At 36.2% G+C, this 544018-nt stretch overlaps 3 protein-coding genes across 4 annotated transcripts; all 3 read right to left on the reverse strand.

Moving 5' to 3' along the window:
• Positions 1–210832: 210832 nt before the first annotated feature.
• On the reverse strand, positions 210833–463916 carry grm8a (glutamate receptor, metabotropic 8a). Its single transcript, XM_088923627.1, has 11 exons — positions 463825–463916; positions 458608–459460; positions 373712–373928; positions 302703–302838; positions 300805–300959; positions 300122–300259; positions 269816–270016; positions 251614–251753; positions 245687–246622; positions 222528–222774; positions 210833–211385 (listed from the first exon to the last, which is right to left on the reverse strand). The coding sequence occupies exons 2-11, from the start codon at positions 459115–459117 to the stop codon at positions 211336–211338; spliced, it is 2730 nt and encodes a 909-aa protein (XP_088779753.1). The 5' UTR covers positions 459118–459460; positions 463825–463916; the 3' UTR covers positions 210833–211335.
• Positions 463917–477314: 13398 nt separating this feature from the next.
• Positions 477315–526625, reverse strand: LOC148829666 (zinc finger protein 800-like). The gene is made up of 7 exons (XM_088922640.1): positions 526520–526625; positions 497774–497870; positions 496157–496271; positions 483218–483313; positions 482987–483130; positions 479986–481666; positions 477315–477437 (listed from the first exon to the last, which is right to left on the reverse strand). The coding sequence occupies exons 2-7, from the start codon at positions 497825–497827 to the stop codon at positions 477434–477436; spliced, it is 2094 nt and encodes a 697-aa protein (XP_088778766.1). The 5' UTR covers positions 497828–497870; positions 526520–526625; the 3' UTR covers positions 477315–477433.
• A 2598-nt stretch (positions 526626–529223) lies between these two features.
• On the reverse strand, positions 529224–533253 carry efcab10 (EF-hand calcium binding domain 10). 2 transcript variants are annotated; one of them, XM_088924038.1, is made up of 4 exons: positions 533143–533253; positions 532333–532497; positions 532153–532243; positions 529224–530682 (listed from the first exon to the last, which is right to left on the reverse strand). In XM_088924038.1, the coding sequence occupies exons 1-4, from the start codon at positions 533243–533245 to the stop codon at positions 530673–530675; spliced, it is 369 nt and encodes a 122-aa protein (XP_088780164.1). In that variant the 5' UTR covers positions 533246–533253; the 3' UTR covers positions 529224–530672. The 2 variants fall into 2 exon arrangements, with proteins under 2 accessions (XP_088780164.1, XP_088780163.1); XM_088924037.1 differs by having other exon boundaries at positions 529224–530686.
• Positions 533254–544018: the final 10765 nt, after the last annotated feature.

Here is a 544018-nt window from a genome sequence, read left to right on the forward strand (position 1 = left end):
GAAATGGTTTTATATCTGAGTAGCTTAGCTCTTACAATACTGTAGGTTTCCGCAGGGCTGTGTGGTATCCTCTATCCTGTACATTATTTACGCAGACAGGTGTAGAAGTCCTTTTAAGGAAAATTACATAATTAAATTTGTTTATAACTCTTTCATTGCACGTCTTCTCTAAGATGTAGACACTAATCATGGGCCTGTGGTGGATTATTTTGTTGAATGGTGTAACAACTCCTTCCTTAAACTTAATGTGTTGAAAATCAAAGATATCATCATTGACTGTAGACAGCGACCACCAATAGCAAAACCAACAGTCACTCAGGAACAAGAAATTGAAAGTGTTAACAGTTACAAATATCTCGGCACTATTGTTGATTAAAAGCTAACCTTTGAAGATGTCAAAACAGCCAGATACATTATTTTAATGCGCGTAGTACAATGATGTCTTAATTCTATATTTTTTCTATATATCTTTATTGAATCTGTTCAAATATTTGCTATAGTGACCCAGTTTGGTTACCTTAATGCATGCATTTAAAACACACTGAGCATGATAGTGAAGGTAGTCAACAAAGTTGTCAGTGTACAACAGCTACAGCTGAAAGACATCTACATCAAACAAATCATGTGGAAGGCCAATATAATCACTTACTGCCATGACCACCCCTTGAATAGCAGATATGAGCTCTTTCCATCAGGGCGTCAATTTAGACCAGTGGTTCTCAAAGTTTTTCGATGACGGAACCCTTTTCTGTCGAAGTTAATGTCATGGATCCCCAGCAACCTTTTTTCTTACTTTTCAGGATTAGCTATGGTGCTGTTCTGCAAAAAGCATTCTAGGACTGCTATTCGGAGACAATTTAGCCAATTATCAAGGAAAAAACTATCGATTACTTTTGTTTTAATTGTAAGCATCACATGAACCCATTGAGTTTATTTCAGTCATTTATTAATCACATGATAACTTGTCTACAATTAGCATCCCTAGGGTTCAATAAAGCTTAATCACTGAAATACTCTTTGAGAATAAAAGAATCGATAGAAGAAGAAAGAAGTTAGGGTTTTCTTCTGGTTTGAAAACTTTCATTTTTTACATTGTTAGCAAAGGGTTCATTAAAAGCTGTTTGTAAAGAAGAGTCTGAAATCAGGTCAGTGACCTTCTCATATTCTTGTGATGTAAAGTCTTGAGGTTTCCCTGAAACTATGAATGGATTTTTAACCCAGGAGTAATTCTGCACTTTTTCATCCTGCTCGTTTGGGAAGTACCGCATTACAGACTTATGTAGGTTGTTTAAATATTGGATGATTTCTTCAGTGAGGTCATCAAGCACTTGGGCGTCCTCATCAAGCTCTTCACAAAAACTTTTCAGTGTTGAAAAACAATTGAGCTCGTGCTGCTGTACCCTGCTGACCCAAAATTCTAGTTTATTCTTGAAGGCACGAATTTTGTCACTGGCTTTGAATACAGTCGTGTGATTCCCTTGCAATGCCAGATTAACTTAATTAATTTTTGTAAATATGTCCACTAGGTAAACCAATCTTAGCAACCAATCCTTGTCATTCATTCGCTCCTTCAAATTAAAGTTGTAGTCCATTAAGAAAGCACACACTTCAGCTTGCAGTTCAAACAGTCGTACTTGTACCCTTCTACGAGAAAGCCACCAAACCTCTGTATGCAGTAGTAAGGATGTGTGTATGCTTCCCATGTCATCGCAGAGGATTTTGAACAGCCTCATATTCAGTGGTCGGGATTTTATTAAGTTTATCATTTTTATGGCGTCTTCGAGGACATTTTTAAGAGCAAGTGGCATTTTCTTCATAGCAAGTGCATGCCTATGAAGAATGCAATGGCTACTGCTTCAATTTTTTGCAATGGTTTTGATTCTAACTACAGATGCAGCCATTCAAAATGCATGGTACTAACCCGTACCACACCCAACTACCCACAAGCAACTACGTTCTACCGCAGTACGTGATTGGCTGGCCAAAACTACTGACAGGGGCACTTGTGGTGCATTGGTCGTTAGTGAAAAGATTTAATCATTTAATCTCTTTATTGTGCATGTTTCAATCTGCTTAGTATTAAATATTTATATGGAGTTTTACAACTAAAGGGAAATTTTAGTAACTGAGCATAAAAAGAAGAGGAGCATAACGTGTCTGATGATCATAAACGATATAAATTTAGGAACATAAACATATTATGTATACTATATGGCTGGTATTGGTAGTTTAAAGAAAAAATACACACCAGTATTCCACTTTCTTCCTAAACATTTTAAGCATCAAAGTCTTACATGTGGTTATTTATGTGGTTTATTATGGTTATTTCTAAAATATGCTTTTGTTTACTCCTTTAACGAGCATATTCGCAGAAAAGGTTAAAACATTAGAACTTTTCACAAAGTATATAAACTTAATATGGTCAGAAGGAGCACATAAAAAACGTTTCCAAAATAACCACATGTAAGACTTCGATGCTTAAAATGAAACAGAAAATAGAAAGTGGAATACTGGTACTGTATGCATTTTTTCTTTGAACTACCAATACCAGCCATATACAGTTTATATAATATGTTTATGTTTCTAAATTAATATCGTTTATGAGCAAGTTTAAGGCATGGTGAATCGGAGATTCTCAAAGCTTACTTCGTATGATTGGAAACAAATACACGAAACGAAATGCTGTGGTGTTACTTTTTTTCAATGAAAAAATATTAAGTATTTTTGTTTACAAAGACGGTTACAAAGAAAATGGACCACGGTAATACTTTGAGCTTACAGCCTGTCCAAGGTCATTCATTATTAATACTATTAGTAATATCTTCCATAAAGACTTTGATGCATAAAATATTTCTGCATAATTAAAATATTTATGATAAAGGTGGTAGGTTGTGTACTTTTGTCCAACTGAGCAATCTTGCTTTTATAAAATATACCGACTTTTAAATGTTTAATGATTAACATGCTGTAATACACAGTTTAAAATTATCAAAAGTCTACAGAGTATACAACTTAAATTCTTAATTGGAATAAGATTGTCCTTCAGCAGTGACCGGGATTTGAAACTAGGCATTTTCTGGCGACAGCTCAAATGCTGCACATGAGAGATTAAGCTTTATTAGCTCCACCTGGCGGTGATTCCGGATACTATTATCATAACTATATGGTATGACACATTATGACGCGATATGATGCGTTGTGGTGCGACACACCCACCAAGTTTTACCGCAGTATACCCCACTCGTTTTGAATCTGTACGGCTGTTGTTCCCACCATTGCCTTCGCAGTTTTCCCACTGTATTTCGTTTTTCTCTAAAAAATTATTCAACATATTGAATATTTCAACCCCAGTTGTATTAGTCGGTAATGGTTCACACAAAAGAAGGTCATTTTTCAGAGACTGCTGGTACTGATACCTCACGAACACAAGCAACACTGCTAGTCCTGCAACATCTGTGGACTCATCCATTTGTAGCTCAAAGTTAGAACGTTTTAGGATATTAGTTCAGACCTCACATCTAATGCCAAGTCCTTTATACGGCAAGCAACTGTATCATTTGAAAGGGGCACTGCAGAAATCTGCTTAGCAGACTTTTCGTCCAACATACATTTGACCAGATCGATACACATGGCCTAACAAGCTTTTCTGCTATTGTGTGAACTTTTCCAGCATGTGCGATAGGATAACTAACAATGTAAGATGCTTCAGTGGCTTTTTCTGTCACTGTGATGCCCGAACCATATACGTTTTTATTTTTAAAAGTTCATTTAGCTTCTAAATGAAAAAATCTGTGTTTTTGCTTTGACAATCTGGATGCATACTTTCAAAATGCATTTTAGCAGGTGCCATTGAGCTGTTTGGGAAGACTTTCATGCATACAGTAGGGCGCATTGAGGCGAACTATTACCTGCTCAATGAATCCAAGGGATAAATAACTGTCATCATATTTTCGCCTTTTCACAGTTCCAGGTTTATTTGAAACATGCTGGAATTCTCCCTTTTTAGTTTGTCTGAGTGTCTGTTTCTCCATTTCCACATCCATTTCCACGAGAGCTCTGCGGATGTCCCGCGGAACCCCTGGGGTTTGAGACAGTTTGAAAACCACTGTTCTATGGAATACAGTAAAATAGTGTCTACTGGCATTAAAGGTTGTAAAGTAGTCAGGGTGTGAGTAGCCTGAAGCAGAGATAGTGATACCTGAAGTTTTATTTTTGGTAACAATTTAGTTATTGAAGTGTGATGGCAGCCTTCCTTAACCTTATTTTAAACTATCAATCAGGATTATTTAAAATTCCATCTCCTATAAGGAGACTTTTCATTTTGAAGGTTGTGAAAAAATAGGGAACCTTCCAGATCTTCAAAAACAACAGTTGTTTTCTTTGTGTTGTGTGTGTGAAAGTCACCTGAGGCATCCTACAGCCTACAGCAAGAATCTTCCACATACAGTTAAGCTGTCATTTTGTTGTGCTTATTACCATACCCTTTTCCTTTGTTGTGTAATATATATATATATGCTGTTATACAGTGCTTTGAGTTGGTTGTAAAAGCACTCCAATAAAATAATTAAATATTCTTCGAGAAAGAGTTAATATTCCATATCATGGATAGCATTCTTCACAATCAAAACCATCTTACAGAATCTGCAGAGTTGCTTCCAGAAAATTTGATTTTCCAGAATGTCTTCCATCCAACTATTGATCAGACCAGATACCAGATTTTCATTAATTCTTTACACGTACTAAATTCAGACTTTAAGGCAGTGAAGTGTCTGAATATTCAAATACTGCACCACAGTTACTGCTTGTGATGACCCTTAAAACATGGATATAATTCACTAGATAGAATTAAGAGTGGTATAGTGCTAGATAGATTAATTGTGTAAAAGGTTTGAAAGTAATTTTAGTTTGGAAGGAAAGTTTATGCATTTTCAGGTGGGAACATACAGTATGATTTGTTTTAATGCTATTCAAGAATGAAGTGATTTACATCAATTTAGCAGTCAATTTGCAATGTAATGTAGGGACAACAGTGCAGAAAGAATTAAATATATTGTATTAATTTTTCAAAGTACAATTCCAGGTCACAATTTACCCCCACTCTACCATCATACTGTTCTTTCTAGTTTCAGGGACACTCTCAGAGCATACTTACTAATTTGATATGTGATGTACCAAAACGGAACAGAAAGCAATTCAGATTTTCATAATGAACTTTCAAACCAGAAAATGAGAAATCTAGCTTGAAACAAATGTAGAACATGCCAAACTGTAGTTCAAAATGTATTAGGACATTCAAAAATCATCTGACTGATCACACACACAAAAAAATTCACTGTAGTCTCCAAAGGACTGAACAAATATCACTAGTATTTTCTGATACAAGTGCAATGCAGATCTTTTTGACAAACTAAAAGGTCCAAATAGAAACACCAGCTGTACATTCTGCACAAATTAGGGATTAAGTCACTAGGTGGCAAAACATTCACCAAAAAACTCTTTGTCCCTAAATTGTATTGTTGATACTGTATATCCTCCACCAATCTGCCTTTCCCGAATGTGTTTGTATTAAGATGGATTGAGAAATTCTATCACAAATGCACTGATACACACAGTAATCACCGTTACTGTGCTTCCAATCCAAACACACAAAAAACTCTTTCATCAGAGTTTCTCAGACTTTTTGACGTAATGTTGAGTCTCACTTCCAAACCAAAAATATCACAATAGAGTCTTTCCTCAGTGACAGGTGACCTTTTGCAGACCATTGTCAGAGCTCTTACCTGAGAAAAACACCACTGAGAGCAGAGAGGATCAAAGCCCTCTCCAGGTCTACAGTCCACCGTTTTATCTCTTCCAATCGTAATTACACTGCCCTGACCTCTCTGTTCTTTTTCATGCTTATTCAAAGATTCCTATGCTAGGAACAGGTTACAAGCCAAAATCAACCTTAGGCTGAGATCACACATTTTCAAGAATTTAACAATTATTTCATTCTCCTTTTACGCCTTTTCATCTTACAGATTGCTGACTTTCACACTTCCCTGTGGAGTCTGTTTCCCTTTACAGTAACCTTCAGCCATCTTCACCTTTGTTTTTTTTCTTGCTCCCCCTCTTTCCCTGTTATTGCTACCCTTCTCTTTTCTTTACATGACAAAGCAGGGTTCCAAATCTGAAACTGTGAGCATTTTATAATTTAAAGCATGGAATTAAACTCTGCTTGTTGTTTTCTGCATGCCATTCACTGACAAAGCTCCTCACTCTATTCCCTTTATAAATTTACAATTGCAATATGTATTACATTCTGAATCACAGTTTTCAACTGGTATAGTTGTTTGATTTTATTTACACTTCATTTACTATTTAAATACAGCATTAGGTTTTTAAAACTACTATTTTCTACAGGAAACAACCAAAGAATAATTGATTCACCAATTAGATTAATTCCTTGATGTCAAAAAGTACCTCCATGAAAAGATAAAATAATTGTGCTACCCAGCAGCTTCTGCTAAGACAGATCTTAATATAGACTCAATATTAAAATATTTGCATGTGGATAAAATGCTTCTGTTCCAAATTTGTTGTATGGAGATGATGAAATGTCACTGGTAATAGGCTTTTTCAATTTTTAAAGAACTTCCTTAAACATTGACATTTAGAAGCATGGAAAGTTCAAGCAAGATTGCCTGCAGGCCAGAACAAAGGAGACAAAAGCACAAGCCATCGTTACTCATATTTAATTGCAAATACTTTCTGGAAATTCAAATGAGGTAGCTGATGATCGGAGGATGAAATAAATTATAGTTTAATTGAAAAATTTAGAAAATGAATATGCAGTGTTCCAATTTATCTGTAAAGTCACAACTGAGTTTTAAGTTAGCAATGGAGGTATTGAAAATCAGGATTCCTTACCTAACTTATTTTTTTACTTGTTGTTTTCAACAAACACTTAAACTATATCTTGTTTTCAAGGGACTGATTATTTGTGCATGAAGCACTTCATACATACAACATATCTTAATGCAATAGCTACATAACCTTCTGAGGGTTAAAGGAATTATTTATTTTTATTAATTTTAATCACTATTAAATAATAATTAATTTTAATAATTTTAATTATTAATTTTTATTATTTTGGGATTATTTAGGAATTATTAAGCCACCTATTCTGACAGGCTAATAGGATGATCAGGGGGCTCTTTATCGACTCAAGTAGTGAAATGATCACTCGAGCATAGGCTGAGCTCTATTATCATGGGTTTGAGCCTGGGTAATCACAACTGTGACAGAGATTCCTGAAGTGAAACGCACACAATTGACCCTACATGAGGGTAGAGTGACATTATTCAGCTAGTTTTCAGTGATGTAGCGACCCCAGCTGCTGCCCAGGCACCTGCAGACATGCAGTGGTGTCTTTAATGAAATGCTGGAATTGTTAGAGGAGACATAGAACAGTATGTTAAGATGTTCAGACTTTGTAAAACAATCCATTAATGAACACATGGTTGATGAATTGATAAAACTTGAATAAATAAAGCACGTTTTCATAATTAATAATTCACTTTTCATTTCAAGGTAAAAAGTATGTAACTTTTTTAAGAGTTAAAACTTTGTTGGTGAGAGACGTACCTGTCCTCCAATTGACAATTAATCGACAGATGAATGGCTTAAAGGAAAACACTCTAAAAGCTGCAAAGGGTCTAAAAAATAGTAAAAATTCAAGACTGGGCAAATACCTTGCATGTTAAATTTAAATGCAGAGAGTTACATGGTAGCTGAAACAGTCTAAATATAAGATATATATATGTATATATATATATGTATATTAAGATCTATATATGAATCTTCTAGAGAAGATAAGAAAGAAATAGAGGGAAAATGAGTTTTTAGAGAAATTACAATTAAGAGAAACTAAGTAGGTCAGGTCCTAATCTCACCCATCTCATCTCTCTCCTACGTATATTTCCTCCTCAATCGGCCCTTGTGCATCTTTCTTGTGTTCAGCTTTCTGCACTCCGTATTGCAGGAACTTACATTTGTTGCTCTTGCACATTTTCCATGCTCATTGCTTTCCTCTCACCTCATCATATCCTTCTGCTCACTGGCCTTTATAAACCAGAATCTGACCACCCTCAATGGGACAGACACACTATTACCAAGCTACACTGGGAGTTACTTTCTTGACCCATTTTTAAAAAGTACTGTAGCTCTTCAACTCCAAGCTTCTTTCACCTGCCATGATGTTTTTTCATTTATTTCAGTTCACCCGATTTCACCAATCTCTGGATCTCCAGAACAGCTTCCTCTCTCTTGCAATCTGAGGGTGCAAAAACATGGAATCAATCTGGACTGGGTCCAGGCCTCTTTATAGCCCTTGCCGTCCTTTGTGCTTGTGTCCTGCTCTAAGCCTATCTTGATGTTGTTCCCTCCTCCCCACAGTAAATGGTGTGGTGTTGGCCCTCTAATTCTCTAATCTGCCCACTCACTAAAGTACCTCATGCAGCCCCATTTGTCAAGGATCTGTGCTTTATCAGAAGCTACAGTCAAGTGTCTCTTTCTTGTATGCAGTGTCACCTTCTCAGATTATTTTCAGAGTATCACACTATGAACTATTCATTCAAATCCATCTCCATAAAAGTCTCCATAACCTCTCTGTTTCCACTACAAATAACTCATTTGAAACGGACATCCCTTCTGAAGCACTTAGAGTCTTTGACTATCAATAATAAAAACCTTTTAACTGGTTTCTGCACCACTTATTGAGGTACTAACTATACTACAGATGCAGCGATTCAAAGTGCGCGGTACAGACACGTACCGGAGGTAATTGGCTACGGCGGCGCGCATTGTGACGCACGATGACGCGCGGTACCGCGGTACATGATTGGTTGACCGACAGGGGCACTCGTGGTCCGTTGGTCTGTCGTAGAAAGATTTACAGTAAACGTCTTTACTGTGCCCGTTTTGGTATTGAATATTTATATGGAATTTTACCACTGAAGGGAAATCTTAGTAGCTGAGCATAAAAAGAATAGGAGCATACTGTAACGCGTGTGAAGGCCATAAACGATATTAATTTTGGAACATAAACATACAGTATATTGCTGGTCTTGGTACTTTAAAGAAAAAATACACACCAGTATTCCATTTCTCCCTAAACATTTTAAGCATTGAAGTCTTTAACTAACGAGATACCGGAGTCAACAAGCATACTTTTAGAATTTGATTAAAAGGGAATATAATATGGAATCGCGTATCTAAAGAAATTAATAACGATATAATTATATTCATGTACTGCAACACAAGAATAGTACACACTGTACATTGTCTGTTGATAATGTTTCTGTAGTGCTTTTTCAGCACTCTGCATGTGACCTTGCCAGTGGGGCTGTAGGTTAGGTTCCTGACTCCTATGTCACATGGTCTGTGATCAAATCCCACTGGAGCCATGACTTTTTTTTTTTTAACAAACATTTCTTTGAAAAAATGAAACGTTTCCCTTGGTCAGAGATTAAATAAAACTCGCACCAAACAAATTTATATTTCTAAATATCACAACATGGTCGAATTTAAGTCATTTTAATAACAATGAATAGTCACCTATGCGTTACAATATAAACATTTATATTGATTTAAATCGCGTTTTGATTTAAATCGTAAACGCGTGTTTAAATATATGTGTTTTTTTGCATCAGACAAATGCAACATAAATTGATATCTTTGTCTTCTAAGTATCTTAATAAACTTTCAGCATAACTTTCTCCCCGTTTAGATTTATTTTTCTTGGGATCTTGGGATCAAACGTGGAAAGATTAGATTGTAATCGTTTTTATTTTTTAAATACATTTTATAAAAGTGTAATCTATGCTAAAAAGTTGTACACCACCTGCTATAAAGATACATATTGTAATACTTTCGGGTTCGGATAGGACAGACACGAGAACTCAGACTTGCAGAGTTAAAGCAAGTTAAAGCCTTGATTTTATATATCACCTTTAAAAGTGGAATCTCTAAGCAAAGTAAATACCCAACACTGATTGTACCCATCTGTCATGCTAATAAAGCACCTTGAATTGAATTGAATTGAGGGAGAGGGGGGGGGAGGGCGAGCGAGAGAGCCAGGACAGACAGGCAAATAAGATACACTCCACAGACATTCACAACAGCGACATATCATAAAACGTTTGCACATATAGTTAAGTTATTACTTGGTTTTCAAAGTGCAATGAAATACAATATTGTTGTTGTTGCTGTTATTGTTGTTTTTATCCTGTAAAGCGTTTTGAGAAGCCACCTTTAAAGGCGATATATAAAAGCGCTGATTCTTATGGAATGTGTTCTGCCGGGGATTCAAAAAAAATTTTATTTTGTTTTAATCGCGTATCCAATTAAATAGCAGTATAACCTTTATGTGATATCACCTTAAGGACAGGACATACAAGGGTTAATTGCACAATGAACCGCGCCAAGAAATTTAAAATAGTCTTCTTTAGGTGCGAGGGTAGGAGTAGATCGCAGCAGGCATAATCAGCAAATTAGGAAAACAGAACAGGACAGGTGAGACGTGTATCCAGAGAGCGAGTAATCAGAAAAAGGGACAGCTGTTACGCCCAGGTTTTCAACGCAATTGTTTTAACTTGCTAATGCATCAGACACATTTCCTGGTGTCCTGGTATAAGCTCATTGGTATGGTGTAAGTTTTATCTGTACCATACTATAAAGTATATAGGTACAGAATTCAAGCTGCACCACTGTATCGCTTTGGTAAGGAGACGGACAATGGCCAAAATCACGAAGACTCTCTCACACCAAATAATGAAGATGAAAAGAAACGGGAAGTCAACACGGGACATTGTACAGCATTTGGCTTCGATGGACATCTTCGTTTCTGAAAGCACAGTGAGACGACATTATAAAGGGGAGAGGAGGCAAAGAGAATCTAAACCGAGGACGATTCAAAGGTAAATAACTTTCTAAAAATACTTTTCTTGCATGTAAATACAACTACGCACATTATTTTTAAAACTAACTGTTGATCTCTTTTTTTTCAAGTCCTATTGTGCGAGCTATCGACAAACTGACTGATGAAAATGATGAGCTACCAGCGATGCAAGTCCAAAGACGGCTATGGGCTGACCTCGGTGCGACCGTTAGTCCGACATCGATAAGAAGAGTGCGCAGGAGGCTTGGATGGAGATACAGAAAAACCAACACATGCCCCATGATAAGGCTAAAAAACAAAGAGGAAAGACTCAAACAAGCGCTCCAATGGATTGAACAGGGGGAGGCATTTCAGGATGTACTTTTCACTGACGAAACAACAGTGGCTCTGGAACAGTTTTCAACAATGTCATTTTGCAAAAAGGGGAGATATGTGGACAAGCCAAAGCCCAAACATCCACTGAAGGTTCACGTCTGGGGGGGTATATCTAGAAGAGGCCCGGGACCACTTCTTATTTTCGAAGGAATTATGGACCGTGAATTCTTCGAGGAAGTCATGGTCACACAGCATGCCGCCCCATATATCAGGGAGCACTTTGGATCAAGGCACCGTCTCTTTCAAGACAACGATCCGAAACACACAGCAGCAAGGGCGAGGCTTGTAGCAGAAGGAGTGAACTGGGTGAAAACTCCAGCCGAATCCCCAGATCTAAATCCGATAGAGATGGTTTGGCATTCGCTGAAAGACTACGTTCGGAAAACTGCTAAGCCCGTCACAAAGCAGGAACTGATCGATGCAATCTATAAATTCTGGGAGGAAGAACTGACTGAACAAAATTGTAACAATTTTATTAACAGGCTGTTTCGTGTTCTTCCTAGGATTGTTGACCGGGGCGGGGGACATTCGAGAATGTGAGTCTGAGAAAGACAGTCTCACGTTTGTGGACAGTCTGTCCACAAACAAAACATTCCTGTTAGACAAGAGGAATGTAAAAAATACAATTACTTTTTGTCAATGAAAACCTGTGTGTGTGTCTCTCTCTGCTGGATGTCTCTCTCTCTCTCTGCTGAATGAATAAAAGCATTTTATTAAAAACACGTTTGTGTTTGTCTGGGTATTTACTTTGTAATCTGTGGTTTACATCTACTGTATTGCTTTGAGATACCGCTTTTAAAGGTGATATGTAAAATAAAGTTTTTTATTATTGTTATAGAGAAACATGATCAGATTTTCCCTGGTTCAGAAAAAAAGATCTAAAGTGCTACACCTAACTTTCTTAATTCGATGTATTTAAAGCAGTGAACTACTGTAGGTGTAACATAACATTCAGTAATACAATCGAGAATAGTTTTGTGGTGTTTGTATAGATGAAACGTTCCTAAAACGTGTAACGTAACAAAATTAAAGACGATTAAAATCTGTAATCTTTCCACTTGTACTGTATGTCATCGGAAAATACAAGAAGTTTCTGCTTTGTGTAAGGATGGTATCAAAAAGTAATCTAAGTGGTGAGAAAGCTGTGCTCAATGTATTTAAGGGACTTAAAAGTAAAAGGAGATGCTTCATATTGCTTGACTAATTTTAAAAACTAAGTTATAAATGCAGACGCTCCCTCGGTGCCGCGCCGGGTGTAAATATCTAAATATACATTCATCCCGGGCAGAGGCTGAAGAGCGCCCGGCTGGGGTGCGCGGGGAAGAGCAGGACAGGAGTGAAAGTGGTCAGGGCGGGGTTTAGGAAGGCCGCCGACCAGTGCGGCTGTCCCACAGTGAAGCGGGCGTACAGTCTGGGCAGGTATAGATTACACTTTTCTAAAACGTATTTGAAAAATAAAAATGATTACAGTCTTATCCTTCCATGTTTGATCCCAAAATCCCAAGAAAAATAAATCTAAAAAGGGAGAAAGCTATGCTGAAAGTTTATTAAGATACTTAGAAGACAAAGATACTGTATCAATTTATGTTGCATTTGTCTGATTATGATTAAAAAAACCCCACATATAATTAAACACGCGTTTGCGATTTAAATCAAAACGCGATTTAAATCAATATAAATATTTATATTGTAACGCATACTGTCCAGCCTCCATTTCTCTATAAAAATTTACTCTTTTACAAATTTACAATTTGTTGATAATAGAAATGTTAGGTTCTCTAAAGCTTTGTGATAGTTGACCCACCCAGGCAGCAAAAGATCATCTGCACTGGTAAGATGCGACACCGAAAATATGATTAATAACCTTTTAAATCTGAAGGGAGATCTGAAGGGATCCCCCCCCCACACACACACACAATAGAAGCAGGAAGCAGAAGCAGGGACCGTTTTCAGAAGGGAAGAAGGTGACTATTCATTGTTATAAAAAATGACTTAGATTCGATCATGTTGTGATGTTTTGAAATATAAAAGTCAAGTGATTGTCCATACTATTGCTATTCTATTTTTTCGAAGAAATGTTTGTTAAAAGAAAAGTCACAGCACCAGCTGGATTTGAACACACAACCCATGAGTTGGTAATCAGGTACATAGACCAGTGGGCTACAAGGGAAGTCGCATGACGAGAGAGGCGAAACAGCACTACAAAGCCCTGTCGCAGTACACGAATATAATTATATCTTATTAATTTCTTTAGATACGCGATTCTTTTAATACAGTCTTTGCTGTGCTCTTGGGGATCCTTGTGATATTTCGAGCTCTGGTTGAATGATAAGTGTCGCAGTTTAAATAATTTTCGTAGTTAGAAATTATGGAATGCTCTGTTAAAAGCAAGGGAGTTTTTATGTCCGTTGCAGTTTTTTTGCAACATGAATATAATTATATCGTTATTAATTTCTATAGATACGCAATTCCATATTATATTCCCTTTTAATCAAATTCTAAAAGTATGCTTGTTGACTCCGGTATCATGTTAGTTAAAGACTTCGATGCTTAAAATGTTTAGGGAGAAATGGAATACTGGTGTGTATGTTTTCTTTAAAGTACCGAGACCAGCCATATACTGTATGTTTAAGTTCCAAAATTAATATCGTTTATGGCCTTCACATGCGTTACAGTATGCTCCTATTCTTTTTATGCTCAGGTACTAAGATTTCCCTTCAGTGGTAAAATTCCATATAAATATTCAATACTTAAACAGGCACAGTTAAGACATTAAATATACATATACATACTGTACACAGTACAGTTTGCATACGGTAATATGTTTATGTTCCTAAATCAATCTCTTTTATGAGCATGTGAAAGGCATGGTGAATCGATTCTCAAAAATTACTGTACTTTGCATGATTGGAAACAAATGCGTGATTGTGAAATGCTGTGGTGTTACTTTTACAAAGACGGTCAATGAAAAAAATAATGTGGACCAGGGCAATACTTTGAGTTTACAGCTTGTCCAAGGTCATTCATTATTAATACTGTAGTGGCTCTCTGAAGGCACCAGTTCTGTAGGGTTTGGGCATTTACTGAGACAATTATTAATTGTAGCAGTAAATCACAAAGTTGATTCTTTTGATGGCTTTAGAATCCAACCATGCGACATAACTCAAACAACGCGCACACACAGGTACTGATACACGAGGATACACTTATTAATACATAGAATATAGAGCCTTCTGCTCCTGGGCCGTCCTGCCCTGGAATTCTCCTTTGAATTCCCTTTAGAACAGTCCACAGAATCCTCTCCAGAATCTTACTGAATCTCCCGAATCTGAATCTCTCAGGCTCTCTGTGTTGCCTGTTTTTACCTGGAGGAACTTCAGCTCATTGATTGGCTGAAAGTTCCATGGGCATCAGAGTCCCACGTGGGTTACTCAGCCCTACCAGTCCCTGATTGGTTGATCAAGGTGAGATATGAGTCACTTAGTCCTGACACTTAGTAATGCAGTCCAGATGTCCATCTGGCACTCCCTAGACAGATAGGCGCCAATGGATGACCATTGATCATGATAGCCAGACTTAGCTAAGTGCATCCCCCTTTGGGAGCTGTCCTAGGAAACCTTAAATCACCCTGCACTAATGGTCTCTCTGTGGCTGCACCACAGAGATGAACAGAGAAATGGGGCCTCATTTGGGAAGCTCAGAAACACTTAATTCTGCCTTATTATTAAGCCTCGCCGCTACATATCCCCCCTTTTTGAAGGTCACGAGGTCCTGAGGCGTTGTTGCCTTCAAAACAAAACAGAGTTAAGTGATGTCCCTTGCCATTAGAACATTAATCTTAAATGTCCACATTACTCCTCGAGAATTCATACCAGAACCAGCATTGGATACAAACATTATGAACAACATCTGGAGTATGTATAAACACGGTAGGAGACATTATCTAAGTCTAGGAATTACACATCAGGAAGTTCACTGTCAATATCTGATACCTCTGTAGGCAGATATTTGGGAAGAAGTAACTTCCTTTCTTTTGACATGCTACCTTTGACTCATTCGTACTACCCGGAGTACATCTTGATGTAAGAGTACAGCATTCAGAGTACATCCAGTCATGATCCAGCTACCCGGCAGTAGTGTTACAATAACAACAGTTCCTGTTCCCAGCCCCCCGATAAACCACAACACCTGTGTTGGGCACCTGCCAGGGTGGTTTGGAGGTTTGTTCCATTAAAGCAAACTAACTACCTGTACCTCTTCAGGGCTAACTGTTTCTTGGATTTCTATCCAATTCAATAGTGTGGCACCTGAAGGCATCCATGACCTCAAGTTTGGTCTTATATTGCCTGGTTCCAGACCGTACAGTGTTAAGTTACCATGCTGTACTATGGCCTCCTCAGGAACTTAAAGGAACTGTTTTATTAGGTAGCTGCATCATGCCTGTCACAAGTCATAGTGTCAGTTAAATGTGGTGTGCTGACCAGCCATTTACTTCCCACCTACTCTTCATGGGGTTCATTAACCTCCCTCTACTCGTTAGTAGCTTTACACCCTTCATTGGTGAATCGTTTAGACACAGCCAATGGATAGCTTTAGTAGCCATACCCATCTCAAGATTTGGAACCGAATTCAATCTTGGATTGCCTTCTGGGTGAGCTATGAGCGATGGGGTTAATGTCACACACTCCTCTACTGAGAAGAGTGGAATCAAGTGGGTTGGGATTTGTGCCATGGTTAGACTGGCTACAGTGGCACTAAACTCCCTTAACAGGTCTTGTGTCAACATTCTGGCCTGTTGCACACAAGCATATACCCACTGTATAACACCAACAATCATGTCCACTGTTTGGGGAATAAGGTTTAACCCTGTTGCATAGGAAGTTGCCTGTAGGGTTTTCCCTAAGCTTTCCAACTTTTGCTGCTGTTGATACAGTCTGTCACTACCCTCTGGCATCTCTGACACCTGCCTTCTTGGGGCAGTCAGGGTGAGAGTGCCAGTAGCACACAAACCTACCAGAAAAAGCAAACGTGCAACAGTGGCGGCAGCAATCAGTCCTCCCAAAAGTCTTTTCGGGTGGCTGATCCCAATCATCTCCTTCTGAGTGACTGTTGCCTTTCTAAGCTGGTGCAGCATGTACATGGTGTCTTTCTCAGTATGCCATGTGGCATCTTGGGCACCAACATCCTGGAAATCTGGGGAGATCTGACGCAGCTGCTGATGCTGCTCCTCCTTTTCCAGGGCATCTGCTTTTTCGATTTGTTCATGCCTGTGCTCTAGGAACCCTGCAGGGGGCGGTGCAGCGGTGGAGCATACCTGACCCTCGGCTGAGTGGTCATCTGGAGCACCTGAGTGATCTGGGATTGTTATCCTATTCTCACTGTTCAGGTCCACCCTGCACACTTCCTGATTGAGGAATCCCTCTATCGGCATGTTTACAATCGTTCGCTGGGCGTGGGTGTAGGACACCTGCTCGCTCCCCCCTTCCCTCGCTAGGGGTTCAGGGAGCTGCCCCAGCACTGAGATAGCTAGTTCACTGTCTTCGAACTCGCTATCACCCACCAGGCCCATGTCAGTGCAGGCGGGGATTCTGACACCCCTCTTTGCGATGTCCTGCACTGGCAGGCGGGTGACTTGAGTCTGGCTGAACCACTGTTGGTCAGACTCAGACTGACAGACTGAGCTGGTGGCTGTAAGAAAACTGGCTCGGCTTTCATTCCCTGTCCCTTCTGGGGGACTGGGTGTGTTGGCAACCCTGCCGTTGAGGCAGGAACAATCAGGTCAGTCTCACTCACTACCTGGTAGTGGTGAGAAATAATGTTACCTGACTGCAGGTTCCCTGGGTCACAGCAGAGGGAATCGGCATCTGGGATCAGGTGTGTCCACAGCGCAGTAGTCTCAGCGTCCAGCTGGACCTCCTGTCTAACCTGTGAATGTTGCACCAGGGGCACCTGGCGGTGGCCCCGTGACAGCTGCTCAAGCAGATCCTCACTGATAGAGGACCTCTCAGGGCTAAGGGTGAGGGCTACATCACCAACCTGCTCTCTTGCCATCTGGATCCCTTCCACCACTGCGGGGTGGTGGTCCTGACCCCTCTTGGGTGCCAGGGTGCACAGGGAAAGCTCCTTTTCATCGCCAGGTGGGGAGATCTGCTCCTCTTTAGGGATGTAAAAGGGGTGTGCTTTACCTGGTGGATCAGGCGGCTGCTTGGAGCACCGCTCCTGTGGCATGGAGGCTGTTGTGACCTCAGCCGGGACACGACTTCCCTGTATATCCGGGGAACAAGAAAATATTTTTATTTCTTGTCCAGAGGGAACAGAAGGAATCTCCACATAGGCTTCTGTGTTCGGTGGGCACTGTGTGAGCACAGTCTGCCTCTTGGCCCCCCTTTCCTTCTGTACAGAAGGCTTAGGAGCCTTGACCTGTTTCCACACTTTGCCTTTCTGGTGATCCACCAAAGGTTCCACTCTGAGTCGCATACCCTTTTCTTTTTCTACCCGTTTGAGCTTGCCGTGTGACATCAAACACCTTTCAACCTCAGTGTCAATCAGTGTCTCACTGTGTAAGACATCTCCCATGGCAGCCTTGAGGTAAAAGCTTCCTGCTTTTCCTCTGTGTTTTACTGCCTGCTCTGTGACTTCAGGGGTGGAGTCAGCACTCGCTTGGGAGTGGCTGACCTCATCCAGGCAGGAACCGTTCCGCTCAATCAGATAGACTGAGGGAGTGGGAGGGGGCGGGTCTCCGCCTCCTCCAGTGGAGAGTATCAGCTCATTCACGCTTCCGGCAGCCTTGGGGAGCGGTTGTCCCTGTCCTAATAAAGCTTGTTCAAGCCTGGCCAGGCGGGCGGCTACTGAATCCTTTTGTTCAGCCTTTTCTAGCCCTTTCCCTCCCCCGGTGTTCTCATGGCACTTAGGACGCTGGGTGCGGTCCTGTGTGCATGCTTTGGAACGGGGCTTAGCCAGCTCAGGAGCCTGTGCTCCTTCGAGCAGGAGGGAATTAACCCTGCTGGCTCTGACGGCGAACACAGTCGCTTTAGCAGCTTTTTGCTCAGAGCGACTTTGGACATCATACTCCCAGGCTTTCTGCACGAATCTCTTAATATCAGTCACTTTCATGGTCTGTGCATCTGTATGCATTAAGATCATCTTTCTGACTGATGGGTGGAGATTCGCAATGAATAAACCCTTGAAATGTGTGTTCTCTTCGCAACCCTCATCATTTCGCCCTGCAAAATAAGTTCGTCTCAGTCTCTCGTAATATTCGCGAGGGGACTCTGCTCTCTCGTGCTTAATGTTAAGAGCGGCGGCTATCGCGGCAGTCGGGTCAATAAACGCACTGTATTCTTCGATAAGTGCATGACAAAGCTGTTCAAAGTCATTACAGACTTCTTTCATTTGCCTAGCCATCCACTCATGTACAGCTCTGCTGGTAGTTTTCCTGACCAGAAACACTTTCTCCTGTTCTGTGGCGTTTGGCAGGTACTGCAGGTTATACCTGAGGTCTTGAATATAACTCTCGATATTATTCTCTGACACTGCGGGGTCAAATCTCTCTATGTCCTTCGCTAGCTCTCTCAGAGAATGGAGATTTATTCTTCTAGCTTCTCCGCTGACGGAGATATGGAAGAGATCGTGGTCAGACTTGTCGCTGCTAGAGAGAGTGCTTAATAGCGACTCGAATTCAGACCTTTTAGCAACCATCGTTAAACTTAAAGAGTATTACTTTTAAGTACGAAATCACAGTTTTACCACAGAAAACCACAAGATCAAGTATGCAATCAACCTGGTAGATTGTAAAAGATCACAAAACACTCAAGCACTGCTTAAAGAGCAAGGGGAACTTTTTCTTTCGGCTTTCAGCACACTGTATTATCGTGTATGAAACCCGCGGCGTTTTATATTGAATTATTCCGCTTGGTTGATTCATTTCAGTCTTGCCACGCCGGTCCAGGGACGCCAAATATGTAGTGTTTCATAGCCGTTCAGGGACGCCAAATATGTAATGTAGTGGCTCTCTGAAGGCACCAGTTCTGTAGGGTTTGGGCATTTACTGAGACAATTATTAATTGTAGCAGTAAATCACAAAGTTGATTCTTTTGATGGCTTTAGAATCCAACCATGCGACATAACTCAAACAACGCGCACACACAGGTACTGATACACGAGGATACACTTATTAATACATAGAATATGCATATAAACCTAACAGATCTTATCGAGAGGGTTATCAGAATACAAAAGGTATATATTCAATCAGTTACGAAGAGTTACACATATCAAGAGGACATACGTTCAGTATATCATTCATTTAGACCGTTTCGTAAATGAACTTGGTTATAACTTCTACATTAGATACTCAAAACAAGTACATAACTCTTAGGAATTAAATTGATATCAACTGGTTGGGATAACAATTGAATTCTCGAGCTGTAATGCAGTGAAGTTGAATACTCATCCAATCTTTGGGGATTCAGATCTCCTGCGGGCACAAAGAAACAGTTGCAGGCTGTTGCTGTCCAATCCGCGCTCTCTGGCTCCGTGCCAGGCTGTGCTGTGCGGCTTGCGACGGTGCGCTGCTGATGCTCACTGACCGGCTAGTTAGTGTTGGCTTTAACTAGCAAAGTTTGCGCACAGGAGAAAAGATGACTGTGGGTCCCAGCAAGTCAGGAAGAGGACTGGTTCGTTCCTGATGAAGAGCTAGTTCTGAATAGTGATTCAGCTGTCCACAGTTCTGACCTGTTCACGAGGCCTGCTGCTGGTTACTCTCTGGCAACCTCCACTCTAGACTCTTAGAACAAAGGAAAGTTCTGGCACTCGGACACACTGGCCGTTCCGTGGTTGTCCGGGCTGAGTCTCGGGATGGTCAGGAGGCGCGCTGCGAGAATGTCCTGCCCTTGGGAGCCTTCTGCTCCTGGGCCGTCCTGCCCTGGAATTCTCCTTTGAATTCCCTTTAGAACAGTCCACAGAATCCTCTCCAGAATCTTACTGAATCTCCCGAATCTGAATCTCTCAGGCTCTCTGTGTTGCCTGTTTTTACCTGGAGGAACTTCAGCTCGTTGATTGGCTGAAAGTTCCATGGGCATCAGAGACCCACGTGGGTTACCACGCCCTACCAGTCCCTGATTGGTTGATCAAGGTGAGATATGAGTCACTTAGTCCTGACACTTAGTAATGCAGTCCAGATGTCCATCTGGCACTCCCTAGACAGATAGGTGCCAATGGATGACCATTGATCATGATAGCCAGACTTAGCTAAGTGCATCCCCCTTTGGGAGCTGTCCTAGGAAACCTTAAATCACCCTGCACTAATGGTCTCTCTGTGGCTGCACCACAGAGATGAACAGAGAAATGGGGCCTCATTTGGGAAGCTCAGAAAAACTTAATTCTGCCTAATTATTAAGCCTCGCCGCTACAATACTATTAGTAATATCTTCGTTAAAGACTTTAATGGCGACAGCTCAAACATGAGAGGTTGAGCTTTATTAGCTCCACCTTGCGGAAATTCCGGATACTACTATTTTGCTTGCGGTATTATAGGAGAATTTACGGTAACTAGCGGTATTTACTGGTAACTCGCGGTAGACTGCGTAAAGCGCACCGCAAAATAATGCGGTATCGCCCGCGCATTTTGAATGGCTGCATCTGTAGCTTCAAAAACAAATGCTTTCTGACTGTTCCTTTGAGTAGAATAGTATTCTTTGCAGCTCATGGAATTCTAAGTACCATGTTTAAACATTGTACATTACTACATAGAAAATATAGGTGTTATATCAAATCCAAATCTAATCTACTTCAATAATGTTCTCCATGTTCCACAATTAATGGTTCTGCGTCTATGTTTTGGGGTTCTTATTCCCTCCCCTTCTTTGGCCTCACACACTTCTCTAGATCAGTGTGTCCCAAAACTCATGTCTCCTTGTTCAATTTGGAAATTTGACTAAAGCTTCCTTTGAATAACCCTGGAAACATTATTTCTTCTCACATTCTGCAAAATTCTGTGATGATCTGATTTCACTGCTGCCTACTGTATCTTTCTCCCATGCATTCATCTATGTTTTGTCAACTTATTTACTCACAATGCAATCACAAAACCATCACATCACCATACAGTAAGTAAAGCAAGATTGATAAGTCAGTTCAAGATGTTTGCATTCACTCCTTTAAACTTGATTCCAATATTAGCCATTACAAGTCTGTTCTATCTACTATTGCCTTGGTTCATCCCATTCACGTCTCTCATCCAACCCCAGTATATGGAAGAGAAGCAGCCAGTGGTTATTTGGCATTGGTTCCCACATCACATTCCAGACCTTTTTACCTGGAGCTGGATTCTGAGATGATTACTTTTCCAGTCACTCTTTAAGGATCCACATAGCACCTTCTGCAGCCAGTCATGACATACTAATCACCACCATTAAAATCTACATATATCTGTACCAACACAGCCATAGTAAAGCTTGTGTGCCTCAAGCTCCCCCATTAAGAATTGTAGATCTGTGTTTCTGAGTCTCCTTTTAGGGGTTCTGTCAGTCTCATCCTAACGTCTAGGCTGGTGTTCTCTCAGCTTGGCAAATTATGCCAAACAAACAGCTTAGATATTTTGTCTCTATATTGCATTTATTAGGCTCTGTCCAAACTACTGAAACAAAGTTAGTTGTGCAATTAAGTGGTACAAATAAGTGATACAATATGTTGAAGTGAAACATGCTACTGATATCTCTGCACATTCAGAGGTAGGTATGTGATACAGGCTATACGTCAACTAGAAAACAGAATGTGATGAGCATCACAGGGAAAATGGCAAAAGATGCTAAAGTTGCTTCAGGTTCGATTACATTGAAAACACTGGTATGTGGAATGGTAGGCCTGATCCTCAGGAAGACGGAATAAAACCCCCGTCTGCATTAGTTGTATGAACTCTCTGATGGTGCGCTGCCAAATGCATCACTGTGAACAGACCAGAAAAACCTCACTAGGAGATTACCTTGCTTTGCAAGAGTAAATCTTGGGAATTTCAGCAATGGTTGTGAATACTAATGCTGTGAATTGCAGTTGGAAGGAAAAAGTTGGTCTCCTGAAGAGCAAGTAACAAGACAAGAAAAACTTTAAAACAGCATGAAAAATAACACTCACAGGAAGACAAGCTTAAAATCAGATCACAATTAAGTTATACTGTGGGGGGTGAAATGTTCTGAACTTTGAGATATCAGGGATTATCCACTGCAAGGACATACAACCCAGCTACAGAGTTTTGTGTGATGTGTGTTTTGCCAATTGAATAGAAATTATATTCCCCATAACTGCATAGTTCATGACACCTGCTTCATAAATCATACTTACAGCAGTTCTATTCCTCAGGCACCTAACAGAATTATTTTCAATACCAAAGTCAGTTTACATAAAGCTGAATTACTAAAACTAAGTAATCAAACACAATATTGCTATCAACCATTTCTTTATAATTTATAAAATTTAATACAGACATACATTTAGTATAATTAATAAGTAGTCAACAGGAATTAATATTCTTAACTAACATAGAGGGGGGAATTGAAATCTAGGTGATTGTGCTTATTAATATTTTGTGTTTTTTTCTAATGTACTGCCATTGCACATATTGATAGTGGTATGATAGCTGTGTTTTCTACTGTAAAAGATACGTTATGTTTAGTTCAATGTAGAAAGTGTAGTGGAAAGGGGAACTGAAAACACAGTTTTGATTAGCCTAATTGTTCTGAAGAGGTCTAAAGCAAAATACTGTATCACATGCTTCAAATCAAACCTCCAGATGCCTGCTTTAACTCTCCTAAGAAAAGCTTAGACAAATCTGCAGAATAATTACAGCTAAAATTAACGACAAACTACAATTAACACATTTTATGCTATTTAAATATTATTTTAGAGCAATACTCAAACAGTACTAAAAGATTCAGTTTCCTTTATTCTGCTCTGTTTCAAGACATTGTTAACAAAATTGTATTCACTGTATGATTTTCCATTCCAGGGAAGTCAAGGTGAAATCTTTCATCTGTTTCTTATATGAATAACCCCCTGCTTGTCATTTTTCTGTCCTAAAGAGAATTAGAAATAAAAACAGCATGGGTTTGGTGTTTGTTAGCTTCTGTTTTTGGAGATTTGATAAGGCAGAGCCACCCTTTAGAGCTTTGATAAAGATGATCTAATCATAGCTTGGAAGAAAGTACAGGAATAATGACAAAGATAGTCAGCTGTCTTCAGTGGCAGAGTAATCTACTGTCAGGAATCTCATGTTTGAGATTCATAAGCCTGCCATATATTGCTTCCTACACAAGCCCCGCTGTTCTTTAGTTCTCTGGCACATTTCCATCTTTGTTTTTTTCACCTACACACGTATAAACACTGTACAACAAATGATATGAGCATGTTTTTGTCCATATTCTCTTACACATGGGGAGCTACTGCATGTTGCCATTTCTGACAGAACATAGTGCATAGTACAACTTGTATTGCTGGGGATATAGTTTAATGTTTGAGACATGCTTTAACTATCAATGAGTAAGTCTTCATCTTGCAGCACAAACCTCATTATATTTGTTTTAAATTTAATCCTTCATTTCACCAGAGAGGTCAAACAAATTCTCATTTACAGGTATGACCTGCTTAAGAAGCCGACACCATTGCTGCACAGAAAACATAGCAGAGAAAAAAAATATGATCAACTCTATATAAATAGCATAGGAAAATGTAGAAGTGTCAATAAGTGAAAGTATCAAGTAGAAACAATTTCACCATACAAAAGAAAAATACCCTTAAATATTGGATACAAAGGTGAATAGTTTCATGTGGATAGATTACTCCGTAGGTTATTCCAATCATTAGCATCAAATTGAAATTACATGCACGTGAAAATGGTAATTCCTCATGGAAGTTTAAATCTGATAAAAGTACTGCATCTTAAATTGAACTATGAGACAGAACTGCAATGCATTAAGATAAGAAGGTGTTATATTTTATAAAAGTATATCATATCATTTAAGTAAGAATTTTGATCAAAGACCTTTATGAAGCCCACGTAATCTAAGCAGTGCTCAGTTAATTATGTGTTGCCATGTGAGGATTCCTAGTCCAAGTCTAAATCAGGGATTTCTCAAATAAGGAACATCAGCCCTTGAGAATTAAGCTGTATTCTGATTTTTTTTCCAAATCATTTGAAAATATGTTACTTTAACCTGTTTAATTGATCACATATAAATTGTTGCAAGTCTTAAGAAACTACTTTAATGGTTACCTGGAAAACTTGCTGGGTAGAGGCTGCCCAGGACCAGGCTCTCCAGTGTAGTGACTGGGATATTTTTCTTCAATGGACATTTTCTCATATACAGTACAAGTCACTGCACCTTGTCACTCTTTCAGATTAACTGTTGCCCTCATACTGAAATCCCGTACAAGTTTCCTCCTCACCTAGCCACTCATTGGGAGGGACATCCTCATCTAGAGACTCATCTACAGTATGTATCTGTGCCTCTCATGTCTTAATAGTGATAGGTTCAATTCTGGACCTGGAGAGCTATCTGCTTGAAGTTTGTATCTTCTTCCCGTGTTCGCGTGGGTTTCCCCTGGGTGCTGTGATTCCTCCCCACAGTCCAAAAATATTGGCTAATTGGTAAATTAGCTTCTAGGAAAATTGTCCATAATTGTGAGTAGGTGTGTTTATGTCCACGTGTCTGCCTTGTGATGGATTGGCAGCCTATCCAATGTGTACTCTGCAATCCTTTGCTTACTATGATAGGTTCCAGCTCCCGCGCAACCCTGAATTAGTAGAAGCAGTTAAAAAATTGATGCATGGGTGTCCTTGAATGCCGTAGTCAAAAGTCTACTTATTGAGATTCTCTGAAACACTTGAAAACTTCTGTCCTTAAGAGATCCCCAAGCAACCTGAGAGAGCTTGAGAAAATTTGATGAGTAGAATATTCTTACTCTTAGAAATCTTTAGTTCGAGCAGTTTGAGCATTCAGGCTTTAGATAAAATATGAATTATTATAAAAAGTGTATTGAACATTTTGTAACTTCACAAAATAGAAGGGTCTGATCATGTTTGCAAGGCAATAAATATACACAAAGTCTACTTTTTCAAACTATGTATAAACCTAGCAGATTAGTTCAGCAAAATGAGACATAGATAGCTTGCAAAGGAACAATAGGTTTGTTCCATGCTGAAAAGAGAAGAAAGAAAACACAATGTTTTGGCCGTGGAGCCTTCTTCAGGTGTGAGGGTGGAAAGCTGGTTTAGTAAGAGAGGGTGATGTAAGTGACCCAAGGAGAAAGAGATAGAATGATGAAGAGATCTAGAAAAAGATTTAGAGGAACGCATAGTGGGTAGCAGCAGATGTAGGTTGAAGTAGTTCAGGTGGGTGACTGCGTCAGCATGCGTAGGCTGCAAAGGAACAAGTAATAGGTTAATTCCATGCTGAAAAGAGAAGAAAGAAAACACAACGTTTCGGCCATGGAGCCTTCTTCTGGTATGAGCCTCTTTTTCCAATCAGTATTTTTATTGCAAACTGACAAGCTCAAACAGAAAAAAATATAGACAAAATCAGTTATTTGTCAGAAAATATTTTAAGAAAGTCAAAAACTGAAATGTGCAGCTTGCATATGTATTTAGACCCCTATGCTCTGATAACTCTAAGTTTTCACAGATGAAAGAAATTACCCTAACAAGGCTATAATTGGCTTACTATAGGCCTCTGCTTGTGCACCATTAAAGTGACTGTCACGTTTACTGGTTAAAAATCTGTTTAGGGATCCTTAATCAAGCAATGAATCTGAAAGAGAGATACACAAATGAAGATTAAAGAGCATTCTAAGGAAGTAAGAGATACAGTGATAAAAATGTATAAGTTAAGAAGAGTGTACAAAAAATATCAAAGTGCTTGGATATCCCAGTGAGCACTCTTTAATAAGAAATAACTGGAAGCTGCATCATACCACCAAGACTGCCAAAAAAAGGCTGTTCCTTAAAACTCAAAGTATCTAATTAATATTACACACAAAATGTAGTTTATGTGATAATTGTACTGTACTGTTATCTGTATATCCGAACAAGAAAGAGACTTGTGAGGGAAACCAACAATCTCTTTGAAAGTCCTACAGGATTTAGTGGCTGAGAGTGGACTTTAAGAGTTCTGCATAACACTGGTCTGTATGGGAGAGTGGCAAGAAAGAAACTGTTACTCAAAAAGAATCATGTCAATGCCTATCTAGCGTTTGCCAAATGGCACAAGAGTGATCCAGCTAAAATTTGGAAATAGGTTTTGTGGTCAAATGAGACAAAGAGAGCTTTCTGGCAACAGTTCAAAGCGTGAAGTATGGTGGTGATGCTTCTCATCAGCAGGTACTGGGAATTTTGTCAGAACTGAAAGAAAAATGGATGAAGCAAAGTTCAGGGAAATATTGCCTGGGAACTTGCTTTACCCTGCTCAAAAACTAACCTTTTATTAACATTTCAGCAGGAAAATTATCCCAAGTACTGGACCAAAACAATGTTTGAATGGCTCAAGAATAAAAAAACTGAAGGTTTTTGAGTGGCCCAGTCAAAGTCCTGAACTCAACCCCATAGAGAATATGTGGCTTGATTTGAAAATTGTGGTCCGCAAGCACTGTCCAAGAAATTTGAATAAGCCGGAGCAAGATTGCATTTGAAATACTTAAAATTACCCAAGATGCGTGTATCTGTGTCTACAGTATGTCTGCCCTGCGATAGACTGATGGGTACAGTATATCCTGCCTTGCTCCCACTGTGTGCTGAGATAGGCTCTGTCACCCCCCAACCCTGAACTGGATGAACCTGTTAGAAAATGGACGGATGGAACTTGGAGTAAGCTATTTGTGCCCATACCTGCATTAGATATTCTATACCTTTCCCTTTAAGACTTTAGAGTTCATTTTTTTCAGGTTTAACTAGCATTCAGTAAATGCTAAACTTCCTATTTCTTCTTGCTTCCATTATCTACCTAGCAGGTTTTGATATACTGTCTCAACCCACTACTTCTTCTATGATGTCTGTCTTTAAAAACATTATTAGTGTACCCCATTAAATTTATATTCATACTCATGATCACCCACCAGCTATGTCTCAGTAATTCCTGTTAATATAGAAGCCTAGACTTCTTGCATTTTATTTGTTATGCTTCAGAAACTGAAATGTTAGCTTTTAAGAATGAAAGTATTTGGACCTATTGTATGTTTTCTGCCCCTCAGTTCCTAACTTTAAATACTGCTCACCTCTGTCCTCTGCTCCAATCTGTTAGCCATGTGTTAAACCTCCATATTGTGTTGCTTTACCAGTCTTGCATGAGTTATGGTAGAATTTCTGGAAGTATCAACATAAATGTTAATACATCCTGTGCTTTAGTTTGGAGTTTTCCTAATCGTTTTTCTCATTTTAATTTCAATTCCCCAGCACCAAGAGGTTGATAGGGCCTATTTTAAAACCACTTATTAAACAATCATCCTCGTGTGATGCCTTAATCAATCTCCATTAGTCATTAATTACTTATGCACATAAGCATGAAGAAATGCATATGACTATTGACAATTACTCATCTGTGTTATTCAATAGCATTTGGTAATGAATTAAAACAATGATCAGGAAAATGTATACAACTGTGGGTAACTGGTGAAATACGCACTATGCTCAAAGCTAGAACAATCGCTTTCAACTCTGGAGACATGAACATGTCCAAAAAATCCAGACTCAAAAAAGCTATCAAAAGAGCTAAATATAACTATAGAGCGAAACTGGAATCATACTATCAGGTTGATTGAGACACCCGGAATATGTGGTTAGAATTCGCACCATCACAGACTACAAAGCGCAACCCAGCAATACAACACAAACCGACTTTCTCCCTCATGAACTAAACTCATTCTATTCTCGGTTCAAGGTCCATAACACAGTACCAGCTAAGCAAATCCCAGTAAAACAGGGGGAATACCCACTGTCTGTCTCCAGAGCTGACATGTATAAAATTTTTAGGATAACAAATCCACGCAAAGCCCCTGGCCCCAACACTATCCCTGGCCTTTTTCTAAAGTGAAAAGTACTTTCACTGTGAAAAACAGAAAGGAAGAATTTCAGTGCTTTGACTGAGGAGTCTTCCTCAATTATGAGGGATATTTGGTTTCCACTGCTCTGATGTGTACCCTGAAACAGTTAGCCAGTCTCTTTTTATTTAGCAAATTAAAGTTTTAGGGCACTTTCTGCAAATGATGCTATAAATGAATTTGCTGGATAAACACGACACTCTTAATGATGTTGAAATGGCCAGAAGGGCTACTTCAAACTGTATTTTGTAGTGTAGCATTCCACTCCCTCCCACCCAGAGTTATGGACTGCGCCATTACTCCATGACCTTGTATTGCAATTTTTAACTTCCCCGCAGTACCCTACTGTATATAAGGGGGGCCCCCTTATCACTCACAAGGCAAGCTGTGGGAAATTGCATTCCCCCTTTGACTAAAATCAGTTTTAGTCCAGAATCCAGGGTACACCACTATCCATGGTATACACAGGCAGAATATCTGACCTGGCAAGGTGCTACAGCCACAAAAGTTCCACCAATGGTAGCCTGTATTCATGGATCTTAACACTTCACCAGAACCGATACATCATCATGCTCCATTCATGTGATTGTTTTCACATTGCCAGCTTCACTGCATTAAAAACTGTTGTGTCAATATACTGTACAGTATTTTGAAACCGGAGAAGTAATCTAAGGAGTCTCTCATTGTATCCTTTTTATATAAATATTCAAATAATTTTTTTTTTAAAGTTTATCCCATCTTTCAAGTTATGTAATTATAAAGCTTTTGCTTTTAGATTAGTAGCTAGTGACAAACATTTTTTTCCCTGAATTTCTGAAATTATTGCATAGTGTTTCACACAGATGTGCTAATCTGCCATTCAATCATGGTGTACAGTCCTCCCCTCAGTCTTTATTATACATTTTGACTTCTTGCTCTGGCATGAGAAGACAAAGGAAAAATACAAATATTTACAATAAATTGGGATTTTGTGAGTGGTATTTATTAGTTTTACATTTCTAAAATAATTTTATTTTTCCTACTTATACAGGGTTTATTTAAAATGAAAGATAAAATGTCTCCTTCACAGCATGAAGTTCAGCAATTTGAGCCAACTACATGGGCAAAATAACTACATTTCCTGACATGTCACACACATTAAAGAATGCCAAGAAGCAATTTCCACAGATATCCATACTGTACATCAACTACAGTATAATATTAGCTTATTTCTTTCAGACTGTTTTTATCTAGACGTCATTACTTCTAGCACTGTTTCACAAACAATCATCAAAATTATATAACAATGCATAGTGTATACTATAATATAAAATATTTTTATATCAAAATCTGAATTACTAACTACTATTTATGCACAATTAATTAAAATTCTGTATACTGTATAAAATTATAAAGATAATAATTGTATTATATTAGTGTTATAGTCATGGTATACAATTGCAGCTAGGCTATATATATTTTTATATTTACATATCATATAAAATATTATATATTGTCAAGAATGATTGTTAGACTAAGAAAAAACATATTAATGGAAGCTACAATTTCAGTAACATCTAACGCAACACAAGTGCCACCTGTCAATCTTCTTTGAGCAGTGAAGGGCAGAATTTGGCATGCCAGAACAGACTAGTTCAACACAGTTTGCTTTCTGCTAATGCAGGTTTTGAAGTGGCTTTATCTGTACAAGTTTTGTTAATGGTTTACATCTTTTTCTGATATTTAGAACCCGATGAAACATTGTGTGTATTTTTTTAAATCTGTAATTCAAGGATGCAAAAATGTTTGTATGTACTTTGAAATATATTATGCATCTGTCACGCCCTCTGCAGTCAGAGGGCACTCCCACTCTGTCCTGTCCCTAGTTTCCTGTGCTTTGCTCTTCTTCCGGTGTCTCTCTCTCCCTGGGGCTATAATTTTCCGGGTCACTTACTCTGCTTCGCTCAGCTTTGACGTTCGGATGTCCTGAAACCCGCCTAGCATCCAGGTCGCCCCACATCCGCTGCCTGAGGGCATTAGTTTCTATTCGACTCCTGAACTGCTGAGCCCGGGCCTTTTCCCCGTTCCACCGCTACGCATATGGGTCTTTTTCAGCTCTCCTCCCTCTCCGTGGTTTGTCCTCTCCGACATCCGTGACACCATCTGTGTTTCTCTTTTGGGACGATTCAATTTGGTTGTCACAGAAAAGATTCCACCTACAGAACTTAATTCAAAATGAAAAATTACTGTAACTAGTAGCACTCTCTGCTAAACCTTCAAGAAGTCTGAAACTTTAAAATTACATTTGTATGGTGTGCAGAGGGGTTTTCAATTTGTATGAAGCAAGTTATGTGTAGCACTAGTGTAAATATTGATCAGTCCTATGGTGTTTGATGTTACCCAGCATATCAGTACACAGACTCTTTACTATACTGTAGATATTTGGTAGTTTTGTTTTAGATAAAGTAAAGCCTTATACCAGAGCAAAAGACTTATTTTTTGCAAGAAAACAGATTTTCAATTAATACACGAATAAATTAATCTTAAAAATTAATTGGCGATGACACTCTGGTGTCATCTTTCTGGTATCAAAGCTGAAGGATTTTGAGTTGGTATTGCCTCTGTTCAACTAAAGCACATCCTGTTTCCATGGGAACATAAGCTGTCTCAATACTTGAATAATTTTCAACAATATTTCCATCTTTAAAGGGGAACAGGGCAATTACACATTCAGCAGAAAAGTTATCAAAAAGAAAACAAATAAAGTGGCTGCCAAGAAACCCTGTCTGGAATCCAAGAATGTTTGCAATGCTACTCATCTTTAGCAAAGCTAGTTTTAAAAATTTGTTTGTTCAGCCATTATTAATGTAATTCAGGGTTGTTGTGTCTGGAAAGTGATAGAAGTTCGAGTTCTTAGAAATTATTATGCTTTTTTTCTCATAAAGAAAGTATGCAGCAGGAACATTAAAAACCCAGGTAATGAATAATGCTAAAGTAATACCAGAAGGACAACTCTAACTGCTTCAGTTTAATTGGAATAATTCAACGGGAATAATTCACATCTATAGTGTTACAACTGGGCTAGGAGTTGCTCGCAGCACAGGATTGTCAAGGGAACCTGGGACTTTCCTATGTGTGCTTGTCCATCCACCGTCCCCATGAGTATGTGCTCAGACCATCTCTCCTACTCCTCCATAAATCTATCAATCAGAGAGCCAATATAGCAATTAAGTGTCTGATTGATCTACCTATTTAAGGGTCAATTTCCCACTTCAACAATGCTCCAAAATTGAGCTCTCTTCAGTGTTCAGGCAACTAGCATTTGTCTTCTGACCACTAAGCCTCAGTTTTCAAGAAGCATCAATCTAGCAGAGACATTTTTTGTCTCAGTTTTCTCTCCAGCAGCCTCCATACAGTTCCTCTGCTGCCTGCTATTCAGGAAAGCCCTCTTTCAACTGCATCACTGCATGTTTCCCCTCACATCCCCTTCTTATCCTGCTGACCTTGCTGCTTGCCATCCAGATAGCCCCTTTTCTGTGGCTCAACTGCCAGCAACTCTGGGCAGCTGCCATTCCGCTGCCTTGGTCCTGTCATCCTAGACAGCACTTGAACAGCTGACCACACTGCCCCTCGTGCCAGGCATTCACTCCTCTGCCACATGCCTTTTCCCTTGATTGTCCAACCTGCTATCAGCACCTAACCAACCTGCCAATAACACCCATTCAGCCTTTCAGCCAAAGCTCACTGCCACTTGGCTTTCTGAAATCCCCCAGAAACACCTGAAGCACTACACTGTAACAGGAGCCGGTCCAGGCTCCCATGAAGCGTAGTTCAGGACCCTATGCAGATGGTATAATCTGGAACTAAGTGGAGAAGGACAACAGGGAAGAGATGTTGAGGATCAGGACGGGTTGACAGACAGGGGGACATGGCAAATCTGGTGCTCCGGGAGCGTGGCAAAGACAAATAAGTCCAAACAGTCCAAGGGGGAATCCGGGGAGCAGTCCAGGGTCCAGGAACCCGGGAAATCCATCCAAGATGAGACAAACAAGGTTAAAATCCGAAACGGGATCTGAAACAGGGACAGGGAATAAAATCAGGGTAACAAGGCCAGGTGCGCTGAGCTCCAGACTCAGATGGTCTGAACATTGTGATGAAGCCTATGCTGTTGGGTCTCTCCTGGACCCACTGGTAGCTTCCGGGTGTCCAACTTCCAATGCTGAGCCAGCTTAAATAATGAGACAAAACAGGAGACAGGTGCACATAATCAACTAAAATACGAAAGGGTCGGAGCGCCCTTAAGAGGAGGGATGACAATCATGACATACACTTGCCTTCCAACCCCAACAATTCACAATGGCACTTCTGTGCGGTGCCTGGGTTGTAACACATAGACTATTATCTATTCTTCAGTACCCTTTAAGAATCCATATGCATTTTTACCTTTGGACGTATAAACATACTATGCAACATTTAGATGACAATTAATGCTAACTTTGAGATACTGCCAACCTATTAGACTAAAAAAAATATTAATTGAAGCTACCATTTCAGTAACATCTAACGCAACACAAGTGCCACCTGTGAGCAGTGAAGGGCAGAATTTGGTGTGCCGGAACAGTAGTTCCCTTAGTGTTGTAAGTAGTTCACTGCAGTTTGATTTCTGCTAATGCAAGTTTTGACATGCATTCTAAATGTCAACAATAAATAATGACTTGCCTTTGTTGTTAAATGAAATATAATGACACCTTATATGCTTTACTGTAAATCAGTGGTTTCAAACCTGGTCCCGGAAGAGCACTTTGGCTGGTTTTCTTTTCAGCTAAGCTCTAAATCTCCATTGATAATTGATATCTTAATTGACCTGCTTTGTTGTTGAGACATTTATTGTATTTGTCTTGTTTCTTCTTAGCATACAGAACTTCATGTAGGCTCAACTTGCTTACCATTATTTCTGACTAAACACCTCCTATTTGCTGATAAATTGATGATGAACAGACTCAGGTGGGAATGACACTGTATCACACATTCCCACAATGAACATTTGTCCCTTTTGCAGAGGTCTAATTGGTAACATTTCAGCCAACACACCTGAATGAGGGCAGCTCTGAAATTCTGAAATCATTACATGGATAACCGTTTTAAACCTTTGCACTAACACAGGAGAGACAAAGACAGTGTATGCCCTTTGTGCATTCTATAGCCATCCAACTCTTTCACTTTGCAAAATCACAGTGCCTATAGCAGAGAACAGACATCAGAGGAAGAACACATGCTTCTTTCATAACTGTTCAGGCTCTAAGACAGTCATGTGTTTACGGTGTTCGGCAATCCCGGGATCTCCTGGAGGGCTGCAAACCACACCACACCACCAGTGTGCACACATTTCACTTCATAATTTTGGAAATCTTAATATCTTAATATCAATTAAATAATGGAATAACCAATATTTAATTCAGCACTATCTGATCTACAGAGGCTGGGCTGCTTGGTACTTGACCAATGACAGTATATTGTTGAAATAATGCAGCTGAGCTCTGTTTCACTTTAAACAGGCATCTCTGATGCTTGAAATATTTAAATCTGTGCTGCTGATATCTTGTTAATTTTTTATGGATTAACTAAAATATTATCAAAACATGACATATTGAGCATCAAAGAAACATATCACTTATAATTGCAAGTAATTAACTAAATGTTTATCAGGAAATTATCAAGTTTATTTTTGTAGGAGGTGGCATTCACTGACTTTTATTGAACAAATGATATAATTTTGTTGACATCCTATAAATATTTGTTGATCAAAAGGGGTCTATTGTTCATATCACAGGCTAGTGATGTTCAGCCATCTTTACAATTTAAAAAGGTGTATATTTTTTTATTATAATACATATTTTCACTGGATTTGACATTCAACAAGTTAAATCACCTCATCACCTGTGCCCAATCGACATTCTGACGAATGAGGTGATTTCATTCTCATACAACCAACATTATGATGTAAGGTGGGTCAGCGTCCAGCCCGGGGATCTCTGTCCTGGTGAAACAGTCCGTCAATGGATTTGGGTAGCCTCGGGTATGGAGCGGGATCCTGTTCCGAGCTACCAGAGCAGAACAGAACATTCAACTTCGGAGCGGTATCCTGGCATCGAGAACCACAAACCGGTGTACAGACGGGCTTCGGTATCCAGGGTGAGATGACCACCTGGAGAGGCTGCTGAAGCATTTGCCCAGAGAACCAGAGAGCAAACCAGAACAGGCAGGACAGGGATAAAATAATATTGGAATAGAGAACAGGTGCAGCCAGGAAACATAACAGAAGTGAAAGGACAATAACCGAGCCCCGTTAAAGAAGGTTTCTGGCTTTTAATAGAGACACCAAGTAGTTTTAACTAGGGAATGGAATAATTACTGATTAAATGCAGATCACCTGAAGGGGATTTGAATTACGCAGCAAGCCCTGGAAAACCATGAGCCCTCATGAAAATGAGACAGTTTCCCTGGGCAACCACTAGGCAAGAGATGCCGTTCAGGACGCGATCAAGACATTTGTCAGTTACTGAATTTGTGTCTCATTCACATGCTGTTGTAATTTCTCATTGAGAAACCTGAGTGCCTAGGTTTTGGTTCTGTAAAATGCTTGACCTACAATATGACATTGTAAATAATAATGAGCGTTTTATGTGTATGTTTTTGGCTGATGATATAATGACAGCACCAGGCATTGAGGGACAGGAGAGCAGCCCCACAAAACAAAAAAAACAAATTACACATTGTAAAAAAAAGTCCCTTGGAGATTTCCATAGGCTTGTTCATTGAGTAAGTCTTTCAATCTCACGCAGAGTTCTCTCGTAATTTGGGGCTTTTGGTCTCATACCCCAGGTGTGTGGATTTAAGTTCTTCTTCCAGTTACTGTACCTCATACATCCACTGCAAATGGAGCATACATTAAAATAAGGGAGGAGTGCAGTTGTCAGCTTTGGGATCGTAAGTGTCAGGGAATTTAGTTAGGACCCTGTGCTTGGCAAACATTGAGATTGAGTTCGTTCAAAAATATTAAATCCAAAATCTGTTAGATGAGGTCGTAGTCCAATAAGGAAAGTAAAAGGTCGAGAGCCAGGTAGATGAACTTGAAAGAGACAAAGCATAGAAAGTTGTAGCTCGGTGAGGAGACCTCAATAGTGAGCATAGGTGAAGGACAGAAGGAGAACTTAAATAGGGAAGGGTGTGTGACGTGATAATAGTTTAATGAATGTGAGGGCGTTCGCTGTGAGCAGTGCTCGTGAGAATGCAGGGACGTCTAGATGAGTGAGTGCGGTTTGTGAGTAAGTAATGAGATCTGTCTCCACTCAGATGGTAATTAGCTGGCTGCCTCTCATTGTAGTTTGTTTGTTGTATAAAAAGTTGGTTTATTTTGTTCTTCTAAGATGTCTATGTGCTACAAACTCATGCTGTGCCAAAGTTTGAAAGTGTGTGAGTTTCCATCTTGGATACACATGTGCACTCAATGGGGAGACATTTAAGAGACACCAACTAACCTATTTCTGGTGAAAAACAACAAGTCCACATGGAGAACATACAGTACTGTACAGTACAAAGTCTACACAGAAACCAAGAGCTGCAAGGCAGCAATGCTAACTGCCACACCAAAGTGCTGCCTGGAATCACTATTACTTTTTCATAAATTTTCTTGCTAAGCTCATCTCAGAACCTGAATTCTAATTTCTAGCCTAATTAATTTATTTACACCTCATATTTATTGTATATAGTGTGTAGGCTCACCTATGATGAGCCTCACTCTATTACAGCATTAATTGATTTTTTAGACATAAGTACTATATTAGCACTATCTGTCTGAATTCAGAAAATGTGCATAGAACAATTCTTAAGACTAGTGGATAACATGGTTTCAGATAAAGGTGTCTTTTTTTAAGACTGTACAAGTAGCTTAAATTGTTCAGTTGCTACACACTAATGATCAATCAAGTAATAATACTACTTTATAATAATGACCAAAATAATAATACTTAATCAAAATGTATTATTAATTTATCGAAATTTATTATTAATTTATAAAAATAAATACTTTATGAGAAAACATTTTTTGATAAAAAGATATAGATGCTGACTATTCTTTTCTTATGACAGGAATTTCTGAGTAAAATAATAAAGTTGTAAACATAATGTAACGTTTTAAGTAAATTAAAACATGGCAGATGAAGAGTACATTGTCTTTTTAATGCAATTCCATGTAATGTCTTGATAGTACATTTTTGTCCCTAAAAACATTTTTCAACATATTGTATTTACCATTTGTTTCAATGAAAACATTACTTTTAGTGATTTCAGAGTTAGTGCAATATTGTTGGTACAAGTGTTTTCAGATTACATTTGTATTATGGTTAAACAACTCTTCTTACAATTGGTGTAACTCTTATGCAATTAAGTGGAAAATATATTTTCCCATTCTATGAATTTGTGAGAGATTTTTTCATTTATACTAATATGAGACCTATTAGTTCTTAAAATGTTATTAAAATTGTATTGCATTTTTGCATTTTCTAGTTGCAGTCATTAGACAGTGTACAGTTTTTTTTAATAAACAAGAATATTAAAAATAACAGTGGTATATTTGTACAATTGTGTGTGCATCAATCATTTGTGTTCTGCCTGTAGCTTGTGAGGCAATATCTTCAGAATTTCATGACAATAACATTTCAGAAAACAGTGTAGCAGCAAGGCTTATTAAAGTACAGGAATTAAGTTTGCTGCTCCCTTGCCAGTCCCTCTCTCCTTTGTCTCAGTGGTACTTGATACAGAGAGGCCATTCCATTTGGTTCACAATTAAGGTGTTTTTCTAGCTGATAGAGTGTCCTGATAAGAAACAACTCCCAATGCTGAGATTCTCCAGCAACCCTAATAAATGGTCATCTCTGGCACCTTACTGTCTGGGAGAGTCTCATCCCAAGTTGTTTCCAACTCTAAGGTCAAAGTGCATTGTTACTCATCATCAGCCAATCAGGAACTGGTAGGGCAGGTTAACCCAACGTGGGTCTTGAATGCCCATGAAACTTACAACCAATGAACAACCGTAGTTCCTCCAGGTAAAACAGGCAGCATAGAGCTCCTCCAGTCCTCCTCCTGGACTTTCTCTGACTCAGCTTGGACAATCATATAACGGCTAGTGTGTCCGTGTGCCAGGACTTTACTTTGTTCTAAGAGTCGAGAACGGAGGTCGCCAGTGCGTAACCAAAGGATCCACCCAGGGTTAGCCCAGAAGCAAGCCTCGTGAACCCACCGCGAATGCTCACCTGATCAACAAGTGAACTACGGTCGGAACTGTGGAAAGCTGAATCTAAGGATTCAGAACTAGCGCTACATCAGGAACGAGCCAGTCTTCTTTCTGTCTAAAGAGTGTGACCTGCTTGGACCCGCAGTCACTTTTCTCCTGTGCAGACACTCTGCTAGTAAGCCAGAACTAACTAGCCGGTCTTCAGGGAGCCCACTGCTAGAGCATCGCAGCAGGAGTCTCTCCCACTTCTCTCCAGCCACAACAGCACTGCCTGGCATTGAGCCAGAGAGCGCCGATTGGACGCACAAACAAGCCTGCCGCTGTTTCTTTGTGCCCGCAGGAGATCTGAATCCCCACAGATCGGATGAGTATTCAACATTCTGCATTACAGCTCTTGAATTCAATTGTTACCTCAACCTGAGTTGATATCAATTTAATTCCTATGAGTGATGTACTTGCTTTTGAGTATCTAGTGTAGAAGTTGTAACCAAGTTCATTTACAAAACGGTCTAAATGAATGGTATACTGAACGTATGTCCTTCTTGGTTTGTAACTCTTCGTGACTGAATATATACCTTTTGTATTCTGCTAACCCTCACGATAAGATCTGTTATGTTTATATGCACATTTTATGTATTAATAAATGTATTCTCATATATTAGTATCTGTGTGTGTGCGTTGCTTGAGTTATCCCGCAAGGTTGATTCTAATAGCCATCAAAGAATCATTTTGTGACTTACTGCTACAATTAATAATTGTCCCAGTCAAGCACAAAACCCCTACATTTACTGGTGCCTCATGAGAGGATGCCTACAACAGAAACAAATGAAAAACAAAACATTGTCCTCTGTTTTTCAAATCTAACCATAGGTATAATTTTTCAGATATTGGTATTGTTATTGAAAGTAAACTAATTTTCTCTAAATAGTTGGAGTATTTTTACTTTGCAGCATATCTGTACTATAGTAAGAAGTATCTTAAGAATGTAGGAGTGCAGCAAGGAATGTACTATGGTAAGAAAAGAGGAGTCCAATATTGAATGTTCTTACAAATTAAACATATTGTATTTTATTTTTTGCAACTACAACTCAATAGCCATTCTGTTTTGTTTTCAGAAATTCTCCAATTAATGTACAGTATATAAGCATAAAAAATACAATAAAATTGTGTATTGTCTGCTTTCATTATTCAGTATTCAGCTTGGAGAAGTACATGGTATTTTGGATGGAAGGGACAAATGTGCAACTGGAGCTGCAATGATGTGGTGATGGTTTTACAGTCTGTGATGAGAACAAGATAGATCAGAGCAACCACGAATCCATCCAATCCTACTTTACTCACTCTGGCCTGTAACTGCCATATAAATGTGTAATACTTTGTGGGTTTTTTTAGTTGTGACGTCCATCTTCCCCCTTGTTTAAAATATTACTTGGCCTTTGGAGGATTTCAGAAATGTTGTTTTATCAAAAAACTGTACTTTGTGGAACAGTACAAATGCAAGTAAAAGAAAAAGAAACTCCTTCTTTTTGTGGGAAATAAGATTATGGACCTGAAAGTGCAATAATACCATAATTTGTGTCTAGACCACTTCTGTGCATTAAACCTGTGATAAAAATAGGGAGGGGGACCAAATTATAAAATAAGGACTAATCACATTTCCTTACTATGCAAATTGTAACAGTTAATGGTAATTTCAGCCACTAAAGTCAGTGTTTACTCAGGGAATAATTAATATATTCTCACAGCTGGGAAATAGAGTAGTAATGATTGGAACTAGGGTGCAACAGTGACGCAATGGTTAGCATTGTGGCCTCACAGCACTGGGCCCCTGTATTCAATTTCAGATCTGGGGTGTTATCTTTATGGACTGGTAGCTTTTTGTCTCTTTGATGGTGTGGGTTTTTGCAGGTGCTCCAGTGTACTCCCACAGTCCAAAGACATATGCGTGGGTTAATGGGCTTCTAAGAAAATCAGTCTTGATGTGGTTGTGTGTATGTCTGTGTCTGTGTGTGCTCTGTAATGGACTGGAGTCCTGTCCAGGGTGTATCCTGCCTTGCACCAGTTACTTCTGCGATAGGTTGCAGCTCCCCAGCAACCCTGAATTGTATGAAATGGTTCAAAAATGGATGAATGGATGACTGGGAGTACTGACTGCAAGGCCCTAGGGGATCTAGGTCAGCTGTACAGTATAAACCCTTGAGACAATGCCTATTGTATCAAACGTACTGCTTAGAGTAATTTGCCGGGGATGTAACCCTCAAACATGCAGTTTAATTTAACACACTTTGATCTGGTAACAATTAAGCATATGTGCATGCACAGAAAAGAAAAGTGAAAAAAAACATTTCAAATAGTGGCTGACTCACTATCTAGCAGTTGCAGGACTATTCTCGTAGTTGCAATTCACTGAGATTCAGACTGGTAGCCGTTCTTGAAATCTGATTTTTTTCAGGAAGCAAATGGACTGTTCCATCTCTATGTCTGACCCATGTAATTACTGGAAATCATCAAGGGCCAGATGTGCACCTCACCCTCCCATTGTGCATTGCAAGCAAGCATACCACACACATCCATTAATCTATTCCGTACTGTGCCTGTAACATTTTATTAAAGACAATACTCTCTATTTTTTTAAAATAATGAGATGAAATTAGCAACTCATAGTTAAAAGGGCAAGATGGGGGCAAATGGCCTCTTCTCATCTGTCTCATGAATCACAGGGGCGATTCAAGAATGATTTGTTACTCAGCCTAACGTATGCTGTTTGGTAATATCTTGTGTGTACAGTATAATACATTGATTTTTGTGCTTGTCCTTATACAAAACTAAATGTTAAATTCAGAAAAAAGAAACTTATTTTCTGATACTCTGTCCTACTTATATTTTTAAATATAAATTTACATTTCACAAATTTAAATGAAATGTGTAGGGTATTAAACTTTACTTCATACTGATGTACTGGATGAAGTGGCAGATTTCAACTTCATTTGATATTCATACTGAAGGCTAAGTTCCTTAATTACACATGCAAATTAAATGAGTAAGAATCAGTAATGCTTATAATATTGCTTTATGACTTAGATTGATAAACGTGAGTTCAGAAAGACTGCAAGTTCAAAGATCCACATTGTCGCCTTATCTGTTGGCTTTCATTCTGACTTTCCTTTGCTACTCTTATGCATTTTGGAATTATCTTCCTCACTTTCTTCACATAACTATCAATTTGCTTTTATTCAGTCATACTTTAACTCTATCTCACAATCACATAATTGCTTTTGACCTTTTATCAAAGCTGTCACTACTTGCACCATAACATTACAAAGAAAACATTATTATCCTGCCTGTTGAAGTAGAAAGTTATTAACCGTTTAGTCCAATAACAAAGCTTATGCTAATTTATATGAACACACACATCTACCCACATCCCCTCCCATCAGCCATTAACCAACACACTTCATAAATGTTCAGAACTCCTGCTAATTTCAACAGTCCAAAATTTTGGTGATTTTATTTTCAATGTGTAATATCATTGCAGCTTTTGATCTCTTGACCTTAACATGAGAGTAGTCACAACCTCTGCATGCCCATAGTGGCATCTGCAATTAACTGACTTGTTTTTCTTCCTTTAATTGCTGCCTCACTTATAATGATGACACTTTGACCGGACCTTGTTTGTTAATGATTTTGACACTTCCTTTAAGTCTAATTGCTTAAATTGAAAAATTCAGTTAAGAACTCCCTCCAGCTTTTCACCTCAATCCTTGGTCTCTCTGTAAAATATTTTAAGTCAGAGGAAAGATTCTTATCATGTATAGTATAAAGCACTTTAATCACCTGCATCTCAACTGCTTTTAATAAGGTCTTAGTTATTACAATGGCATGTGGGCTCACTATCTTTATTAGAGCTGATATTACCTCAAGGTTTCAATCATCAGAAACAGTTTTTATTCAGGAAACCAATGACCCTTACAGTACTTAATGGTTGCACTAAGATGTTATTGACCCTAGAATTCAATATTTCACGTTGGTTGCTTTTACCTTGTGCTGCATTGATCAGAGCATTCTATGTTATATTAAATCGGTCTCGACTGTCTTAAGTGATTTGAAGTTATTTCAGAGACCATGCAAAAACTGACAGATATTTTTTGCCACTTCACTGTAATCACTAAACTTAAAGCAGTCTCTTCTTTTGAGAATACAATCAGATCATCAAAGCTTTGAACCAAGCTGTTGTCATTCCAAATCCTGATCTCTAGTCTCCTCACCTTGATTTCAGTGCCTATGTTGAGATGCTTTTTCTCTGTGCATTAACAGCTCTAGTATTTTATAATCTGTTTCCCTCAGCTACTGAAAATCTTTTCCATGATAAGGAAAGTTTTCCCAGTAAGTTCCAATATCTAAAGCCCAGTGACTTCAGCTGTTTTATTTATCTGCATCTTGATTATACAGTCAGCCTCTGATTTTCCTGAATCTCACCTACTGTATTAACTGAACTAAGTTTATCCTCCTAGGGTTCAATCCAACCACCTAAATCATATTTCAAAATACATTTGGATTTTTACCTACTTCTTTTTCCAACTTTCAGGACACCAGGGCTTTTCTTACATCTGTAATCTCTGTATTCATAATTAATAGTGTAGATCCAACATCTCTCACACCTTATTATTATCAAACTCTGTCTTCTAAGTGTATTACAATATTCTGTTTTAACTCCCAGAAGCTTTCCCAAAATATTCTATTTGTGTGCTACAGTTTTGTTCAACAGGGGATCTACTGTAGCTGACTGTTGACAAAGAGAACTAGAAAAATGTTCAGTCTCATTCATCTAATTGTTTTATGTTACATTTAGTGTCCTTAGATAGATGTGATAAATTGTTTATTACGTTATAGCTATTTACATACATAAAGCACATGCAGTACTTCAAAATTCTCTCTTGGGGTTTTAGGAATAAATGTATTAATGTCTTTATACTGTACCATAGGGTGTCATGGGAAGCCTGAGCCTATCCAGCAAGCAACAAGCACAAGGCAGGGTACACCCCGAATGGGACGCCAGTCCATCGCAGGGCAAGTGCACGCCAGTCATACATGGGGACAATTTGGAGGCCATTGTAAAGGCTGAGGAGGGAAATTTGGCCCAGATAACTCCCTACTCTTATTCAGAAATGTCCGGGGATCTTAAATGACCACTGAGAGTCCGAAACTCAGTTTAACGTCTCATCCAAGAGAAGGCGCCCACTACAACATAGTGTCCCCACCACTATACTGGGGTATTATACTCACACAAACTGCAGGGTGGGTGCACACCCTGGTGGTCCCACTAACACCACTTCCAGCAGCAACCATAGCTTCCCAGGAGTCCCCCCTCCAGATACTGATGTGGCTCAACCCTGCTTAACTTCAGTAGGTAGCCAGTTGAGAGCTGCAGGGTGATATAGATGCTGGCAAATGTATACATACCACTGTATAAATTAATGCTATAACAGGTGATATGCCTTTAAATCTATTATTCAAAAGGTTTTATTGATGGTTTTGAAGTTTAAATTGTTCCTTATGGATAGAATCAAGACTCCTGCTTGAACCCTCCCTTTAGCTAATTTCTGTTTTAGTGTTCGCTTGATATTCTCCAGACTGATCTGAAGCCCCTGACACAGAGAGGTATATTATTATTGCAAGCCTTTGGCACACAATGCTTCAGAGTAGTTTGTCCTGGTAATTCATTCTCCCACCATACAGTACGTCCTCAAGTTTGTAAAAAATAATTTTCAGTATTATAACAAGCATAAGAATTGTTTGTGATATTGGTTCTTTCAAAACAAAGAATAGAATGTTTGGTACCTTTGCTACTAAAAATAAACTAATGACAGAAGGAAAAAACATACAGCAAGCTATGGTCGTTATAGAATTGTATACAGTACTTTCTATTGGTATTTTGTACCATCATACCCACAGATGTCCAACCATTCTTTAATTTTGTAGCTACTAAATGAGATACAATAGCTGGCAGGATGCAAATCAACATGGCACAACATAGATATTAATCTCATTCTCAATCAGCTTTGAAAATTAGGTCAGCATGTATTTCCTTTTAGTGTTGTGTTTTGTTTTCTTCATACTAAATGAGCCTCTACTTCTACTATTCTTTTACACATTGAAGGCTTTTTTAATGAAAGGTAGTCAAACGTTTTTCAAAAGAAGGCTAATTTTGTAATTGTCTTCATTTTAACAAAAGCGAAAAGAAAAGCCTAGATCCTTTATCCACTATACTGTTTATCTCCTAACTCTTATTTGGTCTGTCCTCAATTCCAAGTGACTGCTTCCAGCATTTCATTTCCTCTTTTAATGCAAACTATGCATGGACCACTGCATCCTTATTTAAACCGGCTTTCTGTTAGAATGTCAAATGCATGAAAGCATTACGCACACTACTCTGAGGAATTGGTTCCACATATTCCCTTGATATTTTCCCTTCATGCATCAGTTTTTTTGCATTCTTAGAATCTATTCTAGAATCTTTATTTTCCTTTAGAAGCCAAATATCCAGTTTCATGTTACCCTCCCAGTTTGTGTCTTGATTAGTTTATGCTTTAATGTTATTTACTGTAATATTATTTTCTTTCCTGGCAGATCAACAACTTTTGAAGCCTTCCCCCACAGGTGGAAGATGTTCCACTTCAGTGTCCTGTGATGCTGCTTGGGGGATGCCTGCAGCTGTTCATGTCATGTTCTGGAAACCTAACGACAGCCTTTAATATTCAATCACTGCCTCTGTCTTATATTCATGGGGCCCATTAGTGCTTTTATCTCAGAAAGCGCTGCTGCTACCAGAATCACAAATATCCCATTAATTTCGTGTGTCAAGTGAGTTACCTCTTTGAGAGCAAGCTTCTTAAAAACAGCTAGGTAAGCTTACAAAAAGAAACACTATGTTTTTAATTTAATATCAAACTGTGTTGTATTTAAATTCAGATATAAATTTAAAATTCTTAATATCTATCCAAACTTAATTCTGCTACTTCTTTACTGTTTTATAATGTTTTACAATTACTTAATCTTTTTTGGCTTCTTTGTTGTTCACTCCTCATTGAATTCTTCTTGTTATTAAATTTCAGTTTGAGTCTCTTATCTTCTATTTCTGATCTCAAATGTTTGTGTGATTAATCTATCACTCTTAAATAAGGCTTGTTTGAATTTTGCCTTCCTCAGTAAGATGGCTAGTCTGGATTGAAGCCAAAACCGCAGATGTTTGAGAACCAGAAAATACTTTAGCAGTCACCTGTGATATTGAAATAATGTAGAGTGATTGTATGTAAAGTTAAAACTAAAATCAGAAGGCACTTCTTTACACAAAGGTTTGTGGAAGTATAAGACAAATGTCTTTCAAGAAATCACTGAATGAAATATTGGCATCAACCAACTACACTGGGCTAGATGAGTTCAGTGACCCCCTTTCATTTTAACCTATCCTTAAGTTCTTATGTTCAAGTAGAAATGCAGACATGTGCAGAATTATGTGGCTGGATTCTTGATGCAGTTTCCTCCTTCATTCTACAGAGAAATCTAGGTAGTGTAAGGAATCCCTGACGGAGAGATATGTGGATCCTGTGCAGACGCAGGAGTGGGTAGTTGACAAGGCAGGTGAACAATCCAATACGCTAGGCGAGTTCGTGGTCCAAAGGAAAAGGGTGTATCAGAATCCAGGAATTACGATAGAAGCGAACAGTCAGAAGCAAGAGGCAAGGTCGTGCTCAAAAGGAGTAAGGGTGGTCGGAATCCGGGGAGAACACGGGAGGCAAACAATTCGAGACGAGAGGCAAGGTCCAAAGTCGAAAAGGCAGAAGGGGAGTCCAGAATCCAGTATATACGAGGTACGGAAAAACGCCAGGTAGAGCTCTAACGAGTAGACTCAATACCGAGCAGCGGGAAGCGGGTTAGGATGGTATAAATAGCGCAGTGTGCCGCATGGTAGAACGTGTGCAGGTGGGTTAACACGTGCGGCGGCACTTGTTATTATTAACCCGCTGCTGGTGCTGATTAGTTCGCTTATGGGTTGATCTCTGCTGGCTGGCGGTCGTGACAGGTAGTGCATGTCTGTTAGAACAGATAGAGTATGGTATGTGTAGCTATGGTACAGTAGATACAGTATTTTGTCTGTGTAGTTTTTCTGAAATATTTACTGTGTAGTCATAAAAATAATGTGTGTGGACCATTGGTATTCATCACATTTGAACATGTAGAAATTAATAGTAATAAAGGGCAATACAGTCTAAAACATTAAAGAATAATTGCCTGCTGATTAATTATTTTAAGACCACACTATCAATATTCTTAGTCATAGTATTCTTATTGATTCTTGCTGCCACTTCACCTTCAGTCTAACTATTTAGATTACTGAATCATGTAGAATGTGTGTTAAGCTTGTTTAGTGCTCAGACTAAGTTTTCTATGATTGTTGTGCCAGGACCTGATGTTTTATGTTCATGTTAAAGTATATACATGTATATATTACTTCAAGCCAATGTACAAATATAACACAAAATGTCAAATAGTCTGCAAATAACAATGTTTTAAAAAGAAAGTTTCAATATGAACAATTAAAACACCAATACATTTAAATATCTGTTTTGTACACATACAGATACTAACATCTATTTTGTATTTTAATTGTATTCATTGTTCTGTGTGTTTGTGGGTTATCTCCTTGTTTGCATGTTTTTTGCCCGGTTCTCTGGTTTTCTCATGCCATCAAAAGGCATGAGGTTTAGTCATTTTGATATTGTCTGTGTGCTTGTGTGTGTGCCTTATGATGGACTGACAGTACCATATAAGATATAGTAAAGCCTTTTGCCCTGTGCCTCTGAAACTGTGGGTTACCATGAGCCTTACCTGGAATAAACAGCTTTCTGATAAAGGATGGATACATCTCAAAATGCAAGGTGCGTAATTATTTAAAAAGTGTGCTGTACTGAGAAAACCTGTGAAAGTAGGTCATCTGAATGCCCTATTACCATAAAGTAAACACATGTTTAAGTGACGCTACACCCGTATTAGATGTGTATGTCAAATACATAATGAGTTAAAAATGATCAAACAATGAAACTGTACAAAATGCTTAAATGTTATTTTGTTTCATGTTAATGGAAAATATTTTCAGCTGTGACAGAGCTATTTAAGATTCTACTATCTGAATTCACCAATCAAAGTACTATTAAGCATACTCCCTGCTGTGATAATACTAGCTCTTGCATATAATTGTTAGTTGGAAAAATGTACTATAATTTAACTGAATTCTCAAAGACCAGCTTTAAACACTTTTACTGAAGTTTAAATGAAAACTTTTAAATGTGACAATATCCTAAAATCATAATTAGGTATGCAGCATACAAAAGGACTTTAAATATGGTTCACCTTTCAAAATCCAGAATATTGGATATATTCAGAATATAATGTGAATGTTTGTGGTAAACTTGTAATTTATCACTAACAAAATACTACAGTAGCAAAGCATACAATATTCTTCTACAGCACTCTAAAAGTTTAGCTGAATGTTTTAGTATTCATTCATTTTGTCAGAGATTTGAAAGTAACAACAGAAAATGCAGATTTTTCTTTCAAATTATTTTTCAATATATAGTTGGGTTTCTCATATTCTCCACTAAGAAAACTAATGTTTGCTCATGGGACAGGTTAAGCTGTACTCTTCCTCTAACATAATTTGATCATGGTCATTTACAGGCTCAAAGCAAACAGGATGCCACATACTAACTACAGTAGTTAACTCAACTTAGATAGTCAAACAATATTCTTATTATACTCTGTTTATTGTGTGTTATTAAATGATAAAACATAGATCAGAAATCTTTTGTGAGAGAATTCTACACTATCATGTTTCCAAGGGGGCATTATGTCGCCTAACAAACTCAAAGAAGCCTTGTTATATTTACAATTATTAAAGTTACAGTATCAGTTTTAGAAAATAAACTTCTATTTACATAAACATTCTCTTGGATAGCTTGTGGGTTTGTAAAAAATGCTGCTATGGATTAAAGTCCTTTATAGAGATTTATGTGTCACTTAATTTCATTCTTTCTCAAAGTAAATGTATAGCATCAGTACTTTTTACATAGTTATTTAATACTAAATTCTCATATTAGATAGGCACTGATATCTAAGCTGATCTGCAAAGGAGAATAGTAAGAGCAAATTATCACACTAATACACAGTTTTTGTATTAGTGTATGTGGTGAAAATACCAACCTACATAGTGGCATTACATATTGGCTATCGATGAACAACTTCCTGTAGACACTAGTTTTAAAGTAGTGACATTTCAGTGTAATCTCATTATAATGGTCCTATTTACAGTATATGCATTATTTTCCAAATGAAGCAAATTTACCTCCAATACCTGTTAGATTTTTTACTTGCTTATTACCTACCATCTCCCAGTGTTTTTCTAATATTAGAGTGTTTAAGACCTCTTGCTTGTATTATCCTGTTAAAATTTCCATGCAGAAATATTGTGCACATTGGCAGTTAAGAAAACAGGAGTGTCTTTAGCAGAAGAAAGAGCACAAGTGACAAGTGAAATATGACAAGGAATAATATAGTCTTGAGGCATAACCACTAGCAAAGAACAATGATAAATAAAAAACCATTACTGAGTATGGATATCCCTGACTTTTACACAATTCAGTGAGGCAATGGCAAGCTAATTTAGTATAGTTATACAAAACATATCTATCTCAAGAAGTTCTTGCAGACATCAGCAATGTCCACACTAGCAGTTGCTCACAAAATTAAGGACAATCAGAGATAATACTAAAGTTTCTGGATGCAGAAGTATAAAATAAACAATTCAACACTGTGTCCCAAAAAGTATTTGGGTAAAAATGATGTGAAACAAGAAATACATAACAAAAAAAATCCATCCTTAAACTGGCAACTGCAAATTATTTTGTCAGCTGGCATAGTCACAACTGTGTGCCATACAGTAACCAATAAAAATATTCAACAGTATCTCAAAAATAAAAAATAATTCACACTGAATGAAACATCAGTTGCACTGGATTAATATAGTGCTCAATAAAGACATTGTTATGTGTGGATAAACACCTAAATTGTCATTGATTTATCACACAGTAAAATAAATCCTAATTCATGCACTCACTGAAACATGAAATTAACTTAAAACCAAATAAATAATAAGTTTCTCTATCTAATGAAATGCATTTCAGATGGGGGTAATGAACTAGAACTGTATTTTACAAGTGTAATTTTAAAAAAAAGTTAAACTATATAATGATTACCTATGGATTTTAACATGATTACATTTATGCCATAAGAAATCCATTCTGTGACATTTATTTTGTTGGAGTATGTAATTATTAACTGTATATAACCAGCTACAGTATATACTGCATCTTGCCTGATAGATGTCCTGTAGTTGTTAACATTTTCTCTTTATGTTTTTTAATATTTGCTTCACACAATATTGTTCATTAACGAATATGGGGGAAAATAGAGTCTTGTAATACTTCAATAAGGATGGAGGCAAAGATAACCAGTAACGAGTTATCAACAGAAAGTGCTATGTTGTGTATTAAAATAAGTAACCTCATTTAAAGTTGACAGAAAGCATCATTAAAGTATATATAACAGTGAAGGAACAATAAACTTCAAAGCCATGACCCATGACACACTCTTAAGTCAAATGCTCCTAACACCACTGGATTTATCAATACTAACTGGATTAATCACCACTAACATCTCCCCCAAAGGAAGAAAGAGAAGATTAATAGTGAGTGTAAAATTATAAATGAAGCTGCTATGCTTTCACAGAACAAATGCTTAGCTTAACTGAAAATAAACCAAAAATATAGCCATCCTTGAGGAAGATGATCTTAGAGCAGATCATAAAGAGGACCGAGGAGTGAATGAGGGAGTGTTTGTGAGAACCAGTGCAAGAGACAATATGACATGGAGAGAGATGTCAGAATTATGAAGCTCTGTGCACAAAAGTCTGCGAGCTGAGGGCTCAGAGAGTTGGAAGTAGATAAACAGACTGAGATATAGAGTAAAAGTCGTTTACACCTTGTGTTCTAGTTGGTCCAATGAGGAGGCTGAGTGATAGCACCACTCTTGGAGGAGAATGTGTGTAAGTTAGGAAAAACCATGAAAAGTTTAAATGTTCCACCCCCAAAATGGTGTCCATGACCCCCGGGGCATGTACAGTAAGTTTAAACATCTTGAGGCACATACTTTCAGTTGCCTTGCTCCACAACTCTGGGACTCACTCCCTGCCCATCTGATAAATGTAAACTCTCTTACAGTTTTTAAATCTAGACTGAAGACTTATCTGTTTAGTCAGGCTTTTAATTAGTGTTTGTTTTTTTCTTTTCATTCCATGTTTTTATCTCTTTATTTTATCTCAATTTCTTTATTTCTGTTCAATGTTATTTTGTGTTTTTGCCCTGTAAAGTGCTCCAGACTTCCTTATAAACGTCCTTATAAATCCTTGTGACTCACTGCACTAGAGAATTACAAATTAGTGGGAACAAGGGGATCAAGTAAGAGCTCTTTAACACTGAAGCAGAATCCTTATGTAACACTTGGGCGAGGATTAGGTGTAAGTCCTCCGTTGCCACAGGAGACTGGGACATTTGCACAAGCATTCACCCTCCAGCTGGACCCTTACAAACGAGATCTGGCCACTTATCTGTCTGTCTGGCTGCCTTCCAAAAGCCTGTCTAGTCTTACTGCTTCCTCGGCACTCTGAAAATCCCTGGAGAATTCCAAAATACTGCACTTGGATTTCGTCCTGTCAGCTCACTGCAACACTGCTCTGCAATGTTCACATTGTAACACCTCAATTACAGAACATCATGAGTGTACTGAAAGTGGACTGTGTTCTTGTTTCATGACAACTCTCAGAGGAGTAACATTCAAGAGATTCAACAAGGAGACCATTGAGGGATTCCTCAAAGATCTCTGAAGAATGCTGCCTCAATCAAAGGAATGATTCGAAAGGTGCTAATGCCTTCTTTGTTAGTGTTGATAGTGTAGTGTGTTGGTAGGGATAGCTTTCTTAGAAATACAAATAGAGGCAGTTGAAAGGACAGACTGTAGAGACAGTTTGTGAAGCAGGAATCCGATATGCCAAGAAAGCGGTCTTAGCCCTGGGTACCCGAACCACCAAGGTTTTGGAAAGAACAGTTTTCTAGTTAGATGTCAGTGATGGAGAAGGGAAGGGAAGCTATCACCACTGCTTCATAGGTTGCAGCCAAAGTGTGGGCACTGAACAAGAGGCCTGTACCTGATGCAGACACGTGCTCTTTAAGTGTTGCCAGTTGAGAGGGCTCCTATGGGGACAGCGGAAACAGAGTACTGGGGAACAGAAACAGACCAAAATAATAACACTATTTTTCTGGGTCCAAAGGTGCAGTGGATTGGAGGCCTGATGATAACATGGAGAAAGAAAGAGAAAAAAAAAGGAAAAGGGAAAGAGCAAACTAGACCAGAGAAAGAGAGAAAGAGAGGATGGTACACTAGTTCTAAAATTGCAAATTATCTCTAAACATAGTCTAAAGTGTGCTAGTTATTTTTTGTACTTTACCCACAATGACATCACGTGTGGTTAGGATCTTCCATAAGAACATAACAATGGTTTGATGAGTCTTTTGGCTGGCCTCTCTGCAGGTTTTTAGCAAAGTTGATTTACATCTACAATACCACAGTTGGAGGGTTTATTATATAACATTTCTTCCTTAATTCATGAGTTGAGATTGTTATTCATGACAGACAACATGCTTCCCAAGGTAAAGAACATTTAAACAAAATTGTAAACCAAACTAACAATATTGCACTTGTTGCCTGGATATGCCTTTTAATATTCTTTTTATATTTTTAGTAATACAGAGCATTGTGTGGTGGAATGTGTATGCTTTATATCTAGTTTTAAGAAAAAAAATAAGTATGGGCACCATGAGTTTAGTGTGTTTAGTGTGATACTGATGTCAAGAGTTGTGCCTTACATGTTTAGTGCAATTTTGTAAATTTTTTAATTACACAGAAATGCAAGGATTTTATTCTGATAAATAGCTCGTAAACAAGGATTTATACCCTTCTGCAAATACTTATAGTTTATTTTAATCAGATGCTAAAACATTAAGATCATTGAGAGGCATATTTAAAGCACTTTGTAAAATATTTACTTCCTAAAATGTACAACAGATGGGACCATTTGTTTAAAACCATACATCACTTACTTTATTAGCCATTTTACACTGGTTTTCTTATTTCCTTTTTCACCAGATTTACCTTTTCATCTTGGAAATATCCATGCAGGTATTTAAGTATTTCTGTGATGGGAATCTATCACTGGAATATTAACAGAACACTCTTTAGGTACTTTTAATTTGTGCTCAATATAGATTTTAAGTAATGTATTGTGTAAATTACAGTTCTTTATTAAAAAGATTTAATGGAAAATGAGTATAAAACTTTGTAGATAAATCTTGTGTTATTTGTGATTCACAACTAATAGCGACTTTGGAGTTTGTGTCTCATTCATTAACAAAGTCCTTGATCAAGGCAAAGGAAAAAGTTAAACTAATGAAGTCATACTCCCAATTCACTACTGTTGTCTTTTGAAATTTAAATTCTTGATTAATACTCTTTAATACTTATTGTGTACTGTGGTCCGTTTTGTATTGCGTAAGTCTTATGTCAAATTCACTATTGTGCAATATAAGATTTTAAATATAAATATTTTGAAATAAGGTTTATTGGGCAAAGTCTTATTGAAATTTTAGAACATAAAAAGGTTTCAGAAAAATTAGGCCATTTGTCACATTTTGTTGGTTGGTTCAGTAGTTTATTGAGCCAAGGGTCAAGTTAAGTTAGGTGGTATCTATCTATTTCTTTAAAGCCGTCAAGAATTTGGGTCCTACAACTGTTGATGTGTAGCCTGATCCAAACCACTACAATTCTTTGAGGAAAACATTTCCTCCTGTTCTCAGTATTAAATGCATTTTCTGTAGTTTACAGTAGTGTTCTCTGGTTTGTGTTTCAGTTGTGAAGAATTTCATATGATTGACTTGGTCAATGGTTTTGAAGGACTGTTAATACTACTTGAATCATATACCCTCATTGTCTTCTGTGTTCCAGGTCCAGTTCTTTTAACCTTTCAATTTAAGACATTCCTTTAAATTATGTAATGTTTCTCTAAGGTGAATTCCAACCAACAGCATATTTTTTGTATCACGGTACTTAATAATCTGAATCTGGTCAATATGCTTTTAAAATAACATTCCATGACTTAAATTCTATACTTTCACCTTTATATCATAACATTCTATTTGCATTTTCATTACTATCCCACATTGTACATGTGATTTAAACACATTTTATGCTGCCATATCAATACAAAAATTATTTTCATAAGTACCCATTTAAATTCCAGTGTATCTCATTTTAAATATTTTTATTTTTGCTACCCTGTACATGTATGGAGGTACTTGTTAGCATTAAATGTTATCTGTTAAGTGTTTGCCCAGTATTAAATTTTACAAAAGTTTTAGACTTTCCTTAAGAGCATCTACAGTTTTTGCTAATACTTTTTAATTTGGGCACCATCTGCAAATGTGATAATTATTAACTATACCAGAATATAAGTAAGTGACAGGACTAAGGAAAACCATTGATCGTTAAAAGGTTCTTGTCAGATTCCACTAATTATATCAGGAAAATCTGAGCAGTCACCCATTATCTATACTCTGTTTTGTATTCATTACCCAGTTTTGAATCCAAATACACACATTACCTTTAATTTGTGCCGTGTGCAATTTGAGAATTAATCTTTCATGTGGAAACTTACCAAAAGCATTGTGGAAATCTCAATACACCACATTGTATGCTTTGTGTGTATCAACTACTGTTTTTGAAATAACTCTACCACAGTCCTACTTTTTCCTAATCCAATCCCCTAGAATCATATTTCCACACAGATGATTCTCTAGTTTAATTCTGATAATTATTTCCATAACCTTACATATAACTGAAGTGTGATTCATTGTTCTGTAGTTACTTCATTTAGTTTTTTAAGTGCTATATTATGAATTTTTAAGTCATGGGATATGACCCTTAACATGAATGACTTTAAAAGTTAATAACATTTCTTGTTTCCTTAATACTAGTTGGTACAATACCATCAGGTCTTGGAGATATGTTTATCTGAAGTGCTTGTAGTACCTGTAATACTTTTGCCTTTTTTACTGTATGTGATTATTAATGCAAATCCCTCAGCCTGAAGCATGTTCTGTAGTCCCTCCTTGGTAAACAAACAAATGAAATATTAATTTAATACATCTTTTATCATCTAACAGTTTCCAGCTTTTATAAAAGATGCATTTTATTTAATCCTTTACTGTTCTATAGCTGTTGTAATATGGAAGTAAAATATTTTAGCTTCCATTGCAATAGTCCCCCCACTCTCTTTCTCTTGTCAGTTTTCACCTCTACCTACATTACATTCATTGCTTTTAAAATTGTATAGTTTTACTTATCTTTATATTTTTCTTAATTGATTCTTTAAAATATTGGGGCACTGCTTTCTAGCTCTTTTCTTCCTTTTTTGGGATGTGTCTTTTCTGTTTCAAGCATAATATCTTTAAAATCGATTAATTCTCTTCTGATTCCATAAACAACTTATTCTATTCTGATTCTTTTTCCTTCATAGTCTGCTTCATGGACTTGCAAAACTTTTTTTTTAGACTGTACATTTTCAAACCCAGTGCTGTGGTTTGACCCCCCCTTAGAATGTTACAAACTTGGATCAAATATCCTCCCAATCTCCTTTATCCTAGATTATAGAGACGTATTCCCCCTGTCCTGTCTGTATATAGCAATAACCAGATACTAGAAATCATTCTTGTTGATCTTTTTTGAACTTGAACTAAGGCTATGATATACATTTTGTGATGTGGTGACCAAAACTGACAATAATCTAAGTCAGGTCTTACTAGTGTATTGCAAAATCGAACATTTCTTCCTTAGATTTAAATTATCTACTTTTTAATATATACTTTTTATATTTTATTATTTTTAAAAATCTTTTGTTTTTTAATTATTTTCCCTGATTGTCTTGATGAGGACATAGACAAATCCTCATATAGACACAAATCACTTTCATGCATAGAGTGTTGTATATATAGTGTACTGTATGTTGCTAATACCTATATTTATTCATATTAGTATGTTCCATTCACCTAATTTTGAATATGCAGATTGTCTATCTTGCTGATAATATCAGAATGTCATTGTTATACTGTAGATCAGGAAGAGCAACAGCCTATACTGGATCTCTGGATTTTACAACTGTTGATGTCTGCCCAGTTAGAGGTTAGAGATGACATTCCTGCCTGACATGAATCTTTATCAATTGGTTTTTGATTCATATGCGTGCATTACACTGAGAGATTATAATTATAAGAAGTGTTAATTACAGAATTGCCCTTTTATAAATGACACTACCAAAAGCTTTCTGAAAAACTAAATACATCATGCCATATGCTTTAGATTTATGAACAGTCTTGTTTGTGCAAAAGAATTTTAGGTAAGTTAAAACAAGACCTTCTCTAAGTCTATGTCACTGTAGCTTAAAATGCACTGTTTTGTATTTTTCTTATTCAGAGTTAACTAATGTTTCACTAACTTTACCAGTAGAGTTGTGAGAAGAATCCCAGCATAGAATTGGATACTGTGGGTTGCAAGGAACTGTTTAAGTAAAAACTGTAGCCACTGCTGACCACCACTTCTTGACATTTACCTGAAAAAATACTCTCTGCAATACATGGTTTCAGGCTGAAACTGCTCTGATACACACAGCATGATTTAACGGAGAGAATGGATGGGTAGGTGAGGGAAAAAAAGCTAGAAAATATAAAAATCTATATAAAATCCCTATTGCTTCTCAGTAACTACAACACATTAAAATAGCAGATGAATGTGAAGCACATACTGTAGACTCTCAAATACCATAAGAATAGTCAACACAAGGAATTAATGTCTCATTAAAATAATTGTCATGCATATAGCATCAAGCTAAAAATATTGAGATTATATTATGTTTTTAATGCAAAGTGTGAATTTGGGTTGGCAGTTTACAGTTGGCTGAGCATTTAGCTTTGTCCCCTAATATAAGGAGCATACTGTACTGTATACAGTATGCATACAAGATTTCCCTTTTTCATGCAAGAGACACCGTGCTTTATGCACATGAGTACCCTTAATGCTAACACTATGATTTCACAGAGTTGTACAGTGTTACAAATCTGGAAAAAAACAATCATCCAAACTCCTTTTATGAAGACTCGACCATGAATTTGGATCTCAGGCCTACCTGAAGGGTTGTGTAGCTAAACCACTCACCCTAGAACCTGATTCTCAAGTTATTTACCAGTCATTCTTCCAGTTCCTCAATGGTAAAAAAGCTCTATAAAAACAGAACTGTGTTTACAATGACCTTTTATACTCTTGTGATACAACCTGAACTGACAAGATCTGTTTCTCCCAAAACAGAGTATTTGCTAATCATCATCCTTCTTTAGCATATTTTCTCTGTCCTGCATGCTTGGGAGGACTACAAACTCCAGCAAGCAAAGGGGGTACAGGCTTCTAAATCCTCTTGGTCCATAATACACTCCTTCTATAAGCAGCCCCTATGTTCTGTCACATAGACAACTATTCATTTGATTAAATAAACATGTATTTAATGATAAGGTTTTTTTAAATTAAGCCATATTTTCTTAAAGACTATAGGATACAAGATACATGCAATATAAATAATTGGAAAAAGCTTATTTCAACTGTTATTTTCTGTGTAAGATACATTTAGAAGAGTAAATCATTTATCTTAACCCTGCTGATCTGCCAGAATCCAAGAGTTAGTGAAAGCATCCTCTAAAACTCAGCCAATTTTTTTTTGCATTGTGAATTGGAACCAGGACACCAGCAGGGGAGGTTCTCCGGGCTCTTACTGTACCTCAGGGAATAACAGATTTGTATTTGGCCTATGTGGAGTCAGTCTGGCAAATATTGCTTGTTGCTTGAATCTTGCAAAGTTTAAGCATACAGAAAGTAGCTGTGAGTAACATGTTGAGTACCACTAATAATAACTGTAAGTAGCTGTAAATACCATAGGTCAGAGTATGAAATATTTAATTTTGTTATTGTAAACATAATTATATCAGGTGGGTAGCTGCATCAGCATGCGTAGGCTGCAAAGGAACTGGTTTATTCCATGCTGAAAAGAGAAGAAAGGAAACACAATGTTTTGGCCATGGAGCCTTCTTCAGGTAAGACCTTGATTTGAAAAAGGCGCCACAGCCGAAACTTTGTGCGTCTTTTCTTCTATTTTCAGTATGGAATAAACCTTTACTTGTTCCATGGGAAGAACATGTATAGTCCATTCAAATCAGGACCAGGAGCTATAGCATAATTTAGCAATAATAACTATCATGCCATTTGGCTGGAATCAAGTGGTATTTCACTAGAAATAACAACATCCAAGAATAAAGTGTCCTGACAGGATTATGGAGTATATATTGAAAATTTGCCTTAACCCAATTGGCTGAGGGCTAACCTCCTGGCCATAGGATGAGGAGGGGCAGCTACAGAGGTGAAAATGGGGTGGAGGTGGAATGCAAAAGATGTATGCGAGGGAGAGAAGGGGATCACATACAGTAGGTGTTTATAGTATTTTAGGAGTGGAAATGACATCAGGAGTGATTGTTAATTACCGACAGCCGAGCCTGATTGTACTTGGTAGTACATTAAACTCCATTTAATTGATTTGTGGGGAATGTATTAAAATACAATGGAAAAAAGGATCGCTGAATATGTTACAGCTCTTCTAAAAAGTAATAACTACTTTTTAAAATAACTGCTATTTGTTATTGTATTCAACTTTCCATTTCACTTTCCTGAGAGCACTTCAGGAATATACTTGTTTTCACTGATTGAAATGGTAACAACCATAGTTGCTGACAATTGGAGGAAGACTGACAATGACACCAAGTGTCAATACAACAAATATCCCTACATACTGTATATAACGCCTTTTCAGAGATTTATCTGGTATCAAATTAACAAACAAATTCCAACATTTGATACATTCAAAGCAGTTGGCATGTTCCTTAGTCAAATCATATCTATGTGCACTAAATAATAGATGTCTGACATTTTGTTATATATCGGTAATAACTCAATTAAAGTTTTCAATAAAATGATCATTCCTGAACAATTTTTGACATTAACTCTCTGAATATAATTTTATATGATTTAAGGTGAATATGTCAGCAGAGACAACATAGGAATTGAAAATAGCTCTAGAAAGCACACAGAAATGTATTTAATAGGTAAATAGTGGATCAAAAATTCCTGTCATAGAGTAAAATGTTTTTTTAATCATCATGCCCCTTAAAAACATGTAATTGAAAAGCAATAGGGGAGAAACTGAACAGCAAGCAAAAATATAGTAACTATGGCTTCAGACATTAAATATTTGTTCTGTTTGCACTGTTTTAAATGAAATTATAATATCACATTCCTCAGGCAGAGTCTAGACTTGATATAAACAACTTAATTTTATTAGGCATTCCATTCTTTGTTAGTGGCAAGGTTCAACATTCATAATCTTGAGACTGAGACTGCTTCTGCAGAATAGCAATCATCTTTCTAATATAATTTACAAATACAGCAATTTATTATGTAAGATAATATGTCAGATCTCCCTAAAATGGTAGCATGGCGGTAGAGGACCTGCACACATTAACCCCTAATATATGGTGCCTGCCCTCTATTTGTGGTAACCTGAATTACAGTATAAATCTGTGGGGAATTGTGACACAGGGGCTGAGGCTGGACAAACCCTGGTGTAAAACCTTTCCCAATCCTAACCTGGTCCTTTTCTAGTCTCACTGGAGTCTCCTGCTGTAGTCACCTTATTGATGGGAGGTCTGTTTGATGTTTCTCTTTTACGAGCCTTAACCATAAGAAAAGTTACCCTGCTTTTCCCATTTTAACCTATGGGAGAGAAACTTGTTTCTCCCTTTAAACTTTAAAGACATACAGTACAACTTTATTTCCCTGGTCAAGCCATGTCTAACCATTCTAACCTTAAATCTGTTCTCACTGTGACTAGTTTGACTCTGTAATAAACTGATTAGACCACTCTTGTGTTCTTGATCTTTTTATATAGATGTCTGATTGAAATCAGACATGGAAGCAATTATAACTCCACAACATAATTTTACTCTACCCAAAAAGACAGTGTTGAAGTAATGGCAAAGTGTTGCTACTCTGTGTTGATATGGGACAGTATAAGATGTACAAGAAGTAAATCAATGATATCTGGCCTATAAAGTGTATTTAGTGTAACTGCCTAAGTCTTAAGTGTTGGTCTCCATAACAGTGACACTGGGTGTGAGTTCTCTAAGATATTTTAGTCATGGTTGTTTGGCATCCATTGACATTAATGACTTCAAAGCATTTTTATTTCACAGAGGATGTCACAGTTTCTGCAGCTGCCATCTGTAAGTGATTACAGAGGATTTGGGGCATATCTCTCATGTGCCAAAGTCATTATACATGGATGTCCTGAACATGCCTTGTCATTGACATGAGTATAAGTGCACTAAAGGTTTTTCTGTGACACCTGGACGGGCTTGCAATATCTTGATGGAACATCTCAGTTGTGTCAAGGAAGTTGTACTGGAGTTGGAATGGAGAAGGGGTTGAAAAACATTATCAGTACAGTCATTGACCAAATGTGTTCAATGATTTAAAGTTGAACCACAGTCCTTCAGTGCTCATCTAACCTTTCAGCAAGTGAATACACCGATTTGCCCCAACCTGAACTCAACTAAGTGTTTCAAACAATTGTATTCAAGAAATCCATCTGGATAAGGATAATATCTCATATTCTTAGGTTTATCTGAATCTGTCAAATTTAAACACCGATTAAACACCGAACTAGTCAATGGACAGAACTATCACCATAAAACAGAAAAAATCTATTTTCACACCCTCTACACATTAGACTTCCAACTGATATCAACTAGGGTATAAATGGTTTGGGATTTGCAGTGTGAAAACTGGTGCGTGGTTTTGACCAAGTAATGTATAGTATTAGGGTCACAGTTATAAAACAAAGTATTAGCAACTCGCAACTTATGCGCTCTCAGCTTATGTGGTCGGTTCCAGAAAATAAAGAATATTGAAAAAATGCTTTATTCTCTAAAAAATTAATCAAGCACACCTACGAGAGCTAGTAAGCCGAGAGCTAGTACAGTCATCTTATTTATTTGAACTGACTTTAATTTAATGTTCTTATACTTTTATTTAATATCATGAATTACCATGAGAGCTTAGTAGTTGGGATTTAGAAGGTTTATAGAGTAAAATGTGACTATATGTGAATTTTTCTTTACATGCTACTGAAATCTCTAACCCCCACATAAGTTACAAGTTGACTATAATGTGGAATTGTGGGTTGTGCTCTACAAAATATTTGACAATGACAGTTAAAAAAAACATAAATGATTAAACAGGTACAGAATAAAACACTGTTCAACTATTGGTTTTCTTTAGTTCGAATGTTACATCTCCCACAATGGATCACCATACTGCCTTTAAATTGACACTACCTTGAAGACAAAATTTATTGTATAATAATAATAATAATAATTGCTTACACTTATATAGCGCTTTTCTGGACACTCCACTCAAAGCGCTTTACAGGTAATGAGGACTCCCCTCCACCACCACAAAATGTGCAGCATCCACCTGGATGATGTGATGGCAGCCATAGTGCCCCAGAATGCTCACCACACATCAGCTATCAGTGGGAAGGAGAGCAGAGTAATGAAGCCAATTCATAGAGGGGGATTATTAGGAAGCCATGATTGATAAGAGCCAATGGGAAATTTATATTCCCAATTGGTTATATATTACTATATATATAATATACATTGTTGGAATACACTTAAAATCACAGTATTTCCCCCAATAAATAAATCACTGGATGGTCCAATTCCCTCAGAAAATGCTATGGTAGAAAATATGGTTCCTTGTCCTAGAAGCTGATGAAGATAAGATGGCTTTGCCCTTATCTGCAAATAGTATATATTGGTTTTGTTTCAAAGGTTTGTTCTAAGGAATTTCTCTTTTCTGGATGTCATTTTTACTGCTAACATTTTTTGCTTCTCAACTTTAACAAGTTCATATTAGCACAATATTCTTGTTCCAGCAGGAGTTCTACTGTACATTGCCTTAAGTCATTAGGAAAATAAAGCAATAGAAAATATCCAGCTGGAAGTTAATCAGCTTGAAAAATGCTTTTGTATAAGAATGAACTTGAAGACAATTATGTTTTGTTAATACAATTTATGTAGAGTGCAGAAAAAAAATTGTTGAATTTTCCTGCCAATAACTCAAACATGATAGTTGAAGCAAAGCATTATTTACAGACAATTATCAGCTTTCTTAGGGAAAATAAAGAATTGCTTTGAAATTTAATATCCAGATGCATCCTCCAAGACATAGAAAGAAGTTTGTTTCTTCAGGGAAAGAACCTTATGAAACAGTGGACAAAATGTAATTTAGATGCCTTTCCTACGTCACAGTCACATCCTGAAATGGGTGATTTTATTGCCAAAATGATATTCTGGTGTAACATGCTGTGACTTGCTGTGCAAAACTAAGTGAAGGAAAGTAGGCTTTATCATCATGGCTTGATTTGGGGGCATTTATTTAATGTTGCATTGTACATTATTTTTATTTTATAACAACTTGTACTGAAAGGGGATAATGAGGGCCTTATTCACACATAAATTCAGCACACCAACCTGTCAAGAGCCTTTTATCATTTGACATGCTGCGAGTTTCAAAGGGTTTCATAGGATAGTTAACAATGGCTGGAGTAGTGGTGCATCTCTCACTGACATTTCCCTGGAATCAGTATTGCATTGTACGCTAAGGGCACTTTGTCTTTTTCAAGCCCACCCTGCCGTGGTTGTGCCTGGCCAAGTGTGAAGCACCACTTCAGGACTCCTCATCACATTTTGATAATGACATGGCCCTGAACCAGTATCTTCTGAGACATAGAGTTCAACTCTGCTATAGTTGATTGGGTTGCAGTCAAGTGTTAATTTTTTAAACTAACATTTTCTGTTCATCTCTTCCACATATCTACATTTGACTATCCTCAGCTGTAATCAGCTGTTAACCTGAATGGACTCCTGAACACAAAACAGAATCTCAGAATCTCTGTTTTGTTTCTCATCAAATGTTATTTTTTTGAAAGAAATGTTTTGCAAATTCATGTAAAGATATAAAGATGGTATTGATTTCAGTGATGGTGATAATGACTTATGATGTTGACTCTTTAACAGGCAAGCAGTGGCCTGTTACGGATTCGGCCAGTGAAACCGAAACCAAGTAGTGAACCCATTTGCGGGAGCCGATAGAGACAAGTCGTGATCCAAATACCGTAGCCGAAGGAGAGAGCCGAGAGTCCAGGGGAAGCCAGTGATCCAAACAGGGAGAGAGTAGCCAAAGCCAGACCGTAATCCAAAACCGTAGACGAACGAGAGAGCCGAGAGTCCAGGGGAAGCCAGAGAACCAAACTAGGAGAAAGCAACCGAAGCCGAGCCGTAATCCAAAAGACGTAGTAAAAGGGGATAAACCAAAGTCGGAACCAGAACAGTACGAGGAGGTAGAAGGCGTAGCGCAACTAAGTAGCTCGAAAGGGAAACCAATACTGAGAGAGGGGGTAGGGAAAGACTAATGCTTAAATACCAGATGAGACGGAGGTGTGGTGGTGAAAGCATACACTGATAGGTGGACTAATGAACTAAGGCTACGCCTTCTTCTGCCTCTTTCGTTGCCGAGAGGCAGGGATCGTAACATGGCCCAAATGGGTAAATAAATCAATTGCAAAAAATATAAAGAGAAAGAAAGTCTATAAAGCATTAAAAAAAGAACACAGTCTAATTAAATAAAAGGAATTAAAAGTTAGCATAATTAAATGTTAGCGGAGATAAAAAAAGATATAATGCCAAGAAAAAACAAACTATCACATTTGAGGTTATAATTGCCCAAATTAATTGCCCAAAATGTATGTTGTTGTTTTTACTCAGTCTGTATGCAACCCAAATAAATATTGTTATTCAAATCATATCTCTTTTTCAACTTAATTGCAGCTTGACTGAAATATTGAATAAATAATATTAGTATATAAAAAGTAGAGGTGTTATAGGTACCAGAACACTTTAAATCAATCGACAGGGGCTGACAGTATTATAACTATGGTATGTAGGGAAACAAGAGATGTAATTCATAGGTGATTACAATATTCATCCAGCACTCTCTTGAAATGTGGGTAATACCCACTGACGGGAAAACAGCTAATACTGAGTTTACCCATGAAAAGGGTCACTGAACAGAACCAGGAAATTATAAGAGATAACAGTGAGGAGCTGTGTCACTGTGCAAGGATCAGAGGAGCAAGCAGAGGTTAATTCCATGCTGAATAGTATAAAATAAAAAACTAACTGTTGAGTCTTCTTCAGGTGCAAAGAAAATATAAATTTGCAGGGATACAAGAAAGAGTGTCTAAGCAAATGGACATCTGGGGGAAAAATAAAAATTGAGATCTACAAAAAATGGAGAGGTTTTAAAATGAAAGTAGTCTTTAAATGAGAGCCAGTAGGTGTGCTTGAAGTATGAGGATAACATTGGCTTCTGTTGTCTTTCTGGAATAAGAGGCCTGTAAACCCTGTAAAGGGATAGAGAAGGAAAAAGTCTTTGTGAACATGTAATCAAAATTCTAAATGGTGCTTAAAACCTTTTTTTTTCAAACTTAGTTGAATTAGCTTTATTCCTATGGATTTGTGCTGTGTCGTCCCATGCAGTTACTATGATACAGTATATGCTATATAATAGATTGTACTCAATTATATCCTCAGAATAAAAATGAGCTTTAGAAAGTGAACATTTCATATGGAAAATGGTAAGAAGATGACAGATTTATAGTATGGGAAGATGGCTGCAATTTAATTTGTTTGTGTATATTATTTGTGTGAACTTATGCTGTTCTTTTTTGTTAACACCTTATGATTATATTCCATGTGTCCACATTTTTTTTCCTGGATTCTGCTTTGAGAAATACTTTGAATGACACAATAACCAGATGTGATTTTACATTGCCTGTGGAAGAAATTATCAAATTCACCTTGTATTGTAAATAAACAGACTTCATTGATCTGTGCTTATATCAGCCCTAAAGCCAGAATTAAAGTTCACTGCAATTTTCATCTTCTTTAATGTTTGACATGAATGTCAGGGACAAAAAATAATCTCCACTGACTAATTCTGAATACATTTACATATTTCACTCAAAAAGCTTCAGTTTTAGAACATGCAGTAGCATAGTATCATGGTGTAGCGGCAATGCTTGTTAATAAGACAGAATTAAGTTTTGCTGTGCTTTCCCAAATGAGGCCCCATATCTCTCTTCATCTCTGTGGTGCAGCCACAGAGAAGCTATTCATGCAGGCTGATTTAAGGTTTTCTTTTGATAAGGGACAGCTCCCAAAGGGGGATGCACTTAGCTAAGCCTGGCTATCATGATCAATGGTCATACATTGGCGCCTATCTGTCTAGGGAGTGCCAGATGGACATCTGGACTGCATTCCTAAGTGTCAGGAGTAAGTGACTCATACCTTACCTTAATCAACCAATCAGGGACTGGTAGGGCGTGGTAACCCACGTGGGTCTCTGATGCCCATGAAACTTTCAGCCAATGAACAACCTGCAGTTCCTCCAGGTAAAAACAGCCAACACAGAGAGCCTGTAGAACAATTCCAGGGCAGGACAGTCCGCAGGGCAGAACAGTTGGGAAGCACAGTTCCCAAGGGAACACAGTTCCCAAGCGCAGGACATTCTCGCAGCGCGCCTCCTAACCATCCTGAGACTCAGCCCGGATCACCACGTAATGACCAGTGTGTCCGAGTGCCAGAACTTTGCTTTGTTCTAAGAGTTGAGAGCGGAGGTTGCCAGCGTAACCAAAGGATCCACCCGAGGTTAGCATCAGCAGCAAGCCTCGTGAACAGGTCGGAACTGTGGACAGCTGAATCAGTATTCAGAACTAGCGCTTCATCAGGAACGAACCGGTCTTCTTCCTGACCCGCTGGGACCCACAGTCACTTTTCTCCTGTGCACAAACTCTGCTAGTTCCGCCAGCACTAACTAGCGAGTCTTCAGAGAGCATCAGCAGCGAATCGCAGCAGGAATCTCCACCACGTCGCAACCACACAGCTTGGCACCGAGCCAGAGAGCGCGGATTGGACAGCAACAAGCCTGCAACTGTTTCTTTGCTTGTGTCTGCAGGAGATCTGAATCCCCAGAGATCGGATGAGTATTCAACTTCACTGCATTACAGCTCGAGAATTCAATTGTTATCCCAACCAGTTGATATCAATTTAATTCCTATGAGTGATGTACTTGTTTTGAGTATTTAGTGTAGAAGTTGTAACCAAGTTAATTTACTGTACGTTCAAATGGTTCAAACAGTCTAAATGAATGATATACTGAACATATGTCCTCTTGGTATGTGTAACTCTTCGTGACTGAATGATTATATACCTTTTGTATTCTGCTAACCCTCTCGATAAGATCCGTTATGTTTATATGCACATTTTATGTATTAATAAATGTATTTTAGTGTATTAGTACCTGTGTGTGTGCGTTGTTTTGAGTTATACCACAAGGCTGGGTTCTAAGACCATTAAAAGAATCATTTTGTGAAACACAACGTTGTGTTTTCTCTCTTCTCTTTTCAGCATGGAATAAACCTATTACTTTTTCCTTTGCAGACTATGCATGCTGACGCAGCTACCCACCTGAACCATAATAATACTTAGCTAAGTAAATCCCAGCGTGCCTACAATATTTTTTAATCTAGACATACATACACATTGTAAATATATTTTAGGTTATGAATGATATCACTTAGGTTTAACTTATTAACTAATATTAATATTGAATAATAACTGAGAATTGGTCTATGTCTAATTAGGAGACACAAATACAGTACACACAAAAACACACATAATTCAGCATGTGAAGGATTTGTATTATGATTACTTGTCTTCGCAATTAATATCTATGATCTAGATTCTATAGATCAAATACTGTGGAAACGAAAATATGTGTGGAGGTCTCCACACATTCAATAAGAAAATTAATTATAAATAAAAGATGAGAATCACCAAGATTGAAGAAGCAATGTACAGTAAACGTTTTGGTGTATATGTGACATAGAATTTACATTTTCTAAACAATTTTAGGGAAGTTTATATACCAAGTCAAGTAGAATATAAGAATATGTACTGTAAGTAAGAGTAAAATTGAAATCAAACTATAATGTTAAGATTATACAATACACAAGTAAAATTTCTCAATAAATACTATAATTTTCCTTTCCAAAAATGTGTTTATTGTACTGAAATCATTCCAGAGAAGAACAAACAATTTCAATCCCAGATTTGAAGGAATGTACTACTCTGATGGGCAAAAAGGAGTGAATCTATTTAGTCTTCAAAAGCGAATACTATCAGGGGACCTGATTCAGAATCATCAAAGGCACTGCAATAGTCTGTCCACTGGACTTTTTCAGAATCAAGAATGAAATTTAGATAAAGCTAGTGAAAAATAAATGGAAGTGTATTTATAACTGAGACCAGGTGACACTTTTTTACAGACCAGGGTTGTGGGAGTCTGAAATAAGCTAGATGGTGTTGAAGCAGATACTCTGGGAATCTAATATACTAGATGCCCCTGTTGTTGATACCTTTCTTATGTTCTTACTTTGGCTTATTTTGTACTTGTGCATTTTGGTATTTTGTGCCAAAAGGTTCTAAACATGTTTGCAAATCACTGTTAACACTTCAGTCTTTTTTTTTCTTCAAAACTCATGGTTTTCCCTATTATATTTATAATTGAGGATTAAGTATGACTGATAGAACAAATCAGGCCCTGAAGTTCTTTCTTAGTGCTTCTAGCACCAATAATAGTGTTTTCAATTTCTATGTTAACAATATTTAATAAAGAAACTAGACAGAAAAGTGTACGTTCCTTTCTTGGTAAACACCTGAGTGAAATATTTACTAATTAAAACATTAGTAATTTCCCTTTCACTGTATAAATGTTTCACTTTTTATACCTGAGACACTTAATCCTTTACTATTGTAGTAATAACATGTACTATTGTAAAACCCTTATGGTGATTTGAAAGTCAGATAAAAGCTTTTAATCTAGTCAGAGCAATCTGATTATTTTTTTACACACATCTGTTACGTCACTTGTTAACTGAAAGGAAGTGATGAGGGATTAATGGTGTGGTTGTTAGAGAGAAAACAAATTTTAAAACAAATGATAGTGTTCAGATTATACAAAAAGGAAAGAAAGTGATAATTTTAACCATCATTACATATTACATATACTGTACTTCATTTGTTTCAGGGAAAAATGCTGATGAATGCAATTAATAGCAATAACAATGCCATCTGGAAATATATTAAATCTTGATCAAAGTGGTCTGTAAATTCTTTGTGGAATTTTTATCCATCTACACAACTGCTCCTTTCATTTTAGGGTACTGGAGCCTATCCCGGCAAGCAACGGGCTCACTTTGGGCTACCACTAAGCAATGTTGCTTTCTGGAGCATCAAAATGTAAAAAGAAAAATGAAGAAGTCCGTGCAATTCACTGATTGAATTCAATGATGTGTTCATTATCAAAAGGCACAATTGCATCTGTTCATGCCTAATAACTTAACTTCAATGAAGGCTATGAACAATTAGAGTAAAATGCATTTAATTCACATTTTAATTCTTCGAATATTTGCAAAATGTGTTTAGCTGCAGTATTTTTAAAGGGGTATGCAATATTCTGGAATGCAGAGACATCAAAATTGACTGTGTACAAAGAAGGCTTAAAGACACGTGCAGACACTTGTCTTTCAGTATATACAAAAGCATTAAAACAATTTTTTCTCCTATGGTAACATTTGGTTTTACCTTGAGTGCTGGTCCAACATGATTATTACAACTCAGTGTGTGTGAATAGTCTTCTTATAAGACAGGTGGGTAGCTGCGTCAGCATGCATAGGCTGCAAAGGAACAAGTAATAGGTTTATTCCATGCTGAAAAAAGAAGAACGAAAACACAACGTTTCAGCCCTGGAGCCTTCTTCAGGTGTGAAACCTGGTGTGAACCTGAAGAAACCTGAAGAAGGCTCCATGGCTGAAACGATGTGTTTTCTTTCTTCTCTTTTCAGCATGGAATAAACCTATTACTTCTTATAAGAAAGTTGTGCTACATTATTATTCAATCACCAGTTACAAAACCTTAAAACTAGGAATTCATTAAAAAAGGTGGTATTATTACTGTATGTTCACAGAGATTTGCCATGCTAATGTCACATGCTTGAGGGTATTTAAAAATGTATTTGTGTTAAGGTGGGGACAACACTCTTGTTTTCCAAAATCCCAATAATACAATAAATAAATGCAATTGGCTTAATTCTTGCCAGTATAGGACTATGACTTAAAGATACTAGAGGAGTACAATCATAAAAGGATCAGATATTGCAAATTAAGTAAAGAAGAAATGTTTAAGTCGCAGTGTAAACAAATGTAAGACTTTGGCAGTTGGAGAAGTAGAGTCAGAAATTGAGAGTGATAATCAGAGACAAGAGAAGTTTAACATGATCACATATGCCATCAACTAAAATGGTTTGATTTCCAGGGTAGTATTTAAACATTACAAAACAAACCATCAAAAATATAACTAATCACTGCTGATACAACCAGTATGCAGCTACACCATACTCCATGCCATGTGCCCAGACCTCATACAATAGATGTTTTTAGATAGTTCTTAACTGAATATCAACAGACTCACATTTAATCTACAAAAAATGAAACAATAAATTTAAGATTACACAAGATTTACCCTAGGTGGCTTTACCTGTGAATATTAGGAACAAATGAATAACGATGCAGTTAAAAAATATCACTCAACAAAGTTCATGTTCAGAATTCATCTATAAGAGAAGACAACAGCAGTTGGAGTTCATATTGCAAGTGGATTGTTTTAAAGATTTAAAGATTTTTTAAAGATTGTCTGTTGAGTACAACTATCACACAGCAACCAAAATAAAAACACAAGAGAGAAGTGAAGAAGACCAAGAAAAACAGCAGTGGAGAAACCCCAATGAATATAATGGGAAGAACATACACAGGATGACATAAGACCTACATTTATTCTTATTCAGCTTTTCTGCACAGCATATTGAAATATATAATTCTCCCTAATTGCTTCTGCTAAACAAATAAATTAAATTTCACATTATCTATGGATTACTGCTCTAATACAACAGGGATAATCATCTGATATAGTGGTTGTGAGGGTAAATGCTTTGAATGAATTGTTTTTCTTGCCAAGTAAATTCTCACTTCTAAAACATACAGTACAGTAAATAAAATATTTAATAAGCCATAAGGTATATGAACATCAAATGAATGACTCATATGCTTCTACAAAAAAAATCCATTTAATTGTTATCACACAGCAAAATGAAAAAAAAAACAGAATTTACAATTTAAAAAATAAATAGTTCAATAGAAATTTCATTACTTGTTAACCCTGAAATAACACAAAAGTCGTATTTAGGTAGATCTTTCTTAAAAGGTAAACAGCTATAAAAATGTGACTGAAGGAAAAGAAGAAAAAAACACAAAATTGTGTTTTTGTGGCTTACTGCTCTGAGATTGTGACAGATATTAAAATTCTCTTTCACATTAGACCTAGGAATGTTTGAGTGCTGCTTCTTGAATATTTAGTTTAGCTGTGACAATATTTATACAATATATATATAAATATTTTAATATTTATTTTTTATTTCTATTGTGAGAGAAACTAATCATTTTTGTTTCTGTAAAAATAACATATGTCAAGGGCAGCTTAGCTACCACTGACGTTCCCAAGAGAATTAGTGCTCCTAAAGTGAGCTAGGTGTTATTTTATTTTTTCCTTTTGCTTTATTTAATAAAACACACAATTACTTTAAAATCCTGTGTCAGTACATTTGTTCCAGCTTATTTTGATGCCCATTGACTGCTTCCCCCGCAGTAACACAATATATATTTTCATTGTGAAGTAGTGGTATTTGTACACAGTTCTTTGTTATACAGTATCATTGTATTTTTCGAGTGTTAAAATGTTCCAGTAAGTTATGTAACTCAGGTAAATTAATTGCTTTTTTATGAATATAGGGGGGGAATTGGTGAGTGCTACAGTACCTGAGGGGAGGCAAAGCCAGAGCCTAGCAATTCCTGGTGACAAGGAGAAGAATTGTATCTGATTAGAGATTAGATCAGTTGTTCTCTATTGTGACCTTGGGTTTTTGCATCTGCCAAGTTCTAGATAGCAGGTTTATATGGGGATAGCATACATAATATTTCATTGTTTGACATTAACTCATTTAGCTGAGGGAATAACAGCCCTAACCATTGGTCAACTAAAACCTCCCATTAGCGAAGAATGAACCAGAGTTGCAGCTACAAGAGTAAAGTTGGCAGGGGTACCAACTTTAGAAACTTCAGAAAAGACACATGCAAAATTATGAACAGCAGATGACTATATTTAAGAGAGCTGAAGTGTAGAGTTGACCTCCTCCAAAACTCCTGTTTAACAACAGGATGAGGAGTTTAACAAATATAAACATAACATACAGATGCAGCCATTCAAAATGGGTGGGGTATTTCGCGGCATACCCCGGTGGGCGTGTCGCGGTATCACGCGGTATCACGCGGTTAATCGACGTCATTTGACGTCATGCCGGAAACTATCCGGCGTCACCTTGTAAAACCGCCAGGGGGAGCTTAACCTCTCATGTACAGCATTTGAGCTTTTAATTTTAAACTGTGTATTACAGCATGTTAATCATCAGTCATTAAAATGTTGGTATATTTTATGAAAGCAAGATTGCTCAGTTGGACAAAAGTACACAACCTACCTTTATCAGAAATATTTATGCATCAAAGCCTTTACCGAAGATATTACTAATAGTATTAATAATGAATGACTTTGGACAAGCTGTATACTCAAAGTATAATTTCTTTAGCACATTTGTACAAGCACTTGGAATCTGTCCAAGCCATACTTTGTCAGGCATTTTGTTTTACTTCAACGGGCATAAAAACTCCCTTGCTTTTAACAGGGCGTTTCATAATTTCTAACTACGAAAATGATTTAAAATGCGACACTTATCATTCAACTAGAGCTCAAAATATCACAAGGATCCTCAAGAGCACAGCAAAGACTGTATAAAAAGATACTTGTATGAGATACATGAGAATCCAGGCTTTTTTTATCAATGCTTTCTTTTCCGTATACCAGATTTTATGGAACCACTTCAAAAGGGTGTCAGCCAGTCAGATTCCAGGAATTGGTACTTTAAAGGAAAAATACACACCAGTATTCCATTTCTCCCTAAACATTTCAAGCATCGAAGTATTTAACTAGCATGTGAAATAGCGTGTGAAAAAGTGGTAGTTTTAAGCTTTTCTGCTAATATAATATGGAATCGCGTATCTAAAGAATTTAATAACGATATGATTATATTCGTGTACTGCGACAGGGCTGTGTAGGGCTGTTTCGCCTCTCTCTTCATGCGACTTCCCTTGTAGCCTACTGGTCTACGTGCCCGATTACCAACTCATGGGTTGTGTGTTCAAATCCAGCTGGTGCTGGACTTTTCTTTTAACAAACATTTCTTCGAAAAAATAGAATAGTGATATTATGGACAATCAATTGACTTTTATATTTCAAAATATCACAACATGATCGATTCTAAGTCATTTTTGATAACAATGAATAGTCACCTTCTTCCCTTCTGACAACGGTCCCTGCTTCTGCTTCCTGCTTCTATTGTGTGTGTGTGTGATAGAGTAAATTTTTATAGAGAAATGGAGGCTGGACAGTATGCAATACAATATAAACATTTATATTGATTTAAATCGTGTTTTGATTTAAATCGCAAACGCGTGTTTAATTATATGTGTTTTTTTAATCATAATCAGGCTAATGCAACATAAATTGTTACAGTATCTCTGTCTTCTAGGTATCTTAATAAACTTTCAGCATAGCTTTCTACCCATTTAGATTTATATTTCTTGGAATTTTGGGATCAAACGTGGAAGGATTAGATTGTAATCGTTTTTATTTTTCAAATACGTTTTAGAAAAGTGTAATCTATACCTGCCCAGACTGTACGCCTTCCTAAACCCCGCCTTTCACTAGTGTCCTGCTCTTCCCCGCGCACCCCAGCCGGGCGCTCTTCGGCCTGTGCCCGGGACGAATGTATATTTTGATATTTACACCCGGCGCGGCACCGAGGGAGCGTCTGCATTTATAACTTAGTTTTTAAAATTAGTCAAGCAATATGAAGCATCTCCTTTTACTTTTAAGTCCCTTAAATACATTGAGCACAGCTTTCTCACCACTTAAGATTACTTTTTGATACTATCCTTACACAAAGCAGAAACTTTCCGATGACATACGGTACAAGTGGAAAGATTACAGATTTTAATCGTCTTTAATTTTGTTACGTTATACGTTTTAGGAACGTTTTATCTAAACAAACACCACAAAACTATTCTCGATTGTATTTCTGAATGTTATGTTACACCTACAGTAGTTCACTGCTTTAAATACATCGAATTAAGAATTTTAGGTGTAGCACTTTAGATCTTTTTTTCTGAACCAGGGAAAATCTGATCATGTTTCTCTATAACAATAATAAAAAACTTTATTTTACATATCACCTTTAAAAGTGGCATCTCACAGCAATACAGTAGATCGAAAAACAGTTAAAAGGGACCAAAGTAAATACCAGACAAACGCAAACGCGTTTTTAATAAAATGCTTTTATTCATTCAGCAGAGAGTGAGAGGGACATCCAGCAGAGAGAGACACACACACCGGTTTCCATTGACAAAAAGTAATTGTTTTTTTTACATGTTTTGTTTGTGGACAGACTGTCCACAAATGTGAGACTGTCTTTCTCAGACTTACATTCCCGAATGTCCCCCGCCCCGGTCAACAATCCTAGGAAGGCTAGGTGCCTTTTGCCGAAGTCGGGAGACGTTAGAGGCTTGCCACACCCGGACTGTTAAACCAACGCATTAGCACGTCAAAGCCCATTGAGGACCCGGGCGCAATAATTGTTTTGTCCCTTGATTTACTGATCTGCATTAATTATGGAAATCGAGTTCCTGCTCTGTGCAGATGACCTGGTCCTGCTGTCGCCCACAGAACAGAGGCTGCGCCAGAACCTGGCACTGCTGGAGCAGCACTGTCAGACCTGGGCGCCGACAGTCAATCTGGACAAGACCAGAGTTATGGTTTTCCAGAAAAAAAGCCAGACCTCAGGGAAACAGGTACAAATTCACACTTAACAACACATTAACACCTAACAACGGGAGCAGGGACGAATTAGGCCAGTACCCACTATTGTTAAACATACAGAAAAGGATATTAAAGTATTGAATATTAGTATTTTCTTTAGTATTAGCCATACAGAACATTAAAGTGCCCCTTTTCCATTCAGCGGGTGCCTGAGCCGCTGTGTCCTATCTTCTAACCTATCCTGGTTATCTCGCGCGCCCTCCCCCCCTCTCTCCCTCAATTCAATTCAATTCAAAGTGTTTTATTAGCATGACAGATGGGTTCATCTATTAACATTCCTAATTCGATGTATTTAAACCAGTGAACTACTGTAGGTGTAACATAACATTCAGAAATACAATCGAGAATAGTTTTGTGGTGTTTGTTTAGATGAAACGTTCCTAAAACGTATAACGTAACAAAATTAAAGACGATTAAAATCTGTAATCTTTCCACTTGTACCGTATGTCATCGGAAAGTTTCTGCTTTGTGTAAGGATAGTATCAAAAAGTAATCTTAAGTGGTGAGAAAGCTGTGCTCAATGTATTTAAGGGACTTAAAAGTAAAAGGAGATGCTTCATATTGCTTGACTAATTTTAAAAACTAAGTTATAAATGCAGACGCTCCCTCGGTGCCGCGCCGGGTGTAAATATCAAAATATACATTCGTCCCGGGCACAGGCCGAAGAGCGCCCGGCTGGGGTGCGCGGGGAAGAGCAGGACACTAGTGAAAGGTGGGGTTTAGGAAGGCGTACAGTCTGGGCAGGTATAGATTACACTTTTCTAAAACGTATTTGAAAAATAAAAACGATTACAATCTAATCCTTCCACGTTTGATCCCAAAATCCCAAGAAATATAAATCTAAATGGGTAGAAAGCTATGCTGAAAGTTTATTAAGATACCTAGAAGACAGAGATACTGTATCAATTTATGTTGCATTAGCCTGATTATGATTAAAAAAACACATATAATTAAACACGCGTTTGCGATTTAAATCAAAACACGATTTAAATCAATATAAATGTTTATATTGTATCGCATACTGTCCAGCCTCCATTTCTCTATAAAAATTTACTCTATCACACACACACACACACACACAATAGAAGCAGGAAGCAGAAGCAGGGACCGTTGTCAGAAGGGAAGAAGGTGACTATTCATTGTTATCGAAAATGACTTAGAATCGATCATGTTGTGATATTTTGAAATATAAAAGTCAATTGATTGTCCATAATATCGCTATTCTATTTTTTCGAAGAAATGTTTGTTAAAAGAAAAGTCCAGCACCAGCTGGATTTGAACACACAACCCGTGAGTTGGTAATCGGGCACGTAGACCAGTAGGCTACAAGGGAAGTCGCATGAAGAAAGAGGCGAAACAGCCCTACACAGCCCTGTCGCAGTACACGAATATAATCATATCGTTATTAAATTCTTTAGATACGCGATTCCATATTATATTAGCAGAAAAGCTTAAAACTACCACTTTTTCACACGCTATTTCACATGCTAGTTAAATACTTCGATGCTTGAAATGTTTAGGGAGAAATGGAATACTGGTGTGTATTTTTTCTTTAAAGTACCAAGACCAGCCATATACTGTATGTTTATGTTCCAAAATTAATATCGTTTATGGCCTTCACACGCGTTACAGTATGGTCCTATTCTTTTTATGCTCAGCTACTAAGATTTCCCTTCAGTGGTAAAATTCAATATCTACAACGGGCACAGCAAAGACGTTTACTGTAAGTCTTTCTACGACAGACCAACGGACCACGAGTGCCTCTGTCGGTCAACCAATCACGTACTGCGGTGCCGCGCGTCATCTTGCGTCACAATGTACGACGCCACCTGCAGTACGTGTCTGTAACGCGCACTTTGAATGGCTGCATCTGTACTTAGAATTTTAGTGCTTGACATTAACTTTCCACACTAAGAAAAGGTAAGAAAGTAATAATTGCTTCCACTTATATAGCGCTTTTCTGGACACTCCACTCAAAGCGCTTTACAGGTAATGGGGACTCCCCTCCACCACCACCAATGTGCAGCATCCACCTGGATGATTCTACGACAGACATTGTGTGCCAGACTGCTCAACACACATCAGCTATCAGTGGGGAGGAGAGCAGAGTACTGAAGCCAATTCATAGATGGTGATTATTAAGAAGCCATGACTGGTAAAGGCAAATGGGAAGTTTGGCCAGGACACCAGGGTAACACTACTGTTTTCGAGAAACGCCCTAGAATTTTTAATGACCACAGAGAGTCAGGACCTCGGTTTTACTTCTCATCTGAAGGATGGAGCCTTTTTACAGTATAGTGTCCCCGTCACTATACTGGGGTATTAAGACCCACATAGACCGCACACTCGCACCCATGATGGAATGGGCACTAATGACCGGGGGCAGGGGGAAGGGGCTCATACAGACACAGTAAAAAATAGCATTGGGGAATGGGTAGAGATCAAACAATAGAGATAGGCAAATGGGGATTGCAGAAAAAAGAGAGGAAGGGGAAGCAGTTGTCATCATTCTGGAGTGTCAGGGAGGGTTTACAATGTCAGCACAATTGGAAGAAAAGAGCAAACAGCATTGCAGGTACAAGGAGGTGTTGTTTTCTCTGAGGTTAAGGTAGAAGAGGTGCTTGTTTGCGAAAACATGAGAAAGTGACCTCTGTTCTGTTTTGGAAGAGACAAATGTTGGTCAGATCAATGAGCTAGAATAGCCCCTCAGGTAATTGTGGGGAGATGATGAGGCCCAGGAGCAACAAAAGAAAGGTGTTGTAATGCCAAGTCCAACACATGTCAGTCTCTGATGTGAAAGAAATGCCAAAAGTTAGAAAAGAAGCACATCACACAGTTATTTGCATTTTAGAAAGTGGAAGTGAGAGATTACAAATTGACCTCCTATATATATATATTTTATATATTATATAAGCCAGAAAACAATATATATATATACACAGTAGTAGTTCAGGTGGGTAGCTGCGTCAGCATGCATATATACAGTATAGTACTGTATATATGCTTTTGTAATACATTTAAGTATGTAAAAGTTAATAAATGTCATTGATAAAATGATATAAAATTATAATTTAAATTTAATGTACTTTTTATGTTGTCTAATATGTTACAGTATGTGAATATGTCTTGATGAAACACAGCACTTATTTTTAAGGTCAAGCTACTGTGAAATATGACTAATTACATTGCCAAATGGGCAATTAAGTAGTGCTTGATATTTCTCCTAGTGTGACATATCTATTTACTGTAGGTTTGGGTAAACAACATATTAAAATCATTAGGTTTCAAATTGGCCTATAAGAGGAATATTTTATCATTTTTGTTACTTTGTCTGTTTTCCCTCTGATAAATTGTATTAAATATGTTAATAAGGGCAAATTTCTGTTCTTTTCACAATTTAGGTGCTATGTTTATTCATCTAATAGATATATGAAACCTGTTACAGTGAATGAGTTAGTGACCCAAGAATGAGACATGCCGTAGCAAATGGAAAGGACAGAGGTCAGTTCTAGTAAGGGCTAATTACCTTGCACAGAAAGCATCTGCTGATCCCCCACCTTACTTTCTGCTTATTGATAGACCTCTTAATAGCTGTAGGGAATAGAAATGATTGGAAAATAAGTATTTACAAATCTCATTATACTGGTGGAAAGAAATCTGTCCTTTCATTATTTCAGGTTAATAGTAGACTTGTGACATGAAATATTTAGTAAAATCTCTAGTATCTATATTTTTTTCATTCTGAAAACTTCATGAAAAAGATTTTGTATAAAAAAATTACACTACTTGCTGCTAGCAAGTTGCTGCTTGCTGAGAGAGTCCCTGTGCTCTGAAAGACATCATACCTGGTCCTGGTACCAAAGAAAGGGCGCCCCTCTGTCCTCAATGACTGCAGACCAGTTGCGCTGACTTCTCATGTCATGAAGAAACTGGAGAGGCTGGTCTTATCCCACTTGAGACCCCTGGTTAGTTCATCAGTGGACACCCTACAGTTTGCCTACCAGCCCAGTGTTGGTGTGGAGGATGCAATCATCTACATGCTGTAAAGGGCCTACTCACACCTGGACAAAGCTGGCAACACTGTAAGAATTATGTTTTTTGACTTCTCCAGTGCCTTCAATACTATCCAGCCCTTACTTCTAAGGAGGAAGCTGGAGGAGATGCAAGTCGGTGCCTCCTTGATCTCATGGTTCACTGACTATATGACAGGCAGACCAGAGTCTGTGAGACTTCAGAACTGTGTGTCTGAACAGGTAGTAAGTAACACAGGGGCTCCTCAGGGGACAGTTCTTTTTCCGTTACTCTTCACCCTCTATACTTCGGACTTTAAATACAACTCAAAGTCGTGCCGCCTGCAGAAGTTCTCAGATGACTCTGCAATTGTGGGATGTGTCAAGGGTGGGCTGGAGGAGGAGTACAGGGGACTGGTCAGCAGCTTTGTGGAGTGGTGTGGGGAGAACCACCTGCAATTAAATGTAACAAAGACGAAGGAACTGGTGGTAGATTTCAGGAGGAAAAGGGTCAAACCTTCTCCTATTTACATACATGGGAGTGGCGTGGAGAGGGTGGACTCATACAAGTACCTGGGAGTGCACATCGACGATAGACTGGAATGGTCTAAGAACATCGAGGCCATTTACAAGAAGGGTCAGAGCTGACTTTACTTCTTGAGGATTCTCAGGTCCTTCAATGTATGTACTGTAGTAAGATGCTACATATGTAGTTCAGGTGGGTAGCTGCGTCAGCATGCGTAGGCTGCAAAGGAACAAGTAATAGGTTTATTCCATGCTGAAATAAGAAGAAAGAGAACACAACGTTTCGGCCGTGGAGCCTTCTTTAGGTGTGAGATGCTACATATGTTCTATCAGTTGGTTGTGGCGAGTGCCATTTTCTACGCGGTGGTATGCTGGGGGTCTGGGATTAGAGCAGTGGATTCTAACAGGCTGAACAAGCTCATCTGAAGAGCAAGCTCTATCATTGGGTCTGGCCTGCCCCCTGGCTGAGGAGAATGGTGTCCAAACTAGAGGCCATCATGGACAACGTCTCCCATCCCCTCTATGACATGCTTGTAGAAATGAAGAGTACGTTCAGCAACAGACTGATCCATCCACAGTGTGACAGGGAGCGCTACAGGAGGTAATTCTTGCCATAAGACTGTACAACGCATCCACCTTGCGTCTGGGCAGAGGCAACATTGACAGTGACCTGTTTCTGGACTGAACAGTAAACTGATACATCTGTTCTCTTTCTTTTTCCCGTTTACAACCATTTTCGTGCAATATATGCCAGGGACTTGTGCAATACATTTATATTTATATTGTGCAATACAACTTTTTGTGTACTGTTCTGTTCTGGTTTGTTCTTTGTGTGTTCTGGACTGTGAGTAACTCTTCTTAGTGCACTTGTGTTGTCTGTGTTAAGCTACTGTTGCACTGCAATTTCCCTCATGGGATCAATAAAGTATCTATCAATCAATCGTGAAATGTTTGAGATTTGAGGCTACATTTTAAATAAGTTTTTATTATGGCTTTTGAGAAAAAATCTGTGATTTTGCATTATTGGCATATTTTTATGTAAACAGTTTTCATATCAGTTCATGTTTCTCGTACTTGGTTTATTAGTATATTGGTTTACTTTGTACCTCTTAGGCACCAAGACCATTCACTTTCCCACCTTAGATTTTATAATGCTCTTTGCATTAAGGAAGGGAAAAAAGTCTGCTGTTTGAAAAGCCACTTAACAGCACATAGTGCTAAACACTAACATAGGTGCACTAAAATCTCACAGGAGCTGTTTGGGTGCCTGTCATGAACATCCAAGATTTTGGTTGCTACAGCAACAAGTTTTCTTACAATCCTTTACCCTCTTCCTCATTTGGTGTCCAACTGGTTTGGTGTCAGCCCTCAACTCTTCCCCCTCTCAAAACGTCCATTCCTTAATATAGTTGATATGTCTTTTTGGGGGTGTTCCACTTAAAATACATCCTCATCATTTCTGTTCTAGCACATTTCAGTAAGCAGTAGCACTCTTCTTACTTCCATGTCAGGGTAGTCTTCATGGTCACCTCAGTCTGTCAAGGTCTTTCACTGACTTGTGTTCTAAAACCCTCATCATGCATACTCCTCAATCATTTCATTCACCATTCAAAACACTGCAGTCTGCATTATATTGTACATGCTTCACATTCATTCCATACTACGTGCATGTTTTGTTCTGCTCCAGCAAAACTTTGGAGCTCCTAACTTTGGGATCCTTTTGGGATTGTTTCATAGTGTTGATCTTCAACTAGTACTGTCATTTCCTCAGCCAGGTATGTTAATGTCAAAGTATTAAGTATGCTATCACTTTCTATTTGTCGGCTCATTCTGTCATTAATAGAATTTGACCAAACGTCTGATATGGTGTTTATTTAATAGTTTAGGAAGAAGTCAAATTTTAATATGGGACTTACAGACCCCTACATATAAATGCTCCCTTGCTGCATACAAAGCTATATATGCACATCTTTTCTATCAGCCCAACTTCATCATTGCAGATTTTACTCACCAGTTCAGTACTCCTAAGTGAAGGGAATTGTCACAGCACTGATATTCTGGCAGTCCTGTCATTTTCTCAGTCAGACAAGCTAATGCCATTTATGTTCTCTACCTCTTTATATTTGTCATTATTAGAATTTGACCAAATGTTCTTAAATAATAATGTTACTTAATTACTTCGTACTTTAAATTTGCAATTAGTGGACTCAGAAAAATAGTATATATGTATGTTTTAGACAAAAATAAGTATATAGATTTTAGATATTGATTCAATGTTTTTGGTATAATTTTGATTAATTGATTATTCATGACTGACTAAGATATACCTCAAGTTATTTTAACTACTGCATAAGTACTGAATTACCTTGTTAGTTAGAGTTGATTGGGCACAGGTGATGATGTTATTCAACCTGTTCAATGTCAAACCCACTGAAAATCAAGAAAAAAACAGGTAAAGGAACTGAAATTCAAGAGAACAATGCATTTAGGTCATTGATGTGTTGAGCAGTTAACAGTCAGCAATTTATTACCTAGACAAATGTTACAGCCACACACCGTCCATCAATGACAGGGGTCAAATGATATGGGAGACCACGAATCACGGCACCTTGCCAAGATCAATCAGGAAGTTCAAGTATGTTACCACAGAACTTCACATTTTCTGATTCTGACAATCTGCCGGTATGACACTACATTGATCAGGTCCTAGCATCTCCCTTGCTTTTTTCCTGTGAGTTCACCCTGACATGATAACATTCTAGAAGGACAATGCATGTCCCCATGCTGCTCATGTAAAAATAGCTTTCGTGCAAGATTAGAGCGTAATGCCAGATTTGATGCTCTATGTGCCAGATTTTCCAGACCCATGAGCATTTGTGGTATGAGCTGGGATGGAATATGGCATCTAGGGCTCTGAGACCAGTGAACAGGCACATGCTTGTCCAAGCTCTGTGTGATGAACGGGAAGAGCCCCTGAAGACAGCACCTACGCTCTGGTAAAAAGCATGTGTCGCAGATACGGCCACAGACGCAACTAGCCTGTGACTTTCACAGTAGACTGTCATTGATGACAAATATTAATCAGCACAATGTGTTAACATATGTCATGTGTGTTCAATGAAACGTCCTCTGCATAAAAGTTTCCTGAATTTCTTGGAGTTAATACTGATTTTGATTATTTTAATTATAGGTACAAAACACATTTTATATAAACTTATGTATTCACAGCCCAAAACTAGTGTATTTAATCAATGATCAGACTAGTTTTCTACCCCACTTTTAAATCAGTAAATAGTTGATTCTTAATTAACATTTATATCAGCTTCTCTTGATCACCTTTATTGATGTGGCTTTGAACAAAAAATCGGAATGTCATATCCTTCTAATTCACCATGGATTTGTTAGGGCTTTAACTGTAAGAAAATGTATTGCAGGTAATTTGTTAGATTTCCTCTTTATCCAGATCTAAGCCCTTCAATGGTGTGACAGAAAATTTACACATTGGCTAGGTGAAAAGTGGAAATTGCTCTCTATAAGAAATGCAAGAACATGTAGTGAAAACATTTATAATAAATATAGTTACACACACTGCAATTTGTAGGAGTTTGAGAAAGAATATTTATCATAAAATTCATTGCCATAGGCATTTTATTGCAATTATACTTAAGTATTCCAATTCTATAGAGTTTATTTCCTTTGATGCAGTATTAAAACATGTTCGTTTTTATTTTAGTAGTATTTGTTAATGAGATTTATGGAATATGCATCATACAGTTTTAAGGTTTAGAATGAAAAATGCCCACATTGGCTCAGAAAAACTAGTATATTTTATGCTACAGAAAGGAAGGAGTTACAAAAAAAAGATTGAATACAAATATAATCATCTTAATTGAGCACTAAGATTGAACACTATCTAGCTTGTGTGAACCAGGAAGCTAGATAAGTCACCCATATGGCAGAAACTGAATGCTTTCTGTTGATCAAAATATGACACTATGAATCTACCCCAGGGCATTGGAAAGATGAAAAATGTCGAAACCAAAGAAAACATTGAAAATGAAAGACATAAGTACAAATATGAAATCCTACTTCCATAACAGTTTGTGGGGGATGTAATTAAAAGAAAAACATGAAAAATGTGATGATGGTTCAGCCCGTGACTGACTTCCAAAATGTGTAGGATGTTGAAATACTGTATGAATCTCATTTGGAATGTGTAAAACAAGTATAAATAATAAAGAAATTAAGAATAAAAAATATTCCAAGGTAGAAATAAGCATTGTTTAACCTTTGCTGCAAATGTATCTAAGTTGTTATGACTTCTTCTTTCCGCCTCTAAGTACAGTATATGGGACAAATCGGAGTCTTTTTTGTGGTTACTGAGAGGAGATACGAATCATAAAACAAAACTAATCACATTCTTTCACTTCCACATGCAGAAAAATCAGTTTTAAAACTAAGAACTTGATCACATTTTTTAAATATATTTTCTTAAGAGATCTACATGAATCACCGAATCAATGTCTTATTGTAGCTCAACCTTAGCTTTTTCTTAGCCTTATTCCAATTTGTAATCACAGAGTGTGAGCGGAGAGGGGTCATCATGAAATCCTGCTCATCACTTTTAGAACTGTCCACTTCTCAACACCTTTTGTCCTTTTTTTATTTTTATCAGCCTGGGTCTTTGAGGCCATCAGACTGGCGGCTAGCAGCAAGCTGACTTTACCTACTGTACTTCTTGTTGATAACACATATGAAAACCAAAATGCTGTCTCAGCTCAATTTGGAAAAGGGAGAAAGGGCGTAGGCAACCCTTTGTTTTTTTCCATGATCTTGTCAATGCTCCATTCTGCACTCTACTATGATCATTTTCTGTTCACAACTTCATACTGTTAACCTAGTATGGAAGCTTGTCCCCTGAAAGGACTGTAACAAACATGGATCTGCCACTAGAGGCCGACAAAAACACAGTCTCTAATATAAGTGAATACTTTCATATAGGCATTTTCATATGGGGTTAATTGGTTTATGTATGTAAGGGTGTGCCATGGAGTTCAGAAGGAGAATAGTCTGGAGTAGTAGGTAAGGGGAGTAAGGGGAGGAGTTTTGTGTAGTTTGGAGCAATAGCAAATATCTACATTTTTAAGAAGAGTAATAATTGTAACATAAATTAGAAATGTAGTTTTTCTAGAAGAGTAGTTGAGTAGTTTTGTTTTTTACTTTACATATTTTGGTTTATTTTGTCAAACATCTTTAAAATAAAGCCTGTTAACTTCCTTGCCATTCAAAAACATCCATCTTCAGGCTATCTTATGTCTGAAAGACATCCCTTGAACTGGGACTGTTCACCCAGGGCTACACTTGAGTCTCATCCTAACTACAGCCTTAATCATAATGTTGGAAAAGTCATCCTGAAGCTTAAACCTTAATACTAAAATGAAGCCAAATATTCTTAAGAATATGGGCCTTGTATAACATTAGTTAAATTTTGTACATCAGCGCTGCCTCATATACGAGTAACTGGTAATCGAGTCTCTTTATATTCTATACAACACAAGGCAACACCCAGGCCATCTAATACAGGCAATTCAAGAAATTAATCAATAGTTCTTCAGCTTTAATGTTTGAGACAGGCTTTTTTAATATAAATAATGTTTTCATAATAGTGACTCTCATACATTAGAAAAGCAACTACTTGCTTATACAAAATATGCTTCAATTCATTTATTCATTGTTTCAGATAAAATATTTGATGTTTTGACACAAGTATGCTCTCTTCAAAAACCATAACATAATCATGATTCTTTAAAGCTGTGAATTTGAATCAAAGCTGTAAAATTCTAATCAAATTATAAATAATACAAACATGAATCAAGGCTACCAGGATTTCCCTACTGTTTACTGTATAAGTCCTTAAAGGATTTTTTTTTCCTTCATATCTTAAATATATTCAGGATTTGAAGGATTACAAAATAACTCGTTACCTAACAATAATAAGCAATGGAAATGTATCATTTTTCAAAACTCAAATTCCCCTACAATTGTCTTTATTCTGCCTTGATTCCTTAATATTAATATTCATCCCAAACCTAACGTTGGCCACATAAACTCTCCAGAATTAAAGCCTATTCTGTGTGTAATACCGACTCTAGTTCTATTCTAATACTAAAACTATCTCTTTATCATAAAAAATTGCCCATGCTTAGCTTGTACCAATAATATAACTTTACCATAAATGTAATCTTAAAATAATCTAAATTAATCTGGACCTAAAATTAGAATACTTATATAGTAATGTATAGTATTTTTAAAGATTAATATAGTGAATATACTCTATATGGAGCTAAAACTGTATTTACAAAATCAGTGATATACTATGGTTTTATGAAAATACAGACAATTTAGAAACATTTATATTTCTAATAATTTCATAAATATAGGAAATAGAGGAAAAATAATGTAAATGGTTGTAGGAATTCAAAAGAATAATTTGGTGGATGTGTTATGTCATAAAAAAGGCTGAGACTGTAGTGAACACATTTGGCACATATTTGCTCTTACTCGTGTATTTCATAAAACCAACACAAATAGCTGTAAGCTCTCAAGACTCCCAAGTGCCATAACACAGTATCCCAAACATTAGCAAGACAGTGTTGTAACCATGAACTTATACTGTTTGCCAACATAACACCCCATCTATGGACTGCTAACCCACAGGAAAGGACTGCTCTACTGGAAAATCTGCATCGCCTAGAAGTCCAGCAGGAGCATCGTCAGCTTCAGTGCCAGAGTGTGTAGGCACTAATACTTTGTGAACAATGGCATCATTACTTCAGCGAAGCGGATGGTACAGTACCTGGGCCCATTTGCTTTGTGACCTGCACAGGAGAAGACCAGAATGACTGGAGCTTATGTTCACGATGAAGTCTCATGATCTAGACCCAATCCAAGAAGGCAATTCCAGGTGGCTTCACCCTATGTGATCACACATAATGCCTTTTCAATTGGTGCTGGTGATCATGCCATTATGCCAAGGTTATGCCTGGAGTCTGTCCAGGGGATTTTGCGTCCTGGCATGAGGAGGCACATAGGGAGGTTGGTGACCTATAGTTGTGCCATGCTGTGCGGCCATGAAGTGAAGAAGGAGCAGTGAAGAAGGAGCAGGCCATGGCCCAGTGGACTCTGATGCAATTTTTTTATATTCCACACCTCTTTCGCCTTTGGGTTGCCTGCATTTCAAATGCATTTCCAGTGTGATGAATGCCCTGGTCACTCTAGAAGGACTCAAACTTATGAGATATGAACAGCGGCCCACTGTCAGTAGTGATGGTTGTTGGCAGACAAAGAATCCATGAAATTTGTAACTGCCTGAGTGGTGACCAATCCCGTGGAGGCTACTTCAGGCCATTTCCAGTGTAAATAATAGGACACTATGAGGATGCACAGATGGAGGACACTGTGCAGCTCCTTACTGATGTCAATCGGCAGATGATCCGATGTTAGGTTGGCAAGTCTAGGGGCTGGAGAATGGGAGGTGAAGGGTTCCTAGTTTTCCCACTAAGGAGGCAAGCTATGCATGTCTTGACAAGTGCTTTGAAGTGTCTGTTAATTCCCAGGCCACCATACAATATCCCAGCACCATTGTTTGACTCCCGTTGTTTGTCACTGTTTCAGAAAGATTCCTACTAGTGAGTCCAGGGCACTGGATGCTCTCTAGGTAAAGCAAGGAACAGAGAAGGCAGTGGGAGTGAAAGCTCCAATCTTGTCGCCAATGTTTTATCACAAAAAGACAGGGGCTGTAATGAACATGTTTGGCACATGTCTTCCCTTAATTGTGTACTTCAAAGAATTGACACAAAATAGCTATGAGACGTCAAGACTTACAAGTGCTGTAACACAGTATACCAAACATTAGAACGAACTAACAAATGTGTGCCGATATAACAGGATGCTGATTTATGAGTGCTGTAGATACTGTTTCTTACCATTTTAGGTAAATAACACCTGCTACCCTTATAATTATTGCAGACAATATAAAAAAGCTGACTACCTTCTCTTTCATTAATTATACAGTCCACAGTTTTCAGCTACTTTCCAAGATGTAATTATTTATTTGAAGAATCTGAACTGAGTATTGTTAAGAGGAAAAACAGAGTTACATTGAAGAGTTTTTACTAAATATGGACAATTCAATATTAAGGTCATATGGATGCAACCTTACTATAAATAGTTATTTTATTTTCAACCCTGTTTTTGCTTTGTGAAGAACCTGCTGTCATGGCAATCAGTACTATTTTCTTAAGGCACAACCAATATTATGAGCAGACAAGAAGATGCAGTAATATGTCTAATTTGAAATGTTAATGTAACTGGAATTACTTACTTTACAGGCTAAGGAAAGTACAGCTTTACTGCTGAAATTACTTCTGACTGGCACGAATGCTGCTCTCCATAGCATTATCATGTTCTGTAATGTTCCTGTCACCATCAGGGACTATCTTATGTGCTGAATGAAGCACACCTCTCCAGGAACAGAGCCAAGCATAGGTATTATGAGGCTAATGGTTTGACCTCAGTTTTTCATTCTACCATTACCTTGGAAATATATAAAAGGTTTATTTTTAGACTGTTGCCGCACATTTTTGTGGTGCTAGTTGAAATCTTGTCATTGGGATTATACTCCTCTTTACCTTCTAGAGGTACAAATGGATGTGGGTAGCCATACATTTTAAATAATATGCTGCACCTCTTTCTGGTACTTGAAGGTATCCAGGTTTTGTTAATGAAATGTGTGGTTTTTCAGTCTAGAATATTTATTGCTTTGAGAAATGTTCCAGGTTAAAGAGGAGATTAACACATGTAGCTCTTTTTATTGACCAGAGATTAACACAGGTGACTCTTTTTATTTTTATTGACCTCAGTAAAAAAGACATATCATGATTATAAGAGTGTGCCTCAGACAGCAGATAGGAACAGACTGGGAATGAGACACAAGATAATAGTCTGATGGATCAATACAGATATAGAGATGTATAAGCACATAACTGGAATTAGTTTTTGGTAAATGGAGAATTTAGACAATTAGACACATTCAGGAATGTGGCAAGGAGAATTTAATCATTATTCATGATTATAAGAAACTGGCTTCATTTAGGGTAATATAAAAAAGGCCTTTTTACCTACAGTAAGTAATGAACATGGTGCTGTTATGGTACCTAACCCATGTATTATTGACCTATTTAGTGTATAAGATTGTTGTGCTTAGATCTCATAGCTTTGTTTGTCAGTAACTTATGACTTAAATTAGTATTTTAGATAATATATATTCAGTTATTATTTTTGTTTATTCTTAAAGACACAAACTTAAAATGTGATGAAAGGTACTGTACAGTATATGCAAACGTATGTAAGTTTTATTCAAAATTTGTATTGATTTTCTCTTTTTTGAGTAGCATTTGTAACAGAAGCCTTGCTATTTTTATTTTCTTCTATAACACAAACCACCAGAGGGATCTTTCTCCTTGCAATACTTTGGAAATCAAAATCCAATCAATTAGGTTATTGGAATTATGATTAATTGAGAATGTTGTTCCAGTTACCACAGAGAGTATTTTAATGTATTATTCTTATAACAAAACGCATTTGAAATCCCAGTGGAAGGCATGGCTACTGTCGTTATGAACGTCTAAGCTGAGTTTGGAGAAGTTGTAAAACTGAATATTGTCATTTGGAGGACAGTATAGTCAACACATAAGAACTAAAGAATGTCTGGTTATTTTTAATGCAAGTCACCATTCTAGCAGAAATAATAAAACCTGATAAATCCCATTACATTGCCAGAGGGCTTCATTTACATGCATTTTCTGCTAAATGATTTCTGATCTCAGAGAAACAAGATTTACACACTAGTACTCTGTATTTTGTTTTATATTGCTACAACAGATTATTTTTGTGTTCGCAGAGCTTACTGATGTTTATGCCTACTTACTAATATTTATGAAGTAAAGCACGACAGAAACCCTAGAGCATGGGATTCATGCTTGTTGTTTGTTGACCTAAAGATATATTTGAAGTACTATATGAATCATTTGACAAAATAAACATTTCATGTACTGGATTTTTTTCAGTTGTTATAGAATAAAGATAAGGAATTAATCCAAAACAAATCTCAGATACATTTAAATCAAATCCATAATTATATTTTATTTTTTGGTGGCTAACACACACGTTCTGTATAATGTTGATTTAAAGTTACATTCTTTGACATATCATCTCTTCTTTCAACTTACAAACTTTAAAAGTATTAAAGAAGAAACAAGATGAAACTGATTCAACCTACAAATAACAAGTTATTAAATTGCAAGCTAAACTAACACAAGACTGATCTTCAACATAGTAAAAAAAAAAGTTTTGTTTCTTAAATAGCCTGGCAGGTGGAGTCCTATGGCTAGCTGAAGATTCTGTCCTCAGCACTGTGAATTTCTATGTCAGATAGATATAAGTCATTAGCTAAGGAATAGGCTGTCTATACTTCCTGATAGACAATATAAAAGCTGAAGTATGCAATAAAATTTGAATATCTGAGTACTACTTTTCTCTGTTCTTGGCTAATGAGATTTACTTGTTTAAGCTTGTTAGTGCAGGATGTTCCCTAGAGGATCGCTGTTTACTGGATTGATTCCAGAGCAACAGTATCTTTTTTGTAACATGGTGAGAGAAATTAGAAACAATTTCTAACTGAGGTCTTACTAGTACATTATACAATTTTAACTAAACATTCCTTGAATTTTATTATATATTCTTAATGACATATCAAACATTCAGTTGACCTTTTTATTACTTTCGCACATTGTCTAGCAAATGTAAAGGATGTGCCAGTACACATATCTGTTGTTTTTTTCATTGAATGCTTAAGTTCTGTTCCCCATTTTCTTATGTTATATTTCTAAATTACCTTACTGTTACCTTTATATTATGCAGCATCCTTCCACATGAAACAACATCTACCATATGTTTGAAACATTTCAAATCTTATTTTTTTAAGCTTCATATGTTGCTGTAACAGTGTTTGTGAATCCCCCTATTTTGGGATTGTCAGCAAACTTGAGTAGTTTAATATTTATGTCAAGATCTATATCTCTGATATAAATTAGGAAGAGCAGTTGTCTATACAGATTCCTGTGGCACTCCGCTAATCACCCCCATTTAGAGCATTCACCCCTTAGCTGTAATCTCAATTTTTCTACCATTTCTCTACCCAAGAACATACATTACACTGAGTGCCTAGGAATTAATATTCATCAAAAGCCTTCAAGACATCCTTAATTTGCAGTATCACATCATATTCTCTGTGTGTTCCTATTCTTGTCATTGCTGTTCACAGGACTGTAACACGTTAGCTAAGCAAGACTTAGCTTTTCTAAAACCATGTTGACTATCCCCCAGGCTCTTATTTTTATATATAAGATACTCTAGTTTAGTTCTAATTAATTGTTTTCATAACCTTACATGTAGTAGACGTGAGATGTATTGGTCTATAATTACTTTGTTCACTTTTGTAGCCCTTTTTATGGATGGGCACTACCTTAGCAATTTTCCAGTCCCTGGGTAGTAACCCATCTTGATTAACTGTGGTAAGAGTTGTGTTAATTGGTCTATGAATAGCATCTCTTGTTTCCTTAAGTATAATTGGTAGAATACTAACAGACCCTGGAGATCTGTTAAACGTAAGCCTTGTTAGAACCTGTTGCACCTCTGTTTTTGCCACCCTGATGCTATTTAATATAGAGCTTTACTCTTCTGCAGTTTGAAAACTGTTTTCATCTTTGGGAACATCAAGTGAAATATAAATGTGAAATCAGCCAATTACATTTTATTGTCTATTACCTTTATTATTTCAGGTACTGTATATTTTGCTTCACCTTTTATTATTCTTTTGCTGTTACAATAATGAAAATTCATTTAGTTATCAGTTAATCTGTTATATGAATTATATACTGTACTTGTATATATATTTATGTCTTACTCTTGTTTTTGCCTTTATAATATCAATCTTTAGTTGTGCTTTCAAGCCATTGCATTACATTTCATTTTCAAGGTCCTGCTCCATTTTTAATAATTTCCTTATATTTTTCTTAATTGATTCATTAAACCATTTGGTACTCTGCTTTTTATCCTTTTACTTACATATTCGTAGCGTAAATTTATTGTGCTTCCCTTACCATTTCTTGTTTAGTACCATGTGGAATCATACTATGCTACACCTTCTTTTGGAGTTGCTATGACAAACTCAGTAAACTTTGTACTGTAAGTAACTTACTGAGCTACAACTTCAGTTTCATTTTTTAGGCATTCCTATAGGTTATTACCTGTCTATCTGAGGAAAATCTGAAGTCTTCCATCAAATCATCTCTTCCTTTCAAACATGTATTTTTAATTTGATTGTACAATTAGTTGTACAGTGTTGAATTAGAATTAACATGTGAGTGTGATAGATTGTAGTAACAGTATGCCTTTTGATGTTTTTTTACTAATGTGACCTACTACTGTATATATACTGTAGATTCTACAGGATTCTTTATTCCTGCAGTCTAAATTCCTTTCCATTTTTCTTGAATCTTTAGAATATTAATGTAACACTAGTGTTAATGAATGCTGTAAGACTAGAGATTATTTTATAAAAAATATTTTTTTAGGAAAAAATGCAACCAAAATGTTTCTTTTTTTCCAACAGAAGGAAAATGTGCAGCATTATATCTTAAGCTACAATACTTTAATCTTGGCAGCATTAGTCACTCTTTTCAAAGCACATGACTCAGTCTCCTCAGTTTCTTTATGAAATGTATAGACCTATAATAGTAAAATGTATAAATGAATTAATGAAAAGAAAAAATTGCATTTTTTTCTGACTCATTAACCGGTTCTTTATAAAGTTCTATGAATAACAGAAAGCTTTCTAGTTCCCTTCATAGCAGATGGCCTTTAGAATCTTATGTTTTCCAAAGCCAAGGAATGTTGTAACTACAAAGGGAAGTCATTACATGTGACTTTGAAATTATAGACGAAAAGGGTTAAAAGGCACACTTACAGTACATTATAGCTGTTTAAAGGTATAAACACCATTCTGACTTGAAAAATGTTTCATAGTGAATGGAAGATGAAAGTATTGGTTGATAGCTACAATTTCCCTTGATGTAATGGCCTCAGACGTTTTCATTATGTATTTCAGAGACTGAATTTATTGTCATTTGCTTCTTGTGTCTTTATAGTGGGTATTATCATGAACATTATCTGCACCATAACTGTTCCAACAATGTATCAGAGGCTTGTAGATAATACAGTCTTATTTTAGCAATTGAATGTATACTACTGCACCAAGCGAGCTTGAAAAGCAATGTTACTATTTGTGCATCCATCCATACAACAGACTGTTGCACTGTTTCATGGACGTTCAAAGAATTTCTGTAGCCATCCTATTTATAGTTATAATTACCATTACAGTTAAAGAGTGGTACTAAAGGAAAGAAATTAACGAAACCAAATGGATCTAGCTACTGTAATACAGTGAGGTCTAACCTAACTAAACCAAACAAACAAAAATCAAAAGGTCTTCGGCATCTTCATGCACACGCCCCTAACCTAGTGTGTCTAAACAGAAAACAACCCTAAGTGTGAAATACTGTATATATCCGATGATCTTACCTATTACCTTTTCCCCAAGTGTACAACAAGTTCACAGTTAAACACAAACACGAGTGAGCAAATTGCACAATGGTGGAAAACAGGTAATACCCGAATACACAATAGACAAGCAAGGAATGGGGTATAATGAGAACAAATAAAGAGTAACCAGCAAGGTAATACAAGCACAAACAAGAAACAAAAACTAAATAAGCCAGAGCCAATGGAGTCGAAAATTCTTCAAGTGATTGGCCAGGAGTAGAGATGATAATGACATCACACAACTGCAGCAATGGTGTAATGATGGACCAATGGGGGGTGAGTAGCTGAATACAGGAAGCGGAAAAACAAAACAAAAACACGGACACGCACGTGGACGTAACAGTTGTTTATAAAGTGTTTTTGTTTACTGTTTGTAAATTGATGATTGTGCAAGCCAGCCTTACCCCAAAATTTGTTCCAATTTTTTATTGTATTGATCACAATTAAATCCTTAAAAACTGCCTTTTATTAGATTTTCTCACAATAATTTTGCGTATATAGTTGTATATCAATGCCAGTAATCTTAACTATTCATTAAATGTGTAATTTTTTATTTGTTCAATTAAGCATATTTTTACCTTTCATTACAGTATCTTTAAATTGTTTCACTTTCTCTCATAAATTCTATAATAAACATATGATGGTTTATTTCTCAGATCCTGCCATAGCATTAAGCTGCTATACAATCTCACAAGATGACATTCAAACGTATACAACTCAGACTATAAAGCCAGCATTTGTGAAACACATTTACCCAACTGAAACGCATTGAAGTAATCACCCAAAATACTCCAAACATGATTTACAGAGAAGCAATTCATAGAAACATACTTGTGTCTTAAATAATCGAGGAACTCCCTTTAAACCTGGATACTATATATACACTTCAGAACATAGAATTATTAATGAAATAACTTCAAGGAAAAAAAATGGTTTGAACCAGCAGGTAATTTTTGGGCCAAAATGTAACAACTTTGTAGGACAGCCAATATATACAGAATCACAATTGTGAATCCCATTGGAATTGGTGGCCTGAAATGGTGCATGACTGAGCATCTTATAATGTGATACTCATAAAATTAAATGGCTAATGGCTCCCTGTAGTGTCTTTCAGACAGAATACAATCAGAAAGCTATATTTGGAGACGTTAAGCCTTCCTTTTTGTTTTATTTTTTATAGTTCACTGATAAATATATTAATTTTCACAAGAAATAGTTTTCTTAGAAAACATGTTTATTAGTGTCATATTTTGCCAGCTTAACGAGAAATATGGTATCACAATGAAGGGAATAAAATAAGCAAGGAATATGAATGCTCAAAACAGGAGATACGGGAGACAGGCCAGTTATTTAAACACCTTTCTGGAATATGTGTGATTGGTAATCCTGATATGTCTAATAATGTGAACGGGAAAAGGAGCTCAATAGAGGGTTTTATCATAAAAAAAAATAGTCTAAATGGAAGAACAGTGGGGATTGGTAAATCCGAGTGTAACAGAAAAAGAGCTGCTGTAAGAAGTTTTGATTAGGAAGGAGCCAGTGTAGTAAATAAGGAAATGGATAAAATTAACATTTGCACCAGATAGGATTTGATGCTGAAATAGGAGGGGAACACAAGGTGGAGTGAACATCAAGGTTTTGGGAGGTATAGGGAGAGGAAGACTCATGGAAAGGAAGAAGTCTTTGATGAGAAGAGCTGTTAAAAAAGAGTCAGAGAGATTTGGAATATTGTATCAAGGAGTTTTGAGCAATGGGTTGCGTGGAAGGATGTCAGGGGGAAAGAGAGGAGATGACGTACAGTAGGATGCTTGCTGACTGAGCCAGTGATAGGATGCTGGATAGACCTGGAGCTGAGAAGGTGGCATCAGGAGTAGCAGGAGGCAAAAGGGAGAAATCCAAAGCCAGAGACAGAAAACATGTTGGGACTGAATTGGATAGGATGCTGTGGACAGAGGTAAAAGGGAAGGCAGAGGAAAGAATAGGAATTAGGTTACTGGTATAAATATCATGACTGCATGAGTTGAGATCACAAACTAGTTATTGATATTACGAATTTTGTGATTGGTTTACATGAATGTGTCACATTATTTAGTAGAGAAAGTAAAATTAGACTTAATACTTGGTTGAAATATATTATATGTGGTGTAGAAAAGACTGTAGGATTAGTTCAGTTTTCAGTAAGAGCAGAAAAGAAGGAGGAAAGGAGGATCTGACTGTCTTTAAGGGCATCCTTATTGGCCTAGTGATGTGATTGATTGAGTATGTAGTAGATATGATGCAAGTACAGTATGTACTGTACAGTATGAAGGTGGTCTGGTATGTAAAGAAATATAACATGGTACTAAATCAGCTGTTCCAACATAAAGAGTGCACAAATAAAAACATACAGAACAGTTTATACAGCTGTATTTTTTCCGCTATGGTTCCAACAGTTGTTATTCTGCACATTTTCTTATGATATTTCAATTGAGATATTCTTACAATTTTAGTTCTAAAATATTTAAAAAGAGTACTTTAGTTAAGATTTATTGAATGACCCCTTTGTTACTGCAACGGATAATGTTTCTGTTTATAGTGTCTAGCTTGAATAAGCCAGGAATCTCTGCCCAGGTGTTAACTTCAGGTAACAGATGCTTGGCTAATTCACTTAATGATACACAGAATGTAAATGTTTAATGCATGAATTATTTCTGACAAGAAGACAAAATTATTCCCAAAGCATCAGAGGGATTCCTCTGACATTGCTTTTGCTACTGCCTAGTGGTTTAAATAAATCAGCTACAGGAAATATTTGTGTACAATCTGTGTATCCAGTTTTAAATTTCAAACATACAGTAGGACTGCTCTTCCCCCAAGCTTAACATGATTTTTGTTGTTTGCTTATTTTTAAAGGTAGTCATGTGGTGAATCATTAAGAAGTCTTAATGTAAGTCAGATTCCTTTTTATAATTGCCTATGTTTCTTCTGCTTCTTGAAAAGCATTATATTATTTAGCCTTTTTGCAGCAGATGTGACAAAAGAACTAATGTCAGTGCCCTGTCTTCTTACAACTCATGATGTCACCCTAAACCAAAGGCGGAATTTAAAGTGTATACATTTGTTAAGCAACCCTCCTCCCATCCCTTAGCATTCTGTTCTTAACAGTTCATGTGGTCCTCCGCAGTATGTACTGAACTACCAGAGAATTTCACAGATAAAAAATGCATGAAATCTTTGTGGCTTGCTGTTTTATATAACCAGGCAATTAAGACAGAGCTCTCCAAGCTTTATGTAAAAACCAGTAGAGCTCAGGCTCTAGGAATGAAAGGATATAGACTTGCTGGAGTTTCATCTCCTGCATCTAAAATGTAGATTTGTTTGACATAACATCTATAAATCACAGCAGGTAGATAATAGAAAGTAAATGGCTTTTTTTTTATCTGTTCAGAAAATGTTTAAAAATCAATTATTGCACATACAATGATTATTTATAAATTCAAAGCATTTACTCAACAAAACTGGGTATAGGCTTTGTGTTTGCAGGGACTCTTTTTGAGGCTCATCCAAAGCATTTTGGTAGTCTTTATTAAAAACACAAATTAACACATATTATACAGTATGTAGTTCAGGTAGGTAGTTGCATCAGCATGCGTAGGCTGCAAGGAAGGTTTATTCCATGCTGACAAGAAAAGAGACACAAAATTTCAGCTGTGGAGCCTTCTTCACGTGTGGCTCCCCAGCTGAAATTTTGTGTCTCTTTTCTTTTCAGCATGGAATAAACCTTTGTCTGAACCTTTGCCTATTATATTCAGTACTGTATATACAGTAATAAAATCAGTTGTATATTTGTATTTAATCGGAGATCATTCATTCTTGTCATGTACTATTACAAGTATTTTTATCTTGACCTATTAATCGAGTAAGCCCTTGTGAGTCCATTATTTTTCAATGTCTGTTGAATCATTACATTTTTTCACCTCCAAAACCTGTTGTTATATGAGATATATATATGCTATATATAGAATATAAATGCTTTCTGGATCTTTTGCTTCACTATTTTAACAACTGTAATCAACACAGTCAATGACAATTGTTCCTGTATCTTTATTCTATGTATTGTAAATACAGTATGCTGTATAACATTCACGAAAGCGTACAAAACACAAACAAAACCCATCATAACCAATTCATATTCCCTTGTGTTTCAAACAACAATAATGACCACATCACTTTCTAAAGTTAACTTTTTTCACTTGAACTGTGTCTGTGGTACAACTGTGTCCTGTGATAAAAACAACACACTCAATATACAGTATGTTCAGCCTATATTGCTGCAACCTATACCGATTGCCCTACCCTATAGGGCACCATTGATATGCATGCCTTTTAGACCTATTAAAGGTATGCTTTACAAAAAATATTATTTATTGTTATTTTCGCATTTTACTATATCCATTATTGCAGTTATACAAAGTTTAGTATTTCTGATTTACAGATAAAATTCACTAGTAGCAGATTTTGCTCATTAAATCCAAATCCATTAAACCCAGGGTTGACTGTACTGGACTAATTACATACTGTTGTTATAATAAATAACATTAATACTTTATTTCTCTTTCTATCTTTACTTTCAGGGCCATGTCATATTGGTATCATATTGATGCATTCATTACAATATATACCATACATAACACAACATAGTGATCAAAAATGTTGAGAGAGCTGACATCCTCATGACAATAATAAAGCATTATAAAACTTTTTAAATGATAAAATAGTAGGACAGTATATTGTATATGGATAATTAATTATTTAAAGCCACAAATCATGGTCTGTGAATTAATAGCAAAACAGTGTGCATTTCTCTTTGTTGCACAAATATTTGAAAATGTGTGCTCAGCTTTATCTAGCAACTGCAAGAATGATGTGTAGATCATTAAATTGTTTAAAAATATGCAGTGACTCACCAATACTTTATAGAACTGCAGAGGCACCTGCTTCTCCTTGGTAAATGCATTCAAGACTTGTTTCTTCTTTGTCTAGTTTATGTGAAAGATCACTGGATTCTTTTAGAACTTAAGTAATTTAATGAGATATTTATCTCTGACAATCACAAAAATATAAACTCTGTGAGTCATCTTAATGTTTTATGTCACAGCTATTGCAATAATACTATGATTGAAGAGGTGAAGAAAGTGAATGAGTATTGGATTAGGATAATGATCAAAATATAAATATTGAATTGATCATAATTTGGGTGAGGCATTTTCACAAGACAATATATTAAAAACATAAGATTCTAGATGCCTCTGTAATCAGTCCACCTAACTGCTATATCTAACCCTGAAGGGATACAAGAACTAAACATTTCAATTCTGAGCAAAGAAGATGGCAATAAGACCTAACATAATATTCAAAATCCCCAAAAGCATGAAAAAAGTCAAGCCAATGGATTTTTTCAGAATAAGAAGTGAAACAACAGCCAGACGATACAACAGGAAACTACACTGAAGTGTATTTAAAACTCAAAACAGGATTCACTGTTTTGCACATACTATAGGGCTGTGGGGGTATGGATCAACCTATTGTACATAGCCATGCTGCTGAATTTGATAAACCAACTATTTCAATAAATAGTTGAATGAGATCTTTGGATGATTTAGGTACTGTCAACCAAATGGGCTATAAAGGATGAATGGTCTTGTTTGTCACATTTCATATGTAAACATAATTAATTAACTCTTCAGATTCTAGCTAATTAAAAACAGCACACCCCACATTTTCATATGAAGAAAGTAATGGGCCATGCATTTGAAGAAAGGCCTTGTGTAAAATCCAACTCTTACCACAATTAGAAATGTTTTGTGTGGTGAAAATCAAATATTGCTTCCCCACTGATGTATCTCATCTAGATCATGAGGCATGCTGGTGGGTGCATCATGGTTAGGGGCTGCATTGTTGCCTCAGGACATAGATGTCCTTTTATAATTAACTCATAATTGTAACAATTATTACATACACCCTTCAATATTACCATATACCAGTTTAAAAACTTAATAGTTAATTGTGAATTCTTTGTTTAAAATGAGTTGAAAATGAAGGCAGAAGCCATTCCTGTGTAAATAAGATTCAATCAAATTCAGACATGTCTGTAAATGTGAAAATATTTGATTTAACTAAAATAATCACATTCTCATTAAAAGACTTACCTTTTGTAGTTTACAGTTCTTCATTATAGGTAATCTAAAATACTAACCTTGTCTCATTTATTGTGATGCACTGTTTTGAGATAGGGCGGTCAAGTGGTTTATAAAAGGTGAAAGTGGTCAGGTGGTTTATGAAAGGTGAAAGTTAAAATATAATGACCCTATACAGTACCTTATAGCAAGCTGGTGTCAGAGGGCCTGCAAAACACTTATTGGCTAATCTCCAAGCCAGGTTTGCCTTAGTAACAATTGTAGTGATGGATGGTGGAAAAGGCACTCTCAGCCTCTTCCACATGCAACATTTTTTAATGTATGAAAAAACTAGACTTTTCAGATATGAAAAGAAGTATGTAAGTTATTATTGTTGTTATATTTATTATGAATTAGCTAGTTATTTCTATTTTTCCATTATACTTCCTAATCCATTGGAACAATTTCTGTGTAGTAGTATTAGGGGATTCTCAGTGTTATACAGTATATTAATTATGCCTAAATGCTTATAGGAAAAAGCGGAAAGGCAGAGACATGCTGCAATAAATATAAAATATTGTGCAATGAAATTTTGTAGTCATGCAGCATCAGAAATTCAGTAGCAGGCAGAGAAACTTCACTGAAATATGAAGAACAGGTATAGTAAATCTCTCCCCTGAGATCTACAGCCCTCTTCACGTCTTCTGGTTATTGGATGCATAAAATGTAAGCATACTGCAGTGACATTATTAAAGGATTTCAGTTATATTGATCTGATTTTGTCACAACAAAGGATAATTTCAGCAAGGCTTGCCTGCAAAATATAAATGGTATGTCTCACTATACTGTACATTTGAACAGTAGAATGGGAAAGTATTTATTAATCCTGACAGCCTAATTTAGAGTTTTCATATTTGTCACATGCTGTATCTGTCTACAGCCTTATCCTCAGTCTTTTAATTACCACATGAAATAAGGTGATAGTGATCATTATGATATAGGAACATCAAACTATACTTTACATCTCTGCATGGTAAGGACAATTTTCACTTGAGATGTACACCTACTGTAGTTATGCCAACAGAAAATTAATGGAAGCAAAAGAAAAATATGATTAGAGGCAATATTATTATTTCTCTTTCTACAGCCTGTCTGTAAAGTCATACACTAAGAAAGAATCCACAGTAAAGATTGAATGTTGTTCTCATCTCAGCTCCATAGAGTATGGTGGGGATCATGAATGCTCTATAGACCATCAGCTTTGTTATAGATTTAATGTTGCAATCAGCAAGCACCTGTTTCCAAATGTGGTTGAAGGCTACAATTGCACATTTTTGTTGTTGGGTGTCAGCCATCTGTGTGAGATTATTTCTCACACAGATGCAGTAAAATACACACAGTAGTATGGGAAATATTCATCATTCTCTAGATTCTCCCTAACAATCTGAATGCTGGAGTTGAGGCCTACTCATTGACAAGTTATTGATGTAGGAATTTAGTATTCTGAATGTTAAGCATCAATCCCATTTTCTTTTAAACTTCAGTAAGGATGTTAATAATTGACTTCCAAGTCAATATGCACTACAATAGCACTAGTGTATTAGAACTTGATGACTGAAGTCTGGATGGTCTTTGTTCTGGATCAGACCAGAAAGAGCTTAAATATTTTAGCTTTTCTTTGGTAAATTATCTCTACTCCAGCTGTGAGTTTATTGGTTATCAGATGCATGCAGCATCACAGGAATGTCAAAAGCATTGTTGGGGATATGCTTGTTTTGATTCCTGTCTTAACTTCAAAGAGATTCTTTATCACGTATCACTGCTTGCATATCATCATGGAAAACATGAAGAATTACAAATTTTAGGTGACAGCTGTATTTCAGAAGGATGTTGCACAGTGCTTCTGCTTTAAAGGCTTCTTGTGAGTAAAAAATAGTCATATAGAGAGCTACTGTAGTTGTTGTTGTCAATGTTTTTCCTGTAGCTGATGAACAGTGAAGACCATGTCAGTAGTGCTTCCTAAATTCCTAAATCCACATTGAGACTCTTAGTGTTAGTGAAACACACCTTTTCTGGGATGAACAGCAAGACTCCAAGTGTAATTCCTATTGTCTGGTTTATATCCTTTCTGAATATTATTATGATTATGGTAACTGTTATTAGCAGGGATTTCTTTATCATTACAATTAATCAAGAAGATGGTGTGAAGCTGTCATATAAGTTTCACTCCATTCTGCTAGAAAATTTAAAAAGAAAATTCATAGTCCCAGATGCCTTGTTGTTTCCATGGGTTTAATAGCTTTCCTCACTTTGTCAAGGGACAGGTGGATTTTAAGATCATTTCGAACAGGATGTTGTTTAGTACAACAAGAAGAAAATTCCATTTAAGGATATTTTTAAAATGTTCCTTCGGGATTAAGTTTGGAGCTTTTGTGAGATGAAAGACCTACATACTGTACAAAGAGATGAGTATTTGAGTATATCTTGATTACCTAATCCCACATTGTGATTCTAGGAGGAGCTCTTCGGCAAGTCCAACAGGTAAAATCAGAAGGGTTCTTAAAATTATGATTTCCTTTGTTAGACAGAGTCACAGGAATGACTGTGCAATTTCCTTCTTCAGCAGATTCTTTTAAAGTTTAAATCACAGAATGCTTTTACACTTAAACAAAACACTGAGGTACATTTTATAAGTGCAATTTTTTTAACCTTTTTCAAAATCCAACCGTTTTGTTGAGCTATTAAAGTACCTAGACCAATTTAGAGATTATGCACTTCAGTAGTGCAACACATACAGTAGTTTGTATGCATTATTTAGAAGAAATTACTGTATATACAGTATATAGGATATCATGTGTACATTTTATCACTTTTATGCCACTGTACAAACGTTCCAGCACACTTATTACATTTTTGAAAGTATGAAATGATGAATCCATTGTTGATGCAGTAATTTCAAGAAATATTTAAAAGCTTATGATTAATTATTTTCCAATTTTACAAGAATTGCTATAGTCTAAAGTCTAGTCTAAAGTTACTTTTCTTATAAAAGTGACATGAATGATTTTTCTCCTTCTTAAAAGGATTCACCTATCATTCTGGTACTATAGCTTTGGGTGATTAGGAAGTGTCTCTTATAGTTTGGATAAAGTTTGTGACACCCGGAAGAGTTAACACTTCTAGCTTCAAAGCAAAGGGGATGTTTGCTGAGATGTGAGGGATCCTCTGATCAAAAACAATTGTAAAGTTTACCTTGGTATACCTGGGTATGTTGTGGGTTAATGATTGTCAATGAGCAGTATGGAAACGCACCATATAAGAGCACAGAGGAGAGACTAGAAGAGAACTAGGGCAGAGGAGGGACAAAAGATGAGTCCGGAGGAGTTGGAACTTGAAGCTTGCGCCAGGCGAGAGCCCCTACTTCATGATCATCCAAACAATACCTGACTGGAGCTAAGTACTTGAACCTTGCTAGAGAAAGTTAGCTATTTTGTGTTTTTAGGGAACTTGGGTTTCCTGAGTAAAAAGATACCTCAATTAGAGATGTCACTCTGCTTAGGGTGCATTTTTAGAATAGGGAAATAGACTCCCATTTATTCTGTGGCAGCTGGTATGCCGAGAAAGAGATTTAACTGTAGGTTGTATGGCATTTATTTAGAAGACAACTTACATTAACTGTTATTTGGCCTCTGTAGGCTTTAATTAAGAGTTTCATACTTAGTAGAAGTCTGGGGGTTTTTCTGGGTGATTAGAATGTTAGGTCTCTGAAATGCCTTATCTTTAAATACTGTATACATATAACCTGTGTGTTATATGTCTTGTTTTGTGTAGTGTAGTGTTTGTATTATATTCATTAATAAATATTTGTTTAACGGAGTGTGCCTGAATTATTATTTTTCACCAATGCTGTCCCAAAGAATAAAGAATTCACGTGCTTCTAATTATACCAGCCACTTATTCTAGAGAAATAACTTGTGGTTTGGGGGTTATGAATAATTATTTTACTTTTTGACTAAACCGCATAATCAATTGATGGTTTTTACCATTTTTGTAACACCCCATTTGTAACAGTAGATTAAATCTTTAAAAGGTTATTATTGTTGTTGTTGTAATTGTACATTAAATTTAATTACATTTGAAGCCTAAAGTTTGTCCTTGACTTGCCAGAAAAAATAAATAGTAAGTCAAGGGATTTGGATGAGTTCTGATCAATAGAGCTAGGAGCTTATTGTTAGTTACAAGGGTGAATTTTATGGCTCATTGTTAAATTGAATTCACATTGTTAAATGCTTAATGTCTGGAATCAACAAAGAAATGCTTTACACATTACACATTTTTAAAGTTATACCTTTACATTTAGGCTGTGCTTATGGCAGTGACTGCAGCATTTCTTCACACACTTACTAACAAAAGTAGTACAGTAACATTTTCATAGCTGCTGATGGTAGATGTGGCCATTAGTATGAACGTATCACAGACAGAAATAGAATGATAACATCATTAATGCAGGCATGTTTTATGTTGGGCGATAATTGAGCAAAGGTCTCAAGACACTGAAAAGGTTAAAGAAATTTAGTTTGGTTCTTAACATAGTCAGTATATTGTAAACGTTTTCAGAGATCTAGAATAAATGAATAACAAAGATAATGCTAATATCAGCTAAACTACTGTGAAATACAATTAATTAGTAGATAATATTAGAAGTAGTGTTATAAACCCCGGCATCCTGCCTCATTTCCACTCTAGGCTTAAACAATCTGGCCTAGCTAAAGTTCTCCTTCAAATGGTAAAATTAGTGCTTGCTTCTTCAGCTAATCTACAGTGTAGTGGGAATACTGGTGTATAATGACATACCTAGGTGGATGCTGCATTTTGGTGGTGGATAAAGGCAACTTAATATTAGGGAACAGCTACATTTCCAACCAAAATATGGCATATTGTCAATTTAAAACACTGGGCATTGTCTAAGTGTTTATATAGCTGCCCTATGTCTTTTTTAGGGACAAGGCGTATTATTTCACATAGAATTAAGTGATATTAAGTATTTCTAAAAATGTTTGTGCGTCTGGACCAAACAGCCTTTTGCCTGTCACAGAAATGTAGCGAAAGAGACCCCTGTCTGTGGATGATAGTGGTCTTTGTGTGTGAGCAAATGTGGGAGATGATCTTAGGATTACAGTATCTTGCATTCATATCAAGGACTTTAATAAAATATGCATATACTTACTGTACTAATACTGTCTACTGGAGCTACTATGGAGTGAGAGTCAGGTACAGTGATGACCACATCTGAGTGACTCTGGCAAGGTTATGAGAATTGAGAATTATAGGTACATTGTCCCAGTGATTTTGAGATACCATAAACAGGTAAATTTGCATTATTATAGTTTCTAATCCTGTCCTACCTTTTTGCCCTTGTGCTGTCTGTGTTTCCAATCTGTTTGTGCTGACCCCTGGGTCAAGAACTACAAGAATTTTCCACCTTTTCTGTGAGTGGGACTGAGGCTGTCTCATGGGTGTGACTGGCTTACTGTATCCTTTACCCATGCCAAGCTTGTGTTTCAGAGTTTAACATGCATATGTAACAATAAAAAATAAAATCCACATGGCAGCCATCATATTATTAGAACCTACAGGTACAGTATGTAATGATTATTCAAAATTAAACTACTACTACTACCAATAATAATATAATAGCTGATTTTAAGTCCCTGAACAAACATCAACCTGTTAATATAAACATATTAACATAAGATTAAATACATTGGCTTTCTTGTTAGGAGACTTGGATAACTTAATATGATTACACATCACACAAAACACAATTTCCCCAAGACAGTGGTAAGATGTGGTACTTGCTAAAGATTGAATATTTCATTGCGGGTGGAATCAGTGCTGTCTGGGTTACAAGGGTAATCACTTAATGTAACAGGACTAGTAAAAATAACCTTGTTACACCCCCAGAATGTCAGTTTTAGGAAAATGATTTGAATCATGTGTCTGTGTGTGCCTGGCAAAAGACTGGTGTCCTTTCCAAGGTATATCCCCCCTCTTTTCTAGTGGTGTCTGAGATAGACTCTGGGCCACTGTAACCCTGTAACCCTGAACTGATTCTTGAAAGTGATTTGATGATTATTATATAGGTTTTTTTGGTCTTTTAGAGCCTTGATAACAGCTTTACAGATATCGTTATATTATAAAATGGTAATACAGTACATGCAAAGAAACAAGTAAAGGTTTATTCCATGCTGAAAAGAGAAGAAAAGAAGCACATTTTCTTCAGGTGTGAGAGAGAGAGGAAGATCGACAACTAATAAAGCATGGGAGGACAAAAGCCGGGAGGGGAGAGGAGGCGGGAGCAGGAGGGAAGCAGAATGGGCACTCAGGTGGTATGAAGTCGAGAGGTGAAGAGAGGTGTGAAGTCGAAACCTACAAATGAATAGAGAGGATTAAAAAGAAACGAGTCGATCATTGAGAGCACTATGCGTTTGTCCAGCGTGTGTTTAAGTCACTGTGGAGAATGACGATGTATAAGGATGTGATGTCCATGGTAAAAATGTAACATTCTGGGCCCTGAAACTGGAAATCATTAAAAAGTTGGAGAGCATTGTTAGTGTCCTTGATATATGAAGGAAGCCCTTCAATAAGGCTGTCAAGAAAGGCTGAGATATGAGTTGTGTACATGTATTGTACATGGAAAAGTATGAATTTGACATAGAGAGGAACACAATCCATTTACTGTATGTACCTTGTAATTAATCTGGAAATAACTATAACATTGTAATGACTTAAAAGACTTTATGTTACTTGGTATTCTCTCTGATAGCAATGTAAGAACCACAAATGTTAAATAAAGTTATTAGGGTACCTGTATGTTCATTTGACCTCATAGCACAATTTACAATATTTTATCACAAGTTTATTCCACTTCATGCCATTTTAGATGCATTTTAGGCAAAGAATGCAGTAAAATGGACAGGTGTATTGTATTGAATTTTATGTGGCTATTTAATGTAGAAAACCAATTAGTTATTATAAGAGCTTGATTGAACAAGCTTTACAGAACACTTTCATACAGTATGTAAATAATGACACTGGATACATTCACACTATTACAACTCTTCTAGAATTCAAATGAAAAAGTGTGTATCAGTGATTAATCTGTTAGTATAACTATAGAGAAATGCAACAATTTAACAATGTAATGTAAAAAATGTCTTTTTTTTAACTATCAAGTCATACTAATGTGATTCTGCCAGCATACAGTATAATGATTCTATCACTATCACAAAATCTTATTATCATATGTAACCTTAGGCCCCCAAGGCATCATGTACAAAAAATAGTCTTTACTAAAGTTCAGTTGTCAATGTGGTGCTGGCAGCAATACAAAAATAGTTGTATTATTGCTCTCAAGAGATGATTTCTCTGCTCTTCAGGAAATTCATCTTGTTAACGTTACAACAAGATATAAAAGAATGTGTGTCATAGTACCTCATATCTTCTTATCTTAAGAGCTAAGGGCCCGTGTCAGGTTCAGATGGGCCCAAGGTTTCACAAAGAAATGACCATTATACTGTACTTGAAGGAAGAGTATAAAGACTAATGCTTTACATATTAATGTAAAAATAAATGCTGAATATATGCCAGACCTCAAAGGAAATAATGTTATTATAGTGGACAAATGTTATCAGTTGTGTAATAAAAAGCACAAAATATAGTGTCATGTTAGGTGCAGTACATTTGTAAGGAAAATGGAAACATACTGTATCTTTAGGGGATTTGTAGTTAATCCATTTGCAAGAAATTAATTTCACTTTTAAAAGTAATGATACAAAATCACAATGAAATCTTTTAACATCACAATTTAGATTATATGAAATCCTTTTGGGTGGTATGGTGGTTTGCAGTTATGTTGTGAATAACAATCATATTTACATATTAATTGACAATTATACTATTAAACTATGATTAAAATATAATATTTAAAATTGTTAAAAAGCAGATATTACCATATAGCATGATCCTTTCACTCCCTGAACTTAAGTTTAATCATTGCAATTGAATAAGATGCATTTCAAAATCGTCAGCATGCATCTTCCCTGAAACACTGTTAAATCCATGTTGCTGGTATCTGGGTGGATCAGATAAACTGATCAGATCAGTCCAACATTTTGGAAATCACTAAATCTGACAACAAACTCTGTTATGAATTCTTGCAAAGACGATCTCAGAAACACTGATGGTGTTATGTTTAGGTAGTTCTTCAAGATATTGGAAATAGTGGAAGGTCAACATGTTAACATCCAATGAAGAAAATAGCTATTACAGTTTGATCTACACCCTGTATTTTTATTTATATGCAATTTGATGTCAGCTAGAAACATTAGTTGTGTGACCTCTTTTTCCTCAAAATATTTAACTAACATTTTAATCTTTATTTTTCCATGTTTTTGTGCCATACATAGGTTTTAGGCAGCACAGCTCTTCTTGAATTCCTTCTGAGTCACAGTAGACAGTATGGGATCCTCACACCCATCAAACACAACACTAAATACCAAATGCCACTGTCTGTTGTTTATAGTTCTGTGCCATTTTGTTTATGTGTCTCTCTGTGTGAGCAGACACAGGTAAGTCCCTTATTCTAGAAATGACTGTGCCTTTATTGAGGAAAACAAAACAGCCAAACAACTGTGAAAAGCCTATTTTATACAGTATATACCTCTACATGTATGTATATGGCTTTTCATGTTTTGTAACACATCATGTGTCTTTCTTTTACAGCATCCCACTGTAGCTTGGTTTTCAGCAACAAAGACATTCGTAAAGTCACTGCGTTGCTTATGCAGCTTGCTATGACAAGTGTGATTAGCTCAGTCTTGTCCACCTCATTCTTGAAGTATTTCTTTTTCTTCATCTGAAAATGTCATTGGACACTTGATGTGCAGTAAACAATATTTTCACAACTTAGAGCTCAAACAGCATGGTATTTGCATTGAACAGATCTGTTTTTGTCTCTCCAAGAGATGAAATGTGTGAACATCTAAATTTGCCTTCTTAGGTACCACCATTTCATCCAAATTGTTTGACTCTTCACCTAAATGTACAAAACTTGATCAAGTAGCATGCAATCTTTCTTGTGAATCAAAATAGGCTGGCTATATGAGGCTGGATAATGCAGTAAATAAAACAATTGATCATGCTCCTTTTAATTTCAAATAGCAAACTTTACAGATTGACGCAACAGTCATGCATAATTTTTATTGTTATTGTTTGATTGTTGTTTTTTGACTTACTTATTTAGACTTTTATTGTGTGCGCAGTTCAAAAACATATTGTGAACAATTCATGGCATGTGTGCCATACATTTCCAACCCCTGCTTTAGGTTTTCTATTTAGTATCATTTAGAAAATGAAGAACTACAATGCTTGATTCACAAAGAATCCCAAAATTAAGAGTTTTCAATCTACTCGTTTAATAGAACCTTGGTTGACAGTTACTGTAACTCCACAGTGTTCTGTTTACTGTATATACTGTGTACCAAAGTGTGTTTTTTCCTTCATGCGACCATTGTAAACATCTGAAATCCTGTGATATATGAAGGGCGGAGCACAGCTTTATTTATTTCTTGAATTTAAAAATACATTAAGATTTCACGGCTTCAAAGGTTATCACTGGATCTAAGGCATGATGGGTATATCCATGATGGCTTCATACAATGTGAATGACCATTTTAATTGTGAAAAATTATAGTGGTGATTTCTGTTAAAACTAAAAAATTAAGCTTTTGTAGAGACTCTGAAGGTCATGGTTCACCAACTGAAGACATTACTTTGCCACTAGCTCATCCATTTGGCAAAACTAGAAGTGTGTATAATCTGCAGAAAGTCATGTCTGAACTGTTCATTCAAGCACATTTCTGAAGTGGAAGAAGCTCAGGTGTGATTCAGTAGTCTCCACAGAGTTAATGACATTTTTTTACACCTTTTATCTTCAGCTCCACTATAATACTATTTAAAATTCTTCTAGCTTTTCTTTAAACAGTTTAATAATTTATTCAATTTCAGTGTGAAAATGGAAAAACATTTTTTTTGCCAACAAATATAAAGAACTATCTGAAGACTGGAACTCTGTTTTGTTCCCATCTTTAGTAATTCTGTAGTTGTTACTACACAGCAAAGAGCTGCACACAGCACACAGCAGCGGAGTACAGGCTGAATGCAGAGATCTCTTTTCAACATGGAATATACCTTAACTTGTTCCTTTGCAGCTTATGCATGCTGACGCAGCCACCTACTTGAGAAACTCTGAGTGTGTAGTAGCAATCCGAGGAAACTCTTCTTAGTCTTCAGCATAACCTGGAGGGAATGCAGGCTCTCCAGAGGCAGAAGGTCGGGATCATGGTCTGTGGTCAAATGGACGCACAATGAGCAGTTCCTTAAACAGGGCTCAGTGTTGGAACACTACCAGATTGGTGCTTAGGACATTTATAGGGACATGGAATGAGATGATTGAGTACCTACTGTACATGAAAGGGGTGGGTTGGACCGAGAGGTGCCCGGCCTGCATCCTCAGCTGCATGGGAGACCTGCCATCAGTGCCAATGTTATGGTTTCCTTGGACAACTAAGGGCTGTGAGCTTCCACCCATTTGGGTGCAACAGTAATTAAGGCCAATGTTATCATCAGCTGCTAGCTTGGATACATTTCTCATAGGGTGTGGTGCTAACATGGTTTCAGAAAAATGGAGACACACATTGTTGACATTATGTATACAGTACATTCATTACACAACATTTGATCAGAAATCGTTCCAACAGTCTACATAACATTCATACTAGACAACTGGCTTGGCCATCTATGTGACTTGGCCTGAACCCCTACAATTCTAAACTGTGGCCATATTTTAATGATAAAGTATTCCAGGCCAGCACCTAAACTATCAGGGCAAAATGTTTTTTTCAAATTCCCCTGGTACATTTTAGAGTATATATGTGAGAGCATACAAAATGACATTTAAAAATGTTTTCAAAAGTGATGTGAATTTCCAGTGTTTACATTGTAAATTGCATAAACTGCTTCAAATTGCATATGGAGTATCTTACAGTAAAGCATATAAAATACTCAAATATTACAAGCATGAAATGGACAACTAAATAGAAACATTTAAGTGAAAAGTCTAGGACTAAAATAGTGAGTTATTTATATATGTGTGATGATCAGTTTTGTATGAACAGTGATGGCTTTACAAAAATTATTTGTATTTTTGGACCAGCTGCAAGAGTCTTATAAGATGTAATTTCATCTTTCTAATGTAAAAATAAGAAATGAGGGCTTATCATGCAGTGAGCATTTAAATTGTCACCATCTGGACCAAGTCATCCCTAGGGACAGATTTGAAACTCCAAGCATTTTGTGATCATTCAGGGTGACTGAACATCTCTGACAACAGGATTTGTTGTTGAAGCCCTGGGGCTTTTCAAGCAGGCTACAGGGACTTGTCAAATAACCATTTCCTGAAGATCTATGTGGTTGACTACCAGGTGTCTATATTGCTATGGACATCTCAGTATCCAGAGAAGAACCCCAATGAGTATCTCTTGGATGAGATGGACCCTATCTGATCTATATACCTCAGATATATAAATAAACCTCTTAACCTGTGGAGACCTTAGTGATGCGGTGAATGAAGAATTGACAGAAATTGTGCTTGTGACATTCTCCAGTCAGGTTAATTCCCAGGGTTTTTCAATTACATCATCTCTACAATTCATACTACAAACTATTAACTAGAAATCTGTACAGTAAGTCAAAGTGCAATTCATTTTCAGGCTACAAAATTCCAATAAACTGATGTATTTCTGTATGAATGGAAATTAAAAGTGGTCATTTACAAAGAAATGTTTAGTGAAATTCTATCTTTTGTTTTTATAGATGTTATTTTTATTAACATGATGCCACCCAGTGTGTGTATTTAGAGTATTTAGAGGCCTTCCAGAAACATCTATTGTCAGGTTGACTGCGACTGCAGTTACTTCATAGGCCACACAGAATCCGCTTTCAATGAGATGCCATAGAGATGTGCTTGGAATTGATGATGAGTTATAAGCTATCACACAAATGGAGAGCAAGAAAGCGCAGGAGAAGTAGCAGAAGATGAAGGAATTCCCACTCATTTTTAATCACAAAGGACAGGAAATAAAATCACACCTCCACACCTTCATCATACGTAACTGAAAAGAAAAGATAATCCCTAATGATTGCAAGAATAACATCTTCATGAAAGGGGGCAAATCTAGCTGTTGGAATAACAGAGGGATCTATGTGCTTTCCATGATGGGAAATATAATCCATACACTTTTCCTAAATCTAATGCTTAACAACTTCCAGAATCTTGCTTTGATTTTGAGTCCTCAAGAGACACAGTCAACATGATTTTTACAGATCAGATCATCAATTACAAGACAAATGTCAAATACAGCACAAACCCCTCTAGCTACCATGTTTGTTTTGAAAAAGATATTAATCTCTGTGAATCATAAAGAAGATGACTCATAAGTATGGAAGTCCTCCAAAAATCAACACCCTTCCCCTACTTCATCATGATACAGTATATATACTGTATATCATGGAAGGAGGAAACAGGAAGGAGGCTTGGAGACCGCTTCAGAGAACATGTTAGGACTGTGAAGATTAAAGATTTCTCCAAGCCTATAGTTTCTCATTTCACCTCTGATGGCCATGATCACACTGATCTCTCCATCTGCGTTCTCAAAGTAGGGTTTCTTAACTCCAGGAAGACATCAGTAACTAAAATTATCCTGAAACGTGGTACACACCTTCCCCCTTTTCTCAACGACAGACTTGTTTTCTTCTAATTCTCTCTATTCATTTGTAAGTTTAATTTCACACCTCTCCTTACCTCTCTTGACCTCGTATCACTTGATTGGCCACTCTGCCTCTCCCCTGCTCCTGCCTCCTCCTCTCTTCTGCCCTATCTTTCTTACACCCGAAGAAGGCTCCACAGCCGAAATGTTGTGTTTTCTGTCTTCTCTTTTCAGCATGGTATAAACCTATTACTTGTTCTTTTGCAGCCTATGCATGCTGACGCAGCTACCCACCTGAACTATATACAGTATATATCATGATATATGTGCAGTATACCTCAGTAATGGATAAAGTACATAATATATCCCTTTTAAGTCTGTACAAGGGTCATACAAGGTTTTTTAGTCACCCCAACTCTTTTTTTAATATGTCTGAGTACAATACCCCTTTTGATTACTAGAAAGCCTCCTGTTGGAGTGTAGCTGGCATCCAACAAATGGATGTTAAATTATTCAATATTCTACGTCTTTGGGCCAAAGCTAAAACCATCCAGACTTCAGTCATCAACCTTCAATACATTGATCTTCTTTTTTGAGAGTTTAGTTATTGTGTTTTGTCTCAGTCCCTGTGTTTACAATCATCTTTTCAGTATAATTATAATTGGATACTTAATCATCTTTAAAATGTTAAGTACAGTAATTAAACTCTTCACTTGTTGTTTGCACAGTTTGCACTTGATAAATATATAGTACTAAACTGACCACCTCATTTTTATAGCAAATCCAAAACACAATGGTTAAAATACTGCAATTTGACTTCATTTTTGTCAGTTTGGCATTATGGAGAGGTAATTATACAGTTATTATACAATGACCCAATTAGTTCTGAGCTGCAGTTTTGTAGATTCTTTTTGATTTCATATTAGATTTTCTCTTTAATTTAACAGAAAGACTTTAAGTTTCTGGTCTTTCATTTTTTTTAAATTACATTTTTTTTACATCTAAAAATAAGCTTTCCTAATTATATGATGTATACATTGGAATTATTTCTTCCATAGCCTTCCACTGCAGGTATCTCTCTAATGCATATTCTGTTTACTGTGAATAATCATGGGTATTGCTGCTTGAGGCTAATTGCTCTGATAACCAGCCTAAATTTTACATTGTATATTATGGAAGCAAAGAATGTTCCCTTGGAAACTGAAACACTATGCACTTCGTTTGTTTTTAGTTTATTTTGAGTTTATTTTTGATTGTGCCTTGCACTTTTTCATTACCTCATTACAGTGAATATGGGAGTGTGATTTAGACAAGTGCAGTGAGCAAGTCAAGGATTGTGGCACATTCTACTTAAGAGAGGAGAAGAGTGCAATATGAGAAAGTGACAGTTGTTTATGCGTAAGCAGAAATAATAAGTTCCGAGAGTTTTACAGATCTACAGTTTGCATTATTTTGAAAGCTCCTTAGGCCTTTGACCTTAGCCAGTTGGAAAGAGAATGAACAAGCATTGCTGCTTCAGACTCGAAAATCTTCCATACACTCCTGTTGTCCATAAGGATTGGAAATGTTTTTAATTACTATGCATATACTGTATGTTGAAAATAACAAATACAAATTGATTTTTTAATATAAATTAATACAAAGGAAAATAGTTTTCAAATACATGAAGTGTTTTGTATTTCCTACACTACAAAGATGTGTGGTACACTCTACAACGACTGAGATCCTCTGCAGTTTTGCTTTGATAACTAATTTACATATTATGTAAATATGCAAATTAGCAGCAGTCTCTTATTATTAGCTTTATAGAATGGCTCCCTTCCATATACACCTAACTCTCCTCTGAGATACTCTCTATTACTCTTGATAATACCAATACAAAGAGTGAATGTATAATTGAGTTCACCTCTCATATATGAAATTATACTGAAAAAAACTAAATTATATATTTATTGTCCTTATGATGGTTTAATTTTCTTACTTTTTTATAGAAAATAAGGATTCTACACTACTGATTACAAATACTGTACTTGTTTTCTTGGAAAACTGGAAAACAATTAAATTAAAATCTGGGAAGATTTGTTTTCAGGTACTACAAGAAAGTACAGTAAGTTGCATAAGTCAACAAGATTCTAAAATGAAAAGTAAATGAATCTGTGAAAGTCTACACTCATAATTTCAAAGTATTTTGCTACAATACAGATGCTTTGGGCAGATTTAGTTTGATAAAAACAATAAAGGAATGCATAAAAGACGTTATTAAATTTAATGTGTGAAAAGAAATATTCGGTTTCACTTCACAAAACAATTATTTCCTTCTTGTCTATGTAAGTAAAAGTACGGTTGCATTCATGTCTGTATTTCTAGGAATATGCATTGCTCTGGAATGTTGAGAAGCAGAGAATGAGAAGATATCTAATGGGTTTCAATGTTACATAAAAGATTTATCTCACAAGTCAGAGAAGGCTGCATAACTCCCTAGAGCTGAATACACAAGTGAGTTAAAAAGGTCCTTATTCACTTCAGTGTGCAGAGAATATACATCTTTTATTATTTATTTGTGAGATAAATTTTTAATTTTCAATATAACAGTGGTACTACCCAATGATATTGTTTAGCAAATACTCCCAACATTATACAGCTGTACTGTTAGTCTGTATAATACAGCTAAAAAACAACTATCTAAATATTACACTGTTTATATGTTTAAAGTGGATATCAAAAGTCTACATACAGTACGGTACCCTTATTGAAATTTCAGCTTTTGTTGATGTAAAGGCTGAAATCAAGACAAATCATGTCAGAGCTTTTTTACCTTTATTAAGATGTTGTAACCAACATTTAAGTGAGAAATGGATCATTGTTAGGAAAAATAATGAAAAATAAAAAAACTTTCAATGCCTTGGTTGCATAACTGTGCACACCCTTTAACTAATACCCTTTGCTTTGATTACAGTAGTAAGTGTGTTTGAATAAGTCTCTATCATTTTATACCACTCATCTTTGCAGAAGAATTCAAGCTCAGTCAAATTGTGAGGGATCTCCTGTGCACAGCCTTCTTTAGCAAAGTCTACAGATTTTCTATAGGATTGATGTATAGGCACTGACTGGGCCATTCCAGGACATTGATCTTCCTTTTTCAACTGAAATCTGCAGTTTCACACTTGGAACTTGTATTAGTAAAGTAGAGGAGTTCATTGCCATTTGTACATGTGCATTGGAATTCTTATTCTCGCTGATCTCTTGGGACATACACAGTACAGCAGACAACACAGTACAATGTAGACAGTACATTACAAACATAATAAATAATAACAACAAATATGTAGTAGTGAAAAAAGTGCAAAGTGCAGGTGTGTATTGAGTCTGAGGCATTGCAGTTAGCTGTTGAGGATGCATACTGCAGTAGGGTAGAAGTTGTTCTTAAGTCTAGTGGTCCATGCTTTAATAGTGCTTTAACAATTTGTGGCCAGGATGGTTGGGATCCTGAATGATGAATTGGGCTTTATTGCGACAGTGGATGGTGTGAATCTCACTGATTGATGGTAAATCACATCCTGTAATCTTCAGTGCCATTGCCACAACCCTTTGTAGTGCATGGTAGTATTGTTTGTTGAACCACACAATGATACCTCTAGTGAGGACACTTTCTATGGTGCTGTGGTAAAAGTTCATGAAAACTGCAGCTGCTACCCCATACTGCATTTCTTTAATCAGCGCAGAATGTGCAGGCACTGTTGTGCCTTTTTCAGACTGGCTACAGTGTTGTGAGAAAAGCCTCAAAGCAGAAGTGTAAGATGCTCAGCTAATCTGGTAGAGATGCATCAGTGGAGGAAATACTACTGGAGTTGCCTTTATAGTTTGTGATAGGCTGCAATCCTTACCACATGCACCTTGAGTTGCCCCAAGCTGTTTTTCTCATTTGTGCTTGTTTTCCTGTTTTGCCAGTTTAATAGCTTTCTCTAGGTCATACCTTGATATTTTCTACTGTTCTCTGTCATTTGATTGGAAGGCAGCAGACAGCACTTTAAGTTTGCAGAGAATGTCTTCATTCATCTAGGATTCTGATTGGGATATATCCAGATCTTTCTGGTACACATACTTGTACACATAATGTTTAACAAAAATAGTGTTACATTGTGAGATAGATGTACTTACTTTTTTTAAGGCTTCAGTGGTCCCATGCCACGACAGAGACAGAGTTCGGATGGGGTGTTTTCATATTTGCTGATGACGCTGTACATTTCGCGGAGTGCTGCTTCAGCATTAGCATGCGGATAAATGAGAAGAGTGGTTATAGTAACACCAGTAAATTCCCTCAATGGGTAAAAAGGGCAATATGTAATAGTGAGGCATTCCAGATTGGATGAGCAATATCTATACAGAATTTCTACGTCATTGCACCAAATTATTAATCATGAAATACACTCCACCTCCTTTCTCCTTGCCGGTCGAATGAGCTGTGCGGTCCATTCAGTATAGCATGAACCCACCATGTTCTACAGCGGCATCAGAAATGATGGGTTTCAGTCAAGTTTAATTGAAATAGAAGAAGCAGCAGTCTCTCAATCACGCTGATTATTGATGCGACAGTGACGTTCATCGATCTTACTGTCAAGGGGTTGCAGATAAGCAAGCAGGAACTAAGCAGTGGGGGCCTGCAGGCACACTGCTGTAGCCACCCTCACACAGCGCTTCTGTGACCCCACTTCCTCTTGCGTTTGTGTCCCTGTTTACTCTGTGCTTGAAAAGCAAACCCATGTATTTTCAATTCCACTGCAGTCAGATCCGAGACTCTAAATCTCAGGTCAAGGAATGTTTGTCATAGGTGATGATCACATGCATATTTTTTGCACAAAAAAATGAGACATATTACAAAAATAAACAATATAAACAAGAGAGCTACAGATGAGACATCATGGAATGGAGCCATCTTGAAAAAAAGAGGAAGTTAACTCGTATAACACATAATGTTTAACAAAAATAGTGTTACAGATAGATGACAATGGAGGTCTCTCTTAGAATCTAGACACAACAGGTAAAACTGTACCAAAATAGTATCAATATTTCTGTTTCTTAGGCCTAGACTTCAAACCAAGGGATGTTTACTTAGTAGTGCACTGATCAAAAGAATCTTCTGGTATACCTTATTTGGTTAAAATCCAGATACATGATTGAGTGTCAATCAACAGTCTAAAAAAGACACCATATAAGATCAGATCAAGACAGACAAAAGAGAAGAAAGGAAGAGAAAAAGGAGGTTAGACCACAAAAGAGAGAGGAGACAGGTGGGGAACTTGAAGTTGTGCCAGGCGAGAGTTCCTAGTTTGAGATCGCCTGAAAAGATCCAATTGGAGCTAAGTATTTGAACCTTGCTTAAGAGAGTTTTGATTTCCTGAGTGAAGAATACCACGTGTAAAAATGCCCTTTCCTGCTTGATGGGTCCATTTTTAGCATAGGGAGTGCATCTCTTACTCTTTTCACTAAAGCTGTGCCAGAGAAAGAATTTACATGCCTCTAATTATATCAACCGCTTTGGTATATTTGAGAAATCCTTACAAACTGGGGGTTATGATTATGTATTTTACTCATTGATTTATCTGCTTGGTCATTTCTTGTTATTCACCATTTTTATAACCCCCCTGTTTGTAACAACAGATGTGTATACAGTATGTATCACTCATTTTAGTTAGCGCTTGAAAGTAAGGTGCACATTTAATGAGGGATATGTGTACATTTCAGAAAGTAGAATAATGGAAATAATCACAAGGTGTACTGAATCAAGTCCTAAACTATTGGTATATACAGTTCCCTCAAAAAGAGTTGGGACAGCAAAGTCAAAATGTATCATTTTTTACAATATGTACAGTATATAAGTACAATATAATACAGACAGATGCAGCCATGCAAAAATCCCATACAAAAATCCCATCCCGTACAAACCCATACCGCATGCAATTACCCACAAGTCACTGCGTTGTACCGCGGTACGTGATTGGCTGGCCAAAATGACCGACAGGGGCACTCGTGGTGCATTGATTGTTAGTGAAAAAATTTAATCATTTAATCACTCTGTGCATGTTTTAATCCGCTTAGTATTCAATTTTTATATGGAATTTTACAACTAAAGGGAAATTTTAGTAGCTGAGCATAAAAAGAAGAGGTGCATAACGCTTCTGATGGTCATAAACGATATTAATTTAGGAACATAAACATATTATTTACAGTGGTGTGAAAAAGTGTTTGCCCCCTTCCTGATTTCTTATTTTTTTGCATGTTTGTCACACTGAAATGTTTCAGATCATCAAACAAATTGAAATATTAGACAAAGATAACACAAGTAAACACAAAATGCAGTTTTTAAATGAAGGTTTTTATTATTAAGGGAAAAAAAATCCAAACCTACATGGCCCTGTGTGAAAAAGTGATTGCCCCCTAAACCTAATAACTGGTTGGGCCACCCTTAGCAGCAACAACTGCAATCAAGTGTTTGCGATAACTGGCAATGAGTCTTTTACAGTGCTGTGGAGGAATTTTGGCCCACTCATCTTTGCAGAATTGTTGTAATTCAGCCACATTGGAGGGTTTTCGAGCCTTAACCGCTTTTTTAAGGTCATGCCACAACATCTCAATCGGATTCAGGTCAGGACTTTGACTAGGCCACTCCAAAGTCTCCATTTTGTTTTTCTTAAGCCATTCAGAGGTGAACTTGCTGGTGTGTTTTGGATCATTGTCCTGCTGCAGAACCCAAGTGCGCTTCAGCTTGAGGTCACGAACAGATGGCCGGACATTCTCCTTCAGGATTTTTTGGTAGACAGCAGAATTCATGGTTCCATTTACCACAGCAAGTCTTCCAGGTCCTGAAGCAGCAAAACAGCCCCAGACCATCACACTACCACCACCATATTTTACTGTTGGTATGATGTTCCTTTTCTGAAATGCTGTGTTACTTTTACGCCAGATGTAATGGGACGCACACCTTCCAAAAAGTTCAACTTTTGTCTCGTCAGTCCACAGAGTATTTTCCCAAAAGTCTTGGGGATCATCAAGATGTTTTCTGGCGAAGCTGAGACGAGCCTTTATGTTCTTTTTGCTCAGCAGAGGTTTTCGTCTTGGAACTCTGCCATGCAGGCCATTTTTGTCCAGTCTCTTTCTTATGGTGGAGTCATGAACACTGACCTTAACTGAGGCAAGTGAAGCCTACAGTTCTTTGGATGTTGTTGTGGGTTTTTTTGTGACCTCTTGGATGAGTCGTCGCTGCGCTCTTGGGGTAATTTTGGTCGGCCGGCCACTCCTGGGAAGGTTCACCCCTGTTCCATGTTTTCGCCATTTGTGGATAATGGCTCTCACTGTGGTTCGCTGGAGTCCCAAAGCTTTAGAAATGGCTTTATAACCTTTTCCAGACTGATAAATCTCAATTACTCTGTTTCTCGTTTGTTCCTGAATTTGTTTGGATCGCAGCATGATGTCTAGCTTTTGAGGATCTTTTGGTCTACTTCACTTTGTCCTATTTAAGTGATTTCTTGATTGAGAACAGGTGTGGCAGTAATCAGGCCTGGGTGTGGCTAGAGAAATTGAACTCAGCTTTCCAAAGATACAATAAACCACAGTTGAGTTATGTTTTAACAGGGGGGGCAATCACTTTTTCACACAGGGCCATGTAGGTTTGGATTTTTTTTTCCCTTAATAATAAAAACCTTCATTTAAAAACTGCATTTTGTGTTTACTTGTGTTATCTTTGTCTAATATTTCAATTTGTTTGATGATCTGAAACATTTCAGTGTGACAAACATGCAAAAAAATAAGAAATCAGGAAGGGGGCAAACACTTTTTCACACCACTGTAAACTGTATATGGCTGGTTTTGGTAGTTTAAAAAAAAATGCACACCAGTATTTCACTTCATCAAAGTCTTACATGTGGTTATTTTGGAAACATTATTATGTGCTCCTTCTGACTATATTAAATTTATATACTTTGTAAAAAGTTACAATGTTTTAACCTTTTCTGCGAATACACTCGTTATTGGAGTAAACAAAAGCATACTTTTAGAATTTGATTAATAGGGAATATAATATGGAATCGCATATCTAAAGAAATTAATAACGATATAATTATATTCATGTTCTGTAGCTCAAATGATCACAGTAGTACACTGTCTTTGGAAATGTCTGCTTCAGTTTCACTCTTTTCCACGTGATTACGTCTTTTGCACGATGGCTTAAACATAATTAAAATATTTATGATAAAGGTGGTAGGTTGTGTACTTTTGTCCAACTGAGCAATATTACTTTTATAAAATATACAGACTTTTTAATGTTTAATGATTAACATGCTGTAATACACAGAGCTTTATTAGCTCCACCTGGTGGTGATTCAGGATACTATTATCATATCGGTGGTATTTTACAGTATGACGCGATATGATGCGTTGTGATGCAGCACGCCCACTGCATTTTACCGCATCGTACCTGAATGGCTGCATCTGTACTTTATATTAAGGAACAAATAATAGGTTTATTCCATGCTGAAAAGAGAAGAAAGAAAAGGCAATGATTCGGCCGTGGAGCCTTCTTCAGGCTCTCACACCTGAGGAAGACTCCACGGCCGAAACGTTGTGTTTTCTTTCTTCCCTTTTCAGCCTGGAATAAACCTATTACTTGTTCTTTTGCTGCCTATGCATATTGATGCAGCTACCCACCTGAAATACTTCATATTATGTCTTTTTATATTATATTTGGGTGATGCAGATATGGCCAATGTAAAAAAGGAAACTTTGAAAAAGAAAAAGTGGAAAATCTCCAAAATTAAATCTATATAGACCATGCATTTTATATTCTGAAGAACAAAATAAGAAGTCAAAGTGGCTACAGCAAAGAATTTTAATGCGGTTCAGTGGGTCACAGTCTCAATATAGTTGTTGTCCCAAGGAGATATGCAAACAAATATTAACTTTTCAACTCTGAAATTTACTTGAAATGATTTGAAATCAGTGGGTTGAACACAAAGTATGATTTTGTTCCAATTTGATCAAAAATATGCCCGGAGTTACACAAAATTAAAATAGATTTCTTTGTACATTTCCTTCATATTAATCTCAGGATCACAAACGCCAACTGCTAGACTGTAAAGCAAAAATATGTTTTACTGTGCTGTCCCAATAATTTCAAAGGGCATAATACAATCTACTCAAACTCTTCTTATGTTTTATGAAGTATTTAAAATTGTCTGCAGGCTTTACTGGAAAAAAACAAAATATAAAATGTTGCAATAAGTACAGTAAGTATTTCAACCATTATCACAACAAACTTTTGGATTTATGGTATATAGATTTATAGTAGCACACAGCTGCATACTAAGTTGATGACTAGTTAATACGGTGCTATTTAGAGATCATCTCTAGCTCTAAGCTCAATTTCAACAAAAAACAAGCGAAACAAAGTAAGAGACCAGCTGAACTTGTGCTTAGTACAGAGCTGAGGACTCAGCATTGTTGTTGTTCTAACTAGCATGAACTGCATAGGACTCTGAATCAGAACATTTAAATTAATCTGATCTGTTAATATGCAGGCCATGTTAATATAGAAATATTACTTTATATTACTTTGTCTGGTTTGTGTTTATACAGTATATAACTGAATGTCTCTGACAATTTGATGTTAGTGGTTAGATTTCAGAACTGCATTTATGCTAAAATATACCAGATGAGAGTACGTAACTAATGTGATACTCAATTGAAATTAGTCATGAAACAAACAATTACAGCAGCTGCAGGTTTGAATTTAAAGATGTATCATATTATAGTGGCTTTTATTTCCATTGATAAATAATAAGCACTCATACAGAGTTTATTCGTATATAAATGAATTATTTCAGTTTAACTGTATGTACAGCATAGGCTACATCTGTGGCTGCATATATCTAATTCACTTTTAGGGGCTACTTGTGTTGCACTTCATGTAAGAGCTTTTTAATTTGCGGAATTTCTCTGTTTGAGGTTGTGAGCTAGTTACAGGTATGTCGAACAATGACTGACAGAGGCATGTACTACATATTCCTTACAACGGAGTAAGTAAATAGTTACAAAAAGCACCAGCTAATGTCTATTATCATTGGGAATTATAATTTTTCAAAACGAAATAGCAATATAAGTTGATGGTACATCGGAGAGGATTGAAAGTGAAAAATACAGTATATATATGTGCAGCTCTAGGTCAAATTGGGCAACTTCTGTAACAGATCTTTTCAGGTCATTTCAGTTTGTCACTGTTCCTCTGACCTTGTGAGCCTTTGGAATTTTAAAACAGTATTTTGCTTGCCTCTTATTTGGTTTGTGTACCAGTCCAATAAGAGCCAGCATCATCACTGTGGCATATACAGTCCCATTCAACTTTGCTACAAACTGGGGTGAACCTCCTGTTCCACTGCTTTCCTGTTCAACACTGTTATTATTGGACTACAGTCCCAGGATTAAGAATGGAAAGTATTCTGAAGAACTGTCATAAATAATAACTTAAAGCTGTCAATATTTTTTTTTCTTTAACCATTGCATTTGCCTACACAACATCTTCACTGAACCCCCAAATCCCCAATACCCTTGCTTACCCCTGAGAACTGCAAGTGTAGTGTCCCAACACAATAAAAATACAATAGATATATTCAATTGCACCCAGATGTGACAAAACACATTTAAGACTTACACCCAATTTTAGTATATATTTCCTAATACAATAATTTCCTAGGTGCATAAATACATTGAGAAGGGACAGTATTTTTTTCACTGTATTCGGTAATCTAATAATACATTTTATCATTCAAAGTCACTGTGATCCAGTGTTCTGCTTAGTACAGTGTTCGCTACTTAGTTGCTTAAACCATGTAAAGAGGTTAGTCCCCTACTTTAGTAACCTCTAGAGAGCAGCAGCTGTTACTTTAGGCTCATTGCAATTGAGAAAAGATTTATTCAGTGCCAAATTCGTAGCAATTGGTCTTAAGTTAGCGCACTAGTTTAACATGGATCTGCATTCTAACCACAAGTTCAGCTCCAGTTACTACGCTGCCTTCAGTTTGTTGCAATTGATCCTATATGTTTTAGAAAACAGAGAGTATGTCAGAGATAATCTCAACTTCTTGTTCCAGAGAAAGCAGTAACTTATTTCAGAGAGATTTCAGAGAGATCTATCATTTAGCTGTTTGCTCAGTAGTAAATACTGAGTATTACTCAGTATTAGTAGTAAAAAATCTGATCATTTACTTCTGTATTGCAGTACAGTTTTCCCACCTTAAATACTTTACTTGAGTTTCTAAGAATAAGACATGAAGCCTTTTATCATGCCACAGTAAAACATGTTTTTTTCTTAAAAATACATAAAGAGAGGATTATACTCGCATACAAAAGTGTCACTTATAAACTTTGTCCATCGTGCCCGTTGTCTAACAGATACACTAAAAATGTCATGAGTAAGACATTTTCTTTAAGGTATTAATATTGTTTTTACCCGTTGGACATTATATGTTGCTATTAAAAGTTAAAATAAGGAAACAAATCTGGAGGTTTATAAAAAAGCATATTTCTAGTTTAACACCTAAACTATTACATGACTGATCCCAACACATGTGATGCATTTGAAATTATTTTGAAAAGCGCTACTGTGTGTCCTTTAAGAAAGGAAACTTCTTGAGTTGGTAGAAACAGCTCAGCCTTCCTAGGTTGCAAATTATCATGACACAGTTGTCCTGTTAAGTCCTTTGTCTTAGTTACCTTCCTTTTTATCTCAGCAGAATGAGACAGAGCAAAGAAACTGACCAAGACTGGTCATTTTCACTTTAAAGGCCATTTTGAAAGAAAGAACAAAAAGGACAGATAAAATATGTCCTGCAGGAAATAAAACTTTCAAACAATCAGTCTCACAAAAAGATCAAAGCCTCTTTGATGAAGGTATGCACTACAGAGAAATAAATCCCTTGTGTACTATATATTACTAAAAAAAATATTTACATTATTGTTATAGGTTCATCGAACTGCTCTTACCTAGCATACATATTTTAAAAATAATATCTTTGGAAGACTAATTTGGTAATATAAAAGTACTAAAGTAACACCAGTCAAGCTAATAATAAATTTTATCAATGAAAGTCACTGTGTTTTTCACTCTTCTGTTTCACATGTTCACAGTTTTGTATTATTTGCGCTGCTCTGATATCTCATAAGACTTTTTTTTACAGTCATGAAAAAGATGTCAAGTTACAATTCAGTTGTAATAATGAAATTATCCAGTTATTGATACTGTGAAAAAATGGTTTGAGTTACTTTGTTACTTGTCAACATAGGGAAAATAGTTGTTTTTTAATAATACCCACCTGAACTAGGGCAAATACTTGTTTTTTAAATAAAATATGAACTTTTTTCCAAATTTGTTCCCCTATATATCTACAGAAAATTAACTTTGGAATGATACTGTATTTGACAACAACACAATGGATCTGAGTGACTGGCTGAACTGAAACATGTACATACTGTACACACAAAAATTGTTTTCCATGAAGAGATTGTTTAAAAATGAAACAATGCAATATTAAATATTAAAATATTAAAAATGTTTAATGTTAAATATCATTTATACAGATTCTAACAATTTCAAAACAGTAGATTTGTTTCAAAATATATTAATAATAATCATCCTTGAAAACATCCTACTTAAAAACATTAACGTGAAGAATGCTTTTGCACAATCACATTTTTTAAACAAACGTTTAGTAAATCATATGTGTTTTCTGCTTTATAATGTGTTTAAAATAAGTAATAAATCAATTTTCATGACAATTATTGTAATAAAATGAAATGTGAAAAAGAATGATTCACATTAAAATTCTGTTTGAACTACTGTATACTTTTTGGGGGAGAATTGAATTTCTGAATACATAATTAATACTGCAGTATTGTAAATATAACTGAGTGATAATGAATGAACATATTTTCATTAGACATGAAATAGCTGTGTCATGATGTATTTTGGGGCTGATTCGCATGTGCTTTTTTCAAATAAGGTTTTTACTTACGGACATTTGTTTAGATAGAAGATTAAGATTGACTATTATATGGTTAGTTCCATTCTTCTGCTATAATGAAGAGATACAGAGTGGACTGGATGCAAAATCTAATAACAGCAGAATATTGACCATTGGGCATTTAACAGCCAGGTAATAATAACGGTTTCAAATTACACAATAGCTTATTGATAATACATAATCACAGAGTGTGGCTGGTACCCCTCATGTGGTAGAGTCACATTAGAAGACCTATATACATTAGAATCACAATCACAATCTAGTTTATTGTCCACATACAATGAAAATTTGCCTTTGGCCTCACTGAAACAACAATAAAAACAATATAATACAAACTACATAAAACATGCATTGGAAGTTTGCAATCAATGCAATATTAATAACAAACAATTTTCCTGCAAACTTTGTATAAAAGTACTTCAACTGGTTCTGTTTGTGACCAATAATTTTGCTGCCCATGTTTCTGATCCTTGGGGAGTGGATGTGGATGTGTGCTTTTGAATTCTGTTTTGAATTTCACTTCTTGATTCTCTTTTCTTGAGTTTTTTGTGGTATCCTCTTCAGTTCAACTCCAGGTCCAATAAGTCAGCATACAGTAAAAGCTAAAGGAGAGCAGGTACTCATGGGTATAGGTGATATGAGGATCATGGCCTTTGTTGTTTAGGGCATAATGCCTAAGGCAACCTGGCAACAGTATTAAAAACAGGCAAAGTATCATCCATAATGTAAAACAAATTAGACCAATCAGGTATCTTCCTACGATGACATTACAAAAAACAATTTAAAAACACCATATTAAAGCAAACCATTAAAAATGTAAAAAAAAAGTGAAGCGCTCCTCACCCATTAACCCCCTTTTCTACAGGGGTGACCAAACTGGGACTGTACCTAATTTCCCAACTTGTATAAGGTCAGTAATCTAGTCTTTCCATGTATTCCTTTTACCTTAATTTCCCTTTTGTCAATACCTTAATTCTTAATGAGGTAGTAACTCGCTAAAGAGTGTAGCAGCAATGCTTATTAATAATACAGGAATTAAGTTTGCTTTCCCCCCCGCCAGTCTCTCTATGCCTCAGCACCACAGAAACGCCATTCCATGGTTCAGATTTAAGGTGTTTTTTCTGTCTGATAGAATTTTCTCTATTCAGGACATTCTCAGACTCATCTCGGACAGTCATGTGACGGGCAGTTTGTCTGAGTGAAAGAGATGGCTTTCCAAGATGAGTAAACTTGATAGAGGGAATAGGAATTTTAGAATCAACTGTTTTGAAGTAATAAATGAATGGAAAGTTTGAGATATGGAGTTCACCCTTACACCCTTTTTAATCCAAGGACCATTAACAACAACTTCAACTTCCATCTTACAGGATGATCCATCCACTGGTACCCTCTTTTCTGACTGCCCCAACATCTCATATTTCTGACCACCTAATCCGCATAACCTTCTTGTTTACGGCTTCCTTGACCGCCCATAGCAATCATCTACACTGGGCACTTTCCCTTGCAACAGAACTCATCGCATCACCTGTAAATATACATCCAAACACATTCAAAGCCCCTCTGGACAATTATGGATCGCCTAAATAACACTGTGTATTTCCAGCAACCTTATTTACTGCATTTCTTGCAGAAAATGCCCAGCTATTTACGTGAGTGAGACAGGAAATTGACTGTTTCAGGGAACATGTCAAGGCTGAGAGGATCAAAGATATCTCCAAACCCATAGTTTCCGATTTCACCTCTAAAGGCCATGATAATACTGATCTCTCCATTCCATCTTCACAGAGGAGTTTCAGCACCCCTATTACAGAAAGACATCTGAAACCCAAACTATCCTGAAACTAGGATCACCCCCCCTTCCCTTAATGAGAGACTTGTCTCCTTTGAATCATCTCTATTTATTTGCAGGTTTTGACTTCACAAAACTTCCAGTTCTCCTAGAGTGCTCCCCGCTTCCTCTCAACTACCCTGTCTTTTATTCTCCTGTGCTTCATTAACTGCTGGTTTCCCTCTCTCTCTCACACCTGAAGAAGGCAGTCGAAACGTTGTGTCTCTTTTCTATTCAGTGTGGGATAAACCTTTGTCTGGTTACAGTACAAAAACCTCAATATTTGTAGAGACTCAGCAGACATCACAGCCCAAAACATACTTGTTATAATTTGTAATCTATTAGTGGCAAGACCCAGTTGTGCAAAAAGTAAGATAATTAGTATAGCCAAACTTCTCAGACTTAAGTGCTATAACACCTTTTTCATTGTCTTCACTTATGTGACAGACTCAGGCTGTTGCCAAAATGCACACGTCTTTCATAAAGTGCTAAATTCACTACTGTAGACAGAAGTTGAAGTTTCCTCTTCCTCATTTAATTTGATGTGATTTGGCAATTACCCTGGTAGTTCATTACATGCCCTAAACCACCCAAGAAGATGGTTATTTTTTTTAATGATAAATGCAGTACTACAGCTCAAATATTATTTTCTTCAATTTATTAAATATCAATACTTTGTAAATTGTGAAATATTCAGCAATTAACAATCCAGCCAGAAACTGATAAGAAAATGACCCTTGTGCACACATTAGGGTAAAAAAAACACACATCACACATATTAGCCACATACAGTGTTTATCAAAATTATTCACTCCCCTTTGTAACAAATCAAATCAAAGTTTATTTATTAAATGCACAACAATACAGCGTGCAGCAGTAGTTGCTGGCAATGAAATGTCTTTTCTGCTAGCTCACAAAAATCACAAGAATCACAAAAGCACAAAAACACAAAAATCACACAATTATGGTTACAATCACAAAAATTAAGGTTACATAAAATAAGTTACATAATAATGGATGTAATAGAAATTGAATAAAACTCAATATGAATAGAGCTGATATGTGTCCATGGTGTATGTAATATATACAAGTAGTGCAGTATGCTGAAGACTGTAGGAGTTTTGTGATTTTACTGAGCCAATTATTAATTGTAGCAGTAATCACGAGGTGATTCGTTATGGCTTTTAGACAGTCAATCGTCAGAACAACTAACAATGCATACACACTGATTCAATACATGGGATACATTTATTAAACATAAATTGTGCATCAAACATATATCAGTTTGCCTGGATACAGGCAGCAGACCTTACTGTGAGGTTTATCAAAATACAAGGTATATAATCTCGAAGAGATGCAAACACAAAGAGATACACAACAGAGAGTATACTTCGATATACTGTTCGGCTATACCAAATCGCTAATCAGTGTTATTACCCACTGTTATACTAGACTCGGAAGTAAATACATTACTCATGAATTAAATTGATAACAACTTGTGTTGAGGTAACAATTAAATTCTCGAGATGCAATGTAGGACATGGGGTTTACTTATCTACTATGTATGGATTTAGAATTCCCGGCACGAACACCAAACCAGCTGACAGCTACCGGCCAACCAGTCGAGGTGCAGCTCAGAGTAGGACGGGCGGAGGAATCTAACTGCGGCTCGCAGTGCAGTCGTTGCTCCCAGGGGTCTACTAGTAGTCCGGCTGACTAGTAGAAAGTCTCTATGCACAGAGTGTGACTGTGAGTCCTCGCAAGTCACTCTTTTGCACGGGATGGAAACTGGTTATTCCCGGTCCAGCGCTGCTTCTGAATAAGCTATTCAGGTTGTTGACGAGGGTCCAACTGTAGGCTTCCATTGATCAAGCGGAGCATTCACGTTGCTCGTTGCCGAATTCTGAATACGTACGGGATCCTCGGCTTCACGCTTAGAACAAAGTCCAAGTCCCAGTGCAGACAACACCGCTTGTCACGTGATTGTCTCTGAGGGTGCGCGAAAATGGCCAAGGAGAGCCCCGACCTGAGCTTGTGTTACCTTTTTGACCAAGGCACAGATGTGTGATGATTGGTTGAGAGTTTGGCGGGCATTGGAGATCCACGTGGTGTTACCACACCCTGCCAGTCCCTGATTGGTTGACCAAGGTGAGTGATGAGTCATTTACTCCTGACACCTAGGAATGCAGTCCAGATGTCCTCTGGTACTCCATAGACAGATAGACACCAGGGATAACCATTGATCATGATAGCCAGGCTTAGCTAAGTGCATCCCCATTTGGGAGTTGTTCCTTATCAAAAGAAAACACTTTAAATCAGCCTACATAAATAGCATGGTGCAGCCACAGAGATGAAGAGAGAGATGGGGCCTCATTAAGGAAAGCACAACAACACTTAATTCTGTCTTATTAACAAGCATTGCCGCTACACTACCTATAGCAAAGGTGGATGGAGACCACTGGTGAACTGCAATTTGATCTGAGTGTTTGATGTCTGGTGATAGAAATATCTGTTCAGGGACTGAATTGGTCTGTTATGTAAAAGTGGCTTAAGACAACAAATTTTGTTTCCACTTGGTAAATTTCATCATAGAATCCAGAATTACAGAAATCATTTTTTAAATTGCCTAACATTGATAAAGATCAAGCACAGGAAGAGTAAGGGTACAAAGTATTTTTTTCACTTAGTCACATATTCCTAACTATGTAAAAGCAAGTGTTTTAGCTAAGCTGCACAGCATTTTTTACTATTTTAATTAATTTCAGTCATCCAAAACTTCTTGTGTAAATGAATATGATGGGATTATAAACTCAATGATACAGCTGATTATAAAGTAATTTGTAGACCTTTAGCTATGCACCACTCACACAATTTTGTAAAAAATATTGAATAAACATCAGACATTTAAACCAAACAAGGGTTTCTGGAAAATTAAGCAAAGCACATCAAATCCCAGCAGGTTTAAAATGGACTTACTTCTCGGAAAACACTATTTTATATTGTGTCTCAGAGGGGAATTTTGATTATGAAGACACAGACTACAGTCAGGTAGCCTTTTTGCAATCCATATGTGTTTACACAGAACACATGGTATTTTGCTTTGTGGTATAACCTAAAAAATGCAAAGTCTATTTCTTTCTATGTACTTAACATGGTAGGTCACAGAAGAAATTATAATAAACAGTATATATTAGATTATGTACAGTATTTTACAAAATAATATCACTCTATGATAAATATATTGACCAAAATATACTGTATAGTGCTGCATCTGTTTAATTTTTAAAGAAATAATTTCATGCCATCTGCCTGGGTGGCTGTGGGCACATGGCAAACTGCCAGGGTAAATGCCGAAATTAGATTAAAGGTACCTTCGGCATCTGCCTGCTGCATCTGGGCACTTCACCAGCTGTCTGGGTACTTTGGCATTTGTCTCTAACATATATATATATATGCATACTGCATATATGCATTGAGTGTGCTTCTATTATTTTCTCAAATCGTCTTTCTACCTGTAGGAATGCCCACCCAAAGCCAAACTCAATCAATAAAGATGTAATTAGGTTTGTAAAACAAATGCATTCTTCTGGTAACTTGTGTTCAAGGTCACATTAGTCGATGAACACGTAACTATGCTTGGAAACTAAGATTGTAAGATATGAGTGCTTCACCAAGGTCATCTAAATCAATGGAGATTTGAATGGGAAAGGAAACATAATTTTGTTATGCCAGTTTAAAGGGAATTCTTTGTTTAGAATACTGACCAAGTGATGAAACTCTGTGGAGTCACACCTCCATTCTCTGACCTCCAAATGCACTTAACTAAAAAAAGTACTAATAAATCCATTTCAAATACATTGAAAGCCACAGAACAAATACCTAGACTTGACAAATATCTAGCACTTTTTGTCTGACTATGGTTTCAGAACATAAACAGATATGTTATTCCTTTTTTTAATATACAGTACAATTGTAAATACTGTAAATATAATACTATATTAAGACAAATAACTGATACAAAATATTACTGTATACCTCCACACTAAATCTAACAAATGACAATGTTGCTAGTGATAGTTTCCATACCTTGAAGAGAATACAGCTACATTGACTTTTAATTCCTTAACACTTTCGTTTCTGAAGAAAGTAATCTGCCATTTTTTTTAATCAAACATCATTTAAAAAATGTTTTCATAGTTGATTGGTATAAGGAAATGGTTATCTCAGATGCCAGGCTACATATTTTATTTAATGATTGTTGTTAATGTCACATTTATGATTCATTTATGAGTTCTTTTCCCTAATCAATAAAATGCCCAAAGGTCCTAGCTGAGGTCCTGATTTTACTCATTTGTGGGATTAATAAGCAGAGCCACATGCTTGTGCTACAAAGGAGAGATCAATATCAATAACAATTCACCTTAAAGGGACATTATTTCTGTTAGGTTTCAGACAGGCCATAACAATGAAGGGTTTCACTGGACAATTTTCTCATAATTGAGTTTAGACATCATCAACCATGAGGTAGTGTAATAGAAAAAACCTTGTAGAGGATATTTTCTCAAAAAAATGATTGAGACACTTTTATTACTTTTATATTATACTCAGTGTTTTTATGTCACATTCTTTCTACTTAATTTAACAAGACGCCACTAAAATCAAATACCCACACACCTACACAGATGACAAATGCTAAGAGTAGCTTCTTCTGGTACATGACCTTCAAAAGTACTAGTCTTTACTTAATATTAGCAAATACAGCTCCTCTCACTCTAAGAATTAAAAAATATTTACAGGTATATTGGCAAGACAGAAAGAAGACTGGCCAACTGACCAATTTGGACAATTGACTGTATATTTTACTTTATATATTTATTTTCTTTCTCATCATACATGTATGTTTCTTATTTGTTAATGGGTGCATGTTGTGTTAAATGTGTGGTGTATTGTGTTATATCTTTTACCTGCCTACAAAGCAAATTTCACATCTGGGACAATTAAAGGAAAGTAACAGTTTCAGGGAACATGTGACAGAAGTGAGGATCAAAGATCTCTCCAAGCTAATAGTTCCCTGTTTCATCTCTCCTGGCCATGGTTTTTAATGACCTTGCTCTCTGTCTCCCTTGACAAGGATTTCAAGACTTCTACTCCAGAAAGAGATCAGAAACCAAGGTCATCCTTAAAACACCCCTTCTTTCGGTTGAAGGGACTGAATAATTAAATTTAATTGTATAATTTTATAATCTAACCATTTATACTAGAATCACCATTAATGATCATGGGTATCAGTTTAACTTTTGATTTTCAAATGATTAATATTGATTATTTTATTGTTACCTAGCTATCACTAATATAATATATGTGTAATATATATATATAACTTATACTGTATGTAACTATACTTTATTATTAGAATCATTTAGAATCTACCCAGCTTGTACCTCTGGTTACAACTAGATGAAAAGCCATATATTCATGTATACTGACACTGCTAGCTACTAGTATCCCACAGAATATGTTGGAAATATGTTTATTAAACTGTCAAGGGAGACATAACACAACCCTGATGGAGAGGAGCAGTGGATAGTGAAAGTACAACATCCTGATAAGAGTTGGTACTGTATGAACTGGTTTGCAGGGAACATTTCTGTGTCCAGGGGTTGCTATGGAGACCTTTCTTATTTGGCCTTCTGGTGATGAAGGTGAAGAAGACTAGGGAGGAGTATTATAGGATGTAAGCTGGGATGGTACATGAGATGATCAAATGGTGCATTGCACAGCTTATTAACCAATTAACCAGATAGAAACATTCCAGATTAACCAAGATAGAAAGTGATAGTATACAGATGCAACCATTCAAAATGCACGGTACAAACCCGTACCGCACACAATTACCCACAGGTCACTGTGTTGTACTGCGGTACGTGATTGGCTTGCCAAAATGACCAACAGGGGCACTCGTGGTGTATTGAAAAGATTTAATCATTTAATCACTTTACTGTGCATGTTTTAATCCGCTTACTATTGAATATTTATATGGAATTTTACAACTAAAGGGAAATTTTAGTAGCTGACCATAAAAAGAAAAGGAGCATAACGCGTCTGATGGTCATAAACGATACTAATAAAGGAACATAAACATATTATGTAATACTGGTGTATATTTTTTCTTTAAACTACCAATACCAGCCATATACAGTTTACATAATATATTTATGTCCCTAAATTAATATTGTTTATGAGCATGTGAAAGGCAAGGTGAAACAAAGATTCTCAAAACTTAATTTGTATGATTGAAAACGAATAGATGATCGGATCAACAAAATGCTGTGGTGTTACTTTTTGTCAATAAAAAAATAAAGTATTTTTGTTTACAAAGACGGTTACAAAGAAAGTGGACCACAGTAATACTTTATGCTTACAGCCTATCCAAGGTCATTCATTATTAATACTATTAGTAATATCTTCCGTAAAGACTTTGATGCATAAAATATTTCTTTATAATTAAAATATTTATGATAAAGATGGTAAGTTGTGTACTTTTGTCCAACTGAGCAATCTTGCTTTCATAAAATATACCAACTTTTTAATGTTTAATGATTAACATGCTATAATACACAGTTTAAAATTATTAAAAATCTAAAGAGTATACAACTTAAATTCTTAATTGGAAAAAGATTGTCCTTCAGCAGTGACCAGGATTTGAAACCAGGCATTTTCTGGCAACACCTCAAATGCTGTACATGAGAGGTTAAGCTTTATTAGCTCCACCTGACGGTGATTCCGGATACTATTATCATAACTGCGGTATTATACAGTATGACGCGATATGACGTGATATGACGCATTGTGATGCGATATGCTGCCAAAAAATTAAGCTGTTCACCCTTGTGAAAATGGTTATAATCCGTATTCAGAGCATGGGGAGGATCCCTTGTACAGTATATTTTTATCGGTTTAGTTTTGCTGGTCATTCTTATTCTTTGTGTAACATGTCTTAAAGCAATATGTGTTAAGGTAACTAACTCTGTTATGGTTGTTCAATATAGTCATAAAGGCGAAAACCTCATATTATAGAACATGATTGGTGATGTCGCAATATGTTCTAAGGGGGGACTGAGGGAATTAAGAAATGTTAAACTACTCTTCTTTAATCTTTCTTGCTTCTCAGCAAAGAATTAAACTGTTCACTCTTGTGTCCCTGCAAGCACCACAGGATTTGTACTTTTTCAGCATGACTAAGAATAACATGAGCACAACGCCTTATGAAACGTTGGCCACATATCCTCTTTTCTAAAGCTGTGCTCTAAAACTTACCATATATAGATTGGTTTGTCTGTTAACCCAGCTCAAGAACATTATGTGTTAACATTTGTTAAGGATATTGCGTTATGTGTTGTCTACGCCCAACTTTGTTTGTTACACTGTATACTGTAAAAGGACTAACTTTATAACCATTCCGAGAGACTGGCCGGTGCAGGCTGCTCTCCCATATGCATACGAAATGAATGACTCTTCTTTCACAGACAGCAGGACTCTGTCAGTTATATGACACAACACTATGCAGTGATAGATTAGTTTCTTTTCATTCAAAGGTTTAAGATTTTCACATCCCTTCCCAGATCTCCCTTTGTTTGTTTTGTTTGGCTCTCTTTCTTACCTGTTCTGTCCTTTATTCTCCTGTGATTTACTGTATATTCTTCCTACCTTCCACTCTCTCCCTCACATCTGAAAAAAAGGCTTAATACCTGAAATGTTAATTTTTATCTCTACTTTTTGGCATGAAAATGACCTTTACTTATTCCTCTGCTGCCAATTCATGCTCAAAATGCCTGGTATTTGAACCTCTTTAGAGCAAGAGGGACGAATACTATCTGGATTATTTACAAAAGGAAAATTGAATAGCATCACAAATATTAAAGTATAGCTCATTCCTCTAAGTGTAATAATACAGTACATATCCCTTCAGTGTTCAAATACCTGTCAGGTTTTGGTTTTTCAAGGAGGAATCCAGTTATAAATATGGCTGTTCAACTGTAGGTTGCTCCCTTGTCTTTTGCTCTTTTTTTTCACTCCACAGTTTCACGTCTTATTTTCTTACATTTTGTCTAAGCACATCAGACAGTAATATTGACAACTAGTCATTTTAGGAACTTTCTACATACTTTCATTCTGATTAGTGGTTCAACTGACTGTACTGTGCTGAAATTTACAATATAAACATTGTAACTACAGAATATTGTACAGATATCTCCAGTGCTGCATAAGAACTAAATCACATCAAATTAATTAGTGAGAGATTTGATTGAGTGCCGGTAATTTAACTTGTAATTTGACAAAAACAAAAATTTTACTGGTGGGCAGCAAATATCAGCTGGAAAAGCAAAAGAGCTTCACAGTAATGGTGGAATTCACGAACCGGCAATAGTCAGGAATCTGCGAGATACACTTGATCTTCTCCTGTCTTTTGATCCCCATTTGAAACTTTTTTCTTCACCTTACGAATATTGCCTGCCTTAGGCAATGTCTATCAATGTCCAATGCTGAGTGCTTGATTCACACATTCATAACATCAAGGCCTGATTTCTGCAACTCTTTTGTCTATGTGCTCCTTAACAAAATTCTCAATAAGTTACAATATGGCCAAACCTCTGCAGCTCGACACAGACAGCAAATCACTCCAATACTTAAATCCATATATTGGTTGCCTACAAAGTCACAAGTTCAATATGTGATCTGTTTACTGAAGGGTTTAAGTAATCTGGCCTCATCATACTCTGAATTACTTCATGTATATACTCTCTCTATAGGCTCTGTTCAGTTGAAGTTGATCTTCAGCTCACTTTACCTAGAACTAAAACACAGGCTTTTGGTGATTGTGCCTTTTCTGTCATTGTTCCATCATTATAGAATTCCCTTCTTCAACTTAAAAGTAAGTTACTTTTTTACTAGGGAGTGTGTCTGATTGCCCTTCACTTGAGCCTATATTTTTTTCTTTTACTTTCTACTGTATTTCTTCTTTTTCTTTCTTCATCACCATTTATTTCCTTGAGTTCGGAAATGCACTCTATAAATAAAAGGTGTTATTATTTTTATTTCTTCTTTGACTTCAAATCAAGTAAGAAAAACAGAAAAACAACCAATATGCACCACTTTTCAAGAGAACAATGTTTTCATATCATTGGTATGTTGGAGATGGACTAAGTTACTTCAGGCGGTCTTGCCACTAATGCAGAGCACTCTGTAGCAAGGCTTTGTATACAGTAGACCACCCTGATGCACATCTGATAGTGTGGCATAGACATACAGAATGACACACTAACTTTGTGCTCAACAGACCAATTAATTGGGAGATCCAAATGTGGTGTTCTCGGCAGGAGTGTCTAATCACTAAATAACTTTTAGTGATAAGCAGCAATCAGACTGCACAGGATTACATGTATACTTCACTCTCTGCACTTCATGTGGGCTGGTCCTGACATGACAACATTTTAATACAGCAACACATATCCTCATTGTGCTTGCATGACAACGATTGCCTTGTAAGATGAGATGTGCTATAAGGACATACAGTGAGAAAGGTTACAGATGAAAGGAGGCCATTAGCCAGTTTGATAGTTTGTAGGATACTGATCCAAAGATCTCATTCAGCTATTTCATGAAGGATGTCAAGGTATCAATCACATGTCTGAGCATTGTTCAATACTCACACAATCTTTTGGGTAAAGAAGTGGCTAATGTTCTCTGTTCTCTGTTTCAAATGAACTTCCATCCAATTATGTTGAAAGTTTCCACTACTACAGTAGGCTACAGAAACTAATACTAAATGACATTCAGGATAACCTCCTGTTAATCAACCCTGTTTATGATAATGTTAATGAACAAAAATATTTTATCTATCTAATATATGTTCAATACAATGTCAGTAAACCTACTACAAAAAATCCTAATATATTTTTGTGAATTTGTTGCAGTAATGCAGTGAAGCTACTTTAAATAACATTATTTTTCCTTATAAGTTTATCTTTCCATTGTTGAATGGGGCTTTTTATACACTTAAAAGACTTCAGTTCATAAGATATGGTTTATTAGTTCTACTAGACTTGTTCAGGACTCAACAACAATAGCTGTTCTGCATTTTATGTACTGTACTTTATGATTAGAGGAAAAAGGCAGTGAAACTCCATAAGTATAATACATGCTCAAGGCATCTCCTGAATGAGAATACTAAACCAGGAGTTGTCTAGACAACTGAGAAATCATCACTTCTAAACTCAAGCAGACATATTTTGTTACATTTCTTGGAATTAAAACACAAATTTACATAGTGTCAGTCATTCAAGGGGATTGAATTCTGAAGATGAAAATGGTCTAAAGATGGTTATGGCCTTCCTTGGCAGAATAACACATGGCTGCAAAGGAGATGGTAGAGTCCACCAATTCTTGCTAATCTAAAAAAGAGTTTGGTGAACCACCTCTGGCCATCCAACCAAAAACTCAGTCACATTTCTTCCTTATATCTAAAATCCAAGACAAATAATTACCAACCTGAAGGTAGGAAACACCTGTGTGCACAATGATGCTCCTGATAGCTTAATACCCTATTTTATGTCTGTTTTGACCACCACCTTATCCCTGTGAAAGCAGAAGTAGTAATTTGTTCTATTTCCATAGTGATTCACCAAGATTCCCCTTGTTATTTGGCTTTACTGTCAAGGCAACAAAAAAGGAACATGGAGTAACTTTCCTTGTCATAGATGAGGAGCTGAGAATTGTCTTCCCCTTTCAAAAGTGCAGTATTTGAAAAACCAAAAGGCTTACAAAAATAAAACAAGAGAGCAGAAGAGGGTCCCTCAACATAAAATAGAACAGGTGCTTGTCTCAGTACCTAGGAGACAATATTATTAGTTGTGGGCAATTGGAGATTATGCAATGATTTTTGTCAGCTGGATTTAGAAAGAAAAGCTCCTTGCCATCTTAAATCTCTCTAGTACTTGAGATCTCCTAGTCAAGGAGTCCAAGGGTGTTACCGCATAGAGGTTGTATGTTCTCACCATTTTTCCAGGTTTTCCGGTTTCCTCCCACATTCCAAGGACATGGAAGAGTGGTGGCTCTGTGGCTAAGGATCTGCACCTGTGGCTGGAGGGTTGCTGGTTCGTATCCCGTGACAGGCAGAGGAATACTATTTGCAATATAAATGTCTGACCCTGCACTCTGACCCCAAGCTTCTCTCCCTGTCTGTGTGTCTCATGGAGAGCAAGTTGTAGTATGTGAAAAGACAAAATTCCTAATACAAGAAATTTTATATGGGCAATAAAGTGATCTTATACAGTATCTTATAGAATGAACTGGCATCCCATCCAGGATGTCCTGTATCTCACTTTGCACCCAATGCTTCCTGAGATACCTGTTGACTCCAGGCCATAGTGACCCTGAATTAGATAAGTGGTTATTGTTGTGATGTGATTTTTTTTGTCTTTAATTGTTTATACCAGGTACAAAATAACAATTTGAGCTACATACGGTAGATCATCTGTCACCTTCTAACTACTGACAGATTTGACCTGATATACACCCTCCATATGCATTGGCTTAGCTGGATAAAGTAATAATATTTAATGAGGACTGGAAGATCCACCTACTGCACTGCCTAGAAAATATCAAGAAGGCAGGGTTAATGGGAAACCCAAGTAAAAGCAGATTAAGATTTATGGCTTGAATAAAAATGTAACTTCACACTTTCATGAGGCTTGTTGGATTCCACCAGCAGTTTATACTCAGTTTTGCAGAGCTTGCACTCTATCTCACAGACCAACAAAAAAAAGGCTGCTTCTTTGGACCTCTAAGTCTAACCTGGCTTTAGAGGCTTGAAGGAGGCTTTGTGCAGTGATCCTGAGTTGCATGTGCTTGCCTTTGCAAAGCATTTATTTCTGATATTCTGAAATACTTCTGAAATAGGAAAAGGAGCTGCAGACTATCTAGGGCTTGGATCACCCAGTGCTCTGTTGGAATTGTAAACTTTTGTAAAATGAAAAGAATTATGTTATATAAGGGCTGGTAAATGTATTATGGAAGCCATTTATTATTACAGTACATGTAGGGATACAATAATGACCGGCCATGAATGCAGGTGAAAAAGGAGATGATTGCTATAGTTATGTCTTGGTTTTGTGGCTCTGCAAGCAGTGGGAATGAGCATTTAGGATATGCTGATGCTGTTGGGCGTGCTGCCTCATGGCAGCTGAAGCATTCCTGTTTGGTTTATTGGAGGGATCTATTTCCAAGGGATGAAACCCCAGGATGCATTTATACCAAATGGCCACTAGATGGGGGAGAGAGGAGGGTTTTCAGCTACAATTCCTGGTCAGGAAACTGAGCACCTGAATAAGCGAATGCGAAAGGCATTAGGGCTGTCACTTTTTAACATTTTTCTTACCTGCCTACAAAACTGCAGTTAGTATGGTTAAATTCATTATGTGTAAATATACATTAATTTAAAAAGGGATATGTGATGATGACAGGAGGCTGTGCCAAACACAAACTGCTTGTTTCATAAACATTTTCTTAAACATCTTAGGTTGTTTAACACAGTGCAGGTGAAACCTGCATTTCCAATACTATCCAGAATTTAATGTTATTGATCCATTAATACCATATCTTAGTGTAATCCAAGACATTTTGCAATCATTCTGCTTTTTTTCTTGCAGCTATTCATTAATCTGAACTGTTCACAAATGGGAAACTAATGCCTTTCCCAGATGGTCAGATTTTGGAACACCAATCTTCTTCAGGAAAAAAAAATGCTTTTATGGAGATTTTATCAAATAAATTATTTTTGAAATTACATGGTAGGACTGCAGTGCCAAATTACTTAAAATCTTCAGGTCAATGGAATACTGATCCCTGGTATCATTTATTCCCTATTTTATAGTCTGTAAAATTGATTTTATATTTGTGTTAGGTAGATATGTAATATTTAAAAAATTATAGTATGTATTAGTGCATTGCTGGCAAAGAACAATTGAAGCAAAATAAATCAAATTAATTTAACATCAACTGCTTACATTTTGAATATCGTATTCATGAAATTTACATATCCATAGAGATAGAGAGTTTTCACATGATCATTCAAAGAATAACCTTTTCATATTGAATTTTACTGCAGTATACCTACTGATTAAATGCTAGAAAGTCATTTTAAAGCTGTCCACTCAATAGGCGTAGTCTGAAAGATGTACTGTACTGTAGTACCTATCCGATAAGCAGGATGAATCCTTCTTGTGGAAGAAGTATCATTAAACCATACTGTAACAAAGACAAACCCTCATACTGTATGCACACTTAATTATAAGTCTAAACAAGTATATTACATTGTTCCAAAAGCATTTAGTAATTTTTTATAATTCACTCATGATCATATCTAACAAACTGGGAACAATTATAACTGAAATGGTAAATGTTACACTTATTTTTTGTTAAAACGTTATCTTCCTAATGTCATTCCCGTCATTTATTTAAGACATATACAGTATACTGTAGATCTACCCCCTTTTCTACTGTTGTTTTTTGATTGTGCAGTAACCACATGACATAAAATAAAGTCCTTTTAATCTGATCTTTCTTTAAAAGTGTTTCCACTTGTCCAATACATTTGAGTACTTAATTACAAATTGGTTCACTCAGTATCTTAAAACTAACATCACAGCTGGAACGAGTTAAGGTTCATGAAAATTAAACACATTATGATAAATAAGAATTATATTGAGGTGAATTGGCTACAAACGGAGAACTGTGACAGAGATTAGACAGGAGGCAGGTTTGACAATTCACAAAGCAGAGGTGTGTTATTCACCAGGGAGAGTTGCAGAAGAAATAGAGTACAGGTAGAAAGAGGGGGGTGGTGGAGAAGAGAAGCTGCTGCAATACAGTTCAGGGGGCAATGGCATATGGTACTATAATGTAGCATATGATAAATACTATAAAGATATGTAACTCTCAAGATTACACTAATAAAATTAAGAGGCTATGCAGGTTTTATTCCAAACACATTTATTATACAAAAATACCTTATTAATTTAGATAAACTTTAAACAGTAAAGGAACAAGTAATAGGTTTATTCCATGCTGAAAAAAAGAAGAAAGAAAACACAACGTTTTGGCTGTGGAGCCTTCTTCAGGTATTGAGGGCTTCAGGCTCACACCTGAAGAAGGCTCCACGGCCGAAAAGTTGTGTTTTCTTTCTTCTTTTTTTCAGTATGGAATAAACCTATTACTTGTTCCTTTGCAGCCAACGCATGCTGATGCAGCTACCCACCTGAACTATTAAACAGTAAATATCATTACTGATTAAACTAATCACTAATAAATAAATACTAATCGGTAAGTTTCCTGTCCTCCATACAAACTGTAAATCCTGAGAAATAGATACAGTATATAATCATATAATAGTATATAATTATATTATAGAATACTGTAATTTCTCTCTATCTAAAAAATGAACACTGAAAAGAAGCAAGCTTATAAATAAAGTACATAGATCCCAGTCATATTAAGATGAACAGCCTTGACACTGCAATAAAACAGTATACAATATTTGACAAAATGAAAAATCATAGCATTATCCAATAGCTTGGCAAGTGGGGCCTTGTTCTCAAGCATAAGAATGCTATTTATACCACAGGTGCAAAACACAATCATAATTTCACACAATCCTTTCCTGTGATTTCACATTGTCACAGACAACTTTACACTTCACTTAGTGAGGCATAAACTATAGTACTACCAAGACCCTTACCTTAACTGTGCCAACTTTAACCATTATGTGGGAGTTTCACAAGATAATGAGGCAAACTGACTATAAAGGTTCGGTGTCAGAGAAACTCATCTACAAATCTCCCTTTCAAGCACATGACAAACATTCTATTGTTACAGCTATTCTTCATTAATCTAAGCATCTTAAGGCCAACAAAAAAAAGTTAAAATTCTACTTTTTGTAGAGTACAGCACCTAAAGATCATAACAAATGACTTTTAGGAGAATTCCTGCACACATCTGTGGTGTTACCTAAACCTTCCTTAGAGATATGAATTGTGCTATTTATAACTAGAGACTAATGAAGCTCAATTGTGTAAAATCATATTCTGGAATCTAATAGACTTTGTCCTGGTAAAACAAAAAACTTACAGTATATACTGTAGACATGGTGATTACTAATATTCATGGTTAAAATCTACTAAAAGTAAACAGGTTATTTTTGTTTTTTAGTATTAAAACTAGCTTATGTTCATGTTCAAACTATCATAATGTAGAATTATTTGCTTAATTCATTATCAGTATATCTTCAATTGCATTTTAGTTCAAATATTTCCTGTTTGTATTTACAATGTCTCAATTTGTTACCAATTGTTACCAAATATCAGCATCAGTTTGCAGTATAATCCAATATAAATTTTGGGTCATAAACACACAGAATTACATTATTTATTTTCACTCCCTAGTAGTATGTTAATGCAACATTAAACTCCACCATGTAACATCAAACTATGTAATAAAAAACCTTAATATCATATACATTTACAATGCAAAATACTGTTTGATTGAAAGTTCATCTTAATTATATCAAAGCCATGCTATGTAATATAATAATCCTGCATAACATATAGTATTTAATAAGCTACTTTCAGTCTAAATTGAAAAACCCTGGGGTGATATTCAATTCTGGCTTAACATTCGACCCACATATTGTTAAAACATCTTTTTTTCACCTCAGAAATATCGCTAGACTATGCTCTATGTTATCACTAACTGTGGCTGAAAAGCTGATCAACACATTTGTTTCCGAGTTGACTACTGTACTGCTCTACTTGCTGGGGTATCTAAATCTACAGGTACATTGAACAAACTGCAGGACGTCCAAAAATCAGCAGCCAGAATCCTGACCAGGTCTAGTGCAAGTGATCACATTACTCCTATCCTGGATTCCTTGCACTGGTTTCCTGTCAAATTCTGTGTGGACTTTAAAATCCGCATGCTCACCTATAAGGCTCTGCATGGCTTGGCACCTCAGTACCTGTCTGAACTATTATCGCTCTACTCCCCACCTCGCAACCTTTGCTCTTCTAATTCTGGTCTCCTAACTGTCCCACAAGCCCGTCTACACTCTACGGGTGACAGGGGCTTCCCCTGTTATGCCCCCAATCTCTGGAACTCTCTCCCCAAGGATTTCAGAGTCACCTTTAAAGGTGCTATATAAAATACAGTTTATTATTATTATATTATTTTTGGCTTGTGGTCTGTTTCCCAACTTTGACTTTTGGACTGAGTTCCTGCACCTTGATACTAGATTTGTCCTTCTGGCTTTGGACTTTTGCTTGCCCTAGACCCTGACCATGGATTTCCTTTATTCACTGTTTTGGATTTTTGTGACCCTGGAGCCTGCATAGGGTGCATTCCTTTTATTCTGAGATATAGACCAGCTTTCGAACTTTCGAAAAAATATATTAAACAAATATTTGTAACATTAATATATTAAATTAGTAAACTATAAAGCTACTCTCAATAAAAACCTCTCAAAAATAAAAATCTCAAAAATAAACCTCTTCACTGAATTTTGGAGCATTAATGTTCCATATTAAAAAATATGTTTTTAAATAATATATCAGTTGCCAAATAAATAATACTATTTATACCATCCTTAGAAAATTGCAATTTTCTAATGGCAATGTATATTTATTTAATAAATGTGGCACTTAGTGTCACGCTTGTCCTAAATACTTGGAGGTGTGTTCTATTTCCTTCAAATGTTAAAGATTTGTTTTTTACATGAATGACAGAGAAACAGGCAAGCTGGTCTCTCCTCAGCCTAACAGCAGTCAGTGGTGTAGAGGAATTTCAATTAGTCAGGTGACAATCAACTGCAGACCCAGAGGAATCCACTTCCATATCTGCCTTGTGGAGCTGTTGTAAACGTCTGATAAGCTTCAAATGCCAAACTGTGGAGATACTGATGATATGATGTGATATTACACAAGGCCCTTTTAGACATTTTATAACTCTTTTATTGCTCAATGCTCAAGGAATCTTGTTTTTTTTTTTAATGAGAATACAGTACTTTTCTCATTTCTACACTGCAGTGAATAAGATGCTCTCTCTGAAGCAGGAGAATGTACTAGAACTTTTCCTTTTTTTCCCCTAAAATAGTTAAATTCCTATTTCCTTAATAAAATTAACTTTCTTTGTGTCTTTGTTTGGGCTTTGTTAATGTACTTTGTATTATGGCATGTTAAAATAATATGCAGTTAATAAATAACGGCACATTTAATAAAACAAAAATAAAATTAGTGAGTGAATAAAGCTAAAAGAAAAATAAATCATAATACCCATCTATTTGCTAACCAATTATCCACTATAGGGATGCAGGGGATTCTGAAGCAATGAGCAAAAGGTAGGAGGACTCATACAAGGACCAATTGTTTTTCCAGAAGCCAATCATATTACCACTATGTCTTTGTACCATGGGAGGGGAAAGATATAAACTCTGCACACATACTGTACAGTAGCACCCTCAGAATTCAATCCAGGACCCCAGCGCTGTGAGGCTGCAATGCTAACCACCGTGCAGTCAAAAAATTATAACATAATGTAGTAAAATAAAAATATAACTTTTAAACTACATTAACATATTATGCCATTTTACACTTTGGCTTTCTGTCTTACAGCTGAAAATGGTTTATTGCTTGTGAATTTATTTTAAATCTTGATGTACAGTATAACTTACAGTAAGATGATAAGTGATTACCTACAGAGTCTCTTCAGGAAAAATATAAGTAATGGCTAATACATATACTGTACATCTCACTAACCATTATTGGTTAGTAATGATTATTACTAGTACTATTATTTTGTTTGCTAACTAGAATTAGGTAGATCTCATTGACCTGGCTTAGTTTAAATCTGGTAAAGCTGTCAAACTTCATGACTAATGTTGTTTTTTTTTCCATTTTCTGACATCTATGAAAACAAAGAATTTCCATTCTAACACAACAAGTACAGTAGAGATGCTTTATATATGTGCAGATTGACCTACTGTATAAACCAGAAATCACAAGTTGTCATTCTCCAACTGTAACTCAGATTATCAATCAGCAACATACAATTTGACTGAGTTCCTTCAGATATGGATGGACTAGAACCAGAGTTTTCTAGGTTTGCTACACAGCAATGAACCAGGGTGTCTGCTGAGTAGTGAGCTTGCAATGACAACTCCTCACAACTCCTCATGACAATGCCTCACAGGTCCTTGAGTTGCAGTTAAGGCACTGTGGAGCTCATAGCATGTCAAATAAAGGATGGCTCTGGCAGACGAGCATATCAGAATAGTCCATGCATACAGTAGGTCCTCATTCTCTGTGAATGGTACAAGGGCTGTAGTGGAAAGCTTTGCTGATAGACAATTGTTGATTATAAAATAGAACATAATCAAAATTTGGTCTCCATTCTTCATTCATCCCATCTCTGAGGAGTTCCTTTGAGGATCTCAGTGCTACAGTACTTCTAACTATCTCATGTCACTGCACACATGGTTTTGTAACTGCCAGAAAGATCCACAGAAAAAGGAGGGAACAAAAATTGAGAACTGTTAAACTCTTTGAATCCTCCAGCACCTTGGTTGGTTGCTGATGTTTTTCAGCATGCTAGGATTCCTGCACAAAGAAAAACAACTGCCCCATAAGTAAGATCAGAGATTGACACCTTTTACTACTGGACGGGCTCAAATAAGGTTGGCTGATCACCACAATCTTTGTCACCAACTACGGGAATCTCATGATTCACTAAATCTGGTATCAAGTGGATCAAAGCTAATCAATCGCAAGCTCTGTTGTGCAAAAAAAATCTAACCATGAAGGACATCCAAGACCTTAATCACCACTGCTTTGTAATGAGTTACTCTGCATGGGAAGTGTAAGTGTTACTAAATATTGATACTAATAGTGATACTAAAAATTGGACTCCCTCCTCTGGCCGTTTTCCACAAGTCAATTATTTCATTAACCAATGCACCAATCAAGCTCCCAAGACACTCTCTATACCCAGTAAACAGGTCCAACCTCACCCAAGGAGAAATTCAGGCACTCCAGTCCCTCCGCAACAGAGATGATATTGTCATCAAACCAGCGGACAAAGAAGGCGCTGTTGTGGTGTGGAGTAAGGACCTATATATCTTTGAAGCCTCTAGACAACTAACTGACACTTCTGCCTACCTACCTCTCTAACAGGACCCTACCACTGACTACCAGAAGGAAGTGGTATTCAACATCTTCCTCAGGAGGCGAACCGGCTCATCATTGAACATCCGCAGGTATCTCAATTTTACCTCTTCCCCAAAATCTACAAACTGGACACCCCTGGACGTCCCATCGTATCAGCATGCAACTGTCCAACTACTTACATCTTGGCCTTTCTTGACAGCCTCATGAGACCGCTGGTTGAAGGTCTTCCCTCATACATCAAGGACACCAACCACGTGCTCCAACTTTTTAATGATGTCCAATTTCAGGGCCCTGAATGTTACATTTTTACCATGGACATCACATCTCTTTACACCGTCATTTCCCATAATGACGGCCTTACAGCCCTCAAGCACACATTGGACAAACGTACAGTGCTTGATCCACCCATCCACACCCTGGTACGCCTTGCAGAATTGGTCCTCAAACTTAATGCATTCTCATTCAATAACCTTTTTTACCAACAGGTGAGTGGAGTTGCCATGGGCACCAGAATGGGACCCAGCTATACCAATATTTTTGTCGGCTGGGTAGAAGAACGCTTCTTCGCTCCCTACACTGGCTATGTCCCTGACCTCTACAAGCAATACATTGATGACTGCGTCGGTGCCGCCACATGCTCCAACGACCAGCTTGAGTGCTTTCTGCATCATTTCACCAACTTCCACCCGTCCCTCAAATACACAGTTAACATATCTTCCACTACTCTTCTGTTTCTAGACATCAACTTCTCCATCAACTACCCCCGACTCTCCACTTTGAATTATTACAAACCCATGGATTCACACAGCTATCTCCTGTATACAGTAGCTCATTTCACCCCAAACACACTAAAAACTCTCTCCCTTTTTCACAGTTTCTTCGGCTATGACGATTATGCAGCAACGGCATTGACTTCCAGAACCAAGCCCTCAAAATGTACTCCTTTTTCATCAACAGAGGATACCCCAGCAGTGTTATTGACAGGGCCCTTGCCCGAGCCAAAAACACCCCTCGGACCATCAACTCAATCAGGAAACCCCACCGTAACAACCACATTCCTTTGGTGCTTCCCTACCACCCCAACACACTTCCTATCCCCAGGACTATTAACGAAAACTTTTCCATCCTACAGGATGATCCTTCCATTGGGGCCCTCTTTTCTGACCGCCCCATCATCTCATATCGCCGACCACCTAATCTGTGCAACCTTCTTGTTCACAGCTCCCCTGACCGCCCTCAGCAACCATCCATACCAGGCACTTTCCCTTGCAACAGAGCTCGCTGTATCACCTGCAAGTACACATCTAACACCACACTCATTCAAGGCCCCTCAGGACAATTCTGGATCACCCAGATGGCATCTTGTACCTCCAGCAACCTTATTTACTGTATCTCTTGCAGTAAATGCCCAGCCATCTACATTGGAGAAACAGGAAGGAGACTTGGAGACCGCTTCAGAGAACATGTTAGGGCTGTGAAGATTAAAGATCTCTCCAAGCCCATTGTTTCTCATTTCACCTCTGACGGCCATGACCATTCTAATCTCTCCATCTGTGTTCTCAAAGACGGTTTTCTGAACTCATACATCAGAAAGACAACAGAAACCATTTTCTCCATTCATTGGAGGTTTCATTTCATACATCTCTAAACCTATTTGGACTTCACACCTCTTGATTAGCCTCTCTTTCTGTCCCCTGTTTACCTTTTTATCTAAAAAAATACCTGGACCAGCAGTTATAGTTTCTCTGTTCCCCAGAGAGCTCTCACCTCCTTTGAGCAAGCTGGTGGCAGCTTAACCTCCTGGTATTTATACAGTATATCCCTAACGTGTAAAATATCATTATTGCTATTACTGTATGTCTATCTCTGATTATACAGGCAGGCACTGAAATTGACATCTGAAAAGTACTTTTTCAGTGCCAACACTGAAACTAACATAACCAAAAGGTCTGGTCTCATCAAGATACTAGAAGCCTTCTCCTGTGTTTTTTTTTACCTCTTTGTATAGAACACCAAGTGAAATCAGCTGCCTCAGATTTCTCTTTTGCAAACTTAAATGCCTGCACTTACAGTACGTTCTCTCTAGGGTATCCCTAAGATACCCACTAGTAGTGTAAGCAAAAGGGCATTCAGAGAGATAGGTGCTCTTTTACAACAAAAAAATCATCACTGGAAAAGATTAAGTTTTTGGACACTAGGCTGCACATCCATAATCGTTCTTAGACTGCAGTTACCAAAGCATATGAAATTCCAGGAAGTATCCCATACATCAAAAGAATGACTGTAGCTTGTCTTCTGCAAGAAAATGATTTATATGCTTGAAGGCTGTTTGGGGTTAACATAGACAACTGAGAAAAGGAAATTGAAATCCTCTATGGTCCAGAAAAAAGATGAGATAGCAGTAGACAGAGTGGTGAGGATTCTCCACATTCCAAAATGGTTAAGAGATTTCTGCACCAGGGTGAAACATTTCCTGCACTATACCATGAGAACAGAATAATCTATGAAAAACAATAATGCATTTCCACACTGCCATTATACCATGGTGCCTCTGATTTTGCATTCTTCAAGCCACTTGAACAATGAACTGTCACTCAGAATAGCAAAGTTTAAAGAAAATGGAACAAAGCCTATCCCACTGTTATATAGGGCACTAACAAAGATTGAGGTTTTGATTGTAATTTTTGGCAGACCAACAACACACACATTAAATCAATGGCTTCCCATCTCCATTTGGGCCAGATGGGATATCTCCTTCTCTGAATCTCTGGTGTTATCTCTGTTCTGGACCATGTTGCCTTCAAAATGTCCATCTCCTTCCTTTTTATTTCTGCAGATGAGAGAGCAACTGCAATCATCTCCCCTAGCTGCAGAAGACCCGGCTTGACGGTCCCCAGAGTAGTACAGACGCCATTAAATTAGCAAAGAGATTGGTTTTCAGAGAGTCCCTGAGGCAACCCACGATAAAAATTCCTCAGTGAGCAGAACTGTGCATCAGAGAGCCATGTTAGTTGCTCCAGTGAATCATTACCAGAAACTGCAGTGTCTGCATTGTTGCAAGACTATGAAGTAAGAAGCTGCTTCCCATTATATTTTATCTTTGGCTTTGGGGGAGGGGGGTCCCTGGTATCATTGCAGATGAGTAGTGCGTCTTAGGGACTCGCATTATGGGATTTAGCCTTAAAACACCCATTAAGTCAAATTTAAAGTAGTTTTAACTAAAAAAAAATAGACACTGAGCGCTAATCATGATGGTATCTTTGCTGGGAGCCACTAACAATTCTTGAAAATAGTTAAGTTTTTGGAAGAAACTAGAACTTTGTTTCTTAGGTTTAAAAATGAATCATCCAGAAAAAGATTTATCAATTTGATTATAGCCTTGCTGTACTACATTTTATCTAGACAACCATTAAACTACACAGGACAAAAAGCCTTTCCTGTCACTTATGTATCACATTTCACCTAAGAGCTAATACAACTAAATAGACAACAGGAAATTAAATGGTTCAGAGATGCTGGCTTAACTGACACAAATAAATCATTTGATAGCATCCAAAGAATGTAAGCCTCTTTGTGATTGCCTGTTTACTGCCTTCTATTGATTAAGGTTACACAGCATCTGTTACGCCATGACATACAACCTGCAGATCAGAAAAAGTAGAGGGCCTGCACTCTTTTTCTTGTGAAAAAACAAATGAGATATTTCAAATTTATCACTTCAAAATCAATACACTAAGAAAAAGGTATCTTTTTATTATAAACAACCTGAAAACCACTTTGGTACTTTAGATACCCAAATATTATGCTTTATTGTATTTTAGACATCCTGCAAATTCAACATTTCTGTCATCATATTTTACATCAAGTCATACTTGCAGTAGATACAGGTTCAGCAGATCATTATTTGATCTAAAGCTCTTTTTTCCTCAATATTGTGATGTTCATATTATAAGGACTGGATTTTCCTAAAAAAATGAAATAATAGGTTGTGGTCAGCAAATCAGCTGGTCAGGGAAGGTAAAAAAAGACCATGTAGGGTTGATAAAAACCCATATTTACAGTTAATGAAGAATGTTTCCTTAGACCTTTATTGGGAATGGTTTGTTTGACTATGTGTGTAGTTTTTTTTTTAAAAGACAGACACGTGTTTATAATAGTTTCCTGCAGACCACAGGAATATATTAATTTGCTCTATACAGCTACTAAAGAATTTGATAATGACATCACAGTTGGCTTTATAGGAATACCATAAGGTTATGTTGGTCAGGTCAAAATAATTGAATGTTTACAAATGCCCAGATTCTTTTTGAATTATTCCTTAGAAATTTGAGAGCATGAGTGCAGTGGACCTTTATCACAGGGACCTACAGGTAAGCAGGTTTTCCTCAAGGGCACAAGCACTGTGTGATTTTAGTAGATTTCCTTTGCTCTTACAGCTTTTATGGTAGAGTGCTTTTCTCTTAATGGTCTGGGCATATCTTGAATTTCAAACTGTGAATCATACTTTAAAAAACACTTCCACTGAAGCATTGTAGATTACAAAATGATTGAAAGAAACTTAACTGTTATACATTTAAAGTGGAAAAAAATGTTTATGACTTATTCAGGTTGTTTTTGTTTAGTCCTGTAGGACTACAGGGTCACTAAAGCATGTGGGTGGAATCAATAGAGTACACTCTAGCAAATTAATGAAAAGAGGTAAGTTGAGTGAAAAAATAAATACTGTGATGAAAGAATCATGTAGGATTCACATCTTACAGGTTCTACACATGTAACAAAAAATTCAAGCCTTACTGTTACAGACAAAATATTCCTTTCACACTTCAGGGAAACAAGAGTATATTTTCAACACAGAGTAAAGTGCTCCAATGTTCAGAGAACATACAGTATTTTTCATTCACAATTGACAAAATAATTTTCTGTTTGCCAGGGCATTTAATTCACAGTGTGCAGTGTGACAGCTGATCAGTCAGCTGTTGCAATGTGCATGTCTAACGGATCAAATATTTAAAATCCAAAAATGAAAAGCACAGAAGAATTGAACAAAACCAACAAAGAATCTTGATAGGTATTTACTATAAAACACAGCACACTGTTAAAATTAAAATACTAAGAAAGGACTATAACGTGATTTCCCTGAGCATTAACACCAGTCTAGGAGTGCTGAGGCATAGACCTGATCAGCATCTAAACAAACTGCTGTGGGATATTCTCCCACTCTTTGCAAACAGCTGGCAAAGATTTGTTTGTCCTGGTTGTAATGGTTGATGGCATTGATGAGGTTGTCCCACAGATGCTCTGTTGAACTCAAATCAGAAAAGAAACTTGGCCATGGCAAGATAATTAATTCTAACATGTTGTGGTCCTGCAATGCCCTGCTGAAAATCTTACACATACAGATCGATTTGGCGTAGTGAAAAAAACTGTTGGCTCAAAGACTCTATTGACGGTGTTGGTATCAGGTGCACTATCTTCAACAAAAGGCATTCTCTTGTTATGGGAGATACCTCCCAATATCATTACACTTTGGCTGTGGTTTTCTTGAACATTACAACAAGCTGCTTAACAATCACCTAAACATCCCCACATGTTTCTGTTAAGTCTACTGAGGGTAAAACACCATTATTGGTGAAAAAACACTTTGCAACCATCTCAGTACCTTTCTGAAACATTGAGGCTGGTGACATAATGGCCTTCAACTGTGTATCGTCAAGTCAAGCTTCTGCTGTTGATTATTGTTTTTCTTTCTTACTAAAATTTCTTGTGCTATAACAACTTAAAGAGCCACTGCTCTTTAAAACACAGATGGATCAGTAGATGATCCTGGGTCAAAGTGGTAGTCTTTAACAGTACAAATATGATTGTTTCTGGAATTATTTTTTTTTTATTTTGATTTAATCGTTTGTTGAATCAGATGAGTCAAATGAAAACAAATTCACATTTTCAAAGACAACCTGGATTGTACATTTACACATAGCAGAGCATTTAGTGAAGCAATTTGTAGTAATCTCACCTAGGATTTGAACCCAGAACCCTCAGGTCTGGAGTTCATTGTCCTCAAAATTACTCGAATTTGCACATTTGCATCACTATTCAAGGTGTAAAACTGTAAAAGTATATGATCAGTGTTATTGATATACACTCTTTCATTTTTGTTGTGCATCAGTATACAGTACATCTTCATTGATCATGTACATTTACAGAATATCACAGGAGTTATGGTCTGACATAAATCTATTGAAAAAAGAAAGAAATTGTTTAGTCACGTAGTTCTATTGACCTGTCAATTATTGTAAACAAACTAAAACAGCATGAAACAAGAAATATAAAATCACACTTCAGCCCAAACACTGATAGCTTCAGCATCACTTCATTTTCAATTTTAAACTTGTAGATGTAGATGTAATCACACATTTTCTCTTTAATACATTGTGCTTGACAAAACATATGTTGGTAAATGCTGCTCTGAAGTATAACTACAACATCCAGCTCATACTGATTTCTTAGTTTTTTCACTCTGACATGTATTAGTTTCATGTTCTTATGAAAATATTCACTTCCTGTCTTTAAGAATTATTAGGCCATGCTGTACATGTTACTTGAAGACAACAAAGAAATTGAATACATTACATATAACATTACATACAATTGCTGTATGTACAGTATGCTGAAACACAATAAATAAGTATTAAAGCATTTTCATTGTTTATTATTTTTTGTTTGTTCAAGTAGCCACATATTTTTGTACAAACCTTACTGTAGTTCATGTGGAAGGTACAATAATCTATAATGTACAGTATGTACACAAACTTTTTTTCTAAATAAAAAAACTTTGCAGAGCAAATAATTATTTCACAAAATAACTGCTGCTGCTTTGCATAACTACATTGAAGTAGGTTTGGTAAAACTAAATTGGTGGAAAAATCTCAAAACACTCACTTTCTCTTTAATATTTAAAATCTCTTACTTGCACCAACTAGATTTGCTTTCACCAGGGTGAACAAAAAGTCAAAGGGTAAGCTTGTCTTTGTTGAGTTTAAATTATTTTTTTTCTGTTTTAAAAAAGGATGAAAGCAGAGCTTAATGCAAAATTGTTCTGAAAGGTGGTTCAAAAATGTGTCATGGTTTACAGAGCATTTTAATGAAGTTTTTAACGACGGTTCAGGAGCAAAGATAACAACCAAAGACATCTACTCTAATGTTGAATTCTGCAAGATGTATTTTTTCCAAAAACTATAAATACTATAATAATGCCCTTTCTTCTGCTGCTAACATTAATCTTTCTGCATTCTTCTACCATTCCATCTCCTTCTGTGCATCTATCTCTTGGTTAGCTTCTCTCTCTCTGTATGATGAGGGGTTGTAAGTTCTTTGTCCTAGACCCAGATCGTTGACCTTCAGTCAAGCAGGTTAAGCCAAAACTTCTTAAGCATAACTCCTCAAAAAACATTCCTAAAAGCGTTTTGCTATTGTGTAATGTTTGTGAATGGACAAGTAAAAATTATGTAATTTAATGAATTTGCAGTAAATCTGCCTTTCAACTATTTTTCTATTACCCCATTGCTACTGTATAGCACCTATGCTTAGCGGGGCTAACCAAAAGCAAAGTTTGAGGTCACCACTCATGATGCAACCCCTACCTCCATTTTCTGACTGCAAAAGCTGCTATCAGCAATGCAGAGGTTCCTCTTTAGTGTAACTGCAATGCTGTCAGTTCTGTGTGAATTAAGACTGTGCCACTGTCCAAATCTGAATCCAAGGTCGTATGGTCTACAAAAATCCCACTTAACAGGGAGCAAATACAGGCACTTCCTGCTATAATACAGCATTAGGATTCCAGCTAGAACTGGCAGAAGATACTTAACAGCAGGGTGTCGATGTATGCGTAATGAGCCAGAGGTGGTGTTCACAATTTCACCTTTTTAAGCCATTGAAAAAGTAGTCTATATTTAAGCTGATATGACATTTTCGAGGATGTCTTCTTTCCAAAGAAAGGGCAGTCCTTAGGCTTTTCAATTAAAAGGATGAGCAAACATGCTATGTTAGGTCAAATGCTGCAGAATGATCATGATATAAAACATACTTTACATTAATTAAAAATATCCAAATCTTTGTAGCATTACCATTTCAATGAATAATAATTAAACATATTATATATAATTTCCTTTTGTTTGGATTCCATATAATTTAGCCTTTGTTTAAAAATGTATAACCATTCATTAATGTCACAATTAAAGACGAACGAGAACGCAAATGGACTAGTCACTTCTGCAGAAGACATTTTTTAAAGATTTGAAAAATTCTAAGAACTATATGATAGAAAGGTGGTAAAAGAAGTGCATTCATACTGTGTTTAGGAGCTGTTTGGGTTTTTTAAAAATATATATTTAGAGAATATAAGGATTTATGGGGAAACAATAATATCTGCTGTTGAAAGAGAGCTCTCCCAATCAACAGCTTTTTTATACAGAGAAAACAATTATAAACAGTATATAAACTCTGCAACCTCCTGAAAAAAATCCTTTATAGCATTTCCAAATGTACAGTATACAACACTCTATTTCACACATTCTGATTAACAGACACAAAATCTGTTAAAGTCAAATTTAGTTGCTATTTTAAATATACAGTATTGCACTCCAGTATTAATTTTATAACTTTATAATTCTGACCTTTTGTGTTTCTTAGGCCTGGAGATTTTATATCTATTGTACATGGCTGTACTGTACATGTGGTAGATCTGTCCCACTCATTAACTCAAAATTACAAAACAATATTCCTGCTACCAGGAAGAACTTCTGGTTCCTTCATAACCCATGATGTCCAGACCACCATTTCGTTTTCTAAGTTGTTAATATATGAAAGAATAATATAACCTACAGCTGCCTGAAATCTGTTTGCCTCATTAACTTCAGAAATGGCAGGTATCCTGCTGAGGAGCATACCATTAACATCTAATACTGAATGCTGCTGTTCTTGTGTATACCAGAATAACAACGTGGCCACCATTTTGTTGTCACGCTTCAAGCTGACTCTGTTTTGACAACTGCTACCTCGACTGAAGCAAAACTTTCACAGCAGATTTCCATGAACAATTAAAATGCAATAACAATGTATGCCACCCACAGTGTAAAAGTTAAGTTATGGTGAAAGGGTAATGCCACACAAACCACAATCATCACATGACCACCATTATTTAAAAAAAAACAATCAAGCTTCCTTTCATTTGGAATCAGTGTGTAAAATATCTTAAACCTTTCCTCATATCAGGGCTGCCTCATATAGGATACAGCAATGTTTATGTTTTAATGTTTTAAAACTAAATTGGTGGAAAAATCTCAAAACACTCACTTTCTCTTTAATATTTAAAATCTCTTACTTGCACCAACTAGATTTGCTTTCACCAGGGTGAACAAAAAGTCAAAGGGTAAGCTTGTCTTTGTTGAGTTTAAATTATTTTTTTTCTGTTTTAAAAAAGGATGAAAGCAGAGCTTAATGCAAAATTGTTCTGAAAGGTGGTTCAAAAATGTGTCATGGTTTACAGAGCATTTTAATGAAGTTTTTAACGACGGTTCAGGAGCAAAGATAACAACCAAAGACATCTACTCTAATGTTGAATTCTGCAAGATGTATTTTTTCCAAAAACTATAAATACTATAATAATGCCCTTTCTTCTGCTGCTAACATTAATCTTTCTGCATTCTTCTACCATTCCATCTCCTTCTGTGCATCTATCTCTTGGTTAGCTTCTCTCTCTCTGTATGATGAGGGGTTGTAAGTTCTTTGTCCTAGACCCAGGATACAGACCCATATAGGATACAGCAATGTTTATTATTTTACCAAACAGATTGCAATACCTGATGCTGGCTGTCTGGAGCTTCTGCTCTCCTACACAGAAATATCTCACCTCTAAGCCCCTTTTAGCTGCTTTTTTACATCCCTCTCTCCGACCCATCATCACCCTTGCTCAGGACGACAGCAGCCTTGTTCTCACAGGCGGGTTTCTTCAGCCAAGCGAGTTACACCAAATAAACTTTAATTAGTATTTGTCTCTACAATGTATTAATTAGAATTTGTCTGAACTACTGAAACCATACAATGCAAATCCATCTGACTGACCGAGGACATTTGTATTTTTCTGGAAGTTTTTCTGGAGTTCTGGAAAAATGTTTTTTTTTATCATCTTTATCATCTGGAAGCCAGCAAGCAGCTTGGCTGACTGGATACTTATAGAAGGGGAAATCTGAAAAAGTCTAGTTAGAACCTCAAAGAAGAGCTCAGGCTTTGTGTTTTGTCGTTCGGGTTTTTTTGTAAATAAAGAAGACAGGTTCTTACCTTAGTGCTGCGTTGGTGTGTCTGTTTCTTTTGGACCCGCCTTTTAAAAAATTGCTGCTAAGGCACACCGCCCACGGATGTGTCACACAAAATAAAAGTATTGTTGCACATATGAATCATATCTGAAATAGTAAATGCATTTATCATCTTGTAAAAGGTCTTCAATGTACAATATTTAAAACTCTAGTTAGAAAATGACAAATCTATTCATCTTCACTTCTAAACCAGAGAAAGAAAAGAATAGATACTGCTGTGTAAAACCTCCTTGACATTGAGGACAAAATCAGGAATAACAAAACATTTACACAATTAAAAACAATTTAATCAAGGCTTCCATTGGTGGTTATACTGTAAGTTTTATAATAATGTCAGCTGTTATTAATACAGTATATTTTTGGTAGTAAGAAACAAAACCTGTCATTTAAGATAATGTGTCACGTTTATCAAAATTTAGGAATTTTGTTCCTCTTTGCTCAGTAACTTCCATGCCTTTTTCAGAATAACTCAAGGTAAACTATACATATGTAGCCGATATGAAGTTTTGTTCAAATCCATCGCATTTACTAATCAAAAGTGATTCATTGTCTTAAAATAAAAATTGTTTACAATTTCCATGATGATCAATGGACTAAGTTTGTGCATAGAGAAATAAAAACACTAAGTGAAAGCAGTAAAACAATGCAAAATGTCTAAACCTTTTCATAGATGTTTGGTTCAAAATGACAATCACACACATAATTTAATAAAAAATCCACCAATATATTAAAACTGACAGTAATAAAACTGAAGTAATGGATATAGGAACATTAAACTACATGTTCTGTGAGCCCACAGTATTAACCAGTTATTAAATATTTAAATGTGCAAACACTGAATATGGAAGCATGCCCCAGACTAAAATTTGATCTCAAGAACTTTTGATGTGATGGTATTTCATCTTCATTCTAAGCATCAAGGTTTAGTATTTGAAGTGTGCAGGTGCAAAACTATATTTTTTTCAAGACCTTGTCTTCTTATGGCAGAGGAGTCAGTCCTCGGGTTTGTAGTCTAATCCGTTCAGCCAATAAGCAACTTGGATTTTGAAGCCAGACTTATCTGCAAAAGCACTTTTTATAAACATATTTACTGTGCATTAGCATATTTTATACAACTTATGCAGCTTGCTACGAATTCTGCAGTTATAAATGTTAGATTTAAAAACATGGCATCAAAGAAAAGTCTGAGAAGCTTTTTGACAGGTTTATGTAAACTATTTATCAAATTTCCTTCATGACTTTTTAAAAAGTAATGTGCATCTTTTTTTATAACTAGTCCTCACTTTAATAATCTGTAAGTCATGAAACAATCACATTATTTGCATATTTTCTATTTTTTCTTATGTGACCAAGCAAATCTAAAAAAAAAACCCAACTCTCTAAGAATGAAGTGCTGATAGATGTTTATTGCTTTGTAAAGTGGAAATAGAATAAAATCAGTCTTGGCTGACAGTATATGGATATTTATTAAATTTTCAAAGCAAGTTATCGAATGCATATACTTTACCTGTATGTACTTTGGATAAATAAAGTGTATCCAACACACAGTTTTCAAACAGCTGTATACACTTCTCCATCTTTGTCTATTACTTTTGCAAAAATCCACTTATGAAGTTACACAAAAAAGGGAATTTTTACCCTTTTGTTTACACAAACAGTAAAGTAATCGTGATTTGGCAGAAAACTGTTGCCAGAATTAATCTTGCAGGATGTGTAACACAAGTTCATATGAATACAGCAGTATGTAAAACAAATGTCATTTTTAGGTATTGACTAAAGCATAAAAACAAAACAAAGCACACAGTATGCAGTACTGGAACACCAAAAAGTACATAGTGGTTTAGATAAAATTATATGGCCTGAAAGTTTGAATGTGCTGAGGTTTAAAGCAGTAATCAACATTCATATGGAGGTTTAAAGAGGTGATTCATAATTAAATGGTCATTTTACCAACTGGCCAGTATTGTTTTGGTTCCATTATGTTTAAAACGTACACTGGGGGAGGCCCGTTTTACCTTTTCAGGAACTAGTAACCCTTACGGAATTGAATTAACCATAAAAATGAAATGTACAGTACTAAGACATGCTTACAGTATGTCCAGTTGTTGTAGACTCATCGGATATAGCTTCACATTTCAGTACGATAAAGATCCAAAGCACACAAGTCATCATCAAAACTGCAAGAGAAAAGATCTGAAACCCCCAACTGTGAAGGCACTCAGAGTTGTTTCTTTCATTGAATTATCTAATATTTCACAAAACCGATTCTGACACTTCATTGTAAAGCAGCAAGAAAATGTTTGAAAGCTGAAGTCAAAGGAGGCCACACAAAATATTTTAGGAACTGCAAGGCTCTGGAGTTAGAGCTGTAAGGTTGTAGGTTAATATCCTCACGAAGCATTGGTTATATACACTTAAGTATTATATTTTACTTATGTTGCTACAAAATGCCTATCTGTATACAGTAAGTACACTCATTAATCACTTTAGATAAAAGCAACAACCAAATAAATTGATAAATTATAAATAATATATGATATATGATATTATTTTGTTGTTATATATATTATATATATTATAATGTTGTTATAGTCTCATTAAGCTTAATGGAATTACAGTCTTGCCCCTTACAGTACATACTTTAATGCTGTGACGCATTCCGCACGCACCCCAGACTGGTCTCACATTCCCACGCGCACTGTGTTTAACAAACACTCACGCCGCAACTAATTTACTAATCACCGTTCACTCCCATCACTATTGTGGATTCTGCTTCAGCTCCCTAATGCTCGTAATATGCTCTTGCTGTCTGGTCGCTATCAGACCTTCTTGCTTGTCCCCTCGAGTCCTGCACAGGATCCATACTCCCTTTTCTGCCTACTTGTTACAACTGCATACTACTTATTTTGCATAGTTAAGCAGAAGTAAGATTGCTCTTGTCTTTCCAAAGGATTATTACACCAATGGATAGACAGACACATTGGCAGATACTGTATGTTTTAGGTTATAAAACATCCTTTTTTACAATAAAGTAATTGTGTCACGCCCGACACCCCTCCCTAGAGGGCGCTCCACTGCTCTCATTATTGTCCGTGTGATTAAGCTCTCCAGGTGTACCCTTTTAGAGTTATTATTTAAAGACCAGCTCCTCCAGTCCTCGGGGCTCATCATTAGGGTAAGATGTCGCGAGGCCCGCCTAGCACCAGGAAACCCTACGTCCGTCTCCTGAGGGCATAGGCCTCATCCCCGACACCTCCCGCTTCCTGAGCCCGGGGTCTGGAGGATCTCGCCCCGTCACCCTTGGACCTCCATGTTTTGTTTGTCCGTGTGCTCCCCCCTCCCGGGGATTTTAACTTTGTCGCGTCCCAGGATGGATTCCTTGTTGATGGACTCTCGGACTGTGCTTTGACCTGCCCTTGGACCCGTTTGGATTTGGATGGCGTTTTGTCTTCCCCGTACACTGTCTCACGGACTGTCACTATTATTTTGTGCACTCTTAAACCCCTGTGTTTTCCCTTTTACCACGCCTCCCGTTTTCTCCAGCTCTTACCGCATCGCATAGGGTCTTCTATAAGGTCTGACACGGATTTCAGTCCGTGTTCGTGACAAATTGCTTTAGACATTTAATGTCAAAGCCCATACAGTAACTCGCATATCAACACCTCCCTCCAATCCCTCTTGCCTTGTAGTAGAGTGAGACTCAGAAACATGTAACAGCAATCCCCTCTCAAACTCCCAATTATAGAACCAATCAGAAAACTACTGTAACTGTCACCACCCCACCCACTACCACAACTCTGCATAGTACAATACTGTATATCTAGTGGCTCATTTTCTGCACAGTTAATATCCCCAGCCAACAGCACAGTGTCTTCAGCCTGTTACTGGATACTATGTACATTTTTTAAACAAAATATTTTCTTTCTTTCATAATTTGAATAACAGCTGGAAACAAATACCAAGGTAACACACTTGAACATTCAACAGTTACTCTTAAAGCACTTCAATCTTCTGCAAATCTTTATGATAAATACAATCAATTATGTGGTTGGTGAAAGAGAACTGCTCTCTTTTCTGTGTCTCTACACCCATTTACATTGATAATCACCAGACTAAGATTGTAAATGTGACAGAAATGGCTCAAAATAAAGATAGGGTTGTGATAGTTGAAATCACATTTTCAATGTTTTAAGGAAGCTGTTCACTTTACTCATACTATTCTTTAATCTATCTTCCTCCTTTTTTCCATGCCCAAGGCTGTATCATGGCACAAACCTGCCGAGCAGAACTCAAAACCAGCTGGAGATCAGGAAATCAGTCAACCAGACTGATCCTCCACCTGCCTTTCACCATGTCTGAATTCAAGTGTCCTTCTCTCATGTGAGAGCTATACAATAGGATCACTGCCATCTCCTTCATGCATTGATATGTTTTCAGGTAGACTGACGTTGATCTTCCTTCTTCCTATTTACTGTACTACATTCACTGGCCTTAGGACATTCTATAAAGTTTCTTTTGCTTCACAACAACTCTGTTAATACATTACATTTACAATCTTTGGCAGATTTAACACCACTGTTGCTGTTTCTCTTATTTCCCCCTTCTCCTGAACCCATCACCTGTTTCTTTCTGATGAGAAACTTAATCTTCCATTTCTGTAACCTGCTGCCTGTATCGTGCTGCATCAGCCTGCACTTACATCTAATTAAGCTCCCCTGTCCACTGCCTTCCCCAGCGCTAAAGTCACTCTGTAATTGTAACTCTTTACCCAATGTCCCTTCAGACTTTATTGAAAGGGTTGGCAACGTTTTAGAAGGGGTGTGCAGAGAGTTAGCTCATGCACTTGTTTATACTGATCTGCGTGTCATTGGTACTTTTTTAAAATGTCAATAATAGCCGTACTTCCATTTTGATTACTAAAAATGTAATATTAAAATATAATAAGACTATCTAAAATTAACAAATCAATATGCACATCTTACCATTTAGTATGATTCTTGGTCTAGCTTTTCCTTTCTTTCGATCAAGGTAGATCAAGAAAATTTATTATTTTCACCACTGTAGTCATCAAAGCAATCAAGCTTATAATTTGAAATCTTGTCATACTGTATAGATTTTTTTTCTGAGGAGTAAACTTACTGTGGGGTGGCCAATGTGATCTGTAATGATCTTCACGAATCTTTTGTATTTTTTTACCATAGGAAGGGCACTGTCAGTACAGTAGTTACAGAAATTGTTTCTTCAAAATGATTAATAAACATCTTAACTATATCTTCCCCTGTAATTGTGCCATGCATTTGTTTTAGGTAGCACAGCTCTTCTCAAATTCCATCTGAGTCACAGTATCTAGCTAATCATTTAGAATGTTTATATCCACTCACTCAGACACAAACAGTGCGGTCTTTATGTTGAACAAATCCATATTCATCTTTCGAAAAGGGCAGAAATAGATGAAAATTTACTTTGCTTTCTTAGCAACCATTATATTGTCCAAAATGTTTAACTTTACACTTTTTTCAGTGGTACAGATTTGCAGCTTTTCTGTGAAAACAATAGGCTAGCCCAGCTAAAAAGAATTTGATATATAATCCAAGTACATTGATTGTTTTCTATGCCAGAGAGCTTTCACTGGGTAGGAGGGTCATTGGGTGAAGCATAGTCTTTATCACTTTTTAACTTAATTTTATTGTGGTTTATTATAATTATATTGCATGTGCTGCTTTCATTGCATGTTCCGTTAAAACTCCTTTGTGTGTAAATAATGGCAAACATACCATAGGTTGCTGACCCCTGCTGTATTGTCTCACTCCTTAACCCTGCGCTCCCCCCACTTCACCCCCTGAGACTTCAGACTTAGACTCCCCTTCCTCATTCAGAGGCCCTCGAAGGCAGTTCTGCAGTGTGCTCACGTCTCTTCTCTCAAGTGTTCTTTTGTCACTGTGTTGTGCTCCTCCTCAAATTGCTTTTTATACTTTTTAACAGTTTTTCAACCTTATGCCTCATCATTCCTGTACTTAAAACAGGAGGCTTCAAGACTGATCAGACAGATGTCTGGTTCCTTCTCCTGCTCTTTCCTCCACCTTTTTCTCGTTTTTTTTTGCCATGTTTCTGTGTATTATTCTTTATTATGATTAACCAGATTAAATCTTCAGAAAACCCTCTTGATCCCCTGTGTTTACATGTCTGTAAGCTTAGTTTCAGCTAAGGCAAACCCCTCAATGTTACGTACTGACTTCAGCCTCTCTGATTAGGCTTTGAGTACTGTAGCTCAATAAGATGTGAACTGCACATTTAACTTTGATAGCAGCCTTTGCTATCACTAGATCATAATAATATTTACAGTATATATTTCTTTTTTGCATCAGTTAAAGTTCTGTTATCAAGAACAGCTATAAATAGTTATGCAACAAACAGTTAAAAGCTATGCCATGTTAATAAGTCTATACTGTAAGTGTGATACAGCTGTAGAGTTGTAGGTTGCTTATTTCATTAAACATACTTTTTGTTTTTTTAGCTTTTTTGATTTTAGATTTGGGTCCTTGAGCATTAAGGCTCTATGGAGCTTCTTCCATCCTTGCATTCTGGTGTTAGCCATTCACACAATGGCTGTGGCTTGAGTATACAGTATGTGTCATCACTATTGTATGTAACTCTCTTTAAAGCTTTTAGAACTGTGAAGTGTGAATGTATAAAGAATTGGGAATGACAGAAAATATTTTAATTGTTTTTCAAGATATTGTAAAATAGAAGAGCTTCTAGCTAAGGTATTGGATGTGGATGGAATTTGTAATTGTTTTTGTAGGTGCAATTATCATCAGACCCTGAAGGGCATGATGGTTTGTGACTCATTTCTTCATTGATTGTGTTACGGGAGAAAAGGAGTTTGGTTTTTATTTACTAAAAGTGTGTAGCCCTGGGATATTTGTCAGAGGCATGTGATAAACTTGTTAGTAGAAAATGTACTGTAAAGAGATAGGCCATCTAAGTGTGGACTGTATGAATATGAGAAAAATTAATTTGAAGGGGGAGGTGTCTTCTGTATTTTAGAGACTACAAGCCATCTGAAACCAGAATACGGAACAAGTGATAGCTGAAATGCAGGACAAGGAGGCTTTGGGAGATGACAGAGACGATGATTGTGATGATGAAGTCATATTAAATGGACATATACAGTACTAAAACACAAGGTATTGGCCAAGAACAATTACATACAGTACATCAAGAAAATACACACAGTGCTACAAGTTTTATTTTACAAGTGTGTTCTGTGTGCAATTGTTTTATATCTGTGCATATCTGTCGATACAATGTGTGCTAATAGCATCCTTTTTTATTCCTTCATGCATGTGGTTTGCTGGTAGTGTTTTTTTAAGATACTAATGCAGAATTCCAGAATCAGGGTAGTAATGTTTTGGAATGTGTTGGCTTATACGTGTTGTGTGTATCTACAGTATTTGATTTGATTTCGACATAACATGGCATATAGAGAAACAAATTTTTAAAAAGGCAAGATGGCATGTTTCTTTGGAACAAACAGTGGGCTATAAGTGTAATATTTACAGGGGGTAGAGAAAAGAATGGTCCTTTGTCAGATACTGGTATACAAGTTTTGAACTGTTAATAGTGGGAAATTGGACCATTCTCCAAGAAGGAAAACCTCCAGTTCAGTGAGAGATGAAGGAGCTGACGGAGCTCCACACTCAACATTCCAGAGCTTCCCAACAAGTTTTAATGATGTTTAGATCTGGTAATTGAGGAGGCCATGGAAGGTGACTGACTTCATCCTGTTGTCCATGAAACCACTCTTGAACCTCTTTAGCAGTATGTATGGAGGTGTCATCGTCTTGAAATATGGAAACATCTTTAGGAAACAATGTTTGCACCATAGGTTACACCTGATGATTTAAAATCGCTTTGTGTCCCTTGGCTGTAGTTCTATTATGCAGAGTAATAATTGGATCCAATGATTTCCAAGAGATGGCTGCCTATACCACCACCATGTTTAACAGTTCGGAACAGGCAGTGGGGTTAAAGGCTTCCTTTGGTTTTCTTTAAACATAAACCAATCCAGATATAGGAAAAAGACAAAAGGACGGCTCGCCAGACTATATTACTTTCTTCCACTGCTCAGGAATCCAAGATTTGTGCTCATTACACCAGGTTATGTGCTGCTGCACATGGGTCTTTGTTACAAGAGGTAATTGAAAAGCAACCCTAGTATAAATAGCAGCTTTGTGAAGCTTACAATGTATAGCTTTTGTTGAAACTGGGTCAAGGAGGTGTAGATTCAGTTCCTTGGTCATTTTTGAGGTAATTGATTTGTGTTTTTTAGCAACTACCCTGTCTTTTTAAAATTGTAGCTTCAACTTGTGACTAATGCTCCTCTTTCCTGATGCTTGTTTTCCCTTGTTTGGCTCTCTCATGTTATTTTAGAAACTCACATATTAAAGTATTGATTTTAAGACATCTTTTATAGTGGAAACATTATTATATTGGTAATTAGTATTGAAATAAATATGAATTGCAATTTAGTTACTTCAAAATATAAGCTTTTTTTCATTAGAGGTTTCCATTATTTTGTCCACCCCCTGTATAGACCTGTAATAAAAAAGCTGTCTGTAACTATAACTTTATATATACACAAGATGTAATTACAAGTCATAAGGTTACTTCTACCTCCCAGGCATTGCACCAAGAGCTAATGAATAATAACACCCATAATTCAAAGCAACTGCATGCTATTGCAAAGACACCCTGAAAAGTCTGAAAAGTGTTCATTGTAAGATCGATAGATAGACAGATTGCTTTCTGCTTGTCTTTAACAGTTTTCTGTAGAATTGCTCTTAATCTTTTTGTATCAGTGTTCCAAAACCTACCATTTATATACTGTAAATCACCTTCATAATTATGCAAATGTATACAGATGCTCTATATTAGTACATTGTTGTGATGGAATTTATTTGACCACCCAGAATATTAATTCATAGTACACACAAGAATGATGTATTTGACTGTCATCTTTTTCTCACATTGCATTTGTGATGAGTTTAATGTTGTTCCATTCTTTTTGAATGTACTCCTTCTGTGAATTGTCAGTCTTTATGTAATAGCATTTGTTTTATATACAGTATAGAATTTATGAAGTGATGATATATAGAATTTTTCAATAGCCAGGGAATATGTATGAGGTCTTAAGGTGATAAGTCTAAATTGTTTACTTTTTCAGTATTTATCTATTGCATTTTATTTCTTCAGTAGTTCCCTAAATGTATTGAGCTTTTGGCCTACAGATTTGTCGTATTGCCTTTGCAAAAACTCTCCATAGCAAAGTAATCAAAAAGAAAGTATTCCTATTGATTTTTTTTCTGCTTGTATTCTTTTCTTAATCCTATTTTAGACCATCTTCCAATCATGTTGTTTCATACATCTGCCTCGGTTGTCATAAATATACAAAGACAGGTGTTCTTTAAGAAACTTTACTAACTCTTCTTCTATAATTACTTGTATGCAGCTTCTAACATCTTTCAAGTTCTAGTTCATGTATATTTTTTCTCTCTGATGCAGTATGACCTTGTGTGGCTTGATATATAAAATGAAGTCTTCAGGCACATTTTAAAGACAGCAAGTCTTGGTACATTTGTTTTAAATTAGCCATCTGCTAGATTTTGTCATTAGTTATTAGTGGTGAAATTTTTAATTTGTTCACTCCTCCATTTTTTAAACACTTTATCCACTACGGGGTCACGGAGGAGCTGGAGACTATCCCAGCAAGAAACAGGTTAAGGCAGGAAACAGGTTTCCAGGACATTGCAGGGCACACACAGACAGAAACATGCACATTGTCAACCCAAGGCCAATTTTCTCAGAAGTCAATCAGCCCACTGGTTTGTCCTTGGACTGTGGGAGGAAACTGGAGCACCCTAAGGAAACCTATGCGAACACAAGGCGAACATACAAAATCCATGCAAACAGCACCCCAGGAATTGAGCCCAGGGCCCCAGGCTTGTATGGCATCAATGCTGACGACTTCAGAATCACCTTTACTTTGTGAAAGATGCAATAAAACTTGTGTCAAGACATCACCCTCATCAAGACAAGTGTATTGAAAGTGGATGGGTGAATGTTAATTATAACCTTGAGATGTTAAGATTAACGATGGAATTTGTTATTTTAATCTATCTAAAAAATAAAATAATAAATATGAAGGCAAGACAGTATACCATACCTGAAAAAGTGCAGATCTCTCATCTATTATTTATCAAGTGTAGTTAATGTTGTTTTTTAAAGTACATGTACAGTATATAGTCTATATCTGCATGGTCCCATAAAAAATATAAAAGTAGCAAACTATAACATTGATAAATGTTTGGTAACTGTGATTGTAATGCAGGAGTCAGCATCTTTTTTCTAAAGAACATTTTTAAAAGTCACACCACTTAAATTTAGCATATCACATGATACACAAGGTGAGCCAGGTGTCCAGAGTGATCTTGACTTTAATATGAAAACTCTCAAGGGATCAGGAGAGGAAAATCACCTTTTGCTATTTCACCCTGCTGCAGAATAGTGACCTCTCAAGCACACACCTGGTGAGGGCATGTTTTGGTCTCTTGGATTTGACTCAGCTCTACAGGGATCAAAACCATATCCCACTGATCATGTTTACCAAGTGATCAGAGTGACTGTAAGAAACAAATTGTTTTTTACTCAGTTTCTCAAATGTCAGACATTGCTATAAGGTGATGATAGGATTGAGCTTTTCAAAATGGGAAGAAAAGGTTAAGAGAATGATACAAAATTTATGGAGCATGAAGTATTAAAAAGTAAGCATATTTCTTGCATCAAAGGCATTGTCAAAAGGTCCAAGCAAAAGGTAGAAACTCTTTGATTGCCAAAAATGTACAGTGATGAAGAGGTGCAGAATAACTGTATTGCCATACAGGAGGTGTAGTTGGTACTTAAAAGCTGCTGTATGTACAGTATGTTCAAATATCTGTTTTAGTTGTAATGCTTTCTTTTAATAATAATAATAATAATTGCTTACACACTGGACACTCCACTGAAAGCGCTTTACAGTTAATGGGGACTCCCCTCCACCACCATCAATGTGCAGCATCCACCTGGATGATGCAACGGCAGCCATAGTGCGCCAGAACACTCACCACACGTCAGCTATTAGTGGGGAGGAGAGCAGAGTAATGAAGCCAATTCATAGATGGGGATTATAAGGAGGCCATGATTGGTAAGAGCCAATGGGAAATTTGGCCAGGATACCGGGGTTACACCCCTACTCTTTTCGAGAAACGCCCTGGGATTTTTAATGACCACAGAGTCAGGACCTCGGTTTTACGTCTCATCCAAAAGACAGCATCTGTTTTTTACAGTATAGTGTCCCTGTCACTATACTGGGGCATTAGGACCCACATGGACCACAGGGTGAGCACCCCCTGCTGACCTCACTAACACCTCTTCCAGCAGCAACCTTAGTTTTTCCCAGGAGGTCTCCCATCCAGGTACTGACCAGTGGGTTGCCAGTTGTGTTACATGGTGATATGGCTGCTGGCTGCTTTTCTTTTCATAAAGATAAATGATCACATGGATAAGGGGTGGAGTGGTGGCTCTGTGGCTAAGGATCTGTGCCTGTGGCTGGAAGGTTGCCAGTTCAAATCCCTCAGTTGGCAGAGGAATCCTACACCGTTAGGCCCCTGAGCAAGGCCCTTAACCCCAGCTGCTTCAGGGGCACTGTATAAATGGCTGACCCTGTGTTCTGACCCCAAGCTTCTCTCTCCCTGTCTGTGTGTCTCGTGGAGAGCAAGTTGGGGTATGTGAAAAGATGAATTCCTAATGCAAGAAATTGTATAGGGTTAATAAAGTGGTTATTAGATAAAAGACTTTGTTGCTTTTATCATTTTATTGTTAATTTATGAATGCTCTACAAGAGATTGTAACTGTACAAAAAGGCATGGTATTATTTCATGGAGGATACATGTAATTCATTGTATCATAGGCATTATTATAACAATGGCTGTCACACATTCTCTGCTAAGCTAAAATCCATTGCTGTTAGAGACTGACAGAAATCTGTTGCAGACTATATGACCATAAAATCTGTAAACCTATCCCACACGGTACAGTCACAGAACAGAATGAATATTTAAAAAAACTTGTTGTTGAGGTTCTGTACCTATTGGAAATATTAGGGGTGAGTAAATGCATAATTAGAGTTAGAATTATTTCAAGAATACATGCTGTAAGTACAATATCAGAACTACCTTAAATGTTCTCACTAACTTTTATTATACTGAAGCTAAGGCCGTTTGTGGAAGATCACATAATGAATTCTGAAGAAAGCAGTCTGGCCTGTCATGTTTTAATTATTTGTATTTGTACCTATAGTAAAATGACATAAAAATGTGCATAAAAGGCCATGTACAGTATGGATAGTTTCAGAAAAAATATCTAGTGCTTGCTACAATGTGTAGTGGTTATCAAGGAATTATGAAGTCATTATGTAACAAATAAACCATTACCAGTTTTCTGAATGTATCTTCTATAATAAATATCCTAAATTAGTAATGCTTATTGAATAAACCTGAATGAAAATCTCTGCATATGTTTTGAGTGATTTTTCTTTTTACTTTACATACTGTATCTACAGTATAGTAGTGCCCAGGGTATGGCTATTCTTATCAGGTATTCTGCATTCTGTAGCAGGGGTTCTCAATCCTGGTTTTGGATGACCACACACCTGTTGCGTTTTGTTGCAGCTCAGGTCTCAATTATACAATTGAACCCTTAACTGACTGAATAGGATTTATTTTAACTGTTTGTATTTTAAATGTATTCAACTGCTTGACTGTTTCAGCACTTAAACATATTGGAGTCTGCCTATTAACTCTTGCATTTAATAAGTAAAATAACATTTAGATTAACAAGAAGTCATGTCATTTACCTAAACCGCTTTATACCATACAGTGTCGCGGTAAGCCGCAGCCTACCCGACAAGCAATGAGTGCAAGGCAGGGTACTCCCTGGACGGGGCGCCAGTCCATCGCAGGGCAAGTGCAAGCCAATCATACATGGGGACAATTTGGAGGCCACGGTAGAGGCCGAGGGGGGATGTTTGGCCCAGACATCAGGATAACGTCCTACTCTTATAACATCAATTTAAGATAAGATACAATCACTTTATTAGTCATTTCTTGCATTAGGAAATTTGTCTTTTCGCATACCCCAGCTTACTCTCCACACACAGGCACATTGACGGGGAGAGAGAAGCTTGAGGTCAGAGCACAGGGTCAGCCATTTATACGGCACCATTGAAGCAGCTGGGGTTAAGAGCCTTGCTCAGGAGCCCAACAGAGTAGGATTCCTCTGCAGGCCATGGGATTTGAACCACCAACCACAGGTGCAGATCCTTATAGTGTCCCCACCACTATACCAGGGCATTAGGACCAATACAGACCACCACCCCCACCCCACTGGTCCCACTAACACCAGTGCCAGCAGCAACCATAGCTTCCCCAGGAGTCTCTCATCCAGGTACTGACCAGGCTCAACCCTGCTTAGCTTCAGTGGGTAGCCAGTTGAGAGCTGCAGGGTGATATGGCTGCTGGCTGATTAACAAGAAAGTAACATTTGCAAATATTCCAAATTAAGCAGCTTGTTAGTTTAATTAAGTAATTAAGCTCAGCTGGAATGAAAACCAGCAGGTGTGTAGGCTTCAAGACCATGTTTTTGCAACCCTGGTCTATAGCACATTTATATCAATTCCAAATATATTTGAACTCTATACAAATACTATTTAAATATCCATTTTAATATAAACATTTGAATTTGTATTTCTGACTAATTATTTCACTTCATGAAATACATTAGCTATATTTAAATTTATATTAAATTTGATATAGTTAGACTCTTCAACATATTTATTGGCCATAAGCCAGTAAAAGCTGGATGGCTGTAAAAATATTATGTTGTTTTTTTTTGTTTTCGCATGATATTATGCTCTCATGTTTTAATTCATATATATAATAATTATATATATATATTCGTATATATGATAATTATATGGGTTTACTCCCAAATCACATTAATATACTGTAGGTTAAAGCAGCTTCAGTTGAAATGATTAATTTTTACTCCATTTGCATTCACTTAAAATAATTCATAAATAGCTCTAGAACACTGAATCATTTTCATCATGTTAAAGTATAACATTTTCAATTGCTGACAGCAATAATATTGGATATTTAAAGGAAAATACACTTAATACACTTTGTGTGTGCTTGATTTGTTTGGTTTCTGCCATGGTCAATTAATCTTTTAACAGGGCATTTCGGATTTTTTATCACAACATAATGAAAATCTGACAGCACATGTTGTCAGCAGTGCACATCTGAAGTGAATACAAGTCTAGTGTGGTCAATGAGCACCTTGTTATATTCATTGAAGTACCCATATACAGCTGAGAATGAGGACTCTTCAAGTTAACCCAGGAGGACTCATATCATTTAAGGCAACATGTTGTGACAGAGTATTCTACTCCACATGAGATGTATTGTAACTGGAGAAAATATATTCATAATAACATAGTTCAAATTATTGTTTAGCCCATGCAATAATTTAATGAAATATTTTTTACAAACTATTGGCCACTCAACAGCCAGTTTCAAAGGTTTGAGTTAATTTCTCTATAACCACATTTTGCATTCCCATTTTGCATCGCTTTGATCACAGACTCTGGACCCCCTACATCTCAGTAAACATCCCCTTTGTTTTGAAGCTGGGAATGTTGACACCACCAGGTGTTACATAGTTTAGAGACACTTCCTTGTTACCTATTGCTGTAACAATATGTTTTGGTAGTGTCAGACTGTCAAGTGATTCAGTTATTATTGGCATTAATGCTCCTCCAACTATGAGGATCTATAAGAAGGAACATTTTTCTAGATGTATTAACAACAATGAAAGAAACAATTCTAAAGAGCTGAGTAAATACTGACATGTTGCCTACATCTACATCTGTTACATTTTTTAGAATATTGTACATGAGCACCAGCTAAAATGAATCTTGTGCCATCATCATATTTGTGGTTACTAAAGTTGCTGTTTAATGTTCTTACTTCTTATAAATGTTCTTATTTATATAATATGTATATTATATTGTAATGTATAATTGTGTATAATACATCTCCTTTAACTGTATGTTTTTCAAAGTTTAATGAAAACTAAAATATTGTATGTCAGAGATTATATTATACTGGTGCATTGAATTATTTTTTTGTGTTAGAGCACCATTTAATATTCCTTATTTACCATAACAATCTCTTCATTAATGCAAAACAAATTACATACAGTAGTATCACATAACTCACAATAAAACCACACACTCTGACACATCACTTGTCAGAATCCTTTAAAAATTGTCTTACAAAAAGTATTTACAAAGATCAGCTTGAATGCATGTCATTATTTTCACCTGAAAGAATATTTTATACACAGATTGCTGATCTGAGACATCAGCACAAAAGCAAGACTTTTGTCATTTACTTCTAATACATTTTTGATGGCAGGACTGAACAGACACCATTGTGTGGTGGTTATCCTGAGGTCATATTTAGTGAAGAAAAGAAAAAAAAACTGGAAACTGGAAGAATACACTGTAGTACATGAAAGAGAATCAAATATTTATGTGGTAGTTAATAATAATATGCAAGAGCAAAGGAAAGTTTTTTTAAGATACCTAATCTTGAGTTTTTACTGAGCATAAAACATAACTATGATAATGCAGTACTTTAAACAAAATGAACACAATCAAACAAACAAGTAAATATCCAAATACAAAAATAATGGACTGTATGATTATATACAATCAAAATAAATCAACTGATAAATCAGCACCAGTTGACTTCTTTGTTACAGTGCAACTTCAGGGTAAAAGCTAGAACCTCAATATCTCCATTTATATAAAAGGTAACCTTATCACTATAATTCACTGCTTCACTGGACTGAAATGTAATTTTAGGCACTGCAGAACAGTAATGTCTGTGATAAAGAAGCTTATGTTTGCTGTGAATTCAAAAATGTAGGTTATTGTGTCCTCTGAATTCCCTTCTATTCATGTGTCCTGATACCTGGGAGGAAGATGCCAACCTATTAATTAGAATTCACTTCCTTGTTCAATGTGAATAAAGTACTTTTCACAGTACAATGAATATCGCACTTCCTAGATTTATATAAAATTGTTCCACATAATAATCCAAACTTGAACATTGTGAAAGCATAGCTGATTACACAGTACGTTGAACATTTCTTTCTCAGTCATTCTTTCTGGTCATTCTATTATCTGATTTTTTTTTTGTAGACTCCTGCACCTACCAACCAATACTAGGTTTTATTTTAAATAAAATGTTTCACTTTTTTCACTTCAGCAGCAATCATAATAAAGACAGTGTTTGTTCTGACAGAACAGAAATAACGTGTAGGGCAAATGGAGCACTGCAATTGAGTCAAACATACTTTCAAGTATGAGATGCTGTTGGATTACATCACAATACAGTATGTGGGTGTGTTGGGCGGTAGGCATGCATGAAATACATGAAATAAGGATTCTTGTTATATCGCCTACCAAAGTGTTTGGTAGGCAATAACAAGTATTGCTGAAATGCCTACATGCATTATTCAATTATTTGTTCTGATGCAATGGTTTATTTACTTTTTAAATATATAATGAATATCTCTTAGTCCATTCAATCATCAGAATCAAGTTTTCAAATTCATTAAATGTGAATGCAGGAATCCATAATTTGGAATTATGGAATGTTTACAATGGAACAGGTTTTAGAGAAAAAAAAACATTTCCATTTTATTCTTAGCAGATCTTTTATTAAAAGGGACCAAAGGGACTGGTAGTTAGAAGTGAATTCTTTGATCCTGATGTACAGTATCTCACAATTATAGACAACATTCAGTTTATTTACTATTTGCTAAGAAAGAGAATGGATGTACATTGTCTAAAAACTTAATTAAAAGCACTTTTACATTAAAATATATGCTAGCAATTGTAAAATACTAAGTAGGTCCTATTATAATACATTTCAGATAGTATAGTGAGCACAAGTTCTGCACGCGGAAGAATGAGCAAAAGTTGATTTGATATTTGTGAAAGAATATATAACATAAACCATACAACAGAAGTCCACCAAAAGGTTTTTTTAAACTCCCCTGATCTCCTCCATGTTATCTCTTTTAACTTTCTTCTATGTCCTCTGTCCACATGTCTAAACCAATTGTAGAACTCAAGATTGTGGGTCTTAGTGGTCATTATAGTCAAGAATTGTTAACATAAACTTTTCTACAACACAGTAATAATCAGTATTTTTTTTTAATTCAGATGGCTTTTACATATCATATGAGAATATGCCAAGCCATAGTTTTCAAATAATTTCCAGATCAGGCCAGGGAAGATTTTGATGTGACCTTAAGCAACCTTCATAAATATGAATAATTCCTAAGAGATAAAACCATCAGGTAAAAGCTTTATTCATGTTTAAAATATTTTTTCCTTAATTCATTGTTTGTTTCCTAACTAAACACAACCTGCATAACATATGTTGTGCTTTGTAAATATGCATAAAAGCATTTATAATTTTGGAAAACTAGAAAGTAGGAATTAGCTCCTCAACTGGATTAAATTATAAATTCAACAAGGCCATTTCTTGAAGAATCATTAAATAGATATTTAACTAATTAATTCAACTTCAAATAAGCTGCAAGTAAGGAGTATCCATACAGTATATGTAAACTAATGCTAGTAAATGGACATGTGCATAGATGATCACGGTCTACATCATCAACAGTAAGTCTAAACCTTGAGCTGTTCTGGGAAAAGCATTGTTTCTTATAATTCTTCTGTTAAGGTGGCAGAAAGCCTAAATCTGTTATCAGCTTTAATTCTTTCTGCTTTGGTGGATAATTTTTTCATTTTTCATGCAGTATGGCTGCAATATACATTTATTACAAAAAGCATTGATTCATTGAAGTGCAACAACTGCAGCGCTCTGTGAAATAAAGAATATCACAATGCACAATGTAAGTCAGGTGGCATCATCATTTCAAATATATACCACTGTGCATTGTCCATTTCACCTGGAAACCCTCAGGGAGCACCAGATTGTCATTTATAGTAGTGGACTCTTCAGAGGGAGAACAGATTTGCCTCACTGTGAAAGAGCAACTTCAACTGTGAGGGCCAGATGGATATCACTCTGGCTGAGCTAAGTCCTCCAGAGCTCAGTATCTCAGTAACTTCATTTGATTTGAGTCTTGAGGTGAAAAGATAGGTGGGAGGTTAGGTTGAAGGACTTCATTAGCCTTCAGGAATGTTTACTCATATCTAATACTGCATAAAAAAAAGACTGACAAATGTGGATATACAGTGCCAAAAAATGGTGTAAAATAATTATTTTGAAATAAACCATGTTTATATATAACATGAAATATGCATTATACAGCAGAAAAAAGGACAACAAAAATTGTTCTATATTTCATTTACTTTCTATATCTTATCTTAAGTGATTTGACATTTACAGAATACACACAGCCATGTCAGCCTGTAGCAGCTTAATTAGTAATAATAAAGGGTAGCAGTCATTCAGAAAAGGAGTCTAAGCCATATGCAATATATTGTTTGTCTTGCCAACTTATGGAAATGGCAGACTGCATTCATGTGGATGGCAACACCTAAAATCCATGGGTTAGTGAGCCATACAGTCAAACATAGGGCACAATATGTTGCATAGATATTAGACCCTAGGCACAATACCTCAAGTGAATTAGGTGTTTGTGCCACATTTGTTGTATTTTTGATATTGTGAAATGTGAAATTGTATAGGAGACAATAAAGGTTACAAAAAAGCCATTCAGATCATCTAGAGAATTTATTTTTTTAGCAGCTACAGTAGCTGTTTCATTTTTTTTAAATAAGCCATGGTATTAGCTTCAATACATGGCTGGACAGTTAGTTGTATTCTTGTATAGCTAATTTGTGTACACAGGTGCATTCCTTTGTTATTATGAATATGCTTCCAGGTAGTTTCTGCTTTTGTCCTCTGGTAGTTTGTATTTAATTGCGGATTCTAAAGCTGTCTCCTGGATAGACTTTGTTAATGTCTTTGAGAATCTCGAGATGATAAAGGTTCAGTTCTTTTGACCTGTCAGTGCAGGACAGTCCTTAGAGCCTAATAATGTATCTGGTTGCTCTTCTCTGAACTGATTTCTGAGCAGCAATATCTTTATTAAATCTAAGTGACCAAGATTACATTGTATTCAAAATGCTGTCTTAATAATGAATTGCACATAACATAACATCCCTGTATTTGAATTCTACAGTTTTAACTTTATATACTGTACAGTATACATTCTGTTTGCCTTTATCATCACTTTTCTACATATACAGATGCAGCCATCTAGAATGTATGCCAAAATGTGTGCCAATGGAAAGCACTCTGTGATATATTACAGTTCTCTCTGCATTGCCTCTTTCAGTCCTTCACTGCTCAAAACAGATTGATAGACAACACTTTTGTTGTATTAGATGTTACTGCAAAGGAAGCTTCATTTAATCTGTTTTTTTTCCTTAGACTAATAATCATTTTCTTGAAAATATAATATTTTATGTTATATAAACATATAAAATACTTAACCTAGCTATAATTTTAAAACATAACATGGCTATACAGTTTTTATTTATGAAAAGGGAATTATATGCAGTAAATGGAGCATGGATCCTTTATATCTTGCATTAGACCATTATTAATGGTACTTTGAAGTACAGTATTGTAGCATTCATGTACTGGAATTCTATGTCTTTAAACCCATTTAATATGGAATCATGTAAGTAAAGGGAAATTTTGGTGGCTTATTTTAATAAAAATAACTCAAATATAATAAAAGTTCTTAATGTCATAACAATATTAATTTATTAATATTCATATAATATAATTTACATATATACTGTAGCTACTAGTGGTAGCTGAAAAAAAAAACTGATATAGAATAACCAGGGCCTTATCAATTCATTCGTGATCATTCACCATTGATTTTGATAAGATATGCAGTTGGCAAAATGCTGTATTTTCTGTATGACTATATCTGCGTTGAACACACATGCTGTGTTGAGGACTGTATTTACTATTTTCCCATGCTTTGGAGTTATTTTATATTAGCCATATAGCCATATAGCCATATAGCAATACAAATGTAAAAATATATGAAACATAATAATAAAAAAATCATGATTAAACAAAACAAACTATGCTTTCTTAAATAATATTAGAATAATCTTGATTTACATTTTACAGTTGTATTGCACAGAAGTATTGTACAGTAGTTTAAACCTAATGTTACAGTTACATACTGTAGAGTTTTTTTCGTGTCAGCAATTTATTTTTCTTAATTACTGATTTCACAATAACTGTATGACTCCGATATGGCAGTCTTGGCAAAGGATTATGATTTAGATTTTAAGAATTGGGCAGATTTGTCATAGGTCAATGATGAGGACAAAATTTTCTGTCTTGTCAATGAAGATGCACTTAAACCTACTTTATGTGTCTTCAGCTAGCTCAGTACATTGTCTTTTGTATATTCTGGAAGACTAATAGAGTGTATGAAGACTTAAAGATTTCCTTCAAACAGTGGACATACTGTAATACAATATGCAAAATTGTTCTTCAGTTTACTTACACAATAACACAATAAACATCATTGAAAGACAAGCGAAAGAGCCATGTATGTGTAATTTAAGGAAAATCGAATTTATTTCATCATTTAAAATTCAGTCCAAAAACAATTAGCTTTTTTTAAAAAAAAATCTTTAGCCTTTAGAATATCCAACTAATTCAACAGAAGCAGCTTATCCAATTGAACCATAAATCCTACAGAGATGCTGCTACATTCCAAGCCCTATGGCCTCGCTTTATCGCCTGGCTTACAGCCAGCTTACAGTATTTGGCAATGACAGAGTCAAAGGGATTCTGCAGAGGTGCTGTATTTCAAATTGTGAGCACAATTTTATCTAGATAGGCTCAGCTATGAGGTGGTGCTGCACAGGTTAAGATAAATAAAAAGTAAATAAGTCAAGACAGAAGCAACTTGAAAGCATAAATAAATATCTTGACTCAATAAATCAATAGCGTTTAATCTTTCACCTCTTTAAATGAAGACATGTCAGTGCAGTTTCTCAAGCTTTGCTTTTCAGCGCTAATTCAATATTTTGCAATTGGAAAAAATTCTCAAAAACATTGGTAGCAAGGTTACCAAGTTCTACCCAGATCTCTTGAGATCTCTGAATCAAAGCAAGGTTGGGCTGGGTTATATTGGAGGGGAGACTTGTACGTAAAACCAGTTTGCAGCTTAAAGAGATATGTATTGACCAGAAGGCCGCACTGTTCCATCAGAATGTTCAAACCAATGCCCCATGATAACTGGGTTCCCTTTGCTGTAGGAGGTTATTGGAGTTGGGTGTCTGAGTCGTCTATCTTATCCTATATTTAAAACGCAATGGTGAAACATGTAACTTGTCTGGTGCTTTGAGCTTTGTATAAGTTAAAATCACTCCTGCCTCCAATACTGTAAATTACTAAATGCTGTGGGTACTATTGGAATTACAAAGTGAAAAACTGCACAGAGTTCTCTAAGTGTACTGTACATCTTGAAGGAGAAGTGTGTGCACAGTCCTCATGCCTCCTGTACTTTTGTGAAAGCAAAGAAAGAAGTCAAAGTTAACACCAAAAATGTCATGTTATCTAAAAAACAGGTTTAATTAATAAGACATACATTTAATCATTATAATTAAAAGTTTAAACTGATATTAACAGATTTGCAGTTATTGAAGATTCTTAAGAATCAAATCAGTCTTCAATTTCATATTAACCCTGTTGTAGATGCTGCAGGACTTAGGGAAAAAGGCAGTTTGGCATGTTTTGCAGGACAAGTGTTATTAAACTTGTCATAATAATATGCCAAGCTGACTAAAGACATTGCCATTTATGCATGCAGAGTTCTAACGTTCATCTCCTCTTCTTCACTATGGATCTGGAACAATGAATAAGGTCATTATTGATACTTCAGAAAGGGTGAAATATGGAAGAACTCCTTTGGTCTTAGAGCACCTTTGGTTATCATGATGGCTTGTTAGGATTCCTACTTCTTCCATATTCCACAAATGGGTTGTGACAACCCAGGTACTCCAGATTTGAGCGATGCGCACTGCGGCGACTTTTTTACTCATGGTTAGTATGTAAATAGTTTTATTTCTAATAATGTTGATCGGGATGTTTTTCACGTTAGAGGGACTATTTTTGCTGGTTCGGGGGAGTTTTCCTGAGCTGGCCTTGAGCCAACAAAGCATTATACATTACAGTCGTGAATTTCTCTTTCTGTGCTGGCATTCAAACAATGTGGTCTTTAAACTTAGTGACTTTCCTGCTATTCTACTTAGATGTCAAAACGTACATTCTGACATGGACCAATAAGAAGCCTTCACAAGCCAAAAAAAGGTAGAGTACACCACAGACTCAGAAAAGTTCAACTTAACCGCATTCCTCTCCCTTCCATCATCCTGGCCAACGTACTATCACTCAGGAGCAAAATCGAAGAAGTGAACGCCAAATTCCTATTGGAGTACAGAAATGCCCGTCTTTTAGCGTTCACTGAAAATGGCTAAAAGACAGGGACATGGATACCTGTAATGATCTGACTTGGTAACTACTGCCCAAATTGGCTCACAGCTAATAAGGATTTCGGGGTAAGCAGGTTTATGAAACGTATCTCCAAGTTGATAAATTTTGGCAGGATAAATTCGGAAGGCGAAACAGATTTTTATTACAAAGAAACACAGTATTATCCAATATTTAAAACAACTACGAAACAAGTAAGGCAATAGGAGTCTTTTTCCAAAACAATGAGAACAGTTCGTACTTTGCAGCAAACTAAACACGATTATACTTAAACTATCCTGGAAGAGGTCTTAAATCCTGGATCCTTAATGGTGGTACCTCAGTTCCCTTAGAAGCCTCCAAGATTCCTTCCTCCTTTGTGAAATGTCCTTACTTCTTTTTTTTTCTTCGCAAAGGTTTTCCTGTTATGACATGAACTGGAATACTGGATTTTGATCCGTGGTCAGGTGTAGCTACTGCTCAAGCAGTCTTCCCTATTTCTCTGGCTACTTGACTTCTTCCAATTACTTCCTTCCTCTGTTTTCTCTCTCTTCCCCCTAAGAGGAACCCTAAGCTCCTCCCCTAGGCTCACACAGGTGTTACAAATAATAGGACCAATTACCCTATTAAATCTTAAATTAAACAAATCAATTGACTTAATCCTGGCCAGGCTTCAATCATTGAAGAATAATTAAATTCTCCAATAAGAAACTTTTTGTGCCTTTCATTCACTTGTTGCTACTGCAACATACCAATTTGGAAATCGACGGCTTTGGAGTACCTGTGCGTCGGGATCGCGATGTCCGTGACTCAAGACAGAGGCATTTGTTTGTACATCAAGTAAGCATTGGTGCAACACCATGGTCATGAGAGAACATGTTTGTGAGCCTGACATTGAACTTTTATCAGTTTCATTACGTCCATTTTACCTACCTTGACAGTTTCCTCTAATTTTTGTTACACACGTGTTACACACAGGTTCAAATACACTAAATATATTTATTAATACATAAGATGGTGCATATAAAAACATATAACAGTCTGCCTAGATACAGATGGCATATCTTATTGTGAGGGTTACCAAGATATAGAATATATAACAAAAGATACAAACACGAATAGATACAAAACAAAGAAATATGCATTTAGTATACCATTCGCTATACTATGTCGTTAATCAGTCTCATTAATACCGATTCTATATTAGAAACTCATAAGTAAATGCATTTCTTATACGAATTAAATTTATATCATCCTGTGTTGAGATACAATTGAATTCTCAGTCGGCAATGTAGGATATAAGATTTACTTATTCAGTACGGATTTATATCTCAGGGCACAAACAGAGAAGAACGGCTGACTGGCTCTGTCGATGCAATTGGTGTTCCGCTCGCTCAGGACCAACCAGTCCTGGTGTTCGGAGTTGAGGGGAGATGGAAGGAGAGACGTCTGCTGCTGCAGCGCACCAGACATCATTGCTCTCCAAGGACCTCTCTAATTAGTACCTGGGCTGAACTAGGGAATCTCACAAAGTGGTGACTGTATAGGTCAAAGCGAATCACTCTTTAGGGGGAAGAAACTTGGTTTGCTTCCAGCGTAGAGGCTACTTCTGAATAAAGTATTCAGATGTCAACAAGGGTCCAACAGTATGCTCCATTGATCAGGCGGGGGTCCACAGCGGTTTGCTACTGTTCACAAAGTCTGTGGTGCAGGCTTGACCCCATGCAGAATTTTGTCTTTACATAGGGCTTTCTCTGGCTCAGCGCTTGGAACAAAATCCCACACTCAGACAACAGTGCTGGCAGTCATGTGATTAAGTCTAAAAGAGTGCGAGAGTGGATGGAGGAGCAAAGCTGTGAGTCCTGCGCTATCTATCAACTAGAACACATACTGTACGAGCTGTGATTGGTCAAAATTTTGGTGGGCATTTGAGACCCTCGTGCCCTACAGGTTCCTGATTGGTTGGTCAACTTGAGGAATGACTGACCATGACCTCTGACCCTAGGACCATGCAGGGACCGGAACATGTTAAAGCACTTATGCTCTGATCTCGATGAGCTGACTGATACAATCACCAAATATGTGTCTTTTTTATTAAAGTACTGTTATTCCTCTGGAATCTTGCATGTATATCCTAACAACAAGCCCTGGGTGACTAAATCTCTCAAGTCAGCTCTGAATAAAAAAAAAAATCACTTTCCATCGAGTTGATTCTGTTCTGTTTAAGGAAGCGCAAAAGAATGTCAAAAAAGACATTAAGAAGGCTAAACATATGTATAAGAATGAGGTGGAGGAAGCAATGTGTAAGGGTAACTCACATTCTGCATGGGAGGGTATTAGATCTATGGTGGGAATGCACAAGAATGGAGGCAGCAGTATGAATACAGGTGGTAAATCAGACACCAACACCAACTGATGATCTGAATCAATTTTAGCTTTGGTTTGACATACATGATTTTTCTGATGAAATTAGTGCATTTAGAGGCAAGATCTCTGATTGTGCAATTAGAATTGATGAGTCTAAGGTTTGTAAGTGGTTCAGTTAGATTAAGAAGAGGAAGAGTCCGGGCCCTGATTCGGTTGGGGAAAGAGTATTGAAAAAGTGAGCTAGACAGCTGTGGCATCTTTTCTTCTATTTTTCAAGTCATTAACCCAACAAAAGGTTCCTAAAGTGTGGAAATTTCTAAGACAATACTAACTTGATCGCCAAAAAAAGACAACAGCATCTCTGTTTCTGAAGGAAGCTTAAGTATTTTAAGGTTGATGATTCACTGTTGATTTTGTTCTATCGGTCCTTCCACGAATCTAACTTTTACACTGATCTGCTGGTTTGGCAACCTGAATCTAAGAGACAAGAACAAACTGGGCAGGCTTGTGAAAATATGTCAGAAGGTCATTGGTGCTGATCTTCCAGCCTTCTCCACCATCTACAGTATCCATGTGTTTTACGTTAAAGAAAATCCATCTGTGATGATCCTTCGCACCCCTTTTCGGTTACTCCCATCAGAACGCAGATACCGTCTCCCCAGCTCCAAAACCAACAGATATAAAGTAAGTTATCATTCATACCTTTAGCCATATAATAACTTAACACTTGACTTTCTATGCAAATATGTATGTACAGTACATTGTTGTTCCTGTCTGTCGCGGGTTTTTTTTCTTCTGTCTGTCTGTACACCAACACTGCTGCTGTAAAACAATTTCCCCCCGTGGGGGTAGTAAAGACCCTCACTTAATGACAAAAGAAGCAGAAGGGGATGTACAGTATTATCTAGAATATCAGAAAACATTTTTTAATTATCTGAAAGCTCATTTTCAGCAGCTGTTGAAACTTGTACAGCAGGGCATTTACTATCATAGAACAGACAAACAGCCATAGCAGCCATATCACCCTGCAACTCACAACTGGCAACCCACTGAAGCTAAGAAGGTGTGAGCCTTGTCAGTACCTGGATGGGAGACCTCTTGGGAAAAACTAAGGTTGCTGCTGGAAGAGGTGTTAGTGGGGCCAGCAGGGGGGTCCTCACCCTGCGGTCCATGGGGGTCCTAATGCCCCAGTATAGTGACGGGGACACTATACTGTAAATAGGCGCCGTCCTTCGGATGAGATGTAAAACCGAGGTCCTGACTCTCTGTGGTCATTACAAATCCCAGGGTGTTTCTCGAAAAGAGTAGGGGTGTAAACCCTATGTCCTGGCCAAAATTTCCCATTGGCCCTTACCAATCATGGCCTCCTAATAATCCCCCTCTATGAATTGGCTACATTACTCTGCTCTCCTCCCCACTATGGCTGCCGTCGCATCATCCAGGTGGATGTTGCACATTGGTGGTGGTGGAGGGGAGTCCCCATTACCTGTAAAGCGCTTTGAGTGGAGTGTACAGAAAAGTGCTATATAAGTGTAAGCAATTATTAATTATTATTAAACATAGTCCACCTCTTCTTTGCAGAGTGGGTATAAAAAAAAACAAAAGAGAGAACTAAAATGTGAGGCCTAGAACCTAGTCTAGGTATAGAACCCTCATGAATCGTGCAGACAATGACCAGTTTGAAGGTTGCACTTCATTTATGTCTGAGAGTATATGAAATAAAAAATCATCAACCACCTTCATGTGATTCCTGTTGAGTCAATAAGCACCTTAGCATCCGCCATCTCATGTTAGCAAAGAATCAATACTTTCGTCTGATTTCTGCATACAGTATGTTTCTATTCAAGGATTCAGATGTTGAAACACTGTCATGGAGGATATGCTAATATCAATCAAATTCTTTATGGAATCATGAAATAGGATACATTCATTCTATGTGGAAAACTAAATGCCAGAGTTGGAAGAAATGGTTTTCCTCCTGTGCTCTTTTGTCAACATGCTTTTGTCCTGCTAACTTTTGTGGGGTAGCCCAACAGAGTACAGGAAACACTTAAAAGGACTGGAGTATTACCAAAGGCACGTAAAATAATTTTACATATCAAGTGGGAGCACCAACTTGCACCACCACCAGATGCATCAATATCAGTGTTTGTTCTCAAACAGGTACCACAAGCACAGAAACTATGATTATCCAACATTCCCTTGTGTAAGTAACCTTGGCAATTTACCTGATAATTAATCATGTGACTGCAACCATGCTGTCCAAACTAAAAGCTTCAGTGTGTAACATAACTACAAAGAAAAGTAACTGGAATAACTTTCCATCCAAGACATCAACATCAACCAGATGCTTAAGATAAGAGAATTGTTGTGAAGAGTACCCTATTGTAGCTTCACTTGATAAATGAAATTATCAAATGGTTCCCATATCAGTTTTATCAATCATCTTTGGGTTAATTTTAGGCCAGGTGCAACCTATTAATGAATGATTATTAATATTGTAATTGTAAATTTAAGTATATTTTACAGAAATGGAGTACACAGATTTTCTTTTTGTCCCACACACCCAATGAGCCCTTTAAAACACCTGTAACTGACTACTCTTCTTCATATCTAGTGCCTGCAGTGCTAACCTTGTTTGCAACATCAAAGAGATTGGATGACATAGAAAATCTTTAATAATGTCTGTCAAGCAATTCAGGCATGGCATTTGTCAAACATAATTATCTGCAATTGATATAATATAATATGAGTTTATTCCATAACTTTAGAGTGACATAAACAATTAAGATCAATTGTCGTTTGTATTTAAAGGCTACTTATAAATGTTTGCTGATTAAACATTACTTGCAGTATAAAAAGTAAAAAACAAATTAAAAAATTAAATAGTAACATTCTATCATTTTGTTTTTTAAGTTTAAATCAGTATATACAGTACAGTTAAGTGCTTTTCTTATTGTTTTTGTAATATACTGTATGGCACAGACATTTCCTAAATGGCACATGTAAAGCAAGAATTAAATTAAAAGTCACCAAAAGTGATCAAATGTAAATAAAAATAAAACTAGTATAAAATATAAATTATTACATGTTTAGTTTTGTTTACATGTAAAACTGGAATCATACATTAGAACAATTTAGAAAATGTACAAGTTAAGCATTATTACTGATTAATCTTTTTTGTATATACAAAGTTTAGGGGAAAATACTGTACGTCTGGTAAAATACTTCTTAAATAATTTATCTGTTATTCTTTATGCAAGACAGAAATGCTGGTCTTTTAAAATATATTTGAGAATTCAACTCAGTTCAATTATTGAATCTGTCTTGCTGTAGCATTTCTTGGCATGAAGGTGACTGCTCACTCAAACAATACTGCCAACATTTAATGATCTGACATTCATCCAGTGGAATGTCAATAACTAACAGCACCTGCACTCAGTTTGAAAAAGGCATGCTTTGTGTTGTGTTTAATAAAACGCCCCCCCTAGCTGGTCTATTATTTTAATCAACCAGCCTTAAAATGAGTGGTAGTGAAACTAAGAAATTACATTTGATAATTAATTATGCTTCTTTAAATGAATTCTCCTTTTGTGTGTAAGAACAATTATAAATGTTCCTATTTGCACTTCAAGCTTGATGCATTGTAAAACACTGTAAAAGAAGAACATTTCTGGGGGCTCTCAGCAGGCTAACACAATAATGTCTCAGCGCTCAGAGACCTCTGGTTCAAATCTAGGCTACAGTAAATGCCATCTGTGCCCTAGCTACCCCAAGGAGCAGCACATAATTAGTTAAGTGTTGCCAGAAGTGGGTGGCTTTGAAATCAACCAAGATTTGCTTGGCATGTCATACAACTATAAACTGAGATCTTCAGTAATTCACTGAATTCCTTAGTTTTACTGTAGTCTCTGTGGAAAAAGAAGCAGATGGCTTAAAAACAAATGTTCCAGAGGACGCATTGTCTTCACCTCTCTTGTGCTAGCATAAAGGCTTAAGCAGTAACAGGGTTAGCAATACTAATCATTATAAGTTGTGCCCTCACTCATACTCCTGCAGTATTATTATATTTCAATTAAAGCTTCTGTCTTCAACAAGATTTTTTAATCCTTTATTTAACAGGATTTTCAATTACAATGACAACTTGGATGCCTTTATGTCCATTTATACAGCAGGACATTTACTGAAGCAGCTTGAAATCTTACAGACAAATAAAGGTTTTTGTAAGATGTATTAACTGTTGGATTTTATATAATTATATATCTCTTCATATAATGATGTGTGTATGTAGTGGTAAGCATCAGGAGAGAAACTAAATTTCAGTTTTTGTAAACATTTTCTATTCAAAGACTTTGTAAACATGCTTGTCTTTCATGTACAGTACTTAAAATGAAACAGAATAGGATTTCTGTACATATTGCCACTTGTACTGCTTTATATGATTGTGTATTTGGATGACATCTTTGTTTAATGACTCATTTTAATCCAATAAAAATCCAACCTAATGAAACAATTTTCTTTTGAATATACTATTATATTAAATACAGTTACATTATTTTGTGTATATAGTGTACTGTACATGAATGCTGAGAGAGAAGATAGCTGATATTTTCTCTTTTAAAGTAGAAAATAAGATAAATGCCATGTATATTGCATACAGACGTTTCACAAAAACTAGCGAATGCATCAAAGACTGCCTTTCAACGTTATCCTTCAAAGGGTATATCTGTTCCCCAATGTATGCTGATGAAGTCCTGAAGACAATTTTAAGACACAATGAAAAGAGGGTCTTCAAAAGTCAGGGCTATTAAATATTAACAGTAGCTCTGACTCTAAGGTTGTTCCATGATTTAAATCAAACCCTCACAGCAAAAATAACTGGTGCAAGAAAAATCCCCAAATAATCAAATCCCCAGCTGATTGAAACAGCCTCTCACGGGGATTTCAAACAACAGCTACGCTCTGCTTGACTGCATACTACATTCCGAAAATCCTGCACATATGCTACAAAGAGTAACATACTGAAAAAGTCATGCAGCTCCTAACAGCAGCATTTCTCCCCTCGCGGTAGTTTTTTCAAAAATAATTTTTAGTTGCAGAAAGCTGTTTGAAATAAAAAAAACTATACCTAAGGCACCACACAAGAGATTACTCATTTGAGACAACGCAGTAGTGACATAGCAGAAAGAAAATAGCATTAGTCAACTGTTTAGTGACCTGTGTGCATAGAAGATAAAATTTCCAAGGCAAACGCTTCTGCTTCAGTAAACTTCTGCATTCACTGTCAAGGACATGTTGAGCCATTGGGCAAAATCATAGGAGGAGCTGTATGAAAACATCCTGTATCTAACAATAAAATGGAGGAAAATATAGCTGCTAACCTAAAAAATATTTCATAAATTTTTTGGAAATACTGTACCATTGAGCCTCTTAATATTATTATTTTCTATCAGATGCAGCACTAGAGTTCTACACATTCCAACAGATACAGTATGTAATATATATGTACAGTGTATATACAGTATATTACACATCTGCTACAGTATATGAATATATTTGACACAGATACAATACGATGCAATGTGTTATTGTTTCTATTTTTCCCAACAATCTGTCTCAAATAAGTTTCTTAAAATGTGTTCACAAGCACAAATATTATCAATAATAATAATAATAATAATAATTACAACCTAAGGGAGGGAACAGTATGACAGTAAGATGCTTTTTAGGCAAAGCGTCAACACATTTTATTAAAACTGGTGGGTGGAATGGCATGTAGTTACTGTCACACAGCACTGTAATTAACTGTGAAAGTATCATTTAAGATGGGTGTATTTATATTTAACATCTTAGTGGTTGATTTATTGAAGAGTAGTACAAGTAAGGCTGAGGAAAAAGAGGTTTCTTCACAGAAAAAAACACCTTTGTGTTTCAGTACAAAGAAAATTTAAGACTTCTAGAACTGTGAAGAGCAAATTCAAGAATTTAAGAGACTAGAGAAAATAGAATTGAAAATATGTTACATCCAATGATAATAAATTCTTGGAATGTAATTTTTTATCTGTTTTGATACACACGACCAGCACTGTAAGTCATATTTTATTTTTAATTATTCTAGTAATGAAATGGGAAGGAAACCACATGCCAGCACTCTTATGACTCATGACTCAGGAAGCTATGAAACTTCGTCCTGATTTAGAAGCTGAATTTTACCCAGAGCTCAAACCTTCCCCAAAGTCCAGTCTGATATCTCCTCTACCCAGGCTTCAAACCCTTTCACATCCACAGCTCCTTGTCCAGATACACCTTTCATCTGATTCCTGCAGCAGCTCGTGCCATACCTCGGCCTTCAGCCCTGAGTCATCATATGCCTGTGCTGTGCTCTTGCTTTGGCCTTCTCACAGGTCTCCCAGCAGTTGTTCTGGTCACTCCAGCCTTCGTCTATCCATATCACAGCTATGCTAGTCTTCTCGCAAATCATTAAGGACACACACCCACCTCAGTCTCTTCTCCTGGCTAGTCTGAGTTTGGCCCCACCTCATCTCATCTCCTCCACTGTGCCTATCTATCTTCTTCCAGATACCAGCTCTGGTCTGAATATGTTACCCCTAGCTAGCATTGTTGTACTCTTCGAGGACTCCCTGCAACAAACTCCCACTGCTCCACAGACCATCTAGTCAGCATCATTCTTCCACAGCAACCCCCTCCACCTACAAATCTCATTAGCCCAAGACAGTCTGGACTGTGATTTTCCTGCAGAGGACCCTTAAAGAATAGTGTGTTTCCTTTACCTGTTGTGTTTCCAAAAATCAACTTTTCACTAACTTTTGATCTCAACAAAACACAATCCACCCACCAGACTAGTCATGTTGAGCTCCCTTTTCCCATAGCCCATCCTTATGACATCACTCTGCCCAGAGCTCTGAAAAAATGTGAATCTGGGGTAGTGCCCTCAGTGCAGCCCATCCTTTTACTTCCTCCTTCATTCTTCCTTAACTCTTTCATGGTTTCTGCCTGGCCCACTCTTTTCTTTCTTCTAGTCTTCTAGCCTTTCTTTTGTCGTTCTTCAATGTTGAGGATCCTATCCACAATAGCTTCAGTCCCAGCAATGATAGTTTTTTCTCTATCCTTTGGTCCACCTCTTTTTATTTCTGGAATCCCCACAGAAGCCTTAATGCTACTGATGCCACTGTTACTAATATGTTCTTTGTGTGCTCTGCAGTCCCAAACACACATCATCAGACTATGTCAGGTTACCAACTCCTTGTTCACAACCCTCACCATCCCTTCTGCCTGTTCAGTTGTCAAGGAACATTTAGGCAGCCCCTATGCTTATGTTCCTTCCCTGGTGGCATTCCATCAGGCACTGTCAGCCCCCGACCCCCCCCCCCCTGCCCATTTTAATCACCCATATCTCCTTCAGATCCACCACCTGCTTGTGGCATCAGCAACTGTACCCCCACCTCTGGAGGCCTTGTGCAACCTTTTCAAGCCCCCAGCTTCATGAAAATATTTTAAATTCTCCTTTTGGGCTCCTCATCAGTTCATGATGTAAACTACTCACTGTGACAAGTTATTTCTAGCCACTGTTGCAATACCTCCAAACTGAGTTTAATAAAGCTGCCTCAGTGCCAAACATTTGCCTTTTTATTTTGTATCCTTCCAGTATCCTTTGCAACTCAAAAAGGAATGCCAGTCCCAGCAATCAAATCTTTAGGATGCTTCCAAAACCTCATAGATGCATATCACATCCATATTGTGTAAGATATGAGTTTTTTACTTAATCATTCTGAACCAGTGTTATCGTGGTGTGCCGAAGGCCTAGTACTTACAGTAAGGTTAAAATTACCTCAGTTTGACAAGTTTAGCCAATAACTCTATCTAATTTAAGATTTTAAATAATGAAATTCTAATTCAAGGAAAGTTCTGAATCACTGTACACTGTGGTATTGAACACATATTTCCATTAGGTTTGCAAGGTGAGATTGTAATTTGTTCAGTTTACTGTTGTATACACTTACAGTATATGTTTAATATTTACAGTAGTTGTATCTTTTGAGGAAGGAAAGCTTAATTTCTCGTTTAATCAAAATTATCCAAAAAATCTTCTACTTGAAGTCATGATTGAATAACCTGCAGCTCTGCCTTGTTATCTTGAATAAACCGGAGGAACAATGTAGCTTATATGTCTACTGAATAATCAATAAAGCTATGACAAAAATAAATCTACCCTCATTTTATTGTATTACATAGCTTTCATTGTCTGACAAGAAGGAAAAATATCACTATATAAGGATGTAGAAGATATAGCCTAATAAAAGATATTGTAAGAAAAATGTGTAAATTAATGTGACAGATGTCACCAAAAGAGTCTTGTTAACTCTGCAAAGAATGTTAGGAAAACTTTCACTCCAAAGTAAAAGCGTTATTATTCCTTATGTCAAAGTCAACTCAGGATACATTTCTAAATGAATATAAGAACACATTTACAATATGAATACATTATGTAGATTTGTTCATGTATAATTTTTATACATGCATATGGCATTTTATACATGCAGTATAAAATATTTTTTTTACTCATAGTATATAACTTTCCATTATAACTTTCCTCTGTAAGGTTTTCAAAAACTGGATATTTGAGAATTATGTATTTCTATCATCTAGGGGCACAAATATCAGATTTTGTTTTGTTTTCAGAATTCAGATTACAGTATTCACTAGTGCCCCATATTTGTATGCACATTTCAAGGGATAATATGCATCCTAAAAATGAAATAATACAAATACAATTCTATTCAACAAATTGTACTTCAGATCTGATTATTAAATTCAGCTTAAGGAAAAGCACAATCTTGTAAAGATAAAACAAAACATTACTGTACTTATAACATCAGTTTTAACTATAAAACCGCAAGATTTGGCATTGTACTGTATGTAGATATATCAGAACATAAACTATGAATGGTGGCTGGAGGGGCCTGACTACATTAAAACCATACAAGAACAGAAGACATATAGTGGCAGAAACGTTATCGCCAGCCACCATCCCAAAATTCATCAATGAGACATTCTTATATAGCGGGGGTGCACAACGAGTCGATCGCGATCGACAGTGCTTGCCAGTCAATTGATTGCAAGAATGATTGGCAAAAAATAAATGGGCTATATCGATAGCCTAAAAATTCATTCAGATTTGTGCATGTAATGTCCTACATTTTACTGCCCTTGTGTGTGTTTAACCATTGTCAAATGGGTTGTAAAAGTCTGTTCCCTGAGTGCTGGCTGACACTGAAAAAAGGCTACAGGAGCTCCGTAGTGTTGTGTGTACTACCCAAGAATGTTCTCTTGGTTATTGCCGCACGAACCCCACATTCGCTCAGTGCATAGAGGATTGAAACAGACTAGCCGTGACAAATTCGCCAAGTTTGTTAAGTTTGATTGCCTATTTGTTAAGTGTAGTGTTTGAGAAAAATGATGAAGCAAAGAGACCCAAAACTTAACGTTACCACAAGGAATGGGAGCATGATTTTTTTTGTACTTTCGCATTCAAATCTGCAATGCTAGCGTCTACGCAAGAAAGGGAAATATAGAACAACATTTCAAAACTGCACACAAAACGTATGATGTGGACTTTGCCTCTAAAAGTGAGTTACGGAAAAGAAAAGTGGAAAAATAAAATTAAAATCTCAACTAGCAGCAGTGGCCTGATACAAGAGGGAAAGCGGAAATCATTGCATCGTTCCGTGTGAGCCACGTCCTGGCTAAACACAAGTCATTCAGGGATCGCGAAGTAATAAAAAAAGCGATTGCTGACTTGCTGTTTGGAGATTTCAAAAACAAACATTTTTGGCAAGGTTCAGACAGCTGTTGCCTGAAATCAAAGAGTTTCTCAAATCATCTAAATGTGGTGAGTATGCCCAATTAAAGGATGACCAGTGGCTTCTGGATTTAGCATTCCTCACAGACTTGACTGAACTGCTGATTGAGCTGAATGTTGAGCTGCAGGGGCAAAATAAAAATGTCATCGACATGATCAGCGATGTCAAAACGTTAAAAAAAATACAAGTGTTCTCAAGTAAGCCAATGCTCACATTAAGGTAGGATATTCTTTTTTCTAAAATGGGGAACATGACTGGTTCACTGTAGCATGAGTCACTTGCTTTTATTTGCTGTCATTTTAGTGATGGGTATCGTTATTGTACTGATGTGCCCACAGTCTATTTTGCCTATATCAGAGCTTCAAATTCACACAGGTAGATCGCGCAGGACTGGCAAAGGAAAAAGTATATCTTGCGTTAAATAAGGTTGGGCACCCCTGTTATATAGAGTACACCATAAGTACTAATTAAACTCCATGTGAGAACGGGCATCAAATGTAGCGAATTCTACATTTTATGATTACCCAAAGTGAACTATCTTGCGAATATCTGAGGCAATAATTAATTACTGTAATTAGCCCTTAATTAGTCTTTAGTGGCAGGCTGTAAGTAGGTCCTTAATGTTCCAGCCTGCCACAGTGGACTATCATTAATTTACCTCACACCTGAAGAAGGCTCCACAGCCGAAACGTAGTGTTTCCTTTCTTCTCTTTTCATCATGGAATAAACCTATTACAGCAGTGGTTCTCAAACTTTTTGGACCAAGTACCACCCCTGATCAAACCAAAGCATCCAAGTACCACCTACAAGTCATCTTCTCATAGGAACCCCAGAAATTCTCAATGACCAACATGAGCGCGCGTGTGCACACATGCTCACACACACGCTCACACACACATATAATACATGTTATAATAATAAACTTTATTTGATATAGCGCCTTTTAAGGTGGCTTCTCAAAGCCCTTTTCAGACAAAAAACAGGAACAACAACAAATAAAAATAAACAATAAAAAAGCACCATTTCAGTGAGAGGGGTGAGCCTGTTTAGTCGAGCAAAGCAGATGTGAAGTCATTTTTTGAGCCTTGATACAATTCACAACAGAGTCTAACAGATTTTAAATCGTCAGGCATTTTCTTGACGGCAAAGGTCTCGCGGTGGATGTTGCAATGCGCCCATTCATTTCTGCAGCAACCTCTCTAATTCGTGCAACTACACCGCTGTTTCGGCTTGTCATCGCTCTAGCACCGACTGTACAAACTCCGACGCATTTTATCCAGTCGATGCCATTCTCTTCGATAAATTCATTCAGAAGCTGAAATATGTGCTCTCCTGTAGTTCCTGTTGGTAGCGGCTTACAGAACAGAAAGTCCTCATGGGACATGCTCTCAAACTCGTATCTAACGTAAACGAGCAAATTGGCCAAATGGACTACAGACTCATCTAATTGCAGTGAAAAACATCTGCTCATCTTAACGCGCTCTATCAGCGTACTTTTTATATCATCAGCCATTTCAATAATTCTATGAGTGACTGTGTCTTTCAGAGGGGGCAACAGGTCGAGCTGTTTAGCAGCTTTTTCTCCACACATAATACGTCAGCTCTTTTGCCAACGGTAAATAAGGTTCTTCAAAAGTAGTATAGGGCTTACCTGCTTTAGCAATCCGCAAGCTTGCATTTTTCCCCGTTTCCGTTTCAGAAGTCTGTCTCAGAAGTAAAAAAGTTTTTATTTAATGCGCATGGGAGCGAAACACAAGAGACGCTCGGTGTATTTTTCTCAAATTAACCTAGAACAGTTCTTAAATATTTTTCTGTTATCTATCACGCTTTCCTGTGCTCACAAGATTACCAGCGTTCCTAGCACGCATTTCTATGCAGTCCTGTGTTTACAACATTGGCATTGTTCCAAAATCACGCACATTCTCCTACATCTCTATTTGCTAGAGATACGTTTTTTTAAATACAATTGGTCGCTTATGTTTATAGCACACATTCCTATAGAATGGTATAGAATTACATTGTAGCTCTGTCCACTCAAGTATTAGCTCGCGCTGTATCGTAGTACGTAGGCTGCGTATTCGATACATCTTAAAATAGAAAATATGAAAACCCATCCCGATTTTTCAGCGCACACAACACAGTTCCAGGGTCATATGGCGTACCACCTGGCAGGACTCCGCGTACCACTGCAGGTACGCGTACCACAGTTTGAGAACCACTGTATTACAGTATTCGTTCCATTACTTAATACTCTTTGTCTTTCTTTAAAACTTTATGAAGGTGTACCTTAGTAATTATGAGTGTTTTTTTATTTCAGTTTTCCCATTATTTTCTCATCTTCATTACACATTTGCTTTGCATAGTCATGGTATCCCACAAGTTGTTTCATGTCTTACCATAAGGTTGTATGCTTCAACATCAGTTCTACTTGTTATCCTCACATTTAAGACCATTTTATAACAAAAATAAAGTTTTGTAAGGGAAGGCTCTGATATTTGCTTTTTCTTGCCCAGCCCATTTGTATTTTACACAGGCTGCTCTTATCCTGCTTTTACTTAACACAACATTGACTTCATAGGTACACAGAATTTGCCAAACAACTTACAATGTGTTTTAGTACCCTCAGACCGCAGGGTTCTGAGATTTAGTTTTCCATCATTATAACAATCCTAACACATATGCAAACTTACCTGTATTTTAAATCAGATATCCATGCAACATGTTTTGAAATAATATACTGGTCTTACTGGTTCAATGACCTTTATTCCATTGAAATGTAAGGGATGTACTGTACTTAATAAAAGAGTGAAAAAGAAAAGCATAACCTGCTGTGGGCATTAATTAGGATTTAATGGACTAAACTAGATGACAATGTAGTGCTAAAAATGTATGACACAATTCCCAGCTGTAATTGCAAACAAGAGGATAAGACATACATACCTTCTCATCAAAATGGTAGAAAAAATACTCTGCTGTGTTGTCTTCTAAGAAATTAAAATATATATACATGAAGCTCTCTTTTTTGTTATGTTTTAATAAAATTCTACAGTCCATCACTAATCCGCATTCTGAAGTGAGAATTAAATATCAGGATTTTAGCCATCTAAATACTGTATATGATTCCAAATAGAAAATTCAGGACATAAGTAGCTGGTTAAAACAATAGATCCTGTCTCAATTGTAGCATCTAATTTCCTTAATCAAATTATCTTTTAAATAAAAATATTGATGATCTTCTGATTATAATAGCAGTTAAAATAGAATCCAAAGTTACATTGAACTGCCTTGCACTGTTTTAAGACCACTTAGTGAGAACACACTGTGTAGAAATCTTCTAAAATATGTAAAATAAATAACAAAAGAAGAAAATTAGAAAACACACTAAAAATAAAAGATAGCATAAAGGAAATATTAAATTGTCCAAAGTACCAAATATAAAATTCAAGTCATACTTACCATTTAATATGAGATAAAGGAATAAAACAAAACCTTGACCATGGGCATTGTAGTGTTCGGAGTTTGAACAGCTAGAAAGCCTGAAGCTGATTCTTCATTTAAACATTGGTGAAAGTACATTGCTGCTTTTTAAATGTTGATGTGACATAAAATACACTGGAAGGCTGAACATGACATGACCAATAGCTAGTGCCAAGTGAAATGCACTTTTGGTATTTTGTAAATGGTTCTGAAAATCATCACTATCTCCCATTTCTACCATTATATAAACTACCCAGGCATTACTGGAAGATTTTGTATGAAATTGCATAGTTGAATTCAGAAGAGCTTTCATTTTGTAAAATCAAAGTTATTAAAAATAATAGCTTTATGCTTTCAAACCATAAGTATTCAGTTTGTCAAATGTGTTCTGCATTGGTTTCTGTTTTAAATTGAAAATAAGTCTTTCAGAGATCATTCCACATACAATTTCTGCAGAGAACTATGAATGTTTTATGTAAGAAATCCACACTAGAGTAAACTAGACTCTTGTTTTAAAAATACCTTGTAATGTACAGTAAACCTGTACTAAAGCAAACAATTGGAAGAAACACTTCAACATTAACATAATGATAATTGTCAACAAGACCACATTAGAGACATCATCCATTCAAACATATGCTACATTATCTAATAATACTGTATGTGCTCAGGAAAGCGTTTATTTCAAAAGGCTCTGACTTCAGTAATTGTAAAATGCTCCAGTTTTACCATGGTACAGCTTCTTAGGAAAATTATCTTTGTTTAACTGGGTGTAGTACCGCATTACAACACCAGAAGCACATTATCTCAGTTTTACAGGGAGGATTAAGTACAAAATTGAGTTGACCTTTTTTGGAAGAGAATCTCATACCAGGTAATGCTGCAAAGCTCTGAAAAGGGCAGATGCAACTCGCAGACATGACAAGCTCAGTTTCTGTTTGCCGACTGATTCACAGACACCTAAGGGGATTGTAACGTGTTCCAACTTCCCATCTCTTTGGCAGACTTTTATTTTACTGGAATCTCAGGCAGAACTAACATTACGTCACAGAACTGTTGCAGGTCAGCATTGAATAAATAATTCTGAATATCGCCAGAAGGTCAAAAATAAACTTGGATTGAACCAAAATCAATCAAGACCATGGCTGAAAATGGTGGTTTACAATAGCAGTTAACAGCTGATATCAGTGGATATTGAAGATTTTGCCTCATATTTGATGTATGAGGATATCAACAAATTAAATATGAGGCTAACAAATCATTTGCCGTTTCTGTGTAGTTGGTTAAATTAAGTGTATGTTTTTGTAATGGGTGTAGGGTGCTTCAATAATTTGTTTCCAATAAAGCTCACATACTGTATAAATAAGAAATAGAGAATAGTGAATGCCCAAAGAACACATTATTAATCATTATTTAAATTAATGACTGTAATATTGCATTATTTTATCATCACAAACCCACAAATGGATTATTGTAAAGAAAAACCTTCTTTAATTTTTGGATTGTCAATGCATGAAAACCAAATAATACAGATTCTATTATTGTAACGATTTATGTTCTTAGCAAATTAACTGCATATAAAGGTATATTCTTGTTTTTAATCTTTTTTTTCTGTATGAAAACAGACAAAGTACAGTAGAAGAAGTAAAAAAAAATATCAGAGACAATAATAGAATATCTTTAAAGAATAAAAGTTAAATGGCTAAAGAATTAAAAGAACATTTCACTCAGGTGTTTACTAAGGATGAATTATACAATATGCCAATCCAGAAGCACTTAAGATGATCAAATCTCTAGGGCCTTTGAAATGATGGAATTCTACCAATTGTAGTAAAGAAAATGAGGGATGTTATTCACAGACCATTAACACAACTTTTTCAAAAGATTACTCTAAACTAGGGTAATACCAATTGCCTGAAAAACTACTAATGTAACACTCATTCAAAAGAAGGGTAACAAGACCAGACAGAGTAATTATTTAAGAAGGCGGAAGGTAAGAGACAAGGTGGTGGTTCTTGCCAGAACCACATTCTCCAGAAAATGGTAGGGATTGACTATTTGTCCTCCATCTCCTGACCAGTTAGAGGAAGAGAATTGGTCAGATAACAGTTGAAACCCAGGTAGTGACCATCATATCTGAGAAGAGTTTTTGCTTTTGAGTTGTTGATTGTGGTGCCAGTAAACTGCTTCACTCCACAGTTATCGTGCAGCTATAACTGACTGGAGACAAACTTTAGGCACATCTCAAAGAGATATTTTTTTTTGTTTTGTGGTTTTTGGATATTGTGAAACAAAGATCACCACATTTCTTACATACTGTAGGTGTAATGTAAGTTTTGTTTAGGATATAAAGGGGGCACACAGGGCTAGTTGTGTTTGGATTTTTTTAATGCTGTTTTGTTGTGTTACCTGAAAAGTAAAAAAATACCAACTTTATGGACATCATCAGTTTTTATGTGTGTGGACCCTTGGTACCATCCTGATTAAAGGTAGGGTCTGTGCCATATGATGTTTTGTTTTTTAAAAAATAGTTTTGTTAAAGTTCCTCATGACATATTAATTCTAAAACTAAAAACAGTACACAGTTGATGTAAATTGTGTATTTAGATTGACAACTGGAATATACAGTAGATAAGGGATGAGTGTTCAGATTGGGGTGCTCTTAGCAGAGTGGCATAGATATCTGTAAGGTTCACTGCTCTTCTTAATTTATATTACTGATCTGAATTCTGGTAAAGTTAACTAGTCAAGGTTGAATCTTGATCCAAAATAGGCAAATTGACAAATGCTGTAGAATAAAGGTATAGATAAAATTCAAGACTAGGCAGACACCTGGCAGATGACATTTCATGTAGTCAAGTACAGAGTGTTAGACATGGGTAGCAAAATGTACCTTATAAATATAAGAGGGGAAAAGCTGTGTTTCAAGAAGCTACTTATGTAAAACACTTAGATTTTTATATCAACATGTAGGGGTTTTGTGCATTTACTGGGACAATTATTAATTGTAGCAGTAAGTCACAAAATGATTCTTTGATGGCTATTAGAAAACCGACCTTGCAGGATAACTCAGCAACGCACACACACGGATACTAATACACGACAATACATTTATTAATACATAAAAAGTGCATATAAACATAACAGATCTTAAGAGTGAGGGTTAGCAGAATACAAAAGGTATATATTCAATCACGAAGAGTTACAAACCAAGAGGGACATACATTCAGTATACCATTCATTTATATTGTTTCGTTAATGAGCTTTGATTACAACTTCTACACTAGATACTCGCAAGCAAGTATGTCACTCATAGGAATTAAATTGATATCAACTCAGGTTGAGATAACGATTGAATTCTAGAGCTGCAATGCAGAATGTTGAATACTCATCCAACCTGTGTGGATTCAGATCTCCCGCGGACACAAGGGAACAGCGTCAGGCTGTTGCTAAGTCCGACTGGCGCCCTCTGGCCCGGTGCCAGGCAGTGCTGGTTCGGCTGAAGGGGTTGGAGAAGGAGGGAGAGATTTCTGCTGCGGCGTGCTAGCAGTGGGCTCTCTGAAGACCGGCTAGTTAGTTCTGGGTTTACTAGCAAGAGTTTGTGCACATGAAAAGTGACTGCGGGTCCAAGCAAGTCACACTCTTTAGACGAGAAGAAGACCGGTTCATTCCCAATGTAGCGCTAGTCCCGAGATTCAGCTGTCCACAGTTCCGACCATAGTTCACTCATTGATCAGGTGAGTGTTCGCGGTGGGTTCACGAGGCTTGCTGCTGGGCTAACCTTGGGTGGATCCTTTGGTTACACGCGGCGACCTCCGTTCTCGACTCTTAGAACAAAGTAAAGTCCTGGCACTCGGACACACTGGCCATTACGTGATTGTCCGAGGTGAGTCTGAGAATGTCCTGGAGGAGCCCCTTCTGGGCCCTGTGTTGCCTGTTTTATCTGGAGGAACTACAGTCGTTCATTGGTTGAATGTTTATTGGGCATTCGAGACCCACGTGGGGTTACCCTGCCCTACCAGTTCCTGATTGGCTGATCGAGGTGGAGGATGAGTAACCATGCTCTCTGACATTAGGGTTGTAAACAACTTGGGATTCAACTCTCCCAAGGAATCTCCTTGTGGTGTCTGGAGGTTGGCTGTCGCCGTGTCCATGCAGAGCACAAAGAGCAGGGACAAAAAGGCCGATCCTTGGTGAACACCGACGTTGATGGCGAAAGGTGGTGCAGTGTCCACCGGGCCTCAGACAACGCTGGTGACGTTGCGGTAAAGCAGCTGGACCCATTGGATGTAGGCCTCGGGGACGCTGTGTAATTGCAAGGCGTGCCAGATGAGCTCATGTGGGACCCGATCGAACGCTTTCTCCAAATCCAGGAACGCCATGTGGACAGACTTGTTCTTCTCCCGGTGCTTCTCCAAGAGCAACCGGGCAGCATTGATGGCGTCTGTCATCCCACACCCTTTGACAAATTCAATGTGACACTGACCGTCTTGCAGAGTCTGGCGTCGAGGGCCCGCTCAAAGATCTACATGGCATGGCACAGAAGGCGAATTGGTCGGTAATTTCAGCACTCCATGACGTCACCTTTGCCCTGCAAGATGGGCACCATGGTGCTGGTTGCCCAAATCGGTGGGACTGCGCCTTCGTCAGTGATTAGGTTGTAGAGACTCACAAGAATGTCGGCTCCTTGACAGCCAAGGATCTTCCATGCTTCAGTTGGAATATCGTCGGGTCCAGTTGCCTTGCCATTCCTCATCTTCTTGATGGCGGCTTCAACTTCCACGGTGGTGACAGGCGGGACGGGTCCAAGGATGGGGTCAGCGCTTTGAATTGGTGGGTGGGGAAATTCTTCATTGCAGATCCACGAGAAGTAGTCACTCTAACGCCAAAGGATGGCGGGCGGGTCTCGCAGGACCTGGTGGTCGTCGTCCTTGACTTGCCTTACTTGGCCGATATCCTGCGTTGAGCGGTGGCATGCGCTGGCCAGGTGATAGATCTTATTCGCTCCCTCAGGTGTGTCCAATTCTTCATACAGCTGCTCACAATGCGCGGTCTTCGCCACAGCCACTGCCCGCTTCGCTGTCGACTTGAGGGTCTTGTAATGTTGGTAATCCACATCATTGCAAGATTGGAGCAACATCTTGAACGCCATCTTCTTCTCCTTGATGACTCTCTGCACTTCTTCGTTCTGCCACCATATTTGCTTGTCGATAAACCTCTTCCCAGGCTTCGTCTCCCCAAGGGTGTCCCTCGCCACTCCGTGGATCTGACTAGCCACATCATTCCAAATGGCCACCGCCGGCTGGTATGAAGCCTAATTCAAGTATTCAAAATCTTCAAAGTCATTAATAAAGTCAACTAATTGGATTTCTTCATAGGAAATAGCTAAAAACAATCCTGAGAGCACAAGTGAAAACTAGTATGTGGAAGTGCATTTAAAACATAAGAGATAAGGTATGTTTTTTTCCAGTAAGGTTTATAGGAATCTGGAACAACCTACCCAGCCATGTTGTCAATATCCTGGCTTCTTTCAAGAAAAGGTAGTATGAGATCCTTGGATCTATTATTTACTAGCAGTGAAACCTCCTCTACTTTGTGACTTGTGTTCTTATGTCATGGATAAAGCCAGTTGTTGACTTTGGGGTTTGTTTTATAGCCTTTAGAAGGATATTCAAAGGGAAATACCAGTTACTTGTAGGTATACAATAAGCATGGTTTAGAACAGACAATCATTTAACAAATGTACAGTAACAAAATATCAGAAATATCAAACTATATAGAATCAGCAAATTATTTTTGCATGAAGACCAATTCAGCTACAAAGTGACATTTGTAAGTGGCAAGACAAGATATACTGTAAGTGGAATACAGGTACTGTAGCTCACACAATGAAAAGTAGTTTTGTTCTGGATTAAACTTCGATGAGCATATTTTAGAAAAACCTTTCCTGTTCAAGTGAATCAAAACAGAAAGTAAAGTTGAAAATGTCAATAACGCTTCATCACTGTTTAAATTTTAAACTAGACCACCATAAGTAAACCATCAAAGTTCTGAAACAATATTTAAAGCTGGGAAAATTTATAAATGTAATTATATTAATCTTTTTAAAAATCACTTATGTTGTATGGTAAATAATACCAAGTACCAACTTTAACACTCTAAAATTTAATAAAGTGAAGGTGCCCCAATATCTATGGTCATCTGAAGTCACATGTTGTTGTAACATATATTGTCTTACATAGCTTGATCACAAATTCTTGACTGTAAAGTAAAAATACGTTTAGATTTACAGTATCAGGCTGAATACTTTTTGGGAAGAATTGCATGTTGACCAATACTACATTTTTTGCACACGTATCTGATACTTGAAGACAAGACAATTTTCTCAAATTAAAAAAACAGATGTCTCCATTCTGCTGCCTTCTATATGCTCTTTTCAAATTAACTGTTATCACAGCATAGTGTGCCAAGTGTCAACCTTATCAAAATTCACAGCACTAAGAAAATGAACATAATTGCTTGCTCTACATGATATACAGCTTGTAATTGGCTTCCCCTCACAAATCAGCACATTTTTATTCAGCAAAACTAAAAGAAATCAAATTTTTAACAGCTAAATCATCCATTGTAAATAGAGACTATGCAATGATGTCAAAGAGCAAAAACTCATACAGATTCTGTCCTTCTAATTAGAATATTAAGAGATGTCAGCTGTTATTTGTCCAGTCTTATGAGGCTATTGTATCCAGAAACTGTTTTTAAGATGGTTTGGTACTGTATATAATGGAATTAATACGTTTCAGGGAAGGATGATAAATTGTTATAGATAAACTAATTTTTTGCAGAGCTAGGAGTACGTAGAAAAAATGTCAGTGATTCCACTTCCTACTCCCTGGAGGTATGCAGAAACCTTGTATTTGCAGATTTTTTGAAAATTAACATGAAAATATAAACAATATTTTTAAATGTGATTTTAAATTGATAAAATGAAGCACCATATACAAAGATCATAAGAATTCATTTACTATTCCATAATACTATTATTTTTCAGAAAACAGAAAAGATAAGAAGTTGTGGTAATATATGTTGTTACAGTGCCAGTATCCCTCCTTCCCTAACTCTCCCTACCAAACCAACCCACACAGAACTGAAGCCAATAATTTGATTTCTCAATTGGCACAAAGGGATAAGGAAAAGAAGTTCACGGGAAATCCAGGCTGAAAAGTTTGGGAGCTTGGCTGCTCAATAAAACAACAAAACAGCACCTGTCCTTTCAATCTGTACAAGTAATGAAGCAATATTACAACTCTAACATACTTTAAATCCTGCTCACTTCTTATGAAATATTTCCCATGATACAGTTTTTACCAAATTAATTTGCAGATTATTTTACAAGTACACTAGATGTTTATCGAGGCTCCCAATCAATCCAGTTAATTCTTTATTTTATATGTTATATAATACTTTATTTTAATTTCAGATCTTAAAAGTGATCTTGAATTTCTTCTATGAAACAAAATAAGTTATTGTTATAACATTTTTGGTGATTCCGGAACACGTTATTATTGACAAGTACATTATTGCTCACTATTATTCATTATTCTGTACATACATACAAAACTTTTAAAGTATTAGATATCATGAAGTGTAAAGATTACATAAACCAAATGCACAATTATCAATATAGATTGGAAAACTTGGTTGATGTGATAGTTAAGTAACAATTGTTTCTTTTTGAGCCTATTTTCATTAAGTTATTTTCTTATCTACAAGTGAACAAATACAAATAAAATAATACAACACTTCATCCCTACTGTGTTCTGTCATCAGCTGAATGCCCCTTCCAAGTTTCTACCAAAGAAACCCTAAAATAAAATTAGGAGTGTCAAGTGCTGTGTAAACTGTTTTGTAAATTGATTTTATTATCACATTAGGAGCACTGCTTAGGGCTGTACAGGACTTTAAATTTCTCGTGCTTAAGAAGGTGTAAACCAGGAGTGTTCAATCCTAGTTCTGGCATACTGTATATGCAGGTCTTCTAGATCTCTTTAAAGAACTATCAAATGAAGAGCTGGGTGAACCTGTTAAAATAGACTAATTAAGTCAACAATGAGCTGACTCAAGTCCTTATAAGTCCAGTTGGACTAAAAATATGTACTGTAGATACCAATTTTTCAGGATCAGGGTTCGGGACTAATAGTAAAAACAGTGCTAAAATGTGGATTGACATGTTTTTACAGACAATCATGTGATGAGCTTGTGAATACAAAAAACCCCACTTTTGACTATTTTTCAGTAGGTAATGGCATTCTTTAATTGGAGGCTCTGCACTTTGGCTTTTAACAACAAAATAAAATGAGTTCTGTGGCATATGCCTGTAGCACTTTTTTTACTCATGTACAGTAACTCTTGTGTTCCTACTAAGATTATTATAAAAGGAATATTCCTAATGGACTTTGGTTTTGAATGTCTTTAATTTACTGTCTGTGACCCGCTGATAGTAACATCACGTTGCGTTAATACAATGTATGCAAGCCATTGATGTTATTGCAGAAACATTCCTTTTCTTTTTTCAACTAGGAGAGCACAGAGAGTGCTACAGTAAGCCTATTTTTCCTATAAATAAAACCTTCCACAATCTGCTCTAAGGGAGACCCAACAGACCCAGAAGAAGAGGGAAACTCACGAAATTACTGTACGAAAGCGAATGCATTTCTATTTTTATAAAAGAAAAAAATACCCTTTCAATGTAAAAGTCATCTGTTTAAGTCCTGTCTTAGTTGTTACTTTTAACACTGTTGCTATTAAATGGATTTAGTTTTTCTCTAACTCTTTAAATGGGACTTTTTTCTTCATTCATTTCCTAAATAATACTTCAGTAGGGATAACAAGTATAACCAAAGTATAAAGTGTATTGAGAGGTGTATTGACTAATTTAGTAACAGTAAATTTAGCTTAACCCAACTGGCTGAGGGCCAACCTCCTGGCCATAGGATGAGGAGGCAGGACCCCCAGGTGGAGTGTGGGGTGACCAAGGGGTAGCTGCAATGGTAGAGATGGGTGGAGGAGAGAATATGTAAGGGTAGAGAAGGGTATTACATTTAGTATTTATATAATTTTTATGTGAAGGATGATCACAATTTCTCACAGCTGAGGGTGATTGAGCTTGGCAGCTGCAGTCCCTCCCAAACTTTTGTTATAAGCTCCATGTAAAACAGGTGGGCAAGTGGTCAATGAAAAAATAAATGAAACGCTTTGATTAAACCACTCTGCTGCAACCAAAACGAAGTGTAAAATAATTGTCCACTGACTAAGTGGTTGAGTGCCGAAAAATATTTACAGAAGAAAGAGAAACAATAAAAAGTAGCACACAACAGTTGTTTTGCAGGGAGCTCACCACTAAACATTTTGAAACAGGCTTTTCATATAGCAAAGGTTTGAAGAAACACACAGAGAAGGATATGATGTATTTACAGTACAGTACAAAGAAATAAATAAGGATCTGTTGTATTTACAGTACACCAAAATAAATAAAATACTGACTGCTGTGTCATGAATACCATGGAAATAAGCTAAGCTCCACCCACCACACAGCTTGCCCTAATAGACAGGTAAGAATAAGTTCGAACCACAGGTGCGTCAGGATCTGTAACTTAACTCAGAATAGTGGAACAGGCAGGAGAGAACAAACGCAGCCACAATAATCACTGTGGATCCACAAAATCAACACAAAATATAAATAATGAACACAAAATACAAAAACGATAGCATTTTGAACCCGAATGTCTTCAATTTAATTTCAGTCACTTAACATTATATGTAAAATGTGATGAGGACCCTTTATTGCAGAACCCCAGTGCTGCAGGAAATTAGTGCTTTTCAGTTAGAATGTTTTTAAGTGCTTTAAGTTGACAACAGCGTGATTTGTAGTGTAAGTAACCTCTGATAAGTACTATACAATAATGGCAAAACAATGTATAACCACAGTATTAAATCTAAACTTTTTTTCTTTAGTTTCCTATTAATTTCTCCAAAAAATTGAATATTATTTCAGAGAGCACAATTAAAATATTAAGTACTTAATTCACGAAGACAAAACTCAAAAGGCAGACTTAAAAGATACAAAATAAATGGAACATAACTGCACTAGATAAGTTAATCTGTTTAGTACACTATGTGATCTGTTTAGTTCACTGCTTAGAGCATTGGTCGTTTTTAATTATTGTTGCAAGCCAGATATTGTAAAACAAATATAACTGATCATATACATTTAAAAATCATTTAAATTTGTTCTCCAGAGCATAAAGATGTTACTGTTTTCTTCAGGCCAACATGAGAGTTGTTTAATTATAGTTTGGAAAGAATTTTGAATCCACCATTTACTGTACTTTATAACTATACAGAGAACAGTCATAGGGATATGTTAGTTGTTATTACTAGACTTTAGAACTACCCTCTACACTCACAGTGAACTGCAGTACCAACCCATCATGAACATACACACACAAAGAGCAGTTTCCTGAATGGGCATTACGTGTTTTTTTTACTTTCCAACCAAATGTTGTGTTCAGCATCATTCAGAACTGTTCAGAATTAACGACGACATGTATTAGGGATCTTGGTAAATGTCAGAAATAACTAGTCTATACAGAATATGTACAGAATTAACATTGAATATTTTAAATGAAATGATTAAGGTAATCTACAAAACCCTCAATTTTTCATGGAATCTAAACAAAATGTTAGTTAAGGAATGTAAGTTCACAAAAATAGAAAAATATAGCTTATGAATATAACAAAACAAAGTATATATATGAGAGGAGGCAACATTACATGTTATAATTACAAAGTAATAATTACAGCTAATAGTGGATTTTTGGAGCTCTTCTTCCTTTCCCTTACAACAGAGCCAAACCATCCTACAAAGGAATCCTGAAAGACTAATTAACACAGTAAGTAAAGAATCTGAGCAGTAGATATTGTAAATCCAAAAGAAAAACACCAAGAGATGAAAGAGCCCATTGATTCCCATCAAGAGAGTGCAGTGGCCACCAAGACTTTGTTCAGCAGACTTTGTTCAGTGGTTTTGAGGATACCTTTACCCTTACTTTCTTTATCATTAAGCACTTCTTAATCCAAGCGCAGGTATTATCTTGAATCGCTAACATTTGTAAATTAGAATTACTCTTTTATCAAGAACCTTATCAAAATCCTACTGAAAGTCTGAATATACTATATTATAGCTTTGTTTTTATCCAGTATCAGTTGTTTGTTCACAAAACCTTAGCAAGTTAGCTAAATGTAGTGATGTGAGGGTATTTAATTGACTGCAGAAATTTGAACAGTAAATTGCAAGAGGGCTTTGAAAACTGTTAGGAATCAATCAAACATAATAATTGACAATCTTGCACATAGATTCTAAATATGTAATATACAATCTATCGATACAACACAAAAACATGCACAATAAACCAACAAGAGACATAGAATGTATTTGTGAATTTGTCTTTTGACACTCAGACTAGTTAATAACGTCACAGTTAAATATATACAGTATATATTAGAACATGTCATGGTCTACCTACAGTAGGTTTTATCCGTCTCATATACTGTAGCTAAATCACATTTATATTTTCACTTACAAGTAAATATGCAGGTATTATTGTAAACTAAACTATCAATGTGTTTGGAATAATAGTTTAACTCTTTGAGAATTATAATGTAAATAAAGAGAGATCCACATTTCTTGGTCATACATTTCTTGACGTGGTTAAACTTCCCACTGAGATGGAGTTTGACTTAGTCTTACTTGTCAGCTGCTTGCTCTGTGGTGGGAGTTTCCTGCTGCAGAGAGGAGAGTGAGAAGCTTTGCCTGACAGTACAGAAGACAGTTCTTATCTGCTCTAGTCTGACATTAAGTAAGACAGGTGAGAGAAGCTCAGCTCGTCCCAGCTATAGCTGTACAGTATATGCTTGAATATTCAGAATGTTGACAACACAGTCCAACTGTCTAAATTTTATTGATCAGGCCAAAATAACAATTGGTTCACAAAACACAAGAGATATTCTAAGATATTCTTTCCATTCCAGAAAGACTATCTTAGGCCGAATTCTAATTTTTACTGACTCACTTTTTTTGTCCTGGCATCTTGAAAAACAGTTGAGTCCTGACTTGCACTGCTTGCATTCACATGGTTAGAAAAGACAGTGCCAGTGTAATTGGAGACAGAGGAGGTGACAGTCAGTTAACCAACAAAATCAGTTGGGTGCTGACTTTTAAGTTATGAAATCTTGGTTTATGATTGGTTAGGATCTTATCAGGTATAGTCCTGGTGTCCACCCTCCAGATTGACTGATCATCCTTAGGTTGATGGACAGTGAGCTCTGATCCCTTATCCTGGGTAGAAGGGGAATAGCAGATTGAAAAGAAGCAGTCAACACCATATATCATTAGGATGTTTCAAAATGGACATAGCTTTACAATGATGTTCCAGACCTGGAAGATGTTTCTTAGCATCTCCAATCTACAGTATCTTAATGGATCTCCTTTTACCTGCTGTTATGTCCTAGTGTGTGATCCATGTATGTTTTGTTGTTATGTTCCACACTGCTGAATTTGATTGTTCTTCCTCCCCCATTGGCCCACCATTACCCACATGACATCATCATCAATCAGCTTCTAAGCCAATCAGAGTGCATCTTATTCTGTACATAATATGGAGGAAGGGGCCTTTTGTTTGACTTCGGTCCCGCTCGGCTTTGGTTTTCACTTCACTTCGCTTCGCTTTTGGCTTTGTTGGTTTGTTGTTTTGCTGTTTTGCTTTGTGTGTGTGTGTGTGTTTTCGTATAGCTTCGGCTTTGTTGTTTTGTTGGTTTCTGTTCATCTCTTTGTACTTTTGTTTGTTTGTGTTATCCTGATTTTGCCATTACCTTCCCACAGACTTGTTATTGTATCAACCTCTGTGTTCTTTTGTACCCTGTTACTTGTCTATTCTTGTTTGTATTCACTTGTGTTTTTGTGTGAACTTTTGTGTATAGTTAGTTTAGATTGTTGGGTACATTTTGCACACACGTAGTTGATCCTTGTATTAGTCACACTAGTTTAGTACGGTCTTTTTGTCTTGTATGGTATGGTTTTGTCTTGTATGGTTTTGGGTAGTCAGTGGAGGTTAGCTAGGGCGTTGAAGACGCTAAAGACCGTGTGTTTCAGGTTTTCTTTTGTATTTAGGTTAGCTTTCCCTCACTTTCTTAGCCAGCTCCATTTTGTTTGTTATTTTCTTTTCTTTGGCACCACTCTAGTTCCCTTACCCTTTGTGTTATTGTGTCTTATTTCATACCAGTCACTTATTCAACTTAAAATCATCACCTTTGCACCGACCCTTAATATCACGCTTCCTAGTCCCTCACCAGAACCCACCTGCTTCCAGTAATTATCCTAAATGTTACACCCCTTTACCCCTAGACACTTGGGGTCGTAGCACCTGAATTCTGCTGTTTTTACACAGTGTCCTATACTACTTTACCAAGGCAACAAAGATTATTCGAAATCTTTAATAACACATATTCTAATGGTAATATTATGCCTTGCCACTACCTAAGAAAAACCGAGGGCCATATTACCCACTGGCCCCAGTATACCACACCCCTTCTGTAGACCAAAATCAATTCTATTATAGGATGTTTCAGGCACATTAGGGAGGTATCACATGCAGAAGTGAATGGAGATTATTTTAAATTCTGTATCTGAAGGAACATGTTCAAGGGGTTGTTAATAACTTTATTTAAATGTCTAAATGTATGTTATAGATTGTTCATAGACTGACATCCTCAATTTAAAGCAGGGGTGCACCATCATGGTCCTAGAGGGCCAGTGTATCTGCAGGGTTTTTAGGTCTCTTGAAAGTACCTTCACCTCAAGAGTTGTAAGAAGCTGTTAAATTGGTCCCATTAAGCCAATAATCCAGCTTGTTAAGAGCTGAGTTTTAATGAAAATTTACAGACACATAGGCCCTCCAGGACCTGGAACTCTGGTTTAAAGAGATTGTAAAAATTCCCATAAAAACATGGAATATACAGTATGACATTATTAGTATGAAAACATAGTTATTGTACTGTAATCATAGAGTCTGTCAGGTTGTGAAACCTGAACTTCAGAAGAAAGAAATGCCATTTTATTATAATTCATAATTTTCTTTTAATTCCTATTAGTCCATATCCTTTGCAACAGTGTCTAATGCTTGGTTCATGATTTCATTCAGATCTCATTTAACTTTACACCATGTCATTTTTTCTAGTAGATATTTTTAAAGTACATTGCCTTGTATTCAGACGTCAAAACATTTCGTTAACAGTTCTATTGCTGAGATTAGGAACATGGGGCATTGCGTTGTCAAACTAAAAAGACCTTCAGCATGACCTTTATTCAATTGAAGAGAAACTATGTCATGAGTGTCACGACTATCACAATAGCACACACTTACAGTATGTATATTAGCCAATGGACAGATTTAGTATAAAAACAGCCATTATAGAGTATAGCTATCATGGCACAAGAATGTTTCAATTGGTATACGTACTGTATAGTAGGTCCAAATACATAAAACACAAAATTTATGATTTGAGTAAAAGTTACTTGCATTAATCATTGCAAGGTCTCGTTAGTGGAGATTGTAAGCATTAAAGGAAACTGCAGTACATTGAGATGGTGTTTGTGGTCTTAAGTGCAATTGTGCATCTGTAGTTTGTCAAAGAACAGGGGGTGCATAATGCTAACCTTTGAATTTTGTACATTGTTTTTTTCAGATGAACTCTTTGTTCATTGATTAACCTTTAATCTACCTTTATATAATTCAGTAAAATACTAGCAATGTGACTGCAAGAAAGAAAGAGCATTCATTGATACTGTTTGTGTGATTTCAACCCCCTTGTTTTGAGTTACAACAGCCAGGGTGTACAGTATGGACAAGGAAGGAAGAACAACCTTCAATGAATCCAATGATTGTGTCACACTCTCACATAATCATAATCAGACACCAGTCCGATCCAATTCCCAAAAACGACAACGCATAAGCTAATCATCCTATCACTTCTCTCGCTTCTCACCACACCTGCTATTTAAACCTCCTCAACTTTCACTTCACCATTTGGTATTAAACAGTCTACTGTTTTCCTGAGCTCTTCACCTTCGAAACCTTTGCGATCCCTTTCTTCAAGCCTCCTGGAAACGACACTGATCGCCAATCTGACTCCGTCTTCGTCTCGCCCTTTGGATTTGTTCGCAGCCTCTTAACTGCCTACCTGACTCCGACTACGCCTTGCCCTACTGGACTCGTTCGCTACTCGACCTGCATAGGGTTCTTCACACCACTTGTTACAGATTGCTTAATTGGCAGAGATGAGAGGGATAGCAGAGAGGTGCTGGTATGATGAAGAACACTAGTTTAAAGGCCTGTATTTATACCCTAGAGATTCTGTGATGTACAGTATGTAAATCCTCCCAGACTTCTGAGATCCAATCCTAATGTCATTAGAAGGATTTTTTTAGCCTTAGTGGGAGATTTCACATTACAGTACTTGTGTAATCTCATATTTGTCTTACAAAACTTTATACTTTCTGAAATAAGCAAGAGGAAAATTAAGAAAAGTGCGCAAGTACAGTAAATGATGTTTATTCAAGTTATTGAAAGTTCAGATAGAACAGAAAAAACAGAAGATAATGGGAATAACTGTGGACGATTTAGAAGTCTGATCTGCTTTTCTCTTTCTGGCACAATTCTCTGATGGAAAAATTGTTTTTTTTCTGAAAGGTTCTCGATACCATGGTATCCATTCCCACAGATAGACCAACAGCCAAAATATTTTAACAGGTTATGTTATTTGTATATTTTCATAAATACATTTTCCATGTTTTTCTTGGTATTCAAAACCACTGAATTCCTGACTTCTGTCTCTTCTTCATAGAGCTCAGGTACAGTAATTTATTTTTATATATTAAGCAATGAATTCCATGAAATTGTGTTAGTGATGCAGATTTAGAATTTGTATTTTCTTAAAAACACAGCTCCTGTATTTGAAAATAAAAATAATTTGTCAAAAGCAAAAATTATGAATACTTCAGATTGTTTGATTTTAATGTGTTTTACAGAACTAAAAAACATTCTACTAAAATGTATGATTCATATACCTGTATAAAGAAATGTGATTACTACTGTATACTGTACTTGGAGCTTTGTAATACTGTGTATGTAAGAAATATTTGCCACTCTTTCGTGCATTCTGTAATTGTAAGGCTTTGTTTTGAAAAATGGATCCTATCAATGAGAAACTATAAAAAAGAAAACATCTCAAGAAGTGTGTATCATTCAACCTCACCTCCTTCATTTTTATCACAACACAGGAGAATTAATTTCATGGTTGAGGAGTTTTAAGCTTGAAGCCTTATAGATCCTTTGTTTAAGTCACTATATGCTTCCTTTGATATAGACGCGCAGTTTTTTAATTAGATTTTTCCTCATAGCTGTTTAGTTAAATATAGTAAATCCTAATCATTATTAGGAAACAGTTCTTCAACCTGGAATGTGGACATCTGGTTACAAGTGTCACCCCTCTCTTTAACTTTTCAGCCCTGAGGTTGGCACATGTAATCATATTGTTCTGTCCAAGGCTTAAACTTTAATAAGCTTAATGGCACGTGACTGAACAAGAGCCAGGTCTACATTTTGTGGCTACACATGAGACCAAATATAAAATGACTCTGATCAAAGTATCTATAAAGTTACAGGAATATCTGTTAAAGTGTGAGTAGATAGTATAGATGGTTCTTAACTGAAGCACCATGATCTCATTTAGCCTGTTGTCTTTCAGTTTTCTATTGAATGAATTTCTTGTATTTCACAGTTTGGGGAGTACAATGTACATTACATTCTCCTTAATATTCTGTAATGATAAAAATGTATTTTAGAGGTGGAGTGTTTCAGAGTTAAATTACCCTTAGGGATTTGCTCAATTTAAAGTGGAAGTGCTTAATTTGGCATGTGTAATTTGTATTACTTTCTATTTAGCTATGAATAGTGCTATCCCTGACCCTCGGAAGAATCTCTGTAAGTGTCCCATTACATTTTGTATCTAAAATGCTTAGTATTTGATTAATTTATATTTCGCTTTATAGGATTTTTAGGAAATGCGTAATCACAATTAAGGTAAATAACTGGTAGTGTAGTGGGCAAACAAACAAAAAGGTGATAGCATTGTTTGCCTAATGGAAACTTTATTTAGAAGTGTATAGACTTTATAGATATATTTGATTTTAGCAAAGTAGATTATTTTTTTCTGGTTTTAAATCCACACCCAACAAAGCTAAACATTTGCAAAACATTCCTTTATTATAAATAAATTATTTGTATAAAAATTGGCATGCTTCAACCATTGCATTTATAGGTTCACAACCCAGGGCTTCAATCCAGTTAGCCATTGCAAGAGACAATCTCATCTCATTATGCAGGTTGGACAAAGTTGGGACAAGAATGAAAAAATTTCACAACCACAAAAATACTTACAAGTATAATAACAACAAATATGGTTGACTCTGATGGCATTTTTTTGCCCAAAGCTAAGTGTTCTTTTTGTTCTGGCTTTCAGCCACTTTGTTCTTTTTCATATCTGTGCTGTTAATACTTAATCATACAAGCAAACAAACTCTGTACTCTTCTTAGCTGAAAGGTGTCTTCTTAGCCATCAGTTTCAGCAAAATAATACCAATGTCTCATGCTTCAGTGCTGGTAAAAGGTTCCAGTTGTCTTCATACTTGAGAAATCCTGTATTTGCAAATGTGCACCTTAGGGATTTCCTTTTGAATGGTTTTCAGTTTGCATGATTGCTATAGCTGACATACGTTGTCTTGGTTGATGAAGCTGTTGGTAAAAATATTAAGATTATTAGGTTCTGTACAGCATTTAACGTATACCATGTAATACTGCATATGTGAGCCCCAATTCTTCAATGTATTAAAACAGAATATTATTTTTTTTAACCAATGACTGCATTTTCTATTCTGATCACAACAATAATGACATAATAATGATAAGGATCCAGTGAGACCTGACCCATTAATTTCCTACAAAATCTTAACAGACAATAATCTATTACAGGAACAAGTAATAGGTTTATTCCATGCTGAAAAGAGAAGAAAAAAAACACAAAGTTTCGGCCGTGGAACCTGATGCAGCTACCCACTTGGACTACATAATCTATTATATTTTTATTTCTATTGTTCTTTTTTTTCATTGCAAAATTAACCGTGCTTTCTACCTGTCCCACTACTTTACATTGGGTAGTTACCATCACCTCTCACCAGTTGGTGGCACCGATAGCTATCCTATCTGCCTAAATGCTAGATGCTGTTCCAAGCATGTTCCAACTTGGGTATGTTGCCGTGTTGTTTCATGTAACCTGTTTTTTTTTTTACTGTTTTACTGTATGTAACCTGATATGTACATGGTTTATACAGTTGAGACTATGCACTTCCTTTTAAAAATACACTGCCATATTAAAATATTATATACTTCCTCTTGCCAGCATCATTCTCCATGATTCCTGAATAATTTGAAATAGTATCAGAACAGGTTTTTATTTGCCGTGTGCTGTGCTATGAGAAGGACAAAAAGTGACTGCGGTCAAGACATGATTGCACATGCCTACTGTGCATCACTAAAAGCTCATAACAGAACAAAAACAGGAAGTGCAATAAAGACCATGACTGAACTGCTAACCACATCTAACACACAGCTGTGCCAGTTTCTGTAGGTTGAGTGGTCACTTGTCTCTGTGGACACCACTGGAGTTCTGGGAGGGAGAAGCACTAGTCTTTAGGGATGTTTAATATTTTTGCTGGGAAGTAGACATTGCTACTTAAATTAATTATTTTGTAATATACAGTTCATTAAAAAAAAAACATCAGATAACAAATGGTCTGGACATACAATATGCACAACTTCAAATAAACTATGTTTAGCAAATAAAAATTTCTCTTGACAGTAGTTTTGGTGCACCTATAATGATTAAAGCAACACACACACACACACACACACACACACACACACACACACACACACAGATTTTGTGTTTTACCTTCCTAAAAAAACTGCATTGACTTGAGTACATCTTATTTTCCTTCCGGTGTGCAACATTAATGATTTGAACACAGTGAAGAAGGTTCTTGAAAGCACTAAGGATTGAAAACAGTATTTCAAATATACTGTACTTTCTGTGCTCAGCACATCTTGGACATTCATATACATTTTTCACCATCATTTTTTGATTTGTTTTCATGTTTACAGTAAAGTAAAAAAGGAAGATGAATAAGAAAAACAATGACCACTCTGTTCTTCTCCCACTGGTCACTTTCCAATTGGTTAAATTCACTTTGTCAGTTACCTGTCCATTTTCAATACAGTCAAAATCTATTTGTATTTTTGTAATTGCTTGATGTTTCCCAGCTCTCCTACCAGTTTTAATGGTATCAGCATTGTAAGAGTTTTGGTAGTTTTTCCCTGACCGAAATAACTAACACATTTTGGGAAAAGAATAAGGTTTCAGCTCTGATCCCTGTGGGACTCCGCATTTAATTTCACTGCTATCAGCAACAGATGAAGCTCTCCTCACAGTTACACAGTAGCTTTCTGCAATGGTGTCACTGTATCCTTTTTCATTTAGCTTCACAATCCCAGGGATTCATCTTCCGGGAGAATTTTACAAAAGAAAATCCAGATATACACTATAATAAGCCCTGGGTAAATAAAAGCTTTTAAAAGCTTACACAGGATATCCTCCTTTGAAGATTAATTTGACGAGACTACAAGAACTTCACATCTCACTTGTAAGTACCTCACTATTGTTATTCGTTCCATTATATTACTTTTTCCAACTTACAATTCTAAGGTAAAATATGCCACTCTGATTGCATTTTTACATTTTCTTACCAAGTTACCATGCTAAGTTACAGACACCAAGATTTCTCTATGTTTTTTTACACTGAATGAGTTAGAATTTTTACATCCATCCATTTTAACCGATTTATCCAATACGGAGACATGGGGAAGTCAGAGCATTTCCCACCAAGCAAAGGGTGCCAGGCAGGTTACACCCTGGATGGGGCGCCAATGCGACAGACACACACACTTGGTCCAATTTTTCCAGAAGCCAATTAATCTACCAGTATGTCTTTGGACTTTGGAAAGAAACTGGAGCACTTGGAACAAACCCACCCGATCAGTTAACCACTGTGGCACCATGCTGCCAGCTATACTTTTTCAGAAACATAATTTAATTCCATATAAATTTGATTAAAAAAATAATAAAAAGGCTAAGTTACTGATAGCTCTAGCAGCCTTGTTTGTCTAAAGACTCTAACTGCTTTAATGCTTGCATTTTCTGTTCATCAGTAGAATTTGTAGTAAAATTACAATTAAGGCTTACATCTGACTGGCAACAAAGATGTTTAATAGTCTTTATACCATATTTGAACTAAAGAGCTGAAGCAGCATGTAAATACCCCCTAAATTAGAATACATGCTGTGTGATATCATTTCAGCTTCCTCTGGAGCAAATAATTTCCCCTCCCTGAAACACAGATGCCGGAGAGGAAATATTTAATATTTGCTCTATGGAAAGATTTACTTCCACTTACAGTCAAAAGCTTTTTATTTAACTTAATTATTTTTTCTTAGAAAAATGTCATACATGGTTGAAACAGCTTCACAGTTAAGAAAACACTTAACTACAGCCAATGTGGCATTTTGTTGTGTTTTTTTATAATAAAATGATACAGTACATACACATATACATAAATGTAAAGCTTTCTTAGAGCAATATTTGACTATATGTAGTTCTCATTTAGAAAACCTGCTTTTCTCTTAAATGAAATTAATGACAATATAATTCATAGACAATACATAATATTCTGAACTTTGGCTGAAGTAAAATATTTTTACTTCCTTTACTTTATCCTATGGAAAAATAAAATGAAACAATTTAGGTATATAATAGGAAGTGATAAATGTCAGAACTGATTGATTTGTTTTAATTTGATACATTATTTTTTGGAATATCAAATAAAGCTTGAAAACTGCATTGTTGTGCATTAATAATGAAACAAATAGTAAAATAAAAGGTAAAGAACATCATTTTAAGTTGTTAACTTGTCAAAATAAAAAACAGCAACAAAATTAATTGCTTATCATATGGTTGTGTCATTGTTACATTATCTATTTTGATTACATTTCTATTTAGAGTGAGAGTGTCCTTATTTCTATTTTACAACTCGTATGAAAAAGAAAGATGTTCTCCCTTCTCATGATCACTTTGCTATCCCCTTAGCATTTGACATTTATGATTGTGTGATCAACCAGCCTGTAGAAACCAGGGAGCAACACTAAGGTCATAATGCTTGTTTAGAAAATGCTGCAAAAGGCAGTGAGATTGTTTAGTAGAGAGATTCTCAATGTTGTCCAAGAAGCTAAATACCATTTTACAAAGAAGTATGGTTTAGAGATGGGTCAAAATGTAAACTTAAAACCCCATCTTTAGCAAATCCTAACAGAAAGGACAAGACTTGAGTTTAGACTAGAGTGAAAAGCTGACTTCACGTGAACATGAAAAACAGAACTGAGGACAAAACAAAGTGATTGCATAACACAGAAGACAAATTAAACTACATTGATAATCTGGACTGTTATTACATAGGTGTGTAATAGGTGTAAACACACTTGTTGGGTTGTGAGGGTACAGCCACGTCTGGACCAGATTTCCCAGAAGTCTTTAGGGAATGAGCTGTTGCTGTCCTCAATAAACATGACCAGTTATAGGAAGGCAATTGGTCAAGTGGAAGCTTCCTGCGTAAGTCAATTAATCTGCTATTTGGATACCAGAAGATAAATAGTCCATGTGAACATTTCATCCGCAGCAGAGGATGATGATAATGATGATTATCTAAAATATCTCTAGATCTAGCTTACTCAGATTCCTATTTTATCTAAACTGTCATACAGTACAGTATTCCTTCAGCCCATGCTAACATTTGCAGACACTACTTCCACTGGAGAGCTTTCCCTTCCTTTCCCAGTGGAGGAAACCCATACACAGGAGATAGCTAGACATAAATGTTTAATGCCCTGCCGGCAGTGCAGGAAACCCATTCCCTCTGACCTCTGGGAAAATACCTGGAGGAGAAGGATTTTGAAGGATAGACCAAGAAAATGAATGTTTGGATTTTGAAGTTAGTATTTAAATGCCTCACAGAGAGTTTTGGACTGTGTTTGTACAAACATTACATTACTTTTTCTATTTGAAAGTATTAAAAGCTTAATGATTATTTTAAAATAAGGAACCATGAAAATTAAAATGTATTTAGATTTGTAATGATATATGTGAATATTATATAAATGTCAGTAGACGTTTTAATGAAGAAAATCCTCCTGGGACAGGAGAAATTATAAAAGGGACTGTAAGGAAGTTGATCTCTGGATGGTCACTGGAGTTTGTGTTTCAAAACTTTTGTATTATTTAATGGAAAATAAATTCCTCTTTTGTTTGTAATTGAAGACTGGAATTCAGAATGTCTTTTGATGAAGCCAGGATGCAGCCACATGGCTGGTGCTGGTGACAAAGGGACTGAAGAAGTCAGTCAGCAGCTCAAAATGGAGCTGGAGTTTTGTTTGGTTTGTGGTGGCTAGTTTGTGTCCTTTATGAAAAAAGAGCAGTTTTTGAACCTTACAGATGTGTTCAGCTGTGTTGGTGTGTCTATTATCCTGGCCCTGCCTATTTTAAACAAGGTGTTTGCACAGATGATTTTAGATCTCACAAGAGGTCGTGAGATGAAGACATGGGGCTTGTTTTAATCACAGATTGCTTAGAAAACTGACATTACATAGTTTGCATCTGTACTCTAAGTTTAATTTCTAATAATAATACTTTAATGAAGGCACCCTGTCGGGTACTTATAATATTGAATAATCTTTGTACATAATCCCAACGTACAAATTAAGATGGTAGATACATTAAAATCTTAGAGAGAATATAAAAAAGTTAGTTTTAAAGCAGTATATGTAAGTGCTAAGTGATATGCAAGATATAACCAACAGAAAATAAAAAAAATAACTATTCAAACCCTTAAGGTATTCAGGTATTAAGGTAATTAAACTATTTTGAATTTTATTCCAAATTCCACAGATCCAGTTTTAAAAGGCTAAACCAGAAAACGTTAAAAAGCTAAAAATGTTCATACATTTCAGCTGTAGTTAAAGGTTAGATGACGTTCTGGAAGTAGAGTGGCTGTAAGATATTGGCACAGAAAACATTGTTACAGTAGATTAGTCTCCTGTAGTAACAAAGCCCAAGAACTGTGGAAGAAAAATCCAGTCAAAGGTCACTTAAAACACCAAATAAAAATTGACATACAGTACTGTAGTTGGGGTACCATGGATTGTGGGCTGTGGATAACACATTGAAGGTTGATGTGGTGTTCACATCTGATGTCAAACTGAGACTTGTTTACAACATGAGTTTTAGTTTAATTTAAGATAATTAATACATAAGCAGCTGAGGTCTGAACATGCTACAACTTTAGAAACACTAGCAAGCACTATGTTAAAACGTGAAAAAGAGTGCTTGAAGAAGCTTAAAAAAATGTATTAACTTTTCTTCACTAGACTGGGAGAAATCTAAACAAATATTAAACAAATGCAGTACAGTATGTTCAATGTTACAAAGATCAAAAGAACCTTTGTCATACAAGTCTAAACTTAAGCTTGAAGTGTAAGTCTTGGATCACAGTTAATACAGAGATTTTTACCTGAGTACTGGGACCGATTCCAGGTCCACCTACAGTATTTTCAAGCTACAGCATTTAAAGAGCTGATAAGGATATCAAATCATACCTCTTTATGTCATAATTCAGATGTAAAAATGTTTAACTGCATCCAGTTTTTAAACATTATCTAAGCAGTGAGACAAGGCAGATAGCGTTTGATTAATGTAATGTTTTATGGAAACATAATTTAGGTGTCATCACCATAGAAATGAAAACTGATGTCATAGCTATGAAGAATTAAGGCCAATAGTAGCATATACAGTACCTTACAAAAACCCATTTTAAAGGCAATATTTATTGTTCAATAAAAAAGTCCAGTTCAAGTATTCGATTATCTGATTAAAAATATTCACTTCAAAAAAGGACACCATTGTAACGGGGTGAATATGTTTGCAAGTAAATGTAAAAGACAAAAAGAACTGGAACAAGAGCAAAGCCATGCATGATGCTAGGAAGTGACCAACTTAGGCGAGGACAAACTACGATTTGAACCAATTATTTTCATTAGATGAGATTTAAACCACAACAAACAATTCCCTCTCTCTGTTCATACAGTGTGTAGGATGGTATCAAATACAGCATTGAGATTCAGGAGAACAATTACTTAAAATCAGTCTGTAGTCATCAATAGATTAGCAACTCTAGCTATTTCTGTAGTATAGATTGCTATAAAACTACTTTGAAATAGCCTGCATAGTTTCTTTGAATTTAAGTAATCATGAACAGTAACAACCCAATCTAGTACCTTTTCCAAAAATGGTACAGCTGTAAGTTGAACTCCTGCCTTCTCAGTAAATTTTAGCTAGTATTTAGCTAAATTTGGATCTTTAGTGGAAATAATGACATTTAAGGGCAGAGGGCACAAATTCATAGCTTAATGATTCATTGATACTCTATGTGTATCAAACAGAAATTGAGTTACACATTTGAACACTGCGAGTCAGTGGTAATAAGATCCAAGGAACATGCGATGAGTTTCATTTTGGGGAATTAAAGATAATTTCTGCAGAGAGATTGTATGAATACTGTATGGCCATCAGTTTTCATAGAGCAAAGCTGGTTGTTGTACCAAGGAGAATGACATACATGAAACCACTCTGTTTTTTTCTGCAGCTGAACAATTTAAACTATCTTAAATGCCACCAAGCATGAAATTGTATAACATAATGGAGTCCTCAGGTCTATTTGGCTGAGGACCACTGACAGGAAAACTTGAATTGGGAAAGCAAATCTAAATAATCGAACTGTTATGAATCTTGATAGTACACTATCCACTGAAGTTTGTAAGTAGTTAGCGGAAGCTCTAGATCAAAACAATTCGCTAGTTCTGAAGCTTACAGTTCACACACCTGAAGGTCATTAACAGACAGACCATATGAAATAAGTTCTAGTATTTGTCTTTTATCATACATACAGTACATATACTGAGTAAAGCCAAAGCAATTCAGAGACCACAGAATTCTACTGCAAAAGATCATGAATATTTAAATCTCCTATAGCTAAAATCCTTATAAAGTCAGGCACAAGGGATAATAAAATAGCCAAAACTTTTTAAGCAATCAGAATTCTGCATTTCAGACATGGACATCAAATCAAATAAAATCAGTTACAAAGTATTGTGAATGCTGTAATAATTCTGATAAGATATTGCTTAAAAAAATGGGGATGTTAAATTATAAAATAAAAAGGCTATTTAATCAATTTCAAGATCAGGTCCTCACACCAGCTTGCTATGCAAGCAAATTATAAAGATTAAGGATTTCATCCCCTAAAATCAAGGATTACTGATACACGGGGTGTATGTCATTTATTCTCTGACAGTTTGATAGTATAATAATCAGGTCCAACTTAAATAGCACAAATATTTATTAACAATAAATAACAACAATTACACTATAAACGGATATATACAGGTCTATAAGGTCCAGAGCAATACTTTCTACACATGTTAAAGATAACAGAATTTTGTCCCTATTATCATAATACACAAAAATCTATAACAGGCCAAAGAGAGAACATTTGCTCATAAAGGAATGGAAACTAATTTCTATAATAAATCTCATAGTCTGGAAGTCTTTTGGTGTTCAGATTACCTGCATTGAAATTGGCTTCAAGTATGACTGGAAAGGGGAACTCTCTCAAGACAAACTTGTGATTTAAATAATGGGTGTTGGATGATGATGGTTGTCTTGATGATTTAACAGTGCCGTCAATTACCTTAGTAAATTATTAGTAATACTACTTTGATTATCTGTATTTTGGCAAAAGCAGCTGTGCAAACACGGTAAAACAATACCCATTATCTCAAATCTTAAGAAGAATAAGGTAACTTTGCTGAGGACTACAAACAATGGAAACCTCCATGAGACCTGGGAGCCGCATCCTAGCCTCAACTGTATCAAAATATTTAGGTATTTATGGAAATAATTACGTTATTTTGTTTTACATTCCTGGTTTTCAGTTTGTGTAAAAGTGCCATAGTGCTATTTACTTAGCTTAGCAGTTCTCTCCTATTCAGACTCACATAAGGTAAATTTGGGTTTGCAGTGAGAATTGCTCCGAACAAGTGCATGCCTACCTCTGAATGTTACTGAACTTTGCAATTAAATTAGTGTTTAATAAGCCTACAATATAGTTATTAGTATATATATAGATAAAAATTATACCCTTACTCCAAGTAATGCTTTATCTAAGATATATACAGTATGAGTTAAGAAAAGAACAAGCAAAGGGGCAGTACAGTAGTTCAATTGGTAAAAAAGTTATCTTGGAGCACTGATGTCATAGGTTGAATATTGGGCTATGTCATTAGCTAACTTTCACTGGGATTGCCCATGCAGTGATGCACAAAATGTAAAGTGGGTGATTTCGCCTGAGGATATCTTTCTCACTGCAGAGCAGTAACCTGTAGGACTTGATAGGTGCCTGAGATAGGAGCACACATGTATTCCTGTAAGGCATTGTAGAGCTTGCAGCACATCAAATGATGAACAGCTCTGCCAGGTGGACATGTCAGAGGAATGCACACACACAGGTCTCCTCACTCTCCTTTTGTGCTCAAGGTTAGGGCTTGTAATGGTAACCCAAGTTCATTAACAACTATCAATTCCAAATCAGATTGATAGAAAATACAAAAATAACTGGCAATTTACCATTTAAAATATAGGAGGAGTAATGTTTAGAAAGACAATTTGCCAAGCATTTTTAGTTTCAGCTTAATGTGGCTTCTTATACACTTCCTGTCTTTTTAATAAACATATAGGGAACAAATCGTGATTTTTTTTGTAATTGTCTTTACATTAAAAAATGAAGAAAATGTATCACTGATTTTTTTGTGATGTTTAATGATGCTGAAAAGGGGCAATGAGTATCCCACAGGGAAAACAGCCACCACATATTTCTTGATATTCTCATTTTATTTTTTAATGTACATTGCTCATTATAATTCAGATCACATCTAACAGGAGAGAACCATTAATTTGGCCAAGCTGTGCTCATAAAATCCTTTATATATCTCCACTCCACATTAATATTCCTGCATGTGCTTTAGCATGCTTTGTAAAGCATATGGGACAGTCTATTACAGCATATTTACTGCTTTCAGATATAATTTCAAGAAAGACCTGTAAACCTCTTGTGACAAGTTCAGTGACAATTATATCTAAGCAAAAACTTAAATTAGTCTCATATTTTGTTACTAATTTAAAACCCATACTCATCATGAATAAGATTTTGGGATATGGCAAATATTTGAATTTTTAATCTTTTATTGAAAGACAAAAAGGTATATACATTTAAATGAGTTATTGCACAAGTGCAGTAAAAATTGTTTTCCTATAAATGTGTTTCAACATACAGTATAAGTGAAATTAAGAATACAAGTGATTTTGAAATAAATGAAGCGAACATTTTGGTAATGATTTTTTGTTTATTGCAGTTTCAGAGCATTGATAATAATGGATATTCAACCTCAGTGGCAAAGATTCAAAGTTTATTCATACTGCATTTCTATTAATAAGTTGAAATTTTCTGTGAGTGAATTGACTGCAAGTGCTAAGTAAAAGCCAATTATAAGTTCTTATACACGTGTATATTCTTTTTATAAAAAGGTCAGTTACTGTATATACTGTATGCTGAAAAGAGAAGAAAGCAAACATTTCGACCATGGAGCCTTCTTCAGGTGTCACCTGAACAAGGCTCCACAGCCAAAACGTTGTGATTTCTTTCTTCTCTTTTCAGCATGGAATAAACCTATTACTTGTTCCTTTGCAGCCTACGCATGCTGACGCAGCTACCCAACTGAGTTATATACTGTATCCTGTTTCAAGGCAATGCCAAGTATACAGTATATGCATTTGGCTATCCTACAGAATATAATTTATTGCAAAAAACACTAGTAACATTACCAATTAGCATATTGAAGTATTTTGCTGACATTTTGGATTTTTTTTCTTTCATTCATAAGATAAGATCACTTTATGAGCCATATACAATTTGTCTTTTCGCATACCCCAACTTGCTCGCCATGAGACACACAGACAGGGAGAGAAGCTTGGGGTCAGAGCGCAGGGTCAGCCATTTATACAGCACCCCTGGAGCAGTTGGGGTTAAGGGCCTTGCTCAGGGACCCAACAGAGTAGGATTGCTCTGCCAGCCACAAGATTTGAACCAGCAACCTTACAGCCACAGGTGCAGATCCTTAGCCACAGTGCCACCGCTCCACCCATACTATTAATTGTACCATTTTAATAATTCATTTTACATTATTAATGATTGATTTGACAAAATCACTTTTTGCATTTTCTGTATTATTTTCATCATATTATTTCATATTTCATATACTCTTACAGTTGAATTGAAAATTTTTATATCAGTATTGTGTGATTAAGGAATTAGTTTTGTTTTGTTTATTTAAATTATTTTGAGTTCATTAAAAGTCCTAGTTTTGTGACAATGAGTTTTTCTGCTATTTTTAATTTCACTTGATACAATTTCACTCATTACACAAAAAATACATAAAAAGATTTGTACATTGGCAACACCTTATGAGTAATACTAAGACCTTGATTAGGGTGCTGTGGCAAGAATTAGTCCTCTAAAAATCCATGTGTACAAAATAAAAATGTTGAACACTCCCATAGGTATTTCACCTTATTCTGTAAATAACCGTTGAGCACTATGTACTTACTGTTAGTTTCCAGGCTTTCACAGAGTTCCGTTTTGACCTCTCCATTTGGTCTGTCACTTCCTTTTTGTGTCAGTTTGCTTGACATCGTGGCTGCTGTCACTACAGCCTTGAAGCTACGCTTACGTTTTTGCACATTCTGTTCTGGATGGAAGATGATAATATAAACCTTAGGCATATAGAGCATACCCAGAGAGACTGAAGCACTTAAACTCATAGAAATTGTAAGGGTTGTGGTCTGGATGTACATCTGAAAAACATAAGAAAACAACAAAATTCAATGACGTGAGCTTACATAAAAATCTGAGGCATTAAAAGAGCTTCTACATACTTTATACTGATAATAAAGAACAAAATTGTTGCACATTTCATAAGAGACCATACATAACATGGAATTCTAAAAGGCTAGTGTAAAAGTTATAGTAAATATGCTGCCTCTAATACATTTTCAAGTATTAAGATTTTTTCCATTATTTTTCTTACAAATGGTATAATTGTAGTAATATTTATTATGTTTCACAGTTAAAGAATTTCTTCTTTTTTCAGCATGGAATAAGCCTTTACATTACATTGTAATCTATTATACCTGATGACAGCAAATAAAAAAGGTACAGTAAGTATACTGGTGCCTAAAAGAAATGCAGCATTCAGGCTAATGAGTTAGGACAAATGTTTTAAACATACAAGAGCTAAACAACAAATGAAGTGAAAATACAATATGTTCTCATTATGTAATGTGACACACGGTTTCACATTTGAAGAAAACATTACATTTTATGTAAGTTAATGACTGTGAAGCTGGCCATTCATGGTTCTTTTCTGTTAATTTCCGTTTCTTTTGGAGCCACAAATATTCCACAGGACTGCAGTCATGAGAAAAAGCTAGCATTAGATAAGAGATAAGATAAGATCACAATTTCTTGTATTTGGAATTTGTCTTTTCGCATACCCCAAATTGCTCTCCATGTGACACAGACGGGGAGAGAAGTTTAGGGTCAGAGTGCAGGGTCAGCCATTTAGACAGCACCCCTGGAGCAGTTGGGGTTAAGGGCCTTGCTCAGGGGCCTAACAGAGAAGGATTCCTCTGCCGGCCACAGGATATAAACCACCAACCTTCCAGCCACAGGCGCAGATCCTTAGCCACAGAGCCACCGCACCGCCAAATGGCTGTAATGGCTGTACCTTGACATTGTTTTCATGACGTTATGCCATTGTAATCCTAGTACTGTGTGGCCTTGCTTTAGTCTAGAAAATCAGCACCCTACAACTGACTTGCTGTAAAACTGTTGCCTCAAAGACACTCAATGTATGGATGAACAGTAAGGTTACCCTAAATCTAGTAAATCTTCTGTTAAAGAAGATTCCCCTCTACATTATCACACTTTCAGCACCCTGCATGATGCCTTGAACAACTCAACAGTCAACATAATGTGCAACATGATGTCTCTATACAAGTTGTCTAATGTCTTGTCTGTCCAGAGCAAAACAACATTCCTTGGTGAATAGAAAAAAAATACTTTTTTGCTGCCACCTCAAATGTTCTCTAGCCCACAGAAGATGATGATTTTGTCTCTGAGCTGTCAAAATCTTACTCCTGTATAGCAGATCATTTTCATGCAGAGATCTACTGTCATTCTGCTGATGTGCAGGTTATTTTTTTCTTGGTCTTTTTCATGTTGTAGCCACAAAATTAGGACTTTCATATTTTCATAGCGGCTGATAATGTATAAAAGATACTTAAAGTATGACAGTTATTTTTACCCTTTCTTCTCTTCTTTATTACTTCATTCACAGACCCATTCAATAATTTTTTAATGCTTTTTTTCTTAGTTTCACTGATTAAATAATGAACACTACATGAAGAAAAAATGTGGGAATAAGAATTCTTTGAAATCGTTGTCTCATATAGCCAGTTATGATGTTTATAGTAACTACTTTTTGTTCTTTGCCTGGGTCATAAATAGGTAGGTCCACCCATACTGTAAATATTTTCTTTCTGAAATATTTTTAGTAATTTTTTTATGTGTTTATAATCAAAACAGGACAAGATTGTCTTTAAAAAATGTAAATATTTCAAAATCTCAATCAACTATTTGTTTTAAATCAACTCATGGTGTATCACTATTCTTATTCCTCTAATTTCATTTAATTTTAAAATAAACCGAGAAATGTTAAACATTTGCAAGATGTGATTTGTTACATTTTCCTGTATTTGTAATATATATACAGTATTTGTGAGCTGGGGATTCTGGTCCTTTTGAATATTTATTTGCTCATCTACTCTGATATTTATCAGAAAGTAGTAGTAGAAGCAGTAGTTTTACCCAGGCCTACATTAATGTGCAAATGACATGAGTAATAAATTTAATCTTCCCTATTATAATCACACATCTTGATCCATGAACATTTATCGATCAGTCCAGAAGAACACACGTAAGTCTGGCCAGGACTGGCACAGTATACAGTACCATTAACTATTTCAAATACTACATATTCCAAACTTTGTAAATTCTATAAGTGTTTCTATTTCAGAGCAAATTCAATTTTAGCATATAAAATCTGAAAAATCCATTAAAATGTTTAATTAATAAATAAGATTTCAAAAATACAAGTAATTTGCAAATAGAAAATTAGTGATTAGCTGTTCATAGCTGTTCATGGCTTCACTAGTTGCTCTAATAAACTGTGCTGCAGGCTATATTTGACAACTGAAAATGCCCTAAAAACTGCTAGCATATCAGAGGCTTATTGGTAGGTAAGTAAAAAAGAACTTCAAAGTATCATATAAATGTGTGTAGACTGCAGAGGTCAAGTGTAAAAAGTTACCTACTGTATGTCATAAAATATGCAGCAGGCAGACTTTTTCTAATATATCTTTGAAGCAAACTGCTTTTAAAACTGTTAAATTCTTACAATTAACATTCATTAGAAAAAATGTGTCAGAGACCTTAAGAGTCACATTGATTAAACTGATTATAACTTCAAAACAGATATATTTATCATGACAGCAGGACAGTACTGTACATAGAAAATACATAGAAAATACATAAGCTGTGTGCATCAGCTGTTCGTGATTTAGATCATTCAAACTTGAAGTTCTGGAAGAAAACCAGGGCACTAAAGCTCATTGACATGATTGCAACACTATGTTAATAATAGTAAGAAAACAAAACAAAAAAATAGTGGTAAAGATGAGAGAAAAAATAATACAGACTTTAAAAAGAATGCATTCTGAATACTCAAAATATTTTTCAACTTTTTTTAAAATTCAGCCTTCTTTATAAAGGGAAACACATACATACTGTATATTGTAGTAGTTCAGGTGGGTAGCTGTGTTAGCATGCGTAGGATGCAAAGAAACAAGTAATAGGTTTATTCCATGCTGAAAAAAAGAAGAAAGAAAACACGTTTCGGCCGTGGAGCCTTCTTCAGGTGTGAGCTCACACCTGAAGAAGGCTCCACGGCCGAAACGTGTTTTCTTTCTTCTTTTTTTCAGCATGGAATAAACCTATTACTTGTTCCCATACTGTATATTGTAAAGTATATGTAAGATTTTGAAAAAATCTTTCTAAATGGATATAATGATTGAAATATACATATATTATACTATGTATTTTAAGGTATTTTCCTGAATCAGTTTAAAAAAAATATTTAATATACTGTACTATATAATTAAGAAAATCTCTATTATACAATATGTATGATTAGAATTGGAAATTTCAAAGAGTACCTCAATAACTTTCTATTAAAAAGACTTTCAAAGTCATTGACACTTTTGCATGCTTCACAAAAGGTTGATAAATGCTAACGTCTGATATTAGAATTCATGTTAGTACAGAAATGTTGTCAGTACATTATAATGACCTTAATGTGACCTGTCCTGCTTTTTAATCTTAAGTAAACATTTGATATATAACTATCATGACAAATGTACTGCTCAAACTATTATCTTGTAAAATATTATTTACTGTAATTTTATCTTCATATCTTTTGTCACTCCAGATATTAGTGAGATTATTAATCTTCAGTATATCCCTGTCTAGATGTCTCTTGTGTCAGCATGCCATTGGGTATCTTGAATTTTGCCTACGTGACATAGTGTTATTGCAACAGATGGACAGGATGGTTTGTCAACAATTTCACAGAGAAGATATGGAAAGGAGAGTTACATGAGTGTGCAAGCTGCAGAGGAATAAGCAAAGATTAGATCTCCGCTGCAAGGTAAAGAGAAAGTAAAAAATGACAATCCAAAATTACCCTCAGACTAGATTACCACCTACCACTAGCTCTCAATGCTTAACACATTGTTTTCTAAATCACTCTACTACCTTCAAGTAATTTGTCTCCCACATTTCAATCTCTTCGGACATCCTTTTCCCCACAACCTCCCCTTACATACAGTAGTGCTGAAACATTTTTTAAAATACTTTTTCCTTTTCATGTTTCAAATTGCAATTATCCTCTATTTGTTCCATTACTACAAATTATGCTGTTGCACAAGTGAGGGTGTATGTACAACAAAATAAAGCTAGAATGCAAGCTAGAGACTAAAAGAACATCAAAGTGTAGCTAGGTATAAGTAAGAGACTCAAGACTGAGCACAGGACTAGGGCTGAGGCAGGACTAAAATACCTGATGTTAACAAGGTAAGTATGTGTTAATTAGGAACCGGTGTCTGTATCATGTTCTTATGGCACTGGTAGATGTTTCAGCTTGCAATGAAATGCATCTGGTTGTTCTAGCAACAAGGGAGTGTGAGCCTATGTTTACACTGTCACCGGATGGGGCTTTCCCGGGTACCTGACATGAGAGGAGAAAACCAGGCATGGGGGCCTACAGCTCTCTGGTGGGAACCAAGGACCATGCTTCTAGTCCCTCCAGTGCACGAGGTATTGTAAGCTTCTCTGGCCCACCTGGGAATGCAGGATGCTCTGAAGGGTGAAATCGTGGGACTCCTCAACCAGAAGGGTTGAGGGTTTGATCAAATCTGGTATCAGGGTGCTGGTCAGTGCTGGTTTCCAAAAAGACATGTGGGAAACAGATGAAATGCATTGTCTGAGCTTGCAGGGAAAACCAAGCCTTTAGGTGATGGCATTCACCCATTCCTTGATCCAAGTAAGGGACAATGAAGCCAGCTTCCTAGAGGGAAACCACAGGTGAAGGTGCTTTATTGATAACCAAGCTCTTTGGCTAAGCTTCAGAGGTGGAACAGCCCATTGGTGGTGATTAGCAGAATGCTGGTGCCTCTGCAAAGCCTTGAGAAGGTTGTCACATACAAGATGGTGCTTAGATATCCTGAAGATGAGGATGACTTAGATTCCCAGGCATGAAGAAGTCACACCAAAGCTTGAAACAAACTAAGGGCCTTGGTTGCAGGTGAAATCCCAAGGAAACTGGTGGAGTCTCCTTTGTGAAAATGTCAGTCATTGTGGGAGCTGATGGCAGCCTGGTCTGGCTAAGAGAGGGATGAATGGTCTGTCCAACAGTGCTCGGAAAGGAGTGGGATTGGAAGCCAGTGAGGCCAACACCATCTCTTCCACTTCCAAATGTGTAGCTCCTAGTATGTGGATTGCAGGAATGATGGGCCATGGATCCATTGAATTCTACTCAGGAGAAATCATCTGGGACAAAGCATTGGACTTTCCATCCTTCGTATCAGGTCAGTAGGAAATAGAGAAACTAAACTGATGAAAAACAGAGCCCCCTTTGCTTGACTGGAGATCAACTTGTCACTCTTTTTTATGTAGCCTAGGTTTTTGTGATTACAGAGGAGTAGGAATGGGTGAGAGGCTCCCTCCAGAAGGTGGCACCATTCTTCCAGAGCCAGTTTGATTTCCAGCAGCTCTTGGATGCCCGTATTGTAATTTTGTTCTGCTGCTGACAGTTTCTTGGAAAAGACAGAGCAGTGATGGTGTTTAGGCAGGGACCTGAACTCTTACTGAGGTGTCCATCTCTACTTCAAAAGGCTGCACTTGTTTCAGGAAGGAGGGAGTAGGCCAGTTCTTCACTGCTACTACCTTGCTACCTTTTTATTAAGGTTTGTAAGATGGCTGGGTCATTGAAGTCCAAAGAGTGCAAAGGCTACGTGTCATGGTCCAAGCTGATGTTGAAAACCATCTTCCACTCATCTTTTTTCATGCAAATCATGTTAGACCTCTCTCAGGTCAATCTTTGAAAAACGTTTTGCCTGACACTTGTAACTTGGTGTAGAAATAAAGCCTGGGCCTTGTCCTTGCTAAAGACATCAGTGAAGTCCTGATATTTTGCAGGCAAGAAATGATGGCATCAGAAGTGGTGAGACGTCTAGAGATAAAGAATCATTGACCATACACACTTGTCCCCTAATAGTTAATAGTTCTCAAATAGTTCTCAATTAGACCAGTTGAGGAGAGGAATATTTACTTCCAACCAGAGGAAACCCTGGACCAAAGTGCAATGTGGCAACAGAATGCAGAGGAGGTATGTGGCCTAAGTTTCACAGGACATATCTGTTTTTTATGAGTCCAGTGCCAGTGGTACTTCCTTTCAGCGCCTACAGGGAGGAAGAGGTAGGACACGAACCAAAGGTATTTCCAGGTGGATAGCCAGTTTGGTGTAGATGAAATTCCCAATGGCTTCTGAGTCCACAAAGGCATCAACTGTAGAGGTGTCCAGATTTTATGAGAGTGTAGTAGGCAAAATAAATTGGAGTGGACCTTGAGGTGAAGAGGTCACCCTACTCAGTAAGCACTCCTCACAACTTACTGAGCAGGGGATTTCCTGGTAACTCACAACAGTTGTCATGACAGTGTCATTCACCCTCACAGTAAATGCATTATCACTCTCTGTGGCATCAAATGCATTCTGCTGGAAAGAGTCTGGGTGTTCCGATTTGAATAAGCTCCTCTTCAATGCCGGATGGGGTCCTGGTGTCAGCCAGAGGGGCTTCACCGGCTTAGAGAAGGATGACACGGGAGGCACACAGGCACATTATGATGTTTCTCCTGCCATCGCTCTCTGAAGTGGGTATTTAGCTGGATTGCTAGGTCAAAGAGGGCCTCCAGGTTTGGGGGAAGGGCTCTGCAGGCCATCTCCGTAGATGTTCTGTGGACCATAGAAGGATGGCCTTTAAGCTCCATGAGGAGTCCTGCTCGAAACAGGGTGATGAGTGCCTCCTCTCCCCATCTGCATTCTAAGCCAACAATTCTGAAACAGAAGGTGTAGCAGGTAACAGGTTAACTGCCATGTTTGAGACACAGCGATTGGTGAGTAGGTAAAGCATAACCAAGGGTGTCAAAAACCTTCCAGAAGGTGTCAGTGTCAGAGCAGGAACAAGAGCTGTAGCTGGTGATTGAACATTGACGAGTGTCTTCTGCATACTGTCCATCACAATGCAAAGATCCTCCACTGTTTCCTTCAGCTCAGTAATGCTAATCAGCTGTGCTCTTAGAAGATTCATGCGAGGCCAGTGTCTGGACAATCTCTTCAGAGCCTGCTGGATTAATTTCTGTTGGCTCACTCATTTTGTAATGGTGCTGCACTGACCTCAAAAATGTATCGGTCAAAGAACAGGGGGGTGAATCCATTCATTGGGCTCTGGAAAGTTAGCAACCAAACGGGCAAAAGCAAAACTGAAAACATTGCCCTGAGAGCAAAGGCAAGGTGGAACTCGGTCTGTGACAAAGGGCAAATTCAGGAGACATAATTGAAATAGCAAACAAGTCTGAAGCCAAGAAAACACGGGGAGTAAACAAGCTCTGGGAAATCTGGAATTAAGGTTGTGAGCACAAGTAAGGGACTTTATGCAACCAAGTAAAGCTACAGTAGGACATGTGGCAAGGTGGCCAGTTACTTCCACTTAAAGCCACTAAAGGCACCCAGATTTTCAAAATCTTAACTTCCACATGTGTATTCTAGTATGTTAATAACTCACATAGGAATTCTAGCCTTACACAATCTGTCCCTATTTTTCCAGGGGTTTAAAAAGGGACAGTTGCAGAGCTTACATGAGTTAGTTGGAAGATGTTGGCAGCATGAGAGCACTGCTTAAAAGAAAAATATATACAATGCAGGAAGAAAAAGGAAACTAAAAAGAAAAGAGATTCATAGGAACATAGGAAATACTAGACTTAAACGCCAACTTGTAAACAAGCAAGCTAGAGATTAGAGAGAACAACGAAGCGCAGCTAGGAATAAGGACGAGACCAAGGGAAGAAACCCAGTGACTGAGGACAGGACTGGGGCTGAGGCCAAAACAATGCACTTATTAATTACGAGCAGGTGGTACAGATAAACACACATGTTGTGTTCTAATGGTGCAGTAGATGTTTCAGCCCTAATGGACACATTGCTGGCTTCCGTAGTGACATGGGAATGTGAGCCTGTGCTTGCACGTGTATTACATAAACATCCTAGAGTGCCTTACATGTAGTGGAAGTTATCAACTTCACCCACCAAAGAAATGCAATACCTTCCTGAGTTAACCCAGGACACCAGGGTTAATACCGGTTTCTTACATTCAGTGCCATGGAATCTGTAATGACCAAGTAGCCAGGAGCTCAGTTTAAATGTCTAATCTGAAGGATGGCACTTTCTACAGGAGATTGTTTCCTGTCACTACACTAAGCTTACTGTTCACTTATATCAGAGACAAAAGTAAAAAAAAACAACAACAACAAATTGGCCAGGAAGCTCTGGGCCTGTTGGCACGAAGAGATGAAATGTAATTGCCAGCATTCAACACAAGAATTTTCAAAAAGATCCAACTGCCACTGGCAAGGCTGTTATGTTTATCCTTTGAACCACACCCTAGGGTATTGCTATCATATGTTCAGTAGGTGCCACCTCTGCAGAGAAAGAATCTCATTTTTGTTTAATGCTTTTACTTAGGGTGACCATATTTCGGTTTTCAAAAAAGAGGACGGGGGGATAATCAACACTCGACACATGCCTCCAAAGTAATGAATCTTTATTACTTTTTCTAATCAAAAAATTAATTTAAACTCACTAGTTTTTTATTAAACTTCTTAGTAAACCTTTAAACAGTTGCAGGGTTGCTATTTCTTTAACATATTGTGTAATTGTCTCAGCTGTCTCATTGGGTGTGCTTTTGCCTTCGATTAATTTAGTTTGAGCACCATCTTTTTTCCAATCAAAATACTGAAATACTGTATGAATGGGAGTATTTTGACTGCACTGTGACTGCTTCCATCAGTTGCAATGCCACAATAAGGTATATCTTCAAGTGCTTTTAGAGCTGTTTCAACAGAGTGCGGTGCAATCACAGCATTAATGATTGCTTCTGTCTTAATGCGAGCACATGACAATTTTCAGGCCATGTCAGAAACTGGGAATGCCTTCTTTATCAAGGCAGGTGTACAATCCATTGTTCTGTAACTATTGTGATACTTAACCGTGTGAAATGCCAAAACTGCTGTAATAGCAGCAGTTACAGAATCTTCTGTTTTACCTGGTCTCACAAAATAGTCTGGTGAGCTCTCTCCCTTAACAGCAGTTTTGTGCTTTGTAGAGTGAACGTGAGCTTCTAAGTCGCTAGTGCCTTTATTTGTCACTGACACATACGTGACAGCTCTACAGATAATGCCTTCCCACTCGTCATGTCTAGGTCAAAAACAGATATTTATTTTTTAACTCGTCTGTAAATTTACACTTTCATTTGGGCACCTTTTGCACTTATGATCTGGTGGTCAATCGTAACGCGGCTCAGCCCCATCCTCCTAGATGTCAACTGGGTCAAACTGCAATTCATGCTTTCCTTTAAACAAACCCCTCCGCGTTTCCTAGCAAAGTCTGCTACTCAGTACGCACAGTACCAAGCTGCGCTGCGTACGCTGCATGTAAGTTCAAAACATCTACCAGTAATGCATGGAACGAACAAAAATATGTAGGCCTATGTTTGTTTACACAGTCTGAGTAATGAGCAAAACAAAATCCAGGGCAATTTCTGGAATTTTATAAATCCTGGTTGGACTGATATTTTAGGTCTGAAAAGAAGAAATGTCTGGGGAAAAGATGACTGGTCCCCCTACTTTAACTACATCAGTGCACCAGTTCCCCTACTTTACTCCATTCCTTATTACACTGTAAATTTACAGATTTAGTTGATTGACTAAGAATTTTGTATATTGTACATAAATACTCTGTGATTACAAGTATGTACCATGCTACAGTATACTGATCATTTTTTGCATTTGTAGATTAGTTGTGGTCCAATGCACTGATTCATGATTTACTTGTTACATTAAAAGATGTCAGCACAGAACATTTGGTTATTAGCACAATTACAAATGTCTTTAATGCTTCTCTTACTTTATTGTCCGCTTGAAAGATTTTGCTTCAGAAAGACAAGTAAAAAAAGGTAAAAAATGATTAAATTATTTTTTAAAGGCAAAGTGAAAGCTGTAAAAGGACATAATATATTATTCATTAAAATTTCTTTTAAGTTTATTAATCTGTATTCTCAATGATTTGAATTTCTTACTCTTTTGCTAATGGTGTACTTTCAAAGATTTCTGGGTTCATGACAAATTCTTTTAAATATTTCATGTGTATGGGCACTTTTAAAAAATAAATGTTGCTGTTATTTATTATTTCAAAGAGAAACTACTTTGGTGAAATAAAATTTGACAGAAGCATCTGGTAGATTCTATATTAGTGAATGATTTTAGTATGTCTTTTTAAGAGTGTAAGAATGGTTACCAATAAAAACAGGCCATTTTGGCCATGACCTTGTTTGGTAGTTTTAATAGCTTAATTGATCCAACAAATTTTTCCAGCCTTTTCCTGAAAAAAAAAACAGGGAATCTGTTTAAACAACCTAGCAGGATAGCTTGCTCCTCCCACAACACTTTGGATAAAGAAGTGCGTCCTTGTCTCTGTTGCATTCCCATGTATTTTTCTACTTGCGTCTTTCATTTGTGTTTCACCGTTGATTTTAAAAAAACAACAATGGATTGGCATTGACTGTGCCTTTTGAATACTTTTACTGGATCCTTTCGTAGACTTTCCTGTTCAAGACTAAAAAAGGTACATTTACTTCAGTCCATCAGTGTAGGAGATTCCCTCGAGCTCCAGAATGTATCTGTTACGCCACGCCCCCGGAGGACTCGTCATTCCACCTCGCATTCCAGCACGGTTCCCAGTTAGCCCATTTACCCCAGCCTATTTAAAGCTGTTTCAAACTCTCCCCTGTGCTCAGTATTAGGGTTTTACTGGCTAGAGCTACTCCGACTCTCATTAAATACGTGCTACTTGGATTTTGGCTTCCTGACCCTGGTTTGTTCTCTGACTACGTCTCCTGGTTTTGGTACTTTAGTTCTCAGTCTGGTTTTAACTCTCGGCTTCCAGCTCTGCTTCTGGTTTTTGTAATTTTCCACCGGCTTGTTTATCTTTGGCTTTCGGACCTTGGATTGTTCTATCGACTACGCCTTTGGAGATTGTCCTGGTTTTCTGCATAGAGTCCTCACTACTAATTTGTAACAGTATCTTTTTGTTATTCTTGACTGATTCCAGAGAAGCCATATTGCTTCTAAATTGTGATGGCCAAAATTATATAAAATATTCCAAATGAGAATTTGCTAGTGCATTACACAAATATATCATCCCTTTATTTACATTTCAAAAACATATATCCTAACATGTTGTTTGTCTTTTTACTGCTTTTCTACATTATCTAGAACATACAGAATAGATATCAATGTCAACATAAACACCTATGTCATGTTTATAAGTAGAATTTTAAACTTTGTATTTCCCATTTAGTATTTACAGTTTATTTTAACTACCTCCATGCAAAGCTACAGTATGCATTTCTTTACATTAAATGTTATCTCTAAGGTTTTAGCTGAGTCTTTTTTTCTATTTTGTTTTAGTTTAAAAAATATTTTAAAATGTTTATATTCAATTTGCCATTTCTACTGTGTTTGTATATACAGTACACCTATTTTTGTGTCACCTGCAAACTTGAATACTTTATTAAAAAAATATTGAAAATTTAGATCATTGAAATAAATTAGAAAGAACAGTGAACTTGGTAAAAGTCCTTGTGGTAGTCCTCAAACTGCATTCACCCCTTATCGCTTAGCCTCTGTCTTATATTTACGAAGCACTTAGTGAGCTGTTTAAAAATGCAGTCTATCAATTTAATTTTGTACAAAAATGCAAATGTCATATGTTCATATAAGACAAATTGAAATTCAAAACAAATTCAAAATTCAAAACGGTGTACAGTTTTGTATATAAGAGTAGTTCTGTAGGTTTTGCTCCAATAAATTCAGGACAAAATAAAGTTGACAAAATCTCAAATAAAACAGATAATCCTGCTGAAAAACATTTCTAGTGCACTATATGAAATGTATACACTGCTCTAATATATGTACTGTATTGAGACAGTGATGAGACATGCTGCATTTCAGTAGATTTAAATGAATAATATACTAAAGTTGGTGACATTTTGAGGCTGTTAATTAAATCACTTATCTCTCAACCAGCCCTTTTATGTGAGCTACCTGTCAACATACGAAGCAAATTAAGTCATTTGAATCACACAGTATCTGAAATAACTTGTCAATATAAACTGATTCAGAGCAAATGCAAAATGAATGACTAAGCCTATAAAAGGTAGTTTCAGTACCTCATATAACATAAATTGGTGGTTTCCTATATTAAAGTGACAATGGAAATAAAACATATCCTTAATAAAAAAATACACATAATATTCCATATTATATGTATCATGCTTTCTGTGTCAGCATGTACAGTACATGGAAATAAGTGCAGATTAGTACTTTAGCATACTGAAGAGAGGTTGAACATATTCCTCATTTTCTTTCAAGTGCTCTGTTTATCAAATAGGATTGTCTGCCTACTCTCACACTAATACTAACCTAATCTTGTTAGATTTCTCAGATCAGTCTTTATTCAGGATTGAAATATATCCCCTGATGGCTCAGTGTACTTCCATTCAGGTTTTAAAGATGGTGAATAAAGGTTAGGCATGTCATTATCAAAGGCCTAGTGATTAGAAATTCATGCACAATTCAAGGTTGAACTGTCATGCTGGCAGTGCTAAGTGCTTTCAACAAAGGGCTTTCTCCATTTCTAAAAATGGAGAAAGGAGTCTGTCCTAAACAAATAAGATTTAATGTAATTGAACAAGTAATAGGTTTATTCCATGCTGAAAAAAAGAAGAAAGAAAACATTTCGGCCGTGGAGCCTTCTTCAGGGTAATTGTATGTGAGGGTAATTGTATGTACTGTATTTTGTACTGTAATTTTACTGTAATTGTATGCATATCACAATTAAAATGTGTAATTCAACAAAATACTGCACAATAAAAAACATATCAGTCTTTTTTGAAATATCATTGTGAATCTAATACTTATTATTTGGTTTTTAGAAATATTCTGAAACATTTAGAAATATTCTTAGTTAATATGAATTAACTTAATATGAACTGATAGCTTGCATTACCTACAATGTTCAGGAAATGGGATTTTCCATTCAGTCCAATATTTGATTGGATGCCTTTAATAATAACACTAACATGTTAACAAATATTTGCGTAACTTTCCTTAGATTTAACATTGCGATATTACTAATGTTTTGTCTTGCAAGTACTGTATATTCTTTATTGGACTGGTCAGTTCTTAATATCCAAAACAATTAATGTAATATTTATTATTGATCATTCCTGTCTTAACCTTTGTAAACACCTTGGTCTTATCGGTGTCACTATGAAACATTCCTAGTTGTACTCTTAGTACAACATTACAGTAGTACTGTCACGTGTATTTTGGATTAAGATCAACAAAATATTCCATAATGCAACATCTTTGTATTTGCTAGGAGAACAAAGTAAATAGTGGTAACATAATAGCAGTCAAAATCAACATGCATTTTTTCTGGGTGTGTACAAATTTATTTTAAATATGTTTTATCTCAAATATATATATATACATCATAGATACCTATAGGAAAAAGTAAAACATCTGAAAATTATGATATGTACAGTATGTAGATATATGTATTTCAAAACTACAGTATGTGAGCAATATAATAGCAAACAAAAGAGTTTAAATGCATTGTCACAATTTCAAGGGGTAGTGTTGGTGTTCAATAAAGTGCTTAGCTGAGCTGACATATAAAAAAAATATCTGAAATAAAACAGGCACGCTGCACTTTTAAACAAATCATTGCTGGGTAGCCTGACAAAACACATTTTGCCATCTGAATATGAAACTGTCATTTTCAACTTTGTAGGACAGAGATGTGTTCTCAAATATTCATTTTGACACTGCAGTACACATTTACCACACCAGAGTGTACCCAAAAATATTTATCACTCTTCTCTTGTTAATAAAAACATTGTTTGAAAAACAACTGACAGATTTAAACACACAAGTAACAATTTTCATCATCATTATTCATTATTTGCATGATTACCTAAAACATTTAAACTTTGATGCAATGCGTGTTTTGCCATATAATTTAATCAGGTCAGAGGAACAAAACTATTCTAGTATTTCTATAGTCTACAAAAGGTTTGAGATGTTTTTTATATGGGTATGATTATTAAGCATGAGATTATGACTATGCCATATGTTGATTTATACAGATGATTCTATACAGATATTTAGTTAAAGGTCTTGTTATGTATCACAGGAGCATTGAGCATCCATATCTGGTTTAATTTCTAGTGACTCTATGATCTGTAAGCAGTAAATGGTGCAGTAGGCCACATTCACTAAAACTAAGTCCATATTGAGTGGTAGAAAGAAGTCTTAGTTTTGGTGAAGCCTTTTGTAAAAGACATCTGTGACAGAGGAGCTTGTCACAAGGTACAGATAGCACGGGAAACACATATTTACACACCTTCTGTTGAGATGTTGCTAGATAAGTTCCTGAGGGTGCACACTCAGGGCTTGACTAGTAACTGCTATTACTTAATTTCATATACATTCACATACTTAAACACAGGTATGAGTGAGTACTGTGGTGTGAATGGAGAGCACTCTCAAAATGGATGATACTCACTGTTTGTTTGGTGTCAGTACTTCCAGGGTGGGTCAGCCTATGGTGGCCTCAGAAGGCCAAACCTAAGCCCACTTCTCAAGGCTTATTTAAGGAGATGGGAAAAACCATGCATTGACTTGGAGAAATGGTTTGTTCCAGAGGGGGAGGGGCTTACAAGCTATTTAAGCTGGCTCCTCAGCCTAAGAGGGAGTTGGTTGTTGGTGGTTGGTATGTTAGGTAGTGTGACTGAAAACAGTGAGAAAGCAATAAGGCGTATTTATCTTCATTTGACGAATTAGATTTGTTTCTTTTGGGGGTTTTGTTTTCTGGTGTGGGGGACTGGGAGCACTGTAAATAAACTGCACTTATTTTACTTGAGTGTTTTTGCGGCGGAGCCATTCTGTTATAAAACGGACCTACTTTGGCCTTCCTCAGGCCGTTGTGTGACACACAATGAATATTAAGGCAATTTCCCTGAATGGCTGGTAGGGTCAGAATACTAAAGGTTCAGCCATTATAATTTTCTTTTTTCTTTACCTTCAACAATGAAATCGGCATCTACGTGCATGAGCAACATCTTTTAGACATAAATCTTACCAGGTAATGGAGATCTGAAGGAACTGGCTTTAAATTTAGTAAAGGGGGATGTGTTCCTTTATTAGTGAAAATATTTATTATTTGATGTACAAATAAGGAAAAATTAGAAATTTCTGAATTATAATGCATTTTTGTACAGGGAGAAAGGTTCCCTGTACTGTAGCTTTACGTTAGAGAGATGTTTTTTATTATATACAGCAAGTCCTTATTTATCCTTATACTGAGTTTGTAACTCTTTTGGACACTTATTGATACCTGGATGAATAAACCATGGTTCTATAAAAGGCTAGGCTTAGTCATTGTAAATATTTCTAAATAGTAGTCCGTGTGTTATGTCCATTAGTTTTTGGAAACAGATGTTTGTGTCCTGTTCTGTTACTCTGAACCTACACTGTGCCAAGAACAAAGATGCCATGTGACCACACTCCACATTCCTTGACTAGTGGGGTTTATATTGTTTAGGGTTTATAAATATTCTTGCTAGGAAAGCTGGTGTCAGGACCTCATTTTTAATTTTTCATTTTACCTTATTTATTCAATTAATTTCCACCTCCAATGTATTTTACTTTGCAGCTCATCACAATTAATCCTACACGAACAGCCTGCCATTTATAACAGTTTGTTACCATGAACTTAAAGGGTAAAGGTTCAATACAAAGTAAACATCAATTATTTATACTAAACATTTAAGGTCCCATTAACAAAAAGGGATTTCATTTTTCTCCCCTTGTGAGTGCTTTAAAGTAGATGAATATACTGACAGGGATTTATTTTCCAGCATCTACAGTGGTTGCTAGGAGACAAGAAAGTTTATATTTACAATGTAACATTAAAAAGACCAGTTTGCTGATGTATTGCTTTTTTACATTTACTGTATAAGTAGGAGTTATCTGTGTAAATTAACAAGATTAATATCACTGTTTGATTTATAGTTGAAGTCCCAAGCACTTATTTTCTGTTCTAGCAATCAGTGTGAAATCATCCCAAGAGTAGAAAATTTCAAAATAATGTTTGATGTCCAAGCATAATGTCAAAAGACAGCCTGATATGTGATCCTCTCAGATGTATTATTCTCTTGGTAATGAGGTACATTTTCATATTTTCTGTGGGTCTCTGAGAATTTTTTTTACATGATAAAAAATTTAAATATGAATAAATTAAAGAAGCTGTAGAACTAGTGCATATTAGTCATGCACACACTAAAATGTGTAATTTCATAAAGTATATATTTGCGAAAGTTTGTTTTTTTAAGAATTAATGTTCACAAATGGAGATCATTCATTTATCATGCCATCATTAATACATTTATGGTATGAGAAGGGAAGAACTGTACGCAATAATGTGACTATTGTATCATACATTTAGGCAAATGAGAACAATGTTTTCTATTTTTATGTAAATGCAAATATTATCATCAACACATTGAAGGTACAATGATGTGTAGACTGTAGGCATTCAAAATGAATGGAATAAGAGTAACAATACACTAGGTTCTGTTGTTGGTGCCTTTTCATGTTAGAACAGGCATGCTGTATATAAAGATAACAAACCATTGGACACCTGCATTGTATGATGAGTTAGACCTCCTGCTTCACATATCCACATGCTTCAAACCTTTTATTGAATTTTCATGTATTGAGTAATTGATGTTTCCAATATTTCTTTTTTACATTTTATTTCATAGACTTTACAACTTCCAACTTCAAAAAGTTTTCCTAAATAAAGGACAGTAATATTTAAATAATACCTAAGGAATTAGGTATTTTTTTACTAATATTTACTATACATAAAATCTCCTTAACTATGCATAAAATCTTTATATTTAAAGACTAATGTGGACTAAAACTGCAAGAGGAATACTGTTTGCAAACTGCCTATAGCAATGGTGTATTTCCCTTGTTGGATTTAATTTACTTGTGACAATAGGCTTGTTATGATACTGTAAATATTTAAAATATTTAAAACACCTAATTATTAACAGAACAGCAGCACTTGTGTTACAGTGTTTGAAGTCCTATAGTATAACTAAATACTCTCAACCAAAAGGTAAACCTTTGCACATGCAGCTCCCTAATCTCAAGGTTAATTATGTTGACTTTTTTAGAAAACAAATCATCTTTCATTTTAGCAAAAACAAATAAGTAATAGCCAAAAAGCTGATTATTTGCACTCTTAAGCTATAACCTTGGATAACCATTATTTGAAAGGGGCCAGTACTATATACCAGTTACTTTCAAGAACCTGTACATATAGTAGCTGTTACAAAGTCTGACAGGATAATAAATGTGAAAAAATAATTAAATATGTTATTTAAGAATACTCTGCACATCTTTTGTCCTAATATGCCCATATTAATGCCTGTCAAGAAGCAGTCATGGACAAAATACTTGTACTAAAGGCACAAATTTTCTTTAATTATGAAATTATTTTTTTTTAAACTAGTGATTATTATTTAAAAGGTATGAATGTGGAGTTATGAGAGACAAACATTGCTCTGGAATAGCATTTGGCTTCTTAAACATACAGTATTCAGGAATTCCAAATATGCAGTATATTTAATGAGCATTCTCAATTTTCTCGATGCCTCTATCACAGTTTTACAGTATATTATTGTAACAACTGTGACTGTAATTAATTCAGTTTGGATGAAAAGAAACCAAGCTTGTCATTTATCCATCTTTAGTTTACATTGATCAAAATATACAAACACTGGAACATTACATCTCAATGTACCCTATAATTGAGCAGCCAGTCTGAAGTGTTGTAGCAGCAAATGACATTTTCCATTGAAATGTATTTCACATAAAGTTGTTCCGTGTCATTAACAAAATTTTACTCACACATACATATATTTTTTCCTATACATACGTTCCTAAATTTACATATAGGTAAAAAGTTATTTTTGCAACATGCAGATTTATTAGGATTAACTGTTTGCTTAAAATAAAATGTCTAAAATTTCAGTAACAGTTCACTTCTCAATTGTGTTTCTGCTTTAAGCAGGACAAGCTCTCAGTGGAAAGTAGTAGAGCAATTCCAAATGTCTAAACAACTTTACACAGCAATTAAGTTTAAAATTATAATTCTGTCATAATGAGTTTAAAATCAAATTCAATCAGGATTTTAAAGAAGAATATTTTATTTTTAACATTTTTATGCCACCAAAGAGATGTATATGAGTAGTATTTGCTATGTGGTAAATACAAGTATACAAGTTTAAAGAAGGAAGTCATAGTCAAGTTTTGCATTCAAAAGACTTCCAAGGTACAGTAAGTGATGCAGATTAATATCAGAAAGGTATTATATACACTAACATGAGTCCAACATGATTCTTAAAGTGTAAAATGGGCATTAAAGCAATTGTTTATAAGAGTAATGATTGTGAAAAAAAAACATTTATAGGGAGAAGTCATTAAAATCACACAACATAATTAAAGAATAACTAACTTGTATACATATGCCCTTTGTCAGTTGCATACAACAACTAAGAATTTAAGCAACACAATTGTCTCATTTGTGACAATTTAGTTTTGTTTAACATATGTTTGAATTTATTGAATATAAAGCCACTGTAAAACTTTAATTGCATTATAAAATAAATATTTTTTAATATTAAAATTAAAATCAAACTCAACAAAATAATTTGGCAAAGTGGGCCAGAACTGCGTAACTGATTTTTTGATCCAGCAGTGTCGACATTAATATTCACACAGTGAACAATCTACTCCTTTATTCTACCAAGAAATACATGGACTTCACCTTATAAATTCAGTAGGGTAAAGTAGTGATTTAGAAGTTCGATAATCCATATACAGTATCTACAAAAAATGTTGCACATATTGTGAAGAACTATATTAGAAATACATGTTGGATTTGTATGGGCTAATTTTAAATTAGCGAGCTGGTTTCAAAGAACAAAACTAACAATAGTTATGCATGGTGTTTATGTAACTAACATTAGGTAGGCCAAAATTATTGTTCATCGGAGTGTGTGAAACCACTTATGACTTACCATACTCTTATTCTTGAGTCAGAGCAAGAAAGGAATATGCTATATTTATATAGGGTATTTTGTACAGTATATATAATTAATCCAGAGATTAATTTAATTTAATCTGATTTATCTAAATGATCATTTAATCAGTCTGTAGGATTAATTACATTTTACAGAAATCTCAAAACACATGACATTTAAATAAATTGTATTATAATAAAAGCTCCATTTCTATTTGAATGTAGTTGATACTGTATACTTGTCATCACTAGGTACTGTACATTTAATGCTGTATTAGGATTGTCAACAGGCCGGTTATTAATTTGTTTGTAGGAGATATGAAATCAGAATTTCAGCAAGCCTTTTATTCTTTTTTTATTATTTTATTCAGGTGTTGAAGTCCATCTGCAGGTGCATTTTTTCTCCATGCCAGACAAACAAGAAAAAAACTCATGGGATAGAGCATGTTAGCACTTTTTAACAAATAGTTATCAATATAATTCTCCAATGATACAGGTTGCTTAGGGTCTTGATGCAACTGACCGCATGTGCTCTCCTAAACTAAAAGCTTTCTTTATCTTACCATATCCAAGATCAGATCCCTTGCTGTTGGAGCGAAATGACACAACAACTGCATTTCAAAGAAAATCACTAAGCAGGTGTGGCTAGGGTGATTGCTTTGTGCAATTTCTCCTTGACACAGCTTTTAATAAGTTTTCTGTTTATATACTGTAAAAACAAAAAGTGCTCTATCAGTTTAGAGATGCAAAATAATGTTTTATCTTATACAGTACAGTACATCCATGACAGTAAAAATAAATGCTAATATATTGAGGGTTAAACTAAAGAATTTTGGCATGTGTACAGTATAAATATATGCAAATTCAGTACAGTCTGACATAAAATAGCTCCTAAAATCAAAACACACAACAAAACCTTGACATTTTGTGACCCCTGCTTTATGTTTATGTCTTCAATCCTGGACCTGGAGGACAAGTGTGTCAACTATCAGCACCTGAAGAGGAACTGGAATAAGGTGTTTGTCCAGTTAAGCCAGAAACCATTTAGCTTACAGTAACTTTTTAAGAGCTGGGCTGAAATTTAAACTCTCAGACAGACTTTTCAAGGCCAGGATTGGGCACCTCTGTTCTAAAGGTTTGTAATGGTACCAATTCTTCTATTAATGAGTAGAATTAGTACTAATTATACTAATGAGTTCTGGGTCATAAATAAAGTAAGTGAATGTATATTAAGTGGTTGCTCATACAGCCCTTTTGATCTGAAGTTCTTATTTACAGCCTTTCAATCAGTAAATTAATTAAGTTAACTTTAAAAAATGAAGCACTATAAAAAATTTAACCTAAGGAATACATTACTTAAAAATTCTGGGTTTCTGAATGAATGTAAGAACATTAACCTCAAAAACATGAATCAAACATTTCAATTGAACAGGAGAAAGTGTTATCTGGTTTGGCTCTAATGTATACAGTGAATTAAAGATAACATTTTCTTATTTTTACTTGTGGCATTCGTGATTTTTATGGTACTGTGTGCTACTAATTAAATGTTACTGAATTAGTTTAATAAAACAAAATCATTAAAGATTAATAACTTCTAAATGTTGATCACACTTGGCTGATGTGCCTGGTTCTCTGAAACAGATAAGGATATATACAGTACCAACTACAAAAATACATTCAAATGTTGGACCATATTAACCAGATTAATGTTTCTTTTGTCTTAAATTAATGTCTTAAATATAATGATTTGTTGCATCTGTTACCTGAAAATACTTAAGAAACACATTTGGTAATTCCATACAAAAGGCAAATTATTTTCCAGTGTGGAATTTCATATTAAGCATTGATAACAGAACTTGAAATTTTGACAACTTGATATTGTGCATTGTTGTGTACTCTGAAAAAAAGAGAAAGAGAGCTCACAATTTTAGAGCCAGCTTTATGACAAGGGTGGGATGGCACTTTTCTGAAAGTTTTGTTTCTTCATTTAGTAAATCATATCTGAATCAGTGTTTCATAATTCTAAATCTCATGTCAAGTTAATTTTATAAACGTTTGTACTGTCACTTCAATAAATTTCTGATGAAAAATCTTTCAACTTTGAAAAAAAAACATTATGAAATTAGGTAAAATTAACATTTCAACTTGCAAAATTTAATTTTTGTGAGTCAAAAGTATGTATATTTCTTGAACAACTAATGAAAAATGAAAAGCAGGAGAAAAAATGAGAGTGGTCATCTGTAAAAAACAAAACAAAATTTCCGAGGATGGAAAACCAGGAGCATTTAGAAGGCACTGAAATATTTCCTATTCTGAGTATCAAAGGCTTTTGAAAAGCAATATATGTGATACATTTTCCACATAAAGGTTACTGCTAGGAAAACAAATATATTTATATATATATAGTTTCTTTGTAGAGGCAATTGCAAGTTAGACAAGAATAAGCATCTTTGAAGTTGTTTCTTTTTTGCATCACCAGTATTACTTTTTTTCCATTTTTTTACAAACGTGAATACATCTAGAGCAATGTGATACCACTGCACTTAATGTTGCAGATTTCACAGCTCCTGGCTTCTAGCCTTTAATCCAGACTATGGTAATTCTGCATGGAGTTTACATGTTCCCTCGACGTTTCTGTAGGATTTTCTGGGTGCTTTGTTTTTTTTCCACCTTCCAAAGACATGCTGACTATAATCGGTATCTTTGAATTGTGCCTGTTTGTTTATGTGCTTTACAATGAACAAGTATGATATAGTCCTGCCTTTTCTGGTGCTTCAACGACAGGCTTCCAATTGCCATGACACTTACTACATATAGTATAAGCTACTTATTAAGATTAATAATTTCAAGATAGAACATTTGATCATACTTTTATTTACAATATTGGAAGGTCTTCATTCTAACATGGTTCATCTTGATAATAAATACGATCTATTATAAATAACTACACTATAAATAGCCCACATTTCCAGCCCTGGTTAACTGTGCCTGACTGCTGAGAGATTCAAAATTATGTCAATTAGGTCAACTGGTTTCTACTACAGTACATCAGGGACAATCAACCAGCAGTCTTTTGGAACCTTCTAACTTCTGGATCACCTCCCATAGCATAAACCTAATCCCTGACAAATAGCCATCTGCTTGCTTTTTGAGAGTACAGTTCACATTGAGCTACTCTAGGGTTTACAACGGATGAAATTACCTTGCTGTGTCCCACTGCTGTGCCTCATTATGAACTAACACGATGTGTGTGGGGCTTAAGGACATGCTTGAGTACTGATGTGTATAGCTAGGAATCTCATTCCTTTCAAATAATGCTTCCATCTAGAGAAAACAAGGACAGAGTGTAAAGTGAGATATTCAGATGTCAGTTTTGTAAACACTGTCTTTTTGTATAAATCAGAGCAGTGTTGAAGTGTTTTGCTATCCCAATACCTCCTTCTTTAAATGTTTGGGAACATGGAGTCCTTAGGTCTTCCAAGAATATTCAAGCAACAGTTTTGGACAAGGATATTATATTGATTTTAAAACGCACTTACCCTTTCCGCTGACTGGGCAGTACCGAAGAATATCGGTATAAAAGCTAACCAAATGATGCAGGTTGTGTACATAGTAAATCCAATTGGCTTGGCTTCATTGAATGTCTCTGGAACACCTCTTGTTTTTATGGCATAAACAGTACATGTAACCATCAAAAGAATACTGTATCCAAGAGAACAGATAAGGGAAAGATCTGAAATATCACATTTGAGAACCCCTCGGGCATTCTCGGGATCCTGCGTTCTCTGTTCCCCAAAGTCCACAATAGTATGAGGAGGGTCAACAGCAAACCAGATGAATACACCCAACAGCTGAAAGGAGATGAGACTGAAGGTAATGACTAACTGTGATGCAGGGCTTATAAACTTGGGTGCAGTGACAGACTTCTTCCCTTGCTCAAAGATGCGGTGAATCCTGTTGGTCTTAGTTAGCAAGGCAGCATAACTGAAGCACATCCCAAGTCCTAAAAATATGCGTCTGAAAGAACAAACTGCCATGTCAGGCGTCGCAATCATTAAAAAGGTTATGGCGTAACACAAGAAAATCCCAGTCAGAAGAACATAGCTCAGTTCCCTGCCAGAAGCCCTTACAATGGGCGTATCATTGTAACGGACAAAAGTCACAATGACAAAAGTTGTGGCAATGATCCCTAGCATTGAAATAAAGACAGGCACAATGGCCCAAGGTGAGTGCCATTCCAGCTTTATGATAGGGATTGGTTGACAGCCTGTGCGGTTTTCACTGGGCCTCTGTTCATAAGGACACAGCTCGCAGCTAAACTCGTTAGCCTGGTAATGGTAGCCTTCACAGCGCTCACAGTGCCAGCAGCAGGGAACTCCTTTTACAATTTTCTTCCGCTCACCGGGCTTACAGGGGACACTGCAGACCGAGGCAGGTATGGAGGGATCTCCTCTCGTCCACCGCATAGCATCAAGCTGAAGAGAAAAATACAAAAATAAACAAATTAGACTCGTACTGTATCTGATATCTCCATTTATGGTATCTCTATCCATTTTAATTAATTAACAAGTGGTTTGATGTTTTCAAATCCAGTATAAGGTGGTTACAATCTACAGTACACACCGTACATACTTTACATACAAAAGCTCCCAAGTAGTGTTATCTTATAATATCATATTACATTATCTCCCACTAAACAATGTTTTATTGTTGTTTTAAACACTTTGTAAAATCTATTTAAATTCTAAATTGAATAAAATACTATAACAATGCTAAAAGACCATTGTTATGAGAAAATCAGAAATAAACTATATTTCCATAAGAAATGTGAACTTAAGAAATTGTTCTGGGCATCTAAAGCCATTTTGGGATAGCCAGGACTGTAATGGTCTTAAATGGTGATTGTGGTTGATATGGGAATTATTATCAAGTGTCCATAATTATATACACATAATTAAATACACATTATGTTTACTACAGAAACACAGGCAATTGCAACTAGCTTCACATTTATGTTAATGGCATATACAAGTAAAAAAATGTGTGTGTGCAAATAACTTATTTAGCAGCACATTTCAGTAATGCAGTGGTACAGTACATGTGAACATGATGGTTTCATAATAAAGAAACACAAGTGGGTTACAGCAATACTATGTGGTGTATTTCTGAGCCTGAGGCTTTTTGTGAAAAAAATAGTATTGGTGATATTCTTGAAATACGCAATACTTATGGTAGATCTTAAGAACATTAGAAACTTTGCTAACAAGAGAAGGGAAAATAGTTCATTTAGCTCATTTAATTGTTAGTAGCTAAGGGGGATCTCATCCAGCTATTTATTTTAAAAAGTGTCAACACCTGATCAAACAGAATGTTCTTAAAACGAAATACATTTTTTTTTCCAATTTCACATAAAACACTTAAGACTAAGTAATCCAGTGAGGTATTCTTAGGTTACAGAGAATTACAGGCATTATTACTAAACTGATCAATAATTTAGAGTAGGGTCAAATGTAGCTATTAGTTAAACTAATGAGAGAAGTGTCAAATACTATCACTGAAAGCAACACAAACAAAATCATATATAGACATTAAAAATACTGTAGGCTTATCCCAATAAGTAACACCACACTTTATTGTAGTGATTCAGCAGTAAGAAAATACAGGGCAATGTAGGAAGTATGGGACTTAATTCCATTAGACTTTGTTCTTTGTTTTTTTTCCCAGCTTCTGACAGAGATTTAAAGTTATTAACTGTAATACTGTATATAAGTAAATTGTGAGTTGTGAGGTTAAGCTGCTATTATGTCATGATCAGAAAGAAATAATCACTGGGAAGAACAGCAAATCAAGTTTCAAACCAGACACCTTAAGATATTGCCAGCAGCCATATCACCCTGTAACTCACAACTGGCAACCCACTGAAGTTGTGACCCACTCACAGGTGGGTCACAACTTCAGTTGCTCACACAGGTGTGAGCCTGGTCAGTACCTGGATGGGAGACCTCCTGGAAAAAACTAAGGTTGCTGCTGGAAGAGGTATTAGCGGGGACAGCAGGGGGCGCTCACCCTGTGGTCCATGTGGGTCCTAATGCCCCAGTATAGTGACGGGGACACTATACTGTAAAGAGGTGCCGTCCTTCGGATGAGATGTAAAACCTCATTTTATTAAAAATCCCAGGGTGTTTCTCAAAAAGAGTAGGGGGTGTAACCCCGACGTCCTGGCCAAATTTCCCATTGGCCCTTACCAATCACGGCCTCCTAATAATCCCCATCTATGAATTGCCTTCATTACTCTGCTCTCCTCCCCACTAATAGCTGATGTGTGGTGAGTGTTCTGGCGCACTATGGCTGCCGTCGCATCATCCAGGTGGATGCTGCACATTGGTGGTGGTGGAAGGGAGTCCCCATTACCTGTAAAGCGCTTTTAGTGGAGTGTCCAGAAAAGTGCTATATAAGTGTAAGCAATTATTATTATTATAAATCTCCTTTATACCTTTATATCTGTCAGGGTTGATTTGTACCTACATTTAGAAATGAAAATTACTCTAAGATTCCAGCACAATAATACCCTGACACAGCAACCTATATATATTTACTTTGATTAAAAAATTATTATGCCACAAACTACTACCTCAATTAATAAAATGAGGCAAAGGGGCATTTCCATGGTATTGCCTTCTATAATGGCCAGTGCAAGTACTTGCCAGTAAACCCTATTTATGAATCGGAAAAGAGCATGTGGTAGTAGCCCTTACATAACTAAATGATCGTCAAACAGGAATACAAATATTTTACATTGATTTCATAATGATATGCATTTGTTAAATACAGTATACTACTATTAGTGTTTAAATATTATTGTATGACAACAAATATTCAGGAGAACAGCTGTCTTATCTCATGGTTAAAAAAGATAACCAGTTTTTACCAGTATTGTGTATTTCCCTGTTATGATATCTAGAAGGTTTCATTTTGGTCAGTTCCTATTGAAACCTCTGTAAACTGCCCCAAGAAGAAATTCAGATGATGCAGAAGAGAAAAAAACAGAAGAGAGAAAACAGAAGAGAGAGTAGAAGCTATTGACACAATGAGATAGTTTCCTCCTTTATACAGTAGATCAGGACCAAAGATGCTACAGTGATTTTAACATTAAAACATTAAAATCATTAAACATTAACATTAAAATCACTGACCTCATACCTTAAGTAAGGGACTGCTGTTTTAATTTTGTGGAAATTATACATAGAAGTACACTTGATCTTTTATTTCTCTGATGGTTGTATTGAGCAAGCACTGTATATTGTGTTAGTTTTAATAATTGGGTTTCTGCTGAGCTCTCATTGGTAATTGACAACTACTACTTGTGCCCTGGACCTTATACTGTATCTATGGCTCTATTCAAACCTAGATTCTCAATACTTTGACCATTTTTAATGGTAATTTTTCCCTTAAATGGTTTAAAATCCATTGCCATCGCAGCTGTTGGAAAAAACAAACTTGGCTAAGTCTCCCAAAAACATAACAACTACAATTCTATTTTCAAATGGCCTTTTCTCACAAAAATCCTTAAATGGGTGGTTGTCATCTCTATTACAATCTCACCTTGCATCTAATGAATTCTTTGAACTTTTTCAGATGGGGATTAAACAGAAACACAGTACTGAAGAAGCCTTTGTAAAGGTAGTTAATGATTTGATGATGGCCTCTGACTCTAGGTCAATAATATATCGTTCTCTTTCTCAATTTAAATGCGGCTTTTATACTGTCAATAGCATTGGGAGTGCGAGGAAATTAATCTTGGATTCCCTCGTACTTTTTGCAGATTAATGTCACAGTTCCAGGACTTTTTGTTTGCATAAGACCAGGCTCATTCTTGTGAGCAGCACCACATCTGTGGAATTCTTTCTCTAAATCCTTTAGAGACATTTTCATAACTTGCTCAAGGACATATTTTTGGAAGAATTGAAATATTTATCTGGTACTTTATCACAAATGTTTGGTTTCAAAATAATTTTTTTCAGTCACAACTGCACATATTCTACAAATTCTGTCAAACAACTTTAATAGTATATCATAATCAGTTTTAACCGAATAAATCCTAATATTTATCCACAACATACAGTAGTATACTAGTTAAAAAGTCATGTTCATGTTCCTGTCAAATGAGTCATCTTCATTAATTTTTCTTATACTTTTTACGTACACATTTTGTTATTCCTTTTTTACCTGTATTTTAGTGAAAATCATACTTTCATTCTATTGAAATAATAGGATTTAACGAACTTGATGAATAATACAGAATCCATTAAATGTTTAACAACCTGGTAATCTGCTGTTCCTTAATAACGTCTGTTAAAAAAAAACTAATAAATACATTTGTCTTATGAGAACACTGGTTCCTTCATATAGATTATTAAGGACACTAACAATGCTCTCCAACTTTTTAATGATTTCCAGTTTCAGGGCCTAGAAAGTTTCACTTTTACCATGGACATCACATCCTTATACTGTATACCGTCATTCCCTTCACTCCTCTAGTTCTGGTCTCCTAACTGTCCCCCAAGCCCGTCTGCACTCTATGGGTGACAGGGCTTTCTCCTGTTCTGCCCCTAAGCTCTGGAACTCTCTCCCCAAGGATATCAGAGAGTCACCTTCTCTAAACTCCTTCAAATCCAGACTCAAAACCTTCTTCTTTAGAAGAGCCTTTACTTAACTGGTTCCATTCTTTACCCCTCTGCTCCTACTGTATTTAGTACCACCATCTACTGTCGCCCCTGCATATTCTCATTGTGTTTTTTATGTTTATTTTTAATTGTTGTTGTTGCTGTTGTCATTATGTAAAGTGCTTTGAGAAGCCACCTTCAAAGGCGCTATATAAACTAAAGTGTATTATTATTATTATTATTATTATTATTATTATTACCAAGTACAAAGGAAACAAATTGCTTCTATCAAATTCAAAAACATGTTGATATACTGAACATTTATACTGGCACATAACAAAGAATATTAACAAGACCTTGAGGTAAGCAAATAAATGTTTGCTATTTGTTTTCCAGTAATGAAAATTGTTGATTGATTTTGTCTCAAATGCATAGTTTTAAATGTATTGTTTTACTGTGTCCTCACTAAGGTGAAACTGTTATTTACACAGGGGAAGTAACAAGCACAGGGGAATGTATGAATTGTTTTTTGTCCTTATTAGGCACAGATCAATGCAGTGCAGCAGGCTTGCAGCAGGAGAACAAAACAGAAAAATTGAATGCTAAATGTCTTAATAATTCAAAGAGAAAGCTACTACAACTTTAGTGAGTAAAGGCTCCCACTGCCACCATGAGATAGTACATAAGATATGGAAAATCCTGAATGTCAGACCATGGTTTACTATCATGACCATGAAGACATTCAATATTTGTAATCCAGTCACTAAATTAATGAAAATAAATATTAACTCTTTTTTCCTCACATTCAGGTGAAGCTGATCAGTCCAGTGTCCAATAACCTTGTATTCTGCTGTTGACCTGTTGGTGATTTGATACTGAAAAATATCATATCGCCCTGGAGCATCCCCATTCTCATTAAAGATGACAGGGGTTCCTGCACTTCCTATTAAAAAGAAAAAAGATATAATTATTAAAAAGGTCCACAATAATTTTTCTGCAATACAAAAGTGACAAATCGTCATTAATCTGGAATCATCTAAAGAGCACCACAATGAATGGCTTGTTGACACACCTGCAAACAACATTTTTATGATGGAGGTCAAACAAATCAAAACCCCAAATCAAAATTAAAAGGCTGCTTATTAACTATTTATCTCTTGAGGTGACTGTGACTAATTAATGCAAAGTAGAGGTGTGAAACCCCTTAGACTAGACTGACTGCATGACTAGTCATAAATCTCGTATTTCTTCCCCATTTCCCCAAGAGAAGTCATATCAATATTGGCAGCAGCAGATTTCAGTCTCAACCTCATGTGGATATTTTCTCTCTGAATGGTCTCTGAGGTGTACACCCACAGTTCAAACAGACAGAGATGGCTCAGAGACTGCTGCTCCACTACTTTCCTATAATTTACAGTGCCTTGCAAAATTATGCAAACCCAGAGTTTCATTTTGTAAAACTCCAAAATGGTGCATAAACACGGATTTAGGTCTCTGAATTTAGGAATCTGCTCAAAAGGCAGACTTCTTATGTACATATGTTACAGTAATTGTCAGGAAAAAACTAAGGAGAAAAAAAGTAATATGCTTAACTCAATATTTAATGGAGGTGCCTTTATCAACAATTGCAGAGCTTTTGAAGAAGTTTCATCTACTTTGCTGGTTAACCATTTGTTTGACCCATGGACATTTTCTCCCATCTCAGGCACTTAACTGTGTAACAGCTGTTTGAAGGGGCAGCCTGATATAGGTAGGGTCTGGGTGACTTCCACATCTTAATGATCAGCTTCACCAGAGATATTATGGGTACTATTAGAATTATATTATGATGCTATATCATAATATAATTCTATATTATGATGTTATATTATAATAATTATATTATATTAATTATAATAATTATATTATAAAATATATGATAATTATATTATGTTTAAAAACCTTCTCCCGACCTTGCCTTTATACAACTTTATCCCTGAGTTGATTTGAAAGTTCCTTGGTCTTCATGTTTGAATCTTTGTTTGAAATTCACTACCTGACTAAGGGAATCATACAGAGAAAGGTGTATTTACAGTATTCTTTAATCATGTTATTCACTGTTTTTGCAGTTACAGAAGTCACTGAAATAATTGTGTGGCTCATCCTGGTAGTTTTGTACACCTAAATTAATTTAGGATTTTCAAATCAAAGGGTTTGTTTCCACTGAAGCTAAGCAGGTGTGAGCCTGGTCAGTACCTGGATGGGAGACCTCCTGGGAAAAACTAAGGTTGCTGCTGGAAGAGGTGTTAGTGAGGCCAGCAGGGGGCGCTCACCCTGCGGTCCAGGTGGGTCCTAATGCCCCAGAATAGTGACGGGGACACTATACTGTAAATAAGCGCCGTCCTTCGGATGAGACGTAAAACCGAGGTCCTGACTCTCTGTGGTCATTAAAAATCCCAGGGTGTTTCTCGAAAAGAGTAGGGGTGTAACCCTGGCATCCTGGCCAAATTTCCCATGCCTCCTAATAATCCCCCTCTATGAATTGGCTACATTACTTTGTTCTCCTCCCCCCCCCACTCCGACGCCAGGCAGAGTGATGCGCCAGTTGGAGTATTTGAGAAATCAAAGGGTTTCTTTACTTATGCATTCATTGATTTTTTTAAAGCATTCCTGTCAATGTGTGGAGTAGGTTGTGTATAATTAATTAATTGCTACTTCAAATTGTCATGAATGTAAACTTTGAAGCAACAAAACTTTGCAAGGGTTTTAATAGTTTTGCAAAGCACTGTACAGTATTCAGAAGTAACTGACATTTAGAAGAAACATAATATGCAACGTATCAGATATAGGCAGTTCTTTGGAAAAGTTACATTAATGAAGAAGACAATGTACCTGTATTTTTCTCCTATTAAACAAGTGTTGGATGAGGTTCTACACAAGTACAATGTTTGTACCTAAGAAAATCCTCAACATGAGTGAAAAAATAATGAAGATATCCTACAATATTGGATAGGTCATATATTTGGTTCATATGTAGCATCTTGAAATGATGACACTTTAAAATATTTTTTTATAGTTATAACCTTAACAGTGTATTCCAAACAAATGAAGGTAAAAATGTTGAAAAGTACTGTATGTGTATAGATTAATATAAAGATTTTTAAAGAAAATTTAAAGATTTTTTCAATTGCATATGTATTCTCTGCTATTGCTCCAGCTACCCCAAATCAGATCAGGTGCAAAAAATAGTCTGAAGGCTCAACTTCAGAGTTTGTGCATTTGTCACAGTAAGTTCCCTCAGATATTGAATTTCAAGTCACAACTCACATGGCAATACAAGAAATCAATCATGAAGACCAAGGACCTTTCAAATCAAGTAAGGGATGAAGTGGTAAAGAGAAAAAGATCAGGAGAATGTTACTTATCCTGTTACTTATCCCTTTAACCATAGTGCAGTCAATCATTAAGGAGTGGAATTATCACGTTCCTTCCAGACACTATGAAGTGGCGCTGTGAAGCCAAAAGTGACTTTGAAAGTTTTACAATTTTCTGTCTAAAATGGAAGCTATTGTTCATGCTGGTCTCTATACATACCATGTCTGTATGAACAGGTGGAAAGAAGTCAAATTTGTGAATTAGTGAAAAATTCAAATCTCATATAAGATAAACTGCAGACATGTGTCATGAAGAAGGTTTTATGATCAGACAAGAAAGACATTGAAAGTTTTTGGTCTAAATGCAAATGGTACATATAAATTAAAAATTCAACAAATGTTTAAACCAAGCATGGTTGGGACATCATCATATTCTAATAGAATCTTAGAATCGAGAGATAACTGAGCAAAGTACAAATGAATCCTACTGGAAATTGTGCTTGAGTCGCCCAAGAATCTAAAAATAAATAAATAGTAAAAAATATATTATACATATAATATATTAGGACAAAGAAAGAACAATGTGCAAGGCTAAAGCAAGAATGGAGTGTTTTGAGAATGAAGAGAATAAATGTCCTTGAGTGGACATTTAGTCACAAAGTCCTGACTTGACTTCAAGAGAACAATGTTAGAAAAAAAGACTTTAAGGTTGCAGGTTCCATTAAGAGTCCCCAATAAACTTGTCAAAAGTGGAGTATTTGTGCCAGGAGGAATAATTGAAACAATAATTTGCCAGACAATAATTACATCACACGTTTGTACAAAGGTAGTAGAGACCTATCCAAAAAATAAATGAGAAGAGTAACTGCTGCCAAACGTTCTTTCACCAAGTATTGATTTAGGGGCCTGAATACTGAATGCAGTCACTTTTTATATCGTCTTTGCAAGTTTGCTGAAATTCAAACTTCTTCACTTGTAACATTATTCAATTTGATCATTACATTTTTATCATTCAGATCAGATTGCATTCTGAACATTTTCATGTGTGTTGAACATAGCAAGTTACCAGAGCTGTGAAGATATATTCCAATGACAGATTTAGCTAGCTATAAAAAATGTTCATTTAAGACTAAGTCATTTAATAATTTTGTAACATGTTACAGTATATATTGAATTAAATAAATAAATATCAAGGTTTAATAGCCAGAATTAATGTGCACTAATTTACTTAATTACATGAGCATGTTAACATGCAAAAGGCTATTGATTTAACACAAAACTGTTTATTAAATATAAATGCCTCAATAGACAAAAAAAACTAAACTAAACTAAAGATAAAACAATTGGGAAAAAATTCCAAACACACAATTATACAGTATGTTGCATTGTTATGCGTACTTTTTATCTATTCTTATTAATCTTTTATCTACACAGATTAATTGGTAGTGCACACTAATTGAATTACATTTCCAAAGGAATATGTACCTTTTAAAAAGGGATAGAGCCAGAAGCTACTGAAGTGGGACTAAACTGAAGGAAGCTCTCATTCTTTTCTGGAAGCTGGCTTAGGCTTCTAAATAGGAAAGTAGCTATTGTGAGCATGGAAGCCAAGGTTGAACACTCGTGTTGCTACTGGAAGAAATTTCACTGTACTAAGTTCTACAAAAACTAATCGACACTTACTGTATTTATTGTATTCATTATTTTGGGATACCAAGCCAGTTTCTTTTACAAAGTAAATCTTTTTCTTTCTTTGTCTCATCTGTTAGTTCCTTATTCCATTCCTGAGTGGGTCTGAAAATGCCCTCTTAATACTGTACCTCATCTCACAGTGGGATTGGTGTAGCTAAAAGGCACAACATCTCAGAGAAAGGAAGATATCTACTGGAAATAGTGTGGAAAATCCCTGGAGCTCACACCTTGCCAGATGGGAGTCAGAATCAAGTTCCTTTATTTCATTTCATTTGGCCCGTCAGCCAAGTGGGTTAAGCCAAATCTCACTATACCCAAATACTCGATATACATCCTCAAACACATCTAAAAATGTTACAAAGCGTGGTCAGGATCAAATGGTTACAATCATCATTACATACTCTGTACCTATTTTACATGAAGTGTACAGTATATATACAGTGCAGTCCCTAAGTACTTGGGCAGTGACACATTTTTTTTGCTGTTTTGGCTCTGTACTCCAGCACATTGGATTTGAAATGAAATAATGACTATGAGGTTAAAGTACAGAATGTCAGCTTTAATTCGAGGGTATTTACTGTATGTCTAAAGTATGTACTCCAATGTGCTGGAGTACAGAGCCAAAACAGCATAAATTGTGTCACTGTCCAAATTCCTATGAATAAATATATTTATGTAATAATTTCATTTGACAACATGAGAAGAATAATTACAAAGGAGATACCATATATTTGCTTATTTAACAATACTATGTGTGATGCAGTTGATGTTATGAAGTATGCTACATGTAGTTCCAATGTTTATTTTATATGGCCTAATCTAGGCTCCAATATTCATTTACAAATTTTGGCACATTAGGAAGAACTTTTGGCTGACTGTTATGAAGAAGAAAGTTCATTGTCCACCATTGTGACTCATTAAAACATGATGTAATCTTTCCTTCTCAATTATTTTCATTGTAGATGAAATCTGTAGGATTTAACATGACCCCATTCATTTATCTTGTCAGGATTGGCAATTTCTACTTTTATTAATCAATTGTTCTATCAATCGTTGAATCAAGAAATTAAATCTTAACAATGTACTATCTTACATTATAACTTATTGTTTGACAGCTATTATGTTAGCAAACAAGAACAAGAATTGATTAAATAATTGCTCCACAGTCTTTTTTAAAATTCTGTTCATGTGTAAGACACCCATCTTTGGAAACATTACACTGAGAAGATCCTTCTTAATTTACAGTTGAGTGGCTGTATGAGACTGTATGACTGTATGAATGCGAATGTACCATACATTCCAAGTTGGGGAGGAAGTAGACATGGTTGCTATATATTTTATAATGAAAAATCATTATAAAAAGTGTAATCATTACAAAAAAATGTTTTTCATTCTTTGTGTTCTTCTATCATTAAATTATGATTAATTTAGGCTTTCTAGCCTATGAAACCCTTATTGTAACGGGGTTCTAGTTCCATCTCGCATTAAAGCATGTTCTCCAGCAGTCAAAAGAAACACTTCTGTGGAATTATTGGTTTGTGTAATAAAATTCACCTTTCTCATTTTTAACATTTAGAATGCAACTGAGCTTTTAATAAGAATCACCTTTTAGGTGAAATTAAATATTTCTGGTTCAATAACATTCCAGCCTGTTACTTCTGTTCACACTCATTTACAGTTTTGTGGAATTCCGTGGTACAGTTCACTCTCCTATCCAGATGGGGAATCAGTAGGTATTGGGACTACAGTAGATGGGGTCACTAAAGGATGAAAAAGATCATTGGGCTCCCCCTTGTTCTTAGTGCTGGAAAAGGGAAGAAAAAAATCTTATTCCCATAGTGGCTTTCAAATGAATAATATAATTAGTGTTTTTTTTTAATATTTTTATAAATGCAAATTATGGTACAGTAGTACTCAGTATTAGAGAGGCACCTAATTAATCTACCCAGCCCCATCTTAACAGCAGGTAAGCATCATATTTTCAAGTCATAACAGTCCATCCAGAGAAGTATTAATATAAATGCTAATCTAAGGAATTAAATTGAAAATGCCCATTAAAACTTTCTACATTAGTCAATTCAGTCATCATCAGGAACAGACGTTTCAATAACAATGAGGTTCTGCATACTATGCTGCCATAGCTTTTCTTTATATTTTTCAATTATCCCATGTCAGAAGAAATGAGTAAACCTCTGAAACAGAGATATCATAATTCGACTGTAAATTTCACAAGTAATCTGCACAATAGCTTTGAAAAGAAAAGTTAAAATCAAAGACGGTTTCTGCAAGCTTCAGAGAGTCAGATATGGAAGGGTCTGTTTTGATTATTTGAGCCACACCAAGCCTAAATACTACACTGCAGTTGAAAATGTAAAACCACTTCTGATGTATATTTCATTTTTCTTAGATTTTATGAGAGCTCTTGAAAACCTGTACCTTTCTTGCAATCCTCAATGAAATGCATAACATTTTATTTTGATTTTTCTGCCCAGGACTATATTCATTCTTAGGTGCTTCTCATTTATTATTGTTTTAATGCAAGGAACATTTCATAATACTGTCTTAAAGATGTTGGCATGAGTTACTGAATCCCAAAAAATAAAAAATAAATGCAGTGACTCATAATGAACTATAAAATGTATATAAAATCAATTTGGGAGCTCTCAGGTTGATACAACATTCACTCAGCTGAGGCCAAACAACATGCATTAAGTCAAAGAAACTACACTCTAAAAATTACAACTTACTGAATTCACCCCCAGATATTGATCCTTGCGTAAAACTCTGGAATTCCCAAGAGACATGGTGTCCTTGTATTACGCAAAAAAAGGAAACACCAGTCATTAACTTCAAAAGAAGATATACAACTTCAAATAATATCATAAATGTGCCAATGTTGTCTAGAAAAAAAATCATAAAAACTTTAAAGTCCATTAAAGATTTTTTTTTATTTCATTTTATGCAAACATGAATACATTTTTAATGAAGCTTAAGACAGAACCCTTGCTTTACACCACACTTACCAGAAGCAATAACAAGGGTAGTTAAAGATAAATACATAAGCAAGCTATTGTATATGATATCATGTTCATCTAGAACAGCTAGCTTTAGAGTACATACTGTATAGACAAGCTAGTTTTCCAGTTAAACCTAAGCAGTGCTGACATCTGTCAACGACCATCCAGCCAAAAGGAATTTGAATTGAGATGAGAAGCTTGAAATTGTTTTTATTAAAAACCCCTCTTAATAAAATGATCCTTTTTTTGTTGTCTGCTTGCAGCTATAAGGGTGGATTATGAGTAACGTGACATTTATTTATTTTTCCTTGTATTAAAAACACCCTTTTAAAAATAGATCTAATCTTCCAGATTTTCTGAAGAGCAAAAGCAAACTGAGTGTCATGCTTACAGTTAACGACTCTTTGAAATTCCAGCAGAAAATCTGAGGAAAATGAATCCCCCAGATAATCAGCTGTCTTTGATTTACCCAATTTATTTGTACTTTTAGAAATATATGCTGACAGAGATTGTTAATTGGGCCACAGGTTGTGTTTTGTGCTTTATGAAGTGCATTTTCTGTACTGGCCTTGAATTTTTTTTAAATTTCCAAGTATCACATTTTTGTAATGTAGTTCAAGTTTCATCAAAGATGTAAAGATTTGTTCAGTCATGAACAAATAAATGAAGAACAGATATGAAGATTTTTCTCCAATAAAGACCTACAAGAGAAGATATTTTTGAATGTGCTATTTGCAGTTTACCCTACAAATGTTACCTTTTTACACATCCTACCATGTTGACTGCTTTATGTATTAACAGACTGAGATCTACTTTTCATAAGTGGTTCTTGAACATACATGTATTACTAAAGCCAACCAGAGGCTGAACACCATGGAAACATGATATCATTGATCCTTGACAAGTGTCACTTTTTCATGGCAAGTATTATGTCCTAAGCCAGTTCCACTCTTCCAAATCCTGGCAGAAATCAGGTATTGTTGTAGGTATACTGCCACTGGGATCCCAACTTCAGCTGCTATGCAGCAAAGCCTGGACTCAATGTTGAAATCTCAAAATTGTAGGATTATTAAGAGTTGAAACGTTTGACTGGATTAACCACTCTGCAGTATAAGAGGTTCATTAACATAAATATCATAAAACGCTCTTGGTTATTTTGTTACTGTTCTGGTGTTCTTCACTGAAAACAAAATGATATCCAAAGTTCCAAAACATATTAGTTTGAATATAAAAATTGTAAAATGTAAACACATGAAACAAGACGTACAATATTGTTAGAAAACATCTGCACATAAATGTAATCACTGCACATCCTTTTACAAAAACCTTTGAGCTGAAGCATTAATTTCTTATGGCTCCCCAATGTAATTGAATCTAAATAATTAAACATTACAGCCTGTTATATTTGTGGTTTTCCTTCTGACTCAGTGCTCATTTCATTAGGATTTTGTTGTTTTTCACATGGTTACATTCATCTCGTGTACAATAAATTTGGCACCCTACTGATATATTTACTGTTGTTTTCACCCATATTTCATGCCACAGACAGAAAATAAAATATAATTTTATTTTATAATACTTTTAAAAATTTTATTATATGGTTGTCATACCATGGTTGGCTACTATCAGAGTTCATAGTTCTTTTCTGTAAAAAGAGATATACAGTATGTTGTATATTTTTTCCAAAAGGTAATGTAGAAGGCTGTACTATTGAGAGTTGGTATAATCAGCCAACCTGCCAGTAGAGGACTCTGTCACCTTAAAATTGGTGCACTGGATAGAAGTTAAGTGATTACATTATTAGTGATGGGTTAAAAAGTGTGTATGGGTGTGGTGAGCATGTTGGGTGTAGGACAGGGGTCTGCCATTATTGGTTCGAAAAGGGATTTTTAATGGCATGTGCAATAAAAGCAGCACATGCAATAAAAGCGTAATAAGCGACAAAGAAATTTAAAAAAAATATTCTTAACTGTTCTGTAATTCTATACAAAATGGTACCCAATGAAAGCTCTTTGGCATAGAAAAAATGATTCACTTGGTTTACTTACTGCATTATTTTTAGCAGGGCTACGCTATTGTTTTCACAAGGAAGCTCACAATCTGTGCTAACAATAACATTTTTCATACTTAAATGTAAAGTCAAAGATTGTAAAGCCGTGGGAAGGTTTTATGCAATAAAATGTATTTGTCAGAAAAAGGCCAAAAATACCCCAAAAAGCACACCCAAACTGCACGATGAAAAAAATGTATTGCATTTTTTTCAGATTTCAATTAAACGTTTTGGCCTTTTTCTTTTTTTTCTGATTAAACCATACAGCATTGATATCAATGTCATGGCTTTTTAACTGTTTCAGCTGATGGATGTTGTGGATTTGTGTTGTGGTGTTCTTGCATTTAAGTTTCGTAATTTGCTAATTTCTTTACACATTTTCACTTCAGGACCTTAATTAGGAGGAAAAGTGGATCAACAGATTGATGGGACTCAGGCACAAGTGGGGTGGCAGACTCCAAGTGAGGTGGACTGCACTAGGAGTGACTTAGATTGGTGTAACATCTGTGCTGAATCTGATCATGACTGGCACTCTTGACCCAGTCTTGTCCTGATATGAATGCTCAAGGAAGAATCTATGACAAGATCAAAGCAATGGTCTTCTCAGGAGTGGATGAAGTGGTACCAGCAGTCTTCATCTTGAGAAAGAGGAGGAATAAGTGCCAGAAGTCCAAGTTTAGCGCCCAACTGATGACAAGGAAGTATCAGAGGAAAATAACCCAACCCCAGTCTGTGCTGAGATTGGGGAAGATGAGTTCAATTTAGTGAGAGACTTCCTAGATAGGGAAGAAAGGAAAAGTGAGAAATGGAAATGTACCAGAGCCAGAACCTGTTCCAGATGCCCAACAAAAAGACTAGCTGTGTTTTCATTACCAGAATGTTACAGCTCTGTAGATATTTCAGCTTGCAAACCAGACTGAAACTCTACAGGACTTCCTACAAGTGGAAAATTTACCTCTGTGAGACACCTGCCCCCCAGAATACTAAATGAAGGGAAAATTGTGCCAAAAGTGCATCAAATTTACCTGTGAGCTGAGGGAGTACAGTGAAGCCCATGAGGCTATAAATAACAGAGGAAAATGGCTGCCTGTGAGTCAGTCTCAGAGAGATGGCGGCAGGCTTAACTGGAAAAATGGCTACCATTTCAGAGGTCCAGCACAAAATGTTTTACAGGTGGTCTGTAGAGAAATCTCCTGGTGGAGATTAGTCAGAGGATGAGAAGCAAAAAAAGAGAGGTACAGTAGAATCTCTATCTGAAAAAACAAATATCCACATCCATAACCTTGTACTGATCACCAAGAAGCCATCACGGAATATATATCTGCTAAAGTGCACAGAGAAATTTTGCTCAGACTGAGAAGGGTGTTGCAGAACCAAATCAAAGGGATAGAAGGGAGGCATTTTAGATGCTTTTCGCTCAGATTGCTATAGATGCAGATCAGAATAACTGGCTTCAGGAATTCAAAAATGACAGCATTCTCTCAGCCAGTTCACTATAAACCACTCCTGTTGGACGTTTCCAGGAAGGCAGAGGAGTCATGTAATTGTTGCCACTGGTGGACTTTCGGAGACATGTGGTGAACCTGATGGACACAAACATACAAAAGCTTTGCAATAAAACCTCCTGCACAATACATGGACATGTTTGGATCCCTAAAGACATTTTGTTAAAAGTTGGGGTCTGTCACTATTCAAATATCTATTTTCAGTAACTGATTTATCCTTAAAGGGTTACACTGACTTGGACCATAACCCAGACAGCCCAATGCAACAGGAATAAACCCTGGCTGAAATGCCAATCCATTACAGGGCACACAAGTTAAACTATTGTATATAAAAACTTACTGTGCATTTGGTGTAAATATAATTAAATGTGGAAACAAAAGGAACAGTGGTGATAATGTCTTGGCGCATAGAAAAAAAAATCACGTTTCAAAGGTCTGTGCTACTGAAGTATATTTTTATTGTACTAACAATGAAAGATGTAATGTTGTTTGTAGTGTTCGTTATAGACAGTCTGTTTCCATCTTGCTTTGGTTATCTAAAACCTAAATCCACTCAAATTGACTTCACAAACAAAAAAAAGTGAATGTAAAGCCTTTCCTGGGGTTTATTTTCTCTGAAGCCCAATCCTATTTATGGAAACCACTAAAAGCAAACATTAGCATCAGTTTGTTGAGATGGCTAAACTGATGTGGTCACAAAGTGTCCCAGACATACACATTATTATGATGATTTGTTGTACGGACAGACTTATTGGGGGAAAAGGGCAATGGTTGATCACCTTACTGTATGTTATTTATGACAATATATAAATTAAATTAAGCTGTCTGGGAAGTTCAACCTGTAATCATACTCCATCGGAAAACATGTAGACATATTATGGCATAACAACCTGAGAAACACCATCATATGTAAAAAAAATAACTGAATTAAAAATAGTAAATTAATTAAAATAAGCTTTAAAATATGTACTAAAATATATTGAATACTGAAAGCATTACTGTTATAGAACCAGTTCTACTGTACGGTATGTAGAATTTAAGGTAAGGAACATCCATTTAAACTTTTTTCTGAAAATAATTTTTAATTGAATTATGGTACTGTATGAAATCAGCCAGAACTGTAGCTCTTTGTAGCCTGATACTGTCAGAATTTTTATATTCCAATGGGTGTAATTTATGTTTTGTACACCACATATTTTTTATTTGTAGTAATCAGGGAGCATACAGTAAAATATAATAAATCTAATAATCAATAATGCAAAAAAACAACTTGAAGTGATACCTATAACAATAACCTATAATAATAGCCAAGTCACAAAAGGACCCCAGCATATACCAAGGTAAAAAAAACTTGGGGTAAATCTGCCTGACAGGCAACAAGGCATAATTACTAAAACAAAGAGAAAATTGGCATCTATTTCTGATTTGACTGCTTTTAATGACTGTGATCTTTTGTAAATTGACAATTTTTGGATATTCACAATGTTTTTGTTATAGATAGTATACCCAGGAGAACTAGAGCTATATGAATTTTTAGATTTATACTGAAAAATAATTTAAAATTGTTTCTCTTTGCCCACACTTTAAAATTTTACATTCCTGTAATTATTTCCAGGACATCACAAGAGATTATTTAAATCTTCTCTTATACGTGGTGCTTGAAAATGTTATCTTTTTTAGAGCATGTTAATGCTCTTTTTTAGGAAAAAAAAACAGATTACAGTGCATGGGATTTTCAATTCAAACATTAAAATATGCTGTAGATCAAGGTCGCTCATATTTCCATACATATGAGGACCCAGAGTCACATATTATACACTTACATTTTACACAGGCTTTTTTCAGTTTCTCATATTCAATACAAAGATAATTTTAGGCCAGCTTCTAACATTAAACTGAAATATAGCTGTGAATTCTTTTGAAATATCTCAGAATACATTATCAAGTACTTTTTTAAAAAATGCCAAGTGCTAAAATGTTTTAGAAAGACTATATTTACTGTAATGATAGAACCTTTATACTGTATTGATATGACTAAGACTTTTAAAATACAAAAGAATAGTTACTGTAAATATCAGGATTGTCCAGGGAAGACTAGATACAGTAAGGCAGCAATTTCATTGAATTCTTATTCCATGATACTTACTTCATGTAGTGAACAGTATGTAAACAGTGGAACACAGAAAAAAGGAAAATAAAAACTATACTAAATTACTCATTGAGTCAGGCAATAAAAGTGCAGAAGTGCAAAAATAATAGTAAGTGTCTAGATTGAGCATCCTTTAAACAGTATGTTGAGTCACAAAGAGCTCAAAAAACAGTTCAAATTTTACATTAATAGATCATTGGCACATGTGTAATGCTTCTATATTTTAAATAGTGAGCAGATAGATCTGTTGATTGAGTAGTTCTGTTGTTTGAAATTAAACACAACTTTTCAAACCATGTGATTTTATGAAAATGCAGGGTTCTCAGTGTTTGATATTTACTGTATGTTAAAATCAAAATCCATTGATTACACATCTGTATGAGTGTACGAGGACAAGAGTTTAATTAACACAAGAATAGCAAAAGATACAACCATCCCCCTTTGAGTAATGAAGATTGCCTGGACCTTATCAGCATGATTGAAGACTCCTTGCTTGTTAAACAAGCTGCCTGGAGAATAACATGTCCTTCTTCAACAATCAGCAGAGAAGTCCAGAAAACCAAACCATGGTTCTGTGAAGGATAGACCACATCCTCAAAGGCAGGTCACCACATCAGCCCAGAGATTCCTCATCCTATTTCAAAACTGTGTTTAGACTACAGTGGCCATGTAAGCTACTGGAAGTCTCAGCAAAGGGCACTGGACCCTATGCGGTGCTTGATACAAGATGATAGAGAGAGAGAGATACTGTACAAAGCGGAGAATGGAAGCCGAGTTTACTTAGTCAAGTTGCATAGCCAATATTCGTGGTCAAGAGGAAGCGTGGGTCTAGTAGCCGGGATATCACAAGACGAAACGTTTGTCAGGTGAAGAAGGTTAGCGAAGGTAGCTCTGGGAGGATTAACTCAATACTGAGCGTGGAGGAGGAGGTGAGGAGCCCTTAAGTAGTGGGTTGCCTGGAGGTGTGGTGCAGGGTGAGGGACATGGTTGGGTAATTAAGATGTGCGTCGGCGTTTGTGGGAAGTACTGTAGCAGTGGCTTGTGTCTGATTACTGGAGGCTGTGACAGGCTGCAGCATTCCAGAATGACACAATCTGGAAATCATCAGAACAACAGCTCTCTGCATGAAAATGATCTGCCATTCAGGGTTAAGAAAAAAGAGAGACAAAATAATCATCTTTTATAAAAACATGTGAGGTTGTGCTGTTCAAGACATGTTGGGTGGTGGAAGTCTGTTTATTATGAGCAGACATCAGTTTTAACACAAAAATACCTTAAATGCATATTGAGGGCAAATGTACTGCACAAGTGTTGATTTTCCAGCAGATCGATACAAAGCCATATAGTAATAGGATTGTAATAGCAAAACTTAAAGAAAGCAAGGTCATGCCACAGCTAGATTCTTTCTCATAACCTGAGTCCAGTAGAATATCTGTGGTATCACTTGTCAAAACCATTAACAGGAAACAACCATGACCAGTTAGCCTTGCCAGTTGGCTGTACAGGAATTGTATAATCAGTCTATTTAGGGACTGATCAGGCCTACAGTATGTGTCAAAATTGCTAGGATTGTGTTAATGCTTAGGGAGGCCATAGCTTTGTAGTGTTGACATCATGACAATATACTGTATGATGTTTCATTTTGCAAACCTATTGGAATTCTTTTATTTGTATTTGGCTTTACATTTATTAATACTATGTTTAAAATATTTTATTAGAAACATTAGTCTTGGGTGTTTCTTTTATATCAACATGAAGTATAAAGGTTTTGAAAAAAAATGTAAGGGTCAGATTTCATATCAGTTTCTGAAAAATTTGAAAAGAAATGAAGTTTGAAATCTATGTTGAAAGAAGTGAGATGAAAGTGTATAAAATTTATCTAGCTCTTCATCTTTAAAGAGCTGCATTAGAAATGGAATATAAGAAGGCCAAGGGAAATGATCCACCCAGTTATGCAACTGAAAATTTGAAAACTGCACCAATTTTTATTTAGATGCTAGACACAAAGTTACCCTTCTATATTGTACACATAGTCAATGCCCATAATTTTTATAGATATTTCCAATTAACAATGAAAATTCGAATCCCTGTGAGTTTCAGAGAGGGGCATGGCTTGCCAATGGTTATGGTTTTAGCAACAGGCTGGAGAGGCCTGTTCACAAGAGACAGCATCAGATACACTGGTAAGTTACTTATAGCCTTAAAAAATGTATAATTGAATTTTAGTTAGTTAATGTTTAAGCTTTTGTTTCTGTTCATAAAAAGCTATTGCTTCATATTTATAAAAATATTACTCCATTATAAAGTTCACTAGAGACAACAACGCCCAAGAATAGAATGCTTTGTGAATGTTTGAAATACGTAGTGAGATAAGTTTGGCTTAACCCACTTGGTAAATGGATAGCCTCCTGGCAATAAGGTAAGAAGGCTTGAACCACATTTAAATGGGTTGAACCAAAGGACCAAAAGGTAGCTGCAATATGGAGATGGAGCAGAGGTGGGATGCTGGAGAAGAATGTGAAGGAAGGACTTTCAGTTTGTTATAGAGCTAATCTTGTAATATTGGTGACTAGTTACAGCTGTGGGATATTGACTTGTTGTTGTTATGCCTCCCGAACTTCAGTTAATAACTTGCATTTAATGAATCACACTACTCATACTTGGAAATTAATTTGAAAATAAATAAAATATCAAGAACCAGATTAAAAAAAATATCCATCTCTGCAGAACATAATCAATTCACTGTGCAATATTTTTAAACACCACATTTTCAAAATTATTAAATCTGGAGAGACCAGTATCAAGAACTTTTCTGTGCAGTAAATTATTGTTTTACAATAAAGAAATTAAATGGTTACATTAATGTTTCAAAGACAAATACAGAGTTCAGATTCTCCTGCACATTACTTAAAATATAGACAATGAATCAATTCTAAAATCATAAGTGTAGATGCTCAATGGTGCCTTTGAACAGCATGTTTCCAATCAATATCCATAATGACTGATGAGAAGCCTGCAGTGTTGAAAAAGTCATTTTCTCCTACCATAGTTTCACTTCAGTTCTGATAACGTTAGTATAACTAAGTACTCACAGCTAATCTAGGAATTCCAATTAAGTTCTGCTATCCAATATAATCAGACTTGGAGTTTCCTGTTATACTGTGATGTGCTGTCACTGCAGTGCAGCTGAAACTACTAAATTGTTAATGTTGCATTTTTTGAAGGGTTTTAAAAGCATTGTTCTTTCCCCCAGGCTTCTCAGCGTAACTTTCATGAAAATATGCTTTGCTGGACAATAATTATACTGTACCCACATTATTTTAAATAATTTAATAAAGTAATAAAATTAATTTTACTAAGAAAATCACCTTCTTGCATGCAGGAACTCGTTAGTTAAATCAGCAAGTGACCAAAATCCTCCTTTTTTTAGTCTGTATAATTTTCAAAAGCAAGAATAGCAGGGTGCTGATAATATGTCACTGATGCAGAGGTGTGATCTGTGAAAACTGACACACAGGTCCAAGTAACATTTCTTGTAATGTTGGCAACACGAATGCTGCTGTGGGGTGAAAATTGAAAATCAAAAATGATTGAAAGGTAATGTTTTCCCTCACTAGCAATGCAATATATTTACAGTATGTTTATACTGTTTTTGTTACAAATTCTAATCACTAAAGTTTATATGTTCCATTCTTAGGTTTGACAGCAGCAGAAAGGTACTGCTGAAAAGGTACTTTTATTTTAATAAATCTTTTAGCAATGGATTACAGAAACTCTAAGTCAAAAAGCAACTTAAAATGATTTGTTATTTGGGTTAATATCCTGTGTATGTCAAAGGTAAGGCTTCATACCAGTCAGGAGCTATCAATTAAATCATTGTCAATATCTTGACTCTCACCTTCAAGTGCTGCATGATAAGCTACAGTAAGTAGTTATACTACTTTTTATTAAATCTATAGCATTCATATGTGAGAAGGTTGCATTATAGGTAAAGGTCTCAATGAGACAAAGAAGACATTTTTCAGAGGTGCAGTCTGAATTAACAATGTTATATCATTTCAAGAACACAGACTAAAGTATGATGTACAGTACCGTCATAAAGTTGAAGCAGGAACAAGAGATCCAAATTACTGTATATATTTTTTCTTCATTCTCATTTGCAAGATGCTGTGTATTTCACTGGCACAAATTCACATGACTGTTTCCCTATGGTAAAAGTTATTTTCGTGGTCCCTTAACGATGCTTCTCCTGTGTTAATGGTGTGAAGAGAATTCTAGCATGCCAACTCCAATGAGCTCAATACTAAACTGTAACAAATCGTGAAATGTAATTGCATGTAATTGCATGCAGCTGTCCTACTGTGACAGGCATAAAGGAATTAAACTTGTTTTTATTCTTGAACTGAGAAGTCTTCAAAAGAACCTGGGGGTGAATGCTTTTGTAAGACGCTGTATGTAAACATGTCAGATTCTTTAGAGACAGACACATACTGTAAGTGAAGGCCAGGACAATTTGTTTTCAAAGAGAAATCTGAGAACATAACAAAATTTCAGCTTGAACAATATAGCCAATAATCAGGGGTTAAATCTTAAAGCTCTCTGTTGATTGTATTCAATACTGTATACAGTATATTGTAGCAAATTTGGGTTCTTGGGGTTTCTGCCCTTGCTGCACCTGCCCCAGTTTGTCCCCCACCTCAGGATTAAACCCAGGTCTCCAGTGTTGCTCAACAGGGATATTGCCCGCTGAACTAAAGAAGGCCTTCATGACCCAGAGGGCCGCCAAAATCTCTTTTATGTGCAAGGGAGCAGAGGGCAGTGCCATCACTGCGCTGCAACCGGCTCGTACAACCTGTATGTCGGCCGTTCGTTACAATATTTTACTAATCATGTAGTTGATCCTTCACCCTTATTTGTAAATTCAATAAAATCAGAATTGTATGTACATTTAAAGTCAAATGTATTTTTCCATACATATATTATGTGAAAAAAGCAATATACAGTTTAGTAAATGTCAAGGAAAACTGTGTATTAAAATTAAAACAACGAAGTTAGAATGTAATATATTGTATGTAACACAATACACAATATACACCTTCAAAGAAAAAAAAACTGAATATACTGTAGAAAACATTGTAGTGTAATGTTTATTTCATTTAAACAGAATTTGAAGCTACGGTATGTATGCATCAAAACAGTTTTAATTATGCTATAATTATGAGAAACTCTTATGACTTACCATTAAAGTTTACAGCCCTTATATAGCTTAGCAGTTCCTTTCCATCAATGCTGCTCATTCTTGGACAAAGACCAATATATCCTGCGCAAAGCTCCTTATGCATTCTGTGCAATGCATGAGCCATGGCATAAACTGCGTCTATGACAAACTGCACTTTTCCTTCTTGCTCATAGGTGGAATCCCTCCCAATCTTTTCTAGTCCTGTGGAAGGAAACAGAGATATTGTTGTTGGTGTTGTTGTATTTTCAAATATAGGAACTGTACATTTATAGCAAACAGTAACAAATATCTACAGTACTGCATATTTTTCTCTGTCTGTCTTTTCCCTAATCTGTCATTAGGGAAATCTGAAATTCTCACGTTTTAGAGTTAGACTTTATACCATATGTAATTTTTTCGACACACAACAGTGCCCTGAATTCCTATACACTACAGTATGTCTTCGTTTTCTATAATATAATTGATGGCAAAGCTCAGGTATAACAGAAGTCAAATACAGTACATCCTCCTTCTTCAGTTGATTCTGAACAGCTGGGGAAGGTGTGTGTTTCTCAATAAATTACCCTCATTTTGAACATTTCTGTACAAATCGTCCTTCAAGGAACAATATTATTACATGCCATTAGGCCAGTGACATAATTGACCATCAAATTTGATTATAATGGTCTTAAAAAGATAAATGTACTAGAAGAAAATAACAGGCAAATTCAGTTGCTTGTTATACCTTGATACTCTGATAACGTTGTGGAGTTGTTTCAGTTAGGGTAGAGGTAATAAATGGGTTTTCCCCAAAAAAAGAAATTAAAAATATAACATAATATTATAACATCAAATTTTGATATTACACTGTTTTGTTTTATATTTTAGCAGGCAGACTGAATTATAAAGTCTCACAAAACATCCTACAGAAGGATCCTGTCATAAACTCACATGGGCAAATCCAAGTTGAATTGCCTTTTATTTACTGTACAATACAAAACTCCTGGAAAAAAACTGTAATCATGTGATTCGTGCCTTTTTTATTTTTAAGTGTTTTGTGTTTTGTTTTTCCCCCGCTGGATGTATTTTCCTTTTTTGATATGGTTTCTTTAGGCTGCTTAAAGCAAGGTCCTTCTTGGAGCTACTGTATGTGAGTTAATATGTCCTGCAAAGCCTACAATCAGTGAAAGTGCCAGTCTGGAATCAATAGACTCTTGTAAAAGAAATTCACTTTAATTTTAGACCACTTCCAGGTCTGAAATATTTGTCTCTGAGCTATAAACATTGTACTCCAAAAACACAAAATACATAGATATACTGTACATTTTCAATGAAATAAGGTCATTGCCCTATCAATCCAGTCCTGCATCTTGCTGGTATTTTTTTAAACAGTTTTACAGCAATTAATTTCACAAGCATATACAGTACATTTCCTGTTGTATCTTTCAAATAATTCTTGTGATGTTTACATGAAAGAAATCAATTTTATTCAAATCAAAATGAGTTCTATCCAATCCAGAATGATGTACAGTACATGAAATATTACCTTGACCAATTTCACCAATAATGTCACATGGATTCCTCCAGATCTATATTATCTTTGTAAATTTTGTAAACGATACTAAATGTTTCTGTAGCTGAGCATAATTATACAGTACATCAAACCTGCTGTAAACATACCTTGACACCCAAAAGCACATTCTGACTATGATCCATCCTACTACTCTACAAATAATGCATTTAAGAATATCAATTTTTTATAGTATTATTTAATCTTAAATGAGATTAAATATTTAAAGCCCCAGAGATTCACAGTTCTGAAGAACTCTTTTTTATTTCAAAATATTGATAGAGCTTCTTGCCCATATCAGTAGGAAAAACTCCCAGACCAAGTTATTGAAAGCCTTGCCTAGCGGTAATAAAGTAATAAAATCTTACATGTATGGTAGCAGTTCTGTCCCTGTTCCACATAATAAAAAAAACTCTAGTGGCAACAGTGTCACCTCATTTGAACAACTATCTAAAAAATCCCTTGGTTACCTTCTCTAGTTCCAGTTGTGTACAAGAAGAATTTCAAGATGCTTTCTGGAGTAGATGACAGTGAAATATAACATTCAAGATTGGGTTGAAGGGGTTCAGTTCGTGCTGTGGTAGATAAGGCAAGCACTACATTGTTTTAACGCTATAGACACTGTACCCTTTGGCATGTGTTTTGCAATGTTAAAACATGTGCATAACTGGATGGTCTCTAAAAACTGAATCCTGGATGGTTGAACCAGCAAAGACAATCATCCATCAGTGCGCTATTTTAGTTCTGAGTTACAGACACTAGTTGAAGAACTCTAGTTTGTTCTTGAGTCATGTCACTAGCTGACTGTGACTGGTATTCCTGCAGTTTTAGTGCACACTGGGCAATTGTGGCAGGGTTGGGATTAGTCAGCCAGGGTCTCTGTCATGTCCAGCAAATACCAACTCTTATGCATTACAGAGTACTTGCGGGCTTGTAGTGATGTCAGACAGAGAGATGTTACAGTACTCTTCTATCCAGGTGCTATTTTTTTGCTCGTTGCTGTGGAGCATACAACTTGTCAAATGATGAATGGCCTTGTAGGTGGGTAAATATTAAAGTATTTTGGAATTTCTATACTGGTTGGATATGTACACGTATATATTTATATTAATAATATAAATAATAATATATTTATATTGTATTTTTATAACACAATATTCTGTTTCAAAAACAGAAAAGAATACATGAGAGAGAAGCCTGTCTTAAAATCTTTTGACACGTTTTTCACTGGATTATGAAATCATGGTATAGTGTTCCTATTCATCACATTACTTTCTCACTGAATGAGATGACTATTCTCATTTCTCTGGTGTCAGTTGAGCCATTCAATGACTTACCACCAAATCATTAATAATTTATATTAAATATAAAATGTCTGTTTGCATATCAAACTCATTACTGGCAAAAAAATGTACTTGCATGGCCATATAATGAACACAACAGAACAATTGAACTACAATCATTCAATTTAAAATGATAAAAAATATTATTGCTTACTTTATATGTTGAAAGAAAATAGCAGGAATAATAACATGATTTATGAGTAATGTGACTTACGGATAGTGCTTTTCAATGAGCACAAATGTACAATGCAATTCCCCACAATATATACTACTTTGAAAAATGACCCCATTGCAATTTATTGCAAAATAATGCCATACATTATGTTTTGCTTGGCCATCTCTACCTTAGAGTATAGTATATGCAAAAATTCAGGACACATTACAATTATTATTTTCTCACACAGGAAAGATCCTGAAAGCCATTTCTGTCAGGTGTTATTGTCAATACAGTTGCAATGCCTTTTAATTATACCAGTTTTTTTACCAGCAGTCACATTCTGCTTTCCATCAAACCGTAATAGATATCTATCTTCAAAAGATTGTAGGATCACATGATAACACCACCTTATCTAATTTTCAATTATTAAAACTGCCTCATAAATAGTTGTATAACTTCCATTATTTACTGTATGTACCCCATTTAAACAGTATTGCAATAATACAGTACATCTTACTACTTAACAAAGACTATTTACAATTCCAATTTGCCTTAGATATTCACATTTTCTGAAGTATTTTATAAACACATTGGGATCATCATTGTTTTGTAAATAAGCAACACATTTAGAGACTGTAGTAGTTCAGGTGGGTAGCTGTGTCAGCATGCGTAGGCTGCAAAGGAACAAGTAATAGGTTTATTCCATGCTGAAAAAACGTTTCGGCCGTGGAGCCTTCTTCAGGTGTGAGAGAGACAGGGCAGTAGGCAAAGGTAAAGTAGCAGGAGAACAAAGGTTGGGAGGGAGGAGGAGTGAGAGGCAGGAGCAGGGGACAGTAGTCTGTCGTTAAGAGAAGGGACAATGTGTGATCCTAGCTTCAGAATAATTTTGGTTTCGGTGGTCTTTCTGATGTATGAGTTCAGAAAACCGTCTTTGAGAACACAGACGGAGAGATTAGAGTGGTCGTGGCCGTCAGAGGTGAAATGAGAAACAATGGGCTTGGAGAGATCTTTAATCTTCACAGCCCTGACGTGTTCTCTGAAGCGGTCTCCGAGTCTCCTTCCTGTTTCTCCAATGTAGATGGCTGGGCATTTACTGCAAGAGATACAGTAAATAAGGTTGCTGGAGGTACAAGATGCTGTCTGGGTGATCCGGAATTGTCCTGAGGGGCCTTGAATGAGTGTGGTGGTGGATGTGTACTTGCAGGTGATACAGCGAGCTCTGTTGCAAGGGAAAGTGTCTGGTGTGGATGGTTGCTGAGGGTGGTCAAGGGAGCTGTGAACAAGGAGGTAACGCAGATTAGGTGGTCGGTGATATGAGATGATAGGACGATCAGAAAAGAGGGCCCCAATGGAGGGATCATCCTGTAGGATGGAAAAGTTGTGGTTAATGGTCCTGGGGATAGGAAGTGTGTTAGGGTGGTAAGGAAGCACCAAAGGAATGCGGTTGTTACGGCAGGAGTTCCTGATCGTGTTGATGGTCCGGGGGGTGTTTTTGGCTTGGGCAAGGGCCCTGTCAATCACACTGCTGGGGTATCCTCTGTTGATGAAAAAGGAGTACATTTCGAGGGCTTGGTTCTCGAAATCGATGTCGTTGCTGCATTTAGAGACTGAAATTTAATACTAAACATATTCTTTATCGGTTACATCTAAATATAGAGATATAATCAGAAATGATTAATTAAATTCACCTTTGCCTAATTTGATTAGGTACACAGATTCCAAAGTTATAAGACAGAAGAAAAAGAAAGCCTGTGAAATACACTTCTAAGGCAAACTTTCATATACAGTAAAGGGAGACACAATTGTACCAGCAAACTATAGACCTATCACTCTTAGATCCCCTACTGGTAAAAGTATGGAAATCATAGTTGAACTTAAATTTAAAGAATATTTAGAAAACATGGACAATATGGATTTAGGAATGTGAAAATACAGTTTAACTAAGTTAGTAATTCTAACTAAAGCTAGAATTGTTTGAAAAGCAATATGGACAGTACAGTACATACTGTAGTACTAGAACACATTTATATTTCTGGAAAACATTTGATAGAGTCACTAATCACAACGTTCGCAATTTGAAATTAAAAACTAAGGTAATGCAAGCATATGGTTTGAGATTTTGGTTAATGAACAGGTAACCATCTTAACTAGGACGATAACTGCTAATTAGCCAGATGTAAGCAATGTTGTAAGACAGAACTTTATTTTTATTTAATACAATTGTGTTTTTTGCAAAGACTTTGCCTCTAGTACAGCCCACAGGTGACCGCACCCCCTGTAGCATCACACTACAGTATGTATAATGAGCAGACATTTGAAAAATAAAATGTACCATTGATAAGTGCAACATTACCCAAACTGGTAGCAGAAAGCTATGCACAGAAAAAGGACCTGGTTATTTAATATGTACTGTAGATTTTCCTATATCCTGATCAGGAAATCATGAGGATACAATAGAAAAGGAAAGAGAATGCTGGGTATACAGCAAAAGAGTATAGATTTTAAATCCAAAGACATTATGCCAAAGCTTTACAAAGCACTAGTAGGACCTAATTTAGAATACTGTGTTCAGTATTAAAACATTTGTAAAGTAAATTCTTCACTGAAAACAAACAGTATCTAAGGTCATGGTTTGACAAGTCATTGTTCAAATGCCCCATGATGTCATCCACTTCAGTCAATTCGAGTTGCAGTACAAGTAAAATAGTACAATTGGGTTGACCAGCAACCGTCTGGGCATCCAATGGCTAGTGGGCCACTGAAACACCACATTGGAAATGGTATGAAAAAGAACTAAAATATTTACATTGGATTATATTGTTGATTCATATTTATTTATATTCCACATAATGCATGAACAGTTGATGCATAAATACAACTTAAAGCATAAAATGGACTGGGACTGGGAGGAAACCCACACAAACACAGAGAGAACATACAAACTCCCATAGTGCCCCAGGTATTGATCCCAGGGCTCCTGCCATGCAAAGTAGCAATGCTAACCATTGTGCCACCATGATGCTCTATTTCTGAACATTTGTTTATGGAAATAAAAGTGCAATAATGTATGCAGTACAAATTTATGTTCCACACATTTAAATCTATACAGTATTTACCTTTACTTTGCATAGAAGTTAGAAAGATACATCTCCTGCAAATAGATTGTTATGATATCTATGTCTGTGTGTACAAATTAGTTCCTCAATAGATTTTCATCAAAAAGATTCAGTATACATATTTGAACTGCATGAACTTTTCCCCCAACAGCATGTTCTCTTTGTCATTCAAAATGTCTACATTTATCTATCTGAACTAAATACTTGGCAAAATATTGAGGTAATCAATAGATTATTTGACTTAAAATGTTATACCAGACTAGAACACTCAGAGGTTCTAAGCATGTCTATTTTGAAATGATGAGTAAAATCACACTGAAGTACAGTAATTTTTATAAGGTTGCTTTTTGCATCATGCACTCCTGCTGTTCCTTTGATAGCTTCCTTCAAAGCAAAAAATGGAACCCACACAGTGAAAGGTATTGGAATTTTTTTAATGAACTGCTGAAATTTCATAAAAATGTTATACTGAATTTTATATGTGTGTTCTTTATTCTTCCAAATTATTGGTGCTTCTTATGTGATAACTGCATTTATTGTAGTACCATGCCATCTGAAAAAGGGAATGTTGCAATTAGAATAAAAAATAATCTGTGAAGTTGCCTGTAATACTGTCATGAAAATATGGCTGACAAGTGACTGGTCTTATATGCATATCTGAATTCATAAGCAATCAATCAAGTAGTGTAGAGTGTTGATATTTAGTTTACATTATTGTGTTCCTCTCTGTAGATCATTGAAGGTTTAATATTTGTAGATTATTAATATGAGTACTTTTCCTGTGGTTTTTGCCTTTCTTTAACCAATTAATAAAAAAACATTTTTTCAGTTTGTAAAATATACCAATATACTGAGCATGAAGTTAAATTTAGCACTCTATTATTATGTTTTTTTAAAAATAGAGTAATTAGATTTTTAATATTTACTGAGTGAGTTTGGCCTTGTTTTTTTATTGAACCTTCATGACTGACAGTGACAATGTTGCATAAGCACTAAATCACCTCATTAGTGAGACAGTTGATTTGGCATAGGAGATTAGCTTCTTTAACCAGTTTAGCATTAAACCTGGAAAAACCTCGATAATCAAGGAAGAAAAGGACACAAAGGAAAAATATGCCCTGCTCATCAAGAGATCAATGCTTTTGTACCATTGACATGTTGGATTCCTGACTAAGTCAGCACACCGTTATTCACTGCCTGGATTTTTACAGCCAACAGTTTCTAACCTGGGAAGACAATGCAGACATATACAGTCTGTCATGGTAGTCCACAATCTGAGAGTCACAAAACATCACCAAGATCCACACATCATCATGCTCTATTTTTGTGATTGCACAACAACAGCTTCCTTGTGAGATCAGAATGTAACAGTTAATCTATCGGTGCCATTTTAGTCAAACTTGATTCCCATTGCACATTTGTGGGACAAGTTAGGATGACACACAAGGCTGAGAGACCAGAGCCTTTAACGAAGTATATGCTTAGTTTAGTCTAAGAGAAGAACGGGAAGATGGAAATCATGCATCACTGCTTTTATAGCTTGCAGTGTTTCTAACAGTTGTCATACCTACAGTACCAGCTTCTGACTTTTAATGTAGACATTCTGTTCATCATCCCTGTTTTAATGAACATAATTAATTTATCTATATTATGTTTGTTAAAAAAACAGTCTATGGGGTTGAACGTACAAATTGGTGTCTTTGTTGCACTTGAGTGGGTATTTGGTAGGGTAAAATTAAATAGACATGTAGTTAAACTGTTTGACAGAACAGTGGTTTTCAATATTTTTAACCTAACAGCTCACCAGCATATAAAATAACAAAATTATGACCCACTTAGACTTTGACTTATTATTGAAATGTGATGCATACATACAAATAAACTTCCCTAAAGAACTCAAGGAGAATTATCTATGGTATGAATTCTGGAATGAAGGAGAATTCCCTGTCTGTTCCTAACTTTCTTGAGCTGAAGAGGGATTGTTAACAGACATTCTCAAAGGGCCTGTCACACAAAGCCTTTCTCTTTGTTCTTGACAAGTGTTCACAATGGGAAAAATCTATTTTCACACGGGTTGATGAAAATGGTGAATGCAATACCAAGTGTGCTGGTACTCAGAAGTTGGAACCTGTTAATTTTTTCTTCAAACAGATGATGTTAAAATAAATATATTCATCATAATTTTGAAATGTAACCTATAAGTCCAAAAAACTAAGGAAACCCACCTAAACATATAATACTACCCACTGCCAGGTCCGAACTCAAAGACTGAAAACCTCTGGCATAGAAATTTAGAGTAGGTACTGTGCCTGTAAATCTTGTAAGTTCAATGTACTGTAGTAGTGTCATCAGATCTTTTAGTCAAGAACCACTCCTAGACCCTTTAAATTTCCTCACTGTCAAGTGGTTAATGTGTGAAGCACCTTGAAGACATGCCATTTAAAACAAAAAAATATTGTCTTATAAGGAGCACATTTTCTTACAAGATGTTCCTTTAGAGATGCAATAATATATATAGGAACAAGTAATAGGTTTATTCCATGCTGGAAAAAAAAGAAGAAAGAGAACACAACGTTTCGGCTGTGGAGCCTTCTTCAGGTGTGAGCCTACGCATGCTGACGCAGCTACCCACCTGAAATAATATATATATATACCTGTTTCACCGGCCAAAGTCGCTTATAATCCCAAATAAAGATAACATAAAACAGCTGTTCTTGGCTGTTAATTTAACTTCATACATGCAAAAGGGGGATTTAAAAATCTATTTATTAATTTCTGGCGGTGCATGTAATGAAGCACCCAAAGCACGTTAACACTTAAGACTACATTTTCAACATCAGGATCTTGAGTGAAGGATTGATTCACTCAGACCTAATTAACCACAAGTCATGACCCAACAAAAAGATTGACATACTGTATTCAGATTGGCATCACCAAGGATTCACTTCTAAAAAGCCCTGATAGCATTGAGCATATGCACCAGCTTCATGAGTTCTATAAGAGCTGAAATACCCCTAATACGTATTCCACAGGAGAGGAATGTCATAAATAGGTTCATTTATTGATAGGTCTAGGTAAAATAGACACATAACACAACTGTAAAGAGATAGTTCTCTTTAAATTACAGCTTGAAGCAAAAATAACCAAAATGTAAAAAAAAATCCTAAATTAATCTATAAGTTTCCAACTAGACTTCTTTGTGAGCTCTCTCATTTAAGTTCAGCCATGCAGCTAAGCTGCTTACAGGCTCAAAACACTACGTCTGTATCAATTACTTATACATTTCACATATCACTTGTACAGTACATTCCAAAAAACATAAAACCAGGTAGAAAGAAAACAGCATCATGCTACTGTACATAACAAGGTCTTCTTACATCTCTTACATCTCTAAGAAGCATGTGTGGAATGACCTGACCACCAGCTAAGGTTTTGGCAATTCAGTGATTTGGAGGTTAGACTTGTTTCAGTAACCAGGCTTTGACGGCACCCACTGAGAAGCAGTCAGCTACAGTACCTCACCATTCCCTTTCTAACTTGTAAGGAAAGTTCCTTGAATAACTTTCAGCATTTCAACATGAAGAACAGCACCATATCTTGCCGTTTCTATTTTTTCAAGAAGTCTGATACAGGGCTGCACTATTTTGTAAGACTGCCAGGTGGCGCAGTTAATACGTAAAGTACCGCAGCTGTGTGTTCAATGGTTATCAGACAGATCTTATTTTAATAATAAAAATTAAATGTTTATTAACCTACTGTATTAGTGGTTTCTGGCACTAATCATACTGCACAGTACACCTACTCTAAATAAGATACTGTATTTCACACTACTGTAGTGTACATTTTGATTATTAAAATCTACTATACATAATGGCTTTAAACACATGGGATTTAAAAGCAAATAAAATTACTTTTAAAAATTGATTTCTGTTATGTACCTACAGTATATAAACAGTTTTTCTTTAAGGAACACCACACTTTTGCCACAGCAAGCTGCAATAATAATGACAAAATGTTTTTGATTTATAATATGATGTTTTTATTGTGGTTTTCCGTGGTTTTGTATAAGTTTTCATTTTTTTATTTGCTGAAATTTTATTTCAGAACACTCTGGGTTAATTTGTTTTCACTTTCTCTACCAGCAATTATAGCATCATTAATGTTAATTCCTTGTTTTTATATACAGTATGTTATATAACGTTTATTTGCAGTGTAATGGAAATTAAAACTTCCAATCAAATAAAACCTTCACTTGTAGTTTTTAATTTCACTTGTCTAATTAATGTTTGGCAATTCAGTGGTAGACTTTTCTCCTCTCAGGCAGAAGACCCAGATTCAATTCCCAGGTTCAATATAAACAGGGTATTTGTCTATTTATTTTAGACAATGACATGAAATGAAGCAACCTTTTCACTAACATCTAACACACAACAATTGCCATTGTCAATCTTCTTTGGGCAGTGAAAAGCTAAATTCAGCTTTCTCAAGTTCAAGTTTATTGTTATTATATTCGTACACAGGTTTATGGTATAACGAAATGCTATTTAGCTAGCTCTCAGACAGTAAGTTATACAAAAAAACAACAATAAAATTGTATAAGAAAGAAAGACAGAGACAACAGGTAATGTGCAAAACAAAATCAGTTGTGCAAAATCAAACATCAACAGAATGAAATAAAGGATAGAAAATTATGGGGAGAGAACTTCTTGACATGTGAGGGGGAGGTAGATTTCAGTGCATGTTTGAGTTTTGATAAAGAGAGAAGGCACTGCAAGGGTTCAGATCATGGGTGAGAGAGGCTGGGAGCTTAATAGTTTGATAGTGCGGGGGTAAAAACTGTCTCTGAGTCTGGTAGTCCGGGCCTGGTTGTTGCGGTACCGTTTTCCGGATGGTAGAGGGTCAAACAGTCTGTAGCTGGGGTGTGTGGGGTCTTTGATGATGCTTAGAGATTTCCTCAAGCACCGTTTGTCATAAATGTCCTGTATAGATGAGAGGGCAACCCCAGTGATGGACTGGGCAGTTTTCACCACCTGCTGTAGGGCTTTACTTACGTTGTTTAAGTAAGACCAATGTAAGTGCAATCCCTTGACCTTCCAACAGCACAAAGTTTATTTCCACACAGAATGGATAATTCAAGACATTAGGGATTAAAATAATTAGGGATCAAAATAAAACCTGCTGAATTGACCACCTGCAGTACTGTATATATTGGTTAGACTAATGTCAATCACTAAATAGCTACCTTATACATTGAATATAAAAACATTTCTGCATTCTTTGCGTATGCTGCTTGCTAGTGTTCATGGAGAAAGTGAACACTGAAGATATTGATCAGTAATGTGTATTCACTTTTATTCATTAACTTTAAAATGTAATTTTGGAAACAAAATACATATCTATATAAATATCTTTCAGCTAACTGAAGTATAATCTAAAATGTATAAAAACAAGTACAGTACCTAATATATAAATAGCGTAATAAAATAATAGCACTACTGAAGACAATGTTCAAATTTATACACCTAAATATGTTAAAAATAAATTTTATAAATGTATTCCTCTAATCCTTTTTTTGGTCATCTGGTATTTCACAAAGACTATTAGGCTATTGAAGGTTATAATTACTGAGCTTTAAAGGAGACTGAACACAAAAGTTAAAACTTCAGTGCCATATTATCATAGTGAAAGTTAGAGCATTGTCCAAAATTGTCTGAATTAAAAAAAATATTCACATCACTAAATCTAGTGATGGCTAGAACAAATCATTAAGAAATCCATTTTTGACAGTAAAGGCTCATGGGTTTATTACTTTTCTAAACTATTCTGTGCAAATCACAGTATTTCACAAATTGAAGTAACACAGAATTAGTTTTTAGACAGTTTCAATAATTACGAGATTGGGACACATACTGTAGGTGAAACTTGTGTTGTAAAAAGATGCCATCGTCTCTTTGAAGAACCGAAATACAGTACAGTACATCTGCTCTGCTCCTGAAAAACTCCAAAGTTTCCAGTATATTGTAAGCAAATTCTTTTGACTTCTGGCAAGAAGTTCAAGCTTAGTCATAAATGGGCTTCACAATAACGATACCATTACAAAGCCAGCATGACACTCAATGGCCAGATGGTTAATAGATCACCCGATTGGTCATCGTCTGTCTCTAATCAAGCTTTTATGGCATGAGATAAAGAAAAAACATGTCAGACGTATCCCACACAACTTGGTGGTGCTGGAGATATTCTACATGAAGTAATGAGAATGGTAAATTGTGTCAAAATGATATTTGAATTTTAAGAAGACAGAAAAAAGCAAGCATCTCCTTGAGCTTATCAAAGCCAAATTTAAAATAACATGTCAATTAGTTTTTACATGCTCTGTTGATACAATATTGCAATATTGAAATACATACAGATCTTGATGTACAGTATTTATATTGACAAATACTAAATGTGTACCTGAGTATTAATATTGAACTAAATTTTAGTTCAGTAGTTCTGTCAAACTCTAAGGCATAGTAGGTACACTATCATTTAAATTGGTATTATTTATTGAGGCAACCCGCTTAGTAGAATACAAAAACCTAACCATGAGGATGAGGCTGTTGGAACCCCTAAAAGAAAGAAGAGAAACCCCATAATAATACCAATGGAGACTTTGTAAATTCTAAAGATTAAAAATAAAATATTAATGAGGATACAGTTAAAATATTGAATGAATAAAGGAATTTTGAAAGGTTCAATGGAAGTAACATTTCTGAGCTAAGCACTGTGAGTGGAGAATTCTAGATGCAATGCTCTGAAAGACTGTTGTGTGAGCAAGAATGATAAAAGGGTTATTGGAATAATTTATGAAAGAAAAGGAGTTGGTTTCAGTGCAGCATCATGTCTGGAGGCTGTCTCCAAAAAAGCATCAAAACAGGCAGTAAAAAGCAGATAAAAGAAATTGGAGATACAGTACTTTGAGACACCATGTGGCTGCAAGTCATTTGTTCTGTAGGTAGGTCCCTGGGACATAACCAGGTGAGCTGGGTCACTGGTTGAAAAAATCAGGGGGAAGTCAGGGACTACACTGCATTATGTTGGATGCCATTGTTGAAGGTAGGAGGTCATGTCACCACCACTGCCTGGGCCACAACTATGACATTTAAAGAAGCTAGACAGCAGAGTGGGTATTGGAGGTTGTGAACATTGTAAAAGAGGAGCTTTAGCTTTACAGGGACTTAAAGCAGGACATTCAAGTTCTCAATGCTAGGCAAGCTCATGCCTGACAGCATAAGGGGGTTAGCAGAGAAAGGGAAGAAAATGAGACATGGAGCGCTGGGGGCTTAGGCAGATGGTTCGGACACCCTATGAAAAAATAAAAAGAAAGCAAATGATCAAACCCATCAGAGACTGGAAGACAGCTGAGAGAGAGTAATCATGGGTAAAGAGGACAAGGTAGGGGTCAGCCCCGGGGAGCTGGTTGTGCTAAAACTGCAATGAGGCACAGCATCAGCAGGACAGATCAAGAAAAAAAGGAAGGTAACATGGCTCCGGCGACCACAATGTTTTTTGATAGAAATTCTGTATACAGGTTGGACTGGGGAAACTTGCATGGAAAACAATGTGCTTGGAGCAGATTCAATAAAGGATTTGAAGATGGATCCAGCTGTTGGAAATGATGTGAGTGCACTGATGCAGCTGGATAGGGACAGACAGAGGTCAGAGTGGCGAGTAAGACCTCTGGAAAGCTTGCAAAAAGGCAGTTGTGGGGTTTTGTTTTCTTGTGAAAAAAAGAAAGAATCACATGGTGAGTTCTATCTTTTTTTTGCCATATAAATTTGTGTGAATTTATGATAGGAAAATGCTAAATACAAAACAAAATGTGCAGTACCAGAAACAGTAGATCCAAACTAGTAAATTAGTGGCTTGACTTGACTTACAGTACTTCTGAACATATAGAATTGGAGCTCAAATAACTTCAAACAGCTTACATCACTTGCTAAAATAATATTTTAAGTGTTGTTGTACTAGTGAATAGAGGAATGCTGATATGTTGATGTACAGTATACAGAGAAGTATTAAAAACACATCAAATGCAAAATGAAAATAATCACATTTATTGCATTTTTAATGCCTCACAGTTCACAGTATTTATCCATGTATGACATTGATGGAAAATAATTCAAACTGTTTAATAGTTTTTCCCTTCTACTTGAAAATGTAATAATGACAAGAAGCCAATAATGTTGTGCTGGCCAAGACAGACAAAAATGCAAAGATAATCCTATGAACAAATAAACACATACAGTATAAAGAAGAATGAAAAATTATATGACATATACAGTATGATGTTACCATTCCTTTCATGAAATGACCCCTTATTCTAATGTAGAAATTTTCTTTCAGGAAAATAAAATATGGTTGCACCATCTTTGTGTTTTTATAATTTCCATACCTTTTACTTTGCTCATCCCTGAGAATGTATTCAATTCCTTTTTTCTATAATAAACACTAACCCCCATCTGGTCACATAAAGTGGATTTTATAATGACACCTTCCTCTGTGCCCTTCTAACACTGTCAGCTGCTTTTAATACTTGGAAACAACCAAATCATTAGTAGGGTGGCAGGGAGTACTTTAATTTATGCTACCTGTAATTACAGAGCAAAATGCAGCTTGTGTGATTTGTTGTAAAGGTCTCACTGATGAAGGTGGATGGTAATCCAAAACACAATATTGCTATTTACTGTTTTTATTTTCTGTTACCTGTAAAGTCACTGCAGCTAGTAGCTCCATTATGCTTCTCCAGCTCATTTTTCATAATTTATACCCTCATCTCTATTACAGTATATACTGTATTCACACAGGCATTGTATTAACGGGAAAAGCACCACTTCTGTCCCAAAGAAAGGCAAACTGGCCTAGATCCTTGTATAACTAACAGTGCTGCAATTATCACAGATTAATAGGTGCTAGGTGAATTAATTATTTCATTTTGATTTGCTACTTTATTCATCATATGAAACATATTGCTAACAATATTCCAAATAACTGGAAACTCATCCAATGTCTATGTCTACAGTATAATCATCTATACACAACTTTAGATGAAAAAGAATGGGAATTTCTGTTCATTCTGTATCACTTCTTAATATCAATTTGTGATGAAGATGTTAACATAAATAATTGCAACATTTTAATACCAGTAAACTACATCCATCTATTCTCTAACCACTTCTTCCAATTCAGGGCTGCAGGGAGTCAGAGCCTGTCCAAGTAATGAGTGTAAGACAGGGTACACCCTGGATGGGATGCCAGTCCATTACAGGGCAAAGAGACACATGCACACACACAATTTTTTTGCAGAAGCCAATTAAACTACCAGTATGTTTTTGGACTGTGAGAGGAAACTGAAGTGCATAAAAGTAACCCACGCAAACATGGGAAAACAAAACGTATCTCACATTCTTTATGTATTTTTTCAGTTATGTGCACAGTAAAACGTGACAGAAGAACAGTTTCACCTTTGCGCTTTGCTTTGTGCTTCAAATTGGTCATAGCTCGACACTTTCATTTTTTGTTGAAGTTTGGTGCTGTGAACTTGTACAGTACTTGTGTAAACCACAAACCCCTTAACCTACATTACACATAAGAGGAACATGGATACAACCTGGTGGGGAGAGATTTTTCAATTATCTTTTAAGTCTTATGCAATAGCATTTTAGCCCTCAGGGGAAGATCTTCAGAACTGTCACTCAAGAGAAAAACATAATATTGCATAAAACACAGAAAAGAAATGTGCTAAGACTGTGCACTTAGGTAATCTTTCAGTCTTCAAACTCAGACCTTTTCCTCAAATTGAGAGATGCAGTATGACATTCTTTTCTATGCATGGAGAGGTTACATGACACTAATGGAAGGCACCATAAGCTTCTGGACAACTGCCTTCTGTTGTGTTCAAACTGCTGTGAGTTTATTACTTTTTACATGTTGTGTAAATTATGAGTGCCTCTCCCCTCAACCACCATCCATTCTATTTTTGTTTATTTTTCCAAAAATATTCTCAGTCAGGCCTACAAAGATGCTCTGCTATAATGCTTTCATTATGTTCTGTACTTTGTTGCTACAGCATGAATTAATTGGAATAAATAACAGAAAATAAATCCTTTCTTTACAAAAATATTCATCCATTAAGTCACATTTACAGTACAACAGTACATGTCACCTTCTGGAGAATGCATGAGGTGGAGAAAGGCTCTACATGATCACTACAGTTTCTATTCCTGAACCTTTGACAATATCAAATAGGTGGTGATTCTCACAGTGGAATACAATCACTGAATAACTAAAGAGAAATTAAATATGAAACGGTGGTGTGCAATGATTTTTCTTTTTTTTTCTAATTGGAAAAATGTTCTCATCTTATTCCTTTTCAGCAACTACAGTCTGTTCAAGAGTAATAAGATGGCTGTATCTTTTATTAGAGAAGTCTTAATTAACACATACTTTAGTGAACTGAGACTTCATGTTTGTTGAATTAACTGCAATACCCTTTTACAACTAAATCCTCTGGATACCATTTACCTTGAACCAGAATGATCCCCAGAAAACTCTGTTGTTGGTTGGTGGGATCTATCAAGCAATTTTCCACTTTATCGCAGACAATTGTCTGGAGAATCAGTATCTTATGATAATGGTACATTAAAAGTATTACAAGACTATATCATAGTATTTTCTTCCATTTCTCCACTACATGAGTACAGAGAATAAAAATCAATTTCAATAAGTAAAGATGACAGTGGATAAGACTAGTGCAAATACATTTTTAAAGGTTTTCCATAAAGTAAACATATCTGCACATACAGTACTGTATCTAGTAAATGTTATTCAAAAAGGTTTCTTGAATATATGTTAACAATTCATTCATTGTCTATCCTTTGGGCTGAGGATGATTGTCTTTCATGAAACCAAGGGTGACTGATAATGCTAATACAGGATCTGTACACTCTCTGGCAGAAAATAACTGGTGTGTACTACACAATACAGCCACGGTGAGCTCTCTTCAATGCTCTCATTTTGTATCCTCATTCTGACATGAAAGATTTTGACATGAAAGTGCAAGGCTCCTTATCATATATCCCACTTCCATCTGGTTAAGTGAATGGGTCATAATTCCCCAGGCATTAAGATCAATATTGTATTCAGTACCTGCTTTCTTTACATCCAGAAAATAGAGCATAGGATAATTAAAGGAAAGTGACTTAATGCTACCCTGAGTGACAGATCATAAGTACCTCTTGATGCTTGCATTTACTGTATTGTGATATAATCCTTCATATTACTAGCTGTAATTGCTCTCCTGTATTGTTTTGTAATGTGTAACATATTGCATCATGTCAAATTCTAAATGTAATAGCACTGCATTCTATATCATTTTGACATGTTTTTGTTGTAAGGTATTTGTTCTAAAATTAAGTACCACAGTCATTGGCTAAGCATAAGATTATAGAGAAAAGGTCTGAACATGAGAAAGGTTACAAAGAAGCCAAGGCAATTCAGCCCATGTAGTCCATTTGATAGTAGCTAATTAATTCAAGAATCTCATCCAGTCATTTCTTGACAAAAGCTGTTACTGTTCGACAGTTTCTTTCCATATTCTCACAACCCTTTGTATAAAGAAATACAGTAGCTCTGATTTTTGGATGTAAATGTTATTCCACACTTGTGTCGCCTGTGTTGTTCATTCTAAAGGATTCCACCAGATTGCCTTTATGAATCCATTTGAGGAATGTGAATTGAGCTCCCCACTGTAATATCCATGCAACCGCAGGCTTGCAATCCCAGATCACCATGGCAAACAGCCACGCTTCCACGCAGCCTGCATCTTCCACCAGGGCTGTACAGGTACATACTCATTATGGGTATTTAGCTTTACCCCTTTCCCTAATTCATGGGCACTTATCTCGTTTACACCAGATATTTAAATCCTGCATGCATTCTACTCCGGCACTCAGTCATTGGGTTTGCTTCCCTGGAGTCAAATGCCTTCCTTGCTGTGCTTTGTTATTCCTTTCTTGCTTCATTGTGTTCAAACTCTTGTTCCCTTCCTCATTTACTCTCCCAGATTCCCCATGACTTGTTATTCCATGTGTGTATCTGGCCTTGGATTGATTAGAAACTGTGACTTGGATTACTGGATTTTCCCTTTTCTAATGTCTGATGTTCTAATGTTCTAATTCCTACTCCACTGCTCTCAGTGTAGTGTTTCATAAAATTCACCTTTCAGTTCTGTGGCCACTGCCCTCTACAGGTCAGACTGTCCCATAACACCCACATAGTCTTCTCTGTTCAAGACTAAAAAGGTTCTATAATAATTGCTTACACCTATATAGCGCTTTTCTGGACACTCCACTCAAAGCGCTTTACAGGTAATGGGGACTCCCCTCCACCACCACCAATGTGCAGAATCCACCTGGATGATGCGACGGCAGGAATAGTGCGCCAGAACGCTCACCACACATCAGCTGTCAGTGGGGAGGAGAGCAGAGTAATGAAGCCAATTCATAGATGGGGATTATTAGGAGGCCATGATTGGTAAAGGCCAATGGGAAATTTGGCCAGGACGCCAGGGTTACACCCCTACTCTTTTCGAGAAACGCCCTGGGATTTTTAATGATCACAGGGAGTCAGGACCTCGGTTTTACGTCTCATCCAAAGGACAGCGCCTGTTTAGTCCCCGTCCCTATACTGGGGCATTAGGACCACAGGGTGAGCGCCCCCTGCTGGCCCCACTAACACCTCTTCCAGCAGCAACCTTAGTTTTTCCCTGGAGGTCTCCCATCCAGGTACTGACCAGGCTCACACCTGCTTAGCTTCAGTGGGTTGCCACTTGTGAGTTGCAGGGTGATATGGCTGCTGTCAGTTCTGTCAGTGTAGGACATTCCATTAAACCCAGGAATGTTTTTAGTTGCTCTTCTCTGGACTGATGTCTTTCTGTAACATGGTGACCAAGATAATATGCTATACTCCAAATAAGGTCTGACAAGTGCATTTTATTTTTTCATAATTTATTAATTTATTTTTTCTTTGCTCTCCTCCCCACTAATAGCTGGTGTGTGGTGAGCGTTCTGGTGCATTATGGCTGCCGTCGCATCATCCAGGTGGATGCTGCACATTGGTGGTGGTGGAGAGGAGTCCCCATTACCTGTAAAGCGCTTTGAGTGGAGTGTCCAGAAAAGCGCTATATAAGTGTAAGCAATTAATTATTATTATTATTATTATAATATATGATTCAAGTTCTACAATTCAAACTAATATTCTTTCAGTTTTAATGACGTAATATTTCATTAATCCATCTTCTAATTGCTTTAGAGCCCATTTGCTTTAGAGTACAGCAAGAAATGCGTGCAGGGCCACACCCTGGATGGGATGTCAGTCCATCGCACCTACTATTTAATATACCATTTTATTCCTTTCCAATATTTTCTAGAAGAATGTAAATGATGCCATTTTAATACAAAGCCCATTCTTCTTCAGTATTTCCCATTTTGTGTTCACAGTTTATGTTTTTAAGATCTGCATGCAAAACTCTACACTTGCCTTCATTAAATGTGATTTCCCAGGTGCTTCCCCATTCTTGAATTTTATCTACATCTTTTTGAATTTCATTTGATGCTTTGACAGTGTTTACTAATCTTCCTATTTTATTATGAACTGTAAGCTTAACTAGTTTAAACTAGTAAACAAGCCTGAATGTAGATCATTGAAACACATTAGGCAGAGTAATGGTTCTAGTACAGATCCCTCTGGTATCCCACTTACCGGTACTGTATATCAACCACATTTGAGCATTTTGCCAATTCTCAGTCTAAACACATGTATTTCCCTAAATGCCTACAAACTGTAATTTGAGAATTAATCTTTTATGAGGAACTTTAAAAAGCCTACTGAAAATGTAGATACTCTATATACTATGTTTTTGTACTGTATGTACATAGCTCTTATTGCTATATTTAAAGAACTCCAAGAAATCAAGTTGAGCACTTATAATCCATATTTAATATATCGTAGTTTCTATAAAGATGTTCCTTAGTTCAATTCTGATTTCCATAACTTTACATGGAATAGAAGTCAGACTTATTGATTCATAATTACTTGATTCAGTTTGTTCACACTTCTTATGGATGGGCCAAATTCTCCAGCTCCTGGGTACTACTCCTATGTTGATTGACTGTCGAAAGGTGTGTCAATGGCTTACGAATAAAATCTCTTGTTTCCTTAAGTACAACATGTTGGATATCAAGCAGACCCTGAAGATTTGTTCATGTTGAGTGACATTCATTTAATATAGAAGCCAATTCTATTTCAATTTTTAGAGGTTTCCCATTGTTGTACCAGATACATGTCCTTTTTCTGTTGTAATGCTGAAATAATCTTTTTTTTATTTATTTTAGCTTTCTTTGCAGTATTTCTGTATCTCAATCTGTAAAGCTTTCAGGTGCTCGAAGCACACATGATTAGAGTTCCCTGATGGTTCTCTCACCTCTACTAGAAACACAGAATATCAGCTTCTACAACATGCCTTGTTCCATACTACCATAATCCTCTGTACAAAAAAGTGCCTCTTTTCACAGATTTTAATACTCTTCCTTGTAGTATCCACTGGTGCCCTCTGGTTCGTGTCTCACTGTTGATTCTGAAGACATCTGAAGGCTTTGTCAAAGCCTTTGAGAATTTTGAAAGCTTGTATTAGGTCCCCTGATACAAATAACATACTAGTGCAATTCTGTATGTTTGTGAATTCTGAAACTTATAAATTTACAGCTATCCAAATACAGTACATTTCTCATTCTAAATTCTTACGGGAGCATTTCAACAAAACAGGGTGATTCTTTGCCAGGGATCGCCTGTTTTACATATTCTAGAAAGGAAATGTTCCCCAAGGATATCCCAACAGTAAAACAAGGTTTTGCATAAAAAGTCTCTGTTGTACTTATAGTTTATTATTTATATAAGCATAAAAAGGGCTTTCCTATACTGTACATATAAAACATCTCAAATGGTTTGTTACTGTTCACTGAACACTAATCACAAAAAATAAATGGTACATTCAAAGAACAAGATACGAATACTTGCAATACAATCAAGCCATGATGCCAGTTTCATATCTGGAAATCTCCATTAGGAAAATTTATAATCCATACATGCATGCATGTGAAAATTGCAAAGCCCGTATTATTCACTCAGCTAAGGCAGACATTGTTCCATAAGGATTTTTCATTGAGAGACCTATTAGTGCAGCTGTAAAAAATTAAAACATTTCATCTTCAATCATCTTCAATTGCCCTCATGTTAAATTAGTGGGAAATAAAGCAGAAATATAAATTAATATTAAATTATATTAAATTTAATATTACAAAAAAAACTGTTTTAACAGGCAACTGTCTAATTGGCTTGATTGTTATTTCTTGTCATTATTCCATAATCCTGAACTAGATGACAAGTAAAAAATAAAGCCTGGGTGTGGATCTCAATTAGTAATGTAGCAGATGGTGAGGGATGATTGACATGGGATCTGCTGATAAATGCATTTTATGCAAAGGGTGATGCTAATAATTTCTGTTTTTTTTTTCTCAGAACTGAACAACATGGCCAGTCTTTCAGCATAATTTAATATTGCTATGCTCATAATATACTTGAAACTGTATTTTGTTCAGTTTTCTATTTACTTTGTGCATTGTGCATTGATTTAATGAAATACTTCAAGAAACATTTAAGACATTATACAGCTCTTAATTTTAGGCTCAGATTCGCCATTTTACTGAATTTGTAAAAGGTGATCAAAGGCAATTTGGGGAAAATTGAATTATTTCTAACCTGTGGTTCCAAATGATTGCTGGTGAGAACAAGGTGATAAGAAATTGAAGAATCAGTTTGTTAGCTGTCATAGAAGTTGACATCTCCATCTTTCAAGCAATTTGGCAGGATTCAAAAGCTCCAAGCAGCACTTACACTAAGAGTGAAAAGGGAGTCCTGATGCCTAACAGCCAAGGGTACCGTGAAGGCTACCACTAATGTAATGTAAAATCAGTAACTGAAAATATGAAGTTCTTTCAGATGGGCCGCTTATATTCATTACGCGATAGCATTTCACATTTTTAAGGCTAAATGGTTCCATATCTGTCAGTGCAAAATTTATTGCCTAAATTATTAGGCTTAACTTTGCAATTTTTTCCCACAATTTCATCCTTTAAAACGTTCCAGTGACTTAGATGGCTGTATGAAGAGCTAAGCTTTAATGCACTTGGCTGCATTTGGGGTAATTTCATAGACAAACTTTAAAACTGTATTTTGAATATAAAACAGACAATCTTCCATACATGAAAGCCTTACATACAAAGCCAGATATCCGATGTTAAAAAGATTTCCCATAATCATACTGTACCTAAATGGCTAGTATTTTGCGAGTACCAAGTATTAAACTGTAAATATAAACTGTCTTGGTTTGTCTGGGATATCATGTTTGACTAAGGGAGTTAGGAAGCAAGCAATAAACCAAGAATTAATGGAAAGTTCTGAAATAAAAGGAAAATAAGGAAATTCCTCATTTTGATAAGAAAATACTCCAAAATAAATAAATAAAAGCCAAGGGAATACTATTAGATGTCCTAAATACAGTATGCATTATTATTTTTGGTAAAATAATTACTTTAGTTGCCACGAGGTGATATTCTATACAGTCTTTACTACAATCTTTTCGATTCATAGGATAATTTATACCATTTAACTTCATATCTAGTTAATCCATTTATTTCTTTTTAGCTTTGTAAAATTAATTTAGATTTTTTAAAGCTTGTGACATATCTAGTATCCACACAAAAAGCCCTTCTTCATTGATTTCTAAATACTGTTCATTCTCATCAATAAAACAAAACATAATTAAAATATTGAATTGCTTTTAAAAGGAAGCAACTTTTGTTGAGCTTGAAATTTGATACACAAGGGACAAATTCAATTATACTTATAACTCAATAAAAATAAGACTATCTAAAACTGACTACAAATCTGACCATAAACACATAAATGCAAATATTTGCACTACCTTAAGAATAAGAAAGATTGCAAATGAGAGGGCAGTTTGATGTGTCTACTTTAGCTCATTTGGTTGCTACAGTAGTAGCTAATTAATCTGAGGATATCATCCAGATATTTCTCCTTCAATAAAATAGTTTTGCTGCTTTTTCTTTACTCCCACAACCCTTTGTGTAAAACAATTCCTATTCTCAGGTTCAAATGCATTACTCTTCAGTTTTCACTTGTGTCTTTTGGATCACTTACTTTTACTTACTGGTTTGTTACTAACACATCTAATGCGTTGATAATGTATTTATGGATTATAGATTATGAATACTTGAATAAGGTCTTCTTGTAGTCTTATCTGTTTGAGAATTTAAAAATTCAGTTTCCACCTGTCAGAGCAGAATGAACAAGTGGAAAATAAAAGACTAAAAGTACTCAATTTTTTTGACAACCTGATGCTTCTAAAAATGTCACCTGGAAGCTTGGTAAGTCAGTGCCTCTGTGACTTTATCCAAAGAGGCTGTTTTCCCAGCTCCATATTTTCTCTTGCAGAATTTTCTCCAGGCATAAAATAAGTACAGAGCCTTCACCTTCAGTCATAATCAAACAGATAAGCCCTGTGTTACCCCTTTTCAGTTTTTGTTCTGAAACACTTGGGCTCAGCTGTGTGATATCAGCCCTGGAATACGGACACTTTTAATAGAAGAAAAGCAAGACCTAAGCATGGCATTCTGTTTATCCTAATTCAAAGTTTTTAATCTTAGTAGAGTGTAAATATTTCAATGACTGAAAAAGCATGCACTCTTTGTGAGTGTCCTGTCGTCTGTTATATTAGTATCATTATAAAACATAATTAATAATTAATATTCTTATTATTTTCTGATTTTTTTTCTAACCATTTGTAGGCATTTTGCAGTCTATTTGTTTTAACATTCCCTTAAATTGGACAAGATATTAAAGGCCTAAAAAATTATAGTAATAAATATTAAAAGGATCATGATCAAACTTACATGATTATGTTTTGAACTAATCTGTCAGTTTTCCCTCAAGGCTTTCTAGAAATGCAAAGTTATTTTAAAGTTAATTTTGAAATTAAATTAATTTACAGATAATATAAAAACAATTATATGATTAACTGCAGAAATATGTGTTTATCTTATGTTTATCAGGTAAATATTATGGTTGAATATTCAAATTTATGGAAAAGCTTCTGTAAATCCATATCAATAAGCTCATCACCTAAAGGATTAAATGTCTACAAACTACAGGAGAAACACACAAAATAAAGGCAGACTTCATTACTTTCTGAGCCTACAGTTTGCCTCACTGTGGACATACTATAGTGAGTAGACTGTGAAGACAGAAATGTTTTGCATCTGTTCTTCCTGTGTAACTAACTCATTCACAAATTAATGCTGGTTCAATTGAAAACAAAAGATTGAGAAGGTGTCCAGAAAGAGGAATGGCATACTATCTTCAAGTATTTGGATACAAGTCAGAATGAACTAAACTAATTTAAATTTCCCAGTGGTACACTGCAGCCAATAGTGAACCCAATCACTCTAGTCCATCCACCTATATACAGTATATAGGGACCAGTATTGCAGAGGCTTATCCCGTCAGTGAACCTGCATTATGTTGAACATGGTGGAGATAATTTGTTTTCTTATACACTTAGCACCAAGATAAGTTCTAACCCAATCACCTGATGTGGCTCATCATGGAAATTCTACCCAGTAGCCCGAGAATGTTGTCAGTGTCATGATGATTTTACATTTTTCTGAAGCGCTGTGACTTAATTTATTTTGGAAGCTTGGGTTTTTCTTAATAATAAAACTTTGAATATTCATTTTTATTTGCAGAAGCCTTTAGGTCTCTGCATTCAATTTTAACATTAAACCTTCTCTAAGGTGAGTAAATAATTCAAAATCTGACTCGAAGTACTGTTCATTTGTTTTGTATGCTGGAATTAAATATCCTGCAATAACATTTGTCATATCTACAATATTGCATATGTAGAACATACATAAAAGTAATTGCAGTCTTCTAGAAATGGTCTTCCATTTCTTAAAAAAAAAAGTATGTGTTATAGAACATGGTCGTATGTTATGGATTACTTGTTGGTAATAGTACAAATATATTACATTATGAATTTAATTAAATTTCTTTAGTCAAGAATCCTGTGTGAAACTAAATTATATTAACTGTGGAATTTAGGCTCTTAGAAATCTTAGAAGGTTTTAATTTCACATATTAGTAATTGTAAAATTGAATCTATGAAGTTTTTTTCTTTCATTTGTACAATAATGAGTTTGTGAAGTCATGTGACATTTACAATAATATGTACAATTTTGTATTGATTTTGTTTGTAACATGATCTGCTGCTATTTGGTTCTCTTGTCACAATGTGATGCTTGCTTCAAGAAATATTCACTGCATTTTGTTACTGACAAAATAAATATATCAGAAGTCCTGTGTCAAGCAAATTTGAATTAAAAAAACAATTGAACTGGAGAACATCCAGAGAGGCAGAGGTTGAATAATTATTTTGATTATGTCAAGCTACTGTATTGGAACAGTAACAATCCCTTCAGATAAAAGCAGTGAATGTCCCAGTTGCTCTTTGTAGCATTACACTTATATGTTGCGAATATGGTTGTCCTTATTTTTGCTATTTATTTCTAATAAAAAGAGACAATTGTTTCCAGTTGTAGATGTGGACCTTAAATCTAAAATGCTTTTCAGATGATCTACCATATATCTAGGAACAAGTAATAGGTTTATTCAATGCTGAAAAGAGAAGAAAGAAAACATAAAGTTTCAGCCGTGAAGCCTTCTTCAGGTGACACCTGTAGAAGGCTCCACGGCCGAAACATTGTGTTTTCTTTCTTCTCTTTTCAGCATGGAATAAACCTATTACTTGTTCCTTTGCAGCCTATGCATGCTGACACAGCTACCCACCTGAACTACTTCACCATAAATCTACTGTATATAGCTTAATATTTTCAACCTAGTTTACAAAACAGACGTTATTACAATAAAACCATAAGATACAGGTTGTCCATATACTTGGTTGTCCATCTGTATGTTTGCTGCTTTAAAGTTCGCTGCCTGTAAATACATATTTTGTTAATTATTTATACTCATACATGTAGTTTTTGTTAGCACACAGTTTGAAAGGGATTACTGGCTTGGAAATGAGTAGATGTTACTGATCGTCAATTTTGTGAATTAACAGTTGGCTGTGTTTAAAGAAACTGTTAAAAGGTGTGCAAGAACTAGAATTTTGATTAACTTGAACAATCCGTTTGTATTATCAGGATTGAGTAGACGTACTTTCCATATACTTTCCATTAACCTCTCTTGTTTACATCAAAACTAAATATTGCACAAATCCACGTATTTAGAGATTCTTGCATGCACACTTTTGAAGCATTGTGCTTCCATGGAAAGATCTGTTTCATGGAACTATGGAACTAATCAAATTCTTTGAGGAAAAACGCAAATGTCAGATTTAGTATCATCCACCTCAAAATCACAACAGGTAGAGGTTCTTACTAAGAGTCTAAAACCACATTGCATGCATTCATTTGTCAATAAGCAGCCTTTGCTGCCACATAAGCAGAGATTTCTTCAGAAAATTACCAACTATACTTTTGAAAAAATATAATGGCAATCATATCATCATTATTTGTTACTCTATATGTCCATAATTATCCACATAACTCTAAATAAATATCTTGAGATATTTATTTATTGAGATATTTATATCTTGAATTTCAGATTGTGGTAAATATTCAGAACAATGTATGTAGTAGCACAATCATTTAAAGGATTCCTGTGCCCGCAAAATGTACAGTAAGATGTCAAACGTAAACAATCTCAATATATTTTGATACAATAATGTACTAATGCTTCAACACCTTCAAAACCACGAGGGTGTAAAAAAGTTAGTGAATGTATTTCATTAGTTTCAACAAGTAATATTACAGATTTATTTGAACTATCAAAACATCACCAATGTAAAACATTTTTCAGCCTCAATAATTTGCATGGTAAATTTGTGCAACCTCCATCCTTCACTGTCCATTGCAGATTTTCTTTGATTGAAGGTGTTTGATTGAAAGTGAAAGAGCTCAAGCAACAAATGAAAGACTGTAGTGATTGTAAACATTTTTTTTCTTCAAGGTGTATTTTTGTGACATAAATTAGGGTCCTGTAAAAATAGTATAATTATAATAATAGTAATAATCAAAACTTGGCAGATTTTATCAATAATCAAAAGTTGCCAGGATCATTTTTACATTTGCAACAGATCATAAACCTTTCTGAGAAACATGACCCTTATACAATCAGATACTGTATGCTCATAGCCTATTTGGCAAGTGAATTCCAAATTTTATACTGTAGGTGTAATTCTAATACCAATAAGATTTATATATGTGAAAATAGGACTCTTTATAATCCAATTTGGCTGCCTGAATACCATTTATTTTTCTTTATTGTTGATAAGTGGCTTTCACCTTTTACTCCTATTGTTAAATAAGTTTTTGGCCACTTAACTCTGAATATGGTAAGTACCTTTTGTGGTGAGCACACTCTTAATCTGTGAGAGTTAGCAGGACAAAGGAGAAAGTGCACTGGTAGCTGCAAAAGTGTGCATGGCCTAAGATGCAAGAGAGAGGCGTCAAAGAGGTTGTTTGACAGCTTTTAACTGGGAAAGTGCATTAAGTCTCAGCATGCAGCAAGGCTAAAGCGACTTGATCTTGTTAGTGTACAGTAGGATGTCTCAGTGTGAGAGTGAGGCACTGAAGACTGTGTGAGCATGAGACCCAGCCTGGTGACGTCAGGAGGTGACACTAGTGGCTGAAGATGGACTTGGGTAGTCTGGGGCTTGACTGGGCTGAGTGGAAGTCCACAGCCGTCACAGAGTGGAGAAGCAGGAGGCTCCAAAATAACTGCAAGAGAGCAGGAGGCCCTATGAGTGTAACATCTGGAAGCTGGAGGTTCCAGGTGAATGAGGGAGTAGGAGGTCCCCCATGAGGGCCATTGGTTTTGGAGGCCCGGGAATCAACCAGCGAAGAGGAAAGAGACATCTAGATGATAGTTTTGTGAGTTAGAGAGAGACCCTTGGCCTGAGAGTCCAGAAGCAGAGCTCTTGAAGTAAGTGTGTCACGTTTCCTGGTGCACCAACAAGGGGGCCATGATCAGAACCACCCTTTGGGGGAGAGTGCGTACAAGTAGAGAAAGAAGTGTGAAAAAGTTCTCCAACAGGCTGTGCCAGCAGTGGCGGCCACTACTTCAGTGGCATTGCAAATGTATTGTGAATTTTTTAAGTGTATGTTATATTTGATGCTTATTCTAATCATAGGGTTTTAAAACTTTTTTTTTCATTCATCATTATTTAATTTGTCTACAGCTATAGAACAAGGGAAGTTTCCTTTCTTTAACTCAAGGACTGCTAGCTGCTGCTACATTCTCTCTCTTTCTGTCTATCCCATTCCATGATTAGCATGTACATTGGTTAACCATTAGCGTACAAAAGCGACTGGTGACCCTGCAGTTCTGCTACCCTGTCACTCCTTCCCTGGAGTGTCCCTGTCAGTAGCAGACAAAGCTAGAGCAAATAAGGGAGGATCATTGCAATATCTTGAATTGAAATTCTCTATACTGTATGTATTCACTCAACAGATAAGAAAGGGTCATTTCAAATAATGTAAAATCTGGTTTACCTTAAGAGGAACCAAACCCGTATGTAACCTAGGGAGTTTGTGTAACAAGGCCATCTGACTGCGATGTGGTACTCTTGTTGATTCTTATCCCAAGCATCCGGACAAAACTTGTTCGATATCATTAGTTTAGTTTAGATTAGTTTTAATATGAAATTTGCTAAGTGTTTCAGAAGATGCAAGATGATTTTAAATGTTTTGCTCCTGAAAAATTTCCAAAATGTACCATGACTGTAAAAGAAAATTAATATTATCAATATTTTTTTTTTATTGGTGCTGTCTTTTGTAAAATTAGCTTTTTATAATTGTTGGGTATATCCAGGAAAATGGAGGCAAATTCTGTTCTGGAGCAAAAGAGATTCTTTGCACAGCCTGTGCAAATGATCAACAAAAAAAAGAAAGTGCACAAAAAATCAAATGGTATTATATTGCATTTTTCCATAGATTTTTCATTAATATAAAATTGTTAGTTGTTTGTCAGCAGCAGCAATTCATATACAGTATTGCATACTGTATTTATAACCAAACCCTTCACTTGAAACCATTATGGGTTGTGCCTTTGTCATATTAAAGTCCATCTGACTTATACAAGCAAAACCTCAGAATTTGATACTCCTAAGTCCAAAATTCTCAAATCCTGTAAAAATAATATGAAAACTTACAAAACTGGAGAAAATTCAGTAATTGTTAAGCACATTAACAATTTTAATGTACCTTGAAATATAATTCATACAGTACCTCTTAAAAACAGACAACAGCCTTCAGATAAAGTTCACATAATAAAGCAGTATAAATTGTATATTTCATACAAATTGTAACTCTGTAGGTCTTACTTTCATGTGGTGGTCAGTTGACAGAGATAAGTAATTTTTAGAAACACCTATGTCATAACCATTTGGACCTTATCGTTCTGGTACAGAAACCATTCTGTCATCATACTACAGTGCAGCTAGCTTTACAGATATACAGTATTCATCAACTGGCTCACTTTCCCAGTGAAATTGTGCTTCCTTTTCCTTTTGTCAAAAATGTCAAGCTTTGCCTGTCCAACAGACCTATGATTCAGTCAGAGATGTGACCCATTTCTTTCTACACACTATTTCACAACACTTTCCTGGCTTTTAATAATGCTTTTTCAGTCACATTAATTTTTTTATCTTCACCAGAAAATCTCCAGATTAACAGAATAAAATAAGTTATTGAAACTTTTCCCATCCAGCTCTTCAGAATTTCTTTGAGTTTACAATCTATAAGTGTTATTATTTCTATTCCTTTCTCTTGTTAATATTTTCACATTGATAACTGTTCGTGAGCACATTACTGTCTCTCATAAAATTTCAATATACTGTACCTGTGCATTTCTTCAAACTCCCAAGTTTCTTTGCATGTGATCCTAATTTGCACTCAAAATTTTCTTCCCAGAATTCTGCAAACCACACATTTCTTCTGTTGTTAGCCAGGGATCGGCTCCTAAAATATCTATCAAATCCTGCAATGGACAAAAAGGAAGAAAGGGTGAAACACTGAAGAAAATTCAGTTTGTAAAATTAAGCTCAATTACAAATATTGCTATGGTCAGTGTCAGGATTTTTTAATTGAAAATATTCATCATCTTTTCATTTATCTCAACAGTTTCCTATTGCACAAAAATAGCTGTTCAAGTATGCAATTATCTAAACTGTTCAATAGAAAAAAGCTTTTAAAAACATTATCTTGTAATCCCTATTCATCCACTTGGCATGCGACTGAACAAAATACATCAACTATAACAAGCATGGCAGCACTCTGAGTCATATATGGGAATGCATAACGAGTTTCCACTTTTGCTTTTAGAGCTTGAGGGAATGCAGTGTAAATAAATGAATGCGGTTTGTTACCAATTCCCTTCAACACTGATCTTTTAACCTCCTAGGGAAAAAAATGTAAGCATTTTCTGCTGAACCTGGTTTGCCTGTTTGAATACCAATCAGGATGCAATAAAGCGAGCCCCAAAGATCACTCTAAAGACTTGGTACATTTCTCACTGTTCCCTACCATCAACAGAAGCTCTTTTGGGTAAGATTGTGACAGCCCCTTCAGCCACCTTTTCTTGTTGTACAACTGGAGCAATTTTGGAGCCCCAGCTATCAGAACCAACCCAGAGGAAATGGCCAGTCTGATTGTTCCTTTTGGCTGCATTCAGCACCCTTCTGCAAACAAAAATAAAAATAAAATATTCATTAGTCTTCTTCAGCAGCATCTTCAAGCTGATTATTGCATGCTGCACTGCAGGGATCCAAATTCTTTTACAATCACAGGAACATTTAATAGACCATATAATGAGCTCTGTTTGTGAGGAGAAATATCTATTAAAGTGTTTTAACATCAGTGTTTTTGGAAGATACAGTCACATATTCCAACTTAAAGTTAACGTAACAAATATACATGATAAGATATGTGTTTGTTATGGTACATATTCTTGTAAATTGATATTTTCCACATTATTAACATTACTTTTTAATTGAATTATAAAGCTAGCTAAGCTAGAAAGGGGCATTTTAAAGATCTATCAAATCAAAAATCCAATGTAAAGAACAGTATAATCAATTCTTTACATTTATATAGTACCTTCAGACCTCTACCACGTGGAACACTAAGAGGTCATAAAAACCATCATGTACAATCTCCTTTATGATGATATGTGTGCACAATCTCACTAATGGTTCCATTACAAAGCCCTCTGTAGTACAAACAGCAGTCAAACAACAGGGTATCGCTGCTACAACTCTGTTTTCAATATTCCCGAGCACCATATTCCATTTGACAACAGACAAGCACCCTGTTGAACTGTAGTTCATTTACAAAATGGACAATAAATTATTCTCCAGTCTAAAACTAAAATGGCCCCAACTTCAGTCATCAAGATCCTGTACACTGTTGATGTGCCTTGACAGAAATGGATCCTAAGACAATTGTCAACATATTAACTGAGACATATGGCTTAGACTTTAGACTTAGATCGAACATTTACTAGACCAGAATTCACCATCAGCAGGCTCATAATGCATATGCCTAAGCTCCATCAATTTTGATTCAAATATGAAGAAAGACACACCAACATCAGTGTTTGTAGTTACTACAGACCTCCATTAGTAGTGGTAATTGATGGGAAAATGCCTGCATTGCACTACACTGATTGAGCTTTGGGACCAAACATGCTCATCCTATTGTGACAAAGTTCTAGCAGGATGGTATTTCATCCCCATTGCACATTTGAATGATGACAAATTTGTTCAATAGAATGTCAGTGAGCCTGCTACAAAGTGTTTTATAGGATCACTTTATTAGCCATATACAATTTCTTGCATTAGGAATTTGACCCTCTGCAGTCATAGCACAGGGTCAGCCGTTGTACAGCACCCCTGGAGCAGTGGGGGTGAAGGGCCTTGCTCAGGAGTCCAATGGAGTAGAATTCCTCTGCCAACCATGGGATTTGAACCGGCAATCTTCCAACCACAGGTGCAGGTGCAAATCCTTAGCCACAGGGCCACCGCTCCACCCCGTTTTGTCATCTTCTTGATAATAACTTTTGTGACCCTGTTGCAATTATAAGTTCTACAATTCTTTTGATGCTCCGTATATACAATATTCACATATGTACATACATACTTTAGCTGTTATCACTGTTATTTGGTATTGTACACATCGGCAGCTTCCTATGATCTATCAATTATTAAAATGTGTCCTGATACCTGCATGTGATGTTCTGCATTTTTCTACATTCATCGTTATCTTCTAGGTGCATTCATTACATCCACTTTGTGTATATACTGTTTTATTTTTTATTATTTCATTTTGCCCTGCACAGCCTTTTTTGTTTACATCCAGCTTTTAATTGCCTAATTTTTGTTTTGTTAATTTATGTTGTCATATGTGTTGTTTAAATAACATACCTGATGTCATCTTCATTTGCAAACATGATCACAGCACGAGCATTTGAGGTTTCCAACAAGCGCAGGATGATCTTGTCAAATTCTCCAGGTTTTGGCTCTCGAGGGATTTTAAGGGATTGTGCAATACAAACACCACCTGTAAGAGAAACCCATAACCACTCAGAATCTAATATACTGTATAATACACTAGAAACCTTGGGAACATATTTTAGTTTTTACTAGTTTACAGTATATACATGACACTTTCATCCCACACACTCACACCAGGGCCAATTTTCCCAGAAGTTCATTAACCACGCAAACACATGGAGCACATACTCCACGCTGACAGCACCTGAGGAATTAAACCCAGGGCCCCAGTGCTGTGAGGCAGCAATTCTAACCACTGTGTCACCATGCCATCTATATACTGTAGATATTAATTCTAAATTTTAAAATATTTCAATTTTGGATACTAAACAAATATAAGGAAAACATTTCATAGTTAAGCATTGCCTTCACAGGGCCAATCAAAATCTCTTTACAATTTTGTTTTGTTAGCACTCCATTTGACAGAAGTAGATGAGAAAACATGATATTTCAGTGTAGGACATCATTTGTTTTCAAGTAACACAAACAGAATTTACAATATTTAAGAAACGCAATTAGATGAGCAATACTTGAACAGACCTAAACAGAATGTTCTAAAATATTGAATGTGAACCTTCATAGTCTACTTAAATTAATTTGTAAATAATAAAATGTGACATACATTAACTGCTTTTGTGTCCTTTTTTAGATACCACTGTGAATCATTTAATATGTTTAAAAAGTAATGGCAAAATTCACAAATAAGAGTTACTTTTTTGTGTGTTTGCATTTTGCCTTCTATAAATCGTGTGTACTTTTTTTGGAATCTTGGCTTTTATCTCTGAAGAAATAACATTATGAGGGTTCGTAAGTGGTCACGGTAAGACATACCGAAGAACATGATTTATGGATGAATGGACATCTCTGAAGACGATTCCCCAGACAGAGGTGTATTAGTTAAATTTGTTGTGACATCTGTCCCAGGCCCTAGAGGCAGCACCTACTGTACTAAGTCACTGTTAAGTTTTTAACGTTAACACCATAAATTTGGATAGATACCATGATCAATAAATGCATTCTAATGGTTTTTATAAATGAAAAACAGCTAAAAAACAAGGTCTGTTAAACTCCTATAAAACTATAAAAGTCTTCTTGATATTGCCACGGTGTATATTTCTATATTTTGCATATGTTATTACAAATTGCAAAAGTACTTAAATACTTTCATAAAGACAGATTGTCTACTTTTAAAACAAACTGTAATTTCAATAATTGAATTGTGCAATTATTACAGGAATAGCATACACTATGTATCTGTAGGGCAATTTTATATCAACTTATATAAACTCTTACAATACTAGTACTACTACTAAGTTATGGTTATTACAGCAGTTTTCTACCCATGTAGATTTTGTAGAGAAATTAAAATTTCTCACATAAGTTCCATTTGCCCGATCTTATAAATTATACTATTTTTTTCTCAATATTGCCAGTTGATTAATAGAAATGTTGAACCTTATTCATGGAAGTTTTATGAAGTTTCATTTCCCAGGTATAACATTTTATTCAATTATAGAATTTGTATTCCACTGGGGAGTATAATTCCAAATATTCCAAACCGTACTGATCTGCACATTGTACAGGAGCAAAATGCAGTTTTGTAGTGGATTAACCAATATAATTTTTAATTCAATTGAGTGATATTTTCTGAAACAAAAACATCACATAAAAAACATTAATGAGTTGATCTAACTCAGTCTCAGCAGAGAATAGTATATTTTTTTAATTAAATGTCCTTCTAATGAAACACAGAATATCAGATCTTCCATGATGCACATCGTATTGCAAAACATATGATAAAAGGAGAGTTCAATAGCTTTGTGACAGTGTAATTTTATTTGTAGAAACAAGCATAATCTGAAATATGTGTAACATATCCAGCCTGCATTAGACAGCAAGAGGTTCTCAAAAGACTAATTAGCTTCTTAATGTTTCACAATTACATTTTTTCCAAGTTTCCATTTAATTTAAATGCAGAACTGAAACACTAATATCAGCCAGAGAGAAATTACACTTTGCTTACAAAGATAGCAGTAACAATAAATAAATGAAAGGCTACACTAGCTTGTATATATTGACTAAGTGGCTTTGGGAATAGAATCCCTAAACAACAAGCACATTATTAACATCTCAGAAGTCAGGCATGCTTATAAGTCTTGTATTAGAGCTTTGTTACACCAACATAAATTTAAACTACCCATCAGATTTCAGCTAAAACCCATCTTACTTAAAGGTCTTTGCTATAGCGCTCTGCGGTTCAAACTTCCAACTCTTCTGCAACATATAAATAGAGATATTTAACAACAAATGATTGATTTTGAAATTGAACAGCATTATTTCAACCCTTTCTGTGTACCAATTTCACAAACCTCCCTCTGATTCTTACATACTGTACAGCACTGAGTGAAACCTCTGCTTGGGTTGTTAGCTGTTGATAGGACAACCCTTCATTAGTTAAAACCTTGATTTCATATTAAATTTCCTTCCCATGAGCCATATTGTTCACAAATTCAAAACTCAACAACGTTATCATTGCCTATTCTTATGTCAGCCAATGACTTTGTGACTTGACAGTATAATACCTTTTAACATATAAATTTTACAGAAAAGTTATTAATTTATCATGTACATACTGCTTAATATTTCATCTTAGAATCATATTTACTGTATATTGTAGACAACAAAATCTTAGGTCATTGCTACTTGACATTGCTACTTAACTAAATGTTAAATGTTACAATAACTTGTTATAACCTTCCATCCATGTAATCTCATTAGTGTTCTACAAAAAAAGAAACGTATTGTAAAAATAAAAGTTTAATGTTGTGTTACAATAGTGCCTAAGGTTTAGTCCTACATGCCTTTGTTGCTCTATGGCCTGAAACAGAACTACCCTCTATCACTCTCATTGGAGATTTGCTGTTAACAATTAATTACTTTTGAAAGATGAGCTCCCCCTAAAGAATAGAACATCCAGTGAAAAGATCCTTTTAAACATTTTTGTCATCCTGGAAATTCATTTTCATAAAATTTAAAAAGACAAACCTTAAGCTTAACATAAAGAAATGCTTCAAATCGGAAACATGTGATAAAATTCTACAGTATGATATAATGTCTTAAAATAAAGCCAGCAAAGTAAGAAACTGTGAGATAACTGACAGAAACAGGATCCTTGAAAGAAAGTGTGTCTGGGCTGTTTGACCTCTATGTGGTTGGGAGACATCATCGATAGTTTTGATCAATCTCTTTTGGCTTCTTTCAGTGCTACAGTAACCAAATAGGGGTATCACGTGTTGGAGTGATAAAAAAAAGGCACTCAACTAGTCTTGAAGGTCACACAGCAGCTTTTATTAAAAAAGGAAGAATGCATGATTGGGCAGCTTTTCTTCTTTCTGTGGGATTAGCTAGCCCATCCTCTGCTCATGCATTTCAATAAACACAGCCCAGTGCTGGATCTGTTAATATACATGATGATACATTTTATCTTTTTCAATTGTTTTTTTTTTTAAGTACAAATCTAAATCTTGCACAGGATAGTGCATTTAGTAGTGCCTAAGTGCAAACAGATTAAAAATTAGCACCAGATGTTATCATTCTAGGTGAAATCTTACCAGTTGTACTGTGTGTAGTTTGAAGAGCAAAGATATTAAGAAATGCTATAGCCATGTGAATCATAATTATGATGTACTGCAATGAAGAAAGAAAATATAATTAAATATCCTCTTTAAATCAGGGCCATTCTATCTGATTATTACAATGTCATAAAATAAATCATCAAAGAAGGATATGTACATTAAATTGTATTTATAAAATCTATGCATCGATACAAATTTAAAAGAATAAGTTTATTGACTTTAATGTCTTTTTTGTCCTATACAGTATTTAATTATTTAGTTGCTTCAGATGGTGTTTATTCAGTTCAAGTTCTCTTTGTTTATTTCTGTAAAATAATTGGTTGACAGTTACTTACCTTTTTGTTTAGATATACTCATCTTTCTGAAAAGGCTAGTTTTCATGTGAGAAATACTCATCTTTGAGACTGGGCTAGTGTTCATGGGAGAAATACTATTTTTTCAGAGTAGGTTAGCACTCAAGGCAGGAAAACACATTTTCAGAGCAGTCTAGCATTTGTGAGACAAATACTTATCTTTTAAAGTGGGCTAGGGTTTGTGGAAGAAATGCTCGTTTTTGAGAGCAGGCTAGCATTTGTGGGACAAATACTCATCTTTGAGATATAACTAGCATTTTTGGGAGAAATATGCAGCTTTTTAGAGTTTTCTACCATTTTTGGGAGAAATACATGTCTATAGGATAGGGCTAGCCTTCATTGGAGCACAGCAAATGTGATATTGGTACAGTGAGCCAATGAAACAGCATCTAATAAAATACTGCAAATGTTGTGAAGTACCTGATGTTTTTTTGAGTTATTGTATGCATTTTATATATTTGTACATTCCACAGGCAATGAGTACCACAGAAAATTGATAATATAGGTTTAGCAAGTGATCTTATGAAATGTGAAGATATATACCAAGATGTTATAGTTATTATTTAGCATGAAACAAAATTTCATTGTATTTTAAATCCTTGTTGATTTAAATAATTTTCACAGATGGGCTCATAACATAAAATGGGGGAAAAAAGTAAAATTGCTTTTAAAAGTAAATATTGTAGCACACATTTTGAAAGTTATTCAGCTTGACTTTATATTTGCAGTCTTCCATTTTACTGTACCCATAGGCAGATAGTCAAAACAATTACCATAGCAGGTACTATTTAAAATTTCTATTTTAAATATCTATTTATATTTTTATTGCATTTCAAATGCAAAAACACTGAACTGATACTTTTAGAAACAGAAGTTCTTGGTTTAATCTAAGAGTATACTGTATAGACTGCATGGTAAAAAATTAAAAGCGTCTGAGCTCCCAAAAGGTTGAAATCTCAAAAGGTACACAACATTTAGCCACACCAATACAAATATCCTGAAAAAAGTAATAAGCTCATCATCTAATCCTCACTATACAATATACTGTATTAAATGAAGGATAATTGTGTTCATTCATAAACAGAGGTGTTGGAAGATAAAAGTGAAGATTAATAAACTCTCATTTAACATAGAAAATGTCAAAAGAACTCTTGCTAAAATGATATATTATTTCTTATACATAATTTATATTAGTAAATAGTTACATAAGTAAGCCATAAATGCACATATTTTTTTTTTCTGGTATATACTAGCATAACAATGATAAGCACCACGTCACAGCACTTGTATTCTTTCAAATAATCTGATGCAGGACTGCACTACTCCGTAAAACACCAGGAGGCACAGTGAATCCTTAAATCGCTGCAGCTGCATGTGATTGCCAGACCAATCATTACCATTTTAAATATTTATTAACTCATTAAGGAAAGTCTGATTACCTTTCCTGAGCTAATCATACTGTATGCATACTGTACTAGTGACAAAAAATTTAATTAAATACCATGATTAAACACAACTCCAAATAAGATACTGTACGTTACAATACTTTATGACACTAACAAAATTATTGTTTTTTTTACATACAGTATATACAGTAGAATTATTAATAACTGAGTATAAATTGTAATTAAAAAATTGATAATTATAAAACAAAAAAGAGGCCAAATTTAAATACATTTTGAGTAGTGTGTTGAATGACTTTGTTGGTCACATACTGTACATTGTATTGTATTGTATCTGACACTACTGTAGTATAAAGGGGTTTTCTTTAATCAAAGAAAGGTTGAATCCAATACTCACACAAGATACACATAGTAATGGTAAACTATTTTGAGTTTGTGGTATTCTGCTTTATATGGTCATATGCTGGTATTTTGCATAAAATACCTACTGAATAGTAATTCTCAGACAAGAACCGTTGTAAACCACTGTTACACAGTATTCTAGCCTGTACGTAATTACAGTAACTAAGGTTACTAAAATGCAATTTGGTAGTAGATATTTAAATAAAAGTTATGAAAAATCACCATTAAACAGGTTTCATAAAAAGTTACCAAATGAAAAAATTCAGTACAATAGATTATTTGATTGCTTGGTGAGGGATCATTGGGTGATTGAGGGTAATCATTGGATGATTTCAGTTTTGCTAATTATGCAAACTGAATGGAAGAAACATGAAAAGGCATTTAATGCTGGACCTGCAGGACAGCGTGACTGAAAGGCAGATTCCCAAGTCTGTGTGAAACAACAGGTAATTACTGCTAAATATTTTTTTATTAAAATTAATCAGATATCTATATATATATATTGCATGGAATAAACTGGGTGTAACAAGCCACCAGAATATCCTTATTTGGGGTACAGCACACACACTCATACCAAGGAACAAGGAACTGGGAGGGAGAAAGGCTCATTTTTTAATTCAGGCTGCAACTTGGCTGAGTCTTGATAGCCTATATTACACATCCATCTCAGAACTAGTGCTGGGCATTTCACTTATTTTAGTTTTTCAAAGAAAATGATGTGTCCCTGCCTAACGTAAACATGCAAAAGGATAGAATGAGAAACTTAAATTACTTCTTCAGTACTACAGTATGTAGTGCTAGTACTATGACATGCTAGTTAAATCTTTAAAAAATTAAGGCTAAACTTAAGGCAACTGATGTGGTTACACTAAGGTAATTGGTGAAGACCAGTTTACAGTAAGTTTACTATTCACACAAACACACAGAAAATTTAGTTATTCAAATGCAAAACATCTACCCCACCCACTCCACCCCTACAGTCAGACTGATGCATTGTATGCTTTGTTATCCTCATATCCAGTATTTAGGAGCTACACTAATTATCCAGAATGTTACTAATGTTAAAGTTCCTTGTAGACAGTCAAGTGATTACCCCAAAATAAGGTGCTATATTTTGTTGTTTCCTTGAGTTGAAAGGCTCTTTGTCTTTTCCAATTGTACAACTGCCATTTAGCAAATCAAAACCTTTAAGATTAGAATAACAGTTCTTTCTTCCATTCTATGCTTGAAGCTTCAAAATATTTTAAAATGAAGTGCTCACAAGTCACATGACCTTCAAGCCAGCCAATCCAAAAGACTTCAAAAGATTTTTTTGCTTTATGTACTTCAGGCACTACTGAAACACAACTTTTTCCCATCCTTCATTACTCAACTGGGAAGAAGAACATTGGTGAAATCTTAAAAGTGCATTTCTCTATGCCCAGAGCCAGAGGATACAGTACTGTATGTCCAGAGGATAATAAATCCAGTCATAAATGCTTCTGAAGTCTCCTAGGACATATGTACCACTGCTGCCTATGCTGCAGTTGGGTCTTTAAACCCTACTGCCTTCTCTGACTACATTTTATACAGAGACAAGATTTCTTTTTTAACTGACTGTAACTATACTAATTTGTTTTTACTTTTATATGCTTTTGGAGCTTGCTTTCATCCAACAGTGGTGCATCAAAGATTCCCTAACGGTATCTATCAGTACCTAACTGGCTAATTTAGTTTTCTGTAAGCCATGTAAATTGGCTAATGTAACATGGCAATTTGTGACCATGCCAAGCAACATGCCATTCAAGAGTAGTTCTTTTTCATTAATGAAACAAATAAGGCAAGACTACTTATACAAAACACAAGTAAGTTATCTTACATGCTAATCATGAACTGGAATTTGCCTTAGATCAGTGGTGCTCAGTTCCAGTCTTTGGCTGATGTGGATGTAGAGTTCTCAACATCCCAGCTGATCTAATTATTGGCTAAGCTGAACCAGTTGAACAGTACTCCTGACACCTATGTACTTCTGATTAAAGGAACCTACAGTATTAAAACATGCAACTCTTTAGCAGGGCCTTAGATTAATAGACTGTGATTTTTTTTATATTTGCTTTCTCTAAGTTTATCTTTCACAATCTAAATGATTTGTAAAAGGTTAAAATATGTGACTACTTCCCACTTCTCATAATTTAAGGTATACAGTATGTTCCTTGAAGGGGCGGATAGATGTCATACTTTTTGACACCTACTTGTCTACCCATCTAACCTACCCATTGAAATAAAAGGATACAGTATACAGTATCTGTGTTCTGCACTCTTATTGTTTCTCATCAGGTACAGTTCTGCTAAGCCTCATCATTTATATTAGAACTGTCAGCATGGAACAAAGACCTGTTTTCTGAGAGATATTCCCATAGTATTAGATCAAAATGCCTTGCTTCTGTGATGCTTTTCACAATACTTTCAATAGCTGTTTATATGGATCCGTAATTCCTTGTGATACTCTTCTGTATCTGTACAATGGTACAGGTATATCTAAACTTCAAAAACAAAGTGTTTATTTTTTTCTGTTATGTCTATTATTCTATTTAATGTTAATGTAATAAAAACAAAAACACAGTCTAAAAGACAGCTTACTGAAACTTGTAAGATAGCCATTCTAAAATCACTTACTGTACATGCATGTTTATAGCAAAATAATTATATTCCCATAGTACTATTACCACATAAATCTTCACGCAAAGCCATTTAATATAATAAAAATCTGCTAAACTATATTTCATGAAGTTACTGTACATCATATTGCCTTTGCAGATTGCATAAGACTACCACGTCAAGTCCTTAATGGGATCCATATATAAATATATAATATAACAAAATAATATAGTATTAAGTTCTACATCTTGCCAATCAGTTATAATGTTATTCTTAATTCATTTTGATCATGTTTAATATGTATGCACTGCCTCTGAAGAAGAGATCCTGTTGTGATCCATGGAATCTGATTCAGAGCAAAAACTTAAAAATGTTGGACTGAAATGTCAAAGGTTAGGCAGTGGTGTATGAGTTCAAAATGTCGAAACAATGAGTACAGCTGTTACCCATTGGTAATCTGGGGGAATAACACAGATTATTCACAATTAATTAATTGAGGTACCCTCCATCCCCTTATTTATCTCTATAATCTTAAAATGTTGGTAGCTGAAAACAAAATATAACAAAATGTCCTGTTTGGGGTTAGCAGTGAGATGAGCAATTGATATCTCTAGTACATTAGCTCACTCAAAGAAAATAAATGAATCTGCTGGGGTATCATCTGTAATGATTTTGCTGCTTTTATTTCTAGAAGGGATCTAAGCCTCAGGACTTCAACTCATACAGTATATGCTACTTATAGAGTTGGTAATATTTGGTGGAGCTACAAAGATTTGCTGGAAGCTATATTCATTACAAAAGGTTCAAGTACTTGACTTTTCAAATATGGTTCATGGTGTAAAACATATTGCACAGCTGAAAGTACTAGGTTAATACGTTCATCTGTGCTGTACATGGTACTTTGATAATGAGAATATACAGGTTACAGGGGTAATAGAGACTATAATTATTTTGAAACTTGGTCCTTTCAATTTTCCAAACGATTCTTTATATAAAGCAAGATTAACACATTTTTCATGTCATTTACTGTATGTTTTTCAGTGGTGACATTGCATTTATTAGTAATGCTGCTACTACTATCAACATAATACTGTACACAATGCAATAAGGCATTTATTAACACCTATATAAAAATGCAGGCATTTAATACAACATTTTGAGATCTATTTGTTTTTAAAAAGAAAACAATGTCCTAACTTCTGCACAAACTGTAAGTATAATGCTGATCATTATGTTTCTTTTATAAGACTGTTTGCAGAGAAAATACCACAGGTTAATCATAATGGATGTGTTGTGTACCCTAGATGTTTGCACCTGAATGTGATGCTTTTGTCATTTACCTATTTAAAAACCTGCTCTCTCACTTAGCTAGGTTAGTGAGAGTGAAGGTCCACAAACATCTGCATTTAGGTTTTATTAATTGGTACCTTCATTTTTCAGACAAAATATTCAGTGTTTGGAAATGTGCTTCCACAGCTCCAGTGATAGTAAAAAGCTTGATTGAAATACAGATGGGCATCTTCCACATACAGTACATAAATTAAAGAGACTGAATTTGTTTTCTAATACAGTAACAAGTACACCAGGAATACTCAAGCTGAGGGCCATTCAATCCATTTCACTGTAGTACTTCAATGTAACCAGCTCTTTTATTGCTAGATTGATCCTTCTATTTATTAACTTAATAATTAAGGAGCTGGCTATAGCAAAATTGTTCAATGGAGGTGATAGGAAGGGTCAAAGTTGAGCAGCACCGCTCAGTAAAAAAATGTAAAACTTGCCATAAAATACTTTGTTGAATTTTGAGCTGTTGCAGGTCCTTAAAATAGCCTTTTGTGAAAGGAAGAAAAGCTGCCATTGAAAATAGCTAGAGAAATATTTAGTCACATTACAGTATTTCCAAAAGCATAGCTTATAATAGCATTGTGTGCTATAATCCATCCAAAACCTCTTATGTAATTAGTGTGAATACGAGAGATATCACAGGTTTTTTGCCTTCAGATTCAAATTCTTTTTAAAATATATTTTTTGAAACAAAAAAAAGGTGGGAATGAAAATATCAACAGCGAACAAGAAATAACCCCATACTGACAGGTGAGAACAAAACAGTACAAGATAATTCCTTCAAGGCAGAACAATCAGTCAGTACTTTACTTGTTTGATCCTCAAGGTGGACTAAGACTGGGGCCTAGTGGATTTAAACCTTAAGTATTAAAGTGAAGGCATTACCCCCTAACTAGGGCATTGATGTCTGAGTGACACTTGAAGGAAAAACTAAGAAGAAATGTAAGAAACTTGCCAAAGATCCAGTAGAGAGTGATGCCACCTAGAATGATATGAAAAAAACTGCAGCAAACAAAAAGAAACTTCTCTTATGTAGATCCCTCAGTAATCTGACAATGCAATATTTGCCCTTTATTCAGTAAAACAACTATAAACTAAGAACAAAAACCTAATAACTGCATGTAAAAGTATTCTTGACTTCTATAGCACAGGACGTAGCTCATTCCCAAACATGGTCTTTTGCGTTGTGTGTTTTTAGTAATGATGTTGTGCAAGAGTGGTACATTGGCACAGCAACACAACAACAACATCACTTTATTAGCCCTATACAATTTATTGCATTAGGAATTTGTCTTCTCGCATACCCCAGCTTGCTCTCCATGAGACACAGACAGGGAGAGAAGCTTGGGGTCAGAGAGCAGGGTCAGCCATTGTACAGCACCCCTGGACCAGTTGGGGTTAAAGGCCTTGCTCAGGGGATTTGAACTAGCAACCTTCCAGCCACAGGCGCAGATCCTTAGCCACAGAGCCACCGCTCGGCCCCAGTGGTGGGCAGCACGGTGATGCAGTAGTTAGTATTGCTGCTTCTCAGCCAGCTGGAGCCCTGGGTTCAATTCCTGAAGTGCTATTTGTGTGGTTTCATCCAGGTACTCCACTTTCCTCCTACAGTCCAAAGACTTGATGGTAGGTAAATTAGCATCTATAAAATTAGTCTTGGTCTGAGTACTGTATATCTATGTCTGTGTCTGTGTGTGTCCTGCAATGGACTAGTGTCCCATCCAGGAAGTACCTTGTGCCTGCTGGGTAAGGCTCCAGCTTATCTTGCATCCTTGGATAAAAGGGATTAGATGGATGGATATTAGGCAGTTTTTTGTCACCTGATGTACATGTGCTGTTTGGTGAATGACAAGTAATTTACAATATGCTTGTAAATCTGTCATGTATTCAAATGATATTCTATTGATTGTCTTGTAAATTCCCCACCATGAAGAGAAAAGGCCTGTTTTCAGTTATCAGAAATATTCAAGTGAGTCCTGTTTCTGTCTTCCTCTTACATGTTTATCATTAATATAGTGTTTTGTATTCCATAAGCACATGGCTAAAGTCACCAGCAGGAATAACAAAAAAAAAGATTAAGTAAGGGAAAACATACTTAAGCATTTCGCAAGATTTGCCATGAGATTTGTTTTCTTAATTATGTCTTATCTTAATTACTTTTTGTTTCTGCCTGTTTGCTTTTTATTAAGGGACTCTGCAAGCACATTTTATTTTCAGGTTCAATTTTATTAGTTGAAAGAAAAATGCATTTTTTAAAGATGTATATATTGGTACTCAATATTTACTATAAAGGGTCCTAATAATTTATTGACTGTGATATACAGTATTTATATCATACTTATATGACAAGAATAGCAATTCTGTTTACTAAGCACTCTTCCTCCCACCAGTTGGCAACAGTTTCTGACAAATTATTTAAGACAAAGGATATGATTTATTTTCTGCAGCTCTATAGATGGTAATTTATATATTGACACCCTTGTTAAATTGTTTGAACTAGAACTGTAAAACATTTTTAAAATGCACTCTGAAACCTGTATACACCTTCCTAACACTCTTCCTCCTTAAGAAATTTTAGAACTATATTTTGCTACAATGGAGGGATTTCATTGAAAACAACCTTTTACAACCATAAGTAATGTGACAGTAAATAAAAATGATGACTCCTCTTCTAAAGAATTACTGTATAATCTTCATGTTTAGAATACAAAATGAGCCCACAAAATATAATTAGATATGGTATTACGTGGTGAATTAGTTCTGATTCCCCACCTATGCGTATTTGAATTTGAAAGTAATTTTCTTCTTTTTGTGAAGAACATGCGCTGGATTTTCTAAATAGCAGATGACTATGTCATAAATATGGGTTTAGCACTTACATTACAGTAGATTTTTGAAGACGGAGGATTTGGACCAATAAGTTAAAAATTTATAAAACTTTTTATTTACAAAGTTTTGTATTGTTGTTAGCTATAAAAGCTTTCAACTGAGCACCCATCTGCTGGCAGAAAGAGAAAAAGGTCTCCATTTACAGTAAATGCCATTTATTTTGTAATATCTCCTGATTTGTAAAAAAAAAAAACAGGTTTGAAAGCTTCTCCTTGGCTTTTTTTCATTGTCTAAAATTAGTATTTTATTGGAAAGGCCATAGTGAAAAAATAATGTACATATAAAATAAAGCAAGAAAAAGCAAATTTATATGCAACAATATGAACGTACATTAAAACCCAATAATATAATACTGTAGGTAACACATTAGTACAATCCCTGGTTTCATATCTCAAACATGAAAAGCAAATGCTTTTCGTTTGTGTTTAAAAAAGTGCAATAAACCACGGTGATCCCTGTTCACTTGTTAATTGGTCCTCACAGGAGTTCTTAAAGTTTTAAAGGTTAAAGAACTCCAATTCCCACCAATCTCAGGTTCACCAAGGTATAAGGACAGGCCATTAAACCATTAGTTCCCAGAACTCCTCATGCAAATTTCCTCTACTATCACCATTGCCACCAGTAATGCTGCAACTCCTTTGGCTTATCGGAGAGGCATTTTAATAACATCATCTATACAGCAAGGTACCATAGTTGTCACTCAAGTCAACAGGTTAAAGCTTAACATCAATAAATCGAAATTGCCCTACTGGGGATTGCCAGCATCTTTAACATAAAATAACATGGTGAGTAATATTATTCCATTTATCATGAGTAAAATCTTGCTACGTGTTTATACAGACAAAATCCACTCTAAAAATATACAGACAAAAATCACACTGAAATATCTTTGAGAATATGAGAAGTTAGTTTCAAACTTAAAGAACCCTTTTATTTGAGAATAAATCTACTACTGTATTTCTGAAATGCTTAATTTAGTGAAGAGTTGTTAGCGGAAGGTCTGGATGAAACAATGGATTAAATAATTTTACATTTAAGACACATCACCATTATAGGACTAGTATTCATCCCATTCAAGGCAACTTATGGAATTCGTTTCTTTTGTTTTGTAGCCTCTAAATGTTTGTCTTAATCAGTTTTATAATTTCCAGACCTTAAGAGTCATTAACTGCCCATATTTGCACATAAACAAACAACTTGTAATTTAGCCTAAAATCTATACCAATTTCTTTTGCATTTAGAAAAAAAATCTGGAACCGTAATTGACTGGAGATTTTTCATTGTGCCCTGCCTTTCTTAGTCAGCTTAGTCAAAGAGCTTAGAAACAGAGCAAGTCTGGCCAGTCAGTAGATCTGCAGAAATGGAACTTAGAAATACAAAACATTCCTGGTCCTGGAGAGGTACAATCTATAGGTCACCCTTAATATGTTCATTTGTAAGCACTTGAACACTTTCATTTTAATCATTTAAGCAGGTGATTTACTTGATTAAGTACTTTACGGATCATTTGAAATGAAAATACCAATACCCAGTATACCCTGATTTAATTGAACCAATTAATTTAGTGAATTAATCAATGATTTAATGGTAACTCATGCTGTATCTGCTGGATTGTGGCTATGCAGGTCCAAGATTGGCCACCCCTCATCTTCACACTTTTAGATTAAGATAGAAGAGAAAACATCTATACAAAAGAGAAGACATTTATGAAGTTGTTATAAATATGTGGATACTCATATTGAAAAAGGGTCTCTTATGTTTAAGCATAATATTACTCAGGCTCTGGGTGCTTTAAGATACAGTAATACAGTATCTATTAAGATACAGTAATAGAGCTTCAGTATTAGTCAAATATTAGTCAATCCATGCCACCTTGCATCTTGTGCTTCTGGATGGTCTTTTCTTGCTGGGAGTGGATGACTTTCTGATAATGAATGAGTGGACAGTCAGTCCTGAAATGTAGTTTGCACCAGACGTCTGGGAGGAAAATTATACCCTAATCTCATTTACTTCATATCTCCTATGTGTATATACAGTATATCACCTTCTGGATTTTTCTTTCTGCATTTCTTTTACAGCCCTCCCACCACCCCAACCACAACCTCGCAGCAGCTCCATAGCTCATTCCTCATGAAAGTTAGAGGAGGGTTCATCAGCCTCATGCTTACAGTCGGGCTGACATTCTCTCAGCTAATGCATCTATCCCTTTATCACATTCATGAGGATCTAAGTGAACTAAAGTTAAGTAGAAAAATCCACCCCACAGGTCACGGGCATGTGTTGAACAGAGTGTTGTGTTTCTTTCACTTTCTGTTAACAATTTGATGCTTAAAAATGAATAGGTCTTACAAGACAGTAATTTATTAAGACACAAAACACAGAAAAACCCACAGACAACATAAAGTTTCTGAATATGATGGGATCTTATCTTTCCTACTCAATTGCCAAAATGTATCCACTCTAAAAAAGTTATAAATATATACTGTATACTGTATATCTTTATCTTGAAAAGCAACACAGTTTCTATCAAATAATCTTCGTTCAGTAAGCGCAAACTGATGCTAATAGGAGGCATTTGATACCAGTACAACAGTGTATCCAATGAAAAGTTAAATATTTACAAAATATGAAAAGTACTACTCTTTTCTTTAAATTTAGCTTTGTTCCTTAAGTACCCATTAACCAATATGTTTTAGTTTGACAATGAGGAATCCCAAGTGGTAAAAACTGTCTGCAGCAAGGGATATCTATCACTTCCGCCTTCTTGCATCTCTGCTTTCGCTGTGCTATATTTCTAGCCTCTTTATGGTGCTGCTGTTTTAATTAAGTGCTTATAGTTTACATGAGCTGGCTGTTCCGTTCTGGAAAATTCCAATTCCAGTTTGTTCAGCGATCTGGTCTTCACTCAACTGGGGCTATAATCTAGTTTGATAAGCCTTAATAGTCCCTAACTTGTGGGCTGCTTATTTAGTTGGAAACTTCAGCTATAGATATTTGGGGCCAGCAGAGGGCGCTCACCCTGTGGTCCATGTGGGTCCTAATCCCCCAGTATAGGGACGGGGACACTATACTGTAAACAGGAGCTGTCCTTCGGATGAGATGTAAAACTGAGGTCCTGACTCTCTGTGGTCATTAAAAATCCCAGGGCGTTTCTCGAAAAGAGTAGAGGTGTAATCCTGGCTTCCTGGTCAAATTTCCCATTGGCCCTTACCAGTCATGGCCTCCTAATAATCCCCATCTATGAATTGGCTTCATTACTCTGTTCTCCTCCACACTGATAGCTGATGTGTGGTGAGCATTCTGGTGCACTATGGCTGCTGTCGCATCATCCAGGTGGATTCTGCACATTGGTGGTGGTGGAGGGGAGTCCCCATTACCTCTAAAGCACTTTGTCATATACCTATAGCACTTGTCATATACCTGTAATTACACTGCGTCAGAGAGGCTGAGGGGCCATAAAATAATCAATACAAGTATGACAGGTTCCACCAACACATAATATTATAAACAAATGAATTTACTCTATTGCTATGTGATTTGGTTCATCTCTATTCCCCTGAAATAAACCATTAAATCAATTAATAAAAATAATAACAAAACTGTTTAAAACAAAAAACACATCATTAAACTAATGCAATATAATACAAAAACTAATAATTGTATTAAGAAACAGAAAATTTTAGTTACTTGCATTGCTGTATGGCTTCCAATGGAATGGAAAAGAGAAAAGTCATCTATACATTTAACGTTTAGTTATATACAGTATACAGGCGTCTATTTCTGAACATAAGTCATTCCATGAAAATCATTCAAAAGGCAAAAATTTGTAAATTGAAACTCACACGATAATTTTCAAACTTACATTTGTGTAGTACAAAAGCATTACAATGAAAACAGTATTGCTTTTTATGTTAATTGCTGGCAATTAAAGCCTAACTAAGTTAACTTCCTATATGTTAAATAATATTAACATTGCAAGTATTTATGGTATTTCAGTTAATAAACAAAATGTGCTACACAAGCAATACCTGTAACAGATTTCTTTAATAAAACCTTAAATTATTAATATAATAAGTAATTTACTTTATTACTAATTAATAAAGTAAACTAAATTATTTATAACTAAATACTTTTAATGTATTTTTATTTTAATTTATAAAATACATGAATTAAATTTTGAAATACGAATGAAGTTGATGGTTTAGGATGCCGGAACTTATTTTATGCTCTGAAATTTATTCCTCCTCCTACAGTAGAATGCTCACCAACAAAGGAATTTTGTCCATTATAGTGAGAAAATGTTCATGTTTCAGAACATGAGTATAAATTTGCATGCTTCACTTCAGGAAAATTAGTAAATTTCTTCTAACAATGCTTCAATCATAGAGTAAATGTCAATACAGCCATATTAACAAAACCAAAATATTGGACAGCTGGATGTTACGTTTTGTTTTGGGGCCTCCTGAGTGCTGAAACCAGTAAAGTTGTATGTTTTAAGTGCATATTCAGCTATTGTTGGCTTGAGCATGTTATTCTGTAGTTATAACCAGGATCTCCCAAGGTGCAGTGCACAACTGGCTGAGAGTTAAACAGACTTGCACCGAACTAGCACTGTTCACTGTTTAAGTGAACAACGCATCACTACAATACATCACTGTAATACATAATGAATGGTGAGCAGTTAAAACAGTGCTCATGTTCTTGTTCTTTGTGTGCTAGTCCAGACGTTGTAGAGGTGAGACAAGTTGATTAACACCTGGTAATTGCATTTTAAGGGTATAAAATGTGTTAATTCCAAACTTTTGAATTCAAAAATAAGATTCATATTAAGCTTTAAATCTTTCATAAGGGTGATTTTCAGTTATCTACTGTGATTTTTTTGCTATTTTCTGGCAAGTGCTACCTCATTTATATGCTAAATTAGCATGATTTTTAGTAAACATTGTTTAAAGCAATACTATTAGGAAAGTACTATAAATTATGTTCTGATACATACAGTATATGGCTTTCAGCTTCTAAAACGTTCATAATTCAGCAATCTTCTGCTTGGCAACTACTGTACTGTATGTCTTTCTGATAAATAGAGACTTTAATCTGCATTAAAAAATGGTGGATTAATTAAAACAATTAATATAATCTATGATTTTCACAGTCAGACCATTACTATCATTTACAAAAACAAGGACAATTACAGAATGATTAAAGCTAATAGAGAAAAAAAGTTAGGTCATTAATATTATTCTACAATTAAATCATAATTAAAACAGAATTAATGCACAGTAGAAGAAATACAAATTCATATTTTAAGGTAATGTAGAGTCACAGTATTCTATATTTTTTAGATTTCCCAGAACATACATAAAAACATGTAAAATTAATTTGCAGTTTAAGCTGAAAATAATAAGCATAAAAAATAACTAGTGTGTGACTGCATTTTTTATTTTCAGTGATTCCAGGAACTTTTCCTATTTATGTGTAAAAATAAAACGATTGTCATTAAACTATTATTTAATGAAACTATTATTAAACTATTATCAGTTTATTACTGTCAATGTAATGTAACATGTAACATCTTTTCAGATACACTTTTTCTATTTTATTATAATAAAACTACATGGTGAACAGAAGAAATTAAAATTAAAACTGAGCCGATGTTTCATATTTACTGCTGTGATCCTTCTTTGTGCATAATTGAATTAGTCAAAAGTTTTTTGTTTTTTCAGAAGGAAAGGATGTATTTGCATGGGATTGAAAAATGTTTTTAGCTCTAATTTCTTCAGTGTAACTAGATAAATTAGCTAATGGAAATAATCTCTACCTGTTTTCGAGATATATAAACACAAGCTTAAGGTGTAATGTAAATTTCTTCTTTACTTTAACCAATTAACTTAGAGTGACTTTATAATTTTTGTGCAGCAAAGCCACAGTCAAAAAATATCACTGTCATGTTTTGGAAATGGTAAACCCACAGACTGACATTAGGCCAAAAAGTCTGTTATTGGCTGACCTTGAAAGGAGGTTAGGAAAATGGAAGGGTACTGGGAGATTAATGAGACTGAACTGGCAAGAGTAAACAAAATATACAAGTAATCTGTTTCAAGTCTCAGTACAGGTAAGATCACAGAATGGCGGTAAGCATTGCTTATAATACTTTAAATTGCCCAAACAGTAAAAGTGAATAATTCTCTACTTTGTATACAAAGACAGGATAGCATATAATGTGTGTAACAATTTAACACAACTAACATTGTAATTAAAACATGCAGTTTAATTAGATAATTTTTTCCAGCTGTTGAAACTGCCTTAATAGCACAGTCTAAAAAGGAAGAAAACAATACGCATATTATAGAACTGAATGTAATGACTCCTATCTAAACATGAAAAAAAATTGCTGCTCCACCAAGGCACCAACCTATCTAGAGTAATAGAAAAATGCATCTGACTTTGGCTTTAAAAGGAGAACAATGATAAATGTGGATAATTAAAAATGTAATTTACTCATAAAGGTTAGTGCAACCTTTATTAAAGTATGAAGAAACTAAACCTTCAAATTATTAAACTGAAGATCATCCCACAGATTCAAATTGTACATTTTGAATGAATGGATTTAATCACTGTGCTTTGCACTAAATGATTGTTGCCACATTTTAGAAGTGATGTTTATTAGTCTGTCAAATTCTTTACTGACAGAGTTACATGATATTGGTTGGAAAGGCTGGGCCTTGGGCTCTGCGGGCAATAAATTACAAATATTTGGGAAGTCTAAAACTATTATTTTGAGACATTTCTTTGCCTAAATTATTATGTATGCTGTCTATTAAACTGGTTAGAATGTATTTATATACCTACAGTATCATGTCATAGTTTCAGACCATTAGAAGTGTCTAAAATCCCCTCAGATACAGTACATCTTAAATAGGGCTCCTAACAGATTTGATTTGAGATTAAAGTTTTTCTAAAAATCGACATAATGGCCACAGCAAGACCCAGCAAAATACTTTTAAATTATCTATCAACATTATATACCTTAGTGCTGTTTAGCAATGCAAATATCTCATACTTATAATATGTATTATCGAATGTTAACTGTTTTAGATTTATCTTTCTAAAAAATGTCTGGGTTCACAATTGTGTTACACACATTTCATATACCAAATGTTGTGGTGAGATTTCATTTAATTATAACATCAATGCATTAGAGAATGTCCTCACCTGTTGCTGTTCCTTTACAAAGTGGTACTTAGTCAATAGTAATTCAACAATTTTGTCCCTGAATTGGACACATATTGCAGTTGTTTCTGGATTTCAAGAATGCTAAAATTAAAGATCCCCTTATTCCATAATGTCCTTTCTTTTGGTCCTGATAACAATATTTTAATTTAAAATAATGACTTGAGATGCTAACCATGCAGGAGCTAAGGACTGGGGATAAAGTGGTGGTGCTGCCTAAAATTACAGAGAAATGAAAAAATATGCAACTCTTTAATACAGTGACTAATGTAATAGTATGAGCCAGTCATGAGCAATTCACTTTGTCAAGTCAAGACAGATTACATTTTTTCCATAGCAAGATAAAGGATGGAAAAATAAAAATAAAACAAGTAACTGTTGTAACAGACAAATAAGTTCTGGATCCTGAGATGAAGTTTAAACAACTGAGTTTTATTGCATGCAAGGAACAATAAGATCAAAATATTGTTCCAAATACAGGTACAAAACTTCCAGTTTATATAGCACCTTTTGGAAGTTTCTGACGTAGTTCGTTTCCATGGTAATGGGGAGAGGTCACAGTGTCCGGACAGTTCCCAGACTTTGACCACTCTTAATGGTCAGTTTTAGGTTTCCTTCTTTGAGGGGGTTTCTAGCTGGCATCTGGAATCCTTATCAGTTATCCCCTTTTCCTGCCATACTGTAACTCTAAGCCTGGAATGTCTTGTGTCACAAGAAGTCCAGTCCTTGTGCAGAAAGGAATCAGTTAACCTCTTCTTCACATCTTATACTGTATCTTTCTTCATAACTTAGATTTTGTGTATATCAAGAAATCACAATGAGGGCATGTAATAAATGTGTACTCTTTTGGATATTATCAAAAATATTTACAATCAAAAAGTAACAAACATCTCTAACAAATACTTAATTTTACAGCTGTATGTGCCAGAGTTTGCTTTGGGTTATTTGACACCGTTTTTTTGTTTCAATATGATATCAAGAGATTATCCTTGTGTGTGAACACAGTCAATAAATTATAAGATGGTAAGCAAACAGAAAAATTTGAAATTGGATCATGATACAGTGAACATTAAAGCTGCTATTTAAGGGTGTCATTTTGTTCATTTGCTATAACTTAGAAGTGTTTATGGGCTATAGGAACCCTAACGTCTGCACTTAACATACTGTTGTGAAAGAAGCATATGCATCATAATTAGTGTTAAAATGCAAACAGAAACAAGTGGCTGCTAATATAATCTGTCAGCAACCTAAATGTGCAATAATGCCTGTCAGAAAAATGCTTTCTCTAACATGCATGAGAGAGAGATTTAAAATTAGAAATAATTAAACCATGGGGATGAAGTTTGCCAAATTTAAGAATCAGAAAGCCTATTAAATTAAAACACCAGTCTACTATATAAAGCAAGCTTTATGTAAAATGGCTGGGTATAAGATATTATACTCAGAGTCAAAAGAAATGTATTATTTCTAACTGCTAAAAATTCACAAAATAATTATTTGGCAAATGACGAGATCATTTGCACATCGTAAGCACAGATATTTTAGTGAACAGATATCCATCCATCCATTCTCTAAACTCTTTATCCAAAAACGCTTTATCCACATAGAGCTGGTGTCTATCCTGGCAAACAACAGGTGCAAGGCAGGATACACCTTGGATGGGGTACTAGTCCATTGCAGGGCACACACACAGACAGAAATACATAAACACCAGGTACAATTTTCCTAGAAGCTAATTAACCTTCCAGTATGTCTTTGGACAGTGGGAGGAAACCAGAGCACCTGAAGGAAACCCACATGAACATGGGAAGAACAAACAAACTTCACGCAGGTTTTACCCCAGCACTTGAACCCAGGGCTCCAGGACTGTGAGGCATCAATGTTAACCATTACTATACCAAGTCACCCACTTGAACAGAGATGGCACAGGTAAATTCTTTATGATGATCAATGCCTGTCATTAACGGGGCTGATCAACAGTAAGTATACTGTAAAAGCCAATGGTTAGCAGCTTGTGTGGCCACTGCTGGAAACAATACCTGCAGTAAATCTATGATGTATTCTGTGCACCTGGCTGCAGATATTATCATGAAGGATTCTATGCAATTCATCTCACACAGTCTGGACACTGTGGCTATTCACTGGTCTCTGAGATCTGGATCCTACTTGTAATCCCGCCCTATTACATAAATGATCAACGGGACTCTGTCTGGAATATAGGACATCCATTGCGTAGCCTTCACCTTATGAAAAGCTCTTGCTACATGAAGGGCAAGGGCCCTGCTGGAACATTGTCACATCAAGAAAAGTGCACGGGAAGCAAATAAGGACAAGGATTTGGTCACTCTAATGCATTGCAGTCCAGTTGCCAATAATCACTTGTAACCTGGTGTTTCTCATGCAGTGGAACTGACAAAGTGAAAACAATCAACCTTGGAGAGGTTGTCTTCTAGATCACGGTATGTCATTGATGTCTGGCAATTGGTTGCAAAATGTTGGACTTCTAAATTTCTAAATTGGACTTCCAAGCAACTGTGAACAGGAAACCACAAGCAGACACATACTATTGTCTAAGTGCCATTGAGGGTAGGGTCAGCCTGGGCTTGCCAGTTCCCTATGTCATAGTGACCCTTGCAGCCTACCAGGCACATGCAGGCTCACAGTGCGGTAAAGATGTGTCTCTCCCAATATTGGCATTGAGCCCCTAGTATGGGGTTGTGTTGTCTGCAAACATGAAATGATGAAGGTGACCAGGCTGGAGGAATCTATCTATACTTCCAGCTGCTGTAGCTGTGTGTAGCTGCTGGATTTATAAATACGAGCTGAGGAATGGCAATTCCAAAATGGGTCATTATTAACAAGAAAAATAGTCTGTTCTAATTTTCTTTTCAAAGAAATAAATGTCTGGATGTGAACACTAGAAACAGTAAGCAGCAATGTACAACCTTGGTCTAACATATGGTACCAATGACACACTGTAAAGACATTGTTCACTTGATAAGAAAAAAATAAATTCCTGAAAAATAAACACATCTACCAAGAAACATTAAAAATGCATTTTAATACGTCTCAGTATATATACACTATATTATATACAGTATACAGTATATGCAGTACATATAGCATGAAAAATAAGTATATAACAATGTATAAATTCTGTATACATATTGTTGCATTCAGTGTTTCTTTGAGAAGACTTTATAATGACATCAACGTTTTATACTTGGAGCAACTCAGTAATGAGCATCTACCTGTATATCATTTGCACTGCCTATTGTACTGATCCTTGTGATCTTTTTTCTATGATATATTGGCTCTCTCTCCACGTTAGAGGAATGCTTCCTGGTTTGAAATAATTTGTAGATTGGGAATGTGATTGGAAAAAACACTTTCCTATCTTCATAATGTATTGCAGTTCTCTGTATCATCCTACAATTCAAGATATAACACCTATAATCAGACTGAAACTCTCAGGAGCAACTACTGATTTTGGGGAAAAGTCATTTCATTTTGCTGCTGATGATGACTGGAACAGTTTGCATAGTAAGCTGAAAATATCCATTTTCATATGAGAAGGTATTTTCAGTGGTATGATTAAATCTTTTCTGCCTGGGTAGAAAATCCTTTTTCCCCCTTCTTAATACTGCATATCCTGTTAAGTTTACATTTTAACGACTGATTATTTCTTTCACTGCCCTATCCTCTAATCAACAATTGTGTAAGCCTTTTGTTCAGTTTGCTATTGGAAGTGGGAACTTCTCAACCAACAGCTAACTAGATACAGTAAATACATTTTTATGACTATTATTATGTCCAGGTTTCACCATTCCAGTGTGACGGTTTCATTGTCTTTGTTGTTATTCTAAGTCAGGGGTGTCCAATCAAGGCCTGGGGGGGCTGATATATCTGTCGGTTTCTTAGCTCTCTTTAAACCTTATAGTTTTAATTTTTATTTTTGAGTAAAGAAATAATAAGTGTTTACAAACTTTACACCACTATTCATGGTTCTTTGGGAGACCAACATTTGTGGGTGTTCACGTCGATTCTGCAGTCTAATGTCATTGCTCACTGAAAATCTTCTCTTCCTCCTCTTTGAAGCCCAGATTCAGAGTTCATAGATTTTTTTTTTTCTGCAGGCAGGACTTTCAAGTGCAGATGGGACATAAAGTAACCTGCAGACACAATCTAAACCCCCAGGGCCAGGACTGGACAATGCCTACTCCTGGTCTAATTTAAAAGGTGTAGCTTACCAAAGAGGAAAGGAAGTGAGACCTTGTGAAGAGCATTAGATACATGTTTCTCACTAAGATTTTGAGTAACATGCTCTCCTATTTTCTTATGTGTGATTGTATTTTTTCTAAAATAATGAAAGAATTCCTATTGCTGTACTAAATATAGCAACTGTATATATCAGTATATTTGAATATAAAGTACATACTCAATATATAACATGAAGTAACTTTAGTAATATAATGAAACTGTCGTCTAAATTGTTTAATGAAGATTCAAAGAAGGAAAGCTTTGCCTTACAGAATGCTTAAAAGGTCCCAAGATCCAAAGAAGCTTCAAAGATACAAAGAACAAAAAGAGTATACTGAGCTTCAAGTGAAAAAAAACACAGTTACTGGAATTGTCAAGAGGGGCACTGAAAAGAATATGGCATGAAAGACAAAAATAATCAAAAGCATCTTTCCAAGACCACAGCAGCAAATTAAATAATAGTGTAAGCAAATAGTTTGCGAGACAGTAAGAAATTAATGACAAAGCTGGTGTGCCAAACAAATATTTCCCACAGATGTTAACCAAAGAAGATTTGGCAAAATTATAGAAGAAGTTCTACCAGTATTTATAATTATAACTATAATTATAATTATAACTTAACCAACACGGTCTAGATTAACTAGGGCACCTGAAAAATGGCCTGATGCTGATTTTCAAGTTATACTTCAGGAAATGAGGGATGTAACTCATAGACCCTTTAGCTACAATGTTTCAATTTATAAATGAGGAACAGAAATGAACAAGGACATTTTAGATCAACTTTAGAGTTCATCTTACTTCAGTAAAGATTTAGAAATGATAGAGCTAAATTAGAAAAATACTTAGAAAACAATGGCATTTTAAGAAACAACTATCATAGATTAAAAAGTGAACGTCCTGCCTACTTAACTTGTCAGAGTTTTTTGGACATATAACAAGGAGAGTCAATGAAACTAAAGCATGCAACAGTATCGATTTAAAGAAAGCCTTTGATAAGGTCCCTTGTAAAGAGCAGGTTTTTAAAATTAAAGTAATTGTAATATATGGAAATATATGCATATGGATCAAGAACTTCTTAATGAACAGGAACATGTAAACTATGCTGTACAACAGAGATCCATCGTAGGTCCTTTTCTCTTCGTGATCTATATCGATAATTTAGATTCTGTTCTACAGTGCCCTTGAAATCTATTCTAACCCATGAGAGAATAGAAACAATAGACATAAAATAAGAGAAAGATACAATAATGGCTCAAAAAATCTTAAAAAATTGTATACAGTAATCTTAATAGCATTGGACAAAGCAAAGTCAATTTGTCAGAAATAATTGAGGGCGTATTTATTCACACCGCTCTATGCAGTATTTTGTCACTTCTGCTTTGACAGGGATAACAGTGAGTAAAATATGTCTGCACTTATTGTGTTTACTTCAACAATATCATATTTTAAACAAACAGTAGGTGAGAATTCATTTCAGGCTAATAATATATGTTGTCAGGATTAAATTGAATTTAATGATAATTTAGCATTAAAACGTTTTCAGGAAAGATTTTCAAATAAAATTGTCATCCATTAGATGACCTTCATATTCACATACAGTAACTGTGAAAAAGAAAAATCATCATAAAATATTTAAAGCTTGTACCTCTAGGTCAGACTAAGTGGAAGTCAGGTTAATGACAACACTACATTAAGTGAAGACATTTTTATAACTTTATCTTTCGAGTTAATTGAACAGCACAGAAAGCAGATGTGTTGACCTTCTCCTTGAAAGGGGAACAATTGCTATACAAGTGTTTTCTAAACAAATGATATTTCAGATAATTTAATTGTATTTCTGTTAAGCACAGAAAACAATCTTTCTGTGAACATTTTTTAATTGTTTGATAATGAATACCAGAATGAATGGAAGCTCTTTTCAACAAGCACAGATTGAATGAGTCAATGTGTGGATATCTCACTGACTATGTTTTGATTTGGGGATCAAAGTTTCACCTTCTGTTACTGCTGTAATAAAGGTCACCGGCATTTTTCAACTCCTTTCATTCAAAGTTTTGTGTTATTCATCAAGAAACATAATTCTGTAATGATCTACTGAATTTTTAGAATTTCTGTGTTGTTAATACTGATAAATCTGTGTTTTGTAGCACACAAAGCTGCCTTTAGCATTATGGATGTAGTGTATAGAAGCAAAATATGCTAATAATGAGAAACACCTGACCATTAGTCAGTTAGATGTAATTGGCAAATGTGATGGATTAGCTACTACAATACGTCCTTCTTAACCAAAAATTAAGATGAATTAACGTAAAGTCTTTATAACAGCAGTACACACTATTGAAGCTTTTGAGTAAACTCTTATGCTCACAACAAATATATTGTAACTCCTGTATGTGACTATGATGTCTAAGATTTTTGCACAAAAGTATACAGTAACTTGAGTGGTACAATCTGTATGTAAGGTGATATGAATTTCCCTACAAGAAAAATATTTCCCCAAATAAAAATCTGAGGTAAAGTTGTCATTGTTCTTTACTAACATACAACATATAACATTATACTCAATATTGTTCTATATTTCTAGCAGTGCCATTCTTGAATGAATCTCAGAAACAATATATAAAATGAAGGGTCAGACAAAAAACTACATTGAATAAGTAAGAAACATGCCAAACAATTATAGTTATGTAAAACAAAAAAACAGACACCTATTATACTTAAAAATGTCAAGTCATTTTTGTCTATGAATTCTATTATTATATAATATATAATTCATAATTATAATTATTAATAATATAGTTATGACTAATTTAACCAGCAGTATTCTGTACCAGCAGTTCAGCTGGATATTGGGGACTGCAGTCATGGTAAAATGAATCCTTTTTAAAACTGTTTCAGATACTTTCAACAGGAAGAAAAATCTTTGAACTCAAATGATCCAGACAGCCAAATATCCTCAAAATATGAAGGTTGAAATTTTCAAAGAAAAAAGTTAGAACTGTGCTGATTCCCATTACAGAAAAATCTCAGCAACAAAGCATTATGCTGTTGCCCTTTAAAGTCAGCAATCCCCAAAGGTTAATGGGTGTTTTATTTACTTACTGCAGAAGTTACCAGACATGTGCAGAATAAATTAAAATGGCTGCTTGCCACTGAACTGCATTGTTATTGTTAATACAATTTGGATTGAACCTGACAACAACCCATCATCTCGGTGGCATGTTACATTTCGAGCAAGCTGTAAAGGCCCTTAAACAGTACAGATTCTTACACATAAATGTACAATGGAGACATTCACTTGCACTCTCCTTAGGTTTGTGCATGTGTTTTAAAGAAATAGAACCTCCTGCAGGGATATGGTATTTTGCAATGAAAAACTCACCATGACCACAAAAATGCCCAACTGTTTTTGGACCAGCTGAATAAAATGGGAATCAGTATTCAATACGAGCTGCTCTGTTTGATGGAACGTTCTGCAGCTGAATCTTTAGCTCAAAACAAAGGATTGCTATTAGTTCATCTTTGATGCAGATACCTGCTATAGATTCTAGACATTTTTTTCTTTCCTGGGTCAATGAAAACCATCACTGGATTATGGTGTGAATTATCACTGATACCAAGTTAGGATAAAATAGAAGCAATTCAGAATTAAAATGTATCCTAAAATAATTTTGTAATAATTTAAAATATACACTAAATTTATCTTACTCTTTCCTAGTACACACAATAAAGATCTTTTAAAGACTTATTGTTTGAATAGTTTATGGACTATAGTTTGGGACTTCCTTTATAATTTGATTAGTTTAGACAGATTCTTCAATAAATCTTTTTACATAAGGGAACCAACTCTCTATGTATGTCAATATGCTGCTAACTATTGTATGACATCTGCTGTTCCATTCTATGAAACCTATTAATACCATAAAATGGATGTACACATATGTATTACAGTTGTGTAAGTTGTGTATAATAATATTATTATATTAAATATATTATTGTTTTGAATTTAGAATCACAATGACATTTTCTTAAACACGTTGAAGTCAAAGCTGAAGGACATGTTTCTGTGTAAAGCAGGTAACACAGGTATTTTTTTTTATACCCAGGCTGATGTGTTGCTCCCAACAATGACTTTTGTTTGGAGGAGCAGTAACTCTATCTGCAGACATGTACCCTTTCTCAGCACTGATTTGAAATTCCAGTTGCCACTCTAAAGAGATCTACTCACACATCAAAGATGTACTGTGATGTACAGTACACATGTAAGAAACTCACTTGCAGCTGAGTAATACAACAACAGACTTGTTATTTGGCTAATGGAGCACCATCTCCTTCGCATGGTTTCTTTGCCTTGGGACCAGAGGATTCTTTTTATTTCCACTCTCTGTACTTCAAATAAAGTTAAGATAGTTCTTTCAGTCACCTCAGCAGCTCCTTAGTCATAAAGCCTCCTCCTTTCAAAAACATTAAATAATATTTACAATATATTAATTAAACAGGCCAAATTTTGTTTAGATATAATATATGAAGATGAACATTATTACGTGTATGGAAGATGCTTCTATTGAATAAATGAGAAAAAAATGAGGGGTGTATGTAAAAATATTTAAAATACCCTCACAGGGTTATGAATACATTAGACTTTTCAGAATGAATGTGATTTTAATTTCTTTGAAGCTAATTCCCTCCCTCAGACTATGCTGAATATATTAAAATATATTGTCTATTTTTTACATTGTCACATGTGTTGATTAGTGCATCATAAGAGGTAAAATTGCATTTTTACCAGGATTTATTTCAAAGCCTAGGCTACCAGCAACAAAGCTTGACACAAAAAGTTACTACCCCAGAAAAGAAAACACATTTTAACAGGAATCGAATGCATATTAATGCAATGATTTAATTATGATATTGTCTAATATGACAGAAAATAAATGTGACCTACAGTAAGTTAAAAAAACTCAGAAGTTATTTAAAAATATTAACTATCATATTAAAATATTAAATTACCTATTTGCAAAAACAAAAAAAGAAGACAAGAAGATTGTTTCCTTGCAGTTAAGTGTTTTGAAATGCTTATGTACTGTATGTGCTATAGATGTTAATATTGCATTGTATGCATCTCAGTTTTGAAACAACTGAATCAAAAATTGTATACTTTCTCACAGAAACATAATCAAATTTGTAAAGTATGTCCTAAAATGTATCACATTATCCAACACCCACAACCCTTACTGTGAAAACATCTCTCCATATCTTCTGTCAGTTTTACTGTATATGCATTTATACAGTAGTTTCTGTTTTGTGTTACAGTATCTTTTTTGTAGTTATCTGATTAGTTTACTAACTAAACTATCATCTAAATCATTTATTAAAGTAAAGAAGAGCAGTAGCCCTAATACAGATCATTGCAGTACTCCACTTATTACTTATTACTTATTAAAAACCTTGAATACCTAGCAATTGAAAAAATCACCTGCAATTTGAAAATTAAACTTTACTCTTGTATTACTGAAAAAAACTTTATTATTTCAGTGCTAATTGATTTTTCCTTTTTCATATCATTTACCTGTGCTTTTAATTGAATATACCCCTTTAGTTTAATTGTACAGTATTCTGTCACTTTAAAACATTTGTAGGAAGGCAAGATAAGTAGTGAAATAGGTGCTATATCTCATTTCTGCAGTTTAGCAAAACATAGATATCCCTGGAAAGGCAACAAACCATATTGTTTGTTTGAAGGAACCAGTTAGCTGAGTCTTTGACTATCACAGGACCCAAGCAGGACACTATAAAGGAAGGAAGTAAGGGCAGTCAAAGACATCAATACAGTAGTTGTGGACTAGAGTAATGGAAGCTAGCCAATGAGCAGTCTGTGGACAAAGAACAAAAAAGAAAGTCTATTCAATTCAAGCTTTATTATTGTCCCCTGGGGAAAATTTTGTTTTACAGCAGATTCCAATGCCTCAAAACAACAAAAAAGACAGACATCACCACCAAAGAAGACAGTACAACAGTGTTTCTGGAGATAAAAGAGATATTTTGCATTGTTTGAGAGTGAGATTGCAGCAGGGATGAAAGATTTCCTGAGTCTATTACCTGGGGACACAAGGGTGTCTCTCAAATGGGAGTAATGTAAATTCATAATGGAGAGGGCAAGCCACACACTCCATTATTTTCTTTCTTTCCTTAGAACCCTCTGTTTGCAGAGGACATTTGGGTTTTTTTTATTTGCCCCATTGATTATTGAATTAATAATTAAAGAGAGGGAAAAACTGAAACTGCTGAGAGGAGTTCTTGTGGACACTCTTATTTAAAGAGTCTGAGAAAAAAAGTAATTGTGTTTAAGCGCGCATGCATCTTGTAAGGAAAACCTTTTTTTAGAACATAAGAATTCCACTTGGTTTCATTTCAGTCTTTTGTTTTCTGAGTCTAGCCTTAGCCCCATAACATCAGTAATATCCATGCCAGAGTGACAAATTGTATAAACTTCTTTCTTTCTCCTAAATTTTTTTATAATTCATTTTTTAAACCATTTGGGCCACTGCATTCTAGGCTTTGTTTTGATTGCTTGTGAAATGGGCGTATCCTTTGCTTCACGTAGATTATCTTTAATTTTTGCCAACTATACCTATTTTAGCCCAGTCTACATTTCTTTATATTGTATTGAAATACTTTATATTGAAATTGTAAACCTCTGTACTGCAGTTTGCCAATCTATGCAAAGAAAATTAAATATTTCTTCCTTTGGACACATGTTCCTGATTTAATGACAATTGCATTATAATTGTTTTATAAATGCATTTGCATTATGATTAAATATCTGGATTCAATGATACTGTAATTACAAGCAATTCTTACATATACAGTTATTGAGACCCTTGATTCACCTTCTTGTGCCTGAATGGAGTTCTGCTCCTCCATCTATATCTTTCCTGTCTTTCCAATACATTGTGTATCCCCTAATGTTGTATTCGTCACCATTGCTTGCTCAGTTAGTCATGTTTCAGTGATTCAAACTGAATCATAGTCAATTTCTAATTTCTAATTTACTCTTGGCATTTAGGTATAATCAATTAATGATTTTGGCCTTTTTTATTTTTCCGTAGATTCTCCTCCATTCCATTGTAGTTTAAATATTTTGAATTTCTCTGTAGATCCTTACCTCTAGTCAAATGATGCCCATTTCAATTAATGTATCATGTCTGTAGCCTTTGTCACCCTTGTTATATGACAGGTTTTCAGTCACTAAGAAAATGGAAGGCTATTTCAGTACAATATTTGCAATAGTTACCTTTGCATGGTACAGACAAAAAAAACACACTACTGTATTTTTCTTTTCTTTTAACAAACTGTGTACTCAGTCAGCTTCTCTATTAATGCTCTATGGTATGGAGTACATACCTCCAAACTTGTGGGAGATGATTATTATTACTAATATTTTTTGGAATTAACATTTCTATACGGTCTAAATGCTGTGTTTAAGAAATTTAACATTAAATGCAGATGTTTATGAATACACAACCTGTAACCTGTACACAACACACAATATGACAACCTTTATACAAGCATTAATTTTTTCATGGATCTACACACAAATGATTAAGAGGATTATTAAGTAATAGTGGACACAAGATGATGGGACCTAAATGTAAAAAATGCTCAACTAAAGAAGAGAAAACGTATTTAACCTTAATAGGAAAGCATCAATAATCATTAAAAATCAACAAGCAAGTTACAATTGTTTTTAAATCATTTTAAGTTTTTCAATTCTTGTCACAATTCACTTATAATTTTGAAATAACCACACATTCCTTGTTTATCAAAGTGTATTACTGATCCAAGTCAAAGGCATTGCAAGTTATCATCAACTCTATCTGTCCATCTTTTAACTATCTCATCCAATTCAGGGTCATGGGGGAGCAAGAACCTATCCCAGCAAGCAATGGGCACAAGGACGGCAAGCAGTCTGAGTCAGGACTTTTAACTTTTCTTTGAGAGAGTGAGTCACTAAAGTACAGAATTGTGTCCAAAATATTTTTTCTGCAACAAAAGAAATCTTGTGTTTACGCACCCACTGTTATTTTCGCCTGATCAACAAAATAAGACAATTGGACTTTCTTTTTCTTAACAAAGCTATAGCCAGGATGAACAAAGTTCCCCTGGTGGCCAGGCACCAAGAAGTCAGACTGCACAGACTGTTTTTAAAGACAGAAGTCTGCAAGATGTTAATTTTGGCAGAGCTACTTGAGGGCCAACACGGGCTGCTAAGCAAAACAAAACAAAGCTCTTTCTCTCTCTCTTCTGTCTGCATTGGGACCTCCAAGCAAAGAGCAGTTCAATTGGGACCACAGACCAATTCGCCAAGCTCCATTTCACAAACGGGAAGTTTAACTCATCAAGGGCATGTGGTCCATGGACTTTTAAATATAAACTCCTTTATTCACATTAGAATTCTCGAGAGCTGAATTATTATTCCATTGATGTTTAGTTCACAATAGTAAATACATATTTACTTGTGTAATACAAATGTGATTTAATGACTGACAGAACCAATGAGCTGGACTATAACATAAAGCATTTTAATTCTGAAGTTATTAACTTTGATCTTTTTAATGCCTTTGTAACGACTGAACAATCAGCCTTTTGTATCACACGAGATCATTTCAGAAATATATTCTTGTATGTGGAGACCGATTATTACTATGTTGTGTTATACTCTTGCACTCTTGCAATTTAACGTCAAAATTATTGATCATTACAGTAAATTCACACTCCACATCATTTACAGGGGGTACACCTTGGATGGGACGCCAGTCCATTGCATTGTGTTCAAATATAGCTAAAAGCTAAACTTTTCAAACAATATGAGTACTCCGTCTAAAATGCCTTTTCAGTTTTACATTTATTAAAACTATATTAACAAAAGTTCTGAAAAATTACTGAGCAGAGTATTAAAAGTAAATGTACATTACATATTTTTGGCTGCACATTTGCTTGCAATTTTCCAGAATCATGAAACTACAAAAATAACAAGTATTAATTCTAAAGCCTTTTTATATTATTAAAAACTGTGATTTCTATAAGTTATTACTGCCGTGAAAGTTTGCAGATCTAAATAATAACCACTCATTTCAAATCCAAAGACTTTGTTTAAAGGAAACAAGATCTGTCTGAAAATACTGGAATTCAGACTTACCCAGTAATTCTTAATAAGTTCCTCTTCACTGATAACAGCAGGGCTTGGCCATTGATTGTAATGCAATCTGGCATCATATTTTCATGTTGGTAAAAATGAAAGCAAATGCTTGATGTATTACATGACAAAATTGGAACCTTGATATATAGACAAACTTGAATTCATTATATGTTTTCATGAGTAGCATATCATTTTTCCATTTCAGTGTTTCACTATATTGTAATCTATATGCCCATCTTTGTTTAACAAAACAGGGTAAACCAAAAAAGAAATGTAATGAAGGTTTTTAAATTCAATTATGGAGTACACAAATATTGTAAATACAATAGGTATCAATAGTTGTGTCTATGCATTATATGATTAATACTGTGGCTCTTCTATTAACATAGGACAGTAGACTGAGGTGCTCATGTCAAATAAACTGATTTTTAATATCTAAAAATATTAATTTCTCAGTCCAACAATGAAAAAATGTCTCCCCTCAACCCTTGGCTCTTGAAGCCAAAGGCACTTAACTATTAGCTTTAAGGCAAACTCTTTCATCAGCTTATCACTTTTTCATAGTGAGTCAGAACTGAATTATATCCCATGCTAAATTAGTAAGTAGGTCACTGATCGCAAACTTACTTGAAATATCCTCTAACAGAAAGTGAATAAGGCCATATGGTTATGTTAAAATTTAAACCCTCATTGTCAGATAAGCTATGGCTCTTAGACCTCATTAAATAAAAGAGTGTTTGAATGCAGCTTGTACAGAGTCATGACAGAGAGATAATATGTACGTACAGCAATAAAACACCAAGAACAAAATGAACATAGATGAACACAATATCCTCTAGCTTTTATATGTGCTTTACCTATGTTCTGAAAAAGACTGTTTAAATGCATTAGAATTTATTGTAAAAACATATAATGTACATATATTTAATAAATACTGTAACTAATATACCTTATATTCAAAACCTATAGATTTGCTCTATAGGTTTGTGAAAACCTATAGAGCAAAAGACGTATTGTGTAAAATGGGATATACAAATTACTTCATATTAAACATAATGAATGCAATATTCAAAACAACTGAAAGGAAAGCAATTACATCAAGCACAGAGTTGAAGAGCAGAGACAAAAACCTCAATCTGCAAAAGCAGGTAAAGAGAAGGCACTGAGCGATAGTCAAAGAGACATCCTGATGTACCGTACATAAGCAATTGGTTTCATCAGAAGGATGTAATGGAGGATAATTTAAGGGGTGGAAGAAGTAGAAGGGTGAAGAGCTGAAAAAATAAACAACTAGCAGAATATACTTGCAAATGATGAGAGGGGCTGTAAGGAGAGATTAGAGAGGAGGGGATGGATTCAGTCATCAAAGATCTTTATATTCCTAATTTGGATGCAAGCCAATATTTAAATACTATAGGGGAGTCAAGGCGAAAAACATGATAAACAAGCTGCAGAATTAGGGATGAGGCAGAAGGGATTTGTTTTTGAAACAGGGTGGACAAGTAGGAGACAACCTGTATATCCCAGTCTAGTGAGAACAATGGCTTGGACCGGGATTTGAACAAACAGGTTGATAACAATAATATACTGTAGATCTGCTTGCTACTTTTAAGAAAAAGAAGGAGATGCATGCTATAGAAGAGGTGCACTCTGAGTAGGATTGTGAAGGAATCAATGATAACACCTTGGCAAGGGAGGAAGCAGAGAAGGTAATCAGAAGAAACAGGAAGATATGGAATAAAACGTTAAGGATGTAGAGCAAAATTTCATACTGAAAGGAAAAAAATGTACTACTATTGCCACACTTTTTGCCACACAATTATGTGACTACTCTAAAATTGGTTATTATTGTATTTAAAAATGAACTATTAGACTTCAGAAAGAGAGCTGGGTTTCTTCTATAGATACAATGAGCAAAATGCCTGGCATCTCATAATCTAGTGCTAAGATGTTTTAAAAGTATTTTTGTTATTTGATCCCTGTAATGCAGCATATACATAAATTAAAAATCTTTAATGTGCCAATGCAATGTACATGACCGTTTGGTAACCATACAGACATTGAAAGGGAGACCAATTAAAAAAATGGCAACACAACAACCCAAGATGTCTAGTCTTATAATGAGAAAGGGCAAGACTGTGCTCGTGTATAATCTCTCCCTGTGAACAATGTTTTTAATATTAACATCAAAAATGATATATTTCAGTATGCTTTTATTTTAGTTTAAGCTGAACAGGGTCACTACTGAGAGTAACAGCTTCCTAGCACCAGAAAAAGGACCCCCTGGCCAAAAATGTCTGCTAGTCTTTTTAATAGCTTTAGACATTGCAAAAAAAATATACACAGTGAGTGGCTGTGTTCAGCCAGTTGAGGCTCAGGGCAGGCACAATTGTTCCACCACTTCCTAAACTTGGTTATTATTTAACAATCAACTATTAGACTTCAAAAAGAGAGCAGGGTTTCTCCTATAGATACTGTATAAAGAGCAAAAGCTGGAACAGTGCTTTGGCAAAGTGAAGTTAGGATCTGTTGTATCTGAAATCATTGGGGAAAGACCAAAAATTTCATGATCTGTCATCTTTCCAGTATACCAGGTAAAATAGGATAAACAAGCTGAGAGGTTGGAAATTAATAGCAGACGATGTGTTTTTTGAAGCAGACAGGACAAATAGAAGACAGCTGTAGTCATCCAGTCTAGAGAAAACACAATAGTTTGAACCAAGAGTTAACTTCTTTACAAATCCATTATTAAGAAATTCTCTAGGAATCAAATCCAAAATAATTCTACACTGTCAAATTCTAATTTTCCTTTGAGAAAAAAAAAACATATTTTTGCACACAGACATTAATTTCAGTGCCAACTAATGGATGGGATCAGACTTCAGCCAGTAGTACAGATTGTATCACATATGCAAACTATTGATATTGGAGACTTGCTGGCATTCATGGCATGGATATGCAGTGAGAATATTTTATTCAAAGATGTGTAATGCTGACAACCCATCAAAAAAGACTAGCAGTTTCCCTGATTATTAGCTTTTTGATTATTTAATCTCCTGTTCCATAACAGGAGTTTACAAATGAAAGCTGATGCCCAACCCACTATTAAGAGCCTAAACAGGCCTCTGTATCTCTGTAGTGCTTTCATGCTAAATGTTTTATTACCAGATAATGATTTCTTACACATATTATCTGCAATTACGAAAATAAATAGAAATAAATAATAAAAATTAAATAGTAAAAAATACTTTTCAGTTACATTTTTTGACAAAAATCTAAATGTTGTTCCGAAGGCAATAATACAATTTACATGAATACTTTCTTTTTTTATCAACTATTGTATTGAATGTGTCTTGCTATTTAGATTGGTCCAGCTGGAAGAAAACAGGCCAACTGTGTAAGAGAACCTCTCCAAGCCAATACTTCCCTAGTTTATGCCCAGGCCTGGTTACACTGACTTTTATGTATTTTAAATTAGTTCAAAACCACCTTTCCTTCATTTATTTTCCCCACCCTACCGCTTTCCCTCATATTTCTGATTCCTATTCTCCATATACCTGAAGAAGGCCCCACAGCTGAAACATTGTGCATTGGGTTTTATTCTTTCTTTTCAGGAATTAACCTTTCCTTGGTTAGTTACAGATTGCATTGAGGCCGATGTTGATCCAGCTCCTCACTTAAAACTCTTTAGTTTTTTTTGCCTCTATAAAGTATAAGCAGTAATTGTGAATAATTATTTGATACCCAAAAACTGAAGAAATTAAATCATGTCAATGTGCACTTCAAAAAAGTATTACTTTTTCTGAAAATCTGCCTTCAATCATAATTTTGACTTATTTCTGTTCTGTTATAGGCTGTTGAAAGTTGCTGTGCCATGCCATTCAATGTATAATAGGGAAAATTAAAGCATTTTAAGCTTTAAAACATACAGTTTATTACCGCTCTAGAATATTATACAATTCCAGCTAGGGAAAAAAATGCACAAGGATCCAAAATACAAAAAAAATACTTGTCTCTTATCAACCCCTGCATATGCTGTTTACTGATACACAAAACAAACACAACACTCAGACCTAATGGGTTTAATCAAATGCTCCAAAATATCAAACAATACTTCACATAATGTGAACAAAAATTCACATAATCGAAACCTACATTTCTCAGTATGAAAATGGATCAAAATGACGATGTTACTAAATTATTATTGATTATGACCTTCCTTGGTCTTAACACATTCAAGGGAGAGTTGGCTATAAACGTAAGCCTCAGGATCAAATGGTGTGAGTTGTTCTGCAACATTTACTGTATTACATTTATGGGTAAAAACTGGTCATGGTTGTAGCCAGTTGATGGGGTGAGCACATTTTACCACAACCAATGGAATCAGGTTAGAGGAAAAAATTAGTATTGTCAAGAATTAAGCATTGGGTTTTTGAAATTGTGCCATTTTTATCCTTACACTGTATTTTTCCATTGTCTTTCAGGACAATCGACACCTCTAAAATAGCTTACTCAAATAGAAAAACTTCAGTCAAGGACTTTATCAACATATTGCTGAGCTGGGAGGTTATTTTCAGTCTGTACCAGAGGAGTTTTTGTGTTAAAGGAGAATTCTCCCTATATCATTATATTTCTACCACTCAACATTTGGCTTACATGATGCAATAGTCAGTGTAATGTGGACTGGCTACTTTTAATAGTGCTGATAGCACCCAGGTAATCATTGCTCAAGCAGGGCACCAGCGCTACTTCCACTGTTCTTGAGTTAATTAAAATCTTGTTTTCTTGGATGTTTGTTTATATGGATTCTTAATTAAATAATTTTGGCAAGTTTAACTCAACTCCAATACCAAAACAGTGGTATTTGCAGTGATAACAGCATTTTTTAATTCACATGACAATATAGCAGCAATGCTTAATAATAAGACAGAATTAAGTGTTGCTGTGCTTTTCTAAATGAGGCCCCTATCTCTGTGGTGCAGCCACTTAAATCAGCCATTTTCTGATTTAAAGTGTTTTATTTCCGATAAGGAGCAGCTCCCAAATGGGGATGTGTCCAGCCATGGCTGGCTATCATGATCAATGGCCATTCCTGGCGCCTATCTATCTATGAGATTCTTGGGAACATCTGGATTGCAGTCCTAGATGTCAGAGGTCATTGTTACTCATCTCTCACCTTGATCAACCAATCAGGAACCTGCAGGGCGTGGTAACCCCACTTGGGTCTCAAATGCCTGCAAAACAATCAACCAATCATCGCCGTCTTTGTTGTAGATAAAAAAGACACTGCAGAGCTCAGAACCTGGTTCTTCCGACCACTCTTGTGCTCTTTCAGACTCAATCTTGTGACTACCAGGACTGTTGTCTGAGTGTGGGACTTGCAACTTCGTTCCAAGCGCGAGCCAGAGGATGCCCGTACGTACAGACAGATTTGTCCAAGGTTCTGTCCACAGCAAGACTTAGTGAATCGCTAGCACCGCCCGCCACATCCGCCTAATCAACGGAAGCATTACGGCCAGACCCTTGTTGAGAACTGGATACTCTTGTCCAGAAGTAGCCGCTACGCCGAAAGCAAACCACCTTTCTTCCACCCTAAAGAGTGACTTGCTCGGACCCACAGTCACCCTACAGTATGTGCAGATAGACACTGTCTGGCATGTTGCTGACAGCAGAAATCTCTCCTTCCTTCTTTCTGCAACTCAGAACTGCACCAGGACTGAGTTGAGCCAGCAGTGCGTCGATTGGATGTTGCTGCAACAGAGACTGCTACAGGTAGCTGGTCTTTTGTGTCCATGCCCCGGGAAATACAAATCCATATATGGATAAGTAACTCAATATTCTACATTGCCGATCGAGAATTCAACTGTATCTCAACAAGCGTTGATATAAATTTAATTTGTATGAGTAACACATTTACTTATGAGCAGCTAATGTAGAATTCATATTAATGAGACCGATTAACGAAACAGTATAGCTGAACAGTATACTGAATGTACATTCCTTGTTTTGTATCTCTTCGTGATCATATATATCTTGTACCTTGGTAACCCTCACAGTAAGATCTGCCATCTGTATTCAGGCAGACTGTTACTGTATATGTTTTTATATGCACAACTTTATGTACTAATAAATGTATTCCGTTTGTGTGCGTTGCAGATTGTTCTGACGGTTGATTTTCTAATAGCCATAAAAGAATGAATAATAAATTGTCCCAGTAAATTCACAAAACTCCTACAACAACATATTACTGAAATCAGTATTATGTTACTTCAAGGAAAAGGAACTACTCAACAAACCTAACTTCTCACTACTTAAATATTATTTATGCAACGTATATGCCCAAGGTGTAGAATATTACTGTTGTGTTTTCATTGTGTATTAGTAAAACACAAATGCTATTGAGGTGTGCAGTAAACATAAAAGATTATGGTAGTATAGAATGCATGTATACATACTAGGGTCTTATATCTACATATATTAATCACAGTATTTAATTTGTTTGTTTACTGTTTGTTATTGTTTAATAGCTCATTTTATTGTAATATTATAATAATATGAAGTATTTCCCTCATTTTCTTAATTAATTAAGAAGCTAATTAGTTTAATGGGCTGAGCTATGTTCTGAATAAACAGCTTGATTAATAAACAAATGCTGACCTTCTAGAGTTTTAAAGTAAATTGTATGCAAATGTGTACAGTATAACAGGCAAATTAGACTCTGCTCTAATTGGTACTCCAGTGTAAGGGGCAACAGAATTCTTATTAGAATTATAAACTACAGAGTAACTAAGCTAGAATGGATTAATAGATGTTTTCACTGGTGTGGAAAAATCTTACATTTTAGAAACGCCTGGTCATGGAATGTTCTTTGAAGCAAATTCCATCAAAATACCTGCTGGATCTTAATTTAATGTGCATGTCTTCTCCGTTTTTCTTATATGACATCATCTTTCAACATTTCAGCAAATATTTCACTGCTGCTCTGGGTCAGGTACCCTATATTTGTGCTACACTGTTTTGTTAACTTAAAAGTGGTGGGTGGCCAAAATTTCACTTGGGACATGTTAGGAAAGAAAAGCATCCATGAAGAGCTGTTGAAACCTCTGACTCACACTCACCAACTGGTTCTGGCAAATGACATCACACTGACTAGTCCAGTTGGCTAAGCTGCCTGATGCTTTTCTGTCATTGTCAGGTCTGCATCACACCTTTGGGAGTCATAGTAAAACTGTGATCTTGCGTAATATTTTTTATATTTAAACATTCATTATTGTTTCATGTTTCCTTTCAATCTTCTTGCCCTGGTAAGGGTTGCAGCCACACCCGACAGGAAAAAAAACATTTGTTTGTAATCAAGTATGCTCTCAGTATACTCTCTGTCATTGTCCACTGAATCTGCAACAGATGAATATATTAATGAATTAACTAAGATGTCCTTTTAACACAATTGACTGAAACCAATAAATAAGCAGGATGGATGGATGTAAATGGATGTAAGTGTGTTAGGTTTGTAACTGCTTCATTCAGAAGATTCACCAGACACTGCATTCATCTCTGTGCAGTTCCTCAACAAACGGTGAGCAAGCAATGAAACTTTCTGGATGAGTGTGAGGTACAATATAGCAAAACTCATAGAAAATCTAAAGTAATGCATTTTGACCTGTGAGAATAAATGTCTGGAAATTCTTTTTTTTTCTTATGTTACACAACAATTATGGCAAGATAGGCCTATCTGAAAGCTTTGAAATGATGTGTAAACCATGTTTCTGTGTCAATAGTGAAACAATTATTTATACAGTGAATATGGCCATTGAAACCATGAATGAGGGTTCAACTTTGACTGTACCTCATGATCAGGAAGTCAGCAAGGTCTAAGATTTAAACCACAACCATTCTTCCAAAACCATACACTGCATTGAAATGGATCAAAATCAAAGATTGCAAATGGAATGACCCAATGTCTCTTACTGTTAGATGAAAATATTTATGAATTTATGTGATTACTTAGCTCTCATTGTCCCATGTAGAATAACATAAAGAGATTATATTGTTCTTAACAATGTGGAGAAGCAATAAAAAGCAAACAGAATGTTAGGATATACAGTTAAAAGTGTAGAATTAAAACCTAGGGCCATTGTGTTAAAATTGTGTGAGGAATGGACTAGTAAGTCCTCATTTAAAATATTGTAAACACTTTTGGTCACTACATTACAAAAAAAAATATTACACCCTTGAAATCAGTCTAGATAAGAGATGTCAGATACACTCTGAAACATTTTGAGGAATGTCCTACACCGACAAACCCAAAGAGCTAAATCTTTTCAGTCTTAAACCGAGATGTCTATAAAGGAGATCTGATTCATGTATTCCAAATTCACAAAGGCATTGGTAAAGTCAACCCAGTGCACTTCTTCATAATCAAGAGTGAAAAACAACATCACTGAAAAGCTACCCAGCCATGTTGTGGAAGCCTATATTTTGGCTTCTTCTAAGAAATTGAAATTTTGAATCAATAAGCTAAAAGCAGCCAAACAGGCTAGGTGGACTGAATTTGAAACTGAAACTGAAAGGTTTTTTTATGTTCTTACATATCTTTTTCATGTTACAACTTTGTCAAAGTTACATTAAATTACATTTTTGAAAAGAATAGTAAATAAAAATAATGAGACAGAAATATTTCTGCACAGTATCTTTAAGCTAAACATTACTGGGTCATTACCCAGTTTTGTTTCAGGCTACAACTTGTGAAGGACCTACAGATAAGTTTTTCTGACCCTTCCACCTGTCCACCCTTTGTTGTTTAACATTCTGGAAACTCCACAGTAAGAGTTGTTGGGAGAAGTGTGCCTGGCAGGGCACAGACATCACTGTTGTACTAACAGCCAAGGGTACCCTAGCAGACTTTAGCCCACTCATCTCCTGTGGTGTTCAACCAATTGTACATTTTCACTAGGGGGTTCACAGTCACAGTTGGCTAATGACATGGCTTCAATTTAAACCAGTGTCTCAGCTGCAAATGCTCAGGTCACACTCTGGGTGTGCAGCTTTGATTTCATTTTAAAAATTAATAATATTGTTTTCAAAACTAGACCTAAAGCATCTGTGATGTAAGTGTCACAAGAAAATATTTACAGTACAGTATATTAAAATTAACACTCTCAGAACTCTATTTCTATAAGTTATAATTTGTTTAAAATTAAACTTTGTAAAAAGTGAAAAGAAAACATTTCCTTACCTTCACTTCACTAAGTTGCTTGTGTTACATTAAACCCTTCTTTAAAGCTGCTGTGGCCTATAATGCATATTTGTTCAATAAATATTAGTTTACTGTTAGTTCCATTACTATTGTATTACATAAAAAAAATTGTGATTGCTTAATTTGGTTTGAACTTCTCCTAAAAGTAAATTAAGCAATAACTTTTTAAACTAACTAATCTGTCCAACAAAAGACACTATACATGTTCAGTATGCATGAATATGTATTTAGCACAATGTTGTTAATATGCTTATGTAATAATGCAATAATATGCTTATGTAATAATGCAAAAGTAGAATATGCATATTGTGTCTAACCCAATGGATAATAGGTTAGAAAATTTGCTATACATAAGACAAAACAGTTTCAAAGGTTCAAATCTGTCTCAGTAGATTAAATCTGCAGCACATGCACTTATATACAATTTGGTCTGCTGAAGTTGCTTACAACTTTAAGGTTAACCTTTGTACTTTATATTGACATGTAAGGTATTAAAAAAGAGAACCATTTAAGTCAAATCCTTAAGTCTGTCATTGTGATTCCACAGATGTCAGAAGATAAGAGGAGTGAAATCTCAGGACACCTGCAGGCTGGCTCCTCAATCTTGCATGTGAAAATACTTCTCAATGTGCTCAGAGTGACTGTTTATGATATCAGAAGACGCAAGCAGCAAAAGCTATTCATGATGTGTCATCAAGTGGCCAGCTGAGAGAAATAACATCTGCCCAGGGCCTTTACTCTGCCAGTTCTTAAAAAAGTAGTCTTTAACTTTAGATCAAAAGGTTTAAAAAATATTGTCATAAAGAATGTAATGTAATCACACAAAGGCCTAAATTAGAGCAAGAACTATTTTTCAAATATAAGATTTAAGTTGAGGCATATACAGTATATATATATATTCCAATTGCATAGGAGATCACAACATTGAAATCAGAAGTAATCAATTCCAAACATCATCTCATAAAGAAATGCTTGCAATTAATTTTTGGACTGGGGATGAATATATACATACTGTATAAAAGAGGCTTGCAATGTGGTATAGTACTGTATATGAACAGTTGGTCCTTTTTACTAGAATTGTGCTCATTTTTTAAAAGGCTTCTGTGTATTTAATGTAAGCCAAAATTTGAAAGAAAGTATTAGGATACAATGGTTTCATTCTATCAGATGTTTTAGATGGAAATGAATATTAAACCATTCTTTGTATGCTGTAGTGTAAAACGTCCAGTACTTTAAAAACCATGAAAGGATTCTGTGGCATCCTAATATTGATGCTAATTTTAAAAGCCCACTCCTGTGATCTACAGTATATGTTATATTTTGTTAAAATGTCACTGACTGCAACAACCCTCACCTGAACCTAAAAATGATATAAGGATCTTTGACCTTCCTCTTACCATTGTATGTATGAGTTTTAACGGGTAATAAAAAAGTGCCAAATCAACTGTTATTTCTTTCATGGACATTCTGCATAAGATTTTCTAGTTCCACTTGCAAGAATATACCGACTGCCCATAAAAATGGCAAAACTAATAATAAATCCTCAAATAAAATATGGTGTGTTCTTTAGGTAAAACGATACATAAATAAAATTTAGATAGCGCATTTTATGCATTCGGGTTTCCATTAAGAATCCAAGAGAATTAGCACTTCAGGTGCATTATGTGCTGTAGAGGGGATGCATTAGAGGACAATTACACAAAAATGTTCTATCTTTGGTTCAAAAATGGGTTACATTTAAAATACACCAGTAGTTTACCTGGAGGTCACAACTTAAATGTCACGATCGCTAACCCCTCCTCTTAAGGGCACTCCAGCCCTTCCTTGTTTTCTCCCATTGTCTGCACCTGTTCCCTATTCCCGCTCCCCCTTAAAAGCCAGACGCAAACTTCACTTCGCGTTCCTCATTGAACTCTGCTTCGTGAGAGCCCGGGGTCCTGCTGCGTCTGGCTCCGTTATGGTTTTAACCTTCTGTTCCTGATTCCCTGTCCCGCCGGTCCCGACCCGGCTCATGCTTTTAACCCTTAGATGGATCTCCTGGCCTTGGACTCTACTCTTCCGTTTGGATTTCCCGTTTGGACTTTGGCTTTGTTTGTTCGCCCGGACTCATTTCCCCAGGACACCTGTTCACCTCGGACACGCCCCCCTGTATCCAAACCCTTTCCTGCATGACTTTTTCCCTAGTGTATCTTCACAATTCCGGATCGTGTCGTCTGCATTGGCCCCGGAAAGAACTGCTATGTGACATTAAACATCACACCAACTCTAGATTTCAGTGTCCCAGGGGTCCTGGCCTTAACATACTTTGCATCAGGAAATGATGAGACTGGAATTCTTTGACTTGAGGGACTAATTGCAAAATTGTGGAGCATTATAGGAAAACTGGTTATGAATGGCTTAAATACCATTTTACCCATTTTTTCTGTGTGTTTATGTAATCATTCACACTATGCATATGTTAAGTTGTTAATGATGTTGGATTCTCCACAAATTTCTGGACTGGTGCATGCTCTCATCATATAATTTCTGCTGAGGTCTTTCATAGCCTCTCAATATTTACTTTTCATTCTGGGAAGAATAATATCCTTTGTTTAAATTTATTTTTTAACTTTGTGCACTACAGGGCATCTCTTAAAGGTATGAAATACAGCTTCTTGGGGAGCTTTTTCACTATATTTTCCAAACTCTCACATACTCTCCTCTGAGAGTGATGCTACTCCATGGCTCCCTCATCGGGGCAACTAGGACATGAGGGGTGTTGGGACGTTGAAGTTGCTACCCTGATGTCTTTCATGAAATAACTGGATGTGATCCTTGGATCAATTAACTAACTATCAAATGGGCTTAGTGGACAGGATGACCTCATGTCATTTTTCTTTTCTTATGTTCTTAATTGCTTGAGTAACTAAGGATCTGTGTGTTTAATTTTAGTTGTGTGAACCACCTCTGAGAGATGCTTCAAAGCAAGTACCACAATATATTTGGAAAATAAAGATTTACCTTCATAATGAATTTTTAAAATCACACACATTGATAAAACTTGGTTGATAATGATATAAAAGCAGATTAATAATGATCTAACCAAATTATTAATGAAATAATCACTAAACTCTTACATTATTTGATAAACTGTTCTGATAAATTTGATAAATTTGCTGCATACTGAAAGAATAAATATCCCTTTAGGGATGTTAAGAGTTCCCTTTAAGTTCAGTGATGTGCAATACATTTCAGGGAAAAATGCAACCATAGTGTGAATATATAATTCTGTTTTATTTGTTTTGTAAGCTCACACAATCAGTACAGTATATATTAATATACAGTGGTTGTGCATGTACAGTAGGCCCATGCCCCTTTTAGGGCTAGAGGAAAAACTGTGCATTAACATATGATACTGATGTAGCATTCTGACTCAAATTCAGTGTTACAGGTTGTATTGTATTCTTCCTTCTTATGCAATATAATTAAGCATTATTATTATTTATATATTCTTAGAAAACGTTCTTAACATGCACATATAGAATAAAATAATTGAAGTGGCTTTTAAAAGAAAGGAATGATTATATCTGGGAGTGGTACAGTATCTCATTCTCAAGTTCAATAAAAGGAAGAGATCTAAACATGATTCAAACACTGGGTGAGAAATAGCAGAGCAAAAACTTTAGAAATACAGATAACATGAATATTCCAGAACAATGAAAGATGTATAGGAATCGGGATCTGAAGCTTATGAAACATTTAACCCAACTGCAGCAGGCAGTATAGACAACACTAAAAAGGCAACCCAATACTGGAGAGTCACAATTCAGTTGGTTTCATAGTTCATCCTTAATTCATCAATTTCTAAACACTTAGAACAATTTTGTTTTGACCACTTACGCAGGTGATTTGTTCAATTACATTATGCAGAGATCAATTGAAATGAATATCCAAACACCCTGTAGCTCTCCGGGACTACATTCGCACATGCTGCATCCCTGACATAATTGAACCAATTTATTTACTAAATTGATCAAAACTCACAAGTGCTCCAAGGCTTTAAAAAATGATGATTTGAGAGTCACCTGTAAGATGTTCGTTCTAGACTACGGAGTCACTGTGGTAGCATTTCTGCATTATGCACTGGTTTGAGTTGTCAGATTTAGAACACTGTAAATAAAGGTGTACAGTAAATGTAAAAAAAAAAAGTGTGAAGAGAATATTCTCCTTACACTAAAAAAACAGAAGAACAAGTTTTTTTTCCATAAATAATAGTGAAATTTCAGTGTATGAGATAAGTATGACAGATAAAGAAAAGACAGGGTAGTGCAAATACTGTAGCATTAACACTCAGCTTAGCCTTTTCTGTCTTAGTTTTAAGTTTTTTTAACTAGCTTGTGGTAAATGCATCCTGAGCAGCCACAGATGTTTCACTGACATTCTTTCCTTTTATCCATATGTGTGTGTTTTTTTCCTTTCTTCATTGGTAATGGATCAGACCAGGATCAAATAAAATACAGTAGGTGGTTTCAGTTTACAAGACATACTGTACAGTACCTTATGAAACATCACTGTCTTTTTTGGGGACAATGATTGCTTATTAATGTTAAACATAACAAAAAAAGGCAATATTGTTCTCTTCATTCCGGATGCATGTTAAGCCTACTGTATGCTTGCATGTTATTTGTGAGTTCCAGCAGAAATTCACTTTTTTGTTCTATAAAACATTGAAACATTCAATGTTATGCATTGTGGAGGATACCTATTCTGTAAAAAAATACTTCACATCTTCTAACAACCGATTATCTGGATTGTTTTTAAACATTATTTTTGTTTAATTCAATGTTTTATGGACTCTGGGTCAGTTCTGTACAAATCTGGATTGCACCTAAGAACCAGAAAAATTAAGTTCAATGAGTTTCAAGCATTTCAAATACCATTTAGTATGTGACCATGATGTGGTCACAGTTTCTATTTACTGTAGTTGTGCTTATTGTTTAGAAAAATAAGGAATACATTTAATTATATTATATTAGCATGAAACAAAAACAACTAATTTAGTTTTTTTCTCATTAATTTCTAATTACTATGTTTCAAAATTCATTTTCACATCTGGAACTAAATGAGTTGCCAAGATTGGATCATTTTTTTATCTTACCCTTCTTTATAAATCAAAGATAATGTTGCACGCAGGCAGGCAAGAAGACTTCACATTGTTTCATGAATCTTAATAGAGCCCAGGCAGTTATTTAATCAAAACATTCCAACAACAGAAAAACAGAACTTAAATCAAGTCATCTTATTGTATTTTACATAATACACTCCTTCATAAAACACACAATAATTTATTTTAAGACTTCAGAGAAAGCAGAAAATATAATTCCCTGTCTAAGCAATAAATACATTCTGCTCCATTCCATTCTTTAAATAATAAATGTTTTTTGAGTGAAAAAGAAAGGAAACTTTAAAATTCGTACTTTGTGTTATTAAGTAATGTGTGACTACATTACATGTCTAGCATCACATGGGAAATGTCTTAATTTTAAAAACAAAGAAAAAAATCTGCAATGCTATTACCTTCATTACAGATATTTTTTTCCATAAGGTCATCTCCAAGTAGTATGGTAGTTGGTGGTGGAGGGGAGTCCCCATTACACGTAAAGCGTTTTGAGTGGAGTTTCCAGAAAAGCGCTAAATAAGTGTAAGCAATTATTATTATTAATTATAGTATAAAATTATTCCTTTACCATCTACAGTATTTGTTAATGCATGCTCAAGGCAGCATTCCATCCTGTATGGGAAAAGGCAATATAGGCCATTTAACTAGGCTCACATACTGTATAAGAAATTCTGTAATAATGGGATTTCCTTTAGATTATATACTGTAGGTGCAGTATGGAGCATTTACATTAAATTATCAAAGGCATTCCAGAGATATTGCTGAAGCTCCTGTCGTTTCATTCCCAAGACATAATAGCCTAATACAAGCTACTTTATAGCCGGATTGCAAGGCCACTGAAAATTGAAGCACAGATTTGGATTTGGCTTATCTCCCACCAATGTATAGTATGTGTGCTGAGGATTAACTTATTGATTAAAAGTCAGGAGAGAATGACCACAAGTTTTTTTTGAAGATTTATGCCAATCATACATAGAGGTCTTACTAAATTAAGTGCTAATACTTATACATTCTTAAAAATAATAGAAAAAGAGGCCTGATCATTTAACACTGTAAATTGGATTTTAACACTGCACTTTGCACACATTGATTACATTAATTGGTTTTTCTTTAATGTCAGAAGTAGTGGAGTCAGCAGTTTTGCAGGAGCCATGCTTTTGCCAATGGGCTCTGCTCTGTGAGAATGCTTAATAATTACTGGATATAATGTGTATTCAAACCTCTGGCACATGCTAAATAAGGTGTTTAAAATGGGTTTTCAAAGTGTGTTTAAACACAGACTAAAATTTTATGTCACTGACTTCATTTATTCTTAAAGCTTTTAAAGTCATTAGTTTGAGAAATTTTGATTTTTTTCCTAGCCATTTCTGAATTTGCTGTTCAAGCTGTCTTGTATTGACCAGACACTGGGTTATAATTATGGCATCCACGAAAACATTAAATCAAACAGTAAATTACAAAATTAAGCAGAATGAGTACCATCACTGTCCCCTCACACGTGAATTGAGAAAACTGGTTAGAAAATGTATTGATGGACTACCAATACCGTCTCCTTCCAATTTCTTTAGAATCATAACTATTTTTTGTTAACTGGGCAGTGCTTCTGTTTTGCAGAATGTGGACCTGGCAATGGTGGTAATACAGGAAAAGGGAACAGCCTTCTTAACTGTCCCTCACCTTCCCAGGAACATGTCTGGGCCACCCCAAATTCAGAGTACAAAACGATTTGGATTGTTCCAGGAGAAGCTAACAGTTTTCCCTCATGTTGCAACTCTAAAAAAACACTAGCATAAATACAGCATTAATCCAGTTTTTTGTTTGATATCTAATACTACCTAATCTACTAATCCAATGCCATATGGAGCAGTTAGTGCAAATGACCTAATAAAGTTAATTATCTGTTCTAACCAAAATAGTTTCATATCTCAGCAGAGAATGCAAATCTAATAAGGTATTGTGGAAAATCAGATACGATGTAAATCACACTACACTGCAGCCAAAGTGGACTGAGCTTGCTAAATGTATTACACCTACAGTGTAAAGGGTATATAAAATTTGTAAGCACAAAAGGCATACAAGCATAAACTGTTTGATGTATTAGCTGGCTGTTTTTGTTATTGTTTTATTTTTCTAAAAGGAGATAAACAGGGTCTAATATTCTAGACTGGGTAACTTCAGTAACCTCAGACTAGCAGATCAAGGTGATTACTTTATATTAGGTACAGAATTACAATCAGGATTTCATACACAGTAATTTAAACTTAATGGGCAGCATAGTGGTTACCTTCCCAGTTGACAGTTCAAGGGACTACACAGAACAAGAACTGAGATACAGTATCAAACTTGCTGGCTGAAATTGTGGCTCAATGTTTTGAGTGAAATAATTTTCGGACATCAAAATGCAGTGCTAAGGTGTAGGAAATGAAGTTAATATCTTTTGTAATGCATGGTGCTAATTCCATTATAGTTGGGGGGCTGCTTCACCACCAAGGAGTGAGAAGGGGTGTTCCTAGTGTTGTAGATGTGTAGCGGGAAGAGATGCTGTCCATGTCGCCACCACATCAGTAGCTACTGTCTTAGCTAAAAGGCTCAGACACATTAGAGAGAGCAATGTAAATATGCTGTTGGAGCCTTTGAATGTGCCTTTGCTGGGTGGCCTGATTGTCATGCCTATTTTTGTGTCCTCTCACAGTCATATGGTGCAAGTACAAGTCATAAACTTCTCACAGGAAGATGTTTGGCTTGAGCAGATGGACAATATCCAGCAGCGTGAGGTATATTTTCAACGTGTATCTGCTAATGTTGAGCAAGTTACTGTAAGCAAAAAAGCATCACTGCCCACTGAAAACAGTTTACAACAGATACTAGGTAAACTTGATGTGGGTGGGACCCCCGAACAACAAGCAAAGTTGGGTGCTTTACTCGCCAGTTATGCTGAGGTATTTGCCCTTGAAGATGAAGATCTTGGTTATACTAACAAGGTCCAGCATGAGATCTAGATGAGATCCACCTAGTAGATGACATACCATGCACCCAGCCATATCGCTGGATTCCACCAAATCAGTTCAAAGAGGTTAGGGAGCACATAGCCAAACTTTTGAAGAAAGGGGTGATACAGGAGAGTACCAGCTCTTATGCTTCGCCAATAGTCCTTGTCAGGAAAACAGACAGAACCCTCAGATTATGTGTGGATTATAGGAAGCTTAATGCAAAGACCAAGAGTGATGCTTTCCCGTTATCATGCATTGATGAAAGTTTTGATGCAATCTGAGGTGCCAAGTTCTTCTTGACGATCGATCTAGCCAGTGGGTACCATCAAGTCGCTATGCATGAAAGGGACAGACAAAAAACTGCATTTACAACCCCCTTTTGAGTTGTACGAGTACCTGAGAATGCCTTTTGGGGTCTGTAATGGTCCTGCTATTTTCCAAAGATTGGTGCAAGCTACTGTGCATGACCTTGTTTTCCAGATCTTGCTAGTCTACCTTGATGATATCTTGGTGTTCTCTCCAGATTTTTGTGACCATCTAGGAAGGCTGGAGACAGTGCTGAAGCGGCTAAAGGAAATGGGCTGAAGGTTAAGCTTGAAAAGTGCCATTTCCTTCAGTCAGAAGTGCAGTTCCTTGGCCATCAAATATCTGCAGATGGCATAGGTGCGGACCCAGACAAGGTAGCAGCAGTAAGACAGTGGAAGGTCATTTTTTGCAGTTATTATAGGAGGTTTATAGAGGGCTTCTCCAAAATCACTGGCCCTCTCAACGATGTAGTCAACTCCTGTTTAAGAGAAGGCAATCCAACTAGATCCAAGCAACTTTTCAGCAGTTCATGGACCTCGGCGTGTCAAGGTGTTTTTGAAAAGCTTAAGGATAAATTAACCAGTGCTCCACTGTTAGGCTATGCTGACTTCGCCCACCCTTTCATTGTAGAAACTGATGCAAGTAGCCTTGGCTTAGGTGCAGTTCTCGCCCAACAGCAAGGAGATGGGAAAAGGATGATCGCGTATGCTAGTAGGCTTCTTCGCAGTGCCGAAAAGAACGATAGGAACTACAGTAGCATGAAGTTGGAACTACTAGCCCTTAAGTGGGCCGTTGCAGAAAAATTTAGAGGTTACCTCCTGGGATCTAAATCCGTTGTTATTACGGACAACAACCCTTGCAGCAAATCTATGTGCAATAGAGCAGAGATGGGTGGCTCAGCTATCTGTTTTTGATTTTGAAATAAAGTACAGCCCAGGACGCTGCAACACCACTGCTGATGCCCTCTCTAGGCAGCCATTTGCAGGGGAGCCTGAACCTGACCCTGGTGATGTTGAATATGATGACTGTGTGGCTATCTGTAATCTTGTCAGCAGAGGCACACCTCTGAAGCCAGATTTGGTGGCAGCCAGTATGAAATGCTGCGAAATAAGACAGATCTGTGTTTTGGAAGTGGGAGTGGATTGTGATAACTTGAATAAGTCATGGAGTAACACCCAAACTTTCCCAGGGTATACAAAGTAGGAGCTCCATCGGTTTCAAGATGCTGATCCCTCTTTCCGGATGTTCTGGAATAAGCAGAGAAAACCAGGGAATAAGGAGAGGTCAAAGTTGTCTAAATCTACCATGTCTTTTTTGAAGCAGTGGCATCGGGTGCGAGAGTGTGACGGGTTGTTGTACAGGGGGATTGAAGATCCTCATGTCGGTGAGTTTTTCCAACTCCTCCTGCCTGATTGTATGAAAGATCAAATATTGGAAAGTGTACATGACCAGATGGGCCATTTAGGAATCGAAACGCACTCAGAGTCTGTTGAGGCAGAGATGCTTTTGGGTGGGCATGTAGAATGATGTGGAGCAGTGGGTCAAGAAGTGTCAAAGGTGTATCCTGACCAAAATGCCACAACCAAAAATCCAGGCACCCATCAAACCATTTATAGCTACTAGGCCTTTAGAGGTTGTTGTTGTTGACTACACGGTCCTCAAGCCAGCCTCTGATGGGCAGGAGAACGTGTTGGTAGTTACTGACGTGTTTCCAAGTTTACACAGGCTTTCCCGACTCGTGATCAGACACTACGGCGAAAGTCCTCCTGAAAGAATGGTATATGAAATTTAGATGCCCTGAAAGGTTGCATAGTGACCACAGAAAAACCTTTGAGAGTCAGGTAGTTGCAGAGTTGTGTAAACTTTACGGAGTGAAGAAAACATGCACCAGTCCTTTCCATCCTCAAAGAAACCCACACTGTGAACGGTTCAACAGGACTCTACATGATCTTTTATGCATGTTGCCTCCTGAGAAGAAGCACCGTTGGCCAGAACATATGCCAGAGTTAGTCTATGCCTACAATGTGACACTTCATGCTAGTACGGGATACTCGCCTTACTTCCTTCTTTACGGAGTGCATCTTCATTTACCTGTTGATGCAATGCTGGGCCAGAAGGAGGTGCTGGATAAAATACATGATTGGCTGGTGGTCCACCAGGAACGGTTGAACGAAGCACACGGGTGCACACTAATCCTTTTCATGAACCCAAGTCTGTCTGTAATGCGATCTCTGTAACTCCAGAAGTCTTTTCCCAGATGATAACAAAGTGCTGTCCTTTTTAGGGAGGCAGTCAAGGGGGTAAAGGGTTGATAGTCACCGGGACGTTGACTATGCAGCAGGGGAGAATGTGACCTAGTGGTGAATAGCTGTCTGTTATGCCAAATCCACTAGATGGCGCTGCCTCTTAGATCGCAGTGTCTCTTAGTTCCTGTCAGTTAATTTCAGCATTCTGCGCATGGGCAGTAGGGACTAGGAAGCAGTGAGTTACAGTTAAAAAAAAACTAAATTGCTGCAGAGAGTTGTAACGGTAAATACTGTGTTGGTTTCCTATTTACACCATAAAAGAGTATAAAGGGGTATCTCATAGGATTAAGACAAGATAAGTAAAATGGATATTAGATTTCAACCAAGTGGACTGAGGTTGTAGCCAGTTTCTATACATCTACTCGGGCTAGGAATATCTGTTTACTCATTTGTAAGTAATGTGTTTCACACGTTCATTGTATTTTATGTTCCTTTATTCTTTGCAGAGACTTATGTTTAGTTGTGAAATGGGTATAGCACCATTTGTTAAGTGTATGCAATTGTAAGTATTATACTAATTATCATTGTAATATAGTTCTCAGTGAGGGTAGAGTTGAGAGGTGACCTGCGCAGCCCGTGAGCGGCCTATTTCTGCATGTGCTGCATGGTGAGTTGTTTAAATTTAAACTGTAATGTAATTTGTTTACAAACAATGTAAATATGTTTTACCTCATGGTAGAAAGAGCCACTACCATATTGTGTGTAGCCAAAAATATCATTATATGTAATTTCTTTTGTTTTTATTATTTTCCAAACTAACAGAACAGATCAGACACCATACCTACCTGGAAATAAAGAACTCCAAAAATATATTTGTGTCCTATGCTGGTTATTCTTTACCAGGCTACATCGATGTGAAACAGCAGCTTCATTTACTTATGTAACAATGGACAGGTAGGAGGTATGGATCCTGTACAGGACTCAGGAGAGAGAGAGAACACCAATCCAAATCACTAAGCAAAAATGTATACCAGGAAGCAAGCAAGGAGGTCGGGAAACGAGAAACACAACCAGAGAGTAACAATCCAAAACGCAAGACAAAGTCGAAAACGAGGGGCAGGCTAGAAGATCCAAAACTGAAAGTAAACTAGTAATAATATAACGCACACTTGGGAGCTCTAAGAGAATCCGCAATAGGAGGGAAGTGAGGAAAGAGGGGAACTAAAATAGGGACGGGCAGTGCCCCCCATTCTCCTATGGGGCTTTATGGCCTGAAAAGGGGACCTAACCTACCCACATGTATTTTTGCTTTTAAATACTAATTTACGCCACTATGTATAATATATATTTTATAACTGTCATCTAAAATATTTATGATTGCAGCCCTTTATTTCTTCTTAGTATTTGATATAATTATATAATTTATAATCATTTGGCTTCACCAAAATTGTTGAAGTGTTTTCTCATGTAGTGCCTATTTCTGCATAACTGAAGTTTATTAAAAATATGTTCTTCTGTTTAATATCTGACACATCCCCAATACAAATGGTGATGCAATAGTTTGAAACGCTTCCAAAAGCTGAAAAGTCTCAAATCAATTGCTATGCATCTCATTTGGTTTTAGTAGCAACTAGTGACAATTCTGAATTTTGCCCTTCAACAAACAGCACAAACAATGAAACTCACTGCATTTGTTAGTGCTCAGTTTGTTCTGGTCTGTGCCATTGAAAGTAGCATTTGTGCTGCCTTTGTCAAGATATTGCACCTTATTTTATGGGTAATTACGTGACTGTCTACAAGGAACTTTACCATTACCATTAGTAAAAGACTCTGGGTAGTAGTGTAGCTACTAATTACTGTGGGAGATGAAGACAACAATGCAAGCGATTTGCAATTTGCTTTCTCAGTCTATCAGGCGGTGGGGATAGAGTGGATATTTTGCATTTGAATAACAGTATTTTCTGTGCATAACTGTGAATAGTAAAATTATATGGGTCTCCAATATCTCAATGTAACCACAAGAGTTGCAATTTTAGCCTTAAAAAGGTCACATTAAAAAGCACTTGCATTTTCTTAAAAAAAGTTTTACTAAGCAGGTCATAATACTTTGTAGCTGTCATTTAAAAGAAATGTTTCTCATTCTATTATTTTGCATGTTTAAATTAGGCAGAGACACATCATTGTTTCTCACTGTGGGTAGCTACATCTTCAGGTGTCAATTGTTTCTCATTTCTGATTTTCTTTGAAAAGCTAAAAAAATCAAGAGCCCAGCACTAGCTTTGATGTGAATCTGTGATATAAGTTACCAATACTCAGCCCAGCCACACTCAGAATTTTAACATTTGTATTTATTGCAAATTCACTAATTTCTGTCACTACCTGTGAAATTGTCTGTGATGAATTTTAATAAAAAATATGTTCCTTTCAGTGTAATATCTGATACAGTACATCCCCAAAACAAATGCAGATGCGCAATAGTGCGAAACACTACTGTGAGCTGGACAGCTGCTAATTGACTGCAGTACATTGCATTAGGGTTTTTTTTTATAGCAGCTAGTGACAAGGACATTTTTTTCCTGAATTTCAGCAGCTATTACTTAGTGTTTCACATAGATGTGCCAATCTGCCATTCAGTCATGCTGACCTGCAGGTCCCGCTAAAACCTCAGATATTTTGACTCCTAGCTAAGACATGATGGGATGGCATTTATTAATTTTGCATTTCTAAAATAACTCTCCAAGCATGGAATGTAGTTTTTAATTTGGTGCTTGAGCCCAATACTTTGATGTATAAACTATATTATCTAAAGCCCCACACATGTAGTTTACTATTTATGACATGACACAGTTTTGGTTAGACTGAGCAAAGTAAATGTCAGAATGAATGTCACCATCGTCATCCCTCCTCTTAAGGGCGCTCCGACTCTTTGGTATTTTAGTTGATTACATGCACCTGCCCCCTCTTTTGTCTGTTAATATTTAAGCCTGGCGCTCTCACTATTCCTGGCTCAGCATTGGGAGATGGACGCATGGAAGCCCGCCTACCGGTGGGTCCAGGAGAGACCCGACAGCATAAGCTTCATCACGGCGTCCTGACCATCTGAGTCCAGGGCTTGGAGCGCCTGGCCTTCTTATCCTGGTTTTTATTCCCTGTTCCTGTACCAGATCCCATTCCGGATTTTAACTTTGCTTGTCTCGAATGGACCCCCTGGTTGCTGGACTCTGGACTGCTCCCCGGATTCCCCCCTTGGAATGTTTGGATTTGTTTGCCTGCGCCACGCCCCCCGAGCACTGTATTACCATCGTCACACCACTCCTGATTCTCTACGTCTTCTCCCTGTTGTCCTTCTCCACTTACTTCCAGATTATACCGTCTGCATAGGGTCCTAACCTACACTTCACGGGAACCTGGACCAGCTACCATTACAATGAGTAAGGAAAGTTAATTATCCACAGATATCCCTGCAACAGTTATTATAGCAGTTATTGCAGTCTGCCTTCATCTACTGTTGATGCAATTATTTATACTACTTTTAGCAAGTGATCATTAAAATGATATTAAATGATTCAAGTAGTGCATACCTCAACAATTTAATGGCAAATTGCAATATTAAAGAATTAAATACTGTATTTTGATTTAAATATAGTGCAAACTTCAGTAAAGTGAGTATTTGTATCGACAACAAAATGCCTTATATTATGCTCCAAAGTCATTCAAATCACTACTGAAAATGTTTATTTTAATCTGGCCTCTTTTGCATTTTTTACAGTATGTGTTAATTTGCTTTTACATACAATGTTTTAAGGCCGCTATGTCTAATATATTTTAACCATTTAAATCTCAAATAAAAGTTTCTGTTTTCTAATTACTATTCATACACAATTACTCATAATTCTATGTACTATATGCAACTAAAAATGACAATTTTATTCGTGTTATACAGTATCCCATTTGGGCTTGTGGTAACAGCATTCTATCTGAACAATGTAATCATTGCATTTAAAGATATTGTCAGTAGTATATACTGTATACAGTATGATTAGCACAGGAAACCACTAAAGGGTTAACCACTCATCCAACACAGGGTCACAGGGGAATGAGAGCCTACAGGCTACTGCATATTCATAAAAATAATAAAATGACAACCAAATGTGTTCTGTGTTTATTTTCTTTAAGAAAGGGCACACATTTACTTTCTTCATTTCTTTTAAGGTTGTCCAGTTGACCCCAGAATTAAGTACTTATGTAATTTTATAAATGACATGTTACTTTAACTTGAGAGGAGTCACCAAGGGACAATAATTTAGCCTAAGGGCTCTTCAGTTGTCTTAACAGCAAGCTATTTTGTACAGAGTGTTTGCAGTTGCTTTACTCTGGAGCAGATTACAAACTGGAAGGGAATACTTTACGAATGGCCCTAGAACCATGCAATTTTTTTTTCAATATGTCTGAAGGATGTGCACAAACAATTTCTATCATTGAGAAACAAAGTAAAGACCTCCTTGAGTGCCCTCATAGAATAAACCATTATTTATTACAATTCTGCTTGAAAAATTAGGTTTATAAAATTTGCATGCTTTGTAATGTTTTTCATAGCAACCAGGAAAGTTGTTTTGAATACTATTATAAATGAAACTTTAACCACATTGTTTACAGTTGTCAAATTACAGTTTGTTGTTTAATCAAATTCAACATCCGAAACCACCATTTTGGCCTGTTTCACAGTAAAAACAGATCAAACTGTGACTGTTGCTTTGTACAGGATCCTGGAGTTAATTTAACAGAAATGTACAGTATAGCAATTCCTGTTGCCAAAGACTCCTCACAACTTTACTTTTCTGAATGTTAGCAGGGATAGAAAATCACATGTTCTCCCTCTGAAACATTCATTAAATAATCACTATTAGTAGCTAACCATGGATATAAAAGAAAATACTGTATATCTAAATTAAAATATTGTTAAATGTCACTGTGACAGACAGTCAGCTAGCACACATCTGGGAGGTCACAGCTGCCACTAGTTACTGACTTCATAAACAGCAGCTGCACTTCTCCCTATAGGTCAATCTGGAAACAGTGCTCTGCAGATTAGTTGAGACACAGCCTTTATGAAGCAGCAAGGAACCTATTGGCAGAGATAGAGAGTGAAAGAGATGAATGAGCCATGGTCGAAGTGAATAGGAAGCTGAGGGCTGATAACTCAAAAATGGAAGAAAGATATTGTTCTTTTTTACCTTTTTTTTCCTTTGGAAATATAAAAGAGAGCTGCAGTGCCAATTGCTCTTTAAACATTTGCCCTGCACTGCCATTTAATTTTTAACCAGTGTGTAACAATGACATTATTTTTAAATTTCTCAGCAATACCAGAGGTAGGTTTCATAAAGTCACCCAGTTCTCACTAAATAAATTAAACTGCTTTTTTTAGATGTGTTTTCAAAATTTAGCAAATTTGGAAAAGAAGCAGTTTGAAGAAAAAAGAATCCCAACTTCTGACACTGAAACCATTGTATTCTTCATTGCGTTATCAAATTTTTTAGTTGCCAGTTATGTTTCCCAAGATGCAGATAAATTGTGTAAACAGTTTAGAAAAAAAGATTTACTGAGAAAGTATGTCAGGTGAACATGTTGGTTTATGGAAAGACATAATTTTCCTAAACCTGAATTCTGTTTTTTCCCAGGGCAAAGCTAAAACTTGACAGTTTCCAAAGAAGCAGCTTGATTTGATACTATAGAACCATTTTAATTGCTTTTGATTGGTTGGTTTCTACCATTTCAAAATTACTTGCACAAGTTGTTCTTTGAAGCATGCCAAATTGCAGATCATTATTTGACTGGTTCCCAAGAAAAAGATGTTGAGTATTTTTGACAAATCAGTTTTTATAACATTCAGAACCATGCTTTGATAGATCTTCAGTGACTGGTAAAGTGGATTTTCATTTCAATTTTGCAGCAAATTATGTTGTGCAAGTTTAAAGCAGGTTGAAGTGTCAATGACATTTGCCAAGTTTTTTTTTTAAGTTCTTTATCTCAAGGAGAAGATTTCGAATGTTTTGGTAAGGAAACAGGTCAAGCTGCCATCTTAGTTTAGACAAGAACAGATTTTTTCCCCAATCTTAAAATGCATTTTGTATTTGCTGACATTAAGCTTGGTTTCAGAAAAATCATGAAGGATAGGACTTAATAAATATACTTAGTATGTAAGTAGACTATAATGTGGAAATGTACACATGTATAGTATCATCATTCTATTGGTTATTGATCTATCCATCAATTTTCTAACTATTTTATTCAATATAGGATTGTGGAGGAGCCAGAGCCTATCCCTACAAACAATGGGCACAAGGCAGGAAACACCCTGGAAGGAATGCTAGTCCATAGGGCACAGATAGATACAAACATGCACACCAGGGCCAATTTTCACTGAAGACATCCTTTTGACTGGGGGAGGAATCCATAGCCCTGGTGATAACCTACATGAACACGGGGAGAACATAAAAATCTGCACAGATAGCATCCCACACACTGAACCCAGGGTCCCAGTTCTGTGAGACAACAATATTAACCACTGCAGCACTGTATCACCCTCTATGAGTTCTAATCTTAATAAAATGAATTAACTGGTTCTTCTTTCGTCACGTAGCTGAGACCATGATGAATGATCTAGAACAGTGGTTCCCAGTCCTGGTCCTGGTGATGCAGGACCTGTGGGTTTTCATTCAATCAGCTAATTGAAGTGATACTGGATCTAAGAAGTTGTTTTAATCAAATATTTGCATTTTGTTTCCAGTCACAAGTTTGAGGATTTTCACTTACAAAATACAATGGTTAAAGCTCCAACATGTTTAAGAGCTGGGAACAAACAATTCAGATTAATCTTATTATTAAGTCAATGAAGTGTTTGTCTAACAAAAACCAGCGGGTGTGTAAGTCTCCAGGACCACGACTGGGAACATTCTTTTTACAGTTCTCAAAACTAAATACTACTTAAATGATCCTTTGCTTTTCTAGGATGTTTGGCTTACTTAAAGCACCTCTTTTTTCCCCAAGTATGCTAGAAACTTGGAGTGATTCAAACATTTTTCTTTTTCTTCTCCAGTCTCTAACATGCCCTGGCTGAAGACTGGGTAGTTAAGCAACTTCAAACTTGACAGATGAACTAGAACTGATATTCTATTAATTCTATGAATAACAGGGGGGTCCTGCAACAACCAGGATAGTTTACCTCCACCAAATTTTTTTTTTTTAATCTTGGCAACTGCTACATTGATTGAATTAAAACTTGGCAGATTTCAACAACAACCAAATTTGTGAGGTGCATCCATATTGCTGCCAGAACATATGCACATCTTTTTGGTTGAATTGTTCTACTATAGGTCTCTTTTCTCAATATTCTTCACTTGAGCTGTATATTTGAATGATTCAATTAAATGAGTCTAGTTTTATTATACATAACATCGGACTGAGTAAGTCTCTTCTCAGCAGACTTAGGTTAGTATGTTGCCATCTACTTACTTGATGCATACATTTATATTTAATTTAAAATGCTCTAAATATCCTTTAATGCAGAAATGCTATCTGACTGGCTATGAAACTAGCCTTCAGTCTGACTGACTGAAAAGTTCTGCAAGCAGGAGCCAGAAACACTGAAATCTACTATCCCCTTGTCTTTTCTACTAATGGAAGATGATGTAGTAATCATGCCAGTTACCAAAGAAAGTAACTTCCTGACAACAAACATGAACTCTGTTGCTTATTCCTTTGAGAAACTTAAGGACTGGATGAGATACATAGACAAATTACTGCCTAACAGGTTAGATGAGTTGAAAGTCCTCATCATTTTTAACTTTTTCTTATCTTCTTACCTGGAGAGACAACAAGCTTTAGACAAGAGTTGAAAAAGAGGAAGGGAGTTTGGTGCACCAGAGTAATTTGAGATGAATACCCTGTGCCCAGTGACAAAAAAATACTGTGGTGTCCAAATCTTTAAATTTAGATGAATATGCTATGCCAAGTGAAGAGAAAGAGAGCTGGAAGCCATAAAGAAAGTCAAAACTCTTATGCCTAGTATTAAATGATTTGTGAGAATTTCTAAAATGTAGAATATCAAGAAAATTAATAATTTACTGAGGGCTAGCACTGACACAGAGTGCTAAAATATCAGATATGTGGCAGAAATAGAGAAACAATATTTAAGTAAGGAAATAGCCTGTTCTGCAACAACATTAAGCTCAGTAGTCTTCAAATTATTAGGCAATTTTTTTTATCCATAAGGGATTACGTCAGCCAGTCACTAATTTACAAAATAGAACCATATTTCATATTCACAATGAATAGAAATAGATACTGTACCAAGGCTGTGTAAGTACACTAAAATAAAACAAATCTTTGGAATATAAGAATAATTCAATATTTTTGGCTTTTTCCCAACTCAAAGATTTTTTTAAGTATTGCAAATATTTTAATTAATGTACTATATGATTTTCAATTTAAGATATTTTTACAAGGTCCTGTGACTGATACAGTATAGTATAGGCAGTCTATGGCAGCATTTCAGGTGTAATGGAGACCGATAGGTGGAGTTCTAGGGGAGAAGCAGGGGCTGCTCCGCCTCTTCCTCTATCTTTCAATTATCTTTCCTATTTAAACCCTAACCCTGCTAACACACACATCTAGAGTTTTTTTAATTTAACTTACTTGAATTCTGAGCGCTAGACCTATAATGGCTCGCAGGCCTAACTCTCCGTCCTCTCCAGACCACCTTTTTCTCCTCCAGAACCTTGAAGATTCTCCATGCCATTTGTGTTCCACTATTTCGCCATCTCGACCTTCTAATTTTCAACCTACAGTAATTCTCCTCTTCCCCGTCGCCGATGCTTCTGCTTCTCCCATCCAGCCTCCCGCATTACGCCGTCCAAACGCTGCCGCACCACCTCGGATATGCCGACTCATCTCTTTTACATGGACTGGCCTCTTCCAAGGCTTCTCAAATCACTGTTCGACAGATGTATTCCTATTCCTCCTCACTCTGACCGTTTAGCCCCTTTTTTCTACTTTTATGCTATTCCGTTTCATCCATCTTCTCTCTCTTCAGCAGCACCTGCAGTTCCGACCTCTTCAAATCGGACAGCCCCTCCTCCCCCTCTCAACTCTCCAGTTCCGCCTTCTCCTCCTCTGCAGCTACCCAGCTCTCTATCAGTTTCTCTTTCTGTGCAGATTTTCCAACAGTTTTCTCAAAATCTCAAACTACTTTCTCACTCTGTCACCAATATTAACTCCCATCTGCTCAAGCATGAAAATTCCCTTCATTCAGCTCCGCCTCCTTCAGCTCCGCCCATCTCCAGTCTTTTTTTTTTCTCTCCACCCTCAGTATAGCAAAAGCCTCACACTCTTTGCTGCTCTCAGGCCACCCTCATTTTCGCCACCAGATCCTTGAAGGTAAAGATGTCAATTCCATTTCTCTCATACTAGATGGTTCTGAACGCGATTACCGAGTAGTGGAATCTGGAGATCTCCAGTTGCTCTAAATCGTTGGTTCCACATCTTAAGTTTCACTCTCAGCTAATTTATTCTGAATTTCTCTATTTTCAGGGATGTTATCTGTTCTTTCCACCTGCTAGGAGTGGACTACTACTGCTTATTTGTTTAAGGTGGTTCTTTATTTTGTCCAATTTCTTTTCAGATTTTGAAAATATCGCTAATGTGACTTGCTATCCTAGTCAGTGCAATAAAATTATGATATCCGCATTATACCTCAAGCCAAATCTTTTTCCCAACTTCTCGCTTTATACAACCCTTGTCTCACAATGCCCACATTACTATATCAGCTGACGCTTGGAAGGATATCACACTGTGAATCTCTACTCCGTCTTCAGAACCGCCTCTCTCTTCTACAAGAATTGTTGTACTACTCTGCATGACCTCTTCCTTTTCTCTAATGCTTCTGTCATTCTTTCAGTAATATTTAATGCTCAGTGGTTTTCTCTCCCTCCTTTTATAATCATCAGCCCTTCTAGAGCTATTAGAAGCTATTGTTGCTGCCATCCATGTCTGTGATACACCAGTGCTCAATCTTATTTCTGATATCGGGTCCGCTGCTTCCATTACCGATAAAGGAAGACCCTCTTCCCCTAGTTTCAAGTTTTCTTCGCCATCTCACCTGGATTTCCTTCACCACTAGAGAGGATAGCCCCCCTGGTCTTTCCAATGTTCATCCAATGCTTTTTACCATTCACAGTTACCCGAATCCGGCATCCTCATGCCCATCTCGGCTGTTTTCCTCTTCATGTTCCGAGCTCCGCATTCTTTTGTCGTTTAGAATCAAATCTTCACCCAGCTTCAATGGACATGTTACTACATGATTTAGCCCCATCTGCCAACACAGCCTACTCTTCTGCCAGGACTGCAGACTGCATGCTCTCACTTTCCCCCATGGCACCGGCCGCCTTTTTTTCCATTTTAACCTCACTTTTCTTGTTAATTTCCAAGTGCAATAGGATCTTACCTCTGGAATTCAGTTCTGCCTCATGATTTCAGTCCCTTTAATGTCCTCACTGCTTTCTATTCCAGCACTCCATCTTGCACTTTGTGGAATCCAGAGACAGTACTAAGAGTTCCTTTCAGGATGGCTATCTCCTCCAACATCCCCTGCTTTTTTCCTGAGATAAGGCCATTTTACCCCTTCAAGGATGCTCTTCTGGATGCAATGTGTTTGGCTGCCGCAGATTCTAAGAGCCACAGTTCACCAGTTTGTCTGTATTCTGTTTTCCAGAATTGAGTGACCTGACTTGTACCCCAGCCTCTCATTTTATTTCTATGCTCTTCTAGCTTGATCCACTTCGTTGTGGACACTTCAGTACCCAGATACATGTTTTCTCCTCAGCTGTGAGGTTCAATCTCCAACACTGGTCTCAACCCTCAGTTTACTCTCCTCGTTCCTTCAGAACTGGAGCTACCATCTCCACTGCCCACGCTATCCTGGATATTCAACTTACTCAAACAACGGGCCAGTTGTCCACCTCTGCACTCCACCTTTACATTAACACCACTCCCTCAGGCATTTCAGCAGCTCATTATCTACTGCAAGTATGCCTAGAGTGGTCATCCGTCCACCGGGGCCACCAGAGGTTTTCCCCTGAATGGCATGTAGGGTTTTTTTCCTCTCCACTGTGCAATCAGGCTTACATATAGCCCTCTTCTATTCTTTTTTCTTTTTTGTTTTAATTATGCATTGGCACACACTTTGTTTGTCCTCACAGGTATCGGGAGGAAAAGTGTTGGTCCAGGGTCCATCTCTGGGGGTGGGGGGTAAGTAAAGGTCACTTCCCCAAACTCAGGATGGCAACACCACCTTGACCCTTTCTGGGGAGGTTCTCAAGCGTGAGCCACAAAGGACCCCCAACCACATTATTCTCAGGAACTGTAACTTACTAATTCTTGTTCCCACGGTCCCCTGAGGGTTTATCCCAGTTGCGAGGCAGCATCTCAGAGTGACTCTCAGCGAGTCAGGGGACCTCTTTCCCTTTCTTCCAGAGCAGTTCCTCATTCTCAACCCATCAAGCAGCTCCTCTCAAAGTGATTCCTCCAGTCAGGGGTTCTTTCTCTTCCCCTCTTGAGAGATTCGTTTCCAGTCGTGAGGCAGTGCCTCTTGTGCGACTCTCAGCGAGTCAAGGGGCTGTCTCCTCCTTTCTATCACCTGAGGGCAGCACCTGGTCATGAGGCAGCACCTCTCAAAGCAACTCTCAGCGAGTCAAGAGAGTCTTCCTCTTCCTTCCCTTCCCCTGAGGGCCTAGCTCCCAGTCGTGAGGCAGCAATTCTCAAGCGACTCTCCACGAGACCGGGGTGCTCGTGTTTTCATGCCCCAGAGGCTGCTGAGTCAGCCAACCCAGTCGCCCACCTGGTCAGGGTGCTCTTTTCCCTATTTTACTAACCCCTACTTCTCACCTTGAACTTAATATATTATGCATTCTACTAATTGAGAGGTAGTTCACTGAAGCATAACTTTAAACTGACAGGATTTAATCATGAACTGCATCAGAAAGAAAAGGCCTCCAGACTGGTTTAAACAAAACTGAAGAAGTATCATGCTATCCTAGTAGCACATCAACTTAAATGAGTCCAGACGCCAGCTTAGTAATGCATGGCTTGGTCAAAAACAATAGACATCCTTCAGGTCACTACCGAACAGTGTTTGGAAAGCTTTTCTGAATTTAATGAGGATGGATAGAGTCAGCTGACTTTACAGAAAAATAAACTTGGAAGGCTGATTCCACAGTTTAAAATTTGCCTTAGAAGTTGATGACATTGATTGGTGGCCTTCCATATACAGAACAGTAACCCAATCAATGATCTGAACATATTTTGAGCAACCCTACTTTCATGGTTCAGGTGGTATATGATTTTAAAAGAGGCATTTGCATTTATCTTCCCTTCTTTTTTTTCCTTTATATGAACGGAAGTGCTGGGGTATTAATCTCTTGTAGCAACATCTTGATTTCTTTTCAATACATAGACCTTTCAATACAAGGTACAAATATCAGGGCAAGGTAGCAGAAACAAGGAAATAGTCTTTGTACTCCCACAGATTAGACAGAACAAATTCTATCAATGTGCTGACAAGAACACAAGTGTTGTCAGAAGTTGTTAACAGGTTTCTAGTCACAGAACCAGGATTCAGCTTTGTAGCTTGAGACACAAAACACAATTAAATAAATAATGAAGGAAATGTGAGCTACAGTATACGGGAATGTCTTCCAGCCTTGCCTTGTTCATAGTGAGAGAGAACACAGCAAAAAAAAAATCTGACATCCTCCTTTCCACATTATTTGTTGATCATATGGCAATTAGTAATAGAAAAGTCTGATATTTGACAGAAATTATGTACAAAGCATTTTGCAATCTGGTGTTAAAACCACATATCCACCACATCTCAATTATATAACAAAGCATTTTGCAGTCTGGTGTTAAAACCACATATCCACCACATCTCAATTATATAACAAAGCTTTTTGCTGGCTATTGTTATTAAACTGAGGGAAGAATACCAGACCCTGCTTTCATTCATGGCATTTTTGTAACATTTAATGGTTAGGTGAACATCAGAAATAGTTAAATAAATAGAACTAGAGAAATTCATAAGGCAATATGCTCAAATGCTATATAAGACAATAGAAGAGAAGAACTGAAAGTTATTGCTGAAGACTACTAGAAGTTCATAATTAGTAAAAAAACAGTCTAATGACATTTTTAACACTTTGTGGGGGACTAAATAAAATGCATCTGTTGTATGTTAATTGAGTTTTTTATCAGTTTATGAGTTAGCCTGAGTCCTTTTAATTATTTCATTATTCTTTTACCCATCCTTAATGTTCCAATTTGTAAAAATCTCACTGTCATTTCTCTTAGGGGGATATACTTACATTAAGAATCTCTCACCATTTGCAGTCTGACAAACTAAAAGAAAAAGTCATGGGACATAGCCCAGCTATTTCTAAGTATTACTGCTCATGTTTTTTTTTTCTTTTCATATCTTTCTCAGCATTTTTCTCATAGTAAGCAACTTAGATTTATGCTCTTTTTAGAATTTTTAACAGAGGTAGACATTTTGTCCTGTCATTTTAAACTTATTTTCATTTTTGATGCAATGTTTTTATTCTAAATCAAAGTGTACCAAATTCTAAGCTTTCAAACACAACTGCTGACTCCGAAATCCATTATATTCTTTTGAAATCATCCTAATAATACCTGACCATTGTATGGTAGATTTTTGTTTTTTCAGAAAAAGTTTCAAAAGTCAGTTACAAAATAATTTACCACCAATGTTAATTGCCTTCTACAACTGTAAATTCTTTAAGCTGTTGTATTACAAAATAGTTTAATTTAGAAAGCAGCATTAACCTTCAATTACTTTATATGCTTTTTAAAAATGTTTCTAAAAAATATATAAAATATATAAATAATATTGTTAATATAATTGGAAGTGTTTGTCATGCACTGCCTGACAAAAAAGCCATGATCAAAGGTCATTATGCAGTAAATGGCATTCATTTGCAGGTCAGTCCACAACTAATGTTGTTTCTGTTGGGTTGTATAATTTACAGTAACCCACATTAGTCAAGTGAAAATAAAATTCTTAAACATTCTGAAAATCCAAAGAACACCATAATATTACAACAGTAAAATAATTTATTTGGATAAGTGAACACTCCCCTTATACAGTAATTGCATTTGTAAACTTGCTCAGGTATAACCAATAACATTACAGATCACAAAACAACCTAATTGGCTCTCACCTGTAATTAATTGTGGTGATTTTGATTAGTTCAGAATAATAGCAGCTGTTTCTAGAGGATTCCACTGCTTGGAAGTGCATTTAAAAGCAAAGAATGCACTATGGGTGTAAAGCTGCTTTCAAAAGAACTTTGAGATAAAGTTGTGGAAAGGCACAAGTCAGGAGATGGGTATAAAAAGATTTCAAAGGCTTTAAGTATCCCGTGGAGCACAGTCAAGACCAGAATTAGGAAGTGGAAGGCATACAGACCTTGCCTAGATCAGGCCATCCCTTCAAACTGGATGACCAAGCAAGTAGTTGACTGATCAGAGAGGCTACCAAGAGGCTGATGACAACTTTGAGTGAGCTACAGGCCTTTATGGCAAAGACTGGTCATTGTGTGCGTGTGACAATATCACAAGCACTCCACAAATCTGGCATCTATGGGAGAGTGGCAAGAAAAAAGCCACTCGTTTAAAAAAAAAGCCACATCAAGTCTCATTTGTTTTGCTAAAAAGCACCTTAAAGATTCTGTGGCCAAGTGGCGAAAGGTGTTGTGGTCAGATGAGACCAAAATCGTACTTTTTGGCTTGAATGCAAAACGGTACATCTGGCGAAAACCCTATACATCTTACCATGCAAAGAACACTATTCCTACAGTAAAGCACAGTGGTGGCAGCATCCTGTTGTGGGGGTGTTTCACTTCAGCTGGGACTGGGGCACTTGTCAGGATAGAAGGGAAGATGGATGGTGCAAAATACAGGCACATTCTTGAAGAAAACCTACAGCCCTCAGCCAGGAAGTTGAAAATGGAAAGTTGGTTCACCTTTCAACATGACGATGACCCAAAGCAACCGTACAGTGGATGAAGGACAGGAAAGTAAATGTCCTAGTCAGAGCTCTGACCTAAATCCCATCAAAAGTCTTTGGAATGACTTGAAGAGGGCAGTCCATCAACAGTCACCACACAGTTTGACTGAGTTTGAACACTTCTGTAAGGAGGAATGGGAAAATATTCCTCCCTCTAGGTGGGCAAAGTTGGTAGAGATGTATCCAAACAGACTCAAGGCTGCAATTAAAGCAAAAGATGCTTCCACCAGGTATTAACTTGGGGGGTGTTCTCTTATCCAACCCAGTTATTCTACCTTTTATTTTGCTTTCTTTTTTATTTTTTACAGAAATTTTGCTTTCTTTTATCACTTGGCTGTTGTAAGGCACAATTTGTAAATAAAACTGGAAAAAGGTCTGCTTTATTTGTCTTCTTTTTGGGCTTTAGGGCAACAAAAGGTGAACATTTTGAAAGGAGGTGGTGACTTTCTATACCCACTGTACATGTGATATGGTGCAAGTGCATCTTGGGTATCTGTCATTGATATCATATTTTATTCAATCACATGCAATCTGAGATATACTGTACCGTACATACAGTAGCATGTGTTCTTAGCACGGACATGCTGTAGTCACAAGGCTACTTATTGCCATCAGGCTGTAGCACAGAAGCATCACTCTCAATGCAAGATAATAAGATAACTTAAATATTACATTCTGTCATTAGTTCTATACAACGTGCTGCAATTAAAAGGAAATAGAAGCAAATAAACAACAGTAACACTGATCCATGAAGGCAGTCAATTACAACTAATAAAGACTTCAACTGTTGTTAATTTAAGCTTGATCACACAAAATGGGATTGTGTCATATTCTGTATTGTAAAAAAGTTTAAATTAAAGAATGTACAGAACAACCTCTATTTCTCCTGCAATTGCAATAAATACAATCAGAAGACATTCTGTGTGTGCATATGATTCTTCAAAACTGTCATTTTGGATGTGGACTCACAAAAACGGTACGAAACTTCGTGTGTAATTTTGATTAGCTCCTTGATTGCTATTTGAGGATATATAACATATTAAAACATGTTTTTTAAGTTGCTTGTACACCCTCTATAATTATATCTTTATTCAGATAACACAACCAATGTTGTTATTCTGTTAGTACATTTTTTTTCTGTTGAGAACTATTAATAAAATGTTAAATACTAACATAAGCCAATCCATTATTTTGTTAGTTTTAAGGTCCTCAATGACAGTAATTGTTTGCTTAAATAATAAACAGTACATACTGTACATCAATAATATGGCTATTGCCTCACACATCATCTTGGGAGTGGCATCACTGCAGGTGAATTCAAGCCTTGCACTCATTTTCAAGACATTCACAGTGTGTTAACAATAATAGGAAAATCAAAATTGTTTTTCCATTAACCTTCATGATGTACTGTACTTACTCCTTACAACTATAAGGTCTCTAAAAAACAATAACATATATTTGCAGGCACAGAATATAATCACATTTTAAAATAGGATTTTTAAGGAGATTTTCATATTTATAGTGATAAACACAAACCATTTTTCAAGTTCAAGCACTTGTCTGAATAGATACTGTATGTATTCCTGTATTTATTTTTAGTTTCTAGGTAGTTTTACTTTAGTAAAAACAACTTTAAAGGGCCTTAACAAAAACTTATTCATGAAAAAAATCAACATCTGTTGATATGTACTTTCTGACACGTATCATTGTGTTGTGTATTGAAGAGGTGACAAAAATACTAATCTACACATTTAATGAGTATGCATCTGAGTAGAAAAAAAATTAAAACAGGAATTGTTGCTGTTTTTTATACATGTACTGTATGTGCTGAATACTGTTGTCTATCTAAATCTGTAGACAATTTTAGAGGACAGACCACATACCTGTTTCACAGTTTTGTTAGTCATGAATATTGACTCTGCTTCATGTTTAAACCCAGAAAATATACAAAAACTTAACATTCCAAAACTATCGTAGGAAACATATTAAGGTACATATTTTAAAGGTAAAAATTTAAAATCAGGAAAGCAAATAAGAAATTGGTAACAATCTCACGGAGTTTGTGACTTAGCTACTGCATTTCAGCACACTCAGATTACTTTTACAAAACGAAGCACAACACATATAGTAAAATTAATATAGTTTTTTTTTTCCAGAAAGCACAGATCATATTTAATGCTTGATAGTAGTTTTCTGTTGGTTACAGTATTGTTGTTTCATTTACCAGTTTATACAGATATAGAAAATATTTACTTTAGCAATATTAACCTTTACAAAAAAAGCAGTAACAGTGACATCTCATCTTTACAAGGTTTTGTGAAGCACCAAGAATCCTCATGCTGAGAGCACTACTCTGACAAGCACCTGTTAATTATTCCAAGGAGGCAATATACTGTGAGTTGAAGCCAGTGAATACAAAACCAATAAATGGCCACTTACCAGACTCCCTTGAGATCTGTATGAACGCCTCTACACCACTCTCTCCATAGTTTCCCTCAGAAGCCAGAGTCGAAACATAATTCCATCCCATAGCAGTGACAATATCAACCATGGCCTGGGCTTGATATGAATCAGGTGGGACAACTCGGGAAAAAAAGTCATACCTGGTGTTGTCACTCAGTTCAGGTGCGGTAGATGCATAGCTAATTTGAGGTATCTGTAGAGACAGAAAAAAAAGGAAAATATAAGTTTCCAGCAGGATCTTTTTTAGCTCATGAAAAATACAGACAGGATGGCAGACAAGTAGACAGTGAGACAAGCAGGCTGGCAGGCAAGTTAATGGTCCTGGGGACACACTGGCTGATTGATTGATTTCACATAAAGGAAAGTCCAGGATATTCACATAGGCAGCATGGTGTCATTTTCATCCCATGAGTAGCAGAACATTGCTAACAATATAATGTCATTCAATGCTGTAGTAGCAACAGATTACACTTAATTCAATGGCAGACATAAATTAGAAATCTGTAAAAAGATCTACTGAACGTTTGACAGTATAGAACATTTTGAGATACTTTGATAGTTAAACCTAGTCAGATTTTATTCCACATGTGATTTAAAGACAAAGGTTTTACTGCAGAATATATCAGCATCAAATATGTCAAATCTTTGTCAAATATGAAATATACATCAAAACCTAAAATGACATTTTACAATATGATTGTTTTTCACCTGATTCAAACTGGTACATTCTAAACCAAATTTGTATTTTTAAATTTCAGTCTACGGTACATTTCTACCCTATAAAATCGATGAAAGCACTTATGATACATGTAACTTCGAATATCATCTTTGAATATTAAAATTTCCCTAATTGAAAAACTAGATTTTCTACTGTTTTACACTAGACATTAGAGAAGACACTGCTCTAAGCATTGTGATCACTGACATGGATTAAACCTGTACGTATCTGTAAAATACAGATTGCCATCCAGTGGCTGATTTATAGCCAAAACTGGCTCATTCCGCAATGTTTCATTTTTAATAAACCTTCTAGGAACAGCAACAAACTTCTCATTCCCAAAAGTCATTATCATGCAGCTATGGAAGCTTTGTTCTCTCCAAACTATGATTAAACTGCAATGCAGAATGACAAAAAAGCATGCCAAGTCAGGATAAGAGATATCGCATCTCAAAACATTGTAAATTATTACATTTCACTGAATGTTTAAGTGTGAGGGTTGGATATAATAATGCATCCCCACATTTAATAATATAAAGTCAAAGCTATCCTGCTGCCCACCCCCCTATTCCCAATCCTTACTTTGTAAACCAGAGGTTTAGATCCCAGTAGCACTGATTCATTTGAAGTTTGTTTATACAGTACATGGGTTACTGCAATGGAGATTATAAAGCATGATGAGCAATCAAACGACAGTATATCTGAACTTTTCCACACATTCTGTTTGCAATCAAGTAATGTTCTCAGTTACACGAACCCAATTTGTAAGGCTAACGTAATATATTGATAAAAATGGTTTAATTGGGAGTTTTTAGTATCAAAGAAACCACAGGTAGGCCTTATATTCTTCAGTACAGTACATACAGTATACCATACTCAATGCTTCTAGGCTCTTCATAGGACGTAGTTTAGGGAATGAGAGATTTAAAGATTTGGACAGCAAGATATTATAAACCAACGTGACTTCATTGTGATATTGGAGACAAAAGTATTTTCTGCTTAATCCCAGAGTGACTTTACCTTTAATTAGTTTAGCAATATCAGTTAAGACTAAAAATCAAATAAACATAAATTCACATTATAGTAACTTTGGAGAGTGGTATGCATTGCACTATGTGTCCATTCAATTAAAAATTTAATCATCATTGCAACAGTCCGTTATTTATTCACTGCACATGGATTTTCTAAATTATAAATTCATACATCTGTTATCATAAAAAAGAGAGACCTTATGTCTGCATTTCCAATATTTTGAAAGAAAAACATTTGTGGCCAAACATTTCTATTGAAGTATGAATTGCAATCAAAATTTTAAAAATATATTTAAAAAAATAAAAAATAAGGTTTGGATAAAAAATATAAAAATAATAAAAAAATATTTCCTAAATGTGATCTGTTCAGTGTGTCCAGATTCTCCAAATGAGTTCTTTAAAATAAATAATTAAATAATAAATATATTGTAAACACATACAGTATCCAGGCATAGAAAACCTAAAAAATGAAGAATCATTATTAGAATAATTAAATAATTATGTATACAAGTAAATTGTATAACATTCTTTAAAAAGTGACACTTTTGTATGAAAACATTCCAAAGTAAACTCATTTATAATCTCCCTGAACATTCATGTAATTTTGTGTGTTACACCTCTCTGCTTCTCTTCACATGTACTGTAGCTGCTGCTAGTTTTTAAGGTTGGGTGGTTGCAATTGCTAATCAATTAATACTGATTTTAAAATGCTAACATATGAGTCAGTTCACAGATAGAAAAGACACATGCTTCTATTACTACTTTACAAGGCTATGGGTGCTATTGTAGTAAACTTATATTAGTTGGTTAGTGACTCATTCCCACTCTGCCAAATGGGTCTCATTGTCAGGATTGCCACCTGCCTGTACACTTTCAGAAATTTTCAGAAAGTCAGAAAAAAAATATTTATTTTTTTTCCTGAATTTGCATGAAATTCCAGAAAGCGATTTACTTCTTACATACATGCAGTATGGACTGGATGTGCCATCATTGTAATCCTACCCCTGATTTCAGTCTGACCACGGTCCTATCCCTCACCAGGATACTTTGAACTCAAGAAAGATTCCACTCACACACTCACATCCTCCACACCCCTTAAGAAATGATCTGGTTCATACAAATAGGAAGTTTCAGGACATTACATCAGTAACCAAAATTGCAGAGTTAGAAAACCTGCTCATAAACTTCCTTCATTACTTTCTTAAATTTCAGCACATGAAAATCCAGGTGTCCAGTACATGGTGTGGTGGGTTACCAGGTTAAGAGCTCAGTAATAATGGAATCGCCACAAGAGGGCACTGTAGAGACAGACTTCAAAGACTTGTTAACTTGTATCGAGTATTGTCTACTGTCTGCCTAGTGTTTGACAGTTCACTTATTGTATAGTTGGATGCCAATATGCACATAACAAAATCAGTATGAGTAAGATGTGTCAATGGAGGTTCTGGTTAGACTGAAGTCATGATTAGCTGTTGAGTCATGAGATAAGTAGAGATTTTGAATTAGTTAAGCAATTTTAGCTTTTCCAAAGGCTGAACACAGTTTTTGCTATATCCGGGGTACAAAACTCATAGCGTTTCCAATCCACTGCTCTGTAATACTTTGATACAACCAGCTGTTTAATTTCTATACTGATCTCATTATCAATTAAATAATTAAGAAGATGGTTGAGCACACTTTTTAATGTAGGGGCTACAGATTGAGTAACCAAACCTAGGCCAGAACTAGGCTATAACAAGAACTCAAGAGAGATAAGCTTTGCTTCACTGAAATTCATATACATAGACCATTCAAATTTCATTAAGTCTGGATTGGTTTTATGTGTGAAGGTCTGCACAGCGACACTATCCTCAAGAAGGATCTTACACAATGCACCTGAAGGTGGGTGGGGTTATAATTCAAAACCATGGAACTCAATGCACTGCCCCATAGACATAATTTATGTTATACAGTAACTCAGATATCATGTGAAGCTCTTAAGATTACCTATTCTAATGTGTGAGAGGAATTCTACTGGAAGGTTCTAAGAAAAGTGTTTTGACAGGGGAAGCTAAATTATATCTCATTCTAATTAGTAGCTTTTGGGGAAGTTGTAGAAGAGCATGGCAACTATTTCAGTATGTTTTGGACTTTCTCCAACTTACAGTAGGTAGATTCTGGGAAACTATTTGATGGCAATTACTATAATACCACTTTTGAAATCTCAATGTTACTGAAAGACTCCCAGATAGCAGCTCTGGGCTTAATATCAGAAACTCCTGAAAGCAGAATCCATATGTATCTTCTTCTTGTCCTACTGAGAGGTGCAATCAAGCTTAAATCTAATTAATCAACTTTTGCAATGTGGCAAAGTATAAGATCTGTTTGTATTTAAAAATGTAACTTGTCTACTGAAACTACATCTAGGCAAATTCACCAAGTGATTTGTCCCATATAATGTTTATAATTCCAAAACAGCTGTTTAAGATTATTGCCATTCCAAAGAATTCCCTCTGACTTAATGTTTTAGTGTACTCTCTAATGTAGAATAATTAGTATCAATGTTTGTCATTTTAAGTTCCAAAAATTTGTATTAACAAAAGCTGCATGCAATCTTAATTTTTCTATCATAATATGTACTTGTTTCCTTGGAAGAGAACATGCTTAAAAACTCTATTGAATTTGTATGGCTCTTTTTATTAATACTTATATTTCAAATCAAGAAAATAAAGTAAATGTATCTACTGCAGCTAAGCTTATACTTTAGATTTGTCAGCTGTAGATTAGATATAACTGTACCTTATGATAAGGGCATATTTAATAATTTGTTTGTACTGCATCTGTGGGGAGAAGAAGTGTAGCATAGTGGGTAAACATCTGGGCTTATCACTAACACTGTTGTTGAAATTTTGCCCAGTTGCTCCAGTCTACCCCACTGTATAAATGGGAACCAGCATTGCCGGGGGGTCATCCCTGCAATGGATCAGCATCCCAACCACAAGAAGGGGGTTTTGTGTTTTCTAGTGCATTTAACACTACAGAAATCGGAATGAGCTCTAGGCCATTTTGGCTCTGCAGTGGAAATTATCTCATTTTTACTCAATGAATGGAATGCTTCATTATTCTGTAGTGTCACTGGAGTGGAACCTCAAAGTATATTGTATAACTGAGTTTTACTAGGGTGTTAGAGTAAACACTAAGGGAAGAAGGCTACAGTATGTAAGTTATAATCATTTTTGACACATTTATCAATATAGCACATCCTTTACATTCACTCAAATCAATGTTAGATGAAATACTATGCCAACAATGTGGAAAGACCATGACATCACACAAACCGTGAAAGACTACAACTTAATAAAAGACCCACAAACCTCATTACAGTCTTCACGGCTCAGATCTTGTACTATCCAATGCAATCCAGTGCCCCAAAATGGCAACATTATTATCATTATTATCAACAACTTTCATTAGCATCTATGATCAGATCAGACAATGTTACCCCTGAGTAATGGCCCAACGGATTACTGAATTTGAATAGACTAGTACCATACTGTAAATTTAATTAACTTAAAGGTCTCAGTAATCGTGAAAAGTTATTAAAAATCCTAATCAAGTCAAAATAAGAAAATAATTAGCGTAACAGTTTGTCTGCTCAGGTTGGTACAAAAGCTAGAATATATTAGACCATGCAGGTATAGGGTTTAAGACCCCCAAACTATGGGATGCCATCACGCATAGTGGAACCTATGACTCTTTAGACAATTGACCACATTTTCATGACACAATAATGCTATCGTTTGAAATCAGCACATTCTTGTTGGTAGGTCTCATTGCACTGTATTAGACTGACCACATTTTGTGCGACCTGTGTTCTACCCAACACTAAGGAACAGCAATGTCAGTGTAATCCCATAATCTTCTAAGGCTATAATGCTCATTCCCCCACAGCAAGGATCACTCAAGACCTTTTGCTTTATCATAGGATCAACATATCATAGGAACTTGCTCACTTTATCACTGAATCTTATCACAACAGAGCACCTGTAGGATGAAATGGGTAGCCACATATTTCAGTTTCAGAGACTGCCAAATAACATTGCTGATATGGCAGTTTCTTTATAGAACAAATGATAGAACATCCCACCTAAACCAAGGTGCTTGGATACTTGTGTTTGAAGTCATGGTGGACACACCACATATTGATCATTTAGGGAAGGGCACTTCAACTTCAACCATACCACACAGTTTTCAAATTCTGAAATGTGTAACAATTGTGGGAATGATGTCACAGCCAAAACTTAGGGGTTGAAAAATAATTTGATATTTATTGTAAATCTGGCTTTATGTTCTTGTAGTTTTGTTTTATACAATGTGCAATCCCAAGGTTTTTCTTTATTTTTTGTATGGTTAACCCATTTCAGGAACTGATTTGTTTTTTTTTTCTACTAAACATAATTCATCTGACTAGGACTGTCCAGCTGGTAGTGAACAACTGGCTAAGTGCCACCAGAATTTAGTGGAAGTCAGTTAGACAGAGAAGATAAGATCACTTTATTAGCCATATACTGTACAATTTCTTGCATTAGGAACTTGTCATTTCGCATACCCCAGCTTGCTCTCTATGAGGCACACAAGGGAGGAGAGAAAACCTTGGGGTCAGAGCGCAGTGTCAGCCACTTACTGTGGCTGTGTCACAGAGCACAGTGTCAGCCAACAGAGTAGAATTCCTCTGCTGCTCTTCAGGATTTGAACCAGCAACCTTCCAGCTACAGGCACAGATCCTTAGCCACAGTGCCACCGCTCCACCCGATGATTAGGATACCCCCATCATGTAAGGAAACAGCAAATTCTATGGCTTACTAAGCACTTGAATACTATCTGCAAAGGCTGTATCAGTTCTCCATTTGATAATTAATTATGGTGTAGGTACTGTACTCTACAGCTCAAAATGGATGGACTAAAAAGTGCATGTTTTGGAACAGACTTGCACTTAACATTTTCTTCAGTGCTGAGTCAAACTACCCAACCACGTTGTTGAAGTTTCGGGCAGCCTATCTTCTTTTAAAAAATGATGAATGAGATTCTCAGATACATTAGCTATTAAAAACCAATGCACTAAGTGGACTAAAAGCGAATGGCCACTTCTCTTGTCAAAAGGTCTTATGTTTCATTGTCTATTGGATTGGGGGGAGGGGCTATAAAAATTGTTCTGTTTTAAAAAATAATAAAACATCAGCAACAATAATAGTGATATTATCATTATAATGATTTTTGTAAGAGCAATCATACATATAGTATATTTGCATTTGGGAATTAATGCTGTACAGGTGATTCCTGTCTATTGTCCTTAATGGGCACCATAAATGGGAGCGTTAAGCAATTCAATGTTAAGCGTGGAATTACTTCCCCCAAGAAATAATGGATATAGGGGTTAATGGGGACCAGGAGGATTTAAATATTCCCTATAGGACATATTTGTCAGTAAGAATCAATGGATTTCAAAAGCAATAGGCACCAGGACATGGCAATGTAAGTCTACAGTAGTGTTTTCTGTGATAAACAAAACATTCATGTTATGTGTGTAAATGTAGTGATTACTGTAATGACCCATTAAGCTCAGCATTTAAATGCAATTTAATCTTGGAATTTAAACACTTGGAATTTGAAAATTAACAATGAATTAAATCTTGTGAGAGAGAGAGATTGTGTGTGTGTGAAAGAGAGTATGAGTGAGTGATGAACAACATTTTTATAAACATTACACTTAGTTAAACATTAAATTTCCATCCATTCATTCATTCATTCGTTCATTTTCTAAGTGTTTCACCAAACTGAAGGTCGTGGAGAAGCCGGCAACATGAGTAAGGCAAGATACACCCCGGACAGACGCCAGTGCATCTCAGGCACACACAGACAGACACGCACACATTCACACCTAGGGCCAATTGTTCCAGCAGCCAATTATCATACCAGTTAATTTGATTGTAAGAGGAAAACTGGAGCACCCAGCAAAAACATACACTAACATGGGAAAAACATAAAAACTCCATGTAGATAGCACCCCAGGAAGTGAACACATAGCCCCAGTTCTATTAGGGCAGAAATGCTAACCACGGTGCCACCATGCTGCTTTTAATATTAAATTTAAAATTTTAAATTGTAATAACTTTAACACATAGTGTATCCTGTATGTACAGTACGCAGTAAGATGAAAGGAACACACAGCAACATACTTTTAATTTTACTTTTCTGTACAGTATAATACTACACAAAGTTACATTTATTACTGTGCAGATAAATAAGGATATCTAATACTGTAAATATGACTTCTATTTTTCACGTAAGTAACAACGTAGTCTACTTGCGCATTTCACTGTTTCTCTTAATGTCTATGTAAGGGCACTTTGTGTTCAAAGGACATAAAGTCCGGGCAAACAAAAGGCATAAAAAATTATATAAACATCTCAAACACATAGAGTTATAAGATAATACAGTAATAATATAGATCTATCTAATATAGATATATAATACAAAGTAAATTTGCAATGCTTTTATTAGAAATTGACCATCTTTTACTCTCTGGATCCTGATCCTTTGGACATGAGGTCTCAGGCTTTTTCTGTCCAGTATCACAAAAAGGCAAAGGGCAGAGGATAAACAGGGACACCCTGTATAGAAATGCGATTTAACCCTTTTTCCATATGAAGTTATTTTTGCACCAGAGAACTATAGGACTGTAATAAATCATTAACTAATTTTAACATGCTAGTATGGGCATCCAGATGTCATAGCAGTGGGGTGCTGCAAAAAAAAATCCTGACTGGTTTGAAAAGCATGTTTTAACACTTCAGCATAACAGATGCACATTGCTCTGGGTAATTAACACAATTCATGAAGTATTTATTATTGCATCATATAAAGATCCAGAACACAGTCTTTCCATTAAAATAGTTTTGAAAGAATGAACCATTGAATGAAAAGTTAATTTAAATCTACATATCAGTAGCCATTGCAGATTAATTATCCAGCCTTCATGTGTTAAGTATACCTCTGTGTGTAGTTTTCTAAATGAAAGCTGGCTGCTAATAGAGTTGTCACACTGAGATATCTTGCTTTGCTGTGATAGATGGCTTTCTGACAATACTAATTAACCCCCAGATAGCCCTTCATATTGAAACAGAAAGCACCATGTAGACATAGAATGGGAAACCTTCTTAATGGATAAGGGCCAGAAATGTACAATCTGAGTGAGCTATGACTGTTCTATTTGGTAAAGAGAATTATTATTATTGAATTACTAGATAATTACTATTACTCTCATACATCCATAATCAGAAATTATGAATTATGAATTAAGAAATTATTACCATAATCTTTATTCCTGATAAAGGACGCAACAACCTGGAGCCTATCCTGGTAGAACAGGGTGCAAGGTGAGACTACATCTTGGACATGTACATGTACATCAGGTGTTCTACGCTGCGCACACAGGGACAATTTAGAGACAATTTAGCCAGAAGGTGTTTGTAAGGTGAGAGGAAATCAGAAGACTCAGAGAAAACAGAGGGCACACACAGGGCCAGCTCCACCCAGGCAGAGCCATCCAGACTCAAACCCAGGACCCAAAACCTGTGAGGCACCAGTCCTAATCACTACATCACCGTGCTACTTCAGTTACTATTATTGCATGTAATATAAAATAGAAATCATATAAAAAAACGTTCATTTTTTAATAAGAAATAATCAGATTAAAACAAAGTGTAAAAGCATATTTAATTCTGACACAATCATTTCAAGCAGCAGTGAGAAAACAACTACTGTATGTCTCAGGATCTCACTTTCCAGTCAGAGCACAGTCCTGAAGGGGTGTGACTTTTAACAGATGCCAATGTCTTTATCTATCATATGTTTGGTAGCAAATATAGGCTTTACTCTGTTGCGAATCTCAGGAACACCCTCACCACTGAAAATAGCTGCATAACTGTTTGTAATGTCTTAAAATATAAAGGGAGGCAATTTTGACAGGACATATGAACCTCTGTACTTTGAAGCAAACTGATGAAGAAGCATGGAGAATTGCTATTATTCCTTGAAAAAGTAAATTGCCAAGAATTTTCTTTCTTTTGCAGTAGAGTGTGTTTCATTAATGTAATACTGTTCACTTACTGTTATTCAGTTTTCAGAAATAACACATTGTACATCAGTATGTTAAACTACTCTCCACTTTCTGCTTTTCACCTAATCCATATCATGATAGATAAACAGACACTAGTGCTTAAAAAGAATGGCTGTGCTAACTCAGCTAATAGAAATGCATGGTGTGTGCATTGTTTTGTTTTTTTAATTTCATGGTGAAGTGGTCATTTGTCTAGGGCAAACACAATATTTATTAGTTTCATTTATTTTTCTTGGGAGTTATTTTGCACACAAAGATAGATTGGACCTGTGATGCATAAATCATTTCATCGCCACTTTACTTGGGTTTGGGGCGGATCATCGTTATTGTTCTGCTGGTGAAAAACAGCTTAGCAATGACAACCTAACTGCATTTGTCTAGACAAACATGTGTGGGAAAGTCATTCTCCAATATCTGATCATTTTTCCTTTGTTCTGTAAAATGTATGTCTTAAAACTCAAACAAAGACTTGCATTCCGAAAGGTTCAAGTAAATTGGGAGCGTTTGTTTTGCCACCTAAAAGTACAAACATGTGTTGTGAGGAAAAGGCAATTGCACACATTGAATGAGAACAAGCTTCCCTTCAGTATATGAATCCAACATGTGACATAGTAGAAAATATTTCCTCTCATTTAGAGATTAAAAAATAATGGACAATGTATTATTAGTTGTGTCTGCTACTTATCTGTGTCCTCTGCATCTTTCCATGACTGAGCCAGTGGTTATTCCTGTCTCTGTAGTGTTTAATGAACCAAGAGTATGAGATTGCCAATCAGTCTTGTACTCTTCCAGAAAGGATGTGTAGAGCTACAGTAGTGTAAGATGTTCTTGGTAGCAAAAAATTAAAGAAACAAGGATTGAAGACATTTTGTTCACCCCAACATATAAATGAAAGTGCTGGGCATGGGCGTTTCATTTCAACATTGCAATAGTTCCTTTTGTACTTTCAGTTACAGAGCTTTGTTTGCTTTTGAGTAAATGAACAGATGTTTGTATAATCTTCCTCTTCTACCTTTACAGCACAGCAGTGTCATTGCTGCTGTGTACCACAGTCATAACCCAGTAGTGACGGAGTTATATACACATTTAATTAAAAGCATTTAAAGCGCATTCAACTAAAAGCTTAATATCAGAACATTGTATTCATTTGAATGGTTCCCACTGTTTGTGACAGGTAATGTATTGCAACAGTAGGTCATCCAACTTTTCACACATCTACTGTATCTGTATTCTGGTCCCAGTTCATTAGCTATTCATTGGTTCCTTAGATTTTAAAAAATGGAGAGTTTTTAAATTTGACGCACAATTATGATCTTTTGTTAGTACTAGGATTTGTTTTAAATGAGGCATAAGTTTAAATAGATGTGTTGGCTTTGGTAATGTACAAATCACCGATGTGAAACAAAAACAGGCTGAAGAGAAGTCGCAAGGAAATGACTGATACAGCAGATTTATTCATTGCACTAACATCTAATATTAAAATCTCTAACCATCCACAATCAGGTCAAAAACTGCAATTTGAGGTTTTATTAACCATAATTCAACTTATGTGATATATGTTTAAATGCCCACTCAGGCTAGCTTACACATTTATGAACAAACTAAAAGACAGTTGAAACTACAAATAGCAGTACAAAGCTGCAAACTGAAAAACAATATGGATTATATAATAGCTAGACATTATCAAGCGATGAGTCACGGTTCTGTCTCAAATGTGAAATTTGTAGGAGAAAAAAATGCATCCTATAAGAAATGTTATCATTATGGTTTAATATCGTGCAGTATAATCAGTTAAGCAAGTTATTTTGGAAATGTATGGAACCTCACAGATTAAATGAAAATTTTGACCTTATCGATCTATCCTTATCCATATACAGTATATCATAATACAATACTCTCACACAGTGGACCTGAGGTTTGCAATACTCCTCACAGCACTATGGCTCTGGGTTCAGTTTCTGGGTTTTTTACTGTGTAGAGTTTGTATATTCTCCCAGTGTGTGCTTGGGTTTCCTCTTGATGCTCTAGCTTCCTCACACAGTCCAAAGACATACTGATAGGTTAACTGACTTCTGGGAAAATGTGAGTGTTTGTGTTCGTGTCTGTGTGTGCCCTGCTATGGACTGGCGTCCTGTCCAGGGTGTATCCTGGCTCCTCCCTAATCCCCCCACCCCCCGTGATCCTGTATTGAATAAAACAGTTAGAAGGCATATGGATAGATTATACTGTTGCTTTTTGTCTGTAAATGCTGATATGAACTTATTTCACTTTGGTTTTAATTAACATTTGTTATTATACAGTAAGTAAAGGTGGAAAATGTTTGAAGTATTATGAAATACACTTGTATTAGAAATTTGTAAAATGGATTTTCTTGTTTAGTGCTGTGATTATTCAGGTGCTCAGGATTGTAAACTTAAGGAGTCAATGCAGAGTTCAATTTTCTTGCTATTGAATGTCATGATTAAAAACAACCAATTATCCGATGTGAGATAATACTGTTCTTCTCCTGATATTTGTCAACATGTCAATAAGATTAAGCATTATAGTACAACACTCTCTTTATTCTCTTTTATTTGAATAAGATATTAGAAATTAGTCCCCCAAATAGACTTAAATATTGTAATATCTAAAAGATATGAAGAGGTATGATTCTAATAATACTAACTACTTCTGATGAGGACAAAAATCAAAACATTACACCAGGCAGGACCTAGATTTTTTTGGTCTTTGCTATTTGTTTTATAGATAAATATTCCAAACAGTGGATATTGTAAAGATTTGCAGTGTATTATTTCTGACCTGTGACTTTATCTGACGTTCAAAGAAACATTTCATACCATACCCTCTTCTCAATGCACTTAGATACAACTGAGAATGACAGTATTTGTTTGTCAAGTGTTCATGTGTCAGATTCCATTCAGGTCACTGTCCCAGGAGGGACTGTTTTTTTCTTTGGCTGAAGAGTTGGCTCGTGGGTGGCTCGGGTGCTTTTGGTGTAATTCCCCTAAACGGTAGGTCATTCTGGCAATGTCACTCCTTTGCACGATGTATTGTGGACGCTTTTCTAAACTGCCATGTGAAATTAATCAAATTAATTGACAGACAAAAGAAAGCAAAAGCATACGATTTGAAAAGAAGCTTAATAGAAGAATAAAAGGAGAACCTTTTTCCTTCTTGCCTTGTGGGATTGCATTGTAACAGGAGAGGATGTGGTCATCTTTGAATTGTTTCAGGGGGTGAACTGATGGAGGCATCACATAATTTGGCTCTGTTCTTTCAGGGGCACCAGAGTAAATGATATTTGCTGAGGATTGCCTTTTCAAATGTTGTACACATACAGAAGGGTTTAAGCTAAATTTATTTGAAATACAGTATATTTACAGAAAGACCAAAATACATGTTACATTTAACAGAGGCTTTAGGTGATTGTTTTAGTACTGTCCTTCAAGAGAAACTCAAGAAAGATATCATTCTGTTAGCACAGCTTTACACAAAGACATGAAGAATGGTTGTAACAAAGGGACACTGCAAAATAAATGCAACATGAAAATGTTTGTGGTATGTTCTTATAGAGCAATTACTTATTCCCAATTAAACACCAGAATAATTTACATTTGTGTAGAATATGCACTTACTTATAAGACTCCCTCTAAGACAATTCCTTGTTGATTTGTTTTAATTATATTGTGCCACCTGAAATTATATTTACAAACAAGATTTGTTTTATTATTGTTTACAGTGTAGTAATATTGTAGTAAGTACACAAATGGGAAATGTTGTATTTCTAATAAAATGTTAGACTTGAAATTGCAACTGTTTTGTGTTCTTAAGCTTTTTCTAATGGCAGGACTGGTACAGTATATGTCATCCATTTGCTTTCTTTTTATAAACATCAATAATGTAAATATAACCAAAACACATCCATTTTTTCTTTGCCCAGCAATTGTTCGTAAACAAAGATCCTAAGAAAAGTAAAAATGTTAAATAAAGAATTATTTGTTCATTGTCTTTGTAGCATGAGTAAACAGGCAGATTCATTGTTAATGTGATTTCAGAGTACATTGCTCTTTGGTAGTCTTCACTGAGTAAAATCATTTCAGATATGGTTACAATTATCTCTATTTGACAAGTAGATACAAGACAAAACTTATACAGTTCATTTTCCATTAATGAGTGACTTAGACATTGAAACATATTAAAACTAAGTCTGTTCTTAACAACAGGCTCTGACATGTATGACTCAGGATTATTTCTTCCATTTTTTTTACTTTTCAAGATGAGGGCTTCAAACTGCAACATCAGAGAACAGATATTCTCTATGAGTTGAGTAAAATCTTTAATTCAGAACAAGATGTTTTCATTTTTTTACAAAGCATAAAGAAATGAATAATACACATAAAATCATAGTTAGAAACTTCCAAATCCCCAAAGCTTCATTTATTTTAAGGTTGTTGACCAAAACGCACTTAAAGAATGCGATGTTGTTTAAGAAAAATTAGAAAAGCAATATTTAGTTGCGAACCATTTGTTGTTTTAATATAGAACAATGCAGACACTCTTTTGGGACAGATCAAATTTTAAGTGGGGGTGCATACCCCAGTATGTTGTAAGCAGAGGATCTAACATTGTTTTCAGGGAGCAAGATTCTGATGTCACTCAGTATTACATACATGCCCAAAGGTTTCCATGAATTTGTTTTATCACACCATTCAATTAGGAAACTCTTGAGTTAAAAAAAAACTTTTTTATATTCAAGCAGTACAGAGAACAGTTAAAAACAAGTCAAATTATAATCAGATAACTTACAAAGACTTAAATATATAGTTCAATGTTGTTATAAACGGTATGTATTTGGCACAGGCTGTGTGACATCACCACCCTGAAAAAATACATTATCTCAGAAATGCAGCACAAGCAGTACATTTAATGCACAAACGTAGCACAAACTAATGAGAGCAGTTTTGTTCTCCTGTGCCCTGGTGGGTGGGCTGAATTATGTCACTCTCCAAAAAATGCATTATATTTCAGAAACTAAAGCAGCACAAATAGTGTTTTTAACGGCACAAACACACACATTGGAACTCATTGTTTATGATGTTTATAGAAGGGCCAACTTCTCAGAAACTTCAGATGATTGCATGCAGGTTTCGGAGTATTCACCAACACTGTTACTGTATGTAACAAGAGGTTATAGTGGGACCTGTGTGAGTGTTCCCAGTCTAAATGCAACGTGAGAAGGAACAATTTGAAGTTAATTCCAGACTGTAAAATAAAAAAGGGAATACAAAATATGTTTGCTGTGGAGCCTTCTGACCTGAAAGGTACAGCTCAAGAAGGCAAAATGTGGTGTTTTCTCTCATGGTATGTAACAAAGCAGTTAGACAAAACCTACAATTTACTGCAATACTTTTCTCATAAAAAAGGTGTATGATGCTGTTAAATAATGTCAAAGGGCCACACTCCTCAAAGCAGTAAGATAAAGGCAATAAATTAAAGTGATATTTAGCTGGTTGTAAAGGGTATTTACAACTTTTCCACCAAATAATTGGATACAATATTAATAATACATCTTTTTAAATTGTTCAAATTGTATTAGTCATCTTTTCTTATCTGTGACATATACATGGAAATACTTTTTTCACCTGATTAAAACCCTCAGGGTCCAGGATGTATAAATCAAGTTTGCAGTCTATTGTTTTATGTTTCTTTTTTTGGGGAAAGTGGCAGCCTCTGGCGTGCCTGCGTGATGTTCTGGAAGATGATCCTCCCAGTAGAGTAATAATACCCGCAGATTTGAGCTGCAAAGTACATATAAGGTTTCTAATGCTAGAAGAGGAGCAATAGGAATTAAATAATCAAAAGCTATGAATTGACAGGCTTGAGGATCTCGATGTTTTGTGGTGCTTGTACATTTGTACTGTGGCACCAGCAAAAAACAAGAGTGTCTACAGGACAGAAAACCATTTACTTTCTATTTCTGTGTGAAGCACCTGTAATGCCTATTATAATTATTTGTGCAAACATCCCAGTATAATTTAACCATGCACCATCTAGGTTGTGGCACCAGACAAAAATAGACTGGTGCCAAAAGCACACGTTATTAATCTAATAATACAATTTTTTGCTGAATATTTTACATGATTTGAAACATTTACTAATGCCTACAACTGTTATTTACAATTTTAAGATTCTTGGGTTTTCCTACAATAAATCCATGTTGATTTTTTTATTCATGTATGAATAAACAGAAAATGCTGTAGTATTAGAAATGAAACATTAGCATAAGAATCTGTTTAAACCCATTAGAGGTATATTACTTTCAGCCTCAGGCTCACCTAAACCACTGTAACATTTTGTTCTTTTTACAAAAACAGATGTAGAAGGCTACCACGTTTAAAGTTTTATTTTCCTCATTCTTTTATAATTTCACTACCACCCATGTTACCTTGTCTAGGTTTGTTTTTACAGTCTACAATTACCCAATTGTGGTACCCTTATCAATACTGTACTGTAGCTAACTTGATCAATTTTGATTTAAGATATTTAAATTCCAACTTTGACTAATATTTAAATTTTTTACTTGTACAGTCAAAAAATATAAATAATGATTTCAATGAGAACCCTGGACATTTCTGCATGACCAACATGAGATTATAGTTAGATAAAATATTGTTAAAGGTTCCAAACTTTTGTTCAAGTAGAACAAAATGATCCTATTATTCTATTACACGTTACAATTTGCTATTAGTAGGAAAATATGGTGGGATGGTAAACATACACTGATATGTACCAATTTTTCATACAGTACGTTAGTTACATTTGAGTTTTATTTCTGAAAAGATTTCTCTTGGCAATTACTTTTTGGTTTAATACTGTGAATTTTGTATTTCTCAACATTTCATTCAGGTTTATCACCTTCTATCACATGTAATCAGTAGAATATATAGACTATAGTGTCGAAATTTTTAGTGACTCATAGCTTATTTGCGTGTCACTAACAATTCATTACATAAAAGCTCTCTACAAAAAAAAGTTGACAGGAATATTTATAAGTATGGCTAAATGGCTATGTGTTGTTTTTAGAAAACCTGTTAAAACGCTTACCAGGATTTTTTTTTTCCAATCACCAATTTTTCCATAGTTTTGATCTCGCTTTTAAATAATCACAAGTATTAACACGTATAATCGCACACTTCATTTTTGTGTTTGCAACACAATAAAGGCAGTGACAAAGCCATGCGTATATTTTCCAAGTATTTCTGAAAGACTCTATTTGAATGCCTCAGCAGTAAATGATTGGTTTCCATTATTCTCTGTTTTGTGCCACGAGCTGCTTAGCTCTTGTATTTTACTAGATAATTAATAATTACATACTGCAGTAAAGCACTCAATGGGACAGATCCCAATAGCAATACAACAAGCTCCATGAGGCAATCACTGACGATTATTGTCATCCAGATTCTATTTGTCTAAAGCTACACTTAATCTGCTGATAATTAAGTAGCAATTAACTGCCTGTTAATCCAGGGAAAACCTTTTTAGCCACACAGGACTGATTTTTCCGAGTCAGGGCTCTACTTCCATACTATCCATGCAACAGGACCCCAGCTTCTAGCTATAGCAGACAGTCAAAAGATTAATGGATAATGGATATGGACCAAATGAGAGTCCACATCTACCAACCATTTTTCCTGTGTCCCTGCCAAGTTTCACTGACTTCCAGGCAATTTCTGTATTAATTTTAAAATTTTATTGCTTACCTCTAAAGCTCTTTATTGCCTAACCCCAAGCTACACATGAGTCCCATAACCCCTTATATTAGGTCTTCAGCAGCAGTTGTGTGGATATTCCAATAGCTAAACACATTAGTCCCTCAGCTGTACTGTGCCCTTCTATGGATGAATAGTCATGCTTCTGCTGTATTCTTAATAGATTTAAATGTAAGTATGTAATTCACAAGTGCTATTAAAATATATTTTTCAACTGGACCTTGGCATTCAATGGTTAGATAAGCCGTTTAATAGCTTGGATGTTTAATTAAACTACTTGTATAAATATTGAATCAATTGATGCTTTTCCCATTTAGTCATCTTGCTTTGTTTATTTTAATAACAAACTGCAGCCTTTTTGAGTCAACTGAGCCTTTGTTCAACAGTCCATCACCCAGTGTCTGACAGCATATCAGTATGGTGCGATCAGCAGTTTTCCTTTATCTAAGATTACTACAGGTCAATTAAGAAACTCATCTTTATTTAATACTATATGTGGTGATCTATGTACAAGAGAATGTTGCATAAGCTTTTATCAGGAAAGTTCAGTTTTGTTGGTAATTCAGATGATTTGATTTGGTATTATAGCTAAGTTTTTAATGATTACCAACCTCAGACCTGAAAATGTAAACTCAAAAAGAGAATGAGTTACCTTGAATATAGCTAATGTACAATTAATTTTGTTCTTATAATTAAAAGCTAGGCGTATTAGAAAGAGTGAGTTAGACATTACTGCATGTAAATGGAATCACAGAAATATAGCTAAAGAACAGCAAGGAGGGAGAATACAAGTGTGGATAGTGTTTTGGAGAGACAGGAATGATGGCGGAGGAGGTTTAACTCTACTATTAAAACAGAAGAAGTTTTAATCACAGGAATTTACCCTAGATGAATCGGGGGCCTCAAATTTGATGAGTCAAATCTATTATATTAAAAAGGTAAAGTCTTAAGGAGTATTCAACCAAATGCAGAGACTGATCTTAATTCCACATTGTATAATGAAATTGTGAACAAATGTATTAAGAATTGGTTTCCATGGGTGATTGAAACATTTCTCACATATACTGCAGAAACCAACAGGACACCAAAATGTTAAGTATATTGCATCCCATACTCAGGTTATCACAGCACAAAAGAGGGAATGTCTGTATTGATTAGTCTGGTTCAATCAACCAAGTGAGAAAGACAGGGGCAAAAGGACAATTAGAGAACCAGAAAGAACCATACAGATTCTATAGTCTGACTTCTCCCTCATCTCAAATTAGTGGTAATTTCTCTATACCAAAACATGCCCCATGTGCACGAGTTCAATGTTATTGAGTGACCTGCAGGAGTCAGGTCACTATATCTATCTCATTTATCATCACAAGCCTTATTAGTTTTATTAATACATAGGCATCTTACATTCACAGCTTTCTGAATGCATAGATTCTATTTACACTACAGTAATCACCTTCATCTCCAGCATGACAGGAACACATTCAGGAGAGCAAGTAATCATGATGTGCAATAAAACAAATTTATCGCTTAAGCTGTAACTGTTTAGTTGCATTCCAGCAGCTTTGTGATTTATTTTTTCGTCTACCCTGACACACACGTATCACAAACCTCTTTCAGGACATAACAAATTATTCCAAAATTAAGGAAATACTAAACATAAGATCACTGAGTAGTTTTATATTTTAGTGGATTTTGGATATACCTTTTAATGCACAGACTAAAATGGTAAAGAACGAGCAAAAGAACCAACTAAAAATTTGAACCACCTATTTACGGATCCCAAGTAAGGAGAAACAGCTTTATTTGTGCAAATTTCATTCTCAATGTCAATGTCCTGTGAGATCCCTTGAGTGGAGAAAAGAATCTTCTTCAAATGATTTTGTGATTGTGTCATTCTATGGTCAGAATGGTGTTGCAACAAAGTTTAATATCCCTGTACAGTAAGAAGGTACCTTATTAAAAGTTCTTTTTATTTTACAAGGAAATCGATAAAATAAAATTCCCTGCTCTCCATTGCTCTAAAAATATAGAAAATATATGTGATCAAGTTTCATATTGCAGCTGCCACACTGAATATCAATTTTCTTCTTCAAAATGAGCTATAGCTCACACAGTCCCTGGTGAATAGTTTTTTTATTTGCCTGAAAAGCAAAGCCTGCACTGAGGGCAAAACAGTGTTTGCAGGTCTGACAACTGAAAGATCTTTGCTTTACTTCACCTTCTTCAATCACAGTAGTGTACGCAATTCTTTAAGATTCATTTTAGCCCTGGAATGCCATGTACAGTATTTAACTACACACATCAAACAAAGTTCACTAGGTGTAAGTTTAAAGTAAAAGACAAAATGATACATAAAAATAATGAACTGGTTGATTCCTATTTATGCAAAATTACCATGTTGATTGTGAATTTTGATATGAATGCTTCTCAAGTCGTTTGGGGGGAAATAGCCAAAGACAAAGTATAATAAATGATAATTAATTTGGCTGTTACTTGTAGTTGTGATACCCAGCTGTGTGATATTCTAAGATCTAGCTTTAAATCCCACTGCTTTAAAGAGTTTTCCTTTTTATCAGAGTTCAAGGACACAGCAAAAGCCACCTGAATATACCATGTAGAAAGTCAGAGAAAACAAGGAGCATTCCTGATAACCTTAGTATTCTTATTTATACCTGAAATTCTTCATAAATTTCATGAAGTACAACACTTTGTCCAATCAGGTATTTTCAAAAATAGTGTTCAATACACAGAATACGAAGCAGTCCTGTATCTTATCCTGTCAATCCCTTTTCATTATGTATTTTATTATTAGGATGTTGTACAGAATCTAAAGTAAATTAAAATCACTGACTGATGGAAATTCACTTTGATAGCAATGTAGCTACTGTACGTTAGAAGCTTGATTGAATATCCAAAAACATTTTCACTGATCATACAGAATTTCTGGGGCAAGAACAGCTAACATTAACACCTGAGGACAAACAACACTCAGAATCCCCACAGGGTATTTGGTTGTTGCTTAAATCATGGTTGAATGAAGTGGAATACAAAGCCCAGAGACCATTTTATCAGTTCATTCTCTTCTTGTTCCATCTTTTGAGTGAACATGTGTTTTATCAAGCATTAACAGAGCAGCTGGTTCTGGAGTGTCAAAGGGCTTAAGCTGCCAGAAGGCAGTGGTGAGATATTCCAGATATATGGAGAAATGCATTAACAACGCATATGCATGACATTATTAGAGAACATAAAAATAATGAACTAGCCTCATGTGTGTGAAGCCAGTGTTTTCTACTGTGTTTCAGGGGAAACTCAGCCTTGGGGGAAGACTGCTGGCTGAGTGTGGTTAGTAGTGGAAGGGTGAAAGGCTCCAATGTTAGGGGTGAGATGTCTAGGAGTGGGGACTCCTAGACAAGTATGGTTACTGTTACTGAGGGCAGAAGAAACTCACAGAGTAGCAGCCTCGGTCATTTCCATGTCGGCCTGCCAGTAAGCAAGAAGATGGGTATAAGGTTGGACTGGCAAAAATGGAAAAGGCAGAGTTGAGGTTACTTCCACTGCTACTCATTCATAAGGTACAACTATGTTATGTAAAGCGAGCAGTTAAGGGCCATGTGAGAGTTAAACCAGTTAACAAATAAAAAACAAAAAGGTACAGATGCCACCTTAATGTAGGATACATGGGGGTTAATGTGGCAGATTTCCCCACTCCTGTCTACCATGCAAGGGGGATCTCTTGTAAGTGTACCTCAGAAGGTGACTATATACAGTAGAGTATCTGTCAAAAAAGAGCATCAAAATTGTGACTAATTCCCTTATACTTCCTTATACTGAATGAATGGAATAATGTAGATTTGTTATTGTTTTCTCTTTGGAGCACTAACATAGTCGCATCACAGGTCTCCACTTCATGAGCTAATTTTTAAACAGGATTCCCCCAAGCAGGAGCACAAGACTCACTGCACCCTTCATGGTTGGGTGGCTTAGAATTTTCTCAGATTATTAGGGTGACATTCTTGAGGTATCATATCACAAAATATTCATCTAATTAAATCTTTGCAGAGAGCAAAGATTTCATTAAAAGTCCTGCTTCTATTCCCAAAAGAATGTGTTGTGCAGCAACTCATATTTGAGGTGGGGACCTCTAATGTAACCTGTGTTCCACTTCCAAAAATTCTTTTTGGGGGAGGAGTTTTTACAAGCTTTATCATACGGTATGACCTTTTTTGACTACCCAGGGTTTTTTGGGGAGAAAGAGTCTGGAGATGTCAGCCCCTCACATCTCATAATGGAGTTCATATCCCACCATCCTCATGCCAAAGGCCTGATCATTGGCTGTAGGAAGGGTGTCAGTTCTTCTGCAAAACTGTGCAAAGATGTAACTATTGTCAGGATCTTCACTGCTTGCTACACATCATCCACTGCAGGTACTTGCTGGGCATCTGCAATTTTGAAGTATTGTCAGAGTTGTATGACCCCTCTGATCAATAGGTTTGCTTTTTGCACAGTTAATTTTAAAGTGTTAATATGGCGTGCAGTTTTACCAGTGCATGTTTCAGAATAAAGCATGCACAGTCTTCACACTTAATGTGATGGTACCAGCTGCCACATTGATTCACAATAGAAGATTCCTAATTAAGTGGCTATAAAAACATACCAACACTATTTTTAAACTTTCTCTTTGTGAAATGGAATGTTTAAATGAACTTTGCAGATCTTTTTTGAATTATTGACCTGCTGTACTTTTAACAGTACAATTGAACAGTTTCATTGAATAAAAATGAAATTTGTGATTACATTAGTGTGTGCAGGTATTCTTTCTTTATTTATGGACAGTGCAAAAATAAAGAATTGGTGTCTCCAAAGAAACAAAAGAAAAGACATAGCTACCCGCAGGTCAATTTGCCTACTGTATGTCATGCAGAGGAGAATCTGATGGGAACCCCATGCCTCCAGTCAAAAAAAACTAGCTGGAAGTGATGAAGATATATTCTGTGTATATACAGAATACACCAATTTGTGAGTAGTGACAGGTTTACAAAGTCAGAAAATTATGATCACAACATAATTACACAAAAATGACACAGTAGACAAAATTTAAAATCATAGTTTATACATGGCATGTAAGCACCACCTGTCATCAGATTTTTTGTTTTAATGAGATGGGTATTTAGAAAAGCTTAAACCACCTATACAAATAAAAACTTCTATAATCCAGGCAGTTAACTGCCTGGAGTATATGGAGGGCAGTGATCATCCTGTTAAAATCAAAGGAGAGGCTAACAGGATTTGTAATGGCAGAGCTGAGGCTAAAGATTTGATTACATAATTAACATAAATTAGCCCGTGGGTGATTTGAATGATGCCTGCTTAGCTGCAATTGTCAAACATTATTTAACATGCTAGCAAAGACAGCAGTTTTGTGAAGTTGTGCGATTATTTAGTGGTTATACAACTACAAGGTCCAGTCATAAATCAGTTTAGAACACTTTTCTGAATGGTCTCGTCTTGTGTTTAATGATTAGTTGTCAGGCCTGATTTGAATAATATTATCATTTCAAAGCAAGATCTTAGAAGAACAAAGCAAATAAATTTCATAAACAACAAGTAGTTTAAGGCTAAATATGCAATAGCTCAAATCTCTGAAAATAATACAAGAGAGCTTAGCATATTAGATTTTATCTTTTTATGCTGTAAAACCACAGTCCGTGATTAGCAGAGTTGCAAAAAAGTAGCATAACTCAAAGAAATATTAGCACAGGAAAATGTATTGGGTCACACGAAGTGCTCTAGTGTTTGTTATAGCACACAGCTACAGTCACAAGAATGCATAACTAGGTGAGTGATACCTCAAAGAAATGTAGAATACAACAAGACTAAAATGTATAAAATGCTTTCAATATGATTTAATACCTTTGGACTTACACAGTTTTTATTTAGGAAAATGTAAGATGAGAAACTTTAACTTCTTTCTAAACAATCGGATAAAATCCAGTCAACTTTTATTCATGTGCCAAGCTTGACTAAAGCCTTACATAAAGATTAATTAAGAGGATGTTTCATTTAACATGTTTTACATGTTTACTGTAGTCCACTCATGCCATATTGAGTCTAAAAGGTAAGATGTATTGGCATCTTGGTGATGATTTTCTTTTTGGGATCAAAAGTCTATCAACAGAGATGAAAAAACTCAGTACGGTACAAATGAAGCCACTTTTGTAAACATTTCACTTGTTCCAGAGATGACAGCTAATACATACAAAGAGCCATTCAATAATAAAATACGAAAGAGTACTCAAATGATAACGAAAGGGAGGCTTTTTGGACATCCTTTAAAAGGACAGTATATAACAACAATGTGTATTCCAACTACAGTACCTGGGTTTAATTTGATTGAAGAGGAGTGGCCAGAACTGTGTATAAAACTGCAGATCATAAGAAACCTTTTTCCGACACAAACCTGTACTGTACATAGAATATGTGTATAGTCATCACGGAGACAGTATTGTGGTATAGAGGTTAGGTTTTTGGACCTGTAATAAAAAGGTTCTGGGTTGAAACTGAATGTAGTATAATGCTATTGTACTGGTCAGCAGATGCATCAGATTGCTTCTGTAAAATAGCCAGAGTAGCAGTAGTAGTGAACCCTAATACCCATAATGCAGAAAAAGAGATTGAAGAAATATACAGGCACCGTATAAAAATTTCTGAATGCCTGCTTCAGAATGTCAGAATTGGTTCAGATGTGTGCTGCACCAATTCAAAATAAGCAACAAAAAATTGTCTGTGGAGAAGCCAGAATTCCATTGAAATTTTGCAGAGGTTAAATAAGAACCAACTACAGCACACAATGAGGTGTAATTCTTGCTAATAAAGAGAGGAACTGGGAACAAGAGATTGCTTCACCAAAATTTAAATAGGTAGGGATAAGACATGCAAAGATTAAATATTGGTTAGTAAGAGAAAGCCTTTCGAGAACAGAGTTTTGTTTCCAAATGGGACCACAAAGAAAGGAGACAACAACAATTTGGGTATAATTTAAAAGAGGGGAATGTCAACAGGAGGGTGCCAGCTGATTAAGCCAGAGGTACTGTATGACACTGGAGAGACCCAAAGCTGAGTGCATGGCATCAAGAGCAACAGGGGCCGAGAGGGAGAAGCCCGTTGCTGAAAGCACGAAAGGTGTTACAATTGGGCTACATTAGGTGTCAGGGAAACAGGCAAAACAGAAAAAAGCAGAGATTAAATTAAGGAACCGGCAGATGAGGAAAACAAGAGGGAACAGGAACAGTAGGGAAAGTAAACTGATAGCAGGAAAAACAGAGACAGACTGAAAAGCAAATGTTAAGAGAAACAGAAATCGGGGGACAAGATTGAAAAGAAGGTCCTGAGGGCAGTGGTGGGGGCAAACCAGGTGTCCTTTTGATAACTTGCATCTAGCTGCACACTGGGTGATGTCATGGTGGGCTGAGGAAGTATGCTGGATGACAGTGCTTGCTTACATGCCTCAAAGAGATAGAGAAAAAAATAGTGCATTGATTTTTGAAGGGAACACTGTGGTTGTAGAGTCTTTTACAACCTAGCTAGAGCCCAGTCTTAGATGTCAGGGATTGCCATAATGGGAAATGCAGTGGGAAAACTACAGGAGCAGAGGAAGATGAAACAGCAGACTGATTATGAGAAGCTGGAGATTCTTCCTCAAGCCCAGAAATTCTTTGAGCAGTTCTTGAGATCCTTACCAAAGAAGAATATTTTTAAAACTAAACAGTCAGGTTTCTTTCCTTCTATCTTAGATTGTTTTCTTTCTTCAGTTTCAAAGGTTACACAGAGACAGGCAAAGAAATTTTCTTTTCTTTTAGTTTTTGGATTTGTTAAATTTCAGAGTTTTTGTTTTATTTTGTTCAATCGTAAGGAGGATGGTTCACCTGTAGAATTATGCACAAGACAAAATGTGATACAAGTAGAAAGAATATACACTAATGCTTTGTTTTTTTGTAGTTTGGAGCACAGTCCACATATAAACTAATAACACATGAAGCAACTTAATGTCTCCAACTCGAGACATTGAATATTTCTGATTTTCCTTCTGTTCCTTTTTGTTTGCTGTTTGGAGTTTCTCCAAGAATTGGTGAATCAATGCACACAGGAAAATGCATGAAGAGGTGTGTGTATAAGTTGTATATATAGCAAAAGTCAGTAAAGACTGTGACTTTAAAACAGCTGGGATAAATAAGCTTTATCTGTCGCTATCTCTCCCGAAATTCAGTTAAGAATTTCTATATGTTCATGTAATTATTAATAGCAAAATTTGAAAGCTCAGATTGAATACTTTTATAGGTGAGAGTTAAAAGTCAGTTAAAATCGTAAACAACTAAAATGTGTTTATAGTATAAGTATTCACCCCCTTTGCTACCTTAATTAGTTCAGTTTTACAAAATTACACTCATACCCCATTATAAGAACGTTCGGTATACGAATTTTTGCTAATCTAAACATGAAGAATTTGTACCTTGTAATTCTTTATAAGAACAAAATTGCGTTAATCCTATTTTTTAAGTCCGAAAGTGACCAATTTTGGCCAAAAACCTTCTGTCAACATCTGGATTCAGCTCCACCAAATAGCTGTTTGTTTCTGCATAGGCAACAGGCATTGTGGTTAAGGCACAGTGAGGCAGCAGTGCTTTGTTAAAAATCACAGCAAAAGCCTGTGCTCTCATTTTCAAAGTGTTTTTTGTGTTTGTTTTGCAGTTGCTGTTCATTATGGGCTCTAAAGAAGAGAAAATGATTCTTTAGCATAATAGTCGATAACAGTATGCACATCATTCTAGCTGATCACTTGGCTAGCAATCTATTACGAAAGAATGAAAAATGTAAATCTTATATCATTAATTATTTTACAGCTATAGTTGGCTTATTTGAGTAGAACTGCATTGTTCACTAAGCTTGCTATAACTGTCTGTATAGTATCGTACAGTATGTTTAGGGTGGTTTTTGAGTGAACTTGTCTTCGGTTCGGAACATGAATTAAGAAATAATGGAATTTTTACTTTCAATTTACGATCTTCTGCCTTCCGAACAGATTTTCAGGAATTAATTACTGTAGGTTCGGATACCAGTGTATGAGTGTACTTTCAAAAGTCACACAATTAAATGAATGCCCTCTATCTGTTTGCAATAGTTGCGGTTCATCTGATCAACTACAAAGACCAAGGAGCCTATTCAAAATAATACCATCCTTTTTTGTAGAAAAGCAGCTCAGGATAAAGGTACTGTATAAAATCTGCAAAAATTCAAAGAACTAAGTCTGGTGCCAGACTTAAACTAGCCCAACACAGTTCATCACTCAGTCAACAATGTTCCTACAGTACTGTCAAACTGTTAGTGGCAGCATTACGTTATGAGGCTCCTTCTAATCAGGAGGGACTGACATGCTTGTCAGGAATGAGAGGGAAATGGATCAAGCAAAAACTGGAAAATCTCAGAGGAAAATATGCTTCAGTCTGTTAAAGACTTAAAACTGGAACAAAAATTCACATTTCAGAAGGACAATAACCCAAAGCACAAAGCCAAAACTATAGTAAAGTGGATTAACTGAAAGTGAATGTGCTTGAATGGCCCAGTAAAAACCCTGATTTAAATCCACTAGAAAATCTTCAAGACTTCAAAAGTGTTGTCCATCAATGATCCCTATCAAAATTGACAGAGATTACGCAAGTTTACAATGAAAAATAGGTAAAAACCAAAGCTGGTAGAGAAATATATAAAAAGACCACCAGCTGTATAATTGCTGCCAATGGTGCTTTCACCAATTATTAACACAAGGAAGTGAATACTTATTAAATCATATTTTTATTTTTATTTTTCCTTTCATCTTATGATGAGATTTAACTTCTTTCAAGCATAAACATGTTAAGAATTCAAGTTAAACTTAAAAACACAAACTTTAAAAACTGTGTAAACATCATTTGGAATTCAAGAAAATGTAAAATGTAAAATGTGACATTTTTTATCTTACTTATTGCTGATCCTTGATTACCTAAGGGCTATAACATTGTATCAGGGCAAAGTTCCTTAAGGATTTACATTCATCAAGCATGAAACTAGCTGTATCTGAACTGTATACTGCAAGAGCGTTAGACACAAAACTGGGAGACTCGAGTCTCTAGCTTATTTTTCATCACTTAAGAGCAACTCAGCTCGTTAGTAGGAAAATTCTAGATTAAAACACAGAAAGACACATACCAGATAGCAGCTCATCTGAGAACACCCTTGGAATACTTCTTAGGCTCACATCAACTTCCTTCACATCACTGCTCACTTCGTATGTGTATTAACACTGCCAGATGTTAATGTGAAAAAAGCTCAGATAAATGTGAAAGAAAATGTGCTTCACCTGATTTTCAAGAGACAGAATATCCTCACACATTTTCCCCCTTCCCTTTAACTGACAAACTTCTCAATAAAAAAAGAGAGAACATGCCTCCCATACACAGGGATTCAGCACACTCGCACATGAAAGCCAGTGATGTGAAAATAATGTTGTGGTTTAAAAATGAATGAAAGAATTTCTGAGATGGAAATTGGCTGCTGTGGGTCAGTGAACCATGTTTGAGTTGTGTCCAACTTATGCTTTTCATCTTGCTTTCTTGTGGCTTTCAACTAAATAGTCACTTATGCCACTGTCCAAGTGGGATTTAGCTGAACATTTAAAAATGACTTAATGCAAACTTTCTATATCCATAAGAGCACTTACATGAAAACTCACTCATGCTCGTGGCCCCTGCTGTTCTTGGCATAAAGGCTGATTTCTCATGAAAAACACATTGATATACAGTATAGCACACATTTCACACACTTAAACAAAACATCATTGAGGTTACCTTGGGCATGACAAAAAATGTACAGTGGGTTTGCTTGGCACCTTAGTAGTAGCTAAGGTTGATGACAGATGCTATAGATGACAAATCTAGCACACTATGCCGTAGTCAGAGATTTTCAACAATATTAAAATGCTACATTTTAATTTAAGCTTCCACTTCCTTAAAAACTGGCAGAAGGAGACTATCTTGAATGGCTTTCTGCTCCAATCAATACCTCAAAGCAATTTGAAAAAAAAAATAGAAACCATCATTTCATTTTAGGTATTCAACCCCTGTAGTTCTGTCAGTTTATACTCTAGATATCCCTTTCTTTCTCAGAGAAATACAAGTGTTAATTTCTGTTTTCTTCTCTGAAAAAAAAGTAAGATTCAATTAACATGTTATCTAGCAGTTTATGTTTCCAACCATCCTTAATCCATGACAGTTGGCTTTGAGAATTTCATTCTCCTGACATAAGATCAGTTAGAAAAATTTTAGAAAAATCTTTAACAAATAACAAACATACCAAATAAAGGTTGTAGGCTGTGGCACAGTTTATATCAGCTATTCAGCTAATGTAAATTATTCTGATGCTATAACCTTGTACAGATGTAGCCATCTAGAATGTGTGAAGTGTCAGTTGCCATACTGCAGTAAGCTCTATGGTATCACGGACAGTACTGCATCATGCTGTTTTTATTTTTTCAATTAATCTGATGCAGGACTACACTACTCTGTAAAACTGCCAGGTAGTGTAGTGAATCCATCAAGTACCACAGCTGTGTGTGGTTGTTAGTCAAATCATTAAATATCTGTTTTTTATTAACCCAATAGTGCTTTCCTGTGCTAATTAAACTGTATGCATACTTTACTAGCGACAAACATTTTTGATCAAATACAATGACTAAGTTATTGAGACATGATGCTCTTACCACGATGCTACCACCAACTCTAAATAAGATATTTTATATCACCATACACTATAACACTAACAGAATTATATTTTTATACATAATTGTACATATACAATTAAATGTATTTTTTCATACAGCATCATTATTAGTCATTTTTATTTTAGATGTTGATTATTAAAATATATAATATTTTGTGTATTTAAAAAGATACGTTCTTAAAACTTTTTTTTTCTTTTTAGTTTACTTTATTTTCTACAGTACATCAACATTCTTACATTTTCTAGCTCTACACTAAGGAGGTTTGTCCTTGCAAAGTTTGTGAGCCCTGCTTTTCACTGTAACAACACACACTTTTTAGCCTAAGAACCCGTATGTTTTATTTATGACAGCAATGACAACAAATCAGATATTGTGTTAAAGTACATTCTGGTAATTCACAATTTTATTTTAAATTGTAGTTCCATCTATTTATAATTTAGTTATTATACTATTTATGATTAATATTTAAATTCACATAAATGACAATATAGTATACATATTATTTATTATTGGAAGAGAGTATTTATTTTCCCAAAGTGGCAATTTGTTAAAAAAGTACAACTTGTGCACTGGCCAGGATTCAAACCTGGGATCCTGAGAATTCTTCCAATGAACCACCAAAGTGCTACTCTGATTGGATGACTTCATGCGTGTGATATTGGGAAATGTACAGAATTTTCTTACTTCATGCATTTAGTGCCACAAGCTAAGTTAAATTTACAAGTGTAGCTTAGTAATGGGTTTATTTAATCTATTTTTTTATTTTCTATTACAGGGCAAACAAACATAATATTATATATATATATGTTACATATATGCATCAAATAATTAAAATTACAGATGTTATAATTACTTGTGGAGGAACTGAAACCCAACAAACCCAAAGTATATAAATATTGTGGCATTGTAGAGGAAGTGTGGCTTAAGCACCTTAAAGAGGACCTCTGATGATTACTGAATCTTCACAGGGCTGAGTAAAACCCAGAATGGCAGAATCCAGATAATCACTGGACAGACTTTAGTATTTTCTTAAACTGATCTATTTTTATACATTTCTGTTCTGCATTTCTCTATGAGTTATTTAAAAACAACAACAAAGCTTCTAGTAGAAAGGAATCAAAATATTGTTCACTATATTGCAGCAATTCCTCTTTATTTTTCCTTGCAGAGACAGTAGCTGTAGCTTACTGACCTGTTGTCTGTTGACCAAAAAAAATGGATCTGTTGACATGATAAGAACAACTCTCATGCAATTTAATGGATTTCTGCTATCTGGTTGCAACATTTTGGAGTGGGGGCAGGGAAATGAATATCCTCCAATATCACGGATATTCTCTTGACCCATTCTTATTTTAAGTTTTTTTTTATGTAAAGAGGAACTTTACAGTAAAGAGAAAACATCTACAGTAGCAGATATGAAGTCACAAAAAAACCCATATGGGTACTACCTTTTACTTAGAAAAGTCATATTTAAAAGGAAATTTTTCATCAATTTCATAAAATTAGATAATAGTTCTCTTTTTGTGTAATGCAAACCAAATAAAATGTAATTAAAAATAATTTATTCAGACAAAACAAATGTATAACTACCATTGCAGACATTAAGAAATACAGTTGACAACAGTGATAATATATGTCAAATTAAATACAATTAATTAATATAATGGAATTCTAAAATGTGAAAAAAACTTTGAGGAAAAACTAATATTCAAGGATAGGATTTTAAGAAGTTAATCAATCAAAGAATGAACAGATAATTCCATAATAACACATGGGTCTGTAGAAAACAAAGTAGTTGGGAAACTGCCCATAAAAACTACATTGTAAAATCTGAAATTCTGCTCCCATGGGTCCTGCAGACCCAGGACCAGCCTTGATGGTTTATAACTATTTATATAACATGGAACAAGTAATAGGTTTATTCCATGCTGAAAAAAAAAAGAAAGAAAACAACGTTTCGGCCGTGGAGCCTTCTTCAGGTGTGAGATATGAGAGATTTATATAACATGTTTGTTCATATGTTGTTGTTTTTAGTTTCAAAACATTGCATGTGTTCATAGGAAATACAGTTAAAACAAAGACATCAAAGTTTTCTCAAGATAACCTACAGTATAACAAGGTTATATAAGGTTAAATAACCTATAACAAGGAAGTGGCTTCTCCCAGATTTGCCATCAATGAATGATTGGATTAAGTTAATAAATGAAATATACAGTATAATGGAAAAAAATAACTTTCATTTAAAATACAGAACATTATTAAATATATGTCTAGATGGGTTACGTACTTTAAACCTTTTAAGTATGAATTTGTAAAGATACAGAATAACTTAAACTTGAATTAAGAATGTACATTTTTATATCTTTCGCTCTCTTTATAAAAAACCTATTACTTATGAGTCTTCCTTATTTTGAGTGTACTGTATATAGTATGCTAAGAAGCTAGTAAAATACTTTCAAAATATTAAGGGAACAGATAAGAACAGACTCAATTTTCATATATAATGTATATTTGCAAATTTGTATTGTAAGAGGATGGTGATATAATTAAAGTGGTTTTATCTGTTCTCTAAAATACAAAAGAGAAAAAAGAGACCAGTTCTTCCCACAAAACAATACCCAAATGACAATCATGTCTGTTAGATAAGTATGGGTTTTCAAGAGTACGGTATGCCTACTGCAGGCATTTCTAACTGCAAAAATTAAGATGGGAACTGCTTTTTTTAACAAATTAAGCTTGTATGTCATTATCACTTATTTACAACATTTGCAGATGCAAATTCCAAAGAGAGTACATAATGACCCCAGTGGGACACAGACCTTTCTAACCAGGAGAAAATTTGAGCTTGGCACAAAAAAAGCATTAAATAATAATATAATAATAATATACAGTACATGTACTGTAAAAGAGAACCCAGCTACAGAACATTGGTAGAAGTACAAAGTAACTTTAGGTGATACAGTGATGATATAGTTTAAGCCATCCTTTGTTTGGAATCTTTAAAATAGTTACCCATCCATTCTTCCTGCTATATCAGCCTCATTGACTCCTTAAGTGGTGCAAATTACACCTATTAACCTCTACTCCACTGTTTCCATTAGTGTCCAGACTAGATATACTTAGATTCCAATCTAATTAAGTTTTTTTTTCCCTTGGGAACAAGTGTTGTGCAAAATTATAATTCACATATATGAAAAGGAAGTGTGGAGAGGTGTAACTTTGGATTACATAAAGAGAACATTAGTATATATTTAAAGTCCATATTATCAGGTATATTCTTGACAGTTGAATATCATTTCTTGACTTGTAGACTTGTATAGAAAAATATAATGTCATTCACAATACAGTATAATTAAATAAAAGTATTGCAATCCTGTTGCACCAGCTAAAGACAAGACAGAGAAACCATACAGCACAGAGAAATGTACCATGCCTGTTCATTTACATTAAAAAAAGTTGAAAGGTAAAACCAAAACATGATTTAGAGTTTCATACCTAAAAAAGTACATTGTAGTTTTGAAATACAAAACCTATGCCAACAGAAATAAAGCTAGAAGAAGTTCTCTGATTCAGTAAAAGCTGTTTCAAACACATTACTTGTCAAAAAGTAAGGTACTAAATCAGATAATGCCAGGCAATATCAAAGAGCTGAAGAGACCCAATTCTTTTTCCTAAAGTACGATGAACAGCATTCTATAAAATTATTGCAGAATCTAGATATTTTTTATATCATGGTCAGTAGACTAAAAACTACTGTAAGTAAAAAAAAAAAGCAAAATTTTTGGTTGTTTTTTTTTGGTGTAGCAGACCTATTCCACTTTAAAGATTAAAACCTACAATACATGAAAGGTCTTCTTGTGGTTATTGAAATGAGAACAAATTTAATTATGGTATTTATAAAAATAGACATAAGCTGACATAAGGTAAGATAAGTATACAAACAGAAATAAAGTGCAACATATAAAACTGCTCAATTTACAAAAAAATCTCAATTCTGCACGCTTATTTTGTCCACTAATGCCAATGTCACATTACATGACTATACACAACAGAGCATGTCAAATTTAATGACTGCAGTTGCTGAATCTCATTGCCTTTTCTGTCCTAGAGGGTGTCATATTATACTGTACGACTAGGAATCGCAGGGGGTGACTAATTACTCGATTCCCTTACGACTTTTCATCACAGTTCCAAATCTCGTATTATGAAAGTACCGCGGGTTCGCTTAATTTTGGCCACCACTCAACGTGGAGCACACCAGAATAAGAAGAGGAGCGCAGCACGAAAGTAAACTAACGACAAACACGAAACATCGAACAGACATCTGGACTGGCTCCAAAGTTCGGCGAGCCTCCCCACCATTTGCACAGTCCAAAACACTGGCTTTCCTTCCTTCCTTGAAGCCGCCATTGCTCTTCCCTGTTTGTGGGCATTGTATGCATTGTACTTCCGGTTGAGCGCTCATTAGCTGTTGACTGTCGCAGACGCATAAACCCACCTAAAAAACTTGCGACTGGCTAAGAGAAAATCAAACCAGTTTTATTTTGCGGTAGCAAGTCACAAACAATTGTAGGGGCTGTTAAGAGCACTATGACCGAGTCGCTGGGGGTGTCACTCTACACAACTGACTGTAACGGACACACACGGTGCAACTCTCTATACCTCACTTTGATTTTCTTACGATTATGTAAAAAGGCTAGAACGTAAAATCCTAGGAAAAGTCGTGTCGCATGATGCCGGCATAAGTTTGATTTTACGTTTGCAACAAGGCTGAAATACATTGGACTTTTGTATGATAACAGACCCTAGGACAATGAGAAAGAGTAGTGAATTTGTGGAATCAATGATAACAGCAGGAAACATTGTTAGCTGTGATGAGTGCTTCACCTTACTCTTGAAAGGAAAGCAAGACTAAACCTGCAATGTTCAATACTAATTGAACAATTCAAACAAATCTTGTTATAGCAGAGAGACCAAAATGTAAAGATGAACTATTACACTGAAATGCATTAAAACAACAATATTTAACAGCATAATCAAAAATGTTGTATCACTTCATGTACAGTACCAACTGCATTCTAAATCTGTTGAAACCACTTAGCATCAGATATGAAAATTCAGTTTTGTTGAATGAACTGATACCATAGGTGAAATGCATAGGTTTAGAACAGAAACGCTATGCATGTTAACAGTCTTGTCATTACATCTTTGCAAACCAAAAAATAACATCGACAGAAATCAACAGAATCATTATAAGGAATATTTTAATTGCAAAAACAAAATATAATACATTTTGTAGGAATTGTCTGCTCTGCTACCCATTAAGATCCTTGGAGAACATCATGAACAATAGCAACAGTATGAATAGCTGTGCAGCAACAGTAAGTAGATGTGTAAATATATTTCAGATTAAAAAATGTCTCATGGTATACCCAAATACCCAAGTGAACTAACCAACTCATATAATAGATACTCTCTTCTTACGAGGTCTCCTATGATGTAATTTGAAAACATAAAATGCGCTCAATGAACAATCCAAACTGGCATAAAAAAAGTCTTTAATCCAAAAACGTATCTTACTTGTCAAAAATGGTTCAAAGCAATCTGTAAAGACAGCTATAGAACATAAATCTCTATAAGAGTATGCAAAAACCATACAGTTGTTCAGGGAAAAGTAGGAAACCTGAAACAGCTGGGTCACTGAAGGCCAGCTGCGTAAAAGTCACCATACAGAAAAAGGGGCATATACCTTGGACTAGTGAGAACTGGACAATAGCCTGGTTAAATTAATATAATGCACAGTATCTCTAATGTTATGAAACACCACCTGCATACAGGAATTAATCATATTTCGACCCCATGAACATGTTCTTCAGCCCCATGAGCCTTCTTCAGGTGTGAGCTCACACCTTCAGGCTCACACCTGAAAAAGGCTCCACAGCCGAAACATTGTGTTTCCTTTCTTTTTTTTTTCAGTATGGAATAAACCCGCTACCTGTTCCTTTGCAGCCTACGCATGCTGATGCAACTACCTACTTTAACTATTCCCATAGAATGTTCAATCAGCCCTTTTCATTGAGCTGGAATTCCTGGGCCTGTGTTCACAAGGAGAAATGTTGATGAAGCACTTCATACGGACTGTGTATTTCCAGCTATGACGTTCGTCAACTGAAACATAATGCCCTGGGGTCAGCAAATGGGTTTTGTTACAGGACCAGTTGCGGTCTATTCAGACATATAGGAAAAAGATTTGAAGTGAAGTTCTTTGCTACTGTTCCCACTGATAAACTGTTGCTCATTTTGTGGCCTTGTGAACTTCTGTGCCAGCCAGATAATGGACCATTCTACAAGCTGATAACAGCCACAGGCAGGAAATAGTTCACAAGAAATTAACTGAGAAATGGAACAAGGCTGGAAGTGCCACCACCAAGCAATGTCCCCTGTGGGTCACAATTTGAGGTGACTGAAAGGACAAAAAAATCTGTTTTTTTTTATTTTACTTTGAATAAAAATGTTCCCTAAAACATTGCTATGTGTTGTTATCCTTATAATTAGGTTGTGTAAAAATGCAGGAGATGCCTAATACTCATATCAAAGACTTTTATTTTTTCTAGTATAATCATTATTATCAAAATCATTAAGCTATTTAGAGACCTGGGAGGTCTGCCGTCTCTGAAGAGCCAAGCTACCCAGTGCTCAAAGGCTGAGGCCAGGAGGTGTTTTATTAAAATTCGTACTTAGTGCCTTTGAAAGTCTGTCAAATTTCATTACATCAAGTTCTCCATTCGTCCACTAAAGACCTGGGAAGATATTTTGACATATCTATTAATATTAAAATATAAAACATGACATGTAGAATCTGAGATGTATGGGTCATTCAGATATACCATTTGTGCTATGTACTGTGTAGTTTGAATTTCCATCTATCCACTCATTTTCTAAACACTTTTTCCAGTACAAGGTACTGTAGCTGGGGAGACAAAGCCTATCCTGGCAAGCAATGGGTGCAAGCCAGGAATCACCCTGGAGGGGATGTCAGTCCATCACAGGGCAGACAGACACAAACACAGAGGCACTTGTACAGCAGCCAGTTTATCCAGAAGCCAATTAACCTACCATAATGTCTTTGTGGGAGGAAACTGCAGCACCCAGATGAAGCCCATGCAAACACTGGGAAAACTCCACTCAGATAGCACCCCCAGAAAATAAACCCAGGGCCCCGGCTCTGTGAGGCAACAATGCTAAAAGTTTAACTTACAATTAGTTAAACTATTAAATTAATATTTATTTAACTGATGGTTTTAACCAAAGTTACATAAAATTGTACCCAGTTATACAGCTAGGAATTGTATTGTAGAAATCTGGACAAAGTACCTTACTCAAGGGTACAATAGCAGTACCTCAGATTTTAACCAACAATCTTTCAATAATGGGACTAATAACTGATACTACTATTTGAACCTTGTTGAAAGAGATTGTCATTCTATTGTTTTACGAAACTCTGGTTTCCTGCATAGAGAATCCCTATGTTAAAAATAGACTCTTGTTGATAGTGAATACATTCTTAGAATAGGGAGATACAGTAGGTTTTTCATTCACTTAGTAGCATCAAGATTTATAGAGAAAGAGACTTAACTTTAGGTTGTATTCTGTTTGGCTTAGAAGGCAGGTTTATCTCTTTTGTTGGCCTGTATAAAGTGTTACAGTACATAGGATTTGACGTAGTTGACATACTGTAATACTTGGTAGCACTGTGGGGTTTTTCTGGTTGGACAGGATGAAGGCTTATAATTATGAGGCACATTATTTGTAAATAGGGTAACTTGTATGTTGTATGCTTAAAGTGTTATGTGTTGTTTAGTTTATGTTGTGTCATTATTAATAAATAGTTCAGGTGGGTAGCTGCGTCAGCATGCGTAGGCTGCAAAGGAACAAGTAATAGGTTTATTCCATGCTTATTCCAAGCATGGAATAAACCTATTAATTATTAATAAATATTTGTTTAACCCTGTGTGCCTGACCTATTACTCTTTTCACCAAAGCTGTGGCAGAGAACAAAGAGCTCATGTGTCTCTAACTAATACCCAGTACCCAATTGTAACAAAGTAGTACTGAATATTTTTTGGACCCTGAAAGTTACTGCTGATGAAAAGTTGAAGTGGCACACTGATGTAAGTTTTCTCTACAGGTTCCCTGTCCCAGCAGGGATAATGTCAAAGAACAGAGGCTCAACATGCCTATTGAGCAAGTCAGAAAATTGCTTGTCTCCAGTCCAGCCTCTCGAGGGATTACAGCAGCTCTGTGTTCCCAGGAAAATAGGAGGGACAGAAAAGTGTTGTGCATATTTGAGATGTAACTAAATTATCTTGTTAAGGAACGTGAATTCCTATGCCTCCTTAATCATGCCAAGAGTTGAAATGGCTCCCAAAAAGCACAGATCCAAATTTGTCAGCCAGTTTTCGTTACTAGTTAAGGGAGAATCCCTTATACCTGGTTATTAGGTAATGTAGCCTAAAACTGTCAAAAAGTTACAACTTGTGAAGCTACCATTGAAATATTCATTAGTGACAATTCAGTTTGCCTCTGTACAGTATTCACCATATTCAGTACTGTACATAAAACATTTGTGCTTGCACCAGGACATAAAAAAGAGGGGAAATGATGTGATACACTACTAGAGTTTTTACAAGGTTCACCTGTTTTGATTGATGTTTAATAATATAGATTAGCTGCTAGCAGCAAGGTGATTTCAGTATAATTTCAAATGACTAGTAATCATGTGAATGTTGTAGAGATGTTGAAACTTTAATAAAGATACTGTATAAATTAAAGAAATTATACACCCACCATGTTCCTGATTTTTATAAAATAACATTTAATATTATTAAGCTTTAATAATAAATTGGATTACTTTAACAAACTATTTGAAGAATGTAATCAACAGGAATTCAAGGCTAATTTCTTTGATAATAATTTCAGTGGACTATTGCAATGTGAATATCATTGTTATTCTAAATAATTTCATTAATGTGTCTATTTAATAATATCATCATGACCTCTAAACAGAACATATAATAAAGTATATTTCCTCTAATCAGTTCAAAGCTTGCCTGTTTCATTCATGATAAAGTAAACTGCAGAACAAAATTTCCCAAATTATATTCTTGAATAGATATTTTATACTATGATATCTTGTTGTAATACCTTCTCACTCTTTCAGTTTAAATGTGAAAATTAAAACTTCAAAACATGAACAAAATATATTCTACAGCACCTTGCAACATTTTATATCTGGCACGTTTCCACATTATATGATGTATTGACTGCATCCAAAAACATTTAAATAATAAAAAAGTTAATACAGCTATAGTGCATCATATAGAGATAAACAGTAAGATAAAGTTATCTGGAATATATAATAAGTGATGCTTGCAAATTTATTTCATAAGCTTTTATCACTTCAGACCCTCAATCAAATAATTGAATTAGAACAGAATGTCATTTGGAAGACTGCAAATCAACTCTGTAAACAATCTGGAGATTTAATAAGGTCATAAATGAGATCCTTTGGGTAACTCGGAGTCACAGATGGAACTGACACCCAACTCCTGGCACATTAGAGTATTCTGAACCTGTTCATTCTTGCCGCTACTTTAGTCAGTGTCTGGCTCTGTCATCTTGGCCACTTTATACTGACATCTGCTTAGAGTGCTTACACTTGTCTTTTTTTAAGAGCTCACAGGAGTAGTGTTGCATTGTGTTAAAATAAACAAATTAGGAACAGGAAGAAGTGTGTATGCCATTTGGTCTACAAAGACGTTCCATAAACAGTAGGGGCACAGAATTATGGTGGTGCACATGCTTCAGTTTATTATTTAGGATGATTTTGATCTTACATTTTGATGCAAATTCAGAACGAAAAATAATTTGAAACTGAACCGAAATGTTTTCATAATCATAAAACAATATTCATTCCTTGAAATTGTGGAGCATGTTACATTTCAAAAGAACTGAAATATTTTTGCATACAATTAAATTACACGTAAAGCTACAGTAATATAAACACTAGCTAATATAACAAGGGACCAACTACTGAAGTGGGTGGTGCAAGGCAATAATTGTGTACCAGAAACCCCACTACACAACTACCCAAAGGGGTTGCGCAGCCAGTTGACCTTGGACCCCTAGAGGTGTTTTTTGTCTCCTTACTAGGGAGTTTTTAGTTCCTATCCTCCATTGTCTTCTGGTCTTTTCTGTTCTGTATTCACAACATGTTTGGTGACTTGCTTTGTTAAGCGCCTTGGTGCAACCTTGTTGTGAAAGGCGCCATATAAAAATAAATTGAATTGAATTGAACAACAAATGAAATAAAAAAAATGAGAATTACTTAATAAACTGAATTAATTGGAAACTTTATATACTCCAGACTCTGCAAGACCAGAGAGGAATCTACATGCAACACCAGGATTAACAGCCTTACAGCACGATTAGATCTTTAAATGTCAAGTACTCAGGACACCAGCAAATCAAATACATGTGAATATTAGTACATACAGTATTAGTAGTGTCACCTAATCTTGCACAAACACCATTTACAGCAGCAATATGACTCTTCTTAGAGGTCTCCCATCTCAGGCCTGACCAGCCTTGCTTAGCTTCTGAGATCTGATGAGATCCTTTTACATGTTACTAATGTTTTTATCACCAAGAGTGAGTGCTGTACACAGAGCCCCACAACTAGATGTTCCATCCACCCATTTTCTAACTGCCTTTTCCTATTCAGGGTCACAGGGGAGCGAGAGCCGCCTGCAATGGGCACAAGGCAGGTTACAACCTGGACAGGACGCCAGTCGATCAGCACAGTGGCAGTGCAATGGTTAAGCCTTATCCTCAGTTAACCACACGCTTGAACATGGTATCTCCATTACCTGATAAGTATTAACATGTATTTTTGCAACCTCTATTACAGGTGGATGTTACAACAGGATACACACTGTATGAATTTGATATTTCTAATTAAAGGTGTTGTTGTGTAATTCCAAATTACAGTTCTGTTGGTGCTTGTTTTCAAATTAATATAGCAATACTGAATAATACCACTAATGAAATGTCCTGAATTAAGCCATTATAGAGTAATGGGGGAAATACTGAATTGAAATATACATGGAGGCATTAAAAACACAACATTTGAAAATGGGAACCAATAGCATTTTAAATGTCTTTCAGTATTCGTGCATTTGCCCAAACTGTCATATTCTGAAATGTCCTATCATTACAGAAAAGTGAAATACACTGTAGGACCTAATAACCTATGATCTGGAATGGTACCATTGAAATCCATTTCCTTGTAAATGGATGCCTCCCTCTGGGAGATTTAATTTCTTAGAAGCAAATACTTCCATTCTGTGGAAGACTTCCTTGAGCACATGCTCAAAAGCAGAAGAACCACAATGTGTCTTATCCTTCTTTTTTTGTCAGTTTTGTTGCTGAGGTTTTGTTTACATAAGAAAATAGAGCGTGTGTGAAAGTAAGAAAAAGTAGATGGAATTTTTAGCAATACCAATTTTTAGCAATAACAAAGAATATGCTTTTTCTATAACTTTTCATTCTGGTTTTAGTGAACATCAAAGAACTCACCTACAGTAGGAAATCAATGGCTCTACAGTATGTAGTTCAGTTTTGACAAATACATGTATGTTATTATAATAACAGTTGTTAAAATATTATACTGACACATTCTCTATTTTCTGCCATTTCCTGGCTTGGATGTCCTCTTTCATATTCAGATTGGGTAGTTTACATGCACAAAACTTTTAGTGACCACCTCTGCATTCAAGGACAAAATCTGTTTCTTCTCGGACTGTGAGGTGGGAGAGTAAATGCAGGTACTGTATATACAGTACTTCACACGGCCTGCATCTGTCTCTGTGGTAAAGGCATAGCCTGGTTAACAAAGAGTTAACACGTTTATGTAGCAGTGCATCATGGGTTATACTTCAGTTACAGTATTCAGTGTCCATTAGGAGAGCATTCAATATACTTTGTGTATAAACCTGTTATAAGAGCAATGCCCTGTATGTGTCACACAGCAAAATTAAAAGAAACATTAAATTTAAAAAAATCGTTTATCACCCTCTCAGTTCTCATGAACCTCATGGAAAAGGATAACAAAAGGAATTAGAAGAAAAGAACTGACAAACAGCAGGAGCAGGAGAGTGAGTTGCTGAGTGGGAAGGGAGTGGCTACTGCTGCCTCTCCATCCACACCCTCCACCCAGAAGCAAACCAAAGAACTGTTTGATGTCCAGCCCCTGAAGTCTCTAATTTTGCAGCATGTGCAAAGCTGTACACTTTACTTTCTTGTCTGTTATTACTGTTCTGTAATAGTTTATGTTAGTTTAATAGTTTATAAGTGTAATGTAGAGCTGCATTTATCATAGTCATAAAAACAAGATGTAAAAAATAAATGCACTCTACTAAGAAAAAAAAACAACCTCTAATACAGGGTAAGCTGTAATATCATAACAGTTTTCTAATTTGTTTGCACTTGCAATAACTTGTATTACAGGAGGAAAACAATGCTTTGTTTTAAGATTTCTGTATTTATCCATCCAGCCATCTTCCAACCACTTGTTCCAAAAGAAGGCTGTGGGGAGCCAGAGCCTATCCCAGCAAGCAACACACACAAGGCAGGATACCCCCTGCACAGGACACCTTGCCATCACAATGCATACAGTACAAAGACTCACAGCAGGGTCAATATTATAGCATTAACCTGCCGGTATGTTTTTGGAATGTGGGAGAAAACCAGAATAAACCCCACATAAACACAGGGAAAATGTACAAACTCCAAGCAGGAATTGAACCCAGGGCCCCAACATTATGAGGCAGCAATACTAACCACTCCACCACTCTACAGAATTTATTTTAATTAAAATACTTATAACCAGTTAATACTAACTCTATTTCTGAAATAGTTCGCTATTATAACAAAATATTATTATGGAAATACTTGTTTCACAAGCTGCAGAAACCATACCCTATTTTTCCCAGAAGGTATTGAATCCCATATTTGAGAATTCGCCATTGGTGGAGACTTCAGGGTACCTACGTTTTGTGAATGCCAATGTTTTACTGTATATGAATAAACTTTGCTATTAAGAGTCCGGCCTTAGGCTCCATGCACAAAGCATTGTGCATAATGCCCATCTACAATGATTAAAGCCCAGTCGCTCAGAGCACAGGCAAATTGTGTCTTTTTCAAACAAATATTCAAAGATACAATGTCAATGGTACACAAACTAGTCCATTGTTTAGTTTGTTTCACAAAAACATATAATCAGAGCATCTTCATTTTACAAACCTCCTTAGTGCCCTTCCAATACAATATACTGTATAGTGCATTCTTAGTTTCAGCATTCTATACCAAAAGAATGCTTTCATTGTGACTTCCTTTTTCAAAAAAATAAATCTAGCATAGGCACTTCAGTCTGCACAATTTACTTATATTATTCCTATCCACTTATCTATTTTTCAGGCAGCATATAAATATTTAAAATTTAATTTGAAGCTAAATAAAAAAAAACACTGGAAGAGCTATAGGTATAGTTTATTTCTTTACCATCTGGATCTGAAGTATTCCACTCACATTTTTTGGTTTCCAAAGTGACCATAACACTGCTTTGTGTCATATACTGTACTAAAAAGTGACATACAGAACTTTGTAAAATGCTTCTTATACAAGTATATAACATTTATATTTTTGGAAGGTTACCTGATAAACTAATCCAAGTAATGTGTGCAATAACACATCTCTTACATACAGTATAGAGTACCTACCATCAATAAGACAGTTTTCATTAAATGGTGGTAAAATAGGTTTATATACTAAATAAGTTCTTGATTTTTGCTGTGTTCACATCTGTTTCAAACATAATTATGATGCAGTCTTTTTTCTATTAAATGCAAATCTACTGTAGGTTGTACACCAGCAATTGAATTTTACAGACTAATACCGTGATCGTATTGCTTTATCTGTGCATCTTGTCACTGGGCCAGTTTAATACATTTTCGAGCATTGTGTTATACAGTAACAAATTGTCAGTGTTGTGGAAGGAAGCGTATCTTGTAATATTGAATTAAGATGCCAATCCATGATCTAGCAACTGTATTCTATCAGTGCTAATTGAAGTGTGTGCATTGATTGGGCAGTTATCTGAGATAAAGCACTAAAAATCCATACAGACTCACTGCAGAAAAACCTGGAGAGACTATTAACCATCAGACACACAAAGCAGATTAAACCTTCAGTACAGAAGCATATCAGTGTTAACTAGCTTCACAATACAAAATCACTTTGATGTACAAAACCAAAGCTCTCAACTAAGGAATTGTTTACATTTATGCTTGTGAACTAATATTTTTAAAGATTGTTTGCAGTTGACACAGCTTTAAGATGTTCTTTTTCAGTGCATCTATAACATGGAATAAAGTACTGACACAAGCCAAACAACAGGTATCTGTCTTTACAAAATGAGTTCTTAAAATGGCTCTCCATTTACGTAAAACCTCTGTTGCTTAGCAACAACACTATAGATGTATAGAATAGATCTTTTAAAATGGATAAGCTTTCCCCCACTTTGATTTAATATCAAATTTCTAAAACGTAGTCTCCTGCAATAAAACAAGAATTAAACATAACACAGGGTTATAACATTCTGTGATTGTGAAAGGTTTAAAATGTCTCCGAGTATGAATCTGACTGGCCGTTCCTATAGATACAGAAGCTTTATGGTTAAAAACATGAGAATGTAAGAAAGGTCACAGATGAGAGCATGCTATTTGCCCATCTTGCTTATTTGTTTTCCTAGTAGGTTATTGATCCAATGATTTTATTGAACCCTTTCCTGAAGGATCTCTGTGCATCTGTGCCGGCAACATTAAAAGGCAGATTGTTCCACACCATCGCAATCCTTTCAATGAAGTACCTCCTGTTTACTGTCATCACTGAAATTCCTCTTAGTTTTCAACTGAATCCTCCATTCCTCCTTTCACTGCTGGTCCTGAAGTAGTCCTCTGGGCTGCCTTTGTCAATATCTTTCAGGATTTTCAAAAATAGCACTTGTGTCTGTACCCTTATAGTCCCCTATGTTCAAGACAAAAGCCATTAAAGCCATAATATTGAATGTTGTTTATTTTACCCTGCATTCTTTACATTAATAATGTTTTGCTAAAAATATTCCTTGGATAAAATTAAATTCTGCAATCCATACTATGCCAGACATTCCTGATGCAGATCTAGCCTTATGCTATTAGATCATGACAGAAAATTAGGTTGTGCACAGGTTCATCTTCCCTTGAGTGTTAGAGATGTATGGAAGGCTGCTTTCCACCATCCCCCACCAACACAATAGATGGACAGTAAGAATCTAATCAACTCTTTAATGGGTCCTAAAATGTACGGAGTGCTCAATTGCAACAGTTAAGTCAGATTCCTGGCCTGTAGAACAAGAAAATCAGGGATTAACATATTAACATATAAGCTCTGAAATTAGTGCACATTGAAAAAATAAAACCTAAACCTAAATAATATTTGTCTGATGAAAATGAGTTTGGTCTTTTCTTGTGAAAGTGAGCTATAACAAATTAGAATAAAGCTTCACAGACCTAATTTATGTTATTTTATTCTATTTTATTTGATTATTCCATATTTAAATTTAAGATTGCGGCCATCAATAATTGTTCTCCCCGTTAAATCTGTGATTGGGAAGACGTCAAATAAGTGAATACAATTTCGGTATGATGTTCCCTGCTGTATGTCAGGAGCAGTAGTAAAGGAAACAAAATGAAATCTTCGGACAACACATGGGTTTTGTGAATCTATAAAAAAATAAGCTGCCATGCACAGCTGATTCAAGTGTTACTTGTTGCAGATGAGATATTGACTCCTGTTTTGAATTAACAACACCTGTGCGGGCTTGGTCAGTAGTGCAGGAAAAGAATTCTCTAACACATCCACAGGAAAGAGTACTTCAGGCTGTCAAAGTGGAAAGACTATTTACCCAGCTCCACAGGCTTAAAGGCTAAACAACCTGAATACTAAAGTTGGAGTACAATTCAGAACTAGATGTATTCCTTCAAGGATCATCAAGGCTGCAGTAGGGAGGACTGAAATTTTGAGCCCAAGAAGGCTGATGAGAATCTTGAAGGCTATAAGGCTGAAGGCATTAGAACTATGATAAAAACAGCATATTCATGATCCACAGAAAACAGAAGCAGTCAAGCATCTGCTAGCTAAGATAGTAGTGACTTTTATTTCAAGGAAAAGTCATTTGACGGGTATACTCAAACAATACCTGAAGGTTAAAACACCTGCGGCTTGCCACCTTATTTGCTTTTTGTATCTTTTCTGTGGTCAGTTGGCTCACACTTTAGTGCAGTAGCAGGTGATGCTGCTTGTTAAAATTGGAATGGTGATGGTGAATTTCTAAACTGAAACCACATGCATGGACTTAAAATTCTCAGATGTCACCTGTTCAGCAACCTATCTCAAAACTCAACTCGACTGCCGATTGTAAGGATTGCTCCCATAACAACGTGCACCTAGTATGACTGCATGAGGGAACCGAGCAGCATGAGCCAGTCAGATTCATGAAAAAACATATCCCTGTATGGTACTGCATACAGACCATAAAAAACATATCCCAGCTTTGGTGCTGCAGGGTTGGTACGTAATAATAAAGTAAAGTAATACGTAAGTAAGTAATAATCAACTTCAGTTGTTATACCATCTTTTTTTTCAATTATACTGTATATTATCTAAAATCTCTACTTGAGTGGAGAGGGCACTACATCCATGCTTACTGCTCTTCCAGAGGCTGTAACAAGCCCTGAGTATTTGTTTTCAGATGTCTTTGCTATACTAACAGACAACTACTTCTGAAAGAAAACAGATGATCCAGCTCTGATTGCTCTAGGGAAGTATCTGTGCTATGTTTTGCCCAGTGTCTAGATTCAGCTTGCCTTTTCGGGAGTGAGAAAATACCTGAGGGAATCTGGTGTCCAGTCCTTTTTGTTATACTCTGTGGCACTCAAAGCCCTATGTAGCTGATGAGCAGCTTTGTTAAGTTAAGTGCAGGAAATGAAGTTCATTACATCTGAAGTGCTCACTTCATCCAACTGAACTGAATAGCAATTCAGTGTTTTTTAAGAGATCTCTGACTCTATCTGTGCTGAAACACACTGAGTTTGAAGCAGTTCAGGGACTACTAGTTGACTGTCAAAGCTTGACTTTTCTGTGACATTTTTGCTTAAGAATATTGCAAGACCAAAGCTAAACTGAAGCTTAGGCTTTTTGATCCTCCAGCATCAAGAGAGGGATCTGGTGGATTTGTGAATGTAATGTCTCCCTCTTGAAACAGCGTAGAATACTCCCGAGGCAGAAGACCAAGTCTTCTAGTGTAGAAGAGCTTCCCATTGTCTAGGGCATGGCACTGTGTACGCTCTGAGCCCACAAAGAACCAGGATCGAATCTCAGTAGGGTCAGAAAAGACTATAATGTCACTTCTTTTCCCCTGTTTTGAATTCTAGTATATGTTCTGTCTTATCACACCACATTTTTCCTGTGTACTTTCTGTGTGCTCTTTGGTATTGGCTGTGTTGCTCAGGAAGGGATAGCTGATACAGAACACATGTGAATTGGAATACAGATGAAGTTGGTCAGTTAGGGTTTTGCAATTGTAACTCATTTGGGGAAATGCTGAGGGTGTGGGAGATAATTTCTAATTTTGCTGCTGTGTCTTTACTTTACTTTTTCTTCTGTCTTCTGTCCTAATTGCACCCATATGTTGTCACTGCTTTTTTGCTAATATTTTGTCACATTGGTGATTATTTGCAGAGTACGTGCAATCGGTTTTATGAGTTGAAATATGAAAGTACTGATACAGTACATACAATGGAATAGAATATAGTGCTAGCATACCATCATCAACTAACTGTGAGTGTGGCATTTCTCCAAGAGACCCATCTGCACACATCTGATGACTTCTGAATTTGAAGAAGCTGAGCAGGGGAGCTATTTCTTTCAACATTGCATGCCAAGGCCAGTGGTTTTGTCATTTTAGTGCATACAAATTTGTTGCTCCATAGGTTATGCAAATAAGAATGGATATTATATTATTGTTACAGGTAGATTATTTAAGACTCCTATGATATTTAAAAATGTTTATGGTCTTAACTCAATAGTTTTCACCAATTTTTTTCACCCCCTCCTAACCTAACTACTCATTATTTACGGTTTGGTGTGAGATTTAAGCTTTTGCTTGAATCCCAATATAAACTTCATCTCTCCTAAATCTGCTTCACCTTTTAATATACACTGACCAGTGGTTTTTCTCAGAGTATGCTAGGTATTTGCTATTTCTGCTATTTCTATTCCTTGGCATTTCCTTTTTCCTACAGGTAGATAATAGTCTTGTTTCTTTACAGTTTAGCATTGTTATTCATGTATTAATTCATTTTTTGAACAATGAGCTTCCCCCATTTTATTGCTATCCATATCAAGGTAAAGAAATATCTGATCATGTCCCTTTAAATTCACAACTGAAGTTTCATAATCAGAGCAGACCCATACCTCCCTGACTCCTTACTAATGTTAGAAGAAAGAAATCCAAGCAGATAACCCATTTAAAAAAATACTGACATCTCCCAAGAGATTTGCAGTGCCACCTTACAGGAGACTCTGAGGGCCTAGCTGCAAGGATAAATAATCTCTCCGCTCAAAAGAACAAATGCCATAGAAAAAGGTTGGCAGAAGTCAAAGAACTTCATACTCTGATTTATCAACAATATGCCACCTTCCCATCCCTTGATTTGTATAACAAAAGTGCAAACAAAATTCAATATTTTTACCACTTAACAAAAAGGGCTTAAATTCTGTTATACATAGCATGGATTTGATGGTAAAGCTAGAAAACTTTCAGAACTCCCAGAATTTTGTGCACAATCAGGTATTGTCAGAACAGATAAAAAATCTATTAATCAAAAAACAAAAGATGTAATTCATAATTCCATATTTCACATTAGTTGCACAATATTTTCCATTCCCATAGACACCATTTTAATAATCAAATTTTACTAAAAATTCCTTCCCACCCATCTCCTGTTTTGTTGTTTATATCTACTTAATTATTTAATTCTTGGAATCCTACTCCTTCACTCTACCTACTACTCTACATCCATACCTTAACTATGGTTTGGTTTGGCGTGAACTATAACTACTATGAAAGTAAAAAGAGCATCTTGAGTGTAGGTCTTAAAGGCCAGTTTCTCTGCTCAATTCTGATGTTAAGATTCTGGAGAAAGCTCTTGTTCACCAACAGAAATTATCATTACATCTACTATCTCTTCAGACCAGACAAGCTTGATTCAAAATAGACATTCATTTTTAAATTTTATAAGACTGTTTGATATCTTATCCACACCTCTCCATCCCCTCCTTCAGGGGTTATTTCGATGGATACTGAGGAAACCGTAAAACACTTGGAAGTGGTCCTAATTTTACCTTAGAACTTTCCTGTTTCCTTTTTTTGTACAAACAATATGAATTCTTAATACTTTTCATAACTGCATAATTCTCATTTTTGTAAAATGAATGAAGTAGAGATTTCATCCAGACATCCTGTTGATTTTTTAAATGGAAATCTAGACAGATTTATTATTTTAATAGCAGTCGACCAAGCCACATACTAGTTTTCAGACTTCAGCAATGATCACTTTACAAATGTTCCTGTCATTAGTATTACTGTAAAATCCTATGTTCCACATTTCACCTTTTTTAATTTTAAATTATACAGTTTGGAAATTTGATATGTTTGGGAAAATGGTATGAGTTTTCTCCAGTTTCTTCATTTACCCAGTTTTTCTCCTGCAGAAACAGCTATTTAAGAGGCATCTTATATTCCTGAGTTAAACAGTGTGGTTCAGTATGTCATTCATCATTATGTTACTTTTTTGGCCTACTTAGATCCTCTTCTGCTCTAAAAGTGGCACACTTACAGTATTATGAGAAAGGTTCCTTTCAGAACAATGTTAATATTGCCATTCCCTATTATTGAAAAATAAACTTTGTGCACGTTATCATCTTGCCTCTTTGATTAGATCTGATGCCAAGCTGTATGATAAGGTGTCACCACACCAGCTGAAGGTTTGTATGACCAAATTATCACACTACAATTAAACAGGCACTACTGAATGAGGTCTTGCATCTGATAATGTTCACTGTCTGTGATTACAGACACTACTTCCCCCGTGTCAGTCTTTCATCAGACAAGGAGAAACATTTTCACCAACTTGAGTCGGAATATCTGTGGTTGGTTCAACTTCATGTAGTTTTGTAATCAGGGTTTATTAATATATATACAGTATATGCCAGCAGCTATATCACCCTGCACCTAACAATTGGCAAGCCACTGAAGACAAGCAGGTGTGTGCCTGGCCAGCTCCAGATGGGAGAGCTCCTGGGAAAACTAAGGTTGCTGCTAGAAGTGGTGTTATTGGGGCAAGTAGGTGGCCCTCACTCTGCGGTCTGTGTGGGTTCTAATGCCCCAGTACTCTGTACTGTAAAAAGGTGCTGTCATTCAGATGAGATGTAAAACAGAATCTCCTGAATCTCCGTGATTATTAAAAATCCCAGGGCATTTCTCAAAGAGTAGAGGTGACACCCCAGCATCCTGCACGAATTTTCGATTGGCCTCTTAATAATCCCCATCTATGAATTAGCTTCATCACTCTGTTGTGCTCCCCAGTGATAGCTGATGTGTGTGAGCGTACTGCGCATAATGGTTCCCCTCATAAACAGAGTATACATTATTGCTGCTAGATAAATGGAAAAAACAAACCCACGTCTGATTATGCTGTTGGTCAAACACTTCAGATACCTCAGTATTGAGGTTTATTCTTTAAATGCCATCTTGATAAACAACTTTTAATAATACTTTTAAACAGCTAGAATGAATTAAACAGATGGACATATTTGCCCATTTTGCCTCAAGCTCAGGTTTCCATAATAAACCAAACATCCATCTATGATTCTTTATCCCCTTTTAGGGTATTGGGATAAACTGCCTATTAAATTGTTCATTCTGCAGTGTGTAAGTTCTGTTGGGGGCTTAATTCTTCCAAATTCATTGCTCCTTTATTTTGCAACCACCGTCAGATTGGTTTACACTTCTGACTCTTGAGCAGAACGTTTTAGTGATGATCTTTACTCATTCAGGGCACATGGTAGCTCTTCAATGCTGTCATATAAAACTGTGGGCACCATTTTACATATATTTAGACACATGAGTGTCTGGGTGCGGTGATGTTTTGGAAACAGATTTCCTCTTTTTTATCCACTTTTCTAAATAAATACACTCTTTGCTCTTAACTAATACTGACTATATGATAGCTCCAATACCCTTAGCAGCAGTAACAAATCTAATTGGCTGGTCTTAATGCAGATAAAAAGCTGTTGGTGCTGCCCTGTGAATTTCTGCGTTTGTCCTCTGGCATCACTTATGCTCTGAAAGTCATCTCGACATTTTTCTTGTGGAGCGCTCTGCTTCTTGTATCCAAGGTGCTGGGGGTAGAACAATAGCATTTGGCGTACTACTGCTGATGTGGTCGATTTCTTATTGCACTGCTATTACTGCTCGCACTTCTATTATTACTTTCTGACTTAATTTTACGGGTCTTTGGTAGGAAACCTGGACATAAAGGGGTGCCACTGAATGTGGGGAAGAGGTACTGTGGGATTAGGGAACCTGTATGTTTTTTTGTTTTGTTATAGAAAAGAAATAACATTAACAAATTCTGGTTCACAATAAAATACTATAATTTTAGCCCCAAAGAACTGGTCAATTGTCAGTGTGTCAACTCGGCTACAGGCCAGTGGGATTGGCTGTTATATGGATAAAGGCCTCTTTCAAGTACTTAAGATGTGTAGCTTGTTGTTAACATGCTGTCTGCAATGCAGTGAAAACTGTTTTATGTTCAATCTTTTCTAAATTGCTGTCAACAACGCCTGCCTGGGATGAGATTCTAATAATAATAATCACCTATACAGACACAATACTACAGTTAATGGTATTGAAGAAATACTACACCCAGTTAATAGCTCTGTACAAGACAGAAAATAGCCCCGTCTAGTAAAGAGAAAACAGCACTGCAGTTTCTGACCAAATGCCTGTATTTGTTGCTATTAGAAAGAACCTGCTTTTCAATAAAGTACTTCCTTTGTTTCTGTATATTGGAAAAATTTGTTCTACTAATGATACATTCCACAGGAATTTTAATTTCTTCATTCAGAAACTGCCAGTTCTTCACACAGGGATTCATGTTAGCAGGAAATACAAATGTAACATGCAAAATATGTTCCCAATTAAAGGTGTCAGTTTTTTTATTTGTTCTACAAAATCAATCAGTAAAAATATTGCACTCTAATTTTAACCTTCAAATTATATCTGTGCTCTGGCTGCTTTCCATTAAACATTGTTAAATTGTACATATAGGATCCCATACTATGAATTTCATAATGATTTAATATTTTAAGATCCTAGTCATGCTACCTGAAAATAGCAGAAAGTCTGAAAATGCATTTTTATCAGTGCAGGCATGAATTTGTTGTATCATTTGTAGTTTTCTAGTTTATTAAGGTTCGGTTTGTTAAGTATCTTTAATTCTCTTCTGGGAAAATTACTGTAAGCATGTTGACACCATGACCAATAGGAATAGTTTGTCACTTTAAACTACAGCTAGCACCAGGCAAAACATGAAGGGAAAATAATCACCATGCATTAACATGTAATTGTTTCTTTTCAGCCATAATGATGACCTTTTACAGCCTATAAATCAAATCTAGATTAAAGCTCCTAACACTCTTCCTGAGAATGTTGCAAAAATGACTTCTGATAGCTCTTAAATAGCAATAAACAGCAGTTATTTTTAACAAGTAACCTTGAGGCATTTTCCATGAGGTTCAAAACAATCTCCTCAATCAGGACCAAACGAAATATAATTGGTAGAGCTGTGGGGTTACATGTTCATCTGAACATAATTTAACCTTTTAAACCATTGAGGACAGTCTTACTAATACTTAAAACTAAAGACAAATTGTTTGAGCAATTTGAAAATACGAGGGTGCGATCTGAAATATACTGAGGTGGATAGTGTCTGCAGTGGCTTCTAGAGAGATTTAACAATTTGGGGAAGAAATGTCTTGTTTCAGATGTAATAGATAGAAAAATGTTCATTGCTATTCCAAATATCCCATTTTAACGAGTGCATTAGCACACAATAACGTAGATAAAAACCTTTTCTCCCCTCTTTCGCTATAGGTTTCAGTGTGCAGTTTTCTTGTTTGATAGATGTGTTTCTTTAAAGGGAAAAAGAGATTTCAAGTGTCTATTGGTTTCTCAAGAGGAAATGTAATAAACTATAAATATTTCATCTCTTAAGGCTAGGAAATAACACATACAGTAGCTTCAGTATATTCCTTTTATTGCTTGTAGCACCCATATCCTAATATGCATATTCTGTGGAATAGCCTTTTATTATATGGCCGTGGTTTGTTATTTTCCATACTAACCATAACAGATAAAACAACGTACCAAACGATCAGACCTTTAATAAAGAATCTAGGCTGCAGGAGTGAATATACCACCAGTCTTTTCAGCTTTTCATTTTGGCAAGTCTGAGTCTAAATAGTTTCTCAGGTTAAATATGTAACTTGCTGGTCCACAGTTTATTATTTATCTTTTTAAAAAAGGAGGAAAATTCACAGCTCATCTGGGGAAGAGAATCACAAAGCTGAGAAATCTTGAGAAGAGTTGTCTGCTGGATATAGCTTTCAGCTAATGTACCCACAGCTCTCGAATTACTGCTCTTTCGGTAGTTGGTCTAAATCCTAATTAAGACATAGAATAGCCATGATTTTGTTTCATTTGCATTGCTGGCTAGACAATCAGTTGGGGCCAGCATCACACCATATAGGATACAAGTGGGGAAGGGCAGGAGAGGAAGAGGAATCTCTGATGTGGTCTGGGCCATGAACAAGACACACAAAGGATCAGGGACCACAGTGCAGTCTGATGTTATGGGTCGGTGGGTCAACAGCCTGTGAAGGGTTAAAATAGATGGTTAGGGGAAGGGAAACAGACCCAAAAAACAGACTTTTCAAAAGCAAAAAAGTCAGAAGCCACGGTGGTTAGGACACCCAAGAAAGAAAAAGGGAGAAGAGGGAAAACCAGTCAGGCAGGGACCTTGGAAGAGGTGAAAGAGAGCAAAAGAGGGAGAGAGGTTGGGCGTGGTTGTGCTGGAGCTCCGCGGAGGGGCTGTGTGTGAGCAGAAGCAGAGTGATTTCCACGGCGTGTGGAAAGGCCATACTTTGTGTGTCTGGCTTTGAAAAGAGACATGAGACGAAACATGGATTCCGCTGCTGCAAGAGTAGTGAGCTAACCGGTGCAGCCGAGACAGGACTCACTAGAGTGACAAGAGCACTGGGAGACTGTGAGCAGAGAAATGAGAACTATCATATTAGTTCACAATGTTCTTACCATTTCTTAATGAGCACATACTGTAATGGATAACTTTAACTTTATAATAGAGCTGGGATGTCTGATCCTTTCATAAACCCATCTCTAAAGAACATATACTTAGGATATAATTTCAACTAGTATTTTCTGCATTTGTTTGGTAACATCCTTTCAGTTCTCTTAGACATCCACAATGAAACATACAGTATTATAGTACAGAATAAATTGTCACAGTAATCCTTATGCAGAACATACAATACCTGCAAAAACAAATACCGACACAACTATAGATTTGCTTCAAAGAGGCTTTTCGCTTTATTTTTAAATGTCTCCCCCCTGCACAGAAGCTGTGGCACATTCAAGGCCATTCTTCCTGCACCCTCATCATATCTGTTGTCACAAATGATTTGAAATAGCTTTCTGCCAGCACACAGCCAAAACTAATGTTCTCTGTAGTGCTACTGATATCATTAAAATGCATATCAGTGCAGTAAAAATAGCCTGCTTAGGGTTTAAGGGGTGTAGCTTTAAAAGGAGAGAGAGAAAGAGGGAAGAGGGGGAGGGAGAACTGGAGCAGTGAGCTTTCCTTCAGTTCTGTAAACCCATCCTCAACAAAGTAAGATGAAGTGAGCAAGGACAGTGAAACTCTAGGGACAGATCAGCCCCAGCTAGGTACTGTTTCTCCAAGGCCAGGCATTAAGGCCTGCAGGCTGGTTTCCATTGTAAGCAGACTGCGTAAGCAAACTGAAACTCGGGTCTGGTTCATACTACAGTTTGTCCATTAACAGTCTCCTTTAGGACAACAGGATAGTGGTGCAAACCAATTAAAAATATATGCGGTACACTTGTATGTAAGTATTAGAAAATAGATCTGTTCTACCTTCTATTTGTTTGCAAAGCTAATAAGGCTAAGAATTCTTTCCAGGAATTCAAAAATACAACAGTTTCTGAAGAAGACACAAAACATTCTTTGTTGTAAAAACCTCTTAATATACTGTTCTGTATATTGGTTTACAATACCTCCTCATTATCACACTATATATGTTTTTTCTAATTAAGCTGTACATTTTATCTTATACTATAGATGATTGTAATTATAGTCTTAAAAACAGGTGAAGTAAAATTATACATTTCTGATGGCATTTTTAATTCACACAGTAGATGTAGGTAACAAGATGGAGTGTGTGGACAGTTTAAATTAAAAAAAACTGGAAAATCACTATTTCCAACAGTGAAGTTATAAATTTTGTAAACTGGTATTTGCTTAGGATTAGTTATACATAATGCTGTAATGATGTTTACCTCACAGTCAGAGCAGAGCCTAGTCTTGTGTACTGTTGACAACACTAACAAGGAAAGCACAAACATGAAAGAATAATTTTAATATAAACAGTCTGAATATATGGTTTTAATTTTGCCAGTCTGACTCTAATGAGTTATTGTGCCTATCTTACATCTTAAACAAATAACTTAATAGTATTCCAGTGCCAAAAAATATAACATTGTCATAACGGTCAGGCTTTTTGATTGTTTCTATGCTGATTCTAAACACAGTACGGTAATTTTCAGTGATTATTTCACTTACAGAGATTATGGTCGGTTATTACTGAAATATTATACATTTTTCTTTCTCTTCAGATAATGCAGTTGTAGGGAGCAGTGCATTTTAAATATACTAAGGCATTTATTTTTGTAAAAATTAATAGCATTAGAAAGCCTATGAATAGTTTATATTTTTAAAGGGAAGTTATATTTGCAGAAGCTGCTATATTTATCTAAATTATTTATATTTCTACAAAGAAGCCTTTAGAATTTCAAGCTTTCGTGTTGTTTACAAAGCTACCACTGCTTTGAAGTAGGAGAGCTGAAGTAGTAGAGTAGTAGAGACTACGTTGAAGTCTGAGAGTTCAGTGCGTTTTGTCTCTCTGGTGCACATCGTACAAAAGCAATTCTTGTACAGTGTCTGCGACAGGACTGTTATGCTTTTTTTTCATTCATTTCTTTGAACTGCCGAGAATTTCATCAGTGAAGTGAAGGAGATGGAGATGTAAAATTAGGGATTGGTTGTATGTATGAAAGGTACAGTACAAATCTAATAAATACAAAAAATTGAGTTTTTATACTACAGATTTTCCTTTGATGACTTTGCAGTAAAGTCTTGTGATGTACTCACATCAGTCCTTGGGGTCACAAATTGCTGGAGTGGCCAAAAATCATAATATTGAATTCCTAGGTTATAGTTGAATTAATTTTGGATGTCTTTACTAAATTTAATTGTCAACAACACTATTATTCACCTTTTTCCATAGCTGACAAAAGAAAAGATCCTCTACTATATTCTCATGATGTTCCTCCGATCCTTTCATTTCATTTAATTCTTCCTGGGCTTTGTTCGTTCCTTTATAACTGTCAAACATCTATTAAATGGGTTTCAGTCAACGATGACGCAGCTCAGTTCTTATGGGAGACCTGTTTCATATGTCTCTTGATAACTCCCTGGCAGTGACACTACTTTAGAAATGAAAATTTCCCCATCAAACCTGTATTGAAATTCTAGGGCTCATGTGTGCAGTCAAGCATAAATAAAACAGGAGTTCATGATCTGATTTAATCATTTTTAAAGTGCACACTGATGCCATACAGATATGATCATTCCACACTTTGTACTGTATGTCATTGTAGTGTAGCAGTACACTGAGCTGTTGCTATTTTTATCTATTTTACCATGGTGTCCTGTCATTTTTTTTAACTTGTTTTTTTTTATATTCACCCTCCAATTGATCTCTGTGTGTCTGAATGATTAACACTTTGCAGCAACACAAAGAGCCAGTAATTAATTGATTCATTTCCAATCATCCTGGCAAGCTCAATATACATTTTTAGTAAAGTATTAGATAAATATGATAACAAAGAAAACATCAGTGGTTAAAAGAAGTTCCCCTTGATTTAAAAATGGTAAAGGTATTTTATGGTAAATTTGTTTCTGATAAAATATCCTGTTAGTTAATAGCTGGAATGTGGACATGCATAACTACATTGTAATGGATTTTATCCACTGGACATGTTTTGGTTTTTCATTTTCTTTTCTGCATCTGAGAAACACAAAAATACACTACCTGATGTTTCCTTTAAAAGCAATCAGATGGTCCTTTTCATTAATATGAACCTTGGATATAAAATCTAAAATTCTGTGAGATTCTTTGCTTTTCAGCCTTCTTTGAAAGTACATCATTGTATTTTTAGCCCAGGCTCATCAATATGTTCAGTGTAGCCCTGACTGGTTTTGGTCTTTCATAACCCATCTAAGAGGAGCTGGTGTAAACTACTGTGATCAATGTGATTCTTGACAAGGTTTCCCTTGTGAGCACCTATTAGAATGAAATGCTAAGGGTGCTAGAAGGATGTACTGTGTGTTTGTCTCTCCACTTAAGAAATATATAGCTTTAATGTTTGAAATATAAACTGGTATTTGGCCCTGTTAGAAAATGCAAAAAAATCAATTACCACACTTAACACAGTGTGAAATACATATTGGGGGTTCATAAAAAATTAGAACCATATGGCTTTTTAATTAATTATTCCCTACCTTGGAAGAAACTTATATACTAGGCATTATATTTGCTTTGCACATGGATTTGCTTTATTTTTAATTCTAGATACCCTTATTTAAAAGTCAGATACTGTATATGTTATCATTTCTGGATTTTACTTTAAAATTAAATACAATTTAGTATTGCATATGTCTTATGGAGCGATCTGAATGCAGGGTGTTTTGTTCTATAAAGTATTAATTTATTTTGCGGAATACCTGACTACAAGATAGTCATCATATCTGGTCTAATTCTATGTAAAGGGTCAATAACCTAACTTTGGCTGACATCAATGGTTCAAAAACACATTTGATATGGATGAAAGCCCTGCTCCGTTCTTTACTCTTTGGATGATTTATTATCTATAGCATTGGGAGTTCAAACAAAAATTGCTACTATCACAAAATTTTATGGTTGCCGGAACAAAAGTGTCATTTAAAGAAATAACTTTTCGTGTTCTTCAAAAACAAATTTCAAGCTTCATTTGTACTTTCCGAATTTCCTGTTCACACCCTATTGCTTGTAAGTAAACACTTAAACAATCCTGTCCGAGAGGTATGACGGATTAAAGGGGCAGCCTAGACAGAGTCTTTGAAGTGTTGGTTGAGGCTAATTAGAGTGGCAGAATTCCTGCTCAGATAAGAATATCAGAAAAAGACAGGGCTTCTAATCATCATCAAGAGAGAGCGGCCTGAGGAGAGCTCACATTGTCCCTGTTTTTTTACTGATATTCATCATATTGAAAGATTTATTCAGTTCAATAAAACCAGCAGTCATATCAAATTAAAAGAACAGGATAGGCAAATCTGCTTCAGGTCTTAAAAATAAACTTGACTATGACACAAATGACACTAGCAGTAACAAAGCAACTTGTTACTAGTAGGAGTAACTAATAAACTTGATGATGAAACAATTGTAGAAGCAAAAGTGCACAGCAGATGCAGAGTCTTTGTTTTATAACGGTAACAGCATTACCACCTTCTAGACTGAACTTGTCAGATTTCAGTGGCTAAGGATGTAACACCACTTACAACAAAGACTTGACTTTGCGTGGGAGACCTTCAAGCAAAACCAAGGTTTTGTTCTAAGTGGTGTTGCCCTTTCCCCTGGAACAGAACTTCTGAAAAACAGAGCCCCCATGTTCTTATGAGATATTAAACTGAGCTATCAAATACAAGGTCATTAAAGATTACCTAAGCACTGAGTCAAGGTGTCACATCCTTGTAATCCATTATCAGTGTCCTGATTAGATTCCACTCGAGACTTGAACTACCTTCTCTACCTGGTCTGCTGTATAGTGGGGTTTTGGCAAATAATGACTCATGTAACCCAGGTGGGTGTTGCACTTTTGTAAAGGAGTCATAAAGTGGGTCCCCTCCTTTATGTGTGATCCTTTAGAATGCAAAGTGCTATACAAATTCAAATCAATAATATTAATTAAATTTGTAACACATAAGATGACATTTACACTCTTTGGACCACTGTCAGAACAAATGTAGAACTGCAAAACCAGAAAGAATATTCCTTTTATTTTTTCAAGAATAAAAATGCCATAAATGTAAAGTCAGGAATACAACAAAATGTCAGAAGGGGGTCAGGAGCCAAGCTCATCTGGAACTGCAGGTGTGTTTTCTGTTGCATATATTCAATGTGCAAATTAAAAATGCATTTGAAAACCATATTGAATTGATTGGGTAGATCATTTAGAAACAAAAATATTAAACTTTTCTAATATAATTTTAAAAGTGACATGTTACTCATATATAGGCCTAGACCTATACATATATTAACATTTTTGTGTTTCTATTCCAAAAGTTCATTGCACATGCTTGGTTCATTGGCATTAACACTTTTCTTTTGCAATGCAAATGTTTTATTCTTAACCTTTTAGAGTAAAATCAATTTGTATCAGAAAGATTTTTTTTATAGATTTCCTTTCTACACTGCCAGATAAGCATAACACAAAATCTATTATTGTAACAGCCATTCTAGTTTTTTTAAGAAGCTTATATTCCATAGCAGTAACATAATGCGGGATTTTTTTACACAATTTAATTGTAACTAACTTTAAATAAATTGTTTAATAGTCCTTTATGTCCACTGAAATTCTCATATTAAAAAAGCTAAAAACATCTACAGTACCTAGAAATGTACTGAATCATTTATTGACATTAAAAGAAATTATTAGTGTTATTTTCAAATACACAATAAACAATGTTAATGTTACTTCATTTGAATCAAATCTTCATATCACACTGGACACACTTTCTCTTACCCAAGTATTGATTATTGTATATCAATGCTGTTGTTTGTTTCTAACTCCACCATCCTGACCTACTAAATTGACCTGATGAAGAGATAGAGAATATTGACCTGATCCTTTTCTTATCAATCTCAAAACAATGACCCAGGAAGTTTTTAACCTGTCCTGTGATTTGTTTTGCATCTCATTGTTTTCAAATCATAGATCTGAAAATTCAGACCAAACTTTTTTTCACAGTTTTTAGCATAATGTGTGTCTGGATTTTTAACCTGTCTTCATCTGCTTAGCCCTGATTTGAATGAAAAGACCATGGGCAGTTGATGAGGTATTTCTTTTCTTTTTAATTCACTGGTGACATACAACATTACAGTTCTCCAAGTATTCTGAATTTCTTTCTTTTCGTATCTGAAGGAGTTTTAGGGAAATCAAAGCAGATTTTCAAGAACAATACAAGAATATCTTGAATACTGTATCTCTCCTTTTTGAAAAGGACTTTCTATGATTGCTTGGTTACATAGTGTACCAACATTATTTAACCCCTTGCCTGTCTGCTCAAGTAGATGTGCTGTCATAGGACACAATTTATTGGTAAGATATTTTTTAATTATTTTGGTGTTTTGTTTTTTGCTCTATTGCTTTCATCTTTAATTTTTAAAAGTAACAGTAAAGGAAAGTTTAAATGCTTTATCCCACTAACATCATAACCTGTGAATGGCTGAATGTATTAAGCAAGTGTAAAATACAAATAATAATGTTCTGCCGCAAAGTTATAAATTGGACTGATAGTTTTATAGTCTTATTTGATAACATGAAATTGGCTTATTCTGCAAGACTCTTGTTCTTTGAAGAATGATTGCTACATCCTGAATAATACAAGTTTAGCCTTGTTTAGCCTTCAGTGATTCTGGGATATGCTGAATTGGAAAGAGGTCCAGTTATTCCACATACTGTACAGTACAAAGTGACTTTTGAAAAGGTTGTTATGTCCAAGGGCTGTTAATAACAAAGTCCTAGCATTTCCAGCAAAAGCTTAGCCTGGAATGCATACAATATCTAGAAAGATGAGATAAAGGTCACTTGGATCTCTGATCTATTAAAGAGTTGCAGCACGTGGAGTAAGCACCCATTGTGATTAATGAGTGGGATATACAGTAAAAGGCAAAAACAGCTACTAATTCCACAATTTATACTTTCAGAAAGTAGAGAAAAACTTAATTTGCCAAAATAAAGAAATGCATTAATTGATTGAATGTTTGTAGCCACATTAGTGCCTTGTTGTCTGATCTCATCAGAGCTCAGTAATTAGGCATGGCTGAGCCTGGTCAATAATGGGATTATTACGTCCCCACCCTAAGGAAAACCAGATTGCTGCTGCAAGTGATGTTGGTGGGACGGAGAAACCGGTGCTGTAAGAGATGTTGTCTTTTGTATAAGGGATTAAACCACCCATCCATCTTCTAACCACTTTATCCAATACATGGTGATGGGACCATCTTTCCAGTTTTCTTAAATACTAGCAAAAGTAATTTCTATAGTCTCAAAACTTAAAAGTGTTGCTCATTTCTGGCAGCAGTGTGTTATGTAACAATAACAGGCCTAGCATCACAAGTAAACACGTGTTTTTCTAGCTTATAAGAAGAGTTTAAGGAGCACCAAGTAAAATTTTGGAGAATGACACATTCACTGCGTACAGTCCTACAGTGCACTGACAGGTTGCTGGCATATTTGCATGTATAATAATCACTGGCTGCTATATGGAAATGTTAATTTTGACATGTTTTGCGTTACAGCATTCAGTTTGCAGTATTTGTGTCCCTGCAGTGTGGAGTGAGTGGCAGATTCCTGATTTTTTTTTGCTGTGATAGCAAGATTGTTGAGAACTGTGGAAAAGCAGATGTATAATCTTTGTTTTCCTTTCATATGAGCTGTCATTCCTACTGATGACTGCAAAGGAAAAAAAAATGCCTTGTATATTAACATTGGAAAGGGTCTGTCTGAAAAGGTTACCATCTCCCAATACTGAAATATTCTGTTTACTTGCAGAAGATGAGGATCCTCTTATTTGTATGCATATCTCAGAAGTTTAAATCAAATACAGTAATAGACAAGGGAAGAAGTCTAATGACTAAGTTATGAAGCATGGAAAACACAGAACTAGCCGGTATTTGTTTTTTGAAGGAAAATCATTGATAAACATAAAGTAAATTTATCTTGTAACAAGGTCCTGCAGGGACACAGACTGTGAAAGCATGTCAAGAGGATAATTAATTATGTTTTTTTTTTAAACAAGACAGACTTTCCTTGTGACAGCTCACTACAGCGCCTAACTGTGTTATGTAGGGTTTGTAATTATGCTATGGAACCTTAACTGAGCTGACCTGCCGCAAGATATGAAACAGAAATGCGGAAGTAAAGGACTTGACATTCAGCATTTCAGAATTCCTTGAAAACCCAGAAATACACAGTATTTTGAGTGCGAACAGATTAAAAGCAATGCTTGCCCCACAGTGTTTATATTTCTTGTATCAACAACACATTACAAGTATCGTTCATAAAAGTACTCTAGGTCATGTAAGTGAAGAATTGTACTGTATGTATATACTGTATAGTGTTAGTGCAAAAAGAGTCAAAATCAAATGTAATATGCATCATGTAGTCTGGCAAAGCTATCAATCATACATTTCCTGCTGACACAACAGGATGGTGTTGATGAAACAATGAAACACAAAATTTGCATTAAGAACATAATATTTTAGCATGTTATTTGATATTGTGAGCTCGGGTTTGCAAGAAAATGAACTCTTGCATTTTTCTTAGACACAAGACAAGATGAAGGAAGGGGAAGGAGGACTGCAGCCCAGGGTGTTAATAAACCTGTCAGTCTGATGCGATTTCTTTGCAATGTGCACATGCCATATAATTTATTTACCTTTAATTTAAGTGCAGCCTGTGACTGAAGCAAAGGTTGAAGTAAAAAAATACAAACTGCTTTACAAAGGATAAGGGTAAAGTAGGTAAGAATCAGAAGATTTTCCATTTGGATTAACCCGCACCTTGAGCTTTCTGCAGGTCAGCAGCCCATTAATTGTGGCTGCAGGCCTGTCAAGGAATAAAATGAAGGCCAGTGCCATTACTAGTGTGAAGGCCAGCAGCTTTTCCTGTGCACTGGTCAGTGCAATTCTGATGTTTGAATTTTAATAACTACTCAATAACCCTCAAAAAGCAGAAGAGTCAGAATACTTAATCATTTAAACTATTTTTTTGTTTCTTTACATCCAACATAGCTTCTTCAGGCATTCCGGTTAAAAAAATGCGATATTTTATTGACATCTACTGTAAGTGGAAAAATTCATGCTTTTTGAAAACATTCATGAAAATGCTTACAAATAAGAGGGGCCATTCAGCCCATTTCACTAAATTGGTTTTAGCTTCGTGATAATCCGCTTATGATTTAAGTAATACTGGAAGCACTGTATATCACATCAAAAAGTAAGCCATGAAGACTTTCACAACCTATACATACAGTAGGATAGCTGGATCCTTTACATCCAAAATGATCTAAAAATAAATAAAACATCTATATTTTTCCTTTATACCTCACAAATTATATAGTTTGCCCTTTCAGCCTTCACACAAATTGTACAGTATGTGTCAACACATTCTTCAACTCTTTTTCAGGAAACATGTACTCATTAACACGTACTTGGTAACCTGTGGTAAATTACATAAAGTGAAAGAAACTCAAAACATCAGTGCCAGGTCTTGTCACCGAAAGAATAGCAAAATTATAACATTAAAGAACTTGATATACCTCTGTAAAAAGCAAGTGATAAGTCTCACAACAAAATCTGGGTGAGCTGATTGTAGAGAGTACTGTATTTGTGGCCCGTTTAGCAAAAGAACACATGACTGTATAAGCAAGTGCAAATCATCAGTTCTGTCAGGCTTCGGCTTATGTGTACTCAAATATGATTTCCGGTTCAGACCTGTGCTTGTACATCAGCCCAGTGGGGTGTCTGAGGCAGGCTAGAGGAAACTGGCACCAAAAAACACACAGCACAAAATCTCCAAGACATTTTCAACAGTGGGGGGTCGGTCACTTTGTTTATCTTTTGTGGTGAGGTCTCCCTTTCAGTCTTTCTGATTCCGATGGGAGGCGGGGTCCACTTTTCTGCCTTTTCAAAGAGGAAAGGGGAAGGAAGGAGGCCATTTTAGGGGAGGCCCTGCTCAACATGCCACTGACAGTAATACTTTACTGGAATGTGATTTAAATCATCATAACATCATGATGATTCCTAATCAAAACTCTAATCCTAACCCTTACCATAACCCCACCTCTAACATTAACCAACTCCCCTTCCCTAACTAATCATTATTATTCTCTAGGAATAACAATACCCAAGAATTAAGTGTACCGAAAGGAATAAGGAGTGGTTTAGTCAAAATTTGACTTAACCCGCTTGGCTGACAGCAAACCTCCAGGCCATAAGACGAGGAGGCAGAACCCCCCTGCAGAGTGAGGAGTGAGGAGCAGCTGCAGAAGTGGAGATGGGGTGGACGTGGGATGCAAAAAGACATATGCGAGGGAGAGAAGGGGATCATGTACCGTATTTATAGTGTTTTAGGAGAGGAAATAACAGAGTGCGAATTACCAACAGCTGAATCTGATTGAACTTGGTTATTGTCATCTGTCCCGTTATAAACTCCATGTATAGGTATGAATGCATACTGTATGTGTCACGAACAGTTCTTTCCGGGCCCTATGCAGACGACACGATCCAGAATTGTGAGGAAACACTGGGGAAAAAGTCATGCAGGAGAGGGTATGGAGACAGGGGGCGTGTCCAAGGGGTGCAGGTGTCCAGGGGGAGTGAGTCCGGGGTGAACAATCCATGAAGAAATCCAAACCGGTAATCCAAGACAGAAGAGTAAGTCCAATGCCAGAAGATCCATCCGAGGGAATTAAAACCATGAACCGGGTCGGGACCGGCGGGGGGGGATCAGGAACAGAAGGTTAAAACCATGACGGAGCCAGACGCATTCAATGAGGAGCCTCGAGGGACGTCTGCGTCTGGCTTTTAAGGAGGAACTGAAATAGGGAACAGGTGTGGGTAATGGGAGAGAACGAGGAAGGGCTGGAGTGCCCTTAAGAGGAGGAGTAGCAATCGTGATAGTATGCACACGCTACAGTATGTCTTTTGGAGCAACAGCCATAAAAGAATGTTATCATAAAGTCACCTGTAGCCTCTATGAAGGGGTTATGCTAGCTACATAAAATGTTGTTTAAAAAAATCATGACTCAGTCCTGTGATGCATACAATTAATCAATACGCCCCACCAATGGGTTCCAACCAGCCCTTCATCCCTCAAAGACACAGCTGTTCTCTGTGAATAAGGAAGGAAAAAATGAATCACAAGTGGATACAGAATTGTTTGCAGATACATTTATGTAGCATCACACTCTACAGGCACATTGAGCCTCTAGGTCTCCATAATGTTCATGTAAATTTACTAATTCTGCATCTGGGCAGTCGTGGGGTCTACCATGACTCCAGGAAACCCAAGCCACACACAAATAAAGTTGTTGCAGCTCTGAGAGACAAGGAAATTGATAAATTCTCCTGCTATACTAAAGTTACACTGCATTCTGCACATGATACTGACTCATGGGCAATGCCTGTGTAACCCATATTGTACTGGAATGAGCCAGAAGCATAAAATATTAGTGCTGTGGATAATCTTACCAATATATGTAAGTAATTTGCTCTCCACATGTCCTTCAAGGTCAATCTTTAGCAGTTGGCAGATTTCAAAGAACAAAAAATAGACAATAACAAACAACTTTCTTTTCAATGAAACCAAAATTTCTAAGTGAGCCCACCATCACGATGCTATTATCAATAATGTACTGTACCTTAATTTTGCTGCACTATACTCATCACTACCTCATCACACAAAAAACAAGCATTGAGGATTGATATTTTGATATTTTTTAAATTTTAACATGCACATTATTTTTTAATTTTTATCATATCATATACTGTAGATTAAAAACAAAGGTGGGCTACATAAACCCTGAGGGAAAAAAACAATTCCAAACTGTCATAACCCTGAAATTATACCTAAGGCTGCAGGTGGCAAAGATAATTGGTTACATTAAACATTTTCTATGTGACCAGAAGATGACATTACAGTTACAATATTTAAATGCACACCTCACTAAGCTGTATGGTATAATTAATTGAACACATTTCCATTTCCACAGAAAATAATCACTGTAAAATTAAAAATGTATGCTTATATGAGAATGTATGGTATTCAAAGTAGTTATAGAAATCTAGTTAATTTTGCAAGTCAATTTTAGTCATATTTGTATTTGTATTATCCATTTATATACACTATTATTAAAAACACCACCACCATGACTACTGTATTACTAGATTTCGGTTTTGTTGGGAAATCAAATTAATGTGACTACCCTGCTGTGTTTATCTCATTACACAATCTGAAATTTTACACAATCAACATTCCTAAGAGAAGGAACAAGTAATAGGTTTATTCCATGCTGAAAAGAGAAGAAAGAAAACACAACGTCCACAGCCAAAACGTTGTGTTTTCTTTCTTCTCTTTTCGGCATGGAATAAACCTTTACTTGTTCCTTTGGAGCCTATGCATGCTGACACAGTTACCCACCTGAATTACTTCTTCCTAAGAGAAGGCTTATTTGTACATTTTTTTAGAATTACATGAAAACCATTCCATTCCATGGTTAAGTAGTAACAGTGTTGACTTTTATATGATTTTGTCATATATGAGTTCATTAAATGTTAAAATACAGCTTTAACCTTTCATATAAAAAGTGCACTGCAGAGCCTGAGGGACAGGCTTATAAATTTGCAAATGAGTGTTGGTTTCAGAGGTTGGTGTTGAAACCAATTACTGTACATTTAAATTTTGATTGTACCAGTACGTGTTTTAAGAAAAAGGCATAGTGTTAATTTCAATTATTCTGAAATTAAAACATCCATCTGATCTGAGGTTTCATTAAGCAAGACAAAATGAATGAAAGTCTGAGCGTATAAACTTGTAAGTGCAAGATTACAGAGATTGATATGCACTTCTCATGTTTATAAGTTTTTTTTACACAATTTCCTCTTGTTTCATATGCAAGCCAGACATTGCATCCTTTATCCTTCTTATCCCAGTGTTTCATTATTTTCAAAATTCAGATTTGAATAAAATAAAATGAGAGGGAGGGAGGCTGCATTCTCATTCCCTTGGCTTTCTTGATAAATGCCAGTCTTGCACAAAGATAATATTCACAGCAATTATTATTTATGCATTGAAGTGAGAAGCGGTGAAAAGACTGGGGAAACACACAAGCTCTAATTGTCTTCTCTGGCTCAGGTAAAGCTCTGGCTCAAAAGCTTTTTTCACTCTAGCCTTATTAGGTTTACTACCCACAACAGCACTTTAACGTCAACAGGAGATTGCACTTGCTTTTATTATTATCGCAATACTGCATTTCCTAGCATTCCATTCTATACCTTGCTGAGAACCAATACTGTCTTACTAATATTTTGCTTTTAAAAGAGGTCTTCAAATTATATAGAAATATATTATTGTAATTATAATTATATCATCACCAGCATCGTATATTTTAATCAAGCTTTCTACAAGCTATTCTTAATTATGCCTGAGAATGAGGTTTAATTTTCAACTATGCAATAATTCCTTTGGGCTCACTATGAGGACACTCTTTATTATCTGTTTAATCTGTATAGATTATTCTATATTTTGGCTTTCTACTTCATTACACAGCATGCTATATTAACTCAGGTTAGGTTCAGTTGTAAAAGTATATTCTGCCACAGCTCATACTGCACAGCCCCTGTCATCTTTCACTTCTTCACTCAAAGACAAACATACTGTACATCACATTTTTCAGCTTTCAAATACAGAGAATGTGTCTAACTGTAAGATACACACCTCCACAATATTTGGTCAAGAGGCTTTCCATCTATCCATCAATTTTCTAAGCTCTTTAAACAAGGTTGCAGAGGAGTCAGAGCCTATCCCAACAAGCAACAGGCACAAGGCAGGATACACATGGGCACACATAGATACAAACACTCACACCAGGGAAATTTTTCCCAGAAGCTAACTTACCTACCAGTATGTCTTTGAACAGTGGGAGGAAAATGGCACACCCAGGGAAAACCCATACAAACAATGGGAGAACATACAAACTCCACACAGTTAGCACCTCAGGACCAGAATCGAATCTAGGGCCCAGTGCTAACCACTATGCCACCATGCTGCTCTGGTCTTCAGTCAGATCAAGAGAAATAAATAAACAGCTTATTGGTATTCCATCTACAGTACTTGTAATGAATGTTGGGAAATGTTTGGTTGCCATCTAATTCTTGACAGAAAGCTGAGTCAAAGAAACTTATAACTGTATGCTGGAAGAGTTTTTCATGTAAAAATCAACATTTTATTATTATTTTCATGCATCATAATAGTCTTTGTTCAGGTGACTAATCACAATATTTCTGTAGCCGCAACCATGAATGTCTGGTATTCTCTTCAAATGTTGGCCCAGATTTTGTTAATCAAAGAAACTGAAAATAAAATAATCAACCATTCTGTAGATATTGCAATTGTTATTTGAGTGAGATATTGCATAGAACACAAAAAAACATAAACACATCTAAGTAAAATATGATGTACAGTACCTGTATTGGAGAGCATTGCATTTGCATAATCTTATTTCAGTTGTCCACAAGAAATAAAGATTGCCTCTACTCTTCACATTACTTATTTTGTACTATATAAAAATTATTTGTTAAAACTTGTGAAACTTTAAGCTGCTAGGATCTGACCTCTGTTCTCACAACAGCACTTAAAGTGCAGCTCAAGCCACCAGTGACTTCCTGTTGCTTCTGCGTATTTGGAAGAGAAATAGTAAAATATGGGTAATAGAGAATATTGTAACAGACACCAGTAATTGGGTAGGGAAATTGATTTGGCATGTTATAGGGGCCATGACTGTAAAGCAGGGGTATTATGAGCATTTCGGGCTTCATTTGGGGCATGTCAGGAAGCTGACTCCTGTGTGGCTGGGATAAGGGAATTATTAGATGGCAATGTAAGAGATCAGCCAAAGCACAGATAAGTTAGCAGGCAGGGACACCGGTACATTATTGGAATAGGACAGTATTGTGAAAGTAATAAATAATACGGTGTGTACCTGAATTAGTTGGCCAGGGCTCCCGAGAATCATTGCAATGTTCACCTACAATAAAATTCTTCAATAACATATTGTGTTTATTAAGCTTACATTAAGCTGAACATGCTGAACAAAGTACAAAACGTTTACAGTTAAAACCAAAATCATAAGGCTTTGATTTAATCTAAGGTTAAAAAATATCAGTTTTAGCAAAGTAGTATTATTTATATTTGAAATGTAACTGAAGCTAAGGGCAGTGTTAAATCAAAACCTTGACCGCAGATGGAAATTACAAATTACATTTGTCTCCTTAATGTTCAGCACTAACTCAGCCTGGTAAAAGAAACCCACAGATTTCATTCTGAAGCCACAGTATGTGATAAGCAGTAAATAATGTTAGTAAGTACCTAAATTCGAAATAACTGCCGTCACCACACTAAAGTTGTTAATGCTGTCGCTTGTTGAGTAGGCCGCATTAAGATGCATTTCTGGAGTCAGGGATGGAGAAAGAACTATCCCGCTGTCTTCTGATTCATTTTGCTTTATCCTACTGTTTTGGAGAACAAGCTTGATACCAAACCCTTGGAAAACTCTAGTTTTGTTTAAAGTCTGCTGTAATAATGAAAGGATACTAGGGTGAAGTGATTTTGAAATTAAGAACAGGAGGTGTTTATTACACAAAACTCTGTGGGAGTCTGCAACAAGCTACCCAGCCATGTGTTTATAGGCAACATCCTGGTGTTTTTCAAGAAACAGCTCAATCAACTAGTTTTCACATATCAAACAAGCTAAATGGACTAAATGGCTTTCTCTTGTTGGTAACCATTCTTATATTCTTATGAATATATAACTCTTCAACAGCAACTGTTGAGCATTTTGATCCATCTCCACAAAAGAGGATATTTTCAATCACCTCCCAGCAGAAGGTACTGTAAGTCATGCTGCTTACGTACAGAGAACAGTAGCATGTATGTCAGCAAACTAGGTTCAATGTTGTTGATTATATGGAACAGCTGGATGCAAGAGTTGTATACACATTCTGGAAATGGATAATAACTGTTTTGTTATTCACATCATTAAAGGGGGCTGTTTATACAGTGACTGATCTCATCCACTTGCAGACAAACATATCTGGGCTTTGTGATGGAGGTGATTGATTGAGCAATTTCATTTTAAAGATAGATTTCAATTTTGAATAGCACAGTTGTTTTTTGTAGTTTGTCTTGGGTCATTTTAACACCACAAATATTTTTGTCTGTGGCTTTACCTGGTATTGTAACATGGAAGGCATAATCTCAAACACAGGGAACGTTATAGTTCTGATACAAGACAAAAAGTCTTCATTGCCGATTTATTAGTAATTAAAAACAAATTGTTTATACTTACAGCTTTCTGTTACACAAAAACCTCTTAAAACAATTTTTATTTAATGTTATACTTGTCTTTTAAAAATAATTGGTATATAATTAATAAATTGCATATTTTGGAGCATAGGGAGGGGGTAGTGAACGGTATATAAATTAATTTGTTGCGATGCTTTAACTTCCCATTCAGAACTAATGGTGCATTCAGAGCAAACAGGATAAGACAGATAATTAATTTAATTTACTCTTCATGGAACAACTAAGTAGTCTCAAGGTATTTAATTTCTAAATTGAATCCATTTCTAAACAATAACTTTTTCTTCCCAGCCAGGGGATTGATACATGGTGTCAGCTTTACATTGTGAATAACCATAGAGTCAAAGGAAACTACTAAATGGGCAACATGGCATGGATCTACAGACACTGCATAGTCTCTTTCGGCAACAGGAGTCATTCTAGTACAACAAGCAAAATATTCTACGCCAGATGTATGTATTGTAAGTTGTGTTTAGTCCATTGCAACCCTGGATCCATGGGTTACACATTCAGTTAAAATGTGCTCTGTCATATGATTTCATAATTTTACATAACAAATTATCACATAGAACTCAAAATCTCCAGATGTACAGTACAATATTAATAACTCAATGAAACGGGAACAAAGACCATCCTGTAGTGGAATGAGATACTGATTGAATAATGTTTTTTTTTTTTGCTTAATTTCTGAAGGTGAGACAGCTCTACTAAGATTGTACAAAATGGCCATTGAACTCCACAAGCTGGGCAATAGTTATAAAATGTGTTTTCAGCACATCAATTTAAAGTGACCAAAAGTATTGGGATATATTACAAATTTATAAGCAAATTTCTATATATTACTATAAGCAAATAAAAAGATTGCAAACTCAGTATTTGATTATATATCCCTTTTAAGGCAATAACTACATGAAGTTTGCAATCCATTGAGCTCACCAATGTCTCTGTGCAATCAATTAAGTTGTTTTGCCAAGGCTTTGATGTAGCTATTTTGAGTTCTTGTCTATTTAGAGGGTATTCTGACTCTACTTTGTTCAACATGTAAAATACCTGGTCATTTGAATTTATGTCTGGAGATTGACTTGATTGGTCTAAGATTTTTCACTATTCTTAGGATTTTCCTATATCTTGTGTCATTGCAATATTGCATGGTGAAGCGTTTATTTTTTTACACAATAAGTATATAAGGATTTTCTTCTACATGAGCAAATATTTTGTCCTGTCAACACCTTTATTTACATCATCAATAAAGATAAGTGAGCCGGGTCCAGAGATGGCCATGCATGCCCAGGCCAGACCATGCTTCACAGACATTGTGCTGTTCCTTGGAGCATCTGCAGCTCCTTTCTTTCTCCGTAGTTTAATTTTTCAATTTCTTTGGTAAAGGTTTATCATGGTCTTATCTTTCTGTAAAATGTAGCTCCAAAACAGACACTTATCATGACTAAACCAAAATGCCACGACTGCCACAAGGTAAAAGGAAAGAGACCCTTGGGTTGTTAAAGGCAGGGGCATTAATTTCCCGATGTCACGATCGCAAGTCTCTCCCCTTAAGGGCGCTCCAGCCCTCCCTCGTTTGCCTTATTCCCCGCACCTCTTCCAGCCTCCTTCCTGTTCCCCTTTAAAAGCCAGACGCAGTCACCAATCGAGGCTCTGCATCTGATTCCCGCATCGTGCGAGCCCGGGACCTGGATTCGTCTGGCTCCGTTATGCTTTTAACTTTCTGCTCCTGTTCCTGTTCCCCCCGCTGGTCCCAACCCACTACCTGTTTTTAATCTCGTTTTGCATGGATCACCCGGCCACAGACTTTTGCTCAGTTTTGGATTCTCCTTTGGACTTCTTCTAGGATTGTTTGCCTCGGCCACACCTCCCCGGATCACCAGCACTCCATGGACACGCCCCCCTGTCTTTATTCCCGTCTCCTGCATGACTTTTCCCCCCGTGTTTTCTCACTATTCCAGATTGTGTCGTCCGCATAGGGTCCGAAAAGAACTGTTTCGTGACACCCGAGTTGCCTGATACTTTGGTGTGCACCAGTTGACAAAATCACGTTGTAGTCACGATATATTCAGATGGGTACAATTTATGGCTGACATCGGCCAGGACAGCAATGTGACACCACCACTGCACAGGATCAATATATCCAAATCGAGACATCTCTGGGATCCACATTGTCCTGTAACTCAAACTATTACAAAGACTCCTGGTCATTCCAGGATGAAGGCATTTGAGCTACCAAAACATTTCAGGGTGGTGCTGAATAGCTAGTTTCGGGCACTATGTTGTGCCTGAGGACAAAAATATTCTAACATACTGTACAGTACAACGGCCGAACAAAAACTCGCCCAATGTTGTGTTCATTGATGAGTCACATTTTAATCGGTTCCATCATAAGGATAACCCAACAGTCTACTGCAGATGTGGGGAGAGGTTCCATCCACATATTGTTGCAGATCTAGCATGTGGTGGTATGGGCTGTAATAGAGTATGGATGGAGATCACAGTTATTACTGATTGATGGCTCCTTACCTAGAGTGACAATGTTCTCATTCCTCACCTTGCACTTTACACGATATGATGCCCTCACATTTATGCGTGACAGTGCACAGCCACCTTGCACGCATCTGTTAGACTTTCCTGGCAGAGCATGTGCTGAACTGCCCACCCTATTCAGCTGACATGAATCTGATAGAGCACCTCTGAGATGCACTGGATCAGTGTGTTGTCAGGATCCACAATCAATGCTGAGCTGCAAGCCACACTGCTTGCTGAGTGGAATATGATTTCCCAGAGAGAAATAAACACTCTTGTAATGTTGGTGTCACTTTTGGGCGTGAAGATTGCTAAAAAACAAATGAAGGACACACATGATAAACTCTTTCATTGAAAAATACTCCTTAGTATTTAATCGCCATTGATTCGCTAATGGATTTGAATATTAATATGTCACAAATGCTCCAGCATAATGTTTGTGGTGTTTTTTCCACTTAAGACATAAATCAACCAGTATTTTCTTTGTACACATCTGTCTCTCATTTGTTGCTTTTTTAAATGTCTCTCAGCATATACAGTATATTGTATATACACTACATTTACTGAGAACATTAGAAGATATTTGTTATTGAGGCAAAGGCATATTATTTTAAAAAATGAACATTCTTTACACCAAAGCCTTTGATAGAGGGTTCTCAGCATTTAAATTCACAGCCTTTCTCCAGTGTACACTGCCAAGCAAGGTAAAGCACCAGAGCTTTCATTCGAGCAGAGAGATCTCCTGAATATTCAACTGGGTGATGAAATTTTCTGTTTTCTCTCCAAAAACAGCCTTGCAAACAACATAATAGCCCTGTGTGAGAGGAGTCCACCTGGCACAGTAGCCATGCCCATTTCATACTGGCATATTAATCCAAAGAAAATACTGACCTGGTTCTTTTAGATTCTAGTGTGTGAGCTCATTTGCTCTGTAATTTCTCTGTTTAAAGCAATGCCTCTTATCTTCCACCCTGAATTTTGCCATGTTATTTTCAAGAATGCCCTCCAGTCTTAGAGCCTGTCTTTGTAATCCCCTGCAGGATTTTGAAAGCTCATAGGCTCTCTCCCTAAAGACAGCTTTCTAAAATGTATTGGGTAACAGTGCTTTTACAGTTTTGTACATGACATGCTGTATCTTTAGATCCAAAAGTAAATATTTAATATTGAATATTTTCTATGGCAAGACAAATAGTATACAAACAATTCCAAACATAATCACAAAGTCTTTCTGCCGACTATGAGCACTTTTTTTCTATTCAGCATTACATTATTACAAATGACTACTGGGGGTTAATCCTTCTGGGGGTAACAGGCCGGCCAGAGCATGATGCTGACCACACCACCACCACCTCCAGTGTCTGATGGTTGAGAAAAATGGTGGCCCTTGCCCCCCATTCCCCATGGGCCTTTATGGCCTGAAAAGGGGACCGACCGACCAACTGACCGAACGACCTACCTACCTACCATTCTAAGCGTTTAGAATGAAAATCCAAACTTGCTGTATGTTTCAGTACTGCATTTCAGAAATGACATCTGTACCTTTACATATTTCTTTCAGCTGAAAGCCTTGAACTCTTCAGAAGTAAATCTGTGATGTACCTTTAACTTCATAGTCCTGATCAATCCATTGATAGATTCATAATCCGTGCTAAATTATGTCCTTACAGGTTTTAAGGACAATACGTTAAAAAATCTTTCAGGACAGCTGAGGAAAAAAACATGACTGGATGACTGTTTTATGGCATAAACTTATGTTCATACCAATAAACCACATAATTTAAAATATTCTGATGTTGACTGCAGTATTCACCCTCTTTAGTCCCTAATTTTCTGAAAAAGTTATCACTGCCATTACTTCATCTGATGTGCAGTTTGTGATATTATGTTAGGACCAAGACTATATACTGTATCTGAATGCAGCATACTCTAGTATCATGTTTCACTAAGATTCTATAAGACAGCAGGTTAATTAATATACACTACCATACTTGCCCTTGCACAGAGGAATTGTTGAATCCTTCAGCAAGTCATAGCTGTTTATAGGGTAGAAACTGTTTTTAATTGCTGACATAAAATCAATATGAATAATTTCTACCATGACATCGAACTACACCTTCCATTAAAGACCTAAGCATAAACATATTCTATATGCAATTTTCAGGTTATTAACGCTAAATGAGCTGAGCCCATAATTAAATCTAAAAGAAACATCTCTTTTTCCAGATACTGTGTTACATCAATTACATCAGTAAATAGAAGCTTTCCCAAAGGAGGTAGCATGTGACCTTGTATTGATTAAGACTGTGGTGCAACACTGTTTGCAATCTTATTTCACAATGGAAATCGGGAGGTAACCATCATTCTTTTACAAGATAAATTGATGGTATTTGACACAAATCACACTTTTCTCACCCCTTGTTCTTTAAGTCTCCATTTGTCGCTAATGCCAATCATGAATCCTGTACCTGTGATGTCAGACTGTCATGCAACCTTAAAGAGAACAAAAATAAATGAAAAAGGGTCATTTTCACGACTCTGCCTTAAGTGAATATGCTATAATGTCTCTTTACTTCAGATGCTTCCCAGCTATTTTCACTCCTGAATTATTCAAGTTGGTATTAAGTGTCCAAAAGGACACATTATTAAAAATACATACGAACAATGCAGTGTATCTGAAATATTCTTACCTTACACTTTAAATCCCTGTAACAAGCACATGAGAGGAGATTCCATTTTTTTTTCATTTCACAGATGATTGATGCCTTAAATCTTGTCTCTCTGTTGGGGTGTTAAAATGTATTTGTTAAAAAACAATGAAGAACTGCTTTCTCAGCAAAACTGAATTTTTTTCAAATATATCTTGACTGCTATCTTTAAAATGTTAACATTTGCCAAAAGAAGACAAACAAGGGTAGTGTGAAAAACACAGAATGCTAAAGCTTTTTGTTTTTTACAAGCTGATATTTGCATTGTCACCCACCAGATTTTTCAGTAGGAGATAAAAATATAGTCTGATGTCCCTGTCCTCTCTCTGCGGGTATACAGTACTTTGTATCTCTCTTCCACTCCCAGCTCTACCTCTACACTGACCTCTTGGCTAACATCTCTAGGGAGTTAAACTGCCTGTTGCCCTCATCACCACACATTCATCTCCCAGCCAAGAGGGTGTGAAAAAATGCCTCAAAATGTATCTGTGCCAGAAGTGTTTAAATGCTAACTACATTTAAGGGTTGTCATTTGCACAACACAGAGTTTGTGCAATCTTACTCTGCTTTTTATTAAACACAGCAGGGAGGCCTCATGGGGTGCAGGAGAGGAAAAAGAAAACACTTGAAACAAAAATTAAAAAGAACACATTCATTTGAAGAAAATGAGTATATAATGAATTGCCAACATGGGTCAAAAAAGATATTTGAAAAGCCAAGAGAGGGACAGAAAAGAATTGTTCAGAGAAATGTATGCAGTGCTAAAATATAGAACTTTTTTTTTCATTACTACAACATCAAAATAGCAGTAAAGAAAAAAACAGAAGATGAAAAAGAAACTAATAATGTACTAAATTAATATTTCACTCAGGTGTGTACTGAGGAAGTGTTCAGGTTGTAGAAACACTTAAGATGAGCAAATCTCCAGGGCCTGATGGTATTCTACCAATTGTACTGAAGGAAATGAGGGGTGTGATTCATACTGTAGACCATTAACAAAACTCCTTCAACAGTCACTCAGGACAGAAGTAATACCCATTAACTGGAAAACCCATCCGCAAAAAGGGTGATAAAACCAAACCAAGTAATTATAGATGAAAAAGTCTTACATCTATTACATGTAAAGTTGTGACTAAAATGGAACTAAGATAGATTATGTGTGTAGTAATAGGATTCTGCGAGAGAGTTAACATGAATTTGAAAAATGTTGGTCTTATTAAACTAATTGGTTCTTTAAACAAGCAATAGCATTAATAGATGTATACAGTATATATTGTATATTTAATTTTTAAAAGGCTTTTGATAAAGCTCATGAAAGATTAATTCTTAAATTGCAGGCATCCTAGGTAATGTGTGTGTTTGGATTATGAACTGTTTTGTTCATGGATAGAAAACAGATACAAATTGGGTGTGAATACTCAAAGTTGAGTAATTAAATTGTGGGGTAACACAGGGATCTACATGAGGACCACAGCTCATTCTAACTTACTTATATCAGTGATTTAGATTAACATATTTTTAGTGCGATACTCAAGATTACAGATAATACAAAAATACGAGGATTAACACAGACAGATGAAGCAGCAAAAGGAAATTCAAAAATGCGAAAAGGGCAGACACCTGGCAGATTACTTTCCAAGAGCATTAGAATAGCCAGTAAAAAAACATTAAATGGGTATAAGATGGGAAAAACTAAATTTGAAGAGAAAGATTAAGATGAAAGAGAAAGACTTAGGTGTTTTCTCCCATAGAAAGTAGGAAAGTGGTTACAGAACAAATACAGAATAACAAAGTCTAATTTAGAATATTGTACATACTTTTCATCTCAGGCGCTGAAATCAATCCAAAGAAGAGTGACGAGATACATTCCCTGGCCTGTAGCAATATCCTGACAAACTAAGGGATCTGATTCACTGTGGTTTTGGAACAGAAAACACTATGAAGAAATCTAATTCAAATATTCAGAATCTCCAAGGCAATTCACAAAGTACAGCCTTATAGACTTCTGCTGAAGCCAAAACAAAACACAAACAAGAGAACACAAGATAGAAACTATGAGGGAGTACTCAGAAACCAAGACACATTTCTTTAGGGTTGTGGGAGTCTGGAACATGCTACCCAGATATGTTGTTGAAGCTGATATCCTGGCCCCTTCTAAAGACACGTGTGGAAAAGGTACTCAGATCACTCGGCTACTATAGCAACCTAACAAGATAGATAGGTCAAATGAGAATGTTACAAATGAGACAATGAGAAAATGAGACAAGGTTATCTTCCTAGGATGAATCAGAACATAGGGTAGTGTGTCATTAAGCCCATATACAGTACCTTCAGTCCTGCCAGTTTGAGCCCCTACCATGCTAAATTACATTTGCTAGCAGGTAATTAAGAGAAAAGCAGCAGTATGACTGACATTCCTAGGTTGAAATATAAGCATCTTAGAGAGACTCTCCATATTATACTATAGTAGTTCAGGTGGGTAATTGCGTCAGGATGCGTAGGCTGCAAAGGAACAAGTAATACGTAGGTTTATTCCATGCTGAAAAGAGAAGAAAGAAAACACAACGTTTCAGCCGTGGAGCCTTCTTTAGGTGTCTTGACAGCTGTAGAAGGCTCCACGGCCGAAACATTGTTTTCTTTCTTCTCTTTTCAGCATATTATACGATAGTTGGTGTTTTGCAAGGAAAAATCCACTGAAACTCAACAGAAGTTACCTGGTTTACTTGCACTCCTCTAGGAATCAATACCATAATGTAACAATAACATCTTACAATTAGTCCTTATATATAGGGAACACTGAAAGCTGAAAGCAGAAAAAAATGTAACAAGCTTCAGTCCATTCAGTTAAAGCTAGGGTGGATGAGGAGGCGAAACTGGAATTGGTGAAAAGAGAAAAAAATTTAAAAAAACTTGCAGTAAAATTAAAATAAATTTCCCCATAATAATAAAATCATGGCCTCCTAATAAGCCTGGTCTATGAATTAGCTTCATCACTCTTCCCTAATGAGAGCCTATGGCTGCCATTGCATCATCCAGGTGGGACTGCACTTTGGTGGTGGTGGACGAGAATCCCTTTTACCTGTAAAGCGCTTTGAGTGGAGTGCCCAGAAAAGTGCTATATAAGTGTAAATATTTTTTTTAATTATTATATTATCATGAAACTACTAGATCACTTTGTTCTCCTAAGGTATAAACAATGCATTGGCTCAGACACTGTGCAGTCATTTTGTACTGTACATGAAACAACATTGTTGCAGAAATCAATTTTAGAATCATAACAAAAAACAAAATGATGGCAAAATTAGGTACCAAAGAATTAATCTGGGCCCATAAATCCTTTGATTTTGTGACAAATATCACTTCCTCTTTTGGGTTTCATTCAGTCTGATCATGGAAATGAAATACATGTTTATGATCTTGGAATCAGTAAACAGTTTATTAAGTTCACACTTAAATCTTTAATCAGTTACAATTCATAAGAATCGGTCATCAGCACAACAGTCCTCTTTTGTGGGTGCTATTTTGTGCATTTTGGGCTTTTTTTGGTATACTAACCAAGCATCCAGCACCAAACACCCTGTAAACAATGCTTTCTGGTATTCAGGCTGTTATACAGTCAGTAGCTGCTGCTATTGACCTCCAAATGAAAGGCAAAAGTCTATGACTATCTGATATTTGGCATTACATGATTAGATGATATGAAAAGAATTTCTCCAGAGCCTTATTATACTGTAACATTGAGCATAAGGTTTCCTAATTTGAACACCATCCTTTGTGTTAAATTGGACTGAATTAGAACATGTTTTTTTTCTTTTCCACCACCACTCCGTAATTTTTAACAAAAGGCGAGTGATGCAGGGCTCCACGGGGTTTCCGTTTTTATTCCATCTGAGCTCTCAAATTCTTCCCTTCACCAGCTCTTCTCCACACAAAGGGCTGCAGGCCAAAGTAACACTCCATAGCAATGTGGATGATTCTGGGTCACTGAGGGCATTCAAGTAGACCATTGATGGGATTTCTGGGTAATTTAGTTCCTAACAACTACAGTAGGTGAACTGGATGTGCTGAATTGCCTCTTTCTATCTTATCGTATTATCATGTACATAAATGAACACATAATTTGGTTTTTAGGGCTAAATGATAATTTCTTGATGTCAATGTATTTAAAAGTTAATGATTTAAAAACATCATAGATTTCAAGACCGCGGATCTTGCCACTACTACTCCATACTAATGCTGGATTGTTGGCCAAATAGCCTTGTCTTGAGTTAGTGCAGATCTTTAGGTATCTTCATAAAATCTAAAGGCTGACCTAGAAGTCGTCGGTTTTGGGTTTTTTTCATCCCTTCAAGTGTAGTAAATATATATATAGTATGTAAAGTATTTTAAAAAGCGTGAAAAGGAAAATATGCTGTCCATGTGCAGCCTTCTGTGTGCAACCAACACCTGGACAGGGTTACAAAAGGTGCAGTGCTGTTCTAGAGAAGCTGTCAAGAAGGACAATAATTCAGAGGTACAAAGCTATTCATGAGGAAAAACTGGTGATATTATAATATCTTAGGCCACCATTACAAAGGTAGGTGTTATAAAGAGGGACATGTTAAATTTTATTTTTAACAAGTTCTTCTCAGTCTCTGAAGTACAACAGTTCCTTGTCATGCCAAAGGTGAATGGGGTAGGATGCAGAATAAAAAGGCTAAAAGGTAGTGTTGCTATCTGAATATATCATAGATGTCATAGGTGTATTTGAATGGCAGTAAACTATGTAGCAGCAGAACTGGGATTATTAAAATGACTAGCATAAGGAAAAAATGGTTTATTTTTTGTTTCCCTGGGGGACTTCTAGCTGAGTTCTAACTACAAAATTCTTAACAAAAATGATTTAATCTGCAGCTTAAAAAGAAAGAGAAACACTGCTGTGCTGTTTGGTATTCTAGCATTGTGGTCTTGAAAGGAGAACATAATGAATTATATTTCACTCATATAAATATAGCCTGATAAACACTTTCATGAATGAGCAATATACAGTACAAGATGGGTGTTACAAAAGCATCTGAGAAATGCAAAACTTCTAACTTTTGGTTTTGTTTATAAAACATTTAAGACAAGAGTTCCTACTGTCATGATAAACTGTAAATGCTTTAAATGTAGGTAAGAGGATAAGAAATCTCATTATCAGTAAGTACTGATTCTCTGTGTCTAGCAATTTACAGCAAATCTCTAATTATAAATATCTGCTTTCATGACCTCCTCTGTAGTACTCTACTCATAAAAGATGTATGACTTGAAAAAAAGCAGATGAAGTGATTAAAGATGAATAATAAGTTGCCTCATTACTGCTTAGTAAGCTAGTCTTTTATTTCTAAAGTTAGTGTACCATCCTAACTTCCAACTACCAATCATATTTGGTTAATTATTTTTCATTAAGCCATTTCAATTCACTAGGTATCTTCCCTTGTTTTAAGAAATATGCATGTTTTATGTTAGATATGTTTTTACATTAATTGTTGTCTTTATCATGTAATGAATGGATAGTTGCACCTAGTAAAGACATGGTTGTTCATACAGTATATCACCTTTAATGTACAGTATGTACTGTATTTGTTTCAACTTAAGAATGTCAAATGCTAAAAGTGTAATTCTCTCTGTTTTTGTTTCTAAAGTATAGGAATACAGCTCAGCAGTAGAAACACAGAACTAGATAAGTTAACTATATAAGGCTTAGGAAAACGTAATATGTTCTGAAAAAAAGTAGTTTTTATCTAGAATGTCTTGTCTAGGCATCCTGTAGACCTTTGATAGATAACATAGATTGGTGAATACTAAGCTTTACACTTTCCACCAGTTTCTACCCAAAGAAATCTTAGTTTCATACTAAATTGATCACAAGCTATCTTCTGTTTAATCTTCATGAACATGTTATAAGCTGATAATCAGGGCCCATTTCTTAACCTCTCAGTATACCTTTTTATACTATAACAATTATAATGTTATCAAAAAAGACATCTGTGGTTCCAACGCATTTTCCCCTGGTCTAACCAGAACAAACAGTCAAATATAACCAAAGTTCATATCAGATGATTAATGAAAGAGTGGAAAGCTCTCCTTATGTTTAACTGACTCTTGACTTAAATGTTCTGGATAGATTTAGACCCTGGAGAACAGCTGAGGTGCAGTACTTAATACATTAGTATATAATACTGAATCCTTTTATCTCAAGAGTCTGCTGCAAGAAAAAAGGAATTCCTTTTTGAAAGAGCTCCTCTTAATAGTTGCAGTACAGTAAAGAATTGTCAATAACCACATCTGAAAGCTGCATGAAGCATTTGGTGGCTGTAGCTGTAAGTTCATATACAGGTTGCCAAAAGTCAGCTTCACAGGTTGATATCGGACACTACAAAAATGTCACTGGGAATCATTGTACATGTCAGCAAACCACAACAGAAGGCTATATTGCTCCACAAACCCCTACATAAACACATTTGTTGTAACAGTTGGGTTTAAACAGTAAAATTCATGGATCACTCATGAGATATGTAAAGATTTTGATAGAAATATCCTGGAGTTTTCCCCTGTCACAGTAAGAAAGCGATTGTAGAGGCTTTTGTGGAAAACAAGTGTTAATTCGTTACAAATTTGAGACCAGCAATTCCGGAGGCCTGTAGCTGGAACCACGAGCACAATCAGCAAGGCGGCGTAGTCCCAAACTGCCCCGTTTGTCATATCTGAGTGCTCACAGAGTGAGTGCTGAAACAGATGGCCCTAGCTGTATGAACACAAATGCTGTAAACATGAGTCGCCAAATCAGGACAGAGTGGAGACACTATGGCAGGGAACAACGATTTTCTGTCCCGCTTTGGGGAAAAACGAAAAACATTTCATCTGTCCATCCAGTACCTTTCACAAGCTTTTGCTGTACAACAAAGGGGGAAAAAAACTTCACTCAGGCAGCTGGTAATGGTAAAAGCATTACTGAAATACTGCAGAATTCTGTGTAATCAGGAACTTCCTAAACCCATTGGATTTCTCAGGCATGAAGACATTGTTACTAAAAAGTTCAACTACTCAATAATTACTGGGTACTCAGCCCGATACCTGAACAATTAACTAGTCCTTTAACAAGTGTAAAAAAAATTGTTTTTTCAAGAGGCAATAAGATGGAAGACTACTACATTTTCTTGTTTGAAACCAATCAAACTCCAAAGAAGCAATTAAAAATAGAAACCTGTGATCTACAAAGGAATGTTCTAAGGGATCTGTTTTGATAAGGGCAAATCTGTGAATCTGTTACCCATTCCTTTACATAATTAACATTGTAATTAGGCACCCTTGGCTTCACAATCAATAAACCAAGGCAGGGTAGTTAGACTACACATTTAAGCCAATGTACTGGAAAATGTAAGCTTTAATGTTCCAGGACATCATACCATATAGATTTTTAAGTATCATATCATTATATTGGACCACTCTAAAAACAGTTGTATTTTAAATAGAATACAATATTTTAATATTACCCAAAATAGAAATTATATTTTTGGATTAAAACTTTTTTTTTGCATAACAGTGAAAACTAGCAAAGAGAACTTGGCATAATGTCACCACGATAAGCAAATACTGACCTTTCCTTAAACTCCTGTTAATTGCTTTGGTTAATTAGCTGCACTACATGTGGCATAATTCAAAGGATGACCTGCAATATATTTAATCTGCAGCCTGATCCACTCCCTTACTATTAATACACATATGTTTCTCAGATCTTTTCTGTCAATCTTATCAAAATCCCAACATCTTTATAGACACATTCACTATTTAAGCACCATCCAAACATTTCCATCTTTACTGATGTTTACTTTTTAAAAAATAATGTAATTTTAAATTATTATACATTATTAAGTCAAATTTACTGATTTCAAAAGTGAAAGCAGCTTCTTTAAATTTATAAAATACCTGAACTACAAAAGCTAAAATATTTGGTTTGTATAAAAACTTTTGGTTTGTATTTCACAGTTCCTGGGTTCAAACCTATCTCTGTCTATGTGACGTCTGCATGTTCTCCCCCTTTACACATTTATTTTCTCTTTGTATTCACTCACAGTTCAAAGTCATGCCCTTTAGGCTAACTGTCATCTCTAAATTGCCCTTTTTTTAATTGTGTGTGAATACATACACACGTTCCCTGTATTGAACTCTTGACTATCCAGGGTGAAGTGCCGGGTTAGACTCCAGCTCAATATGTTCCTCAAACACAGGGCTGTCCACTCCTAGTTCTGTAAGGCTTCTCCCAGCTCTTCTGCAGGTGTGTCTGCAGGTTTCTAAGTCTCTTTAAAGTAGCAGCAACTGAAGAGCTGGGAGAAGCTGTTAAATCAGTCCAATTATGCCAATAATGGCTGCAGAAAACCTGCAGACACTTCTGCTCTAAAGGTAAAGCAGTTACTGAAAATGAATGGATGGAAAGTTTCATACAAGCCTGCCAATCACAAGACAAAATTGGTACGCTCACCAAAATCAGACCTTTCTCAAGTGGGTTTGTAAAAGATAACAAGGTTTTTCAAAGATTGATGTAGCTATTACTAACTATTATAACAGGTAGATTGTCATTATTTTGCCATAATACATCTGACTTTATATGTGTTAAATGTACTATCCAGCAGGTGGCAGATAATAATACAAGACATGTCATCAGTACTCAGCACAGGGTTAGCAAGGAAATCTGAAGGCGGGGTTGAGGTGTGTTTTGTATGTGCAAACGATTGACAGTATGTTAATTGAAAGTAAGACTTTTACTTATCTGTTTCCATATTGTCTGCATAAAGCTTAAATATTAAATTTAAAAACCGTAGTGTCAGAGCAGAGATACTATTTTCTCTAATATCCAATGACAACCAAAGCAAAATGGCATAGCTAATTTTAGAACAATCTCACTTTAACAAAAGCTTGCCCAATGGGTTTGATGCAGCATGAATAACCAATAATGAAGCCCTTCCAGCATCTTTTCCAAGTGCACAGCTTTTTTTTTTCCGAGACCACGCAGCAGCAGAAATGGAACTAAGCTCATTCTCCATACACCAAACATCAAAGAGAAAAAAGTTCTCACCTTAAAAAGTCTCAGTATGTTCGCAACCATTATTGACACTGAACTGGCAGAAGCACCAATTACTCCTATGATCTTGTCAGGCTTGGTGAAAATAGGAGGATCCCCGTTGGCACACCTTACATCAGATGCGTCTTTCTCAATCAGCGCTTGCACAAATGTCAAGGACTGCTCCAGAGCATAAGTGTCCCTGGAGCAGGTGTCTAGTATCCGGACACCCAGTGTGACATTAGGAAGCAGGTCGGGATCCTTATTGATCTGGTCAATGGCATAAAGCATAGCCTCCAGTCTATGGATCCCCTTTTCTTTTTTTAACTCTCCACAGGCGACCCCCCGCTCTCCTCTAGCATGGACAGGGAACAGTCCTCCTAAGATTATATCACCTTCCAGACGAATGGAGTGGGCATGCTCCTGGGCTTCTGTCTTCTGCATGGATGTGAGCAGCCAGCAGCACTTGGCTGTAAGAAGGAAGAAGCAGTGGCAGGAGATGGATCGCTTCTTTTCCTTTGCCATAATTACTTAATATATTGCTCGGGTCAAAGTGGTGAAGGCTCTTGCTATTAGAATAGGTGACAGAGCATCTGAAGGTGCACAACATGAACGCAGTCATCAGTGCCCTTCTCCCTATCAGTGTGGAGCCACGGAGCTGATGCCAAAATCAATGCTGTCCAAAGGAGGATGGCTGTTGATTTTTATCACATCTCTGCCACATGTGTCTTGCATTTCGGGGAAAAAAAAGAACAAAAGCAAGATGAAGCCTGGGAGTTGCTGAAGAGGCTGTGCAGAGGAAAGCTGCTGTGTCTCAATATAAATGCGCAACAATTATCGTCTTGGATTTCACATACATCTGAGGCACCTGCCAGGGAGACAGTGAATAAAAAAGTTTCAATATTATTTGTCAGTTTAAAAAATAATCATTTTTATATTATTACAGTATAACATCTTGCCCATAAAATCTTATGGCCAAACATGCACCCATGTTGGTTTGTATTCCAGTCCTTTTGGGGACTTCCTATTGAGTCTCATTTTATTTGTATTTAATATTCTGTACTCCAGCAAAAAGAAACTCCACAAAGAGTGAATATAGATCCAATACATTTAGAAGAAGCAGTTAGGTTGAAAAAGAAAGACAATCACCTTTTTGTAATACTAAACAAAGATTATTAAAATATTCAATTAAAAAAACAACTGATGTAGCTGATCTAGTGTTAACAAGTTTATATTATTACAAAACACTAAACTTTCACATTTATGTTTCACTGCACATTTTGCTAAGATACAAAGAGTCCTTTATTCATTAATATTCATTAATGTTTAGCTACTCATATTACTTGTTCCATATTTTAAACACTGTTGTGAGATACAGCATCTGGTTCTAACTAATTCTAATGTAGCTCAAATATGCCTCTGCAAAATGAGATGTTTACTCAGCCACCCACAGGCAACAAGACTGTCTCTGTGGTCTAAAAGTACAGGTTTATTACCGCAACAACATCAAATGCACCACAGTTATATGCCTTACAGATGCAGCTTAACATATTATGCAGTCAGAAAGATAGCACGCATAGTGTGGTTTCACAAATCTTGAGAAAAAAATTAATTTACTGATAACATCTTTACTGCAGCTTTATGATGGAGGGAAATGACATACCTGTCATTAATAAATTTATCATTTGTACCTTTACTGCTCCAACATTTGCTATAACACACGATTGTTTACAATGTTTACAAAAAATAACCACTAAATGTATTTATTTGTTGTTTCTCTTAGAGATGATTATTTATGTTCTGTGTTGTTTTACTAAATACGAATAATGGAAAAGTTAAATACAGGAAGATATGAGGGTTTCCCATTGTGTTATTTTTTCACAAGCTAAAAGGCACAATATAAGATTATTCTCCATTTAAAATGTTTCCCTCTTCTGCAGTATTTTCACATTACTGTTTCTCACAACTTGAAAAAAAGGGTTTGCATTGCACCGACTTAAGGGAAGGCTTTGAATGCAAATCTATTCTCTTGCTACCTCACAGTATTTTCATTTGTTCTTGAAATAATAAAGCCCAGTCATCAATTAAGGGAACACATACAAGTGCAATTACCTCCCATTCTATTCCAGTGTAACATTATGACTCATACTCTCATTTTCAACCTTCACAGTTCTAGAAAATTAGAGGAAATCGGTATTATCAACTGTTCCTGTACCCACGACATAAATGTCTGACCTCTGCATGAGCATTTACAGCATGTCACACCCTAGATGAGGCTTAAAGAGAAGTGGTGCACCAAACCCTGATGCTTTTGTTTCATCAACTCTGTTTTGGGTCCAGTGTTTTGCATTGCATTGTCACCTGTGTGTCAGTCCTGCTCATAATAGTGCTTGTTTTGAGGCTATCCAAAAAAATGTGCCAAGAATAATGAACTATTCACACATAATGCATTAATTGTAGGACATATTGTAGTGCCCTGTTCATCATGAAAATAAAAATGAAAACCACTCACCTTCATTATTGATTGAAAAGGCAATGAAGTAAACACACAAATACAAGAATAAGGTCCATGATTATCCTACAATGTTCACATGTAAATGAATATACACATAAATTATATATTGGTAATGATATTTCTACTGTGTATGTGTATATGACATATAGAAATGCAATTCAAAATGCATTAAATTATCACATCTACAGTTAATAAGTACCATTTATTATATTTTTGTGGACTTTATGTAGTATTAATATCAATTCCAATTCACCCCTGGTGAATTGTTGCTATCATATCAATTAATACAATCACATTGCATTTTGAATTCTCAAAATAAATACACAAAGTGTATGATTATAACTTTATTGTAAAGTTTATTCTTTTGATAACAGCTTTACTTGTTAATATACAAATATAGTTTGTTAATGTCAGAAACTGCATCATAATGTGACATAAATAATATTTTTTAACAAAACAAACATATTCCTCTTGTCCCTCTCAGGCTAGCCAAAAAAACTAACTAGAAAAGATTTTGTGGGTGTATCTGACCAGGTATGTGTTTTAAGGCCCTAATGAAGAATAGTGATGACAATACCTGGTAATAAATATATTTATTTTTAGCTGCTATTTAATGGATACATTTATAAAAGAATCCATGGGTAATCTTTTATAGATTGTCGTCTTTATGGTGAAATATGAAAGGTATTTTAGCAAGCGTAGTGAGGATTAAAACTATCATTCGTCTAAAAGCAATGTAGTTGTTCAAAAAAGATCAATTCCTATTATACAGTATATATATTATGTAACGTTAATATACAGTATGAGTATTTTTTCAGGTCGTGTTTTAAAAGGAGGTCCATATCCAAAAGTAGATGCGATTCGTTTGTTGTGGTACAGGCATAGTCATTTCAAGCATTATCCCATTACAATTACCATGAACACATGCATTATTTAATTAGGTTTATATAATTGCTATGTATTTTTCTTTGCAGTAATGAAAAGTACTTGCAGTTTACCCGGACCGTTAGCAGATAATATTTTATCTTATTACTACTGCTAGCTTTACGGATGTCTGATGAATGTTTTAGTCATGCCGAAGAATTCCTAAGGACTAGCCTTCAGTAAAGCGTTTAGTAATAGCGTTTGAGTGAGTGTACAACATAATAGTTCTTTTCACCACACGGAAAACTAGGTTTAAAGTGAAAGCATTACAGTTTAATAAGGAAATTCGATTTCTGATACGTGTGGCAGGTAGTCGGTACAAGTGTTATCCCGCTGCACAACACGCACATAGGCATCCATGTATCCGTCTTCTAACACATAGCCCAGCACTACATGATTACTGTATTTTCTCGTTATGCGAGAAATGGAATTCCAGGAGGACAGAACTGGATTTCACAACTTAACTATCCCTACCAGAAAGTGAGATAGTTCTACACACTTCCCAAAAGACATTTACACTGGCAAAATAAGTTATTTCCAGTTCTTCTTTTAATTTACACGAATTGGTATGTGTCAAGCAGAAACATCTTCTGTCGATTCTATTACATTTTCTTCAGTGGGACAACTCTCTAGGGATCTCCTTGCTGTTTTCTGGAACTGATTTTTTTTTTGTCTATCCTTTGTTGAGGAAAAAAAACGATTTATTTTTTCCATCTTCTCAGGACTGAAAGCATTAAATGTTGCTGTTAATGATCTTATTATGTCAGATACGGAAAACAGAAAAAAACAGAAATGTACGAAGACAGAATGATAAATAAGTAATATTTGAATAATTTAGTAAATTTTCAAAGAATTGACCAAGCAAAATCATGTCAAATATTGCCGTAATACCTGCGCGTGAGGTATACGGTAGGTATCATTGCCTACAGTACATACAGTTCTATAGCATCTTAATATAATATGTTAAGTGAAGGCTGCACAACATCTACAATTTACTGTTATTAATTTCTATATTTTGCAAAGCCTTTCCGTTGGTTCGGAAAAACATAAAAATAGGCATGTACAGTAGCCTACAAGTAGCCTATACTGAAACGCAGGACACTGCTAATTGTATTCCAAAAAGCAGCTGTTGTTTGGTAACAAGAACATAGGGCTAACAATTTAAATAATGGTGATTGTGATTGCTGCATATTAATATGTATATATACAATATATACATTAGCGTAGCACTTAACAGGAATGAAAGTTAATAGAAGTCAGTTTCTCTGTTCAGGTATCTTTCGTACAACAGCATAACAGACAAAGCAAGTGCCTGAAAATAAGATTATAAACATTTTAGTCAAACGTTCTTTTGTGGAAAAAATCACAGTTCTCTTTAATTCAACTTCCTTGCGGACTCCAGTCCACTTTCATACACAGAACATAAGAAAAACAGTGCAAATGCCACAGGCTCCCTTCATTCATCCACTTCGCCTTGAACCAACTGTCTGGCATCCGGACAGATTGCCGTTTTTCTTCCTTGATTTAAGAGTATTTTCCAGGTATGTTTAATGAAATCTTTAGCCCATCAACAATTATCTCAAATACGCGACTGTCACTGGTTAAAACAGTTATACCTATTCAGCAGATAATCTTGTGTGAAGTCGATTCACACGAAGGATAAAAGAGATGCGATTAAATTAATGCAGTTAATCAGATCAAATTAAAACATCCAAAACGAGATCTAAAGGGCATACATAATTCACAAAGCAAACAAAAAATAAATAAAACATGAAACTTGATTCTAAATTCACCTGATATTCCGTGCTGTACTCCGGGTTCCTCGCGCTTTTTCTGCTCTCTTGGAGCTGCTCAAGTAACTGTTCTTGGTGCTGAAAGGGACAGCGATTCGAGAAAGCAGGAGCGCGTCTCTTCCAAGTGAATAACAAAATACTCCCACCGGCAGTGATTGGTCTCCCAACTCTCTTACTAATCCACCCCGGCTGCTTATCAGCTATTCAATCAGTCCGCAGGCAAGAAAGGTTTCTTTCTCCTATTATCTTGCATTACACAGGTTGTGTAGCGTCAAAGAAGCACATTTCAGAATGCATAATTGTCTAATTTACCGAAAGGAACGCTTCGGACATTAATAACCCTCTACACATCTGAAGGCATTTGTTCCCCAGTCATGAATATGATGTGTTCTCTGCTTACCGTCTGTGTCGACTAAACCATAAGAACAATTATTAATTGCTAATAGGTATTGTGTCCGCCAAAGAGCAAGACGTCAGTATTTGACATCCTCTGGAATATTTCGTAAGAAAGACGCGAAATTCAAAGCACATGAAACAAAACGTGCCACCATAAACCTGGAGTGTCTCTTGTAATAGCCGTCTAGAACTGGGCTCATCACAAAGTTTTTAAACCCAAACTACAGTTGTTATGAAAGTGAATTTACATGAAGGATGTGAAGCCTAAAAAAGATCAGATATGCAGTCCAATCCAAAGCTTCTAAAATGAAGGATTTGTTCATTCTCATGGCTGCATAACCTCACCTCTTTACAAGTTTGATGTTTGCGAAATGAGTATGCGCTAAATGTAAGCGCTAAATTGCATAAGATGTTTTGCAGAAGCATTTCGTTATAATTATGACCTAATAAACTTCTTACTTTTCTTTTCAATGCCTGTTCATTTTGATATTAAAAAACTCCAATAAAGATCTAGATTTCTTGGACTTCAAAATAACAAGGCCAATTCAATTTCGTGATTTCTCTCCCGATACAAATTCGTATTCATGCATCCGCCAATTGAATACCTGTTGTATTTCAATTATGTATGCCAAATATTTATTTAGAAAGTACAGAAGACAATTTCTTTAAAAGGTACGCGTGTAATTGCTAGGACCCATGATATAAAGGACAGCAAACCACTTCCATCTAGTGGTCAGGAAATGCAATTTACAGTGCCCAACTGAATTGGCTACACGCTTTGTGTTCAGAGATTGATCGGGCCCCATAAACGACAATTTCTTCAATACTTTTAACACAGATGTAAACTATTTGTGAAACCTTAAATGATGTTCTTGTTTAAACATAAGGAACAGGCAAAATGTGATTCCTAAAAGCTAGAGAGTACTTATGATAATGTGAAAGTACTGTCATTATGATGTCAGATGGCTTCATTACTATAAAGTATCTTCACGTCGTTTTTTCTAGACTTAACCAAGTTCAGTTTTTCTCAGCAGAAATTAAAAGGTTCATGTGTCAAAAACTCCTGTACTCCTGCATCCATTATGTCAAATTCATAAATATATCTACATGGTATGAATGTTTCAATATACTGTACTGCATATTCTTCATGCCTCAAAGGGATATGTCAAGAAAAAGTAACTTTAATCTCTGAAATTTACTAGTGAAAGTATCCCATTATTTATGGTAATCTGAAAGCAGGAGGTTGACACAAAGTATGTTTTTGTCTTTATTTGATATGAAAATAACAGAACTACCCAACAATAAAATGTATTTTATAATGTACTCATCTTTCACATGAATCTCATGAGCACAAATACAAATTGCTTAGCTATAAATAAAAAATAACAGCTTTAACTTTGCTGTCCCAATACCTTTGCAGGATGCTGTATACAACATATTTATCCTCATGTTTCTACAAACTGAGATTAATACTCGGGGATTTAAATTTCCTGTAAGAGAAAAATAATAATTAGATTTCTACACAAAACACAAATTCGCAGTATTCAGAATTTCCTTTATAACAGAATTGTATATTCCTTATACAGAAAAATGAGGAAATTGTTTTGCTCCCAGTGGAAATGTGAAGTCACATGTAAGATTAAAAATCACACGATTACCTACTGTATACTGTTTTCTGGAAACTAATCTCAAAATAAAGGCAGTGCAGTAGACTGAAACTGATTCAAGTGTTCCTTAATTTGTAGGAAAAAAGGAATTGCACATCTTCACTACTCGTAAGCTTCAGGTTAACAAAACATTTACAAATGTTTTTTTTTCCAAATCATTTATTTCATGGAGTGACTTTTCAAGGTATGCATGTGTTTTCAAAATGCTCAGTATACTACTACTACTGTACTACTGTATATTCATTAAAGTGTATTATATAGAATAGAAATCCTTTATTCCAGCATGGTGGCGCAGTGGTTAACAGCGCTCGGACACTGGATTCAATTATGGACCTTGGGTGCTATCTGCATGGAGTTCTTTAAAATTTTATTCCAATGTTCATGTGGGATTCCTTTGGGTCCTTTATTCCCCAAAGTCCAAAGACATACTGGTGGGTTAATGGGCTTCTGGGAAAAATGATCCTGGTGTGAGTGTGTCTGCATATCATGTCTGCGATGGACTGGTGTCTAACACAGGGTGTACCCCACCTTGCACCAGTAGCTGGCTGGGATAGGTTCCGGCTCTCCCATGACACCGCATTGGAAGAAGTGGTTAGAAAATGGATGGATGAATGGATGGATTATGTCTTTACAAATGCTTTTGTTCTTCAAGTTTTTTTCAAGAAAGGTTTTTAAAAGCTTTAAAAACTTTTAAAAATACTATTCAGAGGTCACCTTGATTTGAGAAGCTACAGAAAAAAGAAGGATCTATAGCTAACACTTCTTATCAATGGTATTGAAGTCCTGTGTACAGCAAATTCATAAAACTGACTGGAAGACTGTTTCTGCAGTAGAAAGCAAGACTAAAACTAGCACACTGCTGCAATACTACTGTCTGCACCTAACAACTCTTAACTACTTAATACAATGCAAAAAACAATTTATTTTTAAAAATAATAAACATTATATATTGAACTATAAAAGACGTCACTCTTGAGAAGGTGGCTCAAGGGATCTGAAAACAAAAACCCATAATGGCAATACAGGACAGTGCAGAACACTACTGCAGAGGCCTTGTAGCTTTTATAGCACAGCCTACTCTTCCTCCCCTCTGTTATCAAACTCCCAACCGCCATTCATCATTGGAACCCCTTCATATCCCCTTTCATTACCGATTACCCCCCATGTGAGAATGTGACCTTAACCACCACTAGTAAGCTAATTAATTAACTAATTATCAAGTACACTGTCTTTTTATAAATAATATAAGCCTTAATAACCATTAGTGGCAGGTCACAGTTTCCTCAAAGACCAGCCTGCCACAAGTGCCTTTAAAAATAATCATCTCAAAGAGCTTTACAATACAACAAAATGCATTACACATTAAAATAAATTTGCAAAGCTAAAGAAATACAGTAGACAGTAGACAAAGGACATAAAAAACCTAAAAAGCCTTTTTGAATAATGTTTTTAGCCTAGGCCTAAAAGCACACAATGTGGCAGAGTCTCAGAAATCTTTTGGGATATTGTTTGAGCTCCAGGCCACAGCAACAAAAGCAACAAAAGAAACTGTCACCCACAGAGTGCAGACAAACAATGAATACACATAATAAACCAGAGTCAACTGAGCATGCAGAGAAGTAAACAACATGGTGGCTATATAATAGGGAGCCAAGTCAAATAGCTTCGTGAATGTAAGCAACTCAACTTCATAGAGGAAGCCAGTGCAAGGACTCCAAGACAGGAGCAATGTGATCAATTGTCAGTATTCTAGATGCTAAATTCTAAACACATCACAACTTCTTGAATGCAGTTCTAGAGAGGCATTAAAATAACCAAATCTAGAAAAAAATGTGAATCAATTTCTGCTACAGATACAGTGTCAAATGTCAATACAAGATGAAAATCACACTCAAAACATCAGTGACATCAATATACAAGATAACAGCATTGTTTTGCACAACAGAACAATGCAAAACATTCTGTTATCCAAAACTTCTACTTTATATCATAAATGTGATCGGAGAATCCTTAAACAGCTGCCCAGGTATCACATATAGAATAGAAATAAATTAGACTGTAAAAAAATAGATCTGCATTGATATGGCAATTCAGACCATGTAATTTTAGTATTTAAGCAAGGGAAAACAAATACTCTCTGCAAAAAATCAGGTGTAACCAATTCGACCTCATGACTAAAACCACCTAGAGAAATAACATTGGTGCTCAGAAAAGATTTAAACCACTTAATGTAAATGTCAGAGATGTTAACCAATCTATCATAATAAATAGAATGTCATTAACTTCAGTACTGAATGCAGCACTGAGATCTAAGAGAATATAAGGCACTAAATCAGCTGCCACGAGGAGATCATTAACAACTTTAACAGTAGTGGTTTCAGTGGCATGTGTCTCTCAAAAGCCAGATTGCCTGCTGCAGTGCAACAGCCCATATTAATATTGTTGCAAGAAAAAGTTAGACAGCCTAAAAATATTCAGATTATCCTAATCCATATGAAGTTTTATCAACTGGCATAACTGCATCTGTTTAAAAATGCACCATGCTAGAGCTCAAGGAGTCATTGTGTTAAGCACTAAGGGTCAAAGGACAGAAAAACGGGACCCAAATAAAATGTAGGGAATGAAGGTCTGACAAACAGGAAGAGGGTTTCACATGTGAAGAGGGGTTCACATTCAGCAAAGCAAAGAATGCAGGAGTGAGCTGTGTCGTGTGTGCAAGAGGAGGAAACTACTAGTAAGCAGTGATGAAAAAACTCAATTTAATTTCTTTTTAATCATGATTTAGGAACAAATAAAACATGCTAAAATGAAATTAAGCCTTTGGTGTGTCTGTTTTCAACAGAACATAGCTTAGGACCTACCGCTGAAATGTAGAACAACTGCAGTTTTTTTAAGTGAAAAGACTTTGTATGTAAAGTCTTCCTGAAAGGTGTGACATTGTATCTGGAAATTCTGATTTTATTTTTTCAGGATGCATTTCAATAACTGAATAATGTACATAAATGTGAAATCAGTAATCCATTTCACCATCATCTGAAATACAATTGGCTTTCTAAAGCAATTATTACACTTAGTGTATGCAATCTTGTGAAATAAATACCAAAGTTCAAATATTGTCATCTTTATTTACCTTTTGAACTCTGATGGTTTTGAATCCATTCTTGAAAACTTGTAGCACTGACACTTGGCCACTGAACTGCAAATATGTCCTGTAATGTCAGGACTTCTTCTTTACAATGTATATGCTAGCAGATATGGAACATTCATATGTCCACATACAGTATGTTGAGTGCTCAATTTAGTTACAAGCCCTTAAGAATGTAGTTCACACAGTTAATTTCAATAGCATAGAAACACAGCTTCAAACCTTTAGTTTATTATTGATACATAGTGCATTTATCCAGCATCATACATTCATTTGAAGAATTACAAGAGTATCTAGCTTCTTTTTTCCTATTCATTGCATTGATTTAGTGCAAAGCACAAGGAAGACTACCATTACTTTGTTACATGAAGAAGACCCAAGTTGTTTTAATTGCAAGCTGATGCAGCAGATAGTATAATAATTGACATAATAATAAATTACTGGTGGCTGGAGTAGTCAAATTCTAAGACTAAGATAAATGTTCAATTTTAAAGGCTTTATTGTTATAAATGATGTGCTTTTAGTCAATGTTGTTTAAAATTACTGTTTTTGTGTACTATATAATCATCCTTCTTAAACACAAGGGCACCAAAAACACTGAATACCATATGGCACAAATGAGATTTACAAAATTATTAAACAGACTGGCTCTCACATTGTGAAGGTGCTACTTTATATAATGTTTCACATGAATCTGAAACTAATTTATCTTGCACCCAAACGCCTGTTTCACAATACAAGACAAATCATCTAACAATCCTTAAACCAGGTTGTTTGTCTTACCTTAACTGTGAACATTCCATATGTTCCTTTAAGCACGTTATTAAGAATACTTTCAACATCCTTTTCCTTGTCAAACTCGACTTTAAGATTTGTAGACTTGCTTCTCAAAGGATTGTCTTAAGGCTAGTAATAACACACGTTTGTGATCTGTGTAGTGTGAACCAGGCTTAAATATGAACACACATGTGCTCCTTTTAAGAAAGAAAAAAATCACAGGGCAACAGTTCATCCTGTTAAAATTTCTATTACACTCTATGGAGTGAATTATAGTACCCTTTTTAAAAAATGCAAACGTGCCCTTCGCTGTCCAACAATCAAAGAGCAAGATACATACAAAACATACAAAATGAAAATTAGAATGTGACATTCTAGTTAATAAAAGTAATCACTATGATTTAAAGAAAACAAGTAAGACCACCTGAAGGGATTTGCCATCCTAAAGAGCAGTGCATTTATTTGTCTTTTATGTTTGTTGGTGTGTGTGTGTGTTAAACCATGAGTCATTTCACAGGCAACCTAAAAAAGTTACAGCTTTCAATATAGCACTGCCATTCAAGGGGGAATTTGTTAAGGGGTCTGACATCAAGTTTGTTTTTTCTCCCTGGTTTCTTCAGGGATGTTTAACAATCCAAAATGAGTAGCATCTCTGAACAGTTACAGAATTAATATACCTTCAAACCAGGATTCTTTTCAACATGTTCAGGTGGGTAGCTGCGTCTGCATGTGCAGGCTGCAGTGGAACAAGTAATAGGTTTATTCCATGCTGAAAAGAGAAGAAATCTCCACAGCCGAAATGTTGTGTTTTCTTTCTTCTCTTTTCAGCATGGAATACATCTATTACTTCTTTTCAACATTTCTATCATACCTGGAAATCCATATTTCAGCAGTAAAATATTGAACACAAAGATCTTACTAACAATCACATTTAGCAAAACTATTTACAGATCATATACTAATGCAGAAATAACTGTATACTTATAAAATATAAATTCTTAGAACTGAAAGCTGCCAACTCACATACTTCATTAAAATGACTAGAAGAAATGATGCCATTAACACTCTGCAAAGTGAAACCTATTTCTTTCAAAATAATACTTTCTGTTAAAAAATAATTATTTTATTTTTACATTTAAACATGTCCATATGGTGTCTCAAAGAGAAACAGGACAAACATCCAGCTCAAATTTAATTATCTTAACCAACAGTGGATATGACTACTGTTTTTGAAGTTATACATCCCCAGAAACTACCCAACCCATCTCCTATTATCGCTATTATTACAAGGGTCAAAATCTACCTGGAGCTAACTGAAGTGTACAACTATTAATCCATCACTTTTCACATTAGTAGAAATTAATACAAGGAGTGTAATATATAGGAGCCTCCAGATGGTGTATATTCACAATAACTTGGCACTGAGTATTTACTGTACAGTAGCTTCTGTGCTGAGCCTTCTTTAATACCCAATGAGAATCAAGGTGACTTGCAAAAGTGTCTATAAGCTCCGATAACTAAAAAAAGATTCAATTAAATTTAGAACTTTGATTTACAGTTTTATTTTTAACAAATATAGAAGGTATGAATACATGTTCATGTAAAATGTGACAGACATCTGTATTTACCTAGAAAACTATATTTTGGGGTTTAGCAGCGGTATGAAGTTCATTTGGAGGCTGCTATATATACAAATCACAGAATAAACCTGTCTTGGATGATATCTTCTTCTCCCCATATTTGAAAAAGGAGTAAAGACAAGTGACTGTTCATTATAGAAAATGCCACCAAAGGCATCAACTGAGTTTTCATTTTACATTACTAGTAATACACCAATTCATTGTTCAACTGTTTTACAGAACCATGTTTACAACAGATTGAAAGCAGAATACCATGGATTTCTAATCTTAAGTGTAAATTTCCCATATATATGTTGTTACTGAAAGTGGAATGCACATAAAATGATTATAAGTAATGTAGTTTAAGATCTTTGGAGAAGAGCAAATGGTTTTGTTGCAAACACAGTCACCTGTGAGGAAACAAGTTCAGCAGAACTGAATTCAGTAAAATGTTACATGCTAAAGAAATGCAATGTGAACACTTATCATTGTGTAAAGTTATTTTAAGGTCCAATTGAAAATGAATTTAATTAAAATATCCTAACTTACAGATGTTTTCACTGAAAATTTTAATTATATAAACCAGTCCTTGGCACGGTCCAACAGTTACAAGACTTAGTTATTCCTAACCTAAAACAGCAGTATACAAGTGTAAGTGTGACCCCACGCATAGTGCAATAAGTCTTTGAAACAGTATCTGCACATAGACCTGTAAATCTCCTTCATTGATATCTTTATATTGCAAAGCAAAACTCCACATAATGAATTCTGTTAGTACACACAAAATCCTTCCTTTACGCTTCCCAGGTTCCAGTCAAGGAATCTTCTGCAGCATCTTTAGTGGTTTTCCCATCTGATATATTTCATTTCAACAATTAAAACTCCAGTGCAAGTATTCTGTACATCATTGGGAGGTATCTGGGGAGAAAAGGTAGACAACAACAGCTGTTAAATTATACACTTGCGTCAATTAAGGATTTGTGTGAATGCATTGTTTTGTAACAAATGCTCAAAGGATACTCTTGTGCTTAGCTTTGTGTTTGGGGAGTATTTAACTATCTTTCAGAAAACTTTGACTCCTCTCTAGCTCAGTTTTACCCAAATGGAAAGAGAGGTAGATCAAAGCATATACAAAGGGTTTATTAAGCTTTCTTCACTTTATTAATTCTAAAAAAGTATTTTTGTTTACTCAAATACCAAATTAGGAAGGAACGTCTTTTCATTCAAATCAAACATAACTGAAATATTTCCAAATGTGCTTTACTTCTGTTTCCAAGTAGGTTATATTCAACATGTTTCTGTATTTAAAAAAGAACATATGCAGTTAAATAAAATGTTTCAGGTGGGTAGCTGTGTCAGCATGCGTAGGCTGCAAAGAAACAAGTAATAGGCTGAAAAGAGAAGAAAGAAAACACCTGAATGTTAGGAATTAGTAGTGAGGACCCTACGCAGAAAACCAGGGCAAACTCCAAAAGGCGTAGTTGAAAGAACAATCCGAGGTCCAAAAGCCGTAGGTAAACTAGCCGGTGCAAAAGTACAATAACCAGAGGCGGAGCCGTAATCCGTAAGGGAGCCGAGAGTCAACACCAGAACGAGAGCAAAAGTACCAAAACCGAAACCAGGAGACGTAGACAAAGAACAAACCAGGGTCAGGAAGCCAAAAACCAAGTAGTAAATAACAATGAAACTGGGAGTAGCTCTAGCCAGGAAAACCCTAATACTGAGCACTGGGAAGAGTGTGAAGCAGCATTAAATAGGCTGGGGGAAAAGGGCTAATTGGGAACTGTGCTGGGATGTGAGGTGGAATGCCGATTCCTCCGGGGGCGGGGCTCCACAGCTGAGACGTTGTGTTTTCTTTCTTCTCTTTTCAGCATGGAATAAACCTATAACTTGTTCCTTCACAGTTAAATAAAATGCCCACTTTAGGATTTACATTAGTTATTAGTTAAAGTTCAGACTATTACTCAACTGTAATAAATCAAAGAGTTTGAATCATTTGCATGCCTTGACATTCCCTAATGCCCATCTTTTGACAAGCTCCATGCTAGTTCCCCACACAGCCCCTGTTTTGTAGCAGGCAGCATTGCTCAAATCCATCAATCACAGAGCCCTGGTTTAACAAAAGCACTCCATACTAAAGTGCATACAGAAAGAGAGGTCCAGTATCACAGTATCACCATTATTTCAAAGGTGCAAGAAAGTAAAAAGATTTCAGGATTTTATGCAACCGAGCAAAGTATGCCAAAGGTATTTCAGAAATCTGGAAAAAAAAGCCTGTACTGCTTCAATCTTGAAAGCCCTCTGTAAAACATGAAGAAAAATGAACGATAGTAAAGAGTGGAATTTTAGATAAGATCACTTTATTGGCCATATACAATTTCTTGTACTAGAAATTTGTCTTTTTGCATACCCCAACTTGCTCTCTATGAGACACATAGACAGGGGAAGAAGCTTGGGGTCAGAGCGCAGGGTCAGCCATTTATACAGCACCCCTGGAGCAACTGGGGTAAAGGGCCTTGCTCAGGGACCAAAGGAGTAGGTTTCTTCTGCCAGCCGCAGGATTTGAACCGGCAACCTTCCAACCACAGATGCAGATCCTTAGCCACAGAGCCACCACACCCCACGCCCCCTATTGCCCGTGTACAATCTTCAAAGGATTCATAGAAGCCAACCAATTTAATATTAAATATATTTTATTTAGGTTCTAGATCCACAAATTCTACAAAAGGACTTTGATTGTTTTTTTTCCAAAAATTTACATTCTGGTGGGCAATTTTAAATGATTTCAAATGTAACATGCAGTTGTCATTTCAGTGGCTATGGATGCTTGCTTTTCCTGAAAGGACATAGGAAAGTATCCTTGACATGGCCATCTGTTCATTGATCAAGGAAGCATTACAGGAAAAAAAAACAAAAGCCTTTATTACAGCGTATCTAGTGATGTGTACAGATTGGAACTCTGTTGTGTTCATTCTTTTTCTTTCTTTCTACTGTATATTTTTCTAAGTAGCTGTGTAATTAGATTCCATCTGTGTTAGAGGTCTAGAGGGCAGATTAATACCTTTTTGGAACACAAATTTAATCTTTCGATGACCCACACAAGCAAGAAAATGTGTTTAATATTAAATTGAATATATGAACACTTTAAGACCGTGGCATTTAATGTTTCGTGTTTGCTATTGAAATGTCCAGTTTTTTTTTCCATTCAGTCTAAAATTTAATAAAACACAACAGAATAAACTGGATTTTCAAAAACTCTGGACTAATACTGCAAATGTTACAGCAAATGCAGTCAGTTCAAATAACAAAGGTAATATAATGAACTGTTTATTATTAAAAATATTCCTGTCCGTACTTTATATAAGTATACATTGTAGAAATTATATAAAACAAGATATGAAATAATTAATTTGTTTTGCTATTTTTCTTCTTTTGCAATCCCAATTTCTCAGACAGGTTATTAAATCCCGTAACAAAATACATTCATTGACAGTATCGCAACATTTTACAAATTCTTAATTAAGCACAAAATTATGAACTTTCAGAAAGTACTGGATAGTTGCCATGTTGTTAAAAAACCCTGCTCTCAACAAGGGGAAGAGCAATTTTGCAAATTGTGATGTGATTGTTGCTGTATCAGCGTGGTACGTAGGCTGCATATTTGACACAAACTAATTTTATTAAAATAGAAAATATGAAAACCCGTCTCAAGCTTTCTGAAACCAACTAAGTCAATTACAGATGAAAAATGTACATAATATTTAATTATTCGATTTTGAATTCCTAATTTTTCAGTGCACACATCAAATTTCCATTGTCATCTGGCGCACCACCTGGGGGAACCACTGAGAACCACTGACCTATTGTATAAAAATAAATACAAACAGATTGAATTATCTTGTCAAAACCAATAGTCTTCTGCAGCTTCAGGTAGATATTTTTCCTTACCCTGCTCATGCACTTAAAGTTGAATAGTTGACAGCTGGTTGAATCAGTGACATATTGTGTGGTGGTATGAACACACCATTAAGTATTAGCGCATTAATGTTGGGGCATTACGGTTCTTAATCTACTTCATGTGCAACAGCACTGTCTCAAGAAAGTTTCCTAATATTAGATTTTGCTTTTCATTGTGTTTTTTTCATTTCTGGAACAAAATAATCCATGAATTACCTATGCTGATGGCTTTTGGAGCCTTGAAAAATGACATAAGAGAATTTTTACATTCATTTCCTCAATTCAACAATGAAGTGAATGCAAAATGACATATAGCACCGCAATTTATAATGGGGACCACCTGTGTACATCTAAGGGATACAATAAGTTTGGTTAATTTACAAAAGTGTGATTCATATTTTTCACTATAACTCAGTAAAATACAAGCCCAAGAACCTCCAGGAAGGAAGGACATTTGGGATTCCAATAAACAGTTCTTGGTCGTCATTTGCTTATGGTTTCCTGCAAAACCATAAATCGAGTCATCCCAATATCTGTGCAAAAATGTATTTAAACATAATCTTTAATTGATTTTGCACATATTTTAATCATCTCTGATAACAAACATTGCTATCATTACTAAGGAATTATTCATAATAAATATAAATACAAAATTAAATTATTCTGGCCTCTGTAGATGTCACTTTTGAAGTATTTGTTTTAATACAATTAAGTATTAGTTTAAACCAATCTCTTTACAGTGTTCAACAGAAAGTGTGTTTCTTCAGACTGTTCTCAAAACAGGTAAAACTAGAAAAATCTCAATTAAGTTATCTTAAAGCTTTTTTACGAAGTTGTTAATCTGCATCGTCCTGATGACTCATAAATTTCCTAAACTCATACGTTTTATAAGTTTATAGATCCTTGTAAAATGTATGCAGGTTTTCAGATGGATATAAAACTCAAGGAAGAGGTACAGTCTTTGTAAGGTCTTAATTAAAAAAAAGTCAATTTTGAAATGCCTCACAGGTGGTCTCAGATCTCGCCAAGAAAAAGGGAGAAAAGGGGACAGGAAATGGGAGATCAGAAAAAATAAATCCACTCGCTAATGGTAAAAAAAATCCAATCACCTATCAAATCCAAATCAAATCAGGAATGGAGGAGACTCACGGAACAAATCTGGGGTGAAGACTAAATGTCACAAAAAAGAAACAGAAATCCCTTCTCCTGGAGGTTTGGATTATTTGTCTTTTGGCAGTTTGTGTCAGGTGAGCTACAGATATCAAAATAATACTACAGACTTAAACGCTTTAGAGGTAACAATAATTAAATAATAATTGATAAAAGATGTACATTTGATACAGGTGTGATAGTTGAAAGTATTTTATTACCCCTACACTACATGCAAACAAACATCTACTGAATATAATGTAAAACACGTTCTAGTCTAAAACCATTTTAACTACTTGTCTTAAAATGATAACCAAGAGCATGTACTTTTGAATATTTAAAACACTGGACAGAAACATCTATTATATTTAATTTGTCGTCTTACTGTGGTTAACTATTGATAGGATCAGTATTAACTGTTGCTGACCAGTTTTTAAGACTAGTTTTAATAATAATGAAATTCTAAAGCAAGAAATGGTGACCGAACCAGATATTGTGTTTCACAAAATATGTTAGACATAGGAAAAACTAACCAGAAATATACAATTTAGTTGGTGTTGTATGCTCTTTAAAAGGAAAACAGACCTAGAGGCAGAATCAATCAAGAGTCTCTCTCAGAAGATTTACATACATAGGCATATATAGACATTTTGGCAGCTGTCATGTTTTTTAGGCAACCTACTTTTACATTGAGCACTGAAAACCTGTGCCTGACAAGTACATAGAACCATTTATAAAGACATTATGCAGCATCCCATGGGTAAAGAGATGGGGGTTCATCGATTTCTACTTACTTTTTATTCTTAATATTTTTGGGCAAGAAAATCAGGAAAAATACATCTTTGGGGAATGAATCAAAAGGAAACAGGCACAATTCCACAGGCTTGTAAAAATAATTTTCACCTACAAAAGGTAAAGTTAAAAATTAATTGTATTCACTAAATAAAAGTGCAGACCTAATAGAAACATTTTGCAAACTACTTTTTTATTGCATAGGGCAGCATTTCTACAGATTTCTGGTGTATACACAAATTACATGGCCTGCTTCCTGAAATGTTTAGAAAGATAAGATCTTTGAGGAAACGCGAGCTTTCCTCAATTAAATATTTGACAAAATGCCAAATCAATTTGTTTAACAAGGAAATTTTTAATTAAATTGGTGCATAACATTGAAGGGTATTATTTATTTTGGCTAATTTTATGCAACTTTAAATTTTTATTGACAACTGACAATGACTTTAAAGTACAATTAAATTAATTATTATTTTCTGTTTCTGTCTTCTTAAATAGACAAAGTAATATGTTTATACATTACTTTTCAATTCTGCAGATTTTCTTATACTGATTATAATATATTTATACTTCAAGCCAAGAGGTATGAAAATGAAATATATGTATGAAAAAAAATGAAATACATTGTAGAACTAGCTATATACATGCTACAAAGGGCCATTTTACTGTTGCAAAAAATGTGATCTATAAAAAAACAATATCCACAAGCAAAATGTTTCTTTAAGAATCAAAAGTGCTGAACAAAAGCAGATCTGAGAGCCAAACGTAGAAAATTACACAGTAGTTTTGCTTCAGCTTGATTCAATTTGCTCCCTACAGACACTTCAATTTACTCCAGAGAGGCAAAGAGGACTGTCACTGTGGAGCAACACAAAACATTATTAAAATGTGTAAATATGTCTGCTTTCCCCTTGCAACAAATCTGTAAGTAAATCACCTTTCAGAAGTTAAACATTGCTGTGGCTGAAACAAGAATGTGAGCATACCATAAGTCCATTATCTATTATCTATTATATATGGATGGCATATATACTGTATATACAGAGCCTATAGTACGTCTACATACCCCTTCCAGAGTAACATTTTGAGGCCTAACAGCCTGTAATCAACATTAAATTAGATATTTCACTTTAATTTTACCTAGAAAAATGGGTTACATAAGTGTATAGCCCCTTAGTAACAGCAATTATAAATTAGCCCTGGTGTAACCCATTGCTATCCAAATTGCAAAACAAGCAAATTAAACTCCACCTATGTTTAATTGTACTGACTGTGATGATTTCAGAATAAAATCAGATATTCCTGTAGGTCCTCTCTGCTGGGTAGTGCATCCCAAAGTAAAGAGTCAACAGGGGCAACAAGGAGCTATCGAAAGACATTGGTACATTGTTGTGGAAAGACAGGAGGAGATGTATGTAAAAAGATTTCAAAGGCCTTAACTATTTCTTGCAGGATGGTCAAGACAATTATTAAAAAGTGGAAGGTGTATCGCACCACCAAGACCCTGTCTAGATCAGGCCTTTCCAATATAAACTGAGTGACAAAGCAAGAAGGAGACGTATTATAGAGGCTACCAAGAGGCTAACTGCAACTTTGAAAGAGCTACAGGCTATCATGGCCAGAACTGGTCAAAACTGGTGATAACAATATTCCAGGTACTTAACAGATGTGCCTGTATGGTAGGAGGACATAAATGCAAAGTATTATGTTTGGCGCAAGCCCAACACAGCACATCACCTAAAGAACACCATCCCAGCTGTGAAGAATGGCAATGGCAGCTTCATGTTACTGGGATGTTTCTCACCTGCAGGGACGGGGACACTTATCAGGAGAGAAGGGGAAATTAATGCAGAACAGAAAAAGAAAAGTCCTCAAGGAAAACCTGCAGCCTTCTGCGATAAAGATGAAACTGGGACAGAAGTTCACTTTTCAGTATGATAATAAGCCAAAGCAACAAACAACACAGCCAAAGCAACACTGGAGTTACTAAAGAACAAAAAGGTAAACGTCCTCGAGTGACTCAGTCAGAGCTTTAACCTCAATCCAACTGAAAATCTCTGAAAGGACTTGAAGGTTCAAGTCCATCAACGGTCCTCTTGCAATCTGAGCTTGAACAATTCTGAAAGAGGAATGGGCAAACACTAGGTGTGCTAAACTGGTGCAGACATGTCCAAAAAGAATTATGGCTCCAACTGAAGCACAAAAGGGCTTCAGAAACTAATTCAGGGGTGTGTACGCTTATCCAACCCATTTTTCTACCTTTTCATTTGTAATTACATCAAAAGTTATTAAATTAAAGTTATAAAAGTAATCAATGCAAAAGTATGAGCAACTGCTTTTCACTTGAAGGTTGCTGTTACAATGTGTAAATACTGATTTAATGTGTTCTGATTTCAGACTGTTAGGCCACAAAATGTTACTTTAGAGAGGGAGTGCAGACTTTCTATAGGCACTAAATGTGTGACGGCACACTGTCAGACATAAACCCACTACATGTGTGTTTCTATGTATATATAACTCCATGATAAATTGATTGTTATGAAAAAGAGTAAAAAATACTGTTGTCATACTCAACTTTTCTCCACATGGTGTTTTCAAACTTTGGACTGTGTATTAATGTATGCATGTGATTTGTGATTGACAGTGCCTATACACTCACCAGATTAGAGCCTTTGATCGTGTGCTGCGACCTTTGGTTTTGCTTTCTTCAGGTGAGCTGGATGCACTTGTTTTATGCGTTTTCTTATGGTGTTCAAGGTAAGTCTTTTTAGCAAAGGCTCTTCCGCACTTATTACACGTGTGAAGAGAAAAGTTTTTTGTGAATTTAACCTCAGTTCCAACTTCAGCTGATTCATGTTTCCTGCTGGATGGAGACCCTGAAATCCCATCATGCTTTGAATTGGCATGCTTATTTTCCTCTCTTTGGGGACCCCTTCTTACCACAGTGTTGAGTACCACTTCGATGGGCTTCTTTACTGCTCGGCTCTCCAGGTTGGCTGTGATCTTCGCCAAATACCTAGAGGATTTTTTATGCACAACTGTAATGTGTCGGATAACATCTCTCTTGCGACGTGTCTCATAGGGACACAGTGGGCACCTATAGAATTTGATGTAGATTTCATTCCCATCTGTGTGCAGGTCAATGTGTTTTGTCAAGTTCTGTTTGGATGTAAACTGGCGCTTGCAAAGCTTGCAGTAGAGCTGCTTGAAATCAAAGCCCACAGAGAGTTTGGGCCTTCTTCCCTTCTGTCCTGTTGTTGTTGTGGTAGGGCTAGATGACTTGGGACTATCACTCTCCTGCTTGATCTTACTCTTCGGAACTGTTGGCGTGCTTTTCTTCTCTATTGCTTGTCCTCCGCCCTTTGTTTCACTTTGAGGAGACTGACTTACAGGTGTGGATTCATTGTGGTGTTCCACTGTATCAGAGGGTTCAGTTTTCACTTTTATTTCTGCGCTACTGGGAGCAGGTGCTGACCCATTCTCCAGCTTGGTCATCTTATGGACTATTCTCATATGTCTCTTCAACATGATTTGCGATGTGTACTTCCTTTTACACAGAAGACACTTGCAGGCTGTGAGGTTGTATTCAGCCTTTGATGATGACTTTGGCCTTCTTCCTGGAGTTCCTGTCATTTTCTGAGGACAGGGACTGGTCTTGAGGGACAGCAGCTGACCAGGTTTTGTGGCAATATCAGGAGTAATGGAATCTCTCCTTAGTCCTCTGTGGACCTCGTCAAAATGTCTCCGAACGTTCGCTTTGGTTGCAAACGATTTTTGGCAAACAGGGCAGTTCCTAGCTGATGGCATCAGTGCACTCCTTGGACGTCCTTTTGTGATAGAAGTCGCCCTCTTGGTCTCTGTGGACTTTTTCAACTCCTCCATCTTCTTCTTGTGCACCTTCTTCACGTGGCGTCGAACACTGCGCCTGGAATTAAAGTCCTTCCCACAGAGGCAGCAAGCAACATGAAGCCCGAGCATTTCACCATTTAAACTCTCCTCGTGAGGGAGATCAGGCTCCACTGTTTCCCCTTCAGGTGCCACTTTAACAACATCCTTATTAAGGTCTTCTACAGGAAGCGGCTCCACAGCCTCTCCACTTGGAAGGTCATCAGCTACTTGTTGCTCAGGAACTGGGACTTCCACATTCACAGGAAGACTACTGTACTTCTCAGTTGTCTGGTTCTGGTCTTCTTCTTTTGAGACATACTGGTACACTGCATTTTGATTAGTTTCTATAGGCTCCAGTCTTATAGTGTATTCTTGCTTATCCTGTCTGGGATATATGGCTTCCAAAAGATCTTTTATGGCTTGGCTTTGTTTGTCGTTTGAGGCCACAGAGTCTGGAAGGATATAAATAACAATGTTAGCCTTGCGTAACACCAAAATGAAATGTAAAATGAAGTGTGTTTTACATTCTAACATCTTGGTCTAGATAATTCTATACGGCATGAAAGGATTCCCTGCTGATTAAACCTGCTGAGGGTTTCCACCTACAGTATAGCGAGGATGTCTTAATTTACAACAGACATTACATAATAAAAGGTCAGCTTTGAACAACTCTTAGATCGACATGTTGCAAAATCAGCAGGTTGAAAGTGGCAACTAAAACATTTTCTAGTCTTGGGTAATTATTCCAGCCCTTGATAAAGATAAAGCGTTGATTAAAGTTATTATTGATTGCTGCACACATGCTAGGAGAGTTGACGGTAAGGTGTCAAGTTAACACACACCTGCTGTTGCCTGTCTGGGCTCAAACTCAGCTCAACAGCATGCAGCAGCTGCACAGACACAGCAGAAACTCACATGCTCTCTCTCTGAAGATGGAGACAAGCTGAGCTAGTGTGATCACAAATTTAAATCCCCCATCTAGTCTTTCAAATGTGATAATGGAGTGCATAAGGTTGATATACTACTGCATGAATCCTTAGTGTACACCCCCTGCAGTTTGCTTTAGAAAGATAAAACTAGAATAGTTACAACAACCAGACCCTTGAACTGCTCTATACAAAGGGTCTTTTCTTCTCCTCAATAAGAGTTTTAGGTACCACCACACAAACACTGCCGAAGAGAACTTTCAACAAAAAGTGGTTGATAAAAGAATGTCTCAAATTGGCTTCCACTTTCCAAATCAGTCCAGAAGCAGTTTAGATGGGATTTCTGCAAATTTGGGTTTAGAATGCCTATTACGTTAACACTGATGATCTAATAACAGGTTATTTATGATTGTACATTAAATAGAAACAAAAAAAAATGCATTATGTATAGGGTGTGTGATGGTGCTCTTTAAGTAATAATTCTTAAAAGAGTACAAGCGCTGTATGAACACATCATAACTTGTGTGTCTCTGATACTGCTGTTCAGTCTTCTCTGTTTATACCATTTAGAGCATAAAAACAAAGTCTCTAAACAAGAGGAATCCATTCAGCTTATTTAGCTTATTAAATGGAATGTGATGTACACAAATTAAAAAGACACACAGCCTTGCTGGTTTGATTCTGGAACAGTATCTATGATTCAGTCCCTTATGGTTTAAAGTGGTAAGCACAGATTTAAATTAAAATACACATTAAGAAATTGCTATTGTGTATGATCAGATGTTCCATAATCACAATTCCATAACAGGCCCTTCCAGAACTTGGTCCAGCCATAAATCAACTCACCATCCCCCAGAGAGAGACTGGGAAAGCAGTAGAACTCTTTGTGTGTGATCAGGTTGGGCAGGCCTCGGAAGAGACTTCGACACAGTTTGCATTCAAAGATAGTGTCCACTTCCTTCAGTAATATGTGCTTGAGCTGGGCAGTTCCTTAAAACAAACATGTTGCATTACTGAATACTGTAACAAACAGCATTGCAAAAACTTACAGTATTAATAGTAACGCAATCTGAATACCTGATCGAAAACACTCAATGATCTGCTGAATGCCGGACTTTGATGTCTGAAGTTGTTGTTGCAATAAAGGAGGATCCCCTGGCTCCACAACATAAGCTGAAAATAAATGAAAAGGATATAATAACAGGATAGCCACTTTACATTATCACCATATAATCAAATTCACTGGCAAGCAAACAAGGAACAAGCATACTGTGTTATGATTTTGTTGCAGAAACCATCCTATTTTAGTCTGTCTGTTCCTAACCAGGATGTCAATGCTCAGAGATCTTTTCTCAATAACAGAAGTCAATCATCTATGCTAAAAATGACCAGATGTTCAATGAAAAAGTATTACACTTCTTACATGGATACTTAAGGGATAAGTGCACAAAGGACAAAGAAGAGCACATTCATTAGTAAAAAAAAAACAGTAAAACAAGATTAACATTTTTATATCTCATTTTATTTCAGCACCCTGTTCGAAAAACATACAGCTGTAGTAAAATATGGTTCTTTGTCATTCAACAATTTGTTTCCAGTCTTGAAAAGAAAGCAACAAATACAAATTTATCTTTATTTAGCTCTTGTGAAAAATCTATTTATGATGATAGGGCTCTCTACACGGTGTATGCGTAAAGTAAATACAAGTTGCATACAGACCTAAACAAACTCCTATTACTAGGCAATAGACTTCACAGTCCAACAAGTTTGGGAAGCTGTAATTCATTAGTGTCAATAAAACTGACAGGTTAACGGATTAACAAATTTAGGCAATTACTGCTGACAGTCTGCCCACCTCCCATAAAGGTCAGCTGCCAGAATTATTGCATCTCATTACACAAAATGTTATCCAAGACTGAGTTAATATGCAGTCCTGGGTAATTTCCCTTTATTTATACACAATGCATTTATGAATAACATCGCCATGCTACTAGTCCATAATAAAAATGTGTTCGGCATAAATCAAGTAATTATTTTAAACAGCATGAAGTTCCACGATGACCACCTAGATATCTTTCATGCTTCATTTTGCAAGGTGTACATAATGTGAATTTAATGAAGAGAACAGCTAGACACTACAGTGTTCACTTGTATCACTTGACGTGTTACACTTTTCTTTAACTGTTTAAAACTCAATACTGAAACACAGAACCAAATCTATATTAAGACACTTTACAATAACTGCAGTTTATTTAAAACATATATTTTATCCATTAAAAAGATAAAAAATGAAAATCAGATATATTGCCCAAAGGAGTACATTTCAAAAAACAGGTTCGGGGTTTTGTTGAAGTCCCAGTCAGAGCACAGAAATGTACCAGGTTGTGGCAGGTTATGGCAACGAAACTTTGAGGATAAACTGGCTACGCACAATGTAAATGATCAGAACTGAAAAAAAATGTTTACCATTTGAGCTGAATACTCATAAAGAATACTTTATTTAAAACATGACTGCTGTGTCCTAAATTCTGCCCTGATAGTCTGGGTCTGTGAGTCTGCCTACAGAGTAGCTTGTTAATATTTACAGGCAGGAAAAAAAATCTTAATCTTTAACAGTGATCCACAAGGGATATGTACTATAAATTCTAAACTCATTCTCATTCCTGCACAAACTAAGTAAGGAACACGCAAACCCATAAAGGTCAAAATCAGTTTCCTGTATTACATTTAAAGTGAACGAATATTTTATAATGGTTTGCCAATCTGGGATGAAAAGTTAAATACAGGCAAAAGGGAGAAGCCTACAATGAGCAGTTAATTGATGGCAGTTACATCATGGCTTGAGCTAGCTTTCTCCTCAGGGAATAAACAGAACATTCTGCATGACTGAAAGAAATTAAAAGCCCCAAGAAACACTTCATTGCTGACTGAAGTGATACATAGTGATCATAAGCTCCTCAGATAAAGAAAAACAGTTCAGCACAACAATAATCTGAAGTGCACAGTCAAGTACACAACACAATTTCTTAAAGAGCAAAAAAGAAGATCAGTGCTGTACTGGCCATGTCTGTCACCTCTCCTGAAGTGTGTTGAAAGGTGAAGCTATCAAGAAGCAAAAAATTCCCCAAAATTCAATGTTGTCTGCAATACAACTCACTATAATAAAACTTGAGTTATTCATGTAACCAAATACAGAAACAGAGACTGTTTGAATAGATTTGTCCATGTATGACAGCCATATCTGAAATAATCCTTTTTACAGTAGTTGTAGTTTTTATAAATCTGTTAATTTAAAAAACATTAAGGATTAGTATTCAAACTAATATTGAACATTCCTTATTTTACTTTAAGCTGTAGTTCATACAAGGCGAAGAATACTGTACATCCATTTTACATTAAATACTGTTTATGTTTCACATTTGTTAAACTGTATTTCCAGATATTTTAAATATACATTACTTATCTTTGATATCCAAGTCATGGTGAATCAAAGAACGGAAATCTAAGGACAGCGAGCATAAAAGCTGCAGAGAAACTGAGAAACACATTTCTAGATTCTTTGCTACTTTCACCCTCCGGTTATACATAAAGGAAACCTCAGTCTTATCTCCATGGGGAACGGGATGATTATGTTGCTGCAGCAGGATGTTTTTATTTGACCTCTTCCACATTTATTTTTTATGCTTCTCATAAAACAAACAAAAATAAACACCTGTCTCTAAATGCACGCATCTCCCTTATCTGCTCATGTGTTAATGTTCCAATATCCACCCTTCAAATGATAAATTACACAATGATGATCATGTCTATCTCTGAAGATTTCAGCACGTTTTCATTTGAAATGATCAGCAACTCATTTTAAGTGGTAGGACAGTCCCTGCATACAATAAATATCATACTATAGGAGGTTCTGTGAAAGCAAAATACAACTAAAATAAAGGCTATTATGATGTAGAGCTAATTGTGTAGAGTCTATTTTATGTAAACCTCCTTTAACTCACTGAAAAAATACAGCTAAGAACACTGCTTAGCATGCTTATTTACTTAAAGTATTTCCAGAGAAGAATTGACAGGTATTCTCTTCCACTTTGCTATAACTGCTTTGGGTGTGATGAAACTTTACATGTGTTACATTCCTGAAAACAGCAATAGACTTTTGTATAAAGCATTTTCTCTCATTGGCAAGGGAATATCAATAGCTTTGAAACTTTTTATGTATAAAAATAATTTAACAAAAAAATTAAACAAAATTAATTCAACAAAAAAGACAAGAATAAATAACAATTCTAGCACCTACATTTTTCATTTGTTTTGACGAACTAAATTTCCATTGGAAAGAGAAACTTGCTTTTCTTCATGTTTTTAACACGTCAAAACAAAAAGTTGACTGTTGAGATAACCTTCCTGTTATGCCCTGAAAGTGTACTCAAATGCAATTCTTTCTGTAAAATCTCTTTTTCATAACAATAATTGTTTAGACTTATATAGTGCTTTTCTGGACACTCCACTCAAAATGCTTTACAGGTAATGGGGACTCCCCTCCACCACCACCAATGTGCAGCATCCAGCTGGATGATGTGACGGCAGCCATAGTGTGCCAGTACACTCATCAAACACCAGCTATCACTGTGGGGGAGAGCAGAGTAATGAAGCCAATTCATAGATGGGGATTATTAGGAGGCCATGATTGGTAAAGGCCAATGGGAAATTTGGCCAGGATGCCAGGGTAACACCCCTACTCTTTTCGAGAAACACCCTGGGATTTTTAATCACCACAGAGTGTCAGGACTTCAGTTTTACATCTCAGCTAAAGTACAGTGCCTTTTTTACAGTACAGTGACCCCATCACTATACTGGGGCATTAGGAGCAACACAGACCATGGGGTGAGCGCCCCCTACTGGCCCCACTAACACCTCTTCCAGCAGCAATCGTAGTTTTTTCCAGGAGGTCTCCCATCCAGGTACTGACCAGGCTCACACCTGTTTAGTTTCAGCTTTGATATTGAAGCACCCCACTGTTATTTTGAACAGAAAAATATATAAAATTGATGTGTCAATGTGTAATTTGAATCCTTAACCTTCTTTTGCAATTTCTAAGGTAATTTTACCTACAATAGCATTTAGGATTACTCTTGAAATAAAAAGGGAAACCAGTCTAATCTACAATATACCTTAATTAGCACATTGACAAACTCTGCACAAGTTTCACATGCCCCCAAGGAAAAACACAGAAAAGTATTTCTACTTGGTTTGGTTATGAAACTAGAGGGTATTTTATTACATTTCAAGCATGTAAAATATATTTTTTTAATAGGAAGAGCAGCGTCCAAGTTTCTAATTTAAACATAATTGATTTCCACTTCCTGAAGAACACTCTGAAAATGTTATTGGGTGTCTGGAGAGGGATATACATTATAAATATATATGACAGAACAAGCACAAGAATCTTGATCTGAAACAAGTAATTAGAAAGCAAAGAAAATAGGATGTAAATACAAATTCTCTAGTCACTGGCAGTACGTCATGCAGACTTCTACAAAAAGAAAACTTTAAGAATTTATCAACATATAAATGTAATGAATGTTCTGTAATAGAAACAGAAATAAGCCATAAATGCAGGTTATTTTCTATCAGAAATAGTCAGTATCTTTCTTATTGTCATATATTTTTTCCCCTATTTAAAATATCATACTGCAACAATGCAGCATGAGTCTGAAAAAATGTGACCTGTTTGATTTCCTCTCCATCTTGCTATGATATTATTACAATCACAAAATGGCAAGAAAATAACAGAGGACTTCTTCAGACAACACTGGTTTTATTTTTTCTCCTGTTTTATATGAGTAACTAAAGCAAAAATTGTAAGAAGCTGACCAGAACCAGAAAAGTAATGATTTATAAACGAGAAATAAGATACTACAGCCCATTTCATTCAGAATTAATTCACACATGAAAGGATTCTTTGTATGTCAACATCATTTCAGACAATTCAAGAGACTTTCTGTTTTTTACGACTAACACATCCATCAAAATGAACTTGTGACCTTCATCTTGATGTCTGACACTATATGACAGGCAAATGATAATATTCTTCTCTTCAAAAGACAAAGGTCTCCTGAGGATTTTGTGTGGGCTGCTGTAGTGTTGCTTAGTGTAATTTTTTTAAACGTAATGTACATACAATTCAGAACTAAAAACCAAAAATACTAAATACTTCATATTATGTTTTTTAAAATATTCTGTTACATAGTAGCAAGTGCAGCAACATCTTATTTTACATTTATATTTTTGGAATCCTCAAATTGAAGATCTGTATAAACTCAATCATTTAAGCACAATTTAGAAAACAAATGATTGCTTCAAAGATAGCAGTCTTTCAGGATATAACAAGACTATTGAATAAATCACTCTAGATTGATTTCTTTGCAATCTTCCCAGAAACACTTCAGAACAGAAACACTTCCACCCAGACAAGAGACCTAAAACTGGAACATATGGTACCTAGAATGGCACTTCAATCATTTTTACACACTGTACTGTATATATTTGTAGAAAAAATGTTTTTACAACCTTTACAATTGTATTACATGCTTCACAAACTTTGATTCATGTACAAAAATACAATACCAGATTGTGGCAATTACAGTAGTATTTTCAAAAAATGTTCAGTGTTGCATTCTGTCTTTACAGCAATTTTATTTAAATAGATTTTTGGCCTGCTTCATGATTATCACTTATAAAAGGGTAAGAGATACTTTTGCCCTAAATTGCCACCAATTAGTGGTTCTTAATAGCTCTGTCTTTTTAAACATACAGTGGTGTGAAAAAGTGTTTGCCCCCTTCCTGATTTCTTTTTTTTTTTGCATGTTTGTCACACTGAAATGTTTCAGATCATCAAACAAATTGAAATATTAGACAAAGATAACACAAGTAAACACAAAATGCAGTTTTTAAATGAAGGTTTTTATTATTAAGGGAAAAAAAATCCAAACCTACATGGCCCTGTGTGAAAAAGTGATTGCCCCCCCTGTTAAAACATAAATCAACTGTGGTTTATCACATCTTTGGAAAGCTGAGTTCAATTTCTCTAGCCACACCCAGGCCGGATTACTGCCACACCTGTTCTCAATCAAGAAATCACTTAAATAGGACCTGCCTGACAAAGTGAAGTAGACCAAAAGATCCTCAAAAGCTAGACATCATGCTGCGATCCAAAGAAATTCAGGAATGAATGAGAAACAGAGTAATTGAGATGTATCAGTCTGGAAAAGGTTATAAAGCCATTTCTAAAGCTTTGGGACTCCAGCGAACCACAGTGAGAGCCATTATCCACAAGTGGCGAAAACATGGAACAGTGGTGAACCTTCCCAGGAGTGGCCGGCCGACCAAAATTACCCCAAGAGCGCAGCGACGACTCATACAACAGGTCACAAAAAACCCCACAACAACATCCAAAGAACTGCAGGCTTCACTTGTCTCAGTTAAGGTTAGTGTTCATGACTCCACCATAAGAAAGAGACTGGGCAAAAATGGCCTGCATGGCAGAGTTCCAAGACGAAAACCACTGCTGAGCAAAAAGAACATAAAGGCTTGTCTCAGTTTTGCCAGAAAACATCTTGATGATCCCCAATACTTTTGGGAAAATACTCTGTGGACTGACGAGACAAAAGTTGAACTTTTTGGAAGGTGTGTGTCCCATTACATCTGGCATAAAAGTAACACAGCATTTCAGAAAAGGAACATCACACCAACAGTAAAATATGGTGGTGGTAGTGTGATGGTCTGGGGCTGTTTTGCTGCTTCAGGACCTGGAAGACTTGCTGTGGTAAATGGAACAATGAATTCTGCTGTATACCAAAAAATCCTGAAGGAGAATGTCTGGCCATCTGTTCGTGACCTCAAGCTGAAGCGCACTTGGGTTCTAAAGCAGGACAATGATCCAAAACACACCAGCAAGTCCACCTCTGAATGGCTTAAGAAAAACAAAATGAAGACTTTGGAGTGGCCTAGTCAAAGTCCTGACCTGAATCCGATTGAGATGTTGTGGCATGACCTCAAAAAAGCGGTTAAGGCTCGAAAACCCTCCAATGTGGCTGAATTACAACAATTCTGCAAAGATGAGTGGGCCAAAATTCCTCCACAGCGCTGTAAAAACTCATTGCCAGTTATCGCAAACGCTTGATTGCAGTTGTTGCTGCTAAGGGTGGCCCAACCAGTAATTAGGTTTAGGGGGCAATCACTTTTTCACACAGGGCCATGTAGGTTTGGTTTTTTTTTTCCCTTAATAATTAAAACCTTCATTATAAACTGCATTTTGTGTTTACTTGTGTTATCTTTGTCTAATATTTCAATTTGTTTGATGATCTGAAACATTTCAGTGTGACAAACATGCAAAAAAATAAGAAATCAGGAAGGGGGCAAACACTTTTCCATACCACTGTACACTGAAGAAATGCAAGACTGCCAACAAGAGTAGCATTTATAGTGGCTTCAATTTAAAGTCAGGCTTATAGATCCCATGCTTTCATTCTCTGGTAACCAAAGAAACAACAAGAAAAAAAAGCTTCTAAGATAATTTATGCTTTTGTAAGTCAATTAAACTCTTTAAATTAAAAGAAGCCGAACAGAATTCAATATATGTATATGTATATATTTTAGTATTTAGTAGTACAGAAACAAAGTTTGTGTAAATTGCAATATTGTTTCCAATTATCATACTTAAATGTTACGTCTAAAAATAAGTGAAAACTATTGAGATCTGCTACAAACTAGGGGAACAGAAATATTTAAGCAATTCGGCCCTATTCTGGAGTTGAATGTAATGCTTACGAGTCTTAAACTATGCTGACAAATGTATTAAGCTTATCATAAGTGTAATAGTTCTTTCTGTCATGCAATCTTGAATCATTCCATTTGATATATACCAGCACCATCCATAAATGTAGTTTTAATGTAGTGGGTACATATATCAACTATATATCACACTTCCTCCTGCTGCCCTGTAGGTGTCACTTTTAGCCTTGGTTTTCCATGCTGGTGGGCATCACAGCCATGTCAGCTAAGTTGTTCTACATAACCTTGGTACAAATCCAACAGTGAAGAGGGGACATCTATGGTATAATCACCTTGGATAAATATTTTAAACATCCACAGTACCTCTCAAATACAGCGGAGATTCACCTCTCCTATAAAGTAAATCCTTGTCTTAAGCTGTAAATAAATTACATTTCATCAGAATAAGCACAGTGCACGTTTCAGCCATGCTGTGGGAAGTATAAAAAGCCAAAGATAGCGTGTATAATGTGATCTGAATACTGGTTAGAAAAGAAACTTACATTTTCTGAAGGCTTGTTTAATAAAGCTGTACATTACTCTTCCACGTGCTCAGAACTGTCTGTGGTTTTTCAACTGACTGCTTAAAGAGATAAGTGTAGTCACACTGAATTAGCCTGATCTTCCCTCTCTAATGCCTTTTATCGCATAACAGCACAAATATGTGTAGACCTCATTCTAGCACCTTTTTGGTTTCAGTTAAAGGCCAGGGAAGAGGCTGATTCTGATCATCTTTAGCACAGGAGGAATGAAATGAAGGCATGACACACCAAGGTCAGAAGTGAAGCTGGGGTTAGTACAGTACATGTATAACAAATATTTAAGGATGGCGGAAGACTGAGAACAATGCAAAATCATTTAAAAGAACGTAGGCAGAAATCACAAGAAGGGCAGGAGAAGACTTGAAAATAGTGAGCAATACAAGGTGTGTAAAGAAAGCTATTAAGCAGGAAAACCCCTAGTCCTCCATATGCAAAGTAATCATTGGTGTTTATAAAGCTGAATTTTCTCCATGAAAGCTCTGATGGCATCATGATGCAATGACGTTTGCGTTATTGATCTCTCGAAACAGCACGATCTAACAACAAAACCTTAATAAACAAGGGATAACTAGAATATTTGAGACTAGCAGGGGGCTAGCAGTGAAAACAAGACCGCTGTACTGTGCCGTAATGAAGTTAGCTTTTAATGTCTAATGTTTAATGTTTAATGTCTTTTATGGTGTAAAGTCACCTCTTTGTTAAAAATAATTTTCTTTTGTCTTTTGAAGGCACAGGTATATGGAGCGTACTGTTTCTTTGGTGATGAATAATACAACTATTAAAATATTTAAATCAGCTCAATTTTTAACATCTGGATTAACTTTTATTCTGATGGGTGCTAACGAAAGATAAAGAGCTAGAAAATGTTGTTTCTGGTGAATTTGACATTACTTTTTCTCATGGCTTGACATTACCCTTGGAAGCACCTTTCTCGCCATGGGTTAGGAAACACTTGCTTGTAGACAGCGTTGACATATTTCTTGAACAAAATGGACTCACGTACTGTTCACAATTTCCACAGAAGAGGACAAATTAAAGACCACAGCAAACAAGATTCAAGGTACAGCCATACTCATAAATAGAAGCTTGATGTGGTCTTAGGTGTTCAATCACGCATACAAAAAATACTTCATACCTTGGCAGCAGGCACACATTTAACATTTAATTTTAATTACATGCTCCAATATTTGTTTTCAGGGAAAACAACAAATATTGAATGGAGTATTCAGGTTGCCTATTCCAGCAACATATCCAATTTTCAGAAGGCCTGCTTTCTGCTGATGGCCGTGATCATGCTTACTGTCACAATCTTGCAGAATTATTATTTTTTCTTAGTTTCAGTACATCTGAAATCTTGTTCCAGTCCTATGACTCTACATGTTTCTCCTGACGTGAGTAGTAGCAGTGTGAGGATGCAGTCTTTCCCCCAGGCTTTTCTTAAACAAATCTCTCCATAGAACTCTGTCTGTGCAAAACATGCCTAATGAGGGAAGGCATGTCTTCATTGTTCACCCTCTGGCAAAGGTCTGCTGCTCTTCCAGGCAGCAAAGTGTGACCTGACAGCCACGCTGTTATAACCAGCTTAGTGCTTTTTTAACTCTTTCGACCCTTGCTCTAGATGAAAGACATTTTCCCTGAAAACAACAGTCTCACGCCTTAGAAAAACAACCGCTGCCGGAATGGACTGGTAAAGAGGACAGGACCATTCAAAATTCACAAATAATAAACCTGCAAAAATGCAAACTCTGACCCTGAAGGTTATTCTCAAAAGCATAATGGTGGCATGACTCAGGAATTCAGAACATTTTATAAGCTGGTTTAATTAATACAATATCAAAGTTCCTGGTTCAGAACTTTAGTTTTGTAGTTTTCAGGATACATCTGATATTCCCTAGATAACAGGTTCATTGATAGAAAGCATCTATCGATGAAAAGGATGTTACACGTGTTGAATCGCACAAAAGGCATCATAAAGGAGTGCACTTTAGCAATCACAAGTAATACAATTACTAAAGCCAAAGTAAATGGAATTGTATGTTAGCATATGTCACCAAAGCACAATCAATTTCACTGATTGCTAAAGCCTGCAGTTCTACAGAAAACAAAGATGCTATTTGATTCCTGGGCAGAAATCAGCACACTCAATACTAAAATGAAGGTTATCCAAATCACCTACCATTAGTGAGGTCTGCTATTCTAAATTTAGTGGTAGAAGAATGAGAAAGCACTTGATATAGTTTTGACAAAAATCAATTTGTGCTACATGAAAGGATTTTAATTATAATTTAAATGAAAATGACCTTTGTTTCAGAGTTTAAACCATTTCATGCATGTAGTCTCTGTGGCTACAAATTTTAAAAAGTGTATTATATATTTCTGTAAACAGTTGCTTACATTTTTTTACATGCAGACTGCAAAATATTTTGGTCACTAGGAAAGCTCCATGTCACCACAGCCTAACAGCATTTATTCACTTTATGGCGTTTGCTAGGAGAAAGTGCTTAAAGAAAGATTTGTTCAGTTCAGCTTATCGCTCTTACATTTTATTATTCAAGGTGCTCACTTTGATGACACTATTGCAAATGGGTTTTCGCAAATCTAAACTTCTATGTGCTCAGCATGATAACTTCTGGCTTCCTGAGCAATGGCTTCACCTTTCACATTCTTTGTCACTTCAGACCATTTTAGATTCATTTTAGTAAGAAATGGTCATTGGATGACATTTAGAAGAAAATGTAAAATAGTTTGGACCATACTACAGTATTGCTCTGTTCTAACAGAGGTTATGCTACTTCCCACAAGCAGACACACTTCCACTTCTTTTTAAGCAATTCTGCACACTTTCAGACCGAGAGAATGGTTTGAGGCCACCACTTCAACAAAACTTTCAAATCAGATAAGTTAGGGCGTGAATGGAGCCTGAACTCAACAGAAAAAGAGCAAGAAAATGCTTCCACTTTAAGCCATAAAATACTCTGAACAGAAAGACTTCAAAATATTGCACTGAGGAGTTCTGTCGCAGGACACAAATAGTGGGTGCCAGAGGTATTCAGGCAGCTATTAGCATTAAGCTTGCACAAGGCCACTGCTAGTCTGCCTAGAATAATTTACTTCCCCTCAGGGGTCGTGCTGGGAAGTGGGGTTAAAGGCAGAGAAGACATTTTACAAATCAATGAGCAACTATCAAGCAAATTAGAGCAGACAAGGCAGATTTGATTTGTAACAGGAATGTTTGTATTCTGAAAACATTCTGTACCTCTTGAGGCTGCAGAGTTAACTCATTTTATTACTCTTAAAACCTTTCCTGCATCATTTAATAATATTGAGTGCTATTCTATAACTAATGTGCAGAACTAATCCAGCACAATAACTCTTCACACTTTTCTGAATGCCAGTTTGGAAGCAATTTCAGCATCTGGGTATTGAAAATGACTACTGACCTAAAAAAATATATTCTGAATTACTCAACCTTACATTCCATGCTTCATTACTGTATATATGGCCAAAAAGATACTGAAAGAAATTGTCTCAAACTTATTAATAAGATTTCTGAGTTAAAACAACTTTACTTCCAGATACTACAATAACAAAACTGACCCAACATTTTAAAATGTAAGTGCTGACACTTGGGACTGTACAGGGAAGACAACATTAGAACACTGACAAATGAATGGAAGCCATTTAGCCCATCTTGTCCATTTTATAGTTAGTAGTTAATTGATCCAAGGACCTCAGTGAGCTGTTTGTTGAAAGAAGCCAGGGTAATGGCTTCAATAACATGGCTGGGAGTCCTGTTCCAAACTCCCACAAATGCTCAACATTACGATCACAGCATAAATACCATTTTAGCTTCGCAATGGTACCTAATAACATCAAGCATGGAACCACCTCTCACCTTTTTACACTCCTCTCCACTTATAATCTACAGAACATGGTAAACTTGAATATATATTTTTAATGGACATGTGAAATTGAATACAAATTAACTTTATTTAAAAGCAGTGCCATCAATTTATTAATCAATTATTAAAATACTAAACTCATGGTAAACACTTTATGCTGCAGTATTTCATGTTTTTTGTCATTTTGAGGGTGTAGCAAAATCCCTTCACATGTATTATTTCACTTATATTTGCTGTGTTTCGATTTCTGCACGACTGACTACATCTTGGGTGGCATGCCATCCCATCACAGGGCACACACACATTCAGAAATGTTGAGGTGCTACTTAACCTGGAGGGCGCCTCTGGAATGTAGGAGAAAACCCCAAAGAAAACTCACACGGACATTGGGAGAACGTGAGAGAGGGTGACAATACTGAACCCAGAACCCAGGTGGTAACCGCCACGTCACCATACTGCCCCCAAAGGTTCTACAGCCAAAGAGAAATAAAATGTGTTCCAAAACATAACTTTTGGTTCACTATCATTTATCACAGTAAATGAATACAGCAAAACTGTGCTACCAGAAGAGTATGATTTTAGACATGATGGGTGGTGCATATACAATTTGGCAGCTTGCTGTGTAAAAAAAAAAGTGTTGCCTCTTCTAATACAAAAAGCCCTATTTAAAGCTCCATCTTCACAGTGCATTCTGCCAGCTGGCCTCCTGCTAGGGTAAAGAGACATGGGGGCTGGTGTACCTGGCTCGCAGCAGCCATGGTGGTGATGCTCTGTCTGGCAGCACTTGTCCTTCACAGGGGTTCTCTGAATTCGTGGTTTGCTTTCCTCTGTGTCCCAATCAGTTTTACTGGGGTGCTGACGTGAAGGAGACAAAAATGACATGGTGGAATGAATGGGATCAAACCGTTTGTCTTTAAAATAAAAAAAATCGACACCGAGCTTGGGCTTACTGTGTAATAATACAGTTCAGAGAAATTACATTGAGGAAGCAACACCCCTGAAATTAGAAAGCAACAGATCATAAGGTGCTACGGAGGAGGAAGACACGATTGCAGCATATAAATAAATCAATACATCTTGTACACCATGAGACAGAGCTAGCAGGTTTATAGGGATAATAATACAATATCTCAAAATAACTAATGTTGCACAAACAATAAGCATAATGATATCTACATACATAACACCTAATTATTCTTCCTTCAGATTGTTAGTGATTAATTAGCTAGCACAGTTGCTCCCAAATCCCTCCTGAAAAATGTTTGGATTCAGCTGTCACTTGTAGTCTGACATATGGCTTAACTTGTCATAATACTGCATTGTGATAAGACAGCTTAGAGAAGCACCAAAAACATTACTGTCTTTAGTTTGAGTCAATAAATATGATCTACTTCAGATTATACAGAAACCTGCACCCTAAAAACAGTACAACACTTCTGACATACAAAATTAACTTAAGTTTCCTTCCAGAGGAAACTTCACAAGCTAAGCAGCCCTTATGGATAGTGTTATCTACTTTATTTCCATGAATGCACACCTGATAAATGAGACTGGTAACTTCGCTCACTCAGGTTTCTTCTCTATTCAGCGTGACCTTGGAAACCCTCCATCACAAACTAAATTTGTCCTCCAGCCTACACTCCATCTTGGAGTAAATGGTAAATAAATCCCAAAGAACTGTAGGGAAAAGCCAAGAGAAATATGGACTGGACTGATTTTAAATTTACAACATTTTAAATCCTGAAAATGCACCATTATCAGCAGAACTTGTCCATGGAACTGTTTACAGTTCTACAAGATGAAGCAGAGCAACATATTTGATATATTGTTAATAAAAATGAATATGGCCTAATAATAATTACCAAACTTAACTGATTTTTTCTACAGCCTCCTACTTTAAAATCCAAAATTGTGAAATCAGCTCTTGTACCGACACGGGAAAAAAGAACTGTGTACACTTCCCTCCTGTATGCACACAGTTAGGCCATTCATCATGTTATACGACACAAGCTCAGTAGTGCATTACGGTAGACTGAGCATTGATTGGCGAGTACTGGTGACAACACTGCACCCAGCAAATCACAAGGGTTGCTAGTGAACGTCACAGCCCAGACTCAAACGGGCCTTGTCTATTTCATCAATTTCCCTTCAAAGTCTTATCTATCTATTGTTTATTTGTTGAGGCCTTGGTTAATCTGAACCGAGAAAGACAGCAGCACTTACAGAATTTGTTATTATACAGAATTTATTAATATTATGAGATTGTGCTTATTTTATAAAAATTGATGCAGCAATCAGATTAAAATATTCCTCCTTTATTCTTAGCAAATACAGTTTTTCCGTGCAATAAGTGGTACCTGGTTTCGTAAAAAGTGTGACGTTTTCCTAAGAGCAGAATTGGATTTGTCCATATTTCTCACAGCAGGACTGCAAGAGCTCACGTCACAGATGCACCTGAAAAACAGCAAACAAATAATTTACCTACATAATAAACACAAAACAGAGATGCTTTTCATGCTGTTTAAAATCACATAAATCAGCTCGATTATTTTTAATGATCTCACACAGCTAGGAGCCACAGTGCAATCCACGCACATCCCATTACACCAACATGACCTCAGTAGAACACATTCCATACAAACTAGTTCATCCACCCTCTGCAACTGGATTCGGGACTTTCTGACAGGCAGACCTCAGGCTGTCAGGCTTGGAAACCACACCTCCGGCACACTAACTCTGAACACTGGGGTCCCCCAGGGGTGTGTGCTTAGTCCATTGCTTACCCACGACTGTAAGGCCAAACACAACACCAACTCCATCATCAAGTTTGCCGATGACACCACAGTTGTAGGTCTGATCACAGACAATGATGAGAGGGCCTACAGGGAGGAGGTCAATCTCCTTACAACGTGGTGTGAAGACAACAACCTCACCCTCAATGTCAGCAAAACCAAGGAGCTGATCGTTGATTTCAGGAAACTGCAAACCGGACATGCCCCTATCCACATCAACGGGACTGAAGTGGAAAGGGTCAGTAACTTTAAATTCCTTGGCGTCCATGTCACCGAGGACCTCACATAGTCTCTCAACACCACCTGTCTGATCAAGAAAGCGCAACAGCGCCTGTACTTCCCAAGACGGTTGAAGAAGGCTAAGATATGTCCCCAGATCCTCACTAACTTTTACAGATGCACTACAGAAAGCACACTGACAGGCTGCATCACAGTGTAGTATGGCAACTGCAGTGCTGCTGACTGGAAAGCCCTGCAGCGGGTGGTGAAACCTGCCCAGTCCATCACTGGGGTTGCCCTCCCATCTATACAGGACATTTATGACAGACGGTGCTTGAGGAAAACTCTAAGCATCATCAAAGACCCCACACACCCCAGCTACAGACTTTATGATCTGCTACCATCTGGAAAACGGTACCGGAGCATTCGGGCCCGGACTACCAGACTCAGAGACAGTTTTTACCCCCGCACTCAAACTATTAAACTCCCAGCCTCTCTCACTCTCACCTCACCTCTCACCTATGATCTGAACCTCACAGTGCCTGTTGTTGTTTTTGCACATCGCCTGTTGTTGTTTTTTTGCACACTGCCTGTTGTCTCCGTCTTTCTTTTGTTATACAATTGTATTGTTGTTGTTGTTGTTTTTTCTTTGTACTACTTATGTCCGAGAGCTAGCTAAATAGCATTTCGTTATACCATATACCTGTATAGTATAATGACAATAAACTTGAACTTGAACTTGATTCCTACACCAACCTGACGCTAGGTTTACCTTGTTACACTAATAAAAAAATTCGTAATGACACTGAACATCACAATTATTGGTAGAAATATACTTCACTTTCACTGAAGCGCTTATGTAGCACAATATGTGTTAGTCCAAAAATAAAAACTTAATTCAGAAAAAACGTTTGCAACTCCTGCTCTTTAGAAACCCAGACGCTAAGGATCATGGTGGAAACAGTGTGTAACACAAAGTAAGATACAAAAGCACAGGTACTCCTCACTGAAAAAGCAATGACATTTATTTAATCCCCCCTGTAACACTGCTTTGTGATTTGATTACACAATTTGACTGGGGTGTGCTGCAGTAAATCTTAGGACTTGAAAATTGTAGGTAGGGTAGATGCATCAGTAGATAGTCCCAAAAAATACCAAGCAGGAAAATTCCTATCTGGAGACTGGTACTATCTTGACATTTTGGTACTATCCTAAGTGTTAACTAGAAAAATGTTGGCTGCTAGCTGTGGTCATAATATTTGCATCAGCTATAGTGCAAGTCAAATTTTCTTTGTCTGCTTCGAAAATCTTATTTAAAAAACTTTGCTCTAAAGCACTCCAGTTTTTAAAGTAATTGTTTTCAAAGTTCTTTTAAAACATCTGTCACTAACAGGTTGCATCTTCATGTATTGGATTATACATTCATGTTCAGAACTGCTTTAAAAATGCTTCGATAATCATGTTACATGTTACAGGGGTGAAGAAACTGAATCTTCTTAGTTGTAAAAATAAACACTGTGAGAGGACCTGATACATGTATTCATAATTTTCAAATGCACTGACAACATCAACCCACTGTGCTTCTTCAGAAAAGAAACACAAACACGAAGCAGACAATACAAGTGGAAGCACATTTAAAAATGAGCACAAAAGCACTTCTTTACAGAGTAAAGGAATATAGAACATGCTACCCAATCATGGTGTTGAAGCTGATACCCTGGCTTTTTCAAGAAACTGCAGGATGAGATCACTGGATTAAACAGCTACTAACTATCGAGGACTTCTGCAAACGGGATTAACTGAACTTCAACTCAATTGTCACAATAGCTGGACCATAAGATCTGCACACAGTCCTTTAATTACACACTAGTCCAAAAAGTCTGTGCTTAATTATATATCTTAACCAGAAAAAATGAAACACCAAGAATTCATTTCAATTTTAAAACATCAGCCTCCAAATCTTAATGTAGCCACTAGAGGGAGATAAAACTCAGTTTTGCTAACAACGTCCAGAGCAGCACCAAAATTAAATATCAATTTTATAATACAAACTTGTTTATTATTAAATAGCATGACTGAGCTCAATACTGAGTTGGTCAGCAGTTATATTCAAGAAAAACTGTACAAAATTAAAGATGATGACAAATATGACAGTGGAGCAAAAAATACAACAGATTCTTAAGATATCCAAGAAATGTCATGCGCCTTAAAAGAATTCCGTCAACTGCTTATATTCAATATGATAGAAAAAATATTGTTATTTCTTTGCTTAGTAGATACCCTGATCCAAAGTGACCTGCAGATGCATACGATGAAGAAAGTAAGCAGTTAAGTGAATACATTAATTCAAGCAACAGATGTCAAAATTTAAATTGACCTTATATTGAAAATGGGTTCAACCACAAATTTGGAACCGTATACAGTAAGTCTTGACACACTGCGTGTTCTGCAAAACACAGACCGACTCCGTTTTAGCATGCCGTAAAAATACATCTCAGTCTCTCAGTCACTTTGTAACTGCACATGAAACAAAGACACTGCAGTATGCGGACACATACTTCAACCAGTTATCTTGGGATCATAAAAACTAAGGGTAGTAAAAAAATATTAACCTGGTCTGACACAAACCCAGAATGAGGAGAGACACACTCTGCAAACAAGTATTCTCATTTTTCAATTGGTGTTCCACAGCGTTTGACCTTTTTAAACATCTGTAACCTTTTATAGAGCAGCATTGTGACATGAGCGGCTGTGCGCACAGGAAATGGCCCCCTCCCGTGTGTATGAAAGGCAGCGAGTGGTGAAGGAAGAGGCCAGTTATGTGCGCAGCAGTGTCATTGCACACCAGCCACTTCAAAATAATAGCTTCCAGTGATTCACCAACTCAGGCCTGTAAACCTCCGCTGCCACAGAAATGACTCTAAAGCCCGTTAAGCCTGCCTCACCAAGGTCTGACTGTTGTGATACATAAACAATGGAGATATCATTAAAGTTACTACTGCACACTTCGCTAGAGATTCACTTACGCAGCAGTGAAATGGGCAGCCTGCTGAAAAGCTGATTCTGACCTTTGTCTGCCTTGGCGCACATGGGGATAAAGCATGCTGTTTGCCATGAGGCGCTTAAATACTCATTCGGCATCTCCCAGGGGTAAGAGATTTTAATTAATATGGCCACAGCCAGCTCCCGTGAGTCTGTCCTTTCCATTAGGTTGGATGGATGCACTCTTCCGGCTGAGACTTGGCTCAATCCAGTTCAGTACAATACAGTACACTGAGATTATGAACTAATCCATTTTATTGGTCTGAAATACCTCCCCCCTCTTCTCTCAAGCACTTTGTTTTCTTCAAAGTAGATGACACACTATAATGTATCTCAGCTCACAAAAGCTAGTAAGGTTGGGTCTAGAATGGGAGACCTCTAAGGAACATCAGATTGCTTATGAAAGTGATGTAGGCCAGAACAGCTATCCATTATCGGAAAGCCATTTATCCCTGAAAAGGGTTGTGGCAACCCACAGCCAATCTTGCAAGCACAGGGCTCAAAGCAGGACTATACCCTGAATGGGATGTCAGTCCAGGACAGGGCCCAAGTACAAACAGGTACAATTCAGAACCATTAATTAACCTAGTTCTCACATCTTAGGAATTTGGGAGGAGGCCAGAGAAACCGATGAAAATGTGACCTAGAAGAGCATGCAAACTCCACACAGAAGGTTCCCAGGAGCAGACATAATCCAAGAAACCTTGAGAAAACCATGAGACAACAGCTCTGACTGCCACGCCATTATCCTTCCTCTGCAGCACAATTTCCAAACCACTGCCCCAGTCCAGCGACAGGGGAAATGGTGCAGTGGGAGATGTGTTGCTTCGGATGAGGCATTAAAATGAAGTTGACTACATGCCTACCTAAACGTCATCCTTAATTCAACTACTGATACAATTTCCCCTGTGAGTGGACAATGAATCCGCAGTTAAGTGGAGGTACTAGAGCAGAAGTTTGCAGCAGGTCAGCCAGGTGGGGCCCCTTCAGAGATGAGAAGTGCAAATGTACCTTTGAAATGCATTTATTCTGATTATGTACAAGCATGTTATCTGGGAGACCATCAACATGGTATCCATAATGCTTGTCAGGAAATTCTGGGCTTTTGATACTGCACTGTAAATTTTGATACTGCACTGTAAGCTATTAGAAAAAGCAGGCAATTGTGATAGCTAGTGAACAGAATGAAGTCTTTAAGCATATAATTCCTTATAGTCAACAGTTCAACCCTTTAGTCCTGCAATTTGCTTTTATTAAAAAGTCTCATACCGTAAACCTAAAAAGCATAATTATGTAGTCCAGCAAGATTCTAATAAATATTTGAATTAATTTGAGAAACAGATATATAGCCAAAATTAGAAGGTTTACTATAGTCTATTGTTCAGGCATATCTCAAAATTATGTGAAAACAATTAAACTGGCGCTAAATTTAAATTTATTAACTTAAAACTGAAAATCATTTTTATATGTGAGGGCTCTATGTAGTAAATAAACAAAGAACAGATGAACAGTAAAAAGATTTTAATCTGAATGTTAGTTCACTGTAGTAAAAACTTGTCTTGGCCTGTGGATGGTGCTGTTTGCATGCAAACAATCTTGCTTACAATAAAGACATGGAGAAACAGTATAGGATACAGGACAAGCTCACCAAAATACCATCAGGAATTAGTCTGAATTAAACAAACTATTATGTCACTGAAATTGCACAAAAGACCACATGATTCAAATACTTTCACATAGTGGGTTTGAATGAGACAAAAGTCAGAAATAAAAAGGACCATCCTTTTATTTTTTTAACCAGTGATTTACCTACAGGCCATTTAGCTTCTTAGATGCCAGAACTGCAGCAGAATGCAATGAAATAAGAAGCAAGTTAAATGCATGTGTGAATAGACACAGACCAGGAACATTGGCGAGATGTATTACATACTCATCATGTTTCCGGAATCCCTGCTACTTCTTCAGGTTTTTTTTCTCATTTGGATCAGTTCCAAAAGGGAATCTGGTACTATATTTCCTGCAAGCCCGTCACTGGCCCTCTGCTTAAATTTAAAGAGACAGATGAAACTGCGATTGGTTCTTCTGGACCTTTAAGACTTCTATTGAAGAAAGACGGATCTTACATTTTACATTTACTCACAAATATATAGCTTCTTGGCATTTAGTTTTTGTTGGTATTGAAGAAGAAACAGCTGTCTGTCAGCTAAGAACACTTTGAAACATTTGACTTATCATATACGCACACTTCTGGGGAGAACTTAAAAGGATTACTAAGTCAAGGAATTGTATCTCTGGAAACATTTGTGGGAAAAATAAGAAGACAAAAACGTCTCCAAAACAGTCAAGACGGTCAAACATTAAGGGAAACGTAAAAGGGATGAGAATTTTAATCAGATATAGGACAGGATATTAACAACTGAAAATATTTTTTTTAATTAACATGGCAACATTGATTAGATTGGAACATATACTATTACATTGTTCCTATCCAATCTAATCAATTAGATGGCTATACTGTATTTTAAATTGACAAGGAGATTGCTGATGTTTTCAAGGATTACTAGGAAATTTCACTAGTAAAATCATTTTTTAATTTCTTCACTCAACTCGTTCAGATGCTACAAGATAAAGTCAGAAATCTTCATTGCACTTTCTACACCAACACAATAGGTGGCAGTAAAAAGCCAAAATACTGTGGGTCATTGACACAGTAGATGATAATAATGGGAAAGAAGAAAAACTCTCCTGGTCTTTTGATCATTTGTATTTACTAAGTAAAAAAACATGTGGGTAAAAAAGTTTTGTAAAACAAGAAAGAATTTGAGTAATGGATGTTTTTTTTTGTTTTAAGGAGACAAATGAGAGGCAGCCATTCAGTCCATTGAGCTCATTTGACTGCTAACATTGTTTTAAAACTGTGGCTGAGCAGCTCATTCCAGACTGCCATGGATCATGGGGTAACAAAGTACCTCCTCTTCTGTTTTTTAATGCACCTCAACAGAGTTCACTGCTCCTCAGGTTCATGTTTAACTAATGATTCGGAAGTTGTCAGGTAGGTTAATTCTGTCAGTGGCTGTAAGATTTTGAATACCTGAATCAGGTCCTCCTGTAGCCTTACTCTGTTTAAGACCAGAGTTTTTTATTGTTTGTGCAGAAAATTCATTTAAGCCTGGGAATGTACCTAGTCGCTCTTGTCTGGTCCGATTCCAGAGAAAAACGAAAGCAGGACTCCAGGGGAAATTAGGCTTGGCAAGTTATTGGTCCTAAGGGAGAAGTAAAACTGTTGTCTTCACACACTGCACTTATGTAAATAAAGCTTTAAAGCATTTTTTAAAGAATTTCTCCCTGTGTGGATCCCCTTTACTCTTACACTATACGAAAAGGATATTAAAAACATATTGCTTGTAAATACTTTGCATGTTCACATGCTGTATAATGTATACTATTTTAAAGTGCTGTTTACACTGCAGGATGTCATCTTGTAGCAGAAGTGCTTTAAATATTGAGTTTATTCAGAATGTTGCAGGGTTTTAGCAAAACCTTCGTAAGGCAAATGCAAGATAAAAAAACATGCAGCAGCACTTTTTATTCACACTGATGCAATTACAACTACCCTTACAAGAGCCACAGAGAAGAAAATGGTACACAGGTAGAAGGGGAGAGAAATAACAAGTACATACATAAGTATTTACAGGGTGGACACAGTGGGTCAAGGCGGCACAAACTGACAGTTTTCCAACATTCAACTAAATTCAGTCACAATTTGCAGTTCAAGAAAGGACTTTCTGCACAAACTGTGAAACGTCCCATCATCACCTAACACTGGGTTAGCACTGGGGCAGCCAGTCTCATGAACATGATCTACCTGCACTATAATCATTGATTTAAGAAATGTAATATCCTTCTAGTTTTTACACAGCTGATTATAGGCTCTTACTTGAACACAAAATGGGCAGAAAGATTCTGCGCAGTGAATAATAATACCAAGAATTATTAATCAGACGATTGTCAGTAAATCACAACTATAAGCTTCTTCTGAAACAAGTTCATGGTAAACTGGAACAAAATAGGTAAAGCATTCATAGTAAACAACACGAAAGGAGTTTGTTTAGCCTTTTTATGTATTTTTTTAGGAAAAGATGCAGCCCTACTGCTGAGGCAGTAAATCCCATCTTTAAAGTTCCTATAGAAGAAGGCGACAAAAAAGGCAGATTTTTTCCTACTTCACTGATAAGCCTTTGCTAGCCGGATACAGATGCTCTTTTCAAAGCAACCACTTTTTGTGCCAAACTAAAAAGTGAATAATAAAGTTCAAGGCTGTGCCGTGGGCCATATGCGACTACTGCAGGTGTAAATACTGTTCAATAATACTCGCATAATTGGGTTGTTTTGTATACACTTTCAACTGCTTCTGGAGCATTACTAGCTACAATGAAAAGCTACCATCCTGAATTGCAGAAAAATCCATTAATTCAGCTGCTCAGTAAAGTCGTCACACTGGGGGCTTCAAACTTAGAGATTTAGGTGCTTAGCTGAAAGGGAGTGACAAGCAGGAAGAAAAACTTGTCTGCTTGCAGCACAATGAGGCAGTGTGCGCTGGTTTCCCCAATACAGCTTAATATTGTCTCTTTCAAATCAAACCACTTTACTGGATTTATAAAAATCTGCAGTGAAAGGCATCAAGGTTTTGCATTATAAGACATGTTGGCTTTTACACAGAATTTAGCTAACTAGGGATGTTGAATCGAGCACTGCACTAACCTGCTTTAAGCATTAAGCTTTCGAGAAAGTAGAGCTGACCACAGCCATACCTGGGTCTATTGCCACAATCTAAATGGCAGTGGGATATTAAGAAAAAAGCAAGGATGCAAATCCATTTGGTTTTTCGTTCTTTATGCAGACGGGCTATAACATTGGAGAATTACAGCTACATTGGATTGAATTCTGATCAACAGATATTAAATATTCCAGTGTTGTAACAGAAAAGTGCTATGCCGTTTGTTGATGATTTTTGTACTCAGGTTTTTGCAAAAAAAATAACTAGTTTATTGTGATGTCCCAAATCTGGTCTGCTGGCCTCCCCTCACAAACCGAGCTAGAAACGTAGTTAGGAAAGGCCTTCTTGTTTTCAGTTTGAAATGCTCTTCTACATAGTTTGCACTTGTGCGCTCTGGTTTGTATTCCACTGCAGATACTAATGAAGCCCAATGGGTGGAATGTGTCAGTGTCTTTTTATTAGAATTCTGAATAATGGATTAGGGTCCCCTTATACTCTTCTCTGTTCCACACAGTTCTTTTAGCCTGTGAGTGTAGACCCAGGAGTGTATCTGGATGCCCTTGTCTGGACGGATTCCAAAGTAGCAATTATCTTTTTTGTCAAGAGTTGATGAAAACTGTACACTAAATTCTAAATGAGTTCTTATTAATGCATCATTTAATTTTAACATCCTTTGATTGAAATTATATGTTTCTATTAGTATTCCATTTTCTTGTTTATATCTTCCCCACATTGTCTAGAGGAGGAAAACAAACACCGAAGTCTGTATTATAAGCAGTTTCTTCAAGATCAGCTTTTCCCTTCTTATATTGTTTTTTTCCAACCTGTAAGTAACACTCTGCGTGTGTCCACATTAAATGTCATCTGTAAAAAAAATGCCCAGACTGCAATTTTGCATTGTATTTGTCCCTGAATACTGAAATCTTACATTGTATTATGCTTGTTAAGCTTCCTGTCAATTACTGAAAGAAATTAATATGCGTATCTATGGTGTGCGCCACTATTATTATCTGTAATACGTTTTTGCCTATTAACCAGTTTTCAAACCAAACACATTTATTACCTCTGACGCCTGTCACTTTCAATTAAAGAATGAACCTTTTTGAATAAATTAATCAAAATCCTTCTGAAAATTTTTAAAACTCACTATATAATGCTTTGTTCGTATCCATTAATTTTGTTGCTTGTTCAGGGAGCTCTAAATGCTGACTTCGCCATAGAATTGTATAGATGAACCTCTCATTCACTTTTAATGATCATTACTATACCTTTGCCTGTAGCAGGAGTAGGACGTATTGGCCTATATAACAAAGTTGAGCCATAGTCTTGTATCTTTAAGACCTAAAACACAGTTAGGCTGTTCATGAAAATTAATCAAATACAAACATTATCATCTGGGACCCGAGACTGCAAAGCAGCCCCAAAACATGATACTCCAACCAGAATGCTTGATGGTTAGGAAGCGTTCTTCTGTTGGAAGCCAGTGTTTGCTTTTCCTCACACAAAACTTTTCTTATTACAGCCAAAAAGTTGTTTTTTTTTTTACCACATCATTTTCATCTTTTATTGAAACTTTCATGAAGATACAATTAAGGTTTAAGTCTAATATACTGACAGAATGCAGACCAACTAGGGGGCACTGCAGTTACTTTCGTTCAGTTTCATCACCCCTTTTGTGGATGGTACTACATTAGCACCTCTTTTATTCCAGCTGGGCTGGTAATAACTGATGCTTTTAGATTATCTACTTGCATGTGCGCTTCCGCTTGTGTTTACCCGTTTGTGCACTCTGCCCTTTTTTAAACTTCAAATTGTTCCAGCAGTGTCTGCACACAGACCTTCAAGCGGTATCTCTTTAACATCTTTAACTCCCTTATTTCTGCCAGGCCACTATCAATAATCAATTAATTGACGGACAGATGCCACTAGAAATGATAATATACCAAACACCCACAACTAGCTTTTTTTCTAATCACTAATCGCTGTAATATAAACTAACACACATGAATATTCTGCTTTAATTCTCATTAACTGCTACTTGGTTGGTACTAATTTCAAATTCCATTTCAACTTTTTTAAAAGCTGAAAACAAATTTAAAAACAAGCTAATTGATTTAAAACCTCAATTAATGAAGATTTCTTCCTTAATAAACACCCAAATTAATTGGCCATTTCCCTTTCATTTCTAAATTTTTTCATCGTTATTTGGACCCCTTCTTTGTTGTGCTGAAAACCCCTTTTGTTAGTTATATTAGAAAGGTTTCCGCAATTTTATCCAAAGTAAGGATGTGCTTCTGTAATTGTTTACAAATCTATACTTAATGTAAAATCTTGCTGAACTGAAATCCAAGTAAGAATGAATGAGTTTAACACAAAATACATTTAAAAAAAATGTTGTGACCATTAACAATAAAGAATTAAACATTCATGGAGTTTTAAATTAACATGGTTCAATTATTTGGTAGAAAGTGTATGATATTGTGTTACACATGATACACACACCTTTGCATCTCATACCCTGATACTCTTCGGACATCATTACTACATCAGCCACCTTGGCTGAAACGAGACCACATACTCTTGTTGACCTTGTGTCTCGGCTGCACATCTCACTTGCCACGCTAATGCCACCATCGAAATCCCTCCTCTTAAAGGCACTCTGGCTCTTTCTTATTTTGCTAATTGCGTGCACCTGCCCCAAATCTTGCCCCTCCTTATTTAAGCCTGGCACTCTCACTACTCTGGGTTGCATTGGAAGACAGACGCCCGGAGGCCCGCTACCATCAAGTCACCCTACGTCCGCAGCTTGAGGGCATAGGCCTCCTATCGGCGTCCTGACCCAGCTGAGTCCGGGGCTCAGAGCGCCTGGCCTCGTCATCCCGTTTTTATTCCCTGTCCCTGTACTGGATCCCGTTCTGGTTTTTGTCACATCTCGTTTGGACTTCACCCCAGATTTCCCCCCTGGACTACTTGGACTTGTTTGCCATGGCCACAACCCCGAGCACCAGTTCACCTTCATCACGCCCCCCTGTCTGTCAACCCTTCCTGATCCTCGTCGTCTCCTCCCCGTTGTCCTACTCCACTTACTTCCAGATTATACCGTCTGCATAGGTTCCAGAACAACGCTTCCCGGGAGCCTGGACCAGCTCCCGATACAGCAAAGAATCGAGTTTCTAAAAACCTCCACACCTCTTTTTCTTGTTTTTGCTGGCTCTAACATTTTTGCTTCCAGAGTCTAAACCTCAGCTTCTGTGTTGGTGTAGATGGAGCTGCTATCCTGATTTTCCAGGTTCTAGGGTGAAGCAAACATAATTGTCTTTGAGATGTCAGGGGGAATACAACAAAAGACTGCCAATGTCCTTTTTCTATTGATAGATTGGGACCAGCTCTGCTCTGTCAGCTTCTTGGTGTTAGTGCTCTGGTAGATTTGTGGTACACATCCTGTAATTTTCCAGAAAGTTCTACATGTTATACACATTGCAAGTTACTGGCTTGAAAATCAGTTGCGTCTTGGTTGCTCTATAAGGTTTTTTTTATTATTTGTTACTAACATGTTTGGCTGCGGGCAACATGGTGGCGGCAGTGGTTAGCATTACGTCCTCAAAGCACTGGGGCTCTGGGTTCAATTTTTAGACTGCTGTCTGACTTCAATTGGTATGCTTGCTAGGGTTTCCTCCAGGTGCTCTAGATTCCTCCTATAGTCCAAAAACATACTGCTGGTTAACTGACTTCTGTAAAAACTGGTCCTGGTGTGAGTGTGTGTGCGTGTGTGCGTTGTGGCTGTGCGTGCCCTGTGATGAACTGGCGTCTCACCCAGAGTGTATTTTTCCTGTCTTGTGCCTGTTGCTTGCCATGATAGGCTCTGGCTCCCACACTTCTATGTTTTGGATAAAGTGGTTAGAAATAGATGGATGTTTGATTTCCCTTTTATGGACAAATGGAATCCCTATCCTTTGGGTATTTGGTCCTTCAGAAGTGGGGTGAAGCTTACAGCAGGCACAAGGTGTAAGTGTAACTTTAAGTGAACAGGAAGTTATGGGAAATTATGTTTAAGAGGTAATTATTTTTCATGGTAACCATACACGCACTACATCGACCACTCTACTTACTATAATAATGAGAAATTATTTTTCCCAATGTCTTGTCTATATAAAAAAGCTGGTAAGCCTTCAAAAGTCATCCTTAACACAAGTAACCTGGATCTGTAATAGAGTGCCTTTTAAAACTCACTTTCCCCAACAAGAGCTACTTGTATTTTGAGCTACTATTTACTGAAACCTGCTACAACATATGGCACATGGGTAATCTATCCCACCCAAACAACACCACTCTGTGCCAGTAAAATGTCAATCATCTGACTTGTCCTCTGCTTGCAGTTGCATCTCTCCTCCTCCAGTAAAAAACAAGAAAATCCAATATCATTGCCACTCTGGTGGATTCCTCGGAGCTAAATGTATTGCCAGTTTACCTTTGGATTTTACAGTTTACACTAGTTACTGCATGTTACTCAGCAATTCATTTGTTAAACAGGGACTGCAATGCTATTTTTATATTTTGGGGTTAGAAAGTGTGCATTTGAAACCTCAATGAAAGTTAAAAGTACACAGTAACGAGTAAAACCTCCAATTTACATAATAAAATAGACTAAATTTCCAGCCATCACTGTATTCAGAACAAAACTTCCGATGATGTTATTACATTGTGACCAAACAGGCCTGTGAATACATCTCTTTTAATCTAAAGAGACTTTGAGACGGTTTTGCCGACAAATACTACTTACTAGTGAACTCTGCAAACACATTCAAACATTTCTACTGATTTGTCTGCTGCACAATCTATACTTATTCGCTCCATACATCGCATTACATAAGTCATGACAGTGGCTAGTGAGCAGAAAGGGCTGGTTTTATGTTAAAATTCTCCCAAACTCTCAAACCCTCCCTTGGTGAGATCATAGAGTTCACGGTTTTGTGCTTAATTCGTAATTTGTATTTTCTTACAGAATAACTGGTCTGAGAAATTGGGACTGCAGTTCTCCTTTAAAATGTTTTAAAAAAACCTACAAACCAAATGTACAATTTTATTTTTTTCTTGTCTGGTATTTTTGCAAGTTTTGTTGGAAATAATTCATTAATTATTAAACAACTGAAACAATTTTCAATTGACTTCAGTTTTGACAGGCTGGCAAAAATTCCTATCAATATCTGACTTACATCTCTGAATTCCTTCATGTTCACACTGCCTCCCGTAGGCAGGAACTTATACAGCACTTTTCTGGACACTACACTCAAAGCACTTTACAGGTAATGGGGACTCCCCTCCACCAACACCAACCTCCACCAACATAGCTCCAACTCTGGATGATGCAACGGCAACCATAGTGCACCAGAACGCTCACCACACATCAGCTATAAGTGTGGGGGAGAACAGAGTGATGAAGCCAATTCAGAGGTGGGGATTATTACCATGGAATATAGACCAATGGAATATATGGCCAGGAACCCAGGGTAACACCCTTACTCTTTTCAAGAAACACCCTAGTTTTTTAACAACCACAGAGAGTCAGGATGTCAGTTTTATGTCTCATCCGAAGCACAGTGCCTTTTTTACAGTATAGTGACCCTGTAACTATACTGGGGCATTTGGAGTGACACAGACCACAGGGTGAGCGCCCCCTGCTGCCCCCACTAACACCTCTTCCAGCAGCAACCTTAGTTTTTCCCAGGAGGTCTCCCATCCAGGTACTGACCAGGCTCACACCTGCGTAGCTTCAGTGGGTTGCCAGTTGTGAGATCCAGGGTGATATGGTTGTTGGCTTAAGCAGCTTAGGCTGGTTCTTTGCTCACAGTAACCAGGACTAAATCTCGGATTTTTGGCGACCCTGCCTTTTCTGTGCTATGTTATGGAATTCCTTACCACAGACTCTTTCTTTGAATTCCCTATCACAGAAAATTCTTCAACTCTCTTCAAATCTAAATGGAAAACTCACCTTTTTAATAGGGCCTGTGTCTGATTAGCCTAGCTTTTCATTGTGCGTTGATATCACTGTGTTCAGCATCCCTGGGTTTTGGAAAGGTGCTTTAAAATGAATATTCCGGTTTCACTGCCCCCAAGACTTGAGCAAGACTCACAGGTTCCAAAACAAACTGATGATTCAAAAGTGACCTGGAACACCGGCTAAAGTGTGTCTCTCTAGGACCAGGGCAGGCCACTTTTGGACTAAGCAATTTTAAAATGCAAAAAACCTTTTTTAATGTTTTCCCATTTAAAGTTACTTTCTTTTTTTTTTTCTTATAAGCTTCCATCAATCATCATCTAAACTAAAATGACTGCGGGTAACCATATGTAATCCACCCAACAACAATCCAAAAGATAATCCTACATAACTTTCATTTATGAAGTTAACCATGTGGTGAAACATGAGCTCCACACAATATTGCACTTCATATAATTATTTCAGATTGGATGTATATATTACTGTATAGTACCATATGAAAGGCAAAACCACAAAGCATTGAGAACAAAGTCTCATTGCTTAGCCTTTGGCTATGTTTTCCTTATATTTACTGTACAAATGTACAGTCAGTTGCTGCCAAGAAGAATAATCTTCCCACTTTAATAATGATCACGGCTTTTGTAACAGCCAGTATAGTTAAGTCTTTGTGTTTAAAAGCGCATATTTTAAAGATAAACACCTGCAGCCCTTTAAGCCATTCATCTCAGTTTTGTAAGTATATTTTATTAGTGGCAACAGTGGTCTTTGAGGAATGGTTCTATTTTAACATAATAATAATTAATTCAATAAGAGAACTCAAGACAGAAGACCCTGCTGACCTGTGTTGCTGTCCCAGTCACTAATCATGATGATCCATTGCATTGGTGTAGCTTCTTCCGTGCCTTAACGCAGAACAGCAATGTTGTTGAACTGAGATGGGTGATTCAGAAATGTGTGGATGTAGCTTTAGATCTCTCCAAGCTTTCAATAAACCTTTTCAGACCACTACAGTTTAAACATAGCATCTCCAGATTTTGCCACAATGGCAAACAAAGTGTAGGTTCAATCCTAAATTCTTAATCTTGGTTACCATGTGGATCATCAACAACACATAGCTACTCCTTATGAGACAAGTATAGTCTACTCCGCTGTAAGCCTGTTACTATACAACAATTCTGATTTTACTGGATGAACCATGGCAATAAAGGCTGGAAACAATAAATAAGAACTGGAACTACTATAGCAGAACAGTAATGTAGAATATTCTTTGCAATATAAACAAAAATGTTCAAAGAGACCGTGGGAAAAAAAAGCAAATCACTTAGCGATAGGTTTAAAGATTTGTAATATTACCTTCATCACTTCAAAAATGTGATACAATTTTAAGCACTTTGTGTTGCCAGAAAGCTGAAGACAACCATGTTAAGCCACGTAGAGTACAGATCTGAAATGTGTTAATTAGGAAACGAATTCCAGGACCCCTGACAGACCTCATACTCAAGAGGAAGAACTGCCAAGTGCTTATCACCTCATGACAGCAATTACTTAAGCTCTGACAAATATCTTTACCTTTACCATGAATTAAACAATAAGTTTACAGGTTCATGAATGTGGAGTATATCAACATGTACCTTAATTCACTGGCTGTTTTTAATATTTTTTTACATTAAATAAATATAATTTAAGATTCACTAAATATACAAGACATAAGAGTACCAATGTTCATTATAGATATGAATTTAAGCTATACTGATGTTATATGCTGTTTATCACAGTATAGGAAGCTATTTTCCTTACATTTTAAGTTTTTTTTTACTAAAAATAAGCACAAAAGATAATAACCACCTGCAGCAATAAATAGATTCAGTGTGATAGGAATATGGAAAAATACTTAAAACATAATGAGACTGAGCATTCTTTCTGCAAATTGCAAGAAAAGATGTAGCCATAAGAAAGGAGTGTGGTGCATTTTCAAGTAAGACATGCAAGAATAATCTGTTAATGTTTTTTAACTTAGGGTAAAAACAACATGCTGTATAATTACAGTGCCTTGCAATATCATTCACCCACCAACTAATATCCCAGTGAGGAATTACAGGTAATGTACACATTTTTTCGAATGTACAGTTATTATTCAAAACTGTAACATGCTGAAAACTGTTAAAAGGGCTGAATGTCAACCAAACTTGTAAAAGATATACAAAGTGAAATTTACTGATTGCATTAGGTATTCAGCCCATACCATAAAATCAGAATTCGGTGGAAGCACATTTGGCAGAAATTCCTGCTCAGACTTTTTGGATAAGTCTCTATGAGCTTTGCACAGTATGATGATGTAATTGATGCCCATCCTGACAAGTCTGTTCAGGATCATTCATGCGCTGCAATCTTCAAGTCTCACCATAGAGTTTCTGCTGGATTCAACTCAGGGTCTCAAAGCCATTCACCCCCTTCTTGTCAAACCATTCCCATGTGCTTCAGATCACTATGTTGATAAAATGTAAATTTTTCTTTGGGACACTTGGGTGATTCACAAGGGTTTTCCTCTACAATTCCCCTGTACTTTGTGCAGTCTTCTGCACTAGGTCCCGGATGCTTCTAATCACTTAGATCTAGCTGATGGGAAGCATCCCCATAACATGTTACTGCCACTAACATGCCTGACAGTTGGTATGATGCTGACTGGGCTTTGCACCTAAATTTGGGTTTCATTATGTATGACCATCAAAACAGCCACTTATCTGCACATACAAGTGTTATCATATACAAGAGTTAAATCACATATAAGAGTTAAAATGATCCTTTTTCAGTAATAGCTTTTGTTCTTGTCACTCAGCCAAACAGGTAAGCTTTGTGCAGGGATAAAGATATTACGGATGGATGAACAGTGACTTCCATTTCAGACACGGAACTTTGCAAATCCTTCATAGTCACTGTTGGCTTCACAGTGGCATCCCTGACCAGTTACCTGCTTGTCCACAAATCCACTTTGGAAAGGCAGCCCAATTTGGGTAGACATATTCCATTTCTTAATGGTTAAAAAATTGTTCATAAAAGGATAAGTAACCGTCTGACCATCAGTTATTCGCCATCATTTTATCTCTGAGTAAGAAAACTCCTTGGTCCATATGACTGATTTGTTGTATTGCTATGCAGAATGCATCTTGAAATCTAACACCTGAGGGAACCCAAAGAGACAGATCCATTTATTCTGAAGTCAATTTGAACCACCTTGATTAAACACTTTTATTAATGACTAGACAAGTATACAAATACAAACTTTCAGAGTTTTCAGACTATCACCTGAATTGGCTCAAGTATACCTTAACTGAATAAGGAATTTATGGGCTGTATACTTACGGAATTGAAAACTTTGTATTTTTCTTTAAAAGTGTACATACGTTCAGCATTTTAGCCTTATCTGTTTGTAGAATAGATTGCACAGATTCATCATATAAATACCTGTTTGAAAGGACCACAAGCTCAGAAAATAACATGTGGAAATTTTACAAGGGGTGAATAAATTTTACAAGACACTGTATGCATGCAAAAAACTCGCATTACTCTTAGATGAAGTCTATTTCTCAGTCTTTCTTTACAAATTCTTCTTTCACTGCATCATAAAAATTCTCCTCATTTTTTAGTTTGTGAAGTAACCTTTTTACAGCTGATCCAACTACTGCTCAAGACAGATGAAACTGTCAAATGGTAGTTTGAGTTCATAAACATGGAGGTGATCTGAGCATGTACTGTCATGCTATTTTCATTCTGATTAACTTCAGCCGTTTCACCAGCGAGTGTTGCTGAGATCACAGTATGGTAGCAGTACAGTATTGGAAGTGCTGATAAGGCATGCTGAGCTCACACAGTGTGACAGGTGAATGTGCACTGCAATGACAGCACTAACCAGATTACTGCCCCGATGCAGCACACACGATGGACACAGGAAAAAATAACATGCTGTAGGATATAAATATTCTGCTGAACAATAATATTGAGTTTTAGATACGGCTGGTCATGCACTGCATGACTTTGAATCACATCTCAAACCACAGAAGGTGGTGGAGACAGCCAAGGCTATCACTGGTTTAGAACTCCCTTCCATCTTGAACCACTTCACCAAGCGCTGCCTCAGAATGGCAAATAATACAATCAAGGATCAAAACCACCCTGGGAATGCACTTTTCTTCTTCCATCTGGCAGAAGATTTAAGAGTATAAAAGCCTGGACCTCTTGGTTCAAAGAAAGCTTCTACCCCACAGCCATAAGACTCCCAGCCTCCACCTCTTAAATCCTCCTACTCTCACTAACACCCCTCTGTTTTTGCACTGATCTCAAAATACTGGCAAGTAAAAAGTCGAGCAAAAAACTATGCAAACTATGTCAGGCAACGATTTTAGCCAGAGGCGGTAATATAAGCAACCTCTTCTAACACCTAAAGACTAAACTTTTTCAAATTTTTACACTAATCAGCCGTTTGAATACTTGAGGAGGTATTACTTTAATGCTTGAATATTTTCAAACTTATTTTTGGATTTTTTTGTTTGAAGAAGTACTACATATTTAAGTTTATAAGAAATTTAATTGAAGTATTATATATTGACTTAATTCATGTACATAAGTTTATTGTATCGTTTCAGTTCTGCAAAATAAAAATGTTTTTTAAAAAGTTTGACTTCTACTTTCAATTCAATGTGAAATTTCAAATATACTAAAGGAACAACACAGTAGCTAGTCAACAGTTAATAATAACCTAATAGTTAACTCCAGGCAATAAAAACTTACCATCCAAGTCTTATACTCCTTTTAAAGCATGTTCTACTGAAATTCTGAGAAAAAAATTCTATAGAGTGATATATATCATTACCGTCCAAAATTAAAATTATACAGTAATATCAATTTTAGGCAGTATCGCCCAGCCCTAATTTCAACAAGCTACATTGAATGGACATAAAACTGAACATTTGAAGGATACTTTAAAGACAGCTTGTCAGAATAAAATACAAGATCACCATTTTCTGATCTTAAAGAATGATTTGGGAAAGGGCAGGGGCTTCTCAAGTGCCTCAGCTGGCAAAGGATTCAAAGCTGCAAGCCGGGATGTGAAAAACATCAGAGCCGTCTGTTCCAAATCTGGCCAATATAGGAAAATAATTGCAGATCTGAATTTAAATATAAAAAAAAGAAACGGAACACGTAGGGCAGGGATCTCCAACTTTGGCCCGTGACTGTCCCTAGCCAGCAGTTAAATCTGAAACCTCTGAAGACCTGAAACAATTTAACCGTGATCAACGAAACAGGTCGTTTGTTAAATTGAGTGATTAAGAGATCATTCCCTCGATTTCCAAAAAAAGCTTTGTTCAATGCAGTGTCGCTGTGAGCCAGAGAAGGAAGACGCAAGGCTGGGTCAGGATCAGATAGCGCGCGCACGCACGCAGGACACAAAGACAGCAGGCGTCTGGATTGAGGGATGAAACCAGAGCCTCTGGTAAAAACCCTCGTGGCCACAGGAGACCACACAGGAGGTGTCTCGGGCCAGAAACAAACCAAAAATTCCCGCACTGTTTGGCAGCAACGCTGACCGCTGTAACACGACTTAGAGATTATCTGAAACGAAAATCTGACGACCTGTCAGCGCAGAAGAGCAGGATTTCAATTAAGTGAATAAATCACTACCTTAATCAGTAATTTACAATTGTTCCTGATCTACAAAAAGGGTGAACTAAGACTACCTGGACTGCAGCTCTCCCGATCCAGGCCTGCTGGTTCCTGATCTAGGGGAACTCTACATATGTGAAAACCCTCAAAACACGTTACTTGACAAAACTGCACCAAGGCAGAAGAAGGTTTGAGAGTTGTTTTTTTTTTTTACAAAAATGTCAAGTTCATTTCCCAAGAACACAACAATAGGCAAAATATACTTTGCCCTCCAGGTGGATGTGCATATTATCTATAAATGCCTCAAATGAATTGTTTTGTGATGGCTATTAAAATCCACAGAACACTCTGGCTTTACCTGGAACGTCAGTTAATTAGAGACCAGCACAAATCATTTGAATGAATGGAGCTGCAATGAACTCACTTTGCCAATCTTTTCCATGGAAATGTGCAAAACAAAGCACATACTTTGCAGTAGGTCAAAGAGGAGACCGGAGGGAAAAAAAAGAAAAGATTAAACCTATTATCAACTGTATTAATGGTTTAATTGTAATAAGGACATAATTTATGGGCCAACATAATTTGTAAGCCTGGTCAGTACCTGGATGGGAGACCTCCTGGGAAAAACTAAGGTTGCTACTGGAAGTGGTGTTAGTGGGGCCAGTAGGTGGTGCTCACCCTGCTGTCTGTGTGAGTCCTAATATACCTGTATAGTGACGGGGACACTATACTGTAAAAAGGTGCTGTCATTTGGATGAGGCGTAAAACTGACATCCAGACTCTCTGTGGTCATTGAAAACCCCAGGGCGTTTCTCAAAAAGAGTTTTCCCATTGGTCATTACCAATCATGGCCTCCTAATAATCTCCATCTATAAATTGGCTCTGTTCTCCTCCACACTGATAGCTGATGTGTGGTGAGCATTCTGGTGCACTATGGCTGCTGTCGCATCATCCAGGTGGGGGTGCACATTGGTGGTGGAGGAGGGGATCCCCATTACCTTTGGAAAAGTGCTTTGAGTGGAGTGTCCAGAAAAGCTCTGTATAAGTGCAAGGAATTATTATTACCGATAATAATAATTACCTTTAGCTCTTTGGAAAAAGGAAACCTTCATTAGGACATTTTAATACAGCAAAGCTCTGTGCAGGTACTAACTACCGAATAATCATTCACTGCTCGTGAAATGATGTTTCATATTTCAACATGTGAACAACGGCAATTCTTAAGAGACGAGAATAAAGTGCTGGACTGGCAACAGTAATTGCATAATCTGAGACACATTCAAATATGAAGGATGGATCAGAATGAAACAATGGCTACAAAAAAATCCATCCACTTAAATATCCAAATTATTTAAAAAATCTTTTCTTTCTGTGACAAGTCAATGACAGTAAAAGCAAGAAATCCATTTTAGCTGGTGACTAATTTAGACTGAGTATGACAAACTATTTAGAATGCGATTTTGAAAAAAAAATTGTTTAATTAATAATGTTTTTCATAGTTTATGCAGGAACGCAAAACAATCCATTGGCATTTGTACTTTGCCTCTGGCTCACGTGAGAAATTACTATCAATTTAATCAAAAGGGTAACTTCTATCCATCAAGACATTTTCTAACCATTTCATACAGGACCACAGGGGAGTCAGAGCCGATCCTGACAAGCAGCGGGCGCAAGGCAGGATACAGCCTGGACAGGACACCAATCTGTCTCAGGGCATGAAACACAACCTCACGCCAGGGCCAGTTAAAGAGCTGACACTGAACTGGTTTAAGTCAAGTGCTGAAATGAAAACCTGGACACACACAATGCCCTCCAGGACCAGGATTGCCAATTTCTCATTAAGGCCTGGAAACAGACATCCAACCTACCAGTGTGTCTTTGGACTGTAAGGGGAAACCCGAGCACCCAGCAGGAACCCAGGCAAACATGGGAAGAACATAAAAGCTCCACTCAGATAGCACCCCAGGACCAAAATTGAACCCAGGGCCCCAGCACTGTGAGGCTGCAATGCTAACCATCAAGCTACCCTAAAGGGTAACTTAAGATTAGCCAAACTGCATTAGATCAGAGTGGAATTAAGCAAGAAGGCCAGGGTTAACACTATTACATTTACAGTATATACCGTGCCATGGCATCTTAAGTAATAACATTCAGGACCTCATTCTGGCATCTCATCCAAATGATAGCAGCCCCTTCAGCACATTGTACTGTCACACCAAGAAACCGGCTTGAAAAGACTTATCTAAATGCAAGAGCACCACCTACTGGTCTACCAACACTACTCACTTTAGCAAGCAAGTAATTCCTCAGAGGTTTCCTATCCCAATACTGAAGGCCCAGCTTTGTTTAGCTACAGAGATCCAAAGAAAACAGACAAGAATGTGGTAACACCAATGTCGAGCAGAGACTTAGAAATGTTCAGAGTTGCATTTACCTCCATAGTGATCCACATATTTGGCAACTGAGAGATGAAGGATCCATCTTTGCAGATGCCTAGTATTTCAGTTCCTGTCTCAGCCTGTGAGGATAAGTCCAAAAATCATTTTCTCATAATGGCAATGCCTGCTATTTCAGCACTGCCATTACGAGAAAATGTGAGTTTTGTTAAAAGAGGAAAAGTCTTTAAAAAAAATAAGCTTCCGAGCATTGCATTCTGTACTTCAGGAACTGACTAATGGTTCATTTGAACAACGTGAAAAGAAAGGATCAAAATGATTACAGAGAAAAACCTACACTACTTCCGCTGGTAGCTAGAGTCAGTAGGAGTTAAATTATTTTCACTGTAGTTGTACACACAAAGCAAACCTATAAAGTAAAAAGAAACTACTAAGCAATATAAATGTCACAGTAGCAGTGAGTGTGTAAACGGGATTTGAATGAGGAAACCTGCTGTGCCTGTGCTGCCTTAGAATAGAATCCCGACACCAGCAAGCTGGCCCACGATGCCACTTTGCATGTAAGCATAAATAGGAACAAGCTTTGCTTTCGCAAAACAGCTTGTGTGGTGTGCAACGAGTTTTTAAAAACGGGTGCCAGATAAATGGCACACGCTACGATTTCAAGACACTTTCACTCTCACTGCTGTGCGTACAGGTTTCCTTGCACGTCTCTTTCCTCCAAGCCCAGCTCTGACTTTATTCCCTGCTAATTAAGCAAACATCGGGAGTCCAGAGAGGACAGTGTGGAGGGTGCGCAGGACAATATCTTCATTGAAAACACTGTTCATAAAAGGTTCAGACTGTTGTATTAGAACTGTAAGTGGTGGTGCATGGCACAACAGCTGCAGTGATATCAGTTGGAAGAACAAGAACTTGTCTTTTAATTTTTTTAAAGAAATTAGACAAGTAAGCTATCTAGTGTCAGATTTCAATTTCTTTTCACACTGCTTAAGCAATACATTCCAGATGTAATATATATAGCTAAAAAATCTTGCTCCTTACCACTATAATGCCATAAATCAGACAGAATTATTTTTTTTTATTTGCTTACTTTTTTTTCTCTTCAATATCTATGAACTTTAAAAAGTACAACAGGTCTTTCTCTTAAGCCCTTCCTTTTCTTACCAACTTAAAACCTCTTCCAGCCCTATGAATGCTTGGAATGAAAAGAGACCACAACACACTGTTAAACTGGAGCTACACATTTATTCATTATCAGAAGGCTTCTTGTCATGGTGAGGGTCACAGCAACCCAGAGCCTATTCTTAGAGCACCGGGCACACGGCAGGCCTCAGAGTCATCAAACGGGATCCTAATATCAGCGCGATGAAAGAAACTGCTTTTCATCCACCATACATGAGCTTTCTGACTGCCAGAGAAAGTAAATGATCATTGTTTTCAGATGTGATATGTCTATCTGTAATGCTGCGCGTTGTAGATTGAATGATGAACCCTATGCATAGTTGTGGAGCCGAGTCAGGAGAGATTTTAGGTAAATCCAAAACATAAGGGCGGAGACGTAGTCAAGGACGAGTTCCGGGTTCGATACCGAAGGTAATCCAGGAAGAGAAGGCAGACAAATCCAAAACGCTAGACTAGATCGAGGTCAAAAGGTGAGTTCCGGGTTTGAGTATCCAAAAGCAAGAACAAGTAGTTATCAACGCGAGGCAAGAAGTTCTGAGGAAGCTAACAATACCGAGCAATGTTCAGTGAAACGGGGAAGGCTTGAGTTTGTTTGGAAATGGAGGGTGTGTTAGCAAGTGAGGTGCTCTGATTGGAAGAAGGGTTAGATCAGCGACATTTGAGGGGATTGCCTCCAGCTGGTGCTTGATTAGGGCGAGAGGATTCTGACTAGCAGCAGGTGTGACACTATCACTGGCAATACTACAAGCTCAAAGGCACCCATAAAGTCACAGAGTTCACCGCTGCACAAGAAGGAAACTAATTTATTATTAGTAGTAGTAGTAGGAGTTCAGGTGGGTAGCTGCCTCAGCATGCGTAGGCTGCAAAGGAACAAGTACTAGGTTTATTCCATGCTGAAAAGAGAAGAAAGAAAACAACGTGTCAGCCGTGGAGCCTCCTTCAGGTGTGAGGAACTTCAGGTGCTCACACCTGAAGAAGGCTCCACAGCCAAAACATTGTGTTTTCTTTCTTCTCTTTTCAGCATGGCATAAACTTAATTATTATTATATGCTGAAATGCCTTATATACAATAGATTACATTGATACAGGTGGGTTTGCTGAGGCCAGCTGGGTAAAGTACAGTACAGTACTTTGTTCTTTGGTGTAGCAGCTTTGCTACCCACAAGCCTCCAGTCAAGAGTCTAAAACCCTAACCTCTACTCCCCTCTGCAACAGACAGAAGCCCATATAACATCGAAGCCTGTGCACCGATTTCATAGATCCCAGGCACAGCCAGGGTTCCAACCAGCAATGTCTGAACTATCATTTAAATACTTTACCACCTTTACTTGGTGAGACGCTCAGGAGCACCATAATGTTCACCGTTTTCAAAAAACAAACTTCATGACATCCTACGACTAATTAGCTACGGTGTAACCAAATGAGCATAACGAGCTGAACGGCATCCCCTCATTTGAAACGTTCCGTATAACAAATACTATGCCAGTTTAAGGTCAGAGCTGTGTTTCATTTCGCACAAACCTGAAAGAGGCGGGCCATCTCTGGAGTTATTTTGCACAACAAACGCATCAAAAAGTTTTTTAAAAGGGGAACGAGTGGGAACTTCCAATATAACTTCCAGCACTATATGGAACTTCCAATATAACTTCAATTTTCATTTTGTTCTATAACAAAGATCATTTAAATTAAATGATAGGTGCATGGGTCAATCCAAGAAAGCAAAGGGCTAGTAGGCTTCTGACTTTCTTGACAGATGCCACAGGGCTTAAAGTGTCTTTTTTTTTAAGTGATTTGCAAAGACCTCTGTCATCTAAACTGCTGCTTTGTTACAAGAAGAAAATGTCTTTCCTCCAGACAATACTGAACAAACTTTTCGTGTGAAACATTTTCCAAACTAACTCCCTGTTTTCCAATTTCTTAATCTATCCATTTTCTGACTGCTTCTGCCAGTTCAGGGTTGCGGGGGTGCCAGGGCCTATCCCAGCAAGCAGTTAGCACAAAACAGGGTATACCCTAGACAGGAAGCCAGTCGATTGCAGGGCAAACACAGACAGCCACAAACAAGCATTTACACTCACACCTAGAGTCAATATTCATAGAAGCCAGTTAACCAACCAGTATGTGCTTTGGACTGTGGGAGGAAACCAGAGCACCCAAACAAATCCACATGAACATGGAGAGAACATACACGCTCCACACAGATAGCACAACAAGTCTGGAACTGAATCCAGGGCCCCAGCTCTGCCAGGCATCAATGCTAACCACTGTACCACCATGCCACCCCAATATCTTAATAAAAATAACCCAGGAAATCTGTATTTTCACTGCAAATGAATATTCACGTTTAATTAGAAGATTACAAAACAATGTTAAGTAATGACAAGCAAAGCATGACTGATTTGGCACAGCTCACTAATTACATTTTATTTCAAAGTTTCTATGTATGTGCGCATTTACCATTCTACAGACATTAAACAGTTGAAATAGTCTGAATCATAGATAGAAATGTAATACACGACAAAAGAATACTTCTAAGGAGATGTTGTTGAAACTCATGGAGAATCTTTTGAGTGTGCACAGCATGGCGAATCTTCCAGACAAATCTTCTTAACAGCCGTTACTGCTACAAACCTTTCAACAAGTCTCCAAACAGCGTGAACTGTTCTCCATTTACACAGAAAAGAAATTATGTAAAACAAATTTTAAAAAGCCCAAATACGGTGGTGTTTGATACAAACCAATTAAAAGCAGTAAGACCTCAATAAAACTGAAATTAATTATGCAACCACCAGCTGGGAGAAAAGATGTTAAACTATTCAGTGCCACTGAGAGTTCTGCTCTTACATTTCAGAAAGGTTCCGTTTCACCCTTCATTAAATACCGAGTTAGTTAAAACACCCCCAAAATGTTCAAACTGTTTTTTCCGCTTCAGACACAATCCATCTCCAATTTTTCTGACAGTAAAACATCTAACAGAAGTCATGTGAGTATCGAACACAAAAGCTCTGCGTTTTGATTTCATTTCGTTCAAGTATATAACCAACTCGAAAAAACCCATTATGGATAGGCAAAACGCTTTAACGCGTCTTAAAATTACTGTCCACATACTGCGCACCTTCGATCATATACATAAAACATGAAACATAAAAGATTACATTTTCTTCACCGATACCGGAGAGCGATGCAAGAAACAAACTATATTTAAAGAAACATCACAATAAAAAAATCAAAGTAGTAAGAGCTGGTATGCTTTTCTTTCCAATCCTTCATCTCCAGCAAAATCGGGGAAAACTATCCATGCCAGCAGAGCCACACAGACACGTGTCTCCGATCTGCAAAATGCAACTACCTTGTGTACCACACAAGCTGGAGCGTTTAAAACTCTTTCGCTTGCATCATGTACCAAGCCTATTACAGTGAATCCACATTTTCCCATCCTGAAACGAATTTTATTTTACTGTTTTTGTACAACTTAGTCCGAAAGCCATTTACTTCGCTTAAATGCAGCCAGCTGCCTTTCAGACGCAGTGAACACAACCGAAAGCACAGAATCACTGTGCGTGACGCAATTGGCACAGTGAAATCTGTAAGTGCAAAAAGGTTTAGTTCGACGTAAGGAAACTTAAACCATAAACACATAAGTATGTCTGAGTATAAACCAGTATAAAACCCTTTTGTTTTCCCACAGGTGCCTATTTAAAAAGTGCTATCTTGGAAACTGTTGATAATGCATTTAAACCGGACACAGCTTTGTATGGGTATCGTTGTCCCCTTGTTGTTCGTTCCGATTCCAGATTGGGCAGCGCAAAGAGCCTTAACTAGCACTTTTTAAAGTGCAAAAACTTTTTTGTCTGAAAAAGTGCGGCACTTAATTGGCCACCCGCTCAGGGATCCGGGTGCTGAGATACTTGGCAACATTCAGCGGGGGACGCGTACACGCGGACAAGATGTATCGGCAGCTGCACAAACTTTATATTGAATTCCAAGACAGCGGTAACTCGGAGGCAGTGGCCATTAAGACAATCATAACCCTTTCTCCAAACAATATAAAACATTTTCAACAAGCCAACCAACAGGAAAGGGCGAGTGTAGCAGCAGCAGACTGTCGACAAGTGCTGCCTGCATGCGCAAAGCTGTAGCACCGTTGCGCAGCTACAACAACCCGTGTTTTTTTTGTGTTTCGTACACTCCGATTGTCCAGCAGAGAATTTTGCTTGGAGCCTTTCTTTACTGGCATTCGGCAATCCAGAGCGCAAAAGCAGTTTACCGTTCTCATGGCACGATTTGCATCGCTCCATTATCCCCTGAAATCTCCTTTACACGGCTATATTGTCAGTCCCAAAACGCCCCTATTTTGGGCCACAAAAGGCCAGATTAAGTTGATCAAAGGAAAAGCCAAGTACAAAACGCACCTTTCAAACCGTAAGAGAGAGGCCCCCTTTACAGACTGCTGCATGGCAGGGGAGTGCAGCGTAAAAGCGGGCTGAACCAAAGAAAAGATATCCAAAGAACACCGTGTTTACATAAACAGTTTTCATCTAGGTTATTTTTAAACGCGACGAAGAACACATGGAAATAAAGCACATCGGCTACCAGCCATGTACTGTGCCAGAACCATTACAAACGGCCCAAATCTGAACCCTAAAACGCTGCGCTTTGCGGCTCGGTGCCACCTTTTCCAAGAAGCAGCTTGGCGCACAGGACCGGTGACCCTTCCGGCTTTGCGCGTCTTTCCACTGCCTTCGTTTTAAGACAAAGTCACATAAAAACGATAAAAGGGGGATCCGAGGGTCCATAAACCACAAAGGCCACACGGAAGACCTTTAGTGGCAACGTGTAAGGGCAGTTTCGACTTTAGAAACCGGTGCGTTTCCCCTCTTTGCAAAGCTAGAACACAAGAGAGCGATGACGCCATTTTCTGCAAAAAAACAACCACGTACGGGAAACAGAGGCACGGAATCAGGTCGCTTTTAGCGCGACTCTAGGCCCAGACATTAACTTCACAACCGGTTCCGAACGTGCTTTCCAGAGTTTCTCACCTGTCTGCGGTCCAGCCAAGGACTGAGGTCCCCGTAAAACAGCGTTGCAGTCGCGGGTTTTGTCTGTGTGGCTTCCCCCAGACCGTCTCTCGGTATCTACTGGAGATTGTTTATCACTGCTCTCAGCACCGGTTCGCTCTCAGGCTGAAACTGTTCCTTCGGCAGCTGCCTTTGTGCACTGAGAGGGAGACCTTTGAGAACTGAAGAGCTGCTGCTGCGCAAAGGTGCAGTACTTGCTCCACTCCACAGCAATGTGAATGCCAATGTCGTTGCCACTTTGAAGGGGTGGGCAGGGGGCAGCTGACCCCCTGCAAGGGTGGGCAGCTGCAGCCCCAATTGTTTTTAGCTGTGTGTGTGTTTTTTTGTCACTCTTCGTTCGGCGCAAGCATATTTCTCCCAAAACTCAAGAGTGCCAATAAGGAGATAAAAACCGAAGAAAACTTTTTTGATACGGAATTTAAAAAGTCTGTTGCTTGGTGCACATTGGATTTATATTTGTTAAAAGTAAGAAGATGGGTTGCAATATCACCATCCAATGAATCTTATAAATTAAGTATTTATTCAAGACGTGCCCTCGAACACAAATCCAGGCGTAATTACTATAGTGAAAATGTACTAAAATAGCCGAAGCACTCAAGGTTGGTGTGGATCCAGAATGTACCTCAAATTTTAGGAATAGTGCCAAACATTTAGCACAGCCCAGCTGAATTCAAAATTTTTCTAAAAAAATCCGAAATCAATATTTAAAGTACTTTGTTATCCACATTTAAGAAGTGGTGCCTCCGCTTAATTTTCCATATTGAGTTTTGATCGTTTTGATTTTCTTTGTCACCTTGTAAAGTTTTCAAGTGAAATTACCACGAGTTTGATTTTTACGAGTTAAAGAAACTGTCATGAGTTAACAGTACCGCGTTCAAAAATCATTGTGATGTACTCTTGAAGTCATGACTCAATCAACACTAATCCGAATTAAATGATTGGACTTTATTCCAAGTATCCTTTAATGCTATGAATATCTATATAGTATTTAAAAGTACAAAATTATTTTTGTCTTATTGAGCAAATGGTTGACCAAGGATTGGAAACTTTAAAGCATTTACTTTTACGTATGTTAAAAACCATTGTTGTGTCTTTTTCCATTCATTATTTATAATCAACCTCTTTCCCTCTCTTCTACGCTACATTAAAAAAGCGAAAAGTAGCCTTCCATCCGAATACAAACACATACATTCACGAAAAATAAATCGTACCAAGTATAATAGGGGTCAAATCGTTTTTTTCAGTTAAAACGAATGCAATGTGGTCTTTTACAACACTAAATCATTTTACTGTCATAATGTGGGCAGCAGTATTAAAGATAACGGCCCGAAAGGTCGTGGGTTCAAATCCCAGGTGGTATGCTGGTCTTAAACCCTTGAAAAAGGTACATTATTAAAAAGCTCCAGTAAATGCGCTGTAGTATATATGGGTCTCAGCATTATTGAGTATACTATTGTTATCTATTATTGCAGATAAGAATAGAGCAAAACGTTACAGTCCGTATATCATTTATTTCTTTCTCTGCATACCTTCGGAAGCTTGACATGAATTTGACCACGATTAGTTAAAATTATCCAAGCGCTTTAAAGTGATATCCATGCGAACTTAAAACTTAAATGAGGATGTATACTGTAATATGGAATACAATATACTAATTCTATAGTATAAAATATACTATATGCTGATCGTCCAGGAAAAGCGCCCTGAAATGCAAGGATTATAAACGAACACATGACTGCTTGGGTCTACTCTATGTTGATTTCTTAACAAACATATTCCAATAATAATAACGTTCAGGTTACCTATATAAAATGAATTGATTTAAACGTGCACTACAATCCCAAAGATAATGCCCTGATGATTTTGGATATTTACTCCTTCACTATACAGTATCTCTGTTTAATCTTCAAGTGACCTGTTGGCTGTCTTTCCCTATCAGGACACTTTGCTGCTACTGTATATTCTACACGTGTAAAAGACGTTTATACTGTAGTTTGGGAGTACTTTGAGTAGAAGCGCCTTCTATTTAAAACTCCTCTTGCATGAAGTAATTGATCCCATTTATTTATTTCCTCTGCATAACCTTTAGATGAATTACACGAAAGACACTATATCAATGTCCATTTTGATTTATTGTCATTAAACCCCTTGGGCTATTCTGCAACCACTAGGGCAAAAATCATCCTTTCATTTCAAATTATCGAAGAAGCCAATTTCAATCTCCTCAGTGTCGGATAAAAGACCTTGAAGGCCTAGGTTTGTAATAAAGTTTTAACACTTTAACATAGGTTTATTACTGTACGCTGAAAGAGTCCTGCATAGTGGCACCATTCTACTGTATATTATGGTCCAAAAAGCCAGTTCAGCTGAAGAATTCTGTAGCACTCTGGAATAGACAAAGAATAATTGTGCCTGAAATGGATTGAGACAACCCAGGAATTACCTGAAACGTGTGTGATTTATACATTTGAAATATATCCAAATCTTAGTTATTATTGTTGACATTTGATACAGGTTCTTGTTTTGTTACTGATTTTTGTTTTGTTTCCATTTTACAGAGCGTTTTAAAGTTCTTTATTCTTAACCATCGGAACATATTAAATCCTATCTCATTTTATGTCATTTTTTTAAATAGGATGTTAGTTTAATTATTTTTTATGCCTAATGCTATCTATAACCACTGTAGTTGTTTATTTATTGGTTATGTTTTCATGTTTAATGTCTAAGAAATACCTTACCAAATTCTATAATATGAATTTGTCTTCACCTTCATTTTCTCACTGAAGCCCTGTCACTCAGACTGGAGTAATTGGTTACTCTTTAAAACACCACACTGGTCAATACATTTTACTGCTTAGCCCCTACAAAGTACCTTTTATAGTGATGAATGGCACTTCCTAGGGGAAATATGACTTAAAGCTTTTTCTTAAACTGTTCATTATCAGTTCTAATGGCAGAATCAACATGTTCAAAAGCTGCTCTTTTTATTAAATACTCTTTACACATCCTATTACGTTAGGCTGCAGCTTGCCTAGACACCTTCTTTAATATGATTAATCATATACTTCAGCTGACATAATACTTCTGTCTTTCTCATATTAGACAAAAAAAACTGTTTTGCAAAGACAATTGAACCTATTAAGTGAGTATGCTGTCTTCCATTTATCTTTAAACAGGATTACCATTTCTACAATTGAAGCAGATAACAAAAACAAATCCACCTCACTTTTACCAAATGGCCTCCCCTCATTTCAATATTTCTAATGTTCTCATGTTTTCCAGATCCAGCTGACATTAGTTTGCTTTAGTCCAGCTGCAATTGGTCCTTTAATAACTAAAACTAAAACTTCCTTAAGTACATGGTTGGTGGTTTTGACTCTTGATGTAGTGAAACCACTATCAGAAACTCCCACTTTAAATCCTCATATTATCTGTGATTTTCAATATATCTGTAATTTGCCCTTTTGCACATGGATTTTATCCCATTAATAAATTATTTTTCATATTGCATGATAATCTACTAGAAAAAAATGGTTCTTTTGAACTGTGTTAGTCAGGTCAGTAAGTTAAGTTTCAATTACAACATCAGAACAGCATTAGGGTTAATAATATATTTATACTGTATCTCTAACAAAAGTGTATCAATTTGAAAAAAACATTGGTTTATATTTAAGCTCCATGACAGCATTTATGTTTCATACATAAGCATTTAATGAATGTGGTTTCTTTTTGGGGGAGGGAATGAGAGAGAGAGGTGATGGAAATAACTGCTCAGGATTTATCTACTTGTACTAGCAATACTGGGAAAAGCCAAGAAGTAATTTGTGTTGCATGGGTTAGAAGCTCAGAATTAACTAATTTTCTTTATATATGTAAATAATTAAATTATTTTGCAAAGGAATTTAAGACTCTAATCACAGTCTTACAATTCGTGTAACGAATGCCCCAAATGGGGGAAAATGTTGTACAAAAAATAAATTTAAAGTACACCATTTAGAGATTAAATGTAACTGTAAATAAGTTATTTGTAAAATAAAAAACTATTCCATCTGAAGTCACACCCTCTAAAGAGAGAACTGTAGAGCTTAAACTTTAAAAGTTGCAGAACACTTCATTAAGCCATCCTTCCTGCAAAAAAGAAAAAAATAAATTAGTTATACTAATTTTAATAGGTCCCTTATTACCTGTAGATACATAAGTATTTACAATTGATCATTTAAGACATAAATAATGTATGCAAAGGAACAAGTAAAGGTTTTTTCCATGCTTAAAAGAAAAGAGACACAACATTTCAGCTGTGGAGCCTTCTTCAGGCAACCTCACCTTTACTTGTTTCTTTGCAGCCTACAGAGATGCTGACGCAGCAACCTACATAAATAATGTATGTTTACAAAGCTATTTATTAGTTTAAGGACATAATGTGATTTTATCATATTTTCTTTTGTGTATGAATCAGGAAGTATTCTGTATTATACTTATGAAAAGTTTAACATTAATACAATTTTGTGGTTAGGAAGTAAAATATCTATCAAAAAGGTTTATCTTGCCCGATATAATGATGCAAACTTGTGTTAAATGTCCCTAAAACCCAATTACCCCTAACTGGCAGTTCGAATAATTAAAACAATGAGATAATGAGCACTAATGCAGTAAAAGATGATCAAACACTACCATGATGACATGTCTTTCAAGATAACCAGATTGTTGAAAATAAATCTATGTGTAATGCTGACAAGGTGTATAGTCTTGGAAGTACAATGCATTTATCATTTTTTTCTGATTATTGTTAAGGTATATTTGCTAGCACACTGAGCTACAGTGGGCAGAGCTTAAAGCTTTTTTTTTTTAATACATAACATTAACATTTATTTAATACCTACTGAGACAAAAAGATGTAGTTTTTTTAGACTAAATAGAACACTTGCATGATAACCCCGTAAACAGTTCAAGCAATCAACAGAACTTTTAGAAAGGTTATTGCAAAACATTGTTACTCCATATGGACATGTTGTGATTGTAAATCACATAATTAAAACAAAGCAGTATCTAAAGCTCACGTTATAGCAAGCAATCAAAACTTAAAATGTAATATAGATGTGATCATACTTAAACATGCAATGGATATGTTCCCTATCTATCATAAAAAAAGTGTGATTTGTACTAATAGCAATTAATAGGAATTGTCCACTCCAAATTTCTCAGCTGTCAGATTAAATGCACCGTAGCTTTGGCAATTACAGACACCTTCTTTCTTAACCATTGTTTACCATTTCTTCCATTTCAGCTTCTACTTCTTAATGTAAATGGTTAAACACCGGCACGTAACGCATAGCAACTACTGATGTGACAATGTCAAAGGAATACTTCATACATGGAACTAACTGCTAATAAGAAAACAGGAAAAGACAGCATTTGGCCTGCTTGACTTGATTCCATTTTAATAAATTTCTACAGAAAAAAAAGAGGCATCTTGTTCTCTTTTTGCATAGTGCTATATTTAAGCGATAATTCCAGCATAAAGGCGTTATGAAAAGTTATAAGCAATGTGAAAAATACAACTCAAAAAGGAGTGGTACAAATGGTTAATTACTTACGCCTCTTTCTTAAATGTATCCTGTGATATTCTGTTGAATTCACAACCATCCGGAGATTCATCAAATTTTTTAATTCCCAGTGTTTTCAGTGCTATAGGAAAAATAAAAATACACATTTTAAGACTACATTCATCACCTGCATAATATTGAACATGTTTTGTTTTAAAAATCCCAATTCACCTTCTTTGTACTGTGCAAGAGTGATATATCCTTGCCTCGTGGGATCAAGAATTCCAAAAATTGCTTCTAAATTGGAGTCATTGAAAAGACAGGGGCTGTCCACGGTTCTCATTCTGGTTACTTTCAGCATTTCAAGTTGGGATATCAAAAACTCACGAGGCCTTTCTGTGAGAGAGAGAAAAGGTGTGTGATAATAACAGATCTTCAAACAAACATAAGAAGAGAAGGCGTAAACCCAGTTTGCATAAGATGACTTTGTATGATCATCTGAAAAAAACATACCATGGTTTTTCTTGTTTAGTTTGTCACTTTTTGCATCACAACGCTTTTCACAGCTTATACTGAGGCTGTTTCTAATTGAGTGCCCTCGGGTGTGTTCATTATCAAGCTTGACCTGACGTCTTGTCCTTATTCAAAACGGAAAGGACACTCTTTACACTTCTTCCTGTTGTTAGAGTCAGTGAATACATTTAACAGTAGTTGTAAAAAATCAAAATAATATTGACTGTTATAGAGAAATGCGAGTAGCTCCAGACATATACAGTTCATTTTATCTTAAAACACCGGTATGATAGAGTAAACATAAGCGCTATGAAAATTGATGTAGACAATGCGTTTCCAACTTCCAAAACAAAAAAAACTAAATAACACATGCTTTAGTTTTCCTTTTTTCCTGTACAAAGAAATACAAGACATGCATAGGTCCTACCAATATATCAACATGTTCTGTTTTCGCTATTAAGTGTTGTAAATGCAATGGTGTCTGTAGCTTGGCCGGACTGACTACTTGTTAGAAAAATGATTACCTACCTGGCCTGTGGAAAAAAAGCATGCTAGCTAAGTTATCAATCAGATCGAGGATTTTGTGTTTTTCGAGATAGCTAGCAGCTTCTCGCTCCCGAGGTGTCGCCATGTTGTTGATTTCCCAGGCACTGTTGCTATGATACAGCCTCAGCCTCTCTCCAGTCACGTGAGACGAGGTAAACACTTGCACGCTGCACTGACTCATTGACGTGAGGCAACGGCCAAATACTCCTATTAACTACGTTCCGTTTTCGGCTCTGTAGTTCTTGTAGGAATGTGGGACCCAAAATGGGACTGCTAGAGTCGGTCACTAGCCTGGCGTGACGTTTATTTAACTGTCTGAGTGTAGTGTAGTTTTCATAATTATTTGAAGAGTATCCTGTAATTGATTATATCGTATTATTTGCGTCGCTTACTTTTATCTGTACATACTATGGTGACATGCAGATGATGTCTTATCTTCCTCAGATAACGCGAAAAGCTCAGCAACACAGAGTACTTTAGTTAGGCTACTTAGATCACAGTAGTTCTGAAACTCTCAACACACTAGGATTGCCAGCTTTTCAACAGATAAGAACCGGGTATATTTTCCGACAAACTTTCTAGACAGCTTTTATTGTCCCCCACAATACACGTTTATCTCAAAGATAAAGGATTTAACAACTGCCTTTTCACATTAACACTTCTTCATCCAGGATGTGTATAAATGAATGGGACTGCGATAGAAGATACTTTGTTAAATGCGCAACATTTGAAGCTCAATTATTAAATGGGCAATTGGCTTGCAGTGCTCTCAAATAATATATATATAAAAACAATAAATCCCAACAGCAGATTTGAATTATTTGTAATTTGATACCGGTATTTTTAAAAGTAGACTTGTTCTGGTTCCTAATTGCACCCGGACATTGAAGCTGAAAACGGGACAAACCCCTAACCCCACAACACACCCACTTTCTACTTTTATCATTTTTACTTCGTGTACGCAATTCAACGAACGTTATATTCCAGTATTCGATTAAATGTATTTTAACATTTTAGTGACCCTGTAGAAGTAACTACTGATTGCAAAGGAACAGGTTTATTCTACGCTGAAAGAAGCATTGTTTCGGCAGTGGGTCCTCCGCTATTGATTGTTGCGTTCGGTGTGTTTACGTGCACTTGTGCGTCTTTCCGTTGTGGGCTTTACATTTGGAGGCTCTAGAGTTACTGGTTGTAGTTTGTCGTGAGCCATTAATATTTTATTAAAAAGAGAAATCCGTAACCTTCACCTCTTTCCTATGTTTTCTTGTTAACGCGCAAAGAAAAGTTCAGCGTTACGCCGGTGATCAGGAAATATTAATAAAGCCAGAGGTGGCTGTCTTCCTCAAACGTGCCAGACCGCTAATCCTAGCGCCAATGTTGGAAAAAGGCTTAAGGAACCTGAGCACAGTTATAACCTTTAAATAGCTACGAGCGGGTGAAGAGAAGCGGAGAGCAATAACCCGGGCGGACACAGCAACAGCACATCACGAAGCCGGTGAGCCCGGTCCAACAGCGCAGGACAGATGTGTCTGCCCATGGCCCACAAGGCAGCTGTGTGATATGTTCGTGCTGACAGGGGTCACTGTGTAAGGGTAAACAGAATGAACACGACGGAAAAGTATGTTGAAAAGCTTTCCTTCTGTGGTTTTAAACTATTGTAAGCCTTTAATAAGGAGGACGAGATCCACATATAACAGCGAGCGAACGTGTTTAACAACCGAAACAAAGCGGCAAAGCAAGGTTGGTAGATATTTTTTTACGCCATGTTGGCTTCTGTAGCCTTACCGGAACAGGAAATGCGAGTCACAAAACAGACTTGGCACTACAAGGATATTACGAATGCAGTAAAAATAGTGTAAACGAATTTAAACAAACTACCTAGTTATTAATAACGCTTGCTGGGCCTAAATGAATGTGAAAGCTGTGTATTTCATTCCTCGCTTATCTAATGAAGTAATGGACAATTCCAATATAAGCAGGATAAATCAGAATTCTGCTTTTCACTGGGCTACATTGTCTGAGGAGGAGAGGGACAATCTAGATCAGACAAGCTGACAGCAGGGGAGCTTTCTGTAATGGAGCTTGCACAACTTGCAGGGCCAGCCCCTGGGAGTGTGGAAGACCTGGCTGGGTTGCTGTGTGAGACAACTGGCATGGAGGAGAGCTCTCAGGGATGGGGGGTATTGCTATGGACAGAAGACCTAATCACAGGTGGATTAAGATAGGCTGCTATGATGGATTGCTAACCTGGATCAGTAGGGTCCAAGGGGAAAATCAGGACAGGACAGAGGAGGAAGCCACATGGGCCTCAGCACTTCAGAGGTAAACGATTTTATAATCCTCTGTTCACTGCACTAAGCTGCTGCTGCTTTGGGGGAAGTGATCCTGCCACTGGGTTTAGACGATGTCTTCCAAGCCAGGTGCATGTGTCTGAAGGGCTTGGCGTCCTGGCTGCAGATGTGCTGTACCTAACCCTAAAAGGATTTTAAAACAGTGGATGCATAGGATGGTCACCCTGATCAGATCTACTGCACTGCATGCTCCTGGAATGTGCCCTCAACTGTCCCAACTCTGTTGGCCCTTTGGGATCCCCATACACATCCAACGCAGGTACCAAATCTTTGCAATAACCTGCTTTGCTGTGTCCCCTTGGCCCTGTCACCCACCTAGGCCTCACCTCTGAAGCAGAGTATTGCTATTGTGGGCCCTGTTGTGCTACTCCCTAACATTTCCAGTAAAATGTCTATTTGGTCATCAAAGATAAGCTTGACAATCCCCTAAACAGCATGTAGCAAAGAACACAGTCTCTGTTAAAGTCTACCTGATCTGAAAAAGTCTCTTCCTACTTTCCTTCTTCCTCTTCCCTCGGTTGCCCTCATCGTTGTCTTTCCACATCCTTTCTGAATAGCTGTTTCAGCAGGAAGGTGCATCTGTTCGTCTTGGGGATGGAAGCAGTGGCCTAGAGTACTGATAGTTGTGGAGTCAGGAAATCAGAACCTTTCTTCAGTCTGTTGGATTCCTTAGTCCTGTAGAAATCCAGGACAAGCCTTTTGGCAGCATAATGAAACACAGAACAGCATAGAGTATCCATAGCCTCCTCACAATTCAGGATACCTTCAGTGCATAGAGTCCTGTGGAGGAGGATGCCTTGTGGACTGGTTTGGAGACGTGCCCTGAAGACTTAATTTTATTCATTCCTGTCTCCTCAAAGGGCAGAAGATCAGGACACTGTGATAAGAACGGATACGACACTGATCTTAGCCAAAAGGCTGATAAGGGATCACTATGAGAAGATCCCAAGGCCTCAGAGAGATGGCCTTATACAGAGGTTTAATTGCACCCTGGCAGTTCAACTCCCTCTGATGACCTCTGCCCATCAGCAGGACTGGGACAGATGCACTCCCATGATGTTGATGGCATGTCAGTCCAACGTGCAAGAGTCTCTGATCCAGGTCCAAAGCCTGTATTCCAGCTTTCTCCTGCTGGGTCTAGAGCTCTGGGTGCATTTCCATTAACAGCCATTTCTCACTGCGTGCTCAGCCCCAAGGGGCCTCAAGGAAGGTGCTTGAAGCTTGACGGCAAATGGGTGGACCCATGTAAGGAACAGGAGAGGTGGTCTACAAAGTGCAAGGCCTCAAGATTGTTGTGCACTGTAAAGGGCTGGCCATGTACCTTTGGATTGGTGGAGCAGCGGTTGTACCTGCTCCTGTGTCTGGGACAACAACTCCACCTGCAGTGTCTCTGTGAGTGCCAGCAATCCATCAGAGTCCTCCCAGCAAGAGGGGGGCTGTGCAGACCCGACACCAGCACCCAGCTCAGAAAAGAAGATTGCCAGGTCACTTCTGAGACTTTCATCTTCCCTTGATGTCAAGGGACTAAGGGGGGGAGGGGTTTGTAGTGACCCTGCAGTTATAACTTTGTTGTATTTGTTCTATGTACTTTGGAAGTTCTGGAGTTGCTGGGTATAGTTCATCGTGATCCATTTAAGAGAGAAACCAATAATTTTACCTCTGTCTTGTGCCTCCTTGTTATTGCCACAAAGAAAAGGATTGACATTACAACTGTAATGATTTCAAGAAAAGCTAATGATTCAAAATAGTTTTTTTTATGGGGAAGAATAAATAATTAAGTGTAGTTCTTGTTGATTCTCATCAATGGTGGGTATTGCAAAAAATAAATTGTTTAAAATATATTCAGTATTATTTTGTAAATTTTTGCTTGATGTGCACAATTTGTACATGTCTACTGATTAAGCTTTAATTAATTGAAACCTGTTGGCAAACAAGATGTCTTGCATTACCCTAAGTTCTGTTGTGTATTATTTATTCATGTTGGCATGGGTTAGTAAAAGTTTTCTACGTCTCCAATGCACATCACATTTGAAGTTGACTTCAAACTTCAAACCCTCTTTTCACTTCTCTCCATAGATTGCGCCTCATTAACTGTAGCCAAAAAAATGTATTTTGACTGATTGGTGTAATGGGCTGCAGTTATTTGTTGAAGTGCAGTGAGCTGAGGCTGAAGACTGAATCCAAGTGCAGGTATGGAGTAGGTTGCAGAGGTGAGCAAACAAGCTCTACAAAACATAGTCCAGGGCAGTAGTCTGAAAACGGGTAAGGATTAAAGCTAGGGAAGACAAAGTTCAAGAGAGAGCAGTAAAGTCCAAAAAATAGTGAAGTCACAAGAAAAACCTGAGAGAAATCCAAAACGTGAAGCCGAACAAAGCACAGTTGGAACAAAACAAACTCATGGAGAGCACAAAAAATAGGATAACACACTAAGACTGATATGCAGAGTATCACAGCAGGAGGTCTGTATAAGTCTGTCAGGTACTGTATATAGCCAGGCATTAAGTGCACAAAGGTGGAACTGATCTTTATTGACAGGTTAATTGACAGGTCTGGTGGTTGCTGTGGTGATTCTAGTTTGGTTTGCAATGCTTTGGTGAGAGCAGGTACTGTATGATAATCTGAATAAATGGGATTGTTAAAATTAAAGGAGCTGAACTTTGTATACTTTTAGGCAAAAAGTAGTTGTATGTTTCTCAGAAATGAACTAGTTTTTATTAGGTGGCATTCACCTCAATAAATCTCTTAATTATGCTTATATCCCACTGCTGTTTCTACTGTTTCTCACTCTTGGAACTCTGTAGTTCTGTTAAGTTGATCATTCGATCCTTGGTAACTTCTCTGAACAAACTCCTTCTTGCCCCGTTGCTCAGTTTCAGGAGACAGCCTGCTCTAGGAAGAGTCCGTGGTTACGTATTTTTTACATTTCCTAAAGATGTACCTGACTATGCTCCTGGGAACTTTCAACACTCTAGATATGTTTTTCTAGCATCTTTCCAGATCTGTACCTCCTCACAATTGAATCATGGTGTTGTATAGAAAGCTCCTTAGTCTTCATGATAGTTTCTGCTCTGACATGCACTGTCAACTGATACAGACAGGTGTATTTTTACCTAGACCATAGGTGGACTTCTGTCAAGCTTTATAGTGATCTCACAAGGAAATTAGGAATCTGTTTTTGTGTTTTTACAATATAATGAAAGTGAGTTTTCATCCCAATTGAAAGCATCTTATGTATTTTCCAAGCATATCAAGGAAAAAAGTCAATTTGTTAAAGTTCTGTACAAACATTAAAAACAGTTCTCAACAGAAACTGAAATTGATGTTTATCATTGAGGCCACAAACCCCTTTCAACTTCTTAATCATTTATAATTTATAATATATAATAATAATATAATATATTTATAATATCATTTATAATAATATATTTAGTAAAAAAAATACTGGTGATCAAAATTATAGCAACTCAAATTATACAGTACTCATTCTAATAACCAAGACAACACAGAATTCAACATCTTATGCAAACTTGTAAATCCAGTCAAATTGAAAATATAAAATGACATGTGTTTTACTATTTAGTTTCTTTAGATTATCCAAAATAATCTAATTAAACTATTGCCTACTGTAGCGCAAAGTCCTTTAGGAGACTGAAGATAATTTTCAGAACCTGATCTAACTGGGGAGTGAAATGAAAATGTGGGAAAAGATTTCCCACAGAGTTACAGTGTTACCGATAGAGCTACTGCGGTCCCATGAAAGCAAATTAAATATAATGATGTTGACTTCATAGTTAACCTAAACAAGAAAAAAGAATGTTCTGCTTACAGGAGTAAGGAGAACAATCCAAAGGTAAAGGTGAGGGACCCAGAAAATCAAAAAATATTTTTTTAATGCTTAGGTAATTATTTTGAATGATGACACAATATCAGTGAACACACTAACAAGATGTTATTTGTGGAAACTGTTATCATGGGGACATGAATGGATGGATGGTTGGATGGATGGATGGATGTTTGCCCATTATGCCTTCCAGCATGTACTGTAGGGGCAGCATCATCCTTTTGCTGTTTCTGTAACATTAGTTTTTTACAGGACAAGGTTGTTAACCTTGTGCCCAACCTCCAACATTAACAGGATATGTGTGTTATATCTATGCATCCTGATCCATCCTTAAATTGCCCTAATCTTTTATGGATTATTAAGGCCATCAGAATGTGCTTTCTCAATGTTTTGTTCCTACGGTTAGCCCCCACCCCCATTCTCCTCACAATATGGTACTTTTCCCATTGTTTAATGATTGCTTGGAAGGAAACCAGCATTCCCAATGGAGATCTGTTAGAATGGAGTACGCATTGTCACCTTTAGATTACAAAAAAATCTGTGGTAAAACAAGTATTCATTTTCCCTCCCCAGTTCAAAATGATTTGCAAAGTACTGTCTCAGTCTTCTGCAAGATTTTTCTCAAAACCCTGGGAGCACGTTACTCACACTAACTCAGCATTCTCTCATTTTCGCCTTGACATGCATTGCTACAAGTTTAGACTTTAAAAAAACTACAGATCCTGAATTCTGGTTATCATACGTATGAATAGTACTTGAGAAATTCTCTTTGGGAGAGTTTTAATCCTTTTCCCCTAGCCCTTCCCCCAAAGAAAATGTAACAAAAGGCAGGCACCAGCCTTTGCTTAGACAATTAACCAGGGGGTCACTACTAATCTATTATCATAAGAACAGAGTATTGCTGTGAATTCATTATGTTTAAGATAATGTTGCACAAACAAGACCAGTCTTTTCTTTTTTTCAGACAAAAGCTTAGCTGCATTCAGATGTATAGTCTTTCCTTAGGATATTTCGCCTTCCTCAAATTAAATTTGTCAACACTCATTCATTTAAACATGTATTGTCTCTTTAACCTTGATGAGAGCAGGTCAGACTAAATTGTCTCCAAAAAGAGAAAGGCAGGCTTGCCAAAGGAAATGCCAAAGGTGCACCAGCACACCAGTATGTCACGAAATACACTCGCTGACTGACAGACAGGTCATCCATGTTCAATTGGGCATGAAAAGACAGGTTGAAGGTGTTAGTAAGTCAATACCCTATGCAAATCAATCAGTGTGTGAATATACATGCTGTACATACAGTAGGTGCCTAGGTGTTCTCATCTGCAAGATGACAAGCGATTAACCTGACAAACATTTGTTTATATATACTGGGTATTAGATTAAGCTGACACAATTTTATACATTGTTTACAGCTGGGAATTTTCCAGAACAGTTCAAGTACCTCCCTCAGAGTGACAATAGCAGTGTGATACCTGGGATTTGAATTCACAACCCTATGCGAAAAGACAAATTCCTAATGCATGAAATTGTAATTGGCTAATAAAGTGATCTTCTCTTATCTTACCATTGCTCCAAACTGAATGTTCATTGCTGGCTGTTTTTCATTTAGTCCTTAATACATTACCCAAGGACATTTACTTGTTCATTTGTTTAGCTGCTGCATATTAAAAGTATGTTTAGAAGCCCATTTCTTTGTTTCGAAGGAACTGTTGTTATGCAGCAGCTCTGTCATACACTCTTCTTTTTTAAGGTGTTGTGAAATTATGGTATTCATTACACTTACATCAAAACATTGACATGTAACTGCACAGACACATATTTTACAAAGTTTTACTGCATTGTATTATACCAAGGTGTTTCTTCAGTTAACAGCACTGTCAGCTACAGTGTGAGGTTCACTGGTCCATTTGCCAAAAGCCTGCTATTACATTTTTAGAGATTCATTTTGAAAGAAGGCCTTCTTCTTGTTATACCCATGGCTTTTAACCCAGACATGACGCTGTTCTTACTGACACTGCAAAAGTAAGTCAGATCTCAAAATGAAAAATAAAATTGAAAACGAATTCACATCTGAGAGCTGGCAGAGATACAGGTCACTTCATGTGAAGATAGCGCCCTCTACAGGACACATCAAATGGACTGGCTTGTATGGGGAAGTATTGAAACTACTGATTCTAATGATTCTATTCCCATTTTATTAAGCATCACAGCAAGCACTGAACACGTTTACAAGGTAGCAATTCTTTTCTTTTCTGAAAGATTCTTTTTTGGAAAATACTACATTTTGGTGAGTATTACTTTTCACATTTAAGCACTTTGATTTTACTCAAGGAAACTTGAGTAAATAAACTGATTAAAGGAATTAATTTAAAATGAGTTATATTAGAACTTTGTCCACTTATGTGATTTTTATGCAAATCTAGTAAGAGAAAGTTATAACCCTTTTCTTTAGAAATACATTTTGGATTGCCACAACTGTCTTTAATAGTGACCGTCTTGTTTTTAACAAGGAAGAATATTAAAATCACTAAAGTTAACCACATCAAAAATTCTTGATTTGAATGTAAATATATACATGCCAAGCAAGTACTACAGAAACAGTTCTTGTGATGGTTGTAGAACTTGGTAAGTTTTGCACTTTGCATAGATGTGCAATATTATATGATTTCATTAAATGTATTTACTGTAATAATCCATTTATCACTTTTCTAACCACTTCTTCCAGTTCAGGATTGTGGGGAAGCTGGAGCCTATCCTGGCAAGCAACAGGCACAGGGTGAGATACACACTGGATGGGATGCCAGTCCATTTCAGGGCAGCCACAGACTAACAACAGGATAATTTTCCTAGAAACCAATTTACCTACCAGTAGTGTGCTGTTGAACTGTGGAAAGGAACCGTAGCACCTTGAGGAAGCCAAACTCATACAAACTCCACACAGATAGCACCCGAGGTCTGGAATTGAAGCCAGAGCCCCAGCACTGCAAGGCAGCAATGCTAACCACTGCACCACTCTGCTTCCCTGCTTCTAAATGTTTTTAATGTATTAAATACAGAGCGTAAGATGTTAATGTACCCCATACTTATAAAGAAGTTAAAATGAAGCACTCCTGTACACTTTAAAAATGAGTATTACAATATAACAAGGGATGAACTATTAATTGCTAGTAATAACTTTTTTTTCTGGAGTGCATAATGACACACTTCAGGCCATCACAAATACTTTATAAGGTAGTTTTAGTGCACCTTTGTACAAAAAATAATTCACAGTTTACTTCTGTGATCCCGAATGATTTATAAATATGAAAACTACAGAAAAAGTAACATTAATATTGTAATTTAATGTTATTTTAATGTGCAATTAAGGATAGTCTTAGAAAAATAATGTGCTTTCACATTAAAGATTCATTCTGAAAAAAAGGCCTTTTCCTGTCATACCTATGCTTTGAAACCCAGACATAACACTGTTCTTCCTTGAAATGCAAAAATGTCTTTTCCAGTGGCGGCCTTTTCCTCTGATCCCTTGTGAACCTTGTGAAATGAGAAAAATAAAAATACAATGTACTATAGAAATGACATACCCCAAGTATAAGCCTTGATCAAAACTGATTTTCACAGTTGAATCACTGTAATGCTCCATGTCTACATCGTTTTTCTCCGCACATTCCAATGTAAAATCCAACAGCTAGGTTCACTCCATCAAATTATGTTTTGTGCACTCACCGCAGGTTCAGTTTATCACCTAATTTAACAGCAGTTTGTATTTTTCATTTCACATCTAGCGAATTTGGAATGGCAGATCGTTTCTTTGCGTCTTGGCTCACAGCAAAGATGCCTGTAGTCCGCGGGGAGAACGAGGAAGGGCTGGCACGCCCCTCTGATCCCATCACGTCAGTCATCGTCAAACGCGCTGCAGTTTCCATGACACCTGACGAGAATGTTGGCACAGGCTGGGGTGGGGGGGTGCCACGTCTCCCACAAATGTGGCTTCAGGCCCGCAGGCGTCTGGCTAGTCCCGGCGGCATGCTGCCAATTGCTTGCAGCCATGTGGGGATTCCCACTCCGTGACATGATCCAGCCTCAAACTCATGACATTTGAGAATGGATGTGTAATTATTCTGCTTTCATGTATAGTAGCATATACAGGCCATAGTCTAGTCCTATTGTGAACGGTTAACCCCAGTTACCTGCATGTTCCCCTGAGAGCCAAACAATGTGGACTCTTGGTGCTTCCCAGATACTGCCTGGATATCTATATGACACAAAAGTCAGAACGCAGAAATCTAGATTTGAGACATAATGAATGTATGCTACTGCTGCTCCTTGGTAATAATTCAATTTGCATAGCTACAATATCTTAAGCACTGTTGTGTGACCATTGTTTCATCAATGAAAAAGTTGTTTTTTAATTTAGCTTAGCATTGCAAACATTTTCTATTTTCTGTAAGCACTCTCTTGTGAGGCATTTCCCAGGATTGATACTGACAGGTGACTAGAGAGCACTTCTTTCCAGGTTCAGACATGCGCACTACTGGATGTTGAAAATAAAGACCAGAAGACACGCCGTGATGTAAACGGATCATTCACCTCCAGGTGCTTATGCAGTTTCACCTGTAGTCCTCACTTCCCCGAACACAGTTAAACAAGCTAATCCTCTCATGCCT

This window comes from Atractosteus spatula, chromosome 8 (assembly GCF_055471065.1).
Source record: "Atractosteus spatula isolate fAtrSpa1 chromosome 8, fAtrSpa1.hap1, whole genome shotgun sequence".
In the NCBI taxonomy this organism is placed as follows: Eukaryota; Metazoa; Chordata; class Actinopteri; order Semionotiformes; family Lepisosteidae; genus Atractosteus; species Atractosteus spatula.

Bases quoted from the DNA above. Each gene is read 5' to 3' on its own strand.
- LOC148829666 (XM_088922640.1), bottom strand. From the start codon at position 497,827: ATGGACAAATCCAATTCTGCTCTTAGGAAAACGTCACACTTTTTACGA. The intron at 483,314-496,156 runs GTACACCAGCCC...ATTTATTTTCAG, and splicing joins CCATGGCTGCTGCGAGCCAG to CTTATGTTGTGGAGCCAGGG. The intron at 481,667-482,986 runs GTGAGTTGATTT...ATATCCTTCCAG, and splicing joins CAGTCTCTCTCTGGGGGATG to ACTCTGTGGCCTCAAACGAC.
- efcab10 (XM_088924037.1), bottom strand. From the start codon at position 533,245: ATGGCGACACCTCGGGAGCGAGAAGCTGCTAGCTATCTCGAAAAACAC. The intron at 532,498-533,142 runs GTAGGTAATCAT...TCTCTCTCACAG, and splicing joins GCTTTTTTTCCACAGGCCAG to AAAGGCCTCGTGAGTTTTTG. The intron at 530,687-532,152 runs GTAAGTAATTAA...TCTTTTTTGCAG, and splicing joins GATACATTTAAGAAAGAGGC to GAAGGATGGCTTAATGAAGT.
- grm8a (XM_088923627.1), bottom strand. From the start codon at position 459,117: ATGGCAAAGGAAAAGAAGCGATCCATCTCCTGCCACTGCTTCTTCCTT. The intron at 373,929-458,607 runs GTGAGAACTTTT...CTGTCTCTACAG, and splicing joins ACATACTGAGACTTTTTAAG to ATACCTCAAATTAGCTATGC. The intron at 300,260-300,804 runs GTAGGGAACAGT...TGTCCATTGCAG, and splicing joins CAAAAGAGCTTCTGTTGATG to GATTTGATAGATATTTTAGG.